The sequence below is a fragment of the Xyrauchen texanus genome, chromosome 5 (assembly GCF_025860055.1).
Source record: "Xyrauchen texanus isolate HMW12.3.18 chromosome 5, RBS_HiC_50CHRs, whole genome shotgun sequence".
Lineage (NCBI taxonomy): Eukaryota > Metazoa > Chordata > Actinopteri > Cypriniformes > Catostomidae > Xyrauchen > Xyrauchen texanus.
In genome coordinates this window covers 23,261,565-23,838,280 of record NC_068280.1, presented here as the reverse complement: position 1 = coordinate 23,838,280, position 576,716 = coordinate 23,261,565, and the positions used below count along the sequence as shown (strand labels likewise).

Below are 576,716 nucleotides of genomic sequence, written 5' to 3'. Positions count from 1 at the left end.
TCAGTGCAAAATGAACCATGAGACCCAGACATACAAAATACAAAATAATAATCACAAAACTTTCTTATGTTATGACAGATCTTTCACTGAAGGCTTGACAAAAGTGACGTTATTTCTGTAACACATTTTCTTCAGTCTGCTGGTCTTTAGGAGCGTGATAGGAAACATGTCAATGTTTCACCTGGTTTGCACAGTATGTGTCCCTCCCTGATCCCATCAGGTCAGAAATTATTGTCTTGTGCATACAGTCATGTCCCAACACTGTTTTCATCTAATAACACTCAACAGAGCAAACAATTGTCTATTCATAATGACTCACACAAAAATCGACAACATTATATTGTTTCGTGTTCATACAATATTTCTAAATGCATGCGAAATAGTCTACTTTTCCGATGATGAAATATGATATTCACAGACATAATAATAAAAAATAATAATAAATGAAATAATCTAGATTCTATCAAATTTAAACCAAATGTGTAGCATCTAATCCTAATGAATTCAGGTTCAAAAACAGGACAGGTCTTGTTTCATTCAGAGTGATAACCAGCACATTTAACATCATGGTAACTGGGACTAAATCATTCAACCACAATTTTATGCACAATATTAAACGCATCTCTGTCCTGACTTAGTCTTAAATTTGCATTCTGACATTTTATCCCAAATCAAGCACCTCAGTTTCATAATTTGTTTTTATTTCTCAGTCTCTTTGCTCTGAAGACTGTAGAAAAGCAGTCTACAGAGCAAAGAGGCCTATAGCCACCAGCAGGTGCAGAACTGCATTGACCTCATACCCCTCATTTATGTCCCCTGGGCCTCAAGGAAAATTAGATCCCTTTGTCTTGACTCCTTTCACTCACCATATACACAATGTACAAGCTCTCCTGATAAAATTGAGTGTCATTACGTATGGAAATAAAGCAAAATGCCTGCTTAACAAGTTAATACATAGTGCTTTTTGTTAAGGATGCGCACCATCAAGAAGTCTGAATGTACTACAATATGGATGATGCAGCTGGCTGAACAATCTGAATCAATATGTCAGTTAAATATAGGGATTTTTTCCATGTATTGTAAGATAATTCGCTTGCTGAATAGCATATGTAATGTCAAATATAAACTTAACACATTCTGTAGCCTACGCACTGCTCTTATGGTGTGTTCACATACAACGCGAAGCGAGCGTTTCACGCAGCACGATTACATTCAAAGTCAATTGTAAAGATGTGAATAGACGCGTAGAGACGCAAATTTGTGCTGGGCGGTGGGAATTAAGTGAATGGCTCGACTTGAACATGCAAAATCGCTTCATTCGACTCGTTGCCGCGAAAGCCTATCAGCATTGAGATTGTCTGGATGTCACAGACGTACTGACACATTAGCAGAAGAAATCTGGAAAAATGGATGAAAAAATTGTTGTAGCAGTGTGTGGGCACCCCGAGTTGTATGACACAACGTCATATATGTACAGATACTGGACGAAAAAAGACATCGCTTGGAGGAAAGTGAGCTAGGAAGTTTGACTACCTGGTAAATTATGAAAATATGCATGTCTACTTGATTCCAGCTATTGGTAGTACTTTACTATGAACCAAGTCGTAGAAGCCTCTTCTCCTGGCCTTTTCCGGAAGAGAAGGGGGAATACTCGCTTGTTCCTGTTACTCACGCAAACGCAAGTTTAAACACAAATTTATAATCCAGAGGTCAAACTCACACAAGCAATGACAGGCGAAAATGTTCTTCATGTTGTATGTGAACGCACCATTACACTTTAGTTTAGAACAGCAGGAACACAAGCGGAGTGATACACACAGTGAAGGGTCAGAGTGCTGATGGTGTCAGACCATCAGTGCTCATGGAACGTCTCTCGTCCAGTCAGATTTGAGGACCAGATCTAACTGTATATATAAATAATATATTTTATAATATTATTATACAAAAAAATCTCCTTTGGGGTATTGATTGTAATGATGTTAAACTTCAATAAAAAAAGAAAAAAAAAAAGTATTGATTGTAATGTATGTTGAAGTAATGTATAACTCATATCTTTTTTTACTAATATATCCAAAACTTCCTTTAAAAACACCAAAATCCAGAGGGAACCCACGGCTCGAGAAAAAAAAGAAAAGAAAAAAGTTTTGGAGCCCAGAGAGCACGTGACTCTCTGTGGAGAAAATGGCTGCGCCCTGTGCGGCTCAATGCTTTTACAGATCAGGTAGGTTTTAGGGTTAGGTTTGGCTACACTAAACTGTCTAACTAGTGTTTCTAACCTGCAGAACATGAACACTCACATTGACTGATGAAAAGACTTTGACGCTGACGAAAGAGTATTAACGATTATTGATCGTCCAGCGACATGCGCGAAATAAGTCTGGCGATGACAAAACATATTAATTGTGTGAAATGTAATCCAAACCTCTGAATTTGATTACAAGTACTGTTTAACTAACATGTTTTATGCATGCTTGTTCGCTGCTTTTGTAATGTGAGCAGCCATGACTTGTACAGAAAGCCATTCAGTCTGATATGCTTGATTCAGAATCTTATGCTGTCACACAGTAAACCAAGCCCTTTTCACTGCAGCTTTATATATATATATATATATATATATATATATATATATATATATATATATAGCTATCCTTCGGTTTGATATATATATCAAACCGAAGGATATAAGCATGTTATTGCAAAGACGAAAACTTTTATGATTCTGTGGAGAGGTGTAGGAGTTATACATGACATTTTATGATCTCTTTTATAACGAATTTAGAATTTGGGTGATATACTGCAAAGCTCCAGCCTAATTCAACTTAAAAGTGTCAAGTGAATACAGAGATAAAAAAAATGAAGCACATAAATAAACACCTGAAGTTATCAACAGTTATCTTTTCAATGAGTCGATAATAATATGTTTGATCGCTTTCTTATTTGAAGTAGAATACAATGACTCATAAAATAATTTTAAATCAATACAGAAAAGCCTAATGTTGGTAATGCTGCAGGAACCTTGCAATTGTGGTGTCCATTGATATATTTGATGATTGTCAAAATAGCCCATATCATGTTGATTAGCATGTGTCATGGTTTGTCTTCTTGGGTTGCAGTGTTATAACAATCAGTTTTCAGATGATATCGTTGTTGTGCTGCAAACATTGGATTTTAGTTACAGTTTGGTAGCTCGGTCTTTTCATGTATTTTAAAAAGTGCAAGTCAGGATTAAATATTATAGCTAAGCACCAGTCTAAAGTCGACCACACACACACGGAATTCAGTGCAATCCACATCCTAGGCCACATCCTTTGCTCTCTGCCACCCAAATTGTTGTCACTACACACACCCGCTACCCCACCCAGGGTTAACCTACTTCTGCCTTTTTTTCTACCGCCCCCAACCTAACCTCTCTTTGCTTCTGTGCAACTCCCTTCTTTAGTCCACTTTGTGGTATTTTCATTTTTGTAACTCAACCCCTTTCTTGTGTAAAACTGCACTTATTTTGAGCATTTGGCCACTATATTTTGGTCACAATCCCTTTTAAAAAAAAAAATTCTGAAGACAAAACTCTGTATTCCTTGCCGGCACAAGTTATTATAGCATGATTGTTGATTGAGTGGTGGTTGATCCCAGATTATTTTCATTTGTGGTCCAGTTTCTAAAATAAACATCACATTGTGTGAGCATTCTTGCATCTATTTGCATTTCAAATGTTTTATTGGATTGTTCTGTTTGTCTCGTGATAGTTATGTTTTTGTTTGTATATGATTGGTTGCAAGGACTACAGGTTCATGATCTGTTGGTTGTGAATAGGTGGTTCAGGGCTGTTACAGGGAGTAGCACAGCTGCCTCGCTACAACAGGAGCTCATCTCTTGCCCAGTGCCCACCATGCCGATCCTTCTTCTGGAGGAAGTCAAAAAATTCCCACTGCGTGGTGCAGCCTGCCATTGTACGCCCTTCCTATGCTGTACCCAAGGTAATGTCTCATCAGGTCAGATATTATTTAATTGTAGTTTGGGGTCATTTTTAGAGCATTATCCATCAGAAATGTTTTCCAGCCAATCATGACTCTCCTTATGCACTCTTCTCTCAGCACATCCAAAGGCCCAACTATGTATCATCAAGCACAATGCCTGAGTGGCCAGATTACATAGAGATTAAAAATGAGGAGCAAATCCAGGGATTACGAAGAGCATGTCAACTTGCAAGACACATACTGCTGTTGGCTGGAAATAGTTTGAAGGTATACTTGACACTTCTCTGAAATCTGAAACCAGACGTAAACTTGATGTGACATGTCATTGAATGGTTATTTGCAGATGCTTTCACTACATTGTTTGTTTCGCAGGTTGGTATGACAACAGACGAAATAGACTTTATTGTCCATCAGGAAGCAATCCGTCACAATGCCTACCCCTCTCCTTTACACTATGGGGGCTTTCCAAAGTCAGTCTGTACTTCTGTAAACAATGTAGTATGCCATGGCATTCCAGACAGGTATCTCAGAGCTACTACACTTGCATGAATTGTTGTGAAAAAATGTCTACACATATTGGTTGGTATATGCAGTGTCAAGAAAAAGTAAGTGAACCCTTTGGAATTAGCTATTTCTCTGCATTAATTGGTCATAAAATATGATCTCATCTTCATCAAAGTCACAAGTATAGACAAACACAATGTCCTTAAGCTAACAACACACCCTTTCATATTCGTAGGTTTCATATTTGAATATTCTTTCATGTCTTTATTGAACTCATTCCATTAAACAGTCATATTGCTGTGGAAAAAGTATTTGAACCCTTGCATTTAATAACTATTCGATCCACCTTTTTTTGTCAGCAATAACCTCAACCAAGCTTTACGGTAGGTGTAGATTAGATCTGGACGATATTCAGAAGGAATTTTGGAACATTCTTCCTTACAGAACTGCTTCAGCTCAGCCATACTTAGGATTTTTGGCATGAATGGCTCTCTTGAGGTAATTTCTCAGCACCTCTTTTGGATTATTCTACCAATTTGGAGGAATACACAGCATCTGTGGCCAGCTACATCAGCAAGTGCATTGATGATGTCACCTTCTCCAAGATCATTACCACACGCTCCAACCAGACGCCGTGAATGACTGCAGAGGTGCGTGCGCTGCTGAGGACCTGAGACTACGCCTTCAGAGCTTGACAAAGATGCCTCCCTTCCAGATGCGCTGAACGACTTCTACGCTAGGTTTGAAGCACAGAACGACGTGGTGGCAAGGAAGACCACCCCTCCTCCCAACGACCAGGTGCTCTGTCTTACCACGGCTGATGTGAGGAAAACTCTACGCAGAGTCAACCCATGGAAGGCTGCTGGACCAGACAACATTCCTGGCAGAGTGCTCGGAGGATGTGCAGACCAGCTAGCAGATGTTCTTACCGACATCTTCAACATCTCTCTGAGCAGCGCCGTCGTTCCAACGTGCTTCAAGGCCACCACCATCGTCCCCATGCCAAAGAAGTCTTCAGTGTCCTGCCTCAACGACTACCGTCACATCGCACTCACACCCATCATCATGAAGTGCTTCGAGAGGCTCGTCATGAGGCACATTAAGACCCAGCTTCCCCCCTCACTAGACCCACTGCAGTTTGCGTATCTTCCAAACCGTTCAACAGACGACGCTATCGTCACCACCCTCCATCTGGCCCTCACCCACCTAGATAAAAAGGACTCATATATTCGAATGCTGTTCTTAGACTTCAGCTCCGCATTCAACAAAATAATTCCTCAGCACCTGATTGGAAAGCTGAACATGCTGGGCCTGGACACCTCCCTCTGCAATTGGATCCTGGACTTCCTGACTGGGAGACCTCAGTAAGTCTGGATTGGTAACAGCATCTCCACCACCACCACACTGAGCACTGGGGCCCCCCAGGGCTGTGTACTCAGTCCACTGCTGTTCACTCTGCTGACTCACGATTGTGCAGCAATGCACAGCTCGAACCACATCATTAAGTTTGCCGATGACACGACCGTGGTGGGTCTCATCAGCAAGAACGACGAGTCAGCATACAGAGAGAAGGTGCAGCGGCTAACGGACTGATCTTTGAATGTGGACAAAACAAAAGAGATGGTTGTTGACTTTAGGAGAGCACAGAGTGACCGCTCTCCGCTGAACATCGACGGCTCCTCTGTGGAGATCGTCAAGAGCACCAAATTCCTTGGTGTTCACCTGGGGGAGAACCTCACCTGGTCCCTCAACCCCAGCTCTATCACCAAGAAAGCCCAGCAGCGTCTCTACTTTCTTCGAAGGCTGAGGAAAGCACATCTCCCACCCCCCATCCTCACCACATTCTATACAGGGACTATTGAGAGCATCCTGAGCAGCTGCATCACTGCCTGGTTTGGGACTTGCACCGTTTCGGACCGCAAAGCCCTGCAGAGGATAGTGAGGACAGCTGAGAAGATCATCGGGGTCTCTCTTCCCTCCATCAAAGACATTTACAAAAAACACTGCATCCGCAAAGCAACCAGCATTGTGGATGACCCCACACACCCCTCACACAAACTCTTCACCCTTCTGCCATCTGGCAAGAGGTACCGAAGCATTCGGGCCCTCACGGCCAGACTGTGTAACAGCTTCTTCCCCTAAGCCATCAGACTCCTCAATACTCAGAGACTGGGCTGACACACACACACACACACACACACACACACACACACATGTGTCCTGAGTTGCACTTTAATTATTGTCACTTTATACCTGGCTGCTACCTCAATAACTGCTATGTGCATAGAACACTATCTCATAGTATGTTATGTTTACATTTGGCATTTTTAGAAACTGTCATCTTTCTGCACTACTGTGTACTGGTCGGCGCTGCACTGTCTCTCACTGTGCCTATTGTCCTGTTAATATTTAGTAATTTATTGTACTGTCCCGTACTTTTTGCACACGTTTGCACGTGCACTTTATATAGCTATGTTATTTAGTCTGTGTAGTCTCATGTGGTTCTGTGTTTGTCCTGATGTTTTATGTAGCACCATGGTCCTGGAGGTGTACTGTACTAACTGTATATGGTTGAGCGACAATAAAAACCACTTGACTTGAAAGATCTGGGCTCTGACCTGGACACCATGCCTGTTTAATTTTATTTTCCATACAGTAGACTCATGAACAGAGATGTTAAGCAGTTCAAATTATTTCTTTACCTGTCATTCTAGGGTTCTTTTTTTACATCATTGTGCACTTTGAGTCATCTTGGCTGGATGGCCACTTCTAGGGAGAGTTGCCACAGTACTAAATCATCTCCATTTATTGAAAATCACAATCCAATAATTTGTGTGTTATTAGATGAAACTGATTGTGTCATTATTGGAACTTAGATGAAGATCAAACCAGATTTATAAATGAATGCAGGTAATTCCAAAGGGTTCACATACATTTTCTTTCCACTCTACATTCAGTATTGTGCTTTGTTTTCTAGTCGGCCATTGCAAAATGGAGATATCATCAATATAGATGTCACAGTGAGTTTAAATGCTTGTAATCTCTGCTTTGTAGCTAAATTCTAAGTCGAGCAATTGATTGTTCATGCATCTCAGTAAATGTGTAAAATGTGTGGATATGTATTCTGTAGGTTTATCTGGAGGGTTACCATGGTGACACCTCAGAAACATTTCTGATTGGCTCAGTAGATGAACAGGGGAGGAAATTAGTGGATGTGGCTCGACAGTGCAGAGATCAGGCCATCGCCGCCTGTGGACTGGGAAAACCTTTGTGTGTGATTGGCAACACTATAAGGTGTGTTCTCAACTTTATATATGTGTGTGTGTGTGTGTGTGTGCGAGTTAGAGAAAGAGGGAAAATGACCGCATTGTGATGTCAAAAGTTCAGGCATTGTCTCGCTCTTTTTGACTCTCATTCCAGCCCCTTTACCTGTGCTCTGCACTGTTTGCATCACAGGTTTAGTGCTTAATGGAATAGTTCACCCAAAAATGAATATACTCACATCATTTACTCACCCTTATGCCATCCCAGATGTGAATGACTTTCTTTCTTCTGCATAAAAAACACAAACAAAGAGTTTTAGAAGAGTATTTCAGCTCCATACACTGCAAGTGGATGGTGACCAGAACTTTGAAACTCCAAAAATGACTTGAAGGTAGCATAGAAAGTATGTATTCATTCAAGTATGTAAAACAATTATTTAGAAGTGATAAGATAGGTGTGGGTGAGAAACAGATCAATATTTAAGTCCTTTTTCACTATAAATCTCCACTTTCACTTTCAGAATATGACAGAATCTGAAAGTAGAGATTTATAGTGAAAAAGGACTTAAATATTGATCTGTTTTTCACCCACACCCATCACATCACTTCTGAAGACATGGATTTAACCACTGGAGTTGTATGGATTACTTTTATGATGGCTTTGTGTGATTTTTGGTGTTTCAAAGTTCTGGTCACCATTCACTTGCATTGTATGGACGTACAGGGCTGAAATATTCTTCTAAAAATTTTTGTTTGTGTTCTTCAGAAGAAAGAAGGTCATAAACATCTGGGATGGCATGAGGGCGAGTAAATTTTGAGAGATTTTTCATTTTTGGGTGAATTATTCCTTTAACAGTCTCACCAACTCAAAAAGGATTTCTGGGAGAAATTCTCTTTAATTCATTACTTTCAACCACTTGCTCTCTCTTTCTTGTTAAACATAGCACATCTAACCCCTAAGCCTCTCTGTTATCCCTCTTGTGCTTAAAAAAATGAAGGGACAAAAAAAAAGACAGCAGTCTTGCATCGTCAGGTTATGAAGCCCTTATTTGATAGTATAGTATCTGAAGAAGGACTGCACAAGAGTTAATGTATTTTCTCAGTGAGCTCTGAGCAAGCAATTACCCACAGTGCATTGGGGTTTTTCCTGCAATGGGGTGTAAATTACAGGTTAGTTTGTCTTGTTGCATGTGTGTGCGTGTGTTCGTGTGTGCTTGTCTGTGTGTGAGGGGGGGAGAGAGAGAGAGAGCGATGTAAATTACAGGCTTGCTCCTGCTGTCTTTGAGAATCGCAAACTCTGCCAGGGTGGATTCAGCTCCCCACAGAGACATGAAAAGACCAGCAGGAGCCTTTTTTATGGAGAGAGGACACACTCAATCATACACATACAGTTCAGCAGTCTTGCAGAAGGACTGAACATCTTTAAAAACATCTTATTGACTTTACACTTCTAATTTAAAGACTTATAATGTGCAAAATATCAACTGTGAAGTCACTGAAAGGAGTTCAGGGTCAAAAATTAAAGTTGGGTTTACAGTGGACACTTTATTATAATTACTTTAATTTCTTATATACTTTTAATTTTACTTGAAATGACCTTTGACATAAGATTAAATGTGGGGATTATCATTTATTGTGTGCAGTGCACCAGTAGACATTCCTTCTATGTCTAAGGAAGCAGTTCTTTTGTTGTCCTCTCTCTCTCACTCTGTGTAGGATTCTGAGCTTCTGCAGGGACATACACTGTTATTATATACACACAGAGGGAACAATTACCTCTCCTCAGAAAAAAGCACTTAGACCTCTCTTTCACTCCTCTCGATCTCTCCCTTTTATTTTTCTATCATGCTGGCACCCTAGCATCCGCTCTCAAACTTTCTCTTTGATTCTTTGTCTGTCTTTATTCTCTCTTTTGTCTTTTTCTTCTTTTTGTCTGTTATACACCTTCTTTTTCTTCTACCCCCCCTCCCTAGAATAAAAAGAAAACAATAAGACTAGCATGTTTCTAGCATCTGTTGATCACATTGAAAAAACTATATGAAATTTAATTTACATGAAGGCAATTTCTTAAAGAAATATTCCGGGTTCAATACAAGTTAAGATCAATCAACAGCATTTGTGGCATAATATTGATTACCATAAAAATGAATTTCGACTTGTCCCTCATTTTCTTACTATAAAAAATCGAGGTACTTACAATGGAAGCGAATGGGGCCATATAACATTAAAATACTCACTGTTTCTAAAGTATTGCCACAAAATTTAAACAATATATTTTTTAACATGATTTTAGTGTGATAAAATCACGTACTAATCTTTTCTGTGAAGTTATATTAAATTGATTGCCATGAAGATGTAACAACATAAACACTGAAGCCCTAAAGTTACGATTTAAACAACTTAACAGCTCAAATAATACACACGTTTTTTTTCCCTTTTCTCCCAATTTGGAATGACCAATTCCTCTCCCGTGGCAGAGGATGAATCTCTGTTGCCGCTGCATCTGAAACAGTCAATCTGTGCATCTTATCACATGGCTTACTGAGCATGTTACCACAGAGACATAGCGCGTGTGAAGGCTTCACGCTATTCTCCTTGGCATCCACGCACTTCTCACCATGCGCCCCACCAAGAACGAGAACCACATTATAGCGACAACGAGGAGTTTACCCAACGTGACTCTTCCCACCCTAACAATCATGCCAATTTGGTTGCTTAGGAGACCTGACTGGAGTCACTCAGCACGCCCTGGATTCGAACTTGCGACTCCAGTGGTTGTAGTCAGCGTCTTTACTAGCTGAGCTACCCAGGCCCCCATGGCTGTTTATGTCTTGTGGCTATGCTTGAACTTAACTGACTATTTTAACATTTACGGATTGGCCCCATTCACTTCCAATGTAAGTACCTCACAGATTTTGTTTTAAAAAATTAAGAAAAAGGGAAGTCTAAATAAATTTTTGTGGTAATTAACATGGTCACAAATGCTGTTGATTGATCTGAACTTGTATTGAAACCGGAGTGTTCCTTAAAGGCAGCAACCTAACCGGATGGTGTACCTCATGAGTAAATTTACATTTAATTTAGAGAAGGCTTTTAGACATAGCAACCTACAAATGAGGAAAAACTCAAGCAATTTGTCATACAGTAGCCAACATAAAGTTGATTATTCACTTATCTTTGTTTCTGTATTACAGCAATATAGCTAATTCAAATGGGTTCCGCGTGTGTCCATATTTTATCGGTCATGGGATAGGAACTTATTTTCATGGTCATCCAGAGATATGGCATCATGGTGAGTTTTTTTTGTATTTATTATTTTTCAATTAGCCATTTAATTACTTAATTTATGAATCAGCTTTATGCATTGAGCTAGTGAGCTCATGATGAGCAAACATGTTTTAATATTATTATGGAAGAAATGTTTGTAATTGAGCTTCAGCATGAGCAAAGTGAGTTGATTTTCCACTAGGGTTCATGCTTTGTTCCTTTCTCTTTAACAGCAAATGACAATGACCTACAGATGGAAGAGGGCATGTCCTTCACCATAGGTCTGTATGTGCAGTGTTCATTGTTTTAGATGATTGATAATTAGAGATGTATTGAATATTACTGAGAACGTCAATTTGAAAGCATTACATATTTTTTAATAATAATATTTCAGGATAGATATACAAACTTAACAATCATATTTTCCAGAACCCATTCTCATGGAGGGATCCTCAGAATTCAAGATCTTGAGTGACAAGTGGACTGCTGTATCTGTGGATGACAAAAGGTGTTTTGTTCAATTTCTCCTATCACACTTCTCTTTGCCTCTTTCTAATTAGAGCCCATTTAAATTTAGCCTACACCAGTCATTCATTACATCATGCAAGAATAAGTGGCCAATTTTTATTGAGCATTCTCAAGAACTTGACTTATATTGGCTGTTGACATTTAGCTCGGAAAGACAAAGGACCCTCAGAATTTGAAGCACAGGACTAGTGTTAAGGATTCTGCCATTTGCTAGGTGCTCTAGGATAATCTTACCTTAAAATTTAATGTATTACACTGGAGAGCACTCTATTATTAATTGCATATGAGCTGATTGCCCAGCTGGCAGGTAAGAACACTGTTACTACTTGGTCAGTGATTGTTTAGTGCTCTCATTTTTAAGATGACTGAGAAAATGTATGCTAAACCTTATAATTCCTTTAACCGTTCTTGTTGTACCGAATCTCAACATGTTAATCACCTGTGTGTGTTGTGTTATGTTGTGAAAACTTAGATCGGCACAATTTGAGCACACGGTTGTCATCACCTGCGATGGTGTGGAGATTCTGACTAAACTACCAGATGAAGATTGACTGGACATCAATTATGGAACATCTGGAAAAGGGCATATGTGTTTCTGTATGTAGGAGAGACTTGGAAATCGGTGTGTATGTGTGAGACTGATACTAGAGTTTAGAATTACAGAAACGTTCAAGTTTTTTAAATGAATGTGTCTCCTTACCTTTTTTCTTTCTTATTTTAAAGTAGCTTGACGAAGGTCTTTTAGAAATTATTGAGTACCCCCACCATCAGGGCTGGACAGGGAAGAGAAATCAGCATGGGATTTTACATAGAATCTGGCCCAAAAGTTGTTCACATTGTTCACAATGCACACTGTCCTTTTGTGCATATTGCTGCCCAGTTCGGCATATCATGGCGGCGATTTGTGGCCCATTCTACATAACGAGGCAGCTCATTTCAGCTTATCGCAGCCCATTCGGCCTATTTTGCGGCCGGCCATTACACCCCTGATCAGCCCCAAAGTGCTTCGGCCCACCGGTAAAATGCCCGGTATGGTAGATTACCATTCCAGCCCTGCCCACCATGGAGCTGTTCAGTCAATTTGTCAATTTATAGGTGAACCCGGAAGGCTATTTTGCAGCAGAGTTCCTTCTGGAATTTCCTATGAGTTTTTATAATGGGATTTTTCAATTTTGAGCAAAATAAGATCTGCGCTAAACTACTTGAAGGTATGTTTTGTTCAACAACATAAATTACAGTCATACCTTCAATGTGAATTCTGAAGCCACCGGGTTTTAAACAATGTACACTCACTCAGCACTTTATTAGGTATATCTGTACACCTACTTATACATGAGATTATCTAATCAGCCAATCGTGTGGCAGCAGTGCATAGAATCATGCGGAAAAGGGTCAGGAACTTCAGTTAATGTTCACATCAACCATCAGAATGTGGGAAAAATGTGATCTCAGTGATTTTGACTTTAGCATGATTGTTGGTGTCAGACGGGCTGGTTTGAGTATTACTGTAACTGCTGATCTCCTGGGATTTTCATGCATAACAGTGTCGTACACAGAATGGTGCCAAAAACCAAAAATATCCATTAAGTGACAGTTCTGTGGATGGGCAGACTGGCTTGAGCTGGCAGAAAGGCTACGGTAACTCGGATAACCACTCGTCGGATGGGCTACAACAGCAGAAGACAACATCTGGCATTTTATTAGGACTTCAACTATAAATTACATGCCTGACGAAACAGAAAACAGTTGCGGTCCATATAGCAATTTATGGACTTAAAAAAAATGGTGGATTCAAAACTCACTTTTAGGGTGTGACTGTGTGTAAATTATGTTGTAGAACAAAATGTCTAAGTATCCTTAAGAAATGTTTACCACAAACCTTATTTTATTCATAAAAACAAAACTGCCATTATAAAAGTCCACAGGAAAATGCATAGGGTTCCCATGGCTTAAAAACGCAACTTTTCTTCTAGGGTTTTGGACTAGAACCTGAACAGCTCTATTATTTTTAGCTTTTAGGCCTATCTTGAATTAATGGGGTTAATTGAATTCATAGTGGTGGTGTAATGACTTTTAAAATCTGTTCCCCATTCAAAACTTTCATTTATGATGTCATCTTTGACTGAACTCATTGAAAGCGCATGGAATTAAATGTCATTAGGTCTTATTATTGTGGGTTTCTCCATACACCACAATATTACTCCACAGTAATCTACTTAGCCCTGAAAATTCTCTCGAGAGATGATTATATTTATGGAGCATAGGTTACCGAATAAGCCATGTGTAGTATATCAAGGATACACTGTAATCATATCTGCTACACGACATCATTCGCAAACTGCTAATGATGTCTGACATTTGACTGAGCATTTGAATTCTTCTGTCTGATGAGCTCCTGTAGGCTATACTCAATGAGGGCAGCAATGTGTTATTGCTTACATTCCCACAGCTAATCATATAAAGGATGTTTTGATGGGAATAAAGAAAAATAAATGCATTTGTTATTTAAAATATATAAAGGAAAAATAGGCTACATTTGAAAAAAATCAACGTAATTAATTTATGTCTGCAGTATAGGGTACAAAGGGACAGGAGACCCCCTGGTGTAGAAGGCACTTTTGATTTTATTTTCTCCCAAAATACTAAATTACAAAAACCACCATAGCGCTTTCCTTAACACTTTATGCACTGCAACATTTTTCTCATCGATGCGATTATTGCGTGCATGTCTAAAGTTGAATTTTGAGGTAATTTGATCTAACATTTAATAACTTTTAAAAACGTTGCAAATTTGTGTAGCTAATGAGAATCCCAGAAATTATCATGTACTTTGAGACAAAATATTATTTGTAATTTTTTGTTTTGTTCAAGGTTATTAAATCAAAGTTTAAAAAAAAAAAAAACAAAAAAAAAAAAATTGGACCTTTTTTGTACCTTATGTTGTACAAATTTTTTTGGTACATAATTGTACCCTAAGGACCTATGTACATTTATGTTTTGTTCCTATTGAAAAAACTTAAGTCTCTTAAATGGTACAAATATTCTCAAAACAAGGGTACCACTACAGTGACGGCTTTGTACCTACAACAGTACCTGAGTGAATAATTGAAATATTTGGTGTAAATCGCCCTCTTTGTTGCAGGGAATAAAGGCCCACTTAAGAACACATTAGACATTTTACTTATGTGGGGTGAGTTGTTTGTTATGAAGAATGTAAAAGTGGGCTCACACTGACTGATCCAATAACAATGGAGATTAATTTGTTTATAGAATACTTGATGTTATGAAATGCTAAATGTGATTGAATTTAACAGGAAATTGTGCACTCATTTTTAAAGTGGCTATTTTGAATAAGCATTATCTTAATTTGATACTCTAAAAAGCATCTTGCCCTCTCAAAAGTAATTGACAAATGTTGCCCTATATCTATTGCCCTACATCTATATCACTATAACCCACCAGGGGCCCTTTTACGCCCAAGTGTGGGTAAAAAGTCCCCAGCACCTGGTATAGTAGCCTAAATATATTTACAGTACTGTGCAAAAGACTTAGGTACATAATATGTTTCACAAAAGCATTTGTCTTAAGATGGTTATTTATATCATTAGCTTCAGTGAGTCAATAGCAAATATAAATGTTAGACTCCCAAACATTACTTTTGCTAATAGAAAATATTATAAGAACAGGGAGCCCTGCAACAGATGTCATGGCCCCTACTGAACTTCGTGTCAGTCTGAGGTTACACAAAGAGACAGAAGCAATTGAGACTAAATAGATAGAAGAACAGAGGTGAATTCTGCAAGAAGCTTGGAATATCCTATCTGCCAACAACCAAGAAAAACTGTCCAGGTGTACCTAGGAGAATTGGTGCTGTTTTAAAGGCAAAGGTGGTCACACCGAATATTGATTTAGTTTTTTATGTTTACTGGACTTTGTATGACATGAAGTGATAAATGAATGAACTAATGAAATGAACTATTTATTTCACTATTTTTGAAGACATCCTCATTAAGCAACATTTTTCACAAGTGCCTAAAACTTTTGCACAGTACTGTGTGTGTGTGTGTGTGTGTGTATATATATATATATATATATATATATATATATATATATATATATATATATATATATATATATATATATATACATATACATACACACACAGCAGTCTGAAACGATATACGTCAGTCCACTGATCTGAAAGTGCACTCACATTTAGGCTACATTAACTATCTGCAACTATAATACACGAGCCTGCTTTCATTCTACATCTGTTTAATGGCTGTGCCTCTAAATAATGTATACAATTAAAGTTAATTACATTGTGACCCTTACTATTTAATCTGCTGGTTCACTGCCACCTGGGAAATGTCCTACTTCTTTCCCTAAAATAGCCGTTATTGACAATAACGAAACAATCTCGTTTGCATTATCAGATGACTTCATATCCTAGAATTGGTGGTATTTTAGAACACAGATAAAGTAATGCGGTCTTTACACGTGATCCATTAGGAACAACACTAGAGCAATGATTCGAGGAAAGAATTAAGACAAATGATTCTCGCCTTCGTTTCCACGTGTTATCTTTGTTTTAAACCTACGGCATAACGGGCATGACACTTCATTTAGCGAAACCCTTTAACTATATATATAAACAAATTATTATAACAAAACCTCTAGTGCATCAAAGTTAGAAAATGATTAAAGAGTTTATTGTAGCCTAATGATTGCGATCCAAATCAACTAATCAATAGCTTCTTGATTATTCTTATTATTAATCTGTAGTTGGAATAATCTGAACTTTATGCGTGTTTTTTTAGCAGACCGAACTCATGGTGCCTGCCTCTGTAAGCTGTTCATTAAATCGAATGATAATTGCAGCTATTTGGGTTTTGTGCATCCTCGCGCATTTTCCCTCCCTCTGTCGCAATTACGAGCAATTTTAGGCGCTGAGGGAATCTTTTCAGATGGACAAAAGTAAAGGCAAAAGGGAGGAAATCAATAGGCGTTTTTCTAGATGTATAGCCTATGCTCTGTGCTTTAGTGCTGAACCATTTGCAGGTGTTCTATTCTGTCATGGAGAGTTTGTGATCATTATATTGACCATAATCTCATAGGCCTACTGTACGCTGCATTGTCGGTTTTATCGTTTCAGCTCTTTACAGACTTCTTCAATCTAACCCATTTTTTGTCTAATGCCCAAAACTTTCAATGAATAAACTAAAGTAGCCTGTTAATATAGCATGATGTTTACACATCACTGCCCATTTTTTAAATATTGTATTATTATGTAGGCCCTATAATGCGTTTTATGCTCTTTTCTTAATGTTTAATGTAAAAAAACAAACAAACGACAGAGTACCGTTTTGTTAGAATTTGTAGTAGGCCCATGGTTACATATCTGTTCTTTTCATGCTGAATCATTACCGCATAAATGTATTTATCAAAATGTTTGTAAATAAACTCGTACGTAACACTTATTAACATGATTCCCTTAACTTGACTGACTATGACGTGTAGGCTAATAAGACTAGAAATAATGATATCCTTATTTCATTATCAGCCAAAGCCGCCAAATGTTTAGTTTCTTTTCTAGAAATATCCAGTACACTCACACACACACACACACACACACACACACACACACACACACACACACACACACACACACACACACGGCAAAAAATGAGAATAGTATACAGATTTAGCTGTTTCGGAAGGAAATACTTTAATTCAACTGATCCCAATATGTCAGGACAATACTGATGTAAAAAACAGCACCATCACTATTTGAAAAAAGTCCTTTTTGATCAAATCTAGACAGGCCCCAAATCCAGCTCTTAATGCAGATTAGAATTGGGAAGCAAAGATTTGGACTCATAGTGGTGTGGTTGCAAATAGGCATTGGCATTTCAATTACTGCCAGCTGCAAATGTTGACATAAGGAGTGAGGCAGAACAGTCGAAATTTGTGCTACAACCATTGTAGCCTCTTCTGTACATGCAACCACAGAAACCACAGAGACCTGGTGGGTTTATCCGTAGACATCCAAAAAGAGATTAAAAACAGACGTCTTTAAGAATCAAAGGGTGCGCGCGAAGTCTATTTTTAGGAATAGTATTAATAGTAGGCTATAAGATAAACAGTTAAAGCACCCTCTGAAACGTTCATTTTATAGACCGCTATTGTCTTAACTTCAGGATGTAGTGTAATGTTCTTATTTTTGTTAGTAGATTCGGTTAATCTGATTGATGTCTCCTTGTATTGTTTTCTTCTAAAATATAGTTTTACATATAGATAATAATAGTTTAATAAATTAGGCTATTATACATTTGATAAATAAAGTCATAGAAAATTGTTCAATAAGTATTCATATAATCTGTAAATATGCACAAATGAATTAAATTATGTTGATAAAATGTAGGATAGAAATACAGGCCCTTTTAATCCCAGTTTCACTAAAAGACAAAATAACTAAACAGGCTAGATTACAGATATGCCTAATTCTGAATAGGCTAAAGCAAACCCACATTAGAATGTTTAACTAATGTAAGCTTGGGCACGTGGTTTTGAGCTTTGCCCTCAGAGAAGACCTGGGTTTCCACCTATTCCAGTGACTATTTTGGTTTTAAAAATGCTCAATTTGACCATGTAAAGAAGCAAGGCAAAATTCTATGAGAACTGTGTGTCCCCGTACAAGAATAGCTCAAGGCTGTGCTGGAGCTGGAAGCGATGGTTCGGTGAGAATGTTTCCAGGGCGGTCTGCTTGAGGCGGTTTTATGTATATATTTTTTTTTCTTTCTGGTTGAGTGGCGTTCATAAAACGTCTGGAAGAGGAGCGAGCTGACTCCAGAGAGTCTGGAGTGGGAAGAACCCTCGCCGCACGCGGAACGCCCTCGCATCTCCTTCTGCGCATGCCAAGTCGCGTCCGAATGCCATGCGTTCCCCCTCTTGCACAGAGGTACAGTAGGCTATTCCTCTTTACAAAGACAATCTACAAATGAAATACTCTTTCTACCGAATAAACACACGGATTAAAAAGATATATTTCGGAGTTTGTTTACACTGCACAAGGACTATACAGCTATCGGGTTGTATCATATTGGCCTATGTATTTTTTCTGTTTGATATGCTTCAAGCCCATTATCACAGTAAAGCGTCCACAAAGTCACAATGCCTTTTTCCATTTTTTTTTACTCGTTTAGGTTTCGAGCAATTTCAAGAAAAGTGCACTTGACAAAAATATTACCTCAAACTTTACATGACAACCCCATAGAGCCTTGCAATACAGTCAAGATTAAGTCCATTTTTATACAGATCAAAAAATGAAGAAATCATAGTCACAAAAATCCCTGGATTTATGCAGAATAAACGAAACAATGAACAAAAAGTTAATTGATTAAAACGTACATTTAATTAATGCAGGTTGTAGAAGCTTTATTAATCGATTTATCACTAAACCTAATATATTCTGTACAACACATGAAACATGGCTACCCGTTTGTACTGGGAATATGAAAGCAACAAATCTGTACCCCTTTTCAATTTCATAACGAAAACAAATAAATAAATAGAAAAATAATTTAATGTGCGTTGATTTGTTGCTTGAGCGCATTAGTTGCGCAAAATAATTCCACAGCAAACATTTTTAGACAACTCAGCCTGAAAATATATTTCAAAATGAATGGTTCTCCTAAAATACAAGTCCAGTGACAAGATTATAATATCTCCTCCTCCAACAGGTGTATTCGGCCACTTTTTGTCCTCAGTTAGAATATGGTCCCTGCACTCATTGCAGAGTTGAGATGAGGTTGTATTAAGGTACTGGGTTGTAGATTTGTAACAGTGTTCGTGGATGAGTACCATGAATAGTTTGTCAAGAAAGATGGGATGGTGGTGTTTGGTGGACCTGTGGGCTGCTCTGAAACTGTTTCCCCGTCGTTCGGTCCTTGGCTAGGGGCGAAATCCCAACCTGTTTGTGGTGGAGGAGTGCTTGAAGGAGAGTCACCGGAAGCAACCTGCTGCTCTGGGGGAATCTCGCCGTTTTTCCACAACTTCTTGAATTTTGAGCGTCGATTCTGAAACCATATCTTCACCTGAGAATATGCAATAACACACACATGAGCTAAAAATGGCATACATGCATACCAAAAACCACTCAAACTGCATAGCGCACAAATTGGTCTACATGTAAGCCTACAACACATCCAACATTAAAAAAAAGAACATATTTTGACCTGCGTCTGCGTGAGGCCCAAAGACGCCGCCAGTTCGGCCCGTTCTGGGAGCGCGAGATACTGAGTCTTCTGAAATCTTCGCTGGAGAGCCGCCAACTGGAAACTGGAGTAGATGGTTCGTGGTTTCCGAACTTTCTTTGGTTTTCCATTCACCATGCGCACCTCCGGTTCACTTTCCTCTTTCTCTATCAAATTGAACAGAAAGAGTTGCCATAATAACATATCATAAGAGAACGACGCAGCAATAGGCTATAATTGCAGACTGTGCCAAGCGACGTTTGGGTGGAGTTGGTCTTACCTGGTTCGGTTGGTGTGGGTGAAGAACTGGGTCCATATGTTCCATAAGCGCCGTAGGAAGAGGCATAACCTAAATCGTAAGCTTTGGGGCTGTAATGAACGTTACCCACTGCACCAGGATGATAGGAATAAGAGGCCAGTTGCGCGTACGCGGTCCCTGTGCATAGACCACCCTGTGGACTGCTGTAGAAGTTGCTGTCGGTCACAGATGACACCGGTAGTGTGGGGGAATCCTGTGACTTGTGAATAGTACTGAAGCTGCTCGAGGTAATATGGTTTGTATGCATATCCGACCCAAGGTTATCCAAAACAGCGGTCATTTTGCAGGACAAACAATAAACTGAAGTTACTTGTCACAGACTCTTATAATTAATTTACCTCAAACAATTAAGATGCGAAACCAAAAATCTCAAAGGTAGTTTGTTTGATCTTTGCCTTACATGTAGTTTACATATTCATAGTTGATAGTAGGTTTGCGCTCCTCGGCGGTCTCTGCCTTGGAGATGCTGACGGGCGGGCCATATACTGGGCGTCATGTGGCAAAGTGAACCAATCGGTTAGCAGGCAGCCCTAAATGAAGTACTGCAAGAAGCTGAAGACAAGTAGAAATATCAAAATATCATGCAGTTTTGTCCCTAATGCTCTCTCCCTCCCTCCCTCTCTCTCTCTCTCTCTCTCTCTCTCTCTCTCTCTCTCTCTCTCTCGTCTCTCTCTCTCTCTCTCTCTCTCTCTATGTATGTTAGAGTGTGGGTTAGTTTATAGTTTTTATAATCAGATTTATATAAAAGTAATAGAAGTCTTTGGTATTAAATTAACTCTCTCTCTCTCTCTCTCTCTCTCTCTCTCTCTCTCTCTCTCTCTTAAATTTATTATTAGTATTATTTACTGTGTATAGCCTTCAAATAGTTGGACAATGTAGCTATTCCTCTACTAAATGAATAAAATGAAACCTGTGGGAAAGTGTGGCAAAATGGGGAAAAGGCAAAAATTAAAAGATAGGCTATAAGGAAAAGAAAGATTTCTTAACAACCTAATGCATGTTTTATTTACTCTAATGTGTTAAGGCTTAATGAGCGTTTACTTAAATCTATCCCTTTCTATCTTAAGGACACCTTTGAGCAAGTAATTTAATCCAAATGTATTTGACGTGTTAGGCTAACTTAATAAATTAAAATAAAAAACCTAACCATGCAGTTTACCATAGCACATTACACTATCAATGTTTAGGACCATATGCTGTATACTAATAGTCTAAAAGTATCGAATGAAGCCCACAATTTTGAATAAAGGCATGATCTTCAACTGCTGGGCCGTTGCTTAGAGCAGCACGGTTTAACTGGAATGCCATCTATCGTTGAAATGCTGTCATTGTATCTCACGGAAGCAGTCTGCATTCCACTGACTAATCACAGACGGCGCCAGTCTCCTCACACCCACAGGTGCGCAAAACAGCAATTATTCCCCGGTAAACAGCAGGGATAAAGCGCGGAACTTGCCCTGTATGATGCTCTGTCGCGCCAAACGCCTCGTACATAGACGTACATAGAAAACTACCTCAGTCACAAGAAGTGCCAATTTACTTAGCATTCTGTCAACTCAACAAAGTTTGTGGCCTGAGCTTTACCACATATGCTTAATCCACAAGTGACTTGCCTCTGCTTTGTGGTGAGTTTAAATAAAATATTTAATATTTACAATAGATAAAACACATGGTATGCCTCTTGGCTGCTGAAAAAAAAAAAAAAGAAGATAAAATGGATCAGAAAATGGTGGGTGGTCATTATTTCTGGATTATGCGGCCTCACACAGTTACTGAACACAATCAGACAGCTGCTCAAGTCTGTCTCTGGCCTCTTTCATTTACCTAAGCTCAGGTGTGCAGGCGCCAAGCCTTCAAGGGCACCTCTGGTGCCCTCTTGTGTCGATAGATGGATGGATGGATGGATGGATGGATAGAGAACATAATGCAATGGAAATTATTTTGATGAAGGAATATTCTGGGTTCAACACACTTTAAGCACAATCGACAGCTTTTTGTGCAGAATATTGATTACCACAAACATTTATTTTGCTTACCCTTTAAAGCAAAAATTAGGGTTCCAGTGAAAATATAGCCATAAAACATAAACAATTTGCATGTTAACATGATTTTAGTGTTATAAAATATTGACAAACGTTTTCTATGAAAAGTTATGGCCAATTTAAAACTTGCCTTGATGTTATGTCAACAAACCCCAAACCCCTAAAACTACTGTAAAATGACGATATAAACAACTTTAAAGCTCAAATAGTGCATGAGTTTTAAAAGAAGAGTTAATGTAAGTGCTTTTATAAAATTATAAGCTTCGCATTTCTGGCTTTATACCATCCACAACTTGGCCCTATTCACTTCAGTTTTACCCCACATTTGGGTTTATAGTGATATTGTGTAAATATAGGGACAATAGTTATAGTTCAAAGAAACTAAGATGCTTTTTGAGTAACAAATGAAGATAATGCTTACTCAAAATAACTACTTCAGAAGAGGGTGCACAATTTCCTGTTAATTTCAATCACATTTGGCATTTTATAGCGTCTCAATTATTCTACAAACAAATTAATCTCTGTTGTTTTTGATCAGTCAATGTGAGCACACTTTGAACATTTAACAAATTATGGTTATTATTTTCCCCAATTAAAAACAACAACAATGTGTCTTATGGGGGCCTTTAGCCCCTGCAATAGGTGTTTTTTTTTTTTTGTTTTGTTTTTTACACCAAATGCAATCCTTTAACTTATTGGTCCGCTATTAAAAACTTTTGCTTTAATGGCCTTGAACAAAACTGAAAATTATAAATATGTTTTTTTTTATTATTATTATTTTCTCAAAATAAATTTGTGAATTGCAGGGATCTTCATTAGCTAAATAAATGTATTTACAATAAATTTAAACAATTAAAAAACTTAGATCAAATTGCCTCAAAATCACCTTTTAGACTTTTAATCAGGAACATTTTGCAGTGTATAGTGACGGGTGTTTAGGAAAGTGCTGTGGTCATTTGTGTTGCTATTTAGTGTTTTGGGAGAAATTAAAATCAATGGAGCTTTTTACCCTGTTTTACCTCACTGTAACCCAGATTTTAAAAATTAAAATGCCACAAATGCTGTCGATTGAGCTCAACTTGTACTGAACCCAGAATATTTCTTTAAGTTGATTTAGTCCATAAATATAACTTTAAATGTATTTTTATTTCTTTGCATGTGTTATCATGGCGCAAGGTGCTTTGTTTCAGGCATAGGAAAACGTCTAGGTTACGTATGTAACCTCCGTTCCCCGATGGAGGGAACGAGACGTTGTGTCAGAGAAGCGACACTAGGGGTCTCTCTTGAGCGCCGATATTCACCTCTGAACTATGAAAAAAGGCCAATGAGAGTTGGCAACCAGTATTTGCATGTCCCGCCCCCGGACATACGGGTATTTAAGCGGCGCAAATACGGGAGTTCATTCAGCAAATTGAATGAACTCCCGTATTGAATGAACTTAAATGAACAGCAAGTTCATTTATATATACACTAAATAAAGTTGGACTTAAATTGGAACACTGACGGACACCTCTTCTCTGGGTGAAGAATTCAGTTTGTGTGTCTCCAATTTTAACAGCACACATGTTTTTCAAATATATTGATTTAATCAGATCATATATTTTGCCACCTATTCCACAATGCAGAAATCTATAATATAGCCCTTCATGTTAAATAAAATCTAAAACTTTCTTAAAATCAATAAAACAAGTGAATATTTTCCAATTTATTATTTGGTGTACATGTTTGTTAAAGTGTGAAGGGTATATACATGGTCGGTGGTGCAGTGTTTTGAAAGGAAGTAAATTTGTTTTTTACACAAGATGGAGTGTTTGTCAAGGAAATGAAGTATTCTTTTGTTAAGAATACTGCCGAATAGCTTACCTAGTCAAATGCGACGCAGATGCGATGGTAGTATTTAGGGTCTAATATGTTCCCGCTCTGATAGATGGGGGAAATTAGTCCTTTGCATCAGATGTCAGGATAGCATCCTGACTGTAATACAATGTTGAACAACTTCAGCACTGCCCTCTGCATCTGTGGGGCACATTTGAGCATTTCATTTCTGATGCTGTCTGGACCACAAGCTTTCTTTGGCCGGAGAGAATTTATATGGGTGGTCAGTTCTTCCCAAGTAAATGGGAAATCAAGGGGGTTTTGGTTGTTTTTTAGAGTTTATCTTTTATAATGCTTTGATCTGGATACATTTCATTTATTGGTATGTCTTTATACAGACTTTCAAAATGGGCTCTCCAGATGCCACCATTTTGGATGGGTAATGCTTGTGGTTCATTTCTGTTGAAGTTGTTCCACATATCCCAGAATTCATTTTGATTAAGGGCACCCTCAATATCTTCAAGTTTCTTGTGGGTATAATTTTGATTTTTGTTTCTAATTGTATGTTTATATTTATAATTTTTTTTGAGTGTAACTAATGCGTAAGGTTGGGTTGTTTGGATGGCAATGTTTTTAATTTGCTCTTTTTCTGAGATATTTTCTGATGGTCTTGTGTTCTTCATCAAACCATTTGTCAGCATTTCGCCTTTTAACAGGCCACCGTTTTTGTTTCATAAGGACAGCTTTAATAGCTGCCTTATAAAATATAATATTAATTTCCTCAGTGGCCTTGTTTAAACATTCTCCAGTAGGGACATATTGGTTTTGGTCATATATCGATATGTCATTTATCAGATCAAGTGAGTTATAGGCCATGATGAATTTGTCTCCACTGTCTGGGGCACATCTGTAAGAAGGATGTACTTTATACAGTTTACTGGGTTCCTTTTTGTGCCACTAGTTTGACCTGATAGTTTGAACACATTTATTTGGTTGTGGTCTGAAAGGGGCGACTGCTGTCTGACAGTGAATGCACTGATAGTGGAGGGGTCCATGTCAGTGATTGCACAGTCTACTACACTAGAACCAAGAGCTGATGAGTATGTGAATCTGCCGAAAGAGTCCCCTCTGAGCCTACCATTAACTATATACAGGCCTAAGGCTCTGCCACTGTGATTTACTTCAGAGTCAATGTTGTTCTGGTTGGGGACGGTTGGTGTGGTAAACAGGGGAGACTGACCAAACACATGATTGTTGCCATGTGGGTCAATGATGTCATGTTCAATTCAAGTTCTCTCTCTCTCTCTCTCTCTTTATTCTCTCAATAATAAAAAAAAACGTTGACTGAAATGTACTACTTATCATGGAAATGTAAACTAATAGGACTGATAAAATTATTTTAGAACCCCTTCCTCATATTTGTAGTGGAACCTCTGTTCTCGACCTGTAAAACTGGTTCTTCACTGCTAAAAATTTCAGAAAATGTAAAAACATATATGTGAGGGGTGAAACATCTACACTATTTTTTTAATTTTTGTATTTATTTATTTTATTTTCACATTTCAAATGTATACAAATATTATACATTTTTTTAAAATATATACATGTTACAATAAATGTAATTTTTATATATATATATATATATATATATATATATATATATATATATATATATATATATATATTAGAGCTATCGATTTAACACGTTAATTCAGTGCGATTAATTTGACAAAAAATAACGTGTTAAAAAAATTAACGCAATTAATCACACCATAATAAGGAAGATTCCTGAGAAATGGAAGCTTGTAGTACCACCTGTTTTATCCAGAGGGCAGTAAGTGAAATTTCAGCTGTATGAGCAACGCACAGTTTATACAGTGAAGAAAACAACCCACAACACAGACATGCATTACATTCTTGTGTTCAAAACACTTGAAGGAGTGCAAATGCGAACTAAGGGATCTCAAGATGTGTTTAAAGATTGAGTATTAAACTATATTTAACTTGAAACAGTGAACTAAACATTTTATGTTTATGATGCAATGCACCCGAGAGGCTACACAAGCATGTCTGACACAGGTGTAGATTGACAGGCTCTTAAACAAGCCCTCATAATAAATCTCCAACTGATTGACAAATTCACTAGTGAAATTTATTGCTGTGAACTGTATGCCAATGATTGACTTATGATCAATAATATGGTAGTAAACAATACATTGTGTTCTAAAGCCGCTTTTGTATTTGTATATATATATATATATATATATATGATTTTTTTATATTTAAAGATAACTATGTATAATTATATATTGACATAAATATGTATAATCTTTATATATTGAATTATTGTTATATGAGGGGCTTTCTCAGCAAATATTTGTATGCAAATTAATCGGGACACCATGTAATTAATTCGATTAAAAATTGTAATCGATTGACAGCCCTAATATATATATATATATATATATATATATATATATATATATATATATATATATATGTATATATGCATCAATATTATGTTATTCATATTAATTAATTACATATTAAGTAACATAAAAATGTATATTAATTAAATATGTTATTGTTTAAACACTCAAATGCTTTCGGCCAAATATTTGGAGGGTGGTAAAATTTAAAAGGTACAGGACAGGAGTCCTTTTTCATTTAAAATGTTGCTGATGCGTATAGAATGTTGCAATATGTATTCCTCACCAATACATCTTATTACATCTCAGAATTTGCCCAATTTTTTATTGTCCATCTGTTTTGCATCCGTCAACTACAGAAGTAAACAGAAGATGGCACTGCTTGCTTTACTAGTACTTCTACACGACAAAATATGTTTCAGTTGCGCCATAGCAAGGGGGTCATTGCAAGGATATGTAGGTATGAAATGTTTTTTAAATTGTTATACAAAGAGATCTGTTGCATCAGTTACATGCAGTTGTTCTGTAGGCCTATCAAATGCAGAACACCAATGTCACAGATTAAGTTTTGGAATTTTCTTTAACATTTTTGTTTTTGTTCAAACTATTCAATATAACATGCATTAGCCCCCCAACCTATAGAGGACACTTAAACAAACCAAATGCAAACTGAGAGGGCATTTTTGGTTCAAGCATAGATACACCTGGCTTTTATCAACATTAACATCAGCTTTTTCAAGAAGAACAAATATGCTCTTGTCTGAATCTTAAAACAAGCTGAATGTTTTCCTCATGCAGCTGAGCACACTTTGTTTTGTATTATCCTCTGCCAATGAATAAACATATTGATTGAACAAATTATGTTTTGGTAATGTATTCATTACTAAACTTCAAGATCACATGGATTTGGTGTAGTTTCGTTTTCCATAACATTGTGGCTATGATAATTCATTTTTGGCTACTTTAAGACTTATTTAAGAATATGAAATATAAAATCTACGCATATACCATATATATTACCTGTATATGATACATACAAGCTTTCTTGCTATTAAAATTAATATTCTATTTCTATCCGATCTAATTGGGTTGCACATCAAACATGGATTAAACATACATTTTTGTGTCCTGTGAGTGTTCTTTGTGTTTCTTATTCACCATCATTGCGTACTGTCCTAAAAACTGTGTGAGCTTCCTGAGGGTGTGCACTTTCAACAGTAGATTAGAAGAAAAAACAAAAAGACAATCCTGACTGACAAATTCATGTATGTATTCATAATCCAAATTTCCGGTGCTTGTTATCCTAGTCATTGCTCAGTTTTTTTATCCTAGACTTGATGTTGCAAGTAAAATATAAACTTCCTTATAGCAATGATGACTCCGATAATTAGATGGGAATGTGTGCTGGAGGGTATAATATAGTGGCATAAAGTAAAAACAAACAAGCAAACAGAAGGTCAGAAGGATTTTCTTCTGAGGGTAACATTCTGAAATGTTTTACTACAATCCCTTCTCCCTCTGATGTGGCCTGCACACCTGTAAGTTGCACTTTTTTGAATATCACTTCCAGATGAAGGTGAGTGATCAGCTCCTCTCAGGTTCTCAGTGGAATAGTATTTCAAAGTCATAGAGGTCTCTGTATCTCCTGTGTTTACATGTTTCATCAGTTTCCTGCTCAGGACTTAAAAGATTATTTTAATGTTCTTATAAGGATATGCTCATTTAGCCAGTCTTTGAGATCAGAGAACACATTCATATTTAGGCTATGAAATTTCAAGAGCTAAAAAGTATTAGTGCACATTTCTAAGTGAATGCGTACATCTTGTTTTTGGACAAGCTGTACAACCAATTTCGAAAAGCACTGGTAAGCAGCCAAAGTCACAATCACAAGTTGGTTGCGTAAAAATGTTCATTGTATTTGCTGAATTGCCGTCAGCAGCTCAGACGCTCTGATAAAGAGTATGACCTGCAGAAGCATGTGAAAGAGTGAGCTGGAGGGCTGGGAGGAATCAAGAGGTGGTGAGGTGTGGTAAGCGTGGGGGAGCCACATACATGTATGGGCGTGGGTCAGGCTTTACCTAAATGGTGGAGACTAACTTACTGTCCACATTTATACAAGGATTGTCAATTCTGAAATCACCTAAATTGTGAAGACCAACTGTTCCCTTCATAATCATACTAAATATAGTCTTAAATTAATATTCTGGGTTCAATACAAGTTAAGCTCAATAGACAGCATTTACTTAATGTTGATTACAACAAAAAAATATTTTGACTTGCCCCTCCTTTTCTTAAAAAAAAGAAAAAATTGAGGTTCCAGTGAGGCACCTACAATGGAAGTGAATGGGGCCTATTTGTTAACATTAAAATACTCACTGTTCAAAAGTGTAGCCATAAGATGTAAACAATATGTTTGTTAACATGATTTTAGTTTGATATGATAGCTTACTTACCAATTTTACAACTTCATTGCCATGATGACGTAATGTCAACAAACCCTAAAATGACTGTAAAAATTACGATACAACTTTAAAGATTAAATAATATGTCAGTTTTAACAGAAGAATTAATGTAATTGCTTTTAGAAGATTATAAGCTTAAAATTTCTGCCTTTGGCCCCATTCATTTCCGTTGTAAGTGCCTCACTGCAACTTTTTGTAAAGAAAAGGTGGAACGAGTCTACATTTTTTGTGGTAATCAACATGAGCTGAACTTGTATTGAACCTGGAATATTCCTTTAATAAGAATCTAAAAATGCAAAAACACTTCTGTGAGGGTTAGGTTTATGGGTTGGGTATGATTAATGGATAGAAAATATAATTAGCTCAATATAAAAACAATATAAGTCAATGGGAAGTCCCTCTACTGTCTGTCTGTGAGTGGATAATAGGAAGGGTGTGCTAGAAGGTCGAAGAGTAGAACAGAATTTAAACTTTTTTCAAATCTCATTCTAACACACTTTTAATCAGGTCAGGTTCAATTCACTTTGAAAAATCATACACTAAGAAAAGGCTTTGCTCAAGAAATATGGACTCTTTTTTTATCTTGTAAATAATATGGCTCAGTAAAATAATATTATAGACACACAGCGTGTTTAAATGATTATGAAAGTCTCCACAATCCAGGAACCAATTCAAAGATAAAGGGACAATTTAAAGAAGTGGTGTAAAAATATATACATTGTCCTAATGCAATCCACCCTGTTCAATCACAGCACAACCACAAAGTTGGAGCAGCTATCCTTAGACAACATTTTTATACTGTATGAACTATAGATTCTATCTAACTATCTATTCTATTCTGTCTAACCCTCACAAAAAACGTACTGCATTTTTACATTTTCAAAAAAACATAATTTAGTATGTACGATTTGAATTATGGGGACATTAGAAATGTCCTAATAAACCACTATTGTATCGAAAACTATTGTTTTTGCATGACTATCTTCAAGTTTAAGATTACTGCCAAATGGGCACAATATAAACAGAAATTTGTGTGGTACAACTTTAAGGTAACTAAAAACTATACTATAAACTAGAGGTTATATGACATACTAGTACAAGCTGTTCATAAATGGAAGCTATATTAGTTACAGCCAACATAAATAAAATTCTCTAGCAGACATATTATTTTCTTAAAGGGAGTATAGAGAAAGATGGAAGACAACATTCTCACAACCATCAACTCATTTCTTGATAAGAGCAAGAAAAGGAGGGCTGATGTAATTCTAATAACATGCAAAGATAAATAAAATATTTTTAAATAAAGAAGAGAGCAGGGCGAGGAATTGTGAAGATATTTGTAAGGAATTTTTGGGTTTTGAATTCATAGTGTGTAATTAATGCACTGTAAAAAATGTCAGTAATTTTAACAGTAAAATACTGTAAAAATGCTACAGAAATAAAATGTTAATTGATTAACAAATATTAACTGTAAAATATACAGTGAAATGTTTTAATATATTTTAAAAGACAATACAGTAGTTTTTACAATAAAATAAGAATATACAGATTTTCCTGTATAATTAATGGTAAAAAGAACAAGAGAGTACATGTTCTTTTTTTACAGTAAATTATTGTTAAAATTACAGTAAAAAAACTGTAATCGGGCATTCCCACAATTCCCTGTATGACCCATTACATTTCATTATATTTTATGGGAATAGTTATTTTTCTTCTTGTTTTTAATATCAGTTATGTACACTGGGGTGTTCTGTGTTATATTTGATGTAATTTAGTTAATGTTTACTGCATTATTTAAATCTCACATGTGTTACCATGATGGTGATTAGTGTTTGTGTGAGTGATTTTGAGCACTGTCTCTAACTGTTTATTGGTCATTGTTCCTGGAAGAGGCACTACTGATGAACTTCATGTCATCATGTGCCCTTCTGTAGTCACTACAGAGATTAACAAATATCTCATACAGTAAACATCAGATTTTTACAGTTTAAGAAGGCATGTCTGTTAAATATAACAGAATTTTATTTATTTTTTTACAGTGCCAGCGTGTAAATTACAACCATTTTAAACTGTAAAATGTACAGGTTTTTATGTAAAGTGGTTTACATTTAACTGTATTTTTTACAGATTTATTCTGGCAACAACAGGATAATGCAGGATGATTATAAGCAGCTGTTTATTAAAGGTGTTGTAAGCAGTTATTTAAAAATAAAAGTTTTGGAATACCATACATAATATGTCCCTACTGCCTCAAAGATATCACTGAAATAGGTGCCTTAAGAAATCACAATTGCCTCTGTAAACAGCAAAAAATAAAAATTGTAAAAACAAATCAGTGGAGAAACAATTTTTCTGAATTTTTTTTCCCTGTCTATGAACCATTGTGCACGTTTGTTATTGTGGACATTGTAAAGAAAATCATACAGTTTTGCAAAAACATGAAGATGATCATTTCCATTTTGGGCAAACTATTGTGGTTGAATGGAGGAAGGTCTAGGCGATAAACACATTATTTATACAACATATTATTTAAGAGTGGAACATCAGAAACTTCAAACAATCATGTAATCAGTATTATTTTAAGAGATTAACTGTCACATTCCTGTGTTGTCTGCCCCGTGTTTTCTGTTTCACATGTCACTTATCACGTTCCATGCCACGTTTTATCCCCTGGTTAACCCTTTGTATGCCTTCCGTGTTTTGTTTTCTGTCAGGATTGTAGGTGAAGGCAGACAAGAGACGAGGATCTAACTGCAGCGGAACTTTATTAAATAAGAGGGCAACACGAAAAAACACGAACAAAGGAAACATCCACGATGGGAAAAAGTAAAACAAAACACGAAAGGCATACAAAGGGTTAACCAGGGGATAAACAAAGATGGAACAAAACACGGAAGGCATACAAAGGGTTAACCAGGGGATAAACAAAGACGGAGAGCATGGATAACAGGCGTCCACATACATCAAAGACCGACAGGGGAATGGAGAAACAAACGGGGTTAAATACAGCGACACAGGAAGATAACAAACGACATTCAGGTGCGGACAATAACGCTGTGGCAGTGGTGATCATGTAGTTTTATACACAGACAGTGAAACACGGGGCGGACAACAAGGAAAACATGACATGGAACGTGATAAGTGACATGTGAAACAGAAAACACAGGGCAGACACCACAGGAACGTGACATTAACATTGTGGTATAATAGCTATGTTTGGCTGAGGCTACCAGCAGGCAGGATATAGGTTTGTTTAGCACTCATCTTGATTTTGTGCATGCACCTTCTGTAACTGTGGGTGTGTCACGTTCTCTATGGAAGCAAAGCAATCAAATGGCCAAAATACTATCTATCCATTCAGCTTCATCCTTTGCCAGAGGACAACAATTTGGGAGTGAGTGATCAATACGTGTTTGCCCTAATCATCAATTTATCATCACCTATTCTCTTCATCCTTCATCCTTTTCCACAGTTCATCTCCTTCTGCTTCCTCATCTTAGTCTCTCCCTCCTCCATGTCTTTATAACAGTAGTTTATAAGCCCTCATGTCTGGGTGGGGTTCACACATTCAGAGCTCAGACAGTAAAAGTTTGTCAGTGCATCTGTTTGAGATTATAGAGCCTGGGGTGAGGCTTAATTTGCATTTACACACATATTAACACACATTGTGGGAAATAACACGTAAGGCTACAGTATATTTGTGAAAGATGTGATTCTTGTTTTATTAAAAATTCCTAAGGTACAGCATTGATTTATTAGCTCTTGGACACTGAATGTCAGTTCAATGTCCTGACATTTTGTTTATCACATTTAATTCATGACAACTCTCAGAAAGATTTAGCATATTAATGTGGGTATGACATATTTATAGGAAATTGGTCTTGGCAGACTAGATCTGCTAACACTGCTTCTGCTGTTACAATCCCCAAGTACGGAGACTTGCTACTGATAGAAAATACACATACATGGAGTTGTGTTGTTGCACAAATAGACATTACAGCCAGTCCGCCAACAAAGCACAAAATGCAGAACACATAAACAAAAACACAGTTCCTGGGTGTGACCGTTACCTCTCCACCTCTCATGACCACGAACACTCAATTACGTGTCTGGGGAATAAACACTTTGAGGAAGCGTTCGTGGATGGTTCATGTTCTCATTGTGGGAGCTTGACCATGGCAATGTTGCGGTCACGGCTTTCCTTCTTTCCTTCGAATGTGAAATCTATTCTCGAATAAATCTTATGGACTGATGAAAAGAATGTATACCAGATGGGTTCACCTCCTGTGAAGCGTCAGTGTTGCTCTAGGGGCTTGCACACATTTACTTCACTATGATCAAGGATTATAGTCCATCAAAAGATTAAAGTCTCCTCCCAATATTATAATATATTGGGAGGAGATATTATAATATAATATCATGAGGGGTGCCAGTGGCTTGCAAGATCTCTTCAAGATCTATAAAAAAGCCCTATCCATCAAAATTAGGTGCGTAAATATTAGCCAAAATAAGGCTTTGCCCCTGAATTTCAGCTAAAACAATAATGACACTTCCTAATTGATCTTTAATATGTTTGAGATATTTGAATTGTAGATTCTTACTTATCAGTGTAATGAATCCCCTGCTCTTACTTGAGCCAGCACTAAAGAAAACTCCACTCCATATCATCCCAAATGTTTCAGAAAAGATGCGTTTCTTGAAGAAACACTACATCATATTTCTTATGCTTAAGAACAGAAATAACCTTCCTTCTGATTATGGGGTGCCCCAACCCATTCATATTCTACGTGGAGAGAGACAATCCACTCATATTAACATGTTAGATTTTTACATAAAAATAGCAGGCTATAGTGTGTCAAAAACAAAATTATAAAGACCACATTCCAACATTATCGCAACAATCAAACCCCAAACTTCCCTCCAAAACAAACTCCAGCCGCTAGGTGAAACCAGCACAAAAGAAAAGGTGCTCAGATTTCTTGGACAGTCAAACTAATGTTCAGTGAGCAGGCCCATTCGGCTGCTACACGAGTGCAACAAATTACCTAATCACTCCAATGACTTGCAAGAAATACTCCACAAAACAAACTCCAGCCAATAGGAGGTTTAAGCACAAAGAACGTGCAGATTCATCCACACAGCTGTCCTGAAGGAGTGTTACTCCACAAAACAAACTCCCGCCCCAAGCGAAACCAGCATAAAAAGAACCAAAAAAGTTGCTCAGTTACCTCGGACAGTCAAGTGGATGTTCAGTAAGTCGGCCCATTCTGCTGCAGTGTGAGTACCACAAAATAACTTACTCAGTCCATTGACTTTATGAAGAACATTGCTTGCTGGGGACATGTAAATATTTTACTGCCATCCTTAGCATCTATTACCAATTTGGCTGGAAACATCACTGCAAAAGCGACCTTCCATTGATGTAAGAGTTTCTTGTATTCCTGGAATCTCTTTTGTCGTATTCGCAAAGTCTGGGAACAAGAAAATGCTGTGGTTCTTCAATGAAAGCCTTCCTTTACTCCTCGCCTTGTATAACACGAGATATTTATCGATGATCTCAGAAATTTGGCCAGAATTGATTGGGGCCTGTCTTCCTCAGTGGATCGCTGAGCAGGAACCCTGTGAGCACGCTTGATTTCCATCTTATGTTCTGTTATGTCCAGCAGATTCAGAAAGAGCCTGTCCAGGAATTTCACCATACCCTGACGCTCTTCAGCCTCAGGAATTCCAACAATACGGCCGTTATTCTGCCATCTATGGTTCTCCATGTCTTCCAACTTCTCCCAGACATGCTCCAACTCCACCTTGGTCACTAGCGGATTAGCAGATAATGCCCTCCGCAATGACTCCAGATAATCTATCCATTTCTCGACATCACCCACTCTTGTAACCACCTCAGTGAATTTTGTGATCAGTGATCAATCGATGCATTACAGCAAGATCCTCCCAGTCAGCAAGATCCTCCCAGTCAGCAAGGACCTTAGTCAGCATTGTCGACATGTTCAACAATTCTCACCGTAATTCCCTAATTTCTCAGACCAAATTGATTCCCAGGCTTGGGGCCTGCTGCTCAGGGATGTCTGCTTGAGCACATAAGTGGCTTTTAATGTCTTCTGAGCACAAGGATTTTGAATTCTGTGTATCGAATCTCACCAGTTTATGACATTAATAGTGTTAAAACTAGCAAAGTGCGTAGTGCTTACCGTTCAAACATTCGAACCTCGCATGGCATCATGTGACCCCTGTTTTTAGGTATTAAAGGTAAAGGAAATATTTTAATTTATTTCTCTATCATCTTTAAAACATTCACTCAGCTGACTAATATATTAAATGTTTTGAAAGACTATGAGAGGGCAGATGAGTATATGTCTGTATTTATGGTTCTTATTCTTTCAGAATGAAATGCTATATGAATTAGATCCATGAGTTGATTTGGGACAATTCATTAAATAAAGTATTTTTATAAATATAGAAAATGAGTTTTGGACTGTAAAGTCTGCAAAGCAGTTTAGATTCTCACAGTACATCAGTTTAGCAGTCAGTTTCAACTCATGGATATTGATTCATAAGACAGCTTCTTGTGATTGAGTGACTGATTGATTGATGTATTGTCTAACTGCTAAAACAAAATGTGTATATATAAGAAATGTACATATTAAGGCTAAATTAATTTGTATTTTCAAGAGAGTGTTTTTTCCTTGTGTATAAAGTAGCTCCTAAAAATATCCAGTGTTCCAGAGTGCACTGGCCAAACTGTAAAACCAAATATGCGTTCTGAGTACAAGGTTTATAGTATTGTTTCATGTTGCCATGACGTTAGTACTCTGTTTTTCAACTGTGTGTGTGTGTGTATTTAGTCATGACTTCCATTAGGGTTTAGTTTGCTTTTGTTTGCTCACGCAAAAGCAGCCACAAATATGTGGGGTACAGTACAAATAATTCCTTTTGGGATATTCAGACTTTTTCTCATTCTTAATTTTTCTTTCACGTACCTCAACCACACCCAATCCCACTATTTTCCAACAAGCATTTCAGAAGGTCCGCACAGTCACAGCATACATACTAAAGATTTAACACAATCAATAATAACGTGTTACTGTTTGCTTTACAGAGGTCAAACCCCCCAAAATTAGCCGAACGTAAAAAAACCCCACAGAGCTCATTAAATAAACGTGTGGCAAATAATGCTGCTCGTATTAAGAAGGAGAATATGGTTAAAATTATGGCATAGGCCTTCAGTTATTAATTGAAATAATTTATTTATTTAATTGCTTTCTGCCAACTTTATTGCCATCACGTCATACTCCTAAATACCATCAACCTGTTCTGCACTGACAACCTAATATAGCCTGTGAAAGCACGCAGAGCTTATACCCAGACAAATTTAATAATATCCAGAAAAAAACATGTATAGAATTTTAACAAGGTATTGCAAAATGGCAAACTGTCAGTTACTTCTTCTCAAGCCTCCTAAAGTACTCTTAAAGTAACATGATAGTCAAATGTCAGTCTTTCATGTGAATAACAACATAACTGACCCCAATCAAGCTTCATACAGTCACTTTACTAAAACTGCTCTTTGTCATATCCAAAGTGCTTATGTCAGCTAGAGCATCTACATTAAATCAGTATTAATTCTTATGGATTTCTCAAGAGTTCTCTTTCTAAACTGCTGACATAGAAATGGCATTGGGAATGGTGCTTTCCTTGTTTATACTGTATCAAGCTTGGATAACTGGTTAGGTCAGCTGAAAAGGCTTACCTCCTGCACTCTTGCTTTAAGGTCCCACAGGAATAGTGCTTGTGGTAGGGTGTATGTAGCCTTTATGCGTATATACTTTAATCTGTAAAAGAATAGCTTACAGCACTTTAACCCTTGTGTTGTGTCATTTGTGCTAAAACATTTTGTGTTCCCAGTCAAAAACAATCAGCCCACTAAGATTGTTAATAAAGTAGATTTATAAATATAGAAAATTAGTTTCGGACCGTAAAGCACTTTAGATTCTCACAGTACATCAGTTTAGCAGTCTGTAGGGGTATCACATGATTGTTAATTATCGCTAACCCACGGGAATGCATTACAGGCACTGTAAATTCACATCAGATGACCCTGAAGAGCGAGAGAAACATCAAAAGGAAGAGACAGAGGAAGGGTAAAAAAGATGCACATGAAAAGCTGTATGAAAGCTCTATGTCTCATTTGTCAGTGTGCTTATCCTGCTCTTCATTTTCAGGTCATGTCCTTTTAGCACCTAAGAGAGTGAGAGCTTACCAAGTTTATTAGCCATAACTTTGGAACAAACGTCTTCTATTCTGCTGTTAATGCAACACTGCAGTATCTAAGAGGTTGAATTTAGGAGAGGTTTAATATAAGCATGCAATTGTAAGTGTGTGTGTGACATAGAAAACAAGATGAAGGGAACTGAAGTCACATACAAATTTACAAAAATAATTGATAATTGCTGTGTCCCAGTTTGACATCTTTTCTCAATCTTACCTGAGACTTTTTAGCCCTGAGATGGAGCACTTGTATTAATATAAATGCAAAACAATTTAACACTGGCAGAGACCAGCTGTAAGTCAAGTTTTCTCATTCAAGTAGACAGGAGCGATACTTTCATGCTACATATATCTACAGAAAATATAAGCCCAAAAAGTTCCCAAGATGGCTGTCAAATGGACTTGCTTTGAAAGGGACTCAGGCCTTTCTCAACCTTTTCTCAAGAAATCCCATTTTGTTCTTAAAAATGAAGGTAAAATTACTTAGAACTAAATAAGAGATGCAGTGATCTACAGTTCAGTGAAGCCGATTTGACCTGGTAGTGTCTTTTTCTTCATATATTCACTGATACAAGAATAGTATTAATATCCCTAAAACAGGCAAAAGTGGAAAATGATATATATGTATATATATAAAAAAATATTTAATGTAACTTTTTACATATCATTTGGACTTAAGTCAAACATATCCAAAATAATTTTTTACATATTTGATACATTTTGGATTCTATGAGTTTTATCTCCCAGGATATGTTGTGTTTTATCTGATGAAAAAATGATGAGTTTCTGACTTCCCCTCTTATTTTAAAACATATCATACGTGTGTGTTTTTGTGTTTGTAAGAGAGAGAGAGAGAGAGAGAGAGAGAGAGAGAGAGAGAGTGAGAGCGAGAGATGTAACCATTTAAATATGCTTCTACTTGCCCTCAAAGTACTGGCAGCTATGTGTGCCCTGGGGGTGCACCTTGTGTATGTGTATGAGTGTGTTTGCTCTTTTTGTTGTGCTCAGCTGTAGGGAAACCCGGTTTTAATTTCACTCTTAGAGACGCCTGTGGGGACAATTTTCCTTTTTTTATCAGAAAATAGGGTTTAAACTGAAGAACAGAGCTGACATACACACACATGCTTTTGAAAAATACCTATAAAGGAAAACAGGCAAAGTCACATTCTTGTGACATTTCTCCCTTTCTCTCTTCATCCCACTTCCTCTCTTTTCCAAACTCAAACTGGCAACAAGAATGCAGTGTGAAATTAGCGTAGAATAAATTAATAGGGTACAATATGGGCAGACTGTACTGCAGTGTAACCTTCAACAGTAAGGAATATTGCACACTTGCTTTGAGGTGTTTGAACTTCATTTAGGTTAAACACAGTGTATATATATATATATATATATATATATATATATATATATATATATATATATATATATATATATAATTATTATAAAGTTGGGAATCTCAAACAATCCAAAACAAAGTATTAAACACATTTCAAACTCATTCTGACACAGAGAGCACATGAAAAACACTATGTAATGACTACTAACCAGAGGCAGTTGTAGACCCACCCAGTAGCTGCAGCTGAACTTTTCTGTGTGAAAGTTGCTTGCAACCATCCTCACATATGCCAATGGACGTTTCTGCTGTCAGAACTAGTCATGTTTCCCAACCCGATTCTCTTTTTCCACTAAGATTTTATTTTTAACAACAATGGCTTAATGGATGCCTGGACTCAACAAAAACAACTGGAAGGAAGTCTTGGCTTTTGAACGGAGGGAAGAGGACAGGGAATAGCAGAGAAAGACTGCAATGAGTGTCTGAAAATACAGACACACAATATATATATTTTTTTATATAGTGTATGCCCCAATAGGAAATCATGAAAAGACAGTTAATGTTTCATGGATAATGATTCCTAAACCAGCTTTTTGTGCTTGACTGATTGATTGATTGATGAATTGTCTAAATGCTAAACATTTTATTTGTGTGTGGAAGAATTATTAAGAAGTACATATTAAGGCTGAATAAATTTATATTTTCAAGAGAGTGTTTTTTCTTGTGTGTTTGTAAAGTAGCTTCTAAAAATATCCAGTGTTCCAGAGTGCACTGGCCAAAGTGTAAAACCAAATATGCGTTCTGGTACAAGTTCTTACAGTATTGTTTCATGTTGCCATGACGTTAGTACTCTGTTTTTCAAGTGTGTGTGTGTGTGTGTGTGTGCGTGTGTGTGTGTGTATTTAGCCATGACTTCCATCAGGGTTTAGTTTTCTTTTGTTTGCACATGCAAAAACAGCCACAAATCTGTGGTGTACAGTACAAATAATTCCTTTGGCATATTCTGTTTTTATCTCACTCATTCTCAATTTTTCTTTCACGTACCTCAACCACACCCAATCCCACTATTTTGCATTGAGCAAAGGCTTCATCAAGTCCTACAAGCATTTCGGATGTCTGCACGGTAACTGCATACATATGAAAGATTTAACACAATCAATAATAACGCGTTACTGTTTGCTTTACAGAGGTCAAACCCCCCCTCCCAAATTAGCTGAACTTAAAAAAATCACAGAGCTCATTTAAGGGGACCTACCATGCAAAATTAACTTTTACATGGTGTTTGTACATAAATGTGAGTCAGCAGTGTGTGTGCACAACCACCCTACAGTGTTAAAAGTCCTTTGTGTATATCTATTAATCAAAAACAGTGTCCACACACAATATGCCATTTTTTTCCACACTGGAGCAGATATAGTGAGAAAAATTATGTCTGAGCTTTGTAATTGTCATAAGTGTTCTGTTATTGGCTGTAAAAGTGAACAAAAGAGTCTCCATGTACTCCCAGCATCAGAGCTACTGAAGAAGCAGTGGACAAGTTTTGTTTTTGAAGGAAATGTGCCTCAAAACATACAAAAATCTGTGTATGTTTGTGCAAATCATTTTATACCGGACTGTTTTGTGAATGTGTGTCAATAAAAAGCAGGATTTAAAAAATAAATTGATTCTCGTGCATGTATCAGAACCAGTTGTTCTTGTTCCAGCTTTATATCCTGAAGATGTGAGTATCGCACTTTATATTTTGTGCATGTTTGCAAATCGCCTTTCTGAATGCGCTTGTTAGCTGATTCCACAGCTAATGCAGCTAAAGTTACCATTGCCTCTGATTGTATTCATGGAGACCTATGTCTTTATTTTTATGCTTACTGTCTACTGTATGATTCATAACTGCATCTTTATAATGCACAATACATTATGGTGAAGGCGGTGAAGAGCAGCAGTTCATTTGCATTTAAAGAGACACATGAAAAAAAGCGTGTTTTTGATTCCACCCAAAAAGAGGCATTTACAACATTGTATAATAAATAATCTGTGGGGTATTTTGAGCTGAAACATGACAGACACATTCTGGGGACACCTGAGACTTATATTACATCTTGTAAAAAGGGGAATAATAGGTCTCCTTTAAATAAACTTGTGACAAATTATGCTGCTTGTATTAAGAAGGTGAATATGGTTAAAATGATGGCATAGTCCTTCAGTTATTAATTAAAATAACTAATTTCTTTAATTGCTTTCAGCCAACATTATTGCCTTCACATGTCATCCTCCTAAATACCGCCAACCATATCTGCACTGACAACCTAATATAGCCTGTGCAAGCATGCAGAGCTTTTACCCAAACAAAAAGATTATGACAAATTTAATAATATCCAGAAAAAAACTTATATTAATATGTAATATAGAAAATATAGAATTTTAACAAGGTATTGAAAAATGGCAAACTGTCAGTTATTTCTTCTCAAGCCTCCTAAAGTACTCTTAAAGTAACATGATAGTCAAATGTCAGTCTTTCATGCGAATAACAACATAACTGACCCCAATCAAGCTTCATACAGTCACTTTACTAAAACTGCTCTTTGTCATATCCAAAGTGCTTATGTCAGCTAGAGCATCTACATTAAATCAGTATTAATTCTTATGGATTTCTCAAGAGTTCTCTTTCTAAACTGCTGACATAGAAATGGCATTGGGAATGGTCCTTTCCTTGTTTATACTGTATCAAGCTTGGATAACTGGTTAGGTCAGCTGAAAAGGCTTACCTCCTGCACTCTTGCCACTAAGGTCCCACAGGAATAGTGCTTGTGGTAGGGTGTATGTAGCCTTTATGCGTATATACTTTAATCTGTAAAAGAATAGCTTACAGCACTTTAACCCTTGTGTTGTCATTTGTGCTAAAACCTTTTGTGTTCCCAGCCAAAAACAATCAGCCCTTTAAGATTGTTAATAAATCTTAAATATTGCATATATTATCTCACAATATTGTATTAGATCTTTTTGTCAACATCTTTTTTTAGTAACATATTTAAAAATAAAAATAAATAATAATTAGCTTGTACCGGGCTAGTTGGGGGCACTTCATATAAAAATAAATAAATAAATAATAAATGTATATGTAATAAATTAATAACCACTTGCTTAATCTAAACAAAATAGGAGCCATTTTAAAGCTTAGAATTGAATATTAGAACGGCTTTGTTCTCACAGTTTGCAACAATTATATTCATAGTTGGTAAAAACATAAAAAAGATGAGCCATTTGTTACATATTTTGAAAGGTCTCAAGTAGTAAAATGCAATGCGCTTATTTGTTTCTCTCAGAGGCCAATCTGCAATGAGAATTTGTGTATGAAATTCCCACTGGCACACAATATAATAAAGTGTATATTTGTTTTCCCTAATTACTTCCTAAAACATATAAACATAGACAATGACATATCGTAACTTACAGCAGACTATCCTGATTCAAACGAGCCCAAACACAGTTAAGATCTAATAACAAGTAGATCTTGAAGTATTCCTAAAAGAGTGTACATGGAAAAACTATGCACAAAAGGGTGCTCAATACACGTTGTGTGTGTATGTGTGTGTGTGTGTGTGTGTGTGTGTGTGTGTGTGTGTTTGTGCTCACACCCGGAGACTTTGTATGTGCAAAAACAGATCCACATATGTGCTGATCTAAAGGATTGGGATGCTTCTGAACCCTTAATATTATTGTATTTTGTAGTCTAATCCATTCAATGGCTGGTCATTTTTGACTGGTAACATAACATGTGTTACCAAATGAAATTATACCAATAAAATGGAAAGTAAATATTACATTTGATTTTGTTTGTTTTCAGATACCAAATGTGAACAAAGTCAATTTTATTAAAACTGGATTAAGTAAAAAAAAAAAGAATACATTAAAAAAACTTTTAAAAAAAGTTGTTTGGGTCAAAATGAATGGAGCACAACATAAGGATTAAATTTCTGTTTAATTAAGGTTTTATTTTAAATTAGCATAGAAAAGACTGATTGACAGTGGGCTATTGACTAGAAGGATTACTCATTCTAATTTTGTTTCTACTTGTTGAGCCCTGTGCATTGAAAAATGAGGGATGAATGAAATGTGGGATTCACCTAAATGAACCTAAATGTGATCAGAGAAGTGTGAATGCAATGCTATTACAAAAAATGCAGTGAAGCTGAAATTTCACATTTAATGTCAGTCTGTCATCATAAAAAATACACATGGGTATTTTGGGTGCTTGGTGTCAACTCTAGCACACCAGGATAAATTCTGAAACATTATCTAGGCCTCCTGGAATGTTCAAAAGCAGCTTTTACCTGGAGGTTCAAGTGGTTTTCTCCTGTTTATATGGGAAATAGTTTAAATCACCTGATATAGAAATAAATGTACAATTGTGTTTAATACAATGGGATATACAGTACTCAAGAAACTGTACAGAATATTGGATGATGTTTATAGACCTACAGTCTGTCCCTCCCTTTGCTTCTCTCTCACACTCCCAGGCAAGTGGAAATTGAAGGATTGACCCATAAAGAGGACATCAGTCCCCTGTCAGTAATCAATAGAGTGAAGAGAGCTAGTCAATACCAATATGCGTCAACACACATATAGACTCCTAATTAGTAAAGCTATTTATAAATTATATGTAAACACATTTAATAATGTATTTTGGTTGAACACTTGTTATTTTTTTATATGTCAAATTAAGGTTACACATTGGTTTGATGCTTACACTGTGTGGGTTCAAAATGCAATGTGATGGATCCCACAAATATGCAATAAAATTAAAACATACAGCAGTTTTTACATTGACAAAAGTTATTGAAAAATGGCCATTATTATGGTGTAAAAGTTAAAAAAAAATTGGTAACACTACAAAAGGTTTTTTTATTTACTATAAATTTTTCTCCCTATACTTGGCAATATGCATGAAGAATGTGAATCACCAAAAACAAAAGAATAATAATATGAAAGTAAAAGTTGAGATTGATAGTAAAAAAAAGGGCTGTTTATCTGTTTCTCACCCACACTTATCATATTGCTTCTGAAGATATTTCTATATATGGATTGGAGTCTTATGGATTAATTGTACATTGTATGGACCTACAGAGCGGAATTTTTTTTTCTAAAAATCTTAGTTTGTGTTTAGCAGAAGAAAGAAAGTGATACACATCTGGGATCCCATGAGGGTGAGTAAATGATGAGAGTTTTTGGGTGAACTGTCACTTAATTAACTAAAAATGTATAATATATTGGTAACAATTTCTATGAAGGTCATTTTTACAATGCATTGTAAAGGCATTACAAAAGCATAATACTGCATTCATAATGTCTCATAATACACCTTATAATAAGTTAAATCTTCTCATAAATAATTATAACTACAGTTATAATACATTATAAGACTTTCCCTATTCATTGTTATACTTAAGAGTATAAAGCATTATAACACCAGCAACATCCAATTTTAATGCAGCAGATGTTAATAAAGTTAATCGTATAAATGCTGTCATGCAAAAGCAGCATAGTGTAAACAGTCAAAATGCTTTATGACATGATCATTATAAGTGGTTTTTACCTTTAGTGACAGTTTGTTTACACCCAAGAAGATTGGCTACATGTTTGATCAACATTACATATTTAGAGTTTATGATTTGTTTTAACCTTGTAGCTTTACAGGTATTTTTTGTAATCTCTAAATAGACTTTGAATGTGTTATTTTGTATTGGTACTGTATATATATTCCAGCATGACTTGTAATGCCTTAGAACCATTTAAAAATATCTTATGGATGTTTATACGAAGGCATTTCTTTTGTCACTTTACTTAAAGCATACCTATATTGCAAATACTGGCAGCCAAAAATTTGGAATAATAATAATAATAATTCCTTACATTTATATAGCGCTTTTCTAGGCACTCAAAGTGCTTTACATAGCATAGGGATGATGCGACGGCAGCCATAGTGCGCCAGAAAGCCCACCACACACCAGCTATTGGTGGGGAGGAGAGAGTAGAATGATGTAGCCAATTCAGGGATGGAGATTAATACGAGGCCATGATAGATAGGGGCCAATGGGGGGAATTTGGGATTTTTAATGACCACAGAGAGTCAGGACCTCGGTTTAACATCTCATCCGAATGATGGTGCCTTTTTACAGTATAGTGTCCCCGTCAATATACTGGGGCATTAGGACCCACACAGACCGTAGGGTGAGCACCCCCTGCTGGCCTCCCTAATACCACTTCCAGCAGCAACCTTGGTTTTCCCCAGGAGGACTCCCATCCAGGTACTGGCCAGCCTCAACCCTGCTTAGCTTTAGTGGGCAACCAGGCAAGAGCTGCAAAATTTACAGATTTTGCTGTTTCAGAAGGATCGTGTTACTTTAATTCAACCAAGTGGCATTCAACTGATATAAAAGTATAGTCAGGATATTACTGATGTAAAAACAGCATCATCACTATTTGAAAATAGTCATTTTTGATCAAATCTAGACAGTCCCCATTTACAGCAGCCATCACTCAAACACCATATCCTTGAGTAATCATGCTATATTGCTAATTTGATACTAGAAAATACCCTTCCATTATATGAAATACTGCTGAAAGCTATTTGGTTCATTAAATAAAGCTTAACGTTGTCTTTCTGTTTGTTTTTGAGTTGCCACCGTATGCAATACGGTCAATATTAGGTAAAAAATGGCAAAACAAGAAATAGCTTTCTCTAGAAACTTGTCAATCAATCATTGTTTTCAGGAAAGAAGGCTTTGATTTCATATACAGGTGTACACTACAGTCTTCAAAGGCAAAGGACAACTGGCTCTAGCAAGGACAGAAAGAGACATGGAAGGCCAGATGTACAACTAAACAAGAGGATAAGTACATCAGAGTCTCTAGTTTGAGAAACAGATGCCTTAAATGTCCTCAGCTGGCAGCTTCATTGAATTCTACCCGCTCAACACCAGTTTCCTGTACAACAGTAAAGAGAAGACTCAGGGATGCAGGCCTTATGGGAAGAATTGCAAAGAAAAAAACACTTTTGAAACAGAAAAACAAAAAGAAAAGGTTAAAGCGGGCAAAGAATCACAGACTACAGATAATTGGAAAAGAGAGTTATGGATCTTAACCCCATTGAGCTTTTCTGGGATCAGCTAGACTGTAAGGTGCGTAAGAAGTGCCCGACAAGACAGACACATCTATGGGAAGTGCTACAGGAAGTGTGGGGGGAAATGTCATCTGAGTATCTGGACAAACTGACAGCTAGAATGCCAATGATCGTAAAGCTGTCACTGCTGCACATGGAGGATTTTTTGATGAGATCTCTTTGAAGTAGTTTTTTTCAAATTGTAATAGTCATTTTGCCCGTCATTAATGTCCTGACTATACATTGTGATCAGTCGAATGCCACTTTGATGAATAAAATGACCAATTTCTTTCCATAAGAGAACCAATTATTCCAAACTTTTGGCCAACAGTGTATATATATATATATATATATATATATATATATATATATATATATATATATATATATATATATATATTATAACTTCTGCACATAAAATTAAACGTTGCTTTTGTTATAATGCATTATAATCTAAGGTATAACTATGAATAGGTACAGTAGTTATAATGCATTATAATTGTTATTACAACTATTTGAGAAGTTATAACCTAATATAAGGTTTATTATGAGACATTACTAAAGCATGATCATGCCTTTACAGTGTATTATAAATATGTTTTTTTACAGCATTTATTAATCTTTTTAATGTTAGTTAACAAAAATACAATTGCACATTGTTACTTCATGTTTGATCATAGTACATTAAATAATGTTAACATAACATTTACAACTTTTGATTTGAAAAAGTATTATTATATGTTAAAATTAACATTGATTGGAATTATGTTGATTAATAAAAGATGTAAAAGTATTGTACATTGATAGCTCATGTTAACTAATGTTAACAAATGGAACCTCGTTGTAAAGTGTTACCACATTTCGTATGAATGACTTGTCATGATATCACCAAGAAACTAAGCAATCTAATGGTGAGTGAGCATACAGTGAAATTTGTCATGTTTTCTCTCTTGGACTCATGAATTAGTCATGTGTGTTTAATATATGGTGGCAAGATCAATGCTGTCAATACGGTACACATCCACTACTCCTGAAAAAATAAGGCAACACCACAAGACATTAAACATTGCACAAAATATATGTCATGCTTTTTAGTAGCATGGGATTTCCGTTATAATGATTAATGTAATAAACAACATCCATCTTATGATTTATCTAAATTATTTAAACACAATTCTTGGCTTTTTGTTGCTATTTACTACTCTTTGGGAGTGACTCTGTTGTCATGAAGCTGCGTAAGTAGTTTAAGAGATCACTTACACCCTTGGACATGACAAAACTTGAGTCTGTAGACATATCTCTCCAGCACCACACCTTTGAAGCAGAATAGCTGACAGAATCTACTTGCCCTGGCCACACTGTAATGCTCCGGGCAGTCTTCAACATGTTACATTTACAGAAAATGTTACACTCACAAACCTTCATCACAACTTGAATAGTCCAAGAGACAAGAAACCCTGAACATTAAAACTGGAGACATAAAACTGAAAAAAAAAAAAAAAACAATAAGAGGGAATACATCACAGAGGGTTTATAAATTTGATTTAATGCAGCCGGAATGGAACTTCAACAGCAGTTTGAGATTTACAGCTCTGGGTTCATTCTGCTCTCCACATAGATTTATTTGCTGCTGCTGTGTAGAAACACCGACCACCAATGTCACCAAGGAAGAAAAAAGAGGAGGAGAAGAGAGAGGGGGTGAATACTAAGTAATTGGAGTGCTTTTGTTTGAATGAAGAGGGTGGAGAGGGAAAGGGAGAAAGGCATAGAGGTAAAGGAGGGGTTGGGAGAGGAGAAGGAGGCTCTGATTACAGACTTTGATTAAAGCACGCCCAGTGTCTCTGAACACTTCCAGCCTCAGGCAGTGCATTTCAACATCAGAACAGCTATGGGCTCACCTGGGTACAGAACAAGGGGGAGATGCTTTAGACAGAAGTGTGTATTTTTTCACAGGGTGTGGTAGTTGCAAGGCTACAGTATTCAGGTCAATGAATCATACAAGATTTAATGTGTGCCCACTTGTTTTTGGCATGTCTCTTATCGCCTTTAATTATCTGTGGTAGTCTCTATCACTGGCATGGCAACATCACATCGTATGACGGAAAGCCATTCAAAAGGTTTGAAAATTGCACGCATAAATCATTGCAATTTTCACAGTGTTTTCAAATGTTTTAATGAATGTTCTAAGTTTAAACTTTTTACTAGGTGTCCATTTAGAGGTGTGGTTGAAGGTGGTATTAAAACAGGGAAACAAACAAAATAGTACCCACCACCTGTACACGGTCACACTAATTCTGTGGAATTTTTAAATTGTCATGATGTGGTTACTGTTTTATTGGAAGAGTTAACTTCTGCATCCCTTTTCACACCAATCTTGCATGCTCATAGATCTAATGTTGATGCTATGCTATTTTAATGGAAGGGAGAAGATAATTTACTAATTACTGCTTTGTCAGTTAGCTGACACTTTAATTTACAGTACAATTATTGCAGTAACAACCCCATCACGGGGCAATTGCTTAAAGGAATAGTTCACCCAAAAATGAAAATTTGTTGAGAATTTACTCACCCTCAGACCATCTAAGATATATCTGAGTCCCTTTCTTCATCAAAACAGAATTTAAGATTTTTTGGATTTCATTTCAGGCCTCCTCCTTTAAACAATGCAAGTGACATTTCTGAACGGTCCAAAATTCATATTTAGGGTGCATTAAAATAATTCACATGACTCAAGTCGACAAATAAAGTTCTTCTGAACCCAAACGATTTATTATTTTTAGAAACAAAACAATACGTAAATACTTTTTATCTACAAATGTTAGCTTCCGTACATCTCTGTGATGCGTGCTCATGAGAGGGATGACGTAAGCTCGTTGGTAAGGTTAAATGTTAAATAGTATAACATTTATGTCTAGCCATTTTACTAATGTTTGTGAGATTATGTATGGTTCAAAGGTCATTCAACTTGATCTTCCTAATAGCCATTCTCAATGAAGTTCATGTGACTGTGTATTTCTGTTCATGTGACTCTTTGCATTTTGTGTTAGAGTGGAAAACATTGTATTTACACTGTGAGCTGTTCTAATGGTCCTGAAGTAAAGACCTTTTCTTTTTTCTTTATGAAGACCTTTTTGGTCAAGCAATATGCTGACAATATTTTTTTTGCTTTTTATTATGTCATTATCAACAACAAATAAGTCGAAATTGATGAACAAATGGATGATGACTATTTGTCACTTTTTTAGTTTTTTGTAGATTTGTTTCATAATTTAGCTTTATTCTTGTTTTCCCTTTAGGATACTCCCCATATAAATAAATATATATATATATATATATATATATATATATATATATATATATATATATATATATATATATATAAACATATATATATGTTTTTAAAGATGATTTTAACATATATTTCATGGTAAAAATTGTTGTTATGTTTAACAAGAGAATACATGCACTTTTATAGTAAACTATTGTTAAAATTACTGTGAAAAACAATAATCGGATGTTCCCAGAATTCCCTGCATGACCCATCACATTTCATAATATATTATGGAAATATTTATGCTTTTTTTTTATATATTTTTTACATGAATTAAGTACATCAGGATGTTTTTGTTACATTTTATGTAGTTTAGTTTAGGTTTATTGCATTATTTAGTGCCACATATGTTACCCTGATGGTGTTTTGTGTTTATGTGGGTAACACTCTACACTGTCCCTACAAACATATCTTTCATTTCTCCTTGAAGGGCCACCATTGATGAAGTTTATGTAATCATGTGGCCATGTGGGTGTATAATAATACAATTTAAAGTGAAAAGCAGATTTTCTGCAACCACAGTTGCTGGTATTTTAGCATAAAATTTGTCTTTTAACATAAATGGCCCTGCTGATCTGAAACAACCTGCTCAAACGACATCAGACTGCTTTCAAAAAAGGACAATCAATGGAGATAGCCCTCTTGTCAGTAGCTGAAACCCTGGATGAAGGAACGCAACCTTCAGCTCAACCTTGCAAATACAGAACTCCTTGTGATCCCAGCCAACCTGTCTGTTGACCACAACCTCAATATTTATCTTGATTCAACTACACCTCAGACAACCAGGACAGCCTGGAACCTGGGAGTGGTGGTAGATGTCCAGTTTCACTTCACTGCAAACATCATATCACCAGCCATTCTTGCTAGTTTGCACTTTACAACATCAGGAAAATCAAACCTTTCCTGAATATGCTGCGCACCTCCTTGTCCAAGCTCTGTTAATATCAAGACTGCACTACTGTAGTGCTCTGTTGGCTGGCCTCTCAGCTTGTGTAATAGTAGCCAGCTGGTAGGTAGCTGTGCAGTGTGGAAAACTCACTCACTCAAAAGGCATGCTAGCGACTGACACTAGAGACATTTATTTATTTCAAATCCCGCTCAGAGCGGGTTGACCAAGACCGGTTACACTAGCATGATCAAGCCGTTGCAGATGGTCCAGAATGCAGCAGTGTGTCTGATCTTCAATCAACCAAAGAGAGCTCACATCACCCCCTCTTGATTTCACTCCACTGGTTACCAATAGCTGCCCACAGTAAAATGTAAAGCTATGAATCTAGCCTTCAGGTAAACCAAAGGAACAGCACACTCTTTCTTCAATTTACTTCTCCAGGACTATGTCCCAACTCGCTTTTTGCGGTTAGTGAACGAGAGGCCCAAAGTCCACTTCACGATCATTCCCTTTCTCTGTTCCTCTTTTATTCTATGAACATGCACTAAATGAATGGCTTTCACAGCTGCACACCATCTCCCGCTGAGCACATTCAAATACGTTCCTCCCACGAACATCGATGGGGATAATGGGGTGGCCGATGCTGCGAAAGGGTTGTGTGCCCCTGTACTTCAGCCCATGTAAGCCTGTGCATTAATGTACCCCTATCCACACTAAATGCGTGCAACAAAGAATAATTAAATAAAAATATAAAAAAAACTTTTCTTGTCTGTCTCTTTCTTCTGCGCTAGCATCTCTACTCCTCTAGCTACTCTGATAACTTGGCAGTGCGATACTGCAGATATTGTTGACTTTGTATGATAAATTGCTTGCTATGTTCCTCATTTGTAAGTTGCTTTGGATAAAAGCATTTGCTAAATGACTAAATGTTTTATTTATTTATTTATTTTACAGTGTAGCAGTAAACAAGCTAGTACTTATATTGTTTCAGTGTTCCAGTTGTCTTAAGACAGACTTAATTGGAAGAGTAAGCGGCTTTTAGCCAGGTTTGACCAACTCATATAAACACACAGCCAGGAGGGTCTAATAAACCAGAGATTGAAGGCTATGGTGTCTGTGAATAATTTGCATATCTATGGATCCATGCTCATAAACACAGATAAAGACTAACAGAGATAAAGGTGTAATGCTTGATTTGTTAGTAACGAAAAATATAACTGTATAGTTTTGTGTTTTTGTGTGTAGAATTAAAGTTCACATCTTATTTACTATATCTATGTATCACCAAGTAATTTACGACGTTAGAAATCCTTATCAAAAGCTCGACTAACCAAAAGAATGTGCAACATTACGAAAAACGAAGCCTGAAGCTGAAACAGGTAGAGGCACGGATGAGGGTGGAGACGGGTGGAGGCAGGATGAGAGGAGGGACGTCAGAGATAATCCTCCCTTGTAGACATCCATAACCCCACCAGAACCGGGTTACATTCTCATCTGTAACGCACGAACTCAACAAAGAATCGCCATGCAATCTTACAAGACTTTAACCTTGCCGCTTCTCAGTTTCATGGGATTGACGCTGATCTCTGCCTTCAACCTAGACATGGAGAATGTTATCAGGAAAACGGGAGATCCCAACAGCTTGTTCGGTTTCTCCCTCGCCATGCACCAACAACTCAAACCAGCCGATAAAAGAATGTAAGCATATGTTTTATTCTCTTTTGGAGGGCAGGTGTCGTGGCTCTTCTGCCAAGTTGCGGATTTATTTAAGGTCTTTTTAAGCAACAACTCCTCGCATTTACAGCTGATTTCAGGTACTTTGTGGAGCGTTTGTGAAAACCTTTTAGTATTAACGTCATCCAATAGTATTTAGGTGGTGTTCTTTTTTGCACATACAGCTACCTATCTTCCCAGCAAACAGAACGTTTCCCTAACGTTAGTTGCCATTTTTGGTATTTTTTGTGAACCAACTATTGGTATTTTTATAACCATAAACTAACCTTTCCAGAACGTTGCAGACCAGGGAGGTGTTTGGGTGACAACCTAATGAGAATTTTCTAAATATCAAATGGCTATTTTTAGGCTTAATTTAGCAGAAATAAATTGTCCATAATTCTTTAAATAATCATTATTATTATCATTATTTTTCTTAACTTCCTTATTTTTATGGTCATTTTATTATTATTATTTTTGTATAAACTTTGCAGAGACAACAATGACGGGTATTAGCTAGATATGTATGCTTGCCTCCAAGTTAATGATCATCCACCTCTTTTGTGTAAAACATGAAGACATACATTAATATGCACCCACATTACACCACATTTCTAGCAAGTTTAATAGATAAGGTGACCCTTATCCAGCCCCTTATCTGCCCCACTGGCTCTCTGCTCTTTCTCTTTGCCTTTTGTCATTCTGCAATAGACCACATGCATATCTGAGCGTTTGTGTTCTATGAGACACTGTGCATTTGTTATGCATGGATTGCACAGTGATACACCAGAATAAATTTAGAGATATGAGTCCATGAGAATAACAAGTGCTGGAAGTGCAACAAGAATTTAAGAATTTGTTTATGTGAAATCAGGGCATAACTTTATCCACCCAAAAGTGTGGCTCTACATTTTGCACAGAAGATTTGCATGTATATTGGGGGTTCATATAGCTCCTCACTGAAGAGGTGTCTGGTCTACTGCATCCTTTATTTTCTCATATCTTTGACTTTGATTAAAGTGTTTCAAGTTATTTAATTTTTTAATCGTGACAGTTCAGTTTGATGTTGTTTTGTTGTTTCAGTATGAAAACCTCCTTGTTGCCTTGGTAGCTCCAAACATGTCTGTTTCAGGGTTTAACAGACAAGTGAAAGAATGTGTGCAGAAGCCTGTTTCTCATTCCTGAAACTCACTACTGCCATCAACCTTGGCAGTACAGGAGATAGACTGCCAGGGCTGACCTCAAGTTTATCCTGCAGAGAGAGTGAGTTGTCAGTTATGCAAGTGACTGATGTTAAGTTTATGTGTCTGTTTAGAACACTGATGTGTTATAATGTGTTCAGTACAGTACAAACTTTACTGAGGCATATTAGAGGCATATTTTAAAGACAAACTGTAGAAAACCTTGCATCACCCATTTTGCAACCCCCTCAGCTGGAATTCATATACCAACATCTAATTTTTCATGGATTTATGATGGGGGATTTACTAAATTGAAGAAATATTTCAACCACACCCTGTGTATGAGAGTCACATTTTTGTTGATTAATGTGTGATTGTGTATGAGTGCTCTGACTCATATCCTCAGCCTGTATAGGCTAGGCTGGCAAATCTGCATGTCAGTAATAAATGCCCTGAATGTATGTGTATGTGTGAAGGTGATTCACATAACTGCAGGCCAAGGCAGGGCAGGGTGTGTATATAGCTTTGATTTAGCATTCCTTGGCCTGTCATAGCTGGCAGGAGGGAGCTGCTTTCTGGTGCTGTAGGCAGTGTGTTTGCGCCTTAGCAGGTTCAGGTTTTGTGTTCAAGTGACAGTCAATTAAAAGTCAGGAATTGGGAGAATGAATCTGACCTGAAAAGTGATTAAATCCTCCTTGTTGTGTACTCACAACAAAATTACCAATGATGATAATTACAAGGCATTTGGCATACCGACTCTCAGCTTCTTCATACACACATAGGCACACCCAGACAATGATTACTTTGTCACTGGCTGTCTTACATTTTAACTGCTATGGGGTAATCAAAGAAGCTGGCTGTTTAAACTAAGTTAAGTTCATCAATAGAGTTAGTCTACTAATAATAAATAATTGAAATCAGGTGGATAACATGTAAATGTCAAAGTAAATTAAAATAATTTTAACCCCCTAACCAGAAAAACTACAGGGAACTTCAGCAAGTGTTTTCAAACTTTTACTCAGTGCAATAACTTTATTTTAAAAACCTAAGTTCTGACTAAACCTGGCTAAGCCTTGATCTTGGCACCAGTAATTGATTGGTTTTGATTTGCCAGTACTCTACTGAAATAGTTTTGGCTGGTGGATTCGCAACGGGAGTTGCAAGTGTTGCAACATTTTCTTTACATTTGTCTTGGAATATTTTAGCTGAACAAAGTAATATTTACAAATATGTATGAATCATGTTGTAAATTTTTAATATTTTCTCATTTATAATTGGTGATCCATTATATAAGACACCAGATATGAAAGAAAAGGAGGTGTCTGGGGGACCCCCAAGTGTATGAATAAATTGAATCAACCTTTTTTGCATCCGTTTTATGTGCCAATCACTGCTGCTGTAAGCCCCAAATAGCCAAACACTATCTGAGCAGTTAAAAAAAAAGAATTAGAAACTGGTCTGTGAGCTTGCTTTTGTGAATAATCCACTGTTATATCCTAGATGTCCAGAACAAAATATGCACGAAAAGCATGCTAAACAAATCATCAGAAAAATATGTTATTGACTATTATATAATCACAAAGTGGAGAATCTCAGCTTTCTAATAGCACCAAGATTGAGCTTCTAGTCCACTCATAGGCAGAGATATTCAATGAAACAATTGGGGTGGCGCATGAACTGAAAATTAGACAGAATGTCTATGGATGAGCACATTTGCGAGGGCTGAAATGCATTATAGCAGCACCTACATTTCAGATCTGCATTTTGTGAAAAAAATATTTTCTTGCTGCCATCTAGTGGAATAAAGTAAGACTTTTCAAAGGGTGATAGAGAGATCAGAACCAGAATTACATGCTTACAAATTAGTAATTAATAATTATATTAATATAATTATATTTTGTTTTTTTACTTTCTGTACATCATAAGATTATAAACATGGATAATTGTAGTCTTTTTTAATATGAGGTTTTTGCAGTTTTCAAAAATTCAGTTTAAGAGGTTAATCAACTTTTAATATAGATGTGCTGTGTAACATAACGTCACTTTGGGGATATTGTGTTTGCGACAAGTGTTTGAACAATAAATAAACAAACTTCATCTTATTTAGCTTTAACATATGGTGGAACAATGTAGTCAACACCAAGATCTCATAACATACTGGGCCCTATTCCAAAGTGCAGTGTATAAAGTCGGCATGGAATGGGCTGCTTTTCCTTCCTGTGATTCTCTTAGCTTCCCGTGCAGAAATAATCAAGAAGAATCAGCTTGGGCTGATGCATCTCTCTCTCTCTATTGCATAGTGTTAATACTGTGGACTTTTCTTGTTTATACTGAATATTCTAACTAATGTAAGGCATATTAAACCTTTTACATTAATCTAAGCAACACTATCAGTCAAAAGTTTGGATACACCTGACCGAAATGTTTCTCATAATATTTAAAAATCTTTTGATCTAAAGGCGTATGCTTAAATACATGCAAATACTTGTACCTACATTTCTTTACAAAATTACAATTTTAATGAAAATAACTTGATAAGGTGGGGCAGATAGTGAAGGAAAACAGTCAACAAGTGTCCAATCATTCAATACTGTTTAAAAGGCGTCTTAAGTTGGTTGTAAAAATGCTGAGCTGGAATATAGGCAGATTGTATATTTAAGAACCTAAAATAAAAGATAGTTTTGATTTGTTTAACATTTTTGGAAATTATATAATTCACATACGTTCATTTATGTTATTTCATAGTGTTGATGACTTTACTATAATTATAAAATTTGGAAAATAGTAATAATAAAGAATAAGTAGGTGTTCAACCATTTGACTGGTAGTTACTACAGCACAGCAATAGTTAGACCATTGGATGCCATGAGTCATGTCAGCATTGCTGTCATGCCAGTTCCACACATCACAGAGGTTCTAATCTTATGTGTCTTGTCCCGATACAATTTTCCCTCTTTCTCTCTCTACTTTTCTATCTCCTGACCCATAAATGCAATAAGAAACAGCGCTCCCCATTCAAACAGACCCTCTAATCGAATTAATGTGCAGCAAAGGGCTTTAATGAAATATGTACTGCAGCTACTACAGCTGAACGGTTTTCCTCTTTTATCTGTGAGGATATATTATTTTCTTGATTACATTCAGGATATTTATAACTTTTAAAATCCCTAGCTTTATCTATTTGTAACGGCCTGTACCTGTATCCAACAGGGCTGTCGTAACATCATGTTTTGCAAATAACCATCCCAAGACCAGTTGCTAGTCAAGAATGGATCATTGCTTAAAGATAATCTGAATATCTTGTGCTCCAAATCTCTAACAACACCTACATTGTACATAATAAGTCAGTTGCATGTGCAGACTATCAGCTTTCAGTCTGTATCTTTAAGCCTGAAGTTTAAGTGATGTTTCGGGCACATCTGGAGCTGTAATTCATCGTCTGTCAGTTGGTAATGTGAACTATGACACTCCTAACCTCCTAAGCAGACCCAGCTCTTACTCCATAGCAACGGCTGCTTCTGTAGATTCATCAAAACATCAGTGCTTAGCATTCCAGGCTGAGCTAAGATAGCTTGTATATAAAATTGTTTGGCCTAGTAGAATAAGACTGTGATTTACTGCTTAACAACTCAAAAATGCTTTTAGCCATTACAGTAAACAATTGTTGGTGCACATTAAAGATGCAGTTGAGAGTTCAAGCCAAAAAGGTTCTGACAAAGTGTTTGTATTGTTAACTAATGTGTGTGATAGCGAATGCAATTAATGGACACCAATTGTTAAAACTTTTTATACTCTCATGTCTTGTGCTCTGCAAGTACTCATTGGGACAGTCTTGTTCTTGTAACTGAATTGTCCACCATATTTCAGAAGGACAGATTTCTAATGAATAAAGGCACGCCTGTTTTCTCAAACGTATTAGTTCATGTTTAATAAAGGTCCTATTTCAAGTTTGAGCTTCAACAAGTATGCTCACTTTGAGTGCATTTAGATAAATTACTCATAGTTGAAATTCAGAAAAACTTTGAGCATTGTTATTCCATACTGTGTTATTATTCCTTAACTAAAGTGGAGATCAGTAATGTTGGAGCTGCTCATGGCTGGTATTTTTTAATTCGGAGTGACTATTTGCACATAGATGTATATAGCACCTGCCAAACAGTTCGGCTATTTGCACCCTAATAGTTTATTAGAAACATAGACATTTACATCAAAATGCGTTTTAGGTGTCGCTGTAGTGGTATGGTGCATAACACCGGTGCGACCACGCCTTTTCGACACGGATTTGATTCTACGTATTTGCACTATTTTTCCCATTCTGTTTTCTGTCTCTTCTATATAATTTAATACTACTTGTAAAAATAAATCAAATTAATTTAAGGGTAGTTGTTCTATAGTAATATTGTAATAACCATGTTTTAGCAGAAACCATAGATTTGATGCAATTAACAATGGTGTTACTACAGTAGTATGTGCTAATGTAGGAAGTGGAACCATGCCTAATTTTGTGGTTATTATAATTTTACTGCAAAATACCATGGTGATACAATGGTTACTGTTTTAAAACCATGTAAGGGAACGTTAAGGTTAGGTTGAGGGGTTGGTGTTGTGTGTCTGTGGGACTCTAAATAAGCAAAAAAAACATGCTTCAGTGATTCCCATTTACTCTTTGTTAGTATTTAATTAGGGGTGCAAATAACCATATTTGTACCAGGGTGGGAATAGCATCTGCCTTTTTATTTTGTAATGTCTGATTCACAACTAAATACTTGTATGCTGGGCTTGATTTAGTCTTTTGAATTCTATCAAAATGTAGCAAAATAAATTTTAGGTTGTTGTTTGGCTGTAAGGTAAATTTACCTGCCTTTAACCCATAAACTGTTAATGGAAGTGCTGTTTTCTGAACTGATTCAGTGAAATGAACAATTTGAAATAACTTGTTTGGTCAAACTGCTCAACGCATGAATGACTGGTTTATAAGGCTTGCAAATCAGAAAATGAACAGAGCAAATGTTCCTTTCTTAATTTCCCAGTAATCTTGTGTCTCACCAACCCATTTGTGTCTGTTCATGCATTTTTTCACTCTGTAAAAATAAAGTAACAGAATAGTCTGGAATAGGGATGGACATTTTTGAGTAATTTTGTAGTTGCATACTCAAATTTTTTATTCACAAATGTTTCCAAGAACAGTTTCAAAATAAGGTAACTTCAACAAACTATGCTTTTCTTTAAAGAAAACGTTAAATCAACAATATGCATGAATAAAAATGGAAAACAAAAACATTTGTACTCACCTGGGGCTTAATAAGAAACCAATGCTGGTTGCATGAGTGTAATGCACATATATAAACTCCATAAAGGCCATTACATTTTAAAAATTTCACATTGGTGAAAATTTACTTTTTATAAAATGCACTCTAATTTAGTTGCTTTGCATTTTTTGTTTCCACCAATAAAAGCTGAACCTCATCTGCTGGTTTGCTACTCCAACAAGAAGTGTTTACAAGTAAAGTACAATTACCTTGACAGTGATTTCTTTAAAGTACAATTCAATAAGAATCAAAATATAAAAGTATTGCTACACTTTGCTTTCAAAAGCACAGATGGCATTAAATAGAATTGCATGGCTGTGTAAGCAGAGAGTATGGGTGCTAGATTGGCCTGCCTGCAGTCTTAACCTGTCTCCGATTAAGAAGCGCATTATTAAGCGAACTAGATGGTAACGAAGACCCCAGACAATTGTGCAGCTAAAGACCTACATAATGGATGAATGGGGGAAAATTCCACTTTCTAAACTTAACATACTCGTGTCTTCAGTGCCCAATTGCTTAATAAGTGTTATAAGTGGTAAACACTCGACTGCTCCAAATTTTTTGGAGCATGTTGCAATCATCTAATTTGAAATTAGTGTACATGAAAAATGAAATTCACAAGGAAAAACATCATATAATATCTAGTTGTAGTGCTTTCAATATAGCAAAGGGTGATTATAATTTACAAGTCCTTCCTTTTTGTTTTTATTAGCATTTTTCATACTGTCCCAAGTTTTTCAAAATTGGGGTTGTAGTTCAGTGCTGCTCACAGCAGGGAAATGCACAAAGGAAAATTAATTTTGAAATTCCAGTAGTTTTTAGTACTCAATTACTCATGCACAGGCCTAGTCTGGAATGGTTTTAATTTGTTTATTTGCTTGATTGACTGTAACTTTTTTGATTGACCTTACTGGTTTTAATGAACAATGTTTATTTTTTCTTTCACCACTTTTAAGAGAAAAATAAACAGAATGAGAGTGTACCATCGATAAATAGACAACAGTTCCATCAGCCCCTCAGCTCTGTATTGAGAGAAAATATGTTTTTCTGACTAAATGATCTGAAATGCTTGACTGAAAAGTCAAGACAATTTGCCCCAGAATGAGTAATTGTATTAGTGTCTCTCACCATGTTGAGAGCCTGACATATTTAACAAATGAGACATAGCTCTCTTTCTGTACCACTCTCTGTTTGATTGAAGGCCAATGTCAGACATTGGCCACAGGACACATGAAGTACTGTTCCAGAATAAGCTATCTGTTTAAATAGAATATTTGTCCTCTCTGTTCTCCCCTCCCCCACTCGCCTCTCTCACACTTTTGGGATCTTACATATTCTGCTCTCTATTTGCAAAGTCATAGTAAACTTTTGACACTTTAGAGTATTGCAGCACAAAACCTGCTTTTATTCACTGTCACACCTGCGATCCAGATTAACCATGCACCAAAGGTGCTGAAATAGCATTGTGCTGTATTTAAATGAAGTTCTTGCTTTTGTTTTCTATGTAAATTAGTCTCTTTATAGAAAGTGCCTTATTGGCAGCAGTGATTCGTCAAATGTTGATCAAATGATGTAGAATATAATCATGCCAAGTGGGCAATATTGTGAATTACTGCATGCAAATTGCAATCAGCACTAATTTGTAGGTAAGTTTGTGCCATTATTTGATTTGCACAACTCTTTTAGACTTGTTTACACCTGGTATTATGATGCCTCTTGGGTGATCCGATCACATGTGGTCAGGTGAGATAAGTGGCTGTTTACATCTAGTCATTTAAATGCATCGCCTGTAGACCACTTGTGTTTGGATTTGGAGGGGAGTGTCTCTGTTTATGACGACATACAGTACATCATTCACTATGTCAGTGTGTTACTGCATGTTATTAAAGCTCAACAAATTAAAACGATCCATGTCAGAATTTTAGTGGATTACCTGTATTAAAGCAGCTTCAGGTGTTCGTGCTTCTCTTCTGTGTTGATATAAGACACACACTAAAGAATATCCATGAAGCTCTTATTATTGTGTACAGTTGTGGAGCGGAGGGGGACGGGGCCGGTCGGAATATCGCGCGCCCGGTCCCCAATCAGCCTGATGAGGCGCGCGAGGGATAAAGGCGGCCGGTGACGATGGTTCGAGAGAGAGAGAATTACGGACATGTCCGTCATGTGTGTGTGTTTATGTGTTTTTGAGTTTAAGTTTCTCATTAAAATATAATTTATGTTGACAAGCCGGTTCTCGCCCGGTTCTCGCATCCCTCCTCCCTCCCGGGTTTCGGCACCAATGTAACACAGTTGAAGGATGGGAAAGGAGGAGACGAGAACCGGCTTGTCAACATAAATTATATTTTAATGAGAAACTTAAACTCAAAACACATAAACACACACATGACGGACATGTCCGTATTCTCTCTCGAACCATCGTCACCGCCGCTTTATCCTCGCGCCTCATCAGGCTGATTGGGACCGGGCGCGATATCCGACCGCCCGCCCCTCCGCTCCACAGTGAGGAAGGCGGGATGACCACGCGGGACGCAAGATACACCCCGCCCCAGGGATAGGGGGTGTACGTCATGCCGGTGGCACCCGGCCTGAGATAACGCCGGGAGGAGTGTGGAGCGGAGGGGCGCGCCGATCAGAATATCGCGCGCCGGTCCCCAATCGGCCTGATGAGGCGCGCGAGGATAAAGGCGGCCGGTGACGATGGTTCGAGAGAGAGAGAATTATGGGCATGTCCGTCGTGTGTGTTTGTTTATGTGTTTTGGTTTAAGTTTTCATTAAATTATCATTTACATTGACAAGCCGGTTCTCGCCTCCTCCATGCCCATCGTTGAACTATTTTACATTGGTGCCGAAACACGGGAGGGAGGAGGGATGCCCGTCGCAGAGTCCTCGACACTGCCGTCCACCCTGGGGAGCGCCGCTGCCATCTTCCGGGTGACGGAGTAGCCCGACCGCCCGGATGCGGGGAACGGCCGTCGTCCGCGGGGCAAATGGGGACTGGATAACCCGACTGCCTGGAGCGAGGGAGCCGCTGCTGGGGGCGGAGGAGTGCCCTGCCGTCCCCAGAGACGCGGAGGGGTCGAGGGAAGACCGCCGTCCGCGAGGGGAGGAGGGAAGAAACTCTCCGACCGCCCGGAGCGGTAGAGCCGCTGCCAGGGGCGGAGGAGTGTCCCCATTTGCCGCCAGAAAAGCGGAGGCGCGTTCTGCCTGCTGGGGGTCGGCGGTTTCACTCCGGTTCGCCCGGTGTTGGAGCGGCTGTCGTCCGCCTGAGTGTGGGGGAGTGTTCGAGGACCACGCGACGGTACATCAGAGAACCGGTGAGTGAGCTTTTTCTCTCTCTCCTCTCTCTCTCCCTGTCGCACCGTGTTGGCCTTTTCCCGCACCTATTTTGTTTTGTTGTTGTTGTCTTCCCCTCCTGTCTCCTCCCAGGGCGAGGAAGGCGGGGATGACCACGCGGGACGCAAGATACACCCCGCCCCAGGGATAGGGGGGGTGTAAGTCATGCCGGTGGCACCCCGGCCTGAGATAACGCCGGGAGGAGTGTGGAGCGGAGGGGGACGGGGCCGGTCGGAATATCGCGCGCCCGGTCCCCAATCAGCCTGATGAGGCGCGCGAGGGATAAAGGCGGCCGGTGACGATGGTTCGAGAGAGAGAGAATTACGGACATGTCCGTCATGTGTGTGTGTTTATGTGTTTTTGAGTTTAAGTTTCTCATTAAAATATAATTTATGTTGACAAGCCGGTTCTCGCCTCCTCCTTTCCCATCCTTCAACTGTGTTACAACAGTATATCTGTTTTTTTTAATTCTCCAATCGGACAGTTATTTTCTTTTAAAGACGCTCGAAACAAGGGTATTTTATGAAATAAAATAGCGACATTGGATATATAACCAAATCTGCCACATTAAGTTTAATTGCACCTATTGTTATAAATTTGACTTCAGTTTGAGCAGAAAGCTTACATACAACCGTTATGACAGAGCTCCTGATTAAAAGTTAAATAACTGGTATCTGTATTGGCCGATCAGATGACAATAAAATCAGACTGTAAAATCCTGACCAGAGCATCCCTGCCTTTAGTGAATTTGGTGCTAAAACAACACAGGTAGCGTGAACATAAAAGCTGCACTATCAATTGGAATGAATTCACCACTATACATTTATTTTTTATAAATCTTTGTTACTCATCCTCCATTTGAATGATTTTACCTCTGAATTTTGGGCGAGTCTTGTATGTATATGTTGAATTTGTGTTATATATGTGTAGCTATATAATTTCGGAACCAAACACTTCGACACAGTGCAAAAACAGGCCTCAGATAAGCATAAGAGAACAAAACCATCTCAATACCCTAAGTGGTAGTAATGTGTATCCTTGTCATGCTGTAGGTTACACTTCCCTGGAGAGAGATTAATGGAGACACATCACATAACCCAGAAATCAATTATTGGGTTGACATAATGGAATGATGCTATTTCAGAGCTGATCTTGAACCAAATTATTCAAATTTCCAGAAATGTGTAGGCAATTTAATTAAGGGGTGCCAGTCCAAGAATAAAGGTTTTACTAAAACAAGGAGGTTTGTCTAAAAATATTACAACTACAGAATATGACTATTTTTGACAGTGATTTCTTTAGCTGTATTTGTTATTTTTGATACATTTAAAATGACAATATCTCTGAGTTTATCTTTGTTCTTTTTAGCATGTTTCAAACAACAAAGCTAATGCACATATGCAGTGTAGTACATTATGGCTTGTGCATTGCATTAGATTTAATGTAATCATGAGCATTATCTGATATAGGGATATGTATGCTCTTGAGACTGTACAATGAATAGCAAGTATTCAGTAACTATTTTTGCCCAACACAAAGAAAAATCTGTGTTGCCCTCTCAGAAAAACAGTGCTTTCTCTGTCCGTTTGGAAAATGTGACTCTAATTCTTTTCTCCCTTTTGTAGTCCAAAGACTTGGTCCATGGTTGTACACTCATATCAAAGAAGAAATTAGCTGTGACTGACAGAATTATCAGAATATGCAGATACTTTAACCATGTGCAGTTAACCTTTATTCCCTGAATTAACAAGCTACTTGATGTCTTCACCTGATTAGTGAAAGAAAAAAATTCATAACATAAATTCACATGGGTACTGCAAATTGTTTTTTTTTCAATGTTCTCTATGTGTGTGATCTTGCTTGTATGTGTCAGGTGTTTTAGAATTGACATGCTAAACACATCGATAGTTTGTTTTAGAGGCCTGTGCATCTGTAGATCATAGTACATGTCTTTTTGCCAATCACTTTTACTCTCCCTTCAGCATTCTGGGGAAGGTATTGTGGGAAATGTAGGCTTCTTTGAAGACAGACCCTTTTTTTGTGTATGCCCACAAAGAGAACTTGTGTAGCCAAAAAGTGAAGTCTTGTGATGAATGTTATCGCTGAGCCAGTCAGTTCAAAGCAAAGAAAAAGCCTTTCTTTTTCATAAATGATGTGTAACCAGAGATTCAGTCTTTGTGTCTTCTGTGGCCTACATTTCATTATTCAGAGAAGAAAATGGTCTTCTCTCTAGTTTCTTAGTTAATAGACTGGAATGAATGTAGAGAAGACTTCTTCCCACTCTCTAATGCTCAGCAGCCATACTGTACAAGCAGTGATTGCAGACAATGGCTAATTTTCAGTGTGAGCTGTTGAATCTGCATTTTCCATTCTTAGAATCTTACTGAAGAGCCATATGTGGAGAAATAGAAGATGATAATTAAATGTAGACTGTTAAGATGTTGTCTGGGTCATGTACTTACTCAAATTCACAGTAACAACAAAACATGACTGTTTCTTAACCCTTTACGCTTGGATTCTGGCAGACCCTCAGATAATTTTTTTTTAATCAAAATATTAATAACCACAGTCTTGACCAGCACGTATCATTTTAATGCTTAGAAGCTCTTCTTTACAATCCATGTAGGTATTATGACCAAAACTGAACAAATGTTTTAAAATTTGCAGACAAATCAGAAGTGTTCCATTTATATAATGCATTAATCATTTTGCACTATACATATTATTGTAAATGGTAAAAACATCTAACTGATCAAGTAGCCATGTGTCATATGTTGTTGGAAAGCTCTCAGTTAGTAGAATACAACCAACCAATTTTACTCACACAAAAAAATATAGTGAGTAATAGCAATAGTATATGTCTCTGACGTACATGTTTCATGTTAACAGGTGTTGCTTATAAACTGCATTTTCATTATAACTTCACAAAAAATAAACAGAACATAAAATATAAAATATAAGTACTTAGATGAGGGATTCTTGTTAAAACAAGCCCACACACAACGTAATTGGATCATAGATAATTCGATAATCCACACAAAGCACAGTGTGCACACATAACATAATGCTCTTTCTGGCTAAAAACACATTAGAATTCCTGAATCAGATGACTTCATCTGAAATTATGTAGTATATTTCCCAGCATCATGGAACACTAAACCAATCGTATTAGGATTCAAAACTCTGCAACCAGAGGTGGAAGTCATCCAAATATGGGTAGAGAGGATTGTTCACTCTAATTACATATGGCAACCGGGAGATGGCACCAAGTACATGACACAAACTCAATGATAGCTGAAATGACACAGAATGGAACTAAATGAGATTTTGTTACTCATGCCTGGATGCTTTGGAGAGAGAGCATACATTTAGTCATTGGTGTGTTTGCATGTATAACTAGTTTTTTGTACAATTATTATGTTTTATTTGTTTGGAGACATTTTTGGACACTAGGATAAATTTAAATGTAAAGCTTTTGATTGCTTTGTAATATCAAAAAACATGTTTACTCAGTTACAGGTGACATGATTGGGAACAAAACAAAAATGAAACAACAAAAATCTAAAGTTTTTTTTAAGCTGCCTTATTTAGACTGAGATATATAATGTCAAACCAGAAAAATAAGAAAAAAAGTTAATTTTTTTTGCTTAAGCTGTTTTGTGATTTTTCAGCAGCTTCTTAGGCTGAAGGTATTATCATTTTTTCATAATCAATATAATATTTATTTTGAAAAGTTTAGTTTAAAATGGTAGCAAACAATTGACTCTTTGTTTTTTGTTTGTTTTGTAGTTATAAGCCTGAAGGGTTTAAAAAAGCTAAAAGCTTAAAGGGATTATGCAGCTCTCCGTTTTCAAACTATACATACTAAGCACATTTTTATATGTTCTAATACTCCTCCAAATAAGACAAAAGCCTCAGAAGTTCTTTTTTTATAGAAAAGAATAGGCTTGTTTCTTTTCTTTCTTTATTTTAATTTTTTTAGCAATTTGTTTTAGGACTATTATGTCTTTTCAGTTTTTACAGTTTATTAGGACTATTATGATCACCATTCTGACCATATTGTTTCGAAATTGAATTTACTTTATCACAAGTAAATTAAAACACTATTTACTCATGATTCTCTTGCCAAGTGTGCTACTGGTTGAATCAGTTGGGAGTCTCTTTTGATTGATTTGGCAATGCATTTGCATATTAAAATATAAGATCTACTGTATATGATTCAAGATTGTATTTCATAATATTGCTAATCCATGAGTAAAAATGTGTCTCTTTGTTTTTTTTTTCAGGTTGTTGGTTGGTGCCCCAAAAGCTAAAGCATTGTCCAAACAGAAGTCACAGATTACTGGAGGCATGTACAACTGTGACATAAATTCTCCCAGCCCTTCATGCCAGCGAGTGATGTTTGACAATGACGGTAAACTCAAACACAAATTGATACACACACGTTCTAAAGAGTTATATTATGTTTTAAGTGAGGTCTTTTTTATGTTGCATGTAGAGAACTTGAGTTCTGAAAATAAGCAAAACCAATGGATGGGAGTTACGGTACAGAGCCAGGGACCTGGAGGAAAGATATTGGTAAGAGTGTGTGTGCTTCAGATGTTGGTATAGTACACGTTACTATCAAATAGCTAGTTTTATGCCTTTATGCATTTTAAAGGAATAGTTCACCTAAAAAATATTTTTTTGGTCCATAGAAGACCGTTATCTTGGAAAATGTCAAGGATGTTCTTTTCAGCCTGGTCTCATGAAATTTACACAAGCATTGCAAAGTTTTTGCAAAACTGAAATGACGTGCTTTGTAACAGGATTAGCTGCACTTTTCAAGTGAAATGTCCAGCAGGGTGTGCCAAACTCAAGCAAAATGAAGTTGTAATCAGACAAGGTTTTTATAGTGAATTTTCTGATGGATTTTTTAATAAGTAAAACGTACCTCCCTAACCTAAAAATGTACCCTAAACTTAACCAGTAGTGTCTGAAAAGAGAAATGAGTCTTAAACAAAACAGACATCCTTACCCTTAACTAAAAACTAACCTTAACCAGTAGTGTTTAAAATGCATAAGGAAAATGAAAAGCACATTTTCTAGCGTGACAACTAGCTAAAAAAAAAGTACCATATAGTGCTTCTGGCTTGTGCTGTATTCCATGTCTTCCACAGCCATTCAATGTGTAAGGACAAAAACCTAAATATAATTTTGTATTTTGCCCTAGCTTTAAAATTTTGTTAAAGCTTCCTCATGTTCAAATGTGGCCAGTTCATGATAAGTTTTTGTGATTTTTTTTTTCTCCTTTGTTTTTTTCTATAGTCTCAAGTGCACAAACTGATCTTTCAGAACTTTATTATTATTTTTCTGAGCTTGACAACCACTGGCCCCTATTCGCTTTAATTATGTGGAAAAGATCGACCTTGGACATTCTGCTAAATGACTCCATTTGTGCTCAGGCAACAAGCGACATGATGACAGCATTTTCATTTATGGGTGAACTATCCCTTTAACAGTGTCAGGAAATGTCGATGGTTTTTATTTATAATCCAGTTTTATTTTAATAAAATATAATAATAATAATATAATATCATATTTGTTTTATTGATTTAAATGTAAAGGAATATTTCAAAGGAATATTTTTTTAATTATTTAAAAAAGCAAAAATCGAAGCTAGGGTGAGGCACTAACAATGGAAGGGTTAGGAAAGAGAAACACACAGGACCGGCTGGACAGGGAACAGGACTGACTGGAACAAGAGAACAAACAAGACGAACTGGCACTGGACAGCACACATGAGGAGACTAAAATAGGGAGAGAAATACAACAGGTTAAGAAGAGAATAATACGCAAACAAGGATGCAGGGTATGAAGCAAGACAGAGAGATGCGAGGCAAACAGAAACAAAACAAAGCCACATGCTCTCGCAAAAAGCAGACACTCGAATGGCACGAGCACATATCACCAAGACAATTGGCAACATGCGCTCATGCCAAACGACAGATACATCGAGAGAATGCACGGCAACGCTAACAAAGCAATGCCATACATTTTCACACTAGACAAAGCTTGTGCGAACTTCTTGAGGCAAACACCAAGTGATGCATGCAACAGGTACAAAACAAAACAGCACACCTGTGCGACATTTCGGCCACACACAACCCGACACCTCAGACTGAAGTGTACGAACCTTAGCATAACGTGAAGACAGCTCGCGACCCGGGCGCAATACAAAGGGAGCACAAAGCGCATCCATGGTTGTGAGAGACAGACACAGATTATTGATGTGACTGCATCCCACCAAGGTGACATAAGTGCAACGCACTCACGCCAATACAAACAAGACATGGAACATGAGTGTCCGGATCCCGACAACAAAACGGAAACCAAACTAGACAGGGAAGTCAGGATCCAGACACCATGCTCCGACATGAGACACAAAACATCAACCAAAGCCATGTGCTCACACAAAGACAGAAGACAAAACACTAGACAGAACAGAACAATGATGTCTCAACCACGTCACACAAAAAGCCAGACCGAATGAGTGACAGGAACATGACAATTTTAAGATTTTAGGGTTTGATGACATTATAACATTATGGCAATAAAGATGTCATAATGTCAAATATGTTGTCAAAAAAGCCTGTAACTTTAAACAAAAAAAGTTATCACACTAAAATCATGTTAACACACATATTGTTTGTGTCTATTGCTATACTTTTGAAACAGTGAGTATTTTAACGTTTACAGATTGGCCCCATTGTAAGTGCCTCGCCGGAACCCATATTTTTGCTTTTTTTTTAAAGAAAAGGAGGGGCAAGTCAAAAATGATTTTTTGTGGTAATCAACATTATGCCACAAATGCTGTCGATTGAGCTTAACTTGTATCAAACCCACAATATTCCTTTAACTCACACAACTGTCATTTGACTCCAGGTCTGTGCTCATCGCTACCAGCAGCGTTTATTTGTGGGCTCACCTCAAGAAGTGCGTGATATCACTGGCCGTTGCTATGTACTAAGTCAGGATCTGACGATCAATGGCGCCTCAGAAGAAGATGGAGGGGACTGGATGTTTTGCAAAGGGAGAAACAGAGGACACGAGCTCTTTGGTTCATGCCAGCAGGGTCTGTCTGCCACATTTACAAAGGACTATCACTATCTGGTGTTTGGAGCACCGGGTGCTTACAACTGGAAAGGTATTGGAGAACAGGATGGATTGGAGTGCTTATCTGCATATTGAAGTATAGGGCTGATTATGGACTTATTTTATTCATATACAGTGCATTCAGAAAGTATTCTGACCCCTTCATTTTTTTCAAATTTTTTGTTGCAGCCGTATGCTAAAATGCTTTAAATAATTTTTTTTCCACATCATTCTACATTCGATACCCCATAATGACAAAGCAAAAAACTGATTTTTGATAACTTTGCAAATTTATTGAAAAAAATAAATAAATAAATTTCACATTAACATAAGTATTCCGATCCTTAACTCACTACTTAGTTGAAGCAAATTTGCCAGTGAATACAGCCTCAAGTCTTTTTGGGTATGATGCAACAAGCTTTGCACACCTGGATTTGGGGATTTTCTGCCATTCTTCTCTGCAGATCCTCTCAAGCTATGTCAGGTTGGATGGGGACCTTTGGTGGACAGCCATTTTCAGGTCTCTCCAGAGATGTTCGATTGGGTTAAAGTCTGGGCTCTGACTGGGTCACTCAAGGACATTCACAGAGTTGTCCCTAAGCTATGCTTGCATTGTCTTGGCTGTGTTTAGGGTCATTGTCCTGTTGAAAGGTGAACCTTCAGCCCAGTCCGAGGTCCTAAGCTCTCTGGACTAGGTTTTCATTAAGGATATCTCTGTATTGTGCTGTGCTCAGCTTTCCTTCAACCCTTACCAGTCCCCCAGTCCCTGCTGCTGAAAAACACACTCACAGCATGATGCCACCACCACCATGCTTCACCGTTGGAATGGTATTGCTCAGGTGATGAGTGGTACATTGTTTTCTCAAGACATGACGCTTGGAGTCCAAACAATTCAAACTTAATTTCATCACAGTCTGAGAGTCCTTTAGGTGCTTTTTTGTAAATGCCAAGCAGGCTTTCATGTGTCTTGCACTGAGGAGAGGAGGCGAGCTCTAGGAAGACACCTGGTTGTTCCAAACTTCTTCCATTTAAGAATGGTAACCTCTTCATGGTCGCTATAATGTGGTTCTCGCTCTCGGTGGGGAATGTGGTGAGTTGTGCGTGGATGCCGTAGAGAATAGCGCAAATGTTCCACACATGCTACGTCTCCATGGTAATGTGCTCAACAAGCCCTGGATAAGATGCACAGATTTACAGTCTCAGATGTGGAGGCAACTGAGATTCGTCTTCCGCCACCCGGATTGAGGCAAGTCACTACGCCACCACAAGGATTGGGAATTGGGCATTCCAAATTAGGGAGAAAAGGGGGGAAAAAGAATTATGGAGGCCACTGTGCTCTTGTGAACCTTCAATGCAGCCTAAATGTTTTGTAGCCTTCCCCAAATCTGTGCTTTGACACAATCCTGTCTCTGAGCTCTGCAGGCAAAAAACCTGTCTCTGAGCTCCTTTGACCTCATGGCTTGGTTTTTGCTCTGATATGCATTTTCAGCTGTGAGGCCTTATATATATACAGGTGTGTGTTTTTCTAAATCATGTCCAATCGATTGAATTTGACTCCAATCTAATAGTTGAAACATTTCAAAGATGATCCAGAGAAATGGGATGCACCTGAGCCAAATTTCAAGTGGCATATCAAAGGGTCTGAACACTTATGTCATTGTGATATTTCAGTTTTTTATTTTTAATAAATTTACAAAAATCTGTTTTTTGTTTTGTCATTAAGGGGTATGGAGTGACTGATGTGAAAAATAATAATTTAAATAATTTTAGCATAAGGCTGCGTCATAACAAAATTTTAAAATAAATAAATAAATAAGGGGTCTGAATACTTTCTGATTGTACTGTATCTAAGGATTCACTGCAAGCTGCTGCTGCTCTAATAATTGTTGTTGGTATTATATTAAATGGTTGCAATGGCCAATCTTAGGGAGGGTCAATTAAAAAAAAGATGTTTGTCAAACAAGCCCTGTAATTTCATTGGGCCATTTTACACTGTCATGACATGTCAATACATTTCTTCTGTTTATAGCATTATTTATTTTAAGCCCATCTCACATCTCACATTTTGTATTTTATACCTTATTTTTTTGCACTTCCACACGTCCATCCTCCACCCATTCCCTCATTCACTTTCTCCATCCTTCACTCCCTCAATCCTTCACTCACTGGGTGGATTTCAGGAGAGGTGCGGATGGAGCAGAAGAACAGCTCTCTGTGGGAAAAGGAGATCTTTGATGATGGCCCATATGAGGTTGGAGACGAGAGCAAACTTGACCCAAAACTGGTGCCCGTCCCTGCCAACAGCTATTTAGGTGAGTCCATTATCACATAACATTCCATTCATCATCCATATCACCCAAAGACTTAATTTCCCTTGGTCCTCAGACATTTTTGTGACTCTAAAATGTATCTAAAGGGCTTTTATTGGCAGGTGTGAGGTTGATATGTAAACTTTCTGTTACAGTTGGTTTAAACTTCATTGGGTGTTAGTAGGATACAAAGTGTAGCTATTTATTGCCTTCCTTATTCCTTCTTATCTTGTGTTTGCTTTTACTCCTTATGTATGTTTGCCTACTCACCTCCTATTTGGAATCTTGTTTGTTTGCGCACTTGTAGGTGTGCTGTTCATGACTAGCATGTCCAGTAGCCACCCTGATCAGTTTGTGTATCAGTCACCTCCCCTTCAGGTTTCCAAGAAGAACATTTATGATGTGAAAGCCAATAGCTATTTAGGTTTGTGGAATTTGGACAACAACATTGCTTGCATTCAACCCTTCATTTGCCATTGGCCTGGTCGTTCTACGTCTATATTTTGTTTTTTTATAATCCTGTTAATCACTACATACACTAGTTTTGAGACTGTGAACTTCATGATGCATTACTCTGTTTGTGTCTGTTTCTTTTTTGAATCCACATTGCATGACTTGGATTTTCATGATGGTTTTCTTAAAGCATTTCAACGTAAAATTTTTTGCAGACAGTCCTTATTTGACTTTCCAGACATTATGGAGTGCCCATGTCAAGTCTTGTCAAAATATTTTCATGCATGTTTGAATATGTTCATGATTCATTATTGAATGGATTTCAGCAGTCAATCAACAGATTCTATTGGTAAGCACATCTGTCCTGAAACAATCTGATTGGTTGTATCTGTCATAGGTTTCTCTCTGGACTCTGGTAAAATGCTGACTAAGAAAGGTCAGCTGACTATAGTTGCTGGAGCTCCACGAGCCAATCACAGTGGGGCAGTTGTGCTACTAAAGAAGGAATCCAGTAAAACATCTTTGTTGACAGCCGAGTTCATCCTAGAAGGTTACGGTCTTGCCTCTTCATTTGGTTATGACCTTGCAGTGCTTGACATCAATGGAGATGGGTAAGATCCCCAATACAACAGCAATATATTATATATGTATGTCATATCCATGTGTACGAAAGCATCTTCATTTAAAAGTTATCGCAATGTTACTACAGTGTTACTATTCAGTAATGCATGCTGGTCAGATGTCACATGCTGTGTTCAGAACAGTGTTTTATTGGTTCTAGATGTATAATTATACTGCACTAATTATTAAACAGGTGGCAGGACATTGTAGTTGGAGCACCTCAGTACTTTGCTACTGACAAAGATATCGGTGGGGCCATTTACGTATACATTAATGAGGAAGGGGCTTGGGACCGGATCAAACCTAAGAGAATTGAAGGAAGTGCCTATTCCATGTTTGGTTTGGCTGTGGAAAACATGGGCGATGTGAATCTGGATGGATATCATGGTATGCGCTTAAACCATAGTTTCTTCTATATCACTTCTAATACAGATAATGCAGATTAAGAACAAACAGTTTGCAGAAATATGAATAGAGAAGAGATGCCATAATATACAGAAATTAACACAAATACACTATTGCTCAGTTCTTATTTTTTAAATATTTCTATACTAATGACATACAGTGTCCCCAAAAAAGTATTTGGACACTTTTGGACACTGAAGTCAGAAATGCCTGAAGTTTATTGCCTTAAATACAAAACATTAAACCAAGTGGTGTCTCCAAATAAATGATACTAGATGTTCTCTCAAAACGGATTTTGCTTTTGTGTGCCATCTTCCCTAAAATTCACAAAGGTGTTCTATGTAGTTCATCACATTAACTATAGACACTAATCTATTGTTTCACTAATGCTTAACAACTACAAAGTGTCCAAATATATATTTTGTCTTTATCTTTAACAAAACTGTAAACCTAACAAACATCTTTTTTTGAAATCGTTTGCTTAAAAAGTTTGCTATATTTCTTTAAAATAAATTCCACTTGGTTTGATATTTTTCATAAAATGCAAAGACATTATTACATTTCCAAGACTCCAAATCCTTTTTGGCCTCTCTGTATTTATGCTATGATAATGATTGGCGTGATAATGATAACTCTATTGATTATAAATTGTAATCAATTTTCTCAATGTGATCATGCTGTTTTTCAGATGTTGCTGTTAGTGCTCCATATGACAACAGTGAAGCTGGAAACGTCTTTATCTACCACGGCTCACCTACAGGCCTAAATAAAGCTCAGGTTCACCCCTATATTCACTCCTTTACTTTTCCTCTAATTTCCTTCAATTTTCCTTCACTATTCATCCCTTTTCTCATTCATTCACTTGCATATCTATTAATTTCAGGTTCTTAAAGGAAAAGATCACAATGTCAAACTCTTTGGCTACTCTCTCGCGGGCAACGTAGATTTGGATGGAAACCATTACCCTGATCTGGCTATAGGATCTCTCTCCGATTCAGTGTTTGTGTACAGGTGTGATATTAATATTGATAGACAACATATAATACATTTATAATTACCTTTCACTTGTTTTTAACTGGTGTATAAGCCTTCTAAATTAAGGCAGTTGATGCAGATATGGTGGCTATTTTTTTTACTCACTTCCATCAGACAATAAATAAATAAAATGTATTGTTCTGAACAAAAATCATGAAAAATATTTGTGAATTCCTTTAGAAACAAAATTTCTCTATAAATAAAGAAATGGTAATTTTTTTTTATGTAAAGTTCAATGTTTTAGAACATACACTCACTGAGGACTTTATGAGGAACGCTGTGGTCCTAATAAAGCATCCGACGCGGTCTTTTGCTGTTGTAGCCAATCCGCATTTAGGTTCGACGTGCTTACAGCAAATGTACAGAGTGGTTATCTGAGTTACCGTAGCCTTTCTATCAGCTCAAACCAGTCTGGCCATTCTCAGTTGACCTCTCTCCTCAACAAGGCGTTTCCGTCCGCAGAACTGCCGCTCCGCTAACTGGATTTTTTTTAGTTTTTTTTTGCCACCATTCTGAGTAAACTATAGAGACATATGTGCATAGAAATCCCAGGAGATCACCAGTTTCAGAAATACTCATACAGGCACCAACAATCATGCCACAGGCAAAATCACAGAGGTGTACAGGTGTTCTTAATAAAGTGCTCATTGAGTGTATATACAATATAAACATAGTCATCATCAGCTTACTTTTGTACAACAACTGATAATCATTTAGCAATGTGAAAAGTTTATTGAATTATGAATGCATTAATAATGGGTATTACACTATAGGGCAAGGCCAGTTATCGGCATTGAAAAGACTGTCACTACCACACCAAAGGAGCTGGACCTCACTCAGAAAAACTGCGGGGACACTATATGGTGAGAAAACAATCACAATCCTTAAACATTACCAAATGCCCAGTAACCTCTGTCTGAAGCATAGTTTTATTGTGTTTTCTAGCCTTGAAGTGAAAGCCTGCTTTAAATTTTCAGTCAACCCTAAATCATACAATCCTACACTGAGTAAGTATTCTTTTATTTACTGTTTACTATGTAGTTATTTAACTCTGTTATCAAGAATGTAAGTAAACAAATGAAAAAGTGTTGTATCGCTTTGCGTTAGCATTTCTTTATTTTCTTCCTTTAGAGGTGGCATACACTATGAGGGCTGAATCTGAAAGAAGGAAACTTAATCTTCCTTCTAGAGTTACCTTCACCCAGCGCTCACCCAGCGACCTTGAGTATGAAAGCACAGGGACTGTAGAGCTCAAGGGTCAGGGAACAGAAAACTGCATTACAAGAGGCCTCAAATTTCTGGTACAGCACCCTTTTGGAGCAGCAAAAACAGTGTTTACAGCTTTAGATTCACACACACACACACACACACACGTTGGTGCGGCTATCCTTATGAGGACTCTCCATAGACGTAATGATTTTTATACTGTACGACTATAGATTCTTTCCCTTAACCCTACCCCTAAACCTAAACCTCACAAAATACTTTTAGCATAGTTTAGTATGGTTTTTAAGTGATTTGAATTATGGGTACACTAGAAATGCCCTCATAAACCATATTTATTGAATAATACCATTGTAATTACCAGTTTATAACCTTAAAAAAAAATTCCTCATACTTTTTATTTTATATTTTACAAATTGAAATTGATAAAATGCAATGAATGTTCTAGAATTGGGTTGCTATAGTTCATTTGAAGTAAATAAATGCAACAAGCAGTAAAAATACTTTTTTGAGTGTAGAGTGTAGAACAGAAAATACTAAACAACATTTTGTTTAAAAGAACAGTTCACCCAAAAATTAGTATTTGGTCATTATTTACTAATGATTTACCCTCATGTCATTCCAAACCTGCATGACTTTTTTTCTTCAGTGAAACACGTTAGGAGAAATTTTAAATAATGCATTGGTCACTAGTTCCTTGCAATTACATATAATGGGGACTAAAGCTTTCATATAACGACATTGTAACAACTTAATTGGCGATTACAGAATGATTTCATAAAATGTTGTAGTAATATATACTGTTACTATATTACATACAAATAAACCATTATTTGGTATAATATTGTAATTTGGTATACTGGTTTGACTAGAAGTAGGGACAATTTTAGAAAACTATTAGAATTGAGTTTAATGTTTATTTGCATGCCCTTACTGCACTAAAATGAAGTACTGCCACCTAGTGGTGATTAAATCTATTTTATATTTACCATATCATAAAATCAGATTCTTGTGTCAGAACATAATTGAAGCCTTAGTTATGGAAGGAAATTACAGTGCAATGTGTTGTGTTGTATAGTGTTAATAATTTGTAATAATGGAAGTATATTATGCAAAAAGGAAATCCCTAGAGACAAGCTGAGAGGAATTCCAATTGAAGTCTCAGTGGCGATCCTGAACCCATCCTCACGCAGAAGGAGACAGAATGCTCTTCCATCTCTTCTTCCCATCCTGGACTCGAACCAAGCAGCCACCACTGTCACCAAGGTAACTACACCTTGCTAAACAATCAGCATTAAAGAGTGTTGTATCTTGTTTTGCATCTATATATATATATATATATATATATATATATATATATATATATATATATATATTAAAGGGTTAGTTAATCCAAAAATTGTAATACTCTCATCCTTTACTCACCCTCATGCCATCTAAGATGTGTATGACTTCTGCAGAACACACAAACAGGGTGTCTCAGGAAGGATGTCTCACCTCTGTAGGTCCATATAATGCAAGTGAAGGGTGATCAGAACTTTGAAGCTCCAAAAAGCATATAAAGTCAGCATAAACATAATCCATCAGTGGTTTGCCAGTGTCTTCTGAAGCGATACAGTAGGTTTTGGGTAAGAACAGACCAAAATGTAACCCCTTTTTCACTGTACATCTTGACAGCATGATTTAAAGCTCGATTACACTTCCTATAGCACCATCTAACTCTGCACATGCATCAAGCACTAGGAAGTGTAATCGATCTTGAAATTATGTTTGTGTCTAGAGACTGCAATGGCAAGATGTACAGTGAAAAAGTTATATTTTGGTCTGATCTCACCCAAAACCAGCTGGATTGCTTCAGAAGACATTGATTGAACCCTTGAAGTTTGATGGATTATGTTTATGTTGACCTAATCTTGTTTTGGATTTCTGGTCACCATTCACTTGCATTGTATGGACCTACAGAGCTGAAAAATTATTCTAAAAATATTTGTTTGTGTTCAGCAGAAGACAGAAAGTCATACACATCTGGGATGGCATGAAGGTGAGTAAATGTTGAGATAATTTTTGAGTGAATTATACCTTTAATGTTAATCGGATAATACATTTCAAAGATGGAACAGGTTTTGAAAACATTATTTCAAATAAACAATTCTATAAACAAATTAACAAATTAGACACAATGTCTGGTTCCAGTAACAAAAAGTATTTATATCATACTCTTTCAACATCCAATCACTAACAAGAGAGACCACGAGAGTGTTCATCATTCATGTTCTCATTCAGTATTAATCCTAAATCTACATCATGCTGTTTTTCAGGTTAATTTTATCAAGGAAGGATGTGGTACTGACCATGAGTGTCAGAGTGACCTGCAACTGAAGTATAAATTCCACACCAGGGAACAAAACACAGATATCTTTCATCCGTTACCTGAGTGAGTTTTTTTTCTTCTCAGTAAATTTATCATTTACAATAAGGTTTGTTAACATTAGTTAATTAATTTGGTATCATGAACTAACAATGAACAATATACAGTATTTTATACAGCATTTATTAGTCTTTGTTAATGTTACTTAAAAAAAGAAAATGTGTTTATTGTCGGTTTGTGTTCATTCATAGTGCATTAACCAGTGTTAACATACAATGTTAAACAAGATTAATAAATGCTGTAAAAAAAAAGAATCATTGTTTATGTTAACTAATGTTAACAAATGTAACCTTATTGTAAAGTGTTACCATTAACATTGTTAAGTGTCAGAGATGACTTGTTCATATCTTGATTAAAGTGACCTCAGCTGTGAAATTTATGTTCGAATGATGTTAGTGAAAGGGACAGTTCACCCAAAAATCTTATAATTTACTAATCCCCATGACATACCAGATGTGGATGACTTTCTTCTGTTGAATACAAATGACAAGTTTTACAAATATTTCTCAGCTCTGTGGAACCAAACAATAGAGAATTGTGGCCAGAACTTTGAGGCTCCAAAAAGTACATAAAGGCTGTAAAAACGTAAACATATGACTCCACTGGTTAAATCCAGGTCTTCAGAAGCGATATGATAGATGTGGGTGAGAAACAGATAAATGATGCATTATTTTGCTCATTATAATCATTTTATATTTGTTGTTATTTATAATTTCATTAGAATTTAGTAAAACACTTTGTGTAAGGTTTATGACTAGCATAGACTTCATGACACCCACTGAGTTCTGTAAATTACCTTTTTCTTTTTTGTTTAAAACAAACTGCTCCAACTGTTTTTCTAAACAGGCCTCCAAATTGCAATCTCTGGTTGTAGACTTTGTTAACAGCAAACAAAAAAGCATCCGCGGACTGCGGACATTTACGCTTTTCACCTGTCAATCATTTTGCTAGATTTCATAGTGGTAAATTTGAAGCGGATCACTGAGGCTGTGATTCATAAAGTTTGTCAGTTGAGGGTACTATTTTGCCAATGTTGAATTCTACAGCCACAGGAACAAACAATGCTGCTCTTTTGCTCAGTTTTGGTCTCCAAATTATCTTTGGAGGGTGGGGTTTTGGAATAAGGGGACGTGGCTAATTCAATGGCTCAGTCACATGAAAGCTTCAGAACGCTATAATTGCTTACAGCACATTTAAGTCTTTTTTTTTACTAAACATCTTTCACTTTCACATTCTTATTTAGTTTTTGGCGATTCACATTCTTTTTGCATATCGCCACCTACTGGGCAGGGATGAGAATTTGTAAGACTTAAATATTGATCTGTTTATCACCCACACCAGCAGTATCATATTGCTTCTGAAGAAATTAATTTAACCACTCTTATGAATTACTTTTATGCTGACTTTATGTGCTTTTAGGACCTTCAAAGTTCTGGCCACCATTCACTTGCATTGTATTGTTCTACAGAGCTGAGATAGTCTTCATAATATATTTGTTTGTGTTCAGTAGAAGAAAGAAAGTCATACAAATCTGGGATGGCATGAAGATGAATAAATTATGAGATCATTTTCATTTTTGGGTGAACTATCCCTTGAAGTTATTTTGCTCTTTCTTCATAACTGAGGCAAGGTGAATAGTTTATTTTAATCGTCCTGTTTTTCTCTCTCTCAGGGAAAATGGAGTTCCGATCATGTCACTTAGCACTCAAAAGGAAATTGCCCTAGAGATCACGGTGACCAATCATGGTGATGCCGCTTATGAGGCCCAGCTGATTGGCTCCTTCCCCAGATCTGTCTCTTATTCTGCTGTTCGCACTAAATCTAGTGTAAGTCACACTTCCAGGTGCCTATCTTACTTGAAACCAACTAGCTTATTTGTTGTGTTTTGAATTTGGTTTTTATTAAATGCCTCTGAATCTTTATAGGGTAAACCAGTCACCTGTGTAGCCAATCTGAATGGATCACAAGCTGATTGTGAACTCGGAAATCCTTTCGTTAGAGATGCTGAGGTGAATATTTCATGTATATGTGAAAGTGAAGTTCAATTAGATACATTTTTTAATATTCACAAGAAAAATATATTCTTTCAGACAATATTTTACATCATTCTGAGCACTGGAGGAATTTCTTTGGATACCACAGAGATTGAAATTGACCTCAAACTCAAAACGTGAGTAGTGTCATAGTTCTTGATGAGGAAGAAGTGCATTATTAAAGCTAAACTGGTATTTTCTTCCAACGCTTGTCTTAACCATGCCAATTGATTGATTATGATTTGATTGAGCTATTATTCAGTAGGAAAACTCTCTCTCTCTCTTTTTTTTTTTTGTTAATTTCAGGACAAGTGATCAGAAAAAGTTAGAAGCAGTGAAAGCCAAAGCCATTGTTAAGATCCAGCTTTTGCTGTCCCTATCAGGGTAGGTTTGCATTGCACATTGATGCTCTTTGTACAGTACAATCATACAACAAAGCTGATTTAACATATTTCAATACATGCCCCTGATTGCTGCTGATAATGTCAATGTCCCATGTTTGTATCTTAAAATACTGTCATTATGTTTTGTCCGCAGGGTAGCAAATCCTTCTCAGGTTTACTTTACTGGAGAAGTTAAAGGAGAGAGCGCCATGAAGTTGTCAAGTGATGTTGGCAGTCCAATTGACTATGAATTCAGGGTGACAATTTGATTCCATTCTAACATAAAACCAAACACTCTGCAGTATTTGGAGTACTGAGAATTCAAGAAATTATAGTACTGAAAGTACCCACTTTCAGTACTAGCATTTCTTGAATTGCATCCAAATAATTTCACATGTAATAAATTCAGAGTTATGTTGAATGTCTGATTCTGTTAATTATAATGTTTGACAGGTTACAAACTTGGGTAAGCCTCTTAAATCATTTGGCATGACATCTATGATTATTCAATGGCCTAAGCATAACTCTCAAGGCAAGTGGCTACTGTACCTCATGAAGATGACCCCAACGGGTTTGGATAGCTTAAGTTGCTCCAATCAAGACGAGATCAACCGACTTGGATTGAAGGTAGCCCAAACAAAATATATTGTAACTATAGTCAAAATGATTGTATCCATCAGTTCAATCATGTTATTAAAATCAGAAGTTTTACTCATGTCCCATAGATAAATCATTGTACTCCATATAGAAATTACCTGATTGTATGTTGCTTCATGGTTATTTAGGAACCTTCAGTGTCACGGGTAAAACGTGAAATTGGGGAGGAAGCTCCAGCAAAAGATGGAACATTCTCCCTTTTAAGTGACAAGAGGAAATTTACAGTTTTGGTAAACTCACACTAACATGAAGCATAAAACCTGTTTCTTAAGTGCAGATTTATCATTGATAATCAGTTTTGTTTCTAAATACATGATTGCTTTTACATTTTAGTCCTGTGACGATGGAGCCCAGTGTGTAACATTTAAATGTCCTCTAGTGGGAATGGACAGTAATGCTGTCATTAGTCTGAGAGCTTACCTTTGGAACAGTACCTTCTTGGAGGTGGGTATATTTTTTCATGTAATACATAACGTTTTAGGTTAGGGAGGTATGTTTTACTGTTAAAATTGCCATGTTATATTCACCTTAAAAATCTCGTCTGATGACACCATTTCAAACTTTTGGAGTCCCAAATAAGGCACGTAATGTTGTTTTACCAAAATGTGGCCATGGTCATGTACTTCATGAGACCTGGCTGGTTTTGAAACTAGACTTCTGAAACAGTCTATATGTGGCAGGGCAGAGGGCGGTGCTGGGTCGTGATTCAGCACACCGCCGCACTGCCGTCTCCGGTTGCCTTTATCCCTCTCAGGCTTCATCTGCCTAATTAGGGGATGGGTGTGCGGAATCACAACCCGCCCCCGCCCTCCGCCCTGCCACACTATATTTTAACATGAACTAGCCCCTTTTCATTTTCATTGTATGTGTCTTACTATAACCATGATATTTGCGGGGTCACGTCAACTGATTTTTCTTGTGGTAATCAGCATTATGCCACAAATCCATTTATCTTAACTTTTATTGAACATGACACATTCTGTTTAAATGTAAATTTGCTAATTGATATTATTTCTAACAGGACTATGCAAAGTTGAACTACATCAGTATCATTGTTAAGGCATCACTCGATTTCAAGTCCTCAGCTACAAATATTCAGCTGAAGAATGAACCTGCACTGGTGAGCTGGGTTACATTTACATTTTAATTATTTATTTGTTCTCCTTGAAACATGCATTAAGCAATATATATCTATCAGACTCAAATGTAGGGCGACAGCTCTGTTTAGTTGAATTAATAGATCACATGTATGTTGAAGGGATAAATGCATTTTGAAAACAGTGTGTCCTGTTATAGGTACGTGTTACTGTGTTTCCGGAGCATAAAGCAGCACAGTATGGTGGTATGCCCTGGTGGGTCATACTAGTGGCCATTTTACTAGGACTCCTCTTGCTGGGACTGTTGGTCTTCCTGCTCTGGAAGGTACAATCAAATGACTAAACACTGATAACAACTAGTAAACCAAAAATCATTGATGAATGCCAAACATTTTTGTTTAAACAACTGAAAAAGACAGCTAAATCCAGCCTAAGCCTGGTCAGTTGGCTGGCTTAAGATGGGTTTTGGTCACTTTGGGTGTTCAGTTTAAACCAGATAAGACCATCTTAAAGGAATAGTTCACCCAAAAATTTAAATTCTCTCATCATTTACTCGCCCTCATGCCATGCCAGATGTGTATGACTTTCTTTCATCTGCTGAACACAAAGGAGAATATTTAAGCCCTGTGGATCCATACAATGCAAGTGAATGGGTACTGAGACTTTGACGCTCCAAAAAGCACATATGGGCAGCATAAAAGTAATCCATAAGACGCTAGTGGTTAAATCTATATCTTCAGAAGCGATATGATAGGTGTGGGTGAGAAACAGATCAATATTCAAGTAATTTTTTACTATAAATCTCCATGTTCACATTCACACTTTCATTCATTTTGCCACCTACTGGGCAGGGAGGAGAATTTATAGTACAAAAGGACTTAAATATTGATCCGTTTCTCACCCACATCTATCATGTCACACGTTCCCTTTAAACCAATTCAAGCTTATGCTGGTTTTAACTGGTTTTATCTTCAACAGGATAACATTACCTTTGCACTTTTATTTACTGTTATATTAAATAACCTGATTTTCATCATTCTGTATTTTGCAAGTATTGAAACAAAAACCTTTACCTCTTTTAGTGTGGTTTTTTCGGCAAAAATGGGAAAGACCCTAACGAGCCTGAAAAAGAGAGACTGACTTCAGATGCGTAGAGAGAAACAGACAGAGAATGAGAGCCTCTCTCTTAGGGTAAAAGAACTTAACAGATGTGCTCAGAGCAAGCATGAAGAGTTGGTTTAGCCCATGCTAACCCACTTTAGTCTGAAGCACATGCTACCTATCAATGCCTTGATCTGGGGTAACGGTGGCAGTTTCCACAGCTTCCATTGCTCCAACATAAGCAAAATGCTATTAGGAATGCAAACTAATCATGTATGAGGTTGTTGTTGTGGGAAAAGGTCTTACACATGTTTGTGTTCACTCTTACTGAGCTTTAGGTGCGTGTGACTGGGTATGACTGAATGTCCGAGTCTGACTCTTAAGCTCTTTTAAGGCTTTAGGTGTGGCTTGATTTGGGATCTTGCATATTTCTCTGGCCTTCTTGTTATATTGTTTTCCCCCCAGAGCATCTCTCTTGCTTTCAACTGCATACAAACCTTTCTCCAGCCAAGTTCTTGCTTATAAGTTATCTTTAAAACACTGTATGTTTATTGTTCTATCCATATGCTAGGCATGCTGCGCACACACACTGCAAGCATCAATTCATCTCTCTTCGTTTAAACTTGCTATCTTGAATTTTTGCTTTTGAGGATTGTTTTGTTTGACATTGTGCTAATTATAATTTTTTCTGTACAGTGTGGATTTTTCAAGCGTTCCAAGTATGATGACAGCGTACCCAGTTATAACGCTGTGCAAATAAAGAGGGAGGAGAGGGATTGTACACCAGGGAAAGAGGAAATGGATCCTTCGGAGAAGAAACAATGGATTACTTCTTGGAATGAGAATGAGAGCTACTCATAGCTGTTGGATAACCTGATTGAAACCAAACCAAAGACTCCCTTCCTAAGGCCTTTAATGCTTACTTTTGCACACACTGAACTGCTTACGTTTTAGAGTCCCAACAAAAAGTGAAAAGAGAACATTTTGGATTTTAGAGATTGTATTTCGAAATGTCTCCTGGAAGTTACAAATTCATGAGCAAGGAGGGGGAAAAAAGAGGTTTACTTGAGTTGTTCAAATTTACATTAACCTATGCTTCAGTGGACCAGCCCATTTCCATTTCTTAGTTTTATTTCACTTTTCGTACATACCACAGTATATAATGATACGTTTAATGTATTTATTCTCAACAGATGTTTCTTTTGTAACAATGACCAAAGATCTTTTAATTTGTATTACTTTGTTTTATGTACAACAATTGGGTTAAAGGAAGGACTTCTTAAAGAATATTCCGGGTTCAATAAAAGTTTAGCTCAATCAACAGCATTTGTGGCGTAATATTGATTACCACAAAAGTTAATTTTTACTTGCCCCTACTTTTCTTTAAAAAAAGCAAAACTCTGGGTTCCAGTGTGGCACTTACAATGGAAGTGAATTGGGCCAACATGTAAACGTTAAAATGCTCACTGTTTCAAAAGTATAGACACAAAATGTAAACAATGACGATTTAAACAACTTTACAGCTCAAATAACACTTGAGTTTTAACAGAAGAATTAATGTGTTTTTATGAAATTAAAATCTTAATATTTCTGCCTTTAAACCCTCCAGAAATTGGCTCCATTCACTTCAATTGTAAGGGCCTCACTGTTACTTTGATTTTTGCTCTTTTTAAAGAAAAGGCTGAGGAGTAATCTTTTGTGGTAATTAACATTATGCCGCAAATGCTGTCGATTGAGCTTAACTTGTGTTGAACCTGGAATATTCCTTTAATGTATTGGTCCTTATCTTTTTCTTATCTTGATATCCAGCATAAACTGTCTGGGTGAATGTAAATATTTATGTGCTTGGAAATAGGTTTTCTTTTAATTGTGTTTGCATAACTGTTAAAAAAACAATCTGGTACAGATTTTATTTCATCAGGCAGGTTTTTGCTGTACTTAAACTGATACAACTGGGACAGATTTTAAGAACTACATTGATATTTACAGACGTCTGATAAAGTATCGGTTGACTGAAAAAAAAAAACTGCCACAATCCATTATCAGCTCCGAATTTTAAAGTTTTATTTTCTTTATTGAAGGCCATTTAATAGTATCTTTTAATAAATGTGAAAATTGTGGCAAAATAAAATGTCAAATAATGTAATGTATTTATGCTGTAAAGTGACCTTGAATTGGACAGTGATGTTTTGAGCACGCAAATGTATTAGTTCACAAAAATTGACATTGAGGTTTTGAAATGGATGAAGAAATTTTTCTCCATTTTCCCCAAAATATTTCTGCTCTCTGGCTCTAAACTGACAAACTTTTGATTTAAACAGATGAATATGAAAAGTACAATAAAAAAAGTGTTGTTTTTTTCTTTTGTAATGTGTGATTCTCTACATATGTTGGAGCAAGTGACAGACATAGAAACTTTGGTAGAGGTAGATAATATGAAGTCGCCTTTAATAGTAAAAGCTCTCCATTAGCATTCCCACTCATCTCAATGGCAGTTGCTTGGCTACCACAGGACCCATAAGTACAGAATTTAAAATATGCAATTTCTTAAATTATCAATCTGGTTATTTTGAGCCAATAGCCTACGGCATACATACCATGTAACTAATCACTCTGGACCTGCAAGAAAATTAAGTCCTACAACACAGACTGGCTGATGGCACCATAATGCACCAAGCCCTGAGTCTTTCATTAGCGACTATGCAGAGCTGTGATGTGACAGGCAGCAGATGAGGGGTTTGAAGAGCCCTCCAAAATATGGTATTAGTAAAACAACTACAATATAACCATTTTAAAAATTTTATTTTGCTTATAAAATAATTTATTCCATAAAATGGTTCCTTATGAATGCTCATAAGTGGAGAAATATGTTTTTGCAACCAGAAAAAAACCAGGGGCGGATCTACCGGGGATGCAAACAGTGGCAAATGCCATCTGCTACCCCAGTACAAGTAAACAAATGTATAACATATAAATGTAGGATGTTGACATTGCGTAAGGGTTTATTCGTGTGGAACTGCTGGACTCACAAATGACTACACAGACTGAACATTTGATTGGTTACAGCAGCACCCAATCACGTACTTGTATATTCAGTGTTTGGCTACTCTCGGTTTAGGTTTTTGAGCTTATTTCCTCAACCACATCAACATAACAATATGAACAAATACATGGAGAAAAAGGGGTAAGAGATTAATTTCTCAGTTTTTTTTTCTCCAAGTCTTCATTGAATGATTATTCGATATATTGCCATCAGTTGAGATATTTCCTCGGCACTTTCTGAAATAGCTTTTGTCAGGTATGTGTATAATTCAGATGAAACATCTTCAGTTCTTGAGAAGGAGATTCTATTTCATCTGATCTGTGTATGTTTTGGCAAACCTGCACTGGAATGTGTTATTTAGAATTTTATGATAAATGTTCATTTTAAGAGAAAGAGAAAAGTGTGTCCTCAGCTGTGATAGTGAGGCAAAGTTGATTGCAAGTTCGATACTCATTGGATATTCGCCTATGGTGTTTAAGGGACTGTTTGAAAACTCCATACACTGGGCTAAAACGTCACGGGCGTCTGATCGATCGATCGATCGATCGATCGATCGATCATTCATTCATTCATTCATTCATTCATTCATTCATTCGAATTGCATGTTCTATCATGAAAAACACTGTTATTGGAAAGACTGACTTACTACAGGTGAAAGTATTACAGTATGCCTTACCATATGAGTACAGTAATAAATTATTTTAGAAATTCATAAAAATTCAACAAAATAATATTTTCACATTCCAAACTTTGTAGTAATCTGCTATCAGGCAGACTGATTTACTACAGATTAAATTATTACAGTATATTATTACAGTAGGCATGCCTTATGATATGAATAAGCTACAGTACAGTAATCAATTATTTCAGAAATAAAATCATACAAATTCAACAAAATTATAGTTTCACATTCCAAAGGTTGCAGTAAGCAGCTTTTGTACAGACTGACTTACTACATATGAAATGATTACAGTATACTTTATGATATGAGTACAGTAATGAATTATTTTAGAAATAAAATAAAAAACAAATCAACAAAATTATAGTTTCACATTCCAAAGTTTGCAGTAAGCTGCTTTTGAACAGACTGACTTACTACAGATAAATGTATAACAGTATTCCTTATCATATGACTACAATTATCACTTATTTCAGAAATAAATTCAAAACAATTCAACAAAATTATATTATCACATTCTAAAGGTTGTAGTAATCTGCTATTGGACAGACTGACTGACTACAGATTCATTTACTACAGTATGCATAGGATATGAGTAAAGTAATCACTTATTTTAGAAATAAGATTCATACAAATTCAACAAAATTATATTTTCATAATCCAAAAGTTGTAGTAATCTGCTATCAGGCAGACTGATTTACTACAGATTGAATTATTACAGTATATTATTACAGTAGGCATGCCTTATGATATGAATATGCAGAGCCAGCCCAAGGCATAAGCAAACTAAGCAGCTGCTTAGGGCCCCGTGGCCACCAGGGGGCCCCCCAAGAGCACATGAAATGACAGCTTGATTATGTTTTTGTGATATACTATGTCAATGGACAATGGTAATTATACAAAAACGCATTATTAAGTTAACCGGCTGCAGGACGCAAGCACATTCAGACAGCAAAACAGTAATGTCACAAAAAAGGACATATCCCTCTGATGCAGAGAAAAGGAAAAAGAAGAAAACAGAGGAAGAGAAAAACAGCAAGAAAAAGGTATGTTAAATAGCTGGGCAATGTTACGAGCTAACATTAGCTGGCTAGTTAGTTAACATAGCCTATGTAGCATATCTTCTTTTTTAGGAAAGTTTGATTAATCATCCGTAAATAGCCTTGACATCTTAATATATTATTAGTACAACATATTACTTAGCAAGTTTTAGATTAAAGTTTTTGTCTTCTGTGTAAAAATAACTTTTCTGGGTAAATATTTTTTGTAACAAAAAAAAGCTTCTATTCCATAAACTTGGTACTGATAACAACTTAACATTATTTTGGGGTCTTTGCTATTATATTCCAATATCATTATGCCTCAGTTAGCTAGTTATAGATTAAGAGTTGTTGTTTTAGGAGTACAGATGGCTTGCTGCTGTGTATAATAATTTGTGTTGAGAAAATAACATTCTGTTCTGTCAAATATGTACTCTTATGAAACTTCCCTAGGAGCACTGTTGAAATATTTTGGAAGTGGGGCACAACCAACGCCACCTGCCCAAGTGCCAGTGCTAGCTGATGATGATTTTTCAGCAATCCCGGATCAATATATTTATATGGATAAACCATGCCTTTTGTGAGACCTTTTTTTTTTTGACCGACAGTTGCATTACCTTCTAATATGACATCTAACATGGCTAGCTTTTATTATTATTATTTTCATCTTTCATCAGGTCCATCCTCTGCAGGTGAGGAGCACTTCCCAGCACATGCATCCACTGATCCTACTGTTACTTCCATGTCTGTTTCAACCTCAGCAGATGTGGCAAGTTAATGCCATTGTCTCTGGCTTCACCATACAATACATCACAAACAATATATAAATATACATATACATTAAAAAAGGCATACAAACCAAGACAGAAGTCAGCCTTTGTATTTGCTCAGCCTTTGTATTTGCTCAGTTACTGTAGAATATCCTGAGATTAATATTTCTAATTATAATTATTAATGTAATTTCCTTATAAGTCCTTCTACTTCTGTGGTCATTGGGATCGATGTCACATCTACCCCCTTAGCAACTTCCAGCCTACACCATGGATCAGCAGCTCCTCCAGTTGACCCAGCTGAGTTGAATATAGGTTGGTTGGTTGGTTAACTTTATTGTCCACGTTGTGGAAAATTGTCTCTGGCTTCACCATATAATACATCACAAACAATATATAAATATACATATACATTAAAAAAGGCATACAAACCAAGACAGAAGTCAGCAGTACACAAAAGATAACTGATAAACTTTCTTCATTGCACGTGGTTGCCTAGAACGTCTCCCTGATGGCAACAGGTGAAACTCACCATGAAGAGGGTGAGACACATCCCCTACTATCACTAAAGCCTTTTGCTTGACTTTACATGCATATAGATCATTCAGATGTATCTGTGTCTTGCTGATTATCTTACTAGCTTCATTTACAATCTTGGTCATCTTGACCCTGTTTTTAACACTCAAATTACCATACCACAAGGTCATGTTAAAAGTTAAAATACTTTCAACTAAATTTTTATAGACCGTTTCAATTATGTTCTTACACCAAAGTGATTTAACCTCCTGATCAAACACAGCCTTTGTTGAGCTTTCTTGCAGATGCTGTCAGTATTTTCTATAAAACTAAGTGGAGCATCTATGTGTGTCCCCAAATACTTACAATTGCAAACAAATTCAATTGGATTCCCACGAAGTATTACAGGTTCCAACTTTAAAATATTCAGTTTATCTCCTGTAATTACCAATTCTTTTGTTTTAGCCACATTTATCACAAGTGCACTCAGCTGACACCACTCAAAAAGGGCTTTTATGTGCTCTTGGTATATGCGAGTCCTACCTATCTCTCCTACTTGCAAAAGACCCACAAGAGCCATATCATCAGCATATTTAAAAAGACGAAACATCTTATTTCTAATTGTAAACTCATTAATATACAAAGAAAAGAGTAACGGTGATGAAATTGCTCCTTGTGGGGCTCCTGTGTTTGATATAATTGTTCCAGACATGTTGCCATTAACAACCACTCTTTGTGGACATTTAGAAAGGAAATCTTTAATCCACCAAACAAGTCCCCCGTTAATCCCCAGATTAATCAATCGCTGAATAAGAATATGGATTTTCATTGTGTTAAAAGCTGACGTAAAGTCTAAATCAAAATCCTAGCGTAGTTTGTAGTTTGTTGTACATGTTCAGCAACTGAATTATATAAAGATAACACAGCATCATCAGTACCTCTAGCTTTCCTATATGCAAATTGCAATGGATCTAGAACATCACTCACATAATTCATTACATGCCTCATGATTACTCTTTCCATGCATTTTCCCAATACAGATGTGAGGGCAATGGGTCTAAAATCCTTTAGCTGTTTAGCTCCTGGTTTTTTTGGTATGGGAATGACAGTAGATATTTTCCATAAATTTGGTACTGTTTTTGCATTTATCAAGAGCTGGAATAGATTGATAAATACAGTCTTTCAATACCCGCCCATTCAGTCCATCAGGTCCAGGTGCCTTATTAGGCTTAATACGAGACAAACAGTATGCAATTTCATATTCTTCCAGTGTGATATTCTTATATAAAGGAATTTCAGAGCAGACCCTATTAGATTCAGATATACATTCACCAGTATCAAACCTACTAAAAAATACATTTAAATCATCTGCAAAAGATGCATTATATGAAGGAGTGGTGTGAATTTTCTTCCCCTTTCTTCCCATCATAACATTCAAACCCTCCCATGCCTGCTTTGCATTACCCTTAAAAAAAATACTTTCAATTTTATTCTTATATTCAAGTTTAGCACTTTTAATTTTCCCCCTAAATTCTCTATTCTTCTCTCTAACTAATTCCTTATCACCCTTCATAAAGGCCACCCGTTTCTCATTAAGGCATATTTTAAGATCTTTAGTGAGCCACTTCTTATTATTTGGGTATATACGTACTGTTTTAGTTTGAACACAATTGTTCTCACAAAAATGTAAATAAGACGTGATAGTGTCTGTAATATCATGAACATTGTCACATACATTAAAAAACAACTGCCAGTCCGTTTGGTCAAAGCAATCTCTCAACTGATCTTTGCTTTGCTCAGTCCACAGGTGTACGTGCTTAACAACCAGTTTCTCCTGTTTAATCTCCTGTTTAATCCTGTGCTACTGTTACAATTAAAACCGTAGAAGGGTAAAATCATGCCAGGCAGACATTGGTATGTTGTAAGCAACAACGCTACAACTAATCAAATTGATAAGGGGTGTGTTAGATTTATAGTGTGTGAATAATCAAACATTGACAATATTCAATCATATTGGCGGCACCGAGGGGTCCCCAAATCAAATTCTGCTTAGGGCCCATAAAGGCTTGGGCTGGCCCTGTGAATAGGTTACAGTAATTAATTATTTTAGAGGTATCAGGAAAAAGATGAGAGACAGTTATAACAGTATAACATGCTTCTTGTACTACAGGCACAATGGTAGCGGAGCTATAAAAAAAAAAACCTGATCGAAGTGAACAGGAAAGATATCATGTATCACTTCCTAGATGGGTGTCCGTGGTTGAACAGCAGGGGGTCCGCAAATTATTGTTTGATCCACCACTGGTGGGATTTGTAATAATCACTCACTCGTACGCGAGAGACAGGAGTATGAATTATGGACAAGTTGAAGTCCTTCAAAGCTGCGTGCCAAATCATAAAGTGTGACTATACAGCTCTAGTCAGCAGAAGTGCGCAGCCCTGACAAACCCTTCACACGACCACTACTTATAACGAGCCACTCAAAGCACGACATCAGGTTCAGCAGTGCTGCAGTGGAGGGTCGTGCTGTGCGGTTGAGCAAATAACAGGCTGCTTTCAGAACAATAGCATACTTGCTTGGTGTAAATTAATAGTTACCGCTGAGATTATTAAAATGGCATACAGGGTCCGTGTATAGACAAGACGGTGACTCTCAAATCAACATAATTCAAGGTCCACTACATTTACATTTTTTGCATTTGGCAGACGCTTTTATCCAAAACGACTTACAGTGCACTTATTACAGGGACAATCCACCTGGAGCAACCTGGATTTAAGTGCCTTGCTCAAGGACACTGTGGGGATTGAACCAGCAACCTTCTGATTTCCAGTTATGTGCTTTAGCCCACTATGCCACCACCACTCCTATGCGCTCATTCATTGTTTTCCTCATTACAAATCAACAGTAATTTTAAAATATATGTATAAAATCGATCACTCACATTAGATGATGACCTAATAATAGTAGATTTATTCTGCATGGACAAGGTCTGTCTGTCAGCTTATGCTGGTTTTATCTGTTCTTTTCAGCAGGGCATCATTTCATGATTATTTCAATGGCTTTGCAATGTAAACATCATAAAGTATACATAGCCAACAATAATTTGGTAGCCTACCATCCACGTTTTTATAGGCATAAAATGCAACACTCACTTTTATACAATATGTAACAGAGTCCCGGCTCCATCTCTCTACCCACCAAGGGGTCCTTCGCCTGAAAATGGTTGAAGACCCTTGTCCTAGAGCAATGTGCTCTAAGAAACACTGTTGTGCAGAGGATGCTGTAACAACCTCCAGTTAATTTAAAAGTCTAGTTGTACAGTTGTTTTTCCTCATCATGTTCTTCACACTTTCTGAGTCATCTGCTGTTGGTAATGTTTGTATACATTAATTAATGTTTGTATACAGGTTGTGTACAAAAATTATTGAAGTTATCATGTTAATACTGTCATAAATTGTTTCAGAATATCTCTACTTTTGCCTTAATAAAATATAAGACATTTCCACCAACATGGCTTATCACAATTATTATAATTATATTACTATTTTAAATTAATTTGAGGTCTTCTTCAAAGAACGTGTGGGACCAGTTTGGTGTTGTATGTAGTTTTGTTAGAGTAAATAATAGAATAATTTGTTACAAATGAATGTTATTTGAGTGAAATTATGTAAGGTGGTTATTGAAGAAATGCAATGGCTGTTTAAATATGGTTGTTTCAGTTAGGACGACTTCCATCAATTGTATAAATTTATTGAAAGCTGAAGCAATCTGTTGGATGTATGGTTCTGTTCTTGACCCTTCTTATCCATCCATGCAGCCATGCATGTTCTGTGTGAGGGGAGCAACCCATCTGTCTCCACCCCCAGAGGTAACAGAACAGATCCAGCAGACTTACATTACAACATGGTACAGATTGTTTCAATTGCATTTATGTACATTATTTTTTTATATATATATATATATATAATTTGTTGACACTTCATATGTCTAGGTTCATGGAGAGGGTAGGATTGCCAATTAAGTACATGATTTTGTACTGAAAGTCCAATCAGCAAGTGAAATTATGAAATCAGGCACATTGTTGGTAATATTGTTTTTTTTTTTTTTTGACTTTGCACTCCTTTCCTTTAAAAAATGCATGAAATCTGGGTCACAGTGAGCCAGTTAAAATGGAAGTAAAAGCTGGACAATTGATAAACATTAAAAACTATTTGTTTCAAAGTTATAGCCATATATATGTAAAGAATATGCATGTTAACATGATTTTAGTGTAAGAAAATTGCTTACTTTTATAAAGCAATATCCAATTTAACAATGTTGTTGCCATGAGAGCTTCATGCCGTAAACCTTAAAACCATTAAATTACCCCAAACAATTAATGTTTAAACAAATTTACTAAATGTTAATAAATGTTCAGTCTAAAGTTTTTACACTGGCCCCATTCACTTCCATTGTAAATGGCCCACAACAACAAGTAAAAATCAATGTTTGTGGTAATTAATATTATGCCACAAATGCTGTCAACTCAACTTAACTTGTCTTGATAGGAAATACTGTAATAATTTCACCTGTAGTAAGTCACTCTGTCCAATAACAGCTTATTACAACCTTTTGAATGTGAATTTTTTTTATTTTATTTTGCAACTTATTTTAAATAATTGATTACTGTACTCATGTGATAAGGCATACTGTAATAATTTCATCTGTAGTAATCAGTCTGTCCAATAGCAGATAACTACAACCTTTTGAATGTAAAAATAACATTTTGTTGAATTTTTATGAATTTCTTTTTAAATCAATTGATTCTTGTAATGTGAGGTAAAAGTGATCACGTGATTATACATTTTGTAGGCATATCTTGCTGCCCAATATGTATCAACATGTCACAACCTGAGGGACAGTGAATGATCAGGACACAAAGAGCACACACATGCATGAGATAATATACGTATATAATTAATATATATATCAATCTTAATGTTAATTAATGTTCAAATTACTTTTATTGTGTACTGTCCAAAGATTTGGACAAATTGTATTTTGATGCTTTGGCAACACTGTTTCTTGAAACTTTCCTGTCACTAAAGCCCCTTTGAATTGACAAAAAATTAAAAAATTAATAGACAGAGAGATGCAAGAAATCCGAATAGAAGACAGGTGGTTAATGAAGTCCAGTTTACGTGACAGTATTGACTGGCAGTGATAATGCCACTGTGGTCCGCAATCTAACCCACATCTGTGAATGGTGAGTCCCATGAATCTAGTGCTCCTCGACAGGCCATACTGAGTGTAGAGAAACAAACCGATCGACTTACAAATCGATGGCAAAAAAACAGGGAGCGAGACCAAAAGGCACTCGAGACATCAGATTGTCACGAGCATCTTATATTGCCGCAGTAGCCTCCTCTACCCCAGATACGGCTCTGACAAGGATTGCAAACACTGGTTTCCTACCACCGCCTATACATCTTGAGAACAGATTTGAAGTATTAATGAATGAGGAATCCCCAAATGTGATGAACGTGATCGAACACAGACTGAATCAGCCAGCAGCTAACACTGATGTGAACTGGCACTCAAGGTCGAGCAGACAGCGGCATTCAGCTCAGAGCGCAGCCGGGCCCAGGACTCTGATAGTGGGTGACTCCATAATCAGAAACATTAGCAGCAGGGATACAACTACATGCTGCCTTCCACAAGCAACAACCTCGGATGTAAACAGGGAACTTCAGAACATTCTGATGAAACATAAGACTGCAAATCGACTCATCATTCATGTGGGGAAGAATGATATTCATAAAGAGCAGTCAGAACTCCTTAATAAGGATTTCAATGAACTTTTTGAAACACTTAAAAGACTGAAAGTTCAAACATTCATCAGTGGACCACTTCCTGCAAGAGGAACAAACAGGTTTTCACAGTTGCTTGGGCTTAATACATGGCTGCAAAAAACCTGCAATATAAAAGGAGTGAACTTCATTTACAACTTCAATCTTTTCTGGAGTCAGAGGCAACTGTTTCGACAGGATGGCCACCACCCAAACAAACTTGGTTCGAGTGTGCTAAAGGACAATATCTACTTCTCCCTCAATCATCCTTCTGCAGTGTGTGCCAATCCACTCAATCTGAATGACACACACACACCTGGACACAGTATGAATGACCACAGGACTTCACTTCAGCACCTGAATGGACATGCAGTTGACAAATCACACAAGGACAATGATAACACCACTCAGCCACAACAATTTCTGCTCATGGACACAATCTCAACTGAGCACTGCCAACAAAGTTCACCACAGACAGACTGTGACATATTAGAACTGCTCCAAGATTCAGCACCCAAGGACGACTTTCTGGAAAACATCCAGGGAAACCAGGACAGCATATTACAGCCCCTCTCACCAGACACGTTATCCCTCTCTCCAGCATCTCCACATCTGTGTTTCTCAGAGAAAATGGAAGAACTGGTGTATGCTGGAACCAAACTATCCCACTCTTTTGCTGCAAGCCCCCAGATATCAAGCAAAAAACGTCAGGCCCCTCAAGCACTTGCGGGCCCAGCTTGCCCTCCCCCTCCTCCTGTGAGAGCTCTTCGACCTCTGCCACAACGCCAGGGCTCACACCCTCCTCCATCTGCTCGAGGTGAACCAAAAACAACTGATACCAGCTCTCAGTGATATGTGTTGGGTCCCCGCTATGATAACAGTAACTTTCTCAAATGTTTACAAAACAAGCGGGAACCCAGTGTGCTTGTATCAATCTCTATTGCTGTTCGATTACATCATAGAAAGTCTAAGGCCTTTAAAAGCCGTACAGCAAACCCATCTAATCTGGTGCCTATTACACGCCAAACTAAGATTGCTGTGGGGACAAACACTGTTAAGTTAGCACTTTTAAACATCCGCTCACTTAAAAATAAATCACTTCTAGTCAATGACTTAATAAGCACATACAACCTGGATTTTATGTTTCTAAATGAAACTTGGCTAGAAGAGAGCTGTAGTGCAACAGTCCTTAATGAAACATCCCCTCCTAACTTTACTTATTTGAGTGTCTGCAGAGAAGGTAGACGAGGTGGGGGTTTAGCTGCTCTTTTTAAAGATGTCTATCAATGTAAGCAAATATCATTTGGGAATTACCCGTCTTTCGAATATCTGGGTAGTGTGTTAAAAGGTGCTCCACGCATTTTACTTATCATTATTTACAGGCCTCCAAAATACTCTCCAGCCTTCGCTGAGGACTTTACAGAACTGTTATCAACAATTACCTCAGAGTTTGACTGTTTTGCCATTGCTGGAGACTTTAACATTCACATAGATAATGCAGAAAACAATATGACAAAAGAAATCATAACTGTTTTAAAAACTTTTGATCTGACTCAGCATGTAAATGGACCCACACACAATCATGGACACACTCTAGATTTACTTATCAGTAAGGGTCTAAACATTTCATCGATTGTTAATAAGTATGTAGCACTGTCTGATCATCTCTGTGTTTTCTTTGATATATTGATCTCTCCTGCCATTGAAGCTAGATCTGTGTCTGTCAAGAAGAGATGCTTAAATGAGAACACATGTACTATTTATGAAGGCTATATCTTTAACACAAGTATATCTGCTGACTCTGTTGATTTTCTCATTGATTCTTTTAACTTAAAAGTTAAAAGTGTAATTGATGATATTGCTCCTGTGAAAGTCAGGAAGAAGAGTGGCAGACAAAAAGCACCTTAGAGAAACTCAACAGCAGTGCAAAATATGAAAAGACAATGCAGAAAAGCAGAGTGCATGTGGCGGAAGACAAAACTTGTAGTCCATTATAACATCTACAAAGACAGCATCCATGCTTTTAATATGGAACTAGGCAAAGCTAGACAGACTTTCTTCTCGAATATTATAAACAGCAACTTAAACAACACACGCACTCTTTTTGCGACTGTAGAGAGGCTGACAAACCCCCCAAGCCAGATTCCCAGTGAAATGCTCTCAGACAGCAAGTGCAATGAGTTTGCTTCTTTCTTCTCTGAAAAAATCAGTAATATCAGAAAGGTGATCAGCACATCCTTGAGTTGTGCTGGGGTCAGACAAATCAAACCACAACCTGAGAAAGTAGTTACCATGTCTGATTTCAAAGAAATTGATGGCAAAATTTTGGAAGAAACCGTACAGCACCTTAAAACATCAACCTGCGCCCTTGATGCACTTCCCACATCTTTTTTCAAAAGTGTGTTCAGCTGTTAAGAAGCAGATCTCCTAGAAGTGATAAACTCTTCACTTCTCTCTGGGAGTTTTCCAAACTCCCTGAAAACTGCAGTTGTCAAGCCCCTCTTGAAAAAGAGCAATCTGGATAAGACCATATTAAGCAACTATAGACCGATCTCAAATCTTCCTTTCATAGGCAAGATCATTGAAAAAGTTGTCTTCAATCAGGTGAACAAATTCTTGAACAATTTTCAATCTGGTTTCCGATCGCATCACAGCACAGAGACAGCGCTCATAAAGATAATAAACTATATTCGCTTAAATACTGATACAGGCAAATTATCAGTACTGGTACTACTCGACCTCAGTGCTGCATTTGACACTGTTGATCACAACGTACTTCTTGACAGGCTGGAAAACTGGGTGGGGCTTTCTGGGATGGTCCTAAAATGGTTCAGGTCATACTTAGAAGGGAGAGGTTATTATGTGAGTATAGGAGACCATAAGTCTGAGTGGACGTCCATGACATGCGGAGTCCCTCAAGGCTCAATACTTGCGCCACTCCTGTTCAACCTGTATATGCTCCCAATGAGCCAAATAATGAGAAAGAACCAAATTGCTTACCACAGCTATGCAGACGACACACAGATCTACTTAGCCCTATCACCTAATGATTACAGTCCCATTGACTCCCTGTGCCAATGCATTGATGAAGTTAACAGTTGGATGTGCCAAAACTTTCTTCAGTTAAACAAAGACAAAACTGAAGTCATTGCGTTTGGAAACAAAGATGACGTTCTCAAGGTGAATGCATACCTTGACGCTAGGGGTCAAACAACTAAAAATCAAGTCAGGAATCTTGGTGTGTCTCTACAGTCAGACCTTAGTTTCAGTAGTCATGTCAAAGCAATAACTAAATCAGCATACTATCATCTGAAAAATATTGCAAGAATTAGATGCTTTGTTTCCAGTCAAGACCTAGAGAAACTTGTGCATGCTTTCATCACCAGCGGGGTGGATTATTGTAATGGACTCCTCACTGGCCTTCCCAAAAGACCATAAGACAGTTGCAGCTCATACAGAACGCTGCTGCCAGGATTCTGGGCAGAACCAGAAAATATGAACATATCACACCAGTCCTCAGGTCTTTACACTGGCTCCCAGTTACATTTAGGATTGATTTTAAAGTATTATTACTGGTATATAAATCACTCAATGGGCTAGGACCTCAATATATTGCAGATATGCTCACTGAATATAAACCCAACAGATCACTCAGATCATTAGGATCACATCAGCTAGAAATACCAAGGGTTCACTCTAAGCAAGGAGAGTCTGCTTTTAGCTTTTATGCCAGCCGCAGCTGGAACCAGCTTCCAGAAGAGATCAGATGTGCTCCTACAGTAGTCACATTCAAATCCAGACTTAAAACACATCTGTTTAGCTGTGCATTTACTGAATGAGCACTGTGCCACTGACAAGTGTATCTAAAACATCATGGCTTCCCACACTTGACAAGAGAAGGAATCGACCAGACTCAGGATTTCACTCGTTCTTCAATTTATTTGACCAGTAAACAAGGAAGGTGAAAAACCTTTAAACATGCAAAATAACAAATTAAATAAAGTTCAATATTTCCAATCAAAAATACAATAAAGCACAGCAAAATACTTCAAGCAAAGGATAAGTTGGTTTAACACATCGATTAACCATTACTTCATTATTTATCACCCCAGGTAAACAGTGAAAATCAGGCATTACATTTCCTGAAAGCCAGCTCTACTTTTAGACCCATTTCTTCTCAAATTAACCTGTTATTCTAAGTTTACTCAATGTACAGAAATGTTCAGCCTCAAACTATCAATAGTTCCATTAACAATGCAAACAGACCACACATTTTGCGTGCCCATACAGGCTACTGAGATCCCATTTGCAGTCCTCAGAGACCAGTAAAGAGATGTGAGCTTACCGGTAGCCCTTTTGATCTTTTCCTTTTCCCATGAGTTCTATCCGTGATTCTTTAGCAAATTCTTCTTTCTTCCACTGTTCTTAGCTGCGTTGCAAAGCTGAACAAAACCCTCTCCCTGCTTCCATTTTCTAAAGCTTTCTGGCGTCTCCGCTAATTAGTCTAATTTCGCTCACCTGCTGAAGCGCGCAGCGGAGCTGCGCACCCGTTCTCACGCGTACGTAGAAAACAAGGCCGCCGCACCCACACGCAGACGCACCTCCCAGCAGCTCGCCGCAACACCTCCCATTCGATCTTTGCGCGTTGCGAGCGGAAAGATCGCACCTCTTAGGCGATCTGGTCCCCGTTGAATTGATCCTCTGCTGGAACGAGGACTACAAGGCGCTGTACGTCCCGATGCAATATGGTACCCTGGAAATCCTTCTCCTTAGACCCGGACTCTTTAGCAAGGAGACTTGGAATCTTCACCTGAACACGCCCGCTCGGAGAGACTTTCACATGGACATCTCGGACTATGCCTTTGGAATCTGCGTTCACACTGATGACTCTTGCTAGCTTGAACTGCCCCCTTAGTGCATTCTGATCGCACAGCCAAACTATGTCTCCCTTGGCAACGTTCCTTTCGGCAGTATGCCACTTGCTGCGAATAAACAGGTTTGGACCTGCGAGCTGGCTCCAGGACTTCCAAAAGTGGCTAACTTGAACTTGCATATCTTGCAGCCTTTTGAAGGGGTAAGTAGCATAGTCGAATGCTTTGAAATCTCCACTTTGTGTAGCTCGACCAAGCAACAGGGTGTTCGGAGTGATGTATTCGATGCGGTCTTCCCGGCTCTGGACTCTGGCGTCGATAGGCCTTTCGTTGGCGAGGTTGGCAGCTAGTTTAAGCACCGTCAGGAATTCGCCAAAAGTAAGGCCTCCTCCTCTACTAAGACTTTGGAGAGCTCTTTTGGTGATCTTGACAGCAGCTTCGGCAGCGCCGTTCGGTGAGGTGAGTTGGCTGGGAGGATTTTCCATGACCAGCAAGTCCCATTCTTAGCAGCATATTCCTCAAGTGACTCTTTGCTTTGTTGTCTCAGGTAAGTGTACATATCTTCCAGGACAAGCTTTGCTCCAATAAAATTTGTACCTGGATCGGACCAGATCTTCTGAGGATGACCTCGGACAGAAGTAAACCTCTGGTAAGCAAGTAGAAAGCTCTCTGTTGTTAGCGCTCCTGCCAGTTCCACATGGATGGCTCGGCTTGACATGCAGCAAAAGAGCACTCCCCATACTTTCATACTCACTCTTTTCCTTACATCATCCTTTACTTCATACGGTCCGAACAGGTCGACAGACGTGAATTGAAACTGTGCAGCCGGGCTCGATCTCTCTTCAGGTAAATCTCCCATTATCTGCTGACATGTCTTTGCTTTTGCTTTCTTGCACAAGATGCACCTGTCAACAACTTTTCGGGCAATAATTCTCCCCCTGATGACCCATGCTTTCTTTTGCATCCGCAGCAAAGTTCCTGCCACACCATCATGTCCCTCACTATGTGCTTCTCGGGCTAGGAGGGTAGAGATCCAGGTCTGGAAAGGTAGCAGGGGAACTGCTCTCTGGTCCTCTCTGAAGGACTGGATCCTACCACCACACATCAAGAGTCCACTTCTCCGATCTTTGTAAACAACCAGTCTGTCCGTTGTTGTGTTCGGAAAGTATGCACCCTCTTGCGCCACCAGGCATAGATTCCGGAACACTTCTTCCCTTTCACTAACCGTGATGACACCAGATGACTGAACTGCCTCCCACTTTTCTTTATCTCCAATCTTAGCACACAGGAACTTCTTAGCTGCTCTCCAAGTCCATGCTATCACCCCGGTCAACCGTCTTAGGCTACTGAAGCGCCTTTCGTCCAACAGCTTTTGGACTACTGCCATTACCGGTGTTCTTCTGGACTTGGATTCTGTCTCCTGGACTTTGATTGGATCTTGCGCTTCCTGCTGACTTCGGGTGAGTACCGCAACAAATGTTTTCTTCTGCATTTTTGCGATGTTGTCTCCTGCTTGTGCAGAAATGTCCTTGGCTGATTTTTTCGGCCACTCACTCTCGGGAAGCTGAAGGAACTGTGGACCCGACTGCCACTCGGACTCCTCAGTGAGATTATCAGGACTGGCCCCTCTGGTGATGGTATCTGCAATGTTCGCCGACCCCGGAATCCACAACCAATCTCGGATGTCGGTACTCCTCTGGATCTCGCCAACTCGGTTCGCAAAGAAGGTCTGGTAGCCATAACTTTCACGTTGTATTGCGCCCAAGATGGTCTGACTGTCGACAAGATGGTACCATCTTTTGACATCGATTCGGCAGTGTCTCTGAAAGTAGTTTTTCAGCCGGGCTGCAAAGACAGCTCCACACAACTCTGCCTTCACCGGGTCACCCTTATGATCCAGAGGAGTCAGCTTGGCCTTTGATTCCACCAGCCTCACAACGACCCCATGGCTGCAGCTCCAACGAAGGTACAGCACGGCGCCATACGCATGCTCACTACCATCAGAGAAGGTGATGCCACATGGTCGTCCACCTGGATCTGGCGGCGTAAGAGCCCTGGTGAATCTGAGTAGCCTCAGGTCAGCATACTCTTCGAGGAGCTTCACTGCATCTTCTCGGAGTTCTCTGGACAAGGCGGCATCCCAGGTGTCTTCTACACAGTGCATCATTTTCGCCTCCTGAAAAGCTCTCCGAATCAGAATGGCTCCCTTCTGTTTTGCTGGAGCAACAAGGCCGAGGGGATCATAAAGGCCAGAGACTTGGCTTAACAGCTCTCTTCTCGTGAGTGGGTCTGGTGTTTGGCTTCTTACTTCTCCCCTCGGTAAGTCCTGGCCAAGGCGTACCTTTCTCCTTTTCTTAGAGAAGTTCACTGCAACCATGACGTACAACTTGTCTTCTTCAACAGTATAACCGAGGCCAAGGGCTTTGTTATCCTCTGGAGTTAGCTGGTTCGGCAGGATCACGGTCTTTGACTCCATATTTTCACCTCTCTGCCCTTTCCTCCCACTTCGATCAGAGTAGACCCAGGGCTTCATGATAAATCCTCCTCCTTTCAGGATCTGCTCGATATTAGACGTGAGGAGTTTCAAGTGGTCGAGGTCGTTGTGAGAGGTTAGGATGTCATCGACATATACGTCTTCCTCCAGTACACGTTTTTCTTCTTTAAAGTGGCTGAATAGAGGCAAGTTGGCAGTCTCTCGCATGGCGACTTGGGCTATGCAACCAGCAGGTTTGTCTCCAATGTTGACTCTTGTTATGGCGAAATCCTCAATCTCTGCATCTTCAGTGTCACGCCACAGGAACCTTTGCAGGTGGACCTCTCTTTCTTCCAACCAGACAGAGTTGTACATCTTGCGGATGTCACCAAGGGCAGCAAAGACACCAGTGCGGAACCTCAGTAAGACAGCTCTGATCGGATTCAGAACGTCAGGACCTTTTACCAGTATGTCATTCAAACTCAGGCCTCTGTACTTCTGGCTGCTATTCCACACTAGCCTCACTGGAGTGGAGACTGAATGTGGATTTAATGCAATCAGGTGACTTATGTACCACACTGGCCCAGTCCAGCTCTGCAGAACTTCTTTTGACAGCTTCACTGCAGCTTCACGATTAACCATTTCATGGACTTGTGAGGCATAGGCCATCTTCCACTCTAGTTCCTTTTCCAGCTGCTTCTCCGTTCTGCGGAATGTGGCTTCAACCGCTCTCCTGTTATTGGGGAGACATGCTGGATCTTCTGTCCACGGATACTTGGCATGCCAGTGCGGTTCCGGGCTATGGTGATCTCTGTTCACATACGTCAAGCCATCTCTCACCACCTCCATCTCTCTTTCTTCAGCCAGCGTCATCTCTTTTCCCCCGGGTTGACAATTCCCGCAGCGACATCCCCCACATCTCGGCTCACAAGCAGCTCCGATGCTCTCCCATTCCCACAACTTCAGAAAGTCCCTGCTTCTAGTGGCTGTATTGGACTGGGTGCTGGGATGGTCGGGAGACTGGCAAGGGACTGGATTTTTACAGGTGAGTTCAGTGTATCTGGCAGCTGCTGTCCTCATAGATCTTGCGAAGTGTGTCTTTGACGTATGGGCCATTAATATGACTTCCTCAAAGAGGTCCGGGTGCGTGCCTCCGATGGCCTTGCCGAGTGGGCCGTCCCAGAGCACCAGGTCGCCAACAGAACGAACTTTCTGGGGTACCAGCTGCCCTTCTTTGTGGCTGATCAGGAGTTGTATTTCCCTCGGTCTTGCAAGGTCTTCGAGGGAAACATCCGGGAATAACTTCTGTAACCTGATGGCTGGAACATGCCTGTGAACTTCTGCAATTTTATCAAGTCCATAGCAGATCAACTGATGTGACTTTAGGGTCCCTCTGGGAGTGTTAACACGTATCCTGAGGAGGTAACGCTTGGTTGTGACAGACACTTTCATTCCTCCAACACCGTAAACCACCAGTGTCACATCTTCACTTCTCAGGTTCAACTTGCTCGCGGCTCCATGCGTTATGTAGTTCGTATCGGATGCCAAGTCAATGAGAGTACCTATCCTTTGCCCGTCGTTAGCAATAACGTCAAGGAGCATTAGGATCACTGGGTACTCCTTCAAACAGTTGTCCTCCAGAAGGCCTCTCTCGGCTACAGTGGAGTTGTATGCCCTAGATGCTACATTACAGAAGGCATCTTGACATTGCTGCGCCAACTCCGGTGTCAGTTTGGAAAGGAATTTTTCTTGGGTTTCGGTGTATCTTTTGCCCTCAATTCCCACTGAACTGGTCTTAGGTGTTTTTTGAGGCTGGGATCTGGCAACCGGACAGAGAAGAAAGTGGTGGTGTCGATCTTTGCACTCAGGATTCCCACACAGATAAGTAGTTTTCCTGCAGTAATCCCCGTTGTGGACTTCGAGGCATCTCTTGCAGGCACCGATTTGTTGCACGGCGTCCCTCTTTTCTGCTGGCTTTAGGTTAACCCTAAACTTTCTACAGAAATATAGTTTCTTTCTGTGCTTTGGGTCACCGCAAATGATGCAGCCCTCTATTTCACTGCTGGTCTTGGTTGTCTTTGTTCTGGCGTATTTAAGAGACTTAGTTTTCTCCCTAACGGGTTCGACAACGTCTTTCAGCTGATCTAGTTGCTCATATATGGATTTTTGTGATTTCAGGTATCTGATAAGCTTGTCGAAACGGTTCTGACGGTTAACGGTGTTTCTCTCATCAGCAGCATAGGTGAGCCAGTCTTTCTTCAGAGTTTCTGGGAGCTTGCCCTCGATGGATTTAATCACTATCGGGTTTTTTATGGCGTCTATATTATCCAGTTCACTCAAATCATAAAGGGCCCTTTCCACTGTTTGGATGAGCTCTATGACTTTCCTTGGCTGGCCGCTCCTGACTGGTGGAGTTGCTTGTAATTCCTCAATGATCTCGAGAGCGATGGTGGCTTGGTTCCCAAACCGGTTCTCCAGGATTTGGAAGATCTCGTCTGATGAGTTGTATGTTGACAGGCATAGATCTCTGGCAATCCTCTCATCAAGACTATCGAGCAGCTGAAATTTCTTCACCTCTCTGGAGCCGGTTGGTTCGCCCTGCTTCTGCAGAGCCTCCCATTCTTGCCTCCATCTGTAGTAGCCTCGCTGGTTACCGGTAAACTTTGGTAGAGCTGTGGCTTTCAGCTTTATCGCTGCCACTGGAGCTAAACGGCGGCCTAGGGGTTCCTCAGTGTCTGGTTTTATGCTTGCTGCTTTAATGAAAGTGGCCTTCCGCGACACCAGCTGGGGAAGGTGCACTTCAAGCGCTCTTAGGCGGCCATCAGCATCTCTCCGTTCGGCTGGCGGAGCCCAGCGATTCCAGTTCTGATGCGCTTCCTTTGCCTTAAGCACCAACTTCTCTAAGTGGGTCAGCATGAACTCATAAGCCTCCAAAGTTATGTCTAGCGGGGTGGAGGAGACATTCTCACACTCCCCCTCTGCAACATGTAGAGCTAAAGACAGTTCTCTTTCTCCATATACAGCCCAGACTGTCTCTCGAATTAGGAGTTTAACTTCTTCCGTCTTTTGCTTACAATACTCCCCGTCCTTTCTATGTCGGCTCTCAGTAAGTCGCCCAGCTCCTCTGCAGTAGCTGCTTCGGAATCTTCCATGTAAGCGGCCTCTACTTCCTCATTTGCCTCCATGACTCTGGAGCTCTCCAGTGTAAGCCTTTTGAAGTTCTCTTTTAACTCCTCCATAGACATCTCTGTATGGGTCCGTGTAATGCTATTAGCAAGACGGGAAAAAAGTCTCTTAGCTGTGGTCCTCTCCACTTTCAAATCATCCAGTGACTTTGCCATTTGTCCTCTTCAATTGACTAGGGCAGCTTTATCTTTCAGGCCCCCAGGTGGAGTCTCAGTCTCCTCCCTCTTGGTTGTGGCCGCAAGCGGAAGCTTCGCTAGTCACTGGTCACGGCGGTTTTTCACTGACAAGTGTATCTAAAACATCATGGCTTCCCACACTTGACAAGAGAAGGAATCGACCAGACTCAGGATTTCACTCGTTCTTCAATTTATTTGACCAGTAAACAAGGAAGGTGAAAAACCTTTAAACATGCAAAATAACAAATTAAATAAAGTTCAATATTTCCAATCAAAAATACAATAAAGCACAGCAAAATACTTCAAGCAAAGGATAAGTTGGTTTAACACATCGATTAACCATTACTTCATTATTTATCACCCCAGGTAAACAGTGAAAATCAGGCATTACATTTCCTGAAAGCCAGCTCCACTTTTAGACCCATTTCTTCTCAAATTAACCTGTTATTCTAAGTTTACTCAATGTACAGAAATGTTCAGCCTCAAACTATCAATAGTTCCATTAACAATGCAAACAGACCACACATTTTGCGTGCCCATACAGGCTACTGAGATCCCATTTGCAGTCCTCAGAGACCAGTAAAGAGATGTGAGCTTACCGGTAGCCCTTTTGATCTTTTCCTTTTCCCATGAGTTCTATCCGTGATTCTTTAGCGAATTCTTCTTTCTTCCACTGTTCTTAGCTGCGTTGCAAAGCTGAACAAAACCCTCTCCCTGCTTCCATTTTCTAAAGCTTTCTGGCGTCTCCGCTAATTAGTCTAATTTCGCTCACCTGCTGAAGCGCGCAGCGGAGCTGCGCACCCGTTCTCACGCGTACGTAGAAAACAAGGCCGCCGCACCCACACGCAGACGCACCTCCCAGCAGCTCGCCGCAACAGCCACTGTGTGTCCGACTGTTTGTACTGTATTTTATTTTATTTTATTCTAAACTGTTTCAATTATTCTTATTTTTTATTCTTATTTTAATCTCTTCTATGTAAGCACTTTGAATTACCATTGTGTATGAAATGTGCTATATAAATAAACTTGCCTTGCCTTGCCTTGCCTTGGTATACCCTAAAACATAGAACTGGATAGAACATAGAATTGTAGTATTATTATGATCACAATATTTAAAAGTGTAAATTATGAATACCCAAAATCTGAATCATGTATCTGGTTACCAATAACAAATCAGAGAGGCACTTGTTTTGATTAATTTCTCAAATGGAATTGATCATAATTTTCAGGCTGCTTTTAATGCATAGACACATTGTAACTTAATTTGCATTTCCCAAGAGAATGTTTGCAAACTTCACCTTCATGGAGAACTGCACAATTGAAAAGGCTCTCTAAATGGGTTTCTAATCTTGCATAAATTTGTTGGGGGAACAAATCTGAACTACAGAACAGGCAGTGGAGTGATTGCAGCATGTGGTGCATCTCTTCAATTCAGGCAAGGATCTCCCTAATTGGATTGCTATATGCACCTTGAAAAAGAGAGAGCATATTTGGTCAAATTGAACATTGTGATCATTTCACAGACATAAATAGACAAAATTAGTCCTCAGCCTAGTACTGGACCAAAATACTTTTTTAATCTTCTGTCCTACATTGAGCATCTGTACATGATATCACTTCATTTAGGCTATAGAGTACATGACAGAATCTAACACATAGTAACCATGGACTGTATGTGGTGTAGGCCTGTAGAATAGGCCTACAAAGTAACTGACTATTAAAAATGCCAACATTACAAAACAATGTGAAAAATGAAGAGACGGGCTGATAACATGTATTGTGGGGTAAACAGGCAGTCAGCACAGTTTAATTTGTAAGATTATTTAACCCTTGTGCATCAATTTTAAAAAGTTCCTCAAAGGTCCTTAGAGGACAAAAATGTCCACATCAAAACATTGCCATAATTTATATATATATATAATCTCAATATACATCTACAAAACACACTCTGATATCCATAACAAAACAACCACACAATTTTATCTGCATCAGTTATTCAATTGGCCTGCAGTGCTCTATAATACCACAAACAGAAAATAGAAAAAAATATATATATATTTGCTCCATAGACATAACATGAGATAAATGGCACCATCTGGTGGGAAAAAATTTAATTTAAACTTTGAAGCTAGGGCTCTGGAACGAAAGCATAATATCATAGTATTCATGCTTTTATGCTTTAATGGCACTGAGATAAAATATTGCACATTTCAATGGGTACATTTTTGTCCTTAAGGTCCTGAGTGTAACTATTTTGTGTACACAGTTTATTATAGATGTATTATAGGAACTGATGTTGAAATATAAAAATTCCCCCAAAATTAAAAACCTTAGGCCAAATTTATGCCGTTGGCATTAATACTTTAGCATTAAACATTATCGGGAAAAATGAAAAAGACAAAAATGTCCCGAAGGTCGCATAAGGGTTAAACTTAATAAAAAATGTAAACAATGAGTATTAAACAAGCTTTCACACTGAAGAAAGTAAGCTACTGCTGATTTAATGTACAGATCATATCGACATGGTTTTATCATCTTTTGAAGTTTAATTAATGAGCTGGCTAGACTTAATGATCATAGTTGCCAAAATCGCGCTATAATTTCCTTAAACAAATAAACAGTTAGTTTTGCAGCAGGCTATCAGAAGCTAGTATATGATTGTTTGTAGTGCCTCTAGTAAACAACTCTCACTTCGGCTACGTTAACTTTGCTGTCCAATTGTCCACCACAATTGTTTTAACGTTAAACAAATAAAACTTGATTCACATTCAGTACTAACACACTGATTTTTGTCCATCGTGTATTAGTCTCCAATAGGCCCTTTTCACAATGACGTCAGATAACTTCCGCTTTTCCGCAAAGCAGGGTAAACGTACTTCCGTTTTAACTTACGCGCGCTGGTTAAAGTTACTTCAGGAAAACACAGAAGGTGATCACCGACAATACGAAAGGTAAAATTAAAATAATAATATTTACGTATGTAGCGTTATTGGTTCTTATATTTAGATTATTTTGATGACGTTAATGATCATTTCCAGTAACTTATTGCATTCTTTAACGTGTGACAGTCGTGGAGGAGAAAGTAGAACGTTAGCTAGCACCAAGATAACTGTTAAATCACGGTTAGCCCGTGTATTGCCACAAGTTTACTAACAAGTGTTACATTTTTATCAAAGCTAAATGTCAAACCATTTCCATATGCTGATGTGATTTATCATTCATTTTATTCCTATGTCCATTTTTCAACAGTTTCCCATCCAATAAGCATGGCACAGTCATCTTGTAGATGCTATTGCAGTGTTCCTTGTTGTTCAAACAACAAACATAAATTTCCTTATTTAAGTTTCCACGATTTTCCAGTGGACGCTGAAATACGTGCACGTTGGGTTAGGGCAATCAAAAGAGATGAGGGACCGAGTTTTAAAATCCTCCGTGGGAGCACTTACGTGTGTAGTCAGCACTTTACCCCAGAGGATATATGTACATCAACCAGTGGACGAACCAGGATTAAGAAAGGAGCAACGCCATCTAGATTCCCCTGGAATGACTGGGGTAAAGGTAGGACACTATTAAGCCTAGTAGTACATTAAAATAACAATAAATCATAATTTATTACATTATTTACCGTTTACATATAATTGTGCTTGTATGAAATAAACGAAGAAAATATTATTTCATTTTAAATTGTATACAGCTTATTAGCCCATATAAATAATAAAGCATCCTGTTGCCATTAAAATTGCCATTTGTTAGTATTGCATTTGTGGTAGTATTATACATATTTTTTGAGTCCTGAGAAATGATTACTAAGTATTCATAATGACATGTATGTGTATCTATTTCACATCTCTAGGAAGAGCCTCACAAGCTCGACAGCCAGTTTACCAGAGAGCAAGGAAGCATTTTAGGGCTGCAGTCCTAGATGAATCTCAGGAGATGCCTGTCCCAGGAGACATCACAGAGGAGGCATTGCCTGCGGGTGGAGTAGCAAAAGATCATGACTATGCCTACCATCCTTCTCCTGGTAATCTTAGTTATTGTAGTCTCTTTATTTCATAAGAGCAAATAATTACTGTCACGCTCACTAACAAATAACATCCAATAATGAAGACAGAGTAAAAACTAGTAGATGACTTAAAGGATTACTTCACCCAAAAATAAGATAAACACAAAAGATAAACACAATTTTCATTTTTGGGTGAACTATCCCTTTAATGATAAACATTAAGGTGTATGCTTTTTCTTGCTTTTAAGGTAAACTGGATGCTGCTGCATGGAGAATTCAAGAGTTGGAGTTTCAGGTTGTGTCACTAGAACTGGAAATCCAGCAGCTGACAGTTAAGCAGCAGCAGCAGCAGCCTCTGATTTTCAAGTTCTGTGTCACAGATGAGGACTTTCGTTACTACACTAGGTTCAGCTCAAAGGAGGTCTTCACTGTGTTTTGGGAGTCAGTTTACCCTTCTGCTTCAAGGCTTTTGTACTGGTCCAAGGCACAGCAAACAGCACAAGAGACACCTAGCCCTCAGCGAAAACTTCCGCTCATTGATGAACTGTTCATGTTTCTCTGTCGTGTTGCAGCTGGGCTTCAGGAGAAAACCATATCAACCATCTTCGAGGTCAGCTTGTCTACTGTCAGTCGCATCATCTTAACATGGACAAGCTACCTTTACCAGGTTCTTGGCTCGCTACCGTTGTGGATGACGAGAGAGCAAGTGCAGGCCACAATGCCTGACAAGTTCAAGCTCTACTGCCCTCAGGTGAGAGTGATAATAGACTGCACCGAGATCCGTTGTGAAACAGCATCTTCTCTCTTACTACAGTCAGAAACGTTTTCCAACTATAAAAACCACACCACCTTTAAAGGTCTAATTGGCATTGCCCCATGTGGGGTTATAACATTTGTTTCGAAATTGTACACAGGCTCCATCTCTGATATAGAAATAACACGGCAATCACAGATCTTACAGTTACTTCAACCAGAAGATGGAGTAATGGCTGACAAGGGGTTCCAGATTGAGAAGATGCTGTCACAGGTGGGGGCAACGCTCATCATCCCTCCACTGAAAAAATCAAATCAGCTCAGCACAGAGGACACATTGAAGACCCAGGCTATTGCCCGCTTGAGAATTTTAGTTGAGCGGGCGATACGCAGGGTGAAGGACTACCACATTTGGGATGGGCTTATTCCTCTTTCTATGGTAGGTTCAGTCAATCAGTTGTGGGCCATCTGTTGCCTACTCTCAAACTATCAGGGACCTCTTGATATCAAAGGGGACAAACCTGTCTGAAGTGTTTCCTTTCTTGGGTGAGATTAATTCTTAATTCTTCTACTTTTAGGTGTTTGACACTGTGTAGATATACTGTAAATACAAGTGCTTTGTAATATATTTTTAAATTTCTATGCTTTGTATGAACATAGGGGTTACTATATTTTCATGGTTATTAATAAACAATGTTGTGAAGCATTCTGTAAAAAGTTTATCCAGAGTAAAATGAATTTACATCTTAACCAATAAAGAGAGAATATCTTTAAAACTTGCCATTTTTTTTTATTTACATATTTGGTAATAGCATTTATGTGAGATGAAGGAAACTAATACAAAACTTTCATAGCAGCTCAAAGCTACAAACAAGGTTGAAAACTGGTTGAAGAGCGACCACTGCTCGATAAGACAAAGGATATTTACATACAATGCAACACTGACTTAAGTTGTAAATTGAAAAAGTATTCACAACAGGAATTACATGCATCAGATGTTCATAGAAATATTTACATTTGAAAATTCTGCCTTAACGTAATAATACATCCATGTAGATGTTGTGATAAAAATAATCCAGCTTCTGTCGCATTGAGTTGATGATCTCCTCATCCCTAAATATTCTTTCAAATGTGAAGTCAGTGTGGGTATCTGTTATAAAATCACACCACTGAAGTCCGCTTATGGCCAGCTGGCCTTGAACCTGATAGTAATATTTGTGGCTTTTCTTAAGGCAAGCCTGGCCTCAAACTGTGATCAGGTGTTTAACTTGAGCAACATCTTCAACATCACAACTCTTAACCTCTGCCAACCCAAATGGTGGTGTTTCTCTGGGGTTGAAAACTTTGGCATCAGGGCTGGCTGCAAGGTGAGGTGCATCAGGGTGGATGAGGACCCCACACTGCGTCACAGTGACATCACAGAAATCAGAATATTGCCTTAGTATGTCAGGCTCCAGGTCCAGCCCTCTTTTCATAGCTGCTGTCTGAGGAGTTCCTCTCAGAATGCGAGCAGCTAAGGATTTTGCAGTTGACTCTCCACGGACATGACATATCTCACCAAATCTGCTGGCTGTAAGTCGGGGTTTGCGTACCTGGGTCCACAGCTGGCATTCTGACTGCAGTCGTGTTTCTGCCTCAATAGCAGCAGAGATCTCCCTTGACATTTTAAGGCTCTCCAAGTGGCATTGTTGCTTGTAGTTAGGCTCAAATTGTATGTGAAATTTAAAATTGTGACCTTCAATGGGCAACTGAGGAAATCCAGGGGCACCAGGGTGTTTAATAATGTCTCTACTTATCTCAGGAGGGCACTGGTAAGAGAGCAAAGACCCAAATGGCACCGGGCCAAATTTAGAGTCCACAAAATTAAGGGCCTCAAGCCCGTGGAGCAATTTGCAAATGCCTGGTTGTGGGCGTTTGTCTTGCAGTTTCTCAACACTGGCAAGGATGTGAGGATCTGGAAGAGGACCTGACAAAAAAGTGAGATGTATATTTTAATAAACATGAAAATGTTTTGAGCTGCCCCAAACCCTATATATTAAGAGATGTTCATAATTTACAGAAGATATCAACTGGAAGTTTAAAGGGAAAATATACTAATCATTGTTCTGTTATACATTAAAATATATAGACAGGTGTTAATTCAGACTTGCCACCATATGCTCTGTACAGTGTACATTTCACACCAGTTCGGGCATGATCCTTGGACTTCGGTACTGGTTTACACACTACCATGTCATTTGTTGCCTCAGGAGCAATTCCCTGTAATATATTGATGATAAATAATTAATTGACATAGTCATTACAAAATTATAGTCCAACATCATTAAATGTAATAAATGTTAACGTATTACATGTGTCCTAGGCCGGTGCCAGGTCTGCAGTGAGCTGGTGCATGACAGTGGCAATGGCACTGTCTTGAAGCCCATGGTACAGTAGTGAGCACTTTGAAACAATAATGCCACAATGTGGTTGCACAGTGCTTTCACAGCAGAGCATGACATGCATTTCAGTACCACAGGAACCTCTTTAGCATGAAATGTAACCTGATAAGAGAAACATGAAAATAAGTCTTTCCTGCACAACAATTTTACATTTCATTGGAGTAATTGAACAAACTTAAAGTTTTAAAGTAAGTCCATGAACTTTGAACACCTACATTATTTTAACATCACACAGCATATTTCTCAGTCTTATTGTCCTCAAACAACCCTCTTCTGTTTTTTAAATGTACGGTTGTCATCTAGATTTTGGTGCACCACACTCATTGACATCAGGCTGAGAAACACACTGAACCACAATGGAACTTTGTGGGATAACGTTACTGCAAAGTGTCTGCAACCGCAGCAGAACATGAAAATCAGAAAAACCTGAAGGTGATGAGCCTCCTCATTTTTCCTCATAGACCTGTGACAACGCCCTCTCACTGTCACCTCATCGACAACGACATTCGAAACTATTCCAATGCAATGTTTTGGTGAAAGGGCACAACATTAACCATGAATGCGTTACTGACTTTTATCTAACAACACACAATCTGTAGCTAACATCAGTAATAAACATGATTGCAACAAGAGTTTACAGGTCTGTATTACAGTAAATTAATTAAGAATATGGACTTTCACTGCAGGAGAGAAAGCTAACAACTATCGTTATCCTAACTCCTCCGCTAACGTAATTTGGGCGGGACAATACAAAATGCTTACCTTCATACGCAAACAGGTACTGCTCAATGAAGAATTTGTATCCTTTGTCAAGTTTGGAACGTGTTGTAAGTGAAAATTTGTCTGCAAGTCGCTGTACATCATCTAGATGTATTTTTGGCAGGTGTCGAAGGGACTGATTAAACTCCATAGCGTTCCACTATGCTGGCGGAAGTAAACATACACTTCTTTGAGTCAGAACGGAAGTTGCGTGACGTCATGTGAAAAGGGCCTATTGCTAGAAATGCAGTGCTGGGTCATACAATTCGCTAGGTGGCGCTGTCAACACATAAAAAAAAAAAAAAAAAAAGAACACCAGGAGGTCCTAGGACTGCTGTTCTGAAACGTCTACGGAAGGATAATGCTAAGCACAACTGTCCAGCCACATCAAGGGTTGACTGTTCTGAGTGCAGTTATTTATGCACAGTATTGTTATATACCCTTAACCCAAGTGTGCTAGTGATATCTTTGTTAGATTGTCGTCCGGAGAGCGCGTGGTAGAGAAACTGAATATCGAACCTGCAACTAACTTTACCCCGCTCGTTTAGCGGGCCTTCTTGGCCGTATTGTTTTTGTGTATTTATAGCGTGTGTTTTTATTTTATCAGCCTCTTAAGCGCTCTCAGGTGTGGGGTAACCCATGTTAGCTGATTGTTAATGGGGAGCACTGGCATGCTGTGTGTTTCCTTCTTATATAAACCGAGTTTTCCATGGCTGGTTTGTGCGATGAGCCGTGAGCTGTGCGCGCTTTGCGAGCTTGGTCACCGTTGCTGTCGTGCAGAGTTTGTGGTTGTTCGCAGTTTTTTGATGTAGGCCTACAGAACTGTCCATAAATGTGTCTGTGTTTCCGCTTCTCTCGACTCTCCTCATGTTTTATTGGATTTTATTTTTAAAGTGTAACACCCATCCACTGACATACATATGTAATCTTGGTTCATTACAATTAAAGGTTATATTTGGTTGAATTAGAAACCAGAACCTCTAAAAACTAAAGGCAAAACGTAACCACTAGATAAATCAGTCATGTTCTTGATTACATTTCTGATCTATTCGTTCATCTACTGACTAACATAATCTCAAGACTGATAGTGGCAGATGTAGAAAGGAAATTACTGTATTATGTGAAATATCTTTTTGAGTGCTTGAATGGATCATTAACCCGTTTAATCCCAAATTTTTTCTTGCAATTTGAGTACATGTATTTTACTCCTTAGACCTCCCTGACAAACAAACGTTATGCCTTTTTTGATTTTATGTTGGTTAAGTTAGTGAAATAATAGATTTTATACTCGGTCACAATAGTGACCGGTGGGAAACAGCATAGTCAGAATTCATACAAATTCTTCAATTAGACCTTTACATATTTAGAACATAAAATAATAGTAACTTTTTGGATTGAGGCCATTATCTCAAAGCAATTCCTTCTCATTGCATTTGAGATGGCTTCATTGTAGACATCAGGGTCATATGACCAATACATGTGCCGCCGTGGCACAGAACTGTAGCCAGATGTGAGAAGAACCCCATAGAAAGTCAGCAACTCATCCATGTTCAGATCAAGTGTCTTCCCTTTGGTTTGAATTGAATAGATATTTGACATCTCAACATTGAGCTCCCTCAGAGTAGGAGGGTACATCAACAGGAACGGGTCTAGTTTGCTTTATGCACTCTGCTGCAGTCGGGCCATAGGTCACGAAAGCTGGAATCTTGGACGTGGCAGGTCGTTTTGATCTTTTAAAAACTCTGTCCTTGTTTTTCATATTTTGAAGAGATGTTTTCTGTTTTTTTGGTGTTGCGGGGTCTCATTTTCCTCAGGGCATCTCCTTTTCTGGCTGGTCACGGTGGGAGACTCACCAAGATATGGCAGTGGGGGCGCGTTTGCTTCAACACCGACTGCTGCAGCGGGAGGTGGGGGGGGGGTTGGGGGGTGGATGTTGAGGTGGGGCACACCAATTGGTTCTCATGAACATCTGTCTCATCCTCCAGATAGTTCACCTCTGCATCGCCTTTCAATAGTCTACCTGGTAAATGGGCCGTTTCACCCTGGTACTCCCAATATGAGCCATCACTATCACAGTCACTTTCAATTGCCTCTTTTTCAAGTGTAGGAATGACGGTGATGCTGCACACAACACTTGGGGCATCACGTACGCCTAGGAGGTCCAACACATCTGATAGTTTTAAACGGTGTAAAAATAAACAAATGATAACTAGGATTAACAGCTAAAACCTGTGATTTCAATTGAAACACTGTGTTATACTACAATTGTGACCATTAACAAATTTACACCTCGTACGAGCAAAATATATATGCAGGAGTATAGTTCTCAAAATATATTAGTAGTAGACCCTTTTAAGAATATATGTACAAAATATGATAGTTCTCTTTGTAAATTAAGGTACTTTAGTTACTTCTTTTTGTTGTAGTCTGAGGAAGACATCTTCTTCTAGATGTGCAAGCAGGAAGTAAACTGATCTGGTCATGTGACCTTTTGCACTAGCCACATGAAATTGATACATTTTAATCAAGACAATCTATTTTTTAATTTAAAAGTTGAATTTCTTGCCCAGAGCCAAAAACAACACTTTTAGAGCTTCCAGAAATAAGAAAAAAGACACGGCCACAATTGTGACCAGTGGGATTAAACGGGTTAAGAATGACTTAATCAAAATAGGTGATTTAAAATGATTTTTTTGTGTGTATAAAATAATATTCACGAGTTTCGCAGTACTGCCACCCAAAGTACAGTTTTCCTAGAGTTTAATTTTATTTAGAACTAAATTTGTGTTAATTTTCCCTTTCAAATGGCTTATTTCAGCTGTTACAATGTTGACAGACCTAAAGGATTTTATTAGCAGAATAACATTGTTTATGCATGCACTCTCCATCCATGGGTACAGTTAACAAAATACAAATATTTGGCTAGCATAATGTGAAGTTTATTCCAGATTGGCAGTTTTATGTCAAGCTAAGGTTTTCAAGATCTGAAGAAAATTTCAAGATCTGCCCCTACTCCTTGCTCTAGTCTGTACCACCCATTTCTGACAACAGCAAGTAGATAATCATGATTTGCGACTGTGAGGTAAGGGGTATTGGCTATTTAAAAGGGAGGAGGATTCACATTTTTTTCATTTAAAGTGTTTTAATTGTGGGATTAAGTTTCTTATCTGGGGAAGCGTTTCTGGATCACTGCTGCTTTTGCCACCATCTATCGCCTTTTTCCCCAAATGCATACATCTCTGGAAGTGCATATAAAAAAGCAGTCATATATTTAATCAATAAGAATGCAGCTCTTTGATCTCATATGCTCCACTACATAAAGTAAGTTCTTTAGAAAGTCCAAATGTATAATTAGTAACTGGAAATGTTTTAATTCAAAACATAAATGTCTTGATAAATAAAGGAACAACTAAGCACTATTATACACTATTGATGTTTACTTTGGACCACTGTTTTTTTTTTTTTTTTCCCCAGTAATCAGGCTGCATCTTCTCTTTCATCCAGTTCTGTTCAGGAATCATAACCTGGTCTTCTCTATTGCATGAGTCAATCTATCATCCCATAGCAGTGAATTCAAAGGTTCACAGATTGACAAATTTAGATACAATGTGTACTACAGAGTTTTCTTCTAAAAGAGATTAAATAAAAGATGAAAGCTAACGAAAAGGATGCAAAAGGACATGCACACACACAGTTTTTTGTTTTGCTATACTTTTGAGGACATCTCGACTTTCATTGATTTTATAGCAGGCTAAAGACATATTCTAACCTTAAACCTAACCCTCATAGAAACATTAAAGATAAGCATAATTTAGGTGATTTATGAGCCTTTTTTTTTTTAACATTGAGGACCAGCTAAAATGTCCTCACAAATGGGTTTGATACTTGAGGACATTTTCAAAAAAGTTGGCTCTCACAAGTATAGCAAATCAAGTATAGCGTCTCACAAGTACACACACACACACACACACACACACACACACAAGTCATTTCATTCATGCAAGTTTTTTTTTTTTTACATTGGAGGCTATTAGTCATATAACATTTAACATACTGTAATTCCATCATCATACAGTGGCCTCAAACGTATTTAGACACTTGAACTACACTTAAAATATGAATTTCATTGCATTAGATAACAAAATATCAAAGCACGTTTTATCTGCAAACACATGATGCTAGACCTTTTCTGTATTACTAATTTCACTTTTCTGAGACATTCTTGCAAAATAGAGCCTTTTAACCATACACAAATTGATCTTGTGGACTTGTTCTGCTAATGTTTAACTAAGGTTCCATATGTCAAATTCTGTCTCAGTTTTGAACCATATATTTTTTGTTTTATATGAAGCCAATTTAAAAAGTTATGCTTAAAAAGTTTGCTTGTGCAATCATGATTTAAAATAAATGCATTTGATTTTTAAAAGTATTTTATTGGCTGTGTCTCTCGTTTGGAAGGATGCGTCCTACGGAGATCGAATTTGTAGGCCACATACATCATTGTCTCATTTAATGTTTTTTTTGTATATATTTTTTTGAATTAGGAATGCAAAAAAGGTAAGGTATAAATGTAAGTGCATATTCTTAAAATGCATTGACAATAGATAAAAAATAAGAAAAAGACAAAAATAAAAAATGAAACGAGACAGCCTCGATGACGTATGCGGCAGACAAATGTAACCTCCGGAGGATGCAGCCTTCCAAACGAGACACAGCCAATGTAAGTAAGATGTGTATGACACAAAGCCTATAGAAAACCAACATGACCCTTTGTAATAGTCATTCTTTTTCTTACAGCCTGAAATCAAACCCATTCATCCAGCTTTATTTAAATGTTTTGCCTTACAGCATTTAAGTAACGAGAAAAACAAAGGACAACCATTCAAATTCATAAAACAGTGTTTGAAAAGTGTCTTAATGACAGCCTTCAGTTCTAGATTAGGGAATATTAGCCCAGTTTTCCATGCAAAGTTGGAGTTCAGTCAAATTGCGGGGTGAGTGACAATGGACTGCTCTCTTCAAGTTCATCCACAGATTTTCTATTGGATTTAAGCCATTGACCTTCCTATCCTTAAGCCACTTTTTTTTTGGTGGTGTGTTTAGAGTCATTGCCATGCTGAAAGGTCAATCACCTGCCCATCATTAGTTGTCGAGCAGAGGGCCTCTCTCCTCAAGAATTTGGGTGTACATGGCAGCATACATTTTTTCCTTCAATCCTGACCAATTGCCCAGTCCATGTTGAAGAGAAACACTCCACAACATAATCGTATGAAAATAAAACCTTTTGCCACATGGCATCAGAATGTAAAGTGCAATTAAAACTTAGTGTGGCACTTTTTCTGGAGAGGCTTCTTTCTTGCCAGCTTAGTGTAAAGCTAGGGAGATTGTTTCACATGCATAGACTGATCAATCTCAGCCATAAGGGATTGTAAATCCTTCAAAGTTGCCTTTGGCCTCTTAATAGCTTCCCTGGTTAATATCCTCCCCGCAAGGTCATCCAGTTTGTAGGGATGGCCCGATCTAGTCAAGGGATAGATAAAGCCTTTGAAATATTTTTGTACCCTTCTAACCTGTGCCCTTCAACCGTTTTATCCCAGAGCCCTTTTGAAAGCACCTTTCCAACCATGGTGAATTCTTTAATTAATTACAGCCGGTTTTATTTTTGAAGCCATCAAAACCACTACAACTGATGTCAGGTAGGGGCCAATTAGCCAGGTAATTGTTCAGATTTTGTTTTACATGTTATTTTTACTTTTATGTTGACGGTGTAAATACAGCTGGAAAAGGTTAGACTGAATTTATTTAAATTTCCAGGGTGTAATATGACAAATGATATGGATTTTGACAAGTTATGATGACTTTCAATAGGGAATGTACACTGATGAGCCAAAACATAATGTCCACCTGCCTAATATGCTCTTGGTCCTCCTTGTCCTGGCAAAACAGCACTGACCCACCGAGGCATGTACTCTACAAGACCCCTGAAGGTGTCTTGTGGTATCTGGCACAAAGATATTAGCAGCAGATCCTTCAAATCCTGTAAATTGGAGCTGCCGTGGATCAGACTTGTTGATCCAGCACATCCCTGAGGATGCTCAAGCGTATTGAGATCTGGGGAATTTGGAGGCCAGGACAACACCTTGAACTCTTCATCATGTTCCTCAAACCATTCCCGAACAATGTGTGCAGTGTGGCAGGGTGCAATATTCTTGAGAGGCCACTGATATCAGGGAATACCATTGCCATGAAGGGGTCCACTTGAATGGCCGGACCCAGGGTTTCCCAGCAGAACATTGCTCAAAGTATCACACTCCCTCCAACAACTTGTCAGTTACCCACATTGCATCCTGGTGCCAATCTCTTCCCCAGGTAAACAGCACACAAGTGCATGGCTGTCCACATGATTTAAAAGAAAAAAAGGACTCATTGGACCAGGCGACCTTCTTCCACTGCTCCAAGGTCCAAATCCTTTGCTCGCTTGCCCATTGTAGGTGCTTTTGACGGTGGATAGAAGTCATCATGGGCACTCTGACCGGTCCGCAGCTACACAGCTCCATATGCAGCAAGGTGCGATGCACTGTGTGTTGACACATTCCTCACCTAACCATCATTACAATTTTCTGTGACTTGTGCCACAGTAGACCTTCTGTCGGTTCAGACCTGACGGGATAGCCTTGATTGTCCTCTCGCATCGATGAGCCTTGGGCGTCCAATGCCCTGTTGCCGGTTTGTCCCTCCTCAGACCACTAGCAGTAGGTACTCACCACTGATGATAGGGAGAGCCTTGCCATTTCAGAGATGCTCTGACCCAGTCATCTGTTCATAACAATTTGGCCCTTGTCAAAGTCAACCAGGTCTTTATTCCTGCCCAATTTCTCCTGCATTCAACACATTGACTACAAGCACTGATCGTTTGCTTACTGTATAATCTACCCAGACCTTGACATGTGGCTTCGTTAGGAGATGATCAACGTTATTCTTTTCACCTGTGAATGGTCATGCTGTTAAGGCTTATTGGTGTATAATAGCCATTTGAGTATAGCTAGAAACCAAAATACTTTCTTTTACTTTCGTGAATTGTCCAGTTAGTTCAAGCTCTAATTTTAGCAATTAGGGTAATGTCCTAAATCAAACAAATTTTATAAAAAAATCTGTAGTTGTAAAATATTCATTTATTAATACACAAGTAAAATCATCATAAATTTTGACAGAAGACAATTAATTGTTCTCCTCTTATGGCAGTAAAATGTACATTACTACAAGTTAAAAAAAATCATTTTCCAAAAAAAAAGAAAAAGAAATATATATATATATATATATATAAGTTGTGAAGTGCTCACTTAAAAGTGCACACTTGGAGAGGGAGCCAAAGCTTACCTAGGTGTGATCTTACTAAATCTGTGAACACCCTCTGATTGTTAGTTAACTTAGGCTAAAGTGCAGATTGTGCACTAGCAGTTTGGCTCATGATAATTTGGCGTTTAAGTCTGGTTAATGAGATTGTACTTGGACTAAACCTTATTGCTTAGTGCAGGACATTTAATATTACTTGACTGCCCGCTGGTGGACAGCAGTAAAATCATTTTAGTACCATGTACAGCACCAACGCTCATAACACACAAGCATATCTGTTAAAGGCAATTAAATATTTTTTTGGATAATTATTTATAAATTCCCATTTTCTCAAAGTGCCATTATGTATGTTGAATATCAATGCAGTTAGCATGAATTTATACATTAACACCTGGGTTGTGTCAAGAGCTGTTAAATATCTAATCAAAGACAACATTTACAGTAAAACATGTGTTCCATCTTTCTTGACAACCAGAAGTCATTCATGCACTGTGCGAGATGGTGTACTACATCTCTATCAGTCCATATATTATCAGTATTCATATCAGTCTGCGTGCACATTTACTGTCCTGAAAAAGGTCCCTTAACTGGATGGGTCTGTTACCTCAGCAGGCTGATTCAAAGTTTGTTGGCTGGCTTATTTTATTCCTGACCTCCTTCTCTCTCCCCTTCTCTTTCTCTTTTTTTATTTGCTGTTTTTCAAATTTTTCCTGAGCCTTCTTCATGTTTTTCAATCTCTTCTTAATGGTGGAGCGATCTCTGTGGCTCGACACACCAAGCTCCTGGTAGAAAAAAAGTATTTACAGTAATTGTCATAATATTTAAATGATTACAGATCGGGTCTCATTTAGTAACTCACAAACTCATTCAAATATATGCAAGCATGTGTGTGTGTATGTACGTAAAACCTGTGTGTGTTTTCACACCAAAATCAACATTGTTTGCGCTTACATTGTTTTTAAATTTATAGCCACATGTACATACTAAATCACTCCTGGTCATTTATATTACCATGGACCTATAAAACGTATTATTATTATTATTATTATTATATATTTTTTTCCATTCATAGGAGCAAAAACGTATCATGTATTCTGCCCTACAAAGCCAAAATGCAGTAACCACAACACCAAACGTGTGAAAAATGGCTTTTGGATTGTCCAGCCAAATGTGGATTAGTTGCGTAGTGCAGTCAAACCTGTCTTTCACAAGAAGGATCATAGTCCAAGTTACTTGAATTCAGTCATAAATCAGTTTTAAAGGGGTATTTCACCCCAAAATTTTAATTGTTAATGCGTTTTGCCTTTGCAGAGCAGTATCATGACAATTACTTCTGTAACTCTAGGCATGTGCTCCCTGATTTAAAATAATTTGGATTCATCAGCAATAGAACAAAAGGTAGAAACAAATGTGTGTGATAATCTGATGAAAAGTTTACATGAGAACCTTTTCTTTGCACACAATTAAGTACAGTAGGGAATGAGACTTATTTACTCTATACCAATATAAAAAAATAAAAAATACAAATAAAAATCAATTAACTTCTTGGATTTAAATTACATCAACCAACCTTAAGTTTACTACTGTCCATGCACAAGAGATGTTGGCCATCCACACTCTTAACTGTAAACTCCCCTATATACTGTTCCATGTTCATGCCCATCAACCAGTGGCAGACTTGCTGATTAGTCCACTCTGAAAGGGGCCGGTTCTGCCACATGTATTGCTTTGCTCCAGGAACATCCTCAAGTGTCTGAGAATAAGAGCATGCATAATACGTTTTCAATTAACAGTGGAAGACTGCACTCCAAGAGCCTGTCATGCAAAAAGCAAGTCAGGTCACACAGGGGTCATACTCAAAGCCTTCTGGCATTTATTTTCAGAATGAACAGCTCCCATCTACTTGAATAGGGAAAGTAAAATCTCTGTTAGTCAAGATTACATTCAAATAACATTTCAGCAAAAGAAATTGACAACTGTATCATCCACTGTGCTTCTTCAGCTTAAATAAAGCAAAAAAAATAAAATAAAATAAAATAAATAAATACATTTGATAAAATAAAATAAATTCATTTTAGGCTGGTCTAGCTAAAGCACATGCACATTTTACCTAGAAAAGAAAATGTCTATCAAAAAGGTGATTGGTTATTTTAAGGTGTAAGATGGGATTCAGGGTTTCTGCAGGTTTTATGAAGCTAAATTTAAGACTTTTATAAGACCTCTTTAAGACCAACTAAAGGAAATTTAAGACACATTTAAGGGAACAAAATGTCAATGCATAGCTCTCTAAATATAAATGCCTATGGAGCACAAGAACAGTCATATATACCGTTTATGGTATAGTAATACTTAAGTTTAAAAACTCAATTTAACAGATTTCCATTACTTTTTAATTTGTTTAACAAAAAGTAACACAATAAGGACCTCTGCCCCTAACCACTAGAATGTGGAAATAACTTTTACCTTCTGATCAGACCCATTGTATCAGCTATATTCCCCAAAGACAATACTGTTCAATAGTGTTCAAACAACACCCAAAAAAATACTTCAAAGCTCTGTAATAAGTTTTCAACACCAAATATCTGAAAACAATAATAAAAAAAAATGCATATATATTTTGTTATAAGAACCTCCCTGTGATTCTCCAATCTGAATCCCTTATCCTAGATTAACCAATAATATATACATTTAGACATGTACACACTGTGCCACATGCCAAAGTTGGAGTCAGCACATAAGTGTGGATTATCTTTTTATCTATAGGAGGTGCTGCTCCAAACTGCTCAGGTACATTCAGGACATTATATCAATGATGCATACCAAATTTCTTAAAAATCTGACAATGCATTCAAAAGATATTTAATGTTTTGATAAAAATCGATGTGCCAGAGGAGGCAGTAAGGCTGATATGGGAAAAATATTATATATGGCTTATATTAGTATCTTTGAAATCCTCATGTTTGAAGAAATCTATAGACACCAAACTCATGATTTTAGGACACAAGGTTCAGAAGTTATGGGTAAAAATAGCCATTTTCACATTTCTTGACCCATTGGTGGTGCTGTCACCAAACTTTGGATGTACCCTCAGATCATGGTCCTGATGAAGGATATCAAGTACGAAAAACCATTGGTAAGATATAGCCTCAATTCCTGTCAATCTCGTTAAATTTAAGTTAAAGTAACTTTTTAACATAATAATAATAATAAAAAAAAATGGTACTATTCATTCTGTGCAGATCAGGTGGAGATTATTTTGTGTCACTGTTTAGGCAAATTTGGCAAGAATAGTAGTGAATAAACATCATAATACAAGATGGTACCACTTTAATGGGATGAGTTCTAATTTAAGCAGTCCATTTGTATCATCAATAGGAGCGTAATTTCATGCAAAAATTATTTCTAGGACAAATGTTTTTTAAGTGGTTGTGGCACTATAGAGTTTGTCCTAGAGACTGCAAATCTGGTATGGGCAATATGTGCTCAGAAACTACTCTTCATTTTAAAATTACTTAAACACATTGAGAAACCAATCCCTCATGCAACATTTTATATCATGACATTATGAATTTAAGACTTGTTGATCCATTTTAAGACCTTTTTTAAGGCCTTAATTTGCAAAAGGGCAATTTAAGACTTTTTTCAAACCTGCAGAAACCCTGAGATTCTAGCTGCCTTATTTGGCATTAAGGTTTCTCCCATTCATAGCATGTACACAAATGGTCCAACTCATTCTCAAATGTGTCTCTGGCAAAATGTCAATGGTACTCTACATATCTTCAGCATGTTTAAAAAGAATGGTCTGCCCAAAAATGAAAATTCTGTCATAATTTTCTCACCCTCAGTTTTTCTAAATTTGTATGTCTCTCTTACTTATGTGGAACACATTTTAATGAATATCATGGGCCGTCTTTTCAACCAAATGGCAGTGGATAGAGTTTCGATGAGACGGCTATAAAGGCCACATCCACATTAATCCGGATACATTAAAAAACATTTCCGTTTTCGAAATGCTCTCCACCTATATTGCCATTTCCAAGCATTATACAAACGTTTCTCGTAAACACTGAAATGTTTGAAAACTCTTAAATCCCTTACTGAGCATGCAAAAAAAAAAAAGAAGACGGCATTCCATGTACAGTCTGAAATGCAACTGAAAGTTGTACAAAGTAACATTTATCTTTAACAATGCTATCAATGAAAATAGCAGAAAAAACAACGGCACTTCAACATAGGCTGCCATCTTGATTTTTTGGGTTGAATGAATCACGACTGTATCATATGACAACAAATACGTCATCATTTTCAGATATCTCTGTTTTTCCTGTCCACATTACAAAGCAAATTTGTATCCATGAGTGTTTTCTAAAAGTTTTCGCAGTCAAAATGCCATCTTAGTTAGGCTGAAAGGCCAAAAGTATAGAAAAATATGTATTTTCAAACGAAAACTTTTTAGTGTGGCCTATGTAAGCCATTCTTAGGTTGATTTTCTATATTTTAATTTTTTTTAAACTGTCTCTGTGGCGCTATAAAATTCCTGTTTGTTTGAGCGTCCCATCCAGTCCGACAAACAACATTGACTCAACCAGTGCTATAAATTGGGGTGGGACGATCTGTATGTTTGATCAGCAGTAGACGGGGGCACATTCGGAAAGCAATAAGTATCTGAAGTTTGCAGTAAGAATCTTGACATCCATTGGATGTTCACGAGCACTATGAGACAACGTCTTGCTCGCAGAACAAGAGTGAATGACATGATGGTAAGAAAATTATGACAATTTTTATTTTGGAGTGAACTGTTCCTTTAATTCTGTGTGCCAGAATTAAAAGTACCAATTTACAGTTCAGACCCTGTTACCAGGGCAGATAAAATCTGGAGCACACACAGAAATCAGGTCAGAAATAGAGGAAGACAAAAGGAGAAGACCAAGAAAGATTAAAGCCTTAAGGAAACGTTTGACAGCTTTCTTTTAGTCATAAAATCTTAGTCACAGACACACTCAACACAGCTTGTGAAATAATGTTACCTGTGGCAACACCTTTCCAGCAGGGCGTTGAGAAAGGCTGTTGCAATCATATGGGGAAATTCCGCATTCCAGAAGCATTACAATGCCACCAGAGAGCTGCTTCAATCACAACCACACCCATTTACTGCTTATTGCTAGCACTAGTGCGATTCTAACCATTAACACAATAGCAGGACCTTTGTACAGATAGGATCCATTGAGCTGTGTTTTAACAGTTAAATAGAAATGCATGCATACTGAACTACCATGTGTCCATAGCTACTGTATGCACATGATCTCACTCTTTCCCTTTCTCCCTCACGACACACGGATTCTGCTGACAGTGTTCAGTCTCTTTAACCAAACACCTTTCCAACCAAAAGCTAAAGTCCTCACTGCTCAAATACATACAGTAACATGCTAACTATTAACTAAATTGAAAGATCATGCAGTAGTGACCCCGCGGCCACTCACCTCACAGGAGGAAAAGGTATGTTTGTGCGAGCGCCCGAGGAGACGGGGCTCTTTCAGTAACCCCGCCAGCATAGAACGAGGACTTCCTGCATGCGATTCGTCCATCACAGATAAGCTCTGTAACAAGTACGACATGGGGACACACAAGTAAACGTATACAAATGGACATATAAACGATTGTGCAGAGTTTTCACAGATATTTATAGGACCCAGCTTTGAATGGAAATAAAATAATGAGGAGCTACAAGCATGCTCTAATCATATTTAAAGTGGATAATGTTAACACTTAGGGGCCAATGAAGGTGAAATATCAAAGCCAATATCACCATAATTCTTCAACATTCAGTTAAACATGTTTACATTTACATGAGTGGGACACCTGATTTGAATCATGGGGGGCAGCATGTAAAGTTCTACTCACTAGATCTTGGTAAACAGACACGTTCACTCGTGAAATAAATTAACGCCTGACTGTAAATAAGGAATTTCTATAATGGCATCTGTAAAGCATCTGCTTTTGTTGCATCCATGCCACTAAGTGTCAGTTTAAATCCAAGATCACTGCAATATCAGCAGTCATGTCTAGGAGTGAAATTTCAGGTTGGGAAAGTCTTACAACAGTCTTATTTGCAGTCACTAAGGTTATGGATAGGTTTAGGGGTAGGGGGTTTCTGTGAGGCTCCATATAACACAATGTATGTTGCAACTCTAGCAAGACTTTACCAAGCCCAAGGGTTATCTTCTAGACAAGACATATACTGCATTGGTCAGTGCAACTTAAACAGGTCTCGTGTTCCCAGAAACCAGTAGTAAGGTGAATCTACTTTGTATTAATAATGAGAGTTGGTGATGAGCGCTTCTATACACGAAATTACCTGCATGCATCTTTCATGTATTTGTGAAATGAAATGCTGTCACGAACAATCTTTCCCAAAAGTACATTATCAGACAACTAAAACTAAGTGGAGTAACCAGAAACTAACACTATTCGTTGTGATACTCCATTAATAATCCAATAAGAAACAGGATTTGGTTTTATCAGTATGGGCTAAAGATCATATTGTGAAAGGATGCATTCACTACAATGGAAAATCCCATATTTAAACAAAACTATGCCAAACATGAGTCCACTAAGGTTAGTAGCGCCTAGTTTACTACTGTCCTCTCACAGCAGATATATTAGCTGGAGAACTGACTGCATACTGTACCAAATCTAAAGAGTGAGTGAGAAGAGTTGGCCAGGACAGGTTGATCTGTTTTAAAGAAGAGTTATTAATGAAAAACACAGACAAAATTACCTACTTGTGCTTTAAAATCACTGTGCAGCAAGAATAGTGCTCATTACCAACACACAACTTCACATTCTTTTAGAATCAAAGACTAAGTATGTAACCTCAAATGACATCTAGGTATGCAACCAAAGTCTGCTTCAAAACCATTATTGACCAATCCTACCAATTGTCAGTCAAGCTTTTGCTCTTTTCTAATGCAAGTCTATGGAAATCCTGCATGCTTGGATGGTTTTCAAAGAATTTTACACTAATGTTAAGTTGTAATTGCTATTACAGTACATGAGGCTTTTCTCTTTTCAGTTGACTGTGATTAAGCAATTACAATTATCTGAAATAGAATTTATATAAACAATTAAAGGAATAGTTCACCAAAAAATGAAAATTCTCTCATCATTTACTAACCCTCATGCCATCCCAAATTTGTATGACTTTCTTTATTCTGATGAACACAAATATTTTTCAGCTCTGTTGGTCGATACAATGCAAGTGAATGGGTACCACAATTCTGGACATAAAGGCAGCACAAAAGTAATTCGTACAACTTCAGTGGTTAAATCCATGTCTTCAAAAGCGATTTTATGTGTGGATGAGAAACAAATCAATATTTAAGTAAATATGTTCAATTTCCACTTTCACCATTCCTACATTCAATTTAAATTTCACATTCTTCTTTGTTTTCGGTGATTTGTAATCTTCGTACATATCACCACCTACTGGGCAGGGAGGAGAATTTATGGTAAAAACAGACTTATATTTTTTTATCTGTTTCTCACCCACACCTATCGCTTTTGAAGATCTAGATTTAACCACTGGAGTCTTATGGATTACTTTTATGTTGCGTTTAACTGCTTTTTGGAGCTTCAAAATGTTGGTACACATTCATTTTCATTTTGAGGACCTACAAAACTGAAATACTCTTCTACTCTTTTTGGGTGAACTATCCCTTTAAATTACACTTTTCAATGTCAAAATACTAGCCATCTACTATCCATACTTTCTTTTACCATGTTATGAGAACGTTTAACTAAAAAAAAATGCTGTTCATAGAAATCTCTGATTAATTCCTATGGGATGTTTTGTAAAGCTTGTCTGAGTGAGCAAAAGAAACAAACGAGGTTGGAGCTTAGCAAAGGGTCAATTGCAACCAACTTTTCAGTCTAAATTAATTTTAAATTGAATACCTTTTTATTGTGACAATTACTCAAAAAACACAACCCATTAAAAACTCCAAATCTTTTCTCATTCAAAATATTTCTAGAAAGCCTATCCAGAAAGTCTAAAACCTTTTCTCAACATCTTGACCATTCTCACCTTGTTTGTTCGATCCTGCCCATCCTCTATGCGTCCCTCTGAAGGAGCACGAGGAAGACTGCCACTAGAAGCAGAGCGCTCCTTTTCATGCTCATTATTTTTCCCTCTCTCTGTCCCCAAACCAGGAAAAGGGCATGCAGGAAGGGATGGAAGAGATAGAGCCAGAGGGGGACACATTGCTGCTAGACTCATCCAATAAGTCTCCTGATCCCCTGAGTTTGGACAACAATGAAACCACACTAATGAAGCAAATTAACTAATGCAGACTGAGACAGATAATATTTTCTATATCAGAGCTGTCGACAGATTTTTAAATGATAAAAAATTAATTAACCTCAGTTAACATAGTAGGTTAATAATAGGACATTTAATTTTCAAACCTGCTACCAACAGATCCTCTGAACGTGATGCTCTCCCGTTTCCTGCCTTTGCCTCCAGACCTGCGGATACCACTGTAGATCAACACAAAAGCAAGCACAAAAGTAGGCATCACTGAAATTTGCAATAGGAAGTGTGAATGTTAGTGCACAAGAGGAGGCTGCTGGCCTGCCCTACCTGAAATCTGGAAATCGTCTTTTGGACTTTCGTGTTGGTGAACCATCACTTTCTTCATCTGAAAAAGAAAGAATAATCCAAATCCATTCTTTCTTGCTGTATTACCTAACAGTTTTTAGACGAATATGGCTAAAGCAAAGCCTGTGAAGTAGTCCAAGATAAAAAGAAACCAAGAAATAATTTTTGCCTGTTTGTACCTCTGCTGTTTTTGTTCTTGCTGCGCTCCTTGGTCTTGCTCCTCCTGTTTTTCAGGTTAAGGAACAGACTAGAGGAGGACTGTGAGGAGGAAGGAGACTGGGGGGTGGAGGAATCTTTAGGGGGAGAGAGGCTGGCCTGTGTGCTGCTGCCTCCCTGGGGTGTCTGGCTCTGGATGGAGGGTGAAGTGGACAGATCGCCTACATGCCTTTGGTCATGACCAGACTGTAGAGACGGAACAGGTATGGAGAGGCTCTCATTGAAAGATCGCCTTATTTCACTGTTTGTTCTTTCCGGTTTGTTGTCCTTTATACACACAGATTCCTGGATACACAGGATAAAATTGACAAAGGAATGTGGATGAAGACCAATATTTACAGCTGGGATATACAAGCCTTGGGGGTGTTAATAACATGCTGTTATTATCTGAAAAAGGGGGACAAACCAAATTTGTAGAAATTCTAATATTCGTGCACATTTTCAATTCAAATTTTCATTAAAATTGTTATGCTGATAATATAATTTGTAATTAATTATGATATAAGCATTTTCACTAGTGGTTACTTTTTAAACCCAACTGTACAAAATACAGTAGTAGCTATTCCAGTAGTACATTGCACTTGCTTGAGGATTTGAAAAGTATGAGACTGTTTTGTTAAAACTGAAGAAGGACAGAGATAAAGACCCTTGAGAAAAAGCTAGTTTAAAATGACAATAATATGACCTCCAATGAAACACTGAGGTATATAACTGCATGCTGTTCAAAGCACCTGTGATTGGCTGGGTGCCTGCGAGCCTCTTGCTGACTCTCTGAGTTTATGTCGGGATGGCCGCTTGCGTTGGGATCCCTGTGCCAGTCTGGCTTTTGCTCTGTAGACACTGCAGTCTAGACGATCTGTCTGAGGAACATCTCCCCAGTCTGCATCTGAGGACAGACTGGAACTCAGACAACTCCACAAAAACTCAGTAATCATTAATTAACTTTAACTTTTTTTGTTCAGAAAAGACGTATTCAAACTATTCTAATGTAGAGGAGGAAAGTCTAGACAAAATAAAAACTAGAGTAAGAGATATCTGCTAACTTGTGTGTGAAATTACAACTTTTACTGAATAATTGTCTTTAAGGTGATTAGAGAGCTCTTCTGTACCAGAGTGAAGGTCATCTGTAGACAGTCCATTTCTTTCAGAGGAACCAGAGGTTGGACTGCTGGGTTGACTCTCTCCTGCAGGGCTGCAAGACTCTTCGGGCTGGTCTAATCCACTGTGGCCCTTCAGAACAGCGATCTGAGAAAAGCACAGAGGTAAACATGCATATATGACTATAAGACTCTATGCTCTCACATTTGTATCATATGATATCCAAACAATGCTTAAAGGGGTCATGACATGCCTTTTTTATTTTAATATGTTCCTTTAGATTCATTTATAATATTTGTAAAGTTTTTCAGTACAAATATTAATTTGCAAAACATGATAATTTTCCACCCTCTTTCTGACCCTCTGTCAGAAACACTTGGTTTTGGTGCTGCTTCTTTAAGACTAAATGCCTACTGTTACGATTGGCTCTCTGCTCTTGACTGACCTGCACTCTGCCCTTACTGATCTGCTCACCGCTGCTGTATCGGGCTACAGAAGTGATTAAGGGTGCGTTCCATTCAGAAGTGATCATCCCTATGCCCTATTTCCTTAAAAGATCATGACCATCCACTGTGAGAGATTGGAGGGCTAAAAGGTGTGGGGCTCAAAATGGTGGTCATTTGGAACCAAAACATTTTAAGTCATTTTTATTGGAAATTCTGTTAGAAGTGATCTTACAGCTTGACTATCATGATTGTTGTCCCTTCAAAGTGCCCTTCGAAGGGTGATTTATCCCATTTGAATGCAGAGTAAGGGAAAATAGGTGTTTTTGTGGTGGCAGTCAGATGCAAATGTATACCACAATGTGACATCACAATGTGGAGGAAGTAGAGAACGAGTCGTTTTGGCAGCTTGGTTTAAACAAATGATCTTTTTGCACCAAGGAGGAAGTTTTGAGTTCTGAAACCTAGTTGTTTTTATAGTACAAAGACCTCTTATGTCAAAATATCAAGGAAAATCTCATGACCCATTTAGTATAACTGTTATGCATCACCAAGATATAACACAATTGAAGATGGCACTTCACAACTCCATATTGCTCTGTGTTATGAGGGATTTTACTCATGAAACACCTGCTAGTGGTCCTGCATAAATCTTAAACTGCATCGGTGGCACCAACTGTACATTCTTGTAATCCCATCTAATTAAATTCAAAGAAAGTATTATCATTTTTTATATAAAAGTGTAGCACTTTAAACCATAAACACGATTAATTTAAAACACATAAATGATCATAAAGGAATATTTTACCCCAAAAGTGAAATTTCTGTCATTATTTACTCACCCTCATGTTAATACAAACCAATATCTCTATCATCTGTGGAATTTTGAAGGATGTCCCCTTCACTGATTTCAATAAAAATTACAGTTATTAGTCATGATTTAATTTACACTTTAAGCTTAAAAAGGTCCCAAATATTGTTTAATGTGAATGAATGGACAGGATGGTTTTCACAATATGTTGTAGCAAAGGCTCTATTCTTCTAAATTCAGCACTCAAATGTCTTATGAATATTTTTAGTATGTGTTTTATGGCCCCATTTCAGTGTCCTTAATAGTTATTACTAACCAAGTTGATTGATTTTCTTAAAAATACAAATGAGTACATATATGTTGCTCATATATTATTGTAGCACAATTGAATACAGTGTAATGAGACTTTTGCAATTAATGTGGTTTAAGTTAGTGAAATAAGCACAGATGTTAGTGCATGTCAAAACATCTGCAGGATCCAAAAAAATGCTTCAGACTCCATTGAGCTAAAGTTAAAGTGTGTAATTTCTGTGCCATTAGCAAAACTAAATTAAATTAAAATCAACATTGTTTTCAAACAGCTTTCTGAATATGCCCCCCCCCATCTGGTATTGTTCGAACAAACAGATAATCCCACCCCAAACACATGCATTAGTCAATGTTTGTGTTGGACTGCACAGGCTGCTCAAAACAAAGAAATTAATATTTATAGTGCCACAGAGACATAGTGTTTACAGTTTTTGAGAACATTAACCTACAAAGGACTTAACGTTATCTCTGCATATTAAGCTGGGAGAGGAGAATGTTTATAGAAAAAGTTACATAATTCAGGTTTTTAGCATGAGCCATTGTGAATGTGCTTCTCTCATACACATATAAAAGCCAAAAGAAAACTTGTAGAATATTTTCACTGTGAAATAACTTAATATTGTATGCCTTCAGAGTATCTCATGGGCTCCTTTTATGACATTTTTGGTTCCTTATTAAGCTTTCAAGTGAGTCTCTCACTTTTAGCTGCCATTGTACCGAAATCAATAAATGGGACATCCTTAAAAATTCCTCAGTTTCTGTTCCGCAAAAGAAAGTAATAAAGGTTTTGAATGAAATTATGAAAAATATTATTGTTTTGGTAAACCATCCACTTATTTGGAATCTTGTGCAGTTTTAATCAAGAAACAATGTACACATCTCCACATGATGGATTATATTCAGTGTAAAGGTCATTAGGAGAAGTGAGGGAGGGTTTTATTTCCATGAACAGGACTGCAGTGTTCTAAGCTGGTTTACCTTATGCTGCAGTTGCCTCACACTGCTCTTGTACTCGCTCTCCCTTTGCTCCAGCCTTCTCTTCAGCTCTGCCTCTTTCCTTGCACATTCAGCCTCTCTGCAAGTCAACCACAGCCCCATCATTAACAATACATGATGCAATGAATTCTTCAGGCATTTAGTTCTGTTTCGGAACGATGTCTCATGTAAATCTCTATTGAGCAGAAAAACATGACTCAATTTCCAATAATCCACCCTGATTTAGACTTTCACTTAGACCTACAGTATATTTCCCAGAATACCTCAGCAGAACGATTCTGAAATAACAACACATAAGACCCTCAAACCCACCTCTGTTCATGCTCTTGTAGAAGTTTATTGGTCTTGTTGTACTTGAGTTGCAGGGCATCATTTTGACTCTGGGCTTCATTCAGACGCTGGTTGATAGTTTTGCAAAGGGCCTGAGCATCAAGCCAGTATTTTTCCAACTTTTCAATGCGCTCTTTGCTCTCCTCCACACTTCTTTCAAGGGATGCACCTCGAGTCTCCCAAGACTTACGGTCTGCTTCACACACGCGCAGCTTTGATATCACACACACAGAGTTACACAGGTCTGCATGTATAAGAGTAACTAAATGCAGGGTCCACACCGCTTCAATAAATGAATTTCCTTAATATTTCAATTCAGTTTTGAATACTGGATAAGGATTCTTAAAAATAATTGCATCATGACAGGAATTTCTAGCTGATTAAATATTTTCAGAGCACAACTAGAAAAATGTTTCCATGACTTTCCAGGGAATACTTTTCATACAAAGCATAATTTTAAAATTCCTTCATGTTTTTCATGTTTTCCATTCTCTATATTATAAACTTACAGCTTTTTGTAAAACAGAGCTTTTTACCTACCTTCTCTCTCATCTGAATGAGCTCAGTTACAGTGGCACTGTTTTTTATCTGCAGCTATAAGAGATAATTGGGTAAACACTTTATAATGATGAACATGTTGAATAAATTGCATTCAAAATATGTAGAAATACACGTTATACCTGTTTAAATTTTTGCTCTAGCTCAGTAGGATCAGTATTTTCAGGTACATCAATGCCTTGGCTCTTCAGTTGTGAAAACACTTCCTGTGCTAAGTCATATGACTCATCCTCCACCCCCTTCTCCTTTTCAGTTTGTTTCTGTTTATCCTGCATCAATCATAATAAGCCCAACATCTTGAGCCTTAACTATACAAAATGTCAAGCTTATCTTAATGTTCACACACCTGTTTCACAACATACACACACACACACACACACACACACACACACACACACACACACACACACACACACACACACACACACACACACACACACACACACACACCTGTTGCAAAACACTCTTTTCAGCCAATGACTTGACTTGCTGCTGGTCCTGGATTTGGAATATCTGGTCTTCATCCTGTAACTGGTGGTTTGGGGATTTTTGATGGTCTTCAGCTTTGGGCTCCTGGTTTTCAGGGGTTGTCTCTTGTTCTAGAGTCTCATTGATCAGACGGGCCACCTCACTATCCACTCCTGGTTGTTCTCGGCCAATGAGAAACCTACATTGGAGTAGAAGAGGTTGTAAAATTCCTTAATGTAGTTCTAGGACTATGACCCTTGCTGGTATTATATGCACTATACGATTAGATTTGGGTCTGGCGAATCATTAACAAAAGCTTCTTACTTAATAGGGAAGTCATGTATTGTTCAAAGTTTCAGGCTAGCATAATTACAAGAAAAGGAAAAAACCCTGCACTCATATAAATGCTTGGGCATTTAACTAGATTGAACTGCTTGTGACAGGATCAAATTTAGTCAGTCAGTAGTCATTTCGCAGACATTTTTATCCAACGGCTATAGTATATGTACACTACCTGTAAAAGTTTGGACACACACTCACATTTTTATTTTTTCACATTTTCAAATAATAATGAAGTAATCAAACCATAAGTATAAGTAACCAAAAATACGTTAAATCAAAGCTATAATTTTTATAGCTACTTCAAAGCAGCTGCCTTTTCCTTAGATTATTAACCCTTGTATTCTGGGCACTATTTGGCTGCTTTTCCTTTATTATCTGGTCCAACTCATCGTTTAAAAAAAACAACTTAAATGTAAGTTTTATAAATAAATTTACATATGTAGAAATGCACATAACTCTTTTCTGTTTACAAAACAATAATTTAAGGATAAGCCTTTAGGTCAAAAGGATTTAAAGATTGAGAGAATCATAAAATCAGCTAAATAGTATTTTCCTGGTACTGTATTAACCTCCTGGGCCCAAGCATAACTGCTGTGTGCATTTTCCATTTCCCTTTTGATTTGTAAATAGTGGCACCTAATAAACAAGCAAAATAAATAAATAGTTTTTGGACTAAAGCCTGCTATACACTGTAGGATTTTTACAGTCCTTTAAGATAGTTGCTTGTCATTCTGTACGATATGAATGCTTTGATATTGCCATGGCACACTGTATGACATTTTGTCAGACTATATGATACATATCGTAGCCGACTGTGGTCCCAATCATCCTGATCAGTGAACATTACTGACGTTACGGGAGCGTTGCGGAATAGAAGCAAAACAGCGAGATTTGCCCGCCACGGAGGAGCTTTTTTTTTTCCCCCTTTTCTAAAATTCAGCATTTCCATTGCTTGAATACCACTCCATCAGGAGCATAGGCTAACATATAAAAAGAAAGATGGATTTTGTCAAATAGGCCTATAATAAGACAATGACCTGATCAGAAATACAAAAACATACAGATGTTGAGAATGAACGTGAGTGCAGGAGGTAGCCTACAGTAATAATTAGCTGCTACAAGCAAATATTCATTGTGGAAATAAAAAGACTTGTGGCCCAAAAAATTACAAACCTCTCATAGTTCACATAGGAGAAAACAAAAAAGGTGGGTTATTATAGCACGTCTTTCTCCTCTAGATTAGTAAACTATAGACTAAATTCATGTAGGCTAATAAATCACGCTTGCCATTTCCCTATGGATAATGCACAAACATGACAAAGGTTTCTATAATTTTATCCAACTGTATCTTATGATTTGGATTAAAACGTCCCATAAATACCAATATAAATAGTTCAAACTTGTTTTTTTTTTTTATAGTTTTTTTTAATAACATTTCTTTAAATGTTTACAGACGTTTAAAGTAAATGTATTAAAAGTAAAATAGTAATTGAAATAAAGTTGTAAAGAAAATGCATGACAAATGTAAAGAAAAAACATGTTAAGAAAATGCGATCATTTATTTATTTTAATTTTGTAAGCTCTGTATTTATGCTTTCATGTTGCTGAAGTGTTACACTTTTCTCTAAGTATTTTCTGGTATTTATTTATAATTATAAAAAGAAGAAAAAACATTGCAAGAGCTTGAGTAGAGTGATTACTGGGCAAATGTTGCTATGGTGCAGACACAGAGCAGGTTTCTTTCCAAGTGAATTGGGGTGCGAGAGAGGAGTGGACTATGTTATCTGACAATCGTAATAGTAGTCACACTACAGCTGCGATGCAAATTTTCTGACACTGCCAGAACTTCATCGTAGTCTAAAGAACATTGCAAAGGCTATTAATCGGCCGTCAGTGAAAATGTTACATTGAAAGTTGTAAGATTGCCGATTTTGCCCTACGACGACAGAAATCCTTTAGGATTCCAGAAATTTGTCTCAGATGGCAGAATCGTGGCCAAAATCATCCAATGTGTACAGGGCTTAATTTGTGAAATTTTTTATTAAAGTTATTGAAAGTATTAAAAGTTTATTATGTATTATTGTTATATTATGTGTTGGTTATTAATATTTTTGAGACGTTACAGAAATTACATCAGAAATTTGCATAAATAATTCTGATTCAAAGTAATGTCCAGCATCATCCAATCACAACCAACTATGTTAAAATAAAATTATCATTATAAATTCTGAATCTATGCACTGATTACCATCATCCCATGTCTGTTATACATGTTGAGTAGTCCAGATATCATCTTCAGCCTGATACTGAACTTTTGGTCGGATTTTAGGAGTAAATGCACTTAGCTGCATAGGAAAGATATAGGAGGTTCCCTGGCTCCCCATTTAGTGAATGACTTAATCTCCAATGTGCTGTCTGTCTGCACTGGTCCCAGAAGAGTTTCAAATGCACCTTATTTTCATCCTTACTCCATATAAAACCTCTGAAGGCATAATGTTTCAGCTATTGGCTAAACCCACAGATTCTCAATATGATAAAGCACAGTTAATATAGGATTTCTAAGGAGAAAATGTGCTGAAGTACACATTACTGTACATTGTGTTTAACAGTGTGCTGTTTCACGATAAATAGCTCAAATAAAAAAATATTATTTATTAGGTGTCTTACCAGGTGTAGTTTTATTCGTGTATCTGGTGTGATCGGCAAAATGTTGTTCTGACAAATTACCCATACGTTGAAAGTTTAACCCTTTACTTCTACTGACAGCACAGTCTTCTGAACTTTGTGACACAAAATCAGATGCATTATTATGCAGGCAAGTTGTTATAAATATAATTTTCCTCAACTTACTTGCTCAGCAGTATTCTCTTCAAATTGTTGTATAAATCATACTTGTGTTGAGCTATGGATTGCAGTCAGACTCATTTAGGGACCAAACAATGCACAATATCAAGCATGCTTAGCTAGAAGTGTCTGCGTTCATGTACCATCGTGTTCCAAACCACCAAACTTAGCTTTAGTTTGTTGTGTGTGGATACTTACTTGACCAGACCTTTGGTATTCTTTAATGTGGTGGCAGCAAACAGTTGAGTGACACCAACCAGGCTGATTCCATCTACCTCCACAATCTGATCATTAACCCAAATACTGTTGAAAAGAAAACCACAGGGTTGTCTTTTCTATGTACAGAACCATCATAATCTGTTAAATTATATTGTAATGCATCACTTACTACCACAAGACAGTTTAATAGAGAAGGTTAATTTCAGACTCATGATGTGAGACCTACCGTCCATCCCGATGAGCTGCACCTCCCTCTGTGATGGTTTTTACAAAGATGCCCAGTTTCTCCATCCCCTGATCTGCCCCGACCCCCATCCCAATTATACTGATGCCCAGACCATCATTTCCTACACAACAAAACAAACCGAACAAATACAAGCACAGTTATTTACACTGTAAATCTGTGGCATCAGGAATTTAATATGAGGACACACATTTTGGGAAAAAAAGTGTTTGAGAAACCTTTCTGAATGTCTATTGGGAAAACATCCATTTTTTCCACCCTCTTTTCCAGCTCATATTCAGCAGATGCAGACACAGGGTCCACCTCATCATTACTGCGATCATAATGTTCATTAGAGAAGGTGTAGAACACCTGCAAGAGAGAAAATTGACTCAAAAACAATAGAGCGCATCAGTGCCCCCGCCTTTCATAAAATCCCTCATATAAGAGTCATGAACCAAACCAACCACCAGTGAGGTGAATCACAACCTTTGATTTTGAAATATCTGACAAAAAGAAAAAGGTACAAGACTGTGTACTTACCCTCATTCGTGAGGGAACGTACTAAAACCTAGGGCTGATTTGGATAAAAAAAATTGAGTTGCGATTATTATGAAAAATATTGTGTGATCTGATTATTAACTTGTTGTCTTTTGACCAAAATTAAGTCATGGGCAAGCATGCTCTACTGCCCATATAAATACTATTCAAATCATTACAGATATAACAGTAACAATAATAATAATAATAATCATTATTAAACAGTATCATACTGTATTTATGTAATACTTTCTTAACTTGCATATGGCATTGCTATGGAATCCAGTTAAATCCTTAATCTTTTCCACAAAAGCCCTGTGTTATGTTACTTTAGATTTTGATAGTAACTTTTAGTGGCCAAGCATATTTGGAATTATGCATCTGTGTAATCTAGAGTGTTGTAATCAAATTAAAAGTTATAAGAAAAAAGAAAGCTATAGATATAAAGTTGTTTATTATAACTATAGAAACATAAAATTGATTATTGCAAAATATTCAAATATATACTAATATACAAGTAGTTTGAAAGTGTACGGGAGGCAGATTTGATTGCGTCATTCACAGTGCATCATGGAATTGGACGGTCACTGCAAATTGGCACAATTTGTTGGTCGCGATTCTCTGACTGGTGGAGCTTTCTTTGCTGGTTCTTCATTTTTAAGAATTTGTGTTTAATGGGAAAATTTCTGGTAAAGTTGAAATAATGCTGACTGTCTTCAATAGAAGAATGCATCTACTATCAAATAAAAACCTTGGAGCTCATGGTAGGTCTGTCTTTAAAGGTGTATAAGGAATAAATTCGCCAGTGGAGAAATGAAAAGGATTTTTACTTCAGGAACCAGACTGTTGCACTCTGTAAAACACTGACTTCTTACCTTGATTAGGACATAACCTTGCAAAACTGACTAGTTTTATTGATTTCATAGCTAATGTTGACAGAGTAAATTGATGTTTAGATAAGATATAAAGTAAAGCACCTTCCTTAGTCCACACTGATCATTTATTAAAACTTAGCTGCAACTTCTGGCCATACAAAAATCTCAATTATGCCTATTCAGTATTCAATGTCCTGGCCCACCCTGATAAATGACACTGTGATCTACACTGGTAAACACAGGTTAGCCAATCACAAGAGGGGTAATTTACATAGCACATTCACACCTTTACAATAGGTGGCACTAATCTACAGTACAAGCAATGCCTTAAAAAAACAAAAAACAAAAAAGAAAAAAAAAAAAAAAAACTTGCTTTGCCACGAATATTTGTTCCAGGGGTGAATTGGCTTCTTAGGAATCCATTGTATCTATTCAAAATGTTCATCACAGCAGAAAATCATGACAAAAATTAGTGTTTGGTGTGCAAAGGCCTTAAGACTGGCAACAAACTTGGACAGCATACAGCGGCACAAATAATCATAAAGGAAAACACTGCTTCCAAATCAGTCATTCTGACAACACTGTTCGTCAAAGAAAAGTGGCACAACCAGAATTCTCGGTCTGTTTATTATTTTCTTTCATCATGCTACCTTTGCTTACACCCTCCCTCTTTCTTTCTCCGACTTGATTCTTTCTTTCTCTACATCAATCACACTCCTTTTTTAACCTTTACTTAATTCTTTCTCAGTCTCTGTTTTCTCTTGTAAAGCATCTGCAGTTGTCATGGAGTAAGCGTGCATCTCTGAACAATGTTCTTTTCTTTCCAGACTTGCTCAAGCACAGTGTCTCTTTCTATCTCCCTCCCTCTTTTAAGCAGTGGCTTTCTGGCAGAAACACTGGACTGTTTCTTCCTGGTACTGAGAGAGACTGCCAGTGAACTATGACTTAAATCAGGAATAAGGTGACCATGCATCTTTTTTCCCCCAGAGATGTCCTCTTTTGTATGTGAAAAAAAGCATCCGGCCAGGATTTCAAAATTGGCAAAAAATGTAAGAGATTAGTCTTTGTCTTCATATTGATTTGCAATCCCTACAGTTAGGACTAGCTTACATTCTGTGTATTCGATACTGCATATAATTCAAGTTTTTACGCGGCAGAGCACACACTCTTTTAAAGTGCTTTTTAAAAGAATGTATCACTCACCCGCCCACAATCTACCCAATTTATGTGTGTGTCTGCGAGACACATCGGCAGAAAAATCAATAACACAAGTACACTTTTAAAAGCACATTCCCAAAATCAATAAACAATAAAGTATATAAAAAATATAATGAACAAGAACACAGGTCAGGCCACGTGAGGGGAGAAACAAGCCTTGTGTCTCTATTCACATACTATCAACACTAAATATTATGTGACAAGCACAAATCGTCAGCCAAAGGAGTTACTAAGAGTCATAAAAATGTGATCTTCAGCAAAGTACACCTGGGCACAGGAGGAGGACTGGAAAGTGTGAAGTGTAGAGATATAGCCTAATAATATATATTTTTTTAATGGCATCTGATTTTTTGTTATTATTTTATGTTATATTTTATGGAATGTGACATCCAACTGTTGTAAGACTTAAGCATTTTGCCGGTTATTTCAAGGGAGCATAACTTTTAGTGGGGTTGTGCCTTGTAGTAGTCTTGCAGGATGCAGACAGACCCTTCTCGCATGTTCAAGAGCCAAGCACGTCAATCTAAATATTCCGAGAGCACCCATTAGCATCCGTTTCCCATAAAAAGTGGCAGGTATGCCCAGGGCAGTCTCATAAGGGAGGCATCAGTGTCAATCGTTGGATATTATCATGTGTTTAACAGCAATATGTTTTATTATACTAATAGATATATTAGTGTAGTTACATTATGCAATCCTATAGATATTTTAGATAACCTAACCAATCCCCATTACTAAACCTAACAAATTATCAACATTATGAAACAAGATGTAACAGACAGGTAAATTTAGTCTCAAAAATATTATTTACATTACACTATTATATAGATATTTATGAGCACCTGTCCCCACCTTTACGGCTAAACCCAAACAATTCTCAACAATATAAAAAGACATAAGCAGATAAAAGCAGTCACAATAATTTATTAAAAAATATATACAAAAGCACTTTAATAGTATTACAAATCATACGATCGCATTGTGTGAAGAAATGAGTGAAACTGAAGGTTTTAATCGCTGAAAATCTCTCCCTCCTTGAAAGCAGTCCTGATCCAAGCTAATTAAAAAAACTTGAGCTTGTCACAATTATTCACAAGACACACAAGAGCCAATGGCGTTGGAAATTGTCAAGTCTGTGTTGTAAGTCTTCTTGACATGCCAATTTTTTAATGTGTTAAAACAAACAGAGAGTGGGATGTTATGACAAACGCTGGGAGTCACTTCAGCAGAGCAGAATGTGTACAGAAAACAAAAGATTTTGGACATTGGACATCAAGCGTTAACCATTGCAAATTAATAAATATTGAAGATTAAACATTAACCAATGTTGCTCAGTTCAAATTAAGATAAAATCATACCCCAAGATACAATATCACGATAACAAAATTGTACCCCAACATATAATTTAATGATAACAAAATTGTGATGCTCTTTGCATCGCTCTATTGATGCCAAAGGTTTCTTATTGAAAGCAATGCACTTGCTGGATGCAACATAAATGGACGCTAAAGGGTGCTTTTGGCATACACATGTTGATGCACGTGGCTCTTGCACAACTGGCAGTATTTGATGCTTCTGGAGTGAGAACGGGTTGACAATTGATAAATCTTGGCCTAATTTAACGGGTTCTTAAACCTCAAATAAAAGACCTATTGTGAAGACAAAAGTTTTTTTTTTTTTATAGCTAATATTAAAACCCTGTGGTCTCTAAAAACAAAATCTAACAAAAACATCTGCTGAAATGACATCCTCCTTCAGCTTACCAATTTGAGCAAGGCAACTCACTTCCTGATGGTCCTATATATGGGAAACAGGATGAGTAAATACAGAACACTACAAATAAAACAGAGAGCCAACTGATCCTAAAGGCGGATAAATGAAGGAACAATATAATATAGTATACAGAAATGACATGAAGGTGCTTGTCTCATCTGAGACATAGGGGATATGCGTGATTCCTGATTTAGCGAGAAAACGCATCATAAGATAGAAGTCTGTTTAGTTTCCACCTCATTATCTCACTTGGACACAGGAAACAAACTCATACTGACCTACTCTGAACAGATCTGCAGATGGCTGACTTGATTGGACAGACCCTATTTAGACATGTAAATGGTTGACTTCTGCCACAGTGTTTTATACAAGCCTACAATAATTGTGCAAATTAATTATCAAAGACTACATTATTTTTGGAAATTGCATCAAAATCCACTAGGTTCAATAATCTTCAATGGGCATAATGCTTCTGACTATAATAATAATAATTAGAAATTTAATTGTAAGACTGTGTTTTGACCCCGTCCATTGCATCTTCAGTTCGCCACACTCTGAAGAAATACCTGTCCTGGTTAACAAACTTAAGAGACCTTTAAAGTGTGCTGAGAAAAACTGGTAATGAAAAACCCATGCATACATAAACCCTCATGCTATCGAATAGTTTTGAGTGTTCAAAATTATAGACTTTAGCCACCTAACACATTTAATTTGCCTTTGTTCACACAATATCCAGTTTAATAGATTTAGCTTTTAATCTGATTAAAATGCAAAGACATGAACTTCCACAACCTCTAATTGGTACAGGCAGATGAGATGATTTGCATTCAGATCCTAGCAGACAGATAGACACAGAGAGCCTTTCCTTCCCTAAACAGGATCCTTTCTAAGTGCTCCACTTTCAGGAGGTCCCAAAGTCAGACACATGATTGGCAACACAATGCACTTCCTGTTTGATTGCTAACAAGTCTCTGGTATCAGACACAAGAAATAAGAACCATCAAAGAGTTATTTGTTTGCTTTGATTATTTATATGAATAACTGAAAATCTGTACTGAATAGCACACTCAATATATTATCATAGTTGTCATCTAACAGATTCAAGTCATCAATCAGACAAAAAAATTACAGACAAAATATTTGTTATTATTTGTTTCCATATAACAGGAAAGCTCAGACTCAAACTTGAGTCACACCACCTAAGGCAAGGGGTAACGCCCCCAAGACATGGAAACAAATCCTGCACAATTCATTTTAAGAAGACTGTCCGTACAAGAAACAAATACGATATTACATGCCTGAACTGATGCAAGCTCAGGCAGGCCCTCTGTTAAGAGCTGTTGTCTTAAATGTTCTGGGTAGAGGGTGGTATTTTACAATGATCCAGGACCACAGCCCCAACTTTAAAGAATCATTTGAAGTAAACAGTATTACTAGTCTCAGTCAAGTAAAACATATTCAGTTCAACAATCCTTTTGTTGAACCTAAAAGTTTAAAAAGTACTTCTATTTTCTGAAGACAATCACAGACAGAGAACGTGGGTGCAAAATACCTTCAAGCAAGTAGGATCTTGTCACCTTAATTGATTGATAGCTCCAACAGGACCTACATAAACATGCATGATAAACCCTCTGAAAAGTAAGGGCGAAGGTGCTGACCAGCCATGGCTGTAAGCTAAAGGTGCTAACATAGATTTGGGTCACTGCTGTCAGGCTAATACCTTCTGGCTCTCACAAAAATCTGCTAAACTGTACCAACACTGTATAGATGTTAAAGTAAAAATATAAATATAAATACATTTTAGTGCATTAAACTCATTCTTAAAGTGCTTCTACCAAATAGACAGTAATATTAGACAAGACATACCTTAATGGGTGCTGTAGAGAACCTGATCTTTCTCTTTGGAGTGAGGTCTTCCTCATCAGAGAGGCCTGGAATTTCCTCAAATTCCTGGGATTCCTCATTCATCTGACATTCCAAATCGGTCCAGTTGTCCTTGTCATCCACAAAGGCTGCATTCTCAATTCCACAAATTAAAGATCTCTTCCCCATCAATCCTGAATCATCTTGCTGTTGCCTCTCTTTTTCTTCTAAGACATCATCTTCCATGTCTCGCTCATCATCATCCTCATCCTCCTCATCTCCTCCTCTCTGTTTATCCTGCTTTTCATTTTCTTCAACATCAGTAGATTTCTGATCATTCTCTCTCATATAAGTCTCTAGAACCACTTGGTCAGTCTTCAAGTCTACTTCCTCAATAACTTTTTTATCCTCCTGTTTCTGCATTCTTTTCTCCTCAAGAAACTTACCCTCCCCTCTATGATCTTCCTCTCTTTCAACCTGTACGGTTTCCTCAAGCTCTATACATTCCTCCTTATGCTCTGTAATGCTCATTTTTGATTCCTTTCCCAGGAATGTTAATTGGACCTCCTTGCTGTCATTCAGCACCTTGCCAGTATTGTGAGGTGTGGTTTGATCCTCCTTTCCAGCCTCCTCAAAAACATCATCCTCAATATGTTCCTCCTCATTGCCTTCACTCTCAGATGATTCATTCTTCACCACCACCAGCTCAGCTCTAACAGTGGACAAACCAGGGCCCTTTTCAGAGCTCTCGCCTTCAACTTGAGCCCCTTGGAGGGCAGGGTCCTTGGCTACATCTCCAGATGCTTGACTAGAGCTACTCCTTATTGATAAGTGGTGGTTCTTTTGGCTTGTATACAGAGAAGTGGATTCTGTTGAGATAGTAGCTTCTGAGGACTCATTAACATGTTCTTCAACTGTGGAACCAGAATTATGGGAAGGTTGTAATGTGTTTTCCAAAGAGACTCCATTCAGAGGAGAAAGTGTGTGTTGAGGGGTACTGTGTAAATCGGAACCATTTAACTTGGGCAAATATGTTTCAGCAGGAGAATCAGTCCATAGTGAATAAGAGGTAGGGGAACTACAGCTGTCTGGTGATGAAGGGGGATCGGAGTGGTCACTACCAGCAGAACGCGACTGGGAATGACTGATGGGACTGTGGGATTCTGTTGAGGGCGCAGCAGACAGTGATTCACTATCGCTATCCAACATAAAACTGTCCAGACGTCTGGATATTGGCCCGGCATTCATTGACAAACTGAGCTTATGTGAGGGTGTCTCACTTTCACTTCTCCCCTTTTCCTTATCCTCATTTGCCTGCCCCTCCAAATCTTTAGGTTTGTCCTTTTTCTCTCCAGTAACTGACACTTTCCTGGCTTGTCCCTCCACCAGTTGAGGCCGACTGGTAACTTTAACAGAGGCAGATCTCTCCGTTGGAGATTGATCTTTAAGACCACTCTCAAACAGCTTCCTGGTCATTGAAAACTTCTCAGCCAGTGCCGTCTTGTCAAATGAAACATCCTCTGTCCTCCGTACCTCAAAAGAGGCTGAATCTAGACTAGAAACACTACTCAGACTGGATCTGTAAGGGGTGGAATCCAGTGGAAATCTGGGTGACATGGGTTTGGTGAGGTTGGAACTGTCTTGACTTGGTTTTCCATCCATTTGCAAGAATATATTTTTTATTTTGCTTACTTTGTTTCCTGATGGTCTGCCTCGAGTCTCACTGCCTCCATTGGAGAAGGGGGAGGTCGGGCTGACTGCTGTGCTCCCATCAAATGAACATTTGACTGAAAGAAAGTCTGATTTATAGGCGTTCCTGTGTGGAGACGGGCTTCTCAGCGCCCGCTCGCTTTTGTTTTCACTTTTAAGCATGATCATAGATAAAAAAAAAAAAAAGAACTGTCTTGAAGATTTCAGTAGATAAAATGTTTAAAAGCTAAAAGCGTAGCGTATATCCAGGTGTATGACACAGCGGTGTCCTCATTTACACTGGCCGAGATTGTAGCCGCAGGAGGAGCCGAGTGACCGTGCCCTTCCCTACATCAAAGAGAAATTAATGTTATTAAATTCTAACCTTCTTTTTGAAACAATTTTTTTACTTCACAATACAACCAACATGCGTTCAAAGTTAGTTACAACTTTAAATAACTTTGGGACTCTATGCATTATGTAACTATAAGTCTTATCTTGACGCATGGACCAATAGTTATCCTATTTAAACTCCTATCAAGTTCGACCAAACCATCAGACGTTCTAATACATTATACGACCATATTTAGATCTTTTGAACACATCTGTTCCCATTGATTGCCGCCGCAACCGACTTGCAATTAAAATCGAGCCTGGTTATACATTTCTGCAAGTCAGTTTATTTTTTCCATTGTCGAAAGAAACACGACCGGATAAACAAGTTTAAACTTACCTGAACTCCATTCATTGTATCTTCAGGAGAAACTGACAAACCATCTATGACCAGATCACAAACTTCTCACACAATTCGTCGTCATTCCCTTCTCCACAGCCTGCATGCCTTTCTCCGTGAAAGTAACAGCTCAACAAACCTTATCCCCACAAGCGCGCTCCCTCCTTCAGCGTCATACTCGAGGCTTCTTTCCAGTGCGCGCGAGCCAGTCACGCGCGCGCACGGAGAGCGCGAGAGACAGATAAAAGAATGCTTGGACAACCGTGGGAAAATGTCACCCAGTAGCTAATCTCTTCAATAAAGTTACAGAGCTAAATCCAGATGAGGGCTTAGAGTACTCTATGTCAGACATTACGTATTTTGCTTTGCATAAGAAAAAAAAAAAAAGGATATATATATAATTTTATTTTTCCCCCTAAATTGTGTATGAACCGTGCTCTGAAAAGCAGACTTGATACTGACTCTAAAATCTGACATCACAGAAGTGAATTATCCAAAGTTATAATATTTATCAAGCAAACATATCTAGATATAGTCTATTGTTTCTCATTTGTTTTTCCTTAGACCAAAACACAAATATGGAAAAAACAACAATAACTAAGTTAGGATAGCCTATTTTACTCAATAATTAGGAACCATTAGTCCAGTTTTCTGTAACTACTCCAGCATTTTGGACCACAGAACTGCCATAACTGAATCCAATCTTCCTGACAATTACAAGTAGGTCACTATCTTAATGCTTCTGAGATAAGACGAGAGGAGCAGAGGACAAAGAAAAAGAGCTGAACGTAAAGGGTTGAAACGAATGAAGGAACGCTGAGGTTTGAAAACACGCATATATCTCATTACCACAAAACAATTTTTAACATAACACAAGAGAAAAGAAAATCACATACAGTACACATCATAAATGCTGTTGAATAAGGACACTGTAAACTGCCATTTAAATTTCACAAATGTTTATAATATACAATTACGCTGTAGACATTAAGTCTCCTCCTCTGTTTGTCTTGGTCTGGACTGTGTCCCATTGTAACTTTCAGTGTACATAAAATCTCTAACCGATGGCATTTTGTAGATACATATTGTAAGTAGTTTATCTCTGCTGATCCACTGTCATTGTTGCAGAGTGACAATCAACATAACAGGATCATTTTTTTTAAACTGCTTGACTGATGCACTGTAAAACATATTCCAGAGACTGCAGGTTAGAGTTGTGTTTATGAAGCTTTTGTGAATAAAAATAAATAGTTACACATCACAATGAGTGATGCACATCAAGCTGGCCATAGTTAATATTGTATTGCATAATCAGTATCATAAATAGGTATAAACATTACAAATCACACCATTAGAAATTGTCTCACACTGAAAACCCATTATTCAAAGGCAAAAAAAATAAAAACACAAAAGACCCACTTACCATATCAATATTCCTTCCCAAGGAAAATATGCTCTGCATCTAAATCCAGATTTGATGAGTAAAACAGACTTCTTGACCCTGCTGCTAAGCTGATAGTCCTGTTTTACTATGACCTGTGTTTTGTTTCCTGTTTGAGGAAAGTTGTGATACGATGCATCATAAAAGTCATTTTTGCTCAGCCTGGGTTTGTTGCATGGCCTGAATTTGGTGCTGTTTTCCCCAGGTGGCCCCAGGACCTAGATTTATAAAAATATCAACCAATCACAGAGGCAGCAAGACCCAGAGTATGAGAAAGAGATTCAAGAAAATTAGCTAAGACTGGACTGCAATACCGTTTACGCATATTTATAGAGACGATGAACTGTTGCATGTTGGTTTCTTCCTTTATCTTCAGAGGAAAAATCAGGATTTAAGTAAAAGGGAGACAATATAAAACAATGGTTGATGACTGTAAAGATACCAGCTCTGGTTAATGCCAGATTGATTCAGGGAGACACACGGTTCTGAAGAAAATAATAAAATTTTAACAATTTCAACATTTTATGTATTACAACTCAATGTGAGCACTCAGATCTTATTGAACCAATTGGAAAAATAGGTCCTTTGGCAATTTTTTATTTAATTTGACTGATCCAATTGTGAATTTTTACATATTGTAACAATATGTGACACATATGTCAATGGCTGAGTGACCTCATTAAATGTATTACATATAGGGATATAAATAAACCCTGGTTTTGACTTAAGTTACAACAGCGATTATTTTAAAATCCATTCTGATTTAATACCAGACACCATCTTTGTCTAAAAACAGCCCACAAAATTAACTCTAAAATCATTTATCAGTCCAGTTATAGATAAGATATGAGGGTAAATGATGTTTGATAATTAATAAATACAGGTAACATTTAAATTTAACTATGGACTCTCATATTTCCAACTCTCAGCTCTTGATTCATCTACAGCTCTGGAAAAAATTAAGAGACCACAGCAAAATGATCAGTTTCTCTGTATTTACTCTGGGTATGTGATTGAGTAAACTGAAATGTTTTATTTATTCAGTAAAGTACTGACAACATTTCTCCCAAATTCCAAATAAAAATATTGTCATTTAGAGCATTTATTTGCAGGAAATGACAACAAAAAAGCAGCTCAGTTTTGTTTGATGGCTTATTGCCATCCATCTTCCTCTTGATAACATTCCAGATGTTTTCAATGGGGTTCAGATCTGGAGATTGGCTGGCTATGACAGGGTCTTGATCCGTTGGTCCTCCATCCACACCTTGATTGAAATGTCTGTGTGGCATGCAGCATTGTTCTGCTGGAAAAAACAATCCTCAGAGCTGGAGAACACACTCAGAGCAAAAGCAAGCACGTTTTCCTCCAGGATTACATTTTATGTGGCTCGATTCATGCGTCCTTCACAAAGAATCTGCCCTATTCCAGCCTTGCTAAAGCACCCCCAGATCCTCCAGAAAACCTCTGAATGTTGATCAAGAGGAAGATGGATGGCCACAAGCCATGAAACAAAGCTGAACTGCTTGAATTTTTGCACCAGGAGTGACAAAAGTCACCCAACAGACTGTTAGAGAGCATGCCAAGACGTGTGTGTGTGTGTGTGTGTATTAAATATGTAAGACTTTATATAACATAGTAAGCTGTTTAGAGAGATCTGAGGGGTGATGGCACTATAGAGATACTGACACAGATGGTGATCTATTTACAACTCTCTATTTAGAACTTAACTCAGGTTTGGCCTGCTACAGTTGCTCATAATTAATCATGGGAACTCAAAACACTGATAAAAAATGAAGATTCCCACTTAAAGCCAAACTGAATCTCTTTTATTTATACAACACTTAAATGTGGATCAATTATTATCTATCATAATCAAAATTAAGACTGGATTGTTTTTCCATTTTATAGTTACGTGCTACATTATATCAGCACAATACACTAGATATCTCGATTACATTTCCTAGATGGCGCTAGGAAGTGTAATGGAGCTTGAAATTATTATCGCCAAGGAAACTGCACTGTAAAAAAATTATTTAACAGTAAAAGACTGTAAAAATGCTACAGAAATAAAACTTCAATTGATTAACAATCAATTGAAGTAACATTTTAAAATATATTTTAAAAGACCTTTTTTACAATAAAATGTTATTTATGTAAATATTTATGTAAAAATATACATTGTGTTTAAAAAGAGAGTAGGCCTACATGTTCTTTTTACAGTAAATTATATTTTATGGGAATAGTTATATGTTTCTTTTTATTTTTAACATCACTTATCTACACTGGGGTGCTCTGTGTTATATATGATGAAGTTTATTTAATGTTTACTGCATAATTAAAATTTCACATGTGTTACCCTGATGGTGTTAGTGTTTGTGAGAGTCACACTGAGCACTGTCTTCACATGTTTATTGGTCATTTACGGTGATTAACGATACCTTATAGATTTTAACAGTTTCAGAAGGTTACTATCAAGTTAATGAAGTTTTTCTTACTGTAAATTTCACATATTTTTATTTATTTATTTATAAATTATTATTTTATTGTAATTTGTTTTTACAGTGCCATCGTGGTCATGTAAATTACAATCAGTTTAAACTGTAAAATGTATAGATTGTTCTGTAAAGTTGTTTACATTTTAATTTTTAATTTGTTTGTTTTCAGCAGAAGTCATTAACATCTGGGATGACAGGAGAGTATTGTGGAATTTCCAATTCTCTTATTGCTCGACTTTGATTAGTTCAAAATGCAGCAGCAACATTTCTAAAAGGAGGTCGGAAGTAAGATCATGTTACCCCCATTTTAAAATCACTTCACTGCCTGCAGGTTCAAGCTAGAATTTATTTTAACATGTTTTTGTTTGTTTACAAGTCATTACACAACCAAGCTCCCAGTTACTTTTCAGACTTACTACATCCTTACAATCCACCTAGAAGTCTGAGATTAGGTGATCAGTATCTCTTCGATGTCCCTTGTTCGAGGCTAAAGCGTAGAGGAGGGAGAGCCTTTTCGGTTGTGGGTCCTATTTTATGGGACACAAACACACCCACAAATCTTCTCTCAAAACTCATCTCTTTTCACTGGCTTTTAATAGCAAGTAATGTCCTGGTCTTAAATTGTTGTGTGTTTTTATAACTTTGTATTTATAATTTTGTATTGTACAGCACTTTGGTCAGCCTTGATGCTGTTTTTAAATGTGCTATATAAATAAAAAGAACTTAAACTTGAACTTGAGAGTAAATGACAAGGTCATTTAACTTTTTTTTGGGTGAATATACTGTCCCAATATGAGTACACCAGCCAATTCTTTTAGAATTTTTGCCCAGAACTTGGAATGAGATGAAATGTTTGTTTACAAATGAGAAGATTGTAATGAATTAAATATATGAAATTCTAAAAATCGTATTAATCGTGTTAATGTATTTATTTGCGCATAAACCTACTTGCTTTACTGAAAAACAAACGCAGTGTGCAGTGGAGGACTAAATAGTCTATAGATTCCCCTTTGGCTGAAGGTCAAATGTCCATAATAAAAGTGCTTAAATACCTCGTACAAAAAAAAAAAAAAAGGGGCATCACACGCCAAAGAGCGCCAGAAATGGTTAGTCTACTGTTTCTTATTCGACACCACCATCTACTGGAACACCTAGAAACATAATTTAATCTGGCTCGACGACATAGTGGTACCCAAGAGTCTCTGTTGTTGCATTATACAGCGTTATAAGCGTCGCTACTCTCCTTCTGCCTGCTGTCCTGGACTGCAAGGACCTCTCTCCAAGGTTGGACATCTGAAAAAGACAATTTCTCTGCGTTATATTTATACAATATCGCTTTATAATTGTTTGTCGGTCAGAATAACCGCTCATGTGATTAAACGGGTCATTGTGAATTCATAATGCCTGGTATTTTGATCAGTCTGGGTTTTATTTCTTGTTGGCGAATATTAAAGAATATGGCGCTAATGCGACTGAAAGGACCTGTGGTGGAAACCACTTTATACCCAAAAATTCGTGTCATCTCTGCTCTTTGGCAAGCAGACAGCCAAGCTTTTATATAATTGCGGCTCAGGCCACATGCTTTTCATGTTGTTGCTGCTGTTCATACATGCATGCATGACATTATTACATAATCATGTCATATTTGTTCAGTATTAGAACAGATGCGGAATGAATGCGGATTATTATTGAAATGTGGGTCATATAAGAAGACTTGAATTGTCTAAAAAAAATGTAAATGAAATTGTGTAGTTTGTTTTTAATTGATAAGTTTTGCCGCATAGGGTAGGTGTGCTGTTACATGAAACCAAGACAAAACAGCGAAGACATGGCAAGCGTGAAGGATACTGTGACATTAGCCTATGTGAAATATTGAGCGTTTTTAAATAATGTGGGCCAATAGTCTGAGGTAAAATATTAATTCATTTAAAAAGGGGATTTCTTAATTATTTTAGAGGTTATTGTTGTGATAACTTATTGTAAATGGTTTAATCTGGATTCCTTTCAGTGACAAAGGACACATGACCTTCATCAATATTCTACACTACAGCCATAAGAATATGAACTGAGATTTATTGTCTCCTGTTATTATGAGGTATAGAGTTCAACAAAGAATAGTCCATATGTTTTCTTTTAGTTGTGCCAATGAAATTCACCAAAACCACTTACAGCCAAAAGTTATAAACAAATAAATGAGGCCATAGAAATTTCAAATTCAAGGAGAGACAATGAATACATTTTCTCAAATTTCAACAATATGACTGTTGCAGTACATCCAAGCTCATAGAACATGAATAACTTATTTGTGTGATAAATTATTTAGTCTCCTGTTTCGTGTTATAGGCTGACTGTAACCCAATGAGAGTTCAGTGATGGGGAAGGAGAAGCTCCACATCAACATTGTGGTCATTGGCCACGTGGACTCAGGAAAGTCAACCACCACTGGTCACCTCATTTACAAGTGTGGAGGCATCGACAAAAGGACCATTGAAAAGTTTGAGAAGGAAGCTGCAGAGGTATAGGAGAAAAAGTAAAATTAGATATTGTCCCACTTTGTTGCTGTCATAGAGCTTTTCTTATTTTTTAGTAAGTTTATGGATATATTATTAAAATATCCTCACTCTGTGAGAAAAATGGCTTACTTATAGATATGCAATATCTCATTGAACATATTGCCTGTTCCTCAACTTGGCCTCTGATCTGAGGTCTAAAGTAGTTAATTTATCTGAATTTCTGTAACACCCTCTTTAATAGATGGGAAAGGGCTCCTTTAAGTACGCTTGGGTCCTGGACAAGCTGAAGGCCGAGAGGGAGAGAGGCATCACCATCGATATCTCCCTGTGGAAGTTTGAGACCAGCAAGTACTATGTCACCATCATTGATGCTCCGGGACACAGAGATTTCATTAAGAACATGATAACTGGCACCTCACAGGTCTTTATATAAGTCTTCTTAACAGAGCCAGAAAAAATGTTTCTGTTCATTCCTTATAACCTTATAAATGAAATTTCTCTTGGTACAGGCAGACTGTGCTGTGCTGATTGTGGCTGCTGGCGTTGGTGAATTTGAGGCTGGTATCTCAAAGAATGGGCAAACCCGTGAGCATGCCTTGCTGGCATACACCCTGGGTGTCAAACAACTGATTGTGGGTGTCAACAAGATGGACTCAACAGAACCCAATTACAGCCAGAAGCGCTATGAGGAGATTGTAAAGGAAGTCAGCACTTATATCAAGAAGATCGGCTACAATCCAGATACAGTAGCATTTGTACCAATCTCTGGATGGAATGGGGATAACATGCTGGAGGCCAGCCCAAACGTTAGTGTTATATTAGCTACAGCCATAAATTTTACAGATAGGAATAGACGTGTCCTAATACATGGATTATTGTGTATTAAGTCAACCCATTTGTTTTTCCTATTCTTAAGAGATAAAATATTGTGAGCATGATGTTGTTATGCATATCCATGAATATATACTCACCTAAAGGATTATTAGGAACACCTGTTCAATTTCTCATTAATGCAATTATCTAATCAACCAATCACATGGCAGTTACTTCAATGCATTTAGGGGTGTGGTCCTGGTCAAGACAATCTCCTGAATGCCAAACTGAATGTCAGAATGGGAAAGAAAGGTGATTTAAGCCATTTTGAGCGTGGCATGGTTGTTGGTGCCAGACGGGCCGGTCTGAGTATTTCACAATCTGCTCAGTTACTGGGATTTTCACGCACAACCATTTCTAGAGTTTACAAAGAATGGTGTGAAAAGGAAAAAACATCCAGTATGCGGCAGTCCTGTGGGCGAAAATGCCTTGTTGATGCTAGAGGTCAGAGGAGAATGGGCAGACTGATTCAAGCTGATAGAAGAGCAACTTTGCCTGAAATAACCACTCGTTACAACCGAGGTATGCAGCAAAGCATTTGTGAAGCCACAACACGCACAACCTTGAGGCGGATGGGCTACAACAGCAGAAGACCCCACCGGTACCACTCATCTCCACTACAAATAGGAAAAAGAGGCTACAATTTGCAAGAGCTCACCAAAATTGGACAGTTGAAGACTGGAAAAATGTTGCCTGGTCTGATGAGTCTCGATTTCTGTTGAGACATTCAGATGGTAGAGTCAGAATTTGGCGTAAACAGAATGAGAACATGGATCCATCATGCCTTGTTACCACTGTGCAGGCTGGTGGTGGTGGTGTAATGGTGTGGGGGATGTTTTCTTGGCACACTTTAGGCCCCTTAGTGCCAATTGGGCATCGTTTAAATGCCACGGCCTACCTGAGCATTGTTTCTGACCATGTACATCCCTTTATGGCCACCATGTACCCATCCTCTGATGGCTACTTCCAGCAGGATAATGCACCATGTCACAAAGCTCGAATCATTTCAAATTGGTTTCTTGAACATGACAATGAGTTCACTGTACTAAAATGGCCCCCACAGTCACCAGATCTCAACCCAATAGAGCATCTTTGGGATGTGGTGGAATGGGAGCTTCGTGCCCTGGATGTGCATCCCACAAATCTCCATCAACTGCAAGATGCTATCCTATCAATATGGGCCAACATTTCTAAAGAATGCTTTCAGCACCTTGTTGAATCAATGCCACGTAGAATTAAGGCCGTTCTGAAGGCGAAAGGGGGTCAAACACAGTATTAGTATGGTGTTCCTAATAATCCTTTAGGTGAGTGTATATTAGAGGCTCGACTGATAGTGGATTTTGCAAATTCCAATAACAAATGTGCTGATAAGATGCTATTAATCATTTTGATAGTTTAATTGTTTAAAATCGATTCATAGAAAGTAGCAACATTTGCTTAGTCAGCACAGACATAGAGGCCAGAGTCCAAAATGAATAAAATCCCAGAAGTATTTTATTTTTCAACCAAAATACCAATAATAATCAGAAAAAATGTGGGTGCATAACGCAAGACTTTTAACACTTAAAAAGCCTGAAACACAACGTGGACTCATATTTTGAAATGATGGAGACTTGGCTCCATTACAATGATCTATATTTAATATTTAACCAATTACAATTTATATTATTAAACAAAACACATTTTGTTTTCATGCCATTGCTTCAATTAAAAAAAAATGTATTTATCAGAGGAACACAGAGAAATAAAAAAAATAAACTATCGGTGACTATCGGCATAGATTTTTGCCTATAACTGATAGTAATAAAAAGCAACTATTGGCACAGATTAATCGCAAAAGTCGATATATGTATTCCTCTACCTGAATGTGTGAACCATGAATTTCATAAACTCTATTCTGGCTAAGCAAAGCCCTAGCAAAGATTTTTGCATTTCAAGTTCATAACACAATTCCATCAAACTGAATTGGGTAGTTAAAAAAATAAATAAAATAATATAAAGCTTTTTTTTTTTGGATTGACTATTTATAGGTAAATAGTTTGTGGTTACATGTTCTCTCTATTGATTCAGGTGCCGCTGGCTCCCGTAATCAGCATTGCCATGGGAGCCTTGATTGTTTCTATGGTAATGCTGATCATTCCAGCTTGCTGCAAGTGAGTAGCACTTGATCAGCATTAATTCCCTGGCTATATCTTCCTCACTCTGTTTTGTGGTTGTTGCTCGATTGTGGTTTGAGTCCTGTTACTTACCACTCTCTCCCTCTGCCCTAGTATATCCTGGATCATGTTCTGTGTATTGGTTGCCAGTGTGCACTGTGTGCACCACGATTGTGGTTACCTTCTAGTCTGTTGCCTCATCTCTCTTGACGCTTCTCCTGAGTTCCCCTCAGTGATACTTCACTGCACTGGATCTGCTCTGCACACGACCACTACACACACAAGCCTACGAACATACTACTCTACAGAGGATTCCTCAAGCATCTACATTACACTTCCACTATGCACACAAGCCTACAAACACACCATCCATCTCCAGCTGCAATTAGTGCCGGGTTCCCCTCTCAAAGCTTTACTTTGTGTTTGTTAAATAAACTTATCATTTTTGTCTGTAATTGGATATTTTGTCTCATCCTTCCTGACAGAACAATCGAGCCAAGATGGATCCAGCGGAGGAGATCGACCTGCGGGCTGCGCTCGCTCAACAGGGAGAGTTTTTGGGTCGTCAGCAGGACCAGATCTCTGCTATGAACCGTGCCATTGAAATGGTGGGGTCTTAGCTAGCTTACTCCGACTCTACTGCTGAGGTTTCTTTACCGGCCCCAGCGGATCTCCCTAGCACCGAGCACTCGGAGCCCCATGTCATTCCTCCATCTCCATACTCAGGTGAAGCAGGGTCCTGTCGCACATTCCTCACGCAGTGATCACTATGATCTCACTGAAGCCCTCAACATACTCCATGGAGGCAGTCAAGGTCACCTTTGCTATACCGGCTGCAGCTCAGAAAGACCAGTCATTCTGTTTCTGCCCTGGTGAACTCCGAAGTGGAGGGAAACTTTCTTGAAGCTGCTACGGTGGCAGATTCTTGTGGTAAAGTTGGCTGAACCCATCATGACGTACTCTCTTACAGCTCACCCCGACCATTGTCACACATTCTATGAAGCTGCTCACCCTCATCACGGGTAACCACTCTGAACAACTCTCCTTTCTGCTGCTCCACTCTCCCTCAGTACCAGTGGTACTAGGGCATCCATGGTTGGTAACACCCAATCCACACTATCTTTCCCATTGTCTTAATGCTGCTGTCTCTCCTGTCCAGTCTTGTGTGTCTTTTCAGGGTGAACCAGCGGATATATCCGGTGTAGCTGTGGTATACCATGATCTGTGGGCGGGGTTTAGTTGGTCCCGCACCACAACCCTTCCTCCTCATCGCCCGTATGATTGCGCAATCGATCTACTTCCTGGGACTTCTCCTCCTTGAGGTCTGTTGTATTCGCTCTCTGCTCCCAAGTGGGAGGCCATGAATATGTATATTACTGATTCTCTGGCAGCCGGTCTCATCCACTCTCTCTTCGCCTGCAGGGGCAGGGTTTTTGATTGTGGAGAAGGACGGCTCGCTTTTAGAACATTAGGGGTTGAATGATATCATGGTGAAAAAATTGTTATCCTTTGCCATTGATGTCTTCAGCTTTCGAACTCTTGCAGGGGGCGTCCGTCTTCACGAAGTTGGACCAACGCAATGCTTATCACCTGATTCGGATCAGGTAGGGCAATGAGTGGAAGAAAGCCTTTAACACCCATTGGGGGCATATTGAATATTTAGTCATGCTGTTCTGATTGGTCAGTGCCCCCGCTGTCTTCCAGGAGTTCATGAATTATGTGCTTCAGGACATGGTTGATCAATTTGTTTTTGTTTAATTATACGATATTCTGTTCTTCTCCCAGAATATCGAGGACCATGTCCAGCACATCAGGCAGGTGCTCCAGCGACTGCTAAAGAATCGACTGTTTGTTAAGGCGGAGAAGTGTGTTTTTCATGCACAATCGGTTCTGTTCCTGGTTTTCATTGTCTCATCCGAGTGAGTGTGCATGGGCCCTGTTAAGGCCAAAGCGTTGTCTGATTGGCCAACTCCAGATTCCTGCAGTCCAAGTCTTTGCAAAGGCTCCTAGGGTTCGCAAATGTTTACAGATGTTTCATTAGAAACTTAAGTCAGCTGCCGCACCCCTGATGGATCTCAACTCCACCCGTACCAAGTTTTGTTGTTCCTTGCGGACAGAAGCCATGATTTCTAAATTGAAAGAGAAATGTACTACCGCTACCATTCTTAATACTCCTGACCCTTCATGTCAGTTCATGGTGGAGGTGGATGTGTCAGAGGTCGGGGTTGTTGCTGTCCTATCACAGCGCTCTTCCTCAGTCTTTTTTTGTACCGCCTGTCCCCAGCTAAATGGAATTATGACGTTAGTAATATGGAGTTGTTGGCTGTTAGGTTGGCCTTGGGGGAGTGGCATCACTGGTTAGAGGGTTTGGGGGTACCTTTCGTGATCTGGACTGACCACAAGAATTTGGAGTATATCCTCAGATCTAAACATCTTAGCTCCAGACAGGCTTGTTGGGCACTTTATTTCATCCATTTTGATTTTATTTAATCGTAATGTCCGGGCTCCAAACCACCAAGCCAGATGCCCTATCCTGATGTTTTGAAGTCGGGATCTCCACCAACCCTCCAGATACCATCCTTCCCGCCTCCCGGGTGGTGGGCATGGTGTTCTGGGACGTGGAGACTAAAGTCCGTGCCGTGCTACATAACACCACTTTGTCCGATGGATTCCCAAAGGGCCTATTATTTGTTCCTCGGTCAGTCTGGACACCCATTTTCCATTGGGGCCACTTGTCCAACGTTGCCTGTCTTCCAGGGGCTGCTCTTACTCATACGCTCATTAGACAGCGATTCTGGTGGCCATCGCTAGCGCAGGACGTTCACTGTTACGTGTCCGCTTGCACTGTCTGTGCCTCTAACAAGACTTCCTGTCAGCCTCCGGCCGGGCTCCTCCAACAGCTGTCAGTCTCTTTGAGACCCTGGTCCCTTATTGCCATGGACTTTGTCACCCCCATCCCATGGAAACAGGGTCATCATGACTGTGGTGGACCATTTTTCGAAGGCAGCTCATTTGTTCCCCTCCCCAAATTACCTTCAGTGAGGGAGACAGTGGTTGTCATTAATAACATCTTCTGCGTTCATGGCCTCCCAGTCGATGTGGTTTCTGACAGGGGGTCCCAGCTTGTGTCCTTATTTGGCCTGGGTTGAGTATGCCCACAATTCGTCTCCATCATCTATGGGGCTATCGCCTTTCCAGTGTTGCCTGGGTTACCAGCCCCCTTTGTTCTCTGTTCAAGAACCTGATGCTCAGGTCCCGTCCGAACACATCTTTATCCAATGGTGCTTTCGCACCTGGTGGATAGCCAGAGAAGCCCTCCTCCAGACTGGTGCTTGTATTAAGAAGTTGGCAGATCGCCACCGGTCTAAACCTATAGGCAGAAGGTCTGTTTGTCTACTAAAGACATTCCACTACAACTATTCTCTCTCAAGCTGAGGCCCAAATTCATCTGGCTTTTCCCATCACTAAGGTCACTACCCCGATGGTGGTTAATCTCAATTTGCCCCCTTTCCTTAGCCTTGTCTGGGGGACGGTGCCCCAGCTTATTCCGTTAAATGGTTACTCAACGTCAGACGCAGGGACAGAGGGGTTCAGTACCTGGTAGACTGGGAGGTCCTGATGAGAGATGCTGGGGCCCGGCCCGGGACATTCTGGACCGCGCACTCATCGATCATTTCCACCTTCATCATGGAAACTCTTCTGGTAAGGCAAAGGGGGTGGTCTCAGTGAGTCCGCTGTTACCATGGGAGCCTTGATTGTTTCAATGGTAATGCTGATCATTCCAGCTTGCTGAGAGCGATCACCACCTGATGGCTATATCTTCTTCACTCTGTTTTATGTTCATCGCTCTATTGTTGTTTGGGTCCTGTTACTTACCACTCTCACTCTCTGCCCTAGTATATCCTGTATCATGATCTGTGTTTTGGTTGCCAGTCTGAGCTGTGTGCACCGGGATTGTGGTTACCTTCTAGTTTGTTGCCTCACCTCTCTTGACACTTCTCCTGAGTTCCTCTCAGCGATACTTCACTGCACTGGATCTGCTCTGCACATGACCACTATTCACACAAGCCTATGAATATACTACTCTACAAACGATTCTTCAAGGATCTAAGTTATACTTCCGCTAGGCACACAAGCCTACGAATACACCATCCATCTCCTGCTCCTGTCGGTGTCGGGTTCCCCTCTCAAAACTTTACCAGCCTATCTGTGTTTGTTAAACAAAAGGATCATTGTTCTCTGCACTTGGATCTTTTGTCTCATCCTTCCTGACAGTTGGGTGATTTTATGCCACTCCTGGTGCAAAAATTCAAGTAGCTCTGCTTTGTTTGATGGCTTGTGGCCATCCATCTTCTTCTTGATCACATTCCAGAGGTTTTAAATGGGGTTCAGGTCTGGCCATGACTGGGTCTTGATCCAGTTGTCCTCCATCCAAACCTTGATTGACCTGGCTGTGTGGCATGGAGCATTGTTTTCTTCCAGAATAACCTTGTACATGGCTTGATTCATGCGTCCTTCACAAAGATGAACACTGCATCTTTTTTGTTATTTTGGTCAGTTGTCATTTTCAGAAAATAACTGCTCTAAATGGCAATATTTTTATTTGGAATTTGGGAGAAATTCCAAATAAAGAAATAGAATATAAACAAAAATGAAAATTTTACTTAAACACACACCTATAAATAGTAAATCCAGAGAAACTTAGAATTTTGCAGTGGTCTCGTAATTCTTTCCAGATCTATATATATATATATATATATTTCTTTTGTCCCAATCATGTCACCTGTACCTGAGTAAAATTTTGTGTTGATACAAAATATAATTACAAATATAATTTATCCTAGTGTCCAAAAACATCTCCAAACAAATAAAACAATAATTGCACGTAAGAACTAATTACACATGCAAATACACCAATGACTAAAGGTATGCTCTCTCTCCAAAGCATGCAGGCATTTGTAACAAGATTTCCATTCAGTGTCATTTGAGACATCATTGAGTCTGTGTTATGTACTTGGCGCCATCTTTTGGTGGCCATATGTCATTTAAGTGAATGATCCAATCTGCTCATATTTGGATGACTTACACCTCTGGTTGCAGCAATCTGAATCCTAATAGGATTGTGCATGTTTCAATAATTATGTATTCAAATATTTGAGCTCATAAAAAACGAATACTCGATTATATGTTTATTTAGACAGCTTATAAATATATCCAAAACATTTATGATATCCTGTGTTTTTTGTTGAAAACGTTTAAATAAGCAATGTGTGTAAAAAAAAAAAAGTATAGAACAAAAGTATTTAAGCTCGCACACAGCGAAGAAAAAGAAACACCTAATAAAGTAAACTGCCACAATTAATATACAGAACATACAGTATATATATATATAAACTGTCAATCATTTTGTTTAATATTGCACAATTAAATTTGATGAGGTACCACTTTCTTTGAAGCCCATATTTATAGTACATTGTAAAGGCATTATACATGCAGTATACTGCATTCACAATGTATCATTATACACCTTATAATAAGTAATAACTTCTCATAAATAATGATAACAACAGATATAATACCTTATACCTTTTTGTCTCTGTAGATGACCTGGTTCAAGGGCTGGAAGATCACTCGTAAGGATGGTTCTGTCTCTGGGACGACTCTATTGGAGGCGTTGGATGCCATTCAGCCCCCTACCCGGCCCACTGACAAACCACTCCGCCTCCCACTGCAGGATGTCTACAAGATTGGAGGTGTGCGCACTCACTGACAGTCAGTCAGTCAGAAGAACAGACTTTTTAGGCCTTATTTGTTTTAGGTTGTAGGTCATCAATGGGGAACACATTAATTTCAACTAGCTTTAATATAATATGTATAGTATAGCTAATTTATTATCTGCATTAAAAGGTAAAGTGTATCATTTTTTTGCCACTAGGGTCACCAAATGGAACTGAAAAAATAATGTCTCAAACTCACGTCTTAGAGCACACACCTTCTTTAAGTATGGTGATGAGATTTTAGAAAATAAAACAACTGACATTACTTAGACAACACTAAAAGTTCCAGTAAAATATATGCATAAACATCACTTTTTCAACTTAAAGCTCTCTTTCTCTTTTTTCACTGTTCAGGCATTGGTACTGTGCCTGTGGGACGTGTTGAGACAGGCATTCTGAAACCTGGTCTAGTTGTGACTTTTGCCCCAGTGAATGTGACCACTGAGGTGAAATCTGTAGAGATGCACCATGAGGCTCTATCTGAAGCTCTGCCTGGAGATAACGTGGGATTTAATGTAAAGAATGTCTCAGTTAAAGATATCCGACGTGGGAATGTTGCAGGTGACAGCAAGAATGACCCTCCACAGGAGGCAGCGAGTTTCACCGCTCAGGTAAGCAGAATGAATAAAGTTGTTGTGATGTTATTTACACAATATCACACAAGCAAAATTGCTGTTATCTGAATATCTTCATGACTGTAATTAAAATGCAGTTAATTTATTTTCATGTGGATATGCTTGTTTTTCTCAACAAGAACATGACATGTGGGACAATATAAACACGATAACCATTATATGCTGATTGTTTATATACTGTATGTTCTGTATATTAATTGTGGCAGTTTACTTTATTAGGTGTTTCTTTTTCTTCGCTGTGTGCGAGCTTAAATACTTTTGTTCTATACTTTTTTTTTTTACACACATTGCTTATTTAAACGTTTTCAACAAAAAACACAGGATATCATAAATGTTTTGGATATATTTATAAGCTGTCTAAATAAACATATAATCGAGTATTCGTTTTTTATGAGCTCAAATATTTGAATACATAATTATTGAAACATGCACAATCCTATTAGGATTCAGATTGCTGCAACCAGAGGTGTAAGTCATCCAAATATGAGCAGATTGGATCATTCACTTAAATGACATATGGCCACCAAAAGATGGCGCCAAGTACATGACACAGACTCAATGATGGCTCAAATGACACTGAATGGAAATCTTGTTACAAATGCCTGCATGCTTTGGAGAGAGAGCATACCTTTAGTCATTGGTGTATTTGCATGTGTAATTATTTCTTACGTGCAATTATTGTTTTATTTGTTTGGAGATGTTTTTGGACACTAGGATAAATTATATTTGTAATTATATTTTGTATCAACACAAAATTTTACTCAGGTACAGGTGACACGATTGGGACAAAAGAAATATATAATGTGAAATTAGAGAAAAAAAATCTGATTTTTTCAGCAGTTTCTCAGAATGTATCATAATCTATATCATAATTTATTTATTTTGTTGAAAAGTTTTATTTAAAATTATACCAAACACTTGACCCTTGTTTGTTTTTCTTTTCTTGCCCAGAGTTATAAGCCTTTCATTTTGGGTATGCCGATGAAACAGGAAATCTTTAAAAACACCTTCAGAGCTTAAAGGTGCAATTAGTCATTTTTGTTTATGTTGAGCTGGCGGTTATGACAATCATCCTGGATTCTGACACACAGTGGTATGATATAAACACAATGCAAAACAGCTTTAATTAGGCTGGTATGATACATTTTTTTAATTTACCTAGAGGGAGTTCTGAATATCCCTAATTGTGATCTGGCAAACAAGATCTGTGTCTTTTTTCCTTTTTTAAATCACACTTGGAGTGTTTGTCATTACAGTCTATTTCTCTTCCTGTTCAGGTGATCATTCTGAACCATCCTGGTCATATCAGTGCTGGCTATGCCCCTGTGCTAGACTGCCACACCGCTCACATAGCCTGTAAGTTTGCTGAGTTAAAGGAGAAGATTGACCGTCGCTCAGGGAAGAAGCTAGAAGATAACCCCAAGTCTCTGAAGTCTGGGGATGCTGCTATTGTAGATATGATACCAGGCAAACCAATGTGTGTGGAGAGCTTCTCAGAGTATCCTCCTCTTGGTAATTGCCAGGTCTTCATTTTTATATGTTGGATGCTAAAGGTTACAGGTTATTGTAGTTGCTCAATTAAAAAAAAACACAGCAAACCACATTCTTTTAGCAAATACAGTGGCCCCAAAATGTATTTGGACACTTAAAATGTATGGATTTAATTTCATTGGATAACAAAATATTAATTTAAGTAAAATGTTTAAACAACTTAATCTAGAGCTTTTCTCACAACTATCTATACCTTTCTTACTCAGTTCCTTTTAGGTAGTCACATCCCTACAGTGACAATGTCTTCATGAATTTTCAAAGTCGACCAAGAGCTGACTTTCCATGAGCTGGCACTAAATAACTTTATCACAAAATTTAATTCTGTTTATGTAAGTTCTGTTTTTCTGATGATCTTCCTTTTCCAGGACGCTTTGCAGTGCGTGACATGCGTCAGACCGTAGCAGTGGGCGTCATTAAGGGGGTGGAGAAGAAGACCCCGACCTCCGGCAAGGTCACTAAATCTGCTCAAAAGGCCCAGAAGATCAAATGAATGTTGTGCTGGGCTGTGAACACTTGGGTCAGCCACATCACACCTCTTCTTTTCAACTCCATAGACAAAGCTTGGTTAATTATCACAATGCATCGCAAAAGCAGAAGAAGGAAAAGTAAAAACTCTTGCCTGCTTTGACAATGATTACAATAGTGTTAGTAAGTATATTCGTGTTTAATTGTAAGTTCTGTTTGAGTTTCTATTTTATGTACACATTTTCATTGTTACAAGCACCTTAAACTAGCAAATAGAGGGAGTGTGGAGTAAGCTTTGTTTTTCCTGTATCCTCAGTTTGTGCGCAATTGCTCAACTCCTCTAACTCTGACCAGTCACCTTACTAATATTGCTTGTGTGACCTTGCTTGCAATAGTAACTAACTGTTCCAGCATCTAGCCCAATGCCTATGACATTTTAAATGAGTTTGTTCTGATTTGATGTGTTGTAACGCAGCTTTAAATGTGAACTTTTGAGTTTTGCGTGTCTTTTTCTGGTTGTACGCATGAAGCTGAAGTAGCTAGCGCATTTTACGTTCTACCCCAACAGCACTCTGAACAAGCATGACCGATGTTGTTTGCATTTGCACTCATGTACTTTAAAGGGAATATTATTCTCCATTATCTAATATATTTGGTTGATAACCAACAATAAAATACATTTTAACTCCGATGCCTGCTTCTCAATTACTGCACAAGGATTTGCAAAGTTGTAAAGAGCTTTGGAGATTCAGATATTTGAGAAATCTGATGCAAATATTCAATGCAGGTGGATGTGCCCACAGACTTAGCTTTCTAAAATGATTTAATACAATACCAAACTAACATATAACATGTATTTGTGATCTCTAAGATTTTTTTCCAAACCAAAACAGTGACTCACAATTTTGACTCACTAACTCGCTTTAAAAAAGTACCCAAAAATGTCATAAATTAGTCCATGCATCATATGCCTTTCTGCAAGTTTTCTGAAGACATACGATCACTTTGTATATGATGAACAGAACATAATGTAAATAGTTATTCACTCTCAAATCAAATCTTTGTAAACAATGTAACTATGTTGTGACATTTGGTCACAAGAAACTATTAACCAATGAGGTTTGATGTTACTGATGTCGCAGCAATATTGGATTCAGTGCCGTTTAGATAGCAATGATTTGATTTGAGAATTTTAGTATAAAATTTAGCCAGCAGTACTGGATTAAATTATCTCCTTATGTGTTCTGTAGAAGAAAGAATGTAATTTGGACATTAGGCTAGATGATGATTAGAGTAGATGATGACAAAATATACATTTTAAGGGGAACTGTTCCTTTAAGAAAGCTTTTGTTATAAAAACTGCAACTGATGTAGTATGTCAAATTTAAGGTTCTCTTCTTAACATTTAACCCTTAAACACATACCTTGGGTGTTTAGTGACCTATACCCACTCCCGTTTAGTATTCCTCAATCTATATTTTATAAAGTGTAAAAAAAAAAAGAATTGAAAAAAAAAGGCCAACAACGAAAAAGCCAAAATGGCAAAATTATATATATATTTTTTGCGCACTTCAATAAAATATATTTTTATGATTGTCATATCTACTGTATATATAAGTTTAATATCACAGGATATCTATTTATTTGTTTATTTCAAGAGAAATGAGTACTATATTCATAAAAATAAATACTACATCACAGTTATTTTCTGTGTGACAATGGTAAATTATAAGTATCCCATTTACATCTACACATTCATACATGCTATTTGTTACTCAAGGTGTTGTTTCAGTGATTGACTTGATTTATATTTGACATTGCAATTTGATGAAGAAACAACATAGAAGTAAACTATAGCAAGTACAACACATGAACAGTATGATATTGTCATTTGGGTGTACTACTGAAATAATGTAAGTTGTGCATCTATTTAGTCTCAGTAAGTGCCAGAGGAAATACTTAAGTGTAGCTTATGTGTATCTCATGTGTTATGGGTAGCTCAATATGTGTTTGACAGCCAGATGCACCTCGTGAAATTTCAGTGTGAAAGAAATGGATCCTGTTCTAGATTTGTCCTGATTTGTTGCATTATCTCTTTGAAATATGAAAAATAAAAACTTCAAAATATATTTTATTCTATTATTTTCAAACTATCTTGAAAATATTTTGAAACTTTACACTATCTGGGCATTTTGTAGATCCATTTGCGATAGATATATACATGCTGGGTCTCTAAAGACCTGAATATGTAAGAGAATTTGGTGAAATTCCCCTGCATTGAAGGGTTAATCTGCATTATCAAAACTGTACAATTTTCAGCAGCAACAAATTTGTTTAATGTATCTGGTACTTTTTTACATAAGAAAAGTAAATGACCTTGTAGTATAACATGATAAAGTCAGAAGGTGCAAAATATTTCTGCTCTCTGATGTTATGACACTCTTTTTCATTTTTTTTTCTTTTCTGTCATGTTTTAAATTTTGGGTTGGTGACAGGGCTTTTGCTGATGGAGACATGCAGTGTTCATTCAGTCCAATTCAAAAGTTCATGCCATCTCAGACTTTGATCATTTTTAGCCATTTGATTATAAATCTAGCACTTTCTATCACATTCCTCACATTTGTGTTAATGTTACAGTACATCTTAAAAGAACAATTCATGCAATGATATGTCATGTACGGTGATCTATATGAAATGTAACCATTTCTTTGAAAAAAAAAAAAAACAACAACATAAGAACAATTATAAAAAAATTGAAAGAGGAAAAATTGGCACCCTATCCCATTATGTTCTATATACCGTTTGCCCTCAATAAGAATACAAAAACCTCTAAAATAAAATAAGCTTTCATTTCAAGGTTCATTCCATAGGAGGCATTTTCTAAGTAACATGTTGGATTGCGTTATTTTAGTCGAACATGTGGCATACTGATAGACTCATTGCTGCCCGTATTGGGTGTATGTCCACTTGCTATGCTGTGGCTTGCACCAGCTGTAGTACTTGTTCGAAGCAGCTCAGAGGGGAAGGACGCATCAATGGTGGGCTGGGGAAGAAAGTTGAACCCTTGACCAAGCGTCTTCGTTGAATTCTCCAGGTCTCTATCGCTGATAAAGAGATCAGCTTCTCCCCAGCCCCTCACCCCCATCTCAATCCCCCCAGCTGAGGAGTCCTGGCTGCTGCTAACACTGGTGGAGAAACTAGCCTGACTAGAATGTCTGTCCATATCCAGATCCACCAGGACTGGCTGCATGAGGTCCTGCACAGAGAGAGACTTCCCCTGTCCTCTATCTCCACTGCATTGGCCTTGTTCTGGGGCAAGAGGAGAGACTGCAGCCAGGGGGTCCATATACATTTCTGAATCCAGACTTATATGTCTCCTCCAAGAACTATCCTCTTTAGCACTGGGTCTGCTTCTCTGCTGAAGCTTGCAGCCCATACTAGAGTTCAGCCCAAATTCTAGCCCAACTCCCCTAAAGCAAGACTGGGCATAGTCAGCTGGGTTAGACCTACATGGTCCAATGATGTGGGTCAGGCCAGATTGAGAAGGTGCAGTAGATAGCTGATGTTTTGAAGATGCTGTGGATAGAGGAGGCAGAGGGGGTTGTCTGACGAAAGGAAAGTGACCCCCAGTAGAGTGAAGTCTGTTGGTACTGAGGATCTGAGATGGACTACCTTGTGCTGATGGACAATCAGTGGATGGGGTTGAAGGTACCTGGAAAGTGGATGAATTAAATGGTGACGCAGAGGCTGGATTGAGCCCAGGAGAAGATGTTGTGGAATTGTTCTGGTTGAGGTTGAGTTCATTGGGGGCTAATATGAGTTGGAGAGCTCTGGGGTGATTGCTGCTGAGGGTCTGGCTGACCTGAGAAGAGCAACAGAGATCCTTACTAAGGATGGTGCTCTGATAGTCTGATGTCTCCTCCATGCCAAAGGGAGGAAGAGAGGAGAGAGTGAGGCCAGACGATAAACCCTTATTCAGAACCTGGCGGTAGATGTCCAGCAAAGAGTCCAGTTTTGATTCGATAGACTGTACCTGTGGAAATTAAATACAGAAAACTGAAATTTTGGTTCCATAATTTTTCCAAAAAGTAACTTTCATGTTCATTCAGTGACCATCTTGTAACATACACAGTAAGATAGTTTCTATGAAGGCAATAGGCTCTCAAGTACAGCTCTGACATTCTTGAATGAGGATAGATCAAAATCTTCCAAATTATTGTATATTATTGTATTTCAATAATAATAATGAGCAATAAAATCTGACAGCAATGGTATATAAAATTTCTTCAACAAATGGACCATTTCATACCTTTTATGGTGTGACATTTCACAGGCTGCACTGATTACCAAAAATAAAGGAGATTATGAATATGTAATGCACTATATATCTGTGTCTCTATACTTACTTGTCTCTCTACTTTGCACACCCTTCCCAGCATGCTCACGTCTTCTAGCATGTCTCCATCAGACAACAGTTTCTCCCTGATCTTCTTATCCATTGCCATCTGCCCCCTACCAAGAATCTGATCCACCCTGAAAGTAAGAAAAAGTGAGACATGAATAAAATGATTTAGAACTGCATTAAAAAAGAAAATTATATACACATCCCAATAAGAGGTGAAAACAGTTTTTTTATTAAGATGAGATGAAGAAAGTTTCATGACTTTTAATGTAGATTTTGTGTGAAAGAACTTTGAAGAAGATTGAAAACTGAGAAAATGTTTCCCCTTTTAGTAAACACATGGTCAATGGCATCAAGTATAGCATTGTAAATCCTGCCCATGGATGGTTTATACAAGTTTCATAATCCATGACAATTTAGAAATGGCCAGCATTAACATAGAACCAGACTCTTTACATTATTCATAAAAAAAAAAATATGAATAGTTTTTGTACACTGAAATATTCTCTGAGAAATTTAAAATTATGCAGACTCGCAACTAATCTGACTGCTTTTCACTGATTTTCATTGTTTATGAATAACTTTGTCAGGAATTGTACTATCCTGTTTTGGTCACATGGTGGCACCGGTTTCACTTCAATTAAAAGCCTTGAATTTCTGACTCCAATTGACTTCAATAAGGAAATATAATAGAAAACATAAAATGGACCAAAAGACCTAATACAGCTATAAAGAAAAAAAGGCCCTTAATTTTCTTCTTAAAAGAAAGTCATTCAAATACGAGATGGCATGAGGGTGTGTAAATGGTGAGAGAATTTTCATTTTTGGTGAACTATCCCTTTAAATTGGTGTTTTTAGTAAAAAATACATGCAGACATGAAAAAAACCTCAAAATTATATTTCCACCGTGGAATAATGATATATATATATATATATACTTAAGCTTCTTAACAGTCTGAAGTAGAGGGGTCACGACCCAAAGGTTTTGCTTCCTTTCAAAATTGACATGTTGTGTCTATGCTGTTCTTGGTAAAATATTTAAATATTTGTTTCTAAGGATTTTTAATTGTTTTATTTTTGTAAGATAAGCAATTATGATACTGTGTTGAGTCACTACTTGATGTCCAATGTAAAATCTAAATCCTGAAGCGAAACCAGTTGAGAACAACTGGTCTAGCAGGACCTGAGGGGGTTCCCACCACCCAGTGACCCATATATGAGCAAGGAGAACCATTGCCTCAGGATCATCAGAACACATGTCAACAAGATGATGTTAATCAGAACCAAACACAACAGTGTGAATATGATATAGAGGTCAGCCACATGGTCACTAATAATCTCTGTGTTAGTTAAAATTTTTAATGGAAAAGTAATTTTTGAGTAAAGGTATATTTTAGTTCATAAGTGTTGCACAAGATAAATGAATCAAATGATGTTAATGAATACAATTATCGATTGCCTTTGCTTTGAGTGAAATTGATCTATATTGAGACTATTTTGAGACATGAGTTTTGACTGGCTGTGTAATATGGCTTGGCCTTTGGATTGGCTGTGTAATGGGTATGACCCCTTGGTCCTGCTGTGATGCTGTTAGGTGGAATACATACAGTATGTAAAGATAGAATGAGTTGTGGCCTAGTAGTTAGTGCACATTCTCCATGTTGTTTGTTGGTGCTCATGTGGGTGATGCAAGAGCCTGGCTTTCATAATTTCCCAATTATTCCTTGTATTTTTTGTTCTCTGTGGTCTTTCACAGCAAAATGGTTTGAAAAGCCTTCAAATAATGCATTTGTTCACCTCATCAGAAGTTGTATGTGGGTGCATGTGTGCATGTCTGTGTGTGTGATAGCAAAACATGTAGACAGTAGTTGATTTGACCTACCTGGTCTGCAAACTCTTAATTCGACAGAGCATGTCCAGGTGACCGGATGAATATTGCTCTATTACATCCTTCACATCATAAGGGCGTAGTGTTTCCTTAAATTTCTTCTTTGCCACATGGAATTTCATGATCCTACAGAACCATAAGGCTAAGGTTATTCTTCCATTTTGGATTTGTACACTGCCAAACTGCAGAAACAGTTTACTTAATCAGTATTTTTCTGTTGGTTTCCAGTAAAAATATTAAAAAATCCTTAAAAAATAAGATACTGTAGATTTGTATGAGAAGCAAATAAAGCTTGTATTAAGAGAATATAGATTAAATTCAGATGTATTTTTAGTACCCCATTGACAAATAGTTTTTTGTTTTAAGCACAAACCTTACTAAATTTTGCTTAAAACAAGAAAGACCTACACGAAGTAAACTATAAGGCCCAGGATTGTCCGGGACTCAAATCAAGGACCTTTTTTGCTGTGAGGTGACAATGCGAACCACTGGGCCACCGTGTTGTTCAATAAATATTTTGGGGATTTTTCATGGTTTTATGGTATTTAGAAAAATTACTTTTGTAGGGTAAAAAACAAATATGAGGACACAAAGCCAATATTTCTTGTTGTTCTGAGTGAAATACAAACAACTGCTAATGTTAAATGATGTTCAATGAACTGATGCTACAGTCTATTTTTTATGCCACTAGAGTATTTTGTAGGGATGTGCACAATAATCAATTAATTGAGTACTCATTCAGCTTTAAATATTCGACTAATAAAACTTGAGAATTACAATCTGAATTTCCTTTGTGCCTTTTCCTGTCATGGTCAGGGGTGAACTGGGAAGAGTAATTGGTCTGGGATTTTACATAGCAACTGGCCCAAAAGCTGTCCTTTTCTGCATGTCGAGGTGCCGTTTTGTGGTTTGTTCTGCATTTTAGCTTATCGCGGCCCATTCGGCCCAGTTAGCAGCCGAACTACCGGCCCGCTTGGTTCTCCCAATGGCCAGTCTGCCCCTGATCGGGCCCAAAGTGCATCGGCCCGCAGGGAAAATGCCCGGTATGCCAGATTAACAGTCCAGCACTGGCTGTGGGTAATGCTGAACCTGCTTCTCTCATGTAAAACTAGCTGGTAGTTCTCCCACAAAGAAAAATCTGCCATTATTTAAAGTGCTTGTATCACTTAAGAAGAATTGGAAAGTAGGTTTCTATGTGTGAGTGCACATTTTGTTTTTTTTATATAAATCTCATTGTTTATACATCTCATTTTTTCAAAAGAAAAACAGGTTCAAAACTTGACGATTTAACTTACATTTTTTTTATTTTAAGTAATCGATTACTCTTTCTTTTTTTTTTTGTATTTGACTATGAAATTACTTGAAATGCCCAACCCTAGTATTTAGCAGAACAATTTAAAAGTGGAAAATAAAAATATATGACGAACGTATTTTGATAATCATCTCAAATAATATGCTCAGTTTACATTTGGGCTGTCTCAGATTTCATAAACATTGTTGTGGACATCATAAGATGACCAAATCACAACATGATCAAATCCAACATCCTGAAAAAGTCTAAGCTTGGGATCACGATCACACACACACACACACACACACACACACACACACACACACACACACACACACACACACACACACACACACACACACACACACACACACACACACACATGTTGGTCTACCTATCATTATGAGGACTTTCCATAGACATAATGATTTTTATACTGTACAAACTATAGATTCTATCCTCTAAACCTAACACAACCCCTAAACCTAACCCTCACAGAAAACATTCTGCATTTTTACATTTTCAATAAAACATTGTTTAGTATGATTTTTAAGCGATTTGAATTATGGGGACACTAGAAATGTCCTCATAAATCACATTTATAGCATAATAACCTTGTAATTACCAGTTTGTAACTTACAAAATTGTCCTCGTAAATCACAAAAACACGCACACACACACACACACACACACACACACACACACACACACACACACACACACACACACACACACGACAGGGTCCATATATCCAGGCCCCAGCTAAATGCTACATGGTTACCATAGCACTTCGACCACAGCTTGTTATATGCAGTGAAGCAGGACCCCCTAAAGTAGACTGTGCGTTACATTTTTCAGTCCTCATAATAAGAGTGAAAGAGAAAGGCTGGTAAAGATGAGCACTTCCATAGACCCACACATACTAGAAAAAACTAAAATAAAGGAAGTTTGGTCTGTTGTATGAAGATGACAGTATGCTTTTTTTTCTGGCATTAGTGAAATGTGACTCATAATTGGTCTCATGTTCTCAGTGGCTGTGAGGAATAATGAAATAAGACTGACATGCAGACAGTGCCATATTCGTTTAAATAACATTTATTATGTATCAAGCACAGAGGCCACAAAAACAGCTTTTAGTAGGTGGCTTTGTATCAGCTTTGATACTATGGGCCACTTTACACCTGGCATTACCATGGATTTTCAGTAATCTGAACACAATCGGATAGCACTTGACCACATACACGCTGGAGACAAATCATATGCTAATACTATGTGTAAAGGGGGCTGAAACATGATTTCATATAATTCTTCATAGTATAGAAGAAAACACACTATGACTTTTCCTGTTGTTTTTCATTAATTTACCAGGATTTGTTTGGAATGTCTCTGAAATACTGCATGACAGAGAAAGGAGTTGTGATATAAAGAATCCTTTGTCTTACCTCACTGCTCTGATGACGGACTTCAACGTGGATGGCAGATCATCCGCCAACATGTCACAATGACACCCTTTCTCATCAAAACCCTCATCAACACCAGCGTTAGCCTCACCTGTGACACACAAACACACAATGAAAATTTAGAAAATGCAGTTGGAGGATGAATGAATTGTGAATGGTGAATTCAGGTGAAAGAAGAAAAGAGAGAAATAAACCCAAATGAAAGTATGTCTGTATTATTAGGAAAACATTGCTTCAATCTGGCAAGAAGGTCTCCAACACAAATTGATTGAGAATAGCATCAGAGGGAGAAAAATACAACATTTGTAAATCAATGTAAACTAGCAACAAGTAGTATAGAATTGTGGAGTACAACAGGGCTGTAGCTTTAACCCCACACTCATAGGCGGAAATCGCGGGGGTCAGGACCCCCCCCCCCAAAATATCATTAAAATATGTGTATTGTAAATAATATAATGATATATTCTTAAAATAATTGTTTAAGAAATAAAATAATACAAATGCAAACGGGGCAACAACAAAAAACCCCTTGGTGTCCCCTTCAAATATTGCTCTTGAGAATTGTTATGTTTATTGTCCCCCCGAACATTTTGATGAAATTTTCGCCCCTGCCCACACTCTACAATAAATACTGAGATGTGTAAAGTACTTTAGTATACTTACTTTTACTCACATACACTTCAAAGGAAATAAATCATACTTTCATACTCATACATTTTCATTTAGACCTTCAAATCACAAAGTAAACATATTTCATATAATAATGGTCATTTAATATAATAAATTATATTGGTCATCATGACGTAAATCTATATTTTATAGATTTCTATAACATATACTTTACAAGACTCAATTTAAAACAGCCAATGAAATCCATTTCAGTGTAAAATTCAAATAGAAATGAACTTCTTGGGGCAATCCTGGAAGCAGAAAAAGTCAACGATGAATCGGTTGACGTACCTGTGGAAGGCGCTAATTTAGAGGGCTATGAAGTGTGCCTCTCTCTCTTGGTGAAGAGAATAAAAGAGACCGTCTCAGCAATGTCAACATGGGAGAGATGGATCCCTGAAGAATTAAAGGACGAATTAGATGGAAGAGTCAAGGACGTAAGAGCATCCTACTACAGGCTTGAGCTAAGGAAGGCTGAATTTGCCACTGCACGGACGATCGATGGGCAAGGAACAGGAGTGAGACTACCCCAATCAGCAATATCCACACCAATAGTGAGAATCAAGCCAACCTCTCTACCCATCTTCAATGGAAGCAAGAGAGAATATCACAGATGGAGGAAAGACTGGGAAAGTCTGCAAAAGCAGGGAGAGCCATCCGGATTGACTGAAGTTAAGAAAATTCAACTCTTGGAGAGTGTGGATGACAAGATCTCAAAAGACCTCAGACTTTCTACCTACACCACCGCAAATTACATGTTCAGAGTCCTGGAGAACAGATATGGAAATAAGTCAACCATCATAGTAGAAATCCTTGAGGAACTGGAGAAGATGCCACATGTGAAAGGGAACCAGCCAAGAAAGGTAATTGACCTCATACAGTCAGTAGAGAAGGCCCTAGCGGATCTTCCGCCAGAGTTAGGAAACTCTGGAGCCATAAAAAACCCATCGGTAATTAAAACCATTGAAAGCAAGTTGCCTGACTTTATTAAAAGAGATTGGGTGATGTTCATGGTTGAGCCTAGAAATGTCACACCAGACAACCACTTTATCATGCTCTTGAAGTTCCAGAAAAGCCAAGAAGAAATACTAGAGAGACTTGAAAAGCTCAAAACTGTGGAGAAGGTGGAGTAGACAGATCGCTCAGAAAAGAGGTATGACAGAAAGATTGCCTCAACAAAAACCACAAAGAAAGATGAGTTTGATGAAGTATGTGGTGTCTGTGGTGATAGTGGGCACAACAACAAAATCTTCTTCTGTAGAAAGTTCAAAAGACTTAAGCTACCTGAAAAGAACGCTGTATTGAGAAAGCTGGGAGCATGCAGAAAATGTCTCGGATGCCATGATGGAGATGGTTACTGCAGAGACACTTTCCTATGTAGGAATAAAGACTGTAAAAGGGAAGGTGGTACTAGACCACCAGACCACCATTTTTTTCCTCTGCCCAAAAGAAGTCAAAAGATGGGAAGAGAGAAAGAGTGGAAGAGATGTCAAAGGTGAAAGCAAACTAACGGAGGAACAAGAGGAGACATTGTCTGAACTCTCCCCAGAAATGGCAGATCGATGCAGAAAGGCTTTCACCAACACCAACGAAACCACAGTGAAACCAAATGTTTCAGGCCAGTCTGAGCTACTGCAGAGAAATAGGCTCTCTGAACTTCCTGTCATCATGATGTTGATGCAAGTCTATGCAAACGCAGGGCAGAAGATTGGGACTTTAATTGACCTTGCTTCAGACACTAACTACATTACCCATAAGGCTGCTGAAAGACTGAGATTAAGAGAGGAGAAGGTAACTTTAGTTGTGCATGGGGTTGGAGGTATGACCATGAAGGTAAACACAAAAAGGTATCTCCTCAAGGTCAGAGTCAAGACAATTAAAGGTACAGAGAGAGCTCATGCAATGGTCTGCTACGGTGCATCAAGTAATTGAACCTGAGAAGTTGAAAAAATTCTTCCCAGATGTCAAACTCAAAGAATTGGGCCAGAAGAGGTTGAAATTCTCATTAGCAATCAAGAGGGAAGGCTTGCTCCCCAGAGGGTAAAAATCATCGGAGACCTTGTCTTGTGGGAGGGTCCATTGGGGAAGACAGTGGGTGGAGCACATCCCAACTTATTTGAAGAAGTGGAGGTTGCAGCATACGAGTCCGAAACACCCTTCGCTCGCTCCATGAGGACAGCAGCTGTAAAATATCAAGAAATCACAAGTCCAACAACTGACACAGCCCGGCTACAGAAGGAGGATGTGGCTCAGACCAAATTTACAGCTGCCAGTAACCGTGAGTTCCTTGAGTGGTGGCACTGGGACAGCATCGGAGCTGCATGTGAGCCAAGATGTGGAGGATGCAGATGTGGAAACTGTCCACCTGTTGGAAAAGAAATGACCCTGGCAGAGGAAAGGGAGCTGGAGATCATTAAAGCAGGCCTCACCTACAAGCAGGGGGATACGCACACACCAACTCCATATTGGGATGCAAAGTATCCTTGGACAGTAGATCCAGGCTCTCTCCCAAACAACAAAGGTGCAGTCCAGGCTTGTTTCTTAAGGATGGAAAAGAATCTTAGCAGAGAACCAGACTGGAAAGTCGCATATGCTACCCAGATCCATGAAATGGTTGAACGAGGAGCAGCCATAAAACTCACTAACCAAATCATGGACGAGTGGAATGGACCAGTCTGGTATGTAAGCCACCTGGTGGCGCCAAACCCTCATTCGATGACGACACCAGTTCGTATTGTATGGAATAGTAGCCAGAAATACAAAGGTGTGAGTATGAACAATCTTCTTCTGAAGGGACTAGACGTTCTGAACCCTATCAGAGCTGTCCTGCTGAGGTTCAGAGAAGGGAGGTATGCATCTCTGGGAGACATCAAAAAGATGTACAACTCTGTATGGCTGGAGGAGCGTGAGATGCATCTCCATAGGTTCCTCTGGAGGGACAGCCCAGATGAAGAGATGAGTGAATATGCAATTACCAGAGTCATCATTGGGGACAGGCCTGCTGGGTGCATTGCTCAGTTGGCTATGAGGGAAACAGCACGCCTTCCCAACTTTCTTCCCTTGGAGCATGAGCACAGAGTCATTGAAGAGGACAGCTATGTAGATGACCTTTTAACCTCCCAAAATGATCTAAAGAAACTTGAACAAATCACGGAAAATGTTGAAAAGATCTTGAAAGCTGGAGGCTTCTTCCTCAAACCATGGGTCCGGTCAGGGCAAAGTGGGAGGAAAGGATTGGAGACGAAGGTTCTATCTGAGACACAAGGTAAAACCTTAATTCTTCCAAATCAAATGAAGGACGAAGACAACAAAGCCTTGGGTATCGGCTACCAAATGGATGAAGACAAGCTCTACATGTTAACCTCAGTTAACTTTTCCAAAAGGAAGAGGAAGATGAGAGTTGGAAAAGATCTTCGCACGGAGGAGGTGAGAAATGAGACACCTAATCCACTGACTAGGAGGGCTCTCTTAAGCCAAGTGGCTGGACTGTATGACCCAATTGGCTTAGTTACACCTGCCAAACAGAAGGGAGCAATTCTTGTTAGGAAAGCATTCCAAGAGGGAGGGGGTAGAAAACTAACCCAAGAAACTTAGGACCAACCTCTCTCAGAAAGCCTCAGAGAAGAAGCCATACGGTTTTTTGAAGAATATGTGCAGCTTGGACAGGTGAGATTCAACAGGAGCCTCACACCATCTGGCTGGGAAGGAAAACCTTGGTGCATCACATTCTCTGATGGAAGTGACCAAGCCTATGGAGCTGTGATGTACTTAAGATGGCAGACAAGTGAAGGCACTGAAGTTCGATTCGTCGAATCTTAAGCCAAGCTGACACCCCTGGATCAAAAAGGAGAAGCTGTAAAAGCTGAGATCTGTGGTGCTGTTTTCGCAGCTAGGATCAGGAAGTACGTGGAAAAGCATGCTCGGATGAAGATCGAAAGATGGTTCCATCTACTTGATAGTAAAACGGTTTTGGGAGCCATTCAAAGAGTCAGTTATGGGTACAAAACCTTCTTTGCGAATAGAGTGGGTGAAATCCAGAAGGCTGGACTAGTGCAAGACTGGTGGTGGATCCGTGGAGATCTAAACATAGCTGACATCATAACAAGAGGGGGCACTCCTGAAGATTTGAAGGAAAATTCCACATGGCAAAATGGACCAGAGTTCCTGAAGTGGCCAGTGGAGAAATGGCCTATAAAATCAGCTGAAGAGGTTGCAGTTCATGCCAGGGAGAGTGTAAACAAGCTCCAGAGGAAGGCATTCTCAGGTGCATTAATAAGAGCTCAAGCAAGGAGTCAGAAGAAAGAAGACTTACAAGGCACTCAGGAAAGTCCAAAGAGTGGATCTCAAGAGGGAATACCTGGGGTAAACTCAACTCTTCTTCTAAGAAGGAAGCCCACTGGCTGGGTTAAAGATCTTGTGAAGTAAGAAGATTCAGTAGCCTATTCAAACTGGTGAGAGTCATTGCCTGGGTTTGTCTAGCTGCCAAGCAGTGGATGAAGAGGAAGGGTCGGGCCCCTATACTGTCAAAGTGGGAGGTAAAATCACCCAAGCAGGCTGTGCTGTCAAAGAACATGAAGATGCACTCAAAGACCTACTCCTTGCAGCTCAAGTAGGTGCAGTTTTTTCAGACACAACTCTGAGCAGATTGGCAGTATACAAAGATGTGAACTCTGGACTGCTAGTTTGTGGAGGCAGAGTTCAGACGTTCAACGGAGATAAGACAGCAGTGCCAGTTTTACCATTTGAAGCATGGGTGTCCACACTGCTGGCACTAGAATCCCACAAAGTAAACCACGAGGGAGTGGCAGGAACCCTTCTCCGGATAAGGAAGAAAGCCTGGGTAATAAAAGGCCGTAGACTTGCCAAGAAAGTGGTTGATAGCTGTGTGGTCTGCAGAAAAAACAAGGCAAAACAGTGTCAACAAATCATGGCTGACCTGCCTCTGGAGCGAAAAGGCACAGCTGCACCGTTTGAGTTCACCACCATAGACCTGTTCGGCCCTTATGAAGTAAAAGATGAAGTCAAGAAGAGAACTAGACTTAAAGTATGGGGAATAGTCTTCTGCTGCATGGCTTCCCGAGCCATACACACTGAAGTGGTGAGTGACATGTCATCGGAAGGATTCCTTCTAGCCTATCAAAGATTCACTTCACTGAGAGGACACCCCAGGAAGCTCTGGTCAGACCCTGGCACTAACTTTGTGGGAGCCAGACCTGCACTGGAGAAGCTTCACAAATTCCTAAACCAACTAAACAAATCTGAACTTGAAGACACAGCTGCCAAGCATGGTACAGACTCTGCCCATAGGAATGGTGCAGCAGAGGCAGCTGTCAAAGTAGTGAAGCGGGCGTTGAGCAACATTGGTGGAGATGGTGTTTTTACATGGGGAGAATTCCAAACTTTTCTCTTCATGGCAGCCAACCTTGAAAATGAGAGACCCATCGATGCAAGAACTCAAAGCAGAGAGGATTGCATAGAGTACATCACCCCAAATTCTCTGCTTTTAGGACGTGCCAATCCAAAGGGAGACCCTGGAGATTTCCAGTTTGATGGCTACCCTTACAAAAGGCAGAGTTAAACAATTTCTGGAAGAAGTGGAGCCAATTGGCTGGACCTAATCTGTTCATAAGATGCAAATGGCACACCAAAGAGCGAAATGTTGCTGTTGGAGATGTGGTCTGGGTGGCTGATCAAAATAACCTGAGAGGACAGTACAAGCTGGCTAGAGTGGTCGGTGTAAATGCTGACAGCAAAGGCATAGTGAGAGATGTGTTTGTGAAAACTTTCCCCAGCTATCCTGTTCACATCTCAAGAACAAGCAGTGAAAGAACCAAAAAACTTCATACAAAAATCCCAGCTACAATTCTTCATAGGGATGTCAGACGACTTGTCATTCTACTTTCCATTGAAGAACAAGCAGAGGTGTGAAGGCGATGTGTAATTATGTGACCGCTCTGGATTTGGAAAACCAGGAGCTCAAGTGGGAGGTGTTGAGCTGAATCTATTAAATGATTCTGAAAGAACTACATTTCCCAGAGTGCACCAGCAGTAGCAATTCAGGTGCTTTATTAAGAGCACCTGCTGAGTCATGAAGGTTCACAGTCATTCAGACAAGCAAACTTCAGAGAGAAGACACTCCAAGTTCACTCATAGGTTCAGTCCAAAGACGCCAATGGTCGGTGAAATGTTTAATTTATTTTATGATGTTTGAAATACTGCTAAATATGTTCAAGCTATGTTTAACTTCTGTGTAGATGGTTTAAGGAACACATTGCAGCATTGACTTCATTGATTTTGTGTTAAATGGGATTGTGCTAAGAAATATTTAATTTGTGTTTGGGAAAATTAAAAGTATAAGATTTGAAGGATGTAAAATTAAAAATGGTAAATTATTACATTTCTCGTAGATGTTAAAAATTTACAAATGAATTTGAATTCATGAAATCCTTTTTCTTTATGTAAAAGGAATTAAATATTTAACTCATTTAAAATTAATTTAAAATGCTTAACGAAATGTTTAATTAAAATGGTAACGTTTGTATATAAATCACTCAATGGGCTAGGACCTCAATATATTGCAGATATGCTCACTGAATATAAACCCAACAGATCACTCAGATCATTAGGATCACATCAGCTAGAAATACCAAGGGTTCACTCTAAGCAAGGAGAGTCTGCTTTTAGCTATTATGCCAGCCGCAGCTGGAACCAGCTTCCAGAAGAGATCAGATGTGCTTCTACAGTAGTCACATTCAAATCCAGACTCAAAACACATCTGTTTAGCTGTGCACTAACTGAATGAGCACTGTGCCACTGTGTGTCCGACTGTTTGTACTGTATTTTATTTCATTCTAAACTGTTTCAATTATTCTTATTTTTTTATTCTTATTTTAATCTCTTCTATGTAAAGCACTTTGAATTACCATTGTGTATGAAATGTGCTACATAAATAAACTTGCCTTGCCTTCTCTGTTTTGAAGGTTTACAACCTAACAAATTACAACCTAACAAGTTGAACAGACCAATCAACTGACAATGAAATAAGAATAAAAGTGATTGAGTCGGAACATTGAGTTGTCCTTGTGTCCTTTGGATGTTGAACTGGAATAGGACTTGACAGCTATCCAATGGTTGTGAATAATACTTATTTATGGCTATGTTATTAAGCTATATTATTGAGTGTGACCAAGCCAAACAGATCAAACGGTGTTCTCTTGTGCAAATCAACATTTAGGCTCATCGTCCTCCCCCTTTCACTAAATAATTATGTTTAAAAATTAGCAGAGCTCATTGTGTTGGCTGTATATATGAAATTAATCTATAAAACTGCATTATATTACACAAGCATCATGTCAATACGATTTCATGATGAACACGTTTGTAACACTTAGCAATAGCGCACTCCAGACCATTTTATAACTTTATTTTCTGTGTAGAGTTTCTGCAGCAGAAGTGCTGCTGGTGTAAAAGCACACGTGTTGTTTGCAGCGACATTGTCATGACGCACTGCTTCAGTTCGGCTCAATCTCTGCTTTGGCGTTATGTGAAAAAGGTGTCAGGGATTAAGCACAAAGTGCTTCACAAAACATACAATCAAAAACACACACAGTAAAACACAACATATTCTACACAAATATGGAATAGTCTATACAAATGACTTTGTAAACAAGGCCTTCACTACAAATGCTTTATAACTTGCTTTAACGGCCAACAGATCTACAGGTATGAGGTCTGTTTCATATGGTCTTAAAAGTTCTACTAAATATTCTGGTGCCAACCCATGTTATGCTTTATATGTAATTCATAAAATCAACCCAAAAATAAATTGGTAGCCAATGCAAAGAAGCTAAAACTGGAGTAATGTGATTAATAGGCCTAGTTCATCAAAAGTCTAGCCATGCTAAAGTGTGTTGATTTAAAACTGAAAACAGTGCATTACAAAAATCAAGGTGAGACGAAATAAAAGCATGTATAAGCTTCTCTGTATCCCTGAAAATCAAGACATGTCTAGCCTTGGAAATGTTCCTTAACTTATAAAAACAAGATTAAACTAACTTCCGACGTGACATAAACAATTTAAATTAGTATCAAAATAGACCCCCAGATTTTTCACCACCTGCTGATTAGTGCTGACTCTATCTGACTTTGTTTTTAAAATCATGACCAATTATAACAACCTCAGTTTTGACAGTATTTTTTAAGTTTTTATACCCTTTTCTCCCCAATTTGGCATGACCAATTCCCACTACTTACTAGGTCCTCGTGGTGGCGCGGATACTTAGTCCGTGCATCTTATCACGTGGCTCACTGTGCACGACACCGCAGAGACTCACAGCATGTGGAGGCTCATGCTATTCTCCGCGATCCACGCACAAATTACCACGCACCCCATTGAGAGCTAGAACAACTAATCGCGAGCACGAGGAGGATACCTATGTGACTCTACCCTCCCTAGCAACCCGGCCAATTTGTTTGCTTGGGACACATGGCTGGAGTCACTCAACTCACTCAATTTGCTGATGCAAGACCTTGTGTATTATGGAAAAAAGCTTATATTATATCTACAGTATAAGGCAGGTCTATTCAACTGACGAATCGCAGGACAAATTCGTCCCGTATCAAACCCTCAGTGTAAGGGTGTCAGCTGTCTAAGGGGCTGATCACACCGACCGCATCGTGTCTGTTTGCACTGTTGTCGTGCTGTCTCAATGTTTTAACAGTGTCTCGCACAGGAGTGCTGCATTTTTAGACGCATTCAGAGGTTGCGCTACAAATAATCCTTATGACATTTAGACGGAATGGGAACATTAAAGAACTAAGATCCTGGACTTCCGATAAGCATGGGTTCGGAGAAGGAGTAAAGTTATATTTATTAATGGTGACGTAGAATAGCAGATTTTATCTGCTCTGGAAATTTCACCAGACTGAGCCGTTGAATTGGACATGCCCTCTCTTTCCAAAACACCACCCTCAAAAAATAGCATTGATACCATCACCGAACAGTAGGGCATTGTGTCTTCTCACAGTTTTCAAACAGTAACAAAATAGTGCCCTCAGCTGACAACTCTTATGCATCTGAATATTCCATTAAACCTGAATGTTCTGCTTCAACTGCGACACTTTGAGAAAGTGCTAAATGACTGACAGGTAGAAAGCCCTTCAAAGTCTTCTGATTGGCTAATCAAAGAAAGTGTTCGTGGCCCACGGTAACATTTTTGTTTGCTGTTTACAGAGTCTATTGCTGTCACAGAGACCGGTGAGATATTTCAGGACACTTATTTCAGTGATGTTTGAAAAGATAACATTTGTATTACCAGTCTGATTTACTCTCTGTTATGGACTGATTTTGAAAGCACTTTTTTCTGTTTTTGTATTTTTTCTGAATTTCTTGGAACAATTTTCTCATGATAAAAAAATAAATAAAGCTATAAACATGTTTTATTATATAGTGAATACTACAGGCCTAACACGATATTTGATAGAAGCGCTTCGTTAACAAACTATTCTGGCTTGGCAAATGCCACAAAGATTTTTCCATCTGGCCCATTTGTCGAATGAGTTGAATAGCCTGAGAAGGCATGAAAAGGATCACTTTTAAGGCAACCTAAATGCTATTAGTATTTTTGACAGATAAGGTTCTTCACTTCTCTGTCAAAATTTGATAATAGTGCAAAATTGCTGTGGTGACATTTTATTTCTGGGTGACCCGAGTTATAGTGGACATCTCCACGACGATAGCACTAACAAGAAGTGAAGTGCAGAGTCAATCGCTTTTCTGCACCTATAAAAGGTTATCTATGGCCACAGCTATGATGTAAACCAGAGCCGGGGGAGGGAAAGTGGTGTGCTGGAATCACTGGATTAACCTTTAAATTATGCTACATGAAGGATTCTCACAACCTTTTAAGAGAGGCTGCCACAATTGATTAGTCCTGAAACAGAGAAAGGCATTTACAGCCACAGGGCATCAATGAGGTATGAATATAGGCTTTTGGCTAAAATCTACAATTCTCTTTAAGGCAAAAGGTTTCTTGGCTGTTGAATTATACTACAGCCTGAATAATTAAATCATTTTACTAAAGGTTAAAATTCATTAATCAATTTTTTGATTTCAACTAAAGTTTACTCTTTGAATATGCTTGTGTATTCTCTTCCCATGGCACATAATACACAATACAAGACACACAAGCATCTAAACACCTAAAATTAGACAGTAATTCTTCATTAACTAATTAGACTTTAAAATGTATATTATATCAGGTGCCTTACAGACTTCCCTCTCTCTGCGGTGTGACTTCATATTATAGTCATACCATGCCTCAGAAAATAAATCAATTAATGTGTTTTAATTATACACAAAAGATATTACTGAAGACAAGATCTCTTAACCTCACAGGAGATGTGTACAGAGCCAGTGTAGTCCAATGAGTGGTTATACTGAGGGTTTCAATTTGATTGGTTATCTGTAGAAATGCACCGACCGGCAAGGGACCGGAGTCAGCCAATTTTCCGCATACTCGGCCCAGACCGGTGACCGACCGGTCAGCCTAGAGCCCGAAGCCATTTGTTTTGAGAATAATGGCTGGCTGATGAAGTTATTGGCTGGCTAGCTGGCTCAGCCAAAACCTAAATGGCTGCTGCAGCCGCCAAACTTTTCATAGCTGCAAATGGCTGAAGCTGCCACTTCTTGTCTACAGATGTCTATGTTATACTGATTTACTAGATCTCAATATTTCCAAGCAATGCATGGCTTACACTATATTTCTACAAAATACAGTACTGTGATGAGAGGGTGACGGCAGAGATCGCGGAGAAGTATGTTGATTAAGAACGCAAACGTTTGTTGAATTTATGAGAAATCTACAGACGCAAACTGACGAAGTGTAGTAAAATAAAGACCTAAATGAGTATTTCTGACTTTTTTTCACCACAAGTCTGAAAGAAGACATGTTATTGAAGACAAATATCCAAAAATCTCAAAATTGACCAGTAAAAAAACCCCGATGTTTTTGCCTGCCGTGTCTCGCCTTAATATAAACACACACTGTTATCAGTAATATTTTGGACAAAGTTTTGCTCATTTCCCTTCAATGTACACTGAAGCATGCGTCGTGAATTAGCAATGTGGAAACGGTGGTTTGTTACTGCAGTAATATCACGTTCTGTGCTATAAATCTCTCCGTTCCAGAATATTTGGTTCATAACATCAATCTTTGATTCAGGTGTTTGTGCAACCGTGCCCTGAAGATTTAACAAAAGTCTGGGTAGGCCTAAGTTAAAAAAAAAACGTAAGTAGGAATTAGGAAAGTATGTGAGAAGTGAGATCAAAATTACCTTGCTTGCTTCTTTCCGCCATTTCACCTCAGTGCGAGAAAAAAATGCATCGCTTATTCTGTACGGAAAACGAGCAATTTTAATTGGTCGTCAATTCACTGTGAGTCTGTGTATCGTAGCAACGAGTACAAGACTGTGCTGTTATGAATCCAGTGGGAAAATAGATCTCGTGTATGTCTCTATGTGATAGAATTATTATTTGATGCAAATAATTCTAGCCGGCTCAGCCAAACTTTATCAGATGGTGGCTCAATTTGGCGGCTGAAATTCTAAATGGCGCAAATGGCGGCGCCCAGCGGCGGCTTCAGGGTCTAGGTCAGCCTCACGTCTTTCCGATTCCAAGCCGGTCCGTTTTGTTGCCAGCGGCGCAGGCAATAACGTCACAGTCGCACGTAATCATCATTGGCGCGAAAGTTCTTCACTGTGAGTGAAGAATACATAATGTTCGCAATGTGTAATAATTATAAGGCTGAAGTAAACGCCCATTTTAAAAAAGAAGCTAAAAAGAGAAAGCGGCTAAAGCTAGCCAGAGCTCAGAGCCAGCCACAAGTCAGCAGCCTCTCCTATCTTCCCTTGGTATGAGCAGCGAAAAGACCAAAGCAATTATGAGGAAAATGATGGAATTCATGGTCCTGGATGACCAGCCGTTCTCCATAGTTGAGGACAGAGGGTTCAGAAATCTGATAAATTCCCTCAATACAGAGTATGAGGTACTTTCCGACGTCACGTTTCCCGAGTTGTTTAATCTCGTGTCATGTCACACACGCAGCCTGTTATCTGTCAACATTTGGGTACACAAATCAGGGAGAGGGGAAGTGGGGTGCTGGATGGCAGAGGCAGGGTGTGAAATACGGGAGACTCCCGGGAAAAACGGGAGTGTTGACAGTTATGGTTAACAAGCCGATCCTGAAGCAGCAATCAGTTTTACAACTGATATTTGTACATCTAACGTAAGCTTAATGTCAATGTTGAGCGTATTGGACACTTCAGTTTTGTTCATAGGCTTGTAATCTTTGGAATTGTTTTGTTAGACGAGTAATAAAGAGAAAAAGGTCAATTTATACAAATAGTGGAAAATGACATAACTAATTTGCAGTTAATTGTTATTTCTACCTCTTTCCAGTCACAGAGCACTTTATTTTGAGAGTTGTTTAAGTGAGAGAAGATCCTGTAACTTGTAATGTTTAATAATTTATTTTATTATGAAAAAAAAAATTTGCATTGAAGGAAGGTAGAATTTGTTTGTATATGCGGTCAATGATAGTTCTTAGAAAGAAAATCGGAAAAAAACGGTATTGGCAGGTCACACTTGCAAAAAAATCTGGAATCGGCCAAGAAAATTGCAATCAGTGCATCCCTAGTTATCTGTTAAATTATCATTCAGTTTGGTAGATAGGGTTGATCTTTGAATTGTGTGTTTGTGCCAATGTGACTATGCTTGTATGTAAACTGCCTGAATGCCAGTGCTTCAATGAACAGACATTCCACAAACCTAATTCTAGTGTATACTTATATTTATACAACATTTATCTCAGGTCCTTTAATTTGATTGGATAAGTGGCATTCAAAGAATATTAATATGAAATATCACTGTTTGTATCACCCCTCTTGTCTGTGTTCACAGAGTTTCAGACCAGAGTACATGAGTGGAGTTGTGTGATTATGAAGCAGATTTTTTAGTCTTGGCATCAGTTTTTTTCTCTCACTCCAGGATCACTCCGGTTTCTTTCAACAGTAGGGAGCGAGCAAGGAGCGGGAAATGGAAGAGACTGATCTCACAGTAAAATCGGACACAATAGGCTAACTTGTCTTTAGCTAAAATCTGTCTGTGATTATTGAAATTCTAAACACTGCCCTCAGTGGCCAAAGCAGCAAGTGCTGTTGGGCATATGGGCATGTGTGAGCTCCATTTAGCAGGTGAAACGTCCACTGAGGGGTGCCAAATACGAGTTGAAAAGCAAGCCGTTTTCAGCTGTACGTGATGTAATACAGTGAAAAAAAACAAACCATCGGTGGAGTAAAAATTAAATGTTAGGGGGGTAAATGCAAGCTCTGAATTGCGCTTGTCACTGATTATGACTTGTTACTGATCAGTGACTGCATTGAAACCTGGATTTCTTCCAGGTTTCAATGCAGGATGCGTACCTGGGTGGGACACTGCTGAAGCAATGCGCTTCTGGTCACGCCACAAGGGAAGGAAACGCTTGAGCCGATGCAAAAATGTCTGATGGAAGATGTCGCTTGTCAGTGAGTCTGCATAATGTGGCCAATCCTAGGGTATTGGAACTTTATGAAACAACATGCCAACTTCCCATGTGATCATGTTGAATGGAAAACCAGGAGTGATGACAGAATGCTTTGGGAAGATGAAATTGGAGGGAAATTGCTTTTGGTCCACTACACTCACTTACTTTTTCCAGTCTGTGTGTTGCCTGGTGGCACAGAAAACTTGATGTTTTGGCTTCTTATGGAAATAATTTCCTTAACGGAGAAAAAAATAGTCAAACTAATTGGCAATCTGAAATGTAAAGTACTCAATATTAACTTCTTGTTTATAGAACTGGTGTATAATAGCATAATCACACAATCATGCGCTGTTGTACTGAATATCAGCACAGCAAACAGAAAGATAGATGAGAGGGATGATGAAATAATTCCATCTGTTATAGTTCAGTCAATGGCCTTTGGGACCCAAGTAGGATCATTAGGACTTACAATGATCTCAATCAGAGGGACAAGCTATTATTTAACAACCATAATCATCATCATCACATCATGACAATAATCATAAGCTTACATTTACATTTATGCATTTGGCAGACGCTTTTATCCAAAGCGACTTACAGTGCACTTATTACAGGGACAATCCCTCCAGAGCAACCTGGATTAAGTGTCTTGCTCAAGGACACAATGGTGGTGGCTGTGGGGATCGAACCAGCGACCTTCTGATTGCCAGTTATGTGCTTTAGTCCTCTATGCCACCACCACTCCATAAGCTCTATAAATAAATTTCACATGGCTGGGTCATTTAGACTGTAATTCTTTTGGTTATCTTCATAAATTCTGAGCCTAAATATTAAACGGATCAGTGTGCACTGCATTGCCAGATATGAATAAACAGAACAAGTGTAGACCAAATAGAACAAATCAATGCAATTCAGACAAAAATTCTTCACCTTCAGGAGTGGATCGTGATTGGCTCTTGAGACGGAGAGAGGGTCTGAATCTTGTGCGGTCGTTAAAACTCCAACTCTTCTGGACCTTGGCAGGACTCGATCCATCAGTGCTGATCTCGGCTCCAGGTGATCGTCTGTCTGTAACAGAAGCCTGTCTGCTTTTAATGCTTTGTCCACGTGGGCTTGCCATTCTTACCCGGTCCTTAAAACTCAGCTTCTGACTGAGAGGGGAGATAGAGTGAGAGAGAGAATGAAAGAGCGAAAGAAGGAATGCCACTTTCATTGGGTCATGGCAATCAGGTACATGAGTGTAGTACAAAAAGTGCAGAGACCAAGTCCTTTTTATTAGTCCTGCATTGCTTGTCTAGACCCCAATGGTATTAGAAGTGCAATCAAACAAATGGCACTCTAAACAACCATTAAGTATATGCCTTTCGGGTATGAGTCACCAAGGCAAAATATAATGTAAGATGAAAGATCCTTAGAGTAATTCCAAGGAAAGGGGCATAAAAATCCATTAGTAGTTCCTTCAATGTTCATGCAAAAAAAATGTGCTCAGCTCATATGTATTGATTTACATCAATGGTGGCTTGAAAGGTTGATGATTTTTTAGAGTTAATTATTCTTATATTACGTTTTGAGAGTAATAGCACGAATAGTCATTTTTCAAATTTTCTGTTATAGAAATGCTATACATTGCTATTAACATCATGAGATCTCAATGAGTCCTGCTGTTGGCACACATGAAAAGGGTACAGTTTCTTTAGGATACTTTCAAACATTCTTAATCTATACCAGTTTAAGGGAAAATACATTAGAATCTTCTCAATTTCAGAGAAAATAGGACAGACATATGATCACGCCGAGAAAATAGAGCAGTGACCACTCATGCAGCACTATAATGAGTCATCCACTTCTGCTCAATAATTTCACATTTGAAACTATGCTAATTATTCTACCACTACCTCTTGGTCATTGGATGAATAGTGCATCATAAATAAGTGGGTAGAGGCTGTTTCAAACAAGCAACTGGTTTGAAACCATCAACACACCATACCCAAACATCTATTTGGAATCTCTCTCAGACAGTGGTCTTTGATACATGGGTGGATGTCTTTATTTGTACTTTTCTTAATTAATTCATAATCCGAGAAAACAATTTTGTTTGGCTCTATACAAATTGTCCACAATCTGAAGCTCTACCTTGATAATTTGGGAAATGACTCCACTAGCTCTTTCTGTTACCTGGGCTAATGACACCATGCATTAGTAGCTGTTGTGTAACACCGTCATTCACACACTCTGACTTGACTTTCTCATCTCCATTATTTTCTCTCTCTAATTGAAGTCAATGCTCCAAAAACATGAAGGGACTAATACATGCCAATTATTTTCCATTTCATATTCCCTCTGTTTACTGAATATAATGTATGTCTGATGGCAAAATATATAGTGCAATTAATAACAGAGGGCAGTAAACAGTCTCTAGACATCAGAGGTCAGATTTTATTTTTTGGCTGGATCAAACTAAAGCAGGTTGCACATTGTAAGATTTTTTTTACAGTCCTTTACGAATGGTGCTTGTCAGACTGTGCGAAATGATCCCAGTGAGATCTTGGGTAAAAGCCATGGCACAGTGTGCAACATTATGACAGACTGTGCGATACACATCATAGCCAAGACGTTGGTCCCAGTCGTCCAGATTGACAGCACTGACTGTACGTTGCATCTCATCTGGGAATTGTGATCAAAGACTGCCGATTTTGCCCTGAAATAAGTCTCAGAAGGCAATAGCAGGGCCAAAATCATACAGACTAGTAGTCAGTTGTGGTTTTACACTTTACAGTAACAATAGCAATCTTCAGAAGTCTGTCTAAATCATATTGTCTACATCTGTCTTCATTATTTATAGAGGATCATGATATTGCAGAATTATGTGATGTGACATCAAACATTAAAATCTATGTATGAGTATGAACAAAACAATGCAGACCTTGTAGATGACTCGCCTTGGTCCTTCCTTTGGGTGTTATGTGAATGTAGGAAAGAGAAATATATAAATGTTAAAATTGTGAGTCATTTCAAATTAATCTACAGTTTACAGTCTCCTTTTTAGCTACAAATGACACATAAGTTCTGATTCATATGATCTAGTGTATCATGAAATACATCATGCATACAAATGCACCAAAAGAAGCAGCCGAGAATATAACAGCCAGTTCAAAACACAATAAATCAATCATTAGCAAATACACGCAGGGGTAAAATTGGGATTTTTGAGGAGGGGGAACCCTTACATCAGCGAGGTGAAGTGATTGTTCTAAGCGAACCAGGTTCCAGCACAGAGTAGATGAAAGTATATTGCTTATATAATTAAGTTTAAATAACTTTAAGCCTTTAAGCTCTGAAGGAGTTTTTTTAAATTTCCTTTTTCAACGGCATACCCAAAATTAAAGGCTTATATATATATTTAGCTTATATATATATATATATATATATAAAGATCGTGTTTGGTATAAAAATAAAAATATCTTTTAAATTTGTATTGATATACATTATGATAAATACTGGAAACAAAAGTCTGCCAAAATGTACTTTTTTTTGGTTTTACATTACATGTGAAACTCGAAAAATTAGAATATCATGCAAAAGTTCATTAATTTCAGTAATTCAACTTAAAAGGTGAAACTAATATATTATATAGACTCATTAAATGCAAAGTAAGATATTTCAAGCCTTTATTTGATATAATTTTGATGATTATGGCTTACAGCTTATGAAAACCCCAAATTCAGAATCTCAGAAAATTAGAATATTGTGAAAAGGTTCAGTATTGTAGGCTCAAAGTGTCACACTCTAATCAGGTAATTAATCCAAAACACCTGCAAAGGGTTCCTGAGCCTTTAAATGGTCTCTCAGTCTGGTTCAGTTAAATTCACAATCATGGGGAAGACTGCTGACCTGACAGTTGTGCAGAAAACCATCATTGACACCCTCCACAAGGAGGGAAAGCCTCAAAAGGTAATTGCAAAAGAAGTTGGATGTTCTCAAAGTGCTGTATCAAAGCACATTAATAGAAAGTTAAGTGGAAGGGAAAAGTGTGGAAGAAAAAGGTGCACAAGCAGCATGGATGACCGTAGCCTGGAGAGGATTGTCAGGAAAAAGCCATTCAAATGTGTGGGGGAGCTTCTCAAGGAGTGGACTGAGGCTGGAGTTACTGCATCAAGAGCCACCACACACAGACGGGTCCTGGACATGGGCTTCAAATGTCAAACGTCTTACCTGGGCTAAAAAAAAAAAGAACTGGTCTGTTGCTCAGTGGTCCAAAGTCCTCTTTTCTGATGAGAGCAAATTTTGCATCTCATTTGGAAACCAAGGTCCCAGAGTCTGGAGGAAGAATGGAGAGGCACACAATCCAAGATGCTTGAAGTCCAGTGTGAAGTTTCCACAGTCTGTGTTGGTTTGGGGAGCCATGTCATCGGCTGGTGTTGGTCCACTGTGCTTTATTAAGTCCAGAGTCAACGCAGCCGTTTACCGGGACATTTTAGAGCACTTCATGCTTCCTTCAGCAGACAAGCTTTATGGAGATGCTGACTTAATTTTCCAGCAGGAAAATTACCAAAAGTACCAAAACCTGGTTCAATGACCATGGTATTACTGTGCTTGATTGGCCAGCAAACTCGCCTGACCTGAACCCCATAGAGAATCTGTGGGGCATTGCCAAGAGAAAGATGAGAGACATGAGACCAAACAATGCAGAAGAGCTGAAAGCCGCTATTGAAGCATCTTGGTCTTCCATAACACCTCAGCAGTTCCACAGGCTGATAGCATCCATGCCACGCCGCATTGAGGCAGCAATTAATGCAAAAGGGGCCCAAACCAAGTACTGAGTACATATGCATGATTATACTTTTCAGAGGGCCGACATTTCTGTATTTAAAATCCTTTTTTTTTATTGATTTCATGTAATATTCTAATTTTCTGAGATTCTGAATTTGGGGTTTTCATAAGCTGTAAGCCATAATCATCAAAATTATATCAAATAAAGGCTTGAAATATCTTACTTTGCTTGTAATGAGTCTATATAATATATTAGTTTCACCTTTTAAGTTGAATTACTGAAATTAATGAACTTTTGCACGATATTCTAATTTTTCGAGTTTCACCTGTATACTGTATACCTCAGGGTGTAAATAAGATGGCTCTGAAAAACTGCTTTTTTGTTCCCAATCATGTCACCTGTAACTGAGTAAAATTTTGTGTTGATACAACCAAGCAATCAAAAGTAATAGCATTACAAAAATTATTTATCATAGTGTCCAAAAATGTCACCAAGTGTCAAAAAGACTCTCCAAACAAATAAAACAAAATAATTGTACATAAAAACTAATTACATATGCAAACACAACAATGACTAAAGGTTTGTATAGCATGCAGACATGATTTTAGGAATGAGATTTCACAGAATGAGTTTCCTTCTGTGCTATTTGAGTCAACATTGAGTCTGTGTCATGTTCTTGGCACCATCTACTGGTGGCCATATGTAATTAGAATTATAGCACTTCTGTTCAGTTGTGGTCATAATGCCTACATGCATTCAAAAGTAGAGCTTCTAAGCTTTGAAACGATACCTATTTTATTTTGTTCGAGACTGTAGTTATTAATATTTTGATATTGCTGTTCTGCCGGCAGGCCCATCCGAGCTTAGAGGGTTAAAGTTGTTTTTGAGCGAGCAAACTAACTACAGTAAATGAGGCGGAATGCATAAATTCTGAACTGGACCCTGCATGCAGGAAATATAATGAAGTGACAAACAAACTGCCAAAACATTTTTTCTTTTTTTAATCTGAGGTGCCGGAAAGCTGTTCCAGACTGTTCCACCTCAATTTAACCCCTGTTCATGTGCATAAAAGATGCTCAGTGTTTTGCAAGCAAATTCAATAAGCTTCATCAAATTAATATGCCATATGTACAAGGAGCCCTACTGAATGTTTTAACAGAAGTTTAGCATATTGTGTGTTAAGAATGCTTTTCAGCAGAGGTTTTCATGGTCTATTTAAGTTTCATGACCTTATACGTGATATAAGGACATATTGAAGATGAGGCAATGGTCTTCTTTCTTAATCAGTTTGACAATTCAAATGCTGCTGATTCAATTTATCAAGAAAGAGCACTACTTCATATTCACATCATCCCTGATTGGGCTATCATGACACAGAATGTGGGTATAAATGTGAAATGGAGAGACATTTTACTGTCCACTTGAATAGCCTTTTCCCTTTCTCTATGAGAGAAAGACTGCAATCAGTAGTTTAAGGACAGCTAGGCCTACATCAGGCCCACTATTGTCTGTAACAACAGATCATGGAATATACTGATTCTTTTGGGTGGCTATTAACTCATTTTAATTTGATAAATTCAAAATGGACACAAAACTGTTTGAATGTTGAAATAAATTGAAGAGTGAAACATGTGGGAGGTAGGTACAGAAAAAAGTTATGTAAGGAAATCAACAAACAAAATGAAAGACTGATGACCTCTGTCACAGGTGAACAGACAGGATATAGAAGAACAGCTGCCAAGGATTGTACCTACTTTGTAGGACTGCAGGTATGCAGCGCCTTCAAATGAGGCTTCCATGTAGCAACGGAAGCCGAGTTCTCATCAGCCGCATAGCTACGCCACACACACTACATGCAAAAAATATATAAAACCAAAGAACAAGGGATAAAGGAAGAAGAGGATAAAAGGAAAAGGGCGGTAGAGAAGAAAGAGAAGGAGAAAAAAAATGGGAAAAAGCAGATTAGTAGAAAAACAACAAAAGTTTTTTTTTCGGTCAACGCAGGCACCCATACATGCCTGTGCACAGGGACTGTAGACTCATAGTGACGCCAAGTGGCCTCAAGGTAAGGACGACTAACGTCAGTGGAGTAATATCGCCAAACAGCCTTATACAGGGTTAGGGATAGTGAGAACACAGCGAGAAGAAACATAAGAAACACATTGACTTAGCTATCTAAATGAAAACACACAATACCTTGACTTCTATTGTTTTTATATAAAGCTAATTATAAATACTACAAACATAATCTCATGACAACTCATCCTTATTACTTATGAGATGGCGAAATCGTAAAATGGCTTGACTTGCATGAAAGACGTGAATTTAACTCCCACAGAGACCAACCAATAATAATTGTAAAAGAATTTCAAATCGATAAAATAAAGGCCTCAAATTTCAGCTATCCTCCTATCCAACACTTTATTTTAAGAAAAGGAACAACTGTGAACAAATTTGGCTACTCATTCATTCTTTATTTATCAATGCAGTACAATGCAGAATGATGTTTGTCAGTAACCTCTAATACGCTCCCCGTCGTCTCGTTCCAAACCCAAAGTTTTTTTTCTTCCATGGTTAAAAATAATAATTTTCAATTAAAATCATGGTTAGGTTTAGGATTTGGATAAGGAGTTAGACTTTCTGGTTAGGTTTAGGATTTGGATAAGGAGTTAGACTTTCTGGTTAGGTTTAGGATTTGGATAAGGAGTTAGACTTTCTGGTTAGGTTTAGGTTAGGGGTTAAAAAATTATAATATCGTTCATTGGATCATTTATTTTTCTTTATGGGAAAAACTTGAACAATTTTGTATATTTTCGCCATCAAACTATTACAACTTGTCATGAGACCGCATTGATACTAGAGACTAAACCTAAACATACCGCTAAAAGAAAAATACTAGTTTAAGAATGCAATGTTTTAATTAATATATATATTTTTTTAAATGAGGATGTCTCCATTACTTCTGAGGACAAAGACACACACAGGCATAGATAATTTTAAGAGTTCACCCAGTGTGTTGCCACAAGTTTGAGTGCAGGACAATTACTGCAGCAGTCTCTTAATCCCTGGTGTCAAATCCAAATCTTGCCATATCTAAACTAGAGAGACATTGGCTGTCCACACAAGTAAAATCAGCTGCAAAATTAACTATAGGCTATTTTTCCCCTTAGATAAGACTAAACACAATCTCAGCAATCTCATAAAATATTTATTGAGCAACAAAGACCATTGTGGTGAATAATTTATACTGTATGCATCAATCACAGTTACTTAAAAAATATATGGGGACATGAGCAGACAGTACCCTACTCAGAGACACGACAGTTCCCCAAGATTTCTGTTAAATTCTTTGGCGTATAATACTGTATAATATCATCCATTAAATGTCACTGAAAATGTAAAGGCAAAATGTGAAACCTCTCAAGTCTGACCTGTATGAGGCAGGCAGCAGGGTTCCTTCTCTTCTCAAAGTGCTTCTGTCTGTGCTGTTCTTGAACTTTCAGGGCAAAACCAGATCCCAGAATACCCTGCAATGCAAGTACAGTGGAGTCATGTCACAATCAATAGGAAGTGGACAATGGGCTATAGGAAACAAATTCATGCAGTGATGAGCACTCATCATTTGGTTGAAAAGTTATTATAATGGTTATTTATTTAACCACATCCTCTATTTTATGCTTATGCATCAATGTTGATGTGTCAGATCCAAAGCCACCAGACTAAGTTATTTTCCCACAAGCTATCAGCATTCATCAGACTCTCAGTAGCTCCCCCCTTATTAATCCCCTCATCCCACACAATTAATTGTATAACAGCTTCTCATCCCAATAATGTGAGTTCCCCCTCACCCTAAGATTATCCTACTGTTGCACAACATACACTTTGCACATACTATATACATGATCACTAACACTAAAGGGACTGAGCATTTATTGCACATGTCAAAAATACATGCACTCATAACATGCACTACAATACTACGTGTATGTATGTATGTATAAAACATAGAGCAAAAGTTTTAGGCATTCGTGAAAAAAGTGAGGATGTCTTCAAAAATAATGCCATGAATCATTTTTATATACAAATTGCAGTTAACATATCGATATTTGGTGTGACCACTCTTTGCCTTTAAAACAGCACAAATCCTCCTAGGTAAAATACTTCACATATTTTTAGGTTGTTGGTAGATAAGTTGCAACAATTCTATGTTATTAGCCTGTCTGTCTCTTCATGTAATCCTGGACTGACTCGATGTTGAGATTTGGGCTCTGTGGGGGCCATATCAACTGTTGTAGGACTCCTTGTTTTACTTCTATTCTGTTTGCAAAAGGAATGCTTGCATATCTAAAATGTAAATTTCCAAAAGCAGAATATTAAAGTAACTGTATATATACACTTATCAGCCACCTGCCTAATATTGTGTAGGTACCCCACATGCCACCAAATAGTGCCAACCCACAATATTCTTCTCACCACAATTGTACAGAGCGGTTATCTGAGTTTCCGTAGACTTTGTCAGTTTGAACCAGTCTGTCCATTCTCTGTTAACCTCTCTCATCAACAAGGCATTTTCATCACTCACTCAATGTTTTTTGTTTTTGGCACCATTCGGAGTAAATTCTACAGACTGTTGTGTGTGAAAATCCAGGATATCAGCAGTTACAGAAATACTCAATCCATCTCATCTGGTACCAACAATTATACCACAGTCCAAATCACTGAGATCAAATTGTTTTTTTTTTTTTTTTTACCATTCTGATGGTTGACGTGAACATTAACGGAAGCTCATGACCTGTATCTATATTATTGTATGCACTGCATAAAAAAAAAAGCAAAATAAACTGATGTTACAGTGAGGAACTAAAAATGGAAGTGAATAGGGCAAATACTTGAACATTAAAATACTCAAGACATAAAGGATGTGTGTGAACTTGATTTTAGAGTGATAAAATTACTTTACAACTTCTTGCCATGATGATATAATGCCAAACAACCCTAATACAACTGTAAAAAAGACTATTTAAACAACTTTACAGTTCAGAGTTTTAACAGAAGAATTAATGCAAGTGCTTTTATAAAATTATAAGCTTAACATTTCTGCCTCTAAACCCTCCAAAAATTGGCCACATTTGCTTTAATTTTCCCCATTCACTTCCATTGTAAGGGCCTCACAGTAACCTTGATTTTTGCTTTTTTTAATTTTAATTTTTTTATTTTATGACACAAATACTGTCGATTGAGCTTAACTTGTATTGAACCTGGAACATTCCTTTAAATGTTGAGATATAGGGACTGAATTTAGAATTTTAGGTTGCAGTGTTGTGAATTATGTTAAAATGTGTACCTAACATGACAAGTCTACTCATAATAACACATGCAATATGAAATTATATGGAAAGAATAGGCTACATGGAATTTAAGAATAAAAGGCTAAAATGTGGTCAAATAATGAAAAACAAAATATAAAATGAAATATACATTTTCACAAACTATATACAGTATTTCAGAAGTTTGCATACCCCTTTTGTTTTAGGCCTATACGTTTTCACACCCCTTTCAGAATGTATGCAAATATTAAAATATTATACATTTTATGTAGTACTGTCCTTCAAAAGCTACATTACACAAAATGTACACTAATTTACACAAATAATCCTGTTTAAAAGTTTGCATCCCCTTGGTTCTTGTGTTGCCTTTTTGAGCATCAATGAATGTTTGCACCTTTTGTTTTAGTTGTTTATGTGTCCATCAATTGTCCTTAGTTTCAAAAGCTGGATGTCTATCATTTAGCCATAGTTGGGAAGAACTCTAATGTGTTGAAGATGCTGGGAAACCAAATAATGTACAGTATTTTTCTTAAGAAAAGTGGGCAGCTTCACTGCTCAAGGCAAAGCAGGAACTCATGAACAATTATTACATAAACAGTCATTAATCAGAGAAAGCATCACACCATATTAAAGGGTTTTCTCTTGTACCAGTAGCACAGGAAGAGTTTCACTTAATAATACATCAGATTTCAGTTTGTTTCACACCAAACCTTATCATATTCCTTCAGAACAAGACATGAGTTGCATACAATAATATGTTAGATTTCTGAATTATACTTTTGCATCCTTTGGAAGCTTGAAGAAGTGGTCACCATAAACTGCCATTGTGTGTCATCACTGAGCATAGTGTTAGCACTGTTTGTGTTAACAAAAAGAAAGAAAATCATATGGAGTAATAACAACACAGGCAATGAGTAAACAATGACTGAATTTTTATTTTTGGGTGAACTAATCCTTTTTAGAACCAAGGGCATGTAATCTGTTTAAATTCAGTTACCATTTTGTCTTGTGGAATATAAAGTATGTGAGTATCTGTTGTCAAATAGCTTCTTAAAAGGCAGTACTAAATACATTTTTATGATACCTCTTATTTTTTTAAAACGATAACACATGGACACATTAGTGTTTTAGGTGTAAAAGTAGTGCTTCGAACTGTACCATGTTTTCCATGTATTAACAATCTTGTCCGTGTTAAATGGCCCTAATATTACCAGTGGGCTTTACCAGTGTTTTTGGATGTAACACTTGCAGTCAAGTCTTGAGATGTAACTTCTCAATTGTTAAGTGCTAATTACTACTGTGTTGACTCATTATTTTCCCCAAACCAGTCGGCAGATCGAGACAAAAAAGAAATCTCAGAATATATTATTTCTTTAGATAGGGATCATTTTAGATAAAACTAATCTAAATTGAAAGGACAAACTAAAATTAAGTACAAAATTTGAAACAATAATAACTCTGGCCTTGATGACACAGCTTTCACTTTATTTAGTCAATGCTTGAGTGGAGGGGAAAAGCAAAAATTAAAAATTAAAATAAATAATATAATATTATTTAAATAAATAAATAATTAAAATAAGCTTAAAATATTTATGTTAAGTTACGGTTACAATTTGAATTCAGATTCATGGACAGATTCATTCGGACTCTAATCGGACTCGGCCTGTTATGGACTCGCACTAGACTTGGACTCAGTTGTTTAAAGACTCGGATTTGACACTACTATACAGTATATATATGGTGACCATATGTCCTCTTTTTCCCAGACTAGTCCTCTTTTTCGGCCCTTAAAAAAGCATGTAAATCTGGCACTTGTGTCAGTTGCTAATAAAGGTGCAAGTGATTTAGAAGCACACATTAGCTCTGCAAAGCATAAAGTGTCAGTAAAAGGTGAAAGTTCATCAGGTAATGTCACGAACCCCGCTCCTCTGCCCCATCCCCGCTTCGTCGCACACACACTCACTCCCTCGACCTCACTCCCTCGCTCCGCCCCCTCGAGCCTTTCACGCTCTTTTTGCTCGCTCGAGCCCTCACGCCCACTTTGCTCCTACTCGCTCACATGCTCGTAGGTTATCTCCCTTCCTCGAGTTTCTCACGCGCTTCCAATCCTCCTGCACATTAGTTTCACCTGCACTCGTCTCATCACCTTTCATTGTTTACACCTGCACCTTCCCCTATAAATACCACAGCACATCCGTTTCACGGGTGTTGGTTATTGTGTTTAGTTTCCGTATCTTTGCCCCCGCTAGTCTCGTCTAGTTCTGACCTCCTCTTGTTTACCCCTTAGCTTGCCAGCTCCCCTTGTTCCCCTGTCTTTGATCCCGCTAGTCCCGTCTAGTTCTTCGCCCTAATTGTTAACTGTTTTCCCGGCTTCGACCTCCCGCTCTCGTTTACCACTCTCTCCCGGATTTGCCCCTTACGATACTTTGATTCCCCGGCTTTTGACCCTACGCTTCCCTCGACAACTCTTCACTGGATTTGCCCTTTGTACTTTTGCCTGCACTGCTTTCTATTAATAAAGCAGTTTCATCCGACATTGTGACTGTCTCATCTTGTGTGTGTGTGTGCGGGTTACAAAATAACCAACCTCACCGTTGACAGTCACAATGCCCCGCGCTAAGGATTCGCGCAGCTCACTAGAGCGGAGAAGCACGTCACATTCGCCGCGAGGAGCTACAGTGTGGAGAGATGACCACGCGCTCACGGCCCAGGGGCAGCAGGTATGCGCTATTTCTGATTTGTTTCACCCTATTTCACCTGTGTCTGCCCCTGAGCCCGTTTATGCCTCCAGTGCATTTCTGGCGCCGTGCACTCTCCACCCCGGAGAGGTTTTATGGCTCTTCGGACGCTGACCAAGGGTTTTTTATGCGAGGCAGCGGTTGTGTAACTCATAACCCCGTCCTCGACATTATGGAGCCAGCGGCCCGACTCATGGGGTTGCGTCAGGGGAGTCAACCCTTGGAGGTTTATGTTGTGGATTTTTGTGCCCTGGCCAACCAGGTGAATTTTAATGAGGTGGCTCTGAATACCATTTTTCAATTTGGACTGAATGAGCCAACCTCATCATTCATGCCTGGTGGTCGCTGCTCTCTCAACCTGGCTCAGTTTATTGACCTCGCCCTACTGTACGCTGGTTCCTTGTTTACTGTGGGGGAAGCAGACACTGAACCAGCGCTCCACACCACGGCCCCCGTCTCGAGGCCTGTCATGGCCCCAGTCCCGAAGCCGGATACGGCCCTAGTCCCGAAGCCTGTCACGGCCCCAGCCTCGAAGCCTGGCACGGCCAGCGAGTCAACGCCCATGCCTGCCATGGCCCACGAGCCAGCGCCCATGCCCGCCACGGCCAACGATCCAGCGCCCATGCCCGCCACGCCCAACGAGCCAGCGCCCATGCCCGCCACGGCCGGCGAGCCAGCGCCCATGTCTGCCACGGTCAGCGAGCCAGCGCTTGTTGCCTCGACCGCCCCAGAGTCAGCGCCTGTAGCCTCGACCGTCCCCATGGCCACGTCCCCTGTTGGCCGAAGACGTAAGAGAAGGAAGAGGGCCCCTTCTCCCCAGTCTCCTCTTGTGCTCAAGACCGCAGAGGTTCCCTCAGAGTCTTCCACGGCTCTGCCCGGTTCTGCTCCGCCCCCAGAGTCTTCCACGGCTCTGCCGGGTTCTGCTCCGCCCCCAGAGTCTTCCACGGCTCTGCCGGGTTCTGCTCCGCCCCCAGAGTCTTCCACAGCTCTGCCGGGTTCTGCTCCGCCCCAGAGTCTTCCACGGCTCTGCCGGGTTCTGCTTCCGCCCCCAGAGTCTTCCACGGCTCTGCCGGGTTCTGCTCCGCCCCCAGAGTCTTCCACGGCTCTGCCAGCCTCTGCTCACCCCTCAGAGCCCTCGCGGCCTCCGCCTCACGAGCCTCCCAAGGCTCCTCCTCTCGAGCCTCCCAGAGCTCCGCCTCCTTCCAAGCCTCTCAGGGCTTCTCCTCTAGAGTCTTTCATGGCTCCATCCCTCAAGCCTCTCACGGCTTCGCCTCTCGAGTCTTTCAGGGCTCCTCCTCCCCTCGAGCCTCTCAGGGCTCCGCCCCTCAAGTCTTTCATGGCTTCACCCCTCAAGCCTCTCACGGCTTCGCCTCTCGAGTCTCTCAGGGCTCCTCCCCCCCTCAAGCCTCTCAGGGCTCCTCCTCCCCTCGAGCCTCTCAAGGCTCCTCCTCCCCTCGAGCCTCTCAGGGCTCCACCCCTCGAGTCTTTCATGGCTCCACCCCTCAAGCATCTCACGGCTTCGTCTCTCGAGTCTCTTAAGGCTCCACCTCCCGAGCCTCTCACGGCTCTGATCCCAAAGACTCCCGAGCCTCCTACGGCTCCGCCTCACGAGCCTCTTACGGCTCCGCCTCCCGAGCCTCCTACGGCTCCGCCTCCCGAGCCTCCTACGGCTCCGCCTCCCGGGCCTCCTATGGCTCCCCCTCCAGAGCCTCCCACGGCTCCACCTTCCGAGCCTCTCACGGCTCTGATCCCAAAGACTCCCGAGCCTCCTACGGCTCCGCCTCCCAAGCCTCTTACGGCTCAGCCTCCCGAGCTTCCTACGGCTCCGCCTCCCGGGCCTCCTACGGCTCCCCCTCCAGAGCCTCCCACGGCTCCACATCCCGAGCCTCTCACGGCTCTGATCCCAAAGAATTAATGGCCACAACAAAGACTTAAAGTGCATTAGGAATTGGGCATGCCTAATTGGGGAGAAAAAGGGAGAAAATCAAAGAGAAAAAAAACCTGATTGTTTTTGTTCATTATTGTAACTTAGATAAAGATCAAACTGGATTTTAAGAATTTAAACATAAATGCATATAATTACAAAGGGTTCACACAAAGGGTTTCTTGCCACTGTACATATTATTAGCCACATATCATTATTAGCCATTATTATAAAATGCTTCCTATTTTCAAAATTTCTGCTTGCTATTTATTTCTCTACTCTATATGTAACTCTTGTCAAGCAATGAGTGGAAAAAAAGTTAATTGTTTACAGTGTATCCTGTTACTCATGCACATCACGATACAGACCTTGAACATGATTCAACACTAAATTATGCTGACCAATGAATTGAATAAAGATTACAGTCGATATATAATATAGGCCTATCTGTACATAACAGTCTGAATTAAAAATGTTCCAAAGACTAGAATTTACTTTTTCTATACATCTACGTATATAAAGACTGCTACATTTGTATTCTGTGTACAGACCTGTATATGCATTCGCTAATGCAATGTTTAAATTGTTGTGGAAACTGACAGTATGTGGGCTAATGATCTTTATAAATTGCCTCAAAGGTTTTCCCACAGACACACCCAATACAATTCTGCTTAATCAAAATTCAGCCACCAAGGGACAACATTTCACAGTGTAAAGCAGGAACTTTCAGGAATTCAGGAGTCTCAATTTGCAAATATTAAAATTTTGGTCCAGCCTTATGTCTGGAGAGGTGGCATCATGTACAAACAATGAATTTGTAAGTAAGAACAAACAAAATTGTGTGTATATTTTGTAGATTATATCTTTCTGAATGTGTGATTATAACTAACCATTAGGACATTTATAAGAGTGTGTCTTGGTGTGTCATATTTACCGCAGGCAGAGTGAAGAAAGAAATCCCAAGAAGGGCAAAACCAGCAGACAGCATTCTTCCAGTCCAGGTTTTAGGAGTCTTATCTCCATATCCAATTGTAGTGAGGGTGATCTAACCAAAACAGCACAAAGAGAGTAAATAGAGAACTATGTTGCTGTGTAAATGCAAATGCTGTAATACAAATTTGGGCTATTATGCTCAGTGTCATAAAAAAGCTATTATAACAATACATTTCCAGTGTGTGGACACTCTTTATACTGTATGTCTTCATGTGTTTATCTCCTCTCCTATGTGTATATGTGGCCTATGTCTCTTCTTTCTGGGTTAAAAGAGCCTGTATGAGGCAGACAATTATTCCTTTTTATTTAGCACTTTACTCTCTGAACCGCCATGGGGCATCCAAGCATGACCAGAAATGACATCTGGCATTTTGTGCCATTACTTTCTATTTCTATGAAAATAGAATCTAATGGACCTGAGTATAGACTATATGGAAAAGGTTTCAATATCCCAAACAAGGTGGAAGGCAATGATCAAAGGGCTGAATGAAAAATATTCCTGAAATGTGAAATAGTACTGAATGTTATGTGATATCACTGATTATATTTAACTGAAACTAGTACTTCCTGCAATTTTCCAATAATGGTGCCCATAAGAAAGAAAGAGAGAAATGAATCAGGGCTATTGCATCAAATTGAACACATTTTCACAGAATTGGCAAAACAAAGGTTGCATGCCTTAAATCAAATTATCTGTTTTTTGAAGCTGTACTTGGTATGACTCTCTTTGGAATGTACCATTGTGTAGATATGAGGTGTGTGGAGACTCACCGTGCCCCACCACAGTGCATCAGCATAGGTGGCAAAGTCTTTATTGAACTCTTTTTCCACCAGATAGACCAGAAAAGAGGAAAAGATGAGCACAAGGAACCCAATGTACCAGGCAGTGACCAATTCCTATTGAACACAGAAGCAAATGCTGAGGACATCCAGAGGAACAGCATTACGACAAATATCTGTACACCAGGGTAAATGGATTCAAAATTATTTTCTTCAAAACACTTTTCAGCAACATTGTCCTTTTAGAGATGGTTCAAAGCATGCTTTTAAATGATTCAGGCAACAAGACCTAAAGAACAGAACTCAACATTTTAGAATTTATTATATTATTTAACCTCCAGTTAATATAGAACAAAAAGACACAATATTCAACAGCAACTGATGCTAATGTACTTTAACCTTGTAGTCCTGGAAGTAAAAACATTGGAATAGATCTAAATGGGGTCACTGTTCACCATATCATGAGTGCCCTTTCATTCTCAGAGTATTTGTACAGGAATGTTTGTCCTCATTTGGAGGCATACATTCATTAGAGATGGATTTTTGTATCATCCACAAATGCAATCATTTGTGCCCGAGTCACATACTGCTTCATATGTTTACCAAGAGAAAACAATGTATTGTCCTAAATGTTGAATATCACTTCAGAATGATAAAAAAGATAAAGCTTCATCCCCAAACCTCAACTGATGTTCTACTTTAAGTTCAAGTACTTCACCTCAAGTCTGCCAAACTTACCTTGCTGTGAGCATAAACTACAGATCCCAATAGCTTCCAAGTGCCTCCACGGCGGTCCATGCGCACCATTCGCAGGATCTGTAAAAAACGTAAGCTTCGCAGTGCAGATGTTGCAAAGATGTTGCTCTGGCTTCCCGCCGAAACCACAGCAAGAGAGGCAATCAGCACTATAATGTCTGAGGGAGAAAGGAATAAATGAAAAATAAAAAACATTTTAGGACATATTTTACATCAGTAGCAAGCATACTAAAATGATCATAAACATGTTTTCGATGTAAAAATATTATCTATAATATCCCTAATTGTATAACTTACAATAGAGAAATAAGTAAGGATTATATATATATAATTAAACATGTATATAAATATCCAATATGCTCAATGAAGGTACTCATGTTGTCAACAAAGAGGCCCTGCTGCGACAAAGGTCAACAAACAACCTTGTCCTATGGACCGGCTTGGGCGGTAATTTTAGTAGTCCGGAGCAAAAGATCAGTAGCACGACACAGCACCTTGAAAGACTCAGGGTCTGACATGTTCTCATCCATGTCTTTAAGCAGGTGAATCTGGTAAACCTTCAATATCGCATACTGTGCAGGGTGGAACCAGCCTGACCTGCCACAATGTAGGCCTTGCCTACGAGTGAGGATGTAAGCCAACATGGTTTGGACAGGTGCACTAGCCAGGATTTCCATCCCAATGCAGAGGAGGGGCATAGATGTGCCGACAAGCGTTGTGAAGGTTGATGCACCAGAAATGTGGATTCGTGCATGTATTAAACCAGCTGGTCATGCAGTCTGGGGAAAAACAGCATCAGAGGTGGAGCATCAAGCACAATCTGCCAATAGATTGCTGTCATTTTTAAGGGCTTCTGATCGTCACTCTTGAGAGGAGTTCCCATAGCATCCGGTTCTAACACAGCATCGAAGTGACCAACTTGATAGGGAACTGTGGCTCTATGGCGCTATCAGTACGTAATTTCAGTAAACTATCAGTAAAGCAACATTTTAAAAACATATATCTTTTTAAATAATACAAGCATATATCATCGATTAACAATCTGCAAGTTCTGCAATAACTGTCAATATGTAATTGATTTTTTTTCTCCTCAATTTGGCATGACCAATTCTCAATGCACTCTAAGTCCTCGTGGTGGCGTAGTGACTCAATCCGGGTGGCAGAGAACGAATCCTAGTTGCCTCCACGTCTGAGATGTCAACCCACACATCTTATCACGTGGCTTGTTGAGCATGTTACCATGGAGACATGGATTCACACCATCCACAGCGGCATCAAATAAACTCACCAAGTGTCCCACCAAGAGTGAACCACATTAAAGCGACCACGAGGAGGTTACCCCATGTGACTCTACCCTCCCTAGTAACTGGGCCAATTTGGTTGCTCAGGAGACCTGGCTAGAGCCACTCAGCATGCCCTGGGATTCGAACTCGCGAACTCTAGGGGTGGTAGTCTGTGTCTTTACTCACTGAGCTAACCAGGCCCATATATGTTATTGTTAAAAGACAAGAATATCAAAATCCAAAAAAAGGAGGTAGATCCTTTTCCTATTTGGCTTCAAAACTATGGAATGCTTTCCTAACCTTGTTCAGGACTAAGACACACACTCAAAGTTTACGTTTAGACTAAAGACTCTTCAGCCTGGCATACACCTAATTTATCCATCAACCAGAAGTTATGGTCCATCAGTCAGGTCTGCTAGAACCGGAAAAACTTCTCATATTCTATAACTCTGCTTTAAAGTGAATGGCATATACTCATAGTTAATCTCAGAATTATGTTTGACAAGCATTTCATCTTCACAGACAACATTGCAAGAACAGCCCGATCACGCAGATCTGCGCTATATAACATTAGGAAGATCAGATCCTTCCTATCTGAGCATGCTACACAAGTCCTTGTCCAGGCTCAAGACTGGATTACTATAATGCTCTTCTGGCAGGACTTCCTGCATGTGCTGCCAAACCTCTGCATCAGATCCAGAACGCAGCAGCATGGTTGTTCTATAACGAGCCCAAGAGAGTTCATGTCATGCCTCTTTTCAGCAAATTGCAATGGTTGCCTATGGTTACTTGCATAATTTTCAAGGCATTGATCCTTGCCTACAGAACAACCACTGGCCCTGCACCCCCCTAGTTACACTAGCTATTTTAGGTCTATGTGCCCTCCTTAAGCTTAAGATAAGTAGGTGAGAGTTGCCTCAATGTCCCATCTCACAGAGACACAAAAACACTTTCCTGAACCTTCACATCATCCATTTCTGCTAGTGGAATAACCTTCCAAACCCCACTCAAGCAGCTGATTCTCTAGCCATCTTCAAAAAACATAAAAAGACGCATCTCTTTCACAAGCACTTAACCCAATTCTACTACTGGAAAATCTGTACTCCTCATTTGTAAGTCGCTTTGGATAAAAGTGTCTGCTAAATTAATAATTGTAAAATTTTAATTATTTACTAATTATTATATTTGTTTCCCTGTCTCATTACCAGAGCCGGCTAGATCCAGTCGTCCGATGTCCCACTCCCACCACTATGTTTCACAAAGCGATGACTACTAACTGCAGCCTGGCCAATCAGACAGTGAGGGGCACTTTGATGATCACTGTCTGCATCACTTCAATCTATTACGATGGACTTCACAAAGTATGAACTGCTGCCAACTCTAACTGCCACAAGTTTCCAGCCGGTGTTTGAGGCACCTAGGGATGCCACGATTATACGGTTTTAATGCAATTATAAATGTCACTGTTAATTTAGAATTTAGAATCCATAGTTAAAACCGTGAAATGCTTTATATACATGTGGCAAACATATTTGATATAATCTACATATAATATAAAATAGTTTATCTATTGCTTGTGCCTGGGTGGTTAGGGCAGCTGTTGCTATGGTTACAGACGGTGGCCGCGTGGTGTTCCAGGTGTCGCGGACTGAATGTGAACTTTCAATTCACGTGAAACTGAAGCTTAAACACACAAATTCCAAATTATAACAGAGGAATTTGATATACCAGACACATATCCATCAAAAAAGCGACTTAAATTGGCTGTATGGCAGCATTTAAATGACTGACGGAAGACAATGGATGTAAAACAATGAGACATTGTCATAGAAAGATAAACATCCTACAAACGAACAATAAAACTAAAAAAATCCAACAACAAACTAGTCAGTTCAATCAACAATAAATGTAAATTTTATTCATTATCAGACTATAAATCACTTGGTTTAAGCAATGTTCCCGTTATTATGCTTAGTCCATGAGATGCTATGGACTGTATTTTTAGAGTTTGTGCTGATATTTCATGTTTGAGTGTCTGACAGACATCGGATTGCTTTAATAAACTGGTGCAGAAGAAAAAAACTGTTGGATGCCATGAACTACAGTACATGCAGACAGGTTACACTGAAGCACATCACTGAGCTTGGGATGCACATAAGCGGTGTCATGCCCTAGATTGGAGCATCTCTTTTACCTCCAATTTATTTTTTGTGTATTTACTGTATCAGTTTTCTTATGGTAGGGCTGCTCTCAGCATCCCCATATTCCCCAAAAATATGTTCACTCAGACATTAAATTATGAATATGAAATGCATAGAATACTCTCTGCATCAGTAGAGTTACATCATAAGAAATGTGCAAATAATCTTAAAACCGAACTTAAAACGTTCACTGAACTTTGCTTGCATCATCTTGGTCATAGGATGGACTACACTCTCATAAAATGCCATACATATGCAATAAATGAATGGCAACTAAAGGCTTCATCAGCCAAATAAAAGAGGGAACTGCATCTACGTGCACTTCCACAGACAATTCAGGATTGACTTCAAAGACACTTAGGACCTAATCATTAATCTTACAGCTCAATCAATATCCTTTAGTTTTAAATATTGGGAACTGGCTCCCGCAGTTGAGCCTGGTTTCTCCCAAGTTTTTTCTCTCCAATAAATAACTTATTGGAGAAAATAACAGATTGGGTTTCTTGGCACAGTCACTTTTGGCTTGGTCACGGTGGACCTACAGACCTACAAATGATTTTCAATGGTGTTTTTCATTTAAACTACTCATTGAGATCTTTAAAGAGGTAATTTCACGAGGAATCAAATTCCCCATGATATTTTGGTCATTCTACTATAAAAAGATACTGTAATTTTAAAAACTCAAAATTAAACCTTAATGCAATAAAAGCATTTATTGAAACCAAGCTGCAAAAAACACTTTGTTCTCTACTTCTGTTCCTTCCCTACGCCTCAAGGGGGACCACTAATTCATGACCACCACTAAATTGAAAAAACATCATCGTCTACTTTACCTCATCGCACCCGTAGCACACTGGCGCTCAGATCGTACACTGAGAGAGAGAGACTACTAACTATTCTTGAACACCAAAATTGGCCCATTTGGACAATTGTGAATTATTTTTGTATATAAACATGCACTAGACAGACATCTTTGACCATTGTCATGTATCTCGCACTGCTTTAAAAAGATGCAGTGTCAAGTAACAACTCTGAAAAGGAGACCCCATTCTGTTTCATCAGCTGCTTGGCCTCTTGTTGTTTTGAGCACATATGTGTCCTGGGCACTTTCTTGCACCTATCTGCACTATTTTTAAATATTGGTGTAGGTAAACAAGCACTAGATGGACGTCTTTGGACGTTTTTATGCTTTTCCAGCTATGCGGGCTTCAGTGCAGAAAGACACTGTACATGTGTGCATCTAGTTCACAATGCTTTGGACTATATGTATGGGTGTTTTTTTGGCTCATATCAACATGGATTGTAGTTTTTTTCGGCTCATATTAGTGTGGATTGCTTGTGAACCAGTCATAATATTATTCAAGCTTTGCAAAGTTATTGAAGGATGGGGCAGTTAAAAAACTATTGGACCTATTTGCAAAAACATAAGTCAACAGTTTCATTCATGAATCTTTCAATTGTAATGACTGCTTGATATTTTATGGTGCTGCTATGCTTACAATAAGTAAACAGTTTAATATATCTGAATGCAATGTGTCGGATGTATGTTGTGTAAATCCTGAAAATTTTTTTATAATGTTGTGGAGCTTGTTCATTCTCTTCCGACTGAATTGCAAATATGGCTGTATTTGAGAGGCTGCACAATTTTAGCCAATCGTAACAGTGATTACAGCGATTACAGCCATTGAAGTTTACAGGGGACGCTGAGGCTAAAACCAAGCATTTCAGACAGTGGTCCAGAGACAGGGTGAAAAATTATCATATATTACCAAAATCTTGTTTTGGTGCAAAAAAGGGTTAACCATAAATGGACCTCAAGGAAGATAATAAAATTATCTAAAAAAAAAAAAAAAAAAAAAGAGTATGTCATGACACCTTTAAGACATTACAGCACAATTTTATGTTACAGTATAAAGTTTGCTTTGAAACAATGTGTATTTTGAAAGCGCTAGTCAATAAAAATTACTTTACTTAGCTTAAAAATCTAATCCCTTATGATAAAAAATGTAATGGGACTGTTGGGCTCTATAACTTTTTCAATTCTGTTGGTTGATGATAGTGGCACAGAAATTACTCATTCTTTAACCTTGAATTTAACCTAATTCTTGCATTTATCTAAAAGTAGCTGAAACAGAAATTGAACTAAACATTACTGTGCCACTGTGCAATACTCTTAATCTCAAGGACATTGTTCCTATAATAAGTATACTGAAAGCCCCTTTGCACAAAAGTTTAAACTAAATGAATAATTAGTAAATTAAAACTGTTGTGTCTATGCAATTTATAAGGTAAATGAGCTCTCAAACTACACAATTTACTTATCAAATAGGAGTTAATTGAGGACCGAGCAGAAAGAAACAATCTTGCAGTGTACAGTATGTAAATTATTTGGAAAGAGTGATTTATAATCATGCCTATATTCTTTATGAGAAAAGAGTGTGGAAGGAGGGGAAAAGAGGGATAAAGACACAGAAAGAGCAAGAGAAGGACACGGAAAGTTCACACAGAAACCACATCCACTTAGATAATTGACATCAAACCCTGAAAGAACACAAACAATTCCAAGGCTCTTCTCAACTGCAATAATATTTTCTTTCTCTTTTTTTCCTCTCTAATTGCTCATATTATTTGTATCTGATGAACAAAATCTTTTCCCGAAAGGGGGCCTCCATGCTCTACTGCTCCTAACTCTTATGTAGTCTGTCATTCTTAGTCAAATCAACACATTATACGTGTGCTTAAATCTTCAGGGAGTTGCGAGTTGGGAGGGAAAATGCTGATTTAGGTGTAGAAGTACATTATAAATATATACATTATGATGCCGTCATCCAGTACATCAGAAAGATGACTCGTGAAAAATGCATAATGCTTTTACATGAAAGAGACCACCACCACCACCACCACACTATATCAGCCTTGAAAGCATGTTGGTGTGAATATTCCTTTAGCTGTTCTTTATATTTACATTTATTTAAGTGCTCTGCAGACATTGAGACATTGGAAATCAACTTGATATCAATCAGGGCTGTAACCAGAACAGACATTATGATACTTGTCTTCCCAATATTCAGATTAGTGCTCATCAGATATGGGCTTTCAGTGGTTGATACTTAAGTTTTAACTTTTAGTTCATTTCAGTTCTGAATATGGATAAATTGTTTTCATCCTTGATAGTAAAACATGATTGTTAGGCACAAAAAGTTACACTTTCTCAAAAGACTGGTGTACCAAACCTGGCTTTAATAATACAGAGAATTCCCAGAGAATGAATCCTTCAAATTCAACGTAAAAACATGAAAAGTTATCTTTAACCTGTTGATACGCACCCACTTTTTGAGCACAAACCATGAAAATGACATACCTGAACTTAAATGGTTGTATTTACTGGACCCTTTGGAGTATGGACACAGTTGTAGTATCTTTTGAAAGGACACGCTTATGGCTTTATTTCTCAAGTTTCAGAATTAATATATGTTGTTATTTTTTTTTAAGTTAGAGAAGCTGAAGTTTATAGTAATGGAAATATTTTGTGCTGAACATTTTTATAATCTAAAAAAACAATAATAGAAGTGCCAAGACAACCCAGAAATACAATGTTCTCAAAGCCACAAGAATAAAGAAGTTATGTTTCAAATTTTAAGATGATCTAACAAAAAATGAGGTTCCTGCAAGCTTTTTTCTCTGTAAAATCGCTGGAAGCATACAGAGTAAAATTAAGGCTCCACCTTTCAAGACGACACAAAATCCGACTGCACTGCTTCGCTATTATGAATAAAACTATGACACATTTTAAAAAATAGACTTTGGAGACATTTTGTTTATGTGACTCTAGTATATAAGATAATATACAGTTTTACAATATGAATGCTGTTCAGATTGCATAGTTTGTTGAAGAACAACGACGAAGGGTAATTCTTTCAGGCGAGATCTCATGTAAACAACTGAGAATATATAAATATTTCTCAGATTTATCACTTTTATGGACAAAAAGTGCTATTGGATGTTTTTCAATGAATGCTTGTCATGGACAATTGAACCAAGTGTGGCGAACTGGATTCATCTTGCGATCGCGTTTTCATAACAAAGTCTGAAGTCTCGTTTTGATATTGCATGTTTTAATTTTTACTCCTGGCACACATAACTAAAATGGCTGTTTCTGGAGCATTGCTATCGTGAAACAGAGATCGGATATCAATGTTGACCCCTTAGACCTTTGAAATGATGTATAATTTGTTAACATTCATTAATTGTATAGACGGTAAATTATTTATTTAACGTAAGCAGAGTGACGTCACCACTGCATGTGGGGAATTACGTATCAACAGGTAAATCATCCTTAAAAATCAAATCATATAAAACAAGACTAATGTTTTTTATAGAATTAAGATATACAGTATATTGTACTGAACCTTAATAAGATGAGAAATGCAACTAATGTTATAGCATATCACAGTATACAATGTTGCCCTTCTGTCACTCACTCGAGGTTGTGTCGATGTAGTGACACTAGGGGTTGCTCTTGGGAGCCCCAAACAGATCTTTGAGAAAAGGCCAATGAGAATTGGCGAGTGGAATTTGCATGCCACTCCCCCGGACATACGGGTATATATGAGCTGGAATGCATCCACTCATTCAGATTTTTTCTTTGGAGCCGAGCGGTTATGTGTCAGCAAGCTGAATTCCACTGCCTGTCCATTCACCTCTCAACGAGTAGCGTTAGCACTTCAACAGCGCTAAAAGAGTATATATGCTAAGCAGAGTATACTGTATTTCCCTCGATTAGAGCAAACACATTGACGTGAACATCTTTTTAAAGATGCTCTTCCGTCTCTGTGTAGTTTCTGGGTGCGGTTGTTACTTCACCTCTGATGGCAACGATCATTGCGTCACATGTCTGGACCGTAATCACGTTGAGGAAGCGTTTTTGGATGGTTCTGTTCTCATTGCGAGAACATGACCATGGCAACGGCGCAGCTTTCTTCCAGGGAAAACCCTTGACGGCGGACTTGCCACGATTCCTCGGGTTTATAATACAGTTACGGTGCACCAGGCCAAGGCACTGAAAGAACTGCACGAGGGTAGCATTGGTTGGCCAGGATCATGCAACTTGGCTATGCAATTCAGTTTGCCAGGTGACCGCCCCGGTTCTGTTGCGTCCACTTCACGACGGTGAAGGGCGAGAACACTGCTGTCCTGCGCGCGTAAATCACAGTCCTTCTGCAGAGGAGTGTGATAGAGCCTGTCCCTCCAGCCTAGATGAAGTAAGGATTCTACAGCCCTTACTTCATCATGCTGAAGAAAGGCAGTGGGTTCCAGCCAATCCTGGACCTGCGAGTTCTGAACCGGGCCTCGCACAGACTCACGTTCAAGATGCTGAATAAACGCATTTTGGTGTGCGTCCGGCATCAAGATTAGTTCACGGTGGTAGACCTGAAGGATGCATACTTTCACATCTGTTTTACCTCGACATAGACCCTTCCTAAGGATTGCTTTCGATGGCCGGGTGTATCAGTACAAGGTCCACCCCTTCGGCCTGTCCTTGAACCATTGCTTCTTCAAGAAGGTCAACTGGGAAAAGATCAAGCTCTCCCTAGTTCAGAGCATCTGTTTTCTCGGCATGGAGTTAGACTCGGTCTTGATAATAACATGCCTCACAAGCGAGCACGCAGTCAAGTGGAGGACAGCGGTTAAACTGAAACACTTTCAGGGGCATCCTCAGCTGTGGTCACCCCACACAGGTTAATGCATATGAGACCGCTAGAGCACTGGCTTCAGACTTGAGTCCCAAGGTGGGCATGGTGCCACAGCACACATTGCGTGGCCATCACTGCGGGCAGGAGTCCCCCTACAACAAGTGTCCAGGCATGTCGTGGGTATGACAGACGCCTCCAAGTCAGGCTGGGGAGACATGTACAATGGGCACATCATCTGTCTTGAGTTGCTGGAAGTACAGCTCACCCAGTGGAGGCTATTGCCATTGATCCAGAGCAAGCACGTGTGGGTCTGGATGGACAACACAGCGACAGTTGCGTATACAAACCGCCAAGGCGGCTTTCATTCTCATTGCATCTCATAATTCACCCGCCATCTCCTACTCTGGGGCCAGCATCGACTGAGGTCGCTGCGGGCCACTCAAATCCCGGAAGCCTCAACGTCACAGCGTACACGCTGTCATGGCAGGTGACGCTCAAGGTAGATTGGAGACTACACCCCCAGGTGGTCCAGCTGATTTGGAGTCGATTCGGAAAAGCACATAGTCCTGTTTGCTTCGCGGTAATCCTCCCACTATCCGCTCTGGTATTCCCTGACGGGAGCCCCCCTTGGGACAGATGTGCTAGCACACAGACTGAGTGCAAGGTCAGGGAGTACGAGGAACAAGTCACCCTCGTGGCACCATCCTGGCCCAACCGGATTGGTTCTTGGACGTCACGCTTCTTGTGACAGCACCTCCCTGACAAATTCCCCTGAGGGAGGACCTTCTCTCTCAGGAACGGGGCACCATCTGGCACCCACGCCCAGACCTCTGGAACCTCCATGTCTGGTCCCTGGATGGGATACAGAAAATTGTGTAAACACAATCACTCAGGCCTGGGCTCACTCCACATGGCAGCTGTAATGCCCATTCGAGCCCCTAGAGTCAGTCAAGTTGAAGGCCATCACGTTGAAGACTGCACTCCAGACTGCGCTCACATCCATCAAGAAGATCGGGGACCTGAAAGTGTTCTCTTGGCAATGCAGGACAGCTGGCCAGGTGTACCACTTGCACATAGTGCCTTTCCCCTCCATGAAGCAAAGACATGCGCTCTTTCTCCCATGCAAGTTCACGAACCATGGTACCTGGATGCCATTCCTCACTACGTTTCTGTGATACAGCCCCTGAAGACCAACCATTAAACAAATTGTTGATACAATAATGTTTTTTTTTTTTTTACAACCGGTGTTTATACACAAGGACTTTTTCAGTTTTTTCCAGCTAAACATTTAACCATCAAACAAATAGAATCTCCCTCATCAGCTTTGCACAGTGACATATTATTCCCATTATTAATGACACTCATTAATCTTACAGTTTCCCATTTAGATCAGTGAAGTCAGGGATAAGTGTTAGCACTTAAGAACACAGACATCATAAGAAAATACAGAACAAGTCATTATTAATAGCAAAGCCAGCATTAATGAGCTCAGAGGAGAACACGCACAGTTTAAAAAATTCTGGGAACAAATTGACAGGTTGAGGGGTCAGTCAATGAGAGCTGTTTGCTGAGGTGGATCTGGTGCCCAGATTTCTGAATTTAAAAATGGGGACATTTCAATAAATTGGAATGTGGTGAATGTGGTGATGTGCTGAACTATGCACTGTAAGAAATTATTTGGTTTAACTTTAAAAAAAAAAAAGTAAGCAACATGGTTGCCTTTACATTTTTAGTTTATTTAAAACAAAATTTGATAGTAAAATAACATAAATAAATAATAATTTGAATAAAAAAAAGGTATAGTAAATAATTTGTGGAATTATTATTTTTTATTATTATTATTTTTTTACATTATATCAGTACACTGCAATTGTGCCATTAGTTTACTAAAAAAACACACACAAATTCTTATGTTATCTGAACAAATTAGTGATTCTCATTGGCCTCTAGTGTCACTACATCAACAATGTCTCGATCCCTCCATCAGGGAATGGAGGTTACGACAGTAACCGAGACATTAATATTTCTGGCTCAAGCTGAATGACAGAATAAGTTGACTCTGGATTGACAGGTCTATCCCACCAGACTTAATCTGAAACAACTGATTTCTTTTTGCAGTGTTGGACACTAAGTATGAGAAAAGACATGGGAAAACTGCTGCTATACAGTTCTGAAGGGTTTATCTGCATTAAAACAATATCACATACAGTTGAACAAACACCTTAGCCAAGTACATTTAAACTAGGTTTTTCATAATTCCTGGCATTATTCGTAGCAAACATTCCCTGTCTTAAGTCAGTAAGGATCACTAATATATTTTAAGAATGTGATATGTCAGAATAATAGTAGAGAGAATTATTTATTTCAGCTTTTATTAATTTAGCTGAATGATGCTGCCACCCCATGCATCACTGTTCGGATGGTGTTCTTCGGCTTGCAAGCCTCGCCCTTTATCCTCCAAACATAACGATGGTCATAACGGCAAAACAGTTTAATTATTGTCTCATCAGACCAGAGGACATTTCTCAAAAAAGTACGATCTTTGTCCCCATGTGCACTTGCAAACTGTAGTCTGGATTTTTGTGGTGGTTTTGGAGCATGGCTTCTTCCTTGCTGAGCAGCTTTTCAGGTTATGTGGATATAGGACTCATTTTACTCTGAGTGTGTGTGTATATTTTATATATATACATACACGCACACACACTTGTCTACCTGTTTCCTCCAGCAACTTCACAAGGTCCTTTGCTGTTGTTCTGGGATTGATTTGCACTTTTCACAGCAAATTACATTCATCTCTAGGAGACAGAATGTGTCTCCTTACTGAGTGGTATGATGGCTGCATGGACCTGTGGTGTTTCTACTTGCATACTATTGTTCGTACAGATGAAATTGGTACCTTCAGGTGTTTAGAAATTGCTCCCAAGGATGAAACAGACTTGTGGTGGTCCACAATTGTTTTTCTGAGCTCTTAGCTGATTTCTTTTGATTTTCCCAAGATACATCCACAGATACAACTCCAATTGACACCAATCAGAAGTTAATTGGCCAAAGGCTTGACATCATTTTCTGGAATTTTCCATATCTGCTTAAAAGGCACAGTTAACTGTGGGCCTGGGTGGCTCAGCAAGTAAAGAAGCTGACTACAACACCTGGAGTGGCAAGTTCGAAACCAGGGCATGCTGAGTGACTCCAATCAGGCTTCTTAAGCAACCAATTTGCCCAGATGCTAGGGTGGGTACAGTCACGTTGGATTTACCTCTCGTGTTCGCTATAATGTACAGTAGTTCTCATTCTCGGTGGGGGGTGCGTGCAAAGCCGGCATTAATGAGCTCAAGAGGAGAACACACACAATTTAAAAAAGTCTGGAAACAAATTGACAGGTTGAGGGGTCAGAGAGCTGTTTTCTGAGGTGGATCTGGTGTAAGGTGACCAGATTTCTGAAATTAAAAATGGGGACATTTCAAGTTCAGTGGTCAATAGGTCAATGAAATTTCATGTTACTTACTAAAAAAGAGGAAAAATGGGATTTTATGTATTTTGACCATGGTGAATGTGGTGATGTGCTGAACTATGCACTGTAAGAAATAATTTGGTTTATGTAACATGAATAAATGTAAGTAACATGGTTGCCTTCAAATTTTGAGTTCATTTAAAACAAAATTTGATAGTAAAATAAAATAAATAAATAATTTGAATGAAAAAGGTATAGTAAATAATTTGTGGAATTATTATTTTTAATTTAATATTTTTTTTTACATTATATCAATGCATTGCAATTGTGCCATTAGTTTACTCAATAAAAACACACATTTTTATGTTATCTGAACAAATTAGTTAATCTAAGTTGATTTGGCAAAAAATAAAAAGTTAACAAATCATGGAAATAATATTTACGGTGTGGTGTATCATGCTTTATTAAATTCTGTAGCCTTTGTCTTAATGAAATTCAAACACAGAGGTAAAGTTGATAATTTTTTGTGGTATAATATTAATAATTATTATTATCATAACACTATTTCACCTAACTGCTTATGCATCTCATATGGACCTGTTTTTCTTAATTACTACCTTTAATTTTTATCAAGTCTTATGCATTATGGTGCTCCTTTTCAGCCACTTGTTTCCCTGCAAGGCATTATGTAATTTATGCTGTAATGTACTGACTAACTGTACATTTCTTTGCAGATATTTTATTATAAATTTGTATTTTTTTTTTTGTTATTAAATGTCATATTCTTTTTTTTATTTATTTCAAGTATAAATTAAAACAACAAATGAGCAAATATATGAGAGGGTGCTTCCTTTAGTGTGTGAATATTACACTGATCACACAGAGAGATTATCACAATGATTGGTTTTACAGTCCAATACAAAGGTAACATTGTTGATTTTATTTGTTCATCTGCGGGGATTAATTTGACTACTTTTCACCAGAATGTTATAGTTTGTGCGGTCTGTGTGGGAACTCCCAAATTATGAAGGCCAAACTTTCAAATACGACACCATGCCGAATTCAGAAACACATAACAATATAACTTTATAACATAAATAGCAAGTATGTCCCTTACATTTAAGTTTATAACAATGATTATAATTCTCTTCAATTACCTGGTCCAGTTGGCAAAACTGGCCCGACCAAATGATCTGTGAAGGAAGATGAATGAATTGATGCTGCAATAGCGAGCAGCCCCCTCTGTTGGTCAAAATGAACAGGACACGGTAGACTTTGCTGCTCAGGCTAGGTTTCTTGCAATGTAATATTTCACTATGCGGGCTGTTTTGAACACTCGGGAAAAACGGGGACATTTCCAGGGACAACCCAACAAAAACCAGGACTGTCCCCAGAAAACAGGGATATGTGGTCACCATAATCTGGTGGCTTTTGCCAGCCACAGCTGGAGTATGCCAAGTAAAAGTTTTGATGTCAATGGGCTAGTCCAGTAAGACTATTTTACAGTTCCTTAAAGATGATATACAATTTTAAAATCATGCAAAACATACTATTTTAATAATCAACTAGTCGGTCGGTTGTTTGAGTGACTAGTTGACGTTAAGTATAGCAATGTATTAGGCTCTGTTGTGTTCACATGACCCGGATCAGATGGCTTTTAGAGGGATAGCCCCAGCGGAGCCCTTTGTCTGGACAGCCCGGCAGTGGAAACGCAGCAGAAAAAGGGGAGACGAAGTGTTCTCTTCAGACTAAGACATTGCACAAATCGACACCCACTACCAAGTATTCTACTGGCAAATGTTTAGTCTCTGGACAACAAGATCTGCGAGCTGAGAGCACAGATCTCTTTCCAATGAGAGATGAGGGACTGCTGCATTATCTGCCTTACAGAAACTTGTTTGTCTGCAGAGATTCCAGACTCATCCATCGAACCCGCTGGGTTCTCCATGCACTGAGCGGACAGAGCGAAAGACCTCTCAGGTAAAAGCAGAGGTGGTGGTGCATGTCTTATGATCAACAAATCCTGGTGTGATCAGAGGAACATACATTCTATCAAGTCTTTCTGCTCTCCTGATCTGGAATTTCTCATGCTTCTGTGTCGACCACTCTGGCTTCCGAAGGGAATTCACAGCGGTCATTATCACAGCTGTGTACATCCTGTCACAAGCCAACACAGAGCAGGCACTCAAGGAACTGTATGGGAGTATAAGCAACAGGAAATCACGCATCCTTAGGCCACGTTCATTGTTACCGGGGATTTAACAAAGCCAACCTCAAGTCAATAGCACCAAAATACTACCAACACATCAGTTTCAAAACATGAGTGGACCGGGATTTGGGCTAATGCTACTCTCCCTTCCGGGATGGCTACAAATCCCTTCCCCGCCCACCATTTGGCAAATCAGACCACTCTTCCATTCATCTTCTGCCCGCTTACAGGCAGAAACTGAAACAGGAAGCATCTGCCCTCAGAACAATCCAGTGCTGGTCAGACCAATCAGACTCTATGCTATAAGACTGTTTTGATTACGCTGACTGGGAGATGTTCTGGTCCACCTCTGATGATGACACTGAGGTCTACGCTAATAGCGTAATGTGTTTCATCAGGAAGTGCATAGAAGATGCTGTACCGACCAAAACAATACAGATCTAACCTAACCGTGAATTAATAGCGATATTCATGCAGCACAGAGGATGCTACCAACATGGACCTTGATTTTTTTTTAGGTAAATACTGTATAAATATAAAATATATTAAAAAATGTAATCAAATGAATTTCATTTAATGAGTTTCTTTTTTATAAGTTATTTATTAATGTGAAATCAACGCTAATCACACTAGCCGTCATCTCACAACATCAGCAGAGGAAACCCCTTTCACTCCACCTCTTCAAGTACTGGCAAAACTGCCTGTGCCTACTTAAACCCCTGATTAGCCTCTCTTAACCAGATCTTAATGGGCTAAATAACAATGCATAAACTAATTTTCCAAATGCAGACCTTGCTCCAATGGCCTCAATTACCTCAATGAACGCTGATCATAAACCATGAAAGCCTTTCAAGTTTACAGGCTCTTGTTTTCATGAGGGACACCTGTATATTCATCGACGACTCACCTATGACACAAAATGGCTTTCTTGTAAAGCGAAGTCGACCCTGCCATCCTCTGTATCGGCAACAACAACCGGCAGACCAGATCCGAATGATGAACTCCAGCCCAAAAACAATGATCATCACAAACTCCTGCAAGACAAAGAAAAGACACAGTCAGGTAAAAACAGGACATGCTTAAATTTGTGTGGGTGTCTACTTGTAACATCTGTGGATGTGAAAACAATAAAAAATGTACACAAAAATAACACCTACTCATTTATTACTATTTTTCACATTTTAGAACAATGGTAAAGTCATCAACACTACATTTCACATTCAATACACTCAAAGATTACACTCTGGGCTTTCTCTCAACAAACTACTGCACATGATGTATCCACATTAGATGCTTTATAAACAATATTGAAGAAGTGCCAGTGTATGTGACTTTTTGGCTAGAAATTTTACCTTCACTATTCAGTCGCAATTAATTAATTAAATAAATATAAATATTTAATTTTTGTAAAGAACATACATTGGAACGATTTACATTTGCCTTAAAAACTCATTTAAACCATTTAACCATAAGTTTTTAGATCAAATGTTTTTTTTTTTAAGATCTTGATAAATATAAGTTCAGTCAAGTGTGTATATCAGGCTATCTTAGAATTAGACAATAAGGAAAAAACACTTGCACAACAGCACTTTTACTACGAACACAGATTGAGAAATCCTTGTCTATCAGAGACATCCTTTGGGTCTGCTTATCAAACACAAATGCAAAATAATCTGATTATGGATGCAATGCAATGAGCTCTGATTTCTGAAGTAGTCGTATATAATTTTGTAAAAACACTGACATTTAGTTATAATAAGGAAATGATTTACTATAATCCTAACATCATTTCTCTGACCATTTCTTTCTCTCTCTCTCTCTCTCTCTCTCTCTCTCTCTCTCTCTCGCTGTCACAAACACACATACACATGCTTGCACACCCATACATGCACACATACAGCAGCAGATGTTGACGTTTAGGCCTAACCACCGAAAGGAATTCACAGAGGTCAATAATCACTTTAAAGACTTCTATTAGGTTGACTGATATCATGACTTTGCATTTTTAATGAAAGTGACCACAGCATCACAGAAAAAAAAAGATCTTCCGTGATGATCTGCATTAATAGTTTGCACCAGAACACAGACAACAGATCATCATATATGTTTGTTGTCAGCTGAGTCAATAATCAAATCAGGTCAATTTCTATAGCCATCATTACCAGTACACAAACCAGCAGGCTTCCAGGAATAGAGAACACCAGAGTAACTGAATAGTCCTAACAGGGGACGAACCTTTGATCTATTTTTTCAGCCTCTCACCTGTAGCTGGCTTTTGTCAGGGTGCAAAAATCAATTAACAATTGACAATATTCCAGCATGCTGCATTGAAGACAGGGATCAAATTCTGACAAACAAATCACAAAGCTTAAAAAAAAGAATGCGTATTGTATTAGCTTGATCAGTGGTGTAGGTTTCATTTGAATTTTGAGTCATGCACAATGAGTCATGGCATAATACTTATCACATTTTTAGAGACTCACACTACATATTAACATCAAGGCTGATTTGCATAAGGTATACTGCATTAAGAATTTGTTATTAAATAGCTAGATCATGAATAGGAGAAGGACCATGCTCAATAAAGCCAACAATGCAGCTCAAGCCAATAAAAAAATATATATATACAGTTAAATGATGAGAAGCTCTAATGTTGTCTTGTAATTGTCTTTGATCATGGACATCGGAGTTAAAATCTCTGATATTAATATTTATTCTTTCAATAAACTGAGTAGCTGCATTGCCTTTGTTAGCATTTATTTTGTGAATTTGATGATATTACATGGCCTGAACTGTACGGTGCCTGCCCCATTATGTTTGGCTTCTAGCAGGGGAGGAGATGCCCAGCAGAGGGGAGGGATGTATAGCATATGGAGCTGTTTAGAAAAAGTCACCTGTCAGAACTCATCATTATCAATGAGAGGCGGGCAAATTTAGAGCTTGCGCAATCCTTTAAAACTGCCTAGGATGAGTGATAAGAGTCACCCTAGAGAACATTGCCTACAGGGTTGGGAGGGTTACTTTTAAAATGTATTCCTCTAAAGATTACAGAATACCTGCTAAATATGTTAGAAATTTTCATTTCTAACATATTTAGTTGGATTACTAAAGGTTAGTAATGTATTCTAAATACTTTGGATTACTTCTTCAGTACTGGTAGATTTTTGTTACTTGCTTTGTTAATTAAGTTAACAACAAGCAAAATAAATCTGCCAGTACAGCAAGTTCAATAAGCCAGTAAAAAAAGCCTAAATATCTTACACTGTGTTGCTTCTAAAACAAGATCTATCTATCTTGTTTTAAGGATTTTCAGATATTTTTACAGGGAAAAAGAATTAATAATAAATTCTCAACAATAATATTTTTGCAGTACATCATTGCCCTAATGTCAAAAGTCTTAGTAGAGAAAAAAATTTATCTAACGTGAATGTCTGATAGAAAATCTTGATTAAAAAAAATATATAATCGTGCCCGGTAACTTGGGTGCATGTAAAAGGCCTAGAAACAGCATTTTAACTTAGCATAAAGCTAAATGTTCATGGGACAATTTCACAAGGCTTCACTATTTCTGCTGTTCCAAACTTGCTTCAAACCCCCACAGAGTTTACACAACCCCATCTTCTTCTGATCGCATCATTTATACGGATGAATGTTTTTCAATGGAATAAACTAAATGGCCTACTACGTGAAACAAATCACAAAGTAATCTCTTCAGGAATAAAAATACTTTTTAAATGTAACTGTATTCTGATTACCAGTGATTTAAATTGTAACTGTAGTGGAATACAGTTACTAATATTTTGTATTTTAAATATGTAATCCCTTTACATGTATTCCATTACTCCCCAACCCTGCCTATTTATTGCCTGTGAAAAGATACACCACTGTGAGTGAAATGGGCTAACCTGAACATTATCTTACTTTAAATCTTAATATTTTTAGTTTTCAAACTAGAACTGGGGCTCAGGGGTGCTAGGGGGTCCACAGAAAATGTCAGAGAGAGAAAAAAAAAAGAGTAACAAAAAGTTTATTTTCTCAAATTTGAGAAAAATCTACATTACTTTCAAATGTATTCCCTTAAAACCTCCAATATACGACAATATCAGCTTGACTGTTATATTTAGAATACTTGGATGTCAAAAACTTGAATGTGTTTATTTAGATAGATTTTAATAACTATATTATCTCAAAATATTTTGGCACAAGACTGTTGTAATATTTTACAAGTGGTGGACATTTTGTTTTGTACTGTGGTTCAGATCTTACCAGGATGAAAAGACTTTGAGAGGCGATTTCCTGGTGATCTGGAATGGTGGAGAAGACAGACAGCACTAAGCAGCCAAAAACCAGGACAAACCTGTTAAAAGAAAAAAATATTTTGACAGTCATTTAGAGAGGTAAAATAAACCTGAGCATTAGTTCAATTGACAGATTTATTTAATGATTTTACTCACAAATGCAATCAAACCTTTTCTATATTCTACCATCTGTGCTACAAAGTACAGATTTATTTTCCATTGACAGTTTTAACTCCATTAACTGACTTTTCTAATTTTTATCATAACTCTAGCCTCTGACATGAATACTTGAAAATCCCAGCCACAAATAAGAAACCCTCCTCCAAATATTTTAACTTCTAAGTACCATAACCTTAATTTTCCATCTCGTCAATACGAAAAATGGCACAGAGGAAACCGCAGTTCAGACAACAACCGTGCCCAGAGATTTGAATTATTGACCTCTTCAAATAAGGAGTGGGAAACATCTGTATTTGATCAAAGAGGTCTACGTCAGATAGCTGATCTCTCTCTCTCTCTCTCTCTCTCTCTCTCTCCCATTAAATTTATCTCCCCTACTCCATCTAGTCCTGTTCCCACTGTCCCTTACAACTCTACATTTCTTTGCCCCTTTCCTTGCAAATTCTCATGCCCTAACACTCTTTTTATCTCACTCCTTTCTTTCTCATCCTCTTGCTGAAATTGTCTCCCACGGGTTGAACCCAGGTCCTGACCTTAAAATATATGTATCGTGGACATTTATGAACCTACATTTTTATTTTATTTAAAGGGATAGTTCACACAACAATGGAAATTCTCTCATCATTTACTCACCCTCATGGTATCCAGATGTGTATGACTTTCTTTCTTCAGCAGAACACAAAAAGATTTTTAGAAGAATATCTCAGCTCTGCAGGTCCATACAACGCAAGTGAATAGCTACCAACATTTTGAAGCTCCAAAAAGCACATAAAGGCAACATAAAAGTAATCCATAGGACTCCATTGGTTAAATCTACATCTTCAGAAGTGATATGATGGGGTGGGTGAGAAACGGATCAATATTTATGTCCTTTTTAACTATAAATTCTCCCTGTGCAATAAGTGGCGATATGTATGAAGAATGCAAAATGCCTAAAACAAAAAATAATGTGAAAGTGGAAAGTTATAGAAAAATATTACTTAAATATTGACCTGTTTCTCACCCACACATATCATATCACTTCTGAAGACATATCTAACACATGGATTATTTTATGCTGCCTATATGTGCTGTTTCAGCTTCAAAATTCTGGCAAAAATGTATTAATTGTGTTCAGTAGAAGAAAGAAAGTCATACACATTGGGGATGGCATGAGGGTGAGTAAATGATGAGAGAATTTTCCTTTTTGGGAGAACAATCCCTTTAATTCAGTTAATAGATATAATAACAGAGGCCTAGTGACAATAAATTCATATTTATTCATTCAGAACCATAATATTAAGAGAAAATACTACAGAAAGTGTCAGTTCTATAAAGAGGATGATGATGACAGGTTGAATTGAGGGAACAGAGATGAGGAAGATTGAAGAGAATTTGAATGAGACAAGAAAAAGCACTGTGGTGTAACCATGGTAATAACATGGTAATACATGTGTATATATACTGTATATAAAAATGCCTTTTTTTTTGCCTTCTGCCCCTGCCTCTGCAGAAGTCTGTGCATGCCACTGGTATTACCTGCTGTATATACAGCCTAACTGTAAAGTCTTAGCAACTAAATTAATAAAATGATAAATGCAGTTATGATATTTGCAAAAAAAAAAAACACCTATAGATGAATGGTTGAAATGAAGTTGTGGAGAAAAGTACATTACAATTATCTTCCATGCAGCCAGTGCCTGCCCAATTTTTATCTACAAGCGGGAAGCCCTTTATCACATTTAAAGAGAGCTCTTTTGCTCATCTGCCTCTCATTCAGACAGGACTATTTCAATGCAGTGCCTAGGGTTGAAATGTCCTATTTTTCCCAGAGCAAAAGGGAAAAAGAATGTGTGCATGACAATGAAGTAGCTTCCCTCATCCGTCAACCGATAGTCCTATAGCTAATTACTCAACCCTGTTCTCTTGCCCTGTTCCTTTGTTCCTGCATGCCATTTCCTGTCCTGGTGGGTGACAGTTGTCATCTGTAAAGTGTCATGGCCATGCAGACCACAGTAAGCTCACGGACACAAGCACAAATACACACACTCTGAAGTGGCACTTAATTGGCATCATTTTGCATAATCAAATTGATTTGTTTTGAAGGTGAGTGCCAGGGACGAGTGACTAATTAACCAAATCTCTCTCTCTTCCTCACCTAGATCACACCATCATTATTTCTTGTTTGATGTTCAAAACAGCAGATGTCTGAAATGATATTTCTTCTATTCCTTGTCACTGTAATTTACACTCATCAAGCACTTAATTAGGAACATTATAATCCTAATAAAGTGCATGATGTGGTCTTATGCTTTTGCAGCCCATCCACCTCAAGGTTCGAGGTGCTGTGCATTCTGAGATGCTATTCTGCTCATGAGTCTTGAACCAGTCTGGCCATTCTCCGTTGACCTTTCTTATCAACAAGGCATTTCAACTCACAGAACTGCCACTCACTGCATGTTTTTAGTTTTTGACACACTATTGAGTCTTTTGTGCATGAAAATCCCAGGAGATCTGCAGTTACAGAAATAATCAAACCAGCCCGTCTGGCATCAAAAATTATGCCATGGTCAAAATCACTGAGATCACATTTTTCCCCCATTCTGATGATTGATATGAACTTTAACTGAAGCTCCTGACCCATTTATGCATGATTTTATGCATTGCACTGTTGCCACACAATTGGCTTATTAGATAATCACATGAATAAGCAGGTGCACAAGTGTTCCTAATGAAGTGCTCAGTGAGTGTATATCTACATGACGTTACGAATAGTTAAAATCTAGTGACCCAACGAATTAACATGTTTATGTCATTGTTTAAATCAAATCAAATAAATTTACTTCTAAAGCCTTTTCACAATACATTTTGTTCCAAAGCAGCTTTAGAAAGAAAGTGTCTTACAAACTCCCCAAATGAGCAAGGCAAACACAACAGTGGTAAGGAAAACTCCCTATACAATGTAAAAAGTGCAACCTGGAATTGTTACCTCAAGAAACTATTTCTATCTGATCGAAGTAACCCTTAAAATTAGTTTTGTTGGTGTAAACTAATGTATTGGCCAGCTCCAACCAGTAGGTGGCAATATGGACAAAGAATGCAAATCACCAAAAACAACAGAAAAGGAATGTGAAAGCGGATAGTTTTTGTAAAAAAGAATTTAAATATTGATCTGTTTCTTACCCACACCTATCATATCGATTCTGAAGATATGTATTTTACCACTGGATTCATATGGATTACTTTTATGCTGCCGTTATGTGCTTTTTGGAGCTTGAAAGATCTGGTTACAATTCACTTGCATTGTATTGACCTTACTGTACAGAGCAGAAATATTCTTCTAAAAATATTTTTTGTGTTCTGCAGAAGAAAGTAATATGAATTAAATTATATGATTTGACAAGTTAATTTTCAAAAACAAACATTTGTAAAGCACAAATAAAAAAAATGTTTTTACTATAGAAATAACATTCCCTGTCTGTCGCTCACTTCGACGTTGTGTCGAAGAAGCGACACTAGGGGTCTCTCTTGAGAGCCTCGCTCATCTCTGAAATTGAGAAAAGGCCAATGAGAAATTGGCAGACAGAATTTGCATGTCCCTCCCCAGGACATCCGGGATTAAAGGGAGGGAAATGCGTCTGTCCATTCAGGTTTTTGCCCTGAGGAGCTGAGAATGAGGTTCGGCAATAACAGTGGCTCGGTTCAGTGTCGTGGCCGGGAGGACACAACGTTTCGTTCCCTCCATCAGGGAAAGTAACCAATAGTAACCTAGATATTCTTAAATCATTCATAAAATTATAATGTATATTATCAATATTAATGTATATGTTAAGGTAACTACCAGTTCATTATTTAACTTTTTTTTTTTTTACTGTTGTAACATTCTGGCAGACTGAAGAGAGGAACAGGGGACTGGACATGGAAACAGAGTTACAACCAACAATACTCGACAAGGGACTATAGCAAACATGAGGGCTTAAATACACTGACAAGGGAAACACATGACAAAGAAAACTAATGACAAGACTAAACTAATTATAAGATAACAAGAGTATTAAACAGGAACCAATTACAGAACAGAATGATAACAAATTCACAAGACAATAATTCAATGAGAACAAGCTTGTGTTCGGCTTCACTTTTAACATCCACTCGCTAAGTCCCCTAAACACTTCCCCTTGGGGGAATCTCTGGCACCATAGCTGGCCCAAGGCATAAGCGAACTAAGCGGCTACTTAGGGCCCCGGTGGCCACCAGGGGGCCCCCCAAGAGCACATGATTTGTGATTATAATGTCAATGGACAATGGTAATTATACAAAAACGCAATATTAAATGCAATATTATGTTAACGGACTGCAGGATGCAAGCACATTCAGACAGCAAAACAGCAATGTCACAAAAAAGGACACATCCTCTCGTGCAAAGAAAAGGAAAAAGAAGAAAACAGAGGAAGAGAAAATCAGCACGATAAAGGTATGTTAAGTAGCTAGGCTAAGTTACGAGCTAACATTAGCTGGCTAGTTAGTTAACATAGCCTATGTAGCATATCTTCTTTTTTAGGAAAGTTTGATTAATCATCCGTAAATAGCCTTGATATCTTAATATATTATTAGTACAACATATTACTTAGCAAGTTTTAGATTAAAGTTTTTGTCTTCTGTGTAAAAATAACTTTCCTGGGTATATATTTTTGTAATAAAAATAAGCTTCTGTTCCATAAACTTTGTACTGATAACAACTTAACATTATTTACATTAGTCTACCATTTTGGGGTCTTTGCTATTATATTCCAATATCATTATGCCTCAGTTAGCTAGTTATAGATTAAGAGTTGTTGTTTAGGTGTACAGATGCCTTGCTGCTGTGCATAATAATTTGTGTTGAGAAAATAACACATTTTGTCAAATATTCTGTCAAATACTCTTATGAAACTTCCCTAGCAGCACTGTTGAAATATTTTGGACGTGGGGCACAACCAACGCCAAGTTCCAGTGCTACAGCTGATGATGATTTTTCAACAATCCCAGATCATTATATTTATATGGATAAGCCATGCCTTTGTTTTTGACAGACAGTTGCATTACCTTCTAATATGACATCTAACATGGCTAGCTTTTATTATTATTTTCATCTTTCATCAGGTCCATCCTCTGCATGCAAGGAGCACTTCCCAGCACGTGCATCCACTGATGTGTCGGACTCAGAAAGGACTGATCTGGTAAGCAGAGGGCCACTGCCTAAAAAGGAAAACTTCACATTCCCTGAAAAACCTGATGGCCGAAGCTTCCACTACTAAGTTAATTAATGGGGAAAAATGTAAGTGGAGCTGCTCACTTATTCAAAAAGAAATGATACTGTCTACAGCTTCTGCTTCAAATTGTTCTCTAGGAAGTCCACAAAACTGGTAACAGAGGATCAACAGGATTGGGTAAATATAGGTGTGCTACTGTTACATTTAAAACCGTAGAAGGGTAAAATCATGCCAAGCAGACATTGGTATGTTGTAAGCAACACAGCTACAACTAATACAATTGATAAGGGGTGTGTTAGATTTATAGTGTGTGAATAATCAAACATTGACAATATTCAATCATATTGGCGGCACCGAGGGGCCCCCAAATCAAATTCTGCTTAGGGCCCCATAAAGGCTTGGGCCGGCCCTGTCTGGCACCATTTTGGAAGTTTCTGTTGACAGACCCTCAACCCCTCGATTTTGACAGAGGGAGCGAGCCTACTCTGATGTACGCTTCAGTCAGCTCCATATCCCACAATACAACTCAATTGTAACGTGACAGCAGATTGCACTTCATAAACCCCACCCTCACACAACTCTATAATGTTTGATGGAAGTGAGGTTAGGTTAGTTAAGCAGTTTAGAAAAGTTAGATTGAGATTTAACAGCATAATATTTGTAGCTACCTTAAAATATCTGTTTATCACACAGTTAAATGTGTTCATTGTTATGTTAACATTTTCGTTTGTGTAAATCTTGAATAATCCTTTCTAACATTACATTCTAATAATAAAAAAAAATGAACATATGATATTTATACATAAGCCTCTGGTGTCAATCTCCAAAAATGCAAAAATCACTATATAATTCTACAAATTGACATCAGCCTTCAACATGCTCCCAAGTGATCAAGGATTAATAACAATATTCAAATAGTAGGAATGGAAGCAGCATATGACGGTGTGCATAGTTGTGTTTAAGCAGAAAACTAGTAATGGTGAACACAGATTTCTGAAGTGCAATATGAAAGTGATACAGCTGCATTTACATGACTTACAGTCAAGAATAATTAAATGCAAAATAGGCAAAACGAGACACAGATCTGTTATTTACCCATAAAAGCAATTTTTTTTAACTAACGTGCTGTCTAGCAGTCACTAAAAGCCTGTGCATGAGGATATGCTGGATCACTCAACAACAAAAACAACCCAGTAATCCTGCAAACAACAGTGATGTGTGAGCTGTCCGTGGTCCTGCACGCAATTATAAAAGCTGCACACAGTCATGATCACTGAAGTCCTCTTTATATATTGTCGGTCCCTAGAGAGTTAAAGACGTAATATCTGTATTTAACTGTGCCATATAATTTACTTTTTCCCTCAGGGAGGCGCAAGAGTTTAAGGTAACAGTTAAAGTGATTGCAAGAATAAACTTTAGACAGCTTTAATGTATTTGTGTAGTTGACACAAAGTGTCCATTGACTTTTTTATTTTATCAATATGAATATTTTAGGTTAAAATTGAATATGAATGTTTAAGGAAAAGTGTACGTTTTGGGTGTTGTTACTAGTCTTCATTTAAGTTTTCTCTCAGAGACAGAATGACTTTCCTAAAGTAAACAAGACAGTGTGTGTGTTGCTAATTTTTAAAGAGAAATAGAGAAATATACAATGATGCCAACAGTACTTCTACGGCTGTTTGATGTTTAATAAGAACTATTCCACACACCTAGAGGTTTATTTATTACAAGCAACCCTTCAACAAAACAAACAACAGCCACACAACCCATCAATTAATCTGTAGACTGAACACCCTTTTTTACTCGTATGTCTACAACACCACCTCTCTTCTCCAGGTCTTTACTTCAGCCTCTGTTTTTACCATACTTGCAGTAATAGGCTGTCATCAGACTCTCTCGCCCTGCCTTGTCATTGGCTCCTTGTCAGCATCAGAGTCACTGATGTGCTGGTCCTTTTCTCTTACGAAGAGAACATTTTCTCTTTCTTTTTACTTAGCCTTAGACTAGGGATGCTTTTTTTTATACAATAAGACTTAAAAAAGCACAAGCTAACAATTATTCTCTATATTAAGATAAATAGCCCTATAAAAATTAAGCTTAAAGTCAAACTGAAGACAGACTGATAACCCATAGGTGCAATTAAACTTAATGGGACATTTTTAGTTATTGATTCATTGTCATTATTTCATATAATTAGTATTATTCCTATAAGAATTGAATACAGAATTGTTTTTATATAATAAATGCTTAGACATATAAATACATATAAAGTGTCAATCGATAGAGATTTTGCTATATCGTGTATATCGCTATATGTAAATTTCCATGTGTGCAACGTGTAAGTATCTATCAGTGGGCAGGGCTTCAAATGAGACTGAGAGAATTGAAGATACATAGACAGCGTTATTCTGCCATTGAAATTACAGAAATTTCATCTTGTGTTTGGCGATTCATAAGAGCTAAAGTACGCATGAGTCCAGCAAGAAGTCTCTGCTCTGTGCTACATTAATTTTATATACAACATCTCTGATCGTGTCACTGCATGGCACTCAGCCAACTGACGGTATCACGTGAGAGAGAAAAGAGTCTGGGGCTACAGAAAGAGTGCTGCTGTTAACTGTGAAATTGTGGGACTGTCTATCCCGTTTGAACTGATTATGTCAGATGCATGCACAATTCCTCAAGAATCCCTACAAAAAATTCACAGAATAAGTCGATGTACTTGCATTGAGCACATTAATCCTGAATTGGGACAACTATTATACATTAAAGTGGAAGATGACATGGATGGTGAAGTGCTGCGTTTAAGCCAAAAACTATTTAAAAGGTTGATGTTTACTTCCTAGTCCATATATGTTAGTTTAATGTATTTAAAAAAAAAATAAAAAATGGCAATCATCCACAAACTGATATGGCCGGATGTTACATTACGCTACTATTCGGAGCCGGATGTGACCACACACGAACTGCGATAAAGAACTATTTGAATGAGGCGTAGAGCTGACACCTTTTTATAGCATTACAAATCAGTCTATTATGATGCTTCTTTTCAGTTAGGATGCTGCCATAGAAAACGGGCAGCAAGGCAGCTGTTTTTGTTTTGGAGCAGCTATATTTTGGAACAGAACCTTAATTTTAGATAAATACAATCAAAACTATGTGTATATAAACTGCGTGCATATTAATCTAGCGATGGCTTAATTTTAAGATAAAATATTATTTATATCTTAGTAATTTAGGTGTACCAATAATCAAAAATGAAAGAAAAATTATGTCTTACCATTATTGTGTGGTGAAAATAAGGATCCACTAAGATGGAGCGATATGGGCAAAAATATTATCACAAAATGTATATACATATCGTTCAATATTGCCCTTTATGACATTTACCATTATATACATTTCATACCATTTGTAAGAGCCATAATTTGAATTAAACCATAAGATGGATTGCCAACTGGCAATATCACAAGAAGAAGAAATAATTTCTTGCCTTTGTAAAAATATGCAGATGTGCTATGGATCATGGAAAAAATGTTTACCTAAATAGTGCATAAATAAACAGTAATGGTGTTGATGTCGAAGTTGCTATTGTGTTCAATCGATAGCTGTATTGCATTGTCAGTACTGTTTGGTACACAACAATATCATGTTTGCCGGATCGCTAGGTGCAAGCTACCGGCTACCTACCCTCATTACTGGTTTATATGACAGCAAGGCTATGCAGCTACTAGCCAGCTAATACTTCCTAAATGGCTGATTTAATGACTGTGATGCAGTTAGTTGTGTGTACTGTATAACTTTGCGGAACTGCTTGCGTTTCAGCTACACCTTTGAATTATTTACTTATGGGTTGCTCTGCATAGTATGCTGGGATATGATCAAATAATTTAACATAAAAACTAGGGCTGTCGATTTAACGTGTTAATTCAGAGAGATTCATTTTACAAAAACTGCCCACAGACCATAATAAGGAAGATTCCATAGAAATGCAAGTTGTAGTACCACCTGTTTACTCCAGAGGGCAGTAAGGGAAATTTCAGCTGTATGAGCAACGTGTAGTTTATACAGTGAAGAAAACACTTCAGTAGGCAGAACAACAAAAACATGCGTTACGTTCTTGTGTGCAAACAGTCGAAGGCGCGCAAATGCGATCTAAGGGATCTCAAGATGTGTTTAAAGATTGAGTATTAAACTATATTTAACTTGACACAGTGACCTAAACATTTTATGTTTATGACGCAACACACCCGAGATGTCTGACGTAGGTGTAAATTGATGGTACCTTAAACAAGCCTTCATAATAAATCTCCAACTGACAAATTCACTTGTTAAATGGATTGCTGTGAAATGTATGCCAATGATTGACTTATGATCAATAATATGGTAGTAAACAATACATTGTATTCTAAAGCCGCTTTTTGTATTGTCTTATCAATGATTAACTCTTCTGCTACAGGAATGTAAAGCATTTTAATTATCTGAATATATATATATATATATATATATATATATATATATATATGAGGGCCTTTCTCAGCAAATATTTGTATATGCGATTAATCACAATTAATTTATCGGGACACCATGTTATTAATTCGCTAAACTGTTTTTTGCGATTGACAGCCCTAATAAAAACACACACACACATCAGTTTTAAGTATGTATAGTTGTACAAAGAAATTGAAATGCATTGCCTAAGTATTTGCATATAATATTTTTCTAGCCAAAGACTGCAAGAGCTATCTTAGCTCTGAGAGCAAGTAAATACTGTGCAGGCAGATAACCACCCATGCTATAAGTGCACAGTTAGAATGCAAGTGATGGGAAGTGAGAAAGTCAATTGCTACTACTAACACCAGCACTCCTCTATGCAGTCTGGCATGAGAGTCTGCTCACATGATTTCTGGCTTCTCTACATCAACTGATGTGCGATAAAAGAGAAGGGATGAAAGGGTTGCCTACACTTTGATGACATTTGCAACAAATAAATCCAGAAAAAGTCCTAAATTAGTATAATGCACTAGCCTGTTAAGTTCACAACGACATATATAAATGCAGTTGAATATAAAGAAGAAAAATAGCAAGTCAGTATTCTAGTAAGCTTTTTAAATGATTAGAGGCAATGTTTGTACACTAACCAAGCACTTTATTAGGAACATAAGGGGTGGGGGGTGGGGGGGTCTTCTGCTGTTGAATCACATCCACCTAAAGGTTCGACGTGTTGTGCATTCTGAGATGATATTCTGCTCTCTACAATTGTACAGAGTGGTTATCAAACTCAATTACTTCCTGGTTTCCATGGGACCGGAAACCGTGTCTCAGAGGTTGCTCGCACAATATGCAATCATTAGCGCCAGAGGGAAAGGTAAACACCTTTTAATTGATGCAAAAATGTCTAATGAGAGATTGTGGTCAATTTAAAAGTACCAGAACATTTGGTAGTGACATGTCAATTGCCTGTGTGATCATGTTGTGTGTGACACAGTGGAGTGCAGGGCCGTGATGCTGCACACCCGGACCCTAATCAGGCTGATCAAGCCCGAGGGGGACAAAGGTGACCGGAGGCGGCAGTTCGAAAGAGAGAGAACTACAGCCAGCTGCCTTGTATGTGTTTGTGTTTGTGTTTTTGTTTAAGTAAACCATTAAATATATCGTCAAGCCTGTTCTCGCCTCCTCCTTTCCCTTTTACCTTGTTACACTGGTGCCGCAACCCGGGGAGGAGGAGGGATGCGCCGTAGTAGAGACTTCGCCACTACCATCTACCCCAACGGAGCAGCTGTGACCATCCACCTGGGGACGGAGGTGCCCGGCCGCCTGAGAGCGGGGGAATGACCACCGACCGCGAGGGGAGCATGGGCTCCTAGCTGACAGCCTGGAGCTATCAGGGCCGCTACCAGGGTCGGAGGACACCCCTACCGGCCGCTAAATTGTGGCGGGGTCAAGAGTGGACCACCGACAGCGAGCGGGGAGGGGCTCCTGGCCGAACGCCTGGAGTGGAAGAACCCTACCATCTGCCTCCTTTCCCTTTTACCTTGTTACATTGTGTAAACACTAGATGTAAGCTTTTGCGGAGGGGAGGATAGGCAGTGAATAACAACTTATCTACCTGTTCCTCACACAAAGCTGTCGTATGGCTTCAGGGTCTTTGGGTACAGTGAATGAGTCACAAATTATTTTATGGTGATTTTTTTGTCCTTTTAGAGCATGATATACATGGTCACTAAGAACTGACACATGTAAAGCGTTGTATTTTTTCAAAGATTTTAAAACAATTTCTATTTTTGTTTTAGAGAAAGAAAAAACAACAACAGCATTTGGATTTGGAACAACTGCATTTTCGTTTTGGGGGACACTATTACTTAAAATCCTTCTGCAGTGTTACAGTATTTGTTTAAGCCAAGTTATTCCCATTTATCAAATTATACTTTGCCTTGTGTAACCTAGCCAGTACTACCCCATCAACCTCCACCATCTCTCCCTGTATAACCACCCCCCAACCACAATTAAAGAAGAACAGATGGATTGTATGTGTTAACTCTTGAATGATATATCTTAGCAAAGCAACTCACTTGGAGTAATAGCTGGGCAAACCAAACAACAGTATAAACCTGGCAAGTGTGTATAATATCTGCTAAAAAAAACATCTTGACAGCCTTGACAGCCAGCACACAAATCATTGAGAGAAGATTGATCTAGTTAGTAGCAAAAATAAACATGAGATAAGGGTGAAAACATACAAAATGATTATACACAAAACAAATGCATTTATCTGTGTGCATGCAAACACTGCTGAAAATGGTAATTTGAAATAATACAATTACACACAGAAAACCGAGGGCTAATTTACAAAACAATGATCTTGGAACTGACGTTGCTGATAGACAGTGGACACTTTGACAATTAAGTCACAGTTAAAAATGTGTGAATGTAATTAGATACTAATGATCAAACCATGTGGCCTCAAATTATGCTTTTATCAGAACAAACTTGAAAAAGCCATTTATGCAATTAATTTTAACCAACTGTTTTCAGGGTAATTTTAGTGGAAGAGAGGCATATACGTAGCAAAATCAATGCGTTTTCAACTAAAATATATTAGTGTGGTAGAAGAGATGACTATACCTCAATAATTAAAACCCTGATAATATCGGTTCAGGAGTCCCCACTCAGTCTAGATAAAGAATAGTTGGAATAGTCTGACTTAAATTAGGTGTTACATTTTTACAGATGTTACTGTTAATATCATCTGCATCCCAACTCAAAATCAATTCTTTACTGTCAATTGTGAATTTCATTAGGACAAAAAATGCAACTTTGTTATTAAACTTATTTTATTTGATGCATTTGAAACCATGCCAGAAAATGCAACATTCTGGAATCAATGGTCAGACAGACACCTTCTAGATGTCTGTGAAAGCCTGAAACACTGGCTCAGCTATATTTTTAAAATGTGGCCCAGATCTATGCTATTTCATCCATTGATATTTATTTTTTGTTAAATACAGGATCAACTGAACTCTTGATTGAATGAGACCTGGTCTTTCCCAAAACCAGAAATGCTCTTTTTTTGCTTACTCAACAACTGCTTGTAGAAGAACACAAACAACATAGTGGTGGTCGCTTACATAGTGAGCAGTGAATTCTGTAGGTGAAATCACTATTATTTAAGCAATATAACAGCGATTCATTTAGACCTCATTTTAAAACTGTGGACATTATTATTTGCAGCCTATTTTGACAGGTCATTTATTGAAAGTATCATGGTGACCTACCACACCAAAACCTACATCTACTTTGAAATCTGATTGATACTGTATATTAAAACATTATTGTAAGGTGAAATTGGTTTTTGTTGGGAATTTTTTTTATGAAAAATAAAAAACTGAAATATCTTGCTTGCATAGGTATTCAACACTCACACATTAATATTTGGTTGAGCCACCTTTTGCTGCAATAACTGCTTTTGGGGTAAATATGTACCAAATTTCCACACAGTGACAAAGTGATTTTGGCCCATGCTTCTCTGCAGATTTGCTCCAGGTTGTTCAGGTTGGTTGGGTGACACTTGTGGACTGCGATTTTCAAATAGTGCCACAGATTCTCAATAGGATTGAGATCAGGACTTTGACTGGGTCACTGCAGGACATTTATCGTTTTGTTCTTGAGACACTCCAATGTTGCTTTGGCCTTGTGCTTGGGATCATTGTCATACTGACAGGTGAATTTCCTCCCAAGCTTAATTTTTTTTCCTATATTTTGCTCCACCCATTCTTCCTTCAATTCTAACAAGATGCCCAGTCCCTGCTGATGAGAAGCATCCCCACAGCATGAAGCTGCCACCACCATAATTCACTGTTGGGATGGTGTGTCTTGAGGCATAGGAAGTGTTAGGTTTGCACCACACATAGTGCTTTGAATTTTGGTCAAAAAGCTCTATCTTGGTCTCATCTGACTACAAAACCTTCTCCCACATCACAGCTGGGTCACTCACATGCTTTCTGGCAAACTCCAGACATGCTTTCAGAAGGTACTTTTTGAGTAATGGCTTCTTTCTTGCCACCCTCCCATACAGACCAGTGTTATGGAGTGCTCTTGATATGGTTGACTGGTACACCATTACTCCACTCTCAGACACTGATCTCTGTAACTCCTTCAAAGTGATTGCTGGCCTCTCTGTGGCTTCTCTTACAAGTCTCCTTTTTGTTAGAGCGCTGAGTTTTGAGGGACGGCCATTTCTTGGCAGTGCCTGGGTGATGTGGTGCAGCTTCCACTTCCTGATTATTGATCCAACTGTGCTCACTGGGATATCCAAACATTTGGAAATTATTTTGTACCCTTTCCCTAATCTGTGCATTTTTATTACTTTATCTCTAACTTCTGTGGAATGCTCTTTGGTCTTCATTTTCCTTCAGATTCACAGTCTGACCAATGATCCTTCAACAATGGGTTTTCTATTCAGAAAATGTGAATGCAACTTTAATGATTAACAGGTGGATGTCAATGGTAAAGTAATTGTATCCTCGTTAGGGCAATTTCTTTCATCTGTATTACCTGGCAGATTCCATAGCACAGGGGTTGAATACTTATACAAGAAAGGTATTTTTTTAATTTTATTTGTAAATATTTGCTAACATAAAACCAATGTCGCCTAACAATAATTGATTTTGAGTTCCAGTGTGTGTATGTATGTATATATATATTTATATTTGACAACTAATAATATATTTCAATATATAGTTTTATCATTTGAGTTTTGAGAAATATTTGCTTGAAAAGTATGTTTTTGATGTGTTTCTGTATTTATTTTTAAAATACTGTATAAATGCCACTTGGTTTGAATTTTTGTTATATATAGAAAATACATTTTTACACATTTAAGTGTGTCTTATTTGTCAAAATTATCACATGAGAAATCAACATACTGTTTCCAAATGTTCATGAAATCGATCCCTTTCTGCTGAATTACTGATTAGATCCATCCCCCATCTCTCAAATTAGTGACAAGTGGCATCCACCATTATAGATTTTTGCATTAATTAAAATGTGTTCACCTTTCCCTGAAGCACTTTTGAAAGCACACTGCATGAGCAAACTCCGAGACACAGGTTCAGGTGCCATGGAAACTAGGAAATATGTACATTCTATGCAAGTCTTTCAAGCAAGTCAGTCCACTGGCAGCCATCTTTGGAATGCTCTCTGGAAGCTAGTTCCTGGAATGAAAGTGCAGCTCCAAACTTCTTGAATGGGAGAAAATTTAAATCTCAAAAATGGTTGGTCAAGATTACGATCAAAGAAAATATTTCAAATCAGCAGCAAAACAGACAACAATGGAATCATACAGTGCTTCTTTACTTCAGATTATGCTAAAAAAACCTAAATTTTCCTGGGTTTTATAGCTAATGCGCATGCACATTCTAGAGATGATTGACAGGTGATGTCTGTCTCTAAAAGGTGATTGGCTCTTTTTCCTGTAAGGTACTTCCTTTCTACATCCATTGACCATTGGGCATTCCGATTTCTCACATTCATTTTAATATAAGTTAAATAGTTTCTGCTAAATAGTCTCTGACATTTGCTCTGAGATGGGTTCTAGTTCTGTAGGAACCAGGAAGTAAATTTAACCTCAGAATCACACTCAACAAATGTAAATGTGTTTCTGAGGTTACATTTTCACTCTAAAATAAATGTTATACTTCACAGACGGTTAGGTTTAGGGTTAGGGAGTAAGGTTAATAAAATATACATTCCTATTGACCAGGGATGTGCGAGACTAGTCAACTAATGGCAGTTTTCCACTGCACGTTACGGTTCGACTCGCCTCAACTCTGCTCGCTTTACATTTCTGAGCTTGCAATTCCACTGCAGTTTAGTGCCGCATCAACGTGGGTGGGATTCTAGGCTGATCGTCATAGTTTCGCAGCCTCTACTGCCATGACATCATCTTAAACACGACACAAACTGACAAAACAATAGCACAACCGCTAGCTGTTAGCTAACTAGCTCATTGTGCTGCATTAAGCAGTTGTTGCATGGTGATTTTTTTACACAAGTGTAACAGTTAAATTGGCCTGGTTGTTTTAGAAGCAAGCTTCCAGTAGCTGGTATAAAATAAAGTGAAGCTTTCAAGCTGAGTATAGAGTTAACGTAACAAAACTTAACATCCTCCATCGTGGCTACGTCCAGGACCCTCTCCCACCAATTGCTTGCCGGTCTAGATAGCGTATATTTTCCTTGATGGTTCTGTCTCTTTTACGTTTTTTTAACCTTTAACTACACTGTTGGTAGGTCCGGTGGTAGCCGTGTGATGCCAACAGCTGAGACACTTCCTTAGAGACTTTATTGTTTCGCTCATCGCTAATGAGTGGACCGTCTGCACCTCGTTTATTGAATATGGCGTGGTTTTGCGCACAGCCATTTCTTTTTTCACAATAAGAAAGTTGCGTGAACAAATGATACTGCTAACGCTGTTACTAACTTTAAAACAAGCGGGTTGATTTCACGTGTCAGAAATCTAGTGACGCTGGTAGTGATGATTCTCCCTGACCAATCAGTGATCTGCAGGATTTTGACGTCACATTTAGTATAGGGTCTGCTCGCTTGGAACCTTGACAAGGTGGTAATAAAAAAGTATCAGGTACCAGGTACTATCCACAGTGGAAACCCCCCAAAAAGCAAGCAGAGTTGAGTTGAACCGTGTAGTGGAAAAGCCCCATAAACGGTTCTGATGCTGCTAGATGACACTGGAATTACTAGTCGGTCAATATTTGAACATTAAACTGTTCAACAGTTTTACAAATTTACGTTTGGTTTTATATTATTACTGTAAATTACTGTCATGTTAATGTTACACATTTTAAATATAATTAATAATACAAATATTATATAAAAAAAAGAAAAAAAAAAAGAGGACGACTGGAGCAGATGGTCACAAGTTTAATTTAACCTCAAGCTTCGTGTGCTGCTTCCCTCTCTCACTGGTGGCAAGATGAGCAAAGTAGCTATAAAAATCACATTGGTGGTGGTGTGGGGGAAGGGGAGTTTTGAATTGTTGGCTTGCAAGTCCCTATGGTTGTTATTACATTTGAGTCTTCTTTAAATCAGTGCATGCTAGCAAGTTATTATCCCGCCGAACCGGCTTTTTCAAGTGCAGGATAATTGAATTTTTCAGAGCATTTTTTTCACTCTCAAAGATTTGGCTTACTTGTTAAATATTTTAAACAATATCTTGACTGTTTTAATATGTTAAGTAACTTATTCAAATCACTTAAAAAAACAAAAACATACTAAATGTTGCACAACCCATTTATTGGGTCGGGCTGACAGATGAGAATAAACCTGTTAAAACAGGATTGAATGAAGAGATGGGAGAAACAGGACTGTGCTGCACGTAATCCCCAGCAATTATATTTATTTAACTGTTTATTTTTTCCACATTGTTTTAAAACTAATAAAGGAATTTTCTTTTCTTTTGTTACTTCAAAATCGTGTTGTCGTTTGTTTTTGTTTTTTCACAAACAATATACACATATGTGAGAGTTTTAAAATGTTATTGTGGTGCTTTTGTGATAGTTTGGCTGTCTCTTTCAGAAAACAAATGTATTACACTACCGGTCAAAAGTTTTGAAACACTTGACTGAAATGTTTCTCATGATCTTAAAAATCTTTTGATCTGAAGGCATATGCTTAAATTATTCAAATTAATTTTGTAGACAAAAATATAATTGTGCCACCATATTATTTTATTTAATTATAAAACTAAAATTTTATAAAAATAAAGAAAATAAAAGTTGAAATTGATAATAACAATAATAAAGAAAAGCAGCCAATAAGTGCCCAACATACAGTAGATGGGTACTCCTTCAATACTGTTTAAAAAGCATCCCAGGGTGATACCTCAAGTAGTTGGTAGAGAAAATGTCAAGAGTACTTGTCTGCAAATTCTAGGCAAAGGGTGACTACTTTGACAATGCTAAAATATAACAGTTTTTACTCCATAGTTTTGTTGACTTTACTATTATTCTAAAATGTGGAAAAATAATGAATTATAATGAAGAATGAGTGTTTCATAACTTTTGAAAAGTATGTATATAAAATAAACTTATTCTGTGGTTTAAAAGACTGTGGGAGTGACTGTTTGAAATATAAATAACAGACCGTTGACCAGTGCAGCCTGTGTCTGCGCAAAAGCAGATTTGAATCTGGCAGCTTGTAATGTAACTGGCTGTTGCAGAAACACATATGTGTGACGCTACTCTGTGGGGGCCCAGTTATTAACCGTCACATATGTGTGATGGTACATGTGAATGTTGCGAATGTTAAGGGTTAATGTTACCTTTTTTGAGAACAAAATGACACTCACTCAAATGTGCTTGAGACCCAAACTTTCTTTTACCACCAGCAAAGATATAGGGAGCCCCTAACCCTTTCCTTAACTATAACCATTAGTAGAAGTGACGTCCCATTTTGGACTAACCCCGCCCCTTCTGGAGTAACCCTGCCCTCTTTTGGAGATTTGGAGAACTCTGGCCTGCAGCTATACCTAATTGTAACTTTAAGCACACTGCCTTAAGTGGTGGCACCCAGGGAGTTATACAATTCAAGCCTTTACTCCTGGCTAAAGCAATGCCTCAAATGGTGTTAAGACCTCTTACACTGGTGCCATCAACGGTTACAGTAAAGACTCAACATGTCTCTAATTTATATACAAAAATGAATAAGATGGTAGAAAATGTGTTAAAATATTAAGAAACTAATATATATACTATTTATATTTATCTTCTCACAAGCTTGGAAATCAAGAAGATGGAATCTTAAATAAAAAACATTGGTTTGACATCTGACAGTAAAGGCACAGACTCTATGCCCAGACACATAGTGCAAATTGTGGCAAGACTGTCGCCCCACTTTAAACTGTGACCATTCATCAGACCTGTTTATATCTGAAGCACATCTCACCTGATTGAACACAGCCTTCACCTTCTCATTCATCACAAATGGGTATTAATGACAGAGGGTCACACGGTAATGAGACAACCAGAAAGTATCTTACACTTTCATAATGATGTTGCTTCCTCTCTCAGGGGACCGAGTCTGTTTGGCTCTCTCTCGAGGCGTGTATCCAGGCAAAGACATTTTTTCATGGGCCACACAACCGCAGTACAATGATGATAATGGCTCCTAAAATACCTGACACTATTGTCTTGACATTTAGAATAGAAATGTCATATGTTAGAAATCATATAGCTCAATCTCTGAAATCATGGTTGTGATGATGGTACCATACCACAACCTGAAGCCTGCTCACTCAGCAATAATCAAAATTAGTTTTGATCATGTACAGCCCGGAACGTTCCAGTAAAATCCACGAAAACATATAGAACACAGTACAAATTAAAAAAAATAATAATTTTACATTTATGTGGTCACAACACTCTATTTCCATCCATTTGACTTTTCACAATAATTTGTGTCTTGTCTACTTAATAGTATGAGTTTTATGTTTTATAGTTTAATCTCAATTTTTGTCATCTGTAATTCAATTTAAAGTGGTGTAAAAAGTGCAATGAACTTATAAATGCCAGTTTAAACTGGCACCATTTATATTACACATAAAACTAAAATTTTCAATTTTAGTAGGTTGAAATTTTGCACTCTGGTTGGCTGGACAGTGAAAAATGAGAGCAGGTCATATTGTAGTACTGCATGTTCCCTTTGAAGCCACAACACAGTGGGCAGAATTCTAGGCCTAGGGCACAAGGAGTTGTTTATTTGACTGTGAATACACGCATATAAGATGGAGATGATATCTCTGTGCGTCATACAGATATGGACAGATAAGTTCCCTGTAAGGCATACAGGGTCATCAAAGAGATCTGTAAATTCACTTATCTAGAAAACAGCACTAAACAGAATTCAGTTTATATTGCCTATCACTAAATGCATATCTGTATGCATTTGTCTTTGTGTGCACATCTGTCTGTACGAGTTATGAAACCATGACCTGCGTGGGATCAGGATTCCAGACATAGTTTGATATATATATATATATATATGTGTGTGTTTTAAAATTAGCCCTACATATACAATTAAATCTCTGTTGTAGCTGTGCTATTGTACAGTATGTATTAAATACTCCTAACCCTAAGAATACCATCTGGGTGTTTGTTTAGAATAATGTTATCTTTCATTCCCCTTCTGTCGCTCTCTCCACGTTGTGTCGGAGAAGCGACACTAGGGGTCTCTCTTGAGCGCCGATATTCACCTCTGATCTTATTGAAAAGGGCCAATGGGAGTTGGCAGTCAGTATTTGCATACCCCGCCCCCGGACAAACGGGTATTTAAGCGGGGCAAATACGGGAGTTCATTCAGAAAATTTCTTCGGAGCCCAGATTGGCCTTTTCGGTGACACCGTCGAGGACTTCGCCCAACAGTTCTCCGCAGTGAAGAAGCAGACGGAGGCCATTTCGCACATCATGCCCCGCCGCAGACCTGCCGCTACAGGCCCTGCCCCGTCTGCCCGCCGAGGGCGTCCCCCTGCGATGAAACCAGCTCCTGCTCCGCCTCAACCCGGGCCCAGCTCTCAGCCCCAGCGTCGAGCACTCCGCAGGCGGCGCACGCCCCCTGTCTCACGAACCCCCTCCAGGACCCGGAAGGCTCCCAAGCGTTCCTGAGACAGCCGACCCACAGCCGAAGACATTAGCTCCGGAGGTGGTAAGACCGCTCCGTCCCCCGGTGGAGGGCCGGGAGGAGAATCCTTTGTTTTTCATTTGCCACACCCCTGGCGGGGGCTGTGGTACCCACATTCTCAATAAAAGAGCTATTTTCTTTGCCTCTGGGTCACCTGGCCCGCAAATGCCATTTTCACGGCAATGTGCTTTCAGATCACAACAGTCCGGTACACCGGACGCGGCGATCCCGCCTTCCGCCTGCCCACGACTGTCCCCGGCCGGCCGGTTCAGGCGAGTCCAGAGGACGCCAACATCAGACCTCCTCCTCAGTCAAGAACCCGCCCCTGCGGGCGCGGAGCAAGGTAAGTGCTTTGAGTCTATTCTCAGCACCTCAGCCTCAGGCCGCAAGGAAGCCGCCCGACGCTGCATTACCTGTTCCGCCCGCTCGCGAGGCCCGCCCGGTACGTCCAAAATACTCGTCCCTTTGGTGCCCCTAGCGCAGAGCTGGGAAGCGTGGCTTTCGCTTCCCAACGCATCACGCTGGCTGCACGGACCATTCGACTTGGTTACGCAATTCAGTTTGCCCGGCTCCGGCCCCTTCAGGGCGTCCGCTTTCCGCAGTACACGGCGAGCACGCCAGTTCCCTGCGCGCGAAATCGCGACCCTCTTAGCCAAGAGCGCGGTAGAGCCCGTCCCTCCAACCGAAATGAGGAAGGGTTTCTACAGCCCTTACTTCATTGTACCCAAGAAAGGCGGCTTACGACCAATCCTGGACTTGCGAGTTTTCAATCGGGCCTTGTTAAAACTCCCGTTCAAAATGCTTACGCAGAGAAATATTCTGGCTGGCGTTCAGCATCTAGATTGGTTGCAGCGGTGGACCTGAAGGGCAGCGTACTTCCACGTCTCAATTCTGCCATGACACCGACCCTTCTTACGGTTCGCGTTCGACGGCCAGGTGTTTCAGTACAAAGTCCTCCCCTTGGCCTGTCTCTGTCCCTCGCGTCTTCACGAAAGTCGCAGAAGCGGCACTTGCCCGCTCACGAGTAGCTGGCATCCGCATTCTCAACTACCTCGACGACTGGCTCATCCTAGCACACTCTCGAGAGTTACTATGCACACACAGAGACCAGGTGCTCCGGCACCTCAGCCGCTTGGGGCTTCAGGTCAACTGGAAAAAGAGCAAGCTCACTCCGGTTCAGAGCATCTCTTTTCTCGGGTTGGAGTTAGACTCAGTCTCAATGACAGCACGTCTCACGAGCGAGCGTGCTTAGTCGGTGCTGGACTGCCTCGCTTCCTTCAAGCCAGGCACAGTGGTCCCTCTAAAACTTTTACAGAGTCTCCTGGGGCATATGGCATCCTCTGCGGCGGTCGCGCCGCTGGGGTTGATGCATATGAGACCACTCCAGCACTGGCTCCAGACTCGAGTCCCGAGACAAGCATGGCACCGCGGCACGCATCGGGTAAGGATCACCCCCGCCTGCCTTAAAACACTCCGACCCCTGGACAGACCTCTGCTTTTTACGGGCAGGAGTGCCCCTGCAGCAGGTGTCCCGACGCGTCCTGGTCACAACCGACGCCTCCCGGTCCGGGCACGCAGCAGCGGGCCGTTGGAAAGGGGCCCCGCTGCGTTGGCACATCAATTGCCTGGAGTTGCTGACCCTCCTTCTTGCTCTCAGGAAGTTCCTCCCATTAGTTCGGAACAAACATGTCCTTGTGAGATCGGACAGCACCACGGTGGTGGCGTACATAAATCGCCAAGGCGGCGTACGCTCCCGCCACATGTCACAACTCGCCCGCCGTCTCCTCCTATGGACTCAAGTCACTGCGTGCCACTCACATCCCCGGCAAGCTCAACGTCCACCCGCACCCAGACCTCTGGAACCTCCACGTCTGGTCCCTGGACGGGACGCGGAAGAGCTAGCCGGCTTACCGGCGACTGTTGTGAATACCATCAACCAAGCCAGAGCCCCCTCTACCAGGCACCTTTACGCCCTAAAGTGGCGCTTGTTCGCAGATTGGTGTTCTTCCCCAGCCGAAGACGCGCAGAGATGCGTGATTAGGTCAGTGCTTCTGTTCCTACAGGTGAGGCTGGACAGGAGGCTGGACAGGAGGCTGTCCCCGTCCACCCTCAAGGTGTATGTTGCCGCTATCGCCACCCACCACGATCCTGTAGACGGCAAGTCTTTGGGTAAGCACGACCTGATCCTCAGGTTCCTGAGAGGCGCCCGGAGGTTGAATCCCTCCCGGCCAGGCCTAGTTCCCTCCTGGGATCTCTCGGTAGTCTTGGCAGGACTCCAGAGACCTCCCTTCGAGCCGCTCGAATCAGTTGGACTCAGGGCCCTCTCTCTTAAGACGGCCCTGCTGATCGCGCTCGCCTCCATTAAGACGGTCGGGGACCTGCAAGCGTTCTCTGTCAGCGACACTTGCCTGGAGTTCGGTCCGGCAGATACGTCTGTGATCCTAAGACCGCGACCGGGCTATGTGCCCAAGGTTCCTACCACACCATTCCGAGATCAGGTAGTGAACCTGCAAGCACTGCCCCGGGAGGAGGCAGACCCAGACCTTTCGTTGCTGTGTCCAGTTCGCGCATTTACCTGGACCGCACACAGAGCACCAGACGCTCTGAGCATCCCTTTGTCTGCTTTGGGGGATGGCAGAAAGGGAATGCCGTCTCCAAACAGAGGCTCGCCCACTGGGTTTTCGACGCCATCACACTGGCTTATCACACCCAGGCCATACCCCTACCCTTGCGGGTCTGAGCTCACTCAACAAGGGGTGTTGGGTCCTCGTGGGCACTGGCCAAGGGCACCTCCCTAGCAGACATCTGTAGAGCCACGGGTTGGGCAACACCCAACACCTTCGCGAGGTTTTACAACCTCCGCATTGAGTCGGTTGCGTCTTGTGTTTTCTCAGGTCCGAGCCCGTAGAACTCGATAACACGTAGACCGACCTTCCGGGTGGATCGCTTGCGCCCCAGCGCCCTTTTCCTGACGTCAAGGTAAAGTAGTGCGCCTTCTTCCCAGGGCGCCCCACTCCGAGTCGGGCCCCTGGTCGATTCCTCCCCAGCCCTCCGGGTCCGCGGCTCAGCGGAGGAACTCGCCGACCCAAGCCACTGCGGGTACCCTGATGGCCACCCCGTACTGGTATAGGGGCTCCACAGGTAAAATAAGAAGGCCTCCTGTTCGGACTCCCCCTGTGTGTAATTCCACAGTTCTGTCCCCTTACGAGCGGACCCCCGTGTCTCCCTTAGGCAGTTACAGCTGCCTCGGTCACCGTGCTGTAGCAACTCCCCCCTTTCGAGGCTGGATCTACCACCGCACCATACTTTCCACACGAGCCCTAAGTCGGCCGTGTGACGTGTCTACCACTTTTCCTCCCCAAGAAAAAGGGCAGGTGTGGTCTCCGCGAGGGTCTGGGTAAGACCCCTTCCCTATATGCGTGTAAGGGCCCGGCCGTGATTGCTCTATCGCGAGAAACATAGAGAGAAAGAGGCCCAGCCAGGCTGGCCCGTTCCCATGTTGGAAAACATCGCCTTGTTCCCCTCCCAGGGTAACTAGAAGGACTCCGATGTTCTTATGGGGCATTGGGGAAGAGTGCGTGCAGCCAGGTACAGGCGATGCGTGGCACTGGATGAAATCCCTGCCCGCCTCTGTATCGGCGGTCCACGTACAAGGTTCAGCGCATGGCAAGATTGGAATGGGTCCCCTAGTGTCGCTTCTCCGACACAGCGTGGAGAGAGCGACAGAAGGGAAACGTTTGGTTACGTATGTAACCTCCGTTCCCGAGGGAGGAACGACACGTTGTGTCTTTCCTCCGCCATGTCGCTGAACCGAGCCACTGTTGTGGCCGGACCATTTCGGCTCCTCAGAAAAATCCTGAATGAACTCCCGTATTTGCCCCGCTTAAATACCCGTATGTCCGGGGCGGGTATGCAAATACTGACTGCCAACTCCCATTGGCCCTTTTCAATAAGATCAGAGGTGAATATCGGCGCTCAAGAGAGACCCCTAGTGTCGCTTCTCCGACACGACGTGTCGTTACCTCCCTCGGGGAACGGAGGTTACATACGTAACTAAACGTTTGCAATATTTAAAATCAAACCAGTTCCAAATGAGAAGGGAATCATTCCAGAAATGGAAAACGCCTGCAGCCAACAAAGAACAATGTCTCTGGGCAAAGAGGCAACACTGCAATAAAGCACAAATCAGATTAAAAGATAAAATATTTTGGATTGTAATTGTAATGCCTTATTGAAATTCATCAGCAGTCATGTTTTTGATGTGCTGCTCTCTGCTCAGCTATTCTTCAATTCTACACTATAAAAATAATAAAGAATAATGTAAAAATGTAAAAATACGTAAAAAGCTGTTAATTTGTGGAATTTGAGTTACCTTAACACATATAGTGAAAATGGCTAAAATAATAATAATAATAATCTAACTATTATGTGACCACATAACACTGAACAAATGATGTTTTTAAAGGTAAAAGATACAAGTCGCCTTATTATTTATGGTGACAAACCATAAGAGGACGTTCTTATTGAACTTTATTGTAAAGTGTTAACAATGATTTCTTATGAGACTAACACAGACACATGATATGCATTTAATTTATAGTCATGTTATGTTATTGAATTGCACATCTGTCCTGTTTTTTTTTTTTTCATCCACTGAACAATCAATGATGTACTTCACTGTAGTCACTGAATGAACAGAACCGTACTCGATGTTAATTAGAGTTCTGCAAATATGTTTTTGAACTGTGAGCCTAAACAGTCCAAACAGTATTCTGCCTATGATTCAAAACATGTTTATTTAGCAAGAACAAACACAAATTTATGAAGCACATGCACACACACTCAAGCAGTCATCAGAAGTTCTCAGGGGAGGGGGCTTGGAGCAGAGCCAGATGCTTATGAATACACAGTGAACAAGTCAGCAAACACAAATAAATGAAATGCATTACAGGACAAAAACTATAATAGTCAAGAAAATTTGTTCACAACAAAAAATAAATAATAATACAAAATTACATAAACGTATGTGTTTTGTGAAATGAACATGTGTATTTGAAAGACACCAGGATCCAAAATCTGTTTATATTCATCTATCAACGTTTTATATAGTTTATAATGCCATTAAAAGTAAATGGTTTCCAAGTATTCAGTAAATGTGTTTATTACCCAAACAAAACAATATTGCATGACATAACAGGCCTACTCAGTCTAAAGCTATTTAGCCAGTTCATGATAGCATAAGATGATGGATGGGTTATGGGACTATGATAAATGTTGGATGAAAATATCAGAGGAAAAGGCAGCACTGTCGATTGTGCTTAACTTGTGTTGAACCTATCATATTCCTTAAACCATACAAACTGATTGATGATTAGCTTCCCCAATTCAAAGGTTAAAATATATTAATTATGAAAAAAGAAAACAATATATATGTTTAACTAAAATATTAAACTTCAACATAAGGGCCAATTCGATCGACATGTTTAAACTTGTTTTCTGGATGAGATTTTTCTGTATTTGAGAAGTGAGTGAAGCTGAATGGAAGTATTTTCATTGTGCCGTTACAGTGAAAAGGTTTTATAGAAGATATGTTGGAAGTTGCTTGACAAATGGGTGTTTGTCTTTAATACAGCTACTTAATGTTTCTGCCAAAACTTACACATGGCAGATGCTTTTGCTCAAGTCTCCAAGAGACTAAAATAGTTTTCATATTAGCCTACGGAAAACTTCTTAGCTGTGAGGGATTATTTTCAGCTAGACAAACAATAATAACATTTTCCCAAAATTGATAAATTAAGTGTAATATTAGATATTTAATAATTAGCTTGTGACAAGTAAGAATGTTAAAGTGTTCAGAGTCTCCAGCATTCTAAATATTGTCCATGTATATCACCCTTTACCAGCCAAAATTAAAAAGTAATTGATTTTACTTATGTAATTAATTGTACTGCTTTAACCGTACTGGTTAAATAAAATAAGCATTTCTCTTCAATGTTTTACACCGTTTAGCTGAAAACATTCTTTTTAAAAATGACTTCTGGCGCCCTCTTCTGATGTCACTCTTGTTTATATGCTCTGAAATACCGCTTTAGACTCTGGAGGCATTGTTTTCAAATTCGATCAACGTATACCGATTTAGGTTAAAGAAAAATCGGCACATGCTGAATTTTATGTGAGATCAGTGGATAGCACAGAGTACAAATTCTTGGCTATGCCAGATATGTACTATGCCAGAGTAAGCCTATTCATTCTAAAGTAGTCTTGTGTTTATGTTACAATAACAATAGAAATGCGACTCTTAATTCAAAAAAGGCCCTTCACTAACAAGAACCAGCCACCGTCTGGGTGGAAAGATGATATAAATCCAAAATGTGATTGACTAATCTAAAGACTTGGTCAGAAGCCCACCGGTTGGAATATAGTGAAGATATTTTCCATCTAATGATAGACGAGCCAGATGCGCTTGCATAAGTCATTCCACATATCTTCAGTTCATTTACAAATCTTATCATAATGGAGAGAGGCCCAATGATAATTCAAACACACTCTACAGATCTGCCTTGGGAGGAAAGCAAAAGACTCTATTCTGCCAAAATTGTGTGGTCCTAAGAGCTAAAGAGAGCAATAAAAAAATTGCATGTCTAAAAAAAAGTCCAACTTGCAGCTTATCATGGGGAAGATGCCATACATGCTGCTGTTATGATGGAGAAATATGTTTTAAAGACAAAATATTACTGCAAATATTCTGAGTGTGTGTCATGAGACTGTTGTCTTAATAAAAGAGGCTGAGATTACAGAGTATTACAGAGAAACAATGAAAGACATTTAGAGCATAGGAGAGAATATACTGGATAAAGATAGAATGGCTGAGTAAGGAATGATGAGTGGACAGACTCATAAAAAAGGTACAATTACACATCAGTCTGAATGGAAAACAGATGTGGCTAACATTCACCTGATCCTGTATTTAATCCTTAGTTGTAAATCAAGATTATTACAGTAATCAAGCATCCTTTCAAAATCTGCATGGTTTCATTTATCCAGAGCAGATCATCTTCCTACAAACATTTTATGATATTATGTCTAAACAAAACAAACAAGCTAGACAAAGGGTGAAGGTAAAGATAAAATATTGTATTCCATCTTAACATTTATAGAGCACTAGAAGTAATTTATTGGTAGATTTAGTTCCCTGAATATTGTAAATGCTGTGGCACTATCAAAATACTGATCACTCCAACACAGCAACACTGGATCAACCAATGGAGTGAGTTTGGAGCGGGACTACAGTAAAAAGTGTTAACCTGTGATTGTTACCTTAAGGAGGTACTTCCACCTGATCGAACCTTAACATTTGTTTTGTTGGTGCTAGGGCTAGGCGATAAAACATAGAACATAGAAATATTATTTTAGATATTTAGCATATGTTCTACATCTAGACTACCGCAAAAGCGTAAAATCGCAATCAGTTCAACAAAGTTATACACACAACTAGCTAATTGAATCACAGTAATGAAATCAGCCAGTTATGAAGTATTAGCAGGCTAGTGGCTACATAGCCCTGCTGTCATGGAAACCAGTAATCAGTGATTTCGGACACATTTTCCCTTGTGTTCTCGTGATTTCGACTTACAGTTCTCGCAAGAAAACATCTTTTTGCTCCGACAGCAGCTCACAACATCACATCACAGCATCTTCATCATCAGTTTATCACAACAGAAGGCTTCTGTAGGTCAAGGAGATTTTTATCTCAGTTTTATCTAGTGAATTGTAAGCCTGCTGACCTGTATCTCTCTGTCATTATCTGTTATCCATGGAGTATTGATGGGAAAATGAATCTTTCTGAAACATTGAGAGCTTTCATTACAAATGCATTGAAATTGGGTTCGTTACTTAGAACTTTTGTTAACGGTTCAATTTACAGCTATCTGGTGTTCAAAACCATAAAGCTTATATAGGAAGCCGCTGTGGCTGACAACATTTTGAAGTGAAAAAATTATTTTTAACACTATTATGCCCTTTTTGTAGAGCTGGGCGATAAATTGATATTGATATTTATTGCAATAAAAAAATAAATCTTTGAAATCGATGATAAGCTTTTGAGTCATTTTCTATATTAACCTATGTTCTACATCCAGACGATTAGGTGCGTGTTGCAAAAATGCAAGCTGTTTGGCTTTCTCAGACTGTATGAAGTTGTAGATTATGTAGATGGTTGTGCCCTCTCATCTTCTTTAGTGAGCAGCGCGATAAAACAGCTGTGCTGTGTAAACCTGATCTGAGCTTTCTGCACTTTATTCTTGAACGCGCTTCATTTATGCCCAGTCCTGCTCTGCATGCTTTACCTCTTTTCCCCACATGTTAGTAGACATGGGGCGCCACAAATTTAACATGTTTCCAAAGCGCCTGTAGACCATAAAATTTTTTCATTCTAAATTTAGCTTTATTAATCAGCATATCATGAGCCTTTGATAATAAAGACACAGATTTCTGTTCTAATTTTGTGAAAATTAATCAGGTGTCATCATCTCTGGCAAGGAAAGGCAATACAATTATTAGTTGGGATTCTAGTCTTTCTCACTTGAATGAAAATAATAAAATGGGCCATTCAGACTTCTACATTTTCTCAAATATCAAATATTTTAATATTTTGGTAGAAGATCCCTCAGACTCCACTGCTTTGGCTGTCTCTGGGCCCCCAATTCAGTTTTGTAAAGACTAGTTTACTGTTTAAGATTTAAAAAATATATATATTCTGCCAACATGGAAATTAAAAAATAAATTGCAAATTGCAAATGTGAATACATATTGTGATAAATATCGATATCGAACCATATGAAAATATATTATGATAATATTTTTGCCCATATCACACAGCCCTACATTTTCATCTTTTGCTAAATAAAGTGTTTATAAATAAGTAAAAACCAAGTAAAGGCTCATATTCTTCACATATGAGTTATGAAGTCACTGTGTTCTTTTAAGAAATAAAAACAATATCCGAGAATAAATTAATAACAGATTATTAACACTTAAGTCATAATCATGAGAAAACAAGTTGTTTTATGTGGAGATCATGAGAAAATTCGGTCAAGATCACACAAAAAAAAGACAGAAAAAAGTTAGAAACTATGTATAAAATGGGCTTACGTACAATACAACTATCACCTGAACACAACAGCAACTCTGACATCTGCACCATTGCGGTGTAAATGGAAAACAAATTCCTTGAAACATTTTTTTTTTAATTTCTGGAAATTAACTATTAAGTTGTTTGTACTCTTATGCATTCAAGGTGCAAAGAAAATATTATAATACTTTATACTTAATGGTTACACCACATTCATTTAATTTAAGTTAGATTTTTTTATAGCAAGAAAATGCTATAAAAAGGTTTTTCCAAAATGTATGAAACCAAATTGTTCAAAGATTGCATATCTGAGAATATGACTACAGATTTCACTCACAAGTATTTGGTTGGTGTAGTGGCGAAGAAGTTCATCAGTGAGGTATTTTTACTGCGTGCTGAAAGTAAAGGTTTTGACTCTTTATGTGTGATGTGAGTCCAAAGGCTAGATCCAAGCAAACCATTTGTTGTTTAATAATGTCTCTTTTAATATCCCTTCTGTTATCTACAGTCAGTTATTTATCAAAAACAACAAAAGAAACATCCAACCACACATTGCAATAAATGCTGTAAAGAAGCCATTCGACCAAACAAGCACTACTGTCACCCTGCCATAGGTCTTAAAGGGTAACTAAACCCTAAACCAACTTTTTTTAGTTAATGATCTGTAAGCATGGGGCTTTATTAGTACTGGTCATTGATTCAAGTAATTTTTTTGACATTTGTGTATAAAGTGTTTTAATTCTACAATATATGGTGTAAAAACGTCTGCCCTCTTCAGGTTGAACGGTGGCTACTGCAGTTGAATTTTCCTATTGGCTGTTGCGGTACTTCGTGACGTAAGCGGTGACAGCTGACGTAAGCAGGTTCCAGCTCACCACGCCAGATTCGTGTACATGTCGTCTTGCGACCGTGTGAGGAATAATAATAACATAAGAGTCTGACAGCAGCTGTCAATTAATCCGTCACTACGAGTCTCAGGTGCGCCCCCCCCCCGCTCAGCCCTGCACTCGGTTCGTTCCCTCCATCCCCGCCAGGGTCTGCCCACTTTTCCAGCATTTTCAAATATTTCTAGTGGGTGGAGTAGACTCTGAGCAGGTGTTTAGTTACCCTTTAAAGAGACAGTACCATTATAGAACTCGTTCTACGGATCTAAGTAAATATGTGTAAATGGTACAAAGTAGGCATGTAAAAACAAACATGTAACAATATATTGTATATATGCAATATAATATATGCAATTTTAATACATCATATTTATTGATGCAACATATGGACTATATTTAAAAAAACGCTCAAATTTGACAAAAATTATGAAAAACTAGTGATAAAATGTATCCCCTGTATAATGAAGAACGGTTTTAGCTGAAAGAGACTTTTTCATACTGTATGCAAAATAGACTTAATATACAAAATATTCCCAATAATAATTGATATTAAAAGCTAAAGCAAAATCTAATCATGATATTGTGATGTATCGCTATATATATATCGAATCATGGCATATGTATTGCAATACGTATCGTATAGTGAGGTGGCTGGCGATACCCAGCCCTAAAGCCCCATTGACTCCCTGTGCCAATGCATTGATGAAGTTAACAGTTGGATGTGCCAAAACTTTCTTCAGTTAAACAAAGACAAAACTGAAGTCATTGCGTTTGGAAACAAAGATGAAGTTCTCAAGGTGAATGCATACCTTGACGCTAGGGGTCAAACAACAAAAAATCAAGTCAGGAATCTTGGTGTGTCTCTAGAGTCAGACCTCCGTTTCAGTAGTCATGTCAAAGCAATAACTAAATCAGCATACTATCATCTGAAAAATATTGCAAGAATTAGATGCTTTGTTTCCAGTCAAGACCTAGAGAAACTTGTGCATGCTTTCATCACCAGCAGGGTGGATTATTGTAATGGACTCCTCACTGGCCTTCCCAAAAGACCATAAGACAGTTGCAGCTCAGTACAGAACGCTGCTGCCAGGATTCTGAGCAGAACCAGAAAATATGAACATATCACACCAGTCCTCAGGTCTTTACACTGGCTCCCAGTTACATTTAGGAATGATTTTAAAGTATTATTACTGGTATATAAATCACTCAATGGGCTAGGACCTCAATATATTGCAGATATGCTCACTGAATATAAACCCAACAGATCACTCAGATCATTAGGATCACATCACCTAGAAATACCAAGGGTTCACTCTAAGCAAGGAGAGTCTGCTTTTAGCTTTTATGCCAGCCGCAGCTGGAACCAGCTTCCAGAAGAGATCAGATGTGCTCCTACAGTAGTCACATTCAAATCCAGACTTAAAACACATCTGTTTAGCTGTGCATTTACTGAATGAGCACTGTGCCACTGTGTGTCCGACTGTTTGTACTGTATTTTATTTTATATTCTAAACTGTTTCAATTATTCTTATTTTTTATTTTTTTATTCTTATTTTAATCTCTTCTATGTAAAGCACTTTGAATTACCATTGTGTATGAAATGTGCTATATAAATAAACTTGCCTTGCCTTGCCTTGCCTAAAGGTCAATATGTTTCTGTATGGAAAAAAAAAGCAGCGTTAGGATTCTTGAAAAAAATATTGTGTTAAGATTCTTCTGGGAGAAAAAAAAAATGAGGGACAACTTGAGGGCAGTAAATCATTTTGTGTATTTTCCATGCCATTTTACAGATACATCAGTGATGAAAAGGAATTCTAATTATATGTATCTTTTCTTTGAGACAACACAAAAAAGAAAGAAAAGTCTGAAACAGGCAAATTGCTAGCAATTCAGCAGTGTTTGTCTTGTACTGTGTGAACTTTAAAAATACATCTTTTAAAACCAAAAATTATAAATTTTTAAGACTTTATCGCATTTCAAGCCTTTATTCAGAAAATTATTGCATTCAGCGCCTTAACTATTTTAAAGGACCAAAGAGGACCAATATATTTGTGACCTCAACACCTGTTCCCCCAACCTCTGAAATTGTTTGGTCCCCCCAAGTGTTCAAGACATGGTTATGGCCTTGATTACCACTACCAACTGAGCTGGAGAGTGGAGCATCACAAGAAAGTATTTCAGTGGAGTCAACGTCAGCTGAAGATGATGAAATTGTCAAAATTATTATCAAAGATGTCACACACACCTTATGTAGGATTAAACACTATACTGAGTATACTTAAAAAGGTTTACATTCATTATTGAGGTCTAACAAACACATGGAATGCATTTCCTCCTGCATTAATTATATGAAATGTATATTGTGATAAATATTGCCAACAAACAATATTGAATTGCCCAGCCCTAATACTGGCTCACTTCGAGCACTGGTTAATAATATTTTTGACTTGAATACAAATGTATTACATTTTTACGCATGAAGCAGTGTGTACTATATCAAAAGGGTTCAGTGAATGTGAATTCATCTTGCTTGTTGAATTTTCTTGCAATCTATCACCAGGGTCAGAATGGCAAAGGTACAGTTATAACTGTCATCTCCAGTCCTTTCAATAAGAAAGGCTTTTTATCCCTGGTAGATTATAAGAAATTTGTGTGTGCATGTACATGTTTTACTGTGCCTCTGCAATCCTGACTCTGCTCATAGAAAGCAAGAAAATTCAGCAGGCAACATTAATTCACATACGCTGAACCCTTGTGACATGTACTGTCTGCATATATGTTGATATACAATATGTGATATCCCTCCAGTCAAAATTAATTACTTAACTATTTATAATTTAACTCTGTGTGACAAATAGAATGATTACTTTTCTTTATGAATTTTAATGAGCTTTCTTTCATTTTGGGATGTTATGGAAATAGGCACAGTTCAGAACTCTTTAGAGGATTTAGAGGAGTGTACATAAAAGCAAGCTGAGAAAGAAAATTCATCCTTCAGATGGCAAAACAGATGCAGTGTTAGGACTTTTCAAAAGCCCATATACCTCTCAAACATTTATGGAATATAATGGTGTGCATATTGAAACATCAAAAACCATCTTCCAACAGGAACGAAAGGATGTCCTTTGATAGCGGTTTAGCAAGTGTCTAATCCACTTCAATCTCTCTCGCTCTCACTTTGACTCTCTCTGCTTTCTTTTTTTTTTTTTTACTTTAATCTCTTAGTCTTCTCCATCTCTTGTCTTCAGGCACAGTGCAGTCATATACTTTCAACATTTTCTAAAGATCATGCATTATTGTTAAAGATGGCATGTGTAGTTTCTGCGCCACTAACATCACCAAACGGAATTGCAAAAATAATGACAAGAAGAACCTTTTTTAAACCGGTTTCTCGCATTTTCAATTTGGTTGGAGGAAAAAAATCAGATAGCACTGCCTGAAGCTCATGCCATTAGTTGAGCCAATGTTGCTATGTCTGGCTGGTTGGGACGCTCATTCAAACTGACCATTGTTTTGCAATACAAAGCCACATCGTTTACAATTTTCAGGAGAATCAGCCTATCAATAGCTTACTTACAGAATTTCACTGCATTTTAAGATGGGATTGGAGAAAAAACACATGTACACATCATTGGGTTCATTACCCATTGCCTGTATCATTCTCAATAATATACAAGGGGAAATTGGTTTAATAGTGGAGTTGTGGGTGAAGTTATTTATGACAACAACCAAAATCAATTACTGGTCAGATTACATTTTGTCACAAAGACAAATAATTTAAATGTTAAGCAGGTAAGCATGAAGTATAAATATGTGTTGGAATAGGTTTACATTTGTTAAACATCTGTCTCTAACCAACCTGTTTCTGCTAAATATATTATAGCAGAGTTCTAGTAAAGTGTCTGCGTGCATCTGGAAGCCATTGATTTACAATATCATTGTCAAATAACCAAGCTGAATACACATTATGCTGCAGTTCTTACGCCTTGATCCTACTAAATAAAACATAAGCACATCTAACTCATCTCTGTATCATCTTGCTGGCACAGCTCTCCCCAAAATTGATACTGGTACTGATACTAACCGGTAACTGCTATTCTCAGGCTGGATGTGTTTACCTACAATGACGGTACTATTTTCATTTTTAATAAATATGGGAATTTTGGTGGAAAATAAGGAATAAATGATTGTTTGCATAACTGCGGGCTAGAAAAGGTTTTCGGTTCCTTAACCTGTTGATACGAATCCACTTTTTGAGCACAAACCATGAAAATGACATACCGGATCTTAAATGGTTGTATTTGTCCCTTTGAAGTAGGGACACAGTTGTAATATCTTTTGAAAGAACACACTTTGGGCTTTATTTCCCAAGTTATATATGTTGTTATTTTTCTAAAGTTAGAGAAGTTGAAGTTTATAGTAATGGAAATATTTTGTGCTGAACATTTTTATAATCTAAAAAAAACTATAATAATAATAGTGCCAAGACAAACCAGAAATACAATGTTCTTAAAGCCACAAGTCTACAGACGTTACGTTTCAAATTTGAAGATGATCTAACAACAAATGAGGTTCCTGCAAGCTTTTGTCTCTGTAAAATCGCTGCCAGTATACAGATCAAATTACGGCTCCGCCTATCAAAATGACACAAAATCTTACTGCACTGGTTGGCTTTTATGAATAAAACTATTCAGCATTCTTAAAAATAGACTTTGGAGACACGCTCTTTTTGTTTATGAGACCAGACATGGGCAATATATGGCCCTTGGGCCAGATCAGGCCCTCCACATGGTTTAACCCTCTGGGGTCAACAGACGAGCCAACGCGTCCTGCTGGATTTCTTCGTTATTACAGCCAAACAACATAAACAACATAATCATTTTGGGGTATACAGATAAGTGTAAGACATCATTAGAGACTATAAAGGGTTTACTTTTATTTGTGTACACTCACATTAACAACAAAACTTTGTGCTTTTGTAAAATAAATAAAATAAAAAAGGGTGAACTGTAAGCAGTCTCAATACTTATTTTGTATTGGCAATCTGGCAACCATGCAGATTCCCCTGTGAACAAACTTAGCGATCTTTAGTGCAATATTCTGCTCAAGGAAAAGTGTTATACGGCTACTCTGTGTCCATTCTTGAGGCTGCTTGTGATGTTTGATGCTACTAATTTTGCAGGTAAACCTTCTCAGTGATTAAATTAAATATAGAAGTAGATCTCGGCATCATTGACACACGGACGGGTATTCATTGACATGCTAGCAAATGCAAGCCAGAGACGAATATGTATATGTATTTTTTATTTGTGTAATTTAGAAATGTTGAAGTCCCTTCGTGCCTGTATGTTAATCTAACTCTTGCAGTAATCATTTTCCATAGTCATGCAGCCTGTGTTATTCTGTTGAGTGTTGAAAAACCATCGAGGAGATGGTTACATGACCTTTAGCATGTAAACAGGTTTTTTTTATTATTAAAACAGATGTAGAAATTGTTAAATTGAATAATAAATTAACAGGGAAGTAGAGATGGTAAAATAAATTTATAAGCTCAGCCTTTATTAAGTTTTTTAATGCCTGATAGAAAAGTATCTACCTTTGCAGATCTACCTTTAGTACGCAACTATTTCTGGGCTTAAAAAACAAATGTTTTACAACATGAATGCTGCCAAGATTGCATAGTTTGTTGAAGAACGACGACGAAGGGTAATTCTTTCAGACGAGCTCTCACGTAAACAATGGAGAATATATAAATATTTATCAGATTTATCACTTTTATGGAAAAAAGTGCTATTGGATGTTTTTCAATGAATGCTTGTCAAGGACAATTGACCCAAGTGTGCGAACTGAATTCATCTGGCAATCGCAGATAACTAAATTCCTGTTTTTGGAGCATTACTATCGTGAAACAGAGATTGGATATCAATGTTGAACCCTTAGACCTTTGAAAAGATGTATAATTTGTTAACTTTAATAAGATTTATAGATGGTATATTATATATTAAATGTAAGCAGAGTGATGTCACCACCACGTGCGGGGGAATTGCGTATCAACAGGTTAAGAACGTGTACTTTCCTCGCACTAGACATTACAAGAGGAAAGAATACATTACTCACCCATATGCTATTGGATCATCAATTATTTAACAGGGAAAATTAAAAACGGCCCTCTATCTATTCTAAAAAGGTGGAGACACAGCATCCTGCACAGGCTTGCGGTGTGTTTGTAGCAGTCAGATTCATGCTGTTCTAAGATCAAATGTGCAATACTATATATTAATTCAGGGTCAGGGTTCAAACAGATGAAGGTGATCCTCCATGAATTTGAAATGAACATATTAATGACTAACTAGCATTGCCAATGCAAAAATATGTAATAAACACTGAGAAGAGACAACTGCACTGGTGTAGCAGTGTTCGAAAAAGCTCACGTCTGTAATGAAGCAGATGTTGGGCTTTTGGTTGCCATGGTGAACTTGCAGTTAAAGCTCTGGTCTATAATGTGTATCCACCAGACCTGACTTATGGGACACACACACACACACACACGTTATATTACACTCATGGTGAACGATATTGTGAGTGTTCACTAATGTTTATTTTTCGTATATAAACCTGAATACCCTCTCTGCTCTCCCCCACAGGCTGGGGAATGTGGGCGTTAAGTCTGGGGTGGTCTGCTGGAGCTGTTAGGGAACCTAGGCACTTCCAGGACCGATCCCCCACGATGGAGGTGGAGACATTGGTCTGGATCCCAGACACACCACAGGCTACCCCTGATGGAGCAGGAGCATACCGTATACCTTTGAGTATTGGGGGGTTAATGCCATGTTTTAGTGGTTTCAGGTTGTAATAAAACCTACATTTACCAAAGCTTCGTTCAATCCAAAGATTTGAATACAAGTCGGCAGTTGAAGGTAAGTTGTGTGCACGGGGATATTCAAATGACCCTTTAGTGAAGGTCATTATTCAATTTCGTGGACAAAAGCATAGTGTCGAGGCTGCGGTTAGTCCCCGCCTCTCCTATCCACTAATCTTTGGTGCAAATTAGCCGCCATTTACTACGTTATTAAGGGGAATATGTGTAGATGGGTCCTGCAACAAAGCGTATCATGTTTGCAGTGTGATTTGCTGGATGGGGAGGCGGTGCCAGGGCCGTCTAAGTCAGCTCCACGTCAGCAGGACGTAAGGGAAGGGGATGTCTCAGCTTCCCAAGCCCTTAGAGGATTCCCTGCAGGGCATTTCCTTCTGATGCCAGACAAGACCCTAAGGCACGCCTTTGACCAAGTGAAGGTGATTGATTGTCAACGCCTCCAGCCAGACATTGCACTCAAATATCCATATTTTTCAATTATCAGGGATCGGTTTTAAAGAGTTTTGCAAGGCACTCAGACAAAGGAAGATACAGCCCAATTGTTTATAAAGAGGAGCCGTTGGGAAATGTTATTCCAGATGGCTCATCACTTAGGGCAGGAAAAAACACTGAACAATCTAATGGCCGGTTTCTATTGGCCGGACATTTGTGGGAATGTTCGCAGGTGGTGTGCGCCATGCCGTGAATGTCAGCTGATGAATCCGTCATCCTCCCCAAGAGTGCCATTGCACCCCGTTCCATTGATAGAGGACATATTTGAAAGAATTGGTATGGACCTCGTCAGGCCATTAGAGCAGATGGCATGCGAGCATCGCTTTGTGTTTGTTCTGGTGGACTATGCAATGTGATATCCGGAAGCAGTAACTATGCAAAACATTTCAGAACAAAGTGCTGCGGAGGCACTTTTCAGAATAATCTCCTGAGTGGGGATTTGAAAAGAAATCCTCACTGATTAAGGCACTTCGTTTATGTTATGTACACTACACAAACTGTACTAACTGAGGATTAAATAGATTCGGACCAGCATTTACCACTCCCTAATGGCGGCATGGTCAAACGATTTAATCAGACCCTGAAGAATATGATTTGTAAGTTCATGCACAAGGATGCCTGAAATCGAGACAAGTGGCTCAAGCCCTTAGTATTTGTAGTTTGAGAGGTGCCGCAAGCCTCCACGTGGTTCTCCCTATTTTAATTATTGTATGGTCGTCAACCACACGGCGTGTTTGACGTCCTATAGGAAAATTGGGAGGAGGGACCTTCACACAGCAAAAATGAAATTCAAAGCGATCTTGACCTGAAAGCAAAACTCCACACACTGGGGCAATTAACAAAGGACAATTTGCTCCAGACTCAAAGCCGGCTATTAAACAGGGGTTCTTGGCTACAAGAATTTACACTGGTAGATAAAGGCCTTGTATTGCCCCTACATTGAGCTCTAAATTACTCAGCAAGTGGCAAGGACACTTTGAGGTCATATGGCGAGTTGGGGAAATCGATTATGAGGTGAAACGAATGGATAGAGGTGGAACACATCAGATTTACCACCTCAACCTCCTAAAACCATGGAGAGAGGCAGTCCCCGTGACTTTGGCGATGGTGGTTCCAGAGAGGGAGGAGCTCGGACCGGAGGTGAACATAAAAGGCACGATCAAGACACCCTGGTCACTTGTGGAGACCACCTCTCACCATCCCAAGTTACGGAGGTTGCCAAGTTGCAAGGAGTATTCTCTGACGTGTTCTCGCCTTTTCCTGGTCGTACGAATCTCAGAGCACCATATCAATATGACCACATGGGTAGTGGTAAGCAGCTGTCCCTACCCTTTACTCAAACACAAAAAAGAAATTGGTGTAAGACAGGGTGGATGGCACCCGGCTTGAGTTGGACAATGGGGGTATGTGGTGATGGGGATGTGGTTGATTGATTTCTGTGGAGAGCAAGACCAAGACAGGATGAGCGGTAAGGATTGACACCTGTGGGAAATCACCTCTAACAGCTGTTTTTTGTTTCAGTGAGAGATGGAGAGTGATAAAAGGGCAGTCCAAACCACTAGAGCAGCTAGAGAGCTACGCCTAAAATGCCTGTGTGTGTGTGTGCATTTAAAGTTGTTTGCTGAAAAATAATAATTATTATTATTAATTAATGCTTACATTTTCATAATATGACTCAACCTAAAGAAAATAGAACAAGGATCTTCTTTTGTAGTGGAAAGACAAGTTTTTTTTATAGTACAAAAAACTCAGAATCTTATCAGACTCCGAACACAGAGAGTACATTTAATAAAACCCCAACTTTTACCACTTGTTTTTCTTATTAATAACCCGTGAAATTATAAAAATGTGATGGCCTTTATGTAGACTCAGAGTTTATAAACAGTAAGTGCATTAATCCTAATGCCATCAGTATTGGTTTCTATTAGAGATGCACTGATTGTGAAATTCTGGGCCGATACGATACTAATGTTTAAAATAACAATTTGGCCGATAGCCGATATTGATTTGTCTTATTTATTTATTTTTGTTATTTAATCCCACTTTTGTGAAAGTGAAAGAAAGAAATCTTTATTATATAAAATAAATGAGCTGTTTTTAAGTCTTTCAGTACTGCATCACACCATCTTTGAATGAGCACAAATTCAAATCATACAAATGAAACAACGTTTAATATAACCTTCTTTCACATGACAAAGATTATTTTTGTAAAAAATAAATTTTTCAAGAGCCTTTTTAGCCTACTATTCATCTGCCTACTCAATGAGAATTTTTCAGTACATAGCCCAACAGAAATTATTTTTGTGAAACATAAATGTAATTAAATTTAAAATTAAAGTTATTATAAAAGCAATAAAATATATAAAAAAATTAATAAAAACAAAATAGGGCTATCTTTCTGCTCTTGTGTTTTTCATATAGAACACAAAGTTCTTGTGTTTCCATTAAGCACAAACTTACAGTGGGTTGAAACATGGGGCTGAGCATGGGCCTCTTTACAAAAAAAAATTGGCCTCTTAGGAAATACCTTACCATACTTTTGCAAGCGAGCGCCCAGTGGTGCCTGCAGCTGTATGGCTGTACGCAACATGAGTGATCCGACTGACCTGAGAACTATTCACTCTCAGAATATTTCACCAATCATGAAATGTGCCCTGTATTTCTGTTGGCTCTTTATAAGAACTAGCAATTTCCAATTTGTGAATGAATAATTTTTTTGAGTTGGTTCTTTTCAGTGAATTTTGAACAGGCTGGCAAAATGGTCTGAACTGATTTGTGCTCTCTCACTGAATCATTTGGTGCAGTTTTTTTCACAGTAAATGAATACAGTGCTGGATACACTGTAAATGTACCTACTGTTAACTGAACTAAAAGGCTGTCTTTTTGAGAGGTAACTTTGAGAAACTTCAGCTAGTGCTGTGTCATGTGAACAAGGGGCTGTTCAAACTGAACATGTTTTTGCATCTGCTTGTGCCGTTTTTCAATTGTTTTCCACGTAAAGATTTGCTAGATGTCTTTTGACAACTGTCACATTTAACTGTGTTTTTAGCATCTCTCATGGGAGCGCAGCATTTTTAGATGCCGTGACAAGTAAAAAAAAAACTTCAACTGATATAAATGCGTCTTGAGACTCCTGCGTTCTGCTCTATTCGTTGTGGTGCATTTTGCTTATTTAGCGCGAAAACGCATCTGTCTGAACGGTTACTGGAAGAATTGTTTTAGTCAATAGTTACATGAATGCTACTCAAACTCGAGAAAATAAATAAATGCTTATCTCAAAGTCACCAGAATTGAACGCTTTGGTTCTTCTCCAAATCTGCAGTTGGGTAGGCAACTGTTAAAAAGTTGACCGCAAATAACCAAAGCATATAAACCGATAAACATTGGCCACTGCCATCGGTGAATGACATCGTATTTGCCGATATAAATGTATATTTTAATGGTAAATGGTCTGCACTTATATAGCGCCTTTTTAAGCCTTAATGTATTCAAAGCGCTTTACACTGCATCTCATTCACCCATTCACACACCAATGGCGGCAGAGCTTTTTTAATAACATATTTGTTATTTTTAACTTATATTTTAATTTGTGAGTAATTGGTTGCCCGTTTTTTATGGGTTAGAGTACTTGACTATAAATGTTTTGGAAAATGCCCATTCCTAAATGCTTGTACTAGCCTTTCTGACAGAACTACCCCTTACACTCACATTTTCATTATGTGACTCGACCTAGACTCACAGAAAACAAAATGATGATCCTCTTTTATGGTGGAAAGAAATTGCGAAGTGGTATGAGGAACTCGGAAGCTTATCAGACAGGTCTCTGAGTACATTTTATAAAAAGCCAACTTTCACCACTTAATAATAGCATGTGAAATTATAAAAATTATTAGGCTTTTATGTGACTTGACCTAGACTTGTTGAATAGACTGTAAACCAAGGGAAACATTTTTGAAAATAGTCAGTTTACTAGTAAAATATTCCTGTTACATTCTAAAACAATTTAATAATAATTAGCTCACTAGCAAATCACCTGACTAGATTTACTCATGATTCTTAATGTTTTGACAACAAAGATTTGTACTGCAACTTTGAATGCCCTAGACATATTTATTCACAAATATTCCATACTAAAAGACTAACCTGCTACTTGTACACTTCCTTGTTCTCAAAGCTCTCTGAAAGCAAGGAAAAGGAATTGAAAGATGAGGCAGCAGTTTTATTGGAGTCAATAAGCACACCGAGCACAACCAGCTTGACAAAGGAAAGAGTCAAACATGTCAGCTGCAAATAGCCAATTAAACAGATGTAACATTATAAAGAGCCATTGACCTCAAACTGTTTGTAAGACATTGAAAACCCCTTACGTTGCAATGTTGTGTTGTTCTGGCATCTTGAGGAATAAGCTTACTTCCACAACAATAAAAGCACTAAAATAGTTTGCCCCTTCCAACAATGGTTAGCAACATACTCATTTTAAAGGTGAACTTAATTCCAATATTTAGTTTATGTTGCAATGGCTGATATGGCAGTTAACTTGGATTTATACTGACACATAGCAGCATCACGCAAAATAAATAGAATTCGATTACTGATGCCATAGTAGACAGCCATAATAAATTTGTCCCATGAGCAAATAGAGGGATTACAGAGATAAATTGTGAAATATTAGGCTGGTCATGTGACCTCGACATGGCAGAAACGATAAGGTGCGGCGCTCAATCCATGTAAAAAAATAAATAATGTAGGCCACTGAAATGACCTGATTCTTCATCTCATTGTAGTTTACATCATTTTAAACATATTTTTCATAAGCACTACTTATTTCTTTAGGAACGAAATTTCCTAATTTATTTTAGTAAAAATAAAGTGTGTACTTTAAGAATTCCAGAGATTATAAACGGATTAATGGAGCAAAATGGTAAATGTGGAGGAATTTTTGCAGTTTTAATGCAGCATTATTTTTAAAGTAAAATAGCTAATATCTAACCAGACTAGTGGATAAATAAAATCTAAAACTCCAACAGCATGGAGACTGTTTAATTTATGTAATCCAAGATCCCTTGAATCCACAGAAAAAAAGAACAAAACAAATACTCCACACATTAACCAAAATCCGAACACTGCTTTCTTTCAAAATGTATACTAAAGATACTTAAAAACAGACTAGGAAAGAAAATAGTGTTTGCAAATATAAATTGCACATTTTCTGTAGCACATCTGAACAAATACACTGTTCTGTAATGTCGATGATCAAAATATATGATGCAAATTATTGTCTACATTTCTAAAAAACAATTTCAGAGCATTAGAAACACACACACACGCACACACACACACACACACACACACACACACACACACACACACACACACACGCACGCACACACACACACACACACACAAGCGTTGGTGCGGCTATCCTAATGAGGGCTCTCCATAGACATAATGATAGACACCCCTCTGTAGTAGACCCTACAAATGCTACTCTAAAGTATGTGTGTGTGTGTGTGTCTAGAAGAGGCCAGACACAGACACTGTATTATTGCTAAAGAGTGACAGTCCATAAAGGCTATGGAAAACCTAACCCCCTTACCCAAAATTTTCCATTAATAAAATTCCTTGACTCAGAAAATTAGGAGGGGAAAGAAATCCAGAATGTCCACGTCTGTAGAAGCAATTTATTTTTGTTCATTTTCCCTTTTTAAACATAATGTTATTAGCAGACTTGTTTGCATTTAATTTTATTTTTTACAGATGAAATTTGGGGAAAGAAACATTGAAAGCGTAATAATGAAAGCCAAACTTAAAAACCTGAGAGCTGTGGAAAAGACCATATGTTGTGTGTTGTGTCCTTCTAATAAAATTTAATTAAAACATTTCATGTATGGTGCTAAGCAAAAGCACTTTTAACATTTCCACGTAAAGAAAATGTTTGCCACTAAATTAAAATGTAATTTGGGAACACTTTACAATAAGTTTCCATTTGTTAACATTAATTAACAACATTCGTTAACATGAACTAACAATGAACAAATGTATTTTTATTAACCAACATTAACAATGATTCATAAATTATGTAAAAAATATATTGTTAGTTCCTGATACCTAATGCATTAACTAATGTTAACGTATGGAACCTTATTGTAAAGTGTACTTGTAATTTTTAGACTAGTGTTAATTAGTAATGAATGGGTACATTGTTAATCAGCACTTCCGAGTCACTGACAGCACTCTATTCTGCCAGCTCCAGAACATCTCTGTTCAGTTACAATTTTATCCACAAAGCCTCTACACATAGAAAGACCATATACGACAGAGCTAAATATAAACCTCCACTTCTCAATCTCACTCTTTATAGAGTGCACTGTAGTGAGTAAATTCCACTATCAAGAGAATAAATGCAGCACTGGATAACACTAGCAGATAGTTTCCTATCAGTACAAATCAAGGGCGCGTGGCCTTTTGACCAGATCAAACAGTTAACACTTAAAAAACATCTGACCCCTTAACAAAGGTGGAGAAATATTCATCCTTCATCAGTAAAGATGACTTTAGTTTAAATTTGTTGAAGAATAAACAAAGCTTTTATCCACAGATTAACCGATTTACATACTGAATGATATTTTAGTGAAAACAGCCAATGTGCATTTACTTAAGAACAGTTCATCCTAAAATGAAAACTGCCATAATTTACTGTACTCATTCTCATATTGTTTCAAACCATATGACTTGCTGATGAACCCTAAATATGCATTTTGGTCCATAAAACAAACTGAGGACATTCACTTGTATTGTTTAAAGGAGGTCTGAAATGAAATCCTAAAAATCTTAAATTCTGTTTTGTTGAAGAAATTTTGGAGTGAACTAATCATTTAAGACATGGATTTAACCACTGGATTGGAATGGATTACTTTTATATTACCTTCATGTGCTTTTGGATCTTTGCTACCCATTGACTTGCATTGCATGGACCTACAGAGCAGATATATTCTTCTAAAAATCTATGTTTGTGTTCAGCTGTCTCTGATTGCATGAGGATGAGTAAATGATGAGATCATTTTCATTTTTGGTTGAACTATTCCTTAAAGATACAAATGTACTAAAATTAGTAAGTATAAAAGTATACAAACAAATGAAAACATAAATCATTAACATAATAGACAGAAACAATCACGGTTAACTTTCAGCAAAATTGAGATACTTCTCTCAATTTTACATTTACAAAGTTACAGTCTGGTCAGCTGCAGGCAAATATACAAAATGAGACGAGACTTAATTAAAACCCTCATTCAGTAGCTTCTGTAATTAATGAACTAGTACAAAAACTTCCTCTATGCATCAATTTTGCATGCGCGCACACACAGTCATTAACAGCTATGTCTGTTGCCTGAGATGAATGTGTGCATGTTTGCAGCAGGTGTTAATTCTAAATGGAAATACGACCTGCCCAACCACCCAACACATTCTGCCATGCATACTTGGGCATGAAAAGATTGTCAGGTTCACTCAGATCACTCTGGGAGCAATAGAATAACACAAGCATGTGCTAATGAAAACATGATCACAAGATTTTTTGCCGTAACATTTTTCCTCTTCTTTATCTCTCATGCCACAATATGGAATTAAGTGGCCGCCTGCCCTGTGCCAGTGGCTTGTGTATAAGCCTGTGAGAGCTCTTCCTGTTAGACTGCCTGGGGACAGCAGCTGTTGGTCCTAACACACATGGCAGAGCACTAATAGAGGAGAGTTGTATAAGTGTGTATGAATGCCATTTGTCAGGTTTTTTCCCCTTCAATCCTCTCTCTCTCTCTCTCTCTCTCTCTCTCTCTCTCTCTCTCTCTCTACCAGTGAACAATTGGTATGTGCCATTCCTTGTCCTCAAGCAAACCCAGCACTAATTGGGATTAGTATGTGTCTACACTAAAATACCAGAGGACACACGCAAACACACACATTCAAAACACAAACACGTGAGTAACATGCAATTATGTTTTCAGAGTTTCGGAGAATTGAAATTCCATCTGTGCTTTTAAACTTCTACCCTCAAAATTGTCATACTACTGTATGTCACTGTGAGGTAAAAATAGATTTTGTCCAGATAACATATGATGTGACAATATAGATGTAGGATTTGAATTAATTATTTGGATATTATTTTGCCTTGCATTCTTTTAATAAACTGTCACATTTTATTTAAAGTTTTAGTTGTATATGTTGTGAAACTATAAACATTTAATGACATTTAACATTAATGTGACTAGACTAGGCTATGTTTTGCTTGTCACACTCATTGTATGATAAATCGGTGACTCCATAGTATATAAACAGTTAGAGGCTAATTGCACTAAGCGTGACTAGCGATAGATGCTATTTACACAAAGTGTAAAATAAATAGGAGAAAATAGTGTAAAATGCTTACTAGTATTTAGTATCCACTTTTCCAACGCCCCCTGATGCTTAGCGCAAAATATAGAATATTTCCTTATCAAGAACACAGTTGATGTTACGGCATTACATCAATTAATTCTTTCGTTCGGTGTCAGCATTTCTATGAGAGGCTTCTATGATGTCATGATGACATACATCAATCACTATGTCACTTTGTTACTGAATGATAATAAATGGCAAAAAAGTCACAAAGACAAAGAAAGCTCAAAAAACCTGCCGCATTGTTTCTCCCAAAAGTCTGATCAGGCAGTTATTTCTTTTTAAATCCGCAGATAATTTAAACTATTGTTTAGCGCAGCAGTCGATTGAGAGGTGGTACTTCACTGCCTTACAGGAGGCATTTACACCTCAAATGTGATGTGATCATGCATTTTTGACTACCTCTGTATGTGTTTTTTTGTGATCCAATCACAAAACATTTTACATCCAGTTTACAACTATATTTAGCACTGACCACTTGTGTCCAGATCATCCAAAAAGCATCTTAATACCAGCTGTAAACAGTCTAAATTGACAGCAGCCGACACTAGCAAATGCTAAAGAACAACTTCGGTTGTCACACCCACATCCATTTCCCCAGTTAGAACCCTAGGAAAAAATTGGACATTACTATTTGTCATAAAATACATATATAGTATAGGGGCATCACTGCAGTTTATTTATTGTGCTTATTTAGAGTCCTAAATACACCCAACACCAACCCCTACCCCTAAACCTAACACTAATCTTCCCTTTACAAAAATCACTGAGGAAATCAACCTTTATATTATTTTTATTTATTATAATAAGTAGTATCAAAGTAAATATCAAGAGTGGAGACAGCAAACAGGATGGGAAAATGTGTATCAAAAGATGGATTCAAACTCGAGCACATCCACACAGTCTTTACACCACAGGCCAATGCAGTGACATGAGGGGGGAAGTTTGTCTTTAATTTCAGTTTTTCCACCAGAATTTTGGTAAATAGCTGCACTGTGTTTCAGGTGCTATTTACACCTAGTTTATTATAATACTTTATATGAGACAAATTGCTATGCAGAAACAATATTTATGTTATTCAATTTTCCTCATTATTAAAATTTGTTATAAAGATTTTATCACTGCTCCTAGATGTTTGTACAGTATAAGAAATGTATAATCAGTAGTAATGGTGCTGATGTGAGAGAGAACTGACTTAGTGAAAATTACAAATTGTCACCCAATTAAAAATATCCTGAGAATGGCATTTCAATATCTACTTTGTGTGAAGCTGTGAAAGTACTTTATAAAGGGAGAGGACAAAAAAGACAGACAGACAGAGAGGGAGAAAAGGAAGTCAGATGGAGAAATACAGAAAAAAAGAGCTGTACAGGCAGTTGTTTGACCGATTGCGTCATTAACGTTTATTTAGTATCTCCACGGGCGATAGGGCAAAGAGAAGAGAGACAGACACATATACAGCCACAACACGATCAGTGGGTCTTCATAAGAGTGTATGAAAGTGTGCGTATGAGCATACATGGAAAACATAGGCATCTCTATGCAGTGTTATTATTGTTAACGAAAACTTAAATGAAAACTAAATGGAAAAATTTTCATTAACTAAAATGGAGTTCTCAACAAAAGTTTAGGAGAAGCCTGTTCATCTAAACTCACAACAATCATCATGTGAGAAGTTAAAAAGGCTTGATTGCCTCTCGATTACACCCTGTTCTTGTAATTTATGATGACACTAATACAACTGCAATGATTGGTGTATATAAGTGTGTTAATGGGAGGAATACAGAAAAAAGATTGATAAGTGGGGCATACCTTACTATGGACAGATGTATGAATGCTTTCGCAGCAGATGGCACATGAATGAATGGGCCCTTGGGAGTATTTGAGTAGATTTGATTTCTTAAACAAAAAAATGCATGACATGTTCTTGGAAAATATTTCAACACGAATGATTGTACAGCTCGTGAATAACTGCACGGCGGTGTGTTCATGTTGACTGATCTTAACTGACTGAATGCCATGAATGGGAATTACCTGTCAGCCTAAAAGTAGGTGGAGCTCCAAGTCAAACCTATCGATAATGTGGACCAGTGGCAGTAAGAAGGTCTTAAGCAGCCAGTGAGAAGTTTTCCTAAAAGTTATGCTAAAGTTACAAACCAACAATACGAATACAAACACCTTCTTATTCGCCATATTTTGCTCTAAATGACGTCACACATGGTTGTTCTTTGATTTCATATTAAGTAAATTGGGGCCTTTACAACCCACCTTGACTAAACAATTAACACTAGATTTAATTCCACTAAGCATATTTAAATGATATAATTTAACACATTAACTTTAGCAGCCCTAAAATACTAAAATTGACTGGAACTAGAAAACACTGAATGAAATAAAACTAACAGTCATTAACGGTGCTGTAAGTGATTTTTTCATGGAAAGGCATGCAAACAAATGTTCCTACTCCCTGAAAGATATTAATGAAATAGGTGTCGCGAGATATCTCACCTGTCTCTGTAACAATTCTGGACTCTGTAAATAGCCAATAAAAATGTGACCGTGGTCTGCAGACAATGACGGTTTCTGCCTGTCAATCATTTTGCTGTTTTCATAGTTTTGTAGTTGCAGTAAATTGAGGCATAATGCATTTTTATGCCATGTTAATCAAAACAGTTGTCAGTTGAGGGTGCTATTTTGCAACTGTTGTTTTTAACAATCGCTTCTGCTCTCAATAAAGCTAATTTTGGTATCTTTGGAGTTTGAGGTTTATGAAAGAGGGGTGTCGCTAATCCAACGGCTCAGTCTCATGGAATTTGAACGGCTGAATTCTAGTGAAAATTAAACACATTTGAAAATAAATAAGTAAATAATTTCATTTAAATTTATAATTGAAATTATACAATAAATAAACTCTAAAATAACCCTGTTTCTATATGTATACTACAAAGCAAAAAAAACATGAAGTTTTCAAATCGGATTTGATGTAATTTATCAATGACACAAATATGTCTGTCTGCAGATCATATTTGAATAAATAGCCAGACACTCCTTTATGGTATCCCGTTCCCCCTTCAGTTCTGTCTGAGGACTACAAAGATTAGAGGATTTTAAAACGGGGAAGGAAGGAGCCAAGGAAATGAGCACAATTTCCATGTGAGCCATAGTTATCACCCAAACAGAAGGGTCATTAGGGAAAGCTAGTGGAGAAATACTGTATCTTCCTGGCAGTTCCTCTATTCTACAAGCATATAAGGCTGTTATGCAACATTGGTAGAATTTGTCACATTCATTGTGTCTATAAATGGGTAGTTGCCATTAACTACTTTTGGAAAGTTTACATGTCCTGCAGTGACACACTGTCCTCCATCTAAAACTATTTGAAACAACATTTTGCTAATTCTTTTATAATTTTTACACATGCAGCTTGTGTGACCTCATATTATTTGAGTTCTAAAAAGAATATCTGTACACTTCCTATGCTTCCTTATCCTTGCTACACCCTTATACACACTGATCTTAGGCTTCTTTTCAGGATTCATAATCAGTCAGTGGATTAAATGTATGTGGATGGCAATTTATGTTTTAAAATAGACATGTTAAATGCAACTTCAGAAAGTTTGTGACTTAATTAACCATGTAAACCCGGGTAACACCTTAGCAACAATGTCTGAAACCAAAACAAGTGTGTAGTTGTGTGCTACATATGCTAATTCAAGAATCGCTTACGTGTTAATGAAACAGAAATAAGGGGGAGAAGTAATGATTGGAAAAAGTTCAGTGGGGTTTTATTTAATTGCATGGAAAGCAGAACATCTGGCTCAGAAAAAGAGACAAGATGATTTTGTATAACTGATTAAAGATGAAGGCACTATTTTACTCTAATAAAAGTACAGTTTAATTGCAGAGAATATCATTTAAGAGGTAACATTAAGGATTGCTGACATGCATTGTGCAATGTTACATGTGTCAAATCTGTTATAAGGATAGGATACATTAACACCAAAAGTGACAGCTGCTACTTTTCAAGACAGCGGATGCACAGATTATTTTCTTATGGCATCTGCAATGTTGTTCCCAAACTACTGCTCAATGAATTTTCTAAATGAAAACAATAAAATTACAAACAGTTCAACATATGTTTTTACAACAATTAGGCAAAAAAAAAAGCCAACAGTCAAAATATCCAATTATAAAAGCTGAAATAAATGAGTTACGTGAGATTGCAAAGAACTGTGCATGTATCTCTGAGTTTCCGAACATTCTGCGCTCAACAGCAGTGCTTTTACATTTTATATGCTGTCAATCACGAACACCAGCATTTCAATTATTGGCTGTATGTTGCGTAGTCCCACCTATTACACCCAGCTTTAAAAGAAAATAAATATGGTTAACACTGGGACTCCATTAAAACAACAGATATTTCTACTCAAATTGTTGTGTTTTTGCCAAGACTGAATGTCAACTGCATCTGGGAGAAGTATTGAGCTAGTTTTATGCAAACTTTTTATGTCTTTTATGATTGTTTTTGCAGTATATTATGCAGTAACACAATGGTGTAGTGACTGATATAAGTCATAAAATCAGAGACCCTCCCCTCGAAATCCGAACACAAGTGGTCACAGGAGATACATTTAAGCGACCATGTGTAAACATCGGATCACCCAAGATGCATCTTAATACCAGGTTTAAAGGGGGTAATTTACTCCATGAAGAAAAAAGCTGATTGTGTTACTTGAACAAACAGTGCAGTAATTATGTGTGATATGTTACCCATTTAATTTGCTAAAATATTAAAATGAACAAAGAATGATATGTAATATATAAGGTTGTCATTAAATATCAACATATAAATTATTGATTGGTACATTATTTTATCGATATACTTTTAAGGCATCGATATATTAAAATAAGCCGACATTTAAATTAGAAGCCAAATTAATTTTTTTCTCCATTTTTCTCCCCAATTTGGAATGCCCAATTTTCAATGCGCTCCATGTCCTCATGGTGGCATAGTGACTCACCTTTAACAGTTTAGTGTACGCGTTGGGAGACTACAACGGGGCAGGGCCATAGATTCCGGGGGATTGGAACAATAATCAAAACAAGAATACAAACCCCCCACCCCACCCCCTGTCTTAAGGGGTGACATATAATTTACTGAAGCAGGTCGCAAGGCACAGGTATCACAACACAAGAGGATGAGCCGATGCAGCACAGCAGATGGAAGTCGAAAAGTTATGAAGGTTTTTGTACTTCAAAAAAACTAAATGACGTTGATGCGTTTGCAGGTTAGTGTATGAAACAGGTGTAACTATGCAAAATAAACGATTACAAATGGCGATGTTTATTATGCAATTTCTCTGTATGTACTTTTGAATAGGACTTTCATTTAAGCTGTCAAAACACAAAAAGACATACTTGTACATGAAAATATATTGTGTAGGCTATATGAAAGATACATATACACAATATATCATCCAGCAGTGGCTAGAATAAATAATCGTTGTCCTTTGATAATGATTTGGGAAGGATTTAATGGAAAACTGAGTTGCCCTCAGTGGCACTGCAGATTTTTTACTCTGAGCATTGGTGCTGTGTGAATCCCTTTGTAGAAAATAACGGTTTCAAATTCGATGACCCATGTCGTCCGCCAGACGCATCCAGTGTGCCACTCCCTTTAAGTTATCTTGCGGCTCACACTATACCAAATTTGTGTTTTGAAAAGATAAAGAGTACTGTACAACTATTTATTGCCCTATTTATAGCTGAAAAAATCCAGATATATCAATAATCATCGTCTAGATATCGATGAGCGAAAAAGGCATTGATTGCAAGCCTAGTAATTGTATAGATTATTTGTACAAATACGCTTTTTAAACATGTCATTGATGCATTTCTAATGAAATGTTTGGGTAATGCACTGGTTCACACAGAAACCAAACATGGCAAGTGCAGTTTGGAGTGTTAAATATTATGTGCACACCCTGTTTGGAAACAAACAATAAGTTTTTACAAACTAACAATAGAAACTCAGTTTGCCTAACTGGCATTAGCATGTTAAGAGTCATCCATGAAAACAATACAGAGGTCACATCCTCCACAGATATCAAACACACTCATAACAGGTGACTACCACATTTGCAACACCAGCGTTCTTAATCAATCATGCAATCAAGCCGAGGAAGGCCATGGAGAAAGGGAATTGAAATGCACATCAGGCAGCTGTGTGTTTCTGTTTGTGTACTGCACATGTGTTTGTTGTGCATTTCCTCTACCAACTGATTCACTTACACACTAATACGGTCACTAATGAGGGGCCATTACAGTGTCCAGAAATAGCCAGGAGACGCAAGACCAGAGTCTACCATTTAGACTTTGCTAATAAAAATATATGGAGCGTACTGGGGCCACATATACAGAGGGAAAACATTTATGGAAACCAAGGCATATATAGTATGACAGACAAAGAAACAGCATCCCTCCTAATAATCTCTAGATTTTCCATAGGAACGGCACTGCTTTATGGCTGCATGTGTCTTCTACATTTCTACTGTATAGAGCTGGAATATGTGTTTGACAGCTGTTTAAAAGAAGCTCAGTGGGGCCATATTCTATACTTTTGTAGCATTTTATTATTATTTTTTAAAATTGGTCAAGGTTTCTAGCACTAAAACAGCCATAATGCAGTTATAAATGACCATTTCCACCCTCTCTGTAATCCAAAGAAATCTCTGATGCATGGTGTCTGCTACATTGGACAGATATTTAAAAAAAAGATTTATAATTCAGGTTGTGATGTTACATAGAAACCATTAGTGATTATTACATTTGATCATTTCCTTAATTCTATATGAATTTCCTCTTTTATACTGTATATTATAGTGCTTTTTACTTCTTTTAAAGGGGTTTAGCACCCTGCTCACCAGGGTTATGAAACCCTGCTCCGGATCATTTGCGGGAACCCCAAATTGCGGTGCCAAAGGTGTACAGTTCGAAACAATGCAGTTTTAGAATGTTTCAGAAAGTTATTTAGCAACACACAACCAATCATATAATGCCTCAGTGCTTACCTCATTTAATAGTTATGCATTTGTACAGTCGCTGACACTTTCCCCAACTTTCATGCGCTGTTTATATTCTCAATCTGTGGGAAATTGGTAAGTGTTGAACAGTGATGGCAAAGGTGATAACCAACATGATGAAGAGACAGTTTCTGTGTTTTTGTGGCATACTTAGAAGATGAAAGACAAACATGGCTGATTTGCTTGGCAACACTTCCACAGAAGAGCAGCTGCATTGCCAGGTTTTGTGACCATCCCAAGCAAATATTCCAAGCAAAAAAAGATTGACCTGGGGTTAACGATTTCAAGTGAGAAAAGACCTTTTGCCATTTAATAATTTAAGCATCAGAGGGTTAAACATGAAGTTTTAGTTTTTTTGTTGTTACTGTACCTTTAAGACAACTATATTTAACCTCTGATTGGTTAACATCCATGTACCAGCACAGTTCACAGTGTTGTTCTTTAGGGCAAGTTGTTAAGTGCAAGTTGCTGAAAATACTGAATTAACATTTATATGTAAATATATGTTGTTATATGTTAATGTGCTGATAGTTATGGCATCATAATCATGAAACATTCTGAATGACCTGTTCTTTTGCAGCTTAATTTCAATAAACGGCCTTTTTGGACTGGGTAGGGAGCTTTGCGTTGTGAATGTGAGACAATTTTTTTTTATGCATTTGGCAGACGCTTTTATCCAAAGCGACTTACAGTGCACTTATTAAAGGGACAATCCCACCAGGGCAACCTAGTGTTAAGTGCCTTGCTCAAGCACACAATGGTGGTGGCTGTGGGGATCGAACCAGCAACCTTCTGATTAACAGTTAAGTGCTTTAGCCCACTACGCCACCACCACACCAGACTACGTCTACATAATACCTTAAAAACATTTCAAAAGACTGAGGAAAACCCTGTTTGTCATGATATGCCACATTTAAACTACTACATATTATAAACTAGTGCATATTGTTGGTCACAACAAAATGAAACATAATTATAAAAACACAAGTGCCTCTGATACTGGCTGATCTTGCATCACTTTGGCTAAAGAGTTGAGAGTAAGATGGCAAGGTGCTGCTTACAATGTGCATATGATAAATGTGTCCACTTCTGAAACATAAATAGGGCTGCCAGAGTCTAATCTGTAACGGAGGTGATTATATAAACAGCAGACCATGGACAAACATAAATACCCTCACATACACAAACAGAACTAGGAATAGATACAGTACACTTTTTTCTCAAAGACACCTAACACACAGTGGAGGCAAAGTGATAGTACACACATACACACATGCACAGACTGTATGTCTGGAGCTGATTTATTTCAGGCCATCACTTTCTAAACAGGACATTTTTACCCCACACTTTGCTGGTTATTATACTTACCTTTAAATGCTCTTGTAGGTGGTTCAGCATCACAAATAGATGCCTGTTTGTCTTTGCCCATTCATGGCAGAGACAGAAATTCCACTGAGCCATAAACTATTGTACTAACAAAAATGAGCTCTTTGGCTAAACTTGATTCAGTCATGGACAGTGGTTCCATGCGTTTGAAATTAGTTTTCTTAACTTAAAATGATTTAACCTCAACACAAACACTTAGTGTATAAAGAACCTAGTTCAATTAGGTAAACCCAACATATTTAGATGTGTCAGTGCAACTCAAATGAATCTCTTTTGTTTCTTTATGTACAAATTAGTGAATGTTCGCATACTAAACATATGATGGTTTGTAGCACTACAAGTAGTTTAGTAACTATACTAATATTAGCACAGCAATTGCTCAACAAAACAAGCAATCAAATTCATGTGTAACACCAGTCCTCATCATTAGCTCAAGCTCCACTCTTCACCATAATGGTAACCTCCAAAATTCCAACATAACAAAAATTCTTCTAAACCTCAACATACCAAAACATTAACCCACTATATATAAATCTTGCACAAAAACACATAATAAAAAAATGTAACATTTACTCTCCCTGTTGAGTCTCATGAAAATCATCCTGTATTCGTGTAGTTTGTGTATTACCGGTAAGTAATCACCCATCCATCCATCCATCCATCCATCGTCAACCGCTTATCCTGTGTACAGGGTCGCGGGGGGCTGGAGCCTATCCCAGCTAACATTGGGCGAAAGGCGGGGGACACCCTGGACAGGTCGCCAGTCCATCGCAGGGAAGTAATCACCCATTTTACAAATTTAAATTGATAGAATGCAGTGATTCAAGTTGTGACAAAATTATCTAGAATTGTGTTGCTTTAGTTCATTTTAATTAAGTAAATTTAACAAATAGCAAAAATTCAATTTTCTCTACTGTGATGACAAGACTAGCATTGCTAGCTAGATCAGCACTAACCAGCATAAACCAGCCTGAACCAGCATGAAAATTCATGCTGGACTTTTTAGGGTACAGTGAGACTTGATGGCACAGATTTGTGACATTCATTAAATTACAATGGGGCTTTATTGTCAAGCAACTAAGGTCAGAGGATAAAGACAAGGAAGCTCAACCATGGAAATGTTTTAAGTAGTATTACGTGTGAGAGGCAAAATTAATACCATTGTGACATCATAAGGAGCTCTATCAGCAGTATCCACACAGTACTGCTTTTAGATCAGACTGGGCCGCCTTTCCTGACAAATGCTGCAGCCATTTTCAAATCAGGGTGGGATAATATATTTTCCATTTTTTTTTTACAATGGAAAACAAGTGCTACCAAGATTAGCTGCAGTGTGTAAACTTTTATGACCACTCTTAAAGCTAACCAAGTTGGAGGGTTACAGCCTGTCAGAGACAATTTTCCACTTAAGGACAAGTGGGGGCAAGAGTGTGTGTCCACATGGTGCGTTTGTCTGTGTTTTAACGTGGAAGGGGGTAATTGTTCAAAGCTACACTTTATTTTTACTGTTAGTGAAGTAGACGGAATCAGCGCATGCAGAATGTAGAATTGTGACATCTGGCATTCATAAAAGTGTTTGTTAAATATTTTGACTAATTCCATTATGCTTTAAGCAACCAATAAGAGTATTACTGTCGGATCCATTTATTATATTATATAGATCCATACTATTTTTAAACCCCAAAATCAGATAAGAAAATGTGAAAAAAGTCTGCAGATTTTGTATTGCCCTGGTTATGACACAAGAAGAATGAAGAAAGTAAAAAATTAAGTCAGCAAGAATAAAAAAGTTAAGAAGAAAAGGCATTTCCTTTGCCTAGAAATATTCTGCAATTCTGTCTGCAACCTATTGACTCTGCTAGGTTTATGTTACACTGCAATGAGTTGAGGCAGTATTCCAGAGCACAAACTATCTCCTCTCAGATTGAGCTAAATTCTTCCATAGAAAATGTTCAGCAATCACCAGCTCAATCCTCTCCAATTGCATTGGACAGAACTGCTCTCGCTCTCCGGTTGGCAACTATTCCATACCACATTTCCCCTCAAAGCCTTCAGAGTTATTTTGCTATATCTCCCTGTCAGTTTAAAGGTTTGAGAGAGGCCCTCGATCAAAGGCTATTTGTCTTCTGTGGTAGAAAATGAGATGAGACAGAAAAAAAGAATGAGAACTGTAGTGACATTTACTGATGTGCTGAGTGATGAAAGTGGCTGGTTGGAAACAAAAATTTCAAGGCAGCAGTTGACAAGGGAGAGAAAATGAATGAGAAAGAGTGAGGAAAGAGTGAGAAATCAAGAGAGGGCTCTGGAAGGTAAATAACTCAGAAATCCATGGGATATTGATTTTTATTGGCTATATAATAAAACCAGCTTGTAGGGTCAACGTCCTGGTGTCCTGGGTCAAAATAACCCAGAGTGCAATATAAGAACTTTCTTTAAATGTCAAAATACAGATACACTGAATCTCATACTCTTTTATGTGACTTTTTTGGTAAAAAGTCTTACAAACTTCACTTTTAATAGTTAACCATCTCCTTTCTTTTCTAATGCCCATAACTGCTTTGTGGGTAATGTATCAAGAAAATACTTCATATATATCTAAAATGAACAAACAAAAAGAGCTTTGAAAAAGAAGCACAGCAAAAAATTAAGAGAAAAGATGAGGGGAAAAAATCAAAAGAGACAAAACCCTCTTCCAGGCCTTGAATTCAAACAAAACTTTATCATAAAGCCATCGGCTGGTTCATATGCTGGTGCAGAATTAATCTACAGACAAGCTTTTCCAACCCAACAGAAATCCAATGAGGCACACGGGCAGCACATCTACATAATTCCTTTTCATTTATTGATGAGAGAATTATCATATCGCATTATGTCATGTGTGTAAGAGATCCTGCCAAACACAGCAGATAAGCTTTTAACTTGATTTTTTTTTTCTGTCCAGAATTGTCAGAGGTGAGAAAAGCCCCAGGTTCAAATGCTCCTTAAAGCATTTTCTCTAACAACAGCTGCAGGCAAACCCCACGGCGGCTCGTTTGCTCAGAGTACTCTTCTATACACGTGTGCCTGATACAAGTAGACACATGCCAAGAAAAAAATACCCATCAACTAAAGAAAAAGTAAGAGTTGTCTTCACTTAACAATACAGCCTTATTTATATATTTATTTTAAAGGCATTGTTCACCCAAAAATGAAAATTCTGTCATAATTTACTCAACCTTATGTTGTTCCAACCCCATATGACTTACTTCCTTCAATGAAACATTTAATGAGAAGTTAAGCTAATTGTTGGTCTCAGTCGCCATTCACTTATCATTATATTATGATTAATTCATCATACATCATGATTTTTTCATACAATGAATGTGAATGATTAAAGAGGCAAACATTCTGTCTAACATTTAATTTTAAAGACCCTATGAAATCGACTTTTGCTGCTTTTAGTATATCTATAATATCTATAAGCTTTAAGGTCATCTATATAGTGTACTTCTAAATGTTGACAGTTTGTTTTCAGAAGATACAAACATTTCAAATCTTCATTCACTCTTTTCCGGCAAAAAAAAAACCCACCCATGACATCACACAGAGGTTGAGAAATCTTGTCCAATAAAATGTTTTCTAGAATGAGAATGCACTGTTCAGCGCGTCTGGCTGTGTTCTAACTGGCATTGATCATGCCATCGCAGGGCACTTTAAATGGAGCACAATCAATGCTGTAGGGTCAGAATTTCCAATAAGAATTGCTTAAGAAGTGAGTTCTGACTGACCGTTATCACCTTTCAGCCATCTGAAGCTTTTAGAGTGGAGGGTAGTTGTCTTCCAGGGAATACGGCATAGAGATGATCACTTCTGAATGGGACACGCCAGCGCAAGAACGGAACGTGAGGAAAGTTTGTGCATCCGGAGGTTTTCTGGGATGTACAGGTTCAAGAAAGTTTTCTTTATTTTTTATGCTATGTGTATTGTGATTCAACTTGATTGTTTCTCATTCATCTGCATTGGACTTACACAATGGCTCCAGCCTTGACCGCGATGTGCTGTGTGTGTTTGTGGGGTGGTTATGGATAAATGTTGTCAGTTAGATCATCTTTCAGTTCTCAAGCATTTGAAAACCTGGCCGTAATTGAGATCGCTTCACAGATCGCTTCGAGATCGCTCTGACATGAGCAGCATTGTGGAAATGGTTATGCATGTGTGGCTGTAAACTAAAGCCTATAGGCTATTTTTAAAAATGGGATTATTCTTCTGACATGTCACACCTCCTCTTCCTGTTTCAGTAGGAAATACTTAAACAACAAATCGGACTGCATCAATATATCGTTGCACCTCACAGGGACTTTAAGTTCCACAAAAGAAAACACTTAATGGTTTGGAACAACATCAGGTTGAGTAAATGCGAACAGAATTTTCATTATTGTGTGTACTACTGTATCTCTGTTTCACTTGAAGTCAATGCTCAGTATGGTGTGTGCACAAAGATATGAAAACTGCACACACACTAGCACTCAAAGAAATGCATCTTCACAAGCAAGTACAATCACACACACACTTTAGTTAGGCTTAAGTCTTCATAAATCCCTGAGTGCAGGCAGAAGTATACATTCCCTGCTTTAAAGCAACAATTTCCCTTCAGTTAAATCCCTGTGCAAAAGGTCACAACATTAATACAGCCATAACAGCAGCACTGACGGCCTGTTCTTCTAGTTAATATATTATCAGGTGCTTCCAGGGCTCTGCATTTTATGTTTAGGATGGATGCACTTCATTAAACCCTCACTGAAAGCCACAGCGAACAGTGTGGGAATGGGATGCATTACGTGTAAGGCCTATGGAGCGAGGAGATATTGAATGAAACATTTGTCTTCTCTACCATGGGACTGATCCTAGACCAGTGTCTCTGAGCCTCTTGTATGCCTCAAGTATTACATGGAAATAATTTTAAAAGTGTTGTTAGTACATCTTTTAGGATGGCGATGAGTCAAAAAAAATGAAATTAAGGGTGTTTATGTTTTGTCAGCCTAATGTAACTTCACAACTAAATGGATATTAAAGATCAAAAGGGGGAACTGCACTCTGAGAAACCAGCAACTACTTTGATCACAATATTCAGATGTTGTTTGCACAACAGAATAATATAGTATTTTTAATGGTCATTAGTATCTTTTAAAATATTCTACTTTATTGCAGTTTATTGTATATTGTACAGTTACTGTATTTCCACAACTGGCACCTGGCACAACTTTATTTATATAATTGTTATATTAATAATATTATGACACATCCTATTTTTTTGTATTAATATATAAATATAATAAAAAATACATTATTATCTGTTATAATTTGTGTTTTTATTGCTACTAAGGCAGTATTTTACAGTATGTAAAAATAACCCACTAAAGTACTTTGCAATTACTAACGGAGAATTCGGTGAAAAGGCGAATTATTTATTTATTCATTTGATATTTTATTACTGTTACAGTTACTATTATTATTCATATTATTTATTTTAATAGACTCTTAGAGAATGATAAGAATTGGCTTTAAAAACCTCAGCATCCTTCCTCATACTCATTTATGAATGTGTGTGAACTTGTATCGCAGCACAAACAACAAATGGCAACATCCGCCTGCTGGAGCCCTATGGCACTGCCTCCGCTTACTGACTAATTCCAGCACCTACTATGCCAACAAGCCCTCTAATATGAGCCTACCTATTGAACCTTTCCCCTGATTCCATGATCACTCTGAAAGAGTTTGTTGAGAAAGCAATAATGAGTAGTAATATCTGACACAAATATATTGACTGATCTAAAATAAGTATCTAAGTTAGGATACTATTAACAGGCTGTTTTACTGCTGATATCCCACAGTGTCTCTACCACAAATGCGAGAAAAGATATTCTAATTGGCCCATTCTCTCCCTGACGAAACTACCATAACAGACCTGCATGAAATCACATAATGTTTCAGAATGGTTTATGCTGGTTAGTGCGGGTTTTGGAACTGGTCTAGCAGGTGATTCAGTAAAGCCACGTTGATCACCAACAAATCTTAATAGGTTAAGCTGGTTGACCAGGGAAGTCTAGCTGGTTAAGCTACTGTAGGTGTTTCTTCCAGGTTTCCTACCAGCATACCAACATCTCATGCTAGGCACCAGCATCCAAAAAAACACCATATTGTATGCTGGTGACCAGCAAGGTACCAATACGCCTATGCAAAGCAGAGTCATCCAAACCCCGCAACATCACTGAAAACAAGAAAAGTGCTGTTGTAATCAACAAAGATGGTCATATTGTTAATGTTTGCAGTGTGGTTGATCATAATGGGCACATTCTAGCTTTGTTCCATCACATCACTCAAGGGTTTACAGCTTCCATAAAATATTCTTTGACACAATCACCTGCCTAAAAGAGGTAAATGCAGCCTGAGCCTGTGCTGATGTGGCACTAAAATATCTAGAGACAGGATATCAATTGAAAAAGTTAGTGCTGACTTTTGGGCTCTCTGTTCTTTTCTCTAGTCCCTTACATTGTGTTGTTTGGTTGTCTGATGCCTCAGCTTGCTGTCGGCAGTGAGCAAAGATTAGTGAAGAGCTTATAATTAAATGCACCAAGTATCACTGTAAACAGCACGATTACTGTGAAATGAAAGCCACCTTATACTGCTGTCACGACAGCACTGTATTGCAGTTTAAACGATTGCTCTAACTCCAAAAACAAAATACTAAGCAAACTATAAAAAATAAGCATAGGAAATTGGACTAATGCAGTCATTTCTGTGGAACTTTGCCAAAATGTATTGCATTACATTAAGCAGGAGAAATGGAGGTAAATTGCTCTGTATTTTATAGATTAGCAATATCTAATTTAGTTCATGAAGGAGCCTCTTTGAGAGAGCCAGAGATCTTTGAACTGGAACTAAGTTACTGTAGACCATGAGATATGTCGCAGCTGAAGATACTTCAAATCCCCTCAGGCCATTAAGAACCCTAGATACTGTTTGTGCATTTAGAGACATCATGTAAGAGCAAAATTGTGATTTTCAATTGTTTATTCTCCAAGTGTTGCCACTAAGCTTTAATTTTAACTCATATCTGTGTTTCCTGACATGCTACAGTACATTCCCTTGCCAGGGGCTCAGCTAATGCAATGAGTGTGTAAGAGCATGTGTGAGTGTGTGTCAGCCATATCAGAAGCTACTGACTGAGGATTTCCCATTAAAAGATGGATCAAGTTGTCATTCCTCTTTACCACAAACCTTACACTCTCATACAAACACAATCACATACACACACAGCACACTTGACCAGTGTCTCTCTAGAGATAATTTTAGATCTGTTCAGAGTGAACAGGTGCACCATGACCAACAGCTAACAGCAAAGGCCATGCAGATCCCCAGCATAACACAAGAATTCTCCTGCAGGAACAGGTTAGATTTATGTGAAATGTTCCTACAAAATGGTGCACTAAGGTTATGTGTTCAATTTATAGGATACGCAAGTACTATTTAAATGAATACATTTAATAAACTGTAACTCTTTGGATAAAAGCATCTCTAAAATATATAAATGTACATTTGAAATGTCAATTTCAGTGTAATTTTTGCAGAATTACTGTTAACTTAAAACAACCAAATAAACATACATCTAATCATACATACACAGATTAGGTTAAAACCACCATGCAACTTCTGTCTTGTTAGTGTGTGCTGTCCTAAATCAACCACCAACATTTGCTCACAGAGCTGCCAGTTCTCTTAAAGAGACAGTACCATCTTTGAGTTTATCGATGTATACTCAATGTAAATCGTACGTTTGCATATAAACAAACATGAAACAAAATGTAGTAATGTTGTAATGGTGTAATAAACATGTACATATTAATATTTAATGGACAATCATACATTATTAAATATTTCACTTAAAATTAAATATGGAAGAATTTGACAAAGGGGTTTTTACAAAACCTAATGCTTTTACATGGTACTTTTGATATAGTAGCACTTAATGTATTATTTTTATAATAATAAAATTATGAAATCATTGTTATATGTGGCATTTTCTATTTTCATAGTTTTCATCCGTGTGATTTCTTTTTCTCCAACTTGTATTATTATACAGCTTGTATTATTTCTATAAATGCTATTTAATGAGATCATATAAATTGATAGAATGTGACATTTTTACATTTTAAAAATCTAAAATGTGATTGAAATTAATAAAAAGATAAATATGAATTAAAATGTACAATCTCGCACATTGCGTGGATTCATATAAATAAATACATTCTATATGTGAAGATACCCCCTTCTCAGTTTGTTTAATATCTTTTTCAGTTTTCATTTGCATTACACTTACATGTTGTCAAAAGTCTGGTGAGTAAAAACAGAAATTGACTAGCCAAAGGTGATTCTTTCTCCAAGTTGTCCATAGGAATTTTTTTTTTATATAATAATAATAATAATAATATATATATATATATATATATATATATATATATATATATATATATATATTTGGAGGCAGTTCACTTTATTTAAACAATTAATTTTGATTTAACACCATTGTATAAGGTTTCTTGTACAAACACAATTGCATCATGTTAAACTGACTTGAATAGGTGACTCGTTGGCTTAACTCGATGGGTTCATTTTGAAAGAGCTTGTTTCAATCAAGCTCGATCAGAAAGGGTAACTGGCAGCAGGAAGTAAACAGCTGAGACACAGTCGGAAGCAGTCATCAAGTGTTCACATTTGAAGAGATAAATTTGATGTTGAGTAATTCAATTGGCATTTATTAGATTGAGTTTTTTAACCATTTTAATATTTTGACAGGAGCACTGCAGGATCATTGGAGTTCATTTGTCTTACAAATAATTTATATCCTTTTTTAAATTGATGTCCATGTCTCCTTATTAAAGAAGGCAATCTGGCCAAGTTATAAGTACATTATTCTGTTGTTTGTCTTGCATTGCCCTATATTGTCAAAATACAATGTATAATGCCAATTAAAAAAGGATGTTAAAATACTGAGCTGGAACAGACACCTTTATTGTCGTGCATATTAATTTGGACATAACATCTACTTATTTATTGAACCATATGCGAAAAAAAAATCAGTTTGCATGTATTTAAGATTTAGATGTATATAGCTTCTAATTAGAGGACTTTTTTTTTTGGAGAAGGAATATACTTCTGTTCAAACACATGCTAATGATTGGATGCTCTCTCCGAGAAGACACTTTTCCTCCATCAAGATATTCGCTGCTCTCCGAGTGGAATCAATTCAAGTTCAATCTTGACTTCTGTTATTATTTTTGTAATATGGAAACTACAAAAATATTAAATTGAGATGTATTTACATATATATCCCAAACAGTCCTTAATGTTATGAGGAGACATACAGCATGATACTGGTTTAGGAAGTAACTTCTTAGTTTAACTTCAGCTTAATTATGATATTTTAGGATATGTAGAATACAAAACTAACAGCAACAGTTATCTAAAGAGCTCTTTGTCCATCTAAAGGATAGTATTTTAAATGATGCAGCATGTGCTTAACTTAAGCAGCTCCTTGGTGTATCGACAGAGGTACAATTTCTTTGAGGAATTTTTGTTTAGTGGAGTTAGCCTGTGATTCTTTAGATTAAGTTTTAAGGTTACTTTTGTGTAATTTAACTGATAGACTTAAATATGCTATTCATTCCCATGTTTGCATGGTACAAGTTTTCGAAGTAAGTAACGTGTGTGTGTGTGTGTGTGTGTGTGTGTGTTTATAGTAAAATAGCCATATTTATTAATTTGATCTAAATGGTTTAACATTGGAATTAATTGGTTTCCCCGTTTTTTTATGACTTAGATATTGTATGACCGCCAAGCAATTTGAAGAGAAATAAAAATGTCCAGGTAAAACTGTTGTGTAAATGCACAAGTTTGATCATTTCTTGGGATGTCTTTCAATCCATTGTCAATGTAACTAGCATTTCTTGTCTCTCTGTTTCAGGTACTTACTGAGTAGTGCTTTACAAACCAGAATCTACCAAACACACGTATGCAGATCTTAATTGGCACAGACTTTATATCTCGTCAGAAGGCATTGGAGTTGGAAAAGACTTCTGGTGAACTTGCGGAGATTCTCATGATTCATTAATTACAGGTATTATGGTCTTAGTTGTTTAATATTGTGCTGTAGTTCAACAGACCTACATTTTACACAGAATAAATTGAGCCTGTCCCAAACATAAAGGGATAGTTCACTCAAAAATAAAACATTTCCCATTTACTGACCCTCATGTCATCCCAGGTGTGTATGATTTTTTTTTTGTGTACAAAAGATTTTTAGAAGAATATCTCATCCCTGTCAGTCCATACCATGCAAGTGAAAGGATACCAAAATGTAAAAAATTCAAAAAGCCCATAAAGGCAGCATAAAAGTAACGGTTAAATCCATATCTTCAGAAGCGATATGATGGGTGTGGGTGAGAAACAGTTCAATGTTTAAGTCAATTCTTTAACTATGGCTTCAGAAGGTATATATTAACCACTGGAGTCATACAGATTAGTTCACCCAAAAATGAAAAATTCTCTCATCATTTACTCACCCTCATGCCATCCCAGAAGTGTATGACTGACTTTCTTCTTCTGAACTCAAATGGAGGTTTTTAAAAGAATATTTCAGCTCTGTTGGTCCGTTCAATTCAAGTGAATGATAGTTGCTAAAATTAATCCATTCGACTCGAGTGGTTTAATCAGTGTCTTCTGAGGTGATCCAGTTGGTTTTGGGTGAGACCAGACCAAAATAAATCCCCCTTTTCTCTGTACATCATGTCATTGCAATCTCTAAGCACAATCATGATTTCAAGCTCAGTTACACTTCCTATATTTGTACACTGCTAGATGGTGCTATAGGAAGTGTAATCGAGCTTGAAATCATGATCGCCAAGGAGATTTATAGTGAATAATGCAATATATTTTGGTCTATTCTCACCTACAATAAAACCATCTGGATCACTTAAAAATGTATAGATTTAACTACTGGAGTCTTACCGTAATTTCCGGACTATAAGCCGCAACTTTTTTCCCACGCTTTGAACCTCGCGGCTTATACAATGACGCGGATAATATATGGATTTTTCCCGCTTTCAAATTTTATATATATATAAAAAAAATAAAAAAACATTCTGTGACGTGCTCAGTTTTTTGGCGGCGTGAAGCTTTCATTAGACCAATTGAAATTGCCGAAAGGGTTAAGGTCAAAACAACTTTTTTTGTTTACTGTTTAGATTAAATTGAGCGCGCTCAAACTTCCCATCATTCTGATTACGGTAGTAATTTTGTTACCCTCACCATGGCAAAGACATGGAGAAACGCATATGATGCTGCTTTCAAGTTGAAGGCGATTGATCTGGCTGTTGCACGGGAGCTTTGTCTTAATGAGTCGATGATAAGACGTTGGAAACAGCAGCGTGAGGATTTGACTCAGTGCAAAAAGACAACTAAATCTGAGGCTATTCAACTCCGACACCGAAGGAGATGACTTCAGTGGTTTCAGTGCACAGGACGAGGAAGATAGTGACCAATGACGTCCGGGAGAGAAAAGCTGTAAGGGCGCTTACACCTGCGCTAAATTATGTCTAACACCGGTGTCTAATTTCAACTGCTTCATGTGTCCTTCTTGGGAAAACTGTCACACGGGCACCAGTGTGACAGTTTTCAGCAGGGCACTTGACGTTCCAGGTAAGGCTTAAGGCCACAGCAATGTTTACAATCAATTTTATAAAGTTTCTCAATTCTTCTATGCGCCAACACTAGACTGACGTGTGTCACTTTCTCAGCTCTGTGGCTGCTGCGTTTTTATACCGCTCTCCCCATGCTTACTGAAATTAGACACCGGTGTTAGACATAATTTAGCTCAGGTGTAAGCACCCTTACCGCTCCCGGACGGGCGCTTGACCACGCCCCCGCTGCCACACCGTGTTTCGTTAAAGCCTATTTATTTTTGTTACAAGCCGTGTTTCGTTAAAGCCTGAGTAAAGTTAATTTGTTTCAATGTACCGGTAGGCACCTGCGGCTTATAGACAGGTGCGGCTTATTTATGTTCAAAATTATATTTTATTTAAAAATCAGTGGGTGCGGCTTATATTCAGGTGCGCTCAATAGTCAGGAAATTACAGTACTTTTATTCTGCCTTTTTTGCTTTTTGGATCTGTTCTGGTATTTTAAAGATTAAAAAAAACTTTTGAAGAATTAAAGTCATACAGATCTGAAACTAGGGAGTAAATAATGACATGATTTTTGTGTGAACTATTCTTTTATGTAGGTATGTATTTTGAAACAGATTTTAATAAATTGTTTCAAAATACAAAAAAGTTAATTGCCACTTTCTTCTATTTCTGCATTTCAGGGCTGAAGATTCAGAAGAGCCAAATGTTGGATATTCACCAGATGCCCTGTTAACAGCGGTCAAAGAACTCACAGATGTTGCAATTCACTACAGTCTGGTCAGAAATGTCATTGTTCTTGAAAGTGAAATCATCACCCACCTGCCCAGGCTTTTCAGATTTATTTTTATGTTTGGACTGATTTATGCAGTTGATCTGTGTTACCCAAACGAGTTTTAAAGACAGGTGGCTTTATAAGGTTTTAACATTGAAGGATGTGCAACATTAATGCAGCTGTAGACAATTTATCCTGTCGCTGTCAAATGTGTTTTTTTTTTTGTGTTGTGCCTCATGTTTTGTAAAGAATTGTACCTTGTCTTTTTATATTAAATATGTTTACTACATGCAGTTTTCTTTTTTTCAGTTGAAAAATGTTCACATTTAAATTAAGGAAAGCACATTTCAAGTCACCTGAAATTATATAGTTTCCCAGTAAACAATTACCGTCTTTCAACGTTGAAATATGGTTGAAAATAAGTCGGTCCGCCTTGACTGGTTTACAACATGATTTCAACTAAGTAGTTTCGGCTGGACTGTTTGACTACGTGCTTTCAACTGATCATCTAAGATGTTCAACTGATAATCTAAGACAGCTAGGATAATTGTTATAGGCTACATGCTAAAACAACGGAGAAAACAAACTACCAAACCATGTTTATTATTATCTCAAATAAATGTAAAGACTTTTACATATTCCGTAATAAAATATATATACAATCCACGGTTGAATCATGGAATCCATGGTTGAAGATTTACGTCTATTCAACGTCTAATAGACGACTTTTTGCTAGCTGGGTTAATTGTTTTTAACATGGCTTAAAAAATAAGTTAATACAAAACATATTCATGATTTCAAAACATATATGTTTTAAGTTGTATGAATATTAATTAAGTTTACAGAACTTTACATTCTGAGTTGTGGTTAATTAAAATAAACATTTGTAATTGCATTGATTGGACCAAAATCAAAGTAAAACAAACACAATTTATTCAAGTTAAAAGAACACCATTCATTCAAGTTAGTTTTACATGGTCTGTTTTTTTGGGTTTAAATTGATTCCGTTTTGTTAAGAGAACTTCTTTCAATCATGTGGAACCACTGTCCATGATTGAATCATGTTTAGCCAAAGTTTTTTTGTGTGTATATTCTGTGATAAGTGTACATTAAACTCCCTTATAAATGCACAGGAATCAAATCTTTCTGTACAACTTAAATGCCTTCACTTCCTCATTTTCAATGGAGCTGGACTATTTTCTGATTCTGGAGTTGAAAGGATTTTAGCAGATGAACTGAGCCAATGTAGTTCATCAGTGCCTGCAGACATGCTCTTGCAGTTCACACACATGAGCGAGAGTGAGAGAGACTATATGGAAGTACAATGCTAGTGTATAGTGAATTGGATTGCCTTAAGGCATAAGGAACGGAACAGAGAGAGAATACAGTATGTGTTTGTGTGTGCATGTGTTTGTTTGTGTGTGATAAGTGGACTGTCTTGCAACTGAGGAGAAAGAATACAGTATGTTGGCTTGTGCATATGGTGAATGTGTGTGGGCATTGCATAATACAAATCCATTTTGTTATAGGAGGAAGGTATATTAGAGTGCATATGTGTGCGTATGGGGGTAGCCATTCTATGCAGATTGCTTGTATGTGTGTGTATTTACTACTGATAGCATTTCTGTCTGTGCTTTCTGTGCTTAGTATGGTAGAATATGATGAGAATATGATGTGATGTTAAATCCATTCTTAGTCAGAATGTGACAAATAAACACCTGCTAGACATTTACAAGAGCCTTGACAACAGTACATAGGCACACAAAATCGGCTTTACTGTAGGCCTACTTCTAAGACCATTAATGTAAAGTTTTTTTTTTCACGTTTAAATAAGCTGCATTTAAGGATGGGACATACAGTATCTTAACAGTCACATCCTTGCTATATTTGCACATAAATGCACGTTCTATAGTAAGAAGTGACAACAACTCATGTGGTTTTAAGTTAAAAGACTTACAAATCTTTCATATTTTGAATAACTAGAAATCTTTATGAAATTACAATATGTACAGATTGCATATTTTTTCTTTATAAATTCATCCATAGCTCTGAGTAAATATTCTCAACATATTTCCACTGACTAAACTTAATTCCCACTCAACTAATGTAACGTTCGTTAATCCCTTTACCTAACGACACTGAAAATGTAAAATGCAAACATATGCATAATGATGTTTTGCACAAACCTGCTAAAGCACCGACTACAACACAACTATAACCAACCAATGGGATAATTTGATTGAATGCAAAAGCCACTTTTGCATTTACTATTTTAAAGAAATAGCTCCTCTATTTATCCACCGCCAAAGTGCCTTCAAGGCAGCCAAGCAAACAATCTACTATTTCATGCTTGAACGTGTTTGGCCACTAGGCATTTAAAAAAAAATAAAAAAGACATTCACAGAATAATTCAAAAGAAATACACATGTTATGCTGACATGTGTACATGTAATCTGTCTGATGTCAGAAAGTTGCAAGAGTTCAGAATAATCCATTTAATTTCAATAAATGGTCTTTTTCACAGGGGAAGAACTGTTTTGTGAACTGAAAGTTACAGTTTTCAAAATACCTAGGGTAATTTGATTTCTCATGATATGACACCTTTAAATGTGCCACCCACATATGTGAATGACTCTGAATATCTCCTTCAAGGTGAATGAAAGACTCCATTCACCCCATCAAAAAAAAAGCTTTCTGACTGACCCTTTTCTTATACTTTGTGGGCAGCTGAGAGGGTGCAAGATGGCCACAGATGTTAATACTGCTCTAGGGTATCTCTGTCTCTCTCTCTTTCTCTCTCCCTCTCCATTTACTCCCTTCTTTACAGATAACCACACAGTAGCACAATTACAAACACAATAAATTACCCCATGACACGTGCATACAGCACACACAGACACACGTTTGTTTACTTTATCGTGGTGGGGACTTTGCTTTTGACTTCTATTGTTTTAAAACTAAGCTCATGATATTTCCTAGCTGTACCCCTAAACTGATCCCTCGCTCAAACCTTTTGGCAATTTTGGATATTCATCAATACATTATTTAGTCTGTTAAGTTACCCTACAAATTTGATTGCACTCAAACAAGCTAGTAAATGTATTTGATTATATAACGCAAACATTAAAATGCAGGTAGCAATGTGATTTTTATTAGACAAGGTTGAATAAACTTATTAAGTTTATTCAATGCTATATTGTTTCAGTTTTAGAAGTATGTTGGTATTCTTGGCATAATTGCATGGTTATATAAATATGCTGGTATGACTCTAAATTGCTTTAGAATTGCACTTGCCAGATACATCTACAGGCACCAAATTAGAGACATGTACTTACGCTTAATTAGCGTTTGGATAATGATACTAAAACTATTGTTTGTATTTTAAAAGCTTAGAGAACTGTATACGCACACACGTGTGTGCATAGATACACACCCAATGAATCCTATCATATAAGTGTGCTTATTCAAGCACAGACACTGGCAAACAAATACAGACACACTTACTGTATTTCAGAGAGCCCATCATTAAATGGTGAAGTATTTTTGCTTCGTATGCTGTTTGATTAGGCTTCATGTTCTATTCACTCCCTATTACTCAATTACAGGGTGTGAGTATGTGACATTGAGGTTGGGTTTTTATGTGTATATTTGCCACTTTTCCTGGCCTCAGCTTCTTTCTCACATACACATCAACATGCAATTTCTCCATTTAAGAGGTACTTTAGCTCACACGCCATTGTGCATTTACATAACAACCCATTTAAAATGTAATGAAAGCCAAAATCTGAGTGACATTTTCAAAATGATCTCACTCATAACAAACAATCATGGAAAATAGAGGACTGCTAGCACACATATAAAAACCCACCATCACTGCATTGATGGAAAGGTATAAGGATAGCCTGTGTCATCATACACTAATATCAGGGTGTGGTTAGTATGGTCTCACAGATACCACACGAGTGAATCAGATCTAGATGATTTTGAAGGGAAAACAAAAGAACAACACACACACACACACACACAGAGAGAGACAGAGAGAGAGAGAGAGAGAGAGAGAGACTACATAGGTCAGTACTGCCGCTCCCTATAAGCAGACTACGCAGTCTGCGTAGGGCACCAACTCCCTAGGGGGGCACCATCTTACCCTAGGAGGGCACCAGAAAGTCCACTGGCTGCCCTTACTCGCACGTTATACAATATACAAGAACCCGAAAGCAGTTGCGGAACACAGATGAACGCTTCGTGCTCATATCACGCACCCCCCCCGGTCAGACGATTGCTTCATGCTCAAATCACGCAAAATTACAAAATTGTAATGACATTAATTTAACAATTACTTATTGCATAAATAGTAATCACATTACTAAATACTTTTAAGTTACTTTCTAAAACACTTACGTTTTTCTTTTCTTGCAATACATATGAAATCAGTACAAAATCATTTAGTACTTCCAGTATTTATTCCTTAATGCTGTCATTCATGTTTTCATTTATTCCATTCAATTCTATCATTCATGTTGGGTAACGGTGGAGTATCTCTGTGCTGACTTGGCATGTGTGTTTTCATTCATTGGCGGAAAGAACAGGGTGTCCGTTCCAGTCAGTGCATGATGATGTTTCTGAGGACAGCATGATTCTCTCTCATCTGGCCCTGCCTGCTGGCTGCTGATATAACCACAATGCAAAGAGACACTGATCTAGAACCATGGTCTCATCAGCTCATTAAGGACTCAAACATGGAAAACTATTTCCTGCTTCGGATCTTTCCTGGTTTCCGGATAAATCGGTTATCAAGGGACAAGCATGCATTCACACATACATAAACAAGTAGATGCCTGTGCACACACTTAATCGGGAGACATCAGAATTTGAGTGCATGGGTCTGTTCTAACACAATGCATTCTTGCTTTTAAATTAAGCTAGATGGAGTACAATTTAATGGAACAGAACACAGCTTTTTGTTTTTACGCAGCATGTTGCAAAAATAAAATTGTCTGTGTAGGGTATGTTTACGTCAGGATTCTCACACCTTTTAACAAATAAATTTCCGTGACTTTTCCATTCATTTGTGATTACTGGATAAGAATTGCACTCACAAATTGCATTTTCAAACAATGCATAACTAGATAAACTTATAAAACTTTGTAGTTCTATATGAAATATCCATGACTTTTAAGGATATTATTAGTTTCCATGACTTTTCCAGGCATGGAAACCACAACTTTCAAATCCACTGATATTGCCAGATTCCAGCCCAAATGGTTGGAAGAAATATTTAATGCCATAAAAAATAGCACAATAAATTATGATGGCAAAAGGAGAGATAAAAAAAGAAATAGTGAGTGAAAATGGGTGAAAGAAAAAGAGAGTGAAGGGAAAAAGAAAATGGAGAGAAAGAGAAATAAAGAGGATGTAAGGCTCCTCCGAGACAACAGAGACAGTGCAAAGAGGAGGTGGGCAGCTCATAGAGAAATGAATGGGAGAAATCTCAAAGATCAAAATGGCGGCAGTAGTATTATGCCCCTCCTTTCAGAGACATTTTTGTTTTATATAGAGTTTGTAAGTAAACGGTGTTCGACCGTTATTTCAGCTAAAGAAGCTAAATTTATATTATTGTTTCCACATTTTATTTTAAATTTTAAATTTTATTGAAACATAATCTTAACCAAAGTCTCTTACCAACTATATATATGTTTTTTAAATTAGTCTATAGATACAGTCAGTAATGCATCACACACTGGGGATGTGTTTTGTATGGGGGAATGCAAAGCTCCGTTACCATAATTACGCATTCATTCCTATGAGAAAAATGGGGAGAAATATCCAATAGATTTAATAGGTTTATCTAATAGACTTTAACAACAAAAACATAATGAAAGGTTGTTGTGTAGTTTTTTACACTTCAGACAAAGCCAAAAAACCTGGAACTTATTTTTTACCGCATTCCAACTGACACAAATAGAAGCCGAAAGAAGACCACTGCGGCTGCAGTCTACCACATGTTGGATACATGATTTTGTGTGTTTGAGAAACATCAGAGAGGATTGAAGACTAAATCAATCATCATATCATCACAACAGCGGTTCTAGCAGAGAAATATTGTCGAGAACAATACACGATACATGAGTGGAGTGCTGCTAATACTGGTTTTCTTACTTCAACTAATCAAACTTCTAGGGGGATATTGTGCTTACAATATCAATATCTGGGAGCCAGACGTTTGCTGGATTCCACCTCTAAGATAGTGTTACCTAATGTTGCAGACTGTCTGTTGACGCTTTTGAACAGCGGAAGCACTGAGGCAAGACTCTCGGGAGCGCGCATAAACATCACATCCTTTGGATTTTCCCGGCAAAATCGACCTGAAAATCAGTCCACAAGCTTTAATAGGAAACCTAGGAAGTCCAGGAAGTGCAAATTATTTAAGTTGCGTTACAAGCCTCTCACACATTGGCATAACAAAAGGTGAATATTACATGAAAAATTTTACATATTGAACCTTTAAATTTGGGCTATTTTATGTGAACAATCATTTCAAAATATAATTTATATGTGGATAAAACAATTTAATAATCATATTAAAATATATACGGTACATAAAAGTTTTGATGATGATAAAAAAAAAAAGAATGTTTTAGATACCAATCGAATAACACATTCAATGTGAAAATTGCACATGTAAACTTCCGAACAATATGACTCTGTTTGTATTGTTGTACACTGGAATCTTGTATGTGTAAGCAAACTTGGCAATAAAGCTGATTCTGATTCTGATAATTTATGGGTGGGATATGTCCCTACAACTTTTAGCCTTAGCAAATTTTTTCCTTAAAACTTTTGAAAGTAGCTTTCATCAGGTAAGTGTCTAAAGCAGAACAATGCCAGTTCTTAAGCAGGAGTTTCCATTTTGTTCATGTGTGGTGATCCAGTGCTGGAATTTGTTATTTAGAATTTTTTGATAAGTGCCCGCTGCGGCTGTTGTAAGTGACGTTGAGTGACAGATGACAGCGGCAATGTTCCACTGACGTACAGATGTGATCTTGGTTTATTAAAACATAACTACTATACTAGGGCAGATTAGAACCAGGAACTCCTTGTGCTAGAGGTGAAAACTTCACCATGAGACCAAAGAGTCTACATGTGTAGATAATTGTTGATCCATTTATTTATCCAAAGACAAACAATATCCCAGGACCAAAAGTTGCAGATAAAGTGATAAAGTTATAAAATTAATTATGTGAAATATTTATTGGAGTTTTATCAAAACAGTAACATTTTATTTGAAATTACCTGTGCATAACTAAATTGAGAAACATTTAGAATTTTGAGAGAAAAAACTGTGGAGATGTAGTAGAAATCGGCATGAGAGCAGTAGAGGGGCCAGGATTCCTGAAGTCGCCCCTGCAGCTGCCGTCATATAGTCACATGTTAGCCATGCAGCAAAAGACGAGGTCAGGAATATTTTTTTATCTATGCCAGTCTCATGCCATTCTCCCAGTACTTCTCCCTCTCTTTCCTTCTCTCCACCCACTCTGGCAGTGTGTCTCTCTGTAATTAGGACTGTAATGAAAGCTCCTAGTTAACAGTGGCTGCTGATTTGCTGTGGCAATCTCTGAATCAGTTCCTGGATACATCATTCAGCTGCTGATATTTACATGAGGCATGCGTGAAGCACGTGTTTGTGTGAGACTGTTTCCAATATTCATACTTTGTGTGTGTGTGTCTCAGAGAAAAAGCATGGGAACTATGTTTCAAAGAAAGGACACTCATTCATCACAGCTATATTTAATCTTTAAACATCATCCCCATAGCGGTGCTGTTTTTAACCAACGCAAACAACATCAGTCTATGCTGTTCATATGATCATTGTTACACTTTGTGTGTTTGGCAAACATGTGTGCCAAAATGATCACACAGGAAATCAACATGTTGCTTCTGAATGTTCATGTACCCTGAAATCGAACGCATTCTACCCACTTACTAATAAGCGCCATCCCCCGTCAGACATTTTTGCATCACTTCAGATGAGATGTCTTTTCTCTACTGCGCGAGCAAGCTCCGAGACACAGGTTCGGGTCCCATGGAAACCAGGAAGTAATCAAGTTCCCATAAACCATGGTGAGCACATTTTTTTGTGCTCCACTGACGGTTGGATTTAAGGCCGATTTATAATTCTGCGTCAAACCTATGCTGTAGCCTGACATGCACCTCTTCAGAAATTAACTACACGTCGCGACGATGTAGACTACAGCAGCAGTGAATTTGTTATCAGAGTCTGCCCCCCAAGAGGATAACAATGATATCTGAGGTAGCATCACATTTTACTTAGATAATATCTATTCTTTATATCACATTGCATTTGGACTCGCACATTTGGACTGTTTGCGTTTCATCAATTTACAAGCCAAACGTGAAAAAATATATCTGTTTACAGCTTGTAAACTCTAACAAGCTTATTTTCTAAGGGCTTTTACTTGATATTAATATTGATATGTGAGTGAAATAATATCTGTATTCTACTTTAGAACTTTCTGATCTGCAAAATGATTTGCGCGTATGTTTGACAGTACTGTGTGCAGTAAATAATCATATTTCGTACTCTATGAAAATAGACCTTTTTCACACTCCGGGATTTGGAACGTGAAAGTACATATTTGCATGGTAAACTTTGACAGCAGTGAATGGTAGTGGATGGGAGATCACAGCAAATATGATTTTCACGTCCCAATTTGCTCCAAGACCAAAAGAAAAAATCCACTATTACATTATTACAGACTTTCCAGAAGAGGAAAAAAAATAGAAAGCTGTGGATTAAGATGGGTCAGATGAGAGAAGATGCCAAAATTACTGTCACTCATCCAGCAGCTGTAAAGTCTTTAAAAAGACACCCATTTAGTGTTTGCCAATAGAGCAAACGTATTAATTAATTTTATGATTTATTTATTTATTTTCATACTTCAAAAGTATGCCAAAATGTTTATTTATTATTATTTAAGCGACTACAAGCCAGCATACAGTATTTTTCATTTATTTGCTCCCTGCTATTCAGTCAACATACAGTGGGTACGGAAAGTATTCAGACCCCCTTAAATTTTTCACTGTTTGTTATATTGCAGCCATTTGCTAAAATCATTTAAGTTCATTTTTTTCCCTCATTATTGTACACACAGCACCCCATATTGACAGAAAAACACAGAATTGTTGACATTTTTGCACATTTATTAAAAAAGAAAAACTGAAATATCACATGGTCCTAAGTATTTAGACCCTTTGCTGTGACACTCATATATTTAACTCAGGTGCTGTCCATTTCTTCTGATCATCCTTGAGATGGTTCTACACCTTCAATTGAGTCCAGCTGTGTTTGATTATACTGATTGGACTTGATTAGGAAAGCCACACACCTGTCTATATAAGACCTTACAGCTCACAGTGCATGTCAGAGCAAATGAGAATCATGACATCAAAGGAACTGCCCGAAGAGCTCAGAGACAGAATTGTGGCAAGGCACAGATCTGGCCAAGGTTAAAAAAAAATTTCTGCTGCCCTTAAGGTTCATAAGAGCACAGTGGCCTCCATAATCCTTAAATGGAAGACGTTTGGGACGACCGGAACCCTTCCTAGAGCTGGCCGTCCGGCCAAACTGAGCTATTGGGGAGAAGAGCCTTGGTGAGAGAGGTAAAGAAGAACCCAAAGATCACTGTGGCTGAGCTCCAGAGATGCAGTCGGGAGATGGGAGAAAGTTGTAGTAAGTCAACCATCACTGCAGCCATCCACCAGTCGGGGCTTTATGTCAGAGTGGCCCGACGGAAGCCTCTCCTCAGTGCAAGACACATGAAAGCCTGCATGGAGTTTGCTAAAAAACACCTGAAGGACTCCAAGATGGTGATAAATAAGATTCTCTGGTCTGATGAGACCAAGATAGAACTTTTTGGCTTTAATTCTAAGCGGTATGTGTGGAGAAAACCAGGCACTGCTCATCACCTGTCCAATATAGTATCAACAGTGAAGCATGGTGGTGGCAGCATCATGCTGTGGGGGTGTTTTTCAGCTGCAGGGACAGGACGACTGGTTGCAATCGAGGGAAAGATGAATGCGGCCAAGTACAGGGATATCCTGGACGAAAACCTTCTCCAGAGTGCTCTGGACCTCAGACTGGGCCGAAGGTTCACCTTCCAACAAGACAATGACCCTAAGCACACCGCTAAAATAACGAAGAAGTGGCTTCACAACAACTCCGTGACTGTTCTTGAATGGCCCAGCCAGAGCCCTGACTTAAACCCAATTGAGCATCTCTGGAGAGACCTGAAAATGGCTGTCCACCAACGTTTACCATCCAACAGAACTGGAGAGGATCTGCAAGGTGGAATGGCAGAGGATACCCAAATCCAGATGTGGAAAAACTTGTTGCATCTTTCCCAAAAAGACTCATGGCTGTATTAGATCAAAAGGGTACTTCTACTAAATACTGAACAAAGGGTCTGAATACTTAGGACCATGTGATATTTCAGTTTTTCTTTTTTAATAAATGTGCAAAAATGTCAACAATTCTGTGTTTTTCTGTCAATATGGGGTGCTGTGTGTACAATAATGAGGAAAAAACGAACTTAAATGATTTTAGCAAATGGCTGCAATATAACAAAGAGTGAAAAATTTAAGGGGGTCTAAAATACTTTCCGTACCCACTGTATATATAAATAATATGTAGCCTACCTACATATTAACATGTTCACATTCTGTACTTTAAACTTGTTTTTAATGCTACAATAATTTAATATATACTTTTGAATACACAAATTACATTGCTTTTGATTATTTATGAATGTACAATTAGCGTTTTGGTTTTGTAATCGCAGAACGATGCCGACACCAAATGCAGAACTATACTTAGATGCAAACCAACGTGTTGGCCACTATGCAGAGCCTACGCCGCATGTTCGATGCAGAAGCATAAATCAGCATTTAGTGTTTGGGTTAGGGTGAAGTGTTATTTAAATATACATTTCTATTAGCAGTGTAAATGTTAACAAATGTTCTTAAAATGATGACACTGAAGAGCATAAACAAATGAAACATGTATTGTTTTCTCAATCATATTGACACTGAAACAAGTTGTAACACATTTTACACATCTCATCTGAAACCACAACTGGTTTAAAACAAGCCTGATATAACAAAGAACAGGGGAGAAGGTTTATTGTCCTATATAAAAAGTTCAATTTAAGGACAATAAACAACCTCAAAAACAAAGTAGTTAAATTACACAGAGCAGTTGGTGTGATTTCTTGTTCCACATGTCTTATTTTCTGTTTGCATCACTGTTAAGTGCCTTTACATTTTCTAAATTATGGATATGTTTGCCACTGTTAAGAATTAACCACAGCAACAGTTGGTAGATGTGAGCAATTCCACAAAAATGTTAACCAAACCATGGAAAAATAAAGTTTTAAGCAATGGCACAAAACCCCTTCATTTAGTTTATTTAGACTTATATTTTACAGTATTATAGAGCTATAATGGATTTTTTTGTTTGTGAAAATTGCATAGTTTTTACACCTCACATGACAAAATTTTCAAACAAACATATTTTATAATTGCAAAAGAAGGATCTAAGGACAATTTATTTTCACTTTATGTAAACAAAAATTAACTATAAAGTATGATGAACAAATGGTCTCCCTTCGTTACTTTAAACACTTATGTGTTATAGACGTGACCATTACGTATGCATCATATCAAATCATATGTATATCACAAACCTCCACCACCCGTTCTTTACCATGATGATTCTGACAGATCACTTTGATCTCTGACTTGTTTCAAGCTCCTCCTACATTTTTAACTAGCACTTGGGAATGGACCATTTTTGCAGACTTTAATACGGAAACTTGTGGGTTTGTATTCGTGCCATATCGCGATTTCAGTCTTATTACAATCCATTATGCAGCCTTGATGGATATACAGATGTCTCAGAGATCAAAGGCTACAAGTTTTAGCATTTTGGATTGTTTTCCCCTCATCATGATGCTTTCACAACTGTCACGTCCATAACGAAGAAATGGCACGTTCGTAACGAGGGTTTATCTCAATTTATGTGAAAACAATGATTAATAAAAATATTACATGTTCTTAGGAGTGCCAACCCTCCTACATTATGTGGCTATTATTATTTCTGTATTTCGCTTTTCAATTCACAGTTTTTACAAAGTGTGTGGCCTCCAAAAAACGTGTGTCTATTTTAGTCACGCCCCGAATGCAAGTTTATTTCCCAATTTAAAGTGGAAGAAAAGGTGTTTAGATTGAAACTTTACTGATTTCTGGACTTTATCTGCAGGTATCTATGATTATTCATTCAAATGGTTCGATATACTGGTCATGAGTACTTTATATGCAATGTTACATTTGACGTTTTCCATGCATATGTCACATCTTACACAGGAAAAGCCCATATATCTTCTTGTAATTTTATATTTTTTTTTATCTTATAAAGACAAAAGCCAGTCAGCTTGTGAGCATAGAGGTTCCCAAAGATTTCAGGGATACAAAACTTGTGTGACACTGTCGAGGCAATGACATTCAAAACTTCAGCAACAGGCGTGTAAGAGAGAGAGAGAATATAAATGTGGTTTTGAGGAGTCTCGGACACACCCCAACACAATATGTGCTTTGACCAAACAACTGGTAGGTATATTAAGTTTTAAAATGCACAACAGGATATATGGGACCAGTCATTTAGATCTACAAACACAAACAAATACATTGCAAAAATGAAACACTTGTGAATTTATGTTACTATCTCCCAAATTTAATTACAGTTACTCTATAAAGAGGCATCTTTCAGAACTGTAATGGTGCAATAAAGGACAAAGTTGTTTGTCAGGAGACATAATATTTTTAGGAGTGACTGAAACAATGTGTGAAAAATATTGGACATCTTTGATTGAATACCACATATAAATGAGGATTCTAATGACAGTTAAAATAATGCTTTTCTGAATAAACTTTACATAGGTACAAGTGTAAAAAAAGTACATGTTTTAAATTACCTTAAATAAGGTAAAGGAACAAAGAAATAAATTGCTCGAAACATGAGGTCAATGCTATAGCCTACCTAGCAAGTTTTCCAAAGCAGGTTCTGACATGAAATTACATATATAAAAAATATAAATGAACAAAAAAAGAGCATGCTGATATGTTATATATATATATATATATATATATATATATATATATATATATATATATATATATATATATATATATATATATATATAATACTGTATAAAATTAAATCAGCTAGAAAATTGAGTTTGTCCAAATCTTTGTCCAAATCTGTAACATAGTTACATCCAAAATTTTAACAGAAACTAATCACTGTGGCAAAATATGTTTTTAATGCATTGCATGCTTTTCAAACGTGCATTCAGTTCTTTGGAGGACTTTTATGAATGCAAACCAAAATATATGAATGTTCATATAAGGAAATATAAGCCTGGAACCAGTACAAAACCAGCAGCTTCATTATATAACACTTCTGTTAAAAATAAAAGACTCGAAACTGTCATACATTATAATTCTGATTTGATAAGCCTCATTCGAAGCCACTACTAAATAGTCCATATTTGCATACATATGACAGTGAACACATATCTGTTGAATTGTTCCAAATTGGCAAATTGTTTAACAACCATAAACACCCTACAGTTACACTTGCTATGTCCAAATATCATTACTTCCCTACTATATAGTATTACAAAAACAGTATTCCAAATTCTCAGTATTCATGAAACGAGAAATACCTAGATGGACTACTTTTTCCTGTAAGATTTTAAAGCGCAGATCAACTTAAAACTTAACAATCCCATAATCCCTTGAGTGGTGAGGCATCATCACTTTCAAAATTGTAGATTTTCCATTCAAAATGGCGGCTCTTTTCTACTGTAAGTGCTATATACAAAGATAGTTGTTTCCTTTTCTCCCCCAATATGGAATTCCCAATTCCAAATGCGCTCTAAATCCTTGTGGAGGCGTAGTGACTCTCCTCATTCTGGGTGGCGGAGGACGAATCTCAGTTGCCTCCGGGTCGGAGACAGTCAATCTGCGCATCTTATCATACGGCTTGATGAGCGGAGACAGCGTGTGTGGAGGCCCACGCTATTCTCTGCGGTATCCACACACACAACTCACCAAGTGCCCCACCGAGAGCGAAAACCACACATTTTAGCGACCACGAGGAGGTTACCCCATGTGACTCAACCCTCCCTAGCAACCAGCCTAATTTAGTTGCTTAGGAGACCTGGCTGGAGTCACTCAGCACACCCTGGATTCGAACTCATGACTCCAGGGGTGGTAGTCAATGTCAATACTCGCTGAGCTACCCAGGCTCCCATTGTTTCTTGTCCTTGGTGCTTGTTTAACAAAACCAGAGTGGATTATTTCTGCAGTAGTCATTCTTACTTCATATATTCGGGTCATGGTTCAATACCCACGTCCCCGGATGAAGTATGTCTGAAATGTATTCATACTACTCACATGCACACCTAAAACATTTACTGTTTTACCGGCCAAAAATGTATCCTTCATCAAAGTACATGCTGTGATGGAACACGGTTTAGAAAGCAGGTTCTGTGTATACACACAAATTGGGGTGGAGCAGTCCAGAACGGCATTTCGGCACCTTAGCAGGGCATTCCAGTCACCTTCGATTAAAAAAAAAAAAAAAAGGTCCAATCCTTAGCGCGTCATAACATGTTCTGATATAGAGTAGTCTCGCCTAGAGTGGCACCATTTTAAGCTTCACAGAAACACAAACAGATGCACATACTGTATTAACCTAATTAATATTTGAAATGTATTCACCAAATATAACACTATTTTAGAAATATTTGTAACTCAAATTAAGTAATGGACTGTTGGACTGTGGAACTGCTAGTCAGCTGTTAACAAAGCTGACTTCATTCTGGCCTTTGCCAGATGTTTTGGCACTGACTGAAACATGGATCTGCATAGACAACATTGCAACTCCCTCAGCTCTCTCTACTCTTAACTTTCACCCACACCCCTCGTCTGATGGGGTGGGGGAACCAGTTTGCTCATTTCAAACTCATAGTAATTCACTCCGCTTTCTTATCTCTGCAATAACACAAATTTTGTATATCATGTCATTACTGCATCTAATCCTGCTAAAATCCACTTTTTGGTCTATCGCCCCCCCAGGTCAACTAGGCAACTTTGTGAAGAGCTAGATGTATTGATGTCCTCATTCCCTGAGGACGGCACTATGCTGGTGGTCCTTGAGGACTATAACCCTCTGGGGTCTGAGGGTGTTTTTGGCCATGGAGAAGTTTTGACATGCCTTGAAATTTGTGCTTTTTTCAGTTGCTTAAATACACATTAATGGCTGAAGTCTGATAACACTGTATTCAGCACAAACTGGGCTACAATAATATGCAAGCAACATGTGTGTACATGTTTGTATTCTTGAGAAAATAATGTTTATGCAGAGTTTTTGAAAAAACTAAATTTTTAAGTCATTGAAATAAGGCCATATGACACATACTAAACATTTGTCCACAAGCCTTTTGAGAACTAGATCTTGTAGCCTAGAGTTTTTGCTACAAAATGATGTGAAAACCATCCTGATCACTCATTCATACAAAAAAATGTAGTAATTTAACTTTAAGACACTTTAATGTTAGAAAGGTCATACGCGAGGAGGCTTAAACTATTATGAATATGGATGTATTTCACACCTGAGGAGACCCCTCCCCTGGGCCTATCAATGAGGAATGTGACAGAAAGAGAATGAATGTGAGGAGACTTAATGATCAAAATCAAGTTTTAAGTTAAAAGTAGTAATCTGACTATACATTTTCTTTACATAAAGACTTTACTTAATTTTAGATCTACACTACCATTTAAAAGAAGTCTCTTCTGCTCACCAAGGCTGCATTTATTTTATCCAAAATACAGTAAAATCAGTGATATTTTGAACAATTTTACATATTTAAAAGAACAGTTTCTATTTGAATATATTGTAAAATGCAATTTCTGATCAAAGCTGAATTGTTAGCATCATTACTGCAGTCTTCAGTGTCACATGATCCTTCAGAAATCATTATAATATGCTAATTTTCTACTATGGGCATATTTAAAGTGCATTTTACTAATTTAACCTGAACACATATTAGCAAGCACAAGCTTTGTTGATGATAATGAGGCAGCATAAACACTAGATAAAATACAATCTAAACATTTATATTATTTTTAAATCATATTTATATATATAATTTACATAAAATATAAATACCTTCTTTAGCCAAAATAACATTTAAATGTAACTAAAACTTGCTTATTAGGACATATTTCAAATGTCAATCCTCTGAATCCTGGCTGGCAAGTCTGGAAACAGTCCCACTAGTAAAATATGTAAATTTTTATATAAAATAGCATGTCAACTAATTAAAACTAAATGACTTACTCGTCTGAAATTGTATCCTCGGCTGGATCAAGTCTCTCTTCAAAATACAAACATTTATCAGAGTCCTGCTCTTATTCTGAGGAAAATTGGAACTCTTCATCACTATCCAGGAGTTTTCTCACTTGTGTATCGTGCAGTCTTTCAAACGCGCAGAAAAATTAATGAACTTGTTGTTTTTAAATGGTTGCGTTAACAATTTGATTTGATCGTCTCAGCTCATTAGCGTATGAATGGCACACTCTGCTGGTAGGTGGGATCAAATTAGAGATAAATTAGCTTAGCCAGGAAAACTGTACATCACATTGTTTCATACAGATTACATTAAGCTTTCTTTAGACATATATTTCATGTTTGTGTGATAAGTATTCACAGAATTTCAGTTCATTTTTGTGACGTGTTTCAGACATATGCTCGCAAACCCAGAGACTGCTTACAGTTCACCCTTTTTATTTTCTTTATTTTACAAAATCACAAGGTTTTGTTGTTATTGTGAGTGTACACAAATAAAAGTAGACCCTTTATAGTCTCTAATGATGTCTTACACTTATCTGTATGCCCCAAAATGACAGAGAATTTTATGTTGTTTCTGCCGTAATGACCAAAACATCAAGCAGACCCCAGAGGGTTAAACATCCACCTGGAAAAACCTCAAATGGCTGACATTCTAGCTCTTTTTACCTCATTTAACCTAACAAGACTGCACACCCCTGCAACTCACAGATCAGGGAAGCAGCTAGATCTCAACCTTACACGTAATTGTATCTCCAGTAATCCCCTTGTTACCCCTCTACATATCTCTGACTATTTCTTCATCCAGTTTTCTGTCACTCTCCCTTCTTCTTTACCTATAACTCCACCTATGGTCTCCTTCTGCCGCAACCTTCACTCTCACCCAATCACTTCCCTTCCATATTTTCTGCATTCCTTCCCTCCACTAACCATTTCTCCTCATTTCAAATGCTCTTTGCTCAACATTAACTTCTTGCCTTGCTAGTGTCTGTCCTCTTACCTCCAGTCCAACATGTGCCAAACCCTTCATCTCCTGGCTATCGGAGACACTTCGTGATCACTGAACTGATCTGAGGGTTGCTAAAATGTATTATCATAACAATTTCAGTAACAATTCAGATTCCCATAAAATATTTTAAACTTTCTTGTCTCTTCTCTATCCACCTCCACCACATCCTACTACTTCTCTGACTGTTGATGACTTTACCATGTTTTTTTTTTTACTGACAAGGTAGTGAGCATCAGAAGCCAGTTCTCTACACCTTAAATCCACAGCTACTCTCTTCCAACATCCCTATCCCTGGTTTTTCTCTTTCTCACCCATCTCTGAGATGGAGGTATCCAAAATGCTTCTACCCATCCTACTACCTGTCCACTTGACCCTATCCCCTCCCATCTTATGCAAGCTGCCTCTCCATCGAACTTACTCACACACAATATCAATCCATTTCTCTCAACTGGAATCTTTCCCAATACATTCAACAGGCCCAAGTAACCCCACTGCTTAAAAAAAAACACATAATTCCACAGTAGTCAACAACTACAGACCAGTCTCTTTCCATCTCTTCCTGTCTAAAAGTCTTTAGAGGGTCATATTCAACCTGTTGTCTTCTTTTCTCTTACAGAACAACCTAGCTTCAAAAAAGGACACTGTGCTCGTCAGTAGCTGAAACGTTGCGACTGGCGAGAGCTAACACCAAATCATCCATATTCACAGTTAACCACAAGATCATCCTGTCCAAACTCTCTGACCTAAGAATCACAGGAACTGTGCTTGAATCGTTTGAGTCATATCACACTGGCAGATTTTTCAAGTTCTCCTGGAGAGGAGGGGTCCTAAAAACACCAGCTGACCACTGGGGTTCCTCAAGGATCAGTGCTTGGACATCTCCTGTTCTCGATGTACGCAACATCACTCGGACACGTTGAAGCAAATGGTTTTTCCGACCACTGCTATGCAGATGATACGAAACTCTACCTGACATTCCAGCCTGATGACCCTACTCTCTCAGCTCATATCTATGCCTGCATCTCTGACATTTCAGCCTGGATGAAGGAACGACACCTTCAGCTTAACCTTGCCAAGAGAGAACACTTCATGATCCCAGCCAACCCATCTGTTGACCACAACCACACTATTCATCTTGGATCACCTACATTAACACCAACCAGAACAGCCAGGAACCTGGGAGTGGTGGTAGATGACCATCTTAATTTCACTGCACACATCTCATCAACAACATGGTCTTTCTTTACAACATCAGGACCTTTCCTGTCTGAATATGCTACACAGCTCCTGATCCAAGCTCTGGTCATTTCAAAACTGGACTACTGCAATGCTCTGTTGGCTGGCCTTCCAGCTAACACTATTAAAGGTGAAATCAGCGATTCCTCAGAAACACCGTTGACATTCAAACTCAAATGCCAAAACAAACACACCCCTCCCTTCAGTGATCCTTTGGAAGCTCAGTTCTCGACTTACCATAATCCTTCTTTTTAGGTTATTTTCTTCTGACCATTTTATCTTGGTTTGTTTCTCAGCCATTTGTCCTCCTTTCAGTTTAGAAAATTCACATCAGCCAGATTTGCCATCGCTCTACTAATGAATTTCCCTCTCACTCTGCCCCCATCCTAAGCATGTGCAAGAACCACCCCCCTGTTGCTGATTTGGTGGAGTAATGTTTGTTTTTGTACCATTTACAGAGCCAGGGCTGTGTACAATTACTAGATTTTTTTCAGCCCACCCACAGAACAGACAGCTAGCAGTCTGTGGAGATATTTGCAGAAATTGACCAAAAAAGTGTATTGGATTAAAATTACTGAGTGCACCTTTAAGACACTGCAGATGGTCCAGAATGCAGCAGCATTCAATCAGCAAAAAAAGAGCTCATATCAACATTTCACGATCGTTCTCTTTCTCTGCTCCTCTGTGGTGGAATGAACTTCCAACCTCCTCATGATCTGCTGTTACCTTGTCAACATTCAAGAACCAGCTGAAAACACATCTTTTCCACAAGCACTTAACCAACCCACATTAATTGCAATTACTACTGCACTTAATGTACAGGAAAAAAAATCCTTGTCTGTCTCTTTCTTCTGTGCTAGCATCTTTACTAATCCAGCCACCGTGAGAACTTGGCAGTCCTATACTGCAGATTTTTCTCCCCTTTTTCTCCCCAATTTGGAATACCCAATTCCCAATACACCAAGTCCTCATGGTGGCATAGTGACTCACCTCAATCCAGGTGGCAGAGGATGAATCTCAGTTGCCTCCGTGTCTAAGACAGTCAACCCCTGCATCTTATCCCGTGGCTTGTTGAGTGCGTTACCGTGGAGATATAACGCATGTGGGGGCTTCATACCATCCATCGCGGCATACACGCACAACTCACCACGTGCCCCACAGAGAGCGAACCACATTACAGCGACCACGAGGAGGTTACCCCATGTGACTCTACCCTCCCTAACAACTAGGCCAATTTGATTGCTTATGAGACCTGGCTGGAGTCACTCAGCACGCCCTGGGATCCTAACTTGCGAACACCAGGGGTGGTAGTCAGCGTCTTTACTCGCTGAGCTACCCAGGCCCCACTGCAGATGTTGTTAAACTTTGTAAGACAAATTGCTTGCTATGTGTCTCCTTTGTAAGTCTTTGGATAAAAACGTCTGCTAAAGGACTAAATGTAAATGTAATTAAAAGTAATTTACTTAGTTGAGAGGCAAAAACTGCAATATGATTACAAGAAATCTATATGTCAAGTCAAGTGGTTTTTATTGTCGTTCAGTCATATACAGTTAGTACAGTACACCGTGAAATGAGACAACGTTCCTCCAGGACCATGGTGCTACATAAAACAACATAGGACAAACACAGAACCACAGGAGTGTGAAGAGTTTGTGGGGTCATCCACAATGCTGGTTGCTTTGCGGATGCAGTGTTTTTTGTAAATGTCTTTGATGGAGGGAAGAGAGACCCCGATGATCTTCTCAGCTGTCCTCACTATCCTCTGCAGGGCTTTGCGGTCCGAAACGGTGCAAGTCCCAAACCAGGCAGTGATGCAGCTGCTCAGGATTCTCTCAATAGTCCCTCTATAGAATGTAGTGAGGATGGGGGGTGGGAGATGTGCTTTCTATTATAGTCTAAAGCATATGTAATGCACTATACTACTTTTAGTAATAAAAAGTAATTAGATAACATTAATTAATTATTTTTTAAATAGATTACACCCAACACTGGCTAAGGCTACATTAGTGTGTAATGCTGTATGAAAATAATCCTATTTTTAGATCGCTAAATCTCATGGAACCAATTGCCATGCAGGAACAGACAGTGTGCAGAGGCAGGGAGAGTATAGGATGACTCTTAGCATGAATTTGTGCAATTTTGATCAAAACATTCTCTTTAAAAAGGCATTACATTTTCATATTCAAGACGTAATTCTAGCATTCTAGCCAAACAATGACAGAGTATCTTCCTCTAAAGTGGCAAAGATTCAACAGGATTTCCTGAAAGGCCTTAACATGAGATGGGATGGATTAAATTTGGATAGTCTGAAATGAAATGGAAGAGGACCCAGTTAATCCAGGAGGAGCAGAGGGTGCTGAATGAGCTATGGGATTGATTTGTGTTACTGCCCTTTAGAAGAAGACAAAAACAGCTTAAGCCAGCCTAAGTTGGTTCCTGGTGATATGGTTAATATCGATAAAAATGTTTAATCAAATTAATTACATGGTGTCCCGATTAATTAATCGCATATATAAATATTTGCTGAGAAAGCCCCTCATATAACAATAATTCAATATATAATTATGAAATCTTTAATTATATTATATTATATTATATTATTTATATATATATATATATATATATATATATATATATATATATATATATATATATATATATATATATATAAAAATTTAAAAATATTAAGATAATTCAAATGTATTACATTCTTGAGGCAGAACAGTTATTCATTGATAAGACAATATAAAAAGCGGCTTTAGATTACAATGTATTGTTTACTACCATATTATTGAACATAAGCAAATCACTGGCATACAGTTCACAGTAATCCATTTCACAAGTGAATTTGTCAATCAGTTCGAGATGTATTATGAGGGCTTGTTTAAGGACCCGTCAATGTACACCTGCGTCAAACATGCTTGTGTAGTGTCTCGGGTGCGTTGCGTCATAAACATAAACATTTTTAGGTCACTGTGTCAAGTTAAATATAGTTTAATACTTAGAACACATCTTGAGATCCCTTAGTTCGAATTTGCACTCCAAGTGTTTTGAACGCAAGAACGTAACGCATGTTTGTGTTGTGCTGCCTGCTGAAGGGTTGTTTTGTTCACTATATAAACTGTGTGTTGCCATACAGCTGAAGTTTAATTTACTGCCCTCTGGAGTAAACAGGTGGTACTACAAATTTGCATTTCTCAGGAATCTTCCATATTACGGTCCGGGGGCATTGTGATTAATTGCGTACATTTTTTTTATGCGTTATTTTTTATCAAATTAATCGCACTGAATTAACGCATTAAATCGACAGTCCTAGTTATAATAATACGTTTTATTTATATAGCGCCTTTCAACAAGCTCAAGGACACTTTACACTCCGTATACATTTAACAGGACAAAGTACATTAATATGCATTTGAACAGAAGTTCCAATCTAAACTACAAAGGGGGAAATAAAACATCAATCAGTAACAGATAGATAATGCACTGAGAATAGATGTGTTTTAAGCTGAGATTTAAAAATAGAAATAGAGGAGATGTCACAGAGGTTCTGAGATTTCCACAGTTTAGGTACAACTACACTGAAAGATTTCCAACCAAAAGTGGATAGACTAAATCTAGGAACAGACAACGATTTGGAATCAGAAGAACGAAGGGTGCATGTATGAATGAGTGTATGAATGCAGCAGATCACATATATAACAAGGTGCCAGATCATTGAGAGCTTTGCATGTCAGGAGAAGAATTTTAAACGTAATACAGATGGAAGTAATGTGTGCAGAACGCTTGGTATTAGTGAGAACTCTAGCTGTAGAGTTTTGGATGTATTGTAATCAGGCAATATTTTTAGCAGGTAGGCCAGAAAAGAGGTAGCTACAGTAGTCAAGACATGATGATATGAAAGCATGAACTAGTGGTTATGCATTTTTCAAACAGATAATGGGGCAAAGTCGTGCAATGTGACGTAAATGGGAGAAAGCAGAGATGGATCGAAAGTGATTCCCAGTTTCTTAATGATTTCAGAGGGTTTGGTCAGATTTCCATCAATATTGACACAAATGTCAATATTTCATCTAAGTGTTTGTGGCCCAGAAATCATGATCTCAATTTTTGTTTAACTGTTTTTAAACTGAAGTTACTGTTTAACCAAATTTTTACATCATTGATGCAGGCAGTTAAATGAGCTGATGGCATGTGTTTCATCAAAACGTGCAGATGTATAAATCTGGGTGTCATCAGCATAGCAGTGATAACTGAGACCATGACGACAGATGATCTGACCAAGTGGGAGAACATGAATTATGAACAGTAGTGAACCTAGTACAGAACCCTGGGGGATACCCTGAGTGAGAGGAGCAGTAGGGGATTTGTTTTTCTTAATAGAGATGAAATATTGTCTGTTAGTGAGGTAGGAAGAAAACCAGGATAGACCAGTGCCAGTAATACCAATATTTGAAAGTCTGGAAAGGAGTGTATTGTGGCGTACAGTGTCAAAAGCAGAGCTCAGGTCAAGCAAGATCAGAATACTGAGAAATCCAGTCAGCAGAGACGAGGAGACCATTAATAACCTTAAAGAGAGCAGTTTCATTGCTGTGGAATAGGCGGAAACCAGATTGGAAAGTGTCATAGTGATTAGTAGCTGCAAGATGTGATTGTAACTGGCAAGCTACAACTTTTTCCAGAAGTTTAGATATAAAAGGCATGTTAGAAATAGGATGATAGTTGGAGAGGGAAGATGGATCTAAGTTGGGACCATTATGGACTGGTGTAACAGCAGCCATTTTAAGATCAGTTGGAACAATGGCATATGCAAGAGATGTGTTTATCATATGCGAAATAGGTGCCGAAATTACCGACTCACAGTTTTTAAGAAGGGAGGTTGGTGCAGGGTCCAAATGACAGGATGATGAGTTTGAATGTAAAATTAAATCACTGACTGATGATGGGCTAGTGGGAGTGAAGGAGGAGAAATGGTGGATAGGGTGTTTAGATAGACATTCGTGCAGAGGATCTTCAGAAATGATTGATGAGAATGTTTGGTAAATGGAAACAATTTTATCTTGAAAGAAGTGCAGAAATGAGTCCTGGGCTGGCAGGTGAATTAGCTTGTTCACCATAGCAAAGAGGGCTCTCGGTCTACAACTTGCTTTTTTGGATGATAGAGGAAAAGTTAATTGCATGTGTTGTGTTGAGTACTGCTCTGTAATTCAGCTGATGTTCTGTAAAAGATAATGAATGAACAGTGAGGCCTGTTTTTCTACAGAGTCGTTCAAGACGACAACCCACTCTTCAATGCCTGCAGCTCAGGAGTAAACCAAGGCGATGAGAGAGAAGAGGGCACCAGCTTTGTCTTGATGGGGCCTGCTCCTCAAGAGCAGCTGAGACAGCTGAATTATAATTTGAGAGGATGTTTGAAGGACAGGACAGTTTCAAAGAGTCAGAAAATATGAGTGCACAGACCAATGTGGAGAATGATGAGGGGTTGACTGCTTTTAGGTTGCAATAAGATACCAGTTTTCTTGTATGACTTACAGCGAGGAAAATTAAATGAAAATTCTATAACTTTGTGATCGCAGATGCCAATTTATATAACAGTTGTAGAAACATTATGACCATGGAAAATTCACATGCTGTGTTAAATTGAAGGATTCAAGAACATTCATGAGTTCAATAGTATTTGAACAGTCAGTATCAATATGGATTTTGAAATCACCAAGCATTATAACATGGGGAGATCTAGCACAGGCAAGAGTGAGTATTTCACTAAGTTCAGAGAAAAAGTGAGGCTGATACTTTGGAGGTTGGTAAATCAAACAAATTGAAAGGAGTTTTACCAAAAATCTTGAGAGCCAGATATATTCAAAAGATGTGACATTATGAAATTATGTCAAAACCACTCCCATGCCATCTCGAAAAACAGCCGCTAGTCAGCTTGTTACAATGGGTGGCATTTCTATAGTTACATTACTGGGTTTATTTTAGTTAATTTGTAATTTATTGAGAGACTATTGAATGGGACTTTTAACAGCGGAAGTTCACACAGCAGCGTATTGTCACAGACTGTCACTCAAGCCAAGTTAGTCACTGCTGCAGCATCGAGCTCTACAAACAAAGTGACAAACACTTTCTTCACACCTCAGAGTGAAAAAGGAATAGTTTCGTCATGCAGGGCCTTCATTTAACACCAATATGGATATTTCAAGATTAAAATTGAAGCTACAACTTATGGTAGCACTCTGAGGTGAGTTGTGGATCTAATGATAACGCAAGCTTTGATGTGTAAAGTGACGGTCATGGTGTAATGTAATGTGGCTCTTATGACAAAAATTTTTAAGTGCAGCAATATATCAGTGTGCTTTGTCCCTCATGTCATGAGCAGTATATATGCATTTACCCCACGCCCTCGCACTGGAAAGTATTGCAGCTTCTTAAGGCTGATTAACTGTATAAATCTGTGTAAATATCCAGGTGTAAATGCCTTTTGCTCTACAGAACGTATGATTGACAAATGGAGCACAGACAGACAGCATTTCTGCACGTGCATAGGAGGGGTGCGAGGCACGTGTGTGAGAGATGTGCAGGCACAAGCAAATGCACAACATTAAGTAATGTTTGGTCAAAAAGTAATTTAATAAATTCAGCATGAAATAAAACATTGCAGGAGTAAAGGAAGCAGTAAACTCTCAGCTTGTACCTCTTCCCCATGGTGTATTATGGGCAATTAACCGTCCTCAAGTGTACATCAAATGTACACTCAAAATTAGAGTGCTTTGTGAGTAAGAATGAGTGAACAAAAGTAGGGAACGAATGGCTCACTCAGAATTCAGACACTCCTACAATATGGCAGACACTTGAATTAGTGCACTATATAGTGGATAGGGGGCGGTTTCAGACACAGCAAGTGTTCCGCGACCGGGGTCGGTGCCCTATGCAGGCTGCGTACTATGCATTTAGAGAGCGGCGGTACTGCTGTAAAGAGCTAATTATCTAAATTATTTTGAAACTGAAAACTGTAACTACAATGAAATAAGAATCCACGCAGGATTTTTAAAAGCCAAGACATTGCAAAAATAGGCATTACTAAAACATGATCTTGCTTTGGTTTATATTTCAGCTTTTATATAAAATGTCCCTGTGGGACATTTTCAAGTTTTCACTGGAATAATTACAAAAAAATTTCCAAACCTCTCATCTTAGTGACAAATTCATCCAGATTTGACAAGAGCCCTTAAAGCATCCTGACTGGCTGCATCACTGCCTGGTACAGCAACAGCACCACCCTCAACCCCAAAGCCCTGCAAAGAATGGTGAGAACAGCCAGACATATCATTGGAGGTGAGCTTCCCTCCCTCCAGGACATCTACACCAGGCAGTGTGTGAAAAGATCTCGGAGATTCATCAGACTCTAGCCACCCGAGCCATAGGCTGCTCTCACTGTTACCATCAGGCAGGCGGTACTGCATAATCAGGACCCGCACCAGCCGACTTCATGACAGCTTCTTACCCCAAGAGATCAGACTTTTGAACTCTTGATCTCCCACGATCAATATACATCAGCACTGCACTTTATTAATCTTGCAGTCCAGTGGACTGTCATAAATTATATTTTCTCTTAACAACCAGCCGTGGCTCATGCAATTTAAGTCTAGGCCTTCAGTGCGATTCATGCCATTAAGAAAACATTGTATTCCCATCATACATTATGTGGCAGTCAACAAATAATACCAATTGACATTTTAAAAACACATCCATGAATGAAAGCCAGAACCAAGATTGTAATATTTACAATTTAAATTTAGCATGCAATACATTTTGTTTTGTCAGGGTACACGGTTACTTTTCAAAACTTGATCAAACACTGAATGCTCAAATAGCCTAAATTACACTTAGAAAACTCCTGATGTTGCTATAACAATGCAAAAAGCACTTACCAATTAGCTTGAAGTGAAAATCAGTTCTCCTTTCCTGTTTAATTAATCTATATTAGGTTTTTAAATCCATAAGTATCTCTTTCTCAACTGCAATACCAGCAGTGATGACAGACGACTCGTCAGCAAGATCTCACGCTCTTCACTTTCAAATTACGAACATCACATAAAGCACGATTGCGTCATTCAAGGCCAGCTAGAAGGCCTGGACTCTGAAATATCCAAAAACCAGACACACATTAACAAATAAATCAATCTGATTGGCTGATGAATCTGACAATCTGACTTTAGATGCCTATTCACAGCAGTGTTGGGGGATTCTGTGGAAAGGCCTAATGGAGTGGAGCTCAGACTCATTCGCTACCTCGGCTATCGAGCATGCGATTTGTGAAAAAGTTGTCACACTTTGCTTGTAAGCATCGAGAAATAAATTCTGATTGGAAATTTGTTTTAGTTTTTTGCTATTTGTTTGTAGATTAATAAGGAGTTGAAAGCGATTGAAAATACATAGGCAAAATGGTCAATGAGAATGAAAGTATAAGGAGAATAAAAAAATATGTATTTATTTATTAGGCATTTTACGTTGTTGTTACGATTGTAGGAGGAGGCAGACGAGGAGTGAGGATCTATACGCGGGTTTTTATTAAACAAAGTGCAAACAGACAAAACAGGAACAAAGGAAATATCCACAATGGGAAAACAGAAACCAAAAAACACGAAAACATCAAGGGTACACGAACTGGGTAAACAAGGCAAAACAACAACTTCTAACATGGGCAAAAACAACAGCATCTAGACATCTACAAACAAGCAATGATCAACAAGGGAATGGAAAACAAAAAGGGTTTAAATACACAAGGTAATGAGACTCAATGACAAACAGGTGAAAACAATGAGAGAGTGATGAGGGCCGGGAATCATGGGAATTTTAGTGCATTACAATTAACAAGTGAAACATGGGGCAGACAACAGGGGATTGTGACAATTGTATATTATTATATGTGTATTGTGTTGTAATTATGTGTACATTAGTTTTGTAAATTGTGTCGTGTAAATCAGATGTTTAATGTAGATTGGTATATGTATCATCACTGTCATGTCTGCTATGTTGTTCGGAACTGCACCCAAGACTTTCACCCACTGTTGCACTTGTATATATGGTTGAGTGACAATAAAGTGATTGAATTTGAATAAAGGGATATTTTCATTTTTGGGTTAACTTCTCTCATCATTTACTCACCCTCATGCCATCACAGATGTTTATGACTTTCTTTTATCTGCTGACCACAAAATTAGATTTTTAGAAGAATTTTGGTCCATAAAATGCAAGTGAATGGGTGCCAACATTTTAAAAGCTAAAATTTTTTATAAATCACATAAGTCAGCATAAAAGTAATCCATAAGACTCTAGTGGTTAAATCAATATCTTCAGAAGTGATGTGATAGGTATGGTGCAGATCAGATGTACGCTATCTCTTCTGCTTATGGTGATGTCAGAGGCAGAAGCCTATGTAAATCTCTACTTTAGTGAAGAGATGTCATGAATAAACAGATGATTAAGAACATATATTATTTCTCTATATTTTCCAAGGTATTTTTCTAGGTTTGTTGTCTGCACACTTCAACAGTTCTGTCACTGAACCGGTCATTTGCTTCAGGCTGCTTATTCAATAAATATCATGCTTTCTGCATCAATCTATAAATGTTATCCACATTAGATAAGTAAAAGAAGCTGTTATAACCACTCAATGATAATTAAAAGGTATATGCAGTAGATAATGTGTAATTTGTAATGTTTACATTCTACACATAGCATACATAGAATGATAACCTTAGCCATAGTTCGCACCTGTTACATACTTATAATTGTAGTTTATTATGGACATTGTGAAAATAATCCCCGTTAAATCATGAAAAAGTTTTTTTTATACTTTATTTTAAATAAGACATGTTTTAAGACATTTGATGCTACTGCAAAGATGGGTTTAATTATGGGAGACAAAGGCAGAGTTTTGCTGAGTCAGGTCAGAAGGTAATACTAATTTCCTAATTTTTCACATCTAGCTACCAGTGTCACGTTCCTGTGTTGTCTGCCCCGTGTTGTCTGTTTCACATGCCACTTTTCACGTTCCATGTCACGTTTCCTTGTTGTCTGCCCGTGTTTTCCGTTTCACCCTTCACGGATCATATTCCATGTCATGTTTTCCTTGTTGTCCGCCCCGAGTCTCACTGTCCTTGTAGAAAACTACAATTCCCACAATTCCCGGCCTCCCTCACTGCCTGCACACATCATTGTTCTCACCTGTGTCTCGTTTAGTCTTTATTGTGTCCTTGTGTATTTAAACCCTGTTTGTTCCTCCATTCCCTTGTCGGTTGTTGTATGTTGTTATGTCGTTCTTGTTCGCTCGAGATTCCTTTTTACCCGCTGTGTGTTCTTTTGTATTTGAGTTAGTTTTTTCCCCTCGTGGACTTTTCTTTGTGTTTTGCTTATTTGTTATTTTGAAATAAACCGCATTTGGATCCTTACCACCCGTCTGCCTTCTCCTGCTTCCCGCATTCATAACAACCGGCTTACCTTAACAGATCAACACAGTATCATCAGTACTGGTCAGTAGACTAAATCAGGGCTCTTCTGAATATTTGTGCTGATGAAAATGTGCAATGTCAGATCGACAGCATCTGCCAAAATGAAGACATAGTCTTCACAAAATTGGTAAAATTAATGTTACATGTTCTACATGGAGTGGTGGTGGCGTAGTGGCTAAAGCACAGGTCTGTTAATCAGCTAGGTTAATCAGCAAGGTCACTGGTTCGAACCCCACGGCCACCACCACTGTGTCCTTGAGCAAGGCACTTAACTCCAGGTTGCTCCGGGGGATTGTCCCTGTAATAATTGCACTGTGAGTCGCTTTGGATAAAAGCGTCTGCCAAATGCATAAATGTAAATGTAAATGTTCTGTCTTTTGAAGCATGTGCATAACGCCAAGGCCAGTTGCAGTCTGATTGACATGTATACATGCTGGACAAAGCCAATCTACAATCACATTATCTAGGTCTGTTAGTTCGATTTTGCAAAAAACTAAAACTAAAGCGTTCACATGACATTTTACAATTATGAATTTTTGCTTTAGTCCAATTTAGTCCACTTAAAGTGCATGTAATCACACTCAGGATTCAGTTCCTTCCACTACTATTTCTGTAACCAGATAAACCAGTGAGATAACCTTTGTGCAAGAACAAATCCCACTATTTATTCACTTAGCTTGCTACCAGAAATGTTTCACCTCTCAGAATGTAAAAGACATGATAAAAACACTACAATAAGGGACTTTTTTCATAACAGCAGCCATTTTAAGCGGTTTGGGTCAACTGTTGTATGGTACTAGCAGAAACACTGCAAACAAATTCTAAAATTGAATGAGGCTAATACTAAAGCTGGCTCTACACTAGCTGATTTTTCCAATGATTTTCAGGTGTTAGCTTCATTAACATAATCACCGGACAGGCAGAGGGAGACCTAGCACCCATTAGCACCTCTCAGTGGGAGGTGTTAATCACTTGACCATCAGGACTCCCTGCTGAGTTAATGGCTTCAAGCACTGATTATCTGTTTTGTATGAAAAAATCATTCTCTCACTGAGAAGAACTGACAAGATGACCAGCTGATCTGAACTTTTTTTTTTATCACACTCAGCTGCATATCATCAAAAATGCTGACTAAAATCCATAGTGATTCTGTCATTCTGCAGAAATAATGCAAAAGCAACTACGGGTGGAAAAAAATAGTTTTGGTGCATTTTAAAATATAATCTTGTGAAAGCCAACCATGAAGAAAATGCAACATTGTAACCAGGGTTGGGAAGTATTGGAATAAACGTAATGGGACTATGTATTTAAAATACAAAATATAAGTAACTGTATTACACTATAGTTATAATTTAAATAATTGGTAATTACAATACAGTTACATTCAAAAAGATAACTGAATTTACTGAGATTAGTTTGCATTTCATTACTTTTTAAATGTATTCCACTGCAGATTACAGAATACATGCTGTAAAATGTCATTTGTATGTATTCCGTTATTACTCTAGGCCAGTAAAGTATTCTAAATACTTTGGATTACTTCTTCAGCACTGGTAGATTTTTTTCACTTGTTTTGATTATAAAAACTCTGCCAGTACATTAAGACAAAATACATGTTAAAAATACATTCTCTGAAAAATCAAAATATCTTGTGCAGTGTTGTTTCTAAATTGAATCAAATTGACCTTGTTTTAAGGATTTTTAAATATTTTTACAGAAAAACAATACAAAAATGATTATCAAGATAATGATTTTTGTCCTAATATCAAAGGTCTTACAAGAAAAAAAAAAGAAATTATGATCCAACGTGAATTTTCTTGATAAGAAATGTGCATGTAAAATGGCTAGAATTAGCATTTTAGCTTAGCATAAAGCTGGCAATTTACACAAGGTTTATTCCTAGTTCTTCTGCTCCAAATTTTTACTCACCCACTTGATCTTCTAAACCCACAAGTTTTTTTTTTTTCATCTGTGGAACACAAGAATGTTAGCCTCAGTCAATAATTCACTGTCATTGCATCTTTTTCCATCCAATGAAAGTGAATGGTGACAGAGGCTGTCATTTGGGTTTGGAACTACAAGAGGTAAATGAGGATAGACTAGACTTCATTTTGGGGTGAAATATATCTTTAATGCTATACAGCTAAAGCTGAAAAATGCGAGGATATCACCAAGACAAGATGTAGTTGCACAACCTAGGAGTCTCAGTGAATTTCTATGACTGCCTTTTCCACACAAATGGAAAAAAAATGGACAGTAAAACACAATGACCCAGGCCAATTCCAGCTTACACTAGCATATATGAAGGACAACTTACATGACAGCGAGATGAAAAAAGCAAGAGCAGTGAAAAAAAAAGCTACAATTTCTATTGCAAATGGAGCCTAAGCATTTCAGAGGCAATTAAGGGCTCACTGGCAACCCAGTTCTTTCAGATTGCATGTGTGTGAAGCTTAGGCGGATATGGCTGACACCTGTGCCTGTCGTATGGTATGAGTTTAATGCAGACTGAGGGTTTTAAGATAATTTACACTGACCTGGGAACAGTCAGGGCTGGGCCAGAGCAAACTGAAGAGAGATGGGGCATAAGCACTGGGGAGGGTGCTGGGAAGTGGGGGTGTAAAAGAGGATGAAAAGCTGCGCAAGTAGACGTATGGAGAATTTGACATGGGAGGGTGCCAAAGGAACAGAAGTACTGTTTGAGGTGCACATATATTCGGTCTATATGCAGTAAAAACACAATGCAGCAAACATACAGGTAGTTCAACTTGTTAACATAAGCAAACAATGCTGAAAATTTTATTAATTTACAATAAGGTAGTAAAGTTGTTAGTTCACTGCATTAATTAACTTCATTAATACCATTAAGTAACAATAAACAATACTTTTGTAGCACTTATCTTAGATAATATTAATTTCAACATATACTAGTACATGAACAGTTGTATATATTAACATTTTAATAACAATGAAAAATTGTAAATGTATAAATGTTGTAAAAAAAATTAATCATTGGTTCATAATACCTAATGTATTTTTTTCAGTTAAAGAATAGGACCTTAACAAATCAAATATGAATACGTATTCACTCCAATACAATATGCATTACTTTATGATACAATTACAGATCTGAATTTGTTGTTTAATTATTAACTTATTATAATATAGTAAGTTAATAATAACTTATGTATATAATAATATAATATAATATATTATAATATATAATATCCAATACATCCATCCATCTGCATTCTATAGCAGTTTGTCCTATATAGGGTTGCGAGGTAGTGCTGGAGTCTATCCCAGCTGTCTTAAGCCGAAGGCAGGGAAATACCCTGGACAGGTGGCAAGTCCATCACAGGTCAAACACACACATACATACACATTTGCACTCTCACTTATGGTTAATTTAGAGAAACCAGAGCACCTGGAGGAAACCCAAGTGAACACAGGGAAAACATGCAAACTCCACACAGAAAGGCCCTGGGTAAGCCAGGTCTCATAAGGGGACCGTCTTGCTGTGAGGCAACAGTGCTACCCACTGAGCCACTGTGCTGCCATAGTTTAATATAACTAACAAATATAATAATTAATAAACTTTTAAAAGTTTGGTTTGCTGATTTAGGAAAACATGGCACAGTGCCAGGGACTGATGGAACTCCAAAACTTGAGGTTATATATATATATATATATATATATATATATATATATATATATATATAACCTATACATAAATCTTCCATAAATATTACTTAAAAAGGCCAAAAGCAACAGCACTAGTGCACAGTCCTTCCAGAGCACAGAATACAGTTTATACTTTAAAACCTGTACCGTAAATAAAAAATAAGCATCTTCAACAAGAGATTTAAAATATAAAACCCCAGACTTTAATTGTCTATAATGTCACACTATTAAAAGCATTGCAGTAATAAGAGAGCACCCTCACCCACACACAAATGTTGTCTTTAGCAGCCCAGCCCACCCTGTTATTCACTAACAGTGCGCATTACAGAAACATGCACAGGCCTGTTCTTTCTCACTGGTTAAGAGCAAGAGAAGAGGGCAAAGGAGTATTAGATCAGACCTGAGAACCACTCTGGGAACTACAGCTGACCTAGAGGCTTGTCCACTCTCATAGAAATGTTTTTTTCAATATGAGCTGCCCTCTGACTAAAGTGTACATACTCTAAAAAAAATCTAAATACAGACAGAAGAGCAATGAAAGCCCACTATCTGGGAACATGAGCATATTTCAAAAGCAATGTGCATGATAAGCAGAAGCACATAAACCGTTATGCATAGATTAGTCTATAATGAAAAATCACTTTAGATGGCCAAACTGCCATTTTACTGTCTAAACCATGTATATATCTGAATGTGTACTTAGACTTTAATCAACAAGTAGGCCTACTTCAGAAGTAAGAGTAAATTACAATGTGACATAAATCAGGCTTTCTGCTTTCCATCAAAAATGCATTCGCTACATTGATTCAGTGAGTTGGAATTTAAAACAAGCTAAGACTAGTAAGAGAGGTTCTTTCATTTGGAAACATGCAAACAAGGCTCTCTCTCTCGCACGCCTCACACACACACGGCCAATAACATACATTCACCTACATAAATACACTGCAGCACTTATTCAATCCCATGCTATTTATACATTTGAAACTACCAAAATCCACAGGCTAAAAAACAAGTGGAAGAAAGCAGACAGAGAGAGTCAAATGGTTGGGGACTTGGGACTAATAAGATCGAATTGGAAGAGAACTGACTTTGTGTCCTATTTCCATTCATCAACTTGCACAGTGTATTTCATCATTACTTACAGATAGATCAAGAGGAGTGACAGTTGTATTAAAGGAAAAGTTCACCCAAAAATGAAAAAATTATCTTAATTTACTCTCTGCCATCCTAGATTTGTATGACTTTCTTTCTTCTGCAGAACACGAACAAAGGAGGTCCATGCAATGCAAGTGAATGGTAACCAGACCGTTCAAGCTCTAAACATCAGCAGCATAAAAGTAAGCCATATGACTCCAGTGGTTAAATCCATATCTTCAGAATTGATATAACACGTGTGAGTGAGAAACAGATCAATATTTAAGTTTTTTTTTTATACTATAAATCTCGTGAAAGTGGAAATTTATAGTGAAAAAGGATTGAAATATTGATCAGTTTCTCACCCAAAATTATTGCATTCAGAATTCATCTTAAAACAATGGAGTCAGGTGGATCACATTTATGCTGCCTTTATGTTTGTTTTTAAGCTTCAAAGTTCTGGTCACCAAACACTTTAATTGTATGGACCTACAGAGCTAAAATATTCTTATAAAATCTTTGTTTGTATTCAACAGAAGAAAGTCAAAACACATCTGGGATGGCATGAAAGTGATTAAATGATGAGAGAATTTTCATTTTTTTGGTGAACAAACCCTTTAAACCACACTCAGTACATCAAGTGAACATCACTCAGTACCCAGAAAACACACATCAGCCTTATGTTTCACAGTAAAAACACACTTCAGCTAAAATCTACAGTAAGCCCCTGAATAAATGATTGCAGAACAGCTAGTCTCTAACCTTCTTCATAACATAATTCTTTAAAATCAAACATGAACATTATTAATATTACCATGAACTATAAAGCCCCAATAATATTCAAAATTTTGACATGTGTAATTCAATTGTAAATGCATAGAACAAAACACTGGGCCAAATATTGTATTACTAGTAGCCATATTACCAAGTAGATGTTACAATTATAATTCGTTGTGGTTTCATCTCCTCTATATTTTTTATTAGACAGAGACAGAGAGAAAGAGAGAGAGAGAGAGAGAAAACACGAAGAGCAACAAACATGTTTGCATTGTCATGATTCATCTTCACAGAAACTGTTTCTGAAAGTGTATTTTACTAAATGCTGACTGCTGACCTGCAGATGCATGAGACTTGTGCTGTGGTAAATATATCCTGTGGGGACAGCCCTGAGACTCTGGGAGCAGGGTAAACACAAACACACAGAGCATAATTTACACAAACCTTGTTCTTAAAAAAAAAAATCAAATGTGTGAGTCATTGTTTGTTAAAGACTATGAAAGAGAAGTTTCTTGTGAGAAGAAGTATGGCATGACTTTTATCTGATATCAGTAGAGTTGTTCTTGCAAGAGCTAAAGAAGCATAATGGTTTTACACTGACTGACGGCTTCCTGTTTTTGATGGTGTGTGAGTGAATTTGTGCGCGAGAGGTAACATGCATGTCTGTTTTTAAGTCGCTGCAGAGAGTGTCTACCAAAGGCCTAATTGTGTCTATCTTTAAGTGGTGTCAAACTGAGAGTCTTATGACCAAATACCTTGACTCACCTCCACATCACTTTCTCTATCACTCAACTCTCTCACTTTGACTGTCAGTTAGACTCTCTCGGTTTCTCTCATTCAGTCTTTTTATGCATGGTTTACTTAAATATGTACAATACATTCTGATCATTATATATATGTGTGTGTACACACACACACACACACACACAGTAAAACATATTTTTATTCTTAATATATTAATATGTATAATACTAATATGTATGTTTGAATTAAAATTGGCTTTTCATTTGTCTTTACGTAAAGCACTTAAAATTACAGTTATAAATTAAACATGCTATATACACTCACTGAGCACTTTATTAGAAACACTAACACTAAGTTTTCTGCTGTTGTATCCCATCCACCTCATGGTTCAATGTTTTGTGCATTCTGGGATGCAATTCTGCTCACTACAATTGTACAGAGCGGTTATCTGAGTAACTGTAGACTTTGTCAGCTCAAACCCATCTGGCCATTCTCCATTGACCTCTCTCATCAACAAGGCATTTCTGTATGCAGAGCTGCCACTCACTGGATGTTTTTGTTTTTTGGCTCCATTTTGAGTAAACTCTAGAGACTGTTGTGCATGAATCGTTCAGTGAGTGTAAATAAACTTGCCTAGTCTTGCCTATTGTAAAAAGAAAGCAAAGAAAAGCACACAGTCTATCTCTCATGCATTTTCTCAACAGCAGGTACATGTGCTTTTTGGCACAGAAAGATAATGATCAGGTTTGCATTACATTACTAGATCGAAAAAGCCCCTACAGAGGAATGGGTGAGGTTACAGTAGGAAAGTGCAGCATAGCAACTTAGAAGTGAGTGACAACTCCACCTTCAGACTCAAGATATGACAGTGGTGGGCATTCAATTGTCTCTTTAACTTAAGTTAAACTCATCACATGCCTGATCTGGCTGGAGGATCAACCAGTGAAGTGAAAGAGTGCAAACCAAGGTGATTAGAGTTCAAAAAATAAATAAAATTGTCAGATCATATAGTCACATGTTCTCAGAGCAAACGAGTGTCAAAAATGCACTTTGTAGAATCAAATATTTATTGTAATGTAAGCTTAATTATTACACCTAGAGTTATTATATCCTAAAAAGGTGCTTATAATATATATTATACACACAGTTCGAACCCAGTGCTCTGCCCATTGAAGGTTAAGGGAATGGGGTGCTAATATATATATAAACAATGTACATTCTTTAGCAGATATACTAAAAAAAAAAAATATGACAAAGTTTAATATAATAAAAACTACAAATATTTAAAAATATCAAAAAATATTCATTCACCTGGGAAGCAGCATATAAGATATTTTGACTTGCTTTTAGAGAATAGATCTTAAGTATAGTATATTTTGTCTTTACTGCACTCACAGAAGTATAACCAAGTGAAAAAATACACTTATATTTCAGATATATTCTCTTAAAGCAAGTCTAAATAACAAGTACATGTATCTTATTTTGAGGATTTGTAAACAATTTAAAATGGAAAACAATACAAAAACACTAGATAACAACAGGATTTTTTTGCAGTGAATTTCTTTACTGAACTAAACTTCATAAAAAGTATTTTTTCCACTTTAACTCAGCGAATGCCATTTAGAGGTATTTTTAAAAGATTATTTTGTCCTCTTTATTGTTATTAAGCATGTTTAATACAACCTTTTAAGTTCAATTAAATCCTAATAATCAGTTAAGAGCTAATGATTAAACGTTGCAATAATTGCCAAACAGTTTAATAATCACTGTAATAATAGTTAGATTAATCAATTATCAAAATAATCATTAGTTGCAGCCCTACTGAAGTTATCAGCAAACAAAATTTAAAATAGTTTAAACAGTTTAAATTAGTTGCAGATATTCAGTGTCTCAAAATACACTTCTTTTGTTTCAATAACACCAAACAAAGTATGAAACACCAAAAATTCCCTTGCTGAAGTAATTAGAATGCAATTAGTCAGTAATAACACTCAATACAACAGACGTATGCCCCACACACACACACTCACTTCCCCAGCCTATTGCAGGCCTGTAACACAGCTTGTGAGTGTTGGGGCCTTGAAAACAGCAAATGGCCTCTTCACTCTAAAGAGCAAATCAAAATCAAACAGATCCTCACAGTGATTTTAGAATGCTGTCTGGTTCTCTGATCCAGTTGTCTCTTTCTCGAAATGAAATAAAAAATAAGATGCCCGTTTGGCAATTATAGTGCCACTTTGGCGTAGGTCCCGTCTGGCGGTCCGAGGGAGTTGTACTCGGATCCATCATCTCCTGCCGGAGATAGGAGGCAGGGGCGATGAGCCTATAACCGTGCAGGACGGGGCTCAACTGGTGGTGGTGGAGGTTGCCGTGTTAGCACACTGAAACAGCAATGTGATAGATTGTGAGCAGACTTATAAAGCAATGGCTTACATGTGATTGGCTAGGAGTTACCCAGCTAATGATGTGATGTAGTACACCTGCTAGTCTTCCCGCTAGAACTACGCTGCTATTTTTGTATTGTATTACATGCATTATATTGGTCATTGGCCCCCTAATCAATATTGGAATATATGGAAAAACCCATATCAATCGACCACTAATCAGAACAAAACAAGCAAACTTTGCTCTTTGACTGAGTGACACAAACAAGGGCAGCATGGCCTGTGTCACATTCCCTTCAAAAACCTGCTGATTAAATCTCCTCCAGCAGATGTCAATCACCTTCAAGAGTCATTTTTACGAGGCTTCGAGACCAGCATCTGCTGAAAAGCATCATGGCAGAAGGATGTGAAAGGTGACCATGTCGGGAACGCTGTGGCTGGGGGTTTTAATGATTTTCATCCAGAGGTAATGCAATTTGGTTAACATTGACTGAATTGCATGTGCATGTCATGTAAAAGATTTGCAGGAATTTAGAAACTACAATGATGCTTTCTGAGCTTTGACTATGTGAAATCTCTCTTTTACTCTCTGGGTAAAAGAAAGTTTTCTTCTTTTACTACTGCAGGGATAAAATAAATCCAGTGCAGCTCAAGGTCACCTCTATTTGTTGTGTCACTATAGAGTTAAAGAAGAGGTGTTTGGAAGAGGGAAGAGAGAGAGTTTGTGAGGCTTCTCTTAAGTAAATCATATTTTGCTCATTGTACTAAATTACTAAAGTACCTTGTTTACAGTTATTCCACCTGGACCATACTGCATTCATTTTTTAAATCACCAAATAGATTCCATGTTCTTTGGATACTGACCTGGTATTTTAATTTACATGAATTCTAGAGAAATACAAAACGCCTAAATATTACTTCACTTGCCATTTCCTAATAGGCAGGGCAATGTTTTTGACATGTAAGTGGATTATAAAATGATGATCAAAAGGCTTATTGTTTATAATATGCAATTCTAGATTGGCAGCAATAAAAGGATGGATCTCAGAAAGCTGCGACTTCAGCTTATACATTTTAAAGACTATCTGGTGACAGAACACAAAATCATAAGATTCTAAAATGTCATTTAACCCTTTATCACATACCTCAGGTCTTTAGTGACCCAGAACCTCATACCACCCCCTGTAACTCATCCATTTTTTGGAACTGTGCCCATACCTCTTTAGTATTTCTCAATGTCTCACTTATAAATATTTTGACACAAATAACAATAATAATAATAATGGGTTAAGTTCCAAAAGTGTATAGGGTCACTAGAGACACAATGTAACAATCAATAGCGAGAACAAACAGACCCAAGAGCAGAGGAAAGGTTTCAAAGGATTTATTAACAACAAATAAGAGCAGTTACTGAGCTGTGGTATGTCGAAATCCCGGCACCGGCTGCAGCAGCGGGAAGTGATCTCCGATAGGGGCAATCCATGAAGAGTGTGTTCATAGAATGAGATTGTGCGTTGTGGAAGTCAGGAACTGACTCATAGAATCCTCCATTGAAGCTTTGTGAGGTGCAGAACAACGCCTAGCTGAGATGGGCAATCTTAATACCGACATGCGGGCAGATACAAGGTATCCACCGTGGAAGACCAACTGACACGCAACAAAACTGGAAGGCAACCATACACAGAGAAAATGACAAAACGTACAAAACAAACCGACAAACTCACTGGAGCGGTGCCAGTCCGTACGTGGGCTTCTCTGGTGGCCTTCCAGGTGTGTCGGCAACTCTGCATAAATGCATAGGCAGATGCATTTATGCAAGGTTCCCCACACAAGAACCTTGTACGACGGTTCTTGTGTGGGGAACAGAGGGGGCTGATAACCCAGGCTGCACTGGAAGGGTGATAACCCTGTAGACAATGACTGCAAGGAGTTGTGTGAGTACTCAACCCATACAAGATGATCACTCCAAGACGACGGATTACAGGAGGCCACACAGCGTAGGGTCTTTACAAATTCCTGATTCGCCTGCTCAGCTTGCCTATTTGTCTGGGGATAAAACCCAGTGGACAAACTCACTGTAGCCCCCAGCTGTCGACAGAATTTTGCCCCAAAAATGTGACACAAATTGGGGGCGTCTGTCATAGAGCCCGACAGGGGGTTTACAGGACGTCTTATTAGTCACACAAATGGGGAAAAAGGCTACAAATCTATGCATGTCCTGCACTATTGATGGCCAACAGAATCGCTGTCTAATGAGTATCTGAGTGCAAGTCGCCCCTGGATGACAAGCGACGTTGGATAAGTGACCCCACTGTAGGACATCCGGGCAGATCATGGAACAAATAACAGCGAGTGGAATGATATACGGTGGGGCGATGGAGGTCTCGACCTCAAAACATCAAGATAGGGAATCGGGCTTGATGTTTTTGAGCCCGGGAGATAAGACAGTACGAAGTTGAACACGTGAAAAACAGGGAGCCTGACTAGAGTTGAGGCATTTGGCGTACGAAAAAAAAAAGCACACGGATGCATCTATCCATCCGAGGAAGAGCGCTGCGACAAGACTGCTCAGACACCAACCTCAGACACATCCACCTCCACCACAAACTTATTTTCAGGATCGGAAGTAACAAGGATGTATGCAGTAGAAAACCTCTCCTTTAAATTAGAAAACGTGGCTTCAGCTCGCAGGGACTAACAAAAGTCAGTTTGTCTGCAGTCACACAAGAGCAGTCACTGGGCTGTGGAATGTCGCAAATCCCAGCACCTGATGCAGCAGCGGGAAGAAAATTGGTAATACGCAGCTTTATTAATAAGAGAGTGAGTTAAAGATGGATTGAAGTGAAAAAAAGGTGAGAAAGCATAGACTACAACCCATTATACACAGCAACAAATATGTTTGATTTGTTTTGGCTTGTTTTCCAATAAAAATATCTCAAACTCATTTAAAACAATGTACATTTACTTTAGGAACTATACTGCAGAAGAAAATACTGTTATCTGAGAATGATGAATATAACATTAAAAATAGAAATATTTAAAAATATCTAAAAATCCATTAAAAAAGATGCATTTTCCTGAGAAGCAGCATATAAGATATTTAGACTTTCTTTTAGAGAATAGATCTTGAATATAAGTGTATTTTGTCTTTACTGCATTCGCAGAAGTATAAGTGAAAAAATACACATACACAAAATGCACTTATATTTAAGAAACATTCTCTTAAAGCAAGTCTAAATATCTTATATGTTGCTTCTCAAGTAAATGTATCTTGTTTCAAGGATTTTTAGACAATTTTAAATGGAAAACAAGACAAAAACAGATTTTTCTTTTTTTTTTTTTGCAGTGAATTTCTTTATTGAATTAAACTTAATAAAAATATGTTTTCCCTTTAATTCAGTCGATGTCATTTAGAGGTATTTTTAAAAGATTATTTTGTCCTCTTTGTTGTTAGTAAGCAAATTTAATACAACCTTTTAAGTCAGGGCACAAGCTGAATAGCCTAGTTGGTGAAGAGCTATTGATTAATCATGCTATAATCGCTGAATAATCATTCTAATAATCATTAGATTAATCGATTATCAAAATAATCGTTAGTTGCAGCCCTACATGAGACAGGACCAACAAGACAGAGAGAGTGAGGTTAGTACTCAACAACAAACAACAAACTAGCAAATATACTGAGAACGTGACGGGCTAAAGAAGGGAGTGAATTAGGGGAGAAGAGGTGTTGCTCGGAACGCTTAACAGTGGCCTGATTATCGTTTCCCAGGAACAATCAGTGTTCCCATGGAAATGCTGATCATTCATGCCGGCCATGTCTGCGATACATGTGGAAGAGAAAATTATAAAACACACAAAACAAACTGACAAACTTACCGGACTACACTCAAGGTATAGTATGTAAGTGTCTTTTTATTTTTTAATACTTCCATAAATTAGATTTTTGTGGTTATCACAGGATATCTATTTCTTTGTTTATTATAAGAGAATCTAGTACTATTTTCATACAAATAAATACTAAATCATGTTGATTTTCTGTGCAACAATGAATTAACACCACATATAAATACATATTATGCATGCTATTTCTTTATTTGGGTATACTACAGAAATTATATACGTATCTATTTAGACTCAATAAGTGCATCAGAAGATAATTGTGTGTAGCTTAGGTGTATCTTATGTGTTAAGTGTAGCTCAATATGTTTTTGAAAGTCAGTTGTGTCTCAGGAAATTTCAGTGTGAAAGTAATGAATCATGTTCTAGATTTGTTCTGATTGGTTGCATTTTCTCTTTGATGTATGAAAAATAAAACATCAAAATATATTTTACTGTATTATTTTCTAATGTTTTTTAAAACATTTAGAAAATTTGACACTATCTGGGTATTTTGTAGATCCATTTGTGATTATATTTAGGTGTCGGGTCTCTAAAAGACCCGAATATGTAAGGGTGTTTGGTGACCTTCACATGTTTTAAGGGTTAAAGAATAATATTCTACATATTCTGTGATGTTTATTTTATTCTCTATGAATTTTTTTTTTTTTTTAAATGTATCTGACAGTAATGTATTTTCTTTTTTTGGCTTTAGATTTAGATTTACATAACACACCTCCTCATAATTATCCTCATTATCTGTAGAATATTGTGTTTGGGCTGCCAAAGAACACTCTGTGAGGAATGCATTATATTGGAATGCTTTCCATGATCCTTATGAAATACAACAGCAAAACAGGGGAACAGGTCTCAACTCCTCAACACTTATTTAAGTTTCTAATTCAGACAAGCAATACTATTATATGTCAAATAAACCCATAAAAGCTAATTGCCCACTTCATGGCATATAGGCAAATGCATGAATAAACAGAGCAGAGAATGAATGAAAACAGAGGCTTCTCCTTAATATAGTGTGTGCTTGTATAAAAGTCTGTCCATGTGACTCAACAGGCTGTGCTTGGACAAAAGATTTGCACAAAACCTTGTGTCATCAAATTACAATGACACATTTTTCCATCAGTTTTCCATCTGAAACCCATGCATTAAATCAGCATCCATCTTTTGGATTTCATGCATGTCTTTAAAATGAATTCAACAACCCATCTATTTTGTACACAAACAACAGAGCAAACATGATATAGCCTTTTCACACAGACAATTCATTATTATTTTTTAGAAGCAGATCACGCTCTTTAATCACACAATTTCACTAACCATGTCAAAAGCCTGTTACACTTTCCATTTTTTGTGTCTCACAGTAATGAAGATGCAAAGGTGATATCCTGCCCAGATATACAGAGGGTTTTTCCCTGCAAAGAGTATTATGAGGCAGCCACCAAATTTCATGCCGCCACCGACTGTCAGGGTAAGGATAATGTTTGTCCTAAACTTCAACATTGTTTGCCACTGCTGTGAAATTAAACACTATAAAAACAAATCTCCACAGAGCCAGAAGAACTTAGGCAATAGCCCTCCATTAAGCTTAAAAACATTTACATTTACATTTATGCATTTGGCAGACGCTTTTATCCAAAGCGACTTACAGTGCACTTATTACAGGGACAATCCCCCCGGAGTAACCTGGAGTTAAGTGCCTTGCTCAAGGGCCCAACAGTGGCATCTTGGTGGTGCTGGGGCTTGAACCCCCAACCTTCTGGTCAGTAACCCTGAGCCTCAACCACTGCCCCAACAACATAGCAAGCAAGGTAATCAGGAGTTGGCTCAAAATAGTGTTGTGCAGGGTCAGGAAATGCCCCCAAAATTCACTATTTTAATTGCTCCTGTTTGAGTTGTTTTTTTATATTGATAACATAACATAGTCAATCTTCTGTGGTCACCGGAAGTGACGCACAATCACCTGACTTTTCGCCTGATTTTTCCCTTTCACTGAAAGAAATACAAAATTTTTGTTCATACAGATAAGAGTAAGACTATAAATGGTTTACTTGTATTTGTGTACACTCACAATAACAGCAAAATGTGGTTTTGTAAAAGGAAATCATACAGGATGCACTTTATGCCATCTCCGTGAACTTCTGTCTGGAGCATGTCACGAAAATGATCTGAAACTCAGCATATACTTGTCTCACAGACATGAGAAATATGTCTACAGAAAGCTTGAATTGTCTACTTTTAAATTAAACTATTTAATCAACTATTCTATCTACCAATGAGAGGTACAGTCTTTTTCCCGTTTGAGTTCATTATAGTTTTTGGAAGAAGACACGCTGTGGATTTATCTCAGAAGAAGAGTGTGATCTGATACGGCCTAACACAAAGTGTCTAACAAATTTTAATTTTGTGAGTGAAAACTGGAGTCTACAAAATCTATTGTGTGTTTCATGGCCTTAAAAATTACTAACCACGCAAAATCTTGATTTTCAAAAATGCAAACATGAACCGTACATCTCATGTTTGGAGGCTCTTATGTTACATCACTGCTGAGAAAGTGATGCAGTTTAATTATTCATTTTGTAAATTATTCATGCTTGACATGATGACTAAAATCATGTCAACTGTATATTGGCAAAATGTTGTATTGTTATCTCAAAGCAAGTTATGGCATTTGGAACCAAGGTAGCCTTTTTTCATCAAAAGTAAAAAAAAATTCTCCAAACAAGTGATCTGAGGGTTTTACTGAACCAAAGTACTACTTACATTTGTAAATGCCACAATAAATCAGAAACATAATTACATAGGTAATACGATCCAGCCCTGTTTCAGTTGTGCGCATGGTAAATCAAGACCTGTCAATCTAAGCAATGAGTCCAATCCAAGCTGTAATACAGTGGCCTCTACACATCATCTCTTCCCACCATACCCACCCACATACCTGAGATCAGAGAGCTCTTATTGTTGGTTTAAGAGGATAATCAAATTTGCTCTATGTTAACTATAAATGAACATATTAGCTGTTATGTTGTATTTCATTATTTAATACTGAAGACGTTAGCTTTTTCAATTAAATATGCTATAAATTGATAATTGTCATTTTCTTCAATCATCTAATAATTAGAACACCTAAAATGTTTTGCTTGTAAGTGTTTGCTTTAGCCAGTGGAAGGCATGGTACAAGTGTGTGTGCACACATGATCAGGATGGTACCACCTCTGCCTCATTTTGAGCCAGGAAAAACCCTGTACATATTATGATGCAAAAAGCTGCTCATCATCAATATGTTTATTGTGTATTTATCTTACCTAATGAGTTGCATCTCCCCCACACTTTTAGTAAACTTCTATTTTATCTCTTTGCCTCATTCCCTTTTAGGATGCAATCATTACTTTTCAAACACCCATTTTATTTTCAAGATTGCTCCTATTTGTGACTCTGTTTGTGCTTGTTTTGTGCATAAGTGTGTGTGTGTGTGTGTGTGTGTGTGTGTGTGTGTGTGTGTGTGTGTGTGTGTATGTGTGTCCAACACAAATTAAAAGTCTTCCAAGGTTTCCCTTCTTGAGGGCACATTGTAATCAAACTAGCAGTCTTATTCTGAATGAGCATTTACCTTGTCAGCTTTGTTCACAGTAGACTACAATTCTTGGTTTCTCTGGAAATCAAGACCCAGTCGAAAAAGAACAACCATCCTTATGCTGTGCCATTTGAAAAGTGTTGTTTGGTGTTTATGTGCATGTCAGTTAAGCACACTGCTATTATCATTCCTGTCTGAATAAAAAGGCTTTTGTGGAAAATTGGGTTATTTTCAAAGCTGAAATCAGTCTGATTTCTCCCTTTGAGAAATTCATAATTTACACATCAAATCTTTTAGATTTTTCCCTTTCAATAGCAACATTATAGGGCATTAAATATTGCTTTAAAGTGTTAACACTCCACACCCGAGAGATGTCTTATTCATATACGTGGGAATAGTACAAAGCAACAGGTGAACCGTTGCTCACTGGAATAACTTTAAGAAATCCAGCAATGCTTTCCATGTCGCATGGATATATACTAAATAGAATATATAAATATTGCACTTACACAAAAGCGTGATAGATGAAAGCCCAGGATCTGGGTCTCTCCAACACGTTGTACAGGTAGTTCTGAATCCTCCGATAGCGCGCGTTTCTCCGGCCGCTTTGCGCGCCGTACACCAGGGGCTTCCCGAGCAGACTCAACCGAGCGCCCTGTTTCCCCCGGTCTCTCTCCGTGCCCGCTACACCTGTGCCGGCATGAAATACGGACAACAAGCCGTCCACTGCCTGTGAGGAATTGTTCTTCATCTTATTACCACATTCCACATTGTGTGATCCGTAACTTTCGGCGTGTTGCCCCGGAGATGCGTTCATCCAGAGCCCGGAGCCGGCCTCATCTCCGCTGTGGTTGAGCGGCATGGCATCACCAACGCGGATCCAAACGCGTGTGGCATGCGTATTGTTTTATTTGGTAAATGCGACGAGAGAGCCAGAGAAACCACGGACTCGAAATATGTTTCCCTAGACACAAGAACCCCAACCACTCAAAATACACTGTTAATCTCCAGTCGTGCGACGCGTGGACGCCACCTTCTTCGATCCTGGTATGGCTATACTTCAGTAAACGGATATGGATAAAGTAGCTAACTGCTGGCACTGACTCAAGAGAAGAGCCCGTCACAGTGACTCTATGTGAATGCAGTTGCCTCTTGCGTGTACAGCTCGTGTTACTCAGTTCCAACTCGCGCCTTTGATGTCGCTCCATTCACGCGCGTAGCGCATAGGAAATCAACCATGCCATCATACTCGCTCATGATGTATGGCGCGCATAAGACGTTTCCGTAATATTCTTGTAAATGTACCTAATCACTTCCCGGATTTCTCTACGATGAGCTCTCTTAGTGTGCGGTAATCTCACCCTTGTGGTAATAATTGACATGAATATGAGAGAGAAATGGAGATGGTAAAATAAAGCCGACGGTTGAGAATTCAGTCGTGTGTTTACATAGTCAAATGTTTATTTGCATAGCAACTTCTGTAAATCGCGCTCTGTGTCGCATCCTTCATGCTAAAGTTGATCAGATGTCCTCCAATGACGATGATGAGGAACCGTCGTAAGAAAGAAAATAAAATGGCTCTTGAGCTAAAATAGAAACAATTATTTTAGAAATTTGCTTTGAAATTAGTCTCTGCTGAAATATACATGACATTTTCACTCTTACACGGAGACTCTCGTAGGATAATAGGCTATACAGTTACTCTGCTGTAAGGACCTTGTGACCGGAACAAAAATAATAATAATAGTTTATTAATTGTTTTCATCTTCGGTAATTCCGCTATAATTAGGGGTATGCAAAAGGGCAATTTTAGTCAAATTAGACGCTATAAATGTAAACTGTCCTTAGTTGTAAAAGCGACTGCTCAACCACAATTCTATTCAGAGGGCTTTATATAAGAGGGGAACAATTAAGTTTAATCAGCTGCAGACCAATACGATTTTATCCGCGAGAATAAAAATAAACAGAGGAATAAAATCAGGCTGCAAATGGCGTTTGAATTCGCACGTTTTCCATCATCTTCCTCAACAGCAGCAGCAGTCACGTGAGCTCTACACTAAGTAACTTTCAGTTAAGTTTCCGTTATGAATCCTGCGCAGCTGTCACTGATGGGGAGGGGGCTGTGGCTTGTGTTCTTCCTCTGACCACACTGTGTTTCCTCTTTGAAGGAATAGTATGCCCACAAATGACAATTCTGTAATTATTTTCTCATCCTTGTTGTTCCAATCTCACCTAACTAACTTTCTTCTGTTGAACACAAAAGTAAATATTTTGAAGAATGTGGCATTCGCTGATTTCCATACAGTGCCTCACTTTAAAGCTTAAAAAAGCACCCAAAAGTGTAGCAGGCTAACGTAGTCCAGGTGACTTGTAGCCTATTCCATATCCAAACTCTTCTGAAGGCATACAATCATTTTGTACAGACCAAAATGTAACTCGATTTTTACTCTCAATTCAAATACAATTATTTATTAACTGTGTAATGAGCCAAAATCAAATATGACAACACGTCAATAACAACAAATCTTGGAATATTACACACAAGTAGTGTGGACAACTTTTATGACACTTTTGGGTCCTTTTTTTAAAGATTTTATGTGGGACAATATCCAGTGTTATTGTATGGATATCAGTGATCGTGACATCCCTTAAAATGTGTCCTTTTGCATTATGCTGAAGAAAGAATGTCATATTGGTTTCACAACCTAGTAACATAGAATGAACATTACTAGAACCACAGGTTTGCAAACTGAATTTTTACGTGCCGAATTTAAATTTTCGTCACAGTTTCCTGGTGAAATTAATACAAGAGTCGCTACAACTGCGTGATATATTCACTTTCACACAAATAATGACCAAAAAGGCCGATTATGACTTTATAAACCTGTATTTTTCACACTATTTCTCACGCACTGCTACTGTGTGTTATGAAATGGAAATACTTTTTCTATAACACATTTTCAAAAAACAATACATTTTAACACTTGTATTAAAGACCCACCTACATTTACACACATTCCAATATGATTAGCTTCTATTCTAGCTTATCTGATAGAGTGATGGACTTCGAACTTGGAAGACCGCTGATCAAGACCAGTCAAAGACACAAGCTGACACAAGAGTGTCATAGAAGCAACATGAGATGACATGTTTGCTTCAGAAAATGTTCTATTTGTTTCTCATTTTGTTTTTGGACATTATCGATTAGGTTAAGGTGTTGGATAGGGTAAGGATGTCTTTTTGACCTATCATTTCATTTTAAATCAATATTGGTTAGGTTTACACCTTAAAAACCTTGTTTGATTATGACACAATCTAATTCACTTTTGGCACCCCCCGCTGGACATTTCACAGGGAAACTGCAGCCAAATGTGGAATAAGGCACTTAATTTCGTTTTGCAAAAGTGTTACCACAGTCTTGTGATTTTCATGAGACCAGGCTGGGTTTTCCTTTCAATTCTGTTCAAAGCGCTTTCAGTATTAGTAAGCATCTTGTGTAATTTTCATGCTGGATTTTTCTTTTTTTCAAAATATGTTCTAAATAAAATTTTAACAGGATGAAAACACCAGGATGATGAAACTAAATTTCTGTTGTGCCCCTTATTTTTACCAACAGAATATAAACCGCCTACATTTTTTAAGATTTGTATATAAATCAAATTGTTAAAATGTTGGTAAAACACGAACCAGGCATAGTCTCACGAGCAGGGTTGGGGAGTAATGGAATACATGTAACGGGATTACCTATTGTAAATACAAAATATAAGTAACCGTATTCCCCTACAGTTACAATTTGAATCATTGGTCATTAGAATACAGTTACATTCAAAATGTATTTTGATCACTGACAAGATTACTTTGCATTTTATTGTCATTTGTTTCATTTAATATTTAGTCCTTTCAGATGGAAAACATGTTACTGAATTTGAGTAATCTTACGGAATATCTTACAAATGACATTTTACAGCATGCATTCTGTAACCTGTAGTGGAATACATTTCAAAAGTAACCCTCCCAACCCTGCTTATGAGTCAATTTCCTTTTCTTTTAAACACCTATTGGTCTCTGATGACTTATTATTTAAATGTGGATCATATATGATATGATATGACCTGCATTCTATGTTCTTCTCAACCTTTATCCAATGACTCTGAATTCAGTGAGTGTGAAAACAGTATGCAATGAAGTCAAAGTACATAAGTCAAAATTGCCCTCCAACTCACATTAATTCGGGCTCATCAAGGGCTAAGAATAGAAATATGCTCTTCACCATCTGCCTGCTTCAAGACTGGCATTATGAAACTCTGATATGTATTTTATCTTGCGAGAAAGTTGACTTAAAAATGACCCTGTAAAGCCCAGATTGGAAATCACTCCTGCTTGCCATGACCTCTGTGCTGCAACCACCATCACTTGCCATCAGTCATGACTGGAGCGCTGGGGTCATTGGCTGAACACAGGGACATGTATCAGGCTAATTGCTGTGACGCGAGCTTGTCCAGGCAGCAGGAAAGGACACGCAATCATGTTGCACTGAAAGGGAATGCGAGGGACATAAAAGTGACTAAATTGCATATATTGCTACATTTGCACTTAGTTGCAATTTGATGATTATTTTTGTTGGTCAGTCAGGTCAGGAAAAAAAACTTCCCTTTCCAAAGTAGCCTAATGTGTTCATATTGTTATAGATGTTGAGAATGTGAAGCCAAGAAAGTGGTCCATGAGGCAACACAACCCCCTTAACTCCTGTCTAAAGCTCTTGATTAAAACAGAATGTTCCTCTTCCTGCACACTAATAAAAACTATGGCAACCCAAATGTTTTTAAATGCATAATTTACTCCAGCTCTATGAACTGGCCCAGCTGACCTCAGGCTTAAGTCTGATCTTGGCAAATAAACTGATCCCTTACAGTACAGGATGCTGATAGTGCAGAGTTCATGATTCTCCACAGTGCAATGAAGAACACTCTAACATAAGTTTGCCCTCTGCTGGTAAATGCAAGGACAAGTTACATAAAGCCTGCCCTTCAACATTGGTATGTCTCTCAATAACATTGTTAGGTTTTATGATGGCATATGGGCCTTCACTTTTACTATATTTCTATCCACTCACACACAATTGTATAAACTTAAATACATAAAGCTGTCTTGTGAGAAATTATTGTTATATTGAATTTTGTGGATGTGTTTGGCATTGTTGTGTTTATGAACCATGAAGATAAACATGATTGGTGGAAAATGAATGGAACTTTCTGTGAGCCACGGATAGTCAACAAGATGAGAGACATTTCCATCATGCAGACTCATGCAAGACAGACTGCATACAGATGTTATTGTTGCTAAATCTGAATTCTTAAAGGATGTCCACCATAGTCAACAGTGTATACCTGTATTAATAGATGATTGAATATACAGAACAGAAATGTCTGGAGTATAAGACCAGGTCAATAACATTTATTTTAAAAATGTAGCAATCTTGTATTTCTGAAATCTGAGATCATTTGTGGGCTGAGGTTTGCTTGTGTAAGTGTATTGTTGATAAAAAAATAAGTGAGTACAGTTAAACCCTTAAACACATACCTCGGGGATGTAGAGAACCTGGACTTCATTCCATCCCCTACTACATCCGTTTTGTATTGAGTTGTGTCCACACCCCGTCAGCATTCCTCAATCTATCACTTATATGTTGGTGTGCTATATACTGTGCAAAAGTTTTAGGCACTAATATATATATATATATATATATATATATATATATATATATATATATATATATATATATATTGTAACACAGTTGAAGGATGGGAAAGGAGGAGGCGAGAACCGGCTTGACGATATAAATCATAGTTTAATGGAAAACTTAAAAGACAACACAAACACACATGACGGACATGTCCGCTAACGATCTCTCTCTCCCACACAGCCCTCTGCAGTCGACCTTTAAACCTCACGGAGGCATAATTAGCCTAATACGGGACCGGGTGTGAAGGATCACGACCCGGCCCCGCCCTCCGCCCTGCCACATATATATATATAATTTTAGGCACTTGTGAAAAATGTAGCATCATGAGGATTTCTTCAAAAACAGTGCCATAATTACTTTTCATTATGCGTATACACATACAGTAAATAATTATATTTGTTCACATTCTATTTGTTTCTCAAGGTGGCACTGTTGTTTCAGTGATTGACTTGATTTACATTTGACATTTCTATTTGATGAAGAAACAACATGAAAGTAAACTACAGCAAATACAACACATGATTTGGCTGTTGTTATATCGGTGCACTATTGAAATAATGTAAGTTATGCATCTATTTAGACTCAATAAGTGCCTGAGAAAATACATGTGTGTACCTTATGTGTTATGTGGAGCTCAATATGTGTTTGACAGCCAGTTGTGTCTCATGAAATCTCAGTGTAAAAGCATTGAATCCTGTTCAAGATTTGGCCCAAATATGTAAGAGTGTTTGGTGAAAGTCCCATGCATTTAAAGGTAAAGCCATGTAGGCAGTCAGGAAAAGAACATGAACATTGGACTGAAATTACTTCCACACACTTTTTTTTATTTGGAAATAATAAAAATGAAGTTTTTCTTCTTTTTTTTTTTACAGTAAATATAAAACATAAACATCATATGAGCCACACCTGTATACAAACAGAAATGTTGCAGTGAATACTTTTTTCTTTTTTTTATCATCTCAGTGTAACACATACTTTAAGTTGTAAACAGTCAGCATTGTGTTTCCCCTCTATCCAAGAATATTGATAAAATAAAAACCTGTCTCTCATGAAGGAAAACAATTATATTTTTCTAATTTTGAGGTGAGGAATTTGGCTTGAAAGCACAGAGAAAATGATGATCTGGCTACACCTGTTGAGCGGAATTGTCTGACCCTCTAAAAGTGAAAGTGAGAGCTCTTGACTTGGACCCATATGATAAGAAAGGTGTCCGCTCAGCGGCCCCTTATATTGAGATGGTAGATCTCAAAAGTATGCCTTGGCCCCTTTGAAAATATGGCTTAACCACACGGTTATTTCATATATAAAACACATGCGCTAATGAATCTCTGTGCAACTACGTGTATATAAAGCATGGATACCGGTATGTATGTATGATATATTTCTGATATTTCATGTTTTAATATTGTAATAACTTAATGGGATGTAGGCCTATACACCATTTAAAGGTTTATCTCAGTGGATTTGAGGTAAATTACGAAACAGTTAAATCTGTAAAAGAGGAGGGAGGTTTTGTTCAGTGTTATAGCACATTTCCCCCAAAGGGATATAAAAGACTGAAAAGCAATAATTAAAATTTTGAAAAAAAAGAAAAAAAAGAAATGTTGCAACATTCAGCACCGAATGGAGGAAATGGACTAGTATTTTAGCTAATCTGAAAAGTCTGAGAGAAAGCAAATGGCTTCTTTTTCTTGGTTTATCTCTTATATTCAAGTAGTACAAGCAAACTGTACAGGTACATGCAACATACAAGCTGTCCTACAGTATGTTGAACTAACACATATCTATTTCTGTAACTTTTTAACATTTGTGTAGTCTGTTTTACAAAAATGTGCATGCAACTTGGAACTGATCCGAGTCATGCTGCTCTGCCGCACTGAAAGGAGGGGCCAGTGGTCTGACAGATGAGTGGTGTTTATGTTTGTGATGGCAAAATCAGATTGGTCACTTCAACATTTACAGAGACACACAGAGGAATTTGCATTTCTATGACTCTTTTTGCTTTCTGTATAGTAAACAAAGTGGAAATAAAATTGACAAGAAAAAGCTAACTTGTTGGCTTGATTTAAGAAAAATCTATTTTTCATCTGCTTTTTTCTATTAAAAATCAAACTTTTGTGCTTACATTTAAATTTAAAAAATGAATAAAACTTAATGGCACATAAAACCTTACATATGTACAAGGGCTTGTTGAAGAGCTTGGGTTTGTCAAAAAACGTTAAACCTCAGGGTGGTGTAAGTTGCTTTGCTAAAATTACTTTTGCTAAACCATATCTATTGGTCAACACCCTAAAAAAGTAAATTCTACAAACACTTATATCTAATGTATTTCAAAAGTTAATTTAGTCACTGAAGACATCCTCAATACATACTGTAACAGCACTTTTGTGTAGATGTACATTTTCCCGTGTTAGGGTGCTGACCAATGGAAATGCAGAATTACAGAAATTTGAAACAAAAGATTGTTTTTTTCCAGCAACTAAATTTACTTTTTAATAACATTTATTGATAATTATGTCTGAAAGAATTCACTGAATATGATTACATATTACAGTGTACTGTAAGATAATGCAACAGTTAACAATAAATAAATAAAAAATATATAATGTGCTAAGAAATGTGTATCCAGATACTTTGTCTCACTTTGAGCTTATTTTGTCATTTTCACAGTATACTGGACAACACAAACCTCTTGTTTTTCATAAAACAGATGTGAAAACAATCTGCAAAAAGAACTAAACAAATAAAAAACAACTTCTAGAAGAGAGCGGCCTCCAATAACTTCCACAAAGATTGAAAAAGAGGAACTTTTGGAGAAAATAGACCACGGCTTTGGGTCCTCCAGGTGTAGGCACCAAGAAAGGCCCTGCCCTTCCAGACAACCTCCCCATGGGGCCCTGAATCTTGTAAGGTCCTGACCATTGACTTTTTCCAATCCAAATAGGGTTTTGACAGGGCCTCGGCTGGGCCTTGGTCAGAGGTCACCTTTGTTTTTGGGGTTGATACATTCTGATGCTCTGTTAAAAACTAGCCAACATAAAAAGTCTTGACTGAATATCACCCTGCTTTAGTTATGCACTCTATACTGTATGTAACCCTAAAGCAGTGCTTCCTCGTGGTAGTATAGACAGCCCTAAGTCTCACACAACAAACAGTGAGAGAAACAAATGACTTTGTTTAGGACAAACAAATTTGGCAGAACACTGGCTAACCACAAAGAGGGAAACATAGAAACAAAGTCACAGGAGTGATTGTCAGATTTGAACAAAGCTTTGTGTTATTACATCACATTTTCTGCCTGGCTCTTATTGTTGTCCTGCTGTCTCTCAGCTTGTATTGACTGTGCTCTTTAAGCTAGTCCACTACGATCGTACCCCCGCAGGTGCTAGCGAACCGTCCAGGGATGTCTGAGAAGCACGTCGAGTTAGAGAGGCAAGAGTTGCATCAACTAGGGACGAAGGTGGGAAAAGTTTGTACCAGCCAATCACGTTGCTGGAAAGGTCCAGCTCCTCTAGCAGGATTTGTGCAACTCCCATGAAGGATTTGTGGTCCATTCGCCCATAATCGCCCCAGACAATTACCTAATAGGATGAAAATCAACAGATTGTTTATTGATTCAGCAACCAATGCTTATCAAAATTAATAATACTTTATCTAATCTCACAAATGTAAGAAGTCTTCTATTTTATGTTGTCCCTATGGGTTTCAAAGACATTTAGTCAACAAAGTCTTGTTCAGAAGCCTGATCAACTCAGGTGGTGCAAAATGAAACTACTTGTAGAAAAGACATAGGGAAGCCAAATTACTCACTTGTAACACTTTACACTGTGGGCTCTCTTCAAACTGCAGCGTTTGCTGGTACAGTGGGTCAAGTGTCTTGCGGGCAATTTTGGTCTTCTTCTTAGCTACATACGCCCCATTGTGTAGCAGATAGACTTTGACATATGGAGCTTTGATTGCAAGGAATGGATAAAAGTTAAAATATGTGTTAGGGTAGGTACTAACAGTCTTAAAATATTTAGTTCCCATTCGATTCAGTTCACTCGGCATTGCTGTAAGCAGTATGGAAATAATATCCTTGATGACCTTGTTGAAACCCTTGCACAATAATGCAAATCTTCTGATTTGAACTCTGCCCCTTTAGGTGTGCAGTTGGCCTACATAAGCAGGCACTCAATCATCATTACTTCACGAACAATCAACTTTTTGTTTCTCTGCTTCGCCATCAAGATACATTTTCAGTGGACGGTTCTTTTCTGCGAGACGTAAACAGAATGACTTGTCGCCTGTGCTCTTGTGCCTGTAGCGAGAATGACTACTGCTGTCCTTGTCGGCTGTTCGTCACCTTGCCGTCAAAAATGCTCTCGGTAAACTGGTCTTCGCTTGAGACGCTCGTTGCTTTGACCATGCGGTGCTACGGCGAGCACTTTTTTGCACTTCACCCACATCAGGGCTTACAGTCACTATTTTCTTACTCCAAAGAAAGGTGGTGAGCTTTGGCCAATTTTATATCTGAGACACTTGAATCCTGCACTTGTGCAGCACCCATTCAAAACGTTAACCCAGAAAACAAATCCTATCGCACAACAATCCACGAGACTGGTTTGCGTCAGTGTGCGATGAATACCTGGCTTTCGGCACCTGGACAGGTGTGAAGCGAGTGTGGCACATCAACTGCCTAGAACTAATAGCTTTCTAACCTTGAGGGAATTTCATTCTGGCATTGTGAATCATCATGTTTTGATTCATTCAGACAACACAACAGTAGTGGCGTACATAAAATCGCCACAATTATTGACCATCACACAACACCTCCTCCAATGGAGCGGGCGTCATCTCCTCTCCCTACGTGCTGGTAAATTACTGGTAAGATCTGTTGTCACGCCAGCGAGCATGAATGGAGACTTCACCTTCAGACAGTTCTGAGGATTTGGGAAGTATTCAGCAAAGCAGAAGTCGACTTAAGTCGCCTTCACAGGAAATGCCCACTGTCCCCTCAGGTACAAGCCCCTCTGGGCATGGACACATTGGCCCACAAAAGGCCTGTGAAATGCAATATGTGTATCCCCCGGTACGCCTCCTTCATCCTGTCATCAGCAAAGTATGAGAGGACAATGAAACAGTATTGTGATAGAGGTATTGGACAGCCCTCTGTGGGAAATATCACTGAGGAGGGACTGACTCTCTCAAGCATAGGGCACGATTTGGCATCCCCAGACAGAACTGTGTAACCTACATGTTTGGCCCTTGAACGGAACATATCAAAACAGCCGGAACTGGCTCAGTCGGTGATGACCACCATTTTACAGGCTAGAGCACCTGCTTTACAGGTTAGATCCACAAAATGCCTCTATTTGCTAAAATGACAAGTCTTTGCAAGTTGGTGCCATACACATGGCGAAGATCCAGTAAATTGCTCCATAGCTGAGATTCTTACATCCCTTCAAGAGTGATTAGATGCTAGTCTCGCCCCATCTATGCTTAAAGTTTATGTAGCAAAAATCTCTGCATTCCATGCTCCAGAGGTGGGTTCTGCTATAGGCAGACATGATCTGATCTTAAAATTCCTTAGAGGAGCAAGGCGTCTGAATCCCCCTCACCCTGCTATAGTAATGACTTGGGACCTAAATCTAGTGCTGAAACCACTTAAAGGGGCCCCGTTTGAGCCATTAGAATCTATTGAGTTGCGTGTGCTTTCAATAAAAACCGCACCCCTGTTGGCTTTGTCCTCATTCAAATGAGTAAGTGACATACAGCTGCTGTCGAATGACAGCTCATGTTTGGAGTTCAGACCAGGGCTTTCAAAAGCCATACTTAAACCTTGAAAAGTCTACGTGACAAAGGTTTTGTCAAAGCCCTTCAGGGCTGAGGTGGTCCATCTGAAAGCCTTCTGTACACCTTCAGTCTATGTATCTGTTATGCCTGATGTGGGCATTACACACATGTTGAACGCACCCACCAGTTTCGGCTGCTAGATCAACAATTTATTTGTTATGGAGGCAGAACAAAAGGCATGTCCATCTCCAAACAAAGGCTTTCTCACTGGATTGTTAATGCAATTGCCCTCGCATACAAATTGCAATGCATGAATTGCCCTATTGGGATCAAAGTGCATTCAACTAGAGGTATGGCATCCTTATGGGCATGGACAAATGGGGTGTCCATACAAGACATATGCTTAGAAGCAGGATGGTCTTCATAAAACACGTTCACCAGGTTTTACAACCTAGACGTGGCATCCATCTCTTCACAAGTCCGCTCTGTCTGGAATGCTTAGTTATTCAGCAGATAATCCTCTGTTACGGATAGGCTACCAGTTATATTCTATACAGCCACTATATCTAAACTGTATTATAATTACCTTCTAAGTCACAAGCACTCCCCAAAATAAAACCTGTTCTCCAACCATGGTTGTTGAAAGGTTAAAATTACACTGTGTATATACTTATTCCCATGTGGTATTAACCACGTGGGTTACTATATACAGGTATATATACAGTATATACTGTACACTTAAGGAATGTATTACATGTCATCGGCCTGTAGGCCTGTGACTCACTATACATATCCTTATTAAGTGTTTTCCTCTAGGGACATGATGTTACATAGTGCGGCGGGATGGGATTCTGTTCCCTATTCTGCTTACAGCAATGCCAAGTGAACTGAATCGAATCGGAACATCGAATCGGAACATCTCCAGCTACACCTCGGTTCCCTGAGATGAAGGGAACGAGACATTGCGGAAGATAGCCGCACTACTACTTCAGCGATTTGAGGAAAGAGTAATGCCCTCTGTCCCTCAGTCAGAAAAATCTTAAGTAATGGTGATTAAGCGCCAGCTAATATAGGCTGACTACGTGCCTAAAGGGGCAGAGCTCAAATCACCATTGGCAATCAGAAGATTGCCGCTATTGTACTATGGTTTCAACTTGGTCATCGAGGAAATTATTTCCCTATACTGCTTACAGCAATGTCTTATTCCCTTCATCTCAGGAAACCGAGGTTACTTGTGTAACCAGAGACATTTAAATTACACATGAATACATTACTGAATATAATAAGAATGACTACTTTTGACAAGTTGAGCTGATACAGAAATCAGCTAGAGCTACTTTATTTTCTAGCTGAGTAATATGATATTATATGATTTACATATGGAGTTTAAATTGTAAACAATCAGTACAGAATTTAGCAAAAATGACTCACCAGGGAGTGATTTGGATCCTGGCTTTTGGATGAGACCTCGTGCTCTTATCACTTCCACCTCAAGCTGGCCTTTCTTATTTACCATGCCAATCTGAATGTCACCTTGACAGCACAGCAGATAATTACTATTTAATAACCAATTACTCAAAAAGTCAATTTTATTTAAATGGCACACATTGGATTAATGGATATACACAAATAGTTAATGCAAAGAGTTGTTTGACATACTGCTTTTTATATACTCAGTATGTCTCTACCAATCTGATTTTGCCTACACTAAAAATAAATAAATAATAATAAAAAACAAAAACAATTTTTGGGCTGCATTTCATTTCGAAATTAGTTTTCTTGTATTACAATTACTATGTATTTTCAAAAAGTAACACAACTAAATTGAACATGTTAAAATAACTCAATTGTACTTTTAGTGACAAGTTAGCTAGTGACAGTAAGTCTCAACATGATAAACACATGCTGGTGGGAACCACTTCTGAGTGCTATGCTATGGTTAACACAGCAATTGCTCAATGATAAATCAATGGATACATCAATATGCACTATACTCTAAATGTAATGGTCCTCAACCCAGGATCAAGCTCCACTCTTTACCATGATGGTAACCCCCACAACTCCAACATAACAAAAACTCTTCTTAATCTCAATATAAAAAAAAAAACACAAAAAACTAATGAGTGCTCCTCTGTATATTCATCTTTGACAAAGACGCATAAAAACACTTAATTATAACATTTACTCTCCCTGTTGAATCTCATGCAAAGCATGCTGGAAACTAGAAATAATTTACCCAGTTTCAGTTAACCAAACTGAAAAAATTAAAAAGAATGATGTTGCCCCAACACAAATGGATTAAGTATAGCTGACAAGACACGTTTTAAAAGTTTAATCAACTTAATTTAAGTTCCCTCGGTTACATGAATATTTTGAGTATTATGAACGTGGGAGGATTAAGTTTCCTTGGTTACATGAATGTTTTGTGTATTATGAACATGGGAGGATTGAGTAAATCTAACAATAGTGAAAGTTAATTTTTTTAATGTACTGTGAACTCTAAATGGTCCAAAATCCAGCTTCCACACCTCATTCTTTCATCGTGTCAATCTTTATGTTCAATGGGTGTATATACATTATGGATAAATTATACAAAGGAAGTCTGACGCACACACAAGACGAGACAGTCACAATGTCGGAGTAAAACTGCTTTATTCAACAAAGCAGGCAACAGTACAAAAAAGGCAAATCCAGTGAAGAGTAGTCAAGGGGAGCGTGAGGTCGAAGCCGGGGAATCGGAGTATATCAAAGGGGCAAATCCACATAAGAGTAGTCGAGGGGAGCGTTAGGTCGAAGCCGGGGAATCAGAGTATATCAAACGAAACAAGCGAGAGGAAAAGACAGGGGAAGCTAGGGGAACACTAGAGCTGGCAAAGCGAAGGGGTAAACTAAACAATAACCAACAAGAGTGAAACAAAATGGTTGTGATATATATAGGGGAAAAAACGAGCGGTGCAGGTGAAACGAATAACCAGGTGATTGGGACGAGTGCGGGTGAAACTAATACTCTGATGAATGTGAGCGAGCGTGAGAGCCAGAGGGAGTGGGATCAGGTGAAACTAATAACAGGGAACGTGCATGCTAACAAGGGGACTGTGGAGTTAAATACGGGACGAAATGGGCAAAGAAGAGGTAAGGGCAAAACGGGACAAGGTGAATGTTACAGGAAGTGATGATCTACTCACAAATAATATAAAAGTACTTATTTTAATTAATATGACTGGGGAAAAAACACTTCACATAAAATGTGTTTTGATTTGCTGTAATTGTGCTGCAATGTGCAGCAGTTTCATGTTCAGGGTGGACACCATTTAAGTAGTGGTCAACTAAGTTTTTTAATGACCAATGACAATATCTAGAGTGCAGGGTGGCTGATATAATATTGTAAATAACAAACGTAAAAATTACATAACATTGCTAAAAAAAGTAATTAAAAAAGCTTTTATTTATCACCACATATACTTTAACTTTAAAAAGAAGTTGCTCTCAATCGAAGTGTGGATCCAGCAAGCAGCAATCTCCTGAGAGCTTTCAGTTTACACGGCCCGGATTGCCTGCTTGGAGTGTCACAGACACATATTTTTGATCCAGGCTATTATAAAACATATCTTCCTCTGAAGCATATGAGCACTCCATACAAAGAAAATGCTGTATTTGCTCATGTTTTGTGAGGTTCATAAATTACATCTGTTTAAATGAGGTATCTGCACATATGCACACAGAATATAATAGAAGTTTTATTGATATTTACCTTTATATCATTAGACAAGAACTGTTGATGAGATAGGGAGAATAAAACATGCTAGCACTTTAAACCTCATGAGCTTCTGTGCATCTGACATGGCTCTGATACGCAGGATAGTTTAGATCAGGCTTTGTACTTGTACGCCGGTCTATTGTTATAGATACACAATGGCACGTAACAACAAAACAAACTGTGATTGATCGTTTACATGTCTCAGACTCAGGCTCCTTCACATGCAAGCAAGTGATTCTCACCACCCTCGCGGCTTAAGAAACATATTGGTCTAAAGGGAAAATGTAATGTATTGCCAATAATAAAGAAATTCTAAATATCAGCCAATTTATCGGGCTCTATAATATATTGGTCGACCACTAAATGTAAGAATAGGATGCAGCAAAGGAAAACATATGAAAAAAGAAATTCTAAAACACAAAGGAGCAGAACTTACCAATTGCTGGTGTGGCTAGGGTTTGTCGACCAACGAGCTGAGCAGGGCCCAATCCATCAAGGAAGTCACTGAACTGAGTTTCAACTCGAACCGCTGGGAAGATTGGACTGACCAAGACATATCAATATGAAATACTGCATGTGTTGTTCTTTCTGAATTACAGTAGAAAAATTTAATAATAATAATAAAAAACTAGTAATGGGATCTGGAAGTTTTGGAGATTGGAACTCTACTATATCCACAATATGTTCAGCATGTCCATTGTATTTGGACACGTGGGCGGAACTGGTTGTTTAGAGAATTGGTAACACTTTACAATAAGTTTTTTTCATTAGCATTAGATAATGCATTTGGCATCATGAACTAACAATAAATAATAGATTTTTTTACAGCATTTATTCATCTTTGATAATGTACATTTAAAAAATATAGTTGTTCATTATTAGTGCATGTTAGTTCATAGTGCATTAACCAATGTTAACATATATATTTGATTGTTGAAATTAACATTAACAAGATTTGTAAATGCTGTAAAAGTATTGTTCATTCTTAGTTCATGTTATCTAATGTTGTTATCTAGTTTTAACAGATTGAACCTTATTGTAAAGTGTTACTGCAGATGTGCGGTTGGTCAACATGATCATACAGGAAGTCAGCATGCAAAAGTTCTGGTTCCCTAGGTTTGGCAATAGTATGCCAAATCACTGACATTAGACATTTCCCACCAGACATTTTTACATCGGTTTCAGTGTGTTATCCTTGCCATATGGCTCAACTGACAGCATGTTGCATCAGCAGTGTGAGAGACCCAGGCTGGTATCCATGTTGAAACCAGGAAGTAATCATGATCACTTTATCAGGGACGAGCGTGATTCGGAGGTTACACATTAATTTTTACTCCACTAATGGTTAGGCTTAGGTTTGGGTTGTGATTCGGGGTGTAAAGTCCATAAAATATGCATTCCTCATTACTGTATTACATGGTGTACAGCTGAAAGGAACTTGCTTTACAACTAGCTTTTGGTGACGTCTCCTGGACATAAATAAAGCTCATGTGGCCCTACAACACTTACCGCTTTTGCCACTGTTGGCAGTGTTTTAAATTTCGGTAAACATATACCGATTTTTGCTAAAGAAAAATTTTACCAACACTTTCCGTTTCACTTTGAGATTAGGCTGGGTTGGTAGGTGTTAGCTATCAAGTCATTCTGTTAGATTCTTGATTTTTAAACATTGTAAGAACATTTCTCAGATAATGTGTGCAGTTAATGGCTGTCCCAATAGTCAAGCGAAATTAAAGTTTAGCTAAAACAATGTTATGATTAGAAACCACTCACAAAAGCACAGTGCTTCTGTCCCAGATGCTTCTCTGCCCATCGGCTGCCTAGAGAATGATTGGCTTTGGAACATCTGCTTGAAAAAGCCTCTGAATAATTTTCAGAGAAAGTGAACAGCGGAGAATACTTATTTAATCCACCAGATTTAGTAAGTAATGATGATGTCCAGAAACGGAGTGCCATGAACTACAAAGGAACGATTGCATCATTGTGTCCAACAGGTGTATACATGTGCTGAAAGTTCATTAGAAACTTTAAGAGTATGTTCATTTCTATTTAGCATCGGCCTCTGTGAATGCTACACATGTTTTGAAATGACATTGTTACTCAGTATTGAAACAAACTTTATTATTCCTTTCAGACAATGTTTCAACTGTTTAATGCTGTGATGCTCAATGGATGGATCCTACACTGGAAGAACATAATTATTTATTGGACATGTACAGAAATGGGATGTTTATTGTTACGATCCCTGGTTGTCTGCCCCGTGTTTCTCGTGTCGCCGTCACCATGATTCCCAACCCTCATCACTGTGTCATTGTTCTCACATGATTGTCATTTGTTATCATCATGTCTCTGTGTATTTAAACCCCGCTGTTCCTCCATTCCCTTGTCGTTCGTTGTTCTGATGTTTTGCTCATGTTTGGAAGTGGTTGTCGTGCCTGTCTTGTCGTGTTCATCCCAGTTCATGTGCCCTTGAATATTTTCGTGTTTTAGTTTCAGTTTTCCAACCGTGGATGTTTTCTTTGTTCCTGTTTGCCTTGTTTTCACTATTGTTCAATAAACCCGTGTGTAGATCCTCACTCCTCGTCTGCCTCCGCCTGCTTAACGTTACATTTATAATGTTTAAAAGTAACTGTAATTTGATTTTATTCTGTCCTGCAATTTTCCTGCCTGCAATACAATTTGTTGAGTGTCTTTGTGGATGACCATGTCTTCCAGTAAGGGGAAAAAAGTGATATGGAAAATAATGTGATCATTAATTCATGATCAATTAAATATACTCATATATTGCATTTCATTATACATATTATTTCAAAGTTACTTTACAAAGGATACTGACATTTTGTGTACAATATTTATAATGCAAGTCCAAACTATTTTTTTATTTGTTGTTCTTTCTGAACGGTAGACCTACATGCATCCTGATTTCTTAAACAAGAACGTGTCAATCTAAAGTCACGTTTATTGTACAGGAGGTATAGGCTAGCATTAAGATAATAGTGTAAGTGAGATTTTAAGTCAACTTAAAATGATAAAGCTAGAATGAGCCTACTACACAGTAATTTCCCGCAAAATAAGTGTATTTTTATCCAAACAATAAGAGCAGCATGACCGTATCATCTCCTGAGCTATGCGATGCACAAGCATCCTACAGTCTGGACCTCTACTGTCTCTATGGTAAGTATACAATCTCAGTAGAATGTACTCATAAGGTTCTGACTATACCCAATATATACTTAAAATAAACATTATATAAATTTCTCAAAACATGTCCATCCTTACAGTGAAGGCAATAATAGGCTTCAGAGGCTTTTCAGGTTACTTATAGCTTCTCCATCAATAGACATGCTTCTATCTAGGAATGCACCGATATGGAACTGGGCTGATACAGATAAAGGATTCACAGCTCATTGTACTCGTAAAATACAACAAACACATTATTTTCACTCTCAAACTAATATTTTAGCCATTTCGAATCATATTTATTCTAGGTAAATTAACAACATAACAAGGCGCAGAGATGTTGAAATAATCCTCACAGCGTGCGACATGAGCTTGGCTTTCACTCACAAAGACACACTGTCCTGCACTGTCGCTTGCAGCTGCCTGAGTCTCTGCCTGAAGGAAAGAAGCCACAGGCATTCAGAGAAAACAACAAATTATCTGCCAAAATATCAGTGGTAATTCCATTATCGGCACGATAATAATATTTAGATTTTCTCGGTTATCAGCCATTAATATATTGGCCACCAAAATATTGTGCATACCTATTCAATGTGTGATATTAGTTGACCATCCTTCCAACTGGCATCAATAACAGATGGGTGGGGAAGAACAATATCGTGTCGCTGTAATTCTGTTTTCATTTGTTCTGAAGTTTTGGTAATTTTTAATGCTGCATTAATACTTAGCATAACTATTGTTTACAATTAACTGAAAGTTCCGCCCATGTTACTGGCAAGGCTTCTTGGGATTTAGGAATATTGTGGATATAGGCTACTATACATATAAAAAGTCTATGCATTAAAGGGTTTGTTCAGCCAAAAATTAAAATTTCTGTCATAATTTACATATGACTTTCTTCCATGGAACAAAAGAGGAAGAATGTTGACACTGCTCTTTTTTTCCATACAATGAAAGTGAAAGGGAACTAAGGCTAACATTTGCTTTTGTTTGAAGCAACATGAGGGTGAGTCAATGATGATAGAATGTTAATTGTTGGAACAATGAAATCAATTCAGCCTAAACCATAAGCATTTCATGCACAGTGCTGTTTGGCAATTTTGCTTTAGTGAGAATTAATAATCCATGTATGGGCTTTTAAACTGTCATGTCATTCCCACAAACTTGGCAGACATTTTGAGACATGTTTATTGATAATTGTAATGCTTGACTGATGGTTGTCAGGGTAACAGGAACAGCTCTTACAAAGGCTGCTATTTCTAGACATTAATGATCCTTGTTCAAAAATTGTGTTGAATCATTGTAAATACAGGACCAAGAAATTGCTGCTGACCAACTGACCCCTTATTTGAGATAGACATTAGGGCTGCACGATTTGGGGGAAATGTCATATTGCAATTATTGAGGCTAATATTGCGATATGCGATTGCGATATAATAAACAAATGGTATCATGAGTCAACTTGCTTGGTTATCAAGGAAAATGCCCACATAGATTACTGATAATGCTGAAATGTGTATTTCTCAACTCAAATATGCAAACTAGCATCAACAACAACGATAAATGTACAGTGTTTTCAAATTAAAATATTTTTACAAAATTAAATAATAACATCTTTGCATTACTGCAAACTTGTTATTTTCTCAATGTTACACCTAAATAAAATGGAACAATAAATAAGAACATACAAATTTTCATGAAAATAAGATTGTCCAAACAAACAGGGACATTTAAGCAGGATGTAACATGTGCTTTCTATAAACTCTTTTGAAAAGGAAACTGGATATAAAAGTGTGGTTCACTCAAACCACTAAAACTGTTGTTGTTGCTGTTGTGTGTTTTTTTTTTTAAATGACAACTGTTATTTCCAAATCCTCTTTCTAAAAAGTTCTACTTATCGCTGGTACCTCTTGTCCAGTGTGTGGATCATTTTCTGAAATCCCACTTTGCTAACGGTGCATCATGTCTCTCTGTGAAGACCTGTCATATGGCGTGACACTTGCAAACACATCTGTAATTGTGCTTTGTTTTGTTTACTGGGCTTTTTAATGTAGTTTTAGTCAATGAAAACTGTTGACATTTTAGTCATATTTTAGTAACATTTAGTCATATTGATATTTTAGCCACTGAACACTGTAAATATTTTAGCCATAAGAGTATTACTGATAAGCATTTGTCAATCTTGTCTATACAAAACATTGATCTTATCATGATGACCTCATCAATGATGCAACACGCTGCAGACAGCAGGGGGTGAGAGACGAGCATCTCCGTGTTAGAGTGTGCATCACCCGCCGGAACTTTATATCACTCCCGCTCAGATTGTGTTTCTTCCGCGACTGGTTGAATGACAGTTTTGGAGTTTGTGTTTATTTACCTGGCACGCTTCCATATAATATGAACTTTAATTAAGGATGAAATAAAGATATATTGCCAAGCTATGATCTGTGTTATTTTTTCTGGCCACCAGTTCAGTGTCATGGATCTCCACGCTGAACACCGGAAACTGACATGACATGACCACACCTGCCACTCCCTAAACTGAGACTGACTGGTCATTTTTATTAGCGGTGTAGAAAATGGGCAAACAACTCTCAGAGAGAATGGGCTGTCACGTCCACACATGCACTTATTTAGTTAATATAATCGCACAGGCTGACATCGCGATTGCGATTGCAATATGATTAATCGTGCAGCACTACTAGACATCTACATACAGTTCAATAACTGGCATCTGGCATGAAATGATAACAAGAATAAATGTTTCCAAGTTGTTTTAGAGAATGCTTGACAGATGTTTGGAGAAGTGTGTGTGCGTGCAATGCATTATCCTATGCAAAAATGATCTTCTCTTGGGGAAACACATGACTGAAAAATATATACACTAAGAGCTGTGTATATTTAGAAAGCACGGGAAATGTTATTATCCCATAAAGTACAAGAAAACTTACCTTCCCTCTGAGTTGTAGCTGTTCATGCTGCCGTTGTTGGATTCTCGGCTGGGTTGACGGCTCATATTCCTCTGCAATTCCACAGCCATTCCTGTCTCCTGACTGCGCTGGATCGTCCCTTGGCTACCCTTCGACTTCTTATTGGTCGCCTCTGATGAAAGATAGATTCCACAAACAATCAGGTCATCTACTTGTAAGATTATAGGAATAATAATATCAGAATGGCTAAAAGAAGCTACTCTGATAAGCTGAAAAACAAGCATTTGTCAATCTTTTCAGCTAACGACCCTGCATCAGTGTGGAGAGACCTAAAAGACTTTACTAACTTCAAGACACAATCCCCCAACACTGTAACAAACCAACAACTGGCTGATGTCTTGACTGTGCTTTACTGTAGATTTGAAAGGCCCAGTCTCACACCCCACACCCACTCTGACCTTCACTTCACACAAATATCAACACCTCCTGCAATGCCCCTCCTGCTACTCAACCTGCACTTTTGATCTGCGAAGAGGAGTTGTGCTGTGTCTTCCGGAAACAAAAGACAAGGAAAGCACAAGTCCCAGATGGTGTTTCACCCACATAAAATCCTGTGCTGACCAGCTGGCCCCCATCTTCACAAAGATCTTCAATAGATCACTGGAGCAGTGCGAAGTTCCCTGCTTCTTCAAATGCTCCACCATAAATCCTGTCCCAAATAAACCCAAAATCACAGGACTTAATGATTACAGACCCATCGCTCTGACGTCTGTGGTCATGAAGTCATTTGAGAGACTGCTGTTGGCCCACCTGAAGGACATCACTGGACCCTTTCTAGTGTTCCTTGCCACAGTCACCTTCAGCTTGCTCACTTAGGAACCCTCTCAAGGCAGGCGATGCTGATTTGCAACAGTTAAAATCTAACTACCTTATTACTCCAGATACATATTTTGAGTTTTTTTTACTCAGAAGTACCACTGCAGGACTTGGTTGTCCATTAGCAACAATCAGTTTCCCACTTGCTCACCAGATGGCAGTGTAGTCTCACTTCCAACATGTCTGTTTCCATGGGTTCCCTGAAACTGATTTTCTTGGCATCAATTTCGTGTAAGTATCACTATCAACCTCCATTAATTTGAAACTAAAACTGCATAAGAAGAATCATAAGTGTATATAGACACAGTAAATGCCAATTAGTAGATTTTATCTCTTCTGGATTTTTCCCCTGGTGCAGCTCTATTTCAACGTAGCAGATTTGCAACGTGTGGCCAGATAGGTACCACTGGATACCACATGCTTTATCTACTAGTTTGCCTATATTTTGAGCAACAGTTTATACTAGAGTTATTTTCCTATCACCAGTGTTTACGTATTACTTTGAGGTGTCACTGAGGGTATACCATATGGAAAATTTAATAATTTGGAGTGAAGTTACAAACAATCAGAGGCAGATTTGATCAAAAGCAATGGCACAATACCATGTTCATTTGACTGTGCAGTGAGGAAAACTGATGTAGCCTAAATTCCATGGCACTTTTATTAGTACAGATCATTGTGTCAAAGCATTTTTTGGCAAACTACCTTACAATATACTCTCTATGCAGGATTTGCAGTGTTATGGCAGGCAGACGAAAGATTTACTCAGCCAGGGAAGTCATCGAGTACATTTGCCTTCCTGATGGTGCTTTATCTGACACAGAATCCATTCCAGACGATAAAATTGCTGATCCAGATTTTGAGGAATCTCCTGAAGCATACGAGTCTGACTCCAGCTTTGATGATGATAAGCCACTGGCAGCAATACCAAAAGCTAATCTCAACCACCTTGATGTTGAAATTCATAACATACATGCAGACAGTGACAATGAGGTCTCAGATGACAATGAACCTCAGCCAGGCCCAGCTCCAGTCAACAAAGAGTTTTCTTGGAGGCAGAGGAAACCCCCAGCAGCTGACATAGACTCTTCATTCCGAGGACCTGCATTCTCACCTCCCCCAGACGAAATACCAAGTCCAAAGTGGTATTTTGATCAGTTCATGGACAAATCTGTGTTTGAACATATTTCTCACCAATCTAACTTGTATGCAGTTATGAAGAATGGCTCAGAACTGAAAACAACCCCTTCTGAAATAGAGCAATTCATTGGTTTACACATCTTGATGACCGTAGTACGTATGCCATCGTACCGCATGTACTGGCAGACGGCAACCCGCTACGACCCAATTGCGACAGTCATGGGACGTAAGCGATTTGATAATCTGCGTACATACAGTCACATGAATGACAATACCAATGTGAAGCAAAAGGGTGAGCCTGGATACGATCCATTATTCAAGGTGCGTCCAGTTCTTGAGAAAGTCCGTGCCAACTGTTTGAAGGTTGAACCAGAAGAAAACCACTCCATTGATGAGCAGATGATCCCCTTCAAAGGAAAGATTGGAATGAAAGAGTATATCAAGAACAAGCCTCATAAATGGGGAATCAAGGTCTTTACTCGTGCAGGTGTCACTGGACTAGTCTATGACTTTGAAGTATACACTGGAAAAGGGACTGTGACCAATGAGCGTGGACTTGGTGTTGCCGGTGAAGTTGTGCTTCGTCTCGTATCAGAAGTTCCAAAAGGACTAAACTACAAGTGCTTCTTTGACAACTGGTTCACTTCCCCTGAACTCATTGTGGAACTGAAGAAAATGGGAATTCTAACAGTTGCTACCATCAATCGTAACCATCTCCGTGGATGTACCCTCAAGAGTGACAAGGAACTCTCAAAGGCCGGGCGTGGTACGTATGAAGTGAAATACGAAAAGACAAGTGGGATGTCCATCGTGAAGTGGTATGATAACAAGGCAGTGTTGCTGGCATCATCCTTCATTGGCCCTGAACCTGTTGAGAGATGCAGAAGGTGGTCGAAAGAGAAGAAGGAATATGTGGAAGTGGACAGACCCCACATTGTCAAGGTGTACAACCACAACATGGGAGGAGTAGACTTAGCAATCATGTTTGCAGCTCTCTATCACATTGACATCCGCCCACGTCGTTGGTATCTGCGCATCTTGTACTACTTGATTGACCTATCACTGGTCAATGGTTGGCTCCTCTATCGCCGTCATCTCACCCAGAAGCAGGAGAAGACGTATATGCCACTTCTTGACTTCCGTGTTCAAGTTGCAGATGCCCTCATCAAGGTTGGCAAACAGGCTGACTTGAACAGTAGGAAAAGAGGACGACCGTCATTGGAAGATGATCCAACATCCCATCAAGCTGCCCCACCTCCACCTCCACTTCAGAGGATCTCTGCACCATCGGTTGATGTCAGATTAGACCGATGCGATCATTTCCCCATCCATGCTGAGAAACGTGGACGATGCAGACTGTGCAAGAATGGCTACACGCAAATGGCCTGCCTGAAGTGCAAAGTACTTCTGTGCTTTACAAAAGACAAAAACTGTTTCTTGGAGTACCACATGACAAAGTGACTTGGAAACATGCCCTACTCAATGAGGATTTGAGATATTGGATTTGGATCCCATATTGTTTTTGTTGTTGTTCTGCCACTGAAAAGCACTTTGTTACATTGTTTGAAAAGTTGTATATAAAAAGTTATTGTTCATATCATATTCAGTCGTCAGTGTCTAATTACCACACTGGGCCAATGTTGCAAATCTGCAACATCCCAGAACGCCTTGCATGTGAAGGTCTCTCTAAAACAAAAGTCAGGATTCTATTGTACTACCCCATATGATAATTTTCCCCAAATATCAGATTTTTCCTGTTACTAAAACTTAATTTGAGCCTGAGAGGGTTAATACAATTATTATTTAATTACTTATTTTTAAACACGATTAACAATTGTTGGCCCAGCAGAGGTTGTACTTCCTTCACCAGCTGAGGAAGTTCCACCAGCCACAGGCGCTGCTGATACCGTTCTACTCAGCAGTCACTGAATCTGTCCTCTGCATTTTAATAACTGACTGGTTTGGTTCAGCAATGAAATCGGACATCAGAAGACTTCAAAGAAGGGTTCGGACTGTTGAGAGGATTATAGTTTTCCCCTGCCCTCTCTTCAAGAACTGTACACTTCCAGAGTGAGGAAAAGGGCTGGAAAAATCACTCTTGACCCCACTCACACAGCCCACTATCTTTTTAAACAGTTGCCTTCTGAACGGCGCTACAGAGCACTGAGCACCAGAACTGTCAGTCACAAGTACAGTTTTTTCCCTCAGGCTATCCATATCTTGAACAGTGTGGCATGGGGATGTGGTCATGTGTCGGACTGCGGGAGAGAGAGAGAGTGGTAAAGCTTGTCACCTGGTTCATAATTAACCCTAACACCTGTCTCTTGTTATAGTGAAGGGGAGGGAGACATAAAAAGGCTGTCTTATTTTGATTCCAACGGTGACCGTCAATTGTGTGTGTGCATGTGTAAAGCTGAAAAATTTAAGACTGACCTTGAACCTGCTTCGCTGTTTCCTGACTCCTCCATTGCCCAAATGAAGAGCTTTTTACAAACAGTTAAAATTGCCTCATTGAGCAATAATTATGTGCAATACACAGCATAGTCTATTTATATTTATCCAACATACTCTACCTCTACTGGCATACACTCCCTTGCATCTGTATCTAACAGATTTTTATTTGTACAAACGTACACACTGGTGGCCAAAAGTTTAGAATAACGGACAGATTTTGCTCTTATGGATAGAAATTGGTACTTATATTCACCAAAGTGGAATTCAACTGATCACAATATATAGTCAGGACATTGATAATGTGAAAAATTACTATTATATACTTCAAAGAGTTCTCATAAAAATATCCTGCACATGCAGCAATGACAGCTTTGCAGATCCTTGGCATTCTAGCTGTCAGTTTGTACAGATTCTCAGGTAACAATTCACCCCACGCTTCCTGTAGCACTTGCCATAGTTGCTTCTGTCTTGTCGGGCACTTCTCACGCACCTTACAGTCTAGCTGATCCCACAAAAGCTCAATTAAGATCCATAACACTTTTTTTCAATTATCTGTTGTCCAATGTTTGTGATTCTATGCCCTCTGATTCTGATTCTGATTCTCTAACCTTCTCTTTTTGTTTTTCTGTTTCAAAAGTGGATATATCTTTCCAATTCTTCCCATAAGGCCTGCATACCTGAGTCTTCTCTTTACTGCTGAATATGAAATTAGTGTTGAGCAGGTAGAATTCAATGAAGCTGTCAGCTGAGGACATGTGAGGGGTCTATTTCTGATGTACTTATCCTCTTGTTTAGTTGTACATTTGGCCTTCCACATCTCTTTCTGTCCTTGTTAGAGCCTGTTGTCCTTTGTCTTTGAATACTGTAGTGTACACATTTGCATGAAATCTCCGTTTTATTTCTGGCAATCTCAAGCATTGTATAGCCTTCACTCCTCAAAACAATGATTGACTGACACGTTTCTAGAGAAAGCTGTTTGTTTTTTTGCCATTTTTGACCTAATATTGACCTTAAGACATGCCAGTCTATTGCATTCTGTGGCAATTTAAAAGCAAACACAAAGACAATGTTAAGCTTCATTTAATGACCCAAATAGCTTTCAACTGTGTTTGATATAATGGCAAGTGATTTTCTAGTATCAAATTAGCAATTTAGCATGATTATTCCAGGATATGGTGTTGGAGTAATGGCTGCTGGGAATGAGGCCTATCTAGATTTTATCAAAAATGACTTATTTTCAAATAGTGATGGTGCTGTTTTTTACATCAGTAATGTCCCGTCTATATTTGTGATCAGTTGAATGCCACTTTGGTGAATTAAAGTACCAATTTCCTTCCGAAACAGCAAAATCTGTAAATTATTCAAAACTTTTGGCTGACAGTGTGTATATATATATATATATATATATGACAGGACAATGGCATTATCCGCCCATGTCTGTCTTTGTGTGAGCATGCAGTCTCTGTCTTTTCCCTGCCATGCACTCTTCTGTCTGCTGTGTTTCATGTCTGGAGTATGGTGTCTGGGTCCTGACTTCCTGTCTAGTTCGGTTTATATTTGTGTCGGGATACGGACATTCACACTCCTTGTATGTCTGTTATTGATGTGGCTGCATCGTGCTTGTGTCATCTTGGCTGCATGCACTGGTGTCAATAATTAATGTCGGTCTTTGTGTATGTCTCTCGCGGATGCGCGTTGCATTCGCTTTGCGCTGCGCGCCCTGGTTGCAAGCGGTCTTCATGTTTATGCTGAGGTTCAGTCACTTCATAAGGTGTTGGGTGTGTGTGTGGCGGAACTCTTACACAAGTGTCTTCTCTCGTCTTGTTTGTTGATTGGCATGAGTGTATATCACCTCATTGTCTTGGCGATGTGCGCTCATGCCAATCGGATGTTTTGCCTTCTTGTGAGAACACGCGGCTTTGCAATTGTTTCTGTATTGCCGCATGCTTCTCTGTCTTATGTCACAGCCCCCCTACTTGTTTGCTAATTATTTTTTCATTAGTAACATCTGCCCTTTATTAACCTGCTTGGTTTATCTCCCTGTTTTAGTCTCCTCGTGTGTGCTGTCCAGTGCCAGTTCGTCTTGATCTCCAGTCAGGCCTGTATGTTTTTCCTAGTGCTCCTGATCCCTGTTCCTGGTCTCGGTCCAGTTAGACCTTATTCCCTTCTGCCCCAGCCTGTATTACACTTTTGTCCCCTTCGGGGTTGTTTGTATTTTCCCCCTCATGGAGTTTATTTTATTAATAAAGTATTTTTGATTTTGAACTCTTCGCTTGGGTCCTCATCTCTGCAGCAAATGTGACTCAATCTGCACAATCTCTTTCCATACTACATTCTTTGTTGAAAGCAGAAAAAAAGTTGAAAGCAGAAAAAGCAGTGAAATAATCTGACAGTTCGTGTAGCCTCTTCTTCTCTCTGAAAAACAAGGGCATTTCTCCTGATCCTGAATCTCTTTGTGTCTGCTTACATAAAACAGAGAGAACAGAACAGAGTTCCCCTCCAGCTCTTAGACTCCTCTAATGTGCTTTTAAGACTTTTTCAAAAGGGAACAAGCTCTGTGGCAGTGACACATGAGATTATTATGAGTCGCCCTTTGGAAAGTGTTATTTTACTAAACAATGCAAAGTCAATCCTGACATCAGAAAGCACTACAAAGGCCACAGGTGCCTATTTGGAAAGCAGCTGTGGCAGTGCGGAGGGCGGGGCCGGGTCGTGATCATACACACCTGGTCCCGTATTAGGCTAATCAAGCCTCTGAGGTTTAAAGGTTGACTGCAGAGTATCGTGCGCGAGAGAAAGATCGTTTACGGACATGTCCGTCATGTGTGTGTTTATGTCTTCTTTTAAGTTTAGCATTAAAACTATTATTTATATTGAAAAGCCGGTTCTCGCCTCCTCCTTGCCCATCCTTTAACTGTGTTACACTGGTGCCGAAGCCCGGGAAGCAAGAGGGATACGCCGTAGTAGAGTTCTCGCCACTACCGTCCACCCCAATGGAGCAGCCGCGGCCATCTGCCGGGGGACGAGGAGCCCAGCCGCCTGAACGAGGACGATGGCCGCCGACCGCGAGGGGATAAGGGGCTCCTAGCCGACCGCCTGGAGCGGTCAGGGCCGCTGCCAGGGGCGCAGGAGTCGCCTACCGGCCGCTGAAACGCGGCGGGGTTTAAGACCGCCAACCGCGAGCGGGGAGGGGCTCACTGGCGACCGTCTGGAGCGAGAGAACCACTGCCAGGGGCGGGGGAGACCCCTTCTGTTCCCCGAGAACGCGGCAGGGTGTTCCGTCCGCCAGGGGCTGGAGGACTGCCTCGGATCCGCCCAGAGAGGTGCGGCTGTTGTCCGATAGAGGGTGGAGGAGTGGCTGAGGAACAAGCTGCGGCGTATCGGAGAACTGGCGAGTAAGAGTTTTTTTTCCATCTCTCTCTCCTCTCTCTCTCTCACTGTCGCTCTGAGTTGGCCTTTTCCCTGTTTTAAATTTTACAGTTTTTTGGGGGGTACTACACTGTTACCCCGCATTTTAATTATTTCTGTTTCCCTCCCCTTGTCCCCTCCCTCTTCCAGGTAGATGGGGATGACCTGTCGGCAGACAGCGCAGAAGGCGCGCCCTCCCCCAGGGAAAGGGGGGGGGGGGTGTACGTCAGGCCGGGGGCTCCCCAGCCTGAGAGAACGAGGGAGGAATGTGGCAGGGCGGAGGGCGGGGCCGGGTCGTGATCATACACACCTGGTCCCGTATTAGGCTAATCAAGCCTCTCCGCCCTGCCACAGAAGCTTTTTAGGTTTGATGAGGGCAAACCATATATAAATTATACACTTGAAGTCATAGAAGAATACTAATCAAGACCAAGTGAAATGGGAAATGTTCACTGATTTTTTATGGCAGTCTGTAGTCTGACGGATTACTTTTATTCTGCCTTTATGATATTTTTGAAGATTCAAAGTTCTAGCCATAATTCACTTGTATTGTGAGGACCTACAGTACTGAGATACCTACAGAACCAATGAGATTTTATGCTCTTCCTTCAGCTGCCATATTTGATTTAGCGCTTTATCAATAATTTAGTTCTGTACATCACACAAAGTTAGGGCCGGATTAAGACACCTTAGTGCCCCTGGGCATGAACACATTTAGTGCCCCCCTTAAGACACACAAAACAAATAATACTGTACAACTCCATACCTGACATGGACACATAGAGTAATGCAGGGTGTACACAAGACCACAAAATATCAAGTAATTTTATAAACAATTTTCAGAAGAACACACTTATAGTATAGCTCTAAAAACGTACTGTAGTTACTTGTAGAGTACTAATATAGTATAAGAGTATACTGTAACTATCTTTTTCAGGGTGAGATACAAATAAAGTACACAATAATATATGAACGGGGATTGCTCACCAAAAATTAGGACATAATTTATTCACCTTCAATCCAAATTCCAAATGACTCATGTAAACAGTATATTCTGTATTTTCTAAATTCATACGATACTTTTCTGTGAGGAGCAGACCGAAATTGCAAATGTTGTCAGCCACTAACTGTGTCCTATGATACACAATGTTTTCTTCCTGCAGAGGGCAACTGACAGCTCAGAAAACCAAACCCTCCAAACCCTCATCTGCATATACAGTTCAGAATGTTTTGTATCTCACTGGAGACATTTTTATTCTGAATAGTAATGTTTTGATAAAAACTGATAATTCCAAGGATTCACACCTGTAAATTTAAATTTGCCTCAGCAGTATCAACAAAAGCCTTTTTTTAAATCCTCATCCAGTAATAAAAAACCCCACTGTAATTGTCACCACGTAACAGCGCTGTCTACCCTCTGTTTTGTTAGCGGTCTGGACCTCTGGACAGTAATTAACAACTATTTAATGATCCTTAAAAACTGTCATTGCGTGGTGCCCCCCGGACATGGTGCCTCTGGCAACGTGCCCAATTGCCCAAATGGTTAATCCGGCCCTGCACAAAGTGATCCAATCTCTTCAGAAGACTTGGTATATAGTGCATGAGATGTATCAATTACTTTTACAATGGTTGTGTTGTGTTTTTTCATCCTTTTTTGATATTGACTGACAAGAGTCACAGTCATTATAGCAAATAAACCCTGTGAAGACTTTTTACAATTCACCATTTAAATTATCGCTGCTGTTTCAAAGTCATTCGTCATCAAATATCAGTGAGTTCCCTGTAACTGTGAAATGTAAAAACTGCTGTTAAAATTGTAGAGACTAACCTGTCTGACTGATTTGTGAGGTACTTCGGCTGCGACGGTTTCCCACGATAGCCACAAAGCGTGCATTGAGACTGGAGCGCCGCTTTTTTGCTCCAGTTCCTACTGTTCCCAGGGCAGTGTCAGACTGGCTGCCATCCGTTCGGTCTGCTGTGTTTATGTCACCACTAACGCTTGTGCTTTTTAGCATACTCCGACCAGATGAGGCTCGGACTTGACGACTGTGAGCAAGAGAAAGAAGAGTGAAAAGAGAGAGTTGAGACACAATGGCTGATGTACAGGGGTACTAGAGAGAAAAATACACAGAAACTACAGAAAAGTTGACTTTGATAAAGCATTCACAAAATCTTAATACTTTATTTTTGTCTGTGTGTTTACAACAACATTTAAAGTGATACAATTTTAAAATAAGGTTTCATTTGTTAATTATGTTAACCATTTGTCCTCATAGTAAATGACTGCCCAATAAGATGCTTTATTGGTGGTCTTCGGGCACTACATGAAGCAACTCCTGAGGCGGTGCAATTTATAACTGACTTGGACTTTAACTTATGACAACTTATATGTAATGCTGGCTGTGATTTCTTTTTTTTTTTTTACAATTGTTAAATATAATAAGAATAAAAAAACAATAATAATTTGTTAGCATAAGTTAGCTATATTAGATAACATGAACAAACAGTGAACAATACTTTAACATCATTTATTAATCTTGGTTAATGTTAATTTCACCATATACTAATTAATTTTTACATGCACTATGAACTAACAAGTTCAATTAGTTATTGTTAGTTTACAAAATAAAATTGATTATTGTAGTCCATATTAGTTCATAGTGCATTAACTAATGTTAACATATACAACTTTGATTTTAAAATAAATGAGTATATGTTGAAATTAACATGAACAAAAATTTATAAATGCTGTAAACAATATACAGTATTGCTCATTGTTGGTTCATGACACCTAATGCGTTAACAACTATTAACGAATGAAAACTTATTGTAAAGTTTTACTATTAAAATAAACTACAGCACTGACTTTAACCTTAGATCTTCAATCTAGTCACATTATACTTGCTATGCACAAACCAGTATGAGGAAAAAAAATATTCACTCTATTGTTGGACAGCAGCCTTTGCGTCTCTATATGAATTTACACTGAATCATATACTGTAATGCAGGTGATGTCAGGTAAGTTAGGTAAACAGGTTAAATGGTTATCCATGCTAAAGTTATATATTATTATTGTAACATCCACAAATCCAACTCAGTCTCTCTCAGCAGAAATAAATTAGAAACATTTGTAATACATAAAAAGAGCATTTGTTTCTTTGATCACAATGATTATGCTGCTGTATTAATTCATTGTCCCATTATAACAACACTTAGCCCATTTAATCTAATCGTAGTTGTGTTTACAGGGTGGGGGAAATTTTAATAGCGCTTGGGCTAAAACAGTTTTTTTTTTTTTTTTTTTACATGAAATGATAAAGGATACCTGACCAACACAAGAGGCAGTCTGGAAAACCTGCACAGACATAGGCCTATACATTTTAATGCTGCTCTAGATGATATGCCAAATCATTTGGCCCAATTTACCTTACATCACTATAGTACATTAGATTAAGGCTAGATTTGTATGTGATAAATGGTGTTGAAAATCCAAAAGCAATAGGTTCAGTTTAGTTGTGGAAACGGTCTGTTTTATGACACAACAGAACACTTTGACAGTGCAGGCATGTCCTCTGCTGCCCCCTGGGGGTTCGGAGGAGCTGCTGTGTGTCTGTGCCTTCTGATGGAGTCAAAGTACTGAAGGACTGTCCAGTTGCACTCTGCCTATCACCTCCAGACCCTAACCCCACTGTTGTTAGCTGTGAGGTGGGGATAGGAAGGGAGGAAAAGGGTCTCTCCTCCCCTGGCTGGAGGGCAGTGACAGAGGTTGGAGCAGACAGGGTTCTGGGTTTAGGAGGATCCGGCTGTGGCTCAGTACTCAAGCATGGGAGGTATGAGGTGAGGCATGCAAGGAGGGCTCTAATACACACAACACAACACAACACAACACACATAGGACACACACACACACACACACACACAAATATGCAAGTGAATGAAATAGAATAGAAATGAATGAAATCAAACACATTGCACACTGAATCTAGTCTCAAACTACATGTAGGGCACATAGAAGAATTTTATAGTCAAAACAAGTGAAAAAAAAAGTGAAAAATCTACCACTGCTGAAGTAATCCAAAGTATTTAGAATACGTTACTGACCTTGAGTAATCTAACAGAATATGTTACAAATTACATTTTACAGCATGCGTTTTGTAATCTGTAGTGGAATACGTTTCAAAAGTAACCCTGCCAACCCTGCCTACATCTATACTCTCCTTCACGTAGAGACATTTTCCAAGAACTTGGCATGCATTTTTTATTTATATTTTTTGTTTAAAAAGGGTCCATATTATGGCTGCGCATAGAGTATTAGCGCATTAGCTTCATGAATTCAGACTGTAAACAAGACAAATTGTGCTTTTTCTACTGCATATGTATTACTTTAAATCATTACTGAGTGATTAAAAAAATCATCTTTTACTGATCTAGTGTCAATTATATTCATTTTATGTGGCATAAATGCATTGATAACACAGTTAAGGTTTTACTGAGCAACCTCATATTGAAATGCTCCTTTAAACTCCTCTCACAGTGGTGTGGCGCTGTTTGAATGTTCACAAAAGGTATACCATTGCTCGGCTGTTTAAAACTTATTTTTAGCTTATAACAAAGAACAAAAAACTTCACAGGAAGTATATCAGGGCCTTTAGCCTAATTGGGGGTGGTGCTTGTAAAAGTAAGACTGGTGCGCATTGGTTCAAACCAAGCAGATTGTATCCCCAGTGAAAGCTATTTAGTGGCGTTAAAGTGATCATAAAAATAGCATTATAAGTGGTTAGTGAAACCCAAGTGAGTCAGAAAAGTGACAGCAATAGCAAAGCAAGATCTTTTTATATACTGTACAATGTTTATGATTACCAAAATTATGTCAGCTTAAAGGAGCTGTAAGTGATTTATATGGAGTAGCATGAAGAAAATGTTCACTGAAACCTCAAAAAGAGAATCCAGTAAAATGTTAGGTGCTCTCTTCCTGTCAGTCATTTTCAGTTTTCGGGTTTGCTGACATCATGTTTTCTGACATGTCTTGGAAGGGTGGAAATTTGGGGAAAAGGGCTGTCTTGGGCAGAGAAGCTGGTCTATGTTACCTCACATCTCCAGCCACCGTATGACGCCTGCGTTTAAGCTCCTCAGAGAAGCGCCTCTTTCCCAGACTCCTCCTGTTATCTGTTCCATTCACCCCCCATGAAATCCTTCTCTCCTTCTTCTCTTCACATTTACAACTCTCCAACGACTTTGACCTTTGATCCCCAATACAACATGCATGCATGCAACAGAGCACAAATGATTGCAAGAAAAGGTCAATCATGCATAAAATTTAAATGTTTAAACAGTAAACAAGCCATGCATGAGACCAAGAGCATGCACATGCCTGACACATAAAACTAGAACAACAAAGAGTGATATTCAGAGAGATTATGAAGCAAGAGAAAGTGAAGATGAATACAATTCTGAGGTGATGAACAGAATATGAGACCATGGAAAACCTGTTAGCAGAGAGCTATATTGTGAGAGAACAAACAATGGAACTATTTTTCAGAGCATAAACTGAAACAGGGAACCAAAGATCCTCTCCTGTATTATCTGATGTGTATATCCTAAACTAAGGCCCGAAGTCTTGGAAACAAGGCCCGAAACATACTCTTCACAAGTACATGAATGCAGACACATGTATCTATATAAGCTGATTTCATGTGTTGTTACATTCCAAAATATGTCCGACAGCAAATCAGAACTTAAAGCAAATGCACATTTTCGGTGTTTCCTCAAGCGGCATTATTGCAAACTTTCTTCATCTACAGTATTTTTTCTCTTTCACATCAGCTACAGTCATGGCTGAGGAAGTGAATTTTGCTGAACAAGTTAGTTAAAGTCCAAATGTTTATTGTTAGCTTTTTAAATGATAACTAGCGCTTTCAGTCAATTCAATTTTAATCACGATTAATCACACAATTTTTTGTATTTAATCGTGATTAATCATAGATTTTGAAAGTTCATACATTTGACTCTAAATATAATTATCTTTCTGTCAAAATCCATTTATTTCCTTGTTAGGAAAGAAAACTGTTTCAGCGGGTGCATGGTCGAGCGTCCGTCGGGAGAGAGAAAGAGCGGTAATGTGCATACACCTGAGCCAAATTATGACTAACACCTGTCTCTAATTGTAGTTAGATTGGGGAGAGCGGCATAAAAGGACCATGCCAGCGGCAGATTTCAGCGGTACGCTCAAACATGTTCAGGAAGGCTTCAGGGTCGTCTTCCACCCCCATTTTCAACAGGATGGGCGGGGGCAGGAGGCTGCTGTTGTCTGGGGTTGCTGCCGGGCTTTCTCCTGGGTGAGGAGGCTCCGAATTACCTGCCAGTCCTCTGTCTGAACTCTAAGGGCCTCATGGAAACGGTGTTCTTGATCCTGGCGGAGTTCAAGCAGAGCCTGTTAGTGGGTGTGATGTAGGTCAGCGAAGGACTTGATGATGTCGGACAACAGGAAGGACTTTATGGGGCGTGCAGTCTTCAAATCAGATCCCGGGTTTCGGCACCAGTGTAAGACATTTCAGTGGAAAGGAGGAGGTGAGAATCGGCTTGACAATATAAATGATAATTTAATGATAAACTTAACCAAAAAGACAAAAAAAAAACTAACAAAGTACTGTGATTACAACCGGACCACACACTTGCAGCACGTTGACCAAGCATTCACATCTGCATTTGCGTACTTGCATAAAGTTTGTTTCTGGCTTTAGACTGAATAGACAGCTGGTAGGCAGCATCAGCACATATATATGTGTGTGTGTGTGTGTGTGTGTGTGTGTGTGTGTGTGTGTGTGTGTGTGTGTGTGTGTATGTGTGTGAGTGTGTGTTTGTGCATGTGTACTGTCTAACCTGATTCTGCCGTGTGGTCTCTCAGATTGAATGGACAAGTAGCTGGTGGCGCTCAGTCGTGAGGCACTGCTGGCATGGGAAATGGCTGATGCATCGCTCATGTCACTGTCTGATGACCTTGCAGACATGTTATCACAACTCCTCCTCTGGTCCTTATACATCTAAACAATTAAAAACAAGATGTGTTCAAGATCTGTCCTAAAAAAACTGATTTCCAATAGAACATGAACAAGGGAATTTTGTACAGTATTAAACTTAAACTTAATCAGCATCTTAAAATGATTAAAATGAATGCATATTAAAGTGAACTGCCTTGCACATAGGAGTTGGACACTTCAGTGGCAGTTTAAGACTCACATCTCTCTTGTTCTTGAGCTCTGCATCTGGGTCGTGACCAGAGCTGGCAGAAGAGCCCGACCGATAGTTCTGCACTCTCATCTGCAACTGACGAGCCCTCTCTTCCACTGCTAGTGCTACATGCATAGAGAGAAAAATAGAAAAACAGGGGACAGAGTGATGTCATCTGATTTGAGGTAGCACCGAAAAGATTCATTGATAATTGCATGTTAATTTAAAGGTGAAGTGTGTAATTTCTGTGTCAAATATTTTTTTACGACTGAACACTCCTCCATCTTCTATAGGTAGTCCAAATGCAAAGCCCTGTCCCAAACTGACGCCATTGGTTGAGCCAATATTGCTATGACGGGCAGGCCGAGATGCTTTAACACAGATAGCAATGTTTTTGATAGTTTTGGGGGGAATAAACCTCCAACATATTTTAACACTGAAAAACGTAAACAAAACACACTTCAAGAAAATTCAGACAGCAGTAGACATCTTTGGCTGTGTCTCATTTGGAAGGGTGCGTCTTTTGGAGGTCACATTTCCTGGCCGCATACATAAGCGAGTAGGACACTTTGAATACAGCCTTTGAATGCGACCTTCTTTCATGGGAATTCGGAGGATGCATGAGGTGTATCCTACATGGGCACTCATAACCAAATATTCTTTGCCAATTTGCACGTAAATATGATGTTCAAGCGCAAGTGATGTTAATTCCCAAGTTGAAGTACCTAAGTAGACAGGTGCAGAGTATTTAATATGCATTATTATATTAATATATAATTTAAATTAAGTATTAGACTAAAAGTACACCTGTAAAATACATTTTCTTTTCTCTTTACATCATTATAACGCTCCTAAAATTTACCACATATATTCCCTCCCAAATGGACTTTGTTCCCTTCTCACTCAAAGCGCTCACACTTGTTAAAGATTGGTGTGCTGTCATAGCAACCATGTTACAATCCGTTTCCGTTTGTCCTACGAAGGCTATCTCGTTTAAACAAGATTTATGCTCGGTATACTTCAGCCTTCAAAGGACGAGTCCTACCTAGCACACAGCCACCTATTTTTTGTGAAAATCTTACTTATGGTGGAAATTAATATTACATTTCTTTGTACATTAAATATTTGTGTTCAGTACTTTTAAAGGGATGGTTCCCCCAAAAATGTAATATTCTCTCATCATTTACTCAAATTGTTTACTCCAGTAGTCTTCTAAAGTGATATAATTGCTTTGGGTGAGAAATAGATCAATATTTAAATCATTTTTTACTATAAATCCCAAAAAGTTCAGAATGTGAAAGTGAAGGTGGAGATTTATAGTAAAATAGTGATGTCTAAAGTCATGGATTTAACCAATGGAGTCATTTGGATTACTTTCATGATGCCATTATTTAATTGTTGGAGCTTCAAAGTTCTGTCCTCCATTCACTTGCATTGAATGGACCAACAGAAATGACATATTCAACAAAAAATCTGTTTTTGTGTTCAGCAGAATGAAGATAGTCATACACAGTAAATTATGAGATAATTTTAATTTTTGGTGAACTATCCCTTAAAACAATCAAATGACCATTTTCAGGGAAACAAGCAGAGAATGGAGAGTATGGGATACCTGAGTTAGGTTTCTCTTCAGGTTTACTGTTGACATGGTCTTCATGAGGATGGGGTTGAAGGAATGAGAATTCGAGTGAAAAGAGACAGGAGTAAGGTGGAAAGATTAACAAGCGTGATCTAGCTGAGCAAATGAGAAAGGCTACAAATAGAGGAGTCTGGAGATTTCTTGGCATTAATAAAGGCAATTAGCACTGCAATAGTGTCATGGGTTTGGGATTTCATTTTGCATGGTTATAGCATTTCAGATTAAGAGAGGGAGAGGAAATGAATGTTCTACCTTGCTCTATACTGCTGCTCTTTGAAGGGAGTTGTGGCAGCTGTCTGCCCCTGCGCCCTAATGATGTCGTCCCTGCTGAGGAATAATGTCCACCTTGTTGAAATTCTCTGGGAAGAGAGAGAAAAGATTTAGTGAAAAATACAGTAGCAGAAAAAGGATTGATGACACATTTTGATAAACAAATAAAAAACAAACATAATGTTAAAAGTTGTGTATATTATTATATTTAATTGTACTGTACTCCACTACAGTGGCAAAAAAAAAGTATGTGAACACTTTGAAATTAGCTGTTTTCTGCATTAATTGGTCATAAAATGTGATTTCATCTTCATCAAAGTCACAAGTATAGACAAAACACAATGGGCTTAAGCTTAAAACACACATACAATTATACTCTTTCATGTCTTTACAGAACATTCACAGTACTGTGGAAAAAGTAAGTAACCCCTTAGCTAAGTGATGCCAACAAAACCAAATTAGAGTCAGGAGTTGCTAATTGCCAAACCTGGCATCCAATTAATTAAACTAAATCAGAGGTGTGGGTTAGCGATACTTTGAATTATAAAACACACTCAAACATTTTGAATTTGCTATTTACAAGAAGCATCTGCTGACGTGGCCCATGCCTTGCAAAAAAGGTCTTCTCAGAAGACCTACAATCAAGAATTGTTGCTTTGCATAACACTGGAAAGGGTTGCAAAGTTATCTCGAAGAGTTTAGGTATTCATCTGTCCACAGTTAGACAAAGTGTCTATAAATGGAGAAGATTTAGTACTGTGGCTACTCTCCCTATAAGTGGCCATCCAGCCAAAATGCCTCAAAGGGCACACCACAGAATGCTCAATGAGTTGAAAAATAACACTAGAGTGAAAGCTAAAGGTGTGAAGGAATCACTGGAACTGGTTTATTTCTCTGTTCATTTGTCTACTATATGGAAAACCTTAAACAGGCATGGTGTCCATGGTAGGACAACACGAAGGAAGCTGCTGAAAAATCATTGCTACGTGACTGAAGTTTGCCAAAGACCACCTTGATACTCCACAACGCTACTGGGAAAAGTTTTTGTGAACTGATAAAACTAAGGTTGAATTGTTTGGGAAGAACACACAACACTATGTATGGCATAAAAAGAACACCACATATCAACATGAAAACATCGTCCTAATGTTGAAGTATTGTGAATGGAGCATCATGATTTGGCGCTGCTCTGCTGCTTCGAGGCCTGGACCATTTGCCATCATTGAGGGAAAAATACGTTTTTCAAGATATCCTACATAATTATACCAGGATGGCTGTGCACTAGCTAAAGATCATTAAAAGTTGGGTGATGCAGCAGGACAATGGGACTCATTCATGAAACACAAACAGAACGAATTTTCTAAATGTTAATTGGTATGAACAAATGTTACACCTGCTCCCAACTCTGTGCAAATCGTGCGTAAGTCAACCGGATGTGTGTTCTTTCAGACAAACTGTCATTTTGCGTAAGTAATGAAAAATAAATAATTAAATGAGAGAAATTAACCATAAACCATACAATGTTTTTAAAAGAAACTAAAAGATTTTTATTTAGAAATGTTATTTGCTGCTTGCATTAAATTTTTTCAAAGCATAGTTTTTCCCAACTGTTATTTCCAGCAGAAGTTCTTGACATGGGTTTGCGTTTGATTTTCTCGAAAAATAAAATAAAGTAAGTCCCTCTACTGTGACTGGCAGAACACATTTTTAATTTGATATAAGCACTATTATTTAGATTTCATAACTTAGTATAGGCATTGGTAAATCGCGTTCAGTTGACATGTTCAGTGGTAAAACCATGAATTAACACATTGCCAAACCAAATGGTCAAACCATTTTTATTGACCTCTTGGACTAATTCACAAAAGATTCCCTGATGAGAGCAAATGACTGTAAGTTCCTCACTTTCTTTTTAGATGTGTGTTTGCTAAATCAATATTTTACAATGTGAATGCACACCATATAAAATATATTTTTTTTATTACTGTTCACATGTATGTTAAAAGCTTCCTGTTCTCATTTACCAGTGAGTCTGAGCTTTCCTTATATGGCATTTTCATGGATGAGGATTATGGTAATTGAGTGAACATGCACGTGCCACAATTTACGAACATTCACTAACATGCACAAGTTGTACTGCAGACAGTGTTTATGAATCTGGCGTAAAGTTCTCGGGTATCTCCATTTTACATGGAAATTACTCCCAGTTCTATCGTATATTTTGAAATATTCATGAATGAGGCCCAGTGACCCTAAATTTTTAAAATCCCATTTTTGGAGTGGCCCAGTAACAGCCCAGACCATAACCCAATAGAGATGCTGTGGAATGACCTCAAGAGAGCTGTTCACACCAGGCATCCTACGAATATAGCTGAACTGAAGCAGTTCTGTAAGGAAGAATGATCCAGAATTATTTCTGAACAATGTACAGATATAATACGCAGCTACCTGAAACACTTGGTTGAAATTATTAATGCCAAAGGATGACCAGTTATTAAATCAAAGGGTTCACTTACTTTTTACACTGCACTGTAAATGTTTAATGGGATGTGTTTGATGATATGGAATAATATAATTGTTTGTGTGTTGTTAGCTTAAATAAAGTATATTGTGTTTGTCTATACTTGTGACATAAACATTTTATGACCAATTAATGCAGAAAACCAGATCATTCCAAAGGGTTCACATAATGTTTCTTGCCAGTGTATGTAATTATAGAGGATAAAGAATTAAAATTGTAAAGGAGCACTAAGAAATGTTTTCTACTTAAAAAGTTTTAAGTCCAAAGATCCTGATAAAAACATTCTATTCTATTCTATTCTATTCTATTCTATTCTATTCTATTCTATTCTATTCTATTCTATTCATGGGTGACAAATAGGCCAGCAACAAGGCTATTTCTAAACTTTTGATTTGCTCATACCATACTTCTGGGTGCCAGTATAACATCCATGTAACATCATAACATCATATCAGCCAGCACAATAATAATAATAATAATAATAATAATAATAATAAAATCACTTAATGCAGACAGACATTAAGGACAGACAGTGTGATAGCATACCAGCACATTTTTGAGAAACTGATGAATCTTTCATTTCACATGGTAAAACACATTACAATAAACAGAAGTGCAAAAACTAAAGCAGCTACAGGTTCAGTTCTGAGGGGCTCCCAGCATGCACCTGTCAGCTCGTGGGGAGTTAGGGCAGGAACCCCCCAATGTGGTCTGGCCAAAGGGCCTGAGGGGAGGCTCTCTCCTCCTGCTGCTGCCCCTCAGGATAGAAGTTGGCTGGAGTCTAAACACAACCACAGCAGAGCAGGCAAAGGGTAAAAAGAAAAAGTAAATTATGCAATGAAAATAATGAAATGAAGACAAATAATCAGAAAAGGTAAAAAAAAAAAAAAAATCAACACATTAGAAACAAGACATGAATCTAGTGAAAAAGAGAAAGATATTCAGACTAAAATTTGGAGAAAGAAAAAAGAGGGCTAAATATAAAGGGTTAATATATTATAAAGATGAACAAGGCCTGAAGAGACCAAGATAGAGAGTGATAAAGAGATGCTTTGATGGCTTATTATGAGTCTCACCTGTCACAATCAATAGTTTTCATGTTAGCCTTCTGGCAGCTCGGCATATCCAAACTGCCAGAATACCTGTGATATGGAAAATGAGTGATCGAGAATAGAAATAAACAAAAAGGAGGAATGTAACAGCTAAATGGAAAGATATGGTAGAGTTCAAGACAGGATGATGACTTTTTAACTGAAAGCTGAAAAAGGCTGAGTTTGAAGGAATTTTCTTTTTTAAATATAGAACATTTACATGTTATTCCTATACATGTGCATTACTCCACATGCTGTGGAGTTTTCTCATTCTCATACCTTTCTCTATTGGGTGAGTGGAAATTGGTCTCTGGTCGCAAACAAGTCGTACTGGCACTTCTTAATCTGTTTAATGAAGGCTGAAGATCACTGCAGAAAGAGATATACAAGAGAGAGAAAATGTAGAATAAATTAAAGAAATAGAAAAAGTGTGAAAAAGAGAGAAATGGAGAAAAAGAAAGAGAAAGAATGAAAAAGAGAAAAGAGAAAAGGAAGAAAGAGAAAAAGAAAGAATGAGAAAAACAGAAAGACAAAAGATAGAGAAATGAAAGAGAAAAAGAGACATGAAAGACAAAAAGGGTAAGAGAGAAAATAAAAAAAAGAAAGTGAAAAAGATAAAGAAATAAAAAAGGAAAGAGAAAAGATAGAAAAAAGAGAGAAAGAAAAAAGGAAAGAGAAAAGAAAGAGGAAAGAAAGAGAAAATACAAAAAATAGAGAAAGAAAGAAAAAAGGTAATATATTAAGTATAAACCATCCATTTCACGGTAGGGTAAGTGTGTCCTTTGGGAGTAAAAAATACCAAATGTTTTGGGCTATGTATTCATAAAGTACAGTGTTTGGTAAACTTTGCATGAGAAGCAAATCTTACAGTATTTATCCTGTGTGCCAACCATACATTAAAGTGTGAAGGACTTGTTGTTTAATAAAGAAAGACTAAATGACAGATGGGACAGTGTACAAATGTCCAGGATATTGAAGTATGTTTGGCATCATCTTGTCCTCTTTCTGTTTCCTGTCATTATTTGTTCCCTTACTTCTTTTTAGTAACTCACATAAAAATAACTTGTCTACTTCCACGAAATAGACTCCCTGTGAAAGATAGGCAGATAGTATTGAAGCTGTAAACCAAAAGGGAGCTTGGTTTCAAAAATCAGGAAAAAAAAAAAAAAAAGATATTTCCTCAGCTGAGCCCCAGCCCCTTACCTAACGCTGACCTCGTCTGTGAACCTGAGAACACGCTGTGGAATGGCACTAAGAGGGTTAACTCCATCCCTCTCTGTTCGCCATGGCGGTTTGTTCTTTAAGCGTGCAGGGAGGGTAGAGCTTAGCATGGGAAAAAACAAGAAATAAACCAAAGCATGCATAACAGCCAGAAAAAGAAACAAAAATCAACCACAAACAGACTACTAAAAATGAAGCAAAATGAGAAATGGTAGTTTTTGTCTGTGAACTTCACAAGGAGGAGAAATGGCAGTGACTTTCACATTAATGCATGATATAGAAGCTAAATTGATTTTTTAAAGAAAGAAACCAAGGTCTCTATGTAATAACGTCCTGCTTGACCCGCTCTGAGCGGGATTCGAACTGGAGTCTCCGGCATGGGAGGAGGGTGCGCTAACAAGAAGGGTAAAGGCTACAGCCCCTATCGTCAGTCACTAGTGCACCTCTTGAGGACAGGGGAGTGAGGTTTACACACTGCACAGCTACCTACCAGCTGGCTACTGTTGCATCTACATGCCCACAGAGAAAAGCAAGCATGATATATGTAAAATTATGTCCTGAAATCCTCAAAACTAATGAGTTGACACAAGCATCATGAAACAGAGATACAACACAATGGCTGCAAGGGAAAGCTATTTTTGTTACAGTATAATAACTAAACAGAACCACAATACACAAATCACTCTAAGCAGAGGTGGAAGCAAAGAAACATTATGTGATCCTGTCATTTTAAATGTGACATTTTGCAAGGGTTTAGAATGTGTCACTAATGTTATGGGAAAATGCTCAAGTACAATAATGACACTTGGACAGATTCAAACAACTTACCTGTAAATGTCTTTATGTATACCATTCACTAATAAGGGCATCTTTGGGGGAAGTGTGTTACACTGCCTAGCTAATTTCCTAATTATATCAGCACACAAAAAGCAAGCAAAGGGGGGTATAAATTATTACAAAGGCAAACACAAGAAAGCATTTAAAATCATTTAGATAGCAGGAATAGAAAACTGATGTTTTCTTTGAAAATATGAGGAAAAATGCACTATGAGGTAGATCCTAAAAGGTCCAAAGAGAACTCAAAGATGCCCAATCCTGGCACAGAATAAATACATTAATGCACTGAATTCTCATTTGGCTGAAATGTATACCTTCAATTATGTCATTTAAACTAAATATAATAAATACAGTACCAATAGAAAGTCCTCATACCTTGTCAGAATTCTTATCCTTGTTGCATAACACCATGCAAATGTAAGAAAATTCAATTGTATCTTTTCCAGCTGTATTTACACATTATAACTAAGGCTGTCGATTTGACATATTAAAATGGTGCAATTAACTATACAAAAAATAACTCGTTAAAAATATTAACACAATTAATCAAGTTACCGGACCATTATTAGGAATACTCCTTATATCTGTGTTTTTCTAAGTTTCAAACTTAATTTAACTTGACACATCGATCTAAAAACAGTATGTTTATGACACGACACAACCTGACGCGGGTGTACATTGACACATCCTTAAATAAACCCTTATAATAAATCTTAGACTGATTGACGAATTCAGTTGCAAAATGGATTACTATGAACCAATGATTGCATTATAAAGCCACATTTTGTACTGTCTTTTTTATTGCTTTACTTGTGTGCCAAAATAATGAAATGCATTTAAATGATATGCATAATTTTTTTATAATATCTCAGCAATTATTTACTGCTGAGATATTCTATTTAATTGCGATTAATTAATTGGCATAACGCTTTATCTTTCCCTCTGAGTTCGTTCAGAGCATTATCAAGAAGTGGAAAGCACATGGCACCACAAAACCTTGCCAAGATCAGGCCATCCCTGGATGACCATACCAAGAGGATATTGATCAAGGAAGCTATCAAGAGGCCAAAGGAAACTTTGAAGGATTTACTGAAGATGGGCTTGTGCAACTTTTTTCATAATGACCCTCCCCCAAAAAACATTCAGTTGCTTAAGGATAGGAAGGTTAAAGTTCTTGAGTGGTCAAGTCAGGGCCCTGACCAAAATAGAATAGAAAACTTGAAGACTTGAAGAGAGCAGTTCATCACTGCTCACCCTTTCAGGCTTTTCAAAACAAAAAAAAGGAACTATTCCAAAAGGGTATGATGATTTTCTATAGGCACTGTAATATATTTGCACCAAAGTATTTACTTGCAACAAAGGTGTTAACACACAAGTGTATCAAAAGAAAAATGTAAGGAATTATGATTAAACCCTAAAGGTAACTGAGGTAGTGGCTTAGAGTTAGGGGGTTACATAAACAAATCCATGTTTTTACCTGTTTGTATGCAGGCACTCGGCACTCCCACCTCGGATTGATCTGTGCATCTCCAGGACCTCACTGAGGTTGTCATGGTGATAGTGACACATTGACAGTTTGACAACCAAACAAACATAAAAGAAAAGGATGGTGAGGAAAAATAAATAAATAAAAAAAAGGAATATGTGTACAAAATTATAGATATGTGTTTAGCAAAATTTGTACTATTATTAATGGGCATGACTATGACTGTTAGTCATATTAGTAGTATTAGTATTTAGTAGAGTAACAACAAAAACCATTTTGTTGTCAAACTCTGTTTCTATAACATCAAATATTCCTGATACTGTTAAAATAGTAAAGAGAGTAAAACTATACAGTTCAATATGGATATAGCATACAATGAATTAAATACAGTGCTGCACTTTTCAGCATAGACTTCTACATTGTTTTGAATACACACATACACACAATTGTATATTTTAAATAAGTTTGAAGCACTGAAATAGGGATACCTGTCCTCTGAATATTCATAGTCAGAGTCTCCAGAGCGATGTTCCTGGTGGGATTCCCGGTAATGGGAGGGAGAGTAGGAATGATGGCGATTTTTGTGGATCTCATCTAGACTTCTGATTAGAGAAGGAAGGGTGATGAGACTTGCAGCACACAAAATCACCCCCTAGAGGGCAAGACACTTCAAACTGCTACTGAACTCACCTCAAAGGAAATGAGTGCATGAAAGGGCTCCAAGCACGGTGTGTTTGAAAGAGATTTCATTTGAATGTTTGTGCATGTACAGTATGTGTTTGTCAATGTTAATTTAGCTGATAAAACAATATGGTGAAAATTAATAACATTTTCCTGAGACAAAAATGTATTATAAATACATTTATAACACTGACAAACTTAGGAAAAAATACTGTAGCGACTGACCTTTCACCAAGCCCCACTTTAAAAACGCTACTGATAGAGATATTCCTTAGCAACTCTTCGGCATATTATCAGGCAAGATTTTGCTGTTTTTTTATTATATTTATTACAAGTGATTGGATAGTTTCCATTGGAAATTTAGAGAAATTGTAAAAAATTACACTGTACATTTTTTTTTTTTTAACAGTAAAAGACTGTGAAAAAACTACAAATGCTAAATGGTAAAGGGTAATTACCTTAATATATACGGTACATGTTTATATATATATATATATATATATATATATATATATATATATATATATATATATATATATATTTAAAAGGACAATACATTTAGTTTTAAAGATTTTGTAAAAATATATATTTTGACATTTAAAAAGTATGATTTTCTGTATAATTAACAGTAAAAATTTATATTATGTTCAACAAGAGGGTACATTTACTTTTTCCGGTAAATTATTGTTAAAATTACAGTAAAAAAAACAATAATTGGGCACTCTCAGAATTCCCTGCGTGACCCATCACATTTAATTATATTTTATGGGAATAGTTTTATGGGAATAGTTTTAGGTTTCTTCTTATTTTTACATAATATTTTATGTAGTTTTGTTAAATATCACATGTGTTACCATGATGGTGTTTAGTGTTTGTGTGAGTCACACTGAGCACTGTCTTTACAGGTTTATTGGTCATTGCTCCTGGAAGGGCCACTATTGGTGAACTATTGGTCATCATGAGCCATTTTGTAATTACTATGGTGATTAATAATACATTATAAAGTGAATAGCAGATTTTTACATTTTCAGAAGGTTAAGATATCAAGTTTATTATTTAATAATACAAGTGATGGCAATGAATCTTAAAATACACAGGCATCACAATTACATATCATAAAGCCTGAAACGTGGTTACCGTATATTTACGGTGAATTTCTGGCAACCACAGCTTCCAGTTTTTTACAGTTTTTTAACAGTAATTTTTTTTTTACAATGTATGGTAAAACATTACTGCTGGACACCTCATAATATAGTGATACTGGTATCACACTGTGTTTTTCCTCTCTTCTCCAAATCTTTAAATAAATTGAGTAGTGCTTGCTGAGGAATAAAGGAATATTCTGGGTTCAATACAAGTTAAGCTCAATCAACAGCATTTGTGGCATAATATTGATTACCATAAAGATTAATTTTGACTCATCCCTCCTTTTCTGTAAAAGTAAAGTAAAAAAAAAATTTAGGAACTTACAATGGAAGTGAATGGGGCCAATCCGTAAATGTTCAAATGGTCACGTTTCAAAAGTATAGCCAGAGGACATACAAAATATGTATATTAACATGATTTTAGTGTGATAAAATCACTTACTAACCTTTTCTTTGTAAAGTTATAGCCAATTTCACAACTTCATTGCCATGACGATGTAATGCTTTACACTCTAAAACAACTATTTACAGCTTTATAGCTCAAATAATGTGCAGGTGTTAACAAAATAATTAATGTAAGTGTTTTAAAAAAAATTATAAGCTTCACATTTATGCCTTTAAACCCTCAAACAAATTGGCCCCATTGACTTCCATTGTAAGTGCCTCAATGTAAAATTAATTTTTGATTTTTTTAAAGAAAAGGCCAGACGAGTCAAAATTAATTTTGTATTAATCAGCATTATGCCATAAATGCTGTTGATTGAGCTGAATTTGTATTAAACACAGACTATTCCTTTAAACTATAAGTCTTAATTCACACATGAACATGCATAACATTAGTAATGAAACCTACATTTGTTGAAAGGTAAATCACTGTTTCTGTAATAACACTAGTTCTTTTGTGTATTGATTAAAGTCATAGTAGAGGTGACACTAACAACACTAATATTATCAGTTGTAATTGCTAACAAATGAGGCTCTTTTTGTTTTGTCTTCAGCTGACTAATGAGACTTTGCCTCAATTCTGATTTTCAATCGTGTTACTGCATTTTAACTATTTCTTTAAAGAATAACGGTAGTTAAAAATGCTTTGCAAAGTTACACTATAATATCTATTCCATTTTTACCACTTTATTATTTTACAAAAAATCCTATTGTTAACAGAAATCTCATTCATTCCTAAAGGACGCTCAGTAAAGCTTGTCTGATCCAGCAACAGGATCCAGCTTGGTAAAGGGTAAATTTCATTATTAATTAATACATGTAATGTCAAAGACAATATTAATAAAGTGCTGTGAACTGATTAGTGGTCAGATAGGTTACATTTGTTAAGTAAGTTGATAATAAGGATATGGTACCCAGTTGTTATCATTTTAATTTGGTATAAATGTGGCTCACCTCTGCATAGGGACGTGTGCGGGTCGTGACCGGGCTCTACACTGGCCTTCTCTGTGTGGGGACACTGACCGTGAGCGATGCTGTATGGCCGCCTGTCTCTCAGGTACCATCAGTGTGCTTGACTTCTCCTTGTCTCGAGAGTTCCTCTCTGCTGCTTTAATATACATACGTTCTGTATCATGCAATTGTTATATTCAAAAGGATGCTGAATCCTTTAGCAGGGTTATCAGAAAAACCACAGAGTATTAATATAACAATAACACAACCACATTCACATTTCTAAAACTACTAACACAGTTCATGCCAAAAGACTGTGCTGAACTACCAGCACAACTGCTACTGCTTTACACATGCAATGAAACAAGCTAAAACATGAGCAGAAAAAATGCATTAGCATATCTTTGTAATAGTAAAAATGTGCTGCAATTACTTTTGTGGTATAGGCTTATTTCTTGGCATATCTATAAACCACTTAACCAACAAAAACAAATTAATGATGCACTGATACTACACACTGATAATCGTATCAAGCCAATTACACACCAAAGTACTTGAAATCAGCATCAGTGATATAAATTAATTTCCCAGAGGTCAAATAACTAAAGATGATACTACAACAAATCAAAGATTTGCTTATTTGTTACAATAACAGATATTACACAGATTTAATTAAACTAACCCAGCCTATCAAATCACAATGTGAAACAGAGAGTTAACTAGTCCAAATCAGTCTATGTTTTGTTTCTTTATCATTTTCACGTTCATGAAAATATTTGCTTTTACCCTGTCACAGGCTAGGAAATTAAATTACCATATTTTTAGAACAGTTTAACATTTAGTACTGGAGAAACAGACTGACATGTAACATACAGGAACTGAAGCTCTTAATAATAAAAAAAAAAACCCTGAATCTTACATTTAAAACTTGCAGTTGAAGTTGCAGTTCCCCTTCTGTCACTCACTTGACATTGTGTCGAATGAAGTGACACAAGGGTTCTTCCTGGGATGCCAAATGTACCTCTGAACCTGAGAAAGGGCCAATGTCAAGTTGGCAGACAGAATTTGCATGCCCTCACCCCGGACATACAGATATAAAGGGAAGCGGGGCAGCGAGTGCCAGTCAGAATGTTTCTTCGGAGTTGAATGGTTGTGCAACAGCAAAGCTGAGTTCACCACTGTTTCACTCACCACTGTTGGCAAGAAGGACTGCTGTTGGATCTACGGCGCATTTCCAGCTTGCGTTTTCTCTCTCTGCACGCTGTGCAGTCCACGCCCCTGGGCGCTTCGACAGCGCTTTCATTGCCTGAAAAAGTGTTTCTCCTAAAAAGAGGTTATTTCCTCTAAAAGAGTTTGAGTTCCCACTCATAAAAGAGCAATACACAGCAGGAGTTGAATGTCCTTTTCAGGACAAGTCTTTTTAAAGATGTTTTTCCACCTCTGTGTAGTTCCTGGATGCGGTTGATTTCTCTCCACTTCTGACGGTCATAAAAGCTGCCTCGTGTGCCTGGGCTGCAATCACATGCAGGCAGCATTTTATGAATGGTTCATGTTCTCAGTTCGAGAACATAGCCATGGCAACATTGCGGTCGCGGCTTTCTTTCCTTATGGGAGAAAGCCACTTCAGAAAAAATCCTGACCTCAAAAGTCTACAGCGCCACCGGACAGGCCGCCTCTGCTCTGCATGCCATGGCTCTCCTGCAATTTCACCAAGCCAAGACACTCAAAGATCTGCACCTGGGTAGTTCCAACCCCGACGTGCTGCAGGAACTGCGCTCTGCCACCGACCTCACTCTCAGAGCGACGAAGGTCACAGCGCAGGCACTCGGGCAGGTGATGGCCACCCTCGTGGTCCAGGAGCGTCACCTCTGGCTGAACGTAGTCGAGATGCGCGATGTTGACAAGGCACACTTTCTCAACGCCCCCGTCTCCCAGCTTGGCCTCTTCAGTGACACAGTCGACGACTTCGTCCAGCAGTTTCCAAGTCAGCGCGCCCCGCCTGCAGGCTAAACAACAGGCCTCAAACCGGGCCCAGCTCTCAGCCCCAGCATCAAGCATCTCGCAGGCGGCATATGCCCCCCACAAACCCACAAACCATGTGACAATCACCCCTTCTTGACATCAGACTTTCAACCCTTGGACAGACCTCTGCAGCAGGTGTCCAGACATGTTGTGGTGACTACAGACACCTCTCGACAGGGTCGGGGCGCCGTGTGTAATGGGTACGCCACCGCTGGCCTCTGGACAGGACCCCGGCAGCGTTGGCACATCAACTGCCTAGAGCTATTCACTGTATCTCTTGCCCTACGGAGGTTTCTCCCACTAATCCAGGGCAAGCATGTCTTGATCCGTATAGACAGCACCGCAACGGTAGCGTACATAAATCACCAAGGCGCTCTTGTCATATGTCACAACTCGCCCAAAATCTCCTCCTTTGGAGTCAGACGTGACTCAGGTTGCTGCGCACCACTCACATCCCTGGCAACTGCAACATGCTCCTCGCGACAGCACCTCCCTGGAAAATTCCCGAGGAAGGACCTTCTTTCTCATGGACGGGGCACCCTCTGACACCCGTGCCCAGACCTCTGGAACCTCCACATCTGGCCCCTGGACGGGATGCGGAAGATCTAGTTTATCTACCACCTGCAGTCGTAGACACGATCAACCAAGCCAGAGCTCCCTCCACCAGCCAACCTAAAGTGGCACTTATTCACGAATTGGTGTTCTTCTCGAGCCGAAGACCCACAGAGGTGCGCAGTTCGGTCAATGCTTTCATTCCTGCAGGAGAGGCTTGAGGGGAGGCTGTCCCCCTCCACCTTGAAGGTGTATGTAGCTGCTATTGCAGCCCACCACGACGCAGTAGATGGCAAGTCCCTAGGTAAGCACGACTTGATTATCATGTTCCTGAAAGGAGCCCGGGGACTGAACCCTCCCCGGCCTAGCCTGTTCCCCTCCTGGGATCTCGCTTCAGAGACCCCCCTTCGAGCCACTTGATTCAGTTGAGCTCAAGGCCCTCTCCCTGAAGATGGCCCTCCTGAACACATTAGCCTCCATCAAGAGGGTTAGGGACCTGCATGCGTTCTCTGTCAGTGACACCTGCCTGGATTTCGGTCCAGCACATACTCACATTATCCTGAGGCCGCGACCGGGCTACGTGCCCAAGGTTCCTACGACCCCCTTCAGGGACCAGGTAGTGAACCTGCAAGCAAGCTGCCCAGGGAGGAGGCAGACCCAGCCTTCTCGTTGCTGTGTCCGGTACGTGCTTTGCGTATCTATTTGGACCGCATGCAGAGCTCTAAATGTTCTGAACAGCTCTTTGTCTGCTTTGGCGGACGGCGGAAAGGGAACACGTCTCCAAACAGAGGTTAGCTCACTGGGTCGTTGATGCTATTTCCTTAGCTTATCACACCCAGGCTGTGCCCGCCCGATTGCGGGTTCGAGCACTTTCTACGAGAAGCCCATGGTACCTACTTAGCAGACATCTGCAGATCAGCGGGCTGGGCAACACCCAATACCGTTGCCAGATTTTACAATCTCAGGGTTGAGTCGGTCTCGTCCCGTGTTTTGTCAGGTCCGAGCCGGTAGAATTTGGTAACGTGACACAACCGACTGGGTGTGCCGCTTGCACACAGCGCCCTTCACCAAGTTGATCCAGTGCGCCTTCTATCCCAGGTTAGCCACTAAGCATTGCTCCCTGGATGTTCTCCTCCCTAGCCTTCTGGCCGGCGAATTTAGCAGTGCAATTCTGTACTGGGGTCGGGCTCCACAGGTTTATTTCCCTTCTCATGCAAACTCCTTGTGATGTATTTCCTGCGGTACGGTCCCCCTGTCGGCGGACACACGTTTCCCTTGGACAGCACTGCTGCCCCGGTCGCCGTGCTGTAGAGTCCCCCCTCATTAGGCTGGACCTACCACCATGCCATTTCCCACGTACCCTCGTGGTGTATTTGCTACATGTTACCTCCCCCTAGACTGGGCAGGATGTGGCCTCTGCAGGGTCTTTTCCCCCTGAAAGAATAGGACCGGGAAAGACCGCCTTCCCCGATGCGTTTCATAGCATTAAGATAGCCCCAACCGCTTCACGTCCTATGTGAGATACATAGTGAGAGAAAAGGCTGCGGCTGCCGGGCTTGCTCCCATGCTAGTCATTTAGCACCTGTTCCCCCCTCAGGGGTGCGGGGAACCTAAGGTCTGTATGTGACATCTCTTTGGGGGCGTTGGGGAGGGCTACGTGCCGCCGACACGGTTGCCTCTAGCACGCAGTAGCCTACTTGCACCTGTCTCGACAGTGCACGTAACACGGTCAGTGCGTGCCGTTTTTAGATGGGACCCCTTGTGTCACTTCATTCGACACAACGTCGAGTGAGTGACAGAAGGGGAACATCATGGTTAGTGTTGTAACCTCCGTTCCCCGAGGGAAAGAAGGAGACATTGTGTCCCTCCTGCCACAGCACTAGACCTACCACTGTAAACGGCTGTACCTTATTTTTGGCTCCTCAGTGCAAAATCCTGACTGGCACTCGCTGCCTCGCTTCCCTTTATACCCGTATGTCTGGGGCGGGGCATGCAAATTCTGTTTGCCAACTTGACATTGGCCTTTTTTTCAGGTTCAGAGGTACGTTTGGCATCTCAGGAAGACTCCTTGTGTCACTTCATTCGACACAACGCCTCATTCCTACCCTCGGGGAACGGAGGTTATATCAGTAACCATGACGTTTTCTTTTTATTTATTTATTTTTTTTATTTTATTGTACGTTGGCCCAGAAGTGCACAACACAACCAAATTAGTTGAAAACACAATGGAAATATGCCAAAACACAATGAAATTCAGCGACAGCACAGCTAAATTAACATACACACACACACACACACACACACACACACACACACATATATATATATTTATTAAGCACTGTATTTAAAGCTGTGTGGCAGTCCAGCTCAATGCATGAGAGATCATGTGGATGCTCGAAAGATGCAGAGAGCTGCTTGTCCTGCTGCAAGTCACTACAAGAGTTCCCTGGTCAACTTATCACAAGAGAACATTGACGGGATAACTAAGTGTTTCTCCTGATCACTTTGCCATCCGAACGGGGGCAACAACCTGCATACAGCCCATTTTCTGGGGAGCTGGACACCTTATAAGAGGTACTGTGACGTCATTTTCGCATCAAGTGCTGATGAAGTTATGTGCACTATGAAGTCAGGTATAAACCCAAACAGAGCACTTAAGGACAAATACGTTTTTCTCAGTTGTGTTGTGGCTTAATTTCATTGCTCTGTGTTTTTTCCTCAAGTTTCTTAACTTCGTTGTGTTTTCATCTTTTCTTTTCTAATTTGGTTGTGTTATGCACCCCTAAGCCACCAAAATTCAAGTCCTCAGTGTTGTAGTAAAAAAATTTAAATAAATAAATAAATAAATATCTGTGAAACATTGCCTGGATCAAAATCCTAGGATTTTCTATATCCAATATATATTTACAGTTTAAGAACAACATACTAAATTATTTTGTTGTGTTGTATCTTATTAAATTCGTCATGTTGTGGATAAATGTTATTGTGTTTTCAGCTTTAATTTGCTTTGCTAATTTGGTTTTGTTTTGCACCCCTCAGCCACCATAATTCAGGTGCTCAGTATTAACACTGACTGTAATAAAAAATTTCATAAATAACAAATATCTGTGAAACTCCATGACAAATTGGCAGTCACAAACATTGCCTGGCACAAAATCCTTGGATCTGTATCCAAGATACATTTGCAGTTTAAGAACAACATACACCAGGGGTGTAATGGTTGATCTCGATAGCAGGTCAAAAGGGAAAGAGAGTACAGAGAGAAACCACATAAATTACAAGAATCTTAAATATTGACTTTTTATTTCCTCGGTTCTGTAGCTGCACACTGTCTGAATAACAGGCATCTTATGTGTGTGCGTGCATTAGGTGCGCGTGTGCTCCGAGAGAGGATTTGCATCTGAATGTACAAACATGAAAAATTCTGCCAAAATTCCTGTCTTGGTAAGGAATTAATGTAAAAACGTAAGCTGTGTCTTAAGTAAATGTGAACAGTGGGACAAAAAAAGTTAATTTCTATTAAAATATCAGACATTTTGTCAAAATAAATTCTTGTCAAAGTTTCTTTGGTATTGCTCCCTACTGCTGAAATGTTGGTATTGTGGCAACACTGTTTACAATGTAGGCATATTTAAATTGTGCATGGTAGATCATACTATAATAACATAATGAAAAAATGTATCTCATTCTATTGAAATGTGAGCACCCCTGACATACACGGTTTAATGCAAGTCTGACCTCTTGCAGTACTCTATGTTCTTATCATTGGTTTAACATAAAATACATCTAAACATCTAAAGCTTCAAAATATCAGCCATAGCATAATGTTTTTTCAGAAAAATATATATTCTACAGCAAGCTTTTCTAAAGTCATGCAACAGAGCTAACATCAACTGTCATAAGACCCATAATAATTATGTTATATGCCGTAATACACTGTAATAACTGCTTAATAACCTCTTGCCATTCCAGCTTGAAAACAAAATTAAACAGGTCTTATGATGGTGATTAAAGTGTGTTATATGGAGAGAGTGATGACTTAGACAGCCATTCCTCCATAGTGTCCATGCATAGAGTTCATGTGAGATGTGTCTGTGGTTCAATTTAACATTGCTACAGCCCAGCATAGGGGGAGAGAGACTTATGTGCTTGGCAAACTAATCTGCTACTACGCTGTCATCTTTAGACAATTATGAGCAAAACCCACTTGTATATGAACTGTACTGCCAACGTTAGTATTCGTAGGTTTGTTCTAGCACACATACATTTTCATAGACACTGAAACTAACAATATAAGCATATTGACAATTGTATATGAACAACTATACAGATGTACAAATGTTTACAAATTTGTAGGTTCATAGAATATTAAATTAATAGGTTAATTAATTAATCACACACACACACACACACACACACACACACACACACACACACACACACACACACACACACACACACACACACACAAACACACAAATCAGTAAATGAGTGAAACACATATTTGTGTTTCATATTTGTTGAGGATTGATGATAATTCAAGTGCACATTACTTTTATTAGTCATATCTGGATTTAATTCATAAATACATATTCAATATAAACATTTCTTGGACAATGTTTCTCCATTTGCATGGAATTGAGTGTTGAGCAGTTCCAAAGATGTATACGTCTCTAAATAAAAGTGCTTATGTTTTAAATGCTGTCAATATGTTGATATGTTATCTGCAACCTAGTCTCATATAAAGAACATTACTTTAACTACATTTTTGCAAACTGAGTTTTACATGCGTCTTTTTATGTTTTGCTGCAGTTTTCTGGTGAAATTAACACTAGAGGCGCTGTAACAACTGTGCCTTTTATTCACTTCACACAAATTACAGGTACTATGGCTGTTTATGACTTTATAAACACATATTTTTTCACTCTATTACTCACACCCTGCTTAGTTATTAAATTTTTTTTTTTAACCCTAACGCATCATTTTAAAAACAAAAATTGTAATGCTTTTATTGCAGACCCACCTACATTAACACGTGTATTCGAACATGGTTAGTTTCCACACTAGCTCAACTGATAGATTATTGGACATTGGACTTCGAGACTGAGCCTCAAGCCCAGATGAGGACACTGGAAATGAAAGTGAAAATGAAGCAAAAGTGCCATAAAAGAAACATGAAATTACGTGGTTGTTTAGTAAATGTGGTTTTAATGCTGAATTTGCTTTTAAACACTATCGGTTAGGTTTAGGTCTTGATTTATAGTAAGGAAGTATGTTTCGTTAGATTAAAGTTTTAGGTTAGGGAGGTATGTTTTACTAATTTCATGAGATCAGGCTGGTTAAATGTTTGTTTCAGTGTCTATCCAAAAATAACAAAAGTACTGTATAATTACCTGTGAATACTAATGAGACCCATCTGATACCGCACAAGTAATGGGCTTGGAAGACCAGTATGAAAACAGCTATATAAGTGACATTAGCTGTCTCTCACCCTGTGCTGGGTTCCTACTTTCTGAACGGAGCAATCACTGCCCCCACCCACCTGAGGACACTACCGTTATACCATCATCATAATCTGTCTCAATGATGCGATGAGATCCTGAGACACACACACACACACAGCATATTCAACTGCTGAGCAAACATACAGAACAACATATAAATCAAATGCACAACATTGCACCTTGTACATCCTAACATTGACAGGGACCCCTGCTTTCAAAGCAACTGTGTAAAGGTGATGTGTGTAATTTTATCGATGTTAAGGTGCGTATGTTTCATAATGTCGACCAGGGGTGCCCTTCCCGTACAATGACGTAACTCACTGCAATGACGTAATTCCACCTTAGTATGATGCATCGTTGGAGAGATTAACTAGCTAGTCACAACTGTTTCCCAAAACTAGAGTAACTATGTCGCACATCCATCGTTCGTACCACAGTAGTTCAACAACATAGTGCTGTCGTTTATGACTTTACGCAGGGGGTGGAGTAATAACTTCTTGGAAAATGTAATAATTATAGCTAATTTACATGTACAGTACTGTGCAAAAGTTTTAGGTAATTGTGAAAAATGTTGCATAGTGAGGATGTCTTCAAAAATAATGAAATAAATAGTTTTCATTTATCACTTAATGTCATACAAAGTCCAGTAAACATAAAAAAAGCTAAATCAATATTCGGTGTGACCACCTTTGCCTTTAAAACAGCACCAATTCTCCTAGGTACACCTGGACACCGTTTTTCTTGGTTGTTGGCAGATTGGATGTTCAAAGATTTTTGAAGATTTCACCACAGTTCTTTTATCTATTTAGGCTCAATTGCTTCTGTCTCTTTGTGTAATCTCAGACTGACACGAAGTTTAGTAGGGGCCATGACATCTGTTGCAGGGTTCCCTGTTCTTCTCTTCTAATCTTTTCTATTTGCAAAAGTAATGTTTGGGAGTCTAACATTTATATTTCCTATTGACACACTAAATCTGAAGATATAAATAACCATCTTAAGACAAATGCCTTAAAATGTGCCTTAAACTTTTGCACAGTACTGTACACCAGAAAGACATTTAATGAGAAAAGGCTGCTGAAGACACAAAATTAGCATGCACCGTGTAATGATACCAATGCATTGCACTGCAATACTGGGGTTTCCCTCTACATCATACATTAGGGTTCCCCCGACTTGCTTAAGCACATACACACATGTGCACTTTTCAAATGGGTGCGTTCCATTGAGAAGTGATCTTCCCTATACCCTATTTCCTTCAAAGTCTTTACTATCTGCTCTGAGAGCAGAGGAGGGCTGAAAGATCTTGGGCTCCAAAATAAAAGTAATTTGGAACTGACTTTTTTTTAAGCCGTTTTAATTTAAAAGCTATTTTACATCATACCTATTATGATTGTTCTCCCTTTGAAGTGCCCTTCGGTGGCTGATTTATCCCATTTGGAATGCAGCCACAAATGCCACTTGTGCATTAACATGGACACAGAAGCCGTGTTCTCTAACAGAAGATGCATGTGTTAAAGCGCTTTCTCTTAACAGCCTTTTATCCCTTAAACGTCAGCATTTGCATAACATTTCAAAACAGTGCTTTCTTCAAAACCCCAGAATAAGCCATTTTCTTAAATGCATGTAAATGTGATAAAAGTCCTGAAAGAATGAAAGACATATGTGGAATAAATTATATAGAAGCCTCAGCTAAGTGAAATAATGTCCACACTAACAGCAAACTAACAAGGGACTATGCTTCTAAGCACAGATGGATAGCTGGTTTTGGAAAACCAAAAATAGTTGAACTATCTTGAAAGCGATGGAACTTGTGATCACAGTTGGTTAATAATGCTTTTGGGAAATGCACCCCAGTCCACCATAGTAACACTGGATCAACCAATGGGGCGAGTTTGGGGTGGCACTTTCTGTTTGTTCCACCAATGGTATTAGGAAAAATTGTCAAAAACCTTTTAGTCATTTTTGCGGTTTCATTTGGTGACATAAAGTGGCAGAGAAATTGCACACTTCATCTTTACCTTATGGGTTTTTTCTTTCACAAACACACACACACTGTACACACACACACACACACACATACTGAGTTAGCTTATACTTACTTTGCAGTTTCTTGCTGGGACTGTCTCCATGAAGATGTCTTCGGGGGAGGCAGGGGGAAGGCTGGGGCAGAGGGAGGGAGGACACATCATGGCTTTGCAGTTTGTACCAGTGAGGCTGGTCATCCAACAGAGCTGTCTCCAGTTCAATCAGAATCTGATGACAGTGTGAGAGAAGGAGAGAGACCGAGAGGGGAATTTGAACCATGAAAGAATAATTATTTGGAGGCCAATGGGATCTAAAGGACTGTAAGATATACATTGTACATGTGAAGAAAGTCTTTTTGAGAGCATATCCTCACCAGGGGCCTCGTGTATAAATTTGCACACAAGCAAAATGGGCTTCAAAAAGCACATACCTATTTTTCTAGCCAGTGGGATTTATAAAACACTTTTGTGCTTGAACATGCTTATTCATACTTCTACTGTATTGATGTTTTAAGCAATTCCACCAGCAAACTAGTTAGATGAACACAATGCTTATACAAATTAGGAGTTGGGAACCGGTAGCCAGTTTTTATTTAGAACCGGTTCCATTTTGTTTTTAATACAAGAAGTGAAATATATTCATGACTGTTGGTTACCGTGATGTTACCTCTTCCACCGATGCGGACAGAACACCGGACTAAAATTCTCTGACAGGGTTTCCTGTGCTAACATTCAGTAGCAGTGTGTAACATACAGTATAGCTAGACCAGTTTAGTCTGATTCTCACTCACAGGCAATTTAGTGTTTCCAGTTCACTGGATGAGTGAACTCACCTTCATGTTTTTTTCATTATTATGAGTAGCATCTTTTTAATTAGTAACTTAATGAAAATAAATTAAGTAATATCTTTATCATGTCTTGAACTGAACCATGACTTGTGAGGCTTATATGAGCGTAATTACTGGATGATTATTGACATTGTGTTGTTAAAAATGCACACTGAGATGTTCTGTATTAGTGGACTTAAAAAATATTATGAATACGATATCTAAATTAGCCCGTGTAAACACCTTTTGAAAGAATATGTTCTGTTAAAATAAGAAATGATCATCATTTTGTTACATGTTGCTAAGGGCAGTAAATTCAACATTAATTGCACTTATATATACTTTATTAAGAGGAATATGAATCGGAACCTGAATCACTAAATTCCTTATGATTCCCATCCCTTCTTTTCCTTTAATTTCCTAATGAGGTGAATCAAAACAGTGCATTTGCTATCTAATGCTGAACGTATATACTGCATATCTTACTTTGTTTTAAGCATAGATGGGGAAGCTACTTTAAACTGTAAGCTTTAGGCTACTCAAATGAATGAACTGAAATAGGCTGACAGCATTAAACTTTAACATATAAATGTTCCATAAATACAACAATACAAATAAAAAACACCTTAATTCATATAACTGAGCCAAAATATAGTGATGATGAACAGCAGCGCTTAACTAAATCAATTAGATACAAAGAAGACTAAGAATGGGATTTCTGTGCAGGAACTCAAATTAATTCCCAATTTTTTTTCATGGTCATCTGGTCACCTCAGTTCAGTTACTACCCAACACTATTTAAAAACAAACATGAACACACACACACACACACACACACACACACACACACACACACACACACACACACACACACACACACACACACACACACACACACATGTTGTGTTTCCATGTCTTATGGGGACTTTCCATAGACATAATGTTTTTTATAATGTACAAACTTTATATTCTATCCCCTAAACCTAACCCTACCCCTAAACCTAACCCTCACAGAAAACATTCTGCATTTTTACATTTTCAAAAAACATAATTTAGTATGATTTATAAGCTGTTTTCCTCATGGGGACCGACAAAATGTCCCCACAAGGTCCAAAATTTCGGGTTTTACTATCCTTATGGGGACATTTGGTACCCACAAAGTGATAAATACACGCTCACACACACACACACACACACACACACACACACACACACACACACACACACACACACACACACACACACAAAAAGACTAAGATCCCCCATTTAGCCTTAACAGACTGTAGGGGCAAGTGCTGTTAGCGAGCACCTATGAAGGCCAGAATGGTACACAAGGGGGCGGGTGGCCAGCACCACGCCCGACCGCATTTGTCTCCCCAGTGTCGATGTTATACACACTGCACCAGGTACTCATTTTAGGCTAAGTCGACCAAGGGGAGGCCCGGGACCGGTTCAGATAATCGTCACTGGTGTTGGCCATGAGCTGGAATCAAACTTGGGTTGCCAGGTTCGTAGTGTAGCGCAGAGCGCTAATCGCTACACTACGCTCCACACTACACACACACACGCGCATTCACACACGTGCGCGCGTTGGTCTACCTATCATTATGAGGACTTTCCACAGACGTAATGATTTTTATACTGTGCAAACTATAGATTCTATCCCCTAAACCTAACACAACCCCTAAGCCTAACCCTCACAAAAACATTCTGCATTTTTACATTTTCAATAAAACATCGTTTAATATGTTTTTTAAGCTATTTAAATTATGGGGACACTAGAAATGTCCTCATAAACCACATTCATAGCATAATACCCTTGTAATTACCAGTTTGTAACCTAAAAGAAGTGTCCTCGTAAACCACATAAACATGCCCACACACACACACACAATTTGAAATAGACACACCTCCCCCAGAAATTCACTCTCATCCTCCTGGACTCTGGGCTGGTCCCACACAGTAATCTCCAGCATGCGCTCTCTGAAGTCTCTGCGGTGGATGTGAGAGTAAAGGAACGTCTGGTTCCACTTTGGCTCTGCACTCTTCTTCACCGTCTTTGTCCTTCTCTTGCTCTTGTCACTAAGAGGAATGCAGTGTTTATAAGATTTTTATAAGTGTATGCTTATTTCTCATTCTTTTTACATTTATATTTAGAAACTCAGTGACACCTAAAATGGAACATGCAAGTGCATATGTACAGTATAGTGTAAAAAAATGTCTGTAATTTTAATGGTAAAAGAATGTAAAATTCCTATAGTAAAACATGTTAATTTGTTAACCTTAACATAGACAGTAACAAAGGATAATATATTTAACAAGACAATATATGTAATTTTACGGTACAATATTGTTTTTTAGATGTAAAAAGTATGATTAATTAATTAATTATTTTTAACAAGAGAATACATTTTACAGTTAAATGCTCTTAAAATAACATTCACAGAAGGCCTTGCGTGACCCATCACATTTCATCATATTTTATGGGAATAGTTTTGTTTCTTCTTATTTTTAATAGTAGTTATGTACATTGAGGTGTTCTGCGTTATATATTGTATAGTTTTGTTGAAGTTTATTGTTTTATTTTGTCACATGTATAGAGTTACGTCTGTTACCCTGATAGTGTTTGTGTGAGTGACACCGTACACTGTCTCTACATGTATACTAATCATTGCTTCTGGAAGGGACATTCTTGATGAACATTATGTCATTATGTGGCCATCTGTTGTTAATATGGTGTATAATAATACATTTTAAAGTGAAAAACAGACGTTTATAGTTCCAGAGGGTATTTAAAATGTATTTAATATAATAAGCAGTGAACTGTAAAATATATAGGCATCAAAATTACATTCCATAAAGCCTGAAACATGGTCACTGTATTTTTTTATCTTTCACATCCCACTTCTTGACACCCCTGGTTAGGATACTTGTAATGCTTAAAAATACATAAATATTGACTGTAATTTGCAAATGTACCTACCTTCTATCAGGAAGAAAATACATTTTTACGTAAGGATTTCTGGGTCGTCCATCAGGTCGAGGGGGCAGGTCTCGTGCTTGTAGGACATTGACAATAAGCTGATGGCCCACTTTATCATACCATAATTTTGCCTTGGTTAAAAGAAATAACACTTTCAAGTACTCGAAAAGGTAGCAAAGCACTGTTTAAGTATGAGCTACCACATGACTAACATGTCTCAACACCTTCCTCTTAAGGTGAGAATATTTCCTCTGTAAAGATTTTGTTTCTCTCCACACTTACTGACAGCTGGCCTGGTAGTACCAGAGGGAGATCTCGCAACACCCCAGGACTGGTGGGAGACATAACTGAGATGGATGGCCGGTCCATCTTTTGGGATTCATCTATAGAACTGGAACCAGCTGGAAGTTAAGACAGTTGACATGATAAAAATACATCTGTGCACACCAATTGAAATGCAGGCTTACTGATGAGATGTCTTAATCAACGACAAGAATAAAAAAGGAAGAAACAAAGAGTTAAAGGGTTAGTTGAACCAAAATGAAAATTCTCTCATCATTACCCTCATGCCATCCCAGATGTGTATGACTGTCTTTTCTTCAGCAGAACACAAATGAAGATTTTTAGAAAATATCTCAGTTCTGAAGGTGCCAAGTGAATGGGTGCCACAATTTTAAAGCTCCAAAAAGCACTCCAGTGGATTCATAAATGTCTTCTATAGGTGTGTATAAGAAATAAATCAATTTTTAAAACCTTTTTATTAAAAATGTAAAAAGAAACTTCCGAAAACTACCTCTCGCATGATGTAAGCATAAGCCTCGTTTGCATAGATATTCATACGTTGATACCTTATCAGCTGTTTCTATGGACCATGATACTGTTTCCACACAAAAGCCATATATGTAGTGGCAAGGAGCCAGAAGCTCGGTCTGAGGCATATCGTCCTTGCAATTGCATTCAAATTGATTCAGACAGCTCTCCTTGTTAACTGTTCCAAGATGGCACCACAGTTGATGTATCAAAGCAGCTGAATGAGGCATCTATGGATGAATATCTATGCTCCTCTGTTGTAAATAACACTGCGCTTCCATATTTTTTTGTATTTCCCACATCAGTTCTCACGTGAAAATCGACACTCGTGAATTTGTGATATTCTTCCAAAACCTTTGTTTGTGTTTTGCTGAAGAAAGACAGTCATACACATTTGGGATGGCATGAGGGTGAGTAAATGATTAGAGAATTTTCATTTTTACTACTCCTTTAAACTGTACTCACAAAACTTACTTGACTCTAGAGGAGGATGTGACGTCCCAGGAATTCTTGGTGTATCTCTACAGGAAAAAGAAGATTGAAACAGGTGAAAATAACATAAAGTGACAAATCATTAGCTTTTCTCTCTATCAGTTTTTCCCGGGTGATCTCATTCATATTCTTTGGTATTCGGACATAAAGTGAACACATACATTTTTGTACATTTGGATAGACACTGCAACATACAATATCAACATATAGATTGCATCTAAAAAGTAATAATTTTTACGTTTACAGTAGAGACGTACAAATCTTTACGAATCCGCTGAAAAGTGGTCGGAACTGATTTTGCTGGAGTTTAATACTCAGTCATATGATCCCAAAGTGGGACTCTTGTTAAAGTGATAGTTCAACCAAAAATGAAAATGCTCTTATCATTTACTTACTCTCATGCCATCACAGACATCTTGTGACTTTCATCACAAGATTTTTAGAGGAATATCTCAGCTCTATATGTAGTTCCTCGCAATGCAAGTGTATGGATACCAAACAATTGAAGCTCCTAAATGCACATAAAGGCAGCGTAAAAATAATTAATATAACTCCAGTGGTTAAATCCATATCTTCAGAAGCACTATGATAAGTGTGGGTGAGAAACAGATCAATATTTAACTCTTGTTTTTTTACAATCAATTTCCACTTTCACTTCCACATTCTTCTTCTTTTGTTTGTGGCTATTCACATTCTTAGTACATATTGACACCTACTGGGCAGGGAGAAGAATTTATAGTAAAAAAGGACTTATATTGATCTGTTTCTACACCTAACATATTGCTTCTGAAGATTATGGATTTAACCAATTAAGTCTTATGGATTACTTTATGTGCTTTTTAGAGATTCAACATTTTGGTACCCATTCAGTTGCATTGTATGGACCTACAGAGCTGAGATATTCTTCTAAAAATCTTCTTCTGTGTTCAACAGAAGAATGGAAGTCATACACATCTGGGTTGGCATGGGGGAGAGTACATAATGAGAGAATTTTCATTTTGGGGTGAACTATACATTTAATGAGTAAATAATGGAGGTACTATGTCCAAGAAAGAACTTTTAATGACAGACTTATTTGTTTTATTTATAATTATTCAAATCAAGATGGGACAGAAAAAGTAAAGCCATTTGCACTCTTTGTATGACTCATATCATCAAAAATTATCATCAAAGCCTAACAAGAATAAATTATTAAGTGAAACACCATCAATATTACGGTGTAACAATAATGAATGTTCACTCATTTACTGAAATGAGAGTGCGTGTGTGCTTTCACAGTGATTCAGGCCATTCTTTAGAAATCACCCAGAAGAGAATGAAACCATTGCAATGTCAAATTAGGTAAATCCCTTAACTGTGTTAAAAATGTGATGCTGATTAAGGATATTTAATTAATCTCATTGGTAAGACTTTACAATAAGTCTCTATTTGTTTGCATTAGTTAATAGTGTAATAGGTATCATGAACTAACACTGAACGATATCTTTTACAGCATTTACTTTTCTTGGTTAATGTTCATGTATGAATATACTATTGTATATTGTCCATGTAAGTTCATAATGCTTTAACTCAGTGGTTCACAACCTTTTTTGGATGAACGCCCCCCTCATTCATTCCTATAAAATTAAAATGCGAAGACTAATAATATAAATGATTTTTTTATTATATTTCAAATGTAATTGAAAAGATAAATAATACCACAGAAATGCTCATTCTACAGAACAGCATTGATTTTGAATTGGATGCAGATGTAAATTTACTGGTATTAACAGTAAGGTTATCTATAACATTTACTGTATAAAAAGTAAAAAGTTAGTCAGGCTAATCAAGCCGACAAGAGGGATAAAGGCAGTTTGGGAGAAAGAGAGAGAGAGAGAGAGAGAGAGAGAGAGAGAGAGAGAGAGAGAGAGAGAGAGAGAGAGAGCTACAGGCAGCTTCCCTGTATGTGTTTATGTTTGTGTGTTTTTGTTTAATTAAATATTTATTTGATGCTTTGTCTGGTTCTCACCACCTTTCCTTTTTATCTGTTACAATGTGGCTACATTATATGTATGAGGGCAAAAACCACACTTTACATATGAATACCTACAGTATGTATTAATGAGATCAAGTTGGTTTTCCACACACATAATACACAAACTGGACTACTTATTCCCTCATGAGATGTCATAGCAAAACTGTCCAGACACGGGAAAGAACAGGGTACCAAAGGACCAATCTATTGCAACAGCTGAACAGTGTTAACGGTGAGAGGAAGGTCTGGAACACATAGGGTCAAATGGACACACAGGGCAAGAATAACACTCTCAGATACTATTTTACTTACTGATATGCTCTATAAACCTTTTTCAAGAAGTTTTTGGACAGAATTTGTTGAATACATCTTTAAAATGCAACAGGAAGAAAAACCATCAAAGTCAAACATAAATCCAAAGGTTCACTTTTATTTATTTCATTTACAAGCCAGCTGTTCATTGTTGTGGTTTATTCAGCTTACCCAATTGGTCTAGAAACAACTATTTCCACTTGAGGTGCAGACTGGGATTCTAAAATAATGTTGTACACTTCCTTTTTAGTTGCCCCAGGCAATGCCTTTCCATTCCACTGTAACACCTCATCACCTGAAATAAAAAAGTGACCATTAGTACTTACCAGTGTCCTGCTTGGCCAGACTGACTGAATAATAAGCTGTGAAAAAGTACATGCAGAAATGTGACCACAAATATCTACTGTGATCTTAACATTACATTGAATAATTCTTGAATATATATATATATATATATATATATATATATATATATATATACTGACAAAAACCACTGACAGTAAAAGTGTATAACATTGATTATATCTGTAAAATGGCACCTGTCATGGGGTGGTATTTATTAGGCAGCAAGTGAACAGTCAGATCTTGAATTTCATGTGTTGGAAGCAGAAAAAATGGCCAAGCGTAAGGATCTGAGTAACTTTGACAAGGGTCAAATTGTGATGGCTAAATAACTGGGTCAGAGTATCTCCAAAACGGCAGATCTTTTTGGGTGTTCCCTGTATGCATTGGTTAGTACCAACCAAAAGTGGTCCAAGGAAGGACAACCAGTGAACTGGCAACAGGGTCATGTGTGCCCAAGACTCATTGATGACAGTGGGGAGGGAAGGCTAGCCCATCTGGTCTGACCCCACAGAGAAGCTACTGTAGTACAAATTGCTGAAAAACATAATGCTGGCCATGATAGAAAGGTGTCAGAACACACAGTGCATCTCAACTTGCTGCGTATGGGGCTGCATAGTTGAAGACTTGTCAGAGTGCCCATGCTGACCCCTGTCCACGACCGAAAGTGCCTACAATGGGCATGTGAGCATCAGAACTGGACCATGGAGCAATGGAAGAAGGAGGTATGGTCTGATGAATCACATTTCCTTTTAGATCACTTGGCCGTCAGAGGTGGAGAGGTAACGGTCGACCACAACCAGGAAATATACAGACGAAAAGTCATCTTTAAAAAGACACTCTCCATCAGTGCCATTCTTTTAGAGGAAAATATACTCTTTTATTGTTAGAATATATTTCTCTTTTAGCTGTCGAAGTGCCAAGGGGCGTTCTTTGCACTTATTCATGCACAAGGGGGAGAAACCACTGAAATGCGGCATATATCCAACAGTAATGTGAATGGAGCGGCAGTGGAATTCAATGAATGAACACCGCTCGGCTCCGAAGAAAAAATCTGAATGAGTGGTTGCGAGCCAGCTCCTTTTATACCCGTATGTCCGGGGGAGTGGCATGCAAATTCCACTCGCCAATTCCCATTGGCCTTTTCTCAAAGATCAAAGGTGTTTGGGGCTCCCAGGAGTGACCCCTAGTGTTACTACATCGACACAACGTCGAATGAGTGACAGATAGGGAACTGCAGATTCACAGTTAATCTTGTCACTTTGGTCTCACACACACACACACACACACACATTATAATTTTTGTTTTACTATATATAATCCAGTATAAATAATCATTACCTGCTCGTAAATGGCCTACAATGTCAGCTAAACTTCCTTTCTTTACTTTGGTGATGAAGGCCCCAAGTCTCCCTGACTCTGTAATTTTCCCACCAACCACCTGGACAGGACAGATGACACAGTCATGTTTATTCACAATCTGCAATAATGAAGTACATTTCTTTGTGCTACATCCACATACATTTTCAGTCCAAAAGTCTTTTTCTGTTTCCTAAAATCGTTTCCGATTACATAGTCTATCAGTCAGTCTTTTTCCATTTCCTAACATCATACTCTACGTTTTCAGTCGAAAACTCTTTTTCTGTTTCTTAACATCGTTTCCGATTACTACTAGAGAAAGTCTAAATTTTCGGAAGAGGAAAATGCCTTTCCAGTGTGGAAGAGAGGTGCAAATGTAGCAAAATAGCTAAACATATTAGTGTGGCTGTGGTTTTGGCCTTTAAAATGCTCTAACAGGACCTTATCAGCAAAGTCAAGTTTATGAGCAGAGCCAAATGGGGACTATTTGCATATACATGAACATTTAATAGTGTTAAATAATGACAAGAAAAATAAAATGCCAAGCTGAGCTTAGCACCTAGTGGACCTTTAAATGTAGTTTTATATCACTTTAAGTGCAAGGCACAAACAGAAATACAATGTAATTAACGGGTTGTATACAGTCATTGACAAGCTCACCTTCAGACCCAGCAGGGAACCGGCTTCTCTTGGCATGGTGGAACGCTTACTTAGAGTGATGCGGCCAATCAAATGATCTCCCTCTTTGGATGGCTGCCAGCTAACAGGATGCTGAGAGAAAACGAACAACACTTTTACACTCCCATTAATGGTGAGCACACATTTGCTGACATGACATGTACATGTAGCTTTACAAGCAAATATATATTGAAATCAGACAGATCAGCAACCGAAACAATGAAACAGGTGCTGATCCTACTATAATTTGCATTGTGTCTGATCCATGACTGCTATATATTGTGTATGATTGAAATGGGTAAATACTTACATGCCACACAGTGGGGTCCAGAGGATGACAGTCCCATTCACCTGAATGAACATGAACATTATAAAAACAAAATAATCAATGTACAGGACATTAGAGTTGGTATGGGTTTTTAACACAGGAAAGAATAGGGAGCCAGAGAACATATCCAACTAAGTGGCTGAATGGTGTTTAAGTCCCCATGAACTGCCACGACAAACACATTTTCTTTTCTGTACTGACATATTTCCTATTGAACCAGAAAGTTGGGGTGGGGTAAATCAAAGTGCAACCAACCCCCCCAATGCATTGACATTGCTTTACAGGAAATTAAATAAATAATAGGATGCAGATGGTAACATAACCGGCAAAGAAACTCAGAATTTAAGTGTACTTGACCCAGTCCATTAGCATGATTTTTGCCATGCTAACCTTTAGGGAATGCATGTCAGAATGTTAGATTAGCAGGCTAAATGGTTAGCACACTAACTAAAAACACATAAAAATACATATATAATTTAAAGGTGCAGTATGTAACAATGTTCATGTAATATTGACCTTTTTTTTGCTAATCTGTGAATGCTTCTAATGCACCTTAAAAAAATGAGCCCTTCCCAGACTTCCAATTATAGGTTGCCTATTAAAGCCTGCCAACTGATTTTAATGCAAAGAGAGCAGGTTGGTTTTGCCGGGAAAATCAGAAGGATGTGACGTTTATGCGCACTCCAGAGATGCTTACCTCGGTGCTTCTCTTCTGACAACAAACTGCAACGCTATGTAATGTTATCTTAGAGATGGAATCCAGCAAACATCTAGTTCCCAGCACAACACTGACTCCTATACAAACTCAGAGTAAGCCAAAAAAAAGTAAGCAAAAACTAGAACAAAAAATACATCTACTGAATCACGTCTGGCTAAGCGGGAATGTGATCATGGTCGAGCGAAAACTAGAGTGAACATTGGCAGGGCATTTCATTCCTGGAGGGACCGTTCGGTTTTAGGGATCAAAACCGACCCTGATTTGGCATTCTTCTTATTGGACAGGTAAGCTTACATAACAGCAAAGCATGTGAAATATAGAGCCATAAGGACTGATCTGTATAATTTTAGCTAACTGGATCTTGCCTGCTAATGCTTACGAATTGCAAGCTACCTTGCTTCGTAACTTTCAAATCAATTCAACGATCTTCTCTTTATAATAAAAGTCGGGTATATAGGATAAATTTAAGCACAAACGCTGGTTTCTTGATCGTAGTACAACATATGACATACAAAAAATACAATAGTGCAACATAACAGTGCAGTGCAACAGTAAATTGTCAGGTATTTGTGAAGTATGTAGCTGTATGTGTGTATCAGTATGCTATGTTAGCTGATAAGTAGTTTTAGTTTAGTCTCAAAGTCTGTAGTAAAACAATCATAACTGTGTAATTTTAATTATGCTACCTCATCTGTCAGCATGATGCCGGTGAATCACGTTCAGTCTATTTGAACGTTACCTCATTGATTTGGCCGATGCTCGCTCGTTTCCCTATGGAGTGTGTGCATGAGCGCGATCATGAGAAACAGGCAGCTGGCTGCAGTTCACTTAACAGCCACAGGTGTCATTAATAACAAGGGTTTCTGAATCTTACACAGAGCACATTTTAAAATATATTAATCGAATTTTCATGGTCAAGACTATATAAATCATCAAGCAATATTGTAAGTGTTGGATATCCAATCAGGCACTGAATAGAATACCCAAAACAAGATCGCTTCATGGACCAAGGGGCATCGGAATTTGCAGACTGAATTCTGCACAATATCGTTGCAATACAATTACAAATTATTTTCATCCAAGTAAGATGCGTGTCATTGCTAGCTTGAAGCTAAGATTCAAGTGTGATCTTGTCTCTTTCTTCAAGCCTACATAGCCTATCATGATCATCTGTTTTACATTATCAACCAGGAGGGAATTGTGCCATTTTGGAAACTGTGTAGAATAACATTCACATACTGACTAGATAGATTTAAACTAAAGGAGATAACCAAGACTTCATATTGAAAATGGAGCATTCACTGAACTTCAGAGGAATGTATCACATAGTAGCCTATGTTTGGTTTCAGAAATAAAGCTACAAGGTTAGTACCAAACCCTAAACAAGACAATATACAGCACTGCATAAAAGTTTTACAGTCTCATTTGATCATCTTGATTGCATTCAGAAAACTGTCTTACAACTCTGATGGAGTGCAGGACCTGCACATACTGAAACAAGCATGAGCTATTCCTTTGGCAATCACTGACATTATACATTTGGGAGTTAACTAGTTACTTGTCTTAGGGTGGGTTGCACCAAAAAGGATTAAATTATGTAGAGTTTAGAGCTAATAAAAGATTTGTTGATCTAGGATTTATTTTAATTTGAGTTGTGTTGCACCACTGGAATTTAAACAAGGATTAACAAATCAGTGATTAAAATGTTAACCTGTGATTAAATCTTTCACTTTTGTCTGCCATGTAGGATTAAACAGTTTAACAAAATAAAAATAACTCTATTTTATTTCCTTTTGAAATGTAAACATCAAATTTTCTCTGCAAAAAATAAACTTTTTTATTTGTAGGTAAAATAAATAAAAATGTAAAACTTTCTACAGTCGTTAATAACTGCTTCCTAGACAGATCAGCGGCACAAAAGGCAGATCAAATAAAAGCAAAGGAAATGTTGCGGTATCTAGTATATAAAAATCTAGTAATTGTACACAGCCCTAGCTCTGTAAATGGGACAAAAAATAAGTGGATCAGACTGATCCACACAACACTACTCCAGGATGGAAATTCATTAGAAGAGCGATGGCAAATCTGGCTGATGCAAACTTTCTAAACTCTCTACATCGGCTTTTCAGTGGTGGAGAGACCTCCGAGAGGTAAAAGGCTTGAAAACGAAGAAGTTGCTCTTTTTCTTATCGATAGGTGGGTAACATACATTATCCTATGTTTCACAGAACCCATATATACTGTTGATGTGATGTTAGATTTAGTACCAGGAGAGATGTGATTGTCTGGAGCTGGTATGCGCAAAATGTCTCGCATGCATGGATTTGGGGGGCGTTCCAAAAAACACTGAAGGGAGGGGTGTGTTTGTTTTGGCAGTTGAGTTCAAATGTCAACAAAGTTTCTCAGGAATCGCCAAGTGCACCTTTTAGATACGAATAATGGAGATGCAGAATCTGTTTCTTACACCCATGCCACAAATGTACGCGCGCCAGCGAGCCGATACTACTGAACATGTCAGCGAAGGAGATGCTCAGCATCCAGGGCTCTCGTAGAGCAAAATGCCAAAAACCTTTTTTGAAGAAGTTTATTTATTAACTTAGCGCCTAAACCAGTCTTCGTAATGGCGACTCAGGGAGCTAAGGCTCTAGATTCACTCACGCGTTGCCACGGGGTTAAGGTGGTGGCTGCGGGGAGTGTGGAGGAGTGAAGTGTAGCGGTAGGTGATGTAGTGGGTCATGAGTGTGTGTTAGCAGCGTCCAGAATGAATAACTCCATTGTGCTGTTCCTGAGTATAGTAGAGAAAGCGAATGAAGTGATTGGAAAGGGAATAAACATATGTGGTTTAATTACCCAAGTACTACCTCTTTCTATCCCCGCTAAAAAGTTACCATTTCAAATGCTCCCCCTTTTATTAAAGATGAGATGTTGATTGAAGAATTATCACGCTTTGGCAAACTGATTGCTCCCGTGAAAAAGATCACTATAGGGAGTAAATCAGAGTTGGTGAAACATGTTGTGTTGTTCAGGCGATTCACGTATATGATATCAGAACTGATCTTGACTTAAATCTTAAATTCAAAGTGGATGACTTTGATTACACAGTTTTTGTCAAAACAGACATGATGAAGTGTTTTGGTTGTGGAAAGTCTGGTCATTTGATACGCAGGTGCCCGGAAAACATCGCTCATCACAGTGAGCAGACAGACGATGTTAAAGATAACACTGCGCAAAATGAAGACGGAGAAGTCGCCAGTACTTCTAATGCACTGAGCTCTAGTGCTCAAAAAATATTTTTTTCAGCTGAAAAAACTGTTGTTTCTGATCTGACTGGACAAAGTGTTAAAAGTGATGAAATATACGCTAAAAAATCCGATATTTTAACCTGTGAGATTGATGAACACAACAACACTGATTGTGGAGAGGCTAACACGCAAACAAGTTTGAGTCATTTTCAGATACTGAGTCAAAAGTGGAGAGTGTAATTCAAAATGACATCATGTTAATGAACATGGATCATGTTTTCAAACACCTCTAAAGAGAAAACAAAGTGACAAGAGCATGGTTTTGAAACAGGCCAGGAAAAATCAGAAGGAGAGTAAGGTGGACAATGACAGCAGTGAGAGTGAATTCTCTGACTCTAATGTCTCAGTTTGCTCTCAATTCAGTTGGTCATGTCTTGACTATGGAGTAGAAGAAATAAGAAAGTTCTTGAAAGTGACCAAAAACATATTTTCCAGATCTCAGATGACTTCTGGAGAATATTAAGTGTTCAATGAGTGAAGGAAGATTTACAGATAGAGAAGTATATCGTTTGAAGAAAATCGTTATGAAAATCCAACTCCAATTGAGTAATGATGATGAAATGGTTTAGTTTGTATGCCCTTATTGGATGCTTTGCCCTCTGTAGTCTAATTTCATTTTCATTTTCAATGATGAACGACATTCGTACTGCATCTTTAAATGTGAATGGTTAGAGACTGCAGAAAGAGAGCACAGATACATGAAGGAATAAAACAGAATAAAATAGATTTCCTATTTTTACAGGAGACACATAGCGAAGGAAAAAATGCTACTGAATGGGTTAAGGAGTGGGGTGGTCTTCTTTTTTTGAGTCATAATACTTCACTCAGTGGAGGAGTTGCAGTTTTTTTTAATACGAATTGAACTCCCTCATCTTTTTCTGTTGAAGAAGTTGTAAAAGGTAGATGTTTAAAGATTAAGGCTCAATTTGAAGATCATGTTTTTGCTTTTGTTTGCACCAACCTCACAAACAGAAATAATGTTTATTTAGATATATTTAATATAGTAATAGAAAAGTGTGATGATGGGGAATTTTTGGTTTTGGGAGGAGATTATAATTGTGTTGAAATAAACATAGATAGGAATCATGTAAAGCCATATATGGCTTCACGCCGAAAACTGATGCAAATTATAGAAGCGAATGAGATGTGTGATGTGTGGAGAAATTTTAATTCTAATGTTAAACAATATATGGACACACGCTCATGACAATTCATTGTCAATGGTATGATTAAATAGATTTTATGTTTTCAAACATCATCTTAGTTTCTTCATAAATGGCTCAATTGTTACAGTAGGTTTCTCTGACCATAGGTTGGTTGTGTGTAGAATCATTGTAAGTTATGTTAAGTTCAAAAGTCCCTATTGGCATTTCAGTGTGACATTGTTGTCAGATTTACAGTTTAAAGATGTTTTTAAGTTTTATTGGAAGTCTTTTAGGGAACAAAAAGAAACATTTTCTTCTTTACAAGAATGGTGGGACATTGGGAAAGTAAATATTAGGCAATTATGTCAACAATATACTAAAAATGTCACAAAAATTTTAACTCAGTCTATACTGAATTTAGAATATTACATTTTAGAAATTCAAGTTTTAATTCAAGAAATTAGATTCTCTTTTTATGAAAAGATCAGCCTTGTCTGATTTATATTATAGAGAGGCACAAGAGGCATTGGTCAGATCACGTTTCCAGAATGTGGAGCAGATGGATCTTCTATCAAAGTTTTTATTCGGATTAGAAAAAAATAATGGTCAAATGTATACAACATTTACGTTCTGAAACTGGATTTCTTTTATCAGACCCAGTTGAATTGAGAAAAATAGCAGTAACATTCTTTAAAAATCTTTATAGTCATGATCATAGGACAGATCAAGATGGTAATCACATCTTCTTTGAAGATCAAAAATTTCCGAAAGTGCCAATGCCAAACTTAGTGAAGTAATTACTTTAAAAGAACTGTATGAAGACCTCCAGAATATGCAAAATGGGAAAGTTCCAGGGATAGATGGAATTCCCTTTGAATTCTATAAAGCATACTGGGCCATCAAAGGAGAGGACTTGCTTGAAGTTATTAGTGACAGTTTAGTTTGTGGTTTTTTACCACTGAGTAGTCGGAGAGCAGTTCTTACTCTCCTCCCAAAGAAAGGAGATTTAAGCAATATTAAGAACCAGTGTCATTACTGTGCTCTGATTCTAAAATTCTGTCCAAAGTATTGGCGATTAGATTAGGGGAAGTCTTAGAGGACATAATTAATCTTGACCAATCCTACTGTGTGCCTGGTTGATCTATATTTGATCATATTTTTTTAATTTGATATTTGATTGATTTTTCAAAGATTTGTGGTGTAAATTTTGGCTTGATTTCCATTGAACAAGAAAAGGCATTTGACCGCGTAGAGCATGATTATTTATGGAAGGCTGTAGATGCCTTTGGTTTTAACTCAATTTTTAAAGGCTATATTAAAATTGTACATAATGACATTGAGAGTATGTTGAAAATTAATGGTGGTTTGTGTGCTCCTTTTAATGTTCAGTGTGGTGTAAAGCAAGGTTGTTCATTATCAGGCATGCTTTACACCTTGGCAATAGAACCACTTTTGCAAAGATTAAGAAGGGTTGTAAAAGGCCTCTCCTTGATGAACTGTGAAAGTACTTGTGTTTTATCAGCTTATGCTGATGACATTATTGTTATTGTTAAAGAGCAAAATTATGTGAACATTTTAATGGAAACTTTGGAAGATTTTGAAATGATATCAGCTGCAAATGTTAATTCTGTAAAAAGTGAAGCGGTTTTCGTGGGAGATTGGACAACGTTGACCCCCAAACTCCCAAATGGTCTGATGTGGAAAAAAGATGGTTTAAAGTATTTGTGAGTATTTTATTTGGTAGATGAGTCTTTTCAATTAAAAAATTGGGAAGGGATGGCTGAGAAATTAAAGGGCCATTTGGATAAATGGAAGTGAGTTAAGCAAATACTGTCTAATAGGGGTCGAACCCTTATTATAAATAACCTTGTTGCTTCATCACTTTGGCATCGGCAGACTTGTGTTGAACCACCACCACTTTTTCTTGCTAAGATCCAATCAATGTTGATAGACTTCTTCTGGGATAAAATGCACTAGGTGGTCCATAACGTCTTGTACTTACCAAAAGAAGAAGGTGGACAAGGACTTGTGCATTTGCAAAGCAGGACGGCGACCTTTCGAGTACAATTTGTACAACGTTTCCTGATAGGCCCAGAGTCTGTAAGTTGGAGACTATTTTAAGAACTGTTGCAGGTCTAAGTCTGGACAAATCGTTATTTTTACTGGATCCAAAAACTTTAAATGTGGCGAGTCTTTTTAAACTCCAAAGGACAAACAATCCCACATCCTTGTATTGGTTTCTGGAAGAGCCATTGGTTTATGGTGCAAGACTGGATGTAACAAGTGCATTGTTTTCATTGACTAAAGCCTTTATAAATGCTAATGTGGCAACTTATAAGTTTGGCAGGACCAGATATTGTTGAGGTGGATGCGGTGGCAATGCAATTGGGGGTTAGATCCACTCGAATGGTTGAAAAACTACTACACAAGATACAGACTCTCCTTACAATAGAAGAGACTGATTTACTCAGGAAATATTGTAATGGAGAAATTACTCCCAATGATAAAGATTTTTTTCCAAAGTTGTTCATTTCACCTAATTTAGAGGAATATGGTGGAATTTTTCTGGAATCATAAACATTTATGGACATGGACTTTGAAGAAGTGAGTGGATTTTTTTTTACAAGACTTGTGTTAAAGGTTTTAATAAAAAAACACTAAATGGAAGAATTGATACAACCTGGCGAACTGTTTTAGATTTAAATGAAATTGTTAAGCCAAATTGGAGAATGTTTTACAAGCCAACATTAACAAAAAAATGTGGAGACTTGCTTTGGAGAATTTTACATTGTATTATTGCTGTAAATGCTTTTATATGTGATGAATCCTGATGTCAGCCAAGAATGTCCCTTTTGCTCTCAAAGGGAGATGTTTTTATGCATTGTTATAGACTTAAACCTTTATTTGAGGTTTTACAGAACTTGTTTAAATCTTTTGACGATGAATTTTCAATGCAAACTTTCAAGTCAAGATTGTTGATTGATTTTAGTTTTTATAAACCTACTTCATGTATTGCATTGTTTGAGGATGTTTGGTGCTATGGAGAAGTTTTGTGCTCTGTTGTAGACAATGAACTTCATTTTACTCAATATATGTAATTTTCTTTCCCTTTTTCTTATTTTAAATAGGTGTTTTTTTTAAATGTTTTTTTATAAGTGGAAATAAATTGTAATAAATGTGTTTTAAAAATCTAAAATCTCTCTCTCTCTCTCTCTCTCTCTCTCTCTCTCTCTCTCTCTCTCTCTCTCTCTCTCTCTAACATATTTTAATGACACATAACACAAATTATGCAGTAAATGGTTCTCAATTAGAGTTCTCCGGACATCATTTACATTTGCAGAGGCAGCACAGCACTCCTGATGTGCGTCCTCGCGGTCCTCACTTAGGTGATCCTCTTCAGACTCCTGTAGTAGCTCATATCCAAGTCTTTTCCCAAAGTTGTATAATAATACCCCTGCAACAATGACCGTCAGTGTTGTCTCAAGCTTTGTTCGAAGCCCATTCTGCATGCAAGGAAAACTTTTTCCAAACACCAAACACTATCTACACAAGACCTCTTGCTGCAATGTGGCAGGAGTTGTATCATTTCTCAGTTGGTGTTATATGATTCAAGAGGGGGGTCATCAGGTAGGCATGAGAGGGGTACCCATTATATCCTACCAGGTTACACTGGAATGCATGGCTTTCAAGCAAAGCACACAGGTGGCTAATGTCAAAGATCCTGCTGTCATGAGTTGATCCTGGTCATCAAGCCACAATGTTGGTGATTTGGGCGTTCTCATTACACAAGACTTGAACATGGATGAAACAGCAGCCCTTCCTTTTGCAAAACAACTCTCCATTTTCTCCAAAAAGGGTTCTGAATCCAAATATGGGTGCATTCAGTCGCTCCTTTAACTCCAGGAAAAACAGCTGTTGTACAAAATCCAGCCGGTGTTCCGCCTGTCAGTGTAAATATTATATATTGATCTGCAACTGATTTGCAATTGCCCCTGATACCCTTCCAACAATTTTGCTCACAGTTGAATTATGAACTGAAAGGTCCCCATCCACCATCTGGAAACAACCAGTGGCATAAAAGTTCAAGGATATCAGAAGCTGGAGCAATGGTGGTATAGCTGAATTTCGGTCACTGCTGTGTTTAATTAGGGGTCCGATTGTTTCATTTAATTTAATTAGAGATTCCTTGTTGAATCTATACCTCTTTGAAAATTCCTCATTGTCATAAAACTCAACAGGGTTCAGTCTGTCAGGTACTCTTTCATTGTCCCCAATCAACCAAAACATTTCTGCCATTTTCTATATTAAAACCTCCTCAGCTGCAAGTTTATAGTTAATAATTAATTTAAATTTAAATATGAGTTCAAAGTAATGGAACAATAGGATTAATTTAATCTAGATTTACTGTGAAATTTAAATCAGGATTTAAATGATGGTTTAAATATAACTATGATTATTTTAAAACAAGGTTTAAAGTTTGACCCCCCTTTGTTCAGAATTATTATATAAACCTTGATTTAATCTCAGGTTAAGGTTTCTCCTTATTGGTGCAAGCCACCTTTAGGCTATTTGTTGTAAATCAAGTCAATATATACTCTATTTTCAGCAAACTTAACATGTGTAAATATTTTTATGAACATAAAAAGACTCAACAACTAAACATAAACTGAACAAGTTTCACAGACATGGGACTAACAGAAATTGAATAATGTGTCCCTGAACAAAGGGGGTCAAATTCAGAAGTAACAGTCAGTATCTGGTGTGGCCACCAGCTGCATAAAATACTGCACTGCGTCTCCTCCACATGGACTGCACCAGATTTGCCAGTTCTTTTGCTGTGAGATGTTTCCTCACTCTTCCGCCAAGACACTTGCTAGTTCCCGGACATTTCTGTGGGGAATGGCCCTCATCCTCCGATCAAATATGTCCCAGACATGCTCAATGGGATTGAGATGCGGGCTCTTCGCTGGCCATGGCAGAACACTGACATTCCTGTCTTGCAGGAAATCAGAAACAGAACGAGCAGTATGGCTGGTGCCATTGTCATGCTGGAGGGTCATGTCAGGATGAGCCAGCAGGAAGGGTACTACATGAGGGAGGAGGATGTCTTCCCTGTAACGCACAGCATTGAGACTGCCTCCAATGATAACAAGCTCAGTCCGAAGATGCTGTGACACACCGCCCCAGACCATGACAGACCCTCCACCTCCAAATCTATCCTGCTCCAGGGTACAGGCCTCGGTGTAACACTCATTCCTTCGACGATAAATGCGAGTCCGACCATCACCCCCGCTGAGACAAAACTGCGATTTGTCAGTGAAGAGCACTTTTCACAGCAAAGGTGGGTTTCTGCCCATAGGCGACGTTGTTGCCAGTAATGTCTAGTAAGGACCTGCCTTAAAACAGGCCTACAAGCCCTCAGTCCAGGCTCTCTCAGCCTATTGCAGACAGTCTGATCACTGATGGAGGGATTGTGCATTCCTGGTGAAACTCAAGCAGTTGTTGTTGCCATCCTGTACCTGTCTCACAAGTGTGATATTTGGAAGTACTGATCCTGCGCAGGTGTTGTTACATGTGGTCTACCACCGCGAGGAGGATCAGCTGTCCTTCCTGTATTAAGCGTCTCATAGTTCAGACATTGCAATTTATTGCCCTGTCCTCATGCCTCCATGCAGCATGCCTAAGGCACGTTCACACAGATGAGCAGGGACCCTAGGCATCTTTCTTTTGGTGTTGTTCAGAGTCAGTAGAATGGTCTCTTTAGCGTCCTAAGTTTTTATAACTGTGAACTTAATTGCCTACCATCTGTAAGCTGTTTGTCTTAAAGACCGTTCCACAGGTGCATGTTCATGAATTGTTTATGGTTCATTGATCAAGCATGGAAAGCATGGTTTAAACCCTTTACAATAAATATCTTTAAAGGTATTTTTTTTTTACAAAATTATCTTTAAAATACAGAGTCCTTAAAAAGGGACGTTTCTTTTTTTGCTGAGTTTAGCTCTACATCTGTCATTGCAAACCAAACTGTCATTGCCAAAGAAAACACCTGGGTTAATGTTGTAACCTAATGGAGGGAACAAGACATTGTGTCAATGTAGTGACACTAGGGGTCGGCCTTGGGAGCCCCAAACACCTCTGATCTTTGAGAAAAGGCCAATGGGAATTGGCGAGTTTGCATGGCACCCCCCCGGACATATGGGTATAAAAGGAGGAGGTATGCAACCACTCATTCAGATTTTGTGCTGAGGAGCCAAGACAAGGTCCCGGCCATTTCAGCGGGTAGTTCAGTGTTGTGGCAGGAGGGACACAATGTCTCATTCCCTCCATCAGGGAACGGAGGTTACAACAGTAACTGAGATGTTCCCCTTCTGTCACTAACTCAACATTGTGTCAATGTAGTCACACTAGGGGCCCCTATACAAAATGCCATGAATAACTGAACAGTGTTACGTGGACTGGCGGTGCAAGATGGGCAGACCTCTGCGTGCCTCATAGCCAGCGCACCTGGCCATCACGTAACCTCTCCCAACGCTCTTACAGGCGTCAAACGGTCCCCTGCACCTCGGGAACAAGTTGACTTCTGAAAATTTAGGGACTGACTGACCCAGTCGCGACCTCTTCTCTTTTTTTCCCCAAAAAGGAACTATATCGTTCAGCTGGGGGCCATATAGGGTCCTCGTCAGGGAGTGTACCTGAAAACACACAGGAGGAAATCAGCTCAATCCAGAGATTATAGAATCTCGCAAAGGTGTTGGGTGTTGCCCATCCCACTGCTCTGCAGATTTCTGCTAAAATGGCACCACTGGTTCGGGCCCAGGAGGCTGCCACACTCCTGGGAGAGTGGGCTCGTAGCCCCAAGGGTGGGCGGCATGTTTTGGCCGTGATATGCCATTGCGATGGCGTCAATGACCCAGTGGGTGATCCTATGTTTGGAGATAGCACTCCCTTTTCGCTGTCCACCTGGGTCTGCCTCCTCCCAGGGCAGCTTCGCTTGCAGGTTCACCACCTGATCCCTACATGGGGTTGTGGGAACCTTGGGCGCATAGCCTATTCAGGGTCTCAGGATCACGTGAGAGTAACCCAGACCTAATTCCAGGCACATTTGCTGATGGAGAACACTTGTAGGTCCCCTACCCTCTTGATGGAGTTGAGTGCCGTCAGGAGGGCAGTCTTTAAAGAGATACGCATTTAGCTCAGCTGAATCTAGGGGCTCAAATAGAGCTCCCGTATGCCCTGAAGGACCACAGAGAAATCCCACGAGGGAATGAGACCATATGCCCCAGGAGCCTCTAAAATAATTTCAGAAGGATCAACGAGCTGGACTCCCTTGGTGATGAGCAAACGGGGTGTGTCCTCTACAGTGTTACCTGGGGGGATTTGACCTCCTACCTCCTCTCAGGAACCTGACGATCAAGTCTTGCTTTCCTAAATACTTACCATCTACAGCATCGTGATGTGACAAAATAACAACTACATATACCTTCAAGGTGGAGGGGGACAGCCGCCTCTCCAGCAGGAAGGAAAGCACTGATCCGACTGCGCATCTCTGGTGGTCTTGGCGTTGGGAAGTACACCACTTAGTGAACAGACGGCACTTCAAGGCACACAGGCACCTCGAAGAGGGAGCCTAGGCCTGAGTGATCGTGTCTACCATCGTGGGAGGTAGGCCAATTAGGTCTTCCACGTCCCATCCAAAGGCCAGACATGGAGATTCCAAAGGTCTGGTCATGGGTGCCAGATGGTGCCCTGTCTCTAACAAAGAAGGTCCTTCCTCAAAGGAATACGCGAGGAGCGTGTGGTCTGAGAACCAAGTCATCGTGGGCCAGTAAGGTGCTTCTAGGACAACCTGCTCCTTGTCCTCCCTGACCTTGCACAACATCTGTGCAAGTAGACTCACTGGGGAGAATGCATACCTGCTTAGCCCCAGGGGCCAGCTGTGTGCCAGCATGTCTGTGCAGAGGGGAGCCTTGGTCAGGACATACTCTCCCCTGAGCGTGACCTGCTACAACAGCGTGTCTGCTGTGCTGTTGACATTGCACGGGATGTGAGTGGCTCACAATGACTTGAGTTGCTGCTGACTCCAGAGGAGGAGACGGCAGGCTAGTTGCGACATTTGACGAGAGTGCACGCCGCCACGGCACATGATGTACGCTACCATTGCCATGTTGAGCCAAGGTTGAGCCAAAAGTGATGCTCCTGGACCACCAGGGTGGACATCGCCTGCCCAAGAGACCACGCCGTGACCTTCATCTCCCGGAGGCCACCGAGTACAGCTCCTACATCGATCTCGGATCAGAACTACCCTTGTGCAGTTCTCTAAGTGCCTCGGCTAGGTACAAATGCAGGAGATCCGTAGAGTTCAGGGCGGAGGCGGCCTGTCCTGTGGTACTGTAGGCCTTAGTTGCCAGTGACGACATAAACCTACAGGCCTTGGACGGGAGTCTCGGACGATTCTGCCAGGTGGTGGTTCTCTGCGGGCACAGGTGCACCGCAACCGCCTTAACCATCTGGGGAATTGACGAGTACCCCCTTGTAGCTATACCATCGAGGGTAGTGAGAGTGAAGAAGCTTAGAGACCGGGTCTAGGCAATAAAAGGTGCCTGCCGCAATCGCGTCAGCTCATCATGCACCATGGGGAAGAAAGGTATTGGGGCAGGGCATGCCGTGAGCGGCGCTCTGAGCCCAGGAACCAATCATTAAGCAGCGACGGTTCAGGGTGGGGCTGAGGGATCTACTCCAGCTCGACACTCGCAGCCACCCGAGCTGCCGGTCCCATCGCAGAACTCGCTGGGGCAAATGAGCATGCTGGGAATGGGAGGTCTGTGGGTGGTTTCCATAATCATGCTCTCGCCACAGGTAACGACCGCAACCAGGAAATATACACAAACGGAAATTCATCTTTAAAAATACGCTCTCCATGAGTGCCAATCTTTTAGAAGGGAAATATACACTTTTAAAGGAAGAATAAACTCTTTTAGGCTGCTGAAGTGTCCATGGGTGTTCTCTGCACTCACCCGTTGCAAGAGGGGGAGAAGCCGTTGTAATGCAATAAATCCAACAGCTTTTGTAGAGGTGTAGGAGGAATTCAGCTCACTGAAACACAACCATTCGGCTCTGAAGAAACAATTTTAATGAGTGGTTGCATACCAGCTCCTTTTATACCCGTATGTCCGGGGGGGTGTCATGCAAATTACACTCGCCAATTCCCATTGGCCTTTTCTCAAAGAACCCATAGTGTCACTACATCGACACAACGTCGAGTGAATGGTTTCAGCAGAGCAGAGTTTTAATAAGTACGTCCACAACCATTGCTAACAAAAATTTCTCGCAACTAAGGATAAAGTTGCTTTTTTTATTTTTAGGTTTTTCTAAATGTTTATTCATAGGACAGAGAAGGGTAACAATAGGGAGAGGATGGGGTAATGGGATTGGGAAATTACCCAAACCGAATTCAATATCAGGTTCCCTGCATAGCCTATAAGTGCTACATTACTATGCAACATGCTGGAGCATATCAAGGCCACAGCTCTGACAGGTGATATTATGTTTACACATGGTAGCTTTCATTTAAATGGATTTGAAGTACTCAATTTACACGCCGCTCTGTTTAATTGGTTAAAACATTTATACTTCGCTAAACAATATCCATGTTGGTTTACAGCAGAAGAGAAGCTTTAATTTATTTCTGCACAAATGCATGAAGCCAGGGACTTTCAAAACCACGAGGAGCCTGGAGCTGAGAGTAATAGGAAAACACAAAGCATAATTGCATCCAGAGCTGGGATTGCTTACTCAATGATGACTAAGTGAGATTTCAAACTCAAAGTCCCCAAATTGGACATGCTGCATCCCAGGACTGCCAATCAGTCACTCATCGGTTTTATTTTAGAGGGTTTTATGTTAGAGAGCTGCTGACCTAATTCCCAAATCTGTTGCTCTAAGTTTTTTTTTTTTTAAATAAACATCTACGCTGCATGAATCAACAAGGTTTGTTTAGCAGACTTAAGATTCAGAACTGACCATAACTGTCACACTAAACAGCTTCAAGACTGCATGTAGAATGATCAAGCATCCAGAGTTATGGGAAGTATCAAGAATAGTGAACTATTAGATCCTTAGATAATATTAATTGCAAAAACTTTTGGTAAACACATTTCATACACATCGCAAATATACAGCACATAGGCCTATATCCCAAAAGAGTAAAGTTTGACAAGAACATTAGCTACAGTGGCCCCAAAAAGAATTTGGACACTCAAGTCATATTTAAAAAAGAGTGAATATCAGTGCATTAAATAACAAAATATCAAAGCAAATGTTATATATTTAAAAAATGATAGAACTAGCACACTTTTCAAGCAAAACACATCACAGAAATAATGTTGTTAGGTTTGAGCAAAACAATTGAAATATAACAATAGATATACTGTTCAAAATAAAGAGAAATAAGCATTTGGACACTTTCTGGTTGTCAAAAGTTAGTGAAAAACATTCCATAGTTAATGTAATGAACTACAGTACACCTGTGATTACTCTGCTAATACACCTGTCTGACCTTAAGAGAAGAATATAACTGCAAGCAGGAGCTCCAAACCACCAGAAAAGATATAGGGAGCCCCTAACCTAATCTTTACCCTAACCTTAACCGTGAGTGGAAGTGATGCCCCTTTTGAAGTTGGCTCAACCTCCTTCTGGAGTAACCCCGCCCTCTAGTTTGTAAATAATTTTTGGGGCCACAGCACATAATTAAGGATCACCTACCTTTTTCACTAACACTTTCGATCTCCACATCCTCACAGCTGGTGTATTCAGGCGTGGAGCCGCCGTCCTCCTCAGAGCTACTGATGGACATCTGCCTCTTGTTGAAGCCTCGTTTGGGTCTATAGGCTCTTGGTGGAGGTGGCCGCAATGACTCAGATTGGTCCGAGCTAAGGGAAGAGTCTTTACACAGGATTTCGGCAGCCTTTTCTCGCTTTGCCCTGTGCAGAAATGCTGCACACCCAGGTTCCAGATGCCCCTTTGGGCCCCAGTCAGGTCCATCCCTGAGGTCTGGGGGCCCTGCAGGGCCCACATGAGGGCCACCATGGCCCTGTTTAGCAAGGGATTCTTGTCCCCCAATGCCACCCCCCACGGTCCTGTCCACAGTATAAACTCGATGGTTCTCTAAAAGGGCCTTGCGGTCCTCGTTGCAAACTACTCGCTGCCTGCTCATACGATTTCCAGCGGCTTCACCACCATCTTGGAGCAATCCCATTTCATTGATGGCTAGGTCACTGTGATGGCGCTCCTGACGCATTTTGGACACTTTGGCATGCATACGCATTTCCTGTTCTTCCTTCGGTGGTTTAACAGGGTAGCGGGCTAGGTTCGGGTCGCTACGGTAACGGGTCTGGTACTCCTCCTCTCGTCTTTGACGCTCTTGCTCTTCCTCCTCCTGTCTCCTTCTTCGGTCAGTATGGGGGTCATCCTCTGGGAACTCCTGGGAGTGGCCTTTCTCCAATCGTCTGCTGTCCCACTTCTCACCAGGAGCTCGGTCTTCAGAAGCTTGTGATGACAACCTGCCTGGACCCCTCCTTCTCTCTCCACGCCCAATCACCTTTCCATTCTGCTCATGCATGGACACGGGTCTCTTCCTGTTATTGATTATATGGAACAAAGAAAACTTAAGGTTGAGTAATGCAGCATAAAACATTTTCAAGTACCAGGCAATTTGCATATATTGAGATGTTACATTGGTTTTATGATACATTGCTCAACACCTGTATTTAAAATTGTGGGCATTCATGTATTTAACATTTAAAAAAGGATTTAGCTGAATATGCATCTGATAGGAAGATTACAGACGTCATCTTCTGAAGAGATTATAAGGCAAGAGCAGCTGTTCACATACTGCCAGTGGAAAACAGGTCAGGATGAACACAGATTTTCTTTAAATGTCCATCTTAAAATACAACAAATATGCTGACAGAATACAGAACAACACAGAGTCTGTTTCTCACTAACATGACTCTGCTGAGTGCTGTGAGTTGTTGTGTTTTCATGTATGTACTGGCATTTCTTCAAGTTGTCCCAGGTGTTGATTTTAATGAAAACTTACAAAAATTCAAATTTAGGTTAAAACAGACTAATTTTAGCTAAACAAATATCAACCTACTGATTCAGATTTCACTGTGCGATCAGTGTTTGGCCACATAGTGCAGGTTTATGGTTCAGTCCCAAGTAATTTTGATCCAAGAACTTACTGAGATTTCTTACTGACACAATTTCTCTCTATCATCATTGTACTCTTTATCACTTAACCCCAGGGCAGTCCAGGGGGATCAGCCTGGTCCCATGAAAAGTGATAAAAATAAGTTTGTGAAATTAAACGAGTTGGCTCATAAAAACATGTGACATTTACTCCCATAGAGAAAAATACACAAACCAACAAACAATGTTTTTATTATCATTATTGTTATATATATATATATATATATATATATATATATATATATATATATATATATATATAAAGATTCCAGGTCAATATTAAAGTGACCTTATATATATATAAGTTCACTTTAATATTGACCTGGAATCTTTACCAGGCCTTTATAATTATTATTATAATATTTTTTACTGTATGTACAGATATTATTGTGTTAGTCCCAGACCCAGACTTTTAATTTTAATCTGTAATAATCCAGTGTAAAAATATTAATTCTTACATGTTTAAAACAATGGTACTCAAAAAAAGAGTGAAACAAACATATACCATTTCAATATCTATTATGTGGAAATTATTTCTTTCAGTTTCAATTCTAGTAAATTTTGATAAAAATTGAATCAGTTTGATTTGTAATACATTTTTGTACAATTTTTATAATTTTTTTAAAATCATGACTGTACCACAGCAGTGGTGTTATTTCCACAACACCTAACAATTTGATTTGGAAACTTTTTAACAGGCGTTTATTATTTATTTTATATTATTTTATCACCTTCATGTTGAGTTTTATTGATTTCACCTAAAATCCATTATATAAATCCATGATAAAAATATAAATAATTTTTTGTTCATGAGGTGTGCACAAATGTACTCCTAAAATGGAAATTTACTGGCTGGGGAAAAGTGTGCTTATGCCCAGTTGACATTAGACCAGATTTTCCATATGGCAAAGCAGCAAGTCTCTGTCTTCGCTCAGTAGTGCCTCCAATTGGCTAATAATAACCAAACGCTGAGGTAATTAAAAACACGTACACCGTTCATTTTCAATGGGGCGAGCATCGCATCGATACATTTCGTGAACGTGCAGGGAGACAGACTGAAATGAAGGACTTTAAATTGATGTGCAATTGGTTCATGAAGTACATGTTCCTCAGATCTATTGACGCAAATCAGTCCTGAGGATGGATGTGCCATAAGATCTGTTTCTGAGTTATTATTTTGAATGGGCGCATCGTGAGTGCGCGATTCAAGCGCCTCAGAACTAGAACGGGCCAAAGCCCGCTGTCCTTCTCCAGAACGAGGAAATAATGTATGTAAATCCCGCTGTCTGTGTCACAGTCTGTGTGCACAACAACGGCACATCCGATGGTCGGACCACAAATTGTGCTCGATTGTTTTAAACACCAGCTTTAACACGCCCGTGAGGACTTGCCACGCATTCACACAGCAGGCTTATTAATTCATATGAAACAACCTCTATCGTGGAAGACAGAACCGATGTGAATCTGTGGAAGGCCGATGTGCAAATTGGATCGTATAACCATGTTAGATTTGAAGCACCCAGTCGGAATGCCAGTAAGAGTTCACCACGTGTTCGCGTAATGGGACAGAGGGCAATTTGGTTTGTTCATTACATGATATAATGCACCGCTCACCATTGAGAAGCAGTTGTGCATAATGTGTGGGCTTTGAAGTGGGAAAGCCCTTTATTGAAAAAGTGTGAGCACCTTGTGCATGTGTAACTAGCGCTGTACTTTTTTTGCAAACTTTATTGCATGTGATTAAATGTGACACACATAAAACAACATATTGAACAATATTTTGAACAACAATATTCCTTTCCCGAAAAACCGCAGTGGGCAAGAGAAGAACAGCACTGGCCCAAGCAATTCACGAGCAAAGCATATTTCCATGAGAGCTGTCTCTGCATTGGCACGGCCCAGACAGTAAATGCAGCTCTCATGCTGATCTGATGGTGGGATGTGTCCCTCGCTTAAGAAACACATACAGAATGACATCTTTAAAAAGATGCAAATACTTAAGAGGCTCTTTTAGTTATAAATATATATACACAATAACAGAATAGCTATAAGGATACAAAACACATGCCGAAGTGCTGCGGGGAATCAGGAAGCTGAAGCGGCCCGTTCAACAGTGAAGCGTCAAGGCTTAAGGAGTAAATGTTTGCCGGAACACTGCAGGGGAGGCTGACTCATGAATGTCGATGGTGAAATAGTACAAGGCTTCTAGACAAGAGATGAATAATTGTCTTGAAGGAAGAAAATTATGAGGAAAGGTGTTTGTGCGCCTGCTTTTATACCAGGCAGCTTAATAGCCCCATAGTGCCAGCTTCCTGACGCATTGTCAAGTATACTAAATCGTAAGGGAACTTGCATGCTCATGGTTGCCAGACTGCGTGCCTAAAGCATCACCCTGGCAGAATATTTCCAAACTCCACACATGTCGAAATCAAATTCTGACCGGCTAATCGCCCTTATTTTAAGTTGGTTATTTATGAAACGTAGAAAACTAAATGTTTTACTTGCAATACTTGACACAACTGATATAAAGAGGATGGTAAGGGGGATTGTGGTTTTACAAGGGGAATGCTTTTTGGTATTTCTTACAACAAGAGGGATGGCATCCCATCGCATTACCCCTCAACTCGAGACCTGCATGTATGATTACATTAGATAACTATGCTAATCTAAACAGAGTGAAATAAACATAAACTATTCTAACAACTATTATGTGAAAATAATTTCAATACATATACAAAAATCATCATTTTAACCAAACCAAACATTTAGCTGCTAGTAAGGTTAGTGTACTTGTTAACCAAGTTGTTAAAAGTATCAATTAAGAGCATGCTTGAGATTGAAATTGAGACAATTGATGTTTCATGTAAATGAAAGTCAAAGTAGATATTTTTTATTGGCCATCATTTCCAATCAAGCAGTAATTTTGTCAAATTAGGCAAAAATATTTTAAATATAATTTTATTGTGTGCAGAATATGAGATGTGGTGGAAATTACACTGTGGTGGGACTTTCAGAAAAAAATTACAAAAATGGCAGATTTGTCTTGTTGCATGTTTGTGCATGCATGTCCACTGTTGGACATTGTTAGTAAACTATATAAAGCAGTGAGAGAGTGAAAAGTGTGTTTTAAGAGTTTTAAAACAGAAATCCATAGGGCCAAAAGTGCCCATAGTTGAAGAAACACCCATATATTCTTAGACAGGATCTCAGAAAAAATATAATTTAGGATTAGCACGTGTATAAATCATGATTTTTGACATACTTGTCTCGTGGCGGTTCACTGCGGGAGCGTGAGGTAGGCATTACATCTGCTCCCCTGGTGGGGTAACCAGGACCAATGCTGGGTGGCAGAGTGTCGATTGCGTTAATGCCTGGAGCCTGTGATCTGGAGCGCAACTTCCTATCCTTGTCCATCTCAGGGCCACTGAGGGGAGCGCCCACACTAAGAGGTCGCCCCCCAGGCCCAGTTGAAAACCATTCTCCTGATTTAGTTAGGATTTCCTGCTGTTTTCTGCACAGGTTACATACCCACATCACCTATGTAGACAAACAAATGTATTGTTAAGGGAGGTACAGATGTAAAGATATGTATAGTACAGCTAATATTTTAGACTTCTGAGTATTTCAAGTTGAAGTATGTAATTTCTGCAGCACTTGCATCACCAAACAGATTTGGTCAGCCAAACAGGTAGACCTGCCCTAAATTTGTTTAGCTTATAATGCTATGTCAGGCTGGGTGGTGTGGTCAAAGAAACAGAGCAATGTTTCACTGAAACAGAGCCCCAATGCTTTTGGAAAATCAACCAACACATTAATTACTTTTAGTTGTTACTTTTGTTATGTTTTTAAACTTTGGAAAATTATATACTTCAGCATTACCTTTTTATTATCTACATCATTTTAAGTTCATTTAAAAATAACTAATATACAGACATATAATACACATGCAGTACATAAATATATACATGTATAAAAACATACATACAGACATACTCTACATACATTCCCACATAAATATTTTTAGGACTGCAGTTCTAAGTTGATGCATGAAACACAAAGTGAGGTCCGTGAAGAAATGGTTTACTGCATCTGTTGTGGAAAAACTTGACTCGCCTACACAAAGCCTAGACCTAAACCTTTGACCATTGAACATCTCTGGGGTAATGCCAGGCCCCATCAGGTACACTTAATAAAATTTGCATTCCTCTTCACTGTATTAAATCAGGTATGGCTGAAAACAACTCACTTTTGGCACCCCTCTTTAGACACTTCACCCAAAAAAATTAGAAGGATATAGCTTCAAGCAGAGCTCAAAAAATGGGCGGGAGTTCAAACCGCCATTAAGGATATAGGGAGTCCCTAACTTAATCCTTTCCCTAACCCTAAACGTGAGCGAAAATGACGCACCCTTTTAGACTTGGCGCAACCCCTTTTGGAGTAACCTCACTCCATTCTGGAGTAACCCCACCCTGTTTTGGAGATTACACTCCCATATGGAGTTCTCCGACCGGCAGCTATATACCTACTTGCAGAACATGGAGCTCCCACATGCCCATATGCTCAACAACACTGACAACTTTGGGCACTGGGGCATTAAAATTTTGGTTAAAACAGACTAATTTTAGCTAAACAAATATCAACCTACTGATTCAGATTTCACTGTGCGATCAGTGTGTGGCCACATAGTGCAGGTTTATGGTTCAGTCCCAAGTAATTTTGATCCAAGAACTACTGAGATCACAATTTTTCTCTATCATCATTTTACTCTTGATATAGAAAATAAGTTTGTGAAATTAAACGAGTTGGCTCATAAAAACATGCGACTTTTACTCCCATAGAGAAAAATACACAAACCAACGAACAATGTTTTTATGATTTTAAAAACCTAACCAAACCTAAACCTAACGATAAAGTGTGACCCCATTACCCAAACCCTAAATGTAAATAATTATTTTAATAGGAAAATAACTTTTGTGTTCCACGGAAGAAAGAAAAAAATATGGGTTAGGAACGAGACGAGGGAAGAATATTATAGATTATTAACATGCATCAGTCATAAGTATTGTATAAATAAATATGGAATGAGTAGCCACATTTGTTCACAGACACTTCTTTTCTTAAAATAAAGTGCTGGATAGGAGGCCAGCGAAAATGTGATGCCGGCATTGCATCCATTTGAAATTCTGTTTGTTGATTGGTTGGGCTTTATGGGAATAAATGCAGTACCTTTTCATATGAGCCAAGTTGTATGATTTCTTATGATTTCATCATCTTGTACATTGTTGGAAGGACTACAACTTGTATGCTCAATGTTGCTGTGGATGAGAACTGTGTTTCTAAATGGTAAGTAACACAGGAAGTCAAATGTTTGTTTTATTTATCTGGGTTTTTTCCATTACAAATGCACAGGTTATTATATCTTCAGCCTCATATTTGTCAACCTGCTTCCTGCCATCTCTTTGCCTCTCCCTCTTTGTCTTTCCCATTCCCCAATGAAGCACAATAATTGAGCCCTGTAATGGTTCATTCATGAGATGGATGGCTGAGGCTTCCTAAAATACCTCAGCCGACACTATATTTCTTCACTTCCTCTCCCCATATATATCCCACCCACCCTCTCTCTCTCTCTCTCCTCTTCCTCTCTCTTACACAAACTATCTCTCTCACACTCTCTTTGAGCTAGCTAGCTAGACAGGCCTGATTTCACATGATTAGTAGAGATGCTAAATCAAATGAACAGACCTTGCCATGACAACACATCCACGGCTTTAAAAGCACAAAGATCCAATCTATTGATCTGGCATTAGGCTCTTAAAGCACACTGAGAATGACAGTAAATCCACTCCCATTACAATGCATAAGGGCTGTCGAGGCTGGTTGTCCTCCCAAAATACAATAGGATGAAAATAACTCTTATTGTTCAAGAACCTATTTTTCAGTGCTTTTTAAGGGCTGCGAAAGAAGCTAAAGGGTTGTGTCATACAGAACTGTATCATGGACACCATGCAATTGACGTTGCATGTTTTATCAGTTGGGTGAATAGTGTGAAAATGGAAAAGCAGACATCCACTGAAAAACCTGTATTGTAACAGTCATCTTTAGCGCTAGCTGATCTGTCCCAAGCAGGTTATGAAAGCAAGAGCTTATGTGCCACAAAAACAGGACGTTTCACAACTGCACTGGCAGAAATGCTTCATTTATGGAATAATGATCAGGGCTCTGTGAATCCTACTGCTAGCAAGAAATTAAACAACATGACTTGCACATCTGCCACAGACAAGAAACCAAATGTTGCAATGTAGGTTTGAAACTTTGAAAACCTAACAATTCATACAGGTTTATGCTACCAAGCATGTGCCATAGTTTCTCAAACTAACTAGTGTAATCTAAAGTCAGACTCACAAACATCTGTACTCACATGGTGGCATCCTCCCTGATATTGGGTCCCCTTTCACAGGGTCAACATGCAACTCCATGAACATCCAGAAACAATTTCTTCGAAGAGTAGCCAGTGCTAGATATCTTTCGAAAAGTGCTCTGCCTTTCAGTGTTGAGGGGAGAGGCTGTTCTAGGGCAGGATGGATATGAGGGAAAGTGAGAGAGAGGGGATGAGAGAGCATCATGGTCTGATTGGATCCAGTTGGCATGGCTCCAACGTAATCTGAGGTAAATCAGATGTGCAGAGGCCCACAGCTGTCAACCAGCCAGAGAAACACTCTCACGGAGGATTAGCAATCCTTGCTAATCCCACTGCACTACTAGTAGCCCAATGCCATCTGACATGACAATGCAGCCTGTGCTATTCCTCACAACTCCACTGGGAAAATACCACCGCAACAATTATCTTGAAACGAGGGACAAGAAACAGACCACAGACCTCTACATTTGTCTGCATGGAAAAATGTTTAGTAATTTTACAGCTATACACTGAAATTCGTATTTAAGATCGTTTTAAAGATCTAAACATCTTTAAAACAAGACACATTTATTTGAGAGACAAAACTGTGTAAGATAAGGCTTGTTTTAAGATAATATATATTGAATTAAGTTTATTTTTTGACTTTACATTAATGTTTCCTTTGTTAAAGGATTATACGGTGGGCTCGTTAGTGATTAATAATTATTTACAAATGCACTATTAATCACTGATATGCAGTTGACGTTCATAAAATACCTTCCAAAGAGTGAGCCATTTTACCTCACATTATAAATGCTTACTAACACTTATACAACATTAGTAACCAATTAAAATGTACCTAATGTAAAGTAGAAACATTAAGAATATATTAAGGAAATGCCAACATGAGAAACCAGTACAGATCCGTATGGTTTAATTGTCTTCAGGTTTTATTATATGACACATGCTGTGAATGAAGACCTGAAAAGTGTTTTTGCAGAGGATTTTGGAAAACTAGGACTAGGTAAGTTGAAGACACCACTCAGAGAAGTACCATTCTTTTGACATCAATGTGACAAGAAAGTGACAACACAAGTGAGTTAAGACATTACAGAAATAATATTTACATTTAACATTTATTCATTTGGTAGACTAATTAGAGGAATATATCAACCAAAATTGAAAGTCTCATTATTTACTCACACTCATGCCATCTAAGATGTGTATGACTTTTTATATTCTGCTAAACACAAAAAAGATTTTTAGAAAAATATCTCAGCTCTGTAGATACATACAATGCAAGTGAATGGTGGCCAGAACTCATAAAGTTCCACAAAGGAGATAAAGTCAGCATAAAAGTAACCCACAAGACTCAAGTGGTTTAATCAATGTGTTCTGAAGTGAACAAGTTTGTTTTGGGTGAGAACAGACCAAAATGTTATTCCTTTTTTACTGTACATGTTGCTATTTGAGTCTGTAGGCACAGATATGATTTCAAGCTTGATTACACTTCCTAGTGTTTGACGCATGCGCAGAGCACTAGATGGCGCTAAGAAGACATCATGATTGCCAAGGAGTGAAGTAAAGTGAAAAAGGAGTTATAGTTTGGCCTGTTCTCACCCAAAAACCAACTGGATCACTTATGGTTTACTTTTATGCTGACTTTTTCTCCTTTTTGGAGTTCTGGTCACCTTTCAATTGCATTATATGGATCTGCACAGCTGAGATATTCTTTTAAGAATCTTCGTTTGCGTTCAGCAGAAGAAAGAAAGTCATACACATTTGGGATGCCATGAGAGTGAATAAATGATGAGAGATTTTTTGGGGGTGAACTAAACCTTTAATATAAATAAAGCGGACAGTAGCAAATTTTCATAATCATTTCTTTTAATCTCACTATATTAAAAATATTTTTGATGCATTGTTATATAAATCAAGGCAATTAGGGCAATTTTCAATATATATATTTATAATGTATAGGTGGATACTGGTTTGAACAGATCATGATCATAGGAATGGTGAAAATCAACACAGCAAAGGCCAATGTTTTGTCCCATGTGTAAAAGGCTGGATTTCTCACCACTAACTGTGTGCAGTCGAGGGTGGGTAAAATAATCCAAGGCTTTAATCCTTGAATTAGACCCAATTCAAGCCACATTCACAATGGAGGATTCACTTTCTTTCCATTTCCATTACCATTATATATTTTTTTTTCCAATGGCCAGTTCACAACAATATCCAGGGCACCTGGATAAAGCCATTAAAGCTTCTCATCTTCTAAAGGCTGCTAGAGCCCCTCTCTCAAATGGAGAACTGAAGAAAAAAAAAAACATTTCAAAATGTAGGCCACTAAGACTTGGCCATTATCATGACCCAGAAAGAAACAGTTAATCAAAGGGAGGGCAGGAATGATGATTTCCCTGTGTTCCTGAATAGAGTGAATAGGATTGACTTGAGCAGGTAGATACGCTAGCTGGAAACAGTATCAGAAGACCCCATCAAAAATCAGACTGCAAACTTTATAATTATATTAACAGCAGACCTGAGATCAGCACAGATGGACAGAGAGGATTAAAAATATGTTTTCATTGTGTGTTTGTGTGTGTGTGTGTGTGTGTGTACAGTCATATGGGTATGAATCCATTCTCTACTGTTCACCAAGCGTAAGTGTGCCAGCCACCCCCTGCTTTGCTGAATAATGTTCTCCATGGTAACCAAATCAGTGAGATGTACAGAGGGAATATGTGAGTCTCAAATATAGAGAGAGAAACACAGCAAGTAAAAAGGGCAGGTTAAGATGTCAATACCATGAAATGACTATATGACTTTAAAGGACAGGGGAAAAGAAGTTACATATGTCTAATTTGGAAGAGAAAAGAAAGGTGGGACAGAGAGGTATATTGCATCAGAAGAGGAATGTATTGTTGGAGTATTTGGGGGAAAAGACTAGGGCTCAAGCATGCTAGTTCAGAGGAAATAGGTTATGAAAAATAACTGCCTACCTCTCAAAAACTGGCAGATCTGCTGACACACAAGCTCTTTCTCACACCCCAAAGAAAAACTTGCCCAAACATCACACACACACACACACACACACACACACACACACACACACACACACACACACACACACACACACACACACACACACACACACATGTTTGTTTTCCTATCCTTATGAGGACTTTCCATAGACATAATGATTTTTATACCGTGCAAACTATAGATTCTATCCCCTAAACCTAACATAACCCCTAACCCTAATCATCACAGGAAACTTTCTGCATTTTTACATTTTCAATAAAACATTGTTTAGTATGATTTTTAAGCGATTTGAAATATGGGGACACTAGTCTATGTCCTCATAAAGCACATTTATAGCATAATAACCTTGTGATTACCAGTTTATAACTTACAAAATTGTCCTGGTATATCACAAAAACGCGCACACACACACACACACACACACACACACACACACACACACACACACTTGTTTTTAGTTCACGATTGAAGCCTTTCAATGACTTATGTTATTTTTATACTGAGCTAATGATATTTTCTATTCCCTTAACCTCAGGCAAACTTTACTTGCATTTTTTAATTTTCATTACGACTATTAATTAGTATAAACTATCATTTAGTAAGATTAGGAAGTGGTTTTCCTCCTGGGGACTGTTTGCTGGTTCCCACAATAGGTGAATTCAGGCTCCCCTTCTGTCGCTCTCTCCACGTTGTGTCAGAGAAGAGACACTAGGGGTCTCTCTTGAGCGCCAATATATACCTCTGTTCTATGAAAAAAGGCCAATGAGAAGTTGGCAGACGGTATTTGCATATCCCTCCCCCGGACATACGGGTATTTAAGCGGGGCGAATACGGGAGTTCATTCAGAAAATTTCTTCAGAGCCGATGGTCGTGCATGCAGTCTGCTGCGAGTTACACACCAAGTTCCTGTTTAAATCCTCTGACGCTCTGCATGCTGTTGGACTTTACAGCGCACAACAGCGGCTTTCTCCTTCGTGCACGGCTGTGCATTCTTGCCCCTGGGCACTTCGACAGCGCAGACAACTCGAAAGAGTTATTCTAAAAGAGTAATTTTGCTCTAAAAAAGAGCAAAACACGTCTTTTTAAAGACGATTTTTCCGCCCCTGTGTAGTTTCTGGATGCGGTTGATTCTCCCCACCTCTGACTGTCATGAAAACTGCCTTGCATACCTGGGTTGCGATCACATGCAGGCAGCGTTTTTATGAATGGTCTATGTTTTCAGTACGAGAACATAGCCATGACAGCATTCCAGTCGTAGTCTTTTTCTTGCCGTAGTCTAGTCCTTCCTACGGGATTGAGGCAGGCGGCGTGGGCGATGAAGACGATGAAAACCCCCCGCCTCCCCGGCATGCTTGCTTGTTTCCGTCCGAGCTCGGGATGAGCATTCTCTCCAATGGGTTATTTTTTCAGTGTGAGAACATAACGTAAATCCCCTCGAAACCTCCTGCCTCCCCGGCACGCTTGCCTGCTTCCCCAGACCTTGGGATTAGTGCGCCTACCATCCGGTCCCTTGAGCTCCCCGGCATTGGATGATGACATCACCGCTGCATCGGAGAGCGTAACAGCGGCGTTGGATGCGTATAACTCGCCTGGGCCGCCAACTTCGGGTCTGCTGCCCAGTCTGAGCCTGACGCACGGAGGTCTGCTATGCTTCCCTGGTTTAATTGGTTCCGTGGGCATGTGCGCCGCTCACAGCCGCACCCCAACCCCCGGTTCCTTCCCCCCGGTTCCTTCCCGGATGTGCATGACGAGCTGAGCAAGCCCAGCTTCCTCGCTCCTCCGCTCTCGCTACCCTCGGTGGTAGAATAGTCCCAGACCGCTCCCCCCTGCATGCCATGGCCCCCTCCTGCAAGTCTACCGGGCCAAGGCACTTCAAAATCTTCACTTGGGTTGTCCTGTTCTTGATGTGCTGCAGGAACTGCACTCAAACATGCGATGGCCACAACCCCGTGTTCCAGAAACACAATGCATGGACAGGACCTGGTCGCAGTCCAGGAGGCAGACAAAGCACGCTTTCTCAAAATGCCCCCATCTCCCAGCTCCGTCCATTCGGCGACACCACTTGACGACTCCGCCCTGCCGCAAACCTGCCGCCAGGGGCCATGCCCTGTCTGCTCGCCGAGGGCGTCCTCCTGCGGCTTTCAAGAAAGAAAGAAAGTGGTGCTCTGCCTCAACTAACAAAGAGAGTGGGCCCAGCTCTCAGCCCCAGCGTCGAGCTCCCCACAGAAGTTGGACGCCTCTCGTCTCACGGACCCCCTCAAGGACCCGGAAGGCTCCCAGGTGCTCCTGAGATGACCGACCCAGAGACTGAGACGGTAGCTCCGGAGCTGGTAAGACCTCTCCATTCCCCGGTGGAGGGCCAGGAGGAGAACCTTTTGTTAAATTCATTACATTCTATAGAGCTATTTCCTTTTGTCTCTATAGAAAAAAGAGCTTTCTCACGGCACTTTGCTTCCAGGTCTCAACAGTCCCGGCATGCTGGACGCGGCCAAAGTCCGCCTTCAGCCCCATGACTGTTCCCCGGCTGGCCGGTTCAGATGAGTCCAGAGGACGCCAACATCAGACCTCCTCCCCAGTCACGAACCCACCCCCTGCCGGGTGTGCGGAGCAAGGTAAGTGCTTTGAGTCTGTTCTCAGCACCAGAGCCTCGGGATGCTTCACTGCCTCCCGACGCCGTATTACCTGTTCCGCCCTGCTGCGAAGCCCCGCTTGGTACGTCCAAAATACTCGTCCCCTTGCTGCCCCTAGCACGGATTTTAGAGGTACTGCTTTCACTGCCCAACCCGTCATGCTGGCTGCACCGGACCATTCGACTCGGTTGCGCAATTCAGTTTGCCAGGCCTCTGCCCCCCTTCGTGGGCGTCCATTTTTCCGCAGTATACGGCGAACATGCCAAGTTCCTGCATGAAGAAATCAAAGACGCGATAGCGCATGTCCCTCCAACCGAAACGAAGAAGGGTTTCTACAGCCCTTACTTCATTGTACCCAAGAAAGCTGGCGGCTTACGACCGGTCTTGAACCTGCGAATTTTCAACCGGGCTCTGTCCAAACTCCCGTTCAAAATGCTCACACAGAAACAAAATTCTGTCTGGCATCTAGACGCGTACTTTCACGTCTCGATCCTGCCACGACACCGACCCATTCTACGGTTCACGTTCAGTGGTTCACGTTTGACAGTTGGGCGTATCAGTACGAAAGTCCTCCCCTTCGGTCTGTCTCTGTACCCTCATCCTGGCCCCCTCGCGAGAGCTACTATGCGCGCACAGAGACTGTCTTAGGCACCTCAGCCGTTTGGGGCTTCAGGTCAACTGGGAAAAGAGTGAGCTCACCCCGGTTCAGAGCATCTCTTTTCTCAGCATGGAGTTAGACTCAGTCTCAATATCAGCACGTCTCTCCAACGAGCGTGCACAGTCGGTGCTGAAATGCCTCGCTTCCCTCAAGCCAGGCACTGTGGTCCCGTTTAATCACCCGTGTGAGAATCACCACCACCTGCTGCCAAACCTTCAAACCCTGGACAGACCTCTGCTTTCTACGGGCAGGAGTACCCTTGCAGCAGGTGTCCCGACGCGTCCTGGTCACAACCGACGCCTCCAAACCGCACATCAACTGCCTAGAGCTGCTGGCTGTTTTCTTTGCCCTGAGGAAGTTTCTCCCGTTAATTCGAGACAAACATGTCCTAGTCAGGTCAGACAGCACCACAGTGGGAGCCTACATAAATCGCCAAGGCGGAGTACACTCCCACCACATGTCACAGCTCGCCCGTCGTCTCCTCCTTTGGAGCCAGCAGCGACTCAAGTCACTGCGCACCACTCACATCCCCGGCAACCTCAATGTGATAGTGGACGCGCTGTCACAACAACGCTTGCCCAGTGGGGAGTGGAGGCTCCACCCCCAGTCGGTCCAGCTGATCTGGGACCGGTTCGGCAAGGCCCAGGTAGACCTGTTTGCCTCCCAAGAAACCTCTCACTGCCCGCTCTGGTATGCCCAGACAGAGGCTCCCCTCGGGGCAGACGCTTTGGCACTCAGCTGGCCCGCGGGGCTGTGCAAGTATGCATTTCCCCCAGTGAGCCTTCTTGCACAGGTGCTGTGCAAGGTCAGGGAGGATGATGAGCAAGTCACTCTGGTGGCCCCCTACTGACCCACCCGGACTTGGTTCTCGGACCTCACACTCCTCGCGACAGCCCCTCCCTGGCAAATTTCCCTGAAGAAGGACCTCCTTTCTCAGGGATGAGGAATGCTCTGACACCCGCACCCAGACCTCTGGAAACTCCACGTCTGGCCCCTGGACGGGATGTGGAAGATCTAGCCGGTCTACCACCGACCATCATAGATACTATCAACCAAGCCAGAGCCCCTTCTACCAGGCATCTTTACGCCCTAAAGTGGCGCTTGTTCGCAAATTGGTGTTCTTCCCGGGCTGAAGACCCACAGATGTGCGTGGTTAGGTCAGTGCTCGTGTTTCTACAGGAGAGGCTTGAGAGGAGGCTGTCCCCCTCCACCCTCAAGCTGTATGTCGCCGCCATCGCGGCTCACCACGACACGATAGACGGCAAGTCTCTAGGTAAGCACGACTTAATTTTCAGGTTCCCAAAAGGTGCCCGCAGGCTAACTCCCTCCCGGCCTAACCTGTTTCCCTCCTGGGATCTCTCGATCGTCCTCACGGGCCTCCAGAGACCCCCCTTCAAGTCACTAGATTCAGCTGGACCAGTAGTGTCGTTCAAATCCAGGGTGTGCTGACTCAGTGACTCCAGCCATGTCTCCTAAGCAACCAAAATTGGCCCAGTAGCTAGGGAGGGCAGAGTCACATGGGGTAACCTCCTAGTGGTCACGATTAGTGGTTCTCGCTCTCAACGGGGCATGTGGAAAGTTGTATGTGGCTTGCGGAGAGCAGCATGCATGACAAGCCATATGATAAGATGCACGGATTGACGGTCTCAGAAGCGGAGAAAACTGAGACTTGACATAGTTCATTGACACAAGCATAGTTCCTTGTTAGTTTGATGTGTTTATATCATTTCACTTCGCCTAGGCATCTATATCTTTTATTCCATATATATATTTCATTCTTTCAAGATGACCATGTTTACAATCACTTAAGAAAACTGCTTATTCCAAATAAGAAAGCGTGTTCAAACGTCACATTAAACGTGAATGCAGCCATTTAAGGGTTTAAAGGTTGTTAAGAGAAAACACTTTAACCTTGTGTGACACCGCGTCCACATGCGTGGAAGTTGTATTTTGGCATCGCTATATGCAATGCATAATTTAAATGTTTACAGGACTCTAGACTGTCATTTAAAGGGTTAACTTCTGTTGCACTGAGTCACGTAAAACAAAAGCATGCTGTCAATTTCCTTGAAATGCCGCTATGGATGCAGTGCCAACAAAAGTGCCTCTGGAAAGAAATCTCTTCAAGTTTTTTAATTTAAACATGTTTAGTTGTAAAGAGTAGAGTCTCTAGTTTTGTTTGATAAGCCACTTAAAAAACAGTAAATTTTTAGCACGTCAGCACCCTGATAAACATGATAAACTGGCACCACATTTCCTCAAAAGTACAAAAAACATGTTAGTTATTTTGAATAACTTTCAACTGTAACATATCTGTTATTTAGCTAATTTAGTTTAATATAATATACATTTTGTTATGATTTATTGTGTGATTCTCTTCATTAACATTAGTTAATGCATTCATTTATATTTACTATACACATTTGCATAAAGAATACATTGGTTCATCCACAAGCTGAAAAATGTTGCTTTCAGAGGCTTTATATGGAGTTAGGATGAAAATAAGGTGCATTTCAAACCGTTCGAGTCCAGTGAAGACAGACAGTACACTAGAGGTTAAGTCATTCACTAAAATCATGATAAAATCATACCAAAAGTTCAGTTTCAGGCTGCAGATAATGTTTGGACAAATCAACATGTTTGGCAGACACGGGACAATGGTAATCAGTACATAGATTCAGAATATTATAATGCTACATTTAATTTTAACATGGTTGGTAGTGATTAGATGATGCTGAACATTCATTTGAATAAGAGTTATTTATTCAACTTTACAGAAAAGCAGCTGTAATATCTGTACATGTGACCGCCCTCTGCATTGCATCTCGAGACTAGCGGCCCTTCACTGGCTTCAGAATTTAATTTGAGTAAATACTTTGAACTGTTGTCTTGAGACTGATTAGTTTTTCATATTTGTACATTCTGTTTTTAACTTCCACTCAAAATCCACCTGGAGACAAAAGTTTGAAGTTTTCAAAGCTTTGGATTTCTGAGCAACATGTAGCAATCCCCTTTTTAAGAACTACGTTGATTTGCTCTGTGTCTTCAAGAGAAACACCAAACTGATTTTTCCGAAGAAAACGCCCAATTCAAGGACTACTATATACAGTATATAAAGTAAAACAGAAGTGCCGTAGCCTTGCTTTAGGTCCTCAGGTCTGTTTCCAATTGTGGACCTAACTTATGCATTTTCTTGACTTTGCTTGTATCTATTGCCAGTGGGGTACATTCTGTCAAAAACTTAGTTCAACCATGTTGCAAGACAGACTAATACATCTAGTTTTGATGTCCATGAAAAGTGACATTCTCCGATCCTTGGATTTTAAGGACATATCAAGGACTTCTCTTTCTGCAGGAAACTTTTAAGGTAAGCCTTTTCTTAATTATCAGCTGCTTTGGATATTCTGAATGGTCGAAAGAGCATTCGTAAAAATATTTTGCATGAGTGGTACAAGAAGGTATTGTGTCATGCTGTGCCATGTTAATTCTAATAGTGTAAAGCAGCGCTGGTGTTCATGGTACTGCCCGTTTACATTTTTGAAATTTTATTGCGACAATGTATTTTGCATATTGTGGGTGGGTAGTGGGTAATTCATAGCCACAGGGCCAAGGGAGGTCTTAAGGCCTGTTTGCATTGCATAACAACTACGTATGCAATCTTGTTTTTGTGCAATCAAATTGCACGGCAGCTCAACTAATCGGGTTTTACTTGCAATGCAAAGGACTGGGGTACGAGTCCTGAAGAGCATGTGTGTCTAAGCATTACAGTTGTAGTACAGTTTTGGTCATAATGTCTATATACATTGTAAAGTACAGCTTCTAAGTTGTAAATCAATACCTATTTTGTGTCAAGACTGTAATTATTCATATTTTGATAATTGTTTTTTCTCGGCAGTCCAATCCAAGCTTAAAGGTTTAAGATTACCAATTCAGTTTGATGGCAATTTGTAATTTATTTGAAATGAGCACATCTTAAAAATAGACTGAAATATTTTTTGGAGTGATTTCTTTCACTTTGGCTTGGCTAGCTCAACCATTGGCAAGCTAAAGGAGGGCTGAAAAGAGGAGTAGCATGAAGTGAGAAGAGTGCCCACATCAGCATTTGTGCACTCCGTTTAAACAGAACATGTATAAATAGAGTCCCAAGCCAGCTCAAGTGAGGTAAATAAAATGTACCTCAACAACATGGCTTACAATTAACAGCAAAGCTAAGCAGTTGTACTGTTTCGCACTAAAAGGCCCAAAAGAAAAGAGATTGCACAAGCATGTTGCTCTTGAGATCACCTTTGCATTAGCTTTCTAAAACTATAGTGGCATAAATAACTCAGGTTCAGGCTAAATCCTAAATCCAGTCTGCTCGGTGATTAATCACACCATGATGGCTTCACCAAATTAAGTGTAAGATAGCAATTGTACATGATAGATAAGCTCTTAGCAATAAACTTAACACATGACTCTGAGCTAGTAGGTGCCAAACAATAAGACTTTTTTCAGCACTGACAAATTTGATACTTTAATCAGACATTCGGGAAACTTAAATACAACAAGCACGAACACAGCAATAAACACAGACGCCCTACAGGAAACACACCACACACATAATGGTAAGAAAGCATACATCAATAGTAGCAAGTGCCCACTGGAGTGCAGGGTAAGTATTATTCTCTGAGTGCTTTCATCAATACAACCAAAGTGAATTGCAAATATGACATTCCCATTTCGGGCGTGGCAAAACCTTGAATTGTGACCTTGGACTTTCACACTGTGGCATGCCTATTGCAGTCCCAGGGCACAGGCAGGTGCAGTGAACATGCACAGATAAGCATTCTCTCATCACTGGTAGCACTTTTGTAAATGGGGATGATAACATGTTTAAAACATGTTTATAACATGCATTTCTCTAAAGTCCCTACTGAAAATGTTGTGTAGAGTACAACTTATTATAATATTATAGTTAAACCCATTTAAATAAAGAGCAACCAGTTTTGAGATGTCAATATTCCAACCAATCAAAATTCGAATTCCCATAACGCCCTTGCTGTGGCAACTACTTTGGCAACCCTGGAGGTAGCAAGGAAGGGAGGGGGTGGGGGTTCAGCATACACATGCTAGCTTTCTCTTTGCTTGCTCTCACGAGGAAAGAATTGGCGGCCCATGCAGATTCTACAATACTCAGAATGTCTTACCCTGTCTTTCCCTATGAGACACTTTGCATGAGCAGAAGACAAACAATGGGCGCAAAATTAGTCAAAATTGATATGTGGTAAGAATGAAACCAACTGAATTTTTACAACAATAATTTAGTGACAAAGGTTGAGTAGAGTGACAACGCCAGTATTCTGTGAGCTCACTACAACTTACAATGGGATAGTTCACCTAAAAATTACAATTCTGTCATCATTTACTCACCCTCGTATTTCTGTGGAACACAAAAGGGGATGTTAGGCAGAATGTTACATCCTTTCTACACCGGGCGCGTTGACATGTCATGATGTGAAAACAATCTGTATTCTACTGTGTTTTCAATGGAAATCCACGAGTATAAACATTTACTTACAGAATAACTATTACTGTAATGTTAGTGTTGCTAAAACTGTGTAAAAATGTGGTTAGAAACAAAAGATTATTTAAGTATAAAACAAACAAAATTCATGTTAAAAAAAGATTCAAACATATGATATTTGATAAGTAAAATCATTTTCTTTCAGACGGAATGGATAATAAAGTGGCTGCAGTAGCTCTTCAGCACGTCAGCAATAGAATGCGATATCCACTTACTGTCAGAGCTGCATTGCGCTATGCTATGGACACTTCCAGTGTAGACAGTTTAATTGATTAAATTGGGATATATTTTATTTTGACCTGATGCAACGCTGCACTCGCATCTGGTGTAGATAGGTTGTTAGCCTAAGTTACCATCAGTGTTAGGTTAGTAATTTAAAAAAGGACTTTACTACAAATTACTCCCCTAAAATTGTAGTCAGATTACTGACTACTTCATCAAAAGTAATCACAATACTAATTTATTTACATTTAAGTTGATTTTTAAGCTTCCTAAAACACATTCCAGAGAAAGGTTTATTTTCCTGTTCAACATTCAAATTTTGGTTGCACTTTATTATACAGTATGTGCACTTTTAGTATATTACAGTGTACTTACCCAAGAAAGTACAAGTATTAGGTACCTATATGTACTTCACATGGGTTAAGGTTAGGGTTATGTTTTGGGTTACTACCTAGTAATTACTATAGAAGTTGTAATTAAATAGTACGTAAATGTAGAACAGTACTTTAAATTAAAGTGCTACCCAAATTTTATATTTTACATGCAATTATACACTCAGCACCACACATTTTTCTCTTATAATGGCTTGTTAGTGACTCTTAACCTACCAGACATGTGAGGAATAAATGATGAATTATTGACTCATTCAGCATTATACTGTTATACCGTGGTATAAGAGGAATAATTGACTCGGGCCATTGAATTATTGAAAAATGTATGTACACTCGAGGTGTAAAGGCCACTCTACTGTGGATCATGTCCGTTTTACCATCTCAGGGTGTGAATTATTTTTTAATAATTTAATGGTCCTGAGTCAATTATTCTGCTTTTAAGATGGTTACAAACCTAAAGACATCATTTAGTGTTTTTATCAAGAAATGCATTGGTCTTCTGCCATGGATTCAGCATCTTGTTTTGATTCAGCCTCAGCCTCTGTTGTTAGTTCAAAAACATAATTTTAAAACTAGCTATGGAGGATTGCGACGCTTGTGCTGCTTTACTGGAGCACTTGCTGAAGTAACAAGGTAGAGCGTTTGTGCGTATGTGTGTGTGCATGAACGTAAACGAGAGAAAGAAAGAAACTAGTGAGATTGTGTGTTGGATTACCTGTGTCTGCAGTTCTTGAAACATTGCTTAAAATTGCCAAGATGTAAGTTTAATTATACTTCTCGTCATTCTTGTATATAGCTTTGCCGTTGCTACACAACAGGTTTATCAAGTTGCAGAGGTCTGTTGATATCACTATGTGTCAGGCTCATGAGTATGTGTGTGGGAAACAAAATGTGTGTCCGTGTGTGAGAGTGTAAGTGAGAGAGAGAGAGAGAGAGAGAGAGAGAGAGAGAGAGAGAGAGAGAGAGAGAAAGAGAAAGAGATAGAAAATTGGGATATTTTAGATATTGTTTGTCATTCTTATCCGATTAACTTACCCAATGACTTTGTTTTATATGGTTATTTAGATGTATAGCTTTTTGAAATAACTTAAATAAATTAGCGAAGTGATATGGAACTGTTATGCGGTCAAGAACTGGAACTACTTCATAGCCGTGCGTTTACTTGAAAATAACTACACACCTTAGAACGTCTGTCAACCAAACACTATCAAGCATTCAACAGACCTGTGGTATAAATATACATAATTCATGTTTTAAAGGTATTCTATATTAATATTATTTAAGAAATATGTAACCCAAGTAATGTGCTTAAAAGTAACTTAATCAATATTACAAGAATTACAAATAAAATAAGAATTTAAAATGTAAAGCGTTACACAATTTTGACTTAATAAGTAATTAAATTATTTAGTAATCAGATTACACCAAACACTGGTTATTATTCACTTTTATAGCATCTTTTTTTCCATATCAACAAAGTGAAGGGTAACAGGTTAACATCTGCCTAAGATCTCCTTTTGTGTTTCAGGAAAGTCATGTGGGTTTGTAACAATTTGAGGGTGAGTTAATAATGACAGAATTTTCATTTTTGGTTGGGTTGGGTTGGTTTTTGCATATAGACATAAATTCAAATCACAAACTCTCTTTATCTCTCTCTCTCTCTCTCTCTCTCTCTCTCTCTCTCTCTCTCACTCACTCACTCACTCACGCACACATACACATATGTTGGTGCAGGTCATTATGAGGACTCTCCATTGACATAATGAATTTTATACTGTTCGAACTATAGATTCTATCCCCTAACCCTATGCCTAAACCTAACCCTCATAAAAACCTTTTCAATCAAACATTGTTCAGTATGTTTTTTAAACAATTTGAAATATGGGGATACTAGAAATGTCCTCATAAACCACATTTATTGCATAATACCCTTGTAATTACCAGTTTGTAACCTAAAGAAAAAGTCCTCGTAAACGACTTAAACCTAAACCCCCCCATACACACACACACACACACACACACACACACATCCACAAAAGCAAAATGAATAAAATCTATCCAATTCAACTACTTATATTAGCTACTGAAAGGGCATTATAGTCCATACAATTCAGTGATTGTGCACATTCAGACATAAAACAGTTTTCTCATAGCAGTAACAAAATAACATTAGCAGAGCACACAGCAGAAAAGAAAAGATAATCTCTAACCACTTTATCCTCCTTGAGTCATGCAGTCCAGGAAGCAGAGAGTGAAAGACAAGCAAACAGAGGGAGTAGGGAGAAGGAGAGAGGGGCAAAAAAGAGAACGTGTGAAATTAAAATTGAAAATAAATGGTGAGAAATGGAAAGAAAGAGTGTGTGAACAAGACATGGGGGAAAGAGGGAGGGAAGAGTGGGTGGAGGGAAAAGGAGAAGGGAAGTGTTAGTGAAGCAAAAGAGTATTCTCTGGGGCATCAAGGCAGACATATGTAATAGGGCATGCCCTGACAAGGGCAGTCAATTATGTTTTACTGTGTCCGTCAATGCAAGTTTAATTCGCATCGAACTCTACTAAGTACAAAATAGTATCTGTGAGTGATCAAAGGTGGTTTTCATACATAACAGCAAACATGTGCAAAAACATTCATGTATGGTTCTGGTATAGATGAAATGTGAGAAGAAACTACTAGATTTCTACACATGAATTCCACACATGAACATTTATGAGGGTCCAAGCAACCTCTCAGGATGATTTTCCAAGACTGTGAGACCTTGCTGAATCCATGTCTGTTATTTTGTTTCGTTAAGTTTAAACAGGTAATCCTCTGCATATTGTTTGGTTGGAAAAATTGTGTTTGATTGAGAAGGGAGGTCAGCATCGAACATAAGGATGATATATGAAGACGTGAAAGTTTGTACATGTAATGCTCCTACAGGAAAACACAAGAACTGCATGTCTTGGCCTTTTAGAAATGACTGATTTAGAGCCTAAATGCTGAATGCTTTTAGTTGTCACAAATGTATCTGTAGTGTGCGAATTACCAGAAGGCTTTCTAAAACTGTACTGAAAACATCAGATTTTTTTCTGCAAAGAAAACTTAAACTTGACCATTAAGAGGATATGAAGGGAAAATGAAATGCTGAAAATACTTGTGATGAAATCTCAGAGCTGCACTTGATTAATTGTCAAATTTATTTTTAATCCTAAAAATGGCAAATTCCGAAAGATTTTGCTAATAGCACCACACTGTAGTACTGTACCAAATTTGCAAAAAGATTTTTTTGTACCATTTAAAAATGTTGGTATCATGATATTTCATTTGTACCATATACAGCACAACCCTATTGCATACAGACATACAATATATATATATATATATATATATATATATATATATATATATATATATATATACATATATATATATATATATATATATATATATATATATATATATATATATATATATATATAAAAATATATATATATATATATATATATATATATATATATATATATATATATATATATATAAATATAAATATATAAAATATATATATATATATATATATATATATATATATATATATTTCTTTCAAACACTCATACACACTGACTCTTGGGAATAATAACTATTTTGTAATATAATTAGCTCAATATGTTTGAATTGCTATTACTTAGATTATTCCACACAGAAAACTGCATTCAGAGCCCCACTGTTCCTATTCCTTATTGAAAACTTTGAGATGGACAATATGTGACAGTAGGGAGCCACACCCAGCTGGGCTGGACGGAACTAAGGCAGATTGTTCCCCAGCATGCCCAGTGAGATGAGTCCATTCTCAGGTAAGTCACTCGAGATTAGGAGCGGCTGTCTTTAGAGACAGCAGGAAAGGGTGAGATTTTAAAATAGACCCTCTCATGTTGTGTTGCTGGGAGCAGTCCCACACATAACCCTGCTGGTGCTGAGTAAAGTCAATGCTCAAAGAACAGAGTCTTAATACAGCTCAGAGCAGTCAGAGGCTATCGGTGGTTCAGCATTTGTATTTTTTAACTTTGGATTCAGTGTAAAACCCTATGGCCCTAAAAGCTTAACTTTTGACTCCCCATTCCCTCAAAGCCTGAATTAGTATTCTATAATTTACTAAGATTCAGCAAATTCCCCATCAGGGAATCAAACAGACAGCTGATATGTAGTTATGAGGAAAAGATGGAGGCTTACAAATAGCAGAAAATGAAAAGATAAATTAATTACTAAAATGAAACATGAAAATGCACTAAATTACAGAAGTGAAAAAAGGAAATTACAGTCAGGATGATAATATGGAGGATGAAAGAAACAGCAATGAAAGAGTCTAGCAGTGGCTCCTCACGTTATTCGAGCGCAGAGACACTCTTCCTCCACAGCGGGCACAGAACTTAGTCTGGCAGTAGGAACACAGGTGCCCACAACCATCTGCAAATTTGGTCTTGCGGCAGATGCCACAGGTAGGTGCAACATCTTTATGGACAGCCTGCTGTTGTTTAGTCTCTGCCCCAATCTTCCTCACCTGCTCCTTATAACTCTCAAACTGCTGGTGCAGTGTCCTGACAGACAGAATGAAAGAAATAGAGATAAAGCTGGTTAGTTTGTATGTATTGTTAGAGAAACCAAAAAACAATGTCTGTGAAAGAGTGCATGATCCGGAAGTGTCATGTTCCATTTGAAACAATATATACTGTATGTATACAAACATCAAATAAACATATTTAAAAAGGGAGGATTCACATACATTTTAAATCATACATGCAGCAAGAAATGTTAATATCCTAAAATCTAACTGCGAACACAGTAGCAATGTCTTGCAGATGAGTGAATGCTCTCACACATCAAATATGTGATGACAGTAATGAGCATGCCTTCCAGTGCTATACATCATATTATGTTCAAAATGCCCAAATTATAGGGAAATGTATAAAAGCCAGGATACAGTGTCTACTGACCACGGTAAATACAGCAGTTAAAAAAAAAAAAAAAAAAAAAAAAAAGCTAATTGTAAATTCATTTGCAAACATTTTTCTGTAAAAAAAATTACGTCTCCCACACAGAGCAAAATGTTTGTCTTCACCTACCGCAAAATTCCAACGGCTTTTACTGATATGTTTGTCATGTGCAAATGTACATTTAAAACGCTGTGGTAAGAATCGTTCTTCATTAAATTACATTGCAAAAAAGAAAATGTAAAACATCACCTCTGTTTGTGGCGAACAGCCATGACCTGGAATTTCCTTTCAAAATCCCAAACATGTATAAAATATCCACTTCAGTATCCACAGTAGCTCTTCAAATAAAGAACACTTTCCATGCCTGTTGGTCTCCATGTCTGGAAATGCTATCATTCTTTCTTGCTTGCCCACATTTGCACTTTCTCTTGTGAAATCAGACAGCAGACTGCAGTCCCAGGTATCTGGATGGTGGTTGTGACTTCGGGGAGTCTTGGCCTGTGATGCTGTATTACGCAGTCAGGATGAAACCGTTACGTGGGAAGCTGACGCCATGGCGACGGGGGGTGAATCATTGGCAAGAAAATCAAAGAAATTAAATGGACCTCTTCAAGGTTAAAGATGCTTAAGACCATTTTTAAGCACACTGAAGGACTTGTTTTGTTGTGGAATTGATGTGGCAAATGTCTTCTAAATTCAAATTTCAAGAGAAATGAGGATTGTAATTACAAAATCATTATCCAGGTAAGCAAGACAAGTGTTCACCACTATAAGTCAACTTATAACTATATCTAGTGTTATATTTGAATCACAAGAAGATATTGATTGGTGAACTCTCTCCTCTATGTGTATGTTGAGATGTAAAGAGTTGAGGCTGCTTTTGGATCAGTCCTCTCATGGCAGCAGGTGACCAGGGCTCCAATCATCACAGAAACATAAGTAAGCCAGCACTACACCTTAGAAATCTTTTCTAGTTGTGTGCTCATGTAACCTATAAGAGAGGAAGTCAGACTTGCAAAGCCTTACTGAAATGTAAACCATCATGCTTAAATGATATCATGGATTGTCAATAGTGATTCCCCATATTCCCCCCAATGCTGATACCTAAATTAAGGATTATTTTTCAATTCCTAAAGGTACTTATAGGCCATATAGGGTATATAAAATTACCATTATTTTTCAAAGCCATAATTTTTTTAACATAGAAAAGGCCTAAATGGTTATGGTTCCTTTGTATCTTTCCAAACCTGTATATTTTTCTTTCTTCCATGGAACTTCCATTTGCTATTATTTTAACATGAGTGAATGAGAACTGGGACTGCCGAGCCACAAATAAAGACAAAAAATGTATCTATATGCACTATATTTCAAATCTGAGGCCATATATAAGAGCCTTATATATGGCAAAATCTGAGCCATATATAAGAGCTTTCAAATCTCCCACATTCAGATTTACCACATTGGCCATTCACACAAGAAACAATTCAATTTTAATTCCAGTGTATGTGCACAAAACTGAAGCAGTTCTTGCATGTATCATAAGTGTGCCATGGCAGATTTGAATACACCACATTTGAAAGCCATCTTATGGCATTACAGGACTTGGAATATAGTGTGCAAATCATGTAGAGTACTTTTACGTTTTTCTTTTATAGAGCATGACAACCACAGTTCCTATTCACTTCACTTATTCATAAGGGAAAGCACGGAAATGCTTTGGGCTCTCCTTGACAAATGTACATTTTGACATAGGGTTTGGGAAAGGGGATAGACTTTACGGTTAGGTTTAGGGTTGTGTTTAGGGGTTAGAATTAGGAATTTAATGATTAAAAATTCAATTCAAGCCATTGTTTGGTTGATTTTTCTCTATGGGGATTCAAGTCGTTTACAATTTTAACATTGGGTTAACTCATACAAATTATTACGAGATCAACAATGAGATTGGGTTGCACAAATCCATTATAATAATTGTCACAATTATTTTCAAGATGAGTACCTCAGGATGAGTAAAAGCTAAATAAGTTCACCTATCCCACACTATTTGCTAACACAGTTCATTTTAAATGTGTCTAGGGAGAAGAGTCACATGGGGTAACCTCCTTGTGGTCGCGATTAGTGGTTCTCTCTCCCAATGGGGCACGTGATAAGTTATGCATGGATCACGGAGAATAGCATGAGCCTCCAAATATGGAGTCATGCACAATGAGCCACATGATCATTTTATATTATTATATAAAGATTGGTCCTTTAATAAAAATGTGTGTCAAAATATGGCAAGATCGATCCATCCTTTACTAATGACAAAAGGATAAATTGTTGCTGATACTTTAGCCAAAACCAAGCAGTCCAATGATCGTATTGCTACATGCTATGAACACCAATATAAGTTGACTGTGACATGGTGGAGGTCGGTGTCGGGTCGTGATTCTACACTCTCGGACCCATATCAGGCTAATCAAGCCTCCGAGAGGGATAAAGGCCAACTGTGGACGGTGGTGCTAGAGAGGCAGAGAGCGTTTACAGGCAGCTGTCCAACATCTTTGTGTGTTTGTGTCTTTTCGTTTAAGTTCTTTATTAAAAATATTATTTACATTGTCAAGCCAGTTCGAACCTCCTCCTTTCCCTAAATACCTTTACTTTCACATTTCTGTAGGGACAGACTGAGGCTAGCTTTTAGGGTTGTTCATGAACTTAGATCTTTCTACATATTCCCAAAAGGCAAAACAAATCCTAAAATATCTCCAAGGCAGCGTCTGATGATGTCACTGTGAGGTAAACTTTGTAACTTAACTGTTCTAAATCTTAAGAGCAGACCAAACAAAAATAAAAATATGACTTATTTGGGACTCCAAAAGACAAGAAGAAACTTTTAAAGGTTTAGGAAACCTCTGAGAACTATGAGTATTCCTTTGTCTAGTCTCAGTTTGTTGTGTGACTGAAAATTCCTTGTGGGATTGGAGAACACGGGATGTCCTCATTCTGCCAAGAAAGTAAGATGCAATATAAAGACACCCAAATTCTTAAATAAAATATAGTAAACTTATTTCACTTAAGAAGGTAACTTTGATGCTGCATCAGAAGCTGACACTATGGGAGCACCCCCCACCATGTTACCCAATACCACCATGCCAATTTAATTGGCTGGTGATGCTTGGTGCTCCAACTATGCTCATATAACATCATAGGCCACACCATCATAATTTTCCTCTTTCAGGGCAGTTTTGATATCTTTCATGCTCTGAAACACTAAACCCAACCCTGTTGATCTGTATGTTGATGAGCCGCTCTGTATGTCTCTTCCCGCTTGCTTCTCAGTATACCACCAGCATACCTCAATAACATAAGACTTAAAGGTGCACTCAGTAATTTTTTCCTGACTCACATAAGACTACAGTCATATCAGTAACATTATAAAAGCTACTTTATTGTACATGGAGAGAGTGCCATGTACAGATCATTTAGCTAAAAACTACTCACTTAATCTCAGTAACTACCTTGTTGTTGGACATTGTCATGTTTTTAATTAATCATGGTTGACTTTGAATAGTGAATTTTACATCAGTTCAGAGTTATTGTGTTTGAATGATGCTGCATCCATGCCCCTAGGTGTCACTGTAAGTCCAAGATAACATAGGCCTACATAATTACTGAGTGCACCTTTAACGCATGTGTGATTTTTCTCCCCAAACCACTTGAGCAAAAACCATGCCCCGCAGTCATGACATTGGTCATCTTAATCATGCAATCACCTGTGATTAGTTCAGACACCAGAAAGATTGTGAATGGATCTGATGCCGACCAATGGTAAGATAAGCCTGCCAGTAGTTTTCAATAAGGCTGTGGTTTGTGCTCAAGTGTTATGGGAAAGAAATCATGCCACACTTAACACACGGCTTTCAATAAACTTACAAATTATAATTAACTTAGACATTGTTATTTGTAGGATAATCAATAAACAAAATTAAAATGGGAATGTTTCCAGCAAAATAGTGTGGATCTTGTTGTGTACTGTATTCTTTCCAATTTTCCCATGAGTTGGCACCTCAAATGTGACCTGATCAAAGACATTGGACTTATTTATGAAATTACTCTGATGTCACACTGCGGACCACCACGCAAATTTTGCTCAAACGAGCACTTCTCCATGTTCTTCCGAAAAATTTACAAATCTAATGACTAATACAGTTTGGTTAAGGAGTTAGACTTTATGGTTAGCATTAGGTTTGGGGTTAAACTTAGGAAGAATCAAAATAACATTGTTCGTTGATTCGTTAATTTGTCTCTATGGGAGAAAATGTTTTTGTACAAGCCAGTCTTGTACTATTTTTATGACTTGAGATTGGGTTGGTCTGTGTAGAAGCATTCTGGCTGATACAAAACATAATCAATGCATGACATGGTTTTAAATGTATGATCAACAGTTGTATCTACTCTTGTCTCATGTATGTAATAATTGTATTGCATGTTTGATAAGGATATATTACTTTCTTACACCAATAGCAAAAGCTCATTAAAACATATTCATGTAGTGTATTACATTTGGGGAGGGGGGTTTGGGGTGGGCAGCATCTTTTACTTTGGCTGTTTGTTGATAGTGTTTAATGCTGCAACTGCAGGGTAGTTTTATGTATTTATAGACAAAGTGCTTTTTGTAATGGACCCTATGCCTACTCTCTTATTCCCTCTTTCTCTTATTCTCTCTCTCACTCTCATTCTCTCTCTCCCTTCACTTTATCCTGGCATTCCCAGCTTCCTGTGTCCTATTCTGATTTTCCATTTTCCGTCAGAATTACTTTCATCTGTTTTCTATTCATGCACACGCGCATGCACAAACACACACATACATAAATACAGACATATACAGCAGTATTTTCTTTGGGCCATTGATTCTATATGTGGATATTTTAGTTGTGTGATTGAGACTCTGAATTAGTAAGCATTACATTAGGTAAACTTGGAATTTTCCTCACTAGATAGTCTCTCAAACACACACACAGAATTCCCGAGCAATCCATGTGGAATGCTTATTCCTTAAAAGATCTAGGAGTGCTAAAAATGTTACATACCTCCCTCTTTCTTTCTTTCTCTCTCTCTCTCTCTCTCTCTCTCTCTCTCTCTCTCACATCACACACACACACACACACACACACACACACACACACACACACACACACACACAAACAGTCTCTTTCTTCCTCTTATTTCTTTTCATGTAACATAGATGCCCTCGTTTTCTATATCCCAAGTAATATTTTTAGAAGAATCCCACCAATGCTAATACTAGACAGCAAAATGACATTAACGAATCACGCAGAAACTATAGTAGGTGTCTTGAAGGAGGTCAGCAGACCTTTAGATGTAAGTACCAACATTAAATAGTAACTGACTGGTTGTAATTATTAAGTAGTCAAGTCAGCGCTTAGTCAGGGCTGAAAATTGTTAGAGGATCAGCATCTTAAAGCAAACACAAACATAAAGCTATAAGCCAACTCATGTATGAGCGTGCACACACGCACATGCACGCACACACACACAAACAATTAAATGTAATTAATCTTGGAATTCAAGAGGGAAGATAAAGGTGGAAATAGATTGGGAACATCAACGGAAGCCAGAGGCAAGCTAAATTTGTAAATATTTCAGCAAGGGCTTCCAAGTCTGAGCTATTTTCAGCTACAATTCATAATTTAATGTGCACATTTTTTCCTCCTTTGAAACCTTAAAAAGCCTCCTTTTGCATGGAAAAAAGAAAGGAACAAGAAAAGATGATCCAATGTTTATCTTTTCAACAAACCAATCTTTAATTATCTTTAAATTAAATATACATTATCTTTAATTATAATTTTTCTTCTGCAGTCAATCCTCTTTTTTGATATGCGGTCTGGCAAGAGATAGCTCAGCAATTAAATCTGTGTCATAAGCAGTTTTAGAGAAAAAAAGATGGCTGCTATCCTTTCACTCTTCAACCTTATCTCATTATTATTCATCGCTTTTTGTACGTAACATTTAAATGTGCATTCTTGTATGTTTGGAGAGATGCTGAAATGTACAATATGGACGTATTGGCAGCATTTAAAACATTAACATTTTCACATATTTGCAGCTTTAGAAACATAAATGTATTAATGAATCTGTTATATGTTATTATAAAAATATTGGTATAGTAAAATCTTTCCTGTTTTATAGATATTTTAGATCACTTAACCCTAAAGTAAAAAATGGAACAGGCACATAAATGTACAGTGACATTAATTGTAATTACAATATACTATTATATATACACTCACTGAGAACTTTATTAGGATCACCTGTACACCTTATTCATGCGATTATCTAATCAGCCAATAATGTGGCAGCAGTGCAATGCATAAAATCATGCAGAAAAGGGTCAGGAGCTTCAGTTTATGTTCACATCAACCATCAGAATGAGGGGAAAATATGATCTCAGTGATTTTGACCGTGGCATGATTGTTGGTGCCAGATGGGATGGTTTGAGTATTTCTGTAACGGCTGATCTCCTGGGATTTTCACGTAGCCTGGTGTCAGTTTCTGCTGAGATACACAGATGGTAGGGTCAGAATTTGGTGCCAACAGCATGAATCCATGGACCCAACCTGCCTTCTGTCAACAGTCCAGGCTGGTGGCGGTGGAGTAATGGTGTGGGGAATGTTTTCTTGGCACACTTTGGGCCTGTTAATACCAATCAATCATTGCTTGAATGCCACAGCCTATTTGAGTATTGTTGCTGACCATGTGCATCCTTTCAAGGCCACAATTTACCCATCTTTTAATGGCTACTTACAGCATAATAATGCACCATCACAATCAAAAGTCATCTCAAACTGATTTCATGAAGATGACAATGAGTTCACTGTTCTTCTGTGGCCTTCCCAGTCACTGAATCTGATCTGAATCTAATATAACTCCTTTGGGATGTGGTAGAATGGGAGATTTGCAGCATGAATGTGCAGCTGACAAATCTGCAGAAATTGCGTGATGTAATCATGTCAACGTGGCCCAGAATCTTGTGGAATCCATGTCTTGAATAATTGAGGCTGTTTTGAGAGCAAAGGGAGACCCTACCCCTAATTAGAATAGTGTTCCTAATAAACACTATATTAATAGTGTATTAATATAGTAATTAATGTAATGCCACATGCTAGTATGTGACCTGACCAGGAGTTGCATTCACACATCACCTCCTAATGTTTAACTCTGACCTGTTCTCAAGGCTGCTTGAAAAAACAAACAACTTGTTTATAGGGCTTTATCAGTACCAGCTGCCCTTTTCACAGCCAGGAAGGAGATAAGACACAGTACAGTTACCTGATCATGAAATCAATATTGACTAATAATACAAAACCAAGAAAAACATTTCCTCAAATACTATTACAGACTTCACCATACATAAGCCAAACCACATTTATTGGGTGGTTACTGTCATCTACCAGATAAAAAATCAGTTACCCAATTAATAAAAGGAGCTTGCACAATCACATTTCTCTGTTAAATATCAATGGGCACAATGGGTTTTAATTGGCAAACAGTTATGCTTAATTGGCAAATCATCTGCACTTTGTGCTCTTAAATTGTCATTTATTGTGAACCAATACATTACAGTAAAACATAAATTAAATTTACTGTATGTATCATAGATGGTAAAGAACGTGATCTCTGAGGGTGATTTAAAACCTTCCACATGTGTCTATAAGCCATGAATTTACATTGGTTTGAAAACAGGTACATATTTAACACATCCATACAAAATAATTACTGTCAATCTGGGGTGAAGTTACAACAGTGAACAAGGTGACCAAGTGTTTAATCAATATGTCACTGTGGCTTCTGCAGGCTGACTGGCTTTTGTCTGGTAACCTCAAATGTGCTCCATGTTTAAATTAATTAATCTAAATTAACAAAGTCAAAACATATTATACAGTATACTAGTATATTATATACTGTAGGTACTCTATATACCTGACTAAATCAACCTAACTATAGTACATTATGCTAGGGTTAGATAAAGTAGAAATAGATCCTTAAGGTAACAATTGAAGATAACCACTTTTGTTTACAATGGGGCAGTCATTGCTTATTTCATGAAGAAGAAAAAAAAATAAAAGAAAACAAAATACAAATAGGTAATATGCGAGAACCAAACATTCCAAGACTATTTTTCCCAGTGAAACCATGTCAGAGCTCAACAATAAGTATGTCCCTTTGGCCCAGGGCCAGTGTGAGTGAGTTTCAGTCCAGATGATAGAACTGTCATATGTCAAATCCATCGGGCCAGTTATCACTATCCTACATTTTACATTCATTGATCATGTGTTTCTTTTGTCTTGCAAAACTCAAACATTTGGTTTTGTGTGACGTATTGAACATAGTACAGAATTCTGCTAATTTAAACCAAGTTGTCACCAAGTTATTGTTTTATTTCTAGATGACAGAGCAGGTTTTTATTTATTTAATTGTATTTCTTTTTTTATGGATGGTATTGTGATAATATTGGAAGCATCAGTTAGAAAATATAAAAAATTATAAACAAATAAGTAATGTTTTGAAATGTATATCATTGTTTTCCAGTTATTACTGCAAATGAAAATTCTTTATATTTTATTTTTCATTTAATTAACTTTTTCAACTCTGAATATTTTGCAAACAAAAAAAAAGTATAAGGATACATAAGGCATTTGTGGTATCTTTGAAAGCTTAGAATCTGAAATTTTCATAGATATCCATAATTTCTGCATTTATGTTAAAAAAAGAAAAACACAATATGACCTGACAACATCCGCTTCACAAGTATGCACCATCTAGAGGTAATGTGGTATAAATATGAATATGAATATAAAAGTCTTTCAAATATCATTTAAATAGACAAATCATATATCCAAATTAAAAATCTCGTTCTAAGAAATGTATTTAATTTACTGCTCTAATTCCACAGTTTGAAAGATTTTCAAAAGAATCACAAAGTGAAATATGATTTCTGTAAGACATCAAATACAAACATCTCTTTTATGTGCATATCACTGCTGCTGTAAGCCCAAAATAGCTAAAATATTTATATCTGCAATCTGCTCTTACTTTTACTTGTCTGTGAGCTTGCTTGTGTGAATAATCCAATGTTATATCTTCGATGTCCAGAACAAAATATGCAGTCTAGCAGCAAAGCATGCTAAGCAAATCATTGGATATATATATATATATATATATATATATATATATATGTTATCAACTATTGATGCTAAAATTTTATATATCATCACAAAGCTTTCTAATGACACCTAGATTGTACTTCTAGTCCACTCAGAGGCCAAGATATTACATTAAACAATGGGGGTGGTGCATGAACTGAAAATTAGGTTGAATGTCTATGTACAAGCACATCTGTGAGGGCTGAAATTCATTAGAGCGCCACCTACATTTCAGGAAAATATTTGTTTCTAGTACTTACTGCCATCAATTGGAATAAAATAAGACTTTTTGGAGACAGAGTGAACAGAAACAGAATGACATGCCTACAAAGTTAGGACAGCACATATACATACATACATATATAACAAATATATATATATATATATATATATATATATATATATATATATATATATATATATGTTGAAGTCAGAATTTTACATACACAATTCCACAAGTTTTTCACAATTCCTGCCATTTAATGTAGAAAACATTCCCAGTTTTTGGTCAGTTAGGATCACTACTTTATTTTAAGAATGTGAAATGGCAGAATAATTGTAGAAATAATTATTTATTTCAGCTTTTATTTATTTGGTATTTGTTTAACTTGGGTCAAATGTTTTAGGTAGCCTTCCATAAGCTTCTCACAGGAATTTCCTGGAATTGTGGCCTATTCCTCAAGACAGAACTTGTGTAACTGAGGGTTTGTAGGCCTCCTTGCTCACACACGCTTTTTCAGTTTGAGGTCAGGGCTTTGTGAGGGCCACTCCAATATCTTGATTTTGTTGTCCTTAAGTCATTTTGCCACAACATTGGAGATATGATTGGGGTCATTGTCCATTTGAAAGACCCATTTCCAACAACTCCCTGGCTGATGTTTTGAGATGTTGCTTCAATATATCCACATAATTTTCCTTCCTAACAATGCCATCTATTTTGATAAGCGCACCAGTACCTTCTGCATCAAAGCACCCCCATAACATGATGCTGTCACTGCCATGCTTCATGGTTGGGTCTGGTTTTATCAGACCAGAGGACATTTATACAAAACGTTTTGGAGCAGTGGCTTCTTCCTTGCTGAGCGGCCTTTTAGGTTATGTCAAATTAGGACTCATTTTACTGTGGATATAGATACTTGTCTACCTATTTCCTCCAGCATCTTCACAAGGTCCTTTGCTGTTGTTCTGGGATTGATTTGCACTTTTTGAACCAAACTTCATTAATCTCTAGGATACAGAATGCATCACCTTCCTGAGAGGTATTATAGCTGCGTGGTCCCATGGTGTTTATACTTGCGTACTTTTGTTTGTACAGATGAACGTGGTACGTTCAGGCGTTTGAAAATGTTCCCATGATTTCAAGCAAAGAGACAACGAGTTTGAAGGTAGGCCTTAAAATGCATCCACAGGTACACCTCCAATTGACTTGAATTAGCCAACTAGCCTATCAGAAGCTAATTGGCTAAATGCCTAAAAGCTTGACCTAATTTTCTGGAAGTTTCCAAGATGCAAGCACAGTTCCAGTGACCCACTGGAGTTGTGATATTTTCAATTAAAAGTGAAACAGCCTATCTGTAAACAATTGTTGGAAAATGCACAAAGAAGATGTCCTAAACGACTTGCCAAAACTATAGTTTGCTAATATGAAATCTGTGGAGTGGTTAAAAAAAGAGTTTTAATGACTTCAACCCAAGTGTACATAAACATCTGACTTTAACTATATATATAGTTCCTTGTGGCGCCAAAACAGCACCAACCCACTATTCTTCTCACCACAATTGTAAAGAGCGGTTATCTGAGATACCCTAGACTTTGACGGTTCGAACTAGTCTGGCAATTTTCTGTTGATCTCTCTCATCAACAAGGGATTTCCATCCACAGAACTGCCGCTGATGATGTTTTTTGTTTTTGGAGATTCCAGGAGATCAGCATTTACAGAAATACTCAAACCAGCCCTTCTGGCACAAACAATCATGCCATGGTCCAAATCACAGAGATACAAATTTTTCCCATTCTGATGGTTGATGTGAACATTAACTGAAGCTCCTGACCCGTATCGGCATGGTTTTATGCACTGCAATGCTGCCACATGATTGGCTGATTAGATAATTTCATGGATGATTGTTGGTGCTAGATGGGCTGATTTAAGAATTTCTGTAACTGCTGATATACTGGGTTATTCACACACAACAGTCTGTAGAGTTTTCTCTGTTGCCAAAAATTAAAAAAACGTCCAGTGAGCGGCAGTTCTGTGGATGGAAATGGCTTGCTGGTGAGAGAGGTCAACAGTCTATGGTAACTTAGGTTACCGCCCTGTACAATTGTACAATGCTATTCTGAAATGCGGGTTGGCGCTGTTTTGGTGGCACGAGGTGGACCTACAGTACACAATATTAGTCAGGAGGTTTTAATGTTGTGGCAGATCGATGTATATTGTATATAAAAAGTAAATTTGAGTGTGACAAAATTGCAGTTGGCTGCCACCAAAATGCCCCAGAGTTGAAAAAGTACTTACAATTTTTTTTTATATTTTTAAGGCACATGTAAAAACACATTGCTAAAAAAATATCAATTTTTTTGCCAGTGCAAGTAAAAATCAGAAAAACTAGCCGACCTGATAAGCAGAGAAAATACTTATTGTTGTGCTCAGCATGTTACGCCATATAATCACAAACATGCATGATTCATAGAGTATGCAAGATTACGATTATTGTATGATTATGGTAAAACTGTATCTGCTCCTCTTTATTCAATGTGGTGGATGATTCATGCGTGTCTAACAGATAGATTGAGCATAAATCTTTTCATTCTGTATTGTGCTTCTCCTCTCATTCCCTGCACAGGCACCGAAACACCCAACTGCCACACATTTCTAGACTCTTTTGTGAGTCGTGATGCAGTGGCGCCTATGACTCAAGCATCGCATGGTCAGAGCTATAGATTACCATTTCCGTTGCAGATTAATCGTCACCGGATCTCTGAAAATTGCATAACCTCGCCTCAATTTTCTTTTACGTCATTTCCGTCAGGAGATAGAACGAACTGAGGGAATACACGAAACGCAATTCAGTGCAACGACTAGAACTCGATGTCAGTCATTCATGCCGCCGACGAGAAGGAGAGGATGGTTGTCATATAACAAGAAATTGTATTTTAGATCTAGAAGCAGATGATGGTCATTACAGTAACAATGTATAGTAATCTATGACGCATTAAGGTACCGGTTTTCATTTTGTAGACTACTCATCCCACAAGCATCGCTTTTAGCGGACGAGCCATACGAAATAATCGCCAGCCAATAACTAACCACACCCTGTTCGTAAAAAGCCGAAAGGCAATATACCTTTTCCAGATTGTGGAACATCTAGAAATAGTTTCTCAATAGACATAAAGCAAACGTTTCACCTTCCTTGTCGTTTAAAAAGTGTTCATACGTGCTTTTTTCACACCCAAGCCGGCACATGCCTAACACAAAATTATATCGTCAGCCGCACGTTAGACATAACATACTTTCAGAACTCTAGCGTTTTAGCGTCTGCTTAAGGGTGAGGAGGATCTTGTGTTGCCTCGGAGGTGCTTCGGGTGGAGTGGGGAGACACGCATGTTGCAAAGTATGATTCATCCTCGCGCTCTGTTACGCCCCGTCTGATTTCCTTGTTGCACCTGTAACTCGCCTGACCTCAAATTTAGCTAATTCCCACTCACACACGCTACTGTTTAAAAAAAACAATAACATACTTTACAATGAGCGTATCTGTAACAATGCAATAAAGGCCATTTACAACCAGGCTCTACGAGTAAAATGCTTTTATACTAGTATATGAGGCAGAGGTAGTGTGGAAATCACGCATTCGCAAGCAGCAAAATCATTTAATTAGACTTTGGGGAGTAATTAATCACACGGTACGGGTATAATGTGTAGGGAGAGGTCGTGGTGCTGTGTCTCAAAGGAAGCCTATGGTTAGGTATCGCAAGCATCTGTGGATACACAAAAGAAATTGCTAAGCCCTTACTTTAACATGGCTTGTTCCTTCTCCTCTTCCTCCTTTTGCCGAACCATCACTGCCATGATGATTTTCCTTTCCTCCTCCGTGAGGTGACTCAAGTCTGGCGATACATCAGGCATGGGAGCCGGCACGGTGGGTGGGCGAGGGACGTTTTGGGGCCCTACTGAGGCGGACATCTTCTGCCCCGCTCCCAGGCGTATCTATTGGTAGTATCCCGAGCGTGTAGAGCCACACCTCACGACATGGTCCACGGATAAAGCAGTGTTCCTGGAGAATAGTGGAAATCTCTCATGATTTCAGTCACCAACAACTGTGCTTTTGTTTCTCTACAGCAGGTTTTTTTTTTCGGTTCCCCCACCCACCCCCCTCTTTTCTCTCTACACCCACGCCCCCGCCTCTACCCTCCACCTGCAGTTACGGGAAACCCAACATCTCTACGCTCAGAGACGACGCAAACAGAGGGACTCCGGCATTAGCTAGCAGATCTGTGATTTCCCTCTTCACTGAACCGGGGGCTCTGTATTGGGCGAAGGCAAAGGCGGAGTTCGTCTCTCGCCCACTGCTCTCTCTCTCTCTCTCTCTCTCTCTCTCGCTCTCTCTCTCTCTCTCTCTCTATGGAAATTCACAACCACGGACACTCACTATATATTAAATGGACAAAAAAAAGCATAAATATACGAGTCACACTCACTTTCACTTATTCAGATCGGTAAGCAAGCCACGTGTGCTCGGCAACGCCGCATTCACAGGTTCGTTTGAATCTTGGTATTTTTAGATGTCTTGGTCTTCTCTAGCAATAGTTAAGTACGCGCTCTGTTCAGACTATTTTTAGCATCACTCCCGCGGACCTCTTAAATAAATAAATTCGTCTGTTTTGTCGGAGGAGTTTCTATAATTGAATTATAAGTGACTTGTGTGCACAATAATAATAATAATAACAATAATGATAATAATAATAATAATAATAATAATAATAATAATAATAATAATAATAATTGGCGTCTAGCTGGCCAAGTTTCAAAGAAAGTAACTACTCAGAAAATGAAGGGGAAAAAAACTAAACAATTCAGTCTATACAATAAATTAATTTGCAGAATGTAGATGACAAGACAAGTCACCTCAGTGGAAACTGGGATTGTTTTCAGGACCCTGGACAGCGACACGCGCATGTAGATTCCCATCCCTTTAGCGGACGAACTTAATCCGTTGTAAAAATCAGTCAGAATATCAATCAGATCATTACATATATTATGTTTCTCCAGACTTGAAGAAGCAGGTTACTTTTTTTGGTGATAGGTAAACTAGTACTGGACTAGTTAATTTCTGCGTATGTCAAGAAAATTTGCCAGGTTAACTATCGGTCTTTAAGGAGAGTATAACGAGCAAATGCGGTTTAACTGAAAATCGATAGCAAAGGTGAAATACGTAGGCAACTTATTTAAACTATTATCTTCTCTACGTAAGTTGGGCGAAGATGCCCTCCAAAGGACCAATGTGCATTTACTTTTAAATTGTAACATATTTCGATATTTAGAAGTTTAGGGTGGTGCATTTAATAAACCAGCACAAGAAATAAATAAGAACATTTACTAATTTATTTACCATATAGCACAAAAATAACAATAATGAAAATGGGCCATCTTACCCCATTACCTGGGGCAAGAAGTCCCCCAAACTTGTCCTAAGTCAAGGTCGTCTGATTTTGACAGAAAATACAACTGATATTATTCATAATTATGAATATTTGTGGCATACATTGTTTTTAAATGCATTAATATGTTCACGTTTAGCAGCGAAGAAAAAATACAGTGCAAATTATGATGTTTCTATCGCTGCAGGATCATCAGAATTTCACTATAGGCTATAAATGTCCCACCCCTTACTGAAACGGAAGATATGTTTACATATATCCCATTGTGGCAGAAACTGTTGTGTTCGTTAATCAGCCAAGACAGCGATCACACAGCCAAGCAGGTACATAACTGAACTTTATTGAACACTCGCAGAGTACAAACACCCTGCTTGGGGCGTGGCTCACTCAGTAGCGATCTCACCCATCTGATATCACTACATCTCCCCTCCGAAGAACAATGAACTTGGCGAACCCAAGAATATTACTGTTCTGGCATAATAAACATACTCTAATCATTTAAACCAATATTGTGCCATACTTCTATTATCACATGAAAGAAGATTATTTAATTATTATAAAACATTTTGTCTTGCTTTATTTATTTATTTATTTATTACAATACTTTTCCTCAATTTTATTACAATAGCATTGTGTTCACCTCTTTTTTTTATTTATTTTTTAGCAGAGGTCAGGGTGGACTACCTGAGCACTCCTGGCACAGTGAGAGGATTATTCTGCCTCTGTGATCACCGGCCATCAACTAAAGTTTCATTCGTCTTGGTGGGACAGACAAACATCCCGACCTTGTGTAAGTCCCCAGTCGGGTAGGTATGGCAGGCTGCGGACTTGGAGCTGGTTGAGGAACTGTTGCTGCTTGACAGTCAGGTACATGATCATCCTCACAAAAGTCTGGCAAATCAACTGTGTGTTCTTTTCCTTTTTCAGGGTGGTGGAGTCGCACCAACACCCGTCTGTTACGTCGAATATTTCCATGTGAGGTTTTCAAAACAAACGACCTTGGGGCCTGCTGTCGGATCACTTTCGCAGTGACAGCTTGGTCCTTAATCCAAACTGTCTGTCCGGGTTTCAGTGGTGACAAAGATCTTGCTCTATGTCTCTTATTGTACGAATTTCTTGTTCGAGCACGTAAGCTGGATTCAAACTGTGTCAGTTTGTCAACATCTGGAAGTTTAGGTGTGAGAAGAGACAGCAGAGTTGGTAAGCCTGTTCTCAGTCTTCTGCCCATTGACAATTCCGCTGGACTATAGCCATTTGCTAGTGGTGTAGAGCGGTATGCAAGCAAGGCTTTGAACGGATCTGACGTTTTCCCCAGGAGTTTTTTGACAGTTTGCACTGCTCGTTCGGCTTCACCATTCCCTTGTGGATACAGTGGGCTGCTTGTTATGTGCTTAAAGTCATATTCCCTCGAAAACTCCCGGAAGTCAGCGCTGCTATACTGTGGCCCATTGTCAGATATTAGCATCTCAGGCACCCCATTCCGTGCAAACACTGCTTTAAGATGTTCTATTATGGTTGCCGAAGAAGTTGATGCCAATTTGATTACATCGACATCTCTTGAATAGTAATCAACAGTCAAAAGGTACTTATGTCCCTTTAGTTCAAACAGGTCTGTAGCCGCTCTCTGCCATGGATATGGTGGAAAGTCTGTAGGTTGTAGCGGTTCTACAACTGTCATGGAAGCCTTTCTACACTCATCACATTGTTGCACCATAGTTCGCAATTGTGAACTCAGACCGGGCCACCACACAGACTGTCTTGCCCTTTGACGACATTTTTCTATTCCCTGGTGTGTCTGATGAATCTGAAGGAGAACTGAACTTTGGAGTGAGACAGGGATTATCAACCTTGTCCCATGTAGAAGCAGTCCGTCGAGGATTGAAATCATGTCTCTTTCCAGCCAGTAAGGTCTGAGTTTTTCACTAGCCTGCACAGTTCTCGGCGATCCATGCTCATGGAACCTCATTACTTGGCTGCATACAGGGTCTTTCTTTAACTCCTGTCGAATGTTGTCTAGGCGGCTCTTTGAGGCAGGGAAGCTTTTGCCTATTTGGGCAAGGTAAATATTTGTGTCTTCCATGAGAGTTGAGTCATCAACCGTTATATCGCTCATACTGGGCATTCTTGACAGTGTGTCTGGAGTTGTGAACTGTTTTCCTGGAACATGGCTAATCTCGTAGGAGTATCTCATAAGTCTCATTCTGAACCTTTGCAACCTTGGTGGTAAGTCATCCAGATGTTTTGTGCTCAGTAAACTCAGAAGTGGCTTATGGTCTGTCTCGAGAAAGAAATGCTTCCCAATGAGATAGCAGCTGAAACGCTTGCATGCCCAAACAAGAGCTAGAGCCTCCTTCTCTATCTGAGCATATCTCTGCTCAGTTGGAGTTAATGCTCTAGATGCGTATGCAATGGGTTTCCATGCATCATTGGACTTCTGAAAAATCACTCCTCCCAGACCAAAGGACGATGCGTCTGCTGCGACTTTAGTTTCCTTGCTTGGATCAAAGAGTGCTAAAGTTGGCATTGTGGTTAGCTCTTTTTTCAGCAATGCGAATGAATCCTGCTGTGGTGCGTCCCAGGACCACAGACTTCTTTGTGAAAGGAGGTCTCGCAAAGGCTTTGTTTTCTCAGCCAGGTCTGGAATGAACTTCCCCAATTGGTTCATCATTCCAAGAAAGCTGCGTACCTCAGACACGTTGTTAGGCTCGTGCATATTTTGAACCGCAGCCAGTTTGTCTGGGTCGGGCTGTAATCCAGCTGAGGATAGCTTATGGCCTAGGAACTTGACTTCAGTCTTTGCAAATTCACACTTCTTTCTGTTAAGCGTCAGGCCAGCTTTCTGCACCCTCTTTAATACTGCGTCGAGTCTGATGTCATGTTCCTCTGGAGATCTTCCATATATGAGGATGTCATCCATGTGGTATGTGACTCCATCCAGTCCCTCCAAAATCTGAAACATTCACATTTGAAACAGCTCTGGAGCACTGGAAATCCCAAATGGAAGTCTCTTAAAAGAGTAGCGCCCAAATGGCGTAATGAAGGTAGTCAATTGTTGCGACTCGTCAGCCAAACGGATCTGCCAAAATCCATGAATAGGCAAGATTTTTGCTCCCCCTAACTGTCCTAGTGTATGGTCTACTGAGGGCAAAATAAACTTCTCTCGTCTAACCGCACTGTTTAATTTAGTCAGGTCAACACAAATTCTTACTGTGTCATCAGGCTTAAGAACCGGAACCATACCAGAACACCAGTCGCTAGGTCCTTCGACTTTTTTGATGATGTCCTGCTTCACCATCCTGGATAACTCCTCTTTGACCTTCTCCATTAAGGGCACTGGGATCCGTCTGGCTACATTTACAGAAAAAGGTGTTGCATTGGGCTGTAACTTAATACAGTATTCCTCTTTCAGCTCACCTAAGCCTGTGAAAAGTTCTGGATATTTCTCTTGCCACTTGCATTCTGTGATGTTATCCAGTCTTGTAATAAGGTTAAGCTTTTCAATGGCGTGTCTGCCCAGAAGTGATGTGAAGAGATTTTTGACCACATAGATGTCTTCCTCTATATTTTTCTCATTTTTCGAGATGGTGGTAGAAAATACTCCTTTCACGTCCAAGACATACTTTCCTGGTCCCATCAGCACTTTGCGCATTTTCTTAAGGCCTGTGTTTTTATTTGAGGCCAGCAGACCAAAGATGGATTCAGGTATTGCTGTGACGTCTGCCCCAGTGTCCATTTTCATTTTCACCGGTCGCTCCAAGATGTGAACGGTTGTGTACCAGCCTTGAGTGTTTGAATCTACAGCTCCGAGGAATGCTTGCTCTTCATCTGAATCACAGTCCTCTTTAACCTCATGAAGCACAGTTTTTGAATGGCAATGGCTCTTATAGTGCCCTGTCCTATGGCACTGATGACAGACAGCTTCTTTGGCTGGGCAGAGATCATTTACATGATATGGGGATTTTCCACATCTCATGCAACTTGATATCTTTGGTTTCTCTTTATGTTTTTTCTGAAAATTCAGCCATTTCCCACCTTTTCCTGACTTTGGCTTTTTGGTTGAATCCTGCCTGTACATCTCTTTGTGTACAGCATCTATCTTTAGGTCTTCGTCTTCTTCCTGCCTAAGTTCAGCCTGCTGTTTTCTCACTGCTTCGCTTTGCCTGGCCATTGTTATGGCTTTGTCCAGAGTTAGGTTTGCATGTAATTGAAGGCGCTCTGACAGTTTGATATCTTTTAATCCGACGACAATTCTGTCTCTAATAACTTCATCTCTCAGAGTTCCAAAAGCACAGCGTTCCGACAATGAATACAGCGCAGTGATAAAATCATTAACTGGTTCATCTGGCTCTTGTTTCCTGGAGTTAAACTTTGCTCTCTCATAGATCACATTTATTTTGCCAGTGAAGTATTCCTTGAATTTATTCTGCACAGTTTCATAATTTCCACGCTCTTCTGTAGTCATGGCTAATCCGCACAAAATGTCATCAGCTTTGTCTCCCATGCAATAAATCAGTGTGTTAACTTGGTGCAAATCTGATGCTTGGGCTAGGTTACTTGCAACTCTGAACCTTTCAAATCGTCTGATCCATCTTTCAAAGTCGTTTGGCTTTGTAAAATCGAATGGATCAGGAGGTCTGATTTGATATGAAGTTGTGGGTGCTGGTAATTTGCTTTGTAAATTTTTATTAGTTGATAATTCCTATTTTCTTCTTAAATCATTTTATGTAAGCACTTAAATAAATTCTTCTGTTAAAACTTGTGTATAATCTGAGCTGTAAAGCTAATTGTAATTCTACAGTCATTTTAGGGTTTTAGGGTTTGTTGACATTACATTGCCATGACAATGAAGCTGTAAAATTGGTTCTAACTTTACACAAAAAGGTTTACAAGCAATTTTATCACAATAAAATCATGTTGATCATGTTTGTGTCTTGTGGCTATACTTTTGAAATAGTGAGTATTAACTTTTATGGCTTGGCTCCATTTACTTCCACTGCCTCACTGGAACCCAGATTTTTTAAAATTTTTTATTTTATATTTTTATTTATTTATTTTTAAGAAAAGGAGGGACAAGTCAGAGTATAATGAATGGTTCTTGGCCACAATAAAATGATAAAATATATAGCATTTCAGTTTTTGTTTAGATGATGGAGCAGGAAAGGGATAAAAGAGTGAACTGGCATGTTCACTTCAAGCACTGGTGACAGGACGGATGCTTATAGTGCTTGTTGTCATGTTTTATAGTGTTGTGGAACCATTGATTATAGCAGTGGCGGCTGGTCAATAGGGGGCGCTGGGGCGCCACCCCCTTCAAGTTATCCAGAGATGAAGGCTACTTAAACATAAGTTAATCATATATTGCAAAATAATTATGAAATAATATTTAGTCGTACTATGTGCCTGGTAGTTGTGTGTTCATTCATGTAAAAAATGTGTATAAAAAAATGTATTTGGTTCATTTCTGTGTGAATACATAGGTTATACTTCTGTTGTGCAGGGCACCAGCAAAAGTAGTGCGTATGTAGGTCCTTAAACTTTTGGCAAGCAGGTGACTTGAGGCTGCTCAGATTTTCCCACGGGCCTCAACTCTCTGCGCGTCGGACACTCCCACTTTTGTTGGTAGCATGTCAATATTGTTTTTATGTGATTGGACGATTCTCGACCACTCTCAGTGATGCTCATTAGTTGACTGATTGTTAGATTGTTAGTTGACTAATTGTTAGATTGTGAGTTGAGATTGTTAGCATTGTGGACAACGACGGGGGTACGAGACTCAGTAATTCTAATCCAATGCACTTTTTGTCAAATTCTGCAAATATCTCCTCACAGTCTGCTAGCTGTCGATTCTGTGGATGGGCTGAAAAAAAAATCTAGTATTTGTACACAGCCCTGGCTCTATAAATGGGACAAAAACTAAGTGGAACAGACCGATCCACACAACACTACTATAGCCAATCAGCAACAGGGGGTGGTTCTTGTGCATGCACAGGATGGGGTGTGGGGGCAGAGCGAGAGGGAAATTCATTAGAAGAGCGATGGCAAATCTGGATGATGCAAACTTTCTAAACTCCAAGGAGGACAAATGGCTGAAATACAGACCAAGAGAAAAAGGTCAGACGAATATAAAAAAAAAAAGAAGGATTATGATAAGTCGAGGGCTAGAAGCTACATCAACATCAGTGAGGCTTTTCAGCGGTGGAGAGACCTCCGAGAGGTTAAAGGCTTGAAGACGGATGCAGAAGTTGCTCTTTTTCTTCACAAAAGGTGGATAACATAAATTTTGCTATGTTTCACAGAATCCATATATGCTGTTGTTGTGATGTTGGATTTATTAGCAGGAGAGATGTTTGTGTCTGGAGCTGGTGTGTGTAAAAAAAAGTCTTGCGGGCATGAATTTGGGTGGCGGAGCTTCCAAAGGAGCACTGAAGGGAGGGGTGTGTTTATTTTGAGTTCTAATATCAACAATGTTTCTCAGAAATCGCTGGCTGTGTCTTGTTTCAAAGGCTACATCCTCTGGAGGTCGCATTTTTCGGCCGCATATTTTATCGAGGCTGTCTAGTTTCAGAAAGCGAGTAGGACACTCTGAATGCAGTATTCGAATGCAACCATCTTTCACAGGAATTCGGAGGATGCATGAGGAGTATCCTTCATGGGCAATAACAACCCACAATTGTTTGCTTCAATGGAAATGAACATAATTTGTCTAAAAAAAAAATATGCCGATTTGCTTGGAAATGGTGTTCAAATGCAAGTAATGTTGAAATACCTCAGTAGACAGGTGCATTGTCTATAATGTGTATAATTATAGTAATATATTATTAAAATAAAGTATTATAGACTAAAAGTACACCTGTAAAATCTATATTCTTTTCATTATTTAACTCTCCTAAAATGTACCTCATACATTCCCTCCCAAAGGGACTTTTTCCCTTCTCACACAAATCAGTCACACTTGTTAACGAGTGGTGTGCTCTCATAGCAACCATGTTACATTCAGTTTACATTTGTCCTACGAAGGCCATCTTGTTTAAACAAGGCTTGTTTAAAGGAGGACACTTGATATACAGTAGCCTTCAAATGACGCGTCCTAGCTAACACGCAGCCTTCGAAATGAGACACAGATGCAAAGTGCACCTTTAAAACATCTTCCTGAAAAAATTCAAACATCATGAAAGAAGCTGCAGTCATCTACTGTAGACAATGCTATGAGGCTACAGTTTTTTGGGGAATCTTAGCATTGCTGAACAGCTAGATGAAGGCTACAGGATTGACATTAGAAGGTACAAAGAGGTTGACAAAACATTTACACATCCTGTCTAGGATAATAGACTTTGTGATATTTGTGGTGCTTTTGAGCTGGCTTTGCATGGCCATGATGAGAGTGAGAGCTTGGATAAGTCCAGTATGTTCCGTTGGTTGGTGGATTTTGTTGCTTCCCTTGATGGAGTGTTGAAAGAGCACTTTGAGAATGCCACTGTGTTTAACTTCGAAAACTATGCAGAACGAGTTATTAGACTGTATGTTGTCGGTTGTGAGGGAACACATAATCAAAGAAGCACAGAGCAGCGATTTTCTCTCAATCCAGGCAGATGCGACAATGGATATTGCCTCATAGTGCCAACTTGTGCTTGTGCTGCACTACATTGATGTCAAAAACAATGTGCAGGAAAGAGTTTAACCCTCTGCAGTCAGCTACAGCTAATTCCATTGCGACAGCACTAAAAAAGCATCTTGATGCCATCCGTCCTGATGATAAAAAGAGTAAGCTCATCTACCAGGCAAATGATGGAGCCAGCATGATGAGGGGTGCCACTGCAGGTGTTCATAGGAAGTTACATGATGTGTACCCAGGTGTACATCCACTGCTATGAAGATCAGCTCAATCTGATAATGCAACAGGCCACTTCTCACATAGCCAAAGTGAGATTTGCCAGCTTTTTTTACAGATCACCCAAGCGCACTTGTTTTTGATAAAGTAGTGATCCATAGACTAACAACATCCAGCAACGTCAGGTGGAACCTTCACAGCCGTACAATCAATACCGTGTTTGAACACAGAGAGGACTGTTTTAAAAGTGTATGAGACTCTGCGAACTTTGACCACATTACTGTCAAAGTGGCATGAGCCTTTGCCATAACGCTGGAGGATCAGGAGTTTAAGTTCTTTCACCACATCATGCCACATGTGGACCTCCTCTATGCCAAACTCTAGAAGAAGGACATAGATTTGGTCTATATCATTTGAAGCATCCAGCAGTTCCAGCAGGACATACAAAATATCAGGTAGTAGCTGGATTCCTTCTTTTCCTATTTTTGTTGTTATTATTGTTATCATTTGTTGTAGAAATCAGTCACAGACTATGTTACACTGGAGCATAATATTTTTAGTATAGTATATATATATATATATATATATATATATATATATATATATATATATATATATATATATAATGTAGAAGGTACAATTGGACAATGCAGTTTAACTGGAGGCATTTTCATCAGAAATAACAACCTCATTTGTTTTATCCCACAATTTATTGTTTTATCATTGGTTGCAATGCACTTTATAGGAAGATGTGGAATAAAAATATTTTATAAAATATGTATAAGCTTGTCCCAAAAAACATCCCAAAAACCTGTAATACATTTTGTCCTGAAGATGGCAGCAAAGGCTCTATAAATGCCCTCAGAGTTGGCTAATTATTTACATTTCTTCCTCCTCTCTTTATGACTTCATAAACTGTAACAGTATACATAAACAGTGGCAGTAAAAATTAATTTAATTATTCCATATTTAGAAAGAATACTTGTTGGTAGGTAATTTTAAATGTTGCAGGTGAAATTGGCATTTTGTTATCATTACATAATTTTTGTTTTTATCCTTTTCTCTGTATAGCATACTGGGACACACCAGTGAATGGTTCTCCTTCACAAACCACCTTGTTAGTGTCACCCTGCTTCAGTGGGACAGGTTTCAACAATACAAGATAGCATTTCCTGAAGATGCACTGAGCAACACCTTGAAGGCCTCAGTGGACGTAAGCTGAAGATAGCTGCTTAGTCTCATCTAAATCAAGAAAGAGTTCAGAGCCTGTTGTGGTGCTGTGGACTTACTCCAGCTGTTAATGGAGAAGAACCATGAAGAAGTCTTTTCAGAGGCTATCACTCTCCTAAAGATCACCACACCCATAACCACAGTGGAAGCTGAGAGGTGCTTCGCAACCTTTTCTGAGAAACAAACAACATGACACAGGTGAGGCTGAATGCACTGGCCATGCTGTCAATGGAAAAGAAACTGGTAAGTGAGATTACTGACTTTAACCAGAAAACCACTGAAAAGTTGCAAGCCAAAAGGAAAGGTGGGCAAAATGTATGTTCAAGTAGTGCTACAGGCCTGTATTTAGGGTAGGTGACATACTGTTTTTTTTTATTTATTTTTTTATAAGAGGCCATTAAAATGTATATAATTAATTGAATAGACATTAAAATGATTTAGCAAAAATTAAGGTTTGCATTAAAAATTCTTAAATGTTATGCATTGCACTAGCATTAAGTGCATTAAACTTTTGAGTTTTTAAAATATATGTTCTAACAGATAATTTGATTGATATACATTTAATTCAGTTTTTTAAATGTAATTATTTTCTAAGGTTTGATATATTGTTGATGCTTTTAAATGGGTTAAATATTGCATTGAGTGGGTTTGGCGGTGTTGGAAAGAATGTGTTAGATAATTTTTCGTTTGTTTCCACCAGGCGCCACTGGTTTAGAGTGAAATGGTCCCTCACATGATTTCGTCAAGCATGCTTCACATGTGTGCTTAATGCAGTTTACACAACACGATTTTAGTCCCGATTTCCACTCGCCGACAGTTTTGTGAATATCAAAAGCCCGAAATTACAGGCAAATCGGAGCTGGCTCCCGTGAACGACGAACGCAATATATGAATTGTCAAAGACGCGATCTGAGAGGTGCGCCACCGATATCAGCGAGATATCTAGGATGTTAAACATCTGGACCTGTCTGCGATTCCAAATACAACTGCACCAGTGACTATTTGATGTTTCCTCTGAACTGTACGACAACCGGGTGGAGAAAGAGTAGAGTCTTCGACAGTCAGGTAAGCAAATAGGTAGATTTTTCAGTAGGAGGTAATTTTTTATATTGTAATCAATCAAATATTGATTAAAAACATACACATCATATTCTTAAATGCATAACATATGATCATCCATTTGTGTTCGTATCTCGTATCACTTCTCGCGTGCACTCTGTTGTGAAACGTAATTTGGAGTCCAGGCAAAGTCATCGGGGATTCGTCAATAGTGAAATATTTTGTAATTTGTTCACCCCTGTCGCCGATTCGTCGTGCAATTTGAAAACATTATGACTTCCATGACAAGGATTTTTAATATCTGGACCTGTCTGTATGAACAGCATTTCCGCTCTGTGCCGTTACAAGCTCCTACTGCCCGTTTAGTTACTTATTCACAAGAGCCAATTTCAGTACTAGGCTGTTTACTTGCAATGGTAACTATATATGGCCTTACATGTCCTGCACACTTCTTCATTGTCGACAAGGGCACAGCTTTGCTAGGCATGGATCTCATTAAAGGACTCCAGCTCCGATTTGATGGACACACTGTGTTGCCGCCACCACAATCTGCTTCAGTGTGTGCCCTCTCCACTCCATTACAGCATACTGCATTTGGCTGTGTAAAGAATTTTACACACAAGGTTAACATTTCTGACACTGTACCCCCTGTCAGACACAAATTACGTCACTTACCTTTCTCTGTGAGAGATGCTGTTTCCACAGAACTAGATCGACTCTTGAATGCAGGCATAATCGAAAGAATTGACTCATCTCAATGGGTTTCTCCGATCGTTGTGGTCCAAAAGAAAACGGGGGGGGATCCGCATGTGTGTGGATCTGCGAGGACCCAACAAGGCAGTTATAGTAGACAGCTACCCATTGCCACATATGGAAGAGATGATGACATTACTGCAAGGTGCAACTGTGTTTTCAACTATAGATTTGGAAAGTGCATATCATCAGGTACCGCTTCATGACGACAGCAGGGATCTGACTGCATTCATTACACACAAAGGCCTCTTCAGATTCCGTAGAGTACCTTATGGCTTGGTGTCTGCTCCATCTGCTTTTCAGAAAATGATGGTTGTCATTCTAAAGGGAATTAAGAATGTTGCAAATTACCTAGATGACATCATCGTCTGGGGACGTTCGCAACAGGAGCATGATCAAGCGCTAAAAGATGTGCTGGAACGTATCAAAGATGCTGGATTGATGCTAAATGAGTCCAAGTGTCAATTCAGAAAGCAGAGCTTGAAATTTTTAGGACACATAGTGACTGCACAAGGTATTCAGCTGGATCAGGAACATCTCTCTGCAATAGTCAATGCACCTGCACCATCAGATGCTGTTCAGTTACGTTCTCTGCTGGGACTCCTCTCATGGTACAATAAGTTTATTCCAAATTTCGCTACAGTAGTGGCACATTTGCGTGCATGCCTGAGGGACGACAGTGGATTTTACTGGTCTGATGAAGCTCAACAAAGCTTAGCTGAAGTCAAACAGCTACTTGTACATAGTCCTGCTCTTGCACTATTTGACCCGGGGCAGCCAGTGGTCATTTCTACTGACGCGTCTAATTACGGATTAGGTGCTGTCTTTTCACAAATAGACACTGATGGTCAAGAACGTACTGTCGCTTTCGCATCCAGAACGCTCACCCTAGCTGAACAGAAATACTCCACTGTTGAGAAGGAGGCGCTGGCATGTGTTTGGGCAGTAGAGAGGTGGAGGACATACTTAAGGGGTCGCAGATTTACGCTGCTGACCACAAAAGGGAATGATAGAGCTGGTATGCGCATAGCTCGGTGGGCTGCTCGTTTGCTCTGTTTTAATTACACAGTTCAGTACCGTGCTGGATCTGAAAACCACACTGCAGATTGTGTGTCTCGCCTGCCCCTGCCTCTTACTTCAGATGCAGAGTCGGATACAGAACCTGAGTTTGTTGCTTTACTGTCCACCAGTTCAACTGTCATATCTCAGGATGAATTTGCTGCTGCCTCTGCTCGTTGTCCTGAACTCTCTGCACTGCGTACACAAATTGTGCGTGGTTGGCCTCGACCATCAGCTGCTTTGGATCATGTTCTACGTCCATAGTACAAACTAAGGCATGAGTTCAGTGTGCAAACTGATTTTGTGTTCAGAGGCTCTCGGCTGGTGGTGCCTGGTGAGTTGCGTGAGTCACTGGTTCGCATAGCTCATGAGGGGCATCAGCGAATTGTAAGAACGAAACAACGACTACGTGAAATTTATTGGTGGCCTAAAATGGACACACTTGTGGCAGGAAAAAATCACTGCCTGTCAGTTATGCCTTTCTTTGGATAAAACTGCTAAAGCTTCTGTTGTTCCACTTCAGCCTGTTCCTTTGCCCTCTGCACCCTGGGAAAAACTGGCGATAGACATTGTTGGCCCTTTTGAAACCGCTGTTTGGGACTGTCGATATGCTCTGACACTCACTGACTATTATAGTAAATGGCCTGAGGTAGCCTTTACTGCGTCTGTGGCAACAAAACAGGTGATTTCATTTCTTACCTCTGTCTTCAGTAGACACGGCAATCCGATAACTCTAGTAAGTGACAATGGGCCTCAGTTCACTTCATCAGAGTTTGCTGCATTCCTTAATGAGAGAAACATTAAACACATTCGTACTTCGGTATATCACCCTGCTGCAAATGGTGCTATTGAACGTTTCCACAGAGTGCTTAAAAGTACGATTCAATCAGCCATTCTACAATCAGCACCATGGAAAGTAACATTGACTGACTTTGGCAGCGGGGGCGTGGTCAAGCGCCCGTCCGGGAGAGAAAAGCGGTAAGGGCGCTTACACTTGAGCTAGATTATGTCTAACACCTGTCTCTAATTTCAGTGAGCACGGGGAGAGCGGCATAAAAGGCAGCCAGAGGGCCTCCATGAAGAGAGAGATAGTGACTTAAGAGTTACTGTGTTTGTGTGGGAAAAAGCTCGCTGTTTAAAAGTGCTCTGTGCACGTTGTGATACTTAATAATAAAGAACCTCACCTCTGAGCCACTGCGTCAAGTGTCATCCCTTGGAGGAGATCGTTACACTGGTGCCAAAACCCGGGATTTGTTCATCCAAGTATGGAGATGGGTCGCCCTGTAGAGTCCTCCCAGCTGACGGAGGTCCTCCAGTCCCTCGCGACACTACACCAGAGCCACCAACAGTCCCTGCTTGAGCTCCGGCAGGACCAGGATCGCCAGTTTTTTGAGATCATGTGGGCTCAGGCAGAGGACCGGCACGCCATCCGGAGCCTCCTCAGCCAGGAGGCCGCGCTGGCCACAGCCGCGACCCCGGACCCCCGCTCCACGCTGCCCCCGCCCACGTTACAGAAGATGGGGGCAGCAGATGATCCTGAGGCTTTTCTTGATTTGTTTGAGCGAACGGCAGAAATCTGGGGCTGGCCGCAGGAACAATGGGCAGCCCGCCTAGTTCCTCTCCTGTCCGGGGAAGCTCAACTCGCGGCTCAACAACTGCCGGCAACTAACCTCCTGGCCTACACAGACCTAAAAAGAGGCATTTTGCAACGGGTCCGTCGGAGCCCGGAAGAGAATCGTCAGCTCTTCGTCGAGGGGGTTATCGATCAGGGGGTACTGTAGCAATTTGGCCAACGGCTGCCCCGGAAAACGGTGGAGTGGGTCCAGTACCACCGCCTGGCGTCGCTGGAGGAAGCCGTTCGCCTTGCGGAGGACCATCTGGCGGCGATCCCGAGGGCGGACGAGCCCTCTTCTTCTCTCTCTCTTTCCCCTTCCCTTGTGTCTGCCCCTGCCCTCGCCCCCTCCCCTATGTTCTCTCCTTCTGTTCTCTCCCCAGGGCCTGTTCCTGCCCCGCGCAGGCATGGAGGGTTCCAGAGACCAGCTTCCCGGCCTTGGGAGAATGTACCCTCCCATTCCCCATCATTCAGCCGCTCTCCTCCTCAGGTGGGGGCGCCCGCCAGCACAAGTGCGGCCGCAACGCCTGGGCCGGCCTGTTGGAGGTGCGGAGACCCGGACCACTTCCGGGATCAGTGTCCTCTGATGGAGGTGGGGACAGTGGTGCGGGTCTCCGACGTCCCGCAGGCTGCCCCCAATTGGGCTGGAGCATACCGGATTCCGGTAAGGATCAGGGGGGTATTTACCAAGCTTTGCTGGATACCGGCTGCAATCAGACCACCATCCACCAACGCTTGGTTCAACCCGGGGCTTTGTGTTTAGCTAAACTGGTGAGGGTGAGGTGTGTGCATGGGGATGTTCACAAGTATCCCATGGTGAATTTGGCGATTAAATTCAGGGGAAGAAACCATAGTGTGGAGGCAGCGGTTAGTTCCCGCCTCACTCATCCGCTAATCTTGGGTACTGAATGGCCGAATTTTGAAGATATTTTAGAGGGTATTTGTGCGGATGGGTCCTGCATAAAGAGGTGTGCGATGTGCGATGCTTTGGCAGGGGAGGCGGAGCCGGGGCCGTCCTCGGCTGCTCTGAATGATGAGGGAAGGGGCGAGGTGGCCACCCCTCCTCTCAGGGAATTCCTTGAGGGGGACTTCCCTCTAGAGCAGTCGCGGGACGAAACCCTTAAACATGCTCTTGACCAAGGGAGAGTAATTGATGGTCAACAGCTTCGGCCGGGCATCGCCATTTCATACCCATATTTTGCCATGATTAAAGATCGGTTATATAGAGTGACGCAGGATGCTCAAACGAAAGAGGAAGTGACACAATTATTGATTCCACGGAGCCGCCGGGAAATGGTTTTCCAGGCGGCTCACTATAATCCTATGGCCGGTCACCTAGGGGAACGGAAAACACTTCTCCGTCTAATAGCCCGTTTCTATTGGCCGGGCATTGGCGGTGACATCCGCAGGTGGTGTGCGGCGTGCCGTGAATGTCAGCTGGTAAACCCACCAGCCACCCCAAAAGCGCCATTGCGTCCTCTACCATTGATCGAGGTCCCCTTCGAAAGAATTGGGATGGACCTCGTCGGGCCATTAGAATGGTCAGCACGCGGACATCGCTTCGTGTTAGTCCTAGTGGATTACGCGACGCGATATCTGGAAGCAGTGCCTCTGAGCAACTTCTCCGCACGTAGTGTTGCTGGGGCACTCTTCAAGATAATCTCCCGGGTGGGGATTCCGAAAGAGATCCTCACCGTTCAAGGCACGACTTTTGTGTCACGTACACTTCGCGAACTTTACGAGCTCTTGGGCATTATGTCGATTCACACTAACGTTTACCATCCACAGACAGATGGCCTAGTGGAACGATTTAATAAAACGCTCAAGAACATGATTCGTAAATTCGTACACGATGATGCTAGAAATTTGGATAAGTGGCTAGACCCCCTGTTATTTGCAGTACGGGAGGTCCCGCAAGCCTCCACAGGGTTCTCCCCATTTGAGCTGCTGTACGGGCGACGCGCACGCGGGGTCCTTGACGTCATCCGCGAAGCTTGGGAGGAGGGACCTTCTAATAGTAAAAATGAAATTCAGTTCGTTCTCGATCTTAGAGCAAAACTCCACACACTGGGGCGACTAACACAGGAGAATTTGCTCCAAGCTCAAGAACGCCAAAGCCGGCTGTATGACAGGGGTGCTCGGCTACGGGAATTTGCACCGGGAGATAAGGTACTCGTATTACTCCCAACATCGAGCTCTAAATTACTCGCCAAGTGGCAAGGGCCCTTTGAGGTCACCTAAGGGTCCTTAGGGGATCTCAATTATGAAGTTAAACGTACCAATAGAGGGGGCGCACGTCAAATTTATCACCTGAACCTCCTGAAATTGTGGAGGGAGGAGGCGGCCTCTGTGACGTTGGCCACGATAGTTCTGGAGAGGGCGGAGCTCGGACCCGAGGTAAACAAAAACTGCAATCTTAACACTCCGGTTACTTGTGGAGACCACCTCTCACCGCGTCAACTCACAGAGGTTTCCGATTTACAAAAGGAATTTGCAGATGTGTTTTCCCCTCTACCGGGCCGTACAAACATCATACAGCACCACATCGAGACCGAGCCGGGCGTGGTGGTGCGTTGCCGCCCTTATCACTTACCCGAACATAAAAAGAAAATAGTACAGGAGGAATTAGATGCGATGCTTGATATGGGCGTAATAGAGGAATCCCACAGTGATTGGTCCAGCCCGGTTGTTCTTGTTCCCAAGAGCGATGGGTCTGTTCGATTCTGTGTGGACTGCAGAAAAGTCAACGCGGTGTCTAAATTTGACGCGTACCCAATGCCCCGTGTTGATGAACTGCTCGATCGGTTAGGTACTGCTCGATTTTTTTCGCCTTGGATTTAACAAAGGGTTATTGGCAGATCCCCTTGACACCAATGTCCCGTGAGAAAACAGCCTTCACTATGCTATTTGGATAACACCAATTTGTGATGCTTCCTTTCGGTTTGTTTGGAGCACCAGCCACGTTTCAACGACTCATGGATAGGATACTCAGACCTCACACCACGTACGCCGCTGCCTATTTAGATGATATTATCATTTATAGCAATGATTGGCAGCGGCACATGCAACATCTGAGGGCCGTCCTGAGATCGATGCGGTGGGCGGGGCTCACAGCAAACCCTAAGAAGTGCGCGATTGGGCATGTGGAGGTGCGGTATCTGGGGTTCCACTTGGGTCATGGCCAGGTGCGTCCCCAAATTGACAAAACCGCGTCGATTGCGACTTGCCCTAGACCCAAGACCAAAAAGGGGATGAGGCAGTTCCTGGGGCTGGCTGGCTATTATAGGAGGTTTGTGCCTAATTATTCGGACGTCACCAGCCCGCTGACTGACCTCACTAAAAAGGGGGCTCCAGATCCGGTCCAATGGTCGGAGCAGTGCCAACAGGCGTTTATGCAGATTAAAGCCGGACTTTGTGGGGGGGCGCTTTTCATGCACCTGACTTCTCTCTCCCTTTTATTTTGCAGACGGACGCTTCAGACAGAGGGCTGGGGGCAGTACTCTCGCAGGTGGTGGAGGGGGAGGAGCGCCCGGTGCTGTACATTAGCCGTAAGCTCTCCTTAAGGGAGACTAAGTACAGCACCGTGGAAAAGGAGTGTTTGGCCATCAAGTGGGCGGTCCTCACCCTCCGTTACTACCTGCTGGGGCGGGCCTTCACCCTCTGCTCGGATCACGCCCCACTGCAGTGGCTCCATCGCATGAAAGATACTAACGCCCGGATCACCCGTTGGTATCTGGCTCTCCAGCCCTTTAAATTCAAGGTGGTCCACAGACCGGGGGTGCAGATGGCTGTCGCCGACTTTCTCTCCAGAAATGGGGGGGGAGTGGTAGACAGGCCGGATGGTGCCCCGGCCTGAGTCGGGCGGTGGGGGTATGTGGCAGCGGGGGCGTGGTCAAGCGCCCGTCCGGGAGAGAAAAGCGGTAAGGGCGCTTACACCTGAGCTAGATTATGTCTAACACCTGTCTCTAATTTCAGTGAGCACGGGGAGAGCGGCATAAAAGGCAGCCAGAGGGCCTCCATGAAGAGAGAGAGAGTGACATAAGAGTTACTGTGTTTGTGTGGGAAAAAGCTCGCTGTTTAAAAGTGCTCTGTGCACGTTGTGATACTTAATAATAAAGAACCTCACCTCTGAGCCATTGCGTCAAGTGTCATCCCTTGGAGGAGATCGTTACACTGACTTCCTGCAAATTTACCGTGCTACACCACATGCTGTGACAGGTGTTTCTCCTTTTGAGTTACTCCATGGAATGAAAATGCTCACCCGCCTCAATGTTATGAGACCTCCACCTTCTTGTCAGGAGCATACACAAATGCAGAAACGTGTTTCAGCACAGCAGGATGTCATGAAATCTCGCTTTGATCATAAGTATCGGGTACGTCATTCTTCTTTCCGAAAAGGGGATAAAGTGCACATAAAGAAGCCAGTACACGTACCAAAAGCTCATCCAAAATTCACTCCTCCAGTTGAAATTAAGAAAAAAATTGGCCCTTACACTTACATCTTGGAGGATGGAAAGAAGTGGCATGCATCATGTCTCGCGCCCGTGCTGACTAATGCACTGGATAATGGACTGACCACCAATGCTGAAAACTTGCTTCCGTCTCATGTTCCACTGTCTGAAAAGTCAGTGCCTTCGGATGCTCGTGTGCTAGAGAAACGTCAAAGACGTAAGCCAGTTTGGTTAAAAGACTATGTCTATTACTCCAGAAATTGACATGGACTTTTGAAAAAAAATACTTTCATGTACATTTTAAGTACTGTTATATAATGTTCATATTGTTTATTGTTGGTGTTTCTTTGCATTCATTTAATGTGTTGTTTAGTGATTCACATACATGTGGAATTGTTGACTACAGAAAGAATTAATTTAAGTAAGAGGGGAATATGTGATGTCCTTACATTAATACACCACTAGATGGCAATCAGTTCCTGGTGGTAGTGATGAAAAGAAAGAGGAGAAGAGAAGAGTAAGAATGCTGCACATGTACATGTTTATTTGTCCTTTTGATTCTGAGCATTTTGATTCCTGAAGGAATATCTTCTTAGTCTTTCTTGTCTACATAAAGACACAACAGAGAAATGGATGCCTCACATATCCTCAGCTGACAGCTTCATTGAATTCTTCCTGCTCAACACCAATTTCCTGTACAACAGTAAAGAGAAGCCTCAGGGATGCAGGCTGTAACATAGTCAATGGAAAGGAGGAGGCGAGAACCAGATTTTCAATATAAATAATATTTTAATAATAATCTGAAACAAGACACAAACACACACGACGGACATGGCCGTAAACTATCTCTCTCTCCCACACAATCCTCCGCAGTCGGCCTTTATCCCTCTCGGATGCTTGATTAGCCTGATAAGGGACCGGGTGTGTATAATCACGACCCTGCCCTGCCCTTCGCCTTGCCACATTCCTCCCTTGTTCTCTAAGGCAGGGGAGCCCCCGGCATGACGTACACCCCCCCCTCTTTCCCTGGGGAGGGGCGTGCCCCGTCTGCCGGCAGGTCATCCCCGTCTACCTGGATGTGGGAGGGGACAAGGGTAGGGAAACAGAAATAATTAAATAGGGGGGTACTTCCTGTAACAGTGTAGTTTTAAAAAAGGCCAACACGGAGCGGCAGTGAGAGAGAAAGAGATAAAAAAAAAAACACTTACTCGTCAGTTCTCCGATACGCCGTAGCTTGTTCCTCGGCCACTCCTCCACCCTCTAACGGACGACAGCCGCGCCTCTCCAGGTGGATCGTCATTCATATTACTATAGCCCCTGGTGGACGGAATGCCCCACCGCGTTCTTAGGGAACAGAAGGGGTCTCCCCAGCCCCTGGCATCGGTTCTCCCGCACAAGGCGGTCGGCAGCGAGCCCCTCCCCGTAAACTATCTCTCTCTGCCGCACAATCCTCGGCAGTCTGCCTTTATCCCTCTCAGAGGCTTGATTTGCCTGATAAGGGACCGGATGTGTATAATCACGACCCGGCCCCACCCTCCGCCCTGCCACACAGGCCTTTTGGGTAGAATTGCAAAGAATAAGCCATTTTTGAAACAGAAAAACAAAAAGAAAAGGTTAGAGCGGGCAAAGAAACGCAGACGTTGGACAACAGATAATTGGAAAGGAGTGTAATGGATCTTAACCCCATTGAGCATTTTTGGGATCAGCTAGACTGTAAGGTGCGTGAGAAGTGCCCGACAAGACAGACACATCTATGGCAAGTACTACAGGAAGTGTGGGGTAAAATGTCACCTGAGTATCTGGATAAACTGACAGCTAGAATGCCAAGGATCTGCAAAGCTGTCATTGGTGCATGTGGAGGATTTTTTGATGAGAACTTTTATTCAAATTGTAACACGTTCATGTTAGTAATGTCCTGACTATACGTTGTGATCAGTTGAATGCCACTTTGGTGAAAGAGCAAAACCTGTATATTATTCCATGTACTTTTGGCCACCAATATATAAGGATATGCGTGTAAACATGATTTTAGTGTGATTAAATTATTTAAAATAATTTTATTGTAAAGTTATTTAGCAATTTTACAACTTCATTACCATGATGATGTAATGTCAACAAATCCTAAAATGACTGTAACAATGATGATATAAACAACTTTACAGCTCAAATAATACAAACGTTTTAACAGAAGAATTAATGCAAGTGCTTTAATAAAATTGTAAGCTTCACATTTCTGTTTAATCCTCAAATGTATTTATGTGGTAATCAACATTATGGCACAAATGCTGTTGATTGAGCGTAACTTGTATTGAGCCAGGACCATTCCTTTAAGATATGAGTTTAGCATGTACAGAATGATGATGCACCACCCATTATATTATATGGGGAAATAAAAGGAAACATCTGCTAATTTAGTTATGGCACAAATTGAAAATACACACACACACGCAAAAAGCTTAAATAACTTTATGTTAAACATGTCCCAGGTGTCATCTAACTTTATAGCATGTATATTATACATCTCATATAATTTTTTATGTAATATTTTAAGAAGAAAAAAAGAGCTATTTTTATACTATAGCTATTTTATGTTAAAAAAAAATTGCATTGAGCAGAATAACTGAATAATATTAGACAAACCAAACAATGTAATACTGTCAAAAACATAAATCAGAAAGATAAACTTTCTCAGAGTTTTATTTGTCCACCTCAGGCAAATTACCATTATGTCACTCACTCAAGTGAAGGCCAATGCCAAATTGGCGAACAGAATTGCTTGTCCCGCCCATACGGGTATAAAAGACGGGGATCGTGCATCTGTTCATTCAGATTCCTTTTTCAGAGCCGAGCAGTTGTGTGATCAGCGAGCTGAGACATTCACTACTGTATGCTGTTGGGTCCTACAGCGCATTACCAGCGGCTTTCTCCCTTCTCTGCATGCCATGCAACGGTTCCTAAAAGAGTTTATTACCTCTAAAAGAGTAAATACATAGGCGTTGCACGTCTTTTTAAAGACGCATCTTTTTGAAGAAGCCTTTCCGCAGTTCCTGGATGCAGTAGATATCTCTCCACTTTTGACATCATAAATGCTGCCTCACGTGTGAGGGCTGCGATCACACTTTATGAATGGTTCATGTTCTCATTGCGAGAGAGTGACCATGGCAACGTTGCAGTCGTGGCCACTCCAGTAGCCCCCCCGAATCACTCTTTCTTCCTACGGGATTGAGGCCGACCAGGCTTGCGATGGAAGCGATTTGGGAAGTTCGGCAGGCGCGGAACGCAGAGAGAATTGGGCTGGACCGGAACTTCCCACCCCGCCCTCAGCCCTCACGGCTAGATGATTGGTTCCACGGGTCAGGGCGCCGCTCACAGCCACGCCCCCCGTTTCCTTTCTTCCCGGAAGTGTATGACGAGCTGTTGAATTCGTGGAGGGCACCTTTTACTGCTCAAAACCGAACTCCTCGCTCATCCGCTCTCACTACCCTCGACGGCGGGGTGGTCCACGGGTACACGGAGGTCCCCCGAGTGGACAAAGCGGTTGCGGTGCACCTGTGCCCGCAAAACGCGGCCACCTGGCAGGATCGCCCATTACTCCCCTCCGAGACCTGTAGGACGACGTCGTCCCTGGAGTCCAAAGCCTACAGCGCTACCGGATGGGCCGCCCTCGTGGGCAAGGAATGACATCTGTGGCTGGAACTGGTTGAGATGTGGGATACTGACAAAGCTCACTTTCTCAACACCCCCTGTCTCCCAGCTCAGCCTATACGGCGATGCCGCTGAGGACTTCGTCCAAAATTTTTAATCTGTGAAAAACAGACAGAGACCATTAAACACATCACGCATCTTCGTCGCTCAAAAGCACGTATTCCGTCTGTTCACCGAGGCCCTCCCCCTGCGGCAGCGAAAGCTCAGGCAGCTTCGCCCCAACCCGGGCCCAGCTCTCGGCCCCAGTTTAAACCCCTTTGTGGACCCCAAGGGGCTCCCAAGCGTTCTTGAGACCGTCGACTCAGGGAGCAAGATGGCCTCTATGGAATTGGCCTCTAGACCACTCCATCCCCCGGTGGAGGGCCGGCGGGAAACCTTTTCCCACACCCTGACTGGGCTGTGGTACCCAAGAGCAGCTTCCCCACTCCTTGACTCACCTAGCCGGTGCTCACAAACGCCATTCTCACGGTGCCCCGGCATCAAATTCTTACTGGCAAAGTGGCACTATGGATGTAGAAACTTCACCCCCACGACTGTACAACCTACACAACCCCGGCCGGCCAGTTCTGATGAGTCCAGAGGACGCCACACTAGGACCTCCTCTTCAGTCACTAATCTACCCCCTGCCGGGTACGTGGAGGAGGTAAATACTTTGAGTCTTTTCTCAGGACGCAACTTTGCCTCACAACGCAACACTACCTGCTCCCTACCGCTGCGAAGCCCCACCAGACACGTCAAAAACGATCATCCCCTTAGTGCCCCTCGTGCAGAGCTTGGACGCGTGGCTTTCGTCATTCAAAATAGACACTGCGGTCCCTCTAAAGTAGTTCCAGAGGCTCCTGGGGCATATGGCATCCTCAGCGGCGGTCGCGCCACTCGGGTTGATGCATATGAGACCGCTTCAGCACTGGCTTCAGACTGGAGTGGCCAGGTGGGCATGGCGCCACGGCACATATCGTGTGGTCTTCACCCCCCTCTGCCACCAGTTATTCAACACTTGGACAGACCTCTGTTTCTTGCGGACAGGAGTCCCTCTACAGCAGGTGTCCAGAGGCATCATGGTCACTAAAGATGCTAAAAAGTTGTTGGCTGTACTTGTTGCCCTGCAGATTTTTCTCACACTGTTCCAAGGCAAGCACATCTTGATCTGTTCAGACAGCACCGTGACGGTAGCATACATAAATTGCCAAGGTGGTGTGCACTCTCATCACATGTCACAACTGGCCCGCCATCTCCTCCTTTGGAGTCAGCACTGACTGAGGTCGCTGCACACCACTCATATCCCGGGCAGCCTCAACATGGCAGCGGCCGCGCTGTCATGACAGGCTTCGCTCAGCGGAAAGTGGAGGCAGCAAGTGGAAGCAGCACCTCGACAGCACCTCCCTGGCAAATTCCCCAGAGGAAAGACCTTCTTTCTCAGGGATGGGGCACCCTCTGGCATCTGCGCACAGACCTCTAGAACCTCCACGCCTGGCCCCAGGACGGGATGCGGAAGATCTAAGTGGTCTATCACCAGCTGTCATAGATGCGATCAACCAAGCCAGAGCTCCCGCTACCAGACAGCTTTACGCCCTAAAGAAGTGTCTGTTCGCAAATTGGTGTTCCATCCAATCTGAAGACCTGCAGAGGTGCACAGTTGGGTCATTGCTCTCATTCCTGCAGGAAAAGCTGGAGGGGCAGCTGTCCCCCTCCTCCTTAAAGGTTTATGTATACGCTATAGTGGCCCACCATGATGCAGTGGATGGAAAGTCCCTAGGAAAGCATGACTTGATTATCAGGTTTCTAAGAGGTGCCCGGAGGTTGAATCCTCCCAGGCCATGCCTGTTCCCCTCATGGGATCTCTCCATGGTCCTTGCGAGTATTCAGAGAGCCCCCTTCGACTTGGTCAGTCGAGCCAAGTGCCCTCTCCCAGAAGACGGCCCTCCTGATTGTGCTTGCTTCCATCAAGAAGGTTGGAGCCCTGCAAGCATTCTCTGTCAGCGACACTTGCCAGGAAATCGGTCCGGCAGAAGCTCATGTCATCCTAAGACCTCAAACGGGCTATGTGCCTAAAGTTCCTATGGCCCCTTTCAGGGACCAGGTAGTGAACCTGCAAGCAAGCTGCCAAGGGAGGAGGTAGACCCAGCCTTATCGTTGCTGTGTCCGGTACGTGCTTTGCATACCTTTTTGAATCGCACACAGAGCCTTAGACTCTCTGAGCAGCTCTTTGTTTGCTTTTGCGGACAGCGGAAAGGGAACTCAAACAGAGGCTCGCCCACTGGGTAGTCGATGCGAATGCATTGGCCTTTCAGACCCAGGCCATGCCCGGCCACTTGCGGGTTCGAGCACACTCTACAAGGAGAGTGGCATCCTCGTGGGCACTGGCCAAAGTCACCTCCTTAGCAGACATCTGCAGAGCAGCGGGTTGAGTAACACCCAATACCTTTGCGAGATTCTACAATCTCCTGGTTGAGTCGGTTTTGACCCGTGTTTTGTCAGGTCTAAGCATATAGAACTTGGTAACACGGGACAACTGACTGGGTATACCGCTTGCGCTAGCACCTTTCCCCTCCCCTGAGGTGAACATGTGCGTTTTTACTCCCAGGTGAGCCCACAAACTCACGCTCCCTGGATGTTCTTCCTCCCAGCCCTCTAGCTCGCAGAATTCAGTGGGGGAATTCCTGAACAGACACACTACGGGTACTAATTACTCTGTACTGGAATAGGTGCTCCATAGGTGCTGGTTATCACGGTAACCCCCTGTAATGTATTTTCCGTGGTACGGTCCCCCTGTCAGGAACAAGATGTTGAGTCCCCCTTACCACAACACTGTACCAAGCCGCTGTAATGGTCGAACCTTATTCTCTGCTCCTCAGTGCAGAACCTGACTGAACAGATGCACGATCCCCACCTTTTATACCCATATGGCCGGGGCGGAACATGCAAATTCTGTTCGCCAATTTCACATTGGCCTTTTCTCATTTTCAGAGGTATCCTAGGCTCTCAAATAAGCCTCTTGTGTCACTACAATCAACACAACGTCTCGTTCCCTCCATCAGGGAACAGGGGTTACACTAGTAAACTAGACGTTCCTCGCAGTCATCAAACAACAATGCTCTTGCATCCTACGAACACTGATGAGAAGACTGGATGTCCTATGATCATATATCATTAAGTTCTGTAAAGTTAAAAAAAATAATGTCTAGTATTTGTATTTGAGCGAATGTTAAACCTGTGTTTACCTAACCACCATTCATGACAAACAATAAATACCACCAGCGAAAACGTCATGATGTAAAGCTAGCGTCATACGATGGGGATGATCAAGAGTTTTGCAAATCTGCTGCCTACAAGCAAATGCTGAAAATATTGTACATCTTTTAATCTAGCACTAATTTATCTATTGATTTGTGACATAAAATTGTATGAATATCAAAAGAAATATCTTTTGAGTCATAGATCATGGGTGGCCATAGGGGTGCACTCTGTTAATAGACCTTATTCATGTTAACATCATCTTTTATTTTTGATGGGAATGACAATGAGGCTATGTATATCATTGCATCTCTTCGATTGCACGAACAGTATAAACCTGTAAAAAGCTCCTAGATCACATCTGATTTTCCATAACTCATGTTGTCTGGAGTTTTTGTCTACTGGACGTTCTTGAAAATATGCTTTTTCAATGTTTTGTCCATGGAACGATCCAAAAACAACTGAACTGCAGAACAACCCATTGAATTCTGTCCTTCATAGCCTTGTTGTCATTCCCATCAAAGATGGCACTTATGTGAATAAGGTCTTTGATTTAACATTTAGGCTAAGCTTCTTCATAAATTACATATAAAATGAAATTCCTCTTACAAACATGTTAAAACACAAGACCTATACAGGCCCGATCGCAAAATCTGAAATATTCTCTACATGTATCCATCTGGAACGTTCAGAAATGAGAGTGCAGAAGGAGCAGCAGATTCTCCACCAGGTGGCAGTGGAAGAATAAACTCGTGCTCAACACTGTCCTCTATAGAGACATGAGAGGTGCCATGGCAACAATATTATTTTTCACCACCCGTATTCTGGCATGTCCTGCCTCCTGCGTTCGGATTGGCTACTAAATCCTACTTACAAGTGGTCTGCGATTGGCCAGTTGAGAAGTCGTTCATATAGCCTTAGTAACCATAGTAAACAGAGGGACGTCGTATACATATTGAAGTCCTTTTTTTTTTTACTAAAGTGAAAGTCAATATTTCGATTTACATTAGAAAAAAACACTTAAATGTTTATCTAGGAATATTGTAAGAAATAATTGAAGATTTTATATTTCTTGGCTTACAAAAAAGTGAGAATTACACTGTCAACTGGGAATTAAAAAAGGTTTTCCAACCTTGCTGCCTTATAATAATAATGCATCTGACTCCATATATTATTCAATAAATTCAAGTTCTGATTTATATGTGATAAAATTACCTTACAATATTTTCAGTTCTAAGGGTGGCTATGTGCTTACCATCAATTGCTATGTGCTTATCTGATCAATTTCTTTTCCACAGCATTCTCAGAAAAGTCTGAAAGAGTTAATTACATAAACTACAAATTATCTCATGGGAAGTGATGGTTACCTTGATATTTTTTATATTCTTACATTTGGCATACAGTGAAACCATGTAAGTGGGAGACTAAAAATCAGTTTGACATAAAAATAAATCTAATTAATTTCACTCATTATTGTTTAGGACAAAGTGATGTCACATTTAACTAATTTCCAGTGCATTTACTCAGCCATTTACTATTAATAAAAAGAAAAACACAAACAGTTTTTCTACTGTCGAATCGGCAGCATGTCAGAAGTTATAGAATAATCTATGCATATGGATGCAATTCCATCGGGCATACACATGCTTTTCAAAAATAATACTCTCTCTTTAGGTTCATTACCCTCTCCTGAACCTGTGAACACACCTATTGGTGATATATGTTTCACTGAACAAAAAAAAGGAATCGTAAAGTAAGAGCTTTATTTCTTGAGAACTTGTCTCTGCCCTCCTGCAATCTCATATTGGGATAGACTCTTTGATCAGTTAAATTGGAAAAATATATGGTCCATGCAAAAACTAGTTTTCCTCACAAACAAAGTAAAAGTAATATCTTTTAAATTTATTCATAATATTTACCCTGTTAAAAACGTCTTCAAGAAAAAAACTTAGATCTGATTTTGACACTAATTGCTCTTTTTGTCAGAATGACACTGAAACTCCTCTTAATTTTTTTTAGTCGTGCAGTTATTCTCTGCAACTTTGGAAAGATGTTAGTTTGTTTATCTTGAGCAATATCTTGCAAAGTTTTTAAATGAATCCCAAAACTGTTATTTTTGGATTTGTTGAAGCGGATCCAAATGCCTGCTTTATAAAAAATCTAATTCTGTAGATTTTATATTCATAAATGTACGTTTTCGAATTGTAAACCAATATAATTGTATTTATTTATTTGTATTTTTACAAGAGATATAACAGTATTTGATTACAATTTCATTTTCACTTAACAATGAAGCACTCAGAACATGTACAATTTGCACGGCCTACAAACTTTTTACTTTAATGTGTAATTTTCTTTTCATTTAAGTAATGCCCTCTTTCTTTCTCTTTTTACTTTTTTGTTTTCTTATTCTTGTTTATTATTTTAGTTACTGTCTAGTTTTGTTTCTGTTTTGAGCTATGGTGTTGGTAAAGTGTTTTCTTTAACTATTCTTTATATTGCTTTTACTCTTAATACTTACTGTTGTGTACTAATTTTGTTGTACCACACTGTAAAATGAATGTTCAAATAAAGCATTTAAAAAAATAAATAATAAAAAGAATTACCTATGCCTTATTTTGAAGGTGGATAAGAAAACAGAAACAGAATAGAAATAAACCTTGTGTAAATTGTCAGCTTTGCGCTAAGCTAAAATGCTATTTCTAGCCATTTTACATGCACATGTTACCAGGCACGATCATATTTTCATATCAAGAAAATTCACATTGGATCGTAATTTCTTTTTTCTAGTAAGACCTTTGATATTAGGGCAAAAATCATATTCTTGATAATAATTTTTGTATCGTTTTCCTGTAAAAATATCTAAAACTCCTTAAAACAAGATCAATTTGATTGATCTTGTTTTAGAAACAACACTGCACAAGATATTTATGTTTTTCAGAGAATGCATTTTTAACATGTGTATTTTGTCTTACTGTACTTTATAGTCAGAACAAGTGAAAAAATCTACCACTGCTGAAGAAGTAATCCAAAATATTTAGAATAAGTTCCTGACCTTGAGTAAGCTAATGGAATACGTTACAAATTACATTTTACAGCATGTATTCTGTAATCTGTATCAGTTTTGATAATGGTCAGCTTGTTATTGCTAATTTGAGCATGGAAATCAAATTGGTTAAAGACATTCATGAAATAGGGGACACTTGGGGCTGTTTTGACAGGGGTCAGTCGTTTAATAGTCACACTATTTACCCCAGTCAGGAACAAGCTATATCAATGCCACTGCACATGCATATCCAGTAAAATACCTCCTTTCTGTATGCTTAAGATCTGCAGCTTCTTCACGTCAATGCACATTATACCCAGATGCATGTTATTGGGATTAGTAAGTACATTTTAAAATTTAAAAATGTTTGATATTTGATTGTCAAAGATTGTATGCAAATTATATAGCCTTGAAAACCTAGATTTATAACCTAGTAATACAGTTTCTGTAGATCTGTCTAGCTGGCTATCAGTTAGCATGTTTGACATGCGTCAGTGCTGAAGTGGGTGCCTAGCCAGGTTTGGGAGGGTTACTTTTAAAATGTATTCCATTACAGATTTCAGAATACATGCTGTAAATGTCATTTGTAACATATTCCGTTAGATTACTTAAGGTCAGTAACATAATCGGAATACTTTAGATCAGGGCTGGACTGGTAACCTGGCGTACCTGGGCCGACGCACTTTTGAGCCGATAAGGGGCGGAATGGCCATTGGGAGAACTGAGCATGCCGGTGGTTCGGCCGCGAAACTTGCCGAATGGGCCGTGATACGCAACAATGAGCCACAACAGAATGGACCACAAAACGGTGCAGATAAGGACAGCGAACACCATTCAACAGTTGGGCCAGTTGCCATGTAAAATCCCGGGCTGATTTCTCTTAACAGTCAAGCCCTGCTTTGGATTACTTCTTCAGCACTGGCTTTTCACTTGTTTTGACTGCAAAAAGTTAATAACAAGTGAAAAAACAACGGTCAGTAAAGTAAGACAAAATACTTATATTAAAAAAACTATTGAAAAAAGCCTAAATATCTTACATAAAGTAAACGTATCTAGTTTTAAGATTATTTTTTGATATTTTACAGGAAAATAATAAAAAGTTCTCAACAAGAATATGATTTTTGCAGAATATCTTTGCCCTATAATTTAGCTGCCTACGTTTTCAGAAGCAGCCAACAATTTACAGGTTAACAACTGTATTTAATTTTCCTATTTAATGTTAACTATTTTTGCTGCTCCAAACTTACTGCAAAAACCCACAATATACACAACCACATCTTTTTCCTCAATAAGATCATATTCACCTTTTTACTCTAATTAGCCCTTGAGAGGGATAAAGGCAGTGAGACAGAGAAATAAATTTAAGGCAGTTGCTCGACACCTGTGTGTGTGTTTGTCTTTTTGGTTCAGTTTTATATTAAACTACTATGTCAAGCCAGTTTTCGTATCCTCCTTCCCAGGTTTCGGCTGGAGGGGCAGCTGTCCCCCTCCTCCTTAAAGGTTTATGTATACGCTATAGTGGCCCACCATGATGCAGTGGATGGAAAGTCCCTAGGAAAGCATGACTTGATTATCAGGTTTCTAAGAGGTGCCCGGAGGTTGAATCCTCCCAGGCCATGCCTGTTCCCCTCATGGGATCTCTCCATGGTCCTTGCGAGTATTCAGAGAGCCCCCTTCGACTTGGTCAGTCGAGCCAAGTGCCCTCTCCCAGAAGACGGCCCTCCTGATTGTGCTTGCTTCCATCAAGAAGGTTGGAGCCCTGCAAGCATTCTCTGTCAGCGACACTTGCCAGGAAATCGGTCCGGCAGACGCTCATGTCATCCTAAGACCTCAAACGGGCTATGTGCCTAAAGTTCCTATGGCCCCTTTCAGGGACCAGGTAGTGAACCTGCAAGCAAGCTGCCAAGGGAGGAGGTAGACCCAGCCTTATCGTTGCTGTGTCCGGTACGTGCTTTGCATACCTTTTTGAATCGCACACAGAGCCTTAGACTCTCTGAGCAGCTCTTTGTTTGCTTTTGCGGACAGCGGAAAGGGAACTCAAACAGAGGCTCGCCCACTGGGTAGTCGATCGCGAATGCATTGGCCTTTCAGACCCAGGCCATGCCCGGCCACTTGCGGGTTCGAGCACACTCTACAAGGAGAGTGGCATCCTCGTGGGCACTGGCCAAAGTCACCTCCTTAGCAGACATCTGCAGAGCAGCGGGTTGAGTAACACCCAATACCTTTGCGAGATTCTACAATCTCCGGGTTGAGTCGGTTTTGACCCGTGTTTTGTCAGGTCTAAGCATATAGAACTTGGTAACACGGGACAACTGACTGGGTATACCGCTTGCGCTAGCACCTTTCCCCTCCCCTGAGGTGAACATGTGCGTTTTTACTCCCAGGTGAGCCCACAAACTCACGCTCCCTGGATGTTCTTCCTCCCCAGCCCTCTAGCTCGCAAATTCAGTGGGGGAATTCCCGAACAGACCCACTACGGGTACTAATTACTCTGTACTGGAATAGGTGCTCCATAGGTGCTGGTTATCACGGTAACCCCCTGTAATGTATTTTCCGTGGTACGGTCCCCCTGTCAGGAACAAGATGTTGAGTCCCCCTTACCACAACACTGTACCAAGCCGCTGTAATGGTCGAACCTTATTCTCTGCTCCTCAGTGCAGAACCTGACTGAACAGATGCACGATCCCCACCTTTTATACCCATATGGCCGGGGGCGGAACATGCAAATTCTGTTCGCCAATTTCACATTGGCCTTTTCTCATTTTCAGAGGTATCCTAGGCTCTCAAATAAGCCTCTTGTGTCACTACAATCAACACAACGTCTCGTTCCCTCCATCAGGGAACAGGGGTTACACTAGTAAACTAGACGTTCCTCGCAGTCATCAAACAACAATGCTCTTGCATCCTACGAACACTGATGAGAAGACTGGATGTCCTATGATCATATATCATTAAGTTCTGTAAAGTTAAAAAAAATAATGTCTAGTATTTGTATTTGAGCGAATGTTAAACCTGTGTTTACCTAACCACCATTCATGACAAACAATAAATACCACCAGCGAAAACGTCATGATGTAAAGCTAGCGTCATACGATGGGGATGATCAAGAGTTTTGCAAATCTGCTGCCTACAAGCAAATGCTGAAAATATTGTACATCTTTTAATCTAGCACTAATTTATCTATTGATTTGTGACATAAAATTGTATGAATATCAAAAGAAATATCTTTTGAGTCATAGATCATGGGTGGCCATAGGGGTGCACTCTGTTAATAGACCTTATTCATGTTAACATCATCTTTTATTTTTGATGGGAATGACAATGAGGCTATGTATATCATTGCATCTCTTCGATTGCACGAACAGTATAAACCTGTAAAAAGCTCCTAGATCACATCTGATTTTCCATAACTCATGTTGTCTGGAGTTTTTGTCTACTGGACGTTCTTGAAAATATGCTTTTTCAATGTTTTGTCCATGGAACGATCCAAAAACAACTGAACTGCAGAACAACCCATTGAATTCTGTCCTTCATAGCCTTGTTGTCATTCCCATCAAAGATGGCACTTATGTGAATAAGGTCTTTGATTTAACATTTAGGCTAAGCTTCTTCATAAATTACATATAAAATGAAATTCCTCTTACAAACATGTTAAAACACAAGACCTATACAGGCCCGATCGCAAAATCTGAAATATTCTCTACATGTATCCATCTGGAACGTTCAGAAATGAGAGTGCAGAAGGAGCAGCAGATTCTCCACCAGGTGGCAGTGGAAGAATAAACTCGTGCTCAACACTGTCCTCTATAGAGACATGAGAGGTGCCATGGCAACAATATTATTTTTCACCACCCGTATTCTGGCATGTCCTGCCTCCTGCGTTCGGATTGGCTACTAAATCCTACTTACAAGTGGTCTGCGATTGGCCAGTTGAGAAGTCGTTCATATAGCCTTAGTAACCATAGTAAACAGAGGGACGTCGTATGCATATTGAAGTCCTTTTTTTTTTTTTACTAAAGTGAAAGTCAATATTTCGATTTACATTAGAAAAAAACACTTAAATGTTTATCTAGGAATATTGTAAGAAATAATTGAAGATTTTATATTTCTTGGCTTACAAAAAAGTGAGAATTACACTGTCAACTGGGAATTAAAAAGGTTTTCCAACCTTGCTGCCTTATAATAATAATGCATCTGACTCCATATATTATTCAATAAATTCAAGTTCTGATTTATATGTGATAAAATTACCTTACAATATTTTCAGTTCTAAGGGTGGCTATGTGCTTACCATCAATTGCTATGTGCTTATCTGATCAATTTCTTTTCCACAGCATTCTCAGAAAAGTCTGAAAGAGTTAATTACATAAACTACAAATTATCTCATGGGAAGTGATGGTTACCTTGATATTTTTTATATTCTTACATTTGGCATACAGTGAAACCATGTAAGTGGGAGACTAAAAATCAGTTTGACATAAAAATAAATCTAATTAATTTCACTCATTATTGTTTAGGACAAAGTGATGTCACATTTAACTAATTTCCAGTGCATTTACTCAGCCATTTACTATTAATAAAAAGAAAAACACAAACAGTTTTTCTACTGTCGAATCGGCAGCATGTCAGAAGTTATAGAATAATCTATGCATATGGATGCAATTCCATCGGGCATACACATGCTTTTCAAAAATAATACTCTCTCTTTAGGTTCATTACCCTCTCCTGAACCTGTGAACACACCTATTGGTGATATATGTTTCACTGAACAAAAAAAAAGGAATCGTAAAGTAAGAGCTTTATTTCTTGAGAACTTGTCTCTGCCCTCCTGCAGTCTCATATTGGGATGGACTCTTTGATCAGTTAAATTGGAAAAATATATGGTCCATGCAAAAACTAGTTTTCCTCACAAACAAAGTAAAAGTAATATCTTTTAAATTTATTCATAATATTTACCCTGTTAAAAACGTCTTCAAGAAAAAACTTAGATCTGATTTTGACACTAATTGCTCTTTTTGTCAGAATGACACTGAAACTCCTCTTAATTTTTTTTAGTCGTGCAGTTATTCTCTGCAACTTTGGAAAGATGTTAGTTTGTTTATCTTGAGCAATATCTTGCAAAGTTTTTAAATGAATCCCAAAACTGTTATTTTTGGATTTGTTGAAGCGGATCCAAATGCCTGCTTTATAAAAAATCTAATTCTGTAGATTTTATATTCATAAATGTACGTTTTCGAATTGTAAACCAATATAATTGTATTTATTTATTTGTATTTTTACAAGAGATATAACAGTATTTGATTACAATTTCATTTTCACTTAACAATGAAGCACTCAGAACATGTACAATTTGCACGGCCTACAAACTTTTTACTTTAATGTGTAATTTTCTTTTCATTTAAGTAATGCCCTCTTTCTTTCTCTTTTTACTTTTTTGTTTTCTTATTCTTGTTTATTATTTTAGTTACTGTCTAGTTTTGTTTCTGTTTTGAGCTATGGTGTTGGTAAAGTGTTTTCTTTAACTATTCTTTATATTGCTTTTACTCTTAATACTTACTGTTGTGTACTAATTTTGTTGTACCACACTGTAAAATGAATGTTCAAATAAAGCATTTAAAAAAAATAAATAATAAAAAGAATTACCTATGCCTTATTTTGAAGGTGGATAAGAAAACAGAAACAGAATAGAAATAAAACTTGTGTAAATTGTCAGCTTTGCGCTAAGCTAAAATGCTATTTCTAGCCATTTTACATGCACATGTTACCAGGCACGATCATATTTTCATATCAAGAAAATTCACATTGGATCGTAATTTCTTTTTCTAGTAAGACCTTTGATATTAGGGCAAAAATCATATTCTTGATAATAATTTTTGTATCGTTTTCCTGTAAAAATATCTAAAACTCCTTAAAACAAGATCAATTTGATTGATCTTGTTTTAGAAACAACACTGCACAAGATATTTATGTTTTTCAGAGAATGCATTTTTAACATGTGTATTTTGTCTTACTGTACTTTATAGTCAGAACAAGTGAAAAAATCTACCACTGCTGAAGAAGTAATCCAAAATATTTAGAATAAGTTCCTGACCTTGAGTAAGCTAATGGAATACGTTACAAATTACATTTTACAGCATGTATTCTGTAATCTGTATCAGTTTTGATAATGGTCAGCTTGTTATTGCTAATTTGAGCATGGAAATCAAATTGGTTAAAGACATTCATGAAATAGGGGACACTTGGGGCTGTTTTGACAGGGGTCAGTCGTTTAATAGTCACACTATTTACCCCAGTCAGGAACAAGCTATATCAATGCCACTGCACATGCATATCCAGTAAAATACCTCCTTTCTGTATGCTTAAGATCTGCAGCTTCTTCACGTCAATGCACATTATACCCAGATGCATGTTATTGGGATTAGTAAGTACATTTTAAAATTTAAAAATGTTTGATATTTGATTGTCAAAGATTGTATGCAAATTATATAGCCTTGAAAACCTAGATTTATAACCTAGTAATACAGTTTCTGTAGATCTGTCTAGCTGGCTATCAGTTAGCATGTTTGACATGCGTCAGTGCTGAAGTGGGTGCCTAGCCAGGTTTGGGAGGGTTACTTTTAAAATGTATTCCATTACAGATTTCAGAATACATGCTGTAAATGTCATTTGTAACATATTCCGTTAGATTACTTAAGGTCAGTAACATAATCGGAATACTTTAGATCAGGGCTGAACTGGTAACCTGGCGTACCTGGGCCGACGCACTTTTGAGCCGATAAGGGGCGGAATGGCCATTGGGAGAACTGAGCATGCCGGTGGTTCGGCCGCGAAACTTGCCGAATGGGCCGTGATACGCAACAATGAGCCACAACAGAATGGACCACAAAACGGTGCAGATAAGGACAGCGAACACCATTCAAGCCCCCCCCCAACAGTTGGGCCAGTTGCCATGTAAAATCCCGGGCTGATTTCTCTTAACAGTCAAGCCCTGCTTTGGATTACTTCTTCAGCACTGGCTTTTCACTTGTTTTGACTGCAAAAAGTTAATAACAAGTGAAAAAACAACGGTCAGTAAAGTAAGACAAAATACTTATATTAAAAAAACTATTGAAAAAAGCCTAAATATCTTACGCAAAGTAAACGTATCTAGTTTTAAGATAATTTTTTTGATATTTTACAGGAAAATAATAAAAAAGTTCTCAACAAGAATATGATTTTTGCAGAATATCTTTGCCCTATAATTTAGCTGCCTACGTTTTCAGAAGCAGCCAACAATTTACAGGTTAACAACTGTATTTAATTTTCCTATTTAATGTTAACTATTTTTGCTGCTCCAAACTTACTGCAAAAACCCACAATATACACAACCACATCTTTTTCCTCAATAAGATCATATTCACCTTTTTACTCTAATTAGCCCTTGAGAGGGATAAAGGCAGTGAGACAGAGAAATAAATTTAAGGCAGTTGCTCGACACCTGTGTGTGTGTTTGTCTTTTTGGTTCAGTTTTATATTAAACTACTATGTCAAGCCAGTTTTCGTATCCTCCTTCCCAGGTTTCGGCACCAGTGTAAAGGGGTTGGTGGAAAGGAGGAGGCAAGAACCGTCTGCCGGCAGGTCATCATTTAATTTTCCTATTTAATGTTAACTATTTTTGCTGCTCCAAACTTACTGTAAAAACCCACAGTATACACAATCACATCTTTTTCCTCAATAAGATCATATTCACCTTTTTACTCTAATTAGCCCTTGAGAGGGATAAAGGCTGACCCCAGGCGGCAGTGAGACAGAGAAATACATTTACGGGCAGCTGCCCGACACCTGTGTGTGTGTTTGTCTTTTTGGTTCAGTTTTATATTAAACTACCATGTCAAGCCAGTTCTCGCATCCTCCTTCCCAGGTTTTGGCACCAGTGTAAAGGGATTGGTGGAAAGGAGGAGGCTGTGGAGATTGCGACCCTTCTTTGCAAGCGCACGATAGAGCCTGTCCCTCCAGCCAAGATGGGGGAAGGGTTCTACAACCCTTACTTCATCGTACCAAAGTAACGCGGTGGGTTGCGGCCAATCTTGGACCTGCGAGTTCTGAACCGGGCCTTACACAGACTCCCGTTCAACATGCTAACACAGAAACACAAGATTGGTTCATGGTGGTAGACCTGAAGGATGACGTACATTCACCTCTCGGTTTTTCTGTTTGCTTTAGACGGCCAGGCGTATCAGTACAAGGTCCTCCGCTTCGGCCTCTCACTGTCCCGTCGCGTCTTCACGAAAGTCGCAGAGGCAGCTCTTGCCCCATTAAGGGAAGTGGGCGTCCGCATGCTCAACTACCTCGATGACTGGCTGATTCTAGCACACTCTTTAGAATTACTTCTGGTCAACTGGGAAAAAGCAAGCTATCCCCGGTTCAGAGCATTGCTTTTCTCAGCACGGAGTTAGACTTTGTTTCAATGATAGTGCGCCTCACAGGTGAGCGCTCACAGACGGTGCTGAACTGCCTGAAGTCATTCAGGCGGAGGACAGCGGTTCCACTGAAACACTTTCAGAGGCTCCCGTGGCATATGGCTTCCTCTGCAATAGTCACGCCACTCGGGTTGATGCATACAAGACCGCTTCAGCACTGGCTTCAAAGTTGAGTCGAGATGGGCATGGCGCCACGGCACACATTGCGTAGTCATCACGCCATTCTGCTGCAACTTATTCAGTGCTGGGATAAAAATGTTATGTCTATAAAGTCGATGAATCATCATTGTGCAATTTAGATAAAACACGATTCTTAATCATGTTTAAAAATAATTAAATAATAATTGTATTAATAACCCCAGTGAGCAAGCTGTAGGCGACTGTGGCAAGGAACACAAAACTCCATAAGATGTAGATTAATGGAGAAAAATAACCTTGGGAGAAACTAGACTCACAGTGGGGGCCAGTTCTCCTCTGGCTAACATTATGAATGTAATGTAAATATTACTTGTGTATAGTTAAAATCATGGTTTAAAATTATTAAACTAAGTAAGGGTTAAGGGTCAGTGTTTAAACATCAATTGTGTTTGAACTGTAAGATTAATGACCACAGTCTTTGAAGTCCATCTTGATTAATTGCAGGAGTTCACATAGATGCAATTGTCCTTGTTAATTGGCTGATGAAGTCTTTTGTTGGCAATAGTTAGTCTATGTATTCCATTTAAAGATCGTAGTCCATCAATAGACCGAGGTGATGCAGGTTGGAGTTGGCGTCAGATCATCCTCTGAAGTACATCATAATAGACTGAAGTGATATATGGCTGGCACCGGCTGAATTTAGTCATCATCATTCAGCGACATGTAGCAGTGGAGTCCAACACGAAGCAGGAATGGAGCTGGATCCAGCCGGTTCTGGTGACCTCAGGATAGGAGTCCCGAGGTTGAGACAGGGAAACGAATAAAAAGATGTAAGCATGGATGCCATTAAATGTATTGCAGAGTTAGAGATTATGATCACTGTTTCTGGTTTCTGGTTCCGGATTGAGTAGAAGGAAATTTCTGGCCATCCAATCTTTTATTTCATTGATACACTCTGCTAATTTTGAGAATTGTGAAATATCATCAGGTTTTGAAGAAATATAAAGTTGTGTATCGTCAGCATAGCAGTGGAAACTTATTCCACGATTCTTGATAATATCTCCCAGGGGAAGCATATACATGGAGAAAAGCAGAGGTCCTAAAACTGATCCCTGTGGCACTCCATATTTTACTTTTGTTTGGTTTGACAATTCCTCATTTACATAGACAAAGTGGTAGCAGTCTGCTAAATATTACCTAAACCATGCTAATGCAACTCCACAAATTCCAACATAATTCTCCAGCCTATTCAAGAGAATGTCGTGATCTATCGTGTCGAATGCAGCACTTAGATCTAAAAGCACTAGAAGAGAAATGCAGCCGCGATCAGATGATAAGAGCAAGTCATTTTTAACTCTGATAAGTGCAGTCTCTGTAGTGTGATGAGGCCTAAATCCTGATTGAAATTCTTCGTATATACTATTTCTCTGTAGAAATGAACATATTTGGGAGTATACTACCTTTTCTAGTATTTTTGACATAAACGGGAGATTTGAAATCGGTCTATAATTAGCAAGTTCTCCAGGATCAAGTTGTGGCTTCTTAATAAGCGGTTTGATAACTGCCATTTTAAAGTTTCTTGGGACATGTACTAAGCATAGCGAGGAGTTAATAATATTAAGTAGAGGTTCTGAAATTACAGGAGATACCACTTTTAAGAGCTTAGTTGGTATAGGATTTAACAAACATATTGTGGCTTTTGATGTTTCGCTAAGTTTTGTTAGCTCTTCATGACCTATGATAGCGAAGGATTGGAGTTGCACATGAGGAAAATTATTAGACACTGTTTTCTGAGGTGCTATAACAGATGATTGCATAATTCCAATTTTATTTCTGATTATTTCAATTTTATCTGTAAAGAAATTCATGAAGTCATTACTCTTGTGCTGCGATGTAATATCCGGTTCTGTTGAGGATTTATTCCTAACCAATTTAGCCACAATACTGAATAAACATCTAGGATTATTGTGGTTATTTTCTATGAGTTTACTAAAATATGCTGACCTGGCAGCTTTGAGTGTGTGTTTGTAACTGCAGACACTATCCTTCCATGCACCATGAAATACTTCTAATTTTGTATTTTTCCACATGCGCTCCATTTTCCGAGCTGCTCTCTTGAGAGCATGAGTGTGATCAGTGTACCATGGTCCAGGGCTTATTTCTTTAATTTTCTTTAATCGAAGTGGGGCGACAATATCAAGGGTGCTAGAGAAGACTGCATTTAAATTGTTTGTTATTTCATCAAGTTCTTCTGGGCTTTGGGGTTTATTGAGTGTATGAGATAGATCTGGAAGAGTATTAGTGAAGCTATCTTTAGTGGTCGAAAGAATAGTTCTACCTGAACGATAGCGTGGTGTAAATTGAGTAACATTAGTTGATTGCAGCATACAAGAGACGAGGTAATGATCCGAGATGTCATCGCTCTGTTGCAGAATTTCTATATTATCAACGTCAACTCCATATGAAAGAATTAAATCTAGCGTATGATTATGGCGATGAGTTGGTCCTGTTACATTTTGTCTGACTCCAAGAGAGTTGAGAATATCGATAAATGCTAATCCCAATGTATCATTTTCATTATCTATGTGAATGTTGAAGTCACCAACAATTAAGGCTCTATCTACAGTAACTACAAGATCTGATAAAAAATTTGCTAATTCACTAAGGAAATCAGAATAAGGCCTGGGTGATCTATACACTGTAGCAAGGGTAAAAGACGACAGAGATTTTTTATTTATATTTGACGGTGTCACATTAAGCATTATTAGTTCAAAAGACTTACATTTATATCCTGTCCTCTGAGTAACACCAAAAACGTCACTGTAAATTGTAGCAACACCTCCTCCTCGACCCTTCAGACGAGGCTCATGTTTATAACAATAACCTGGGGGAGTAGATTCATTTAAACTAATATATTCATCCGGTTTAAGACAGGTTTCAGTCAAACAGAGTGCATCCAATCTATGATCTGTAATCATTTCATTGACAATTAGTGCTTTGGTAGAAAGAGATCTAATGTTTAGTAGCCCTATTTTTATATGATGTGTATTTTTAATTGGTTTGTTTTTGTTCAAGTTTGACCTTAATCACATTTTTTCTAAATGATTTAGTGAGGGTATTGTGTTTCGTAGTTCGGGGAACAGACACAGTCTCTATGAGATATCTCGGTGATACAGTCTCTATGTGTTTTAGTTTATGTGACCTGTGTGACGTCTCACAACTCGCTCGCCTTCTCCTCCTTTGGAGTCAGCGGTGGCTGAGTTCGCTGTGGGCCACTCAAATCCCGGGCAGCCTCAACTCTACATCGGACGTGCTGTCGCACTCTGGTATTCCCTGACGGGAGTCCCCCTTGGGACAGACATACTGGCACAAAGCTGGCTCCGGGGGCTGCACAAATATGCGTTCCCCCCAATGAGCCTACTTGCACAGACCCTGTGCACGGTCAGGGAGGATGAGGAATTTGTCACCCTCATGGCCCCATATTGTCCCACCCAGACTTGGTTCTTCGACCTCACGCTCCTTGCGACAGCACCTCCCTGGTAGATTCCCCTGTGGAAGGACCTTCTTTCTCAGGGACGGGGCTCTTTCTGGCACCCACACCCAGACATCTAGAACCTCCACGTCTGGCCCTTGGACGGGACGTGGAAGACCTAAGTGGCTCCCTCTACGAGGCAGCTTTATGCCCCGAAGTGGCGCTTGTTCACAAATTGGTTTTCTTTCCGAGCCGAAGACCCCCAGAGATGTGCAGTTGGGTCAGTGCTTTCCTTCCTGCAGGAGAGGCTGGAGGGGCAGTCCCCCTTTACCTTGAAGGTATATGTAGCTATAGCAGCCCACCATGATGCAGTGGACTGTAAGTCCCTAAGGAAGCACGACCTGATCATCAGGTTCCTCATAGGCGCCCGGAGGCTAAATCCTCCCAGGCCATGCCTCTTCCTCTCATGGGAGAGGAAGACAGAGAAAGGGAATGCTGTCTCCAAACAGAGGCTCACCCACTGGATCGTGGATGCCATCGCTCTGGCATACCAGGCCCATGCAGTGCCTGCCCCTTTGGGAATACAAGCACACTCTACTAGGACCTACCACTGTGCCCCTTCCATGTGCGGCTGGTGAGCCCACGTGTCGTATTGCCACAGGTTGACCACCTCCTTTTGGGCAGGATGTGGTCTCCGCAGGGTCTCTTCCCCTTGAAAGAATAGGAACGGAAAAGAACACCTTCCCCGATGTGTATTATAGCGTTAGATGGCCCTAGCCGGATCTATTACTCTGTGGAGAGAAAACATAGAGAGAAAAGTCCATGGCTGGCCTGCTCCCATGCAAGTTACGTCGCTTTCCCCCTCAGGGATGTGGGGAACTACATGACGTCTTTTTGGGGCGTTGGGAGAGGTTATGTGCAGACTGATCCACCAGCTATTACGCACGCAGCAGCTTGCTTGCACCTGTATTAGCAGTTCACATAACACGTTTCAGCTGATATTTTTTTATAGGGACCCCTAGTGTCACAACATCGACACATCGTCTAGTGAGTGACAGAAGGGGAATGTCTTGGTTACTGTCGTAATCTCCGTTCCCTGATGGAGGGAACGAGATTTTGTGTCCCTCTTGCCACAACGCTGTACTAACCACAGAAATGGCCGGACCTTGTCTCGGCTCCTCAGCACAAAACCTGAATGAGTGGGCATTCCCTTCTCCTTTTATATCCGTATGTCCAGGAGAGTGGCATGCAAATTCCCCTCACCAATTCTCATTGGCATTTTCTCAAAGAATAGAGGTGTTTGGTGCTCTCAAGTGTGACCCATAGTGTACATTGACACAACATTTCGTTCAATCCATCAGGGAAGGGAGGTTACAACAGTAACCAAGACGTTATCAGGTTATGTCTGTGTGTAAAGCTACAATTTAAACAGCTCTTTGAAAGCTATTTCAAAAGAAAAATAATTAAGTGCAATATAATAGTCCTCCACTGCCTGATAAAAGTAATGTAAAATAAAATTGGATCTCTCTAAAATAGGTTTAATGAATCTAGATGTTACAACTGAAAATCACAATTAACCCAGGAAACACTTACTTTATTTACAGTATCTTCAAACATTAACATGGTAGCAATATTTGGTTGGTATGAGATATTAGCAGACAAATATACCTCGTTTTTGACAAAAAATTGTGGGGTAGCTTATTTACATATAGTTCCTGAGATTTACCTAAAACTGTTAAATGTTACAACTGACTGTCTCTCCTTATTCTATTTAACACTGGACAGTTTATCACAAATAAATAACCTAATTAATGTAATAAGTAGGCAATGTGGTCAATGTTGTGACTGACCATTAACATTAAACCACAATAATACATTTTCTTCTTAATCTTCATATTATTCCTCTTAAAATAACAATATTGAAGTAGTGACTTTACTACTTTACGACAACAGTTAGCTGTTCCTAGCAGGTGTAGATCTATATGCACCTGCCACTGTATATGTGGACACGCTCAATGTGTTTTGTTTTTAAGCTTACACGCTCTTCTTGGGCATTATTAGCCTCCACAAAGTCAAATAGCCTTAAGTAAGGAGAAGAGTAGCTGTACAAACAAAAGACCCCCTTTTAGCAAAGTTGACATAATGGTCTTGGTCTGATCGAGTCCCCTATACTTAACATGAAAAACTCCAACAAAATGAGGATGTATTCTTGAACTAAAAAGTCCCCCCACACATGTCTAACAAATCATTTAAAATCACCAAAAGGGGAAGAAAGTGCTTCACAAAAAGAGAGAGTTTCATTGTAATTCATTGACTTGTTCAAAATGGCAAGCTAAAAGGGCATAAAGAAAAGAGAGGACATTCATGGGTACAGATGCTTTCTCGAGGAGAGACTCCTATGTATGGCCTTTGTTCGCGCTGCGTTAAACTGTTTAAAAGAGGGTTAACGTGCAATCCATCAAATTGTCTGGAATTGTGTGAAAATTTCAGAAACCATATGGCCTCCAAGCAGTTGCGTCCTTTTTGTGCAGCGAGACACACTTGTTTCAGTATGGTGAACCGCAGGAGTCCAGCCATGCGCCATTGTCACTTGTCACCTCAGGGTGGATGGCTCATTTGTCCTCAGCTTTCATGCTTTACGCTGGAAATTACAGCTTCACCCGTGAACAAAAAGGATTATATAGCCCTGGAGAAACTGGACCAAAACTTGGTGTTTTTGTGTCTTTCTTCTCCTTTTTTCTCCCCAGCGCCCAGATTTGTGTTTCTCACATAAATTTCATCCAGAATGGAAAAACACACGTTGTTGGGTCAAAAGCCAAAGGGTCTCTATTTCTTCTGCAGAGAGCAAAAACAATAGCGTTAAAGGGGCAAGAGTTTTTCTTCCTTTCTTTTTCTTTTTGAGGAAAGAAATCAAGGCAGTTAGCAATTACAAAAAATGTACAAGAGCACAAGTTTGTTAGCTCTTCTGTCAATTAAACTTTTACATGCAGTTAGACTATGCACTGGCACCAGAAACAGTTTTGAAGTGGGGGGGTATGAATCAACATACACAGTTAGAATGGTGACAAAATCTAACTAAAGAGATTCAAATCTGATTCTGCGCCAACACGGAGAGAGACTGGCATACATCCACTTGTCATTGTACAGTTCACACATATCTTTGATGAGGCAGCTGTCTTAAATTTCAGATACTTCTGGAACACTGTAGAAGTTCAACTGTGGGTTCTTGTGTATGGGTTCCTCTTTTTTGTGTCTATTAAATCCTTTACCAGTCATTTTATTTGTGTCTGCATTCAACACAAGAACCCAACGTTACACAAGCAGAATATGTCCTGTGTTTTATACCTTTTTAAAGCAGCATCTTGCATTCAACATTGTGTGACTTGAAGAGTTAAGGGTTAAAGCATTTCCTCATCCCCAGTAACAGGGCACAATCTATATTTGTTCATTATCCTTCTTTGTCTAATTCTGCTGACTTAATGACTGATCTTTGAAATGAATCTTGTCTTACTGTGAATTAAGTCAAATTTCCCTCTTTGTGGAAGATAAACATGAAACCCAGATAGGTTTTAAAACACCATTATATTACTTTGTAAGCTTGATAATGTTGTGCAAACAGTTTAGATTGACAAAATTTTGCAAACAGTTTAGCCTGATAACACTGTGCAAACAGTAAATGGCCATTCTCATATAAGGCATATAATGCAAGTTATAACTACTTACATAAACATCTGGACTTGTGTATAACGGAACATCTCCTTATGGCTCTGCACGTGTCCGCAAACAGTGACTACCAGCATGCCCTCATCCACTTTCATATCTGGCTTTTTTATTCAGGTTCAGGAGCTTTTGTAGATCAGTGGTAGATAGATTGATTAGATATCTGCTTTTTTCACTTTTTTATGGTGCAAAGGGCGAAATGGCATATTTACCTATTTGAATGAATATCAGATGCTAAAACTACATCGAATTAAAGTCTTTATACTGGAATATACTTTAACGTCTGTTGTTGTTTATGCTTGAGGCTGGCTGTTGTCATTGCATAGTAATGAGTTACATCTGTGCAGGTTTTGGGGACAGTTTGGGGGTGTTATCAATTAACATTTAAAAGTCATTGAGTTATTCTGTTTAATGTTAATTATGTTGTATTATGTTATGACATGGGTTTATTTTTTAGTTACCCTAGGTGAGATTAGTGTTCCTTTGAGTTAGGTGTGATATTGCTTCAGAAACTGATGATTACAACTAAACTTCTCAGAGTATTGGATCAAGCAAACTTTTTAATTTGGTGAACGATTCAGTGTTACAAAGCGTATAGAATGCCACACATTGATAAGTGTAAATAATTTAATTAGCTATGTAAGTGTAAATTATTTAATACACATTTCAAAATATTACACTTTCATGTAAAACATAATTTCCCAAATCACAGTGTAATTTTATACAGCCAATATGCCCAAATAAATTAACTGTAATTGTAGAAATATACAGTACATATATGGCCATATATCTGATTTCTTTATGGTATAACATGTCTGTGTAAGTGGTTTTGTGTTTATTGTGAGGTGTTCACATAAGTAGAATATAATACTCACTGTTTTGAGTGTACTGACTGGCACATGTTCAGGGAGGCTTCAACATATGGCGATTCTACCAACTTGGAGGAATACACAGCATCAGTGACCAGCTACATCAGCAAGTGCATTGATGATGTCACTTTCTCCAAGACCATCACCACACGCTCCAACCAGAAGCCGTGGATGACTGTGGAGGTGCGCACGCTGCTGAGGTCCCGAGACTCTGCCTTCAGAGCAGGCGATAAGGCAGCCCTAAGAACAGCTAGGGCCAAACTGTCACGGGCAATCAGAGAGGCAAAGCGCGCACACACCCAGAGAATCCACAGTCACTTCCAGGACAGCGTTGACACGCGGCGCATGTGGCAGGGCATCCAGGCCATCACCAACTACAGGACAACATCAGTTGCCTGTGACAAAGATGCCTCCCTTCCAGATGCGCTGAACGACTTCTACGCTCGATTTGAAGTGCAGAACGACGTGATGGCGAGGAAGTCCACCCCTCCTCCCAACGACCAGGTGCTCTGTCTTACCACGGCAGATGTGAGGAAAACTCTACGTAGAGTCAACCCACGGAAGGCTGCTGGACCAGACAACATTCCTGGCAGAGTGCTCAGAGGATGTGCAGACCAGCTAGCAGATGTTCTTACCGACATCTTCAACATCTCTCTGAGCAGCGCCGTTGTTCCAACGTGCTTCAAGGCCACCACCATCATCCCCATGCCAAAGAAGCCTTCAGTGTCCTGCCTCAACGATTACCGTCCCGTCGCACTTACACCCATCATCATGAAGTGCTTCGAGAGGCTCGTCATGAGGCAGATTAAGACCCAGCTGCCCCCCTCACTAGACCCACTGCAGTTTGTGTATCGTTCAAATCGTTCAACGGACGATGCCATCACCACAACCCTCCATCTGGCCCTCACCCACCTAGACAATAAGGACTCATTCGTTCGAATGCTGTTCATAGATTTCAGCTCAGCATTCAACACAATCATTCCCCAGCACCTGATTGGAAAGCTGAACCTGCTGGGCCTGGACACCTCCCTCTGCAACTGGATCCTGGACTTCCTGACTGGGAGACCTCAGTCAGTCCGGATCGGGAACAGCATCTCCACCACCACCACACTGAGCACTGGGGCCCCCCAGGGCTGTGTGCTCAGTCCACTGCTGTTCACTCTGCTGACTCACGACTGTGCAGCAATGCACAGCTCGAATCACATCATCAAGTTCGCCGATGACACGACCGTGGTGGGTCTCATCAGCAAGAACAACAAGTCAGCATACAGAGAGGAGGTGCAGCGGCTGACGAACTGGTGTAGAGCCAACAACCTGTCCCTGAATGTCGACAAAACAAAAGAGATGGTTGTTGACTTTAGGAGAGCACAAGGTGAACACACTCCGCTGAACATCGATGGCTCCTCTGTGGAGATCGTCAAGAGCACCAAATTCCTTGGTGTTCACCTGGCAGAGAACCTCACCTGGTCCCTCAACACCAGCTCTATCACCAAGAAAGCCCAGCAGCGTCTCTACTTTCTTCGAAGGCTGAGGAAAGCACATCTCCCAACCCCCATCCTCACTACATTCTATAGGAGGACTATTGAGAGCATCCTGAGCAGCTGCATCACTGCCTGGTTTGGGACTTGCACCGTTTCGGACCGCAAAGCCCTGCAGAGGATAGTGAGGACAGCTGAGAAGATCATTGGGGTCTCTCTTGCCTCCATCAAAGACATTTACAAAAAACACTGTATCCGCAAAGCAACCAGCATTGTGGACGACCCCACACACCCTTCACACAAACTCTTTACCCTCCTCCCGTCTGGCAAGAGGTACCGAAGCATTCGGGCCCTCACGGCCAGACTGTGTAACAGCTTCTTCCCCCAAGCCATCAGACTCCTCAATACTCAGAGACTGGTTTGACACACACGTGTCCTGAGTTGCACTTTAATTACTGTCACTTTATAACTGTCTACTACCTCAATAACTGCTATGTGCATAGAACATTATCTCATAGTATGTTATGTTTACATTTTTAGAAACTGTCATCATTTTGCACTACTGAGTACTGGTCGGCGCTGCACTGTGTCTATTGTCCTGTTCATTGTCAGTAATTTGTTGTACTGTCCTGTACTTTTTGCACATGTTTGCACGTGCACTTTATATAGGTATATATAGGTAGTTTATATAGGTATTTTATTTCGTTGTGTAGTCTCATGTCGTCCTATGTTGGTCCTTTGTTGTTTTTATGTAGCACCATGGTCCTGGAGGAACGTTGTCTCGTTTTGCTGTGCACTGTACTAACTGTATATGGTTGAAACGACAATAAAAACCACTTGACTTGACTTGACTTGACTTGACTAATAGATTATGGAATATTCTCAATTGGCTTTGTTATAGAAAACAAATGTATGAATCTTGTTTGCAGTAGTCTTTCAATTAATTTTTGCAGGAGGGTGGTGGGGGGTCAAACCAAGGTTGGCAATTACACAAAATGTTTATTAACCACTACAACACAGCTTTTGGAGAGGTTCGGCTTCAGGCCGCCACTGGACTTGCTAATGCAGCGAAAATGTTGTTTCCACCTCTCTCATATGGAGTGTTTCCTTCCATGGGCCTGATTGATCCTCTCCTCTGTAATGGTGACTGGATGCTGCACATGCGTCAAGAGGAATGGGCAAAGAGGAAATCTAATGTTTCCCAACAGCCTGCTGGCAAATTTCAGAATTGGCCCAAGTGTCATGTGTGCTTCCAGGCCATTTTGCCACAATGTCAGTGAAGACCCATGGAAATCACACACTACTTGAACGTTAATGGCTGGATAGCCCCTCCTATAGCCCCTCCTTCAAATGTACAAGGACTCATTCACCACAGACTTTTCGGTGATTGGCCAGCTGGATTTCTTGAGGAGTTTTGGGGAAAGTCAGCGTAGTGTTCATGAGCTGTAACAGCCTTGATGACCAAAGACATGCTGAGCCCAAGGCCATCACCAACCACCTCCATAAAACTTCCCACAGCATTATAATGTAGTGCAGCTAAGAACTGCTGGACTTAAGGCGTAGTTTCTTTTTGTGGCCCTCTGAAGGTGTGATTTCACAACCTGCAGCAATTAGAGGATCTTGGTCCTTGGAACTCTGACTTTTTGTATGATGTTGTCATCAGATAGAGAGTCAAGTGGGGTGAAATGTGTCCTTATGTAGTCATTTATGTACACTGCCTGACTTCTGCATCACCTTCTGTGTTCAAGCTGTAGGATTCTTTGTTAAGCCCCGATTGTTGAGCATTTAAAACACACATAGATACTGTTTTTATTAGAAAAGTCATTAATACACCAGCTACTGATGTACCTGAGGAATGGATAGAAACACCTTGGTGGGTAATAATCATCTAAATTAGCTAGCTAAATGTGAGTGATTCATCAATGATTTGTGACAGTAATAGGGCAACAGTTTCATTTTATTATCAAATTATTGTATTCCTCTTTTAATGGGCTTTTATTTTTAAAATATACTGCTTTCATGCTTTTTTTCATAGTTTCCATGCTGTGGCTTAGGAGAAATGAGGAGTAAGTCCTCTCTTGAGAATAGTCTGATGATTTAAATAAAGGATGTGTTTTTTGTCATGTTTGGCTTATATTATCATGGCTATTATCTTTTTATTGAGAAAAATATTTACATTTTAGCTTTAGTTACTTCACTATTGTAGTGTATGTGAAGGTGGGTCACCACTGCAAAACAAAAAAGGTTTGTATATCATTCCATGTAAGTGCAGTGTAGTTCTAGCAGGAAGACTAGCAGCTGTACATCATCACACCATTAGATGGGTAATTCCCAGCCAGTCACGTGTAAGCCGTTGCTTTATAAATCTGCTCACAATCTATCACATTGCTGTTTCAGTGTGCTAACACGGCAACCTCCACCACTCCACCACCAACAGTTGAGTCCCGTCCTGCTCGGGAGTAGGCTCCTTGCCCCTGCCTCCTATCTCCGGCAGGGTATGACGGTTGCGAGTACAACTTCTTCGGACTGCCAGACGGGGCCTACGCCAAAGAGAGACATTAATATTCTGTTTTATATTCATCAAATAAATGTCATCTTAAATTCACTCAAGTCTGCAAGTCTTCCTGATAGAAATACATAGGATCCATAATCACACTTATATTAATGACATTATTCTGGTGGTTGATAATAAAATAATGACATTGCATGAACTAAGTCACACAATAATTACTTACATTTAGATATAAACTGATTTCTTACAATGTAAAGGAGTTATTATAATTTGATATCCATTACTCCACCCACTGCTTAATGTCAATAACGACACATTGTTGAACCAACGCGGTTCGAACGATGTATGTGCGACATGTTATAGGGTTTCGGGAAACAGTCGTGACTAGCTGACTAGTTTCTCAAATCCTACAATGATGGCTCAGCTGTAAGTCACGTCGTTGTACGGGAAACACACTCCAGTATGATACACGCTAAGAAGCATTTTCGAGACAAAGTATTTGATAAGGCTTCAAAGCTTTATGAAGCGTGTTTCTTAAGCGCCCGTGACTTGTTTCATTTTGCTTAAGTCTGACCTAGTGATTGCTTGAGCGAGACGTCAGTTTGATCAATATTTTATTATTTAAACAATGACTCGAAATGGCTAGTGATCACTCCTTTTCAGTCAATTCCCATGATACCAGATGTTTTTATGTCAGAAGAAATTTAGTTCGTCCGTCCTTTTTTAAAAAAAAAAAAAAATAAAGCAAAAATCGATGTTACAGTGAGGCACTTACAATGGAAGTGAATGGGGCCAATTTGTAGAGGGTTTAAAGGCAGAAGCTCATAATTTTATAAAAGTACTTACATTAATTCAACCTGTTAAAACTCGTGAATTATTTAATATGTAAAGTTGTTTAAATCGTAATTTTAGTGTTTTAGCGTTTGTTGACATCATTATGGCAACAAAGTTGTAAAATTGTCTATAACTTTACACAGAATAGGTTAGTAAGCAATTTTATCACAATAAAATCATGTTAACATGCATGTTGTTCACATCTTGTGGCTATAATTTTGAAATAGAGTATTTTAACGTTTATGAATTGGCCCCATTCACTTCCATTGTAAGTGCCTCCTTGGAACCCAGATTTTTTATTTATTTATTTAAGAAAAGGAGGAACAAGTCAAAATGTATTATTTTGGTAATCAACGTTATGCCACAAAATGCTGTTAACAAAAATCGTAACTTGTATTGAACCAGGTATATTCCTTTAAAAATGCCATCACAGTATCTTATGAATAAAGTTCAAACTACTGCACTAAAAAGCTTAGACATATATTTTTTATCTGTATTACTGTAAGGAATCAGTGAATAAGTGCAATGAATGAAAACATGAGCTTATAATAATATTGTTAATATTAATAATAATTGTGATGATAATAATTATAAGAAAAATAAAATTTTCTTTCGATTGTAAATGATTAACAGTCTCAGCCACAACAGCATTTTTATAAAAGATATACATGTTTTTACTTTCAATCTCAATACATTACATGACGCATCGCACAAACAAGCCCCGTTTTTGAAAGGCATTGACTTGCAAATAAATTTTACAAACAACTGTTCAAAAAAACAGCTCGATTGTGTACAAAGGGAGCAATATGCAATAAATACACCTGCACGTGTAAAAAGAAGAAGAAAAAAAAAAAAGAGAAAAGTTTTTCATCATTAAGGTTTTGTTTAAATGTTTGTCGTCTGGGCCTATAAATCTTATTACACCCCTTGCAGCATATTATTTTATGCTACTGTATATTATATAGGCTAAATGTATGTATGTATTTAGATACTCTAAAAACACTGAATGCAGAGATAGTATACTGTAGACAACAAAAAAAGTTAGACTTGCATAGTTGTGGCTATAAATTAATTTCACTATTCAGTTTCAGCAAACACTAAAACCATGTAGGCTATGAATAGAATGCTTGCTGGCTTTACGTATACAGTAAGGTCTTAAATAGGCAAAACCTCTATGGAATCAAAGACACTGTTTTTTATCTCTGTTTTTAAGAGCCACACTGATTCACATCAGACATCAACATCCACGTCTTCGTCCTCGGAATAGTCTTGACTTGTGTGGTCTGAGAGAGACGACATGGGGGACAGACATAATTTGTGCGCATTCTTGGACTCGTGACCTATCCGTGGTGAGGACTCGAGCCCCGAGTGCCCCGTGGTTCCAGTTGCACACCGCTCCAGATCGTCCAGTTCTTCAATTTTATCCAGAGGCACGATACTTCTGACCGCCTCCACGTCCGCTTTCATCTCCTCCAAGTCTCGCTTCAATTTTGCCCGTCGATTCTGGAACCAGGTTATGACCTGCGCATTTGTCAGCGCCAATTGATGGGCTATTTGGTCTCTGTCTGCGGGTGACAAGTATTTCTGATGGAGAAACCTTTTCTCTAGTTCATATAGCTGGTGGTTACTGAAGGCCGTCCTAGATTTGCGGCGCTTTTTAGGACTGTTCTTTTGACCAAACAGAGTCAATCCTTCCCTTCCTGTGGATTAAAGGGAAAATAGGTTATTGCATGATGCTGTATTATCCAACAGTTTATGATTGAGATTTTTGTTGGACAGTTGTAGAATTCACAATTACTGTAATTGAAGTTACTATTTTGGAAGGACAATTTACAGGCTGGCTATATTACATTAACTGCTCATACATTGTAAATAGGCCTACTAATAGTTATCTCAAATAGCTATTAGTATTAATAGTTAATTAAAATAATTATCCCAATAAATTCTATAGAAAAAAAAAGTTGACACGATTTAAGCTTTATTTTGTACTATTCTTGCCAGTTTTAATTAAGTTGTTACTCTCAAAACCCTAAATTTGTCATTAATAAAAAAAATCAAGTCGTCCTAATTAAAACGTATTTGAAATGCAATATTTAGGCATTTATAACTCAAATATAAACTTTGGCTTCGAGTAAAAGTACTCAAAATGATCAAGTGTGGGATACCCATAAGCCCACGTGCTTGAATATATTAGACGTGTTTTATCAAGACAAGGGAACTTATGGAGAAAAACAATAATTGTTATTAAAACAATTATATAGTTTGAATTCTTATGACTATAGTTGTTGTTTTGTTGTAGCTGGTTGATAGTTGTTTGTGTGAAATGTAAGTCATTCTTCAATTGTACTTTATAAAGTGTAGATCTATGTGCACTAAGAAGTAGGCTACTGAGGAGAATGCAGCACACCAAATAGCCAACTCGTAAAATATGTACGACTATTCATGAGATCGGGTTGGGAGAATCCAGTCATATTTCCCCATATGCAGTATCATGCTATAACTCAATTTAAATAGTTAAATAAAAACAGTGAGATTTAGTTTACTTGTAACTACTAAATTGTAGGCCTACATAAATAATTAAGTTAACTTTATTTACGCCAAATAAGTTTACTTAGAAAAAGCATGCAAACCGATTGCCTTCAAATCTATCTAAGCTTTATTAGATATTAAGTAAAAATTAGATTTTACAGTGGTAAATATGTAGGCCTTGATAAACATGAATAAGCCAAAAAATAAACAAATCAATTTAAATAATTTTATTAGGCCTACATTTCTATATATATAATTTTTTTTATAATTGTTTACATTAACTCTTGATGCCTGAATATGTTTAGCATTACTGATGTTTGTTCGTGTTATTTATAATCTCTAAGCACTGTTTGTTCTTACCCTCTGCTGCTTGAAGTACACCTATTTCGAGACCTTTGAAGGTTTTGCTTGCCAGTTCCTGAAGAGCACACAGAGGCGATGTTTGAGTGAAACGAGTCTGCTTTGATATAATGGTACCATGCCGGGGTGTCTCGGAGGCTGGAAGCAGGTGAATTCTTCGAGTTCGTTTGACAGACGGTTTGCTGAGGATGTCTGAGATGCTGAAGGGGGTAAAGGGCTTGTTGGAACTAGCGGGTGCTGGAAGGTGGTCGAGGGGGTTTAGCCCACGTCTCTCCATATCCTCACAGATTTTGACAACTTTGCCGGTCGTCATCGAAGTCTTTCCAAAGTAGCTAGCTTCAGTAACAAAAACTCATTTGAACAGTGTTGTCAAGATTCCAAAAGTTTCTAAGTAGAACGCTAGAACAACACTTTCTAACCACTTTTCCAAATGTTTTTTCTTCTTCTTCAGATGACTTGCAGTAATCGCCTTACACCTATAGCAAATTATCTTTTTTTTTTTTTTAAAGTATCTTGGCTCTAGTCCTGTACTTTGACTGTTCTGCAGTTTTGTGAGGAGTTCAGGAGACTGAGGAGACCAGTTAGTGCTCACTCAGTTAATTAACTATGACGAAAAGGCGGAGTCGTGTGAAGTGATGAGAGTTTGTGTTTGGTGGCTTTGTCTCCTGCTCGAGAAACAAATAGTCTTAAATGATGTGCCTGTTCTAAGTTGTGTAACAAAGCTAATTCAAAGTGAAAAACTGGTGAGACAATGATATAGGCCTATTTAAAATACGTTTTATTTCTTATTATTCTTTCTACATTATTTAATGAAGCCTTTTCTGTTCCTTAAACGTTTCTTAACAATAATCCAACGTTTGAAACGTGTTATCAAGGTGACATTTTGATTTTTTCATATGTTAAGGAAAAGTAATGAAAGTAGGCACTATCAACCTGATAGCCTTTACTTCAATGTTGAGTGACCTGTGTTGAAGCATATGTGAACCACAAGGTCAACATTTTTACGTACCATTCTGAATTAGAAGATAGTCATTCTGATGCAGCAATAAAGCAATAACAATAATTTATCCGCAGTCCATAACAGGAGAAAACTGGTTGCCCAAGTAATGGCAAACATACATGTAGCTGCTTTAATTGCGGAGCACTGCAACTGGTTCAGAATGCGACCTATTTCTGAGCCTATTAAAAACCTTATGATGACTACAATGTTGAATATGACGCCATGATTATTAATAGTCTTAGCTATATAGTTGCAATACTAGTACGAATAATAATAACTGAGCAAATAGGCCTAATAACAAGGCATATATGTTGTGCCTTTTAACCAACTTTTTTTGTTGTTGTTGTTGCCTTCATTACTTTTCATGTGACATTTAAATGGTCCTGTGTGTGACAAATGATAATTGATAAAAGTACAAATATGTCATGTAATCTTTCGATATAAAGACACCCAATTAAATAATAGGGCTACTGAATAAAGTAAGCTTGAAGTCATAAAGAGTTCCTGAGCATCAACTGGCAGTATGTGGATGCATAGCACACACAAATAGTAGTCACATAGTCACACATTAGTAACAGCATTATTAAAGAGCCTCTGGCAAGAAAGCTGAAAACTCTCATGATCTTAGAACCAAAAACATACTCGCATATTTCTGCAATCAATGTTGAGATTAAAGGAAGCAAAAGGAACAACACTTATGCCCCAAAGAATAGGCTACTCAATGCGTGCTGAGGGTTAAGTAATTGGCAGTCTTGACCTCTCACCGCCATCTTTGTTTGGTGTCTTTCTTCAGACTATGTTGATGTAAAAATACATGATGATGAGGATTCACTATATCCATAGTTTTAATCTTACACTGACAATCATTGAACATTTGCAGTAGTCTAAAACTAGGCTTTGTGTCTATATGAAGAATATTTTTGATTTATATTTCTTAAATACACAACCCCTCCAAAATCTTCTATAATAGTGACTGTATTCTTGACCAAAAACACATCTGTCGGAAAGGCATAACTGGATATCTTCATGTTTTTTTAAGGGGAAATTATAAAATGGCTTCAATAAATGTATAAATCCCATTGTAGGTTGAGGGTCAATAGAAGCATAGATGGAAGATCTTCTGGATATATCAGCAGAGGGAGTGTATGTCAGGTCAGTTTATGTTTTATTATAAAGCACATTCAAAAACAGCTGTGGAACCAAAGCCAAAGTGATGTACAAAAAAGAAGACTTAATTTAACTTTACATTTAAAAGCAAATTGAGAATCAACCAATAAAGAAAAAAAGACTTCTAAAATATTGAAGAATCTAGTAAAATATAAACATAACTTTGACAAAACCTTTGGTGTAATATTACGTGTGTACACCTGAGTGTATGTATGTTTGTGTTGGAGTGATGGAGGTAGAGGAAGAACAGTTTCCAATATCTAAGTGAAACATGAGAGTGTGATAATCTTCAAACCGTTAAAAACAGACCACCACCAATCTTTAAGTTACATTGAAGCACACTTTTAATGTGTAAGCATTAGCATGGGGGTGTGTTCATGTGTACAAGCGTTTATTCTGACATCTTAACTCTCCCTGCAGGGAACACTTGATCTGCATAGGTCTCTGATGAAGCCATTTTGGCACTGTTTGCTCACTATATATATATATATATATATATATATATATATATATATATATATATATATATATATATATATAAGTCACAATATTTGGAGTAAACCTTTATATTTTTTGCCCTTGTTAAATATTGTCCATCTTTACAAAGGATAATTCAGAATTATGATGTTTTAGAGTGCATTTACATCAGCAGACTTTTATTACAGTTTGTTTAATAAGGACTATCTTGAACAGTTTTATAAATGTAATAAAATGCTACTACTATTAGTCTATTAGACTATTATTCGATTTTACAATGCTTAACCGCAAATTCCCCAAAACTGTCAGTTTACTGTTCAATCATATTGTCAAGCTGTTAATTCCATGGTGAGACAAGCCTCAAATAATTAGTGCTAAAGAAAAAAAAAATAATAATAAAAATAAGAATAATAATAATATATATAATAATACGTATATTAAATAATGCATTAATCCATTACCTATTTATGTGAATGTGAAAAGATTTAATCTTTCAGTTATGTGGTGAACAGCAAAGTGAGTGTTTGAGAGTTGTGAGCAATAGCACACTTTGAACTGTGCCAAGTTCAAAGTTTAAAGGAATAAAAGCATGAAAATATAGGATTAGTCCAAAAGGAACAAACATTCCTATAATTCAGCCAGACACCACAAAGGAAATAAATACATTAACCCTTTAATGCACCAAACATCCATACATATTCGGGTCTTATATGCACGTATCACAAATGGATCTACAAAAGGCCCAGATAGTGTAACATTTTCCAAATAATTTCAAGACAATTAGAAAATAATAGAATAAAATATGTTTTTATATTTTATTTTGAATATATAGCAAAGAGATAATTAAACAAATCAGGACAAATCTAAAACATGATTCTTTACTTTCACACTGAAATTTCATGAGACGCAACTGACTGTAATTCATATTGACATACACTACATAAGCTGCCAATAAGCTACTCATAAATATTTTTAGGCACTTATTGAGTATAAATAGATGCACAACTTACATTTTTTCAGTAGTACACCCAAATACCAACAGTCATATCATACTGTTCATGCGTTGTACTTATTATAGTTGACTTCCATGATGTTTCTTCATAAAATAGCAATGTCAAATATAAATCAATTAAATTACTGGCATATCAGTGCACATTAAGTAACAAATAGCGTGTAGGCCTATAATATGTATGTGTATACGCATATGGGATACAGATAATTCATCATTGTATAGAAAATCAATGTGATATAGTATTTATTTGTATAAATATAGTAATAATTTATTTTGTAAACATATATATATATATATATATATATATATATATATATATATATATATATATATATATATATATATATATATCCTGTGAAGGTAAAATAATATAGATATGAAATAATCATAAAAATATATTTATGGAAGTACAAAAGTATTTTTGACACTAAACACTATTACATACCTAGAATCTCTAATGACCCTTTACACGTTTGGTAAATAAACCATTATTTAAAAAAATTATGTTGGCAATGTTGTTGTTTTTTCATTATTATTTGTATTATTTATGATTTGTTTGTTTATTTTGTGTGTGTTTGTGTATTCTATTTCTAAGAGAAAATTGAGGAACACTAAAGAGGTGTGGGCACAACTCCAAATAAATTATGAGGTACAAGGTTTGGTCAAGTCCCGGGTCAAGTCCCAAGGTATGTGTTTATGGGTTAAATACTAGAAAAACATGCATGATTGTCTTCTATTGTATCTCTAGCACACATATTTATAAACAAACAAAAAAACAAGCAAGCAAATAAATTATCAAATAAAAAAATATATAATACTCTCAATAATAGCAAGAAAAGTAACAACAAAATAGTAAAGCTGTTCCATGGTATAGCTCTGCTTCTTGACCTATGCTTCATTGATTAATTAATCTATATAGATAATAATAGCTATAACTATTATTATTATCATTATTATTATTATTCACTATTTTATAACAACGAATGTGCAATAAAAAGGATATCCTGAAAGTCAGAGGTAAATGTTGTTTGATTCATAGAACAAAAAGCTCAGATTTATGTTCAGCTGGGGGTCACTACCTTCAGATTAGTCAGAGTAAAACATAATCCAGAGAAGATGGAGTAAAAAATCACAGCCTTTCATGTACCGAACACACACAGCAATATAGTTGACAATTCATACAGATGGCAATAAATTAGTCTTTCCTTTCACTTACGTGCAGTGTTATGATTTTTTTTCTGTCATGTTACAGGTTCATTTTAAGTGTACATTCATTTCTGATATTAAGTGTGATGCTCTAAAGTTATAGGGGTACTGTGCACAGATATTCATTTATTATACCACATTATTGCTTTAGCTCACAATAACAGTCTAACAACAATATATTTCAGAGCATATTGGATTTAAGCTAAAAAAAAAAAAAAAACTGCCATGTGAAAACCTAAATAAACAAGTAAAATAGATAACAGTCAAAAACAACTGAGAATTATTCTTAAAATTCAATGTGCATGTACTGGTGAAACACTTTAAAATGGCTGCATGACTACAGAATAATTTGATTCTAAATCAGTGTAATTAAAAGGCTGCATCACAGAATGAAAAAGCTATCAACAGTGAAGAATATAGAGAGTTAAATAACATTAATTAATGCACTGAAGCAAGGATCATTAATATAATGGATTATTTACCCTAAAGCTAATGGTGAATGGGCTGTAAATTTGAGATTTTGTAGCACAATTTCCCTAAAGGTAAAAACAATTAATATACTGGAAACTGATCAATCTTTGATACAAACATGTCAAACTGAGCATATAATAGTTTATGCATTAATGTGCCTGTTTATTGTTTACACTTTCTAATATTCATGATCAGGGAACATATTTATTCACATATTGTTGATTATGTTCAAATGTTTACTATATGTGTCAATACAAGTCCTGACAAGTCCTGCCTTTGGCTACTATTATTTATTCAAATCAAACCCTTTATATTCTGGAATTAAACTAGTTTTGAATTTGGTTCCTTAAATTATTTTTAAAAGTTCGTTTCCTAACGACATGCTTCTCCAACAAACCAATGTGAAAAGGATGTGAGTTCACTCTTTACATAGCTCGGTGTCGCTGTCCTTATGATTCTGTAACATAAGTTTGCCACCTACAGGACACTTGAGGACACTGGAACCCCGTTCAAATTAAGCTAAATCGACTGCGAAGACGAGTCGAAGGCAATTAAAAATGTGTAGTCATCAACATTATAGCACAGATGATGTCGATTGAACTTAACTTGTATTGAACCTGTAATATTCCTTTAAAACATGCTAATAGATGATAACGGCCTACTGACAGAAGTCTGTAATGAAAACAATAGAAGCCAATAATATTTTTAAATGTGAATTACTTTTTAATTGTACATATATAAATGTAGAATAATGACTCCAAATTATGGTGTGAGAATTCCTATAAAATAAAAAATTTCATAATTTTTTGTTTTTTGTCTCAGATACTTTAAAAAAAAGTATTGGGTATTATTGAAATCTTACTGAAATCTTTTTAAAAGTGCAACATGTATTTCATTAAATGTGAGACTATAGATATATAGCAGCTGGATGCTTCTTTGTCCTCAGGGCAGAGCATTTGTTACACTGTAGCTCATGCCATGTGGCACTGTGCCTGTCTAGTTAGGCCTGACTCCACAGTCATTCCTCTTTAAAGTTGTTCAAGCAGCCTGATATCAAAATTTCACTAATAATGTTTCAAAATGTACAATATTGGGGACGAGAGAGCTTTTTTAATTATATGAAAACTCGCCAATAAAACATGTCAAATTATATTATACAAATTTACATTTAGATGGATGGATGGATGGATGGAAATTTACATTTAAATGTAGTTTTTTTTTAATTACGTATTTACAAAATGTTAAGTCAAGTCTTTTTTTTTATTTGTATAGTGCTTTCACAACACACATCGTTTCAAAGCAGCTTTACAGAAAATCATGCATTAACAGAAAATTAAACTGTATATCTATAAAGTCTTAAAGAGTCATCATTGTGTGTTTGATTAAATATGATTATGAAGTGTGTATAAAAATAAGTAATTGTATTTAGAAACCCAGTGAGCAAGCCGAAGGCAACTGTGGCAAGGAACACAAAACTCCATAAGATGTTGTTTTAATGGAGAAAAATAAACTTGGGAGAAACCAGGCTCACTGTGGGGCCAGTTCCCCTCTGGCTAACTGCATGAATATAATGGCAATATTACTTATCTATGTACAGTTCAAGCCATGGTTTAAAATAATTAAACTAAGTAAGTGTTAAGGGTCAGTGTTTAAACAAATATTTTTTAAGAACTGTAAGATTAATGACTAAATTCTTTGAAGTTCATCCTGGATTATCTGCAGCAGTTCATATAGATGCATTGTCCTTTGTTAGTTTGCTGATGGCCATCATTTGACCAAGGTGATGCAAGCCGAGATCAGTGAGGTGCTTTGCAGTTCAACCGGCTGGTAATTTCAGTGAGGTCTATCCTAAGTCCAAGGTTCAGCCAATGGTATATGAAGTATCCCATGTCTTATGGTTGGCTTCAGTTCATCATCTGAGATCTTAATAGACTGAAGTGATGTCTGGCTGGCAACAGCTGTATTTTGTCATCATAGACACATAGCAATGGGGTCCGATACCAAGCAGGAATGGAGCTGGATCCGGATGGTTCTGATGACCTCGGGATAGGAGTCCCTAGGTCGATACATGTAAGAAAATATAATTAATATTAGCATAGATGCCATTAAATTTTTTATAGATCAGATTTTATAAAGAGTTACAGAGTTATAGATCATGATCAATGTTTCAGGTTCCAGCAGACATAACTAAACCAGCCTAATTGTGTGGTGAAGAATAAATTTGGTGTCTGCCTGGCTAAATAGATGAGTCTTACGTCTAGACTTAAACCGAGTGTGTCGGCCTCCCGAACAGTGTAAGGGAGACTATTCCATAGTTTATGAGCCAAATATGAAAAGGATCTACCTCCTTTTGTGGATTTTGATATTCTAGGAACTATTAACAGGCCAGAGTTTTGCGATCGTAATTGCATGAGATGTAATAAAGCATGGTGGAATGTCACTTAAGAACTGTAGAGCTAGACCATTAAAATATTTGTATGTTAACAGAATTTAACATGTAGCCAATGTAACGACAATAAAATGGGGCTTATATGATAATATTTCTTGGTTCTAGTCAGCACTCTGGCTGCTGCATTTTGAACAGTAATGCATTACAAAAATCTAGTCTTGAGGTCATGAACGCATTAATTCATTTTTCGGCATCAGCAACAGAGAGCATGTGTCATATTTCTTAGGTGGAAGAATGCTGTTCTACAAAAATTGGAATTTCAAATGACTTACTGGTATCTGGTTTGCTGTTGAGGACAATGTAACAGTACATCCATCGAGAGTGAAATTATATATTAGCGTCTTATTTATAGAGGTTTTTGGTCCAATAACTAGTACCTCTGTTTTGTCAGAATTGAGTAGAAGGACATTTCTGGCCATCCAATCTTTGATTTCATTGATAAATTCTGCTAATTTGGAGAATTGTGAAATTTCATTGGTAGTGACAAATTGGTAGTGGTCTGCTAAATAGGACCTAAACCATGCTAATTCAAGTCCACAAATGCCAAAATAATTATCTAGCCTATTCAAGAGAATATCGTGATCTATTGTGTCGAAGGCAGCACTAGAAGAAAAATGCAGCTGCGATCAGACGATTGTCATTAGTAACTCTGATAAGTGAAGTCTCTGTACTGTGGTGTGGCCTAAATCCTGACAGAAATTGTTCATATATACTATTTCTCTGTAGAAATAAACATAATTGGAAGGACACAACCTTTTCTAGTATTTTCAACATAAACGGGAGATTTGAAATTGGTCTATAAATGACCTGGCAGCTTTTAGTGTCTGTCTGTAGCTACAGACACTATCCTTCCATTTTCAGCGAAATGCTGTATTCTTCCACTTGCACTCCATTTTCTGAGCTGGCCTCTTGAGAGCATGAGTGTGATCATTGTACCATGGTGCTGGCCTTTTTTCTTTAATTTTCTTTAATCAAAAAGGGGAAACACTATCAAGAGTGCTAGAGAAGACTGTATTTATTTTTATGTTTTTCATCAAGTTCTTCTAGACTTTGGGGCTTACTGAGTATATGAGATGAGTGGTCAAAAGAATTGTTCTTCCTGAAAGATAGCATGGTGTAGATTGAGTAACATTAGCTGATTGCAGCATACAAGAGACAAGGTAATAATCTGAGATGTCATCTCTCTGCGAAAGAATTTCTATAGTATTAACATCAACACCATATGACAGAATTAGATATAGAGTATGATTATGCCGATGAGTTGTTCCTGTCACTTTTTGTCTGTCTCCAAGAGAGTTGAGAATATCTATAAATGCTAATCCCACCATGTAATTTTCATTATCTATGTCAGTGGTTCTCTACTGGTTTTGCTTCGGGACCCAGATTTTACATAGGTAATCAAGTGGCGACCCAACCATTAGTAAAAACGTAACCTGTATTTAATGTATCCTGAGTCGCATTTCCTTTTATCTTGCATAGTTTTGTTCATGGATTTCCAGTATAAGGGCATGCATTATGGTATATTTTCTAAAAATAATTAATTAATATTATGTGTAAACAAATGAAGGTAACAATATAATGTTATTATAAGGTAAAAGGAGACAGATGTGTATCTGGGTCACCATTAAGACCACGTGTGGAAAAGTCCCTTACATTAGGAGTGAAATAGTACATTCTATGGAAAGTAGATAACAGTATATTCTATGGAAGAAAGATAACCATTTTTAAAAATAGGTAAGTGAAAGACCTTCCACCATTAGATAAAAAGTAGAAGGCCTGAAAGATAATGGTGGCGAGTGGAAAAATGCTAAGTGTGGGCCCATTGGTCAGAGATAGTGAACATGAGAGATTAATGGGTCCAAGAAAGATAACTAAAAGGTATATAAATGAGAACTTAGAACTGTGTGATCAGAGCAGACAGCTGGCCTTCTCGAGTTTGTTGGTGGCACAATAAACTTCAAATATTTTGTTTTAAAAATGTTCTATGTGGGTTGAGGTTGAAGCTTCCAGAATCAGTGAAGACAGCGGAGACCCTGTGTATGGTCCTGCTAATGACAAGCATTAATTGAATACAACGAGGTTCACCATATAATTGCAGAGTGCAAAATAAGGAGACACATGGAAGCTGTGCTTTAGGGACATTCACCAAACAAAGGGAAGACTGCTCTTTACTCCCAAAAGTGATAACGGTAACAGCCATGCTACACACCACGTGGGATACTACACTACGAGTGGTGTGGGCAAGAGTGCCCTTAGGTGTCGAAGAGGAAGAGGAGACGAGGATGAGGAGCAAATATACTATATGGACAATTTTCATCAATGGCATCAAGTTAGTGACTTTTTTCCTTCTCTCTCTGATTGTAATTTGTACAGTTCTCTGCAACAATCATTCCACCACTTTGTTGTTACCAACTAGTCCACAAATACGTTTTTTTCCTTATTAATTAACTGTTCATCCAATATTGACTAAATATTTTCTGCATTTATTTGTTATTATTATTATTATTATTATTCTTGTTGGTTAAAAATAATAATTAATTATAACTTATGTATACTGATATTAAATGGGCATAAACTGTAGCTATAGGTATTTAAAATGTGTAAAGTTTAATTTCATAATTGTCCTGCAAGTGTCTGCATAAGTCTGTGTCCTTACGATGTTCTTCGTGGTGTATGATTACTCCACAGTACTCGTTAATCTACGAGCATTTTCAAGTACTACTTAAATTATGATGCTTTTGGGAAACAGGCTGCAAAACTAAGATGAATTGTAAGATGGAAACTACGATTAATTTAGGCTTACGATGGTTTTGGGAAACGAGGCCCAGATCATTAGCACGTTCTGGTAGGCATACCTTTACACTCATGTGAATGCTTTAATCGCACCATGAAAATATTGCAGTGCAGATGAGAAGCTGAATGCAAGATTATCATTAAGCAATCTCTTTATTAAATATTATATTATCATTAAATAATCTCTAACACTTGGGTGGCCACCGAAAAATCTTTAATGGGAGAACCATGGCATTGTTCTTTACCTGCTGTCCGCTACCCTGTCCGAATAGAACTGCGACCCACTTTTGGTCGCGAACCACCATTTGAGAAACACGGATATATGTGAATGTAAGTCACCATCAATTATAGCTCTAGATCTACTTGATCTCATAGAAAATTTACAAATTCACCAAGGAAATCAGAATAAGGCCCAGGTGATCTATATACTGTAGCAAGGACAAAAGATGACAGAGATTTTTCATTTATATCTGACAGTTTTACTTTAAGCATAATTAGTTCAAAAGACTTAAACTTTTATCCTGTCATCTGAGTAACACCAAAAACTTCACTGTACATTGCAGCAACATCACCTCCTCAACCGTTCAGACAAGGCTAATTTTTATAACAATAACCTGGGGGAGTAGCTACATTTAAACTAATATATTTATCCAGTTTAAGCTAGGTTTCTGTCAAACAGAGCACATAAAAATTATGATCTGTTATAATTTATTTTAAAATTTGTGCTGTAGTTGAAAGAGATCTAATGTTTAGCAGCCCTATATTTATATGATTTTTTTCAAGTTTGACCTTAATAAAAAAAAAAATATTTAGACGATTTAGTGAGGGGTTAATATTTGGTAGTTCTGGGAACAGACACAGTCTGTTTACTTCTAGAGTCTGTATCTAGGTGATACAGTCTCTCTGTGTTGTAGTTTATGTGACCTTTGTGACATCTCAAGGCAGCAAGAAGATGTTTGGATTAGCCAGTTTGCTTCCTTACCTGGGCCCCAGTTAGTCAAATACTATCACAATTAAGACTTTGAGCTAAATTATTAGAGAGGAGTTTGCACCTTCGCTGAAGGGATGGAGTCCGCCTCTCTTTAGCAGTTCAGGTCTACCCCAAAAACTCTTACAATTGTCTATAAATCCTATGCTATTCTCCGGACACCACTCAGACATCCAGCCATTCAGTGACACTAATCTACAATAAACTCATGAGCAGAGAGGGAGCCAGAGCATATTACAGTGTCTGACATCATTTTTGGAAGTTCACATGCCTCTTTAACATTATCTCTAGTGATCTCCGACGGGCGAAGCCGAACATCATTAGTGCCGACATGAATAACAATTTAAGAAAATCTACATTTAGTATTAGCCAGCACTTGATCTGATGTCAGATGCTCTGGCACACGAAATGCATTTAATGATGGTGGCTGGAGTCTCAATTCCATGTACCTATGACCAACGCTCTTTCAACATGATTCTCAGTGTGTGCATCACTGAGTGGGAGAATCGATTGGAAACGCTAACAAGAATGGGACAGTGGTGTCGCTTTGCTGAGGAGTATGCCGCTGAGATGTCACCCAAACGCCCTGCAGCGGGGGGCTCTAGAGCCAGAACCAAAGTGTGTGTGTTGTTCGCTGTACTACTCGCATCTGAAACAGTATCTACCGGCTTCTCTTTCTCCCTGATCTCCACTAGCTTTCGGATGCGGGTCTCTAACTCTCTAACGGATTACATGTAAAACCAAAAATGAGTTAACGGGGGATTGGTAAATTGCAAGAAACTACATGTTTGTTTGTTTGTTTGTTTGTTTGTGTGTGTGTGTGTGGAGTGCTTGGTAGTTGTAATTAGATTTAATTATGTTTTAAAATACTCAGATTACTGATACACATCATAGAATCAGATTACTGATACACAACTCTCACTTTTTAATGGATTACATGATTACATATTACCCAAATGGTACAAATGTATCCAAATCAAATGCATGTGTCATCAAATAAACAAGAATTAGGCTTTATGTAATCCAAAAGCATATTAGTTTATCATATTAGTCATATCATATTAGTTTACTTCAAAAATGTAATCCAAGAGATCACGTTGCTGAATATAATTTATGTAATTTGTAATCAGTACCAGATTAAAATTCAGGAATAATCTACCCAGCACTGTGTGTGCAAGCATGTGTCTATGTGTGTGTGTGTCTGAATGACTGATGACTCAGTGATTTAACTCAATGACAGGTCAAAGTGTCAAACCTGCAGTATTTAATTAATCCAACAATGAAGACCATGTCAGTGCAGCCAATTCTGCCATGACTGAGACTCTCCAATCATGTATGAAAGTGTGTAGGTGTGTGTGTGTATGTGCATCTCAACCATTTAATAAGCATGTTTTCCAAAAATGATGACCCACTCATCAAACTTTTTTTGGTATGTAGTTGATTTGATCTGTTCAGAAAGCACACTGAAACTATATTACATAAAAAATAACAATAAATAAATAACGTGTGTCTTTGGGGGAAGAATAATCCCAAGTGTTAAGAGTAATTTCACTGAATAAATTCTGAAAAGATGCTGACAAATTGTGTATTCTTCAAAACTGCAATGATTGTGAATTTATGCGCTCAACATATATCATCCGAATTGCAGAGAGTTACTTGTTGTGTTTTTAATCTCGATATAATAGTTCAAAATATGTTCTACCAAATGGTTGAGAGGTCTGTTTAAAGGTTAATGCAGATCTAGCACATTACATAACTCAAAATACACAAACATACACCATGTCAGTTAGAATAAGTGAAAAGGTGGAATACTGAATCTTTTGAAGAGAAGTTTTTGTGCATGATTGAGTCACTCTGATGTCATATGGTTTTCTTGTCAGATCAGTGACTTTCTGTGACAGCACCCAGCTTTACTTATCACAAAGAGAGAGAGGACTGTGGGCATTTGCTTTGTGCCTTTTAACAACAATTATATTCACTGTGATGAATGAGACAAAGTGTGTGTGTGTGTGTGTGTGTGTGTGTGTGTGTGTGTGTGTGTGTGTGTGTGTGTGTGTGTGTGTGTGAGTGTGAGAGTGAGAGAGAGAGAGAGAGAGAGAGAGAGAGAGAGAGAGAGAGATAGAGAGCGCAAGACAAAAATGTTGAGGGGCTTTGTTAAAAGGCTGCAACAATTACACACAGTTTGATGAATGGGTTGGTATTAGAGAATAGGAAAGCTCAGCTGCTTTGCATGTGTGAATGAGTGTGTGCATCAGTGTAAATGTTACAGTGAGTTTGTCTTTGTGTTCATTTGTGAAGCCATTTAGTGTGTTTGTATGTATACTGTACAAGAACAGTATGTTTGTATGTCTCTCTGTCAGCATGTTGGCCACCCCCTCACAGTTGTACAACAACTTCAAATGGCCAAAAACACTCCCACATTGAGCCTGCCAGGCACTCATCAATCAGATGGGTTAGTGAAAGCCTTTTAAGCAGTTTAACGAGCCAGCCAATCAAATAAAGGGGGCCTCATTAGCATACTGAATTGCCGTCATTTATGGCACACACTGCTTGAAGTTTGGCTTCATTGTTGTAATAGTCTGTGAGGTGTTTTATTTTCCAATCATCCTTTGACTGGAATCAAATGATAATTTAGAGTAAAACATTTTAGTTTACATCCCTGTTTATAGTTCTTTCCCTCTCCATTATCAGTTTACTCTCCATTTGATTTTGCCTTTACAGGACTCTTGTAAAGCATGTTTCTGACATCACCAAAGACATGAGTTCAATTCCCAGGGAACACATGGACTGAACAAATGGGTAACACTTTAAATTAATGCTCCCTTTGTTAACCATTGTGCTGTCATAAAATTTTTTACCTAATTTGGTCTTCCAGGTCAAAAATGACCGGTTTATTAAAATTTGCATATACATTTCTCATTATGCTATATTATAACCAAAAATTGCATTCAATCTTGTTGTTAACTTGTTTTCTTTCAATTAGCACAGGTTTTGTATTTCTATTTGGAACTTACTGATTATAGGCCTCATTGACCAGAACTTATGCACCTCGGTTTATGAGTATATCTTTCAAATGCATTATTAATAACTAATATTCAGTTATAACATGTTTAAAATGAGTGACTTTCATACGAAATCTGCCAAATAGTGAGCTATTTTGCCTCACATGTTATACTTATTAACAGTAATTCAACATTAGTAACCTATGAAAATGTATCTTAATGGAAGTGGATACATATAAAGCATTTATTTAGGAATTGCCAATATTAGAAACCTACACTGTGTACCTAATTTGATATGGATTAGTGTTCTTCTGGCTTTATAACATATGAAATATGTTGTGAATGAGCATGAAGACTGGAAAAGTGTTTTTTGCAGAGGATTTTAGGTATCTTCAGTAGGACTAGTTAAGTTGGGACACCACTTGGAGTAGCATACTTTTTTGACATCAACGTGACAAGGAAAGTGACAACCGAAATGAGTCAAGACATTACAGTAATTGATTAAAACACAAAGTAGATGTGAAATGACATAATCCCTCCTTTTACCTTTCTTCAACAGTCTGCTGCAGTTTTGCTGCTTTGTGGAATAAACAATGAATTAGGGCATTTTAAGTTCATTCTAAGTTTTATTAAGTGTATTCATTAAGCATGTATAACATGCAAGTTAAAATGCTCAGTATTTTGTAAGTATTGCATAAAAGTTGCCTTTTTATTTTAACATGTTGTTATAACTACATTTCAATTATTTATTATCAGTGTTATGTAAGTTACTCAAAATAGTAATCCACTACAATTTGCTTATTATACTGTATCTCTTCAATTATAAAATGATTGCTTTACTGATTATTTAGTGGAATGTAATAATATTACAAATTACTTTTAAGTTACTTTCTAAAACAATTTTAACTGAATAATTTTTATTTTCCATTCCAACAATTTCAAAATAGTATCTGTATTACTCCTTGTTTGTTGTCGTTGTACCTTCAGCTGTCACATAACAGAGGTACATATGAAGATAATTCATGTTTTAAAGGGAACGTTCACCCAAAAATGAAAATGTTCTCATCATTTACTCACCCTCGTGCAATACCATGTTTATGACTTTCTTTCTTCTACTGAACATACATACACACAAACACAAACGATTCTGAGAAGAATATCGCAACTCTGTAGGTCCATGCAATATAAGTGAATGGTGACCAGAACTTTGAAAGGCAGCATAAAAGTTATCCATAAGAATCAAGTGGTTAAATCCATATCTTCTGAAGTGATATAATAAGTGTGGGTGAGAAACAGATCAATATTTAAGTCATTTTTATCTATAAAAAGAGACCAGCCTCAACCAGTAGGTGGCGATATGAACAAAGAATGTGAATTGCCAAAAACAAAAGAAAAAGAATGTGCAAGTAAAAGTGGAGATTATAGTGAAAAGTGACTTAAATATTGATCTGTTTCTCACCAACACCTATCATATCACTTCTGAAGTTATGGATTATTTTATGCTGCCTTTATGTGATGTTTGGAGATAAAAGTTCTGGCCACCATTCACTTGTATTGTATGGACCTACAGAGCTGAGGTATTATTCCAAAAAATCCATACACATATGGGATGGCATGAGGTTGAGTAAATAATGAGATAAGTTTCAGTTTTGGTTGAACTATCCATTTATCCATATATGTGTGTGTGTGTGTGTGTGTGTGTGTTACCCCATAAACTTTAATTAAAATTCATTAACTAATCTGATTACAAGAATTTAAAATGTAATGTATTACACCAGTTTGTTACTTAAATTTAATTAGATTGCAGTGTCATATTACACCCAACACTGTTAATAGTGCATTTGCAAATGACTTATTATCCATTAATAAACCCTTTTGCAAAGCTTTAGGCAACAGTAATGTAATGTTACCGATAAAATGTATTGTCACAGCTCTATATACTGTATATCTGCTGTATATACAGCTCCTCTCTGACTATATCTGCTGAACTGCTGACTTCTCCTCTATACTCTGACACACATTTTCTTTTCCACCCAAATGAGACAGTGATGAATCCAAGACTTTTTTTTTTCTTGTTTTTATGAACTAGGCCTAAATACCCAGTAACTCTATTCTCCCCATACAGCTTTTCTGCCTGCCTGCTCTATTGTCCATAAGTAGACTAAGGCTACAAAGAGAAGCTACACATTAACACAGCCCCTTGTTCTGTCTATTAAGTGTAGGAGAGCACAGCTGTCTCACAGTACGCTCTTTGCTGCTGAAGGGTGAGTGGTCACTTACATTGAGCGGCCCCCTCTGGAGCATAGAGTGAAAAGTGTTTGGGAGAAATTGAGGTGGATAGAAAAAAGGCGCACTATTTCCAGTGATGGAGAGGGTGCTTCGTCACACACACAGACAGCTGCAGCGGCCCCTTTCTCTATCACTTTGATAACAGTGTGGCTTGAGTCAGACTAATGTCTTGGTGAGGAGGATATGTGGAGTGTTTAAAGTGAGTTCAAAGGTCCTTAACATAGCGGACCTGTGCTGCTGTATGGTTGAAGCTGAGTAATTGAGGCCCTTTGGTTTTGATAGTCTTACCACCCATTAAGATGATGTTTACAATGATCACAAATTTCATGTAAAAATCAACCACTATAAGCATGCTGCCACTTCACACCAGATCTGCTGTTTTGTTTTGTTTCTTTTCATTTTCATTTTGTCTCTGTTTAATAATTCACAAATGAATACCTGTTGGTGACTCATGCTGGCTGACTGCTGCATTGCACTGGTCTGCCACAGTAATGCTGTGACTTGGATGCAGAAATCTCATGCCGTGATATCTGTGGCCATCATGTGTTCATGCTGACCTGCTCCATGTAGAACAAAACAACTTTTCAAAGCTACTGATATGTTTTGAGTCTTCTCATGTGCACATCACTTTAGGCATTTTTGCACAACCTTTAGTATTGGCCCTCAAATCAGATTATATTAGCTGTTCTAAGACTGCTGATTTACTGCACAGACCAACAGCACTGGGACGCTTTATTGTTTTATTCACTGCTTGTATTTGTGGTGTTCCAGATCAGAGTATGAGAGCAGTGCAAACAGCTAGAGGTTGAGATTTGGATTCATCCATGTGATTATTTAAATTATGTCAGTAGGTGGAAGTGGTTGTACAGACTACATCTAACTTAGTCGACACTGTCAGTGGACAGTGGTTCCACATGTATGAAATTAGATTTCTTAACTTACAATTACTATGTAATCTCAACACAAAAACTTAGTGTAGAAAGAACCTGGTGGAATTAAGTAATCCTGACAAACGTAGATGTGTCAATGTAAGTCAAATAAATCTCTTTTGCTTCTAGTGAATTTTAGCATGCTAAGTACATGCTGGTTGGAACCTTTCAGAGTTTAGTTTAGTAACTATGCTTTGGTTAGCACAGCATTTACGATGCGAGAAATCAATTTAATGCGCGACATATGTCCTCATCATTGCTCAAGCTCCACTCTTCACTATAATGCCCAAAAACTCCAACATAACAGAAACTCTTATTAACACATTAAATAACACTTAATTTAAACATATATTCTCCCTATTGAGTCCAATGCAAAGCAATTTGGGAAATAGATATCCCATGACCAGTTTCATCAATGCTACATTAACACACACAAAAAAAAATTATGTAGTCCTAACACAAATTGAAGCTTCCATTTTACAAATTTAAATGGATAGAATGCAATGCAGTTGTGACACACTGTTGAATTGTGAAGTTTTAGTTCATTTTAAGTAATTAAATTGAACAAGCAGCAAATATATATTTTTTTAGAGTGTACAGAATGCACTTCAGAACTGGTGTTTGTTTACTGTGTCGCTTTGCTGAACATCGCATCAACAACAATCTTATGCATTCTCTATATTGCAAATGTGCACAGCATTGTAACAACACTGATAATGTTCAGAGGATTTCATAGGCTACTCTGATAAAGCTGATGCTACCGTTAACTGCAACAGTATATGTGGATCTGCTGCAAATTGTCCTTTAACCGGAATACTAGTGCAAATGAAGCAAAAGAACATAGATATTTTGCTTGTCTTTGAGTTTTAGATATTTCTCACTGGAGAATTCTGTGGGTTGGGCTTTAAAGCAGAGTTGTTCATGTCCTAGATTGAACTTGATAAGACCTACATTTCTTTTCTTCCAGCTATTCTTTGGTCCAGTCTTGAAGAGTCTTATTTTTTACAAAATGGGGCCAAATGGTCCACAATAAGCTGAAATGAGCCGCCGCGTTATGCAGAACGGGCCACAAAACAGCACCGCGATATGCCAAAGGGGGCAGCGATATACAGAAAAGGACAGCGACAATCTCTTAAGATGCACTGACCTTACACCCAAAAAAATAACAACTGATTCTTTATTTTGTAGATTTTAACCAGTAGATTAGGAGGTGGGTCATCACGTTTATGTATATTGAAGATACTGCCAAGTTGTTAATCACAAGAGTTATCCCTCTAAAGGACATCTGTGGAAGCAACCATTTCCATTTCTTCAAATGTCCTGTTACTTTTTTCCAACATTTCCAGTTTTTCAAAAAAAGGCTGCATTACCTAAAAATACTCCTAAGTATTTTAAACCACTTATTTTCCAAATTAACCCCCCTGGGAGTCTAGGGTAATCTCCATTCCACCTTCTCATCAGCAAAGCCTCACTTTTTCTCTAATTAATATTTGCTGATGAAATTTTAAATTAAAAAAAGGCAATGCCTTAAAATCTTGAACAATGTGCTCATCATATATATTTTTTTGTTATAAAACAACAATGTCATCAGCATATGCAGAAAGAAACAAAACATCATTATACACCATTTAATTCATTGTGTAACCTGTGAAGTGTCATGTTCATTGTTGTCTTTTTTTTTTTTTTGTGCTTTTATGTTGAAGTTTAGTTTAGTTCCTGTTTCCTGTTTGTTTTTCTGTAGTCAAGTCAAGTCAATTCAAGTCAATTTTATTTGTATAGCGCCTTTCACAACACACATCGTTTCAAAGCAGCTTTACAGAATATTAGCATTAACAGACGATAAGAACTGTAATGTCTATAAAGTCGATTAATCATCATTGTGTAATTTAGATAAAATACGAATTTTAATAGTGTTTATAAATAATTAAATGATAATTGTATTAATAACCCCAGTGAGCAAGCTGTAGGCGACTGTGGCAAGGAACACAAAACTCCATAAGATGTAGATTAATGGAGAAAAATAACCTTGGGAAAAACCAGACTCACTGTGGGGGCCAGTTCCCCTCTGGCTAACATTATGAATGTAATGTAAATATTAATTATGTATGGGTAAAATCATGGTTTAAAATTATTAAACTAAGTGATAAGGGTCATTGATTAAACATAGATTGTGTTTGAACTGTAAGATTAATGACCAAAGTCTTTGAAGTCCATCTTGATTAATTGCAGATAGTCCTTTGTAGTTCATTTTTATGATTGGTGTTCCCTTGATTGTTTCCTCCAGGTGTCCCTCATTCCCTTGTTTGTTCCTTTGTGTATTTAAACCCTGCCTTTCCTCTGTTTGTTTGTCGATCGTTGTATGTGTTAGTTCCTTGTTTCCTGCCCTGTTCCCTATTATCACTTACTCGTTCGAGGTTCCTGTGCCCTTTGTAGATGTCTCCATGTTCTGTCAAGGTTTAGTCTCTGTTTTCCCTTCGTGGATGTTTCCTTTGTTCCTGTGTTTTGTGTTATTTTCAGTTAGGTTTAGTCTCCGTTTTCCCATCGTGGATGTTTTCTTTTGTTCCTGTGTTTGTGTTATTTTTAGTTGTTTACAATAAAGTTCCGCGTTTGGATCCACACCTCCCATTTGCCTCTGTCTCTATCCATAACAGAACGATCGAACCACAATGGATCCAGCGGTTCAACGAGCCAACTATCAGCTGCTCTGTTTAAAGCAGGAGGACCGACTGGTAGAAGACCACATTCGCGACTTCCTTGAGCTGGCGAACGTCTCGGACTTCCCGGACTCAGCCCAGGTGGTCTTCTTCAGGGGCAATTTAAGTAGTTCGCTCAAGGAGCGGTTGCCACCGGCGATGCGCGACTGGACGCTCCAAGGCTTCGTAAAGGTGACCTTACTGGTGTGCGGCTCACCATTCACTGTGGGCATTGCTGAGGAGGACCCTACCTCACCATCCACAGTGGAGACTCTTCAGCTATCCCTATCGCTCTCGGTCGCGCCAGCCCCACCTGGCAGCGAGCAAACCCCCGCGCCAGTCACTTTCCCAGAACCCACACGGTCTACTTCGTCTGCCCGGAGGAGGAAGAGAAGATGTGCTTCCGCCTCCCGGCCCACGCCTGCCCCGGTCTGCGAGCCCGAGCCCACGCCTGCCCCGGTCTGCGAGCCCGAGCCCACGCCAGCCACATTCAGCGAGCCCAAGCTCGCGCATACCACGGTCAACCAGCCACAGCCATTAGCCTCAGAGGTCAGTGAGCCAGTGCCTGTAGCCTCAGACGTCAGCGAGCCAGCGCCTGTAGCCTCCGATGTCAGTGAGCCAGCGCCTGTAGCCTCCGATGTCAGTGAGCCAGCGCCTGTAGCCTCCGATGTCAGTGAGCCAGCGCCTGTAGCCTCCGACGTCAGTGAGCCAGCGCCTGTAGCCTCCGACGTCAGTGAGCCAGCGCCTGTAGCCTCGACCGTCCCTGAGCCAGCGCCTGTAGCCTCGACAGTCCCTGAGCCAGCGCCTGTAGCCTCGACCGTCCCTGAGCCAGCGCCAGTGGTCTTGACCGTCCCAGTGCCAGTAGCCATGACCGTCCAAGAGCCAGCGCCAGTAGCCATGACCGTCCAAGAGCCATCGCCAGTGGCCGTGCCCGTCCAAGAGCCAGCGCCCACCGAGTCTTCCAGGGTTCCGCCTCTCGAGTCTCCCAGGACTCCTCCTCTCGAGTCTCCCAGGACTCCGCCTCTCGAATCTCCCAGGACTCCTCCTCTCGAGCCTCCCAGGGCTCCTCCTCTCGAGTCTCCCAGGACTCCACCTCTCGATCCTTCCAGGGCTCCGCCTCTCGAGTCTCTCGAGCCTTCCAGGGCTCCACCTCTCGAGCCTCTCGAGCCTTCCAGGGCTCCACCTCTCAAGCCTCTCGAGCCTTCCAGGGCTCGGCCTCCCGAGCCTCCCAGGGCTCCACCCCTCAAGTCACTCGAGTCTTCCAGGGCTCCGCCCCTCAAGCCTCTCGAGCCTCCCAAGGCTCCACCCCTCGAGTCTCTCGAGCCTTCCAGGGCTCCGCCTCTCGAGTCTCTCAAGTCATCCAAGGCTCCGCCCCTCAAGCCTCTCGAGCCTTCCAGGGCTCCACCTCTCAACCCTTCCAGGGCTCCGCCTCTAGAGCCTTCCAGGGCTCGGCCTCCCGAGCCTCCCAGGGCTCCTCCCCTCAAGTCACTCGAGTCTTCCAGGGCTCCGCCCCTCAAGCCTCTCGAGCCTCCCAAGGCTCCACCCCTCGAGTCTCTCGAGCCTCCCAGGACTCCGCCTCTCAAGCCTCTCGAGCCTTCCAGGGCTCTGCCTCTCAAGCCTCCCGAGCCTTCCAGGGCTCGGCCTCCCGAGCCTCCCAGGGTTCTGCCCCTCAAGTCACTTGCGTCTTCCAGGGCTCTGCCCCTCAAGCCTCTCGAGCCTCCCAAGGCTCCACCCCTCCAGTCTCTCGAGCCTCCCAGGGCTCCGCCTCTCAAGCCTCTCGAGCCTTCCAGGGCTCCGCCACTCGAGGCCCTCGAGCCGATCAGGGCTCCGTCTCCAGAGTCCTCCAGGTCTCCGCCTCTAGAGCCTCCTACGGCGCCACCTCCCTCAGCTCTGCCTCCTGAGCCTCCAGAGCTTTCCATGGTTCCGCCTCCCTCGGCTCCACCTCCTGAGCCCCCCACGGCTCCGCCTCCTGAGCCTCCTGAGCTTTCCATGGTTCCGCCTCCCTCGGCACCGCCTCCTGAGCCTTCCACGGCCCTGCCTATGCCTCCTTCGGTGCCGCCTCCCAAGTCTCCTACAGCTTCGCCTCCCACGCCTCTCCCGGCTCCACCTCCGAGGCCCTCCTCAGCTCCGCCTCCTGAGCCTCCCTCAGCTCCGCCTCCTGAGCCTCCCTCAGCTCCACCTCCTGAGCCTCCCTCGGCTCCGCCCCCAGGATCTCCTGTGGCCCTGCCTACGCTTCCTTCGGCGCCGCCACCCAAGTCTTCCATTGCTCCGCCTCAGAGGTCCTCCTTGGTCCCGCATCACACGGCTCCACCCGCTTCCCAAGTGGCCACTCCCAGGCCACCCAAACCAGTCCTAGCCCTGTGGCCACCTCCCTGGCCTCCTAAACCTGTCCCTGCTCGGTGGACGCCCCCCAGACCACCTGACCCGGTCCCCGTCACATACCCCCGTGGACCGCCTGTCGGCCCCTTGCGTCTCCGTGGCCTGCCTGTCTTGTCCTCTGTGTCCCCCTGGACTTCCTGCCTGCCCCTTGTGCCCCCCTGGTCTGTCTGTCTGCCCGTTGTGCCCCCCTGGTCTGTCTGTATGCCCCTTGTGCCCACTTGGACTGTCTGTTTGCCCCTGGTGCCCTCATGTTGTTTTTGTGGGTTTTTGTCTTTTGTTCTTTTGTTTTAGGATCGTCTGGAATCCAATCCTTTGAGGGGGGATTCTGTCATGTTCATTGTTGTCTTTTGTTCTTTTTTTGTGCTTTTATGTTGAAGTTTAGTTTAGTTCCTGTTTGGTTTTCCGTAGTCCTTTGTAGTTCATTTTTATGATTGGTGTTCCCTTGATTGTTTCCTCCAGGTGTCCCTCATTCCCTTGTTTGTTCCTTTGTGTATTTAAACCCTGCCTTTCCTCTGTTTGTTTGTCGATCATTGTATGTGTTAGTTCCTTGTTTCCTGCCCTGTTCCCTATTATCACTTACTCATTCGAGGTTCCTGTGCCCTTCGTAGATGTCTCCATGTTCTGTCAAGGTTTAGTCTCTGTTTTCCCTTCATGGATGTTTCCTTTGTTCCTGTGTTTTGTGTTATTTTTAGTTAGGTTTAGTCTCTGTTTTCCCATCGTGGATGTTTTCTTTTGTTCCTGTGTTTGTGTTATTTTTAGTTGTTTAAAATAAAGTTCCGCGTTTCACACCTCCCATTTGCCTCTGTCTCTATCCATAACAGAAGCAGTGGTTCAATGGCTAGTGCATATAGCATTCCAGACATAGCACATCTCTGCATAATTCCTTTCTGAACTTTAAAAGGAGCACACAAACCACAATTAACATTAAGTACACTTTTAATGTCACAATACATAGTCTTAATCATGGCTGTGAACCCCAGGCTGAACCCAAACACTTCTATAGTGCACCACAAATATAAATGTTCGACTCGGTGAAAAGCCTTTTCTTGATCCAAGGAAATGAGACCAATTTTAACACCCAATAGCCTTGAGACCTCAAAGACATATTATCATAAATTGATCTATTTGGTATTAAGTAATTAAGGTCATAATGTATCTGCAAATCACCTATCACAAAGTGATAACGGCTCTTCTACAGCTCAAAGGCAGAGAACCTTTTTATTTGTATTTTTTTATTTTTTTGGCAGATGCTTTTATCCAAAGCCCTTATTACAGGGACAATCCCCCTAGAGCAACCTGGAGTTAAGTGCCTTGCTCAAGGACACAATGGTGGTGGCCGTGGGGCTCGAACCAACAACCTTCTGCTTAACAGTTTAGTGCTTTAGCCCACTACACCACCACCATGTGTTTTCCTAAACTATCATTAAATATCAACAAAAGCAATTATAAAATGCAACCATCAATCCTTGGGGATTTTCCATTCTCCATGTTCATCAATTCTGAATGTAGTTCTTGTAAAGACAAAGGTGACTGTAATTCAGTGTTAGTCTCCTCAGCTACTTGCGGCAAGCCATCATAAATAATAACCAAATTGATTCTCTCTTCAGCCATTAATTCACATGTGTACAAGTCTGAATATAACTATACAGCACACTGTCTTATTTCGGAAGACTCAGTGATTTCTTGTCCTATGATTTAGCACAGGGAATGAATGATTCTACTCTGGCCATTTTTCTTCTCTTAACTGAAAAATAATTTTGATGGAGCATCCATTAAGGCAACATTTTTAAACCGTGAACGTATCAAAGCACCTTGTGTCTTAACATCCAACAGGTCTGCTAGCATTGCCTTTTTTTAATTGAGAGCTTCAGGAAATTTCCTTTTTCCTGTAGATGCTGATAATTCCTGTAAATCAACTATTTCAGCCTCAAGAACTTTAATTGTTCTCGTTATTTCCCATGACATTGAAAGTGTAATGCTAGCAAATTTTTCCACAATCCCACCACTGCTGTAAAGAATTGTACTTATTTTTGTTGCTTAAAATTGTTCAAAGAAAATGTAAAGATTCAATAAAATTATTATAATTTAAAAGAGAAGTATCAAAAAAACCAACAGGCACTATTTGACTTAATATGATTTACAGTTATTTGACAAAGGACTGCACTGTGATCAGAAAAGCCTACTGGAATAATTCTACAGCTTTTAAAAAGATTGAGTTGGTGCTTAAAACGATAAACTCTATCCAGCCATGCCAAAGGCATCAAAACCTGTCAACTATGAGCCCAGGTTTATTGCCTGGAGTTTGGGTATATAGCCCTCCAAATGTCACAAAGATCAAAAGCTTGAAATAATTGTTTGATCTTTTTTAAAGAAGCCATGTGAGGTTCTATAATATTCATGCCCATTTTATAATTCTCAGTGCAATTAAAATCACCCCACAATATAAAAAATTATTCTGCTTTAAACTATTTTAAAGTGGTACTTATCAAGTTTAAGAATAAAATTATTTCTGCTCCATTAGTTGGTGCATAAACATTGAGGAAGACTATAGTAGTATTCTCAAAAATAGCTCTCACCTTAAAAAAAAACTATCACTTTCTACTTGAAGTACCTCTACAGAAGTAGGCAAAGCATTTTATGAGAATAAAACAGCCACACCACTACTAATAGATGATATATGGCTTTAAAATATTTGTCCCTTTTTCCAATCTATTTAATTATTTTCATTGCTATGAGTCTTTTGGACAAGCATAACATCTATACATTTGTGTTCCACTAATTCAAACATCATCCTTTCTGACAATTCCTAGCACCGTTTAAATTTAGAGCTCCAACTCTAAGCTCATCCATTCTAAAATTCAGACTACTTAAAAAACAATCAAGAGTGTTACAAAGGTTACAACCCATGCCAAGTATAAATGTTTAAACATTAACATTCTTATCATCTTTAAGGATATTCCAAAGACTATATACTTCAAAATCAGGGAAGGCTCCCTCTTTTATTAGATACTTAACATCCTTATAAACTGTACACAGCAAGGGAAATAACTTTCAGTCTGTACACATTTCAAGCCTTTTGTTTCCTGAAGATTGCAACTAATCGCTTCAACTTTGTGAAGGACATTCAAAATTTCACTTTGTGAGCAAACAGATGTCCCTGAACACACCGACATATTAGAATTAGTAGAATCATCACTATCTGAATTTGTTACCTCCATTTCCCCTTCATCACCCTTTTTGACCTGTTTATTTGCTTTAGTCTGACTGATTTTCTTCCTTTTGCTCGGAACTTTGAAAGATGGTTCCACTTCCATACTCAAATCGCAAACATCAATCTGATTACATTTCTGTACCCCTTCTGTCGGTCTCTCGACGTTGTGTCGGAGAAGCGACACTAGGGGTCTCTCTTGAGCACTGAAATATGCCTCTGACTTATGAAAAAAAGCCAATGAGAAGTTGGCAGACAGTATTTGCATACCCCGCCCCCGGACATACGGGTATTTAGGTGGGTAAATACGGTGAGTTCATTCAGAAAATTTCTTCGGAGCCGATGGTAGTGCATGCAGTCTGCTGCGAGTCACACACACACCAGTTCCTGCTTTTTCCTCTGACGATCTGCATGCTGTTGGATTGGCAGCGTATAACAACGGCTTTCTTCTTCTTGCACGGCTGTGCATTGTTGACCCTTGGCGCTTCGACAGCGCAGACAACTCGAAAGAGTTATTCTATAAAAGAGTGATCTTATTTAAAAGAGTAATTTCCTCTAAACAGAGCAAAACACAGAGGTGTTTAACGTCCTTTTCAGTACGCGTCTTTTTAAAGACGTTTTTCCGCCCCTGTGTAGTTTCTGGATGCAGTTGAATTCTCCCCACCTCTGACGGTCATAAGAGCTGCCTCGCGTATCTGGGCTGCGATCACACGCAGGCAGCGTTTTTATGAATGGTCTATGTTTTCAGTGCGAGAACATAGCCGTGGCAGCGTTGCGATCTCTGCTTTCTTTTGTAATGAGAGAAAGCAACTTCAGCCGCCCCCCATGCCTCGCCTCCTACCTACGGGTTTGGGGCAGGCGCCGCTGGCGATGAAGATGATTTGGGGATAATGACGGGCTCCGTTTCGCCGAGTAAATCCCCTCGAAACCTCCCACCTCCCCGGCATGCTTGCTTGCTTCCCCCGAGCTCGGGATGAGTGCGGTCCGCTTAACGGCCAGACGGCCGGTCCCTTGAGCTCCCGGATATTGCATGACGACATCACCGCTGCATCAGAGAGCGTTACAGCGGCATCTGATGTGGATAACTTGCCTGGGCCGCCACCTTCGGGTCTGCTCGCCCAGTCTGAGCCTGACGCACGGAGGTCCACTATGCTTCCCCGGGCTTGATTGGTTCCATGGGCATGTGCGCCCCCGGTTCCTTTCTTCCCGGACGTGCATGATGAGCTGAGTAAGCCGAGCTTCCTCGCTCCTCCCTGCACGCTATGGCCCACTCCTAGCCAAGGCATTTAAACATTTGCACTTGGATAGTCCTGTTCTTGACGTGCTGCAGGAACTGCACTTGAACAGGCGATGGCCACCCATGTGGTCCGGAAACGTAACACATGGACTAGACCTGGTCGCAGTACAGGAGGTAGACAAAGCACTCTTTCTCAAACGCTCCCATCTCCCAGCTCCGTCCATTCGGCGACACCATTTGACGACTCCGCCCAGCAGTCCTCAGCAGTGAAGAAACAGATGGAGGCTATTTCACACATCTTGCCCTGCCGCAAACCTGCCGCCATGGGCCATGCCCTGTCTGCTCGCCGATGGCGTCCTCCTGCAGCTTTCAAGAAAGAAAGAAAGTGTTGCTCCGCCTCAACAAACAAGAGTGGGCCCAGCTCTCAGCCCCATTGTTGAGCTCCCCGCAGAAGGTGGACGCCCCTTGTCTCACGGAAGCCTCCCAGGCGCTCACGGAAGGCTCCCAATGACCGACCCAGAGACCGAGACGTTAGCTCCGGAGCTGGTAAGACCACTCCGTTCCCCGGTGGGGGGCCGAGAGGAGAATCTTTTGTTGAATTCATTTCATTGGCCGCATCCCCTCACAGGGGCTGTGGTACTCACATTCTCAATAATAGAGCTATTTCCTTTTGTCTCTGGGTCACCCGGCCCGCAAATGCCGTTCTCACGGCACTCTGCTGCCAGATTTCAACAGTCCCGGCACACTGGACGCAGACCATCGCCCTCAGCCCCACGACTGTTCCCCTGCCGGCCGGTTCTGATGAGTCTAGAGGACGCCTGCACTGGAACTCCTCCTCAGTCATGAACCCGCCCCCTGCTGGGTGTGCGGAACAAGGTAATTGCTTTGAGTCTTTCTCAGCACCAATGCCTCGGGACGCCCCCTTGCCTCCCGACGCCATATTACCTGCTCCACCCCGCTGCGAAGTCCCACCGGGTACGTCAAAAATACTCGTCCCCTTGGTGACCCTAGCACGGAGTTTAGAAGCGTGGCTTTCACTGCCCAACCCGTCACGCTGGCTGCACCGGACCATTCAACTCTGTTACGCAATTCAGTTTGCCTGGCCACCGCCCCCCTTCGCGGCTTTCACATCTCGATTCTGCTGCAACATCGACCCTTCCTACGGTTCGCGTTCGACGGCCAGGCGTATCAGTACAAAGTCCTCCCCTTCGGCCTGTCTCTGTCCCCTCGCGTCTTCACGTAAGTCGCAGAGGCAGCCCTTGCCCCGCTCCGAGAAGCCGGCATCCGCATACTCAACTACCTCGATGATTGGCTAATCCTGGTCCCCTCGCGAGAGTTACTATGCGCGTACAGAGACCAGGTGCTCAGGCACCTAAGCTGTTTGGGACTTCAGGTCAACTGGGAAAAGAGCAAGCTCGCCTCGGTTCAGAGCATCTCTTTTCTCGGCATGGAGTTAGACTCAGTCTCAATGACAGCATGCCTGTTGAAATGCCTTGCTTCCTTCAAGCCAGGCGCAATGGTCCCTTTAACACTTTTCCAAAGGCTCCTGGGGTATATGGCATCCTCCGCGGCGGTCGCGCTGCTGGGGTTGATGCATATGAGACCACTTCAGCACTGGCTTCAGACTCGAGTCCCGAGACGAGCATGGCGCCGCAGCACACACCGTGTGATGATCACCACCACCTGCCACCAGAAACTCAAACCCTGGACAGACCTCTGCTTTTTGCGGGCAGGAGTACCCTTGCAGCAGGTGTCCCGACGTGTCCTGGTCACGACCGACACCTCCAGATCGGGTTGTGGCGTTGTGTGCAACAGGCACGCAGATGCGCTGGCACATCAACTGCCTAGAGTTGCTGACTGTTTTCTTTGCCCTGAGGAAGTTTCTCCCCCTAGTTCGGGAGAGATTTATGTACGCTACCACTGCGGTGCTGTCTGACCACATGTCACGACTCGCCCGTCGTCTCCTCCTTTGGAGCCAGCAGTGACTCAAGTCGTTGCGTGTCACTCACATCCCCGGCAACCTAAATGTGATAGTGGACGCGCTGTCATGACAACGCTTGCCCAGTGGAGAGTGGAGGCTTCACTCCCAGTCAGTCCAGCTGATTTGGGAACGTTTCGGCAAGGCCCAGGTAGACCTGTTTGCCTCCCGAGAAACCTCCCACTGTCCGCTCTAGTACGCCTGAACAGAGGTTCCCCTTGGGGCAGACGCACTGGCACACAGCTGGCCCTCGGGGCTGCACAAGTACGCATTCCCCCCAGTGAGCCTTCTTGCACAGGTTCTGTGCAAGTTTAGGGAGGACGAGGAGCAAATCACCTTAGTGGCCCCCTATTGCCCCACTCGGACTTGGTTCTCGGACCTCACACTTCTCGCGACAGCCCCTCCCTGGCGAATTCCCCTGAGGAAGGACCTTCTTTCTCAGGGACGGGGCATGCTCTGGCATCCGCACCCAGACCTCGGGAACCTCCATATCTGGCCCTTGGACGGGACGCGGAAGACCTAGCTGGTCTACCATCTACCGTCGTAGACACGATCAACCAAGCCAGAGCCCCTTCTATCAGGCATCTTTACGCCCCAAAGTGGCGCCTGTTCGCAAATTGGTGTTCTTCCCGAGACCCACAGAGGTGCGCAGTTAGGTCAGTGCTTTTTTTTCTACAGGAGAGGCTGGAGGGGAGGCTGTCCCCTTCCACCCTCAAGGTGTATGTCGCCACCATCATGGCTCAGAACGATACAGTAGACGGCAAGTCTCTGGGTAAGCACGACTTAATTATCAGGTTCCTAAGAGGCGCCCGGAGATTAAATCCCTCCCGGCCAAGCCTGTTCCCCTCCTGGGATCTCTCAGTGGGCCTCCAGAGACCCCCCTTCGAGCCGCTAGACTCAGCTGGACTCAGGGCCCGCTCTCTCAAAACAGCCCTGCTGATCGTGCTCGCCTCCATCAAGAGGGTCGGGGACCTGCAAGCGTTCTCGGTCAGCGACACTGGCCTGGCGTTCGGTCCGGCAGACACATATGTGATCCTAAGACCGCGGCCGGGCTACGTGCCCAAGGTTCCTACCACGCCCTTCAGAAGATCAGGTAGTGAGCCTGCAAGCCCTTCCCCGGGAGGAGGCAGACCCAGCCCTTTCATTGCTGTGTCCGGTACATGCTTTGCGTATCTATCTGGACCGCATGCAGAGCTCTAGACGTTCTGAGCAGCTCTTTGTCTGCTTCGGGGGACAGTAGAAAGGGAAAGCTGTCTCCAAACAGAGGCTCGCCCACTGGGTTGTCGATGCCATTTCATTGGCTTATCACACCCAGGCGTGCACCCCCCCGCGCCACTCAACCAAGAAGCTTGCGCCTAGCGCACTTTCTCTCAGCCGAGGTAAAACCGTGCACCTATTTGTCCCAGGAGACCACATCTCTCAGATCCCTGGATGATTCCTCCCTAGCCCTCATGGGTCCGCAGTTCAGCGGAGGAACTCGCCGACCCAATCCACTACGGGTACTTAATCTACCCTGTACTGGAATAGATGATCCACAGGTCAAGGCCTCCTACGCGGACTCCCCTTGTGTGTATTTTCCACTTGCGAGTGGACTCCTGTGTCTCCCTTAGGCAGTCCCAGCTGCCTCAGTCGCCATGCTGTAGCAACTCCCCCCTCTCCGAGGCTGGATCTACCACTGCGTCATTTTTTCCACATAGGACCTAAGCGGCCATGTGATGTATTCGCCACCTTTACCTCCCCTGCAGGGTAGGTGTGGTCTCCGCAGGGTCTTTTCCCCCTGAAAGAATAGGAAACTGGGTAAGACCCCCTTCCCTTGATGCATGTAAGCGCCCCGGACGTGATTACTCTATGCGAGAAACATAGAGAGAAAAGAGGCCCAGCCAGGCTTGGCCCGTTCCCAGGTTAGCAAGAATCACCTTGTTCCCCTCATCAGGGTAACTAGAAGGATTCTGATGACTTTATAGGGCATTGGGGAAGGGTACGAGCAGTCTGATACAGCTGGTCTCATTTGCATGTGAGAATACCTGCCCGCTTCTGTATCAGCAGTTCACGTACATGGCTCAGCGAATGGCATGAATTAAGTGGGACCCTTAGTGTCACTTCTCCGACACAATGTCGAGAGAGCGACAGAAGGGGAACGTCTAGTTTACATATGTAACCTCCATTCCCTGATGGAGGGAACGAGAAGTTGTGTCCTCCCCGCCATGTCGCTGAGCCAAGCCACTGTTGTGGCCGGACCATTTCCGGCTCCTCAGAAAAATCCTGAATGAACTCACCGTATTTGCCCGCCTAAATACCCGTATGTCCGGGGGCGGTGTATGCAAATACTGTCTGCCAACTTCTCATTGGCCTTTTTTCATATGTCAGAGGCATATTTCGCTTCTCCGACACAACGTCTCGTTCCCTCCATCAGGGAACGGAGGTTACATACATAACCTAGATTTTTTTTCTACATCCCTCACCTGTTCTACAGATACGGATGATTCAGTGCCTTTTGGTTCAATCTCAGTAGAATCCGCTACAACCAACCCAGTCTTTCTCTGTTGTGGAGGGTCTGGTGCTTACCGGCTCCTCTCAGTCACGCTCTGTAGCTGCAGCAGGTGCTCTCCGAATGGGCGCATTTAAAGCCGCAGATGATTCAGACTCAACAGGCTCATGCTCAGCTACATTACTCCATTCAATACTATTATTTGCTTTGCTGTTGTCATTTTCACTTGATTTTTTGGGACAGGTACTGATAAGATTACTTGTTTTCCCACATCCAAAGCATTTCATTGAACTGTCAGAAGTTGCAAATATAACGCAATGAAACCTGTCTATTTTAAACTTAAATACCAGATCAATTTCCTCTACATCATTTTTAAGTACCAGAAACACCTGTCTTCTGAAAGAAATAAGATGTTTAGCAAAAAGTGATTTGCAACGAAGGGGTTTTTTCTTAATAGGAGACACTAGTCTACCATAATGTGAAAGCTCTTGTGCAAGGACTTTATCTTTCACAAATGGAGGAACATTAGAAAGTACAACTTTCTTAGAGGGAATACTAAGAAGAAAAACTGGTATAAACAAACCTTTTATCATAACACCTGCTTGAACAACCTCATTGGCTTTTTCAGAAGTATTTAGAAACAATACGATAGCATTATTAATTTGTGAAGCTGAGACAATGTTACCATTGCCAACAACATTTCCCACTGCCAAACTACAGTCCTCCACACTAAAACCACAATCCACTTTCACCCCATGTTGGCATGTTAACAAAGTCACCATGTGCCGGTAGCAGACTGTTCTAACAAAAAGTGTTTACAAAAAATACCAATAACACTTATATCAAAGAAAACACACAATAAAGATTAGAAAAAGTTAGTAGAAAAGAATAAAACTCACCACACTCTCAACCACAAACCTCACTCACTCGCAACACTCGTGCATGCATACAGAGAGAAAGAAAGAGAAAGAGAGAGAGAGAGAGCGAGATGGTTCGTTTGCGATCACCTGTTGATGATGCTGTAGTCTGTTAGTCAGCTTTCTGGAGATAACTTCATTTTGGTGAAATGCATCTGTGGCAGGGCGGAGGGCGGGGCCGGGTCGTGATTCTACACACCCGGTCCCTGATCAGGCTAATCAAGGCTAGCCGGTTCTCTGATACACCGTCACATGGTCCTCGATGTTACGAACCCCTGTTGTAAACTATGCTCGTTTCTTAAGGGTTCAGCAACACAAGAGGAGACGCAAAGCAAAGAGCAGTTTAAAACATTTATTATTAGACTAATAAATGACTGCACAAACTCACGTCTCTCAAGTTCCCTCACTCCACAGATAACACACATTTACTTTACTCTAACGTCAACACATACTAAACACTAACAAATATAACAAAAGTAGTAGCACAATACAAAGAACACAGTTGGAGTTGATCAGCCGCTAGACATCATGACGTGCACCGCTGCGTGTCTCACCCTCCTGCACACGCCACTTATATGCCCAGCACGAGCCATCAGAGCAACAAACCACAGGTGCGCAGGGAGGAGCCTACACTCAGAGAGAAACACCAATTAGGAAACAAGACAACATACACACAAGAATACACAGGCAACACCTATGAAGGCTGAGGCCGTAACACTCGATCACTCATCCACCCTCTCAGGCGGATGATAGCCTCCACGTTCCTGGGTTTCGGCACCAGTGTAACGCAGTTCAATGGAAAGGAGGAGGCTAGAACCGGCTTTACAATATATACATTTAATGCTAAAATTAAACAAAAGATACAAACGCACACATGACGGACAGGCCCGCAAACGATCTCTCTCTCCCGCACCATCTTCCGCAGACGGCCTTTATCCCTCTCAAAGGCTTGATTAGCCTGATAATGGACCGGGTGTGTAGAATCACGACCCGGCCCACCCTCTGCCCTGCCACATTCCTCCCTCTTTCTCTCAGGCTGGGGAGCCCCCGGCATGACATACACCCCCCTTCCCCTGGGGAGGGGCGTGCCTTCCGCCCGGTCTGCTGGCAGGTCATCCCCGTTGTTGTGGCAAAAATGATTAACCAACCATTATCACTGCGTAAGAGACACTCTGAATCAAACAGTCTTTTCAAAATATTTATTCTTACAAGAAGGACCCATTCATTACACAAGAATTACACTGTGACATGAGTGAGACGTTGTCGGGAAGGGCTGAGCTCTTTTTATACCTCTTTTCCCCAAGGTCTCCAACAGAAGCAGATCTTCCCCCTCTACATTCCTTAGATACAGGGACTAGGCTACTAGCCCTGATTTACTACTAACCTTTCCCGAGGTGTCTCGGTTCTGATTTTCAGTCGTAAATACAGTCTCGGTTCAGACATAAACACATACATAAATGTTCTATCCTCGTCTCCCTCTACAAATGAGAAGACCATGTGGCATTCCTTTGCAATGACTATTACTGATCAATGAGTATTAAAATTTCTACAACAATTCCCCGCTTTTTATCATTCAGATTACTCAATCACAATAATAAGCAATAAGACAGATTTTAAGTCATATCATCACACTTACACTCTTCATCTCTGATTTTCGCATAAATGATCACTCTCTTAAACATTTGTGAAATAACATTTGGAAAAAATAGAAAAGCTTAGGCTGTTTTTTTTTTTTTTTTTGAGGATAGTCCCTTAAGTATTAGCAAGCAAGTAAAGACTTTATCTGAAGCCGGGCTAAATGAGTAAACACTGTTACTGCACTTCCGACATAAAATCAGACCCTCAGTCACCTCAGTTTAAACAAGAAATAGTGTACAGATTAAGTAGGAAAAACACATCGATTTAACATTTTGGTTATGTCAGCAGGCTATAAAAATACAAAGAATAAAAGTAGAATAAAATCCCTCATTTCAAACCCTCTCCTTGTACGTCATCTTGTAACATGGATGACTGCTGCTAATAACCCTCTTTACATATCAAAACATTCTCAGAAATAAAAGACATACCTCATTTTAACACATTTCACAGTAGCTCACGCTACTTGTATCATCATATTTGTGTTCATCATCCTCTGGATAGACTGTCATCTTTACCAATTGAACAGACATCCCTGCTTTAACCAGTCTCTGAACTGAGCTGGAAACATGTTATAATGCATGGTAAACATAACAATATCAACAGTCCTATCACCGCAATTGGTAACACAGTTTGAATCAGCCAATACCCCATCCTCCCCAGAGATTCATAAACCAAGTAAACCATGTACTCTCAACATGTTCTGGCTCCTGTACAGCTTTTCTCATGTGTTCAGTTACATTTGTGATGTTGTCGTTGTAATCTGGAATATTGAAACAACAAGACATTCCCAACAAGTTACTGCACTTCCGACATAAAATCAGACCCTCAGTCACCTCAGTTTAAACAAGAAATAGTGTACAGATTAAGTAGGAAAAACACATCGATTTAACATTTTGGTTATGTCAGCAGGCTATAAAAATACAAAGAATAAAAGTAGAATAAAATCCCTCATTTCAAACCCTCTCCTTGTACGTCATCTTGTAACATGGATGACTGCTGCTAATAACCCTCTTTACATATCAAAACATTCTCAGAAATAAAAGACATACCTCATTTTAACACATTTCACAGTAGCTCACGCTACTTGTATCATCATATTTGTGTTCATCATCCTCTGGATAGACTGTCATCTTTACCAATTGAACAGACATCCCTGCTTTAACCAGTCTCTGAACTGAGCTGGAAACATGTTATAATGCATGGTAAACATAACAATATCAACAGTCCTATCACCGCAATTGGTAACACAGTTTGAATCAGCCAATACCCCATCCTCCCCAGAGATTCATAAACCAAGTAAACCATGTACTCTCAACATGTTCTGGCTCCTGTACAGCTTTTCTCATGTGTTCAGTTACATTTGTGATGTTGTCGTTGTAATCTGGAATATTGAAACAACAAGACATTCCCAACATTTTGCAAACTCCCCCTTTCTCTGCAGTTAACATATCAAGAACCAACCTGTTTTGAATGACCGCATCTCTTAACTGTTTCATTTCATCATTTATCATTGCCAAAGCATTTTCTGTGCTATTAGCTATTGCTAATACTGTCCATGCTAGCCCATTTATCTTATTAATTGTTACCGTTGTACCATCCCTAAGAACAATGACCACCCCACATTTGCTCCAGGCAATGTGTACCCTGCATAGTGCTTTGGTAAAACCCCAGGCAAAATTTCAACATTTCTTTTTTGTCTTCCCACCCCAGGTGCCTTGTTTGGCAAATACACAGATGTACCCACATTCATCAAAGCTGGATAACAACACCCTGACCATTTCTTTGGCATCCGATGAAATGCCCTGTTGCCACACACCCACACTGCTGCAGGTGAAGTTTTATGTAGCTTGTTGAATGAGCATGTGAGGTTGACTTCTTTGCCGTTGATGACGGCTGTACAGTTGTCCGCTGTTCTGTCCTTCACGTTGATTACTGCTTGTGACCACACGATGGGGTTCACTCTGCACACAGGCCATGTTATTCTCTGTGGTTGGCCTTGCTCTTCCACTGATAGTGGTACTCGGTGTTCAAACTTGACCTCGGCATTTATTGACATTCACTCGGAACAATCTCCTCCTGCGATCTGGGCTGAACTTTCCTGCAGTGGTTGGTATGAACCCACGTAGCTCTCTCTGCGACCTGCGACCATGTGAGTCGTCAGCAGCACTTGGAATGGTCCCAGCCACCTTTTTGCCTTCCAGCTCTTTCTCCTCAGGTCACAAATCACAACGAAATCGCCAGGCCTGATTTTGTGCAGAAAGGTTTCAGCAACCTTTCCCTGAGCAGCTTTCATTCTTCCATTCCCATGAATGGTGGTCTACCAAAGAGTATTTCAAATGGACTTAAATTTGTTTTGACTCTTTTTCTCATTCTGGTGTACATCAACACAATTGGGAGTGCTTTAACCCATTTGAACCCAATTTCCTCACAGCACTTAACCAATTTGTTCTTGATCGTTTGATTCTCCCTCTCAATAGCGCCTCCACTGGCGGCGTGGTAACTGCATTGTGTTCTCATGTCAATTCCCAAAAACTAACCCACCTGCTTTATTGCTTCATTGACAAAGTGTGTCCCATTGTCCGAGCTGATTTTTCTTGGAATGCCCCATCTCGGAACAATCTCAGTTAAAAGAGCTTTCGCTGCTGCTGCCGAGTCTTGTTTCGAGGTTGGGAAGGCCTCAACCCATTTGGACCACATGTCAACCATCACCAGGTAGTATTTCTGTTTGCCACAAGGGGTTAACTCGATGAAATCCATCATCAGATACTCAAAAGGCCCCCCTGATGGTGGTTGAGATACTATAGGTGTTTTTATCCCTCTTGTCACGTTATGTGTGTTACAAATGACACATCTTTTGCAAAAATTTTCAGCAAATATCGTGAAACCCTTTGTAACCCACAATTCTTTCATTTGCGCAACCATCCCCGCTTTTGATACATGGTCTAACCTGTGTATCAACTTTCCATAATGAGGAAATAAGTGTTTGCGTAAACAAGGCATGCCATCACAGCTCATCCACACATACTTCCTCTTGTTTTTCTCCTCACCTGTGGAAAAAGTTTGCATGCTCTGTAAAAAAGAAGAAATGTCGAGGTTATTGTCAGATATCAAAGCACACGTAGTTTCTTTTGTCTACATCGCTGCCTCGGCCTTCGCTGCCGCGTCTGCTTGTGCGTTTCCTGTTGAGACTGAATTGTTATCGTTAGTGTGCGCTGCACATCTGCAAATCGCGACCTTGTCTGGCAAAAGAATGGCCTCCAAAAGCTCAGACACAAGAGATGCATTTAATATTGGATGACCATCTGACTTCAGGAATTTTCTGTACTTCCATAAAGCACCAACATCGTGTGTTACCCCAAAGGCATAATGCAAATCTGTGTAAATTGTCACACATTTGTCTGCCATAAGTTTACATACTTCTGTTAAAGCAACCAGTTCAGCTACCTGAGCTGAATAATTTGATGGCAGTTTGCCAGATGTCACAACCTTAAATTCAGTGGTTATCGCGTTACCAACCTTATTCTTTCCTGTTTGTGGATCTTTGGAAGCCGACCCATCCACAAAGAGGATATTGTCACAATTGTCTAATGGCGTGTCTAATAGATCTGGACGTGGTGTGCACACCTGTTCAAGCGCTGACAGACAACAGTGATGTTCCTCGCCATCCTCCTCTGTTGGGAGGAGGGTGGCAGGACCCAAAGCCGTGCATCCCCCAACAGTCATGTTTGGCATGTCCAATAAAATTGTGTGGTACCTTAGCCATCGGGCTGTAGATAAATGTGACGTTCTATGTTCTTGCAAAATCATGGAGACTGCGTGAGGAACCATCAAAGTTAAATCAGAATACCCCACAAATTCCCTGGATGCCAGTACTGCCAGTTCAGCAGCCGCCACAGACCTCAAACAGTGTGGTAGACCTGCTGCTACTGCATCAAGTTTGGTTGAAAAATATGCCACAGGTTGCAGTCTGTCTCCATGAGTCTGCAAAAGAACAGAAGTCATAAACCCATTTTTCTCATCATCCATCTGAACAAACGGTTTGTTTACATCTGGCAGACCTAAAGTGGGAGCCAGAGCCATTTGTACTTTCATGTTAGCAAATCCTCCTCGGCTTCGCTTGACCAATCAAGCTTGTCACATGACATCAGCCCTTTCCCTGTCATCAGGGCTCGTAAAGGCTGTTCAAGAATGGCATAATTAAGAATAAATGTATGACAATAAGCACATATTCCTAAAAATGACAATTGTTTTTTCGTAATTGGTTTTGGCACATCTTTTATGGCCTGTACATGTTTGTCACAGATGGATTTACTGTTTGGTCTGATAACATGTCCCAAAAACTTTATTTCCTGTTTCACAAACTGCAATTTTGAAAGACTGACTTTGTGTCCCTCTCCTTCTAGGTGCTTCGAAAGGGACACAGAGTCAGCCACACACGTAGCTTCATCACATGCACAGATCAACAAATCATCCACATAGTGTAACAAAGCCGTTCCAGCTGTCAGTGTTAAGGGTTCAAGGCTTCTTCGAAGTGCTTCATTATAGATCGTCGGGGATTCAGCGTACCCCTGGCACAATCGTGTGAACGTATAACCCTTATTGTCAAAATCAAACGCAAACCAAAACTGACTTTTCTAGTCCACTGGGACGCTAAGGAAAGCATTAGCCAAATCCACCACAGTAAAATACATTGCATTTTGCGGAATTTGTGACACAATTGTGTAAGGGTTTGGTACACGTGCCGCCCTAGCAATGACAGCTGAATTTATGGCCTGAAGATCTTGCACAAATCGCCACTCAGTCGGTGAATTTTTGTCTCTTATTTTCTTCACAGGGAAGACCGGAGAATCATGACATTATATAATTATGCCTTCTTTCAATAAGGAGTCAAAAACTGGCATAATACCCTGCAATGTCTCCCGAGGCGCTTGACATGGTCTGTAATCAGATTTTGGGGTGATTACAACCGGTTCACAGCCTTTCATTAAGCCCACATCATACTTGTGTTTTGCCCACAACCTAGGAGGTACTTCTGTCAGAGCAGGGTGAATGTCTGAGACAGAAGCAGCCCCCACCTCATGTTTCTCCACCGCACTCTTCACAATATCTGCTACAGTTCTCTGTACTTCAGTCTCACATTTTGACATAAATGCTCCTACACTTTTGCTGTGTTTCACTTCTGCACTTATTTCAGCCCAATCTGTTGCATTCATGCATTCTCTCACAAAAGGGCCCAGATCTGCACGACATGTGACGTGCAATGCAATTGGTCAGGCGTCATATTTTCTATGTTAAATGACATTGTTCGATCCTTTGCCAATTTCAAGATAATTTTTGCCCAATCATAATTTTTCACACGCCATTCATATGCCCACTGCGGTTCAAATTTAGAACAACATATTTGTGGTTCTTCCTCAGTACTAATCCCAAAGGAACCCCCTGTAAGGGTCAAATTCAATTAACACATTAAATCTCTGGCCATTAGAGGCACCGGACAAGCTGGTGAACACAGAAACACACGTTTAAATGTTCTCCCCTTCTCCGTCTCACACTCCAAGGGCACTGTGAATTTTTCAGAAATCAAATGGACCGAGGCCGAAGTGCTCTCATGCACTGAACCTGTCAATTTTGGTACACATGGCAAGTCACATGGTCGTATCGTAGAATGGCTGGCCCCAGAAACTACCAAAAAATCTACTAATGTCCCATCAACTAACATTTGATATCTCGGCATTTGTAAAAACTGCGGCACTCCCCCGGGTGGACGGCAGTGTCGAGGACTTTGGCACCAGTGTAAAGGGGTTTAGATGGGCAAGGAGGAGGTGAAAACTGGCTTGACAATATATGATAAACTTAAAAAAAAGATAAAAACACGCACATGACAGACATGCCCGTAAACGATCTCTCTCTCCCGCACCATCTTCCGCAGTTGGCCTTTATCCCTCTTGGAGGCTTGATTAGCCTGTTAAGGGACTGGGTGTGTAGAATCACGACCCGGCCCTGCCCTCCACCCTGCCACATCATCCTATATTCTCAATGGAAAAATAGCCGTCCAAGCGGGGGTATTCCTCTCTTGACGGTAGCAGGTGCGCAAGAGTCTTTCACTATAGAAACCGCAATCTCCTCTCCAATGTGGAAGGTCCGGTAATGCCTCCTACACACTACACGACTTTCAAAGATGTCGGATCGCGGTACCATTCACATTACACAACTTTCCGTCTTGTCATGGAAGTCGTAGATTTTTCAAATTACACAACGAATCGGCAACAGGGGAAATATTTCACTATTGACGAATCCCCAACGACTCTGCCTAGACTCCAAATTATGTTTCACAAAAGGGTATGAGATATGAAAACAAATGCATGATCATATGTCATGCATTTCAGAGTATGATGTGTATGTTTTTAATCAATGTAAGCGCAGCATATTTCTAGAGGGAAGACTAGCAGCTGTTCATCATCGCACCATTAGCTGGGTAATTCCCATCCAATCACATGTAAGCCGTAGCTTTATAAGTCTGCTCAAAATCTATTACATTGATGTTTCAGTGTACTAACACTGCAACATCATTCTATGGCACTGTCTGATGTCGTGTCCAATTCGATATCTGACTAGTTAACATCCAGAATGGACACAGACTTATTCACTGCTCTGTACCTCTCATCCAGTAGCAGCAGTCCTCGAACAACGCACATCTGCAAATGTCTGGTTTCTTAGTGGGATTGCGCCCTCTTGGAATCATAATAGACATGTTCTGACCTCTCCAGGCCACAGGAAAACCAGTGAACAGGAAGCCTGTCTTCTCTTTCCAACAACGTCATAATTTCATCTCAACTTCTGCCCACATCAAACCCATGGGGAGTAAACAACCAACAAACCTGGATCTTCATCCATATCTCATTCACTTAGGAGATCTCCCTCAATCGAGCCACCACATCCTCAGTTGGTATGTACGACCCGGTGTGGAAGGAGTGTGCTTTGATATCCATCAAATGCATTCTGATTTAGTTATGGGTCTAGGTCTTCTGTGGTTATGCTGTCTGTTCATCATAAGCTGCCATGCTGTCTGTTCATCATAACGCATTTGCATCAATATCAAAAGCCAGTATTTCATGTCAACAATGCATTCGCTCTCATAGTGCAGGCAATCACGTGTTCACAGCGTGATCATGTGAGGGTAACTCGGTCAAAGTTCATTGTCATTCACCGTGTTGCATGTCCGAGTGTTCCCAATCGGGTGTTCCCCATCACCACTCACTAAGATATCCCTGTTTTGTTGGTCGCCTTCGCTCTAATCACATAGTGGATGCTTTCCAATACAGTTTATCATTCCTATGCCCTACTCACTAGGAAAGACAGAGCTCACGCTGTCGGCACTCCAAGGGTGCATGGAATCACAGTTTATTATAGCCCTCACTAAAGTCTTGCGAAAGGGCGTACCTCTGACACCTAGCGGCAGGCTCCACACTGCATCCCCTCATTCATCAGATAATTTAATTACAAGCGTAATACATATCGCAATATGATAAGGTCATACAGGGAGTAATTCTTATTTTACTGCTTATTTAAGTTTTATTACTCATTCAGGCATCATTAAAGTGCAGAAATTTGTATGGTATGTCTTCATAAATCATTCACTCATCTTTGTTCAGAACACGTATCAATCTATAGGGATCTTCAAGCACTTGGGGCTTTATCAATGTTCCAAAATGGGCACGAGTCTAACCGTCATGTCAGCCCAACTACATTACTTAAGTATCAAAGCATTTCGATATGATGCCGCTCACTTTTAACATGCATAGTCGGGGACGTTACATTTTAGAAGCAGGTAAGTCTGGCAATCATTGGATAAAATCTGTACTGAGTCAACCTCATTATATCATGTTACCAGGGCTGGACTGGTAATCTGGCATACCAGGCATTTATGCTGGACCCAGTGGGCCGACGCACTTTGGGGCAAATCAGGGGCAGACCGGCCATTGGGAGAACCGTGCGGGCTGGTGGGTTGGCCACTAAACAGGCCGCGACAAGGTAAAATGAGCCACCTCGTTATGCAGAACGGACCACAAAACGCTGCCGCGATTTGCAGAAAAGGACAGTGAAGGACAGCTCAATTTTTGGGCCAGATTCTATGTAAAATCCCAGGCTGATTTCTCTTCCCATTCCAGCCCTGCTTGTTACCATTAAAGGAGACCTATTATGCCCCTTTTACATGATGTAATATAAGTCTTCACAAAACTCAAGTATAAAATTATTTGCACAAACATAAACATATTTCGTATGTTTCAGGGCAAAAAACAAAAGTTGTCCATTGCATACATGAAGATTTCTGTTCACTTTTAAAGCCAACAGAACACTTATGACGCTTACGAAGCTATGACATTATTCTTCTCACCGTATTTGTTCCAGCTTAAGAAAAAAAAAAGCCACGTCTCATGAATTTCTAGGCATCACGGTCTGTTCTCTAAACACCATTGGACTTCCTGATTCTGACGGCACAGCACGCACGCACGCTGCACGAGAGTTTGTTTGTGGCCTGCTTAGCACTGCTTATTCTCATACGTTCAACGTTATAGTCATCGTTCATAGTTATATCCTTTGTCATTTTACCGCGTCGTTCATAGTTATATCCTTTGTCATTTTACCGCGTCGTTCATAGTTATATCCTTTGTCATTTTACCGCGTTTCAGATTCTTCCGCATTTTCTCCCGTTTCATCTGCGTGTATTTTACCGGTTGCTGCTGACACCTAGCTAGAGTCTGTGTTTGTAGCCTTTAATCCTTAAACATCTGCCATTTTTAAGCATGCATCGGGTCTTCCCGTATTATTCTCTTATCGGGATTCAACTGCGCGCATATTCCACCTGTATCCGCGTTCTATTTTTATCAGCGGTTAAACTGCGTGCATTTTTTCAGCGCGCACCCGTTTTTTCTCCTCTGCGGTACACAGATTATTGCATCGATCTCAAAGCACCACTTATCAAGAACAACCACCACCAACAACAAACAATTTGGTGAGGGATTCAAATCAATCTCAAAACCCTCACCGCTCAGGAACAACGAACAATTTGCGGTAAGTCATGGCATCGGCTCATGTTATTTGTTCATGCATTGCATGTCACATGTTTAAAATAGCCTCCTCCGTCAGCAGTGAGGGATTCACATGTGATAATTGTAAGGAATTAGTCAGGCTGACGGAGAAGGTTAATGAGTTAGAGACTCGCATCCGAACGCTAGTAGAGGTCAGTGAGAAAGAGAAGCCGTTAGATACTGTTTCAGATGCGGGCAGTACAGAGAGCAACACACACACTTTGGTTCCGGTTATAGAGCCCCTGCAGCAGGGCATTTGGGTGACGTCTCGGCGTCATACTCGTTCAGCAAAGAGACACCGCTCTCCCGGTCCTGTTAGGGTTTCCAATAAATTCTCCCCACTCAGTGATACACCCACTGAGAATCATATTGAAAGAGCCCTTGTTATCGGTGATTCTATTGTAAGGAACGTGGAAATAGATACTCCAGCCACTATTGTTAATTGCATTTCGGGGGCCAGAGCATCTGACATCAAATCAAATTTACAAGTGCTGGCTAATGCTAAACGTAGATTTTCTAAAATTGTTATCCATGTTGGCACTAATGATGTCCGGCTTCGCCAGTCGGAAATCACTAAAGATAATGTTAAAGAGGTGTGCAAATTTGCAAAAACGATGTCAGACACTGTAATATGCTCTGGTCCCCTCCCTGCTCGTCGTGGTGACGAGGTTTATAGTAGATTAGTGTCACTGAATGGCTGGATGTCTGAGTGGTGTCTGCAGAATAAAATAGGATTTATAGACAATTGGAAAAGTTTTTGGGGTAGACCTGACCTGCTAAAGAGAGACAGACTCCATCCCTCCAGGGAAGGAGCCGCTCTCCTCTCTAGTAATTTGGCTCATAGACTTAATAATAATATTAATTGACTAAATGGGGCCCAGGTCAGGAAGCGGACAAACTGGTTAATCCGAACGTCTGCTAGCTGCCTTGAGACGTCACACAGGTCACATAAACTACAACACATCATGAAATCATGAAATGATTACAGATCATAGATTGGATGCGCTCTGTCTGACTGAAACCTGATGAAAAAATGATACTTTGGGATTAGCATTTATCGATATTCTCCACTCTCTTGGAGTCAGACAAAATGTAACAGGACCAACTCATCGCCATAATCATACACTAGATTTAATTCTTTCATATGGAGTTGATGTTGATAATATAGAAATTCTGCAGCAGAGCGATGACATCTCGGATCATTACCTCGTCTCTTGCATGCTGCAATCAGCTAATGTTACTCAGTCTACACCACGCTATCGTTCAGGTAGAACTATTCTTTCGACCACTAAAGATAGCTTCACTAATACTCTTCCAGATCTATCTCATATACTCAATAAAACCCAAAACCCAGAATAACTTGATGAAATAACAAAAATTTAAATGCAGACTTCTCTAGCAGCCTTGATGTTGTCGCCCCACTTCGATTAAAAAAAATTAAAGAAATAAGCCCTGCACCATGGTACAATGATCACACTCATGCTCTCAAGAGAGCAGCTCGGAAAATGGAGCGCATGTGGAAAAATACAAAATTAGAAATATTTCAGGGTGCATGGAAGGATAGTGTCTGTAGCTACAAACACGCACTCAAAGCTGCCAGGTCAGCATATTTTAGTAAACTCATAGAAAATAACCACAACAATCCTAGATGTTTATTCAGTACTGTGGCTAAATTGGTTAGGAATAAAGCCTCAACCGAACCAGATATTACGTCACAGCTCAAGAGTAATGACTTCATGAATTTCTTTACAGATAAAATTGAAATAATCAGAAATAATATTGGAATTATGCAATCATCTGTCATAGCACCTCAGAAAACAGTGTCGAATAATTTCCCTCGTGTGCAACTTCAATCCTTTGCTATCATAGGTCATGAAGAGCTAACAAAACTTATCGATACATCAAAAGCCACAACTTGTTTGTTAGATCCTATACCAACTAAGCTCTTAAAAGAGGTATCTCCTGTAATTTCAGAACCTCTTCTTAATATCATTAACTCCTCGCTATGCTTAGGACATGTCCCAAGAAACTTTAAAATGGCAATTATCAAACCACTAATTAAGAAGCCACAACTTAATCCTGGAGAACTTGCTAATTATAGACCAATTTCAAATCTCCCGTTTATGTCAAAAATACTAGAAAAGGTAGTATCCTCCCAAATATCCTCCCAAATATGTTCATTTCTACAGAGAAATAGTATATATGAAGAATTTCAATCAGGATTTAGGCCTCATCACAGTACAGAGACTGCACTTATCAGAGTTACAAATGACTTGCTCTTTTCATCTGATCGCGGCTGCATTTCTCTTCTAGTGCTTTTAGATCTTAGTGCTGCATTTGACATGATAGATCACGACATTCTCTTGAATAGGCTAGAGAATTATGTTGGAATTTGTGGGGTGGCATTAGCATGGTTTAGGTCATATTTAGCAGACCGCTACCACTTTGTCTATGTAAATGAGGAATTGTCAAACCAAACAAAAGTAAAATATGGAGTGCCACAGGGCTCAGTTTTAGGGCCTCTGCTTTTCTCCATGTATATGCTTCCCCTGGGAGATATTATCAGGAATCGTGGAATAAGTTTCCACTGCTATGCTGACGATACACAACTTTATATTTCTTCAAAACCTGATGAGATTTCACAATTCTCAAAATTAGCAGAGTGTATTAATGAAATAAAAGATTGGATGGCCAGAAATTTCCTTCTACTCAATTCTGACAAAACAGAGGTTCTAATTATTGGACCAAAAAACTCTAAAAATAAGCCACTAAAATATAATTTGACTCTAGATGGATGTACTGTTACATCATCTTCAAAAGCGAAGAATTTAGGTGTTATATTTGATACCAATCTGTCCTTTGAAAATCAAATTACAAATGTTTGTAGAACAGCATTCTTCCACCTAAGAAATATTGCTAAATTAAGGCATATGCTCTCGGTTGCTGATGCCGAAAAACTAATTCATGTGTTCATGACCTCAAGACTAGATTATTGTAATGCATTACTGGGAGGATGTCCAGCAAGATCAATAAATAAACTTCAATTGGTTCAAAATGCAGCAGCCAGAGTGCTGACGAGAACCAAGGAATATGATCATATTAGCCCCATTTTATCATCGTTACATTGGCTACCTGTTAAATTACGTATTGATTTTAAAATTCTGTTAACTACATACAAAGCTTTGAATGGTCTAGCTCCGCAGTACTTAAGTGATCTTCTATGACGCTATATTCCAACACGTTCATGAAGATCGCAAAATTCTGGCCTATTAATAGTTCCTAGAATATCAAAATCCACTAAAGGAGGAAGATCCTTTTCATATTTGGCTCCTAAACTATGGAATAGTCTCCGAAACACTGTTCGAGATGCAGACACACTCTCTCAGTTTAAGTCTAGACTAAAGACTCATCTATTTAGCCAGGCATACACCTAATTTATCCTCCAACCCACAATTAGGCTGCTTTAGTTGGGTCTGCCGGAACCAGAAACCAGAAACATTGAGCATGATCTCTAACTGCAATAAATTAAATGGCATCTACGCTTACATCTTTTTATTTGTTTCCCTGTCTCAACCTCAGGACTCCTATCCTGAGGTCACCAGAACCGGCTGGATCCAGCACCATTCCTGCATCATGTTGAACTCCACTGCTACATGTCGCAGAATGATGATGACTAAATGCAGCCGGTGCCATCCAAACATCACTTCAATCTATTATGACGGACTTCAGAGGATGACATGATGCCAACTCCAGCCTGCATCACCTCAGTCTATTTATGGACTACGATCTTGAAATGAAATGCTTAGACTAACTATTGCCAACAAAAGCCTTCATCAGCCAATTAACAAGGACAATTGCATCTATGTGAACTTCTGCAATTAATCAAGATGGACTTCAAAGACTTTGGTCATTAATCTTACAGTTCAAACACAATCGATGTTTAATCACTGACCCTTAACACTTAGTTTAATAATTTTAAACCATGATTTTACCTATACATAATATTTGCATTACATTCATAATGTTAGCCAGAGGGGAACTGGCCCCCACAGTGAGTCTGGTTTCTCCCAAGGTTATTTTTCTCCATTAATCTACATCTTATGGAGTTTTGTGTTCCTTGCCACAGTCGCCTACAGCTTGCTCAGTGGGGTTATTAATACAATTATCATTTAATTATTTTTAAACACTATTAAAAATCGTATTTTATCTAAATTACACAATGATGATTAATCGACTTTATAGACATTACAGATTTATCGTCTGTTAATGCTGATATTCTGTAAAGCTGCTTTGAAACGATGTGTGTTGTGAAAGGCGCTATAGAAATAAAATTGACTTGACTTGACTTAAACACCCAAGCTTCCCTTCCAACAGAAACTCGACAGGATCAGATCTACAAGCACATCATTCTCTGGCCAGTTTGGGTCATTTAACACAATCTCCCGTCCCTATTAGGCCACCTCAATTTTGCCATGCACATCATTCCTCAAGGCAGCTCCTTCGTTTCCCACCTCCTCACACTAGCTCATTCCGAAGACAACCTCTCCCACATATTCAGTCGATGATAGCTGCTGCGAATCTCCAGATGACATGTCCCTTTTCACAGACACGGCTCCCTCCACAGGAGGTTTTTTTGTGTGTTTTTTTCAATATATCTTCCTACGCTCCATCCGCTCTCCTTGAAATGTATCCCATCATCACGGCCAGCGTTATATGTGGTTCTCTTTGGATACGCAAACACCTTGTAGTTATGCGACAATTCCGCAATCAATAAACGTTGGTCCTCCTCGAACCATCACGTCCCATATGAGATGTCTAACATGGCAGAGCATTTCCTGCAACTTCATTATCTCAGCCAGACACATTCCTGTGTTTTTCAATATAATCTCTGACTCCCACCCTCATTTCGCAGGAGTTCCACAGACCAAAAAAAAATAAAAATAAATTCCTCACCACCCCTCTCAGACCTCCCGCCGGATTAAGCCCCTCCTTACCACCCCATTTAAATTCCCCTCCAACTCCCATGCAGAAAGGACTTGCCCGGTACACACTTCCTACTACTCCACCTGGGCCCACTATTCCTCCTCCTGCCAATCACGCATTACTCTATTTTCCATTCCGATCTCCCAGTATGCGTGTTCATTTCCTTTTGCTTTCTCAAAAGGCATCTCAAATTTCCTCCTCTATTTATCACTCCCATGTAGCGCCACTGGTTAAAACATTATGGTCTCTCCCGTCTTGTCTTCTCTGTGTATTCCATTCGCATCGGAGCAACTTCTACTGGTGCTCTTCGAGGTATACATGAATCCACTGTCAAGACGCTGGTCTTCCTTATCCTACCTGAAATAAAGTCGACCCAACCCAAATCATCAAACAAGCTCAACTCTACATCAGCCATAAGTTTTCATTCATCTGGTGGTGGTTGGTGGCTCTCTCCTAGCACATCCTTCCCTAAACAACGATTCAATCCAAGCACGCACACTGTTCGCAAGGATGGCACACAACTATGTCTACCCTCGCACGAAACGTCGCCATTATCGTATGGCTCTATGCTACGTTGTTCACCTTTCGGCAAAGATACCTCAAACAACTCTCCCCTTGTCGGAGGGTTTTCATAATCATATGTTGTTTATCTTTCAACAAAGACACTGCACAGCAACGCCGGCCTAATGTAGGGCCACATACCACGCTGTTCGTCTTTGGCAAAGATTCTGCACAACCGGGGCCTTCGACGGAATCAAATCACACTTGAGGACAAAGAAAATGAAAAAAAAAATATATATATATTTTTTTTTTAAACGCACAAGGAAAAAAAATCAATCTCCAGGAGAATGGGGGAAAAATTTTCAATAATAAAAAAAAAAATCAAATTTTTCCTCCAATGAGACTTTATTGATACTGCAGCCATGCTAGTTGATGTTCTGTTGCAGGTATATCAGGACTCCTCCCACTGAAACTTCCTGTGCCCCGTTTCTTGCTCTCTCATTGGCTGTATGTCAATGCTGCAGTTGTATTCAGTCAAAACACATTTCACATTGCACGATTTGGAATCACAGACAGGTCCAGATATTTAACATTCTAGATATCTTGCTGACATCGGCAAGATATCGCTTCTCTCAAATCGCATCTTTGATAGTTCATACATTGCGTTCGTCGCTCACAGGAGTGAGCTCTGATTTGCCTACGATTTCAAGCTTTTGTCTGTGATATCCACAAAACTATCTGAGAATGAAAATCGGTCTTAAAATCGTGTAGTGTAAACTCGGCATAAGATGTAGTTGCTTTGAGTTTGTGTAATTAATCAGTCTGTTGTGTCTCACAGCTTTGATGAGCCTTAATGCTTAAGTTGTTATTTTGATTTCCTAGCTATAGTAGTGTAGTTGTAATATGAGCGATCACGGAGTGAAGTTGCATATAAACACTGAGTGATGTTGACTCACTTCACTACACCAACTGGGTCATATTAAACACAAAAATCGGGCTGCAATAATACATTGCAATACATTGCAATAATGTGTTTTATTGCAACATCATTCTTGATCTAACCCATAAAAATACTTTTGTTGGTGTAACATAATTTGTTAGGTTGATTTAGTCAAATGAATTAACATTTTTGAGTTGAATGACACCAGTTAATTTAGATGTTAACACATGAAGCACATTTTTAGGTTACCTTACAATTCATTTATTTATTTATTTTTTACAGTATAGAAAGATTTGTGGATTAACATTATTGAACAAACTGAATACAGTAGTTTATACAAACAAATCTTATTTAAGTAGAAATATCTCATAATCGTAGATTATCACATGTAACAGTGAGGAGGGGGTGGGGGTACTATTTTATTTTTAAGATTTAAAATGATCAGCTGATCGCTTACCTTTTTATGGCGAGGTTAAATATTCAAATAAACTAATCGTAATTATTTTGACATGCTCAAATATTACATTTGAGCAGAGACAGCACATTTTCTAAACATATGGACAAATCAGCATCATCTTATATTAAAACAAATTCCCCAAAATGCTTACATTTCACAACCCGATTACATATCCTTTGTTATAGCATGGCCCTTTGGTTAAGTCCATACACTCTAATTAATCTTTTTCTCAGCATGACACCCCAAGATAACCACATTCATGCTTATAGTGACTCATGCCTCTTCCATGCATCTCTGATAGTGGCCTCTTCACAATGATCTCAGATCAGTTTTGAAGCATCTCTTTGAATTGTTTAGATTAGAGTCCATACAGGGAAGGCCAGTCTTCATTTGTGTAAAACCCTCTACAGCATAAACCTAATAAGAACCTATTAAGTGCAAATTAGACAGATTTACACTCATTATGTTGGATTGAAGGGCAGGGGAAGAGAGACAGAGTGATTTATCATGCAAGGAAAAACTAATTAATAAATAACCACCAGATTCAGCTCTGGACAGCAGCCATTATCAGCCAACAGGAGTTTAAAATGCTTAATGGACTGTGATTAACAACTCATTTAGCATGATGCTGTGAATATATGTGGTCCCATTGCTGAGCATGTGGAAATGTGAGGGGTACCTGAAGGTGTGTGTGTGTATTTATAAGTATATGTTTTATTACCTGTTTTGTGAAGCCAAAACAGCAATTACAGTTTATTGTAGCAGTACATATTAGTCCACTATAGCATTATGACCAATGGCCATAACTTTCCATAAAAAGTACAATGATTGTCCAGGAGGGGTCAGTAAGACCTAATGGATTTGAATTTTCTCATAAACAATAGAGCAGTGGTTCTCAATCCAATTTACATAAAACTTCACCAAGTAGGCCATGTGTCAGTAAGAATCTTTGCACCACTAAAGCTTAATTTATACAATGAAAGAAATCGGGGTGTTGATTAAAAATGATTTGTTTGTAGTAAATCATATATATATATATATATATATATATATATATATATATATATATATATATATATATATATAGTGTACTTCTGCTCAATGTCTGTGAGACAGGTGTAATACCCTGAAAAGAAGTATAAAAAGATTTAAAAAAGAAATTAAACGAGCGCTGCAGTGATGGCTTCCTTGTCGTCGTATTTACTCAGAATGAAGCACATCACGGCCGCGCCACCTACTAAAGCATGCGATGACGTCATCACGCAGGTATGCCAAACGAAAAAAAAATATTTAATAAATGCACATAACACTCTGTTTTAACAAAGCACCAATAACCATTTACACAATATTAGCAACATTAGAAAAATAACATTTACCAATTCTATAATGCCCTTGAATAAAAATGAATAAACATAAAATCCACTATATCACACAGGATTCAAAATATAGGTTTTAGTAACCTATAGTACTCTCCATCTAGGGAGTTCTCCAAGGTCAAGAATTTCAGAGATTTGAACCAACAGGAGAAATGTCACCAAACAACGATCATCTACCAAAAACGGACAAACAGAACCTTGCTCGCCCAGTAAACAATTCACATTTGCAAGATAGAAAATATTATATATATATATATATATATATATATACCGTATATTGCTGCTTTATTCTGAATGCATTTCAATGCATGTAATTTGCTTCTGTACAATCGTTCGCATAGAAAGATTTTCCATCATCATGTCATGCGATTTTGAATTTGTTTAATTTGTCTACAATAGAAATCAAAAGCTCTCAAGGTGCTCATTAACTCATGTGCCATCTAGAGCGAAAGCCATTCACACATCTGTCCATAATAGGCCTACATGCCTATCATCATTCTTTTGTGTGCATTTTGCCCTTTAACACACTTTTATACATCCGTCTTTGCAGTAGTATCAGTGCTATCATAAATTACAATAGCAGAGTGTGAAACTGGCTCATATTAAGGCTGTGTATAACATGTTAGTGCATTAGCGTCATTAATTCTGAATGTGAACAAGACAAATTAAAAATATTCTACTGCATATATTACTTTAAATTATCATTGAGTGGTTAAAACAGCTTCTTTTACTGATCTTGTGTGAATTCTACTCATAGTAGAATTAAATAATTAATAACATATGTAAATGTCAAATTTTAAACGTGTAGAGTCTTCATATATAAATGTACACAGTGGTAAAGCGGGTGTCTAAATGTTCGCAAACAGTTTACTGTTGATCGATTGTTTAGAACTTTTTTTATCCCTGAATGAAGAACAAAAATAACTTCTCCAGAAGTATATTGGAGCCTTTAGCTGTTCGAATATTTTAAACAATGCTAGAAAGTGAAAAAACACGGTTATTTAGTAAGGTTATTAAAATGAGTGCTCTGAAGAAGTTTTGTTGTTAAGTAGATATGCATTAATCATGATGCTTATAAAACTCCAAAAATCTGCCATTTAATTATATAAATATATAGTCTGCATGTGGTGTGTGCTTCAAGATTAATGCATGCTCTGCTGTCTGTAATCTATTACAAGCACAGCGCACATTATTCTTATGCTTGTAATGAGGTGTCAAAAGTGTATGTGCGCACAGCACAATCAGACTGTATATTTATTTAACAAATCTCAGCCTTTTGTGTTCTGTGCTATGATTTCTAGGTTGCAATACTATACCAAGCCTATAAAGGACACTGTGAGAAGCCAAGAAGATATAGCGTTGAACTATTGAGACTGTGTGCATTGTGATTTGGTTAATAAAACATGCAGATAGGGTTTAACCAGCAGTCCACTACATTCATTTCTTTTACTACTTTAAACATTACAATTTGGCTACGATGTCTGCTTCCACGCCCATGCCTGCACCATTTCTTCTGATGGTAGCAGTATAAAGATAAATCTGTTGCAAAACTCGAGAACTTGTAGATTTCAATTTGAGAACTTGTATAATAAATATTTGTACTTGTAAGTTGAAATTTACACTCACAGCCCGATGTGAAAACTTCTCAGATGACTTAACTGAAGCCTTTGTATAATAACGGCAAGATTGGCAATTGTGTTTGAGCCCCGCCCCTTAAGGTGCGCAGTTGTCCTATATAAGCGGGTGATCAATCACCATTTCTTCAGAATTTTCTTACTGAAGGACAAGAGCTCATACCTCAAAACTCTGAAATAGTAGTGCGGCCAGCTTTCACAATGTCTCGTTCCCTTCATCTCAGGGATCGGGGTTACATGTGTAACCAGATATGACCCATTTGATTACGGTTTACTCGATATAGCGGTAAATTCTTTTTGGGAATGTTGTACCATCACACCGCACTATATGACTTCATACCCCGAGAGATACACTAGGGTATAAACACTTGTAAAATAATATGTAAATGAGGTCATGGGCCAGCCGGGTGGTGACTTACAACACATTCAAGTGTATTGAATAATGAATAACCCCACATGGTGACAATGACTAGAAGTTACTCTTATGCAGGGAATATACTGTATATGAGTCATATAATACACATAGTATAAATGTAACCCTTTTTTTAATCTAGAGGTTGGGAGGGAGGTTTATTCTTATTTGAAATACATGTGACTTTAGAGAGTAATTTGGAATAACCCGATCATGCGAAATAAAGGAGCTTGGGCTCACCCGCTGGGTGTCAGGATAGTAAGCCTTCTAGACAGAGAGGACTCGCAAAGAGATGGATGCCACATCGAGATTATAAAACCTCACAAACGTGTTTTGTGAAGACCATCCTGCTGCAAGGAATTTGTACTGCAGGGACACACTGTTTGTCCACGCCCATGAAAAGGCCATGCCTCAAGTTAAATGCCCTTTCACACCAATAGGGCATTTCACACCCTGTGAATTATAGGTGAGGGAAATTGCGTCAACGAACCAGTGAGAGTGACTTTGCTTAGATATGGACATGCCTTTTGTGCATCCTTCATAACAAACAAAGAGCTGATCTGACAGCCTAAACTGGCGGGTGCACTCCACATACGTGTGTAATTTTCGGGCATAATAAATGCGCTAACTGCTCCTAATCCGAATTAAACGGTGGGGGAGAGAAAGCTTGTAAGTGAACTACATGAGCCTTAAATGGTGTGCATTAAAGCACCTTAGGCACATAGCCTTTTTTTGGAACAGATTGGGATACAGATTCTAATGGTTCGAACAGAGGGCATGTGAGTGCCCTCAGCACAAGATTTAAATCCTACGTTGAGAGTATAGCAGGGTGAGGGTGGAGACCTGCATCCAGCTGTTCTTGAAGGAATGTAAGAATTTCCACTATGGAGCAATTTACTGGGTCCACATGAGGAGCACCAATCTGCAAATATGCCCCATTATAGTGCATAGAGGCACATTGTGGATGGTGCTCTAGCCTGCAAAATGGTGTTTATTACCAACTGAGCCAATTCTGGCTCTTTCGTTGTGCTTCTTTCAGGGGCCATGCATGTAGGTTCCACTCCGACTGGGGAAGCTAAATCATGCCCTGAACTTTAGAGAGGAGATCTCTCCTCAGTGGTATTCCATGGAGGGGCATCTAATATCCATCATTTCCAGAAACAAATACTGGATGGGTCATTTTGGTGCGACCAACAGAACTGTTTCCTTTTCCTCTCAGAATTATGTAGACGACAGGGTGAATGAGGCGTACCGAAGGAAACAAGTATTTGTGTTTCGCCGGCAGATGCTGCCATCATAAAACCCAGCATTCTCTGAAATGACTTCAGTGGAAATGCTTTCCCCAACTTTAACTGAGATAGACAATGATGAATGGTCAGAACGTGCTCGCTCGTGAGGTGCACATGCATGCTTACGCTGTCGAGTTGAATTCCCAAAAAGCAGATTTGTTGGCTGGAAGAAAATTTTATTTTTTTCCAGTTTACACTGAGACCTAGGCTGTTCAAATGGTTAAGAATCAAGTCTCTGTGCTCACATAACAGAGACACTGATCGGGTTATTAATAACCAATCGTCGAGATCATTTAGAATGCGCATGGCACTTATCTTCAAAGGGGCGGGTGCCACATCAACACATTTCTTGAATATGCGAGGAGCCAAAGACAGGCTGAAGGGGTGGACTTTGAATTGATATGCAGTTCTTTCAAATGTGAATCTCAAAACAGTCTGTGATTCGGTACAATTCCATTATATCTATTGACGCAAACCTGTACTGTGGGCGGATGTGTGAGAAGCTCTGTTTCTAAGTTAACATTTTGAACGGGTGTTTTGCAAGCATGCAATTCAAGCATTTTAGATCTAAAATGGGTTGAAGCCCGGCGTCTTTTTTCAGAACGAGAATGTAGCAGCTGTAAAATCCTTTGTGAGCATGGCATTCCGGAACAATCTCTATGTGTTTTTTTTGCATGGAGATCGTGAATCTCTGCTCGTAACAGTGGCGCATCTCCTAACAGAACCATGGACAGCAGAATGCCATTGAAGTGAGGTGGCCGATGTACAAACCTAAATGGATAACCGTGTTCAATCGTTTTTTGCACCCAATCTGAAACACCCATGAGAGCTCACCACACATCTGAGTAATGAGACAGCAGGTGCAGCGGTTTGCTCATTATAAGAAATTAAGCACCACTCGCCATAGAGAAGCAGTTGTGCATAGTGTTTGGGGTGTGAGAAGCGTAAAGAGAAATTGAGCCCTTTCTTTGAAAATGTATGTGTATCCTGTGCAGCTGCAATGAGTACTTTTCTATTTTCTTTTTGAAAGAATTTTTATTTGTACACAACACACAGACATAACATTTGCTACAAAATCTGTCCTGTGTTTCATGTCTCCCTACTTAAGCCAGTGTTTTACAGCCCCATGTTCCCACCCACTGCATCCCAGACACCCCCTCCACCACTCGACGTTGGAGGTCAGCCCGCATATGCGGTCCGGGCCTTGTTGGACTCCAGACGTCGTGGTGGTCAGTTGCAGTATCTGGTAGACTGGAAGGGCTACGGACCTGAGGAACAGTCGTGGGTACAGTCGAGGGATGTCTTGGACCAAGCTCTCAAGCTTGATTACCATCGCCAGCATCCCGATCGTCCCGCTCCATTCCCCAGAGGTCACGCTCCTCGCAACTCTAATCCCCAAGTTCACTCCGCCCCCTCTGGCTCTCACACTCGCTCCCAAACACCGGAATATTAGTTTCACCTGCACTGTTCTATTCCTCTATTTATACCCTGCCCTTTCTCCCCACAGTTGTTGGTTATTGTTTAGTTTACCCCTTCGCTTTGCCAACTCTAGTGTTTCGCTAGCTTTCCCCAGTTTACCTTCTCTCGTGTTGTATTTGTTATTCTGATCTCCCGGCTTCGACTTTACGCTTCCCTCTGACTACGCTTATCTGGATTTGCCCCTTTGTACGTTTGCCTGTCTGCAAATAAAGCAGTTTTATCCTGCATTGTGACTATCTCGTCTTGTGTTCGTTACAGATACTGACATCTAAATAAGTGAATTAATCGAATACTAAAAATACCAAAAAATGCACATTTCTATATCTCTTATTCAGTTGCAGCAGGTTAATAAATTAATTATAACACCGCATTCTATATAAAGTAGATAAGTACTTTGATCAGTTTTGATTTGGTCCAGTATCGAGTGTTACAGTTCTTGTGATTGGTCATGACTTCATTGGCCCTGCTCCCACCCAGCAGCAGAAGTCTGTTCTCTAACATCTTTATTTACAAGTGCACAAGTGAGTTTTGCTACAGGATTTTCACTAAAGTTTTTGCAAAAGTCAAGGTGGGAAGATTTGAAGTTGCAGTGGCAGATTTGAGAGGTTGTAACTGCCACTGTAACTGTGGTTGTACAGCAAAAGTGAATTAAAGTACAAAAGTAAATATGTAAAACAAGTCATCAACATCATTTTATTTTGTGTCTATTTGTCTGCAACTTTGAATTCAAAACACAGGTTATGGACTATTGTATTTGAGTGCAGATTTCAGCATTCAACTTGTGATTTTTATTATACAAGTTTTCATATCGGTACTGTGAGTGTAAATTACATGTTACATGTACAAATATTTATTGTACAAGTTCTCAACTCTAGAACGACTAGCCCTCGAGTTTTGCAACAAATGTACATATAGGAGAGCCTGCCATACCATTTTCTACATGGAAGAATGTCTTCCAGAACTACTTGCTAGTCATCGGTGCATGAGGTGATGCAAGGCCCGTTAACAGACTATGTTTAGTTCTCTTACATTGCTTTGGAACAGAAGGCCAGAGGCTCTTCCATACTCTTCCGAATGGAGGTACGTCATACGATAAGGCTATGGTGGATTTGGAAGCCTATTTTATGCCCAAAATTAATGTTCTCGCCGCCCAACATAAGTTCAGACAGCGAGCACAGCAGTCTGATGAAACAGTAAATCAATACTTAGCGGAGCAGCTTCAATGAGTTGCTGATTGTCAGTTTGGACGAAATGCTGCAGGACCAACTGATTGAATTCGCTTTTCTCACTGCAGTGAGAAAGCCCTTCAGGATGTGTAAAAGGGTTTGTACATAAAGTACAGATTGTTGAGTTGAAATTATAGATGCATCAACATGGGTTTCGCCCATTGTGGTAACCAGAAAGAAATCTGGAAAAATTAACTTATGTGTGGACTTACGTGAGCCCAACCATGCAGTAATCACAGACTGTTACCCATTGCCTCATATGGATGATCTCTTCACTGATCTAAAAGGTGCTACATTGTTCCCACAAATTGACCTACAAAGTGCATATCACCAACTCCCCTTGCATGTAGAGATTTGAAACTTGACAGCATTTATTTCTCATGATGGGATAGAAGAGCAAATTCAGCCAGTCGAATTCTTTACTTAGGACATGACATATTAACAGACGTTTGCATCCTAACCCTGATTCAGTTGAAGCCATTGCAAATGCACCTGCACCAACAGACATGTCTGCATTAATAAAAATTTTTTGGGCCTTGCATCTTGCACACAAGCACTGACCACACTCCTGGCCACTAGAGCACGAAGAGAACAGGAATGAGGTAACGCTCTCAACAAGTCACGTGATAAGATGTGTGGATTGACGGTCTCAGATGCGGAGGCAACTGAGATTCGTAATCCGCCACCCAGATTGAGATGACCCACTATGCCACTATGAGGACTTAGAACATATTGGGAATTGGGCATTCCAAATTGGGGAGAAAAGGGGAGAAATTCACAACAAAAAAAAAACACTGCTGGTGCTTAATTTTCACACAGTGTATTTAGAGTATAAACGGCTGTTAACACTTAAATTAACTCCTCGATGCTCCTCAAGATTTCATCTCAAGTGTTGCAACGGAAGTATCTCATTATTAATGGGATATAACTAACCTGTCAAAACAGGGAGAACTCAAAGGTCTGTCAAAATTAAAGACCCGCTAACGTGAAAGGTCTATTCAGCTGGATGCATGATATTGACGACATAAAAATATAACTACTGTAAACAAATTTTATATTCAAAAGCAATAATCCTCATAATAACAATTATGTAGTATTAAATGGTTGTATTATTATTATTATTATTATTATTATTATTATTATTATCTATAAGCAATATTACAAACGCAATAATCATTACATGTATTAATGTTTTCATGAATACTGTGAAGCTCTGTTGTGCAGCATTTTATTTTACCAAAAATAAAATTGCAATTTATAATTATTATATTTTTATTTGATTAAAGCTGTATGTATCCGTTTGATTAAACACCATTTAATCATAACTTTTAATTAAAATATTTAACATGGAATCGAGAAAAATCTTAACAAAATTGTAATCTGTAAAACTTTATGCAGTTCTTTTAATCAAGTCATTTTGTGTGTAATTTGATAAAAAATCTGAGGCTTTTTATTTGTTGATTATAGTATTGATACCGAGGTGCCAGGGCTGGTATCGTACCAAAGCCAAAATTTTGGTATCGGAGCAACCCTACCTCAGTTCCATTACAACCGAACTCAGACCACCTCTTACACGTTGTCTTGGGTTTGGTAACACGGTCCACTCCCCTGTCTAAAAAATCTGTTTTTATATTACCAGCTATTCATGCAAACCCAAACTGCCAGTAAGAAATGCCAAACATCTTTTTGATGAGTTTTTGATTCTTGCCACAGTCACCTTTGGCTTGCTCCATTGGGGGCTTAAAGACAAGTTTTCAATGAAGCTGTTCACTGGGGGCTGTAAGAAATTAAAGACATTATTACAATATGCTTTTCTGTAAAGCTGCTTTAAAACTATGTCTATTGTGAAAAGTAAAAATTATTTGACATCTATGATGAATATTTAACAGTATATTACAGTATATCCCTCAGCAGCACATTAATACCCCTCTGTCACTGTCTGTTGGGTTGAGTACTGAAACAGATTCTCCAGTTCTTCCTACCTGATAAAGTCTAAGTCCCATTTATTTACTTAGCGTAAAAGAGGGAATGTGATACCATGAATAACTCCCTTTATGTGAAACAGTAATGATTCTTTACAAAAGCAGCCTGATGCTACGGACATCGCTCCACACTAAGAGTCATATGACCCAAACTATTTGACCTGAGAACATACTCAGAAAAGCACATGTAGACAAGGCAGCTGCCACATCATAAGTTACCCTCTGACCTAGAATCCACTTCTCCAAACTTCTAACCAAGACCACACATTGCTTTACAAAACTATATAAAAAAGAAACAAATCATTCATACAAATAATTTGTGGAGAGTTTAATTGACTACTAATTCACTAATAGTAAAACCTTCCTTTGTTATTCAAAATTGTTAAAAAGTCACCATGTTTTATATCATAAGCTTTATTAATATATCCTCTGATTATGTAAAATCTAAGCAAATCTAAGAGCATCACCACATACTCATGTGAGGATATCAAGAAATATTGCCTTAAGAAACCTAAACCCAGACTCTTTATTTCAATATTGTTAAAGGATAGTCACAAGGCTGAAAGAAAGTACAATTATTAAAACTGTGGGCAAATTAATGTATCTGATTTATATTTTTATAAAGCACATGATAGTGTACTGAATAGTGATATAGCCAATTCATTGCATTATTTCTTCCTTTTAATTGTGAATGTAATACCCTTTTTGAAGCTCTTCAATGGTATGATACAAAGCTAAAGTCATGGGACATATCTTCTAAATCTATGACTAATGGGTTATGGTAGTGATTTGGTTTTAGTCATGAACACTTTCACGTGAGTGCTTAAATGGTAGCGCAAAGTTGTAGTGAAAGACTTATACGGCAATTCAGTTACAGTCCATGTGTAGATTTCAGAGTTTGATGACCATGGTGAGATGCTGGAGACACAAGAGATCAACAGAATCAATTCATTAGCTATATGTGTCTGTATTCTGTGATGTACATTCCATCTTAAATTATATAAAGAAAGAAAGAGGCAGATTGCTTCTCTGTTAAACACAATACTGACTGAGTGGTTATACAGACAAAAAGAAATATAAAAAAAAACTTGTTATATAACAAGCTTACTTGTTAATTATTTTGCAGACTTTTCTTTAAATCACAGCATTTGTTTTTATTGGCCAAAACTTTGTAAACATTTAAGCACAAGTCATCTATTTCACTGTCCTTGGCTGTGCCACTAGAAAAGAACAGGGAGACATAGTGTGCTGGTCAGTGTATTGGTAAGTGAAAAGTACTGAATGTTCCTTACCATGCAAGAAATAGGTTATAATACACAAGAAGAAGAAGAAGAAGAAGACTTCCAACCCTAGGGGTAACCATTTGTAATACCTAATCAAAACCCTATTGTGTTATCATGACAGCTTTGAAACAATGTATATTATGATAAGCAAGTACATATGAAAATAACTTGACTAGTTTGACATAAATAATGAACAATTTTATAAAAATAAATCTATATCTTTAGACTGTGTAAAAGTTAAATAATTGACAGCTTTTCCCTCATAATGGCTGGTGTGCATATAAGATTGTAAGGTGTGTAAATATGTAATATATTTTGCAATATTGTGGTTTAGTAATTCTGTAGAAAATAGCTTGTAAATTGTAAGCTAACTGAAAACCAGGGAACAAGAAATGTTTAATTTCACAATCTATAGCTTTGGTTATACAGTATACTTTTATGATTTAAAAGTAATTAAATGTCATAGTAGCAAAGTTATACCCGACATCGGGTTTTGTAGGATTTCTACTCAGGCATGGAATGCAGTATCCATTACAATTTATTTTTTATTTTTATTTTTTTTGTAGCTTGTTTGTACTTGTCATATCCATTAAAAGTCCTGTGGGAATTGAAGAACAATGGAATTGCTATGACGTCACATGGGGACTCGATTTCACACCAGAATGTGTTCATGATACCACTCACCTGCATACGAACGTAGGGTTAACCGAGCACAGTTGGAACAGAGGGCCAGTGAACTTACTGTGAATATTTCCCTTAAAGTTTTAATTTTAATTTTCAGTATCCATATTCAAATTAGCATCTCTCTGCATGGACATTTTGAAGAATAAATGTGAATGCATGCCAATGCTCTTTCTAGAGTTTTGTTAGCTTTATTCAGTCAGAAAGCTTAATTAATTAATTTGTTTTGCTTATCTAAGACAGACAGACAGACAGACAGACAGACAGACAGACAGACAGACAGACAGACAGACAGACAGACAGATAGATAGATAGATAGATAGATAGATAGATAGATAGATAGATAGATAGATAGATAGATAGATAGATAGATAGACTTTGTAAGTATTTTGGTTGGTTTGCATGTGTGTGCATGTCACAGAATGCCTCATATTATTTCTAACACGCATACTAGTGTTAGAAATTGAACATGTGCAAGCATTAGAAATATGTGAAAAGAATCACAGAGTAAAATGTGTCTGTATATTTCACTTAAGTTAGGCATAATGCCAGTGTTACAACTGTCCGGGGTAGTGTTCCAACTGTACCTGGTATGGGGACAGTTTTAGAAAAGACTGTTTTCATTCCCGTTAAAAAAATATAATATGTCTTCTCAGATATGTATTTGGTGATAAAAGGTCTAACCGATTCAGTCTTGCAGTAAAAATCCAGTTAATTTGAACTAAGTGTAACACCCCGCGTTTAA

At 38.9% G+C, this 576,716-nt stretch overlaps 9 protein-coding genes across 13 annotated transcripts; 3 read left to right on the top strand and 6 right to left on the bottom strand.

The window, feature by feature from the left end:
- The first annotated feature begins 2,167 nt into the window (after positions 1-2,167).
- metap1d (methionyl aminopeptidase type 1D (mitochondrial)) lies at positions 2,168-15,566 on the top strand. Its single transcript, XM_052126068.1, has 10 exons — positions 2,168-2,221; positions 3,814-3,977; positions 4,095-4,244; positions 4,350-4,498; positions 7,459-7,501; positions 7,612-7,775; positions 10,939-11,036; positions 11,245-11,292; positions 11,441-11,519; positions 12,012-15,566. Exons 1-10 carry the CDS (start codon positions 2,182-2,184, stop codon positions 12,088-12,090), a joined length of 1,014 nt encoding a protein of 337 aa, XP_051982028.1. The 5' UTR covers positions 2,168-2,181; the 3' UTR covers positions 12,091-15,566.
- A 3,154-nt stretch (positions 15,567-18,720) lies between these two features.
- Positions 18,721-20,637, bottom strand: dlx2b (distal-less homeobox 2b). Its single transcript, XM_052126072.1, has 3 exons — positions 20,075-20,637; positions 19,777-19,961; positions 18,721-19,635 (listed from the first exon to the last, which is right to left on the bottom strand). Exons 1-3 carry the CDS (start codon positions 20,391-20,393, stop codon positions 19,309-19,311), a joined length of 831 nt encoding a protein of 276 aa, XP_051982032.1. The 5' UTR covers positions 20,394-20,637; the 3' UTR covers positions 18,721-19,308.
- A 30,685-nt stretch (positions 20,638-51,322) lies between these two features.
- On the top strand, positions 51,323-84,630 carry itga6b (integrin, alpha 6b). The gene is made up of 26 exons (XM_052126034.1): positions 51,323-51,551; positions 65,679-65,806; positions 65,891-65,970; positions 68,317-68,578; positions 70,707-70,838; positions 71,686-71,899; positions 72,103-72,296; positions 73,003-73,091; positions 73,198-73,325; positions 74,123-74,212; positions 74,295-74,356; positions 74,481-74,650; positions 75,693-75,839; positions 76,892-77,007; positions 78,674-78,827; positions 78,927-79,010; positions 79,092-79,171; positions 79,341-79,418; positions 79,572-79,674; positions 79,871-80,044; positions 80,203-80,304; positions 80,408-80,518; positions 81,096-81,194; positions 81,371-81,496; positions 82,254-82,362; positions 82,969-84,630. The coding sequence occupies exons 1-25, from the start codon at positions 51,379-51,381 to the stop codon at positions 82,323-82,325; spliced, it is 3,168 nt and encodes a 1,055-aa protein (XP_051981994.1). The 5' UTR covers positions 51,323-51,378; the 3' UTR covers positions 82,326-82,362; positions 82,969-84,630.
- Positions 84,631-110,396: 25,766 nt separating this feature from the next.
- On the bottom strand, positions 110,397-112,988 carry LOC127643373 (uncharacterized). The gene is made up of 4 exons (XM_052126061.1): positions 112,818-112,988; positions 111,966-112,157; positions 111,765-111,873; positions 110,397-111,580 (listed from the first exon to the last, which is right to left on the bottom strand). The coding sequence occupies exons 1-4, from the start codon at positions 112,917-112,919 to the stop codon at positions 110,859-110,861; spliced, it is 1,125 nt and encodes a 374-aa protein (XP_051982021.1). The 5' UTR covers positions 112,920-112,988; the 3' UTR covers positions 110,397-110,858.
- Positions 112,989-119,973: 6,985 nt separating this feature from the next.
- On the bottom strand, positions 119,974-146,510 carry ppp1r9alb (protein phosphatase 1 regulatory subunit 9A-like B). Its single transcript, XM_052126033.1, is given in 21 exon segments — positions 119,974-120,949; positions 121,738-121,920; positions 125,648-125,764; positions 126,856-126,900; positions 128,251-128,347; positions 128,349-128,462; positions 128,631-128,702; positions 128,806-128,863; positions 129,003-129,324; positions 129,771-129,925; positions 130,149-130,284; positions 132,679-132,775; positions 133,009-133,238; positions 133,567-133,620; positions 133,707-133,853; positions 134,035-134,251; positions 137,437-137,541; positions 137,684-137,804; positions 137,920-138,052; positions 143,953-145,986; positions 146,372-146,510. Coding segments are annotated over 20 exon segments (4,455 nt in total). The 5' UTR covers positions 145,828-145,986; positions 146,372-146,510; the 3' UTR covers positions 119,974-120,772.
- A 4,965-nt stretch (positions 146,511-151,475) lies between these two features.
- On the top strand, positions 151,476-164,962 carry eef1a1b (eukaryotic translation elongation factor 1 alpha 1b). 2 transcript variants are annotated; one of them, XM_052126048.1, is made up of 9 exons: positions 151,574-151,591; positions 152,316-152,402; positions 152,651-152,823; positions 153,062-153,241; positions 153,330-153,626; positions 161,452-161,602; positions 161,981-162,237; positions 163,539-163,773; positions 164,178-164,962. In XM_052126048.1, exons 3-9 carry the CDS (start codon positions 152,680-152,682, stop codon positions 164,300-164,302), a joined length of 1,389 nt encoding a protein of 462 aa, XP_051982008.1. In that variant the 5' UTR covers positions 151,574-151,591; positions 152,316-152,402; positions 152,651-152,679; the 3' UTR covers positions 164,303-164,962. The 2 variants fall into 2 exon arrangements, with proteins under 2 accessions (XP_051982009.1, XP_051982008.1); XM_052126049.1 differs by lacking the exon at positions 152,316-152,402 and having other exon boundaries at positions 151,476-151,591.
- Positions 164,963-166,589: 1,627 nt separating this feature from the next.
- On the bottom strand, positions 166,590-338,366 carry kcnq5b (potassium voltage-gated channel, KQT-like subfamily, member 5b). 2 transcript variants are annotated; one of them, XM_052126036.1, is made up of 14 exons: positions 337,313-338,366; positions 223,960-224,050; positions 220,601-220,727; positions 204,839-205,014; positions 204,092-204,217; positions 203,262-203,372; positions 195,770-195,865; positions 194,353-194,445; positions 190,491-190,513; positions 188,498-188,718; positions 173,301-173,409; positions 170,562-170,693; positions 168,684-168,810; positions 166,590-168,310 (listed from the first exon to the last, which is right to left on the bottom strand). In XM_052126036.1, exons 1-14 carry the CDS (start codon positions 337,663-337,665, stop codon positions 167,180-167,182), a joined length of 2,916 nt encoding a protein of 971 aa, XP_051981996.1. In that variant the 5' UTR covers positions 337,666-338,366; the 3' UTR covers positions 166,590-167,179. The 2 variants fall into 2 exon arrangements, with proteins under 2 accessions (XP_051981996.1, XP_051981995.1); XM_052126035.1 differs by lacking the exon at positions 194,353-194,445 and adding an exon at positions 194,093-194,187 and having other exon boundaries at positions 190,491-190,517; positions 337,313-338,364.
- Positions 338,367-343,259: 4,893 nt separating this feature from the next.
- Positions 343,260-460,654, bottom strand: rims1b (regulating synaptic membrane exocytosis 1b). Of its 3 annotated transcripts, XM_052126032.1 has the most exons (32): positions 460,326-460,654; positions 446,503-446,716; positions 444,358-444,369; positions 426,503-426,777; positions 421,753-422,624; positions 405,809-405,849; positions 405,481-405,591; positions 404,803-404,902; positions 403,291-403,414; positions 400,776-400,822; positions 399,774-399,892; positions 399,492-399,622; positions 398,419-398,590; positions 395,757-395,910; positions 393,696-393,752; positions 385,583-385,733; positions 382,847-382,960; positions 382,350-382,412; positions 379,094-379,183; positions 378,800-378,865; positions 378,391-378,504; positions 375,185-375,291; positions 373,303-373,418; positions 372,946-373,106; positions 371,154-371,306; positions 369,161-369,169; positions 367,895-368,112; positions 358,210-358,360; positions 352,515-352,621; positions 349,753-349,854; positions 346,357-346,496; positions 343,260-346,127 (listed from the first exon to the last, which is right to left on the bottom strand). In XM_052126032.1, exons 1-32 carry the CDS (start codon positions 460,493-460,495, stop codon positions 345,909-345,911), a joined length of 4,680 nt encoding a protein of 1,559 aa, XP_051981992.1. In that variant the 5' UTR covers positions 460,496-460,654; the 3' UTR covers positions 343,260-345,908. The 3 variants fall into 3 exon arrangements, with proteins under 3 accessions (XP_051981992.1, XP_051981990.1, XP_051981991.1); XM_052126030.1 differs by lacking the exons at positions 369,161-369,169; positions 371,154-371,306; positions 378,391-378,504; positions 378,800-378,865 and adding an exon at positions 374,906-374,944; XM_052126031.1 differs by lacking the exons at positions 369,161-369,169; positions 371,154-371,306; positions 378,391-378,504; positions 378,800-378,865; positions 382,350-382,412 and adding an exon at positions 374,906-374,944.
- Positions 460,655-512,659: 52,005 nt separating this feature from the next.
- Positions 512,660-514,686, bottom strand: lbx1b (ladybird homeobox 1b). The gene is made up of 2 exons (XM_052126073.1): positions 514,319-514,686; positions 512,660-513,129 (listed from the first exon to the last, which is right to left on the bottom strand). Exons 1-2 carry the CDS (start codon positions 514,629-514,631, stop codon positions 512,660-512,662), a joined length of 783 nt encoding a protein of 260 aa, XP_051982033.1. The 5' UTR covers positions 514,632-514,686.
- Between the last annotated feature and the right edge of the window lie 62,030 nt (positions 514,687-576,716).

Excerpts from the sequence above, each read along its gene's own strand:
- eef1a1b (XM_052126049.1), top strand. The coding sequence starts at position 152,680 with ATGGGGAAGGAGAAGCTCCACATCAACATTGTGGTCATTGGCCACGTG. Across the intron at positions 153,627-161,451 it reads TGCTGGAGGCCAGCCCAAAC|ATGACCTGGTTCAAGGGCTG; the intron begins GTTAGTGTTATA and ends TTGTCTCTGTAG. Across the intron at positions 161,603-161,980 it reads GGATGTCTACAAGATTGGAG|GCATTGGTACTGTGCCTGTG; the intron begins GTGTGCGCACTC and ends TTCACTGTTCAG.
- metap1d (XM_052126068.1), top strand. The coding sequence starts at position 2,182 with ATGGCTGCGCCCTGTGCGGCTCAATGCTTTTACAGATCAG. Across the intron at positions 7,502-7,611 it reads TCATCAATATAGATGTCACA|GTTTATCTGGAGGGTTACCA; the intron begins GTGAGTTTAAAT and ends TGTATTCTGTAG. Across the intron at positions 11,520-12,011 it reads GTATCTGTGGATGACAAAAG|ATCGGCACAATTTGAGCACA; the intron begins GTGTTTTGTTCA and ends GTGAAAACTTAG.
- itga6b (XM_052126034.1), top strand. The coding sequence starts at position 51,379 with ATGCAATCTTACAAGACTTTAACCTTGCCGCTTCTCAGTTTCATGGGA. Across the intron at positions 65,971-68,316 it reads GACCTGGAGGAAAGATATTG|GTCTGTGCTCATCGCTACCA; the intron begins GTAAGAGTGTGT and ends ATTTGACTCCAG. Across the intron at positions 79,419-79,571 it reads CTTTTGCTGTCCCTATCAGG|GGTAGCAAATCCTTCTCAGG; the intron begins GTAGGTTTGCAT and ends TTTTGTCCGCAG.
- kcnq5b (XM_052126035.1), bottom strand. The coding sequence starts at position 337,665 with ATGCCGCTCAACCACAGCGGAGATGAGGCCGGCTCCGGGCTCTGGATG. Across the intron at positions 204,218-204,838 it reads TAGTTTATGCTCACAGCAAG|GAATTGGTCACTGCCTGGTA; the intron begins GTAAGTTTGGCA and ends TGTGTTCAATAG. Across the intron at positions 170,694-173,300 it reads TCCGTCATCAGAGCAGTGAG|GATCATGAAATTCCATGTGG; the intron begins GTAAGACAAAGG and ends ATGGTTCTGTAG.
- rims1b (XM_052126032.1), bottom strand. The coding sequence starts at position 460,495 with ATGTCCGCCTCAGTAGGGCCCCAAAACGTCCCTCGCCCACCCACCGTG. Across the intron at positions 375,292-378,390 it reads AACTCCCCACGAGCTGACAG|AGAATTTCAACAAGGTGGAC; the intron begins GTGCATGCTGGG and ends CTCTCTTCCCAG. Across the intron at positions 358,361-367,894 it reads CTCACAAATCAGTCAGACAG|AGGCGACCAATAAGAAGTCG; the intron begins GTTAGTCTCTAC and ends ATCTTTCATCAG.
- LOC127643373 (XM_052126061.1), bottom strand. The coding sequence starts at position 112,919 with ATGATGTACAGCGACTTGCAGACAAATTTTCACTTACAACACGTTCCA. Across the intron at positions 111,874-111,965 it reads GGCACCGGCCTAGGACACAT|GGAATTGCTCCTGAGGCAAC; the intron begins GTAATACGTTAA and ends AATATATTACAG. Across the intron at positions 111,581-111,764 it reads ACTGTACAGAGCATATGGTG|GTCCTCTTCCAGATCCTCAC; the intron begins GCAAGTCTGAAT and ends CTTTTTTGTCAG.
- lbx1b (XM_052126073.1), bottom strand. The coding sequence starts at position 514,631 with ATGACGACCGGCAAAGTTGTCAAAATCTGTGAGGATATGGAGAGACGT. Across the intron at positions 513,130-514,318 it reads TGTACTTCAAGCAGCAGAGG|GAAGGGAAGGATTGACTCTG; the intron begins GTAAGAACAAAC and ends TTTAATCCACAG.
- dlx2b (XM_052126072.1), bottom strand. The coding sequence starts at position 20,393 with ATGACCGCTGTTTTGGATAACCTTGGGTCGGATATGCATACAAACCAT. Across the intron at positions 19,962-20,074 it reads ACCCACACCAACCGAACCAG|AGAAAGAGGAAAGTGAACCG; the intron begins GTAAGACCAACT and ends TCAATTTGATAG. Across the intron at positions 19,636-19,776 it reads TGGGCCTCACGCAGACGCAG|GTGAAGATATGGTTTCAGAA; the intron begins GTCAAAATATGT and ends GCATATTCTCAG.